Below are 541,257 nucleotides of genomic sequence, written 5' to 3'. Positions count from 1 at the left end.
GCCCTCAGAACATTCAACCTACCCACGAACACCCCACAGCCGTTACCCCCATCCAGCCACAAGCTCTGATGTGACTAAGTTACATGCGGCTCCGGATCGTACATAATTGCGGTCAGCCGGCTATAGAGCATTCGCAGTGCTAGAATCCCCCCATAATGTTTATTTACCTCTCACTTACGGACAATTCAGAGATGGACAAATCACAGTACACAATACTGGGCCCGATTCAGCAGCCGACACACAAAATCGCCTACGGATCGCAGCTGCAAAAATACGCTAATCCGCCAAAGCACAGCCGACATACAGACCCCCACAGCTGCCCTCTCATATCCGTCCAATGTCGCTCTTCTGCGTAAATATTGGTACTATCGATATCGACACACATCGCCCGGTCACGCAGCATTTACAGCAGGTCAGACCAGCCGCAGACACTGTCGGTCTCCTCGCACGCTGAGAGCTCTCTTGCTGCGTATGCAGTCGCCGTGGCTAATTTATGCACGCCCATGAAATGGCGTTCACACGAACAGGCACACCGGCGTTTTTACAACACCCCCAAATGCTGACAGCCTGTCACTTACATTGTGATGGATTCGTCTGTGTGTCCGTAATCGCAATGTGATCTCTGCACACGCGCAATGCGACTTATATGTATGCACAATGGCAAACAATCGCTCGATCTGCGGCCGTAATCGCCATTGTACTCACTGCTGAATCCAGCACACAGACACATTATAGTACAGTGCAGATAATAAGGGGTCCATGGGCATTACTAGGTGTATGGGGCACAGCTGTTATGGGCCCATCTTCCTTGTTACATGGGCATAACTAGGTGGGCCTATTCATCATTACTTAAAACTCAATGGAGGTACTTAGGGTTAGAGCTGGCATGGAGTTCTACCTAATTACAGGGGGATCCATTTGCCCTCCTCTCCATCACTATCTATTCCGAAAAGCTGTCATTGTTGCGATGACAGCTTTTCGGGAAATGGATACGTTTCCCTGACTATACCTACCTTACCCCAGCTGTAATCAGTGCTCTACCTTACCCCAGCTGTAATCAGTGCTCTACCTTACCCCAGCTGTAATCAGCGCTCTACCTTACCCCAGCTGTAATCAGTGCTCTACCTTACCCCAGCTGTAATCAGTGCTCTACCTTACCCCATCTGTAATCACTGCTCTACCTTACCCCAGCTGTAATCAGCGCTCTACCTTACCCCAGGTGTAATCAGTGCTCTACCTTACCCCATCTGTAATCAGCGCTCTACCTGACCCCAGCTGTAATCAGCGCTCTACCTTACCCCAGGTGTAATCAGTGCTCTACCTTACCCCAGCTGTAATCAGTGCTCTACCTTACCCCAGCTGTAATCAGCGCTCTACCTTACCCCAGGTGTAATCAGTGCTCTACCTTACCCCAGCTGTAATCAGCGCTCTACCTTACCCCAGCTGTAATCAGTGCTCTACCTTACCCCAGCTGTAATCAGCGCTCTACCTTACCCCAGGTGTAATCAGCGCTCTACCTTACCCCAGCTGTAATCAGTGCTCTACCTTACCCCAGCTGTAATCAGTGCTCTACCTTACCCCAGCTGTAATCAGTGCTCTACCTTACCCCATCTGTAATCACTGCTCTACCTTACCCCAGCTGTAATCAGCGCTCTACCTTACCCCAGGTGTAATCACTGCTCTACCTTACCCCATCTGTAATCAGCGCTCTACCTGACCCCAGCTGTAATCAGCGCTCTACCTTACCCCAGGTGTAATCAGTGCTCTACCTTACCCCAGCTGTAATCAGTGCTCTACCTTACCCCAGCTGTAATCAGCGCTCTACCTTACCCCAGGTGTAATCAGTGCTCTACCTTACCCCAGCTGTAATCAGTGCTCTACCTTACCCCAGCTGTAATCAGCGCTCTGCCTTACCCTAGGTGTAATCAGTGCTCTACCTTACTCCAGCTGTAATCAGCGCTCTACCTTACCACAGCTGTAATCAGCGCTCTACCTTACCCCAGCTGTAATCAGCGCTCTACCTTACCCCAGCTGTAATCTGTGCCCTACCTTACCCCAGCTGTAATCTGTGCCCTACCTTACCCCAACTGTAATCAGCGCTCTACCTTACCCCAGCTGTAATCAGTGCTCTACCTTACCCCAGCTGTAATCAGTGCTCTACCTTACCCCAGCTGTAATCAGTGCTCTACCTTACCCCAGCTGTAATCTGTGCCCTACCTTACCCCAGCTGTAATCAGCGCTCTACCTTACCCCAGCTGTAATCGGCGCTCTACCTTACCCCAGCTGTAATCAGTGCTCTACCTTACTCCAGCTGTAATCAGCGCTCTACCTTACCACAGCTGTAATCAGCGCTCTACCATACCCCAGCTGTAATCAGCGCTCTACCTTACCCCAGCTGTAATCGGCGCTCTACCTTACCCCAGCTGTAATCGGCGCTCTACCTTACCCCAGCTGTAATCGGCGCTCTACCTTACTCCAGCTGTAATCGGCGCTCTACCTTACCACAGCTGTAATCGGTAAAATCAGCGCTCTACCTTACCCCAGCTGTAATCAGTGCTCTACCTTACCCCAGCTGTAATCAGTGCTCTACCTTACCCCAGCTGTAATATGCGCTCTACCTTACCCCAGCTGTAATCAGCGCTCTACCTTACCCCAGCTGTAATCAGTGCTCTACCTTACCCCAGCTGTAATCAGTGCTCTACCTTACCCCAGCTGTAATCTGTGCTCTACCTTACCCCAGCTGTAATCTGTGCTCTACCATACCCCAGCTGTAATCAGCGCTCTACCTTACCCCATCTGTAATCAACGCTCTACCTTACCCCAGCTGTAATCAGTGCTCTACCATAACCCAGCTGTAATCAGTGCTCTACCATAACCCAGCTGTAATCAGTGCTCTACCTTACCCCAGCTGTAATCTGTGCTCTACTTTACCGCAGCTGTAATCAGTGCTCTACCTTACCCCAGCTGTAATCTGTGCTCTACCTTACCGCAGTTCTAATCAGTGCTCTACCTTACCCCAGCTGTAATCAGTGCTCTACCATACCCCAGCTGTAATCAGCGCTCTACCTTACCCCAGCTGTACTCAGCGCTCTACCTTACCCCAGCTGTAATCAGCGCTCTACCTTACCCCAGCTGTAATCAGCGCTCTACCTTACCCCAGCTGTAATCAGCGCTCTACCTTACCCCAGCTGTAACCATCGCTCTACCTTACCCCAGCTGTAACCAGCGCACTACCTTACCCCAGCTGTAACCAGCGCTCTACCTTACCCCAGCTGTAACCAGCGCTCTACCTTACCCCAGCTGTAATCAGCGCACTACCTTACCGCAGCTGTACTCAGCGCTCTACCTTACCCCAGCTGTACTCAGCGCTCTACCTTACCGCAGCTGTACTCAGCGCTCTACCTTACCCCAGCTGTAATCAGCGCTCCACCTTACCCCAGCTGTAATCAGCGCTCTACCTTGCCCCAGCTGTAATCAGCGCTCTACCTTACCCCAGCTGTAATCAGCGCTCTACCTTACCGCAGCTGTAATCAGCGCTCTACCTTACCCCAGCTGTAATCTGTGCCCTACCTTACCCCAGCTGTAATCTGTGCCCTACCTTACCCCAACTGTAATCAGCGCTCTACCTTACCCCAGCTGTAATCAGTGCTCTACCTTACCCCAGCTGTAATCAGTGCTCTACCTTACCCCAGCTGTAATCTGTGCCCTACCTTACCCCAGCTGTAATCAGTGCTCTACCTTACCCCAGCTGTAATCGGCGCTCTACCTTACCCCAGCTGTAATAGGCGCTCTACCTTACTCCAGCTGTAATCGGCGCTCTACCTTACCACAGCTGTAATCGGCGCTCTACCATACCCCAGCTGTAATCGGCGCTCTACCATACCCCAGCTGTAATCAGCACTCTACCTTACCCCAGCTGTAATCGGCGCTCTACCTTACCCCAGCTGTAATCGGCGCTCTACCTTACCCCAGCTGTAATCGGCGCTCTACGTTACTCCAGCTGTAATCGGCGCTCTACCTTACCACAGCTGTAATCGGTAAAATCGGCGCTCTACCTTACCCCAGCTGTAATCAGTGCTCTACCTTACCCCAGCTGTAATATGCACTCTACCTTACCCCAGCTGTAATCAGCGCTCTACCTTACCCCAGCTGTAATCAGTGCTCTACCTTACCCCAGCTGTAATCAGTGCTCTACCTTACCCCAGCTGTAATCTGTGCTCTACCTTACCCCAGCTGTAATCTGTGCTCTACCATACCCCAGCTGTAATCAGCGCTCTACCTTACCCCAGCTGTAATCAACGCTCTACCTTACCCCAGCTGTAATCAGTGCTCTACCATAACCCAGCTGTAATCAGTCCTCTACCATAACCCAGCTGTAATCAGTGCTCTACCTTACCCCAGCTGTAATCGGCGCTCTACCTTACCCCAGCTGTAATCGGCGCTCTACCTTACCCCAGCTGTAATCGGCGCTCTACCTTACTCCAGCTGTAATCGGCGCTCTACCTTACCACAGCTGTAATCGGTAAAATCGGCGCTCTACCTTACCCCAGCTGTAATCAGTGCTCTACCTTACCCCAGCTGTAATATGCACTCTACCTTACCCCAGCTGTAATCAGCGCTCTACCTTACCCCAGCTGTAATCAGTGCTCTACCTTACCCCAGCTGTAATCTGTGCTCTACCTTACCCCAGCTGTAATCTGTGCTCTACCATACCCCAGCTGTAATCAGCGCTCTACCTTACCCCAGCTGTAATCAACGCTCTACCTTACCCCAGCTGTAATCAGTGCTCTACCATAACCCAGCTGTAATCAGTGCTCTACCATAACCCAGCTGTAATCAGTGCTCTACCTTACCCCAGCTGTAATCTGTGCTCTACTTTACCGCAGCTGTAATCAGTGCTCTACCTTACCCCAGCTGTAATCTGTGCTCTACCTTACCGCAGTTCTAATCAGTGCTCTACCTTACCCCAGCTGTAATCAGTGCTCTACCATACCCCAGCTGTAATCAGTGCTCTACCTTACCCCAGCTGTACTCAGCGCTCTACCTTACCCCAGCTGTAATCAGCGCTCTACCTTACCCCAGCTGTAATCAGCGCTCTACCTTACCCCAGCTGTAATCAGCGCTCTACCTTACCCCAGCTGTAATCATCGCTCTACCTTACCCCAGCTGTAACCAGCGCTCTACCTTACCCCAGCTGTAACCATCGCTCTACCTTACCCCAGCTGTAACCAGCGCTCTACCTTACCCCAGCTGTAACCAGTGCTCTACCTTACCCCAGCTGTAATCAGCGCACTACCTTACCGCAGCTGTAATCAGCGCTCTACCTTACCCCAGCTGTAATCAGCGCTCTACCTTACCGCAGCTGTACTCAGCGCTCTACCTTACCCCAGCTGTAATCAGCGCTCCACCTTACCCCAGCTGTAATCAGCGCTCTACCTTGCCCCAGCTGTAATCAGCGCTCTACCTTACCGCAGCTGTAATCAGCGCTCTACCTTACCCCAGCTGTAATCAGCGCTCTACCTTACCGCAGCTGTAATCAGCGCTCTACCTTACCGCAGCTGTAATCAATGCTCTACCTTACCCTAGCTGTAATCAGTGCTCTACCTTACCCCAGCTGTAATCATTGCTCTACCTTACCCCAGCTGTAATCAGCGTTCTACCTTACCGCAGCTGTAATCGGTGCTCTACCTTACCCCAGCTGTAATCGGTGCTCTACCTTACCGCAGCTGTAATCGGTGCTCTACCTTACCTCAGCTGTAATCTGTGCTCTAACTTACCCCAGCTGTAATCAGCGCTCTACCTTACCCCAGCTGTAATCAGTGCTTTACCATACCCCAGCTGTAATCAGCGTTCTACCTTACCGGAGCTGTAATCGGTGCTCTACCTTACCCCAGCTGTAATCAGTGCTGCGCATGCACCGTTACATTCACAAAAAGCAGCACTGCCTACATTTGCGGTAATTGTGTGTGTCCCCCACGCCCCAGCCTCCCACCTGTCCCCCACATACCCGGCTGCTGCAGCCGCCTCGGGCTCTGCCTCCTGTGCTGACCCTGTGCTCTCCCGGCAGAACACAGTAAAGTTTAGAAAAAAAAAGTTGTTTTTTTTCTTTACTGTGTTCTGCCGGGAGAGCACAGTGTCAGCATAGAAGCAGGAGGAGGGACCAGGGAGCGGCAGAGCGAGCCGAGGAGGACCTGCCCAGCTGATCAGATAAGTGTAACCCGCTATAGGCCACCTGACACCATCACCTTCCGAAAATACACAATTTTCGGAATTTGATGAATAGCCTAATTTTGATATCCCCATACTAATGTACTAATATCTCCATACTAATGTACCCATACTAATGTACTAATGTCCCCATACTAATATACTAATGTACCCATACTAATGTACTGATGTCTCCATACTAATGTACCCATACTAATGTACTAATGTCCCCATACAAATATACTAATGTACCCATACTAATGTACTAATATCTCCATACTAATGTACCCATACTAATGTACTAATGTCCCCATACTAATATACTAATGTACCCGTACTAATGTACTAATGTCCCCATACTAATGTACCCATACTAATGTACTAATGTACCCATACTAATGTACTAATGTCCCCAAACTAATGTACTAATGTACCCATACTAATGTACTAATGTACCCATACTAATGTACTAATGTCCCCATACTAATGTCCCCATACTAATAACCCCATACTAATGTACTAATTTACCCATACTAATGTACCCATACTAATGTACTTATATCCCCATACTAATGTACCCATACTAATGTACTAATATCCCCATACTAATGTACTAATATACCCATCCTAATGCACTAATGTACCCATACTAATATACCCATACTAATGTACTAATATCCCCATACTAATGTACCCATACTAATGTCCCCATACTAATATCCCCATATTAACGTACTAATGTACCCATTCTAATGTACCCATACTAATGTACTAATGTCCCCATACTAATATACCCATACTAATGTACTGATGTCCCCATACTAATGTACTAATGTACCCATACTAATGTCCCCATACTAATGTACTAATCTCCACATACTAATGTCCCCATACTAATGTACTAATGTCCCCATACTAATGTACTAATGTACCCATACTAATGTCCCCATACTAATGTACTAATGTCCCCATACTAATGTACTAATGTACCCATACTAATGTACCCATAATAATGTACCCTTACTAATGTATCCATACTAATGTACTAATATCCCCATACTAATGTCCCCATACTAATGTACTAATGTACCCATACTAATGTCCCCATACTAATGTACTAATCTCCACTTACTAATGTCCCCATACTAATGTACTAATGTCCCCATACTAATGTACTAATGTACCCATACTAATGTCCCCATACTAATGTACTAATGTCCCCATACTAATGTACTAATGTACCCATACTAATGTACCCATAATAATGTACCCTTACTAATGTTTCCATACTAATGTACTAATATCCCCATACTAATGTACCCTTACTAATGTACTAATATCCCCATACTAATGTACTAATATACCCATACTAATGCACTAATGTACCCATACTAATGTACTAATATCCCCATACTAATGTACCTATACTAATGTACTAATACTAATCTACTAATGTACCTATACTAATCTACTAATGTACTCATACTAATATACCCATACTAATGTACCCATACTAATGTACTAATGTACCCATACTAATATACTAATGTACTCATACTAATATACCCATATTAATGTACCCATACTAATGTACCCATACTAATGTACTAATATACCCATACTAATGTGCCCATATTAATGTACTAATGTACCCATACTAATGAACTAATGTACCCATACTAATGTACTAATATACTAATGTACCCATACTAATGTACCCATACTAATCTACCGATACTAATGAACTAATGTACCCATACTAATGTACTAATATACTAATGTACCCATACTAATGTACCCATACTAATGTACTATTGTCCCCATACTAATGTACTAATGTCCCCATACTAATGTACCCATACTAATGTACCCATACTAATGTACCCATACTAATGTACTAATGTACCCATACTAATATCCCCATATTAATGTACCCATACTAATGTACCCATACTAATATCCCCATATTAATGTACCCATACTAATGTACTAATATACCCATACTAATGTACCCATACTAATGTACTAATATACCCATACTAATGTACCCATACTTATATCCCCATATTAATGTACCTATACTAAGGTACTAATATCCCCATACTAATGCATAAATGTACCCATACTAATGTACCCATACTAATGTACTAATGTACCCATACTAATGTACCTATACTAATGTACTAATATCCCCATACTAATGCACCCATACTAATGTACCCATACTAATGCACTAATGTACCCATACTAATGTACTAATATACCTATACTAATGTACCTATGCTAATGTACTATTATCAACATACTAATGTACTAATGTACTCATACTAATGCACTAATGTACCCATACTAATGTACTAATATATCCATACTAATGTACAAATATACCTAGACTAATGTACCCATTCTAATGTACTAATATACCCATACTAATGTACTAATGTACCCATACTAATGTACCTATACTAATGTTCCCATACTAATGTACTAATATACCCATACTAATGTTCCCACACTAACGTACTAATATCCCCATACTAATGCACTAATTTACCCATACTAATGTACTAATGTACCCATACTAATGTACCCATACTAATGTTCTAATATCCCCATACTAATGTACCCATTCTAATGTACTAATATCCCATACTAATGTACCCATACTAATATACTAATGTACTCATACTAATATACCCATACTAATGTACCCATACTAATGTACCCATACTAATGTACTAATGTACCCATACTAATGTACTAATGTACCCATACTAATGTACTAATATCCCCATATTAATGTACCCATACTAATGTACCCATACTAATGTACCCATACTAATGTACTAATGTACCCATACTAATGAACTAATGTACCCATACTAATGTACTAATATCCCCATATTAATGTACCCATACCAATATCCCCATATTAATGTACCCATACTAATGTACTAATATCCCTATACTAATGCACTAATGTACCCATAATAATGTACTAATGTACCCATACTAATGTACCCATACTAATGTTCTAATATCCCCATACTAATGTACCCATACTAATGTACTAATATCCCCATACTAATGTACCCATACTAATATACTAATGTACTCATACTATTATACCCATACTAATGTACTAATGTACCCATACTAATGTACTAATGTACCCATACTAATGTACCCATACTAATGAACTAATGTACCCATACTAATGTACTAATATACTAATGTACCCATACTAATGTACTAATGTACCCATACTAATGTACCCATACTAATGTACCCATACTTTTGTCCCCATACTAATGTACTAATGTCCCCATACTAATGTACCCATAGTAATGTACTAATTTACTAATATCCTCATACTAATGTACTCATACTAATATCCCCATATTAATGTACCCATACTAATGTACTAATATACCCATACTAATGCACTAATGTACCCATACTAATGTACTAATATCCCCATACTAATGTACCCATACTTATATCCCCATATTAATGTACCTATATTAAGGTACTAATATCCCCATACTAATTCACTAATGTACCCATACTAATGTACCCATACTAATGTAATAATGTACCCATACTAATGTACCTATACTAATGTACTAATATCCCCATACTAATGCAATAATGTACCCATACTAATGTACCCATACTAATGTACTAATGTACCCATACTAATATACTAATGTACCCATACAAATGTACTGATGTACCCATACTAATGTACTAATATATCCATACTAATGTACTAATGTCCCCACACTAATGTACCCATACTAATGCACTATTGTACCCATACTAATGTAGACATACTAATGTACTAATATACCCATGCTAATGTACTATTATCCCCATATTCATGTACTAATGTTCTCATACTAATGCACTAATGTACCCATATTAATGTACTAATATATCCATACTAATTTACCCATTCTAATTTACCCATTTGTACCAATGTACCCATACTAATGTACAAATATACCTATACTAATGTACCCATTCTAATGTACTAATATACCCATACTAATGTACTAATGTACTTATACTAATGTACCCATACTAATGCACTAAAATACCCATACTAATGTTCCCATATTAATGTACTAATATACCCATACTAATTTACCCATTCTAATGTACTAATATACCCATACTAACGTACCCATACTAATGTACTAATATACCCATATTAATGTCCCCACACTAATGTACTAATATACCCAAACTAATGTAGTAATATCCCCATACTAATGTACTAATATCCCCATATTAATGTACCCATACTAATATCCCCTTATTAATGTACCCATTCTAATGTACTAATATCCCCATACTAATGCACTAATGTACCCATAATAATGCACTAATGTACCCATACTAATGTACCCATACTAATGTTCTAATATACCCATACTAATGTACCCATACTAATGTATTAATATCCCCATACTAATGCACTAATGTACCCATACTAATGTACCCATACTAATGCACTAATGTACCCATACTAATGTACCCATACTAATGTACTAATATCCCCATACTAATGTACCCATACTAATATACTAATGTACTCATACTAATATACCCATACTAATGTACCCATACTAATGTACCCATACTAATGTACTAATGTACCCATACTAATGTATTAATATCCCCATATTAATGTACCCATACTAATGTACCCATACTAATGTACCCATACTAATGTACTAATGTACCCATACTAATGAACTAATGTACCCATACTAATGTACTAATATCCCCATATTAATGTACCCATACCAATATCCCCATATTAATGTACCCATACTAATGTACTAATATCCCCATACTAATGCACTAATGTACCCATAATAATGTACTAATGTACCCATACTAATGTACCCATACTAATGTTCTAATATCCCCATACTAATGTACCCATACTAATGTACTAATATCCCCATACTAATGTACCCATACTAATATACTAATGTACTCATACTAATATACCCATACTAATGTACCCATACTAATGTACTAATGTACCCATACTAATGTACTAATGTACCCATACTAATGTACCCATACTAATGAACTAATGTACCCATACTAATGTACTAATATACTAATGTACCCATAATAATGTACTAATGTACCCATACTAATGTACCCATACTAATGTACCCATACTTTTGTCCCCATACTAATGTACTAATGTCCCCATACTAATGTACCCATAGTAATGTACAAATTTACTAATATCCCCATACTAATGTACTCATACTAATATCCCCATATTAATTTACCCATACTAATGTACTAATATACCCATACTAATGCACTAATGTACCCATACTAATGCACTATTGTACCCATACTAATGTACCCATACTAATGTACTAATATACCCATGCTAATGTACTATTATCCCCATACTCATGTACTAATGTTCTCATACTAATGCACTAATGTAACCATATTAATGTACTAATATATCCATACTAATGTACCCATTCTAATTTACCCATTCGTACCAATGTACCCATACTAATGTACAAATATACCTATACTAATGTACCCATTCTAATGTACTAATATACCCATACTAATGTACTAATGTACTTATACTAATGTACCCATACTAATGCACTAAAATACCCATACTAATGTTCCCATATTAATGTACTAATATACCCATACTAATTTACCCATTCTAATGTACTAATATACCCATACTAACGTACCCATACTAATGTACTAATATACCCATATTAATGTCCCCACACTAATGTACTAATATACCCAAACTAATGTAGTAATATCCCCATACTAATGTACTAATATCCCCATATTAATGTACCCATACTAATATCCCCTTATTAATGTACCCATAATAATGTACTAATATCCCCATACTAATGCACTAATGTACCCATAATAACGCACTAATGTACCCATACTAATGTACCCATACTAATGTTCTAATATCCCCATACTAATGTATTAATATCCCCATACTAATGCACTAATGTACCCATACTAATGTACCCATACTAATGCTGTAATGTACCCATACTGATGTACCCATACTAATGTACTAATATACCCATACTAATGTCCCCACACTAATGTACTAATATACCCAAACTAATGTAGTAATATCCCCATACTAATGTACTAATATCCCCATATTAATGTACCCATACTAATATCCCCATATTAATGTACCCATACTAATGTACTAATATCCCCATACTAATGCTCTAATGTACCCATACTAATGTACCCATAATAATGCACTAATGTACCCATACTAATGTACCCATACTAATGTTCTAATATACCCATACTAGTGTACTAATGTTCCCATACTAATGTATTAATATCCCCATACTAATGCACCACTAATGTACCCATACTAATGTACCCATACTAATGCACTAATGTACCCATACTAATGTTCTAATATACCCATACTAATGTCCCCACACTAATGTACTAATATCCCCATACTAATGTACTAATATCCCCATATTAATGTACTAATGTACCCTTACTAATATCCCCCTAATGTACCCATACTAATGTACTAATATACTAATGTACCCATACTAATGTACCCATACTATTGTTCTAATGTCCCCATACTAATGTACCCATACTAATGTACTAATGTATTAATAACCCCATACTAATGTACCCATACTAATATCCCCATATTAATGTACCCATACTAATGTACTAATATCCCCATACTAATGCACTAATGTACCCATACTAATGTACCCATACTAATGCACTAATATACCCAAACTAATGTAGTAATATCCCCATACTAATGTACTAATATCCCCATATTAATGTACCCATACTAATATCCCCATATTAATGTACCCATACTAATGTACTAATATCCACATACTAATGCACTAATGTACCCATACTAATGTACCCATAACAATGCACTAATGTACCCATACTAATGTTCTAATATACCCATACTAATGTACTAATGTACCCATACTAATGTACTAATATCCCCATACTAATGCACTAATGTACCCATACTAATGTACCCATAATAATGCACTAATGTACCCATACTAATGTACCCATACTAATGTTCTAATATACCCATACTAATGTACCCATGCTAATGTACTATTATCACCATACTAATGTACTAATGTACCCATACTAATGCACTAATGTACCCATGCTAATGTACTAATATACCCTTACTAATGTACCCATTCTAATGTACTATTATACCCATACTAATGTACTAATGTACCCATACTAATGTCCCCATACTAATGCACTAATATACCCATACTAATGTACCCATACTAATGTACAAATATATCCATACTAATGTACCCATACTTATGTACTAATATACCCATACTAATGTACCCATACTAATGTCCCCTTACTAATGCACTAATATACCCATACTAATGCACCCATACTAATGTACTAATATCCCCATACTACTGTACTAATGTACCCAAACTAATGTACCCATACTAATGCACTAATGTACCCATACTAACGTACTTATATACTCATACTAATGTACCCATTCGAATGTACTAATATACCCATACTAATGTACCCATACTAATGTTCTAATATACCCATACTAGTGTACTAATGTTCCCATACTAATGTATTAATATCCCCATACTAATGCACCACTAATGTACCCATACTAATGTACCCATACTAATGCACTAATGTACCCATACTAATGTTCTAATATACCCATACTAATGTCCCCACACTAATGTACTAATATCCCCATACTAATGTACTAATATCCCCATATTAATGTACTAATGTACCCTTACTAATATCCCCCTAATGTACCCATACTAATGTACTAATATACTAATGTACCCATACTAATGTACCCATACTAATGTACCCATACTATTGTTCTAATGTCCCCATACTAATGTACCCATACTAATGTACTAATGTATTAATAACCCCATACTAAAGTACCCATACTAATATCCCCATATTAATGTACCCATACTAATGTACTAATATCCCCATACTAATGCACTAATGTACCCATACTAATGTACCCATACTAATGCACTAATATACCCAAACTAATGTAGTAATATCCCCATACTAATCTACTAATATCCCCATATTAATGTACCCATACTAATATCCCCATATTAATGTACCCATACTAATGTACTAATATCCACATACTAATGCACTAATGTACCCATACTAATGTACCCATAACAATGCACTAATGTACCCATACTAATGTTCTAATATACCCATACTAATGTACTAATGTACCCATACTAATGTACTAATATCCCCATACTAATGCACTAATGTACCCATACTAATGTACCCATAATAATGCACTAATGTACCCATACTAATGTACCCATACTAATGTTCTAATATACCCATACTAATGTACCCATGCTAATGTACTATTATCACCATACTAATGTACTAATGTACCCATACTAATGCACTAATGTACCCATGCTAATGTACTAATATACCCTTACTAATGTACCCATTCTAATGTACTATTATACCCATACTAATGTACTAATGTACCCATACTAATGTCCCCATACTAATGCACTAATATACCCATACTAATGTACCCATACTAATGTACAAATATATCCATACTAATGTACCCATACTTATGTACTAATATACCCATACTAATGTACTAATGTACCCATACTAATGTCCCCTTACTAATGCACTAATATACCCATACTAATGCACCCATACTAATGTACTAATATACCCATACTAATGTACTAATATCCCCATACTACTGTACTAATGTACCCAAACTAATGTACCCATACTAATGCACTAATGTACCCATACTAACGTACTTATATACTCATACTAATGTACCCATTCGAATGTACTAATATACCCATACTAATGTACCCATACTAATGTTCTAATATATCCATACTAATGCACCCATTCTAAAGTACTAATATCCCCATACTAATGTACCCATACTACTGTACCCATACTAATGTACTAATATCCCCATACTAATGTACTAATATCCCCATACTAATGTACCCATACTAAAGTACCCATACTAATGTACCCATACTAATGCACTAATGTACCCATGCTAATGTACTAATATACCCTTTCTAATGTACCCATTCTAATGTACTATTATACCCATACTAATGTACTAATGTACCCATACTAATGTCCCCATACTAATGCACTAATATACCCATACTAATGTACCCATACTAATGTACAAATATATCCATACTAATGTACCCATACTAATGTACTAATATACCCATACTAATGTACTAATGTACCCATACTAATGTCCCCTTACTAATGCACTAATATACCCATACTAATGTACTAATATACCCATACTAATGTACTAATATCCCCATACTACTGTACCAATGTACCCAAACTAATCTACCCATACTAATGCACTAATGTACCCATACTAATGTACTTATATACCCATACTAATGTACCCATTTGAATGTACTAATATACCCATACTAATGTACCCATACTAATGTACTAATATACCCATACTAATGTACCCATTCTAAAGTACTAATATCCCCATACTAATGTACCCATACTACTGTACCCATACTAATGTACTAATATCCCCATACTAATGTACCCATACTAAAGTACCCATACTAATGTACCCATACTAATGCACTAATGTACCCATACTAATGTACTAATATACTAACGATACTGGATCAGAACCTCTATACACACCTTCCTATACCTTCTAATGTCCTGCCTATACCTTCTAAGGATGACGCTAATTTGCGTATGCAGTCATACCATAAATAAAGACTTAGACGTGGAATCTGTGGTTCCAAAGCACAAGTGATATTCAGGTAAAAGTTCAGACAGTTACACGCAATTGATCAAGACACAATTTAGGTGCAAAAGGAAATCATACAGACCGCAAGTACAGTATACATACGCAGGCGCTTCCGGACCCAGAGATAGGCATCAGCAAGAGACCCCTCGTCATTCAGCATTCAGCACGAAGACTCAGAACCAGCATTCGTGCACTCATATTTATACCCCCCCAGAATATACAGGACAATAGGGAAGTCTGTTGCTGATATCATTGGTTCTCAGGGGTGAAGCATCTGTTACAGCACATTTAACAGGCTGGTTCAAACAGACTCTCCCTGCCTCTAACAGCTGGGGGTCTTCCTCTTCACGCCTCTCGTAGCATCCTAACAGTTGTTTTTAAAATATACATTTTGTTGCTTGTAGGCTTTGCGGTCCATAACTCGGGAATGCATGATGCGATCTCCCCACCGATAACACTGGAATACTGTAAAAAGGATACGCATCAGTACAACTCCAAACATGACTTGCTTAGCATGTATAATACCTTAGTTATCAAATATCTTTATTTCTCAGCATTTAAACTAACTAAACCAACTTAAATCGCAGACTTTAGAGCTTATTGAGCCTTATGTGTGAATATGTAATGTGTGGGTATTCAGGGTTTGAAATAAGGACGCTAGTTAACTTGGGGCAGATGCGTGCGCATAAAGCTAATAAAACAGCGGTTTCATACAAAGTCCTATTCATTCGCTAATATGCGACTAGTTAACAGCGCAATTGTGTGTATTAATGTGTGTATGAGAAATGGTGAAAGATGCAAACGCATGGTGCTATTAGTATTATCGCCACATGTACTAAAATGTGAGTATCTAAAATGGCGCTTAGGCGGCCATTCGCGAAATGGCGTCTTGCCATCTAATTTTTCAAGATGGCGTCTTGCAGCCAGTCGCAAGATGGTGTCGCCGCGATTAAATTTTAACCTGAACTTGTCTTAGCCAATTATTCAGCTTTGACAGTCCACCCTTTGATAGCAAACAACATGCTATCACAATCTGCTATTAGAATTTAATTTAGGCTTACATTTATATACTATTTGGTGTTATTATGGGATGGCACAAGGTGGTTCTTTATCCATCAATAATGTGTCTCTGGGTGGGGACATAAAACTACTATTATACGCACACTGCGGATCTAATGAGATCATGTGAAAGGTGTGGGAATGCACCAGTCTTATAATAGCAGTCTTGAAGGGGAATTTGAGACTTTACATCATCTGAGGTGTTCTATGAATAACATTTCAATAATACATTCTATGCATGTCTAAATATAATACATCAAACGATTGTCTTTCCTAGTTCAGGGTTGTAATGCAGTTCTATATTTACCTCAGTATACATATTGTCATTACTGACCACCATCATAGTTTCGTTCTTTCATTTCACTCTGTTTCTATATTTTCCACACTTCAACACAATAGGAACACACCGGACGCATATGCCAATTATTATGATGACAATCAGTATAAGGATTAAGAATTTGCCTATGCTGGCGATCACTTCCTGGACCCATTCCCCTAGACCTGAGAACCATTTTACTGGGTTCAGCCATGACACCCATCCTTCTATCTGTCCCCTACTTCAGCCACTGAAGCGTTATGGTTCTTGCGAAATTCCCACTTTAGCTGCAGAATTTCATCCATATTCCGGTCTATCACCTCCTTAGGGTCGCTGGTATCATTGGTGACATAGGTGCAACATTTTACTCCAAATTGGGTGGCCAATGTTACGCAATACCCTCCAGTAACAGCAGTTAAATAATTCAACACTAGCCTGTGTTGCACCAGTTCTTTCTTGTAAGCTTGCAATTCTTTCCCTGTATACCTAAATGTGTCATCGTACATCTCGGTGATATTATCTATTAATTTAGCAAGTTCCTGGATATATCTAAAATTTAATGTACCCCGAGCGATCCTGGTGGGGTCCAATGTGACCAGAACTTGAAAGCCAGTTGTCTCACTGATTAACTGAGTGGCTTTATGTATATCACCAGGTACCATATTTCTTTTGCCTCTGTGTTCATATTGTGTGTGAAGATATGGTGACGGTGTGTTTTTATGTATACCCAGCATTTCAACATGTGTGAGGGTCATAACTTCTGGGACTACTCTTCCCAGGAAACACAAACCTTCGGAACTCGGGGAGAGCCATTTATATGCTTTTCTTCCACAGATGAAATATACATTATCAGGGAGAACATAGGGAATGGTTTGCATCATTATCATTAAGCACATTTCCCTTGCAAACAATCCTATTTCTGGTTCTTCCATCTGGTACATGCAAGTTCCTGGCTGTATTATTTTAGCATAATCACCATTTGGCACCTTACCAATAATTTCTTTGGTGGAACTCAATGTATACCGATACCTAAAATGTTTCCCACCAGACTTAATGGAGCGCAATAAATCATGGTTTATGGACTCATTATCAGCTCTTTGTGAGAAGGTCATCGTCTGATTATTCCCCGTCACTTCCCAACTCCCCGGGTTATTGGGGTTGGTTATGTTTAAACACAAAAGTTATCTATCTACTTGGAATTGATAGAGTTTGAAATGAGGTGGTTTGGATGAGAGGAATTTTCCATCCAATGTTTTCCCTTTTTGTAATTCTAAAATTTCCGTGATATTCAGTGGAAATGACACCAACCCTACGTTATGCTGTCCCTGGGGCACATGTGAACACACCCAGCAATCAGTTTGATTTAACACTTTGCCTACCATGCTATGATAATCCTCTAGAGGATACCCACCCCAGTACGGATTATATTTAGGTTGGCACCAGGCTGGGGTAATATGCCTGGGGGGCTACTGGCTTACCATGTCCGTCCCTCCAGAGCCCAGAGGACTCTTGCCCACACCCCTTGGACTTCCAAATGGATTTTTCCTGAATTGAACACAAATTTTGCATCTCAATTAATTTCAACATATCAATAGTTTGAAATGACATCATTTTTTCAGTTGGAGAAAACATTTTTAACCCTGCTGCCCATTTTGCAGCTTCATCAGCTCTGTTGTTGCCCAGTGACACCGGGTCATCCTAACATGTGTTGGCTTTGTATTTAATTACTGCCACTGCTTTGGGCAGTTGGATTGCTTTTAGAAGATGTTTTATGTGTCGGGAATGTGCAACTGGTGTGCCTGCTGCTGTTATAAAATTTCTCAGACGCCATAGAGCCCCAAAATCGTGCACCACCCCGAACGCGTACTTCGAGTCAGTGTAAATGTTAGCAGATTTGCCTGCTGCCAGTTCACATGCTCTAGTCAGTGCTACTAACTCTGCCACCTAGGCTGAGTGAGGAGGACCGAGGGGTTTAGCTTCTATGATGTCTGTGTCATTTACGACAGCATAACCTGTACATAATTCACCTGTGTCTGTTTGTCTATGACAACTCCCATCCGTATAAAAAGTTACATCCACATTCTCTAAAGGTGTGTCATGTATGTCAGGTCTAGCAGTAAAGGTCTGATTCAGATGTGTCATACAATCGTGCGTATCATTATGTCTGCCGAACTCACCTCCCGCCAGCAACTCCTCTCCTTCCACCCTTTGTACATCATGTTGTACATATGGTAGGTATGTTGCTGGATTCAGCGTACTGCAACGTTTAACAGTAATATTTGCAGGAGCGATTAGAGCTAGTTCCCATTTGGTGAACCTAGCCGAGGAGACGTGTCTGGTTTGAGCTGAGTTCAACAGAGCAGATACAGCATGGGGAGTGTAGACAATCATATCATGGCCCAATACTACGTCCTCACTTTTACTCACCAATAAAGCGGTAGCTGCTACACTTCTCAAACAGGTGGGGAGTGATCTTGCTACCGTGTCCAATTGGGCACTGTAGTATGCTACGGGCCTACTGGCACCACCATGTTTTTTGTGTAAGGACACCTGCAGCACAACCATCGGCTTCCGTACAATACAAATCAAAAGATTTTTCATAATCAGGTATTCCCAATGAAGGAGCTCTTGTCAGACTATCCTTAAGATTAAGGAAAGCCTGTTCTGATTCCTCTGTGTGTATGACATGATCAGGTTTTGAGGAAGAGACTAATTCCTGTAAAGGTAAGGCCAAAATAGAAAAACCTGGTATCCACATTCTACAGTATCCACACATTCCCAAGAAGGTATGAATTTGCTGTTGATTCTGCTGCAGTGTCATGTTTTGTATGGCCTGGATTCTATCTGTTGTAAGGTGTCGTAACCCCTGGGTTAGGCAGTGTCCCAAATATTTTACTCTGGATTGGCACGGCTGTAGTTTGTCCTTAGCCACCTTGTGTCCTGTTTGTGAGAGATGAAGTAACAAAAGTTTAGTATCATTCAAACATGACATAAACGAGTCAGAACATAGCAATAAATCGTCCACATATTGAATTAGAACAGATCCATTGGCAGGTAGAAAAGATTGCAAAGCCTGGTAGAAGATACTGGGGCTGTCTATGAAAATTTGGGGTAATCATGTCCATGTGTATTGTAAACCTCTGTATGTAAATGCGAATAGATACTGACAGTCAGGATGGAGAGGCACAGAGAAGAAAGCTGAACAGAGGTCAATGACAGTGAAATGGGTTGCATTTGGTGGGATTTGCATCAAAATGACAGCTGGATTCGGCACTACGAGGAATTGGCTCTCTACTACCTTATTAACACCTCTAAGGTCTTGTACCAGCCTATAACCCCTCCCACCACTCTTCTTCACTGGAAAGATGGGACTGTTGGCTACACTAGCTCTACGAATTACAATTCCCTGTTCCCCTAATTCTACCTCCTGTTTTAGTGGGTACTGGGGAATTTTTGGAGCTTGTCTACCACTTTTTAAATTTACCATTACTGGGCTTACGTTTGCCATTGCGATCCATAACTCAGGAATGCATGATGCGATCTCCCCACCGATAACACAGGAATACTGTAAAAAGGATGCGCATCAGTGCAACTCCAAACATGACTTGTTTAGCATTTATAATACCTTAGTTATCAAATATCTTTCTTTCTCAGCATTTAAACTAACTAAACCAAATTAAATCATATACTTTAGAGCTTATTGAACCTTATGTGTGAATATGTAATGTGTGGGTATTCAGGGTTTGAAATAAGGACGCATAAAGCTAATAAAACAGCGGTTTCATACAAAGTCCTATGCATTCGCATTTCAAGATGGCGTCTTGAGGCCAGTCACAAGATGGCATCACTGCGATTAAATTTTAACCTGAACTTGTCTTAGCCAATTATTCAGCTTTGACAATAAGCATACTAATATACCCATACTAAAGTACTAGTATCCCCATGCTAATTTACTAATGTACCCATACTAATGTACTAATGTACAAATACTAATGTACCCATACTAATGTACTAAAGTCCCCATACTTATATCCCCATACTAATGTACTAATGTCCCCAAACTAATGTATCCTTACTAATGTACTAATGTACCCATACTAATGTACTAATGTCCCCATACTAATATACCCATACAAATGTCCCCATACTAATGTACCCATACAAATGTACTAATATACCCATACTAATGTACTATTATCCCCATACTACTGTACTAATGTACCCATACTAATGTACCCATACTAATGCACTAATGTACCCATACTAATGTACCCATTCTAATGTACTAATATACCCATACTAATGTACCCATTCTAATGTACTAATATACCCATACTAATGTACTAATGTACCCATACTAATGCACTAATGTACCCATACTAATGTACCCATACTAATGTACCAATATACCCATACTAATGTACCCATAATAATGTACTAATATGCCCATACTAATGTGCTAATATCCCCATATTAATGTACCCATACTAATGTACCCATACAAATGCACTAATCTACCCATACTAATGTACCCATACTAATGTACTAATATACCCATACTAATGTACCCATACTAATGTCTTAATATACCCATACTAATGTACTAATATCCCCATACTAATGTACCCATACTAATGTACCCATACTAATGTACCCATAGTAATGTACTAATGTACTCATACTAATGCACTAATGTACCCATACTAAGGTACCCATACTAATGTACTAATATACCCATACTAATGTACTAATATGCCCATACTAATGGACTAATGTACCCATACTAATGTACACATGCTAATGTACTAATGTACCCATAGTAATGTACCCATACTAATGTACTAATGTACCCATACTAATGTACTAATGTCCCCATACTAATGTACTAATGAACCCATACTAATGTCCCCATACTAATATCCCCATACTAATTTACCCATACTAATGTACTAATATACTAATGTACTCGTACTATTGTCCCCATACTAATGTATTAGTGTCCCCATACTAATGTACCCATACTAATGTACTAATGTACCCCTACTAATATCCCTATATTAATGTACCCATACTAATGTACTAATATCCCCATACTAAGGCACTAATATCCCCATACTTATATCCCCATATTAATGTAGCTATACTAATGTACTAATATTCCCATACTAATGCACTAATGTACCCATACTAATACACTAATGTACCCATACTAATGTACCCATGCTAATGTACTATTATCCCCATACTAATGTACTAATGTACCCATACTAATGTACTAATGTCCCCATACTAATATCCCCATACTAATGTACTAATGTCCCCATACTAATGTCCACATACTAGTGTACTAATGTCCCCATACTAATGTACTAATATACTAATGTACTAATGTACCTATACTAATGTACCCATACTAATGTACTAATATCCCCAAACTAATGTACTAATATCCCCATACTAATGTACTAATCTACTAATATCCCCATGTACCCATACTAATGTACTAATATCCCCATACTAATGTACCCATACTAATGTACTAATATCTCCATACTAATGGACTAATGTACCCATACTAATGTACCCATGCTAATGTATTAATGTACCCGTACTAATGTACCAATACTAATGTACTAATGTACCCATACTAATGTACAAATGTCCCCATACTAATGTACTAATGTACCCATACTAATGTACTAATGTCCCAATAATAATGTACTAATGTACCCATACTAATATCCCCATACTAATGTACTAATGTACCCATACTAATGTACTAATGTCCCCATACTAATGTACTAATGTACCCATACTAATGTACTAATGTCCCAATAATAATGTACTAATGTACCCATACTAATATCCCCATACTAATGTACTAATATACCCATACTAATGTACTAATGTACCCATACTAATGTACTAAAGTACCCATACTAATGTACTAAGATACTAATGTACTCATACTATTGTCCCCATACTAATGTACTAATGTATCCATACTAATGTACCCATACTAATGTACTAATGTAACCATACTAATGTACCCATACTAATGTAGCCATACTAATGTACTAATATCCCCATACTAATTTACCCATACTAATGTACTAATATACTAATGTACTCATACTATTGTCACCATACTAATGTATTAGTGTCCCCATACTAATGTACCCTTACTAATGTACTAATATCCCCATACTAATGTACCCATACTAATATCCCTATATTAATGTACCCATACTAATGTACTAATATCCCCATACTAAGGCACTAATGTACCCATACTAATATACTAATATCCCCATATTAATGTAGCTATACTAATGTACTAATATTCCCATACTAATGCACTAATGTACCCATACTAATGTACCCATACTAATGTACTAATGTCCCCATACTAATATCCCCATACTAATGTACCCATAGTCCCATACTAATGTACCCATACTAATGTACTAATGTCCCCATACTAATATCCCCATACTAATGTACTAATGTACCCATACTAATGCACTAATGTACCCATACTAATGTACTAATATACCCATACTAATGTACTAATGTACCCATACTAATGTACCCATAATAATGTACTAATGTACCCATACTAATGTACTTATGTACCCATACTAATGTACCTATACTAATGTACTAATATACCCATACTAATGTACTTATGTACCCATACTAATGTACCTATACTAATGTACTAATGTACCCATACTAATGTACCCATAATAATGTACTAATGTACTTATGTACCCATACTAATGTACCCATACTAATGTACCCATGCTAATGTACTAATGTACCCACACTAATGTACTAATGTACCCATACTAATGTACTAATGACCCCATACTAATGTACCCATACTAATGTACTAATGTCCCCTTACTAATATCCCCATACTAATGTACTAATGTCCCCATACTTATATCCCCATACTAATGTACTAATGTCCCCATACTAATATCCCCATACTAATGTACTAATGTCCCCATACTAATGTACTAATGTCCCCATAGTAATGTACCCATACTAATGTACTAATGTCCCCATACTAAAGTACTAATGTACCCATACTAATGTACTAATGTCCACATACTAATATCCCCATACTAATGTACCCATACTAATGTACTAATGTCCCAATACTAATGTACTAATGTACACATACTAATATCCCAATACTAATGTACTAATGTCCCCATACTAATGTACTAATGTACCCATACTAATGTACCCATACTAATATCCCCATTCTAATATACTAATGTGTCAATACTAATGTACTAATGTACCCATACTAATGCACTAATGTACTAATATACCCATACTAATGTACTAATGTACCCATATTAATGTACTAATATACCCATACTAATGTACCCATATTAATGTACTAATATACCCATACTAATGCACTAATGTACCCATATCAATGTACTAATATACCCATACTAATGTACTAATATCCCCATACTAAGGCACTAATGTACCCATACTAATATACTAATATCCCCATACTTATATCCCATATTAATGTAGCTATACTAATGTACTAATATTCCCATACTAATCTACTAATGTACCCATACTAATGTACCCATACGAATCTAATAATGTACCCATACTAATCTACTAATGTACCCATATTAATGTTCCCATACTAAAGTACTAATATCCCCATACTAATGTACTAATGTACCTATACTTATGGACCCATACTAATGTACTTATGTCCCCATACTAATATCCCCATACTAATGTACTAATGTCCCCATACTAATATACCCATACTAATGTACTAATATCCCTATACTAATGTCCCCATACTAATATACCCATACTAATGCCCTGATACTAAAGTACTAATGTCCCCATACTAATGTACTAATATATTAATACTAATATCCCCATATTAATGTATCCATAGAAATATACTAATATCCCCATACTAATGCACTAATGTACCCATACTAATGTACTAATATCCCCAAACTAATGTATCCATACTTATATCCCCATATTAATGTACCTATTCTAATATACTAATAATACCATACTAATGCACTAATGTACCCATACTAATGTACTAATGTACCCATACTAATGCACTAATGTACCCATACTAATGTACCCATGCTAATGTACTAATGTACCCATACTAATGTACCCATACTAATGTACTAATGTCCCCATACTAATATCCCCATACTAATGTACTAATGTCCCCATACTAATGTACTAATGTCCCCATACTAATATCCCCATACTAATGTATTAATATCCCCATACTACTGTACTAATGTACCCATACTAATGTACTAATATACTAATTTACCCATACTAATGTACCCATACTAATATACTAATATACTAATGTACCCATACTAATGTACCCATACAATTGTCCCCATTCTAATGTACTAATGTCCCCATACTAATGTACCCATAATAATGTACTAATGTACTAATATCCCCGTACTAATGAACCCATACTAATATCCCCATATTAATGTACCCATACTAATATCCCCATACTAATGCACTAATGTACCCATACTAATGTACTAATATCCCCATACTAATGTACCCATACTTATATCCCCATAATAATGTACCCATACTAATGCACTAATGTACCCATACCAATGTACTAATGTACCTATACTAATGTACCCATACTAATGCACTAATGTACCCATACTAATGTACTAATATCCCCATACTAATGTACTAATGTACCCATACTAATGTACCCATGCTAATGTACTAATGTACCCATACTAATGTACTAATGTCCCCATTCTAATGTACCCATACTAATGTACTAATGTCCCCATACTAATATCCCAATACTAATGTACCCATACTAATGTACTAATGTCCCCATACTTATATCCTCATACTAATATACCCATACTAATGTCCCCATACTAATGTACTAATGTACCCATACTAATGTCCCCATACTAATGTACTAATATACTAATGTACCCATACTAATGTACTAATGTACCCATACTAATGCACTAATGTACCCATACTAATGTACCCATGCTAATGTACTAATGTACCCATACTAATGTACTAATGTCCCCATACTAATATCCCCATACTAATGTACTAATGTCCCCATACTAATATCCCCATACTACTGTACTAATGTACCCATACTAATGTACTAATATACTAATTTACCCATACTAATGTACCCATACTAATATACTAATATACTAATGTCCCCATACTAATGTACCCATAATAATGTACTAATGTACTAATATCCCCGTACTAATGAACCCATACTAATATCCCCATATTAATGTACCCATACTAATATCCCCATACTAATGCACTAATGTACCCATACTAATGTACTAATATCCCCATACTAATGTACCCATACTTATATCCCCATAATAATGTACCCATACTAATGCACTAATGTACCCATACTAATGTACTAATATCCCCATACTAATGTACTAATGTACCCATACTAATGTACCCATGCTAATGTACTAATGTCCCCATACTAATGTACTAATGTCCCCATTCTAATGTACCCATACTAATGTACTAATGTCCCCATACTTATATCCTCATACTAATATACCCATACTAATGTCCCCATACTAATGTACTAATGTACCCATACTAATGTACTAATGTCCCCATACTAATGTACTAATATACTAATGTACTAATGTACCCATACTAATGTACCCATACTAATGTCCCCATACTAATGTACTAATGTCCCCATACTAATATCCCCATACTAATGTACCCATACTAATGTACTAATGTCCCCATACTTATATCCCCATACTAATGTACTAATGTTCCCATACTAATGTACTAATGTACCCATAGTAATGTACTAATGTCCCCATACTAATGAATTAATATACTAATGTACTAATGTACCCATACTAATGTACCCATACTAATGTACTAATATACCCATACTAATGTACTAATGTACCCATACTAATATTCCCAAACTAATGTACTAATGTACTAATATCCCCATACTAATGTATTAATATCCCCATACTACTGTACTAATGTACCCATACTAATGTACTAATATACTAATGTACACATACTAATGTACCCATACTAATATACTAATGTACCCATACAATTGTCCCCATTCTAATGTACTAATGTCCCCATACTAATGTACCCATAATAATGTACTAATGTACTAATATCCCCGTACTAATGAACCCATACTAATATCCCCATATTAATGTACCCATACTAATATCCCAATACTAATGCACTAATGTACCCATACTAATGTACTAATATCCCAATACTAATGTACCCATACTTATATCCCCATAATAATGTACCCATACTAATGCACTAATGTACCCATACTAATGTACAAATATCCTCATACTAATGTACTAATGTACCCATGCTAATGTACTAATGTACCCATACTAATGTACTAATGTCCCCATACTAATGTTCCCATACTAATGTACTAATGTCCCCATACTAATATCCCAATACTAATGTACCCATACTAATGTACTAATGTCCCCATACTTATATCCCCATACTAATATACCCATACTAATGTCCCCATACTAATGTACTATTGTACCCATACTAATGTCCCCATACTAATGTACTAATATACTAATGCACCCATACTAATGTACTAATGTACCCATACTAATGTCCCCATACTAATGTACTAATGTCCCCATACTAATGTACTAATGTACCCATACTAATGTACCCATACTAATGTACTAATGTCCCCATACTAATATCCCAATACTAATGTACCCATACTAATGTACTAATGTCCCCATACTTATATCCCCATACTAATATACCCATACTAATGTCCCCATACTAATGTACTATTGTACCCATACTAATGTCCCCATACTAATGTACTAATATACTAATGCACCCGTACTAATGTACTAATGTACCCATGCTAATGTACTAATATACCCATACTAATGTACTAATATCCCCATACTAATGTACCCATACTAATGCACTAATGTACCCATACTAATGTACCCATACTAATGTACTAATATCCCCATACTAATGTAATAATGTACCCATACTAATGTACCCATGCTAATGTACTAATGTACCCATAGTAATGTACTAATGTACCCGTACTAATGTACCCATACTAATGTACTAATGTACCCATACTGATATACTAATGTACCTATACTAATGTACTAATGTCCCCATACTATTGTACTAATGTACCCATACTAATGTACCCATACTAATGTACCCATACTAATTTACTAATGTACCCATACTAATGTACTAATGTACCCATACTGATATACTAATGTACCCATACTAATATACCCATACTAATGTACTAATATACCCATACTAATGTACTAATATACCCATACTAATGTACCCATACTAATGTACTAATATACCCATACTAATGTACTAATGTACCCATACTAATGTACTAATGTACCCATACTAATGTACCCATACTAATGTACTAATTTATGGGGAGTGTGGAAACTAACGCAGGCGGACAGGAGATATCAGTGATAAGTGTGTTCATTAATACTAAAATATCGGTAATTAAGGAAAATGTCCTTAAGAACATTATTTTAGTGTTGATAAATAGGCCCCTATGTGTCTTGGTTTAAGCAGAAGACCGTGTGCGGCCTAATTAATAAGATTGCGAGATTCCGCTCAGTAGACATGATTGAGACCTTGCAGTGAAGCTGCTAAGAATTAGCGGTCGTCTCAGACCCGGACGCTAAGCTGCGCTCTCTCGTTGCAGTCAGGGGGCGGGTATGCAAATTCTGCGATCGCACTGTCTGGTGTAAGGACGCCCTCTATGTCTTAGAGAATGACGGCAGAGTGAGCGCACGCCAGTGTAATAACACCCACTTTTCTATCTTGGCACACGTCATCTCCAGGAAGTGTCTGATTAACCAGTAACATCGGGAGCCATCGGAGCTGCATGCAGACCCTACCCCACCGCAAGCACTGCGATCACGGCAGGCTGAAATACAAGCAGGTGACGTGTATGACGCCTCCACGCTAATTATGGACGCCCATTAAACTCCGTTTTGACGCCCAGACACGCCTGCGTTCACACCACCACACCCCTGTTCACAAGCACCTTCCCCTGTTACCACCCACAAACGGCGCTATCTGTCACTAAAATTAGCGCTCAGTCTGTGTACATCGAGCACACGATTCCCGATCACAATGACTGGCATGCGCATGCCCACTGCAACGCATGTGCAGACGGGCAACAATCAGCCATAACGAGCGCCCGGGTCTGAATCGGGCCCTTAGTCCTGAGATGGGAATCCAGGCTGCCCAAGAAAACACCTATAGGCCCAGTGGCCTCCTTCAATCGATCATGAATATCATAGATAGACAGACGGGTGTCCAGTGCGGGTGCAGCCACCGTCTATAAGCCTTTCTGTAATAGGAAGGTGTTGTGCTGGTCTGTAGTTAGACAAAGGGTTTGGGACCCGAACCATTTGTCTAACTACAGACTAGCACATTTGGGTCTAATGGGGTTTTCTTAATAAGAGTTCTGTAACCGTTTCCCATAACTGGTTCAGATTTCTGTCTGCAAAGATCATTGGACTATTTCTTTTGACGTCTGATTTCTGTCTTTTGACGTTGGATCTATACCACAAGTGGTGGGATGTAACTGCTGGGTAATGTTGACCATGTCTTTTGTGTCCAGGGTGTTGAAGCTACTGGAAGAGGCCAGATGACCCTCTGTAAAGCCTCTCCACCCTACGGAGAAGATAAAATAGTCTGTTCTCTCCTCATCTCACTTGGCAGGAACTCGGACTTATTATTTGGGAGAGCGGTGCAAAAATTGGCGAAATATGCTGATATTGTACATAACACTTTATGGGGTCTATTCATTAGGGAAAAATATCCCCTGTGATAATTAAAGATTAAACTCACTGAGAGTTCATTCCTAGCATTGGAAGCATTTATCGTGCCGCCCATACCTAATTATCACTTCCGAAAAGCTGCTCTTTTTGCGGAGACAGCTTTTCATAATAAGGGGACTGTCACAACCCGGGTCTGTTTCCCCTGCCACCGGGTCACTTACCAATGCTGCCACCATTCTCTATCACATTCCAGACGCACAGGCTTCAGTGTTTCTGTGCCTGCTAGGCCTCAAGCAATAGTTTTGGACCGAGGATCACAGTCTGTTGCTCGTTTCTGGGGAGCCCTCTGTTCTTCCTTACAAATTCAATTAAAGGTTTCCACAGCTTATCACCCGCAGTCCAATGGGCAGACTGAGAGTTAACCAGTATCTCGAGAGCTTCCTCCGTATGTACAGTACATTACTTCCTATTCTTGTTGAGTGTACGATTGAGATCGTGTGCCTTCCAAAATACAAGCTTCGGTTTAATGGGAAGGAGGTCTTTTAAATGTTCGTCATGCAAGAGGACATGCCAATGTCTCTGTAGTATTTTTCTTAATGAGTTTGAGCCCCTACTGTATTGGGTGACCATACAAGTAAGGTATTTGCTATTCAGTTTTTCTTTTTGTTTGTTCTCTCGCTAATGTGAGTGCTTTCTGGAAAGCAGTTTCCACCAATGTAGGGTCATACTGTTTGGCTATGAGCTGGTCCTTCATTCTCCTGCCTTGTTCTATATAATCAGAAGGCACAGATCTCAATCGTACAGTCAACAAGAATCCTATCCCACCAAGAATACAAGTACAGAAAACCCTGACTAACGTACAAGCACAAGGGGGCTTCTTCCACTGTGGACATTGTCAACCTTGTCCATTAACCACAAAACGTATAACTTCCTTCACATCCACAACTACAAAGAAACAATTCAGGATCAGGGAACACATCTCATGTGACAGTGTAATGGTCATCTACCTGGCGGAGTGCCCCTGTGCCCCTGCGGTCTCCAATATGTAGGGAGGACCACCAGGAAATTATTTGTGCGGAGCGCTGAACACATTATCAACATCTGAAGGGGCCTAATAACACACACACAGCTTGTCCAACCACTTTAAAGTGGCACATAATAATAATCCTGTAAGTCTAAAAATAATAGGCATTAAAACAATTACACCGAATTGGAGGGGGGGGGGGTGACATAGAATCCAGATTGAATAAAGAGGAATAAAAGTGGATTTTCACACTTAGAACAGTGAGCCCGGGGGCTTCAACATCGACAATGAGGTTAAGTCTATCATCACCCAAGTAATAATATAGAAACAACGGGCTTACATAACATTAACCACATGATTATCGTGGCACAGCAACCTACTATTATTTATTATTCTGTCTATTAAATGAAGGGTACTCAGGTACATATTGCTTGCACAACTGCGCATGCATACGGATTTTAATACGCATGCGCAAACCAGTCAGTGCGGGCGAAAATCGTTTGTTCGCTAAATAGCGAATGCCTGCTATTTTGAGTGACAGGAGGAGGTGTAGGGGAAGGTGCTTGAAAACTGGGAGTGGAAATCAGAACGCAGGCGTGCTTAAAGGTCAAAACGGGTGTTTTAAGGGTGTGCATAATTAATACAGAAGCTTCATTAACCAGGTCACTTGGTTGATTTATAGTCAGAACTGATCGCATGATTGCGGTAGGAAAAACCAACCACAAGAATAGCGAGCAGTTCATACGCTGTTCGATGTACTCGATTAATCTATTAAATAGCGGACATGACGTATGGTGCGAGCGGCCAGGGGGCGTCTTTTTCAAAATTACGACCGCAAGTTTTGTTCGCTCGTTCAGACATAGAGGCGTGAACAGACCGCAAAGTGCGAACGGTTCATTTGAATAGCCACCCCTTTTTAATGAACGAGCGAGCGCAAATAGCGTCCGGCTTTGAATCAGGCCCTAAGTACATTTGCTTCATTCATGCACAATACTAACTCAGGGCCAGCTCCCGGGGTCGGAGTACCCTGTGCCGGCCCCCTCCAGAGCGCCCTATCTTCTCGCACGAAAATGGGTGCTTGGCCTAATTACCATAGGCCACGCCCCTACATGATGTTATTAGGAGGCGTGTTCGCCTCCAAATAACGTCAGGCTGGGGGGAGCCTCACTAACTGGGCTTCCCCCAACCCCTTTCCCGTCACTGAATGGATGTCGCACACATGCGTGCAGCATCCATTCAGAGTCTCCAGGGTCTGGCACCACCGCACAGCTGCAGCAGTGGGGGGTCCCCAACCTCCCGATTTAACCACCCGTGGGCCACTTTGGCCCACGGGTGGAACAGCAGGACAGTAGTGTCCCCCTGACATTGGGATGTTAGGGAGGGGTGCGTCCTCTATGGGTGGTGCCCCTGTGTGACCACTCAGGTCAAACACCCCTAGAGCCGGCCCTGTACTAACTTGAACGTGGCTGACTCATGATGCAGCCAAAGAAGGATTACATTATACTTCCCATGCTTGTTTTATCCATGTACCAAACCAACAAACCCTAACACAGCCATCACATAATCTGCAAGGCTAAAATAAACAGTAACCTGGGTTACTAACCACTCCTACGGGCATCACGTGACATCAAGTCCCCCTATAGGAGCCTGTGTAATTCCACGCACATGCTCGTATGCAGATACGTCACTTAGAACCACCCTATATAAATCATCACCAACAGACCCTTGCATGTCCCTGAAGAAGGCTAAGAAGCCACTACGCATTGGACACATAAGGACTACATTTCCCAGCATACCCTTGATTTTACGCTTCTGCTCCCACTGTGTGACATACCGCTCTCGACTCACGCAGAGCATCCCTAAGGAGGGCGTAACAAGGCAAACACCCCAGATCAACATCACACAGACCAGTCTCCTCCACTGTAAGTAGAGCCACTAAATGGTGGCGGTGCACGGCGAAGGACCACGTGACCTCACAAGAACGTGGGACTTGGCTGTCCCGCTACTGTTGGCGATTCCGGCAAGCAACGGAGAGTGCTTCATCCATCCATCAGAGCCACACAGCAGAGAGGGAAACGAGCATCAGGGCGACAGGGTAAGTTGTCGCACCGGAGGGCACGGGGCACCGTCCCTCCAGAGCGCAACACCCAGAGCTTTTGGTATTTATGCATTATATTTCTTATGTCTTTTAGGCATTTCCATTTTGTTTGGAACATATTGACTGACAGTTTCTTTCTACTTTACATGATCAGGGCTTTAATACCAATACCCTGGATTGATACACCACCTTCCAATCAGGGAGTTATATTTTTACATTCCTATATATCTCTACAACATCCCCCCCCCCCCCATTCCCAAACATCCCACATACTGCAGATACATTTGGGATAAAGGAAACACTGTGACTGTCCTGAGAACCTACTTTTTCTACTGTCGTTACATAACCCGATTGTATCCACAATAAATACCTTTTTGACTGATTACCTTGGTATTAGTTTCACATTCATACACGAGTAGGAGTATTCTATACCTGGCAATACTCAAGTAAGTCAAGCGCAGGTATTCGTGATTTAAGTTTATTCTATGTTGTACAATAGGGGAGTTGGGATAGACCCCTGAATACCAGCACCTGTTATATCAAATCAAGTGTGCACAGGTTCCAACATCCTCATTTGATGATCATGTTTGGCTATCCACACGTCACCTCAGATTTCGAGTTCCATCTATGAAGTTCGCTCCTCATTTTAACGGTCCATTCCCTATTGTCAAGATCATCAATCCAGTGGCGTACCGTTTACAGCTTCCTCCATCACTCAAGATCCCCAATTCCTTTCATGTGTCTCTCCTCAAACCTCTTATTCTCAACAGGTTCCAATCTTCTTTACCAAAACCTCCTCCAGTCAAGACCCAGCGAGGGGTTCATTTTGAGATTGAGAACATTGTCGACGCTATATGTTGTTATGGGAAACTCCAATATTTGGTCCATTGGAAAGGATATGGTCCTGAGGAGAGATCCTGGTGAGTTCTGAAGATGTTAATGCTCCTCGTCTTGTTTTCAGCTTTAACGCCAAGTTTCCTGGGGAGCCAAAGAGATGTCCTGAGGTCAAGGAGGGGTTACTGTCACAACCTGGGTCTGTTTCCCCTGCCCCCTTGTCACTTACTGATTCTGCCAGCGTTCTTTATCACATCACAGAAGCACAGGCTTCAGTGTTTCTCTACCTGCTAGGCCTCAAGCAAGATCTAAGCCTGCTATAGAGTGCTGCAGTGACAAGTCCTGATCACCTGTCTGCAACAGCCAATCAAGTGATAGCCTGAGCCTCACCGTACCACCTGTCTCTGCTCAGCCTATCCCAGGTAATCTAGGGGTATATATCCCAGCTGCTGACTCTACCTATTGCCAGTACAATGTCTAACCTCAGTTCCTACTGAGGTCTGTATTAAATTTGCTGAAGAAAAGTCCCGGACTTTTCGCCTGGTGTACTTTCCGCCTATATCACTGGTTTGGGCTCCGGAAAAGTATCGCGCGCGTCCCTCGCTATTTGCCCTATTCAATTGCAAAGAACGCGGACACGCGTCCCGGTGAAAATTGGGCAGGTGGAAAGTGCTGTCAAAAACGGGGAGATAAGTCTGACACTCCCCAAAAGATGCACTGACATGGGGGATCACTATGGAAACCCCCGAATAGCCCTGCTGAAAGTATTTGGGGTGCTTGAATGGTCTCAATAGGTGCTATTTAGCGTCTTTACACAAGTGGTGAAGAATAGCATTTTGCAGTGTTTTTTTGGACAAATTAGTCCCACCAAATTTGAGGTACATGAAAATGGGTGAAACATGTTTAAAAATCGCTAAAGTACTTTTTAAAAAAACGTACGTTCAGCAAGCACCTGCAATAAAAAAAAACAGCTTGGGCATACTTGGGGGACCCCCTGAAGTCTATTTCGCTAGTTTTTAAGTTTGTCCCCCAACTTTGGTGTTTTTCACCCCCAAAACGAAAGTACTTATTTGGGGTGTTCTAAAGTATTTTTTTTTATTTTTTTTATGCAGTTTACCTTTGAGGGACTGTCCCAAGGCTGCAGGGGTGACCCACAACTTTGCACCCCAAAACCCCAAATCTGCACTTTTTCTCACCTGCTTTCATAGGCGAATCTTTTCAGCTGGTTACAAGGCGCAGACTTTTTGCACCGGCGGAAAGTCTTTGCAATTGAATCGGGCAGAAAGTTTCCCCCTGGAAAAATGACATCATTGGTGAAACATTTCCGCCGATCTCAGCTTTTCGCCGGCAATTGAATACAGCTCTTAGAGGGGTATTCAATATGAAACGTTAACTTCACTGTCGAAGTTAACGTTTCATATCGGAGGTTTTTTTTTTTTTTTTAATGTAATCTGTTTTTATTGAAAATGAAAACAGCACAGTACATATATGGCCTACAATGGCCCACAGAGACAGCAAATAAAGTCAAATAATAATATGAATTCAGTGGACAAATATAATCATAAAACATGAAATAAAGGAGCAAGAGAGAATAAATCTCAGATCGCTTAGTTTTGAACGTGCTTTCAAATATTACTAACTGAAATAAAATAAAATAAAAAAGACAAAAAACAATATAAAAGCAAAGATCAAAATAACTAATAAAATAAGATACATAAGAATTAAGAAAGTAAATAATATATAAAAAGATAACAAAATAATGGGGAAAAGTAAAAGAGGATGTCGCCATATCCTAAGAGGCACTTAAGTATTTATTTTATACTCAGCAGTCTCTTTAAAATTCAGCCAGCAATACCAAATGTCAGTAAAATCTAAGGGAGATGATTTAGTCAATGAGAGGTCCTCCATATACATATACTGATCTATTCTCTGGAACCATCGAGAGATGGGAGGACAAGTCGAAGACCTCCAATAACATGGTACAGTAGCCCTCGCAGCATTCACCAGATGACGCAACACATATTTTTCATATATGGATATTGGAAGGTCAGATAAATTTAGCAACCAAAATTCAGGTTTATCAGATAAAGGAAGACCAGTAATCAATTCCGATAATTCTCGAACCTTCCTCCAGAAGTCAGCTATCACCAGGCATTGCCACCAAATATGGAAAGGGGTGCCCACCGCCTGTTGACAACGCCAGCATAAATCAGATAAATTTGGAAACATCCAGTGGATGTGAACAGGGCATCTATACCACCTTGCCAAAATCTTATATTGGGTTTCTAGAACCTGGAGTGAAGAGGAACTAGCAAAAGTAAAATCAAATATTTGTGACCACTGATCCTCAGTTAGGTCCCTCCCTAATTCACTATGCCAAGCAGAGACATAAGAGGGTAGAGATGGGTTAGAGCACTCAAGACATATTTGATATATGGAAGAAATAAGGTGTCTTGGGGGGTCTACTGCCATACATAAAACTTCAAATTTAGTTGGAGTTCAGCGGGGTTCATTAGCCTTAAGAGAATTAACATAATGTCTTAATTGGAGAGATACCCAAAATGAACGGGGTGGGAGATTATATTTTTGCTGGAGATCTGTAAAGGACCGTATTCCACTAGCTGTCACTAGATGGGATATTCATGTAATACCTTTTGTGGACCAACTAGATAATTAGATGCCATAAGGCCTGGGGGAAAATCTGGGTTATCTACCAGCTGAGTAGGTAATGAAGCGCATGTGCTAAACAAGGGGAGGTTTTTAAATTTATTCCAACAGCGTAGAGTGGGACCTAGTGTCGGGTGAGATAAAGACGGACATTTAACAATCCAAGGAAGGACATGGGGTGGTTTACCTACTGTGTGACCTACTACACATGTCCATTGTTTGGTTGCAGATAGACGAGACATTTCAACAATCCTAGACAAGTGGACTGCATGGTAATAAGTAAGGAAGTGGGGTAATTGCAAACCACCTGTCAAACGGCTTTGCGTTAATACAGCCTGTGATAGTCTGGATTTACCTGATCCCCAAACAAAATGACCCACTAAGCTTTGTAATTCCCAAAAAAAGGAAACTGGTATGGTAATAGGCAACACTTGCATCAGGTAAAATAGACATCTTAATCGTATTAATTTTACCCAACCAGGATAGCTTCAATAGAGACCATCTCTGAAAATCTGTCTTAAATTGTTGAATAAGAGGGGGAAAATTTAGTTGGTACAAATTATTATTTGAAGGGGATAGAAGAACACCCAAATATTTAAGACTAGAAGAAGTCCAAACAAAGGGAAAAGCACCTCTAAGACCTGTCACAGTGCTGTCAGGGGTTGATATATTCATGGCAACGGATTTGGAATAATTGATTTTAAAATTAGAGATCCCACTGAATCTATCAAACTCATGCATGAGGCCAGGGAGAGAGGTCACACGCAAAGAGATGGTAGCAAGGAGATCGTCAGCAATTAGTGCCAATTTGTACTCATGGTCTCCAATCTGCACACCTTTAATATCCCTGTTACACCGGATAGCCCTCGCCAATGCCTCCATGCAAAGTACAAATATAAGAGGAGACAGTGGGCATCCTTGACGTGTACCATTATTGATCGGGAAAGGCTCTGAAAGGGCCCCATTGACCCGTACTCTGGCCGTGGGAAATTTATAAAGGGCTAAAATACGATGAAGACAGTGAGAGCCTAACCCCATATATCGAAGAAGGCCTTCCATGAACTGCCAATCAATCCTGTCGAAGGCCTTCTCGGCATCTTTTGAGAGAAGGATAACAGGGGACTTAGTACTTTTAACAAAATGGATTATATCAATAATTTTAGAAGAATTATCCTTAGCCTCTCTACCTCGAACAAATCCCACTTGGTCTTCATGTATCAAGCCAGGGAGAAGAGAACTCAGCCTATTTGCCAGCATTTTAGAATATAATTTAAAATCATTATTTAATAAAGAAATAGGCCTATAGCTAGCACATTGGGCAGGGTCCTTCCCCTCTTTAGGGATTATGGAAAAATGTGCTTCAAGTGTCTGAGGGGAAAAACCTACCCTATCGGAAACTTCATTACAGGCTTTCAAAAAAAGGGGCAACAGCATAGATCGAAACGTCTTATAGTAACTTACAGGAAAACCATCGGGGCCAGGGCTTTTCCCAAGAGGGGTATTTGACAGAGCAAGATCTAGTTCCTCGTAAGTAAAGGGGCGATCAAGAGAAGTCAGATCGCTGTCATCGAGTTGTGGGAAATCAACCGAAGAGAGGTAATTTCTGATCGCTTCCTGATGCGTTAATGAATGGGTAGGTGATTCCTTACATAAATTATAAAGTTTCATATAATAATTTTGAAAGGCAGCTGCAATCTGAGGAAAGGTATGGACAACATTCCCCCCTGAATCCCGAACATTAGAGACATAAGATTTTAGCCTCTGAGTTTTTAGAGCTCTAGCAAGCATTTTGCCAGGCTTGTTTCCCCGTTGATAAAATTTATGCCTGCATTTCTGTAAATCCAATTTAGTTTTATCCTGAAGAAGCTTATTAAGAGCCTGTCTTGCTTCAGTAAGTTCTCTCAAAGTAGTTGCATCTAAAGAAGATTTATGGGATGTTTCCAGGGACTTAATACGGGCTAGGAGTTGTTGCCGCTGAGTCATCCTTTCCATTTTTAATCTAGAGCCTAACTGGATACAGTGTCCTCTAATCACACATTTGTGTGCCTCCCACACCATTATCTTAGACACATCGGGAGTGTCATTAATATCGATATATTCAGTAATGGCTTTGAGAAGATCATTTTTAGTACAGGGGTCACTAAGTAAGATCTCATTAAAGCGCCATGTCCACAGTCTGGGTGTCGAGTTAGGAAAACATATATTTGCAAAAATTGGGGCATGGTCAGACCAAGTAATATGACCTATTTGACTATGGGGAAAATATTGAAGGTTTCTATGATCTACAAGAAAGTAATCAATACGTGAATATACAGAGTGCGGGTTAGAGTAAAACGTTTAATCTCTAACCGTTGGATGTTGAGTCCTCCATAAATCTATCAATTGGTATTCAGAAAGGAGTTGACGTACTCTACGATGGTCCCGCAAGTAGACTCGGGGCGAACCCAAAGAACAGTCTAACACAGGGTCTAAAGACCAATTAAAGTCTCCGCCTATTATTACACATCCCTCTCTCAATGGTTCCAAAAGTTTTAAGACCTTGTTAAAAAATTGCCTCTATTTCTGATTAGGAGAATAAACATTTACAATAGTGTATATTTGATTATATATCTTACATTTCAATATCTGACATCTGCCTTCAACTAGAATATGATGAGATATATCTGTGACGGCGAGCCTACGAGAAAGAAGTATAGCCTCTCCCAAGGATTTACTCTGAGAGTTATTACTACAAAACACATGGGGGTAATAATAATTCCCAAGCTTAGAAGCAACTAGCTGTTTAAAGTGTGTTTCTTGCACAAAGGCCACATCTACTCTCTCTAGGTGAAGTTCTCGCAGTAAAGTGGAACGTTTCTCAGGAATATTAAGACCTTTAACATTAAAGGAACATAATTTTATATTTTCTGGCTTAAGGGGAGCCATGTCAGTGGTTGTGGAAAAGGTTAATCATAGATAGAGAGTGAGGCATTATATGAATCTTATAACGTTTTACATGGGCAGTAAAGATATAGCGACTAAAAAGGGAAAAACTAAAAACAAAAATATGAAAATAAAAACAAGAATAATAAAAAAAAGAAATAAAATAGTATAAGAAAAACAAAAAAAGAATCTTATTAGAATAAAGAGAAATATATCCATGAGGAAAAATTTCCGCTGTTGGAGCAGGCAGGAGACGATAGTCAGCCCATGCTCCGAGGTCGAAAATGCGGAACGACCCAACTAGGGTGAGGCAGCAAAACCACCCCCCGGGAATAAAGAACGAACATATATCCTGTAAACGGCAATATAAAAAAAAAAAAATCATCTACACAATAAGAATAGCAGTACCATCTACATTAGTATCATAAATGTATGAGGCATATCCATAGAACAATTCTAGAAGAATTTCTTAAAGAAACTTACAAAAACATACACAACCTTACAAAATCTGCTGTGTGGTGAGAACGAGAAACATAAATAAATTCTTTCCTTTCGTATAAATGACAAATAGAAAGCATTAAACTGTTAGGTAAGAACCATGACAATTATAAGAATCTATAATCATCAAACGATCAGTGAGCGAACTGACCCCCAACAATAGCAAAAGGATACAATTCCGGACATGTATCCTGTCTAAGCTCAACAAAGAAGCAAAAAAAAAATCACATTTAAATATCGCAAGTGGTCAGGTGCCAGAGGCTGTCCTTTCAACTCGTGGAGAAGTTGAATTATGCCTCTGCCCCCTCACTGTTGTCCAAGGAGCTTTTGCAACAGGTGAGACGGGTGGATCTAGACGTGAGAACAAGTGGAACCAATCTTGGAGAGGAGGCATTGAAATAGAGAGTGCGTCACAGAAATTATCCAAGTCTTCCGGTGTCTGTAAGACGAGTTGGAGACCATCATGCATGACTTGGATACTCAGAGGAAATCCCCAACGAAAACGAACACCTTTCTGTTTAAGAATGTCAGTAAGAGGCTTAAGAAGACGCCTTTGATGGAGTGTATTCCAGGAGAGATCAGGGAAAATTTTAACTTTACTGCCATTAAATTCAACACCATCCAGTTTGCGTGCTTTGCTGAGAATCTCTTCCTTAAGATTATGGTAGTGTAGTCGATAAATAATGTCTCTGGGAGCCTCAGATTGGAGACCCTTTGGTCTGAGGGCCCGGTGAGCACGATCAAAAAGAATTGTGTTATCTGGTTCTGCATCTGTGAGTTCATTGAACATTTTGGTTAATGCATCAACGATACCAGGACCTTGGACGTCCTCCGGGATTCCCCGGATACGTAAATTATTGCGGCGACCTCTATTATCGAGATCATCTAATCTCCGCTGCATCACTCTCATCTCTTGTGCATGCGTAGATACAATGTCCTGAACTTTTTGTTGAAAAGAACTAACTTCCTCCATGTGTGTCTCCATGTCAGACACCCGGTGGGCAACATGAGAAATTTCTTTTTGAAGAGTAGCAATTTCCGCCTTGACTGTGGCCCCAATTTTCCTATCAAGGTCTAGAAAGTCTTGTTTCGTGGGGAGAGAGCGTAAATGTGTTAGAGCCTCGGCCATAGCGGTATCTGATATATCTCCGGAACCAGTATGAATTGGTGACGCCATAAGTCCAGTGTTATCTGACGACGTAGATGGGTTAGAATCAGAACGTGCGTTATCTTCAAAAGCACCACCGTCAGGGGTAAGATAGCGGAATAAGTTGGGTTGCAATGATGTATCCGCAGTCTTCTTTGCACTAGGTGTCCGCACTGTCCTCTTAGTTTTTCCCATCAGAGAGATAGAGACAGGAGAGACAAAAAAAAAAACACGCACGTGGAGAAAGAGGAAAGAGCAAGCACAGCAGATATGCAGTACAAAAATATTAATACATGGATAGCCTCAGAAGGTACATTCCCAGGGTACGGTCACCACGCACCAATCCCCATAGTATACGGGTGAATCAGGGAGTCATGGCCATCTAGCAGCGTACGTGTCAGACCATGGAAATCAACATCTATCTCCACAACGATATATAGGAGATATAGGGCTCTATTTATTAACATTATTTTTACTAAAATAAAGTGAAAAAGGGTGTTTTCACACCCTTTTCACATTATTTTAGTTTCACCTGTAGTTACTATAGGGCAATTGGAGTAGAATTAGTAAAATTCTACTCCAACCCCCAGTATCACTTATTTTTAGTAAAGCAGATCGCATTTCCCATAATTGTAATGGGAAATGTGATCCGACCATAGTTACTAATAATAAATTGTAAAAAAATACTGGGGGAAGCCCTGTGATAATAACGCCACCTGGAAGTGGCGTTATCCAGGGTCTCCCCCGGTTGCCGGGCTCCCACTCTGCTCTAACGGGGAGAGCAGAGGCGGGAGCTGGTGCCAGTAATCAGCTATGTGGTCTAAGCAGACCGCAAGCTGATTGCTGTAAAAAAAAGAAAAAAAAAATTAAACATTTTTTTTTTTCACTTACCTGAATCCAGGGACCGGTGATCGGGCCTCCGGTGATGGCTCCTCTCCGGTCAGCTGGTCTCCCATAGTACACTGGGGCCCGGTCATCAGGTGATCGGGCCCCAGTGCAGTATGGGAGATCACCTGATCGGGAAGCCCGGAGAAGATCACCGGAGGCCAGGAGGATGCAGGTAAGTGGAATGAAGGGAGGGGGGGGTCGCGGGGGTCTGCGATCGCGGAGGCGGGGCTTAGCGCCGGGGGCGGGGCTTAGCGTCGGTGGGGGGTAGTAGCGGTGGTCGGTCGGCGCATGCGCGGGCTCTTAGTCGCGGTATTTTTTCCGAAAATACCGCGACTAGAGTGCGGATGGGATCCGCAGGGACAGAGCTTTATCGCAAGCTCTGTCCCTGCAAGGGATTTATAGTAAATCCCTGTGATATTGCCTGAATTCGCAATGCGAATTTACTCGGTAATATCACACTACAATCCGCATTCAATATGCCGATTGTAGTAAATAGAGCCCATAATAGTAATATTAGGCAATACAATATGTGATAGACACCCGCTGTGAGATCAAACAGGAGGACTTTTGTAAATATGGAGGTGTGACGTTACAAACGTGGCCACACGGGGGAACTCCAAGCCCAAATATGTTATAATATCAATATACACTCATAGGAATGAAAGGAGATATATTGGAAGAAAGAAAAAACATATATGGGTTTGCTACAGAAGGAATATATCTGTTATCCGACAAAGTGGCACAATATTTTTTGTTGGGTACTTTCCACTGGTTCTCTTTCTTTGTGGTGGGCAATCACAGTTCCTGCAACATGTCAGCAAAGATGTCGATATCCCCTTGCAGTAAAATAATGCAGCCAGAAGTCCCAGTGACCAAACGTGGGATTAATAGACCCCTGTAGGAGCTTCAGCGGTCAGTCAGGGAACATATGCGTGGAGAGGGGGTCACAGAGAGCCGTCTCCTATACGGAAGCAGTGCAGTACCTCCCAGGACAGTGGCCTCACCTTCCGGCAATAGGCTGGGGGAGATAGGAAAGGGAGCCAGAGCACCAGTAGCGGGGATGTACAAGGGCAGCCTCCACCCGGTCACCGCCTAGCCCCGTGGCGTCCCGCGATACAGTCACAGGGGTCCGGAGCACCCGCAGCAAGTGCACCGTTAGGAGATTCGGGAGCGCCGCTTGTCTCCGACCAGGGCGTGGTATGAAGCGGTGAAGCGGTGAGTACTTGGGGTCTTCCCGGGGCTACCAGGGAGAGGGGAGGCCGTACCTTGATGCGTATAACGCAGGCTCCGTCGGGCGGCTCACCAACTCCGGGCCCCGGTTTCTTGGCGCGAACCAGGCCTCAAACTATCGGGAGCCCGCAGACTGCCTCCGGGGACAGCAACTACCCCACGGGTAGCACAGCAGGGTCCTGAGGGCAGGAACAGTTGCTCAATGAATAAAAAGAGCCCGTTAATACCTCCAGTGAGGGCTTTTAGGGCTGAGTTTTGCAGGAGCTCTCTGGAGATGCGACTACTCAGCTCCAAGTCCAGGCCACACCCCCCCATATCGGAGTTTTTACCTGCGTTAAAGTATCGGGCGCGTTCCCGCTTATCCTCATATTCAATATAAAATTAACGAAAACGGAAAACTCCGAAGTTGGATTTGCGTAAAGTTACGAATTTTTCCTTAAAAAAATTGTAAGACCCCCCTAAAGTTGTAAAAACATGGGGGATCACTATGAGTACCCCTGTTTTAGCCTTTAATTGAAAGTCGGGGATTTAAATAGCCGCAGCAGGTGTTTTTTTCCCGATATTGAAGAAGTAATGCAGAAGAGCACTTAGGTTATTTTTTTCGTTTTTTTAAGTGGTCCCATCAAATATGGGGTACATGAAAATGGGTACTAGCATATTTTTATGTCCCTAAAGTAACTTTTTAAAAATTCTGCATTTGTACACCTGCCGCTAATAATCTATTCTAGAATACACCTGCCACTAATAATCTATTCTAGAATACACCTGCCGCTAATAATCTATTCTAGAATACACCTGCCGCTAATAATTTATTCTAGAATACACCTGCCGCTAATAATCTATTCTAGAATACACCAGCCGCTAATAATCTATTCTAGAATACACCTGCCGCTAATAATCTATTCTAGAATACACCTGCCACTAATAATCTATTCTAGAGTACACCTGCCACTAATAATCTATTCTAGAATACACCTGCCGCTAATAATCTATTCTAGAATACACCTGCCGCTAATAATCTATTCTAGAATACACCTGCCGTTAATAATCTATTCTAGAATACACCTGCCACTAATAATCTATTCTAGAGTACACCTGCCGCTAATAATCTATTCTAGAAAACACCTGCCGCTATAAATCTATTCTAGAATACACCTGCCGCTAATAATCTATTCTAGAGTACACCTGCTGCTAATAACCTATTCTAGAATACACCTGCCGCTAAGAATCTATTCTAGAATACACCTGCTGCTAATAACCTATTCTAGAATACACCTGCTGCTAATAATCTATTCTAGAAAACACCTGCCGCTAATAGACTATTCTAGAAAACACCTGCCGCTAATAATCTATTCTAGAATACACCTGCCGCTAATAGCCTATTCTAGAATACACCTGCTGCTAATAACCTATTCTATAATACACCTGCCGCTAATAGCCTATTATAGAATACACCTGCCGCTAATAATCTATTCTAGAATACACCTGCCACTAATAGCCTATTCTAGAATACACCTGCCGCTAATAGCCTATTCTAGAATACACCTGCCGCTAATAACCTATTCTATAATACACCTGCCGCTAATAACCTATTCTATAATACACCTGCCGCTAATAGCCTATTCCAGAATACACCTGCCGCTAATAATCTATTCTAGAATACACCTGCCGCTAATAACCTATTCTATAATACACCTGCTGCTAATAACCTATTCTATAATACACCTGCCGCTAATAACCTATTCTATAATACACCTGCCGCTAATAGCCTATTCTAGAATACACCTGCCGCTAATAATCTATTCTAGAATACACCTGCCGCTAATAGCCTATTCTAGAATACACCTGCCGCTAATAACCTATTCTATAATACACCTGCCGCTAATAACCTATTCTATAATACACCTGCCGCTAATAACCTATTCTATAATACACCTGCCGCTAATAGCCTATTCTAGAATACACCTGCCGCTAATAATCTATTCTAGAATACACCTGCCGCTAATAATCTATTCTAGAATACACCTGCCGCTAATAGCCTATTCTAGAATACACCTGCCGCTAATAGCCTATTCTAGAATACACCTGCCGCTAATAACCTATTCTATAATACACCTGCCGCTAATAACCTATTCTATAATACACCTGCCGCTAATAACCTATTCTAGAATACACCTGCCGCTAATAGCCTATTCTAGAATACACCTGCCGCTAATAATCTATTCTAGAATACACCTGCCGCTAATAGCCTATTCTAGAATACACCTGCCGCTAATAGCCTATTCTAGAATACACCTGCCGCTAATAATCTATTCTAGAAAACACCTGCCGCTAATAATCTATTGTAGAATACACCTGCCGCTAATAATCTATTGTAGAATACACCTGCCGCTAATAATCTATTCTAGAATACACCTGCTGCTAATAGCCTATTCTAGAATACACCTGCCGCTAATAATCTATTCTAGAATACACCTGCCGCTAATAGCCTATTCTATAATACACCTGCCGCTAATAACCTATTCTATAATACACCTGCCGCTAATAATCTATTCTAGAAAACACCTGCCGCTAATAGCCTATTCTAGAATACACCTGCCGCTAATAGCCTATTCTAGAATACACCTGCCGCTAATAATCTATTCTATAATACACCTGCCGCTAATAATCTATTCTATAATACACCTGCCGCTAATAATCTATTCTAGAATACACCTGCCGCTAATAGCCTATTCTAGAATACACCTGCCGCTAATAATCTATTCTAGAATACACCTGCCGCTAATAGCCTATTCTATAATACACCTGCCGCTAATAACCTAATCTATAATACACCTGCCGCTAATAGACTATTCTAGAAAACACCTGCCGCTAATAATCTATTCTAGAATACACCTGCCGCTAATAGCCTATTCTAGAATACACCTGCCGCTAATAACCTATTCTATAATACACCTGCCGCTAATAACCTATTCTATAATACACCTGCCGCTAATAGCCTATTCTAGAATACACCTGCCGCTAATAGCCTATTCTAGAATACACCTGCCACTAATAGCCTATTCTAGAATACACCTGCCGCTAATAACCTATTCTATAATACACCTGCCGCTAATAACCTATTCTATAATACAACTGCCGCTAATAACCTATTCTATAATACACCTGCCGCTAATAGCCTATTCCAGAATACACCTGCCGCTAATAATCTATTCTAGAATACACCTGCCGCTAATAACCTATTCTAGAATACACCTGCCGCTAATAGCCTATTCTAGAATACACCTGCCGCTAATAATCTATTCTAGAAAACACCTGCCGCTAATAATCTATTGTAGAATACACCTGCCGCTAATAATCTATTCTAGAATACACCTGCCGCTAATAGCCTATTCTAGAATACACCTGCCGCTAATAATCTATTCTAGAATACACCTGCCACTAATAGCCTATTCTATAATACACCTGCCGCTAATAACCTATTCTATAATACACCTGCCGCTAATAATCTATTCTAGAAAACACCTGCCGCTAATAGCCTATTCTAGAATACACCTGCCGCTAATAGCCTATTCTAGAATACACCTGCCGCTAATAATCTATTCTAGAAAACACCTGCCGCTAATAATCTATTCTAGAATACACCTGCCGCTAATAATCTATTCTAGAATACACCTGCCGCTAATAGCCTATTCTAGAATACACCTGCCGCTAATAGCCTATTCTAGAATACACCTGCCGCTAATAATCTATTCTAGAATACACCTGCCGCTAATAGCCTATTCTATAATACACCTGCCGCTAATAACCTATTCTATAATACACCTGCCGCTAATAGCCTATTCTAGAATACACCTGCCGCTAATAATCTATTCTAGAATACACCTGCCGCTAATAGCCTATTCTAGAATACACCTGCCGCTAATAGCCTATTCTAGAATACACCTGCCGCTAATAATCTATTCTAGAAAACACCTGCCGCTAATAATCTATTCTAGAATACACCTGCCGCTAATAGCCTATTCTAGAATACACCTGCCGCTAATAATCTATTCTAGAATACACCTGCCGCTAATAGCCTATTCTAGAATACACCTGCCGCTATAATTCTATTCTAGAATACACCTGCCGCTAATAGCCTATTCTAGAAAACACCTGCCGCTAATAGCCTATTCTAGAATACACCTGCCGCTAATAGCCTATTCTAGAATACACCTGCCGCTAATAATCTATTCTAGAATACACCTGCCGCTAATAGCCTATTCTATAATACACCTGCCGCTAATAACCTATTCTATAATACACCTGCCGCTAATAGCCTATTCTAGAATACACCTGCCGCTAATAATCTATTCTAGAATACACCTGCCGCTAATAGCCTATTCTATAATACACCTGCCGCTAATAGCCTATTCTAGAATACACCTGCCACTAATAATCTATTCTAGAAAACACCTGCCGCTAATAATCTATTCTAGAATACACCTGCCGCTAAAAATCTATTCTAGAATACACCTGCCGCTAATAGCCTATTCTAGAATACACCTGCCGCTAATAATCTATTCTAGAATACACCTGCCGCTAATAGCCTATTCTAGAATACACCTGCCGCTAATAGCCTATTCTAGAATACACCTGCCGCTATAATTCTATTCTATAATACACCTGCCGCTAATAGCCTATTCTAGAAAACACCTGCCGCTAATAGCCTATTCTATTATACACCTGCCGCTAATAGCTTATTCTATAATACACCTGCCGCTATAATTCTATTCTATAATACACCTGCAGCTATAAATCTATTCTATAATACACCTGCCGCTAATAACCTATTCTATAATACACCTGCCGCTAATAATCTATTCTAGAATACACCTGCCGCTAATAGCCTATTCTATAATACACCTGCCGCTAATAGCCTATTCTAGAATACACCTGCCGCTATAATTCTATTCTAGAATACACCTGCAGCTATAAATCTATTCTATAATACACCTGCCGCTAATAACCTATTCTATAATACACCTGCCGCTAATAACCTATTCTATAATACACCTGCCACTAATAGCCTATTCTAGAATACACCTGCCGCTAATAATCTATTCTATAATACACCTGCCGCTAATAATCTATTCTAGAATACACCTGCCGCTAATAATCTATTCTAGAATACACCTGCCGCTAATAGTCTATTCTAGAATACACCTGCCGCTAATAATCTATTCTAGAATACACCTGCAGCCAATAGCCTATTCTAGAATACACCTGCCGCTAATAATCTATTCTAGAATACACCTGCCGCTAATATCCTATTCTAGAATACACCTGCCGCTAATAGCCTATTCTAGAATTCACCTGCCGCTAATAATCTGTTCTAGAATACATCTGCCGCTAATAGCCTATTCTAGAATACACCTGCCACTAATAATCTATTCTAGAATACACCTGCCGCTAATAGCCTATTCTAGAATACACCTGCCGCTAACAGCCTATTCTAGAATACACCTGCCGCTAGTAGCCTATTCTATAATACACCTGCCGCTAATAATCTATTCTAGAAAACACCTGCCGCTAATAGCCTATTCTAGAATACACCTGCCGCTAATAATCTATTCTAGAATACACCTGCCGCTAATAATCTATTCTAGAATACACCTGCCGCTAATAATCTATTCTAGAAAACACCTGCCGCTAAAATTCTATTCTATAATACACCTGCCGCTAATAGCCTATTCTATAATACACCTGCCGCTATAAATCTATTCTATAATACACCTGCTGCTAATAGCCTATTCTAGAATACACCTGCCGCTAATAGCCTATTCTAGAATACACCTGCCGCTATTAGCTTATTCTATAATTCACCTGCCGCTATAAATCTATTCTAGAAAACACCTGCCGCTAATAGCCTATTCTATAATACACCTGCCGCTAATAGCCTATTCTAGAATACACCTGCCGCTATAAATCTATTCTATAATACACCTGCCGCTAATAGCTTATTCTATAATACACCTGCCGCTAATAATTGTATTCTATAATACACCTGCCGCTATAATTCCATTCTATAATACACCTGCCGCTAATAGCCTATTCTATAATACACCTGTCGCTAATAGCCTATTCTTTAATACACCTGCCGCTAATAATCTATTCTAGAATACACCTGCCGCTAATAATCTATTCTATAATACACCTGCCGCTATAATTCTATTCTAGAATACACCTGTCGCTAATAGCCTATTCTATAATACACCTGCCGCTATAAATCTATTCTATAATACACCTGCCGCTAATAGCCTATTCTAGAATACACCTGCCGCTAATAGCCTATTCTAGAATACACCTGCCGCTATTAGCTTATTCTATAATTCACCTGCCGCTATAAATCTATTCTATAATACACCTGCCGCTAATAGCCTATTCTATAATACACCTGCCGCTAATAGCCTATTCTAGAATACACCTGCCGCTATAAATCTATTCTATAATACACCTGCCGCTAATAGCTTATTCTATAATACACCTGCCGCTAATAATTCTATTCTATAATACACCTGCCGCTAATAATTCTATTCTATAATACACCTGCCGCTATAATTCTATTCTATAATACACCTGCCGCTATAATTCTATTCTATAATATACCTGCCGCTATAAATCTATTCTATAATACACCTGCCGCTAATAGCTTATTCTATAATACACCTGCCGCTAATAATTCTATTCTAGAAAACATCTGCCGCATACTTGCAGAATAGCCCTGAACCTATTTCCCTATTTTTAAACAATTTTTTACCATTTTTCACCCCAATTTTTTAATTAATTTTAATTAATTTTTTGGGGTGTCCCTATTTTTTTTTTTTTAAAACTTTTTGTGACACAGTTCTTTTTAAAATGTCATTCCCAGGGGTGCAGGCTATTTTTTTTAAGCCTGCACCCCTAAACCCCAATTCTGCACTTTTTTTGACACCTATTCAATGGTGAAAAGTTATCCCCGTTTTTTATCAAAGACTTTTCAAAACCGCGATAAGTCTTTGAATTGTAAAAGTAAAACCTCCGATATTAACGCAAAAATGATGTTATCGCTCCCATATTGAATACCCCTATTAGTGTGCTATACTGAGCTCCTGTTACCTGTATCCAGTTTGTACAGTTTTGCGTCCTCCTGCAATACGGATTCCTGCATGTGATCTACACCTGGGGCAGCTGTTCCACTGGCTGCACAGAGAGTCTCAGCCTATTCCTGATACCCAAACCAACAACTCGCCTGTGTATACCATTCTCACTACATGGTGAGTGTTCCTGGTTCTTGCACCATTGGTGCCATTCTTGGTATCAGCATCCACTATCCATTCCAGTGTCCGGTCTGAATCCGGTTCTGTCTATGTCTGGGGCAGCTATCCCACTACTTGCACAGTGAATACCTACCTGATCCCTGATATCATAACCTGCCACTCGCCTGTGTATAACATTCTCACTACATGGTGAGTGTTCCTGGTTCCTGCACCATTGGTGCCGTTCCTGGTATCATCATCCACTATCCATTCCAGTGTCCGGTCTGAATCCGGTTCTGTCTATGTCTGGGGCAGCTATCCCACTACTTGCACAGTGAATACCTACCTGATCCCTGATATCATAACCTGCCACTCGCCTGTGTATAACATTCTCACTACATGGTGAGTGTTCCTGGTTCCTGCACCATTGGTGCCATTCCTGGTATCATCATCCACTATCCATTCCGGTGTTTTGTCTGCATCCGGTCCTGATACCATCTGAGTGCTCCTGGATCCTGAACTACAGCGACAACCCAGTTCCAGCCTGGTGAATACGTTGCCAAGATCTACATCTCCAGCATTCCGGTTACAGTAAGAAGTGTTATATTATATATCTACAGTACTAATCCAGTATCAGCCTGGTCACACTACTGCCACTCTCTCCTCTGATTGCACATAACAACTTGTCTCCAACACCGATGTCCCTGGTGGCCTAGTGGGTACGATCCGGCATCTCTCTGCCGAGACCCGGGTTCGATTCCTGGTCAGGGAAGTGTTCTTCACTACATGCCAGGAGGTTTCATTAGGCCGGCCAGCTTTCTGTACATGCCTCCAGACACCAACACAGACGACTATCAGACACCGGGCTCACAAACCAATACTAGTCTGACAGGGACTTTCCTCTGCTGCTTGGACTCTTCGCAGCTTGTCTTGAATATGCGCATGCAACTTCAATCCAGTGTCTACACGTATGATATGGGAGTGGGGGAAAACTTTTTAGGGTATGGCGGCCATCTTGAAGTCGGCCATCTTGGATGCAACTGTCATTTTTTAATTGGGAAGGCAGTCATGTGACATATCAAACAGATGCAGAGATTCTATATGGGTTTAGCAAATGTGCTAAAAAGAAACCCTAACCCTATTTTGGGGTACTCGTTGTTTACAGTATTATTGGATGTTGAGTTGTAAAGATAATATATATTAAAATGTAACCTTTATTGATTCCGTTAAAAAATAGGGGTTCACATATCTAGATTATAAAGATGACGAGTCTACCCCCCCCCAAAAAATACATTACAATCTCAAGTGGTGTCACGGTGAATATTATGAATGAATACACAGGTGCATCTGACCACCCAGGATCATTAAAAATAAAGTGGTATGGGGAAAGTCCCTTATTTTAAACAGCAATACTCCTCCATATGTCAGTTAGTACTCTGTTAGAACCACGGACAATCACAATGATGATAACAAATTGTACAACAATCCGGATGTTCTATATAAGTACAAACATAGGTATTCCAAAAAAGTCATGACATAAAGTTGCATACATCTGCGTTAACTTTGCAATCTTATGATACTTATCCCATATATCATATTAATAATATCCAGAGGTGCAACTATCGTGCTACACTATGGATCAGGCACTGACAATTCTCAGAGACATTGTCTGTTCACATAATACCTACAGTATTAATTGTAATTTGTAATCAAGTTGAAATATATTTGACACATTTATAAAGTCATACATAGTCAATGGGCTTTTAGTTTATATGAAGAAACAATGTAACAGCTTTGTGTAGGTTAAGAACATAGAAAAAGGGTATTAAAGTTTGGTAGATGTTAAGAACAATAATTCAAATATTTCATCTGTAGGTATTACATTCAGCTGAAACAGATAAAAGTACGGCACCAGTGGCGGGCTGGGCCGGGGGGCAGAGTGCCATGTGCCACCCGGGCCGCAGCATCATACGGGCCGCGGGCAGTCTGTGTCACTGTGACACAGACTGCACCGCGTGTGTAGCGCTGACCGGACGGAGTTCGGTCAGCGCTACACGGCACAAACACACAGCCGCCGGAGCCGGCTTTTTTAATTAAGTCTCTCTCTACTGGGGAGGGGGACTACTGGGGGCACTACCAGGGGGGGGGATTACTATGGGGGCACTACCAGGGGGGTGGATTACTACTGGGGGCACTACCAGGGGGGTGGATTACTACTGGGGGCACTACAAGGGGGGGACTACTACTAATGGCGGCACTACAAGGGGGGGACTACTACTACTGGGGGAACTACAAGTGGGGACTATTACTACTGGGGGAACTACAAGTGGGGACTATTACTACTGGGGGCACTACAAAGGGGGGGACTACTACTACTGGGGGCACTACAAAGTGGGGGACTACTACTACTGGGGGCACTACAAGGGGGGGACTACTACTACTGGGGGCACTACAAGGGGGGGACTACTACTGGGGGCACTACAAGGGGGGGACTACTACTAGTGGCACTACAAGGAGAGGGGACTACTACTAGGGGCACTGCATAGGGGGGAGGGGACTACTACTAGGGGCACCACATAGGGGGAGGGGACTACCACTGGGGGCACTGCATCGAGGGACCACTGTTGAGGGCTCTATATAAAGGGCAATACTGGGGGTACTGCATAGGGGGGAGACTACAACTGGGGCCACTATTTAAAGGGCATTGCATAAGGGTTACCACTATTGGGGGCACTGCATGGGGGGTGGACTGCTACTGGGGGCACTATATAAGGGGCACTGCATAGGGGGTACCACTATTGGGGCACTATATAAGGGGCTTACTACTGGGGGCACAAGGGGCACTGCACAGGGGGGACCACTACTGGGGGCACTATATAAGGGGCTTACTACTGGGGGCACAAAGGGCAATGCATAAGGGGGGATCACTACTGGGGGCACTACTGGAGGCCTGCATAAGAGTGTTCTCTCCTGTGGCACACGTGGGCACTGCATATGGGCACTACTACAGGGGGCTGCCCCTAATCTTTATTTTTACCTTACATTAATCCCATATGGACCCGCCTCCTCCCTGAAACATTTGAGGGGGGGCGGCGCTGTAGCACGCAAGTTTTTCAGGCACCCTGGCTACATGCTACTCCTCTGCCAGGGCCGCCTGCATGCATTTGCCCCCCTGGCTAAAAGTCAGCCAGCCCCTGTACGGCACTAAGATGTCTCCGTCCCCTCTGCTGTCGGGTGTCTTTCTAGAGAGGACACCAGATGAGAGAGTGCTGATGGAAGAAAAGGTTAAGTGAGAGTGAGAGGTCCTGTGCCAGGTGTTAGATGCTCTCTGTTACCAACGGCATTGCAGAGACCAAATTTGCTGCGGGAGTGTCCCTCGCACAGAAGGAAGATACCTGTTGAGTGTAGAGACAGCTTGGAGGTCTCCTGGGTGTTAAGTGTTTGTGCCCCACGGAGCCTGACCGGGGGCTTGGTAAGACGCGCGTTTTGCCATAACAGCTTGTTCACCTACAGCCTGCAGAGATTCATAAGAAAAAAAAGGTGTTAATATTTTTAAAGTATCATTATTAATTCTCCAGTTTGAACCTTCACCAACATGTCCGGACGAATCTGAGCACAAGCATCAACAATTTGTTGCTGCAGATGAAACAGTCTTATATCCTCACATAAACACGTTCCTTCAGGTGACCCCACAGAAATAAATCTAACGGGGAGGGGTGTGTATGGAGGCTGGAGAAATATGCACAGGTGCCCCAGCCTCGGAGACATACTGCTGATAATGCTTATAGTGGCTGCAATACAAATCTCTCATCTATGATCCTCCTGCCCCTCCCAGCACATTCCAGTGCAAGGCAGCAGCGGGGGTGCTTGTGGTGACACTGGGGAGATGCAGGGGGCAGCAGTGAGATGAAATTGCTCCCGTGCAAAGTTGGGGCGGGTTGTTTTACATATATATATATATATATATAACTCCAACACAGTCCACCGCCACACAATCCAAAATAGCCGCAACTTGCTCCGGTGCACAATGCAGCGATCCCATACAAGTCCCAAAATGATCGGCACTCAGAGAGACAACAAGATAAGTGATCCAGTGTATTCAATCAAACGTTTTCAGGGTCTCAGCCCCGTCCTCAGGATAATACACACAAACAACACATAACACTTACCCTACAGATATTAACCCCTCTTGTGGCCATCAGCCGTCCCACTGCTCTCCGGGCGTAAGTGCCACCCACCTGATCCAATAGATGACGCACTTCCGGGATCCGCCACAGCCGTAACCATAGGAACCACATGCTTGCGTGCCACCGGCCGGCCGCTAGCGTTCCAACCATGTGCACTCGACGTCCGGGTTTGTTTTTGGCCCCCCCTGGTTCCAGGACGTCGAGTGCACAAGGTTGGAACGCTAGCGGCCGGCCGGTGGCACGCAAGCATGTGGTCAGTCAGAATGAACTACAAACGGGAACACGCATGAACGATAATCGTTCATCATTATAACTCAGAAACTGAACGATTTTTTCAACAATTGAACGATAACGACGTCACTATAGTTAAATCGTTAAAAAAATCGTTATGTGTGTATGTGAGAGCATTTGGGCTTTGGTAAAAAGCTGGTTAAGGGTTCCTGGGGTTATGGATAGAGAGTGAGGGTGAGCTCCATCCATTAGGTGCAGTTCCACTCTTAGGACCTTTAGCCTTAGATGAGGGTGGTTAAGGGCGGTCAGCCTGGTCATTAGGTCTCTCACTGCCTGTGGAAAGGGACTGCAGAGTCTCTGGGTGGGATGTACTAACCATGCGGTGTACCTTTAGTACATCCCGGACTCTGTGAGAGAAATCCTGCTATTGTACTGTGTTTTGTCTGCACAGTCATGGAAACTGTTACAGTTAAAGGTCCAGACGCTCCTTTTTGGGAAACATTGGTGACACATGTCCTGGTTAAAAGCGGTTACAAAGTTACCTACAAAACTTGATAACATGGAAGACATAATTAAGAACTTGCTACAGGCTACATCCGTGCAGCTGGAAGCCATCCGGGTTCAGCAGAAAGTCACAACGCAACAGCAAATAGAGGTCGAGGAGATATGGCGGCAACAGCACCTAGACCGTGAGGCCTTAAAAGAGCATCTCTCAGCCCGGCCTGAAAATACATTCTTGACTCTCCCAACCAGCTCTAGCTCTATTTAAGAGAACTGCCGAGCGTGAAAGTTGGCCTAAGGAACAATGAGCCGGCCTGTTGGCACCTTTTCTTTCAGTAGAACCATAAAAAAAAAGCTTATTTCGAATTAAGCACTGCAGATGCTCTGAACTATGAAAAGCTAATAACGGACTCGCCTAGGAGTTACACTGTCAGTTCCAGCTCAATGAGTGCACCGCTGGGTGTAGTCCATTACAAGCCTCCCTGCTCACAAATGCACAACGTCATCCACCTGACAAAGAAACGGTTACAGCCAGAGACCCTAACCGGCCCGCAGATGGTTGAGAGAGTGGTCATGGACCGTTATTTGAGGTCTCTGCCCATGGGTTTGTGGCAGTGGGTGATCCATGGGGACCCTAAGACAGCTGACCAGGTAGTAGAGCTGGTGGAGAGGTATCTGGCAGCAGAGGATCTAGACTGTTCCTTGGGAAAAGGGTGCTGGCGGTTAAGACAATGTAAAAATGGAGAGACTGTAGGCACTGGGCCTGGAGACGGGCCAGGAAGGTCTTGACAATCGTGATAAAATGTTTTAGATGTAGTATGCCCAGAGATGTTGTTGCTAATTGCCCAGTTGTTCAAGGACCCATGCAATGTGATGCTGTCTCTGAATGTCGTTGGTTGTCTTGCTTTGCCAGGTTAGCCTGTACTGCTGTACCTCCGGTCGAGCCGGAAAAACAGATGTGTGTAATTTCTATGGAAGACAACAGGATATAGGCATTGTTAGATTCGGGAAGCTTGGTTACTCTGGTGAAAGGTGGGTTAGTAAACTCCTCAAAGTTCCAGCAAACAACTGTTGGTGTAACTTCCATACATGGTGACACCCGGCATTATAACACTACTGATGTGAATATTGAGACCACTTGTGGATCTGCTATTAAGGTGGGATTGGTCCCTTCCTTGGTACATGAGGCTATAATAGGGAGAGATTTTCACTATTTTTGGAAATTATGGTGTGGTACCCCCAGGCCTGGGAGTACGCCTTTATTAGTATTATTTCTGTTAATATACCCCTGCATTGCTGGGAGATAGTCATATTTTTACTTTATTGTATAGGTATTAAATTAGATAATTTCATGTATGCTGTAGTGGGCCTTGTTTATGTATTGGTTTTACTTCATGTCAAAGACTGTACCCCAATGTCATGGAGTGTTACGGTATTCCCCACTTGGTCTGAACTGCTTCTACATGGGGGGTGCGAGGCAAGGACTCTTCCACTGGATGTTAAGGGGCAGCCCTGTCTGAACTACAGTTGCTCAGCTGACAGTCGGGCAGTCCTGAGGCGGTGATAAAAAGGACCGGACCTGCGCTGGGACCTTACCTGCCATGGGGAGACGATCGGCAGTGGGAGCAAGGACAGCCATACCCAAATCTTAGTCACTTTGGTTCCCTGCTCAGGAGAAGGGAAGTCCGGTGCGAGGGAAGAGCACAGGCGGATGTAGCTGACAGAGAGGTGGGTGGTGAGGTCCGGAGACCGCCCCAGCGAGAGGAAGAGACTGAAGGAAGCAATGACATCGCTGACAGGCTCCTCACAGGATCAGATCTGGTACTTACAGGAGAGGTTTGTAAATGAGAGTATCAGCCCCTAACATCACTGCCTCACTCTGCAGCATCAGATTTATTGGGACATTTAGTTTTCACTACAAGAGACTTAGCAATTCATTACAGCATTATATTCATCAACACCACTGTACCGTTAGCCCTTGTTATGGAATGTAATGGATAGGGGCAGTCCCCGATCATAATAGAGGACCGGAGACAGCTTTTGCCCTCACTATCACTAACCCACTACTTTAATCAGTTATACCCCTTTCAGACAGAAAACCAAATTATCGGGTCATTTCTACCCGGTAATTTGCTGACTAACATGGGTATTTCTTCTGTCTAATACCCCTTTTACACCAGGGCAAAAACCTGGGTTTTTACTGGGTCTACCCGGGTCGCAGCTCAATGTTAAAGGGTTCCTGAAAAGTAACCCAGGTCAAGTGACCCAGTTATCCAACCCAGGTAGCTATGAGGGTCAGACCCAGGATGGACCTGGGTAATGGTGCAGTGTAAACTGTGCAACCTGGGTTATCCGACCTGGGTCATGCCTAAAATGAGCCGATTGGTGGCTGTGGAGCAGTCACCTCCCTCTTTTTATGACCTCACAAGTTTAGCAGGGCAGACCCAGGAGCTGTATAAACAGTATCGGACCCGGGTTTTTGGTGGAAAAGAGGTATGAAAGGGTCAACCCGAATCGAAATTCCCGGGACTCCGACCGAGGAATTCACCAGGGTCGGGAATTTAGACCTAGGTTGTCCCTTTCAGACAGAAGAAATACTTGTGTTAATCAGCAAATTACGGGTTAGAAATGTATGAACCGGTAATTTGCTCTTCTGTCTGAAGAGGGTTACAGACAGGGACTGGCAAAACAACCGGGTTTGCAAATGCCGGGTAAAAGCGTTTTTTTTGCCTTTTTCTTTCTGATACTGGTATAAATAACTGTCTGTCCCAGCAGCTAGTCCCATATAGGAACTGCCAACAGGCCGTTCGATTGGCAACACCTATTATTGGCAAGGCCGTACCTAGGTGTGAGGTTCTGAATTTATTGTGGACCCGGGGTGGTGATCGGAGCAGACACAGGAGCAGACTTAAATGAAAAAGTGGAGTTTTTAATAAGTGACTGAGAAGACATGGGAATGGTAAATAAAAAGTCCAGGTATAGCACTAAGGGCATTTCATAACTGTAGTTGGGGTTAATGGGGAAATGTCCAGATAGTGACAGGCAGGAACAGTCCAGTAAATAAGTATGGTGAGCTGAAAACAGAATGCAGGTATGATGAGGTGTAACAGAATGCAGGTATGGTGAGGTGTAACTGAATGCAGGTATGGTGAGCTGTAACTGAATGCAGGTATGATGAGCTGTAACTGAATGCAGGTATGGTGAGGTGTAACAGAATGCAGGTATGGTGAGCTGTAACAGAATGCAGGTATGGTGAGCTGTAACAGAATGGAGGTATGATGAGCTGTAACAGAATGCAGGTATGGTGAGCTGTAACAGAATGGAGGTATGATGAGCTGTAACAGAAAGCAGGTATGATGAGCTGTAACAGAATGGAGGTATGATGAGCTGTAACAGAATGCAGGTATGATGAGGTGTAACAGAATGGAGGTATGGTGAGCTGTAACAGAATGCAGGTATGGTGAGCTGTAACAGAATGCAGGTATGGTGAGCTGTAACTGAATGCAGGTATGGTGAGGTGTAACAGAATGCAGGTATGATGAGCTGTAACTGAATGCAGGTATGGTGAGCTGTAACTGAATGCAGGTATGGTGAGCTGTAACTGAATGCAGGTATGGTGAGCTGTAACTGAATGCAGGTATGGTGAGCTGTAACTGAATGCAGGTATGGTGAGCTGTAACTGAATGCAGGTATGGTGAGGTGTAACAGAATACAGGTATGGTGAGGTGTAACAGAATGCAGGTATGGTGAGGTGTAACAGAATACAAGTATGGTGAGGTGTAACTGAATGCAGGTATGGTGAGGTGTAACAGAATGCAGGTATGATGAGCTGTAACTGAATGCAGGTATGATGAGCTGAAAACAGAATGCGGGTATGGTGAGCTGAAAACAGAATGCGGGTATGGTGAGCTGTAACTGAATGCGGGTATGGTGAGGTGTAACTGAATGCGGGTATGGTGAGCTGTAACTGAATGCGGGTATGGTGAGCTGTAACTGAATGCAGGTATGGTGAGGTGTAACAGAATGCAGGTATGGTGAGCTGTAACTGAATGCAGGTATGGTGAGGTGTAACAGAATGCATGTATGGTGAGCTGTAACTGAATGCAGGTATGGTGAGCTGTAACTGAATGCAGGTATGGTGAGCTGTAACTGAATGCAGGTATGGTGAGCTGAAACTGAATGCAGGTATGATGAGCTGTAACTGAATGCAGGTATGGTGAGCTGTAACTGAATGCAGGTATGATGAGCTGTAACAGAATGCAGGTATGGTGAGGTGTAACAGAATGCAGGTGTGATGAGCTGTAACAGAATGCGGGTATGGTGAGCTGTAACAGAATGCGGGTATGGTGAGCTGTAACAGAATGCGGGTATGGTGAGCTGTAACTGAATGCGGGTATGGTGAGCTGTAGCTGAATGCGGGTATGGTGAGGTGTAACAGAATGCGGGTATGGTGAGCTGTAACTGAATGCGGGTATGGTGAGCTGTAACTGAATGAGGGTATGGTGAGCTGTAACTGAATGCGGGTATGGTGAGCTGTAACTGAATGCGGGTATGGTGAGCTGTAACTGAATGCGGGTATGGTGAACTGTAACAGAATGCAGGTATGATGAGCTGTAACTGAATGCGGGTATGGTGAGCTGTAACTGAATGCGGGTATGGTGAGCTGTAACTGAATGCGGGTATGGTGAGCTGTAACAGAATGCGGGTATGGTGAGGTGTAACAGAATGCGGGTATGGTGAGCTGTAACTGAATGCGGGTATGGTGAGCTGTAACTGAATGCGGGTATGGTGAGCTGTAACAAAATGCGAGTATGGTGAGGTGTAACAGAATGCGGGTATGGTGAGCTGTAACTGAATGCGGGTATGATGAGCTGTAACTGAATGCGGGTATGGTGAGCTGTAACTGAATGCGGGTATGGTGAGCTGTAACTGAATGCGGGTATGGTGAGCTGTAACAGAATGCGGGTATGGTGAGCTGTAACAGAATGCGGGTATGGTGAGCTGTAACAGAATGCGGGTATGGTGAGCTGTAACTGAATGCGGGTATGGTGAGCTGTAACTGAATGCGGTTATGGTGAGCTGTAACTGAATCCGGGTATGGTGAGGTGTAACTGAATGCGGGTATGGTGAGGTGTAACAGAATGCGGGTATGGTGAGCTGAAACAGAATGCGGGTATGGTGAGCTGTAACAGAATGCGGGTATGGTGAGCTGTAACTGAATGCGGGTATGGTGAGCTGTAACTGAATGCGGGTATGGTGAGCTGTAACAGAATGCGGGTATGGTGAGCTGTAACTGAATGCGGGTATGGTGAGCTGTAACAGAATGCGGGTATGGTGAGCTGTAACAGAATGCAGGAATGATGAGCTGTAACAGAATGCAGGTCTGGTGAGCTGTAACAGAATGCAGGTCTGGTGAGCTGTAACAGAATGCAGGTATGGTGAGCTGTAACAGAATGCAGGAATGGTGAGCTGTAACAGAATGCAGGTATGGTGAGCTGTAACTGAATGCAGGTATGGTGAGCTGTAACTGAATGCAGGTATGGTGAGGTGTAACAGAATGCAGGTATGGTGAGCTGTAACAGAATGCAGGTATGGTGAGCTGTAACAGAATGCAGGTATGGTGAGCTGTAACTGAATGCAGGTATGGTGAGCTGTAACTGAATGCAGGTATGGTGAGCTGTAACAGAATGCAGGTATTGTGAGCTGTAACAGAATGCAGGTATTGTGAGCTGTAACAGAATGCAGGTATGGTGAGCTGTAACTGAATGCAGGTATGGTGAACTGTAACAGAATGCGGGTATGGTGAACTGTAACAGAATGCGGGTATGGTGAGCTGTAACAGAATGCGGGTATGGTGAGCTGTAACTGAATGCGGGTATGGTGAGCTGTAACAGAATGCGGGTATGGTGAGGTGTAACAGAATGCGGGTATGGTGAGCTGTAACTGAATGCGGGTATGGTGAGCTGTAACTGAATGCGGGTATGGTGAGCTGTAACTGAAAGCGGGTATGGTGAGCTGTAACAGAATGCGAGTATGGTGAGCTGTAACTGAATGCGGGTATGGTGTGCTGTAACTGAATGCGGGTATGGTGAGCTGTAACTGAATGCGGGTATGGTGAGCTGTAACAGAATGCAGATATGGTGAGCTGTAACAGAATGCGGGTATGGTGAGCTGTAACTGAATGCGGTTATGGTGAGCTGAAACAGAATGCGGGTATGGTGAGCTGTAACAGAATGCGGGTATGGTGAGCTGTAACTGAATGCGGGTATGGTGAGCTGTAACAGAATCCGGGTATGGTGAGCTGTAACTGAATGCGGGTATGGTGAGCTGTAACTGAATGCGGGTATGGTGAGCTGTAACTGAATGCGGGTATGGTGAGCTGTAACAGAATGCGGGAATGGTGAGCTGTAACAGAATGCAGGAATGGTGAGCTGTAACAGAATGCAGGTCTGGTGAGCTGTAACAGAATGCAGGTATGGTGAGCTGTAACAGAATGCAGGTATGGTGAGCTGTAACAGAATGCAGGAATGGTGAGCTGTAACAGAATGCAGGTATGGTGAGCTGTAACTGAATGCAGGTATGGTGAGGTGTAACAGAATGCAGGTATGGTGAGATGTAACAGAATGCAGGTATGGTGAGCTGTAACAAAATGCAGGTATGGTGAGCTGTAACTGAATGCAGGTATGGTGAGCTGTAACTGAATGCAGGTATGGTGAGCTGTAACAGAATGCAGGTATGGTGAGCTGTAACAGAATGCAGGAATGGTGAGCTGTAACAGAATGCAGGAATGGTGAGCTGTAACAGAATGCAGGTATGGTGAGGTGTAACAGAATGCAGGTATGGTGAGGTGTAACAGAATGCAGGTATGGTGAGCTGTAACAAAATGCAGGTATGGTGAGCTGTAACTGAATGCAGGTATGGTGAGCTGTAACTGAATGCAGGTATGGTGAGCTGTAACAGAATGCAGGTATGATGAGGTGTAGCGGAATGCAGGTATGATGAGCTGTAACTGAATGCAGGTATGGTGAGGTGTAACAGAATGCAGGTATGGTGAGGTGTAACAGAATGCAGGTATGGTGAGCTGTAACAAAATGCAGGTATGGTGAGTTGTAACTGATTGCAGGTATGGTGAGCTGTATCTGAATGCAGGTATGATGAGCTGTAACAGAATGCAGGTATGGTGAGCTGTAACAGAATCCGGGTATGGTGAGCTGTAACTGAATGCGGGTATGGTGAGCTGTAACTGAATGCGGGTATGGTGAGCTGTAACTGAATGCGGGTATGGTGAGCTGTAACAGAATGCGGGTATGGTGAGCTGTAACAGAATGCAGGAATGGTGAGCTGTAACAGAATGCAGGTCTGGTGAGCTGTAACAGAATGCAGGTATGGTGAGCTGTAACAGAATGCAGGTATGGTGAGCTGTAACAGAATGCAGGAATGGTGAGCTGTAACAGAATGCAGGTATGGTGAGCTGTAACTGAATGCAGGTATGGTGAGGTGTAACAGAATGCAGGTATGGTGAGATGTAACAGAATGCAGGTATGGTGAGCTGTAACAAAATGCAGGTATGGTGAGCTGTAACTGAATGCAGGTATGGTGAGCTGTAACTGAATGCAGGTATGGTGAGCTGTAACAGAATGCAGGTATGGTGAGCTGTAACAGAATGCAGGAATGGTGAGCTGTAACAGAATGCAGGAATGGTGAGCTGTAACAGAATGCAGGTATGGTGAGGTGTAACAGAATGCAGGTATGGTGAGGTGTAACAGAATGCAGGTATGGTGAGCTGTAACAAAATGCAGGTATGGTGAGCTGTAACTGAATGCAGGTATGGTGAGCTGTAACTGAATGCAGGTATGGTGAGCTGTAACAGAATGCAGGTATGATGAGGTGTAGCGGAATGCAGGTATGATGAGCTGTAACTGAATGCAGGTATGGTGAGGTGTAACAGAATGCAGGTATGGTGAGATGTAACAGAATGCAGGTATGGTGAGCTGTAACAAAATGCAGGTATGGTGAGTTGTAACTGATTGCAGGTATGGTGAGCTGTAACTGAATGCAGGTATGATGAGCTGTAACAGAATGCAGGTATGGTGAGCTGTAACAGAATACAGGTATGGTGAGCTGTAACAGAATGCAGGAATGGTGAGCTGTAACAGAATGCAGGTATGATGAGCTGTAACTGAATGCAGGTATGATGAGCTGTAACTGAATGCAGGTATGGTGAGGTGTAACAGAATGCAGGTATGGTGAGCTGTAACAGAATGCAGGTATGGTGAGCTGTAACAGAATGGAGGTATGATGAGCTGTAACAGAATGCAGGTATGGTGAGCTGTAACAGAATGGAGGTATGATGAGCTGTAACAGAAAGCAGGTATGATGAGCTGTAACAGAATGGAGGTATGATGAGCTGTAACAGAATGCAGGTATGATGAGGTGTAACAGAATGGAGGTATGGTGAGCTGTAACATAATGCAGGTATGGTGAGCTGTAACAGAATGCAGGTATGGTGAGCTGTAACTGAATGCAGGTATGGTGAGGTGTAACTGAATGCAGGTATGGTGAGCTGTAACTGAATGCAGGTATGGTGAGGTGTAACAGAATGCAGGTATGATGAGCTGTAACTGAATGCAGGTATGGTGAGCTGTAACTGAATGCAGGTATGGTGAGCTGTAACTGAATGCAGGTATGGTGAGCTGTAACTGAATGCAGGTATGGTGAGCTGTAACTGAATGCAGGTATGGTGAGGTGTAACAGAATACAGGTATGGTGAGGTGTAACAGAATGCAGGTATGGTGAGGTGTAACAGAATACAAGTATGGTGAGGTGTAACTGAATGCAGGTATGGTGAGGTGTAACAGAATGCAGGTATGATGAGCTGTAACTGAATGCAGGTATGATGAGCTGAAAACAGAATGCGGGTATGGTGAGCTGAAAACAGAATGCGGGTATGGTGAGCTGTAACTGAATGCGGGTATGGTGAGGTGTAACTGAATGCGGGTATGGTGAGCTGTAACTGAATGCGGGTATGGTGAGCTGTAACTGAATGCGGGTATGGTGAGGTGTAACAGAATGCGGGTATGGTGAGCTGTAACTGAATGCAGGTATGGTGAGGTGTAACAGAATGCATGTATGGTGAGCTGTAACTGAATGCAGGTATGGTGAGCTGTAACTGAATGCAGGTATGGTGAGCTGTAACTGAATGCAGGTATGGTGAGCTGAAACTGAATGCAGGTATGATGAGCTGTAACTGAATGCAGGTATGGTGAGCTGTAACTGAATGCAGGTATGATGAGCTGTAACAGAATGCAGGTATGGTGAGGTGTAACAGAATGCAGGTGTGATGAGCTGTAACAGAATGCAGGTATGGTGAGCTGTAACAGAATGCGGGTATGGTGAGCTGTAACAGAATGCGGGTATGGTGAGCTGTAACAGAATGCGGGTATGGTGAGCTGTAACAGAATGCGGGTATGGTGAGCTGTAACTGAATGCGGGTATGGTGAGCTGTAGCTGAATGCGGGTATGGTGAGGTGTAACAGAATGCGGGTATGGTGAGCTGTAACTGAATGCGGGTATGGTGAGCTGTAACTGAATGCGGGTATGGTGAGCTGTAACTGAATGCGGGTATGGTGAGCTGTAACTGAATGCGGGTATGGTGAGCTGTAACAGAATGCGGGTATGGTGAACTGTAACAGAATGCGGGTATGGTGAGCTGTAACTGAATGCGGGTATGGTGAGCTGTAACTGAATGCGGGTATGGTGAGCTGTAACTGAATGCGGGTATGGTGAGCTGTAACAGAATGCGGGTATGGTGAGGTGTAACAGAATGCGGGTATGGTGAGCTGTAACTGAATGCGGGTATGGTGAGCTGTAACTGAATGCGGGTATGGTGAGCTGTAACAGAATGCGGGTATGGTGAGGTGTAACAGAATGCGGGTATGGTGAGCTGTAACTGAATGCGGGTATGGTGAGCTGTAACTGAATGCGGGTATGGTGAGCTGTAACTGAATGCGGGTATGGTGAGCTGTAACAGAATGCGGGTATGGTGAGCTGTAACAGAATGCGGGTATGGTGAGCTGTAACTGAATGCGGGTATGGTGAGCTGTAACTGAATGCGGTTATGGTGAGCTGTAACTGAATGCGGGTATGGTGAGGTGTAACTGAATGCGGGTATGGTGAGGTGTAACTGAATGCGGGTATGGTGAGGTGTAACAGAATGCGGGTATGGTGAGCTGAAACAGAATGCGGGTATGGTGAGCTGTAACAGAATGCGGGTATGGTGAGCTGTAACAGAATGCGGGTATGGTGAGCTGTAACTGAATGCGGGTATGGTGAGCTGTAACTGAATGCGGGTATGGTGAGCTGTAACAGAATGCGGGTATGGTGAGCTGTAACTGAATGCGGGTATGGTGAGCTGTAACAGAATGCGGGTATGGTGAGCTGTAACAGAATGCGGGTATGGTGAGCTGTAACAGAATGCGGGTATGGTGAGCTGTAACAGAATGCGGGTATGGTGAGCTGTAACAGAATGCAGGAATGATGAGCTGTAACAGAATGCAGGTCTGGTGAGCTGTAACAGAATGCAGGTCTGGTGAGCTGTAACAGAATGCAGGTATGGTGAGCTGTAACAGAATGCAGGAATGGTGAGCTGTAACAGAATGCAGGTATGGTGAGCTGTAACTGAATGCAGGTATGATGAGCTGTAACTGAATGCAGGTATGGTGAGGTGTAACAGAATGCAGGTATGGTGAGCTGTAACAGAATGCAGGTATGGTGAGCTGTAACAGAATGCAGGTATGGTGAGCTGTAACTGAATGCAGGTATGGTGAGCTGTAACTGAATGCAGGTATGATGAGCTGTAACAGAATGCAGGTATTGTGAGCTGTAACAGAATGCAGGTATTGTGAGCTGTAACAGAATGCAGGTATGGTGAGCTGTAACTGAATGCAGGTATGGTGAACTGTAACAGAATGCGGGTATGGTGAGCTGTAACAGAATGCGGGTATGGTGAGCTGTAACTGAATGCGGGTATGGTGAGCTGTAACAGAATGCGGGTATGGTGAGGTGTAACAGAATGCGGGTATGGTGAGCTGTAACTGAATGCGGGTATGGTGAGCTGTAACTGAATGCGGGTATGGTGAGCTGTAACTGAAAGCGGGTATGGTGAGCTGTAACAGAATGCGAGTATGGTGAGCTGTAACTGAATGCGGGTATGGTGAGCTGTAACTGAATGCGGGTATGGTGAGCTGTAACTGAATGCGGGTATGGTGAGCTGTAACAGAATGCAGATATGGTGAGCTGTAACAGAATGCGGGTATGGTGAGCTGTAACTGAATGCGGTTATAGTGAGCTGAAACAGAATGCGGGTATGGTGAGCTGTAACAGAATGCGGGTATGGTGAGCTGTAACTGAATGCGGGTATGGTGAGCTGTAACAGAATCCGGGTATGGTGAGCTGTAACTGAATGCGGGTATGGTGAGCTGTAACTGAATGCGGGTATGGTGAGCTGTAACTGAATGCGGGTATGGTGAGCTGTAACAGAATGCGGGTATGGTGAGCTGTAACAGAATGCAGGAATGGTGAGCTGTAACAGAATGCAGGTCTGGTGAGCTGTAACAGAATGCAGGTATGGTGAGCTGTAACAGAATGCAGGTATGGTGAGCTGTAACAGAATGCAGGAATGGTGAGCTGTAACAGAATGCAGGTATGGTGAGATGTAACTGAATGCAGGTATGGTGAGGTGTAACAGAATGCAGGTATGGTGAGATGTAACAGAATGCAGGTATGGTGAGCTGTAACAAAATGCAGGTATGGTGAGCTGTAACTGAATGCAGGTATGGTGAGCTGTAACTGAATGCAGGTATGGTGAGCTGTAACAGAATGCAGGTATGGTGAGCTGTAACAGAATGCAGGAATGGTGAGCTGTAACAGAATGCAGGAATGGTGAGCTGTAACAGAATGCAGGTATGGTGAGGTGTAACAGAATGCAGGTATGGTGAGGTGTAACAGAATGCAGGTATGGTGAGCTGTAACAAAATGCAGGTATGGTGAGCTGTAACTGAATGCAGGTATGGTGAGCTGTAACTGAATGCAGGTATGGTGAGCTGTAACAGAATGCAGGTATGATGAGGTGTAGCGGAATGCAGGTATGATGAGCTGTAACTGAATGCAGGTATGGTGAGGTGTAACAGAATGCAGGTATGGTGAGATGTAACAGAATGCAGGTATGGTGAGCTGTAACAAAATGCAGGTATGGTGAGTTGTAACTGATTGCAGGTATGGTGAGCTGTAACTGAATGCAGGTATGGTGAGCTGTAACAGAATGCAGGTATGGTGAGCTGTAACAGAATACAGGTATGGTGAGCTGTAACAGAATGCAGGAATGGTGAGCTGTAACAGAATGCAGGTATGATGAGCTGTAACTGAATGCAGGTATGATGAGCTGTAACTGAATGCAGGTATGGTGAGGTGTAACAGAATGCAGGTATGGTGAGATGTAACAGAATGCAGGTATGGTGAGCTGTAACAAAATGCAGGTATGGTGAGCTGTAACTGAATGCAGGTATGGTGAGCTGTAACTGAATGCAGGTATGGTGAGCTGTAACTGAATGCAGGTATGATGAGCTGTAACAGAATGCAGGTTTGATGAGCTGTAACAGAATGCAGGTATGGTGAGGTGTAACAGAATGCAGGTATGATGAGCTGTAACTGAATGCAGGTATGATGAGCTGTAAGAGAATGCAGGTATGATGAGCTGTAACTGAATGCAGGTATGATGAGCTGTAACTGAATGCAGGTATGGTGAGGTGTAACAGAATGCAGGTAAGGTGAGATGTAACAGAATGCAGGTATGGTGAGCTGTAACAAAATGCAGGTATGGTGAGCTGTAACTGAATGCAGGTATGGTGAGCTGTAACTGAATGCAGGTATGGTGAGCTGTAACAGAATGGAGGTATGATGAGGTGTAGCGGAATGCAGGTTTGATGAGCTGTAACGGAATGCAGGTATGGCGAGCTGTAACAGAATGCAGGTATGAAGAGGTGTAGCAGAATGTAGGTTTGATGAGCTGTAACAGAATGCAGGTATGGTGAGCTGTAAGAATGCAGGTATGATGAGGTGTAACAGAATGCAGGTCTGATGAGCTGTAATTGAATGCAGTTATGGTGAGTTGTAACAAATGTAGGCTGTGTTAATTCAGTCCAGCTGGGAGTGAAGGGAGGCAAGGTGCAGGGAACAGCAGGTTCAGGTACTCAGGCAGGTGAAAGGTATGTGGAGGGTGCAGGGTAAGTCCAGCAGGTTGGAGCATGCAAGTTTCAGGCTAGGAGCGTATTCAAGAAGGCAGGTAAGGCACAGGTACTCTCTCACAGCCGCAGCTGAGAAACACGTTACATTGGCAAAGGAAGGAAGGCTCCGGACCTTCCTAAATATTCAGTGCCGTGCTGTGACTGGCTGGAATGAGCACATGACCTACCAGGATTGGACAGCCAGAATCACATGGCCGAAGGCTAGATGGCGGCACCCGTGCCAACAGAACAGAAACACCGCCAGACCTCACCAGGCCTAGTGACAATGTGCCCACACAGAACCATGCGCAGCCAATTCCCCTCGCCAAACACCAGCACCACTACCAGAGACCCCCTGCCATAACGACCTTGCAGGTAATACCCGGTGACTACCATGCCGAGAAACCTTGGCCGTGAAAAAAGGGTAGTGCAGCCGGTGCCATGGCAAAGGGCACCACAGGTCAGGGGGTGCTGTTTGGGCCTGTCAAATTTCTGTTTATTATCATTCTCACTTGTAGCTTCCTCTTGTTTCATCCCCAGCATCTCCTGATCTCCCCTATCTCTTCCCTGGTCCTTCCCATGAGGCCATGACCCATTTTTGGGTGCATTATGTCCCTTTCAAAAATGAGGGGGCGTCAATGCTCTTTCTGGCACAGGGCACCAAAAAGTCTAGTTACGGCTCTGACTATTGGCATAGAAAGAGCAGCACATTTGGACTCCAAGTCAGCCTTAACGATATCACAGTTGGAACAAAACTATTGTAATTATAACTCAAAGATAGTGAGACTGCAGGTACCCTCATTGTGCATGCTACATTAGTATTGCCACGGGTACAAAAGAGAGAGACTAAATACTAGGGGCAATTAGCAAGTTTGTTATCAGCACAGACCAGGAGTAAACTGTGATAACTGAATAGGACACATATGTGAAGAGACATAGGAGAGCACATCATGGAAAACAGCAGGATTTGAGAAACTTATTTCAATACTGTTATCTACCAAGCCAGATACTGTGCACCAGCTCTACAGAATTCACCGGCCAGCAATAAACTGTTGTGAATTGAATAGCTATACTGTACTTCGTTGCACTGTTTATGGAGGACATATGTTAAGATTAACAGCGTCTTTTGTAAAGAGTGGTGATCTATACTGCATGTGTTATTAATTCGTTTAGTATCACTGATGTACAGCCCGGCAGCCAGAATATTCCAGTACAATAAAACATCCTCTTGTTGTCTGTACTGTATAGTCAGTGGCGTCTCTACCTGTTGATGCACCCAGTGTGGTGGCAAGTTAGCAGTGCTCGTGGAAAAAAGGGGACGTGACCTCGTGTCAAGTGGTGTGGCCTCACAGATGGGGGCGGGGCCACGCACCTGAACCCCGGTTTAGTCTCTCCGTGGGTCCTGGAGCTGTGGGCTGCCCCCAGGGACCAGACTACTATTAGTGTCTGCTCCCTCACTGTGACAGGACCCGAGTGCTACACGTAATTCTACAGTGTACCACCCGGCTCCTGTCACTTAGGGGGGGGTGTCTGCACTTTGGTGTCATCCCTCGGTGGGGGACACCCAGGTGTGGCCCGCACCCCCTGCACCCCCCTTGTGATGCCACTGTGTACAGTACATGTATGTAACTATCAATTTCGATCCACTGGAGCTGTGTATTCAGAAAAGTATCAGTATTTCTGTTTGCAATATGTACTGTCATTGAAGTTGTTATGAATAAATCATCACCTGTTCATGTACCAATTGGTTTGATACATTGTAAGAAGAACGAGAGACTGCATACTTCATTGTAAGGTAAAGCCGCGTATCCACTAGTACGACATTGTAATCATGCTGTCGTTTCCATGTCTAGTGATGTGCCTACACTGACTGTTCACTCGTTCAGTCTAGGCACATCCCTCATCCCCGCACATCCCTCATCCCCTCACATCCCTCATCCCCTCACATCCCTCATCCCCGCACATCCCTCATCCCCGCACATCCCTCATCCCCGCACAGGATCGTCAGGTTGACCAGCTTGTACAGGCGATGATAGATGTCGAAAACAGCGGGCATGCGCATCGCTGGTTGTTTCCGACCAAAACATGCCCAATGCATGCGCGATTTGCAAGTGATTGTACGATAACGACATCGCTTGGTAAAACCACTAAGTGGATACCCCCCATAACTCCTATTATCTGTACCTTGGCCACCAGTAACTGCATTCCCCACTGTTCCTAATAATGGTGTCAGAGACGCTGTCAGCTATGCAAAAGGACAAGGCTAAAGAGTTCCTTATAAGAAACAGGTATGTGTTTTCAGAGCTACCCCAGGGGGGTTTCCATACAGTATATTTATATATATATGGCTATTTTTCTGGTAAAATACTGTATATACACACGTACATAAGCACACTTATTTTGTCTCACTGTAGTAGATTGGATATGCATAGGACAGGCACTGCCTTTAGTGAACCTAGATGCTTACCTACTGTGACAGGGGCCCTGATTCAGAGCCGCTCGCAATGAATCAGGGCCGGGCTATTTTTTTTTTTTGAATGGCCTCTTGGTCACTCGCATAGCTGTGGATGACCAGCCACAACTATAGCAAGCGGCCAGGAAGATGGTCGCGATGGTCAAGACCATCGCGACCATCGGGCTTGCGACGAGACCCTTGTGGTAGGGTCTCGTTGCTGCAAGCCCCAGAGACATTTTGGCTCTATCAGAGCCGAAATCTCTCCCACTGACATCACTCGTGATGTCAGTGGGGCCGGCCCCAGACGGAGGCGTTCACGTGGGAATGCCTCCATTTGGGCAGCCACTCCCCTGGCCCACCCACCAAAGGGGGCGTGCTGTCACTCAACATCGACAGCATGCCCCCTTTGTTGCGAGACCCGGAGCGACGGATTGCCCATCACTATCCGGGTCTCGAGCATGTGCACGACGGAGCCAGCTCCGTCGTGCGCATGTGCACTGGCCCACCATCGACCTGGTTGCGAGCGCATAGTGCTTGTGACCGGGTCTGAATCAGGCCCAGAGTTTCTAAAACCCTTAGAGCACCCCCCAGACACATGCACAAACACACACACACACCTCTGCATATAAACACTGCCGGCATCATTTTATTAAATGCGTGCCCCCTGATACCCCGGCATCCCTGCACATGCAACACACACACTGACAGTGTACACACCTACTGCTAGACTCAGAGACGGAGAGCGCAGAACGGCGGAAGACAGTGAGTGGCGCCTGTCCAGCTCTAAGCCCTGTGGAAGGTGCCTGGGAGGAGCTTCGCTCCCCCTAGATTGAGCCGGGCAGCCTCTTAGTGTGGATATGAGGAGGCCGATGCTGTGTTACTAACACAGCCACCTCCTCATATCGGTCAGCTGCAGCGATGGATCGGCGAGCAGGGGGGTTTTCTAGGTACTCAGAAACCCCTCCTGTGTGCGCTAGTGTACCCAGCCACATGGCCATAATAAAGCATGTTACAGAACCAGGGTCAAAATCCACTTAAATCCATATAGAATTCCTGAAGCCCAGCGAGAAGCTGTCTATAAAGAAGTAAAAAATAGGTTAGAACTTGGTGTTATAGAAGAGTCTAACAGTGAGTGGCCAAGCCCCATAGTTCTAATTCCCAAACCAGACGGCAGCATATGCTTCTGTAATGATGTCCGGAAGCTGAACACAGGGCCTGATTCAGACCCGCTCGCGAGCGCTGTGAATCGCTCGTGTGAATCAGTGACAATAACACATACTGAAATAAGACACGGAGACTTGTATTTGGCAGAATTTGTTAGCTATTTATTTAAGAAACATAATGAATTCGTTACTATATTGATTAAATTAATTTAAATATGGTGGCAAAGAAAGAACGGCTAACAACAGCCCAAGCCTAACACTATAAACACTCCAACCACAACACAATACGCTCAAGCCTTCTATCTTGACTACCCACCCGGTAAGGTGATGATGCTGCCCCCGGCAGGGTGGTCCAGCAGGCTTTAAGAGTCAACGAAGGTGAGCAAAACAATGAGTAAACAAATATTCACAGTGCTAATAGGTAACCTGCCGTTCTTTCCCGCCAAAAGCAAGGTTCTGCCAAAGGAACCTTGCACCGCCACCATAGAACTAACGCACAGAAACCACAACCTCAAACAGATCCTCATGAAAAATAACCTAACCTTCCTTAGCTAAGTGTACCCCGTCAGACCGAAAAAAGTAAGTATACCGAAATTTTATCCTAGGATGTCTGACCACCGCACCGCCATTTTTCAACACAAATTTTGAAACCGCAAAGTTCACTTTTTTCCGGGCTTCATCAATGGCTCTGCCGTCAACCACACCACGCCAACACAATCTAGGGACCATGAAAGACCAGACTATTCTGCAAGCTGGCCATGCCATCATAATCTGACCCAAATCCTCTACCACCGCATGCCTTAAATCCAGAGATGTCCCCTTGCCCAAATCATTCCCGCCTAAATGAATCACCACGACTCTCGGTAAGCCATACCGCTGAACCTGCTGCAAGAGTTTAGGCTTAAGGCTCTCCCACAACATACCTCTGACCCCTATCCATCTAACTCCACTAGCCCCCGGAAACAACGGCGCGTCCTGCGCCTGCATGAACCTAGCCGCCCAGAAAACAAATGAATGGCCAATTATCCATACAGTACAATCATCAAAAGCCATTCCTATAATGAGGGAAAAACAAAGAAAAGATTAAAGTAATTGTAAAATTTTTGCATATTTAATAATGTATATCTAACGGGGAACATATTACTGAGGATCTGCCAAAAAGAAAAATTGTGATTTGAATCAGTTCAAAGATCAACAAGCTTCTGTGCCAATTTGAAGCGACATAAAGACACAAGAGGATAAGTTAAAATAAAAAAGAAGGGGGGGGGGGGAGAGCGGGGGGGGGGGGGGGATATCGGATAACACAAATGAACTCGACCAGAGAGAAAACGTAAAACCTGCTGAGGGACATAGAATTGTAATTATTAACCAAATAGCCGAATTAAATCCGTCAGATCAGGTAAAAAAAAAAATCGTCAAACTCTCCAGACTCCCACTGAAATCATTGGCGAGTAGCTAGTCCCCGAGTAGGAAAGACAGGGGGAAAACAAACAAGACCAGGACCAATGACACTTCGTAATACATAACAAACCATATGTAATGTGCATGCACAACATTAACCTCAACGATTCGGCCGAATGTAACGCTTATAGCTGGCCGATTCTACCGGCCCAGAGCCTGAATCTGTGACTCTGGAAATCCCGCAGCGGCGGCGGAAGTGGCAGCACCAATTCAAAATGAATGCGTGCCGAACTCCCCAGGTGAGAGGCCCACGCTGCAAATACATCGCCGCAGCATCCAGCTAAACTGAAATTCTGTCAGCGGAAGCCCATCGCCATGCATCAGCCATGAGCCCTCCGCTGAGGGTCTAACAGATGCATAACGAGTGGCCAAGCCGACCGGACAATTCGACAATCCGCCGAGGGGACCAATGTTATCCAGCGACCCCTGCCTAACTGATCAGTCTTAGAATGACGCAATCTGCACTGCAAGGACCCCTCACCCACCTTCACATCCGAATGGAGCATAGTTGAATCCCTCCACTTGGAGGGAGCAACCAATTCTGACACCCGGAAAGCACCATGAAAAGCCATGGAAAAAGCTAACTTAAACAAAAGCGTTTCGAAACCGGAGGCCGCCACGTCCGCAACCGCTCCTAGGATGGACGGTAACAGATAAATGTCTATAGGCCGTCTTTTATCAGGGTTAACCGGCTCAGCGCGCGCCCAACCCTTCAAGGCCTTTGTGATGACAAAACTCCTTGTAAGGTCAGGGATTCCCTTCAATTTGGAGAAAAACGAAATACCTGCCAGGTACCGTGAAACTACCACTCTCGATTTGCCAGATACATACAGCTGCCAAATAAAAACAAGCATCAATTGATGCTGACCCTTACCTCCAAGGCCTTGACTATGGGAAAAAACTTCCCATTCTTCCCAAGACCGACGGTAAGCCTTGAGGGTACTTGGTGCAATGGACAGCTCCGCTAACCCCTCCAGTCCAGCTTGATAACCTGCCAAACATAAGAGGGGCACAGCACACCATCAGTCTCTGCATCAGGAGCCAATGTACGGAACCGACCCCATTGACATCTGGACAGCGCATCGGCAATCCCGTTGTTAACTCCGGGTACGTGTTGAGCTCGAAACAGCACATTATGACGCAAACAGGCAAGCACCAGCTGCGCTAGCACACGCAAAACCAGCAACAACTTTGCTCGCTGCCCGTTTATCACATGCACCACACCCAGATTGTCACATCTGAACAAAATGCTGCGATTGCAGATGCGCTCGCCCCAGACCTCCAAGGCCACCATTATTGGGAACAGTTCTAAGACCAGCATATCTCTTGTCAAACCTGCACGAATCCACTCCTCCGGCAAAGTTGCGACGTACCAGGATCCCCTCAGGTAGCAACCGAACCCCGAAGATCCTGCTGCGTCAGTAAAAAGCTGCAAATCCACATTGTCCACTAGAGGGGATAACCATATCCTGATCCCATTAAAATCCGCCAAAAAGGAAACCCAAACTTCCAGGTCTCTCTGACGATAAACGGATCAAATGGTGAGGTTTGGAAACCCCCGCTGTGGCCCTCTCTAGCTTTCTGCAAAATACCCTCCCCATCGGTATAACTCTACAGGCAAAGTTCATACAACCCAACAGTGATTGGGCCTGCCTGAGCGAAAATTTGCGCGCAACCAAACACTCTGAAATGGATTTTCGCAATTTGTCAATTTTATCCCACAGCAGACGACAGGAGCCAGCCAAGGTATCAATCTCAATACCTAAAAATGACAAACACGAGAGGGGTCCCTCTGTCTTTTCGTCTGCCACTGGTACTCCAAAATGAAAAAACAGCGCTCTCATGGAACCAAGTAACTCGTTACAACGCTCTGACCCAGCGGGCCCCACGCAGAGGAAGTCATCGAGATAGTGCGCTATCCCATGACCCCCACAAGAAAACTGTACGCACCAATGAAGGAAAGTGCTAAATTTTTCAAAATATGCGCAGGAAATCGAACACCCCAAAGGCAAGCACTTGTCTATGAAGTATTCCCCCCTAATGCGAAAACCCATGAACCTAAACGATTCGGGGTGCAAAGGAAGCAAACGAAAAGCTGACTCCACATCCATCTTAGCCATGAGGGCCCCACATCCATATGCCTTAACGATATTGAGAGCATCATCAAAAGACTGATACCTCACTGAACAGAATTCAGGAGGTATAGCGTCATTAACCGAGGACCCCGATGGATAAGACAGATGCTGGATCAGCCGAAATTTTCCTGGAGTTTTCTTAGGCACCACCCCCACTGGGGAAAGAATCAGATTCCCTACTGGAGGATGCACAAAGGGACCCACCATACGTCCTAATTGAGCCTCTTTCTCGACTTTTAACTGAAGAACATCAGGATAAAGTCAAGCAGATTGCAAATTTCTAAGGGAACCGACTCGAACTTCCCCTATAACGGGTAAACGAAAATCCAACTTGAACCCGAAAAACAAAAACTCAGCGTCCTGTCTATTATGGTAGCACCCTAGCCACCTGGACATAGCACCCAAACGGATAGGGGTTGGTGCCCTATTTAGCGCCTGCGCTACCTCCCGCTTTGGGAATAGCTCCTCCTCCTGACTTGGATCCCTGTTGGGCTGACAACCTGAAACAATTAGAGGCGGGGTGCGATCCATTGCAATGCAAGCAAAGGTGTCGAAAACGACACCGTTGGCCCTCGGGACAGGAGGCATTATTAAAGGCAAAACATTTACCTTTAAAAGGCGTCTGCGCAGAAAGCCACCCGAGGCCTGTCTGGCGATGCCCCGGGGAGGGATCAGAACTTGGGCGCCACGCACCAGACCCCCCCTTATGATTATCCCTGCCTACCCGAGAATCCTCCGCTCCACCTTTTGGTGGTTGCGTGACGTCAAGCCACACTTCCACGTCCTTGCACCCAAAATCTAAGCGTTTGGATCCGTCCTGCTTTCGCCTAAACTCCTCATCATTGGTTCTCCTGGCGCTGCCCCTAGATTTACGCTGCATCCCATGAATCAGGTGGATATACCTTATTATGTTCAGGTGCTCCCCTGGTCGATCTTTCAAGTAACATGCTGCGAATACGCAAAACCCAGCAAGCCAGTTAACATAGGAACGAAAAGCTTCCAACCCCACCCCGCCTTTAAGCTTAGCTGCCTTGAAATCTTTTTTGGCTTGCTCAGTTAAAATAAACATGTCCATATAATCGCCCTTCCTGATTTTTTTCTTCCAACAATCGCGCAGACCCCGCAATACTGCTGTATTGTCACAATGCACCACACCTGGTTGATGCTGACGCTTCTTGGACTTCCGCGCGCTACTACTCTGATGCTGCCGCTTAGCCCGCTTATCGCGCCTATCAGCCTCCTTGTGCGCATATTTAGCAGCCCTCTTCCACGCCCTTTTCGCGCTGCTGACAGAAGAAGCCAGAGAAGAAGAGGTCGACGACAAGTCTGAGACAGAGGAAGAAGAGGAGACAGGGTCAGCAACACCATCATCTTCTGAGATCTCACCTGACGATCCGGACTGCTCCCTCCCGGACACGACCGATGATGAAGCCTCCTCGACGCTGAAATCCTGTTCCATAGCCTCGCCCTCAGCAGTATCTGACAAAGACAATGAAGACGCCCCCTGGGCCGAAACCCTGGGCACGGCCGACACAGCAGGAGAAGCCACAGCAGCACTAGCCCCAGACGCCTCTGGTCTTGCCAACTGAGCCGTATCGGAGCCCATAGCCCTGCAAGCCTGCATGAACTGATCTACCGCTGGCCCTAGAGTAGCAGAAATTGAACGCTGCCTCTGATCTCATCCTCCATATTAAGTGCAAGCCCCGCCCCCTTTCATCAGCTCTCCCTGTCCTAAAATGGCTGCCTGCCTCCCTGACTGACAAAGCCCCTAATGTGCTGCCAGGGCTGTCCATCTCCCCTACCTCAACATTCCCCACTACATTAACTCTGGGGAAGTCCCCCCCTACCCCTCCGGGCACTAACAGGGCTATTAGCAGCCCTCCTCGTGGACGCCTATGACCTTTGCACCCGCGGGGGGCGAGTGTTCACCACCCTAATCGCGGCAGCTCTGCCCTCCCACGGGCTCACTACATGCAGCTCGTGGCTGCTCAGTGCAGCCACGCCTTCTCCCCGCCGGCGGCTGTGTCCAGCCACCGTGTCCCTACCTGCTTGATGGCCGCGGGTAAGCGCGGCCGCACCTGGCCGCCCATGATGTCGCGGGGGCCACGTGACTCGAGCTGGCCTCTTCAGCTCCCTCTTGGGAGGCAGGAGCCTCCCCAGAACTCCCTGGGCCTTCTTCCTGCACACGGTAATGGGTCCGCGATGCGCGTCGCGGGCGGGGCATGATACCAATTGGAGGGGGTCACAGTCCTTATAATGGTTAGGAAGATGGCTAGAAAGCGCACAGCGCAAAGGTGGGGGGGGAGAGAAAGAGAGGGATAGATGCCGAAGAAGGTGAAGAACAAAGATAAGAAGAGGAAAGGAAAACAGAAGGATAGCTATGAAGATACTATAACAGCTCAGGTAAGAGCACTTACCCCACTTACCCACTCCAAGACAGGGACAAAAGAGGCTGACTCCGCCTCCAACACACTCTGATATCCCTGCTAGAAACTACAACCCTAAAAACCCATTGGCCCTACATGTCACATGATTCCCCACTCCGGTCCGCCCCCAGCCTAGGAGGTTTAACCCTCTCCACTCCTATACAGTCATTTTGTTTATCGTACCGACATGTCATACATCCAGTACACTTATAACACCCAGGTTTGTGGTGTAGGACATTGCTGGAAGGAACTGCACTCATAGAGGATATATCATTATGAACCAGCAAATCTTTCAAGTTTTTTGATCTAGTATAGCTGGGTATAAGTGTTGTACCTTGTAGTGGTTTCAAGTCTCCATCTGAAGTGATTAAGGGGCCACATACATTCCCCCACACACATCACATTCATAGACATACACATCACATTCATAGACATACACATCACATTCATAGACATACACACATCGCATTCATAGACATACACACATCGCATTCATAGACATACACACATCGCATTCATAGACATACACACATCGCATTCATAGACATACACACATCACATTCATAGACATACACATCACATTCATAGACACACACACATCGCATTCATAGACATACACACATCGCATTCATAGACATACACACATCGCATTCATAGACATACACACATCGCATTCATAGACATACACACATCACATTCATAGACATACACACATCACATTCATAGACATACACATCACATTCATAGACATACACACATCGCATTCATAGACATACACACATCGCATTCATAGACATACACACATCGCATTCATAGACATACACACATCGCATTCATAGACATACACACATCACATTCATAGACATACACATCACATTCATAGACATACACACATCGCATTCATAGACATACACACATCGCATTCATAGACATACACACATCGCATTCATAGACATACACACATCACATTCATAGACATACACACATCACATTCATAGACACACACATCGCAGTCATAGACACACACATCACATGAATAGACACAAACACACATCACATTCATAGACACACACATCACATTCATAGACATACACACATCGCATTCATAGACATACACACATCGCATTCATAGACATACACATCACATGAATAGACACAAACACACATCACATTCATAGACACACACATCACATTCATAGACATACACACATCGCATTCACAGACATACACACATCACATTAATAGACACACACATCGCATTCATAGACATACACACATCGCATTCATAGCCATACACACATCACATTCATAGACACACACATCACATGAATAGACACAAACACACATCACATTCATAGACACACACATCACATTCATAGACACACACATCACATTCATAGACACACACATCACATGAATAGACACACACATCACATGAATAGACACACACACATCACATTAATAGACATACACACATCACATTAATAGATACACACACACATCACATTAATAGATTCATACACACATCACATTCATAGACACAAACACATCACATTTATAGACACAAACACACATCATATTAATAGACATACACACATCACATTAATAGACACAAACACACATCACATTCATAGACATACACATCACATTCATAGACACACACATCACATTCATAGACACACACACATCACATTAATAGACACACACACACATCACATTCATAGACACACACACATCACATTAATAGACACACACATCACATTAATAGACACACACACACATCACATTAATAGACATACACACATCACATTAATAGACACACACACACATCACATTAATAGACACAAACACATCACATTAATAGACACAAACACACATCACATTAATAGACACACACATCACATTAATAGACATACACACATCACATTAATAGACATACACACATCACATGAATAGACACAAACACTCATCACATGAATAGACACACACACATCACATAAATAGACACAAACACACATCACATGAATAGACACAAACACGCATCACATGAATAGACACACACACACATCACATGAATAGACACAAACACACATCACATTAATAGATTCCCCCACACACATATCACATGAATAGACACACACACATCACATTAATAGACACAAACACACATCACATGAATAGACACACACACATCACATTAATAGATTCCCCCCCACACACATCACATGAATAGACACACACATCATATTAATAGACACACACACACATCACATGAATAGACACACACATCATATTAATAGACACAAACACTCATCAAATGAATAGACACACACACACATCACATTAATAGACACAAACACACATCACATGAATAGACACACACACACATCACATTAATAGACACACACACACATCACATGAATAGACACACACACATCACATTAATAGACACACACACACATCACATTAATAGACACAAACACACATCACATTAATAGACACAAACACACATCACATGAAAAGATTCATACACACATCACATTAATAGACACACACACACATCACATTAATAGACACAAACACACATCACATTAATAGACACACACACATCACATGAAAAGATTCATACACACACATCACATGAATAGACACACACACATCACATGAATAGACACACACACATCACATGAATAGACACACACACACATCACATGAATAGACACAAACACACATCACATGAATAGACACAAACACACATCACATGAATAGACACACACACACATCACATTAATAGACACAAACACACATCACATGAACAGACACAGACACACATCACATGAATAGACACAAACACACATCACATGAATAGACACAAACACACATCACATGAACAGACACAAACACACATCACATGAACAGGCACAAACACACATCACATGAATAGACACACACACACACACATCACATTAATAGACACAAACACACATCACATGAACAGACACAGACACACATCACATTAATAGACACACACACATCACATTAATAGACACACACATCACATGACATGAATAGACACACACACACATCACATGAATAGACACAAACACACATCACATGAACAGACACAAACACACATCACATGAATAGACACACACACACACATCACATTAATAGACACAAACACACATCACATTAATAGACACAAACACACATCACATGAAAAGATTCATACACACACATCACATGAATAGACACACACACATCACATGAATAGACACACACACATCACATGAATAGACACACACACACATCACATGAATAGACACAAACACACATCACATGAATAGACACAAACACACATCACATGAATAGACACACACACACACATCACATTAATAGACACAAACACACATCACATGAACAGACACAGACACACATCACATGAATAGACACAAACACACATCACATGAATAGACACAAACACACATCACATGAACAGACACAGACACACATCACATGAATAGACACAAACACACATCACATGAATAGACACAAACACACATCACATGAACAGACACAAACACACATCACATGAACAGACACAAACACACATCACATGAATAGACACACACACACACACATCACATTAATAGACACAAACACACATCACATGAACAGACACAGACACACATCACATTAATAGACACACACACATCACATTAATAGACACACACATCACATGACATGAATAGACACACACACATCACATGAATAGACACAAACACACATCACATGAATAGACACACACATCACATGAATAGACACACACATCACATGAATATATTCACATTCACAGTCCCAACTGTCATTTTTCAAACAGATGACAGGATCTGATTGGCTGGAGCACCATTATCATACACAACCAGTTTTATCGCTTGTTGTAAATGATAAGACTCGTTGATAAATGGACACCTAATGTTCTACCTATTTAACATCCATTAAAAAGTTAAATTTTCCTCCCCACTCTCGTTTCTGAGATCAATTCTGTAATACGGTCACTGAGTTGACGGCTATAAATTGCCGGTAATGTGAGGTAATAGTTCTGTGATTAGTCTGATAAATGTGACTATAATAATTTGTTAAAGGAAAACTATAATCATTAGGAAGCCACACTGCACGCTATCTATATATATATATATTAGGGGTGTGCACCGGCCACTTTTCGTGTTTTGGTTTTGGATCTGGATCTTTCTTCGTGTTTTGGATCTGGATTGGTTTTGCCAAAACCACCCTTCCGTGTTTTGGGTTCTGGGTTTTGTGTTTTGGATCTGTATTTTTTTTTAAAAAAGCATAAAAACAGCTAAAATCACAGAATTTGTAGGTTTTTCTGCTCCTATGCTATTATTAACCTCAATAACCTTAATTTCCACTCATTTCCAGTCTATTCTGAACACCTCACACCTCACAATAGTGTTTTTATGTCCAAAAGGTTGCACCGAGGTAGCTGGATGACTATGCTAAGCGACACGAGTGGGCGGCACAAACACGTGACCCATCTAGGAGTGACACTGCAGTGGCAGGCAGGATGGCAGTTAGAAAAACTAGGCCCCAAACTGTACATAATGCAAAGAAAAAAAAGAGGTGCAAGATGGAATTGTCCTTGGGCCCTCCCACCCACCCTTATGTTGTATAAACAGGACATGCACACTTTAACAAATCAATCATTTCAGCGCCAAGGTCAGCCACACGACTGTGGCTGAAATGATTGGTTAGTTTGGGCCCCCACAAAACAAGCTGGCAATTAATCTGTCCCTGCACAAACTGGCTCTACGGAGGCAAGATGTCATCCTCATCCTCCTCATCCACCAATTCCTCACCCTCTTCAGTGTGTACATCCTCATCCTCACAGAGTATTAATTCGTCCCCGCTGGAACCACAGATCCCTCTGTACGTTCTGGAGGCTGGTCTCCCTGGAAGAGTTGATAATTCATTTTATGAACATCATCTTCTCCACATTTTGTGGAAGCAACCTCCTACGCCTTTCGCTGACAAGGTTCCTGGCTGCACTAAACACTCTTTCGGAGTACACACTGGAGGGGGGGGCAACTCAGGTAAAATAGAGCCAGTTTGTACAGGAACCTCCAAATTGCTTCTTTTTCCTGCCAGTACAGGTACGGACTGTCTGACATGCCTACTTGGATGCTGTCACCGATGTAATCCTTTAACAGACAGACGCACGCTTGTCGCTGCTGCTTTGAGGATGCAAGTGCGGCTACAGCCCACACAATTCACAAAGACAGAAAAAAAAAAGAATATTTTTATTGTTTGTGGAGCGCACTTTGAGGGTTACACCACCCTTTAACAGACAGACGCACGCTTGTCGCTTCTGCTTTAAGGATGCAGGTGCGGCTACAGCCCACACAATTTCACAAAGACAGAAAAAGAAGAAGAATATTTTTATTGTTTGTGTAGCACACTTTGAGGGTGTCACCACCCTTTAACAGACAGACGCACGCTTGTCGCTGCAGCTTTGAGGATGCAAGTGCGGCTACATCGCACACAAGTCACAAACACATTAAAAAAATAGTTTTTTATTTTTTGGAGCACTTTGAGAGTTACACCACCCTTTAACAGACAGACGCACGCTTGTCGCTGCTGCTTTGAGGATGCAAGTGCGGCTACAGCCCACACGATTCACAAAGACAGAAAAAAAAAGAACAATATTTTTATTGTTTGTGTAGCACACTTTGAGGGTGTCACCACCCTTTAACAGACAGACGCACGCTTGTCGCTGCTGCTTTAAGGATGCAGGTGCGGCTACAGCCCACACATTTCACAAAGACCGGAAAAAAAAGAACAATATTTTTATTGTTTGTGTAGCACTATTTGAGGGTGTCACCACCCTTTAACAGACAGACGCACGCTTGTCGCTGCTGCTTTGAGGACAGTATCATATGCAGTGACAGTAGACTTGTCAGAAATTGTTGGTACGTCCTTCAGTCCGGACCAGATGTCCAAACCAGCCCTTGACTTATGACACAGGTGCACGCTTGGCGCTGCTACTATGTTGATGCACATGCGGCTACATCGCACACAAGTCACAAACACATTAAAAAAATAGTTTTTTATTTTTTGGAGCACTTTGAGGGTTACACCACCCTTTAACAGACAGACGCACGCTTGTCGCTGCTGCTTTGAGGATGCAAGTGCGGCTACAGCCCACACAATTCACAAGACAGAAAAAAAAAGAACAATATTTTTATTGTTTGTGTAGCACACTTTGAGGGTGTCACCACCCTTTAACAGACAGACGCACGCTTGTCGCTGCTGCTTTGAGGATGCAAGTGCGGCTACAGCCCACACAATTCACAAAGACAGAAAAAAAAGAACAATATTTTTATTGTTTGTGTAGCACACTTTGAGGGTGTCACCACCCTTTAAGAGACAGACGCACGCTTGTCGCTGCTGCTTTAAGGATGCAGGTGCGGCTACAGCCCACACATTTCACAAAGACAGAAAAAAAAAGAACAATATTTTTATTGTTTGTGTAGCACACTTTGAGGGTGTCACCACCCTTTAACAGACAGACGCACACTTGTCGCTGCTGCTTTAAGGATGCAGGTGCGGCTACAGCCCACACATTTCACAAAGACCAAAAAAAAAAGAACAATATTTTTATTGTTTGTGTAGCACACTTTGAGGGTGTCACCACCCTTTAACAGACAGACGCACGCTTGTCGCTGCTGCTTTGAGGATGCAGGTGGAATCTAGACGGGATTTGGAACCGGGGACACACTACCTCCATCAATTGTCTAAATCCCACTGCACTAATGGCGGATACCGGACACACGTCTAACACCAACATAGCAGTCAAGGCCTCAGTTATACGTTTTGCTTCAGGATGACTGCTGTCGTACTTCATCCTCATCGCTAGGGACTGTTGGAGGGTCAATTGTTTAGTAAAAGTAGTGATGTTCCTACTTCCTCTCTGGGATGATGAACAACTCCCAGCAGCAGCAATAGCACTAGGAGGAAGTGGTTCTTGATCTTTCCCTATTTTATTTTTATCGGAGAAAGTTTGGTCCTCCATTTATGTTATATTGATATATACGTGCGGCTAAAGCGCACACAAACACAGAAAATATTTTTTTATTTTTGCTTTAAGAAATGAGCCAGCCGGCTCTTTACTTATGGGACACAGGCGCACACTTGGCGCTGCTCCTATGTTGATGCACGTGCAGCCACAGTGCACACAATTCACAAACACAGAAAATATATATTTTTTTGGTTTGGAGTGTACTTTGGGGGTTACAGCACCCTTTAACGGTCAAGCCAGCCGGCCCTTTACTTATGACACAGGTGCACGCTTGCCACTACTTTGTTGATGCATGTGCGGCTACTGCGCACACAATTCACAAACACAGAAAATATATTTTTTTTTGGTTTGGACTGGAGTGTACTTTGGGGGTTACAGCACCCTTTAACGGTCAAGCCAGCCGGCCCTTTACTTATGACACAGGCGCACGCTTGGCACTACTTTGTTGATGCACGTGCGGCTACTGCGCACACAATTCACAAACACAGAAAATATATATTTTTTTGGTTTTGACTGGAGAGTACTTTGGGGGTTACAGCACCCTTTAACGGTCAAGCCAGCCGGCCCTTTACTTATGACACAGGCGCACGCTTGGCACTACTTTGTTGATGCACGTGCGGCTACTGCGCACACAATTCACAAACACAGAAAAAATATTATTTTTTTAGCACTTGGGGGGAGCACCCCTGATGGACAGAGCACCCCCTGGACAACACTACAGCACCCCTTTAGGACTGGGACACTGCACAGGACTTTGGAGTGGACACAGCCCCTATGGAGAACTGACTGCACAACACAGTCCAGCCAGGCCCTATGGACTTTGGAGTGGACACAGCCCCTATTAGCAACAGCAGCACAGCACAACACAGCCAGCCCCTATGGACTTTGAAGTAGTGGACAACAGCAGCACAGCACAGCACAACACTACACAGCCCTAACTCCCACCCTCCCTCTTCACTGTCCACAGCTGAGTGAGAAAATGGTGCTGATGCGGGTACCTTATATAGGTTCCAAAACCCGCGAGACTCGGAAAGCGGGATGATGACGTTTTGCCTCGATTTCAGATCCAAGTCAGGCGGGAAAAGTCGAGCCTGACTCGGATCTGCCTCGGATCGGGAGGCTCGGGGGGGTTCGGATTTCAGAAATCCGAACCCGCTCACCCCTAATATATATATATATATATATATATATATATATATATACATATATACACTACTAACATATGACCGGCACTCCACTTGATACTTTAATTACCTGGGTGCCCTCCTGGGAAAATGATTCCAAGTGTTATATGCAAGATATAGGCGGCACTCCACGGCTCCCTAAAAGACACTCTTACACTTGATAGCATTAAGTCAACGTTTCAGATGCCTTATTAATTGCACCTTTCATCAGGACCCTATATATATATTAGGGGTGAGCGGGTTCGGATTTCTGAAATCCGAACCCCCCCGAGCCCCCCCGATCCGAGTCCGATCCGAGTCAGGCTCGACTTTTCCCGCCTGACTCGGATCTGACATCGAGGCAAAACGTCATCATCCCGCCTTCCGAGTCTCGCGGGTTTTGGATCCTATATAAGGTACCCGCGTCGGCGCCATTTTCTCACTCGGCTGTGGACAGTGAAGAGGGAGGGTGGGAGTTAGTGCTGTGTAGTGTAGTGTAGTGTAGTGCTGCTGTTGTCCACTACTTCAAAGTCCATAGGGGCTGGCTGTGTTGTGCTGTGCTGCTGTTGTTAATAGGGGCTGTGTCCACTACTTCAAAGTCCATAGGGGCTGGCTGGACTGTGTTGTGCAGTCAGTTCCAAAGTCCTGTGCAGTGTCCCAGTCCTAAAGGGGTGCTGTAGTGTTGTCCAGGGGGTGCTCTGTCCATCAGGGGTGCTCCCCCCAAGTGCTAAAAAAATAATATATTTTCTGTGTTTGTGAATTGTGTGCGCAGTAGCCGCACGTGCATCAACAAAGTAGTGCCAAGCGTGCGCCTGTGTCATAAGTAAAGGGCCGGCTGGCTTGACCGTTAAGGGTGCTGTAACCCCCGAAAGTACACTCCAGTCCAAACCTAAAAAAAAATTATTTTCTGTGTTTGTGAATTGTGTGCGCAGTAGCCGCACGTGCATCAACAAAGTAGTGCCAAGCGTGCGCCTGTGTCATAAGTAAAGGGCCGGCTGGCTTGACCGTTAAGGGTGCTGTAACCCCCGAAAGTACACTCCAGTCCAAACCTAAAAAAAAATTATTTTCTGTGTTTGTGAATTGTGTGCGCAGTAGCCGCACGTGCATCAACAAAGTAGTGCCAAGCGTGCGCCTGTGTCATAAGTAAAGGGCCGGCTGGCTTGACCGTTAAAGGGTGCTGTAACCCCCGAAAGTACACTCCAGTCCAAACCAAAAAAAAATTATTTTCTGTGTTTGTGAATTGTGTGCGCAGTAGCCGCACGTGCATCAACAAAGTAGTGCCAAGCGTGCGCCTGTGTCATAAGTAAAGGGCCGGCTGGCTTGACCGTTAAGGGTGCTGTAACCCCCGAAAGTACACTCCAGTCCAAACCTAAAAAAAAATTATTTTCTGTGTTTGTGAATTGTGTGCGCAGTAGCCGCACGTGCATCAACAAAGTAGTGCCAAGAGTGCCCCTGTGTCATAAGTAAAGGGCCGGCTGGCTTGACCGTTAAAGGGTGCTGTAACCCCCGAAAGTACACTCCAGTCCAAACCAAAAAAAAATTATTTTCTGTGTTTGTGAATTGTGTGCGCAGTAGCCGCACGTGCATCAACAAAGTAGTGCCAAGCGTGCGCCTGTGTCATAAGTAAAGGGCCGGCTGGCTTGACCGTTAAAGGGTGCTGTAACCCCTGAAAGTACACTCCAGTCCAAACCAAAAAAAAAATTATTTTCTGTGTTTGTGAATTGTGTGCGCAGTAGCCGCACGTGCATCAACAAAGTAGTGCCAAGCGTGCGCCTGTGTCATAAGTAAAGGGCCGGCTGGCTTGACCGTTAAGGGTGCTTTAACCCCCGAAAGTACACTCCAGTCCAAACCAAAAAAAAAATTATTTTCTGTGTTTGTGAATTGTGTGCGCAGTAGCCGCACGTGCATCAACAAAGTAGTGCCAAGCGTGCGCCTGTGTCATAAGTAAAGGGCCGGCTGGCTTGACCGTTAAGGGTGCTGTAACCCCCGAAAGTACACTCCAGTCCAAACCTAAAAAAAAATTATTTTCTGTGTTTGTGAATTGTGTGCGCAGTAGCCGCACGTGCATCAACAAAGTAGTGCCAAGCGTGCGCCTGTGTCATAAGTAAAGGGCCGGCTGGCTTGACCGTTAAAGGGTGCTGTAACCCCCGAAAGTACACTCCAGTCCAAACCAAAAAAAAATTATTTTCTGTGGTTGTGAATTGTGTGCGCAGTAGCCGCACGTGCATCAACAAAGTAGTGCCAAGCGTGCGCCTGTGTCATAAGTAAAGGGCCGGCTGGCTTGACCGTTAAGGGTGCTGTAACCCCCGAAAGTACACTCCAGTCCAAACCTAAAAAAAAATTATTTTCTGTGTTTGTGAATTGTGTGCGCAGTAGCCGCACGTGCATCAACAAAGTAGTGCCAAGAGTGCGCCTGTGTCATAAGTAAAGGGCCGGCTGGCTTGACCGTTAAAGGGTGCTGTAACCCCCGAAAGTACACTCCAGTCCAAACCAAAAAAAAATTATTTTCTGTGTTTGTGAATTGTGTGCGCAGTAGCCGCACGTGCATCAACAAAGTAGTGCCAAGCGTGCGCCTGTGTCATAAGTAAAGGGCCGGCTGGCTTGACCGTTAAAGGGTGCTGTAACCCCTGAAAGTACACTCCAGTCCAAACCAAAAAAAAATTATTTTCTGTGTTTGTGAATTGTGTGCGCAGTAGCCGCACGTGCATCAACAAAGTAGTGCCAAGCGTGCGCCTGTGTCATAAGTAAAGGGCCGGCTGGCTTGACCGTTAAGGGTGCTGTAACTCCCGAAAGTACACTCCAGTCCAAACCAAAAAAAAAATTATTTTCTGTGTTTGTGAATTGTGTGCGCAGTAGCCGCACGTGCATCAACAAAGTAGTGCCAAGCGTGCGCCTGTGTCATAAGTAAAGGGCCGGCTGGCTTGACCGTTAAGGGTGCTGTAACCCCCGAAAGTACACTCCAGTCCAAACCAAAAAAAAAATTATTTTCTGTGTTTGTGAATTGTGTGCGCAGTAGCCGCACGTGCATCAACAAAGTAGTGCCAAGCGTGCGCCTGTGTCATAAGTAAAGGGCCGGCTGGCTTGACCGTTAAGGGTGCTGTAACCCCCGAAAGTACACTCCAGTCCAAACCTAAAAAAAAATTATTTTCTGTGTTTGTGAATTGTGTGCGCAGTAGCCGCACGTGCATCAACAAAGTAGTGCCAAGCGTGCGCCTGTGTCATAAGTAAAGGGCCGGCTGGCTTGACCGTTAAAGGGTGCTGTAACCCCCGAAAGTACACTCCAGTCCAAACCAAAAAAAAATTATTTTCTGTGTTTTTGAATTGTGTGCGCAGTAGCCGCACGTGCATCAACAAAGTAGTGCCAAGCGTGCGCCTGTGTCATAAGTAAAGGGCCGGCTGGCTTGACCGTTAAAGGGTGCTGTAACCCCCAAAGTACACTCCAGTCCAAACCAAAAAAAAATTATTTTCTGTGTTTGTGAATTGTGTGCGCAGTAGCCGCACGTGCATCAACAAAGTAGTGCCAAGAGTGCGCCTGTGTCATAAGTAAAGGGCCGGCTGGCTTGACCGTTAAAGGGTGCTGTAACCCACAAAGTACACTCCAGTCCGAACCAAAAAAAAATTTATTTTCTGTGTTTAGCCGCACGTATATATCAAATCGATATAACATAAATGGAGGACCAAACTTTCTCCGATAAAAATAAAATAGAGAAAGATCAAGAACCACTTCCTCCTAGTGCTGAAGCTGCTGCCACTAGTCATGACATAGACGATAACATGCCATCAACGTCGTCTGCCAAGGCCGATGCCCAATGTCATAGTAGAGGGCACATACAATCCCAAATGGCAAAGTTCAGGAAAATGACCTTGAAAAAGACATTTAAATCAGCTGAAGAGAAACGTAAACTTGCCAATATGCCATTTACGACACGGAGTGGCAAGGAACGGCTAAGGTCGATCCCTAGTATGTTCATGACTAGTGGTTCAGCTTCACATGACGATGGAAGCCCTCCTCCCACTAAAAAAATCAAAAGAGTTAAGCTGGCAAAAGCACAGCGAAGAACTGTGCTTTCTAAGAAGATATCACAAATCCCCAAGGAGAGTCCAAGTGTGGTGGTGGTTGCAATGCCTGACCTTCCCAGCACTGGACGGGAAGAGGTGGCTCTTTCCACCATTTGCACGCCCCCTGCAAGTGCTGAAAGGAGCACCCACAGTCCACTTGCTGATATGCAAATTGAAGATGTCACTGTTGAAGTACAACAGGATGAGGATACTGGTGTAGCTGGCGCTGAGGAGGAAGTTGGCGAGGAGGATTCTGATGGTGATGTGGTTTGTTTAAATCAGGCTCCGGGGGAGACAGTTGTTGTCCGTGGGATGAAAAAGCCCATCACGGTCATGCCTGGGCAGAAGACCAAACATTCCACCTCTTTGGTCTGGCAATATTTCTATCCAAATCCGGACAACAACTGTCTTGCCATATGTACCATATGTAAAGGTGAAATAAGTAGGGGTAGGGATGTCAACCACCTAGGAACATCCTCCCTTATACGGCACCTGCAGCGCATTCATAAAAAGTTACTGTCAAGTTCAGAAACTTTGGCTAAGACCGTAAGCAGTCCAGGGACACCTAAATCCCGTTGTCCTGTTGTATCCAAGCGCCTGCAAACCACACCGTCAACTCCCTCCTCGTCAATTTCCTCCTTAGTCAGGATCGGAAGTAGTCCTGCAGGCCATGTCACTGGCATGACTGACTCTCCTATCCGGGATTCCTCTGGAGGATCCTGCATTGCTACGCCTACTGCTGCCGCTGCTGCTGTTGCTGCTGCTGGGAGTCATTCATCATCCCAGAGAGGAAGTAGGAACACCACTACTTTTACTAAACAATTGACCCTCCAACAGTCCTTAGCGAGGAGGATGAAGTACGACAGCAGTCATCCTGAAGCAAAACGTATAACTGAGGCCTTGACTGCTATGTTGGTGTTAGACGTGCGTCCGGTATCCGCCATTAGTGCAGTGGGATTTAGACAATTGATGGAGGTAGTGTGTCCCCGGTTCCAAATCCCGTCTAGATTCCACTTCACTAGGCAGGCGATACCGAGACTGTACAGAAACGTCAGAAAAAGTGTCATCAGTGTCCTGAAAAATGCTGTTCTACACAATGTCCACTTAACCACGGACATGTGGACAAGTGGAACAGGGCAGACTAAGGACTATATGACTGTGACAGCCCACTGGGTAGATGTATCACCTTACGCAGCAACAGCAGCAGCGTCACCAGTAGCAGCATCTCAGAAACGCCAGCTCGTTACAAGGCAGGCTACGCTGTGTATCACCGGTTTCAGTAAGAGGCACACCGCCGACAACCTCTTAGAGAAACTGAGGGAAATCATCGCCCAGTGGCTTACCCCACTTAGACTCTCCTGGGGATTTGTGATATCTGACAACGCCACCAATATTGTGCGGGCATTACATCTGGGCAAATTCCAGCACGTCCCATGTTTTGCTCACACAATAAACTTGGTGGTGCAGAATTTTCTGAAAAGCGACAGGGGCGTGCAGGAGACGCTTTGGGTGGCCCGAAAAATTTCTGGCCACTTTCGCCATTCAGCGACTGCGTGCCGAAGACTGGAGCGCCAGCAAACACTCTTGAACCTGCCCCGCCATCACCTGAAGCAAGAGGTTGTGACACGGTGGAACTCAACCCTCTATATGCTTCAGAGGATGGAGGAGCAGCAAAAGGCCATACAAACCTATACATCCACCTATGACATAGGCAAAGGAGGGGGTATGCACCTGACTCAAGCGCAGTGGAGAATGATTTCCGTGTTGTGCAAGGTTCTCCAGCCCTTCGAACTTGCCACACGTGAAGTCAGTTCAGACACAGCCAGCTTGAGTCAGGTCATTCCCCTCATCAGGCTTTTGCAGAAGCAGCTGGAGAAAGTGAAGGAGGAGCTAAGATGGAGCGATTCCGCTCGGCATGTGGGACTTGTGGATGAAGCCCTTCATTCGCTTTGCCAGGATTCCAGGGTGGTCAATCTGTTGAAATCAGACCACTACATTTTGGCCACCGTGCTTGATCCTAGGTTTAAAGCCTATGTGGTGTCTCTCTTTCCGGCCGACACAAGCCTGCAGAGGTGCAAAGACCTGCTGGTGAACACACTGTCAGCTGAAGCGGAACGTGACACGTCAACGGCTCCTTCTTCATTTTCTCCCGCAACTGGGGCTGCCAGGAAAAAACTTAGGTATCCTAAGCAACCCGCTGCCGGTGATGCAGGGCAGGCAGGACCAAGTTTGGACATCTGGTCCGGACTGAAGGACCTGGCAACAATTTCTGACATGTCTACTGTCACTGCATATGATACTGTCACCATTGACAGAATGGTGGAGGATTACATCGGTGACAGCATCCAAGTAGGCATGTCAGACAGTCCATACCTGTACTGGCAGGAAAAAGAGGCAATTTGGAGGCCCCTGTACAAGCTGGCTCTATTTTACCTGAGTTGCCCCCCCTCCAGTGTGTACTCCGAAAGAGTGTTTAGTGCAGCCGGGAACCTTGTCAGCGAAAAGCGTAGGAGGTTGCTTCCACAGAATGTGGAGAAGATGATGTTCATCAAAATGAATTATCAGCTCTTCCAGGGAGACCAGCCTCCAGAAGGTACAGAGGGACCTGTGGTGGTGGATTCAAGTGGGGACGAGTTAATAATTTGTGAGGATGAGGATGTACACACTGAAGAGGGTGAGGAATCGGTGGATGAGGAGGATGAGGATGACATCTTGCCTCCGTAGAGCCAGTTTGTGCAGGGACACATTAATTGCCAGCTTGTTTTGTGGGGGCCCAAACGAACCAATCATTTCAGCCACAGTTGTGTGGCAGACCCTGGCGCTGAAATGATTGATTTGTTAAAGTGTGCATGTCCTGTTTATACAACATAAGGGTGGGTGGGAGGGCCCAAGGACAATTCCATCTTGCACTTCTTTTTTTTCTTTGCATTATGTACAGTTTGGGGCCTAGTTTTTCTAACTGCCATCCTGTCTGCCACTGCAGTGTCACTCCTAGATGGGTCACGTGTTTGTGCCGCCCACTCGTGTCGCTTAGCATAGTCATCCAGCTACCTCGGTGCAACCTTTTGGACATAAAAACACTATTGTGAGGTGTGAGGTGTTCAGAATAGACTGGAAATGAGTGGAAATTAAGGTTATTGAGGTTAATAATAGCATAGGAGCAGAGAAACTAACAAATTCTGTGATTTTAGCTGTTTTTATGCTTTTTTAAAAAAAAAATACAGATCCAAAACACAAAACCCAGAACCCAAAACACGGAAGGGTGGTTTTGGCAAAACCAATCCAGATCCAAAACACGAAGAAAGATCCAGATCCAAAACCAAAACACAAAACACGAAAAGTGGCCGGTGCACACCCCTAATATATATATATCTGCCCCCGTGCAGTGTAGCCTGGTGTTACCCAGGGGCACAGTTACTGGCTATTTTTGGGTTTGCTTCCAGCTGTGAATAAGCCCCAGAGTTTGGAACTGTCAGCTGTGTCACCGACACCTCACGTAATTGGGTACAAGCCAGGTGTGAAAGTGTTAAAAGAATTTTGTCATTAATAAAACTGATCTGATCTACGCCATGAACAAAGAACTTTCTAAGAGAATGATTCCAGATGAATTATTAACAAATGTGCAGCGTGTTTGCCAGGGGAGGGTGGGGAAGAAATGCGCTGCGCTCTATAATTATTCCCCTCACCTCAGTGTGATGATCTGTCGCTATAAAGTCAAACTCTCAAGTGTCAGAAAAACAAACATTAATCCTGATAATTCTGCTATTTACTTACTACTGTGTTTCCTGCCAATGTTCTGTCCCCATATTGCTGGTCCCTACCCCCAGGGGCGTAGAGAGCCCGCCGGGCCCAGGTAAAGGGGGCATGACCTAATCGCGGGAGGCGTGGCCACACCACCTTGGGCTAATAAAAACAACAACAAATCACAGTTTTGCAGATTGGATTCCTCCCAGGGGAGGCGTTCCGATATAAAGCCCATAGGCTTCTATTGGGCAACGCAATCTGAAGATGGCGTTACCCACTGGGACAAAGCACACTATTATACGTATGGAGAATGTAGTAAAGCTCTGAAAACGGCATTTTCTGGGTTTTACCGCATTTTTGATGTTAGTATACTTATACTTTCCATTGCTGGTATTAACATATTGATGAAAACTATTGATGGGCAGCGCTAGCGGCGGCAATTCAAGGCGGGTAGAGATTTCAAACACAGAAAGGGAAGGCGGCACTAATGGCCATATGAGTAAAAAACAAATCACTGTATCATCATTGGATCTCTTCTATCAATGGCAGAAACCATCGACCATCTGTAGCAAATCCTCAGTGTTGTCTGACCATCGATGGTTAATAGCTTCAAGTGCATTGTAGCCAGTGCACACACAGATCCCTGCTGACCATGGGCGCACAGCTATCCCGTCTTACTGCAGTGCCCACAGGAGGTAACGGAGGGTTGGCACCAGTCACTGTATATGCTATTACCCCTGCACCGGTCACTGAATATGCTATTACACCTGCACCGGTCACTGTATATGTTATTACCCCTGCACCGGTCACTGAATATGCTATTACACCTGCACCGGTCACTGTATATGTTATTTCCCCCTGCACCGGTCACTGTATATGCTATTACCCCTGCACCGGTCACTGTATATGTTACCCCTGCACCGGTCACTGTATATGCTATTACCCCTGCACCGGTCACTGTATATGTTATTACCCCTGCACCAATCACTGTATATGTTATTACCCCTGCACCAATCTGTATATGTTATTACCCCTGCACCGGTCACTGTATATGTTATTACCCCTGCACCGGTCCCTGTATATGTTATTACCCCTGCACCAATCACTATATATGTTATTATCCCTGCACCGGTCAATGTATATGTTATTACCCCTGCACCGGTCACTGTATATGCTATTATCCCTGCAACGGTCACTGTATATGCTATTACCCCTGCACCGGTCACTGTATATACTATTACCCCTGCACCGGTCACTGTATATACTATTACCCCTGCACCGGTCACTGTATATGCTATTACCCCTGCACCGGTCACTGTATATACTATTACCCCTGAACCGGTCACTGTATATGTTATTACCCCTGCACCAGTCACTGTATATGTTATTATCCCTGCACCGGTCACTGTATATGTTATTACCCCTGCACCAATCACTGTATATGTTATTACCCCTGCACCGGTCACTGTATATGTTATTTCCCCCTGCACCGGTCACTGTATATACTATTACCCATGCACCGGTCACTGTATATACTATTACCCCTGCACCGGTCACTGTATATGCTATTACCCCTGCACCGGTCACTGTATATACTATTACCCCTGAACCGGTCACTGTATATGTTATTACCCCTGCACCAGTCACTGTATATGTTATTATCCCTGCACCGGTCACTGTATATGTTATTACCCCTGCACCAATCACTGTATATGTTATTACCCCTGCACCGGTCACTGTATATGTTATTTCCCCCTGCACCGGTCACTGTATATGCTATTACCCCTGCACCGGTCACTGTATATGTTACCCCTGCACCGGTCACTGTATATGTTATTACCCCTGCACCGGTCACTGTGTATGCTATTACCCCTACACCGGTCACTGTATATGTTACCCCTGCACCGGTCACTGTATATGTTATTACCCCTGCACCAATCACTGTATATGTTATTACCCCTGCACCAATCACTGTATATGTTATTACCCCTGCACCGGTCACTGTATATGTTATTACCCCTGCACCGGTCACTGTATATGTTATTACCCCTGCACCAATCACTGTATATGTTATTATCCCTGCACCGGTCAATGTATATGTTATTACCCCTGCACCGGTCACTGTATATGCTATTATCCCTGCAACGGTCACTGTATATGCTATTACCCCTGCACCGGTCACTGTATATGCTATTACCCCTGCACCGGTCACTGTATATGCTATTACCCCTGCACCGGTCACTGTATATGTTATTACCCCTGCACCGTTCACTGTATATGTTATTACCCCTGCACCAGTCACAGTATATGTTATTATCCCTGCACCGGTCACTGTATATGTTATTACCCCTGCACCAATCACTGTATATGTTATTACCCCTGCACCGGTCACTGTATATGTTATTTCCCCCTGCACTGGTCACTGTATATGCTATTACCCCTGCACCGGTCACTGTATATGTTATTACCCCTGCACCGGTCACTGTGTATGTTATTACCCCTGCACCGGTCACTGTATATGTTATTACCCCTGCACCGGTCACTGTATATGTTATTACCCCTGCACCAATCACTGTATATGTTATTACCCCTGCACCAATCACTGTATATTAGGGGTGTGCACCGGCCACTTTTCGTGTTTTGTGTTTTGGTTTTGGATCTGGATCTTTCTTCGTGTTTTGGATCTGGATTGGTTTTGCCAAAACCACCCTTCCGTGTTTTGGGTTCTGGGTTTTGTGTTTTGGATCTGTATTTTTTTGAAAAAAAGCATAAAAACAGCTAAAATCACAGAATTTGTAGGTTTTTCTGCTCCTATGCTATTATTAACCTCAATAACCTTAATTTCCACTCATTTCCAGTCTATTCTGAACACCTCACACCTCACAATAGTGTTTTTATGTCCAAAAGGTTGCACCGAGGTAGCTGGATGACTATGCTAAGCGACACGAGTGGGCGGCACAAACACGTGACCCATCTAGGAGTGACACTGCAGTGGCAGACAGGATGGCAGTTAGAAAAACTAGGCCCCAAACTGTACATAATGCAAAGAAAAAAAGAGGTGCAAGATGGAATTGTCCTTGGGCCCTCCCACCCACCCTTATGTTGTATAAACAGGACATGCACACTTTAACAAATCAATCATTTCAGCGCCAGGGTCTGCCACACAACTGTGGCTGAAATGATTGGTTCGTTTGGGCCCCCACAAAACAAGCTGGCAATTAATGTGTCCCTGCACAAACTGGCTCTACGGAGGCAAGATGTCATCCTCATCCTCCTCATCCACCGATTCCTCACCCTCTTCAGTGTGTACATCCTCATCCTCACAAAGTATTAACTCGTCCCCACTTGAATCCACCACCACAGGTCCCTCTGTACGTTCTGGAGGCTGGTCTCCCTGGAAGAGCTGATAATTCATTTTGATGAACATCATCTTCTCCACATTCTGTGGAAGCAACCTCCTACGCCTTTCGCTGACAAGGTTCCCGGCTGCACTAAACACTCTTTCGGAGTACACACTGGAGGGGGGGCAACTCAGGTAAAATAGAGCCAGTTTGTACAGGGGCCTCCAAATTGCCTCTTTTTCCTGCCAGTACAGGTATGGACTGTCTGACATGCCTACTTGGATGCTGTCACCGATGTAATCCTCCACCATTCTGTCAATGGTGACAGTATCATATGCAGTGACAGTAGACATGTCAGAAATTGTTGCCAGGTCCTTCAGTCCGGACCAGATGTCCAAACTTGGTCCTGCCTGCCCTGCATCACCGCCAGCGGGTTGCTTAGGATACCTAAGTTTTTTCCTGGCAGCCCCAGTTGCGGGAGAAAATGAAGAAGGAGCCGTTGACGTGTCACGTTCCGCTTCAGCTGACAGTGTGTTCACCAGCAGGTCTTTGCACCTCTGCAGGCTTGTGTCGGCCGGAAAGAGAGACACCACATAGGCTTTAAACCTAGGATCGAGCACGGTGGCCAAAATGTAGTGGTCTGATTTCAACAGATTGACCACCCTGGAATCCTGGCAAAGCGAATGAAGGGCTTCATCCACAAGTCCCACATGCCGAGCGGAATCGCTCCGTCTTAGCTCCTCCTTCACTTTCTCCAGCTGCTTCTGCAAAAGCCTGATGAGGGGAATGACCTGACTCAAGCTGGCAGTGTCTGAACTGACTTCACGTGTGGCAAGTTCGAAGGGCTGAAGAACCTTGCACAACACGGAAATCATTCTCCACTGCGCTTGAGTCAGGTGCATACCCCCTCCTTTGCCTATGTCATAGGTGGATGTATAGGCTTGTATGGCCTTTTGCTGCTCCTCCATCCTCTGAAGCATATAGAGGGTTGAGTTCCACCGCGTCACAACCTCTTGCTTCAGGTGATGGCGGGGCAGGTTCAAGAGTGTTTGCTGGCGCTCCAGTCTTCGGCACGCAGTCGCTGAATGGCGAAAGTGGCCAGAAATTTTTCGGGCCACCCAAAGCGTCTCCTGCACGCCCCTGTCGCTTTTCAGAAAATTCTGCACCACCAAGTTTATTGTGTGAGCAAAACATGGGACGTGCTGGAATTTGCCCAGATGTAATGCCCGCACAATATTGGTGGCGTTGTCAGATATCACAAATCCCCAGGAGAGTCTAAGTGGGGTAAGCCACTGGGCGATGATTTCCCTCAGTTTCTCTAAGAGGTTGTCGGCGGTGTGCCTCTTACTGAAACCGGTGATACACAGCGTAGCCTGCCTTGTAACGAGCTGGCGTTTCTGAGATGCTGCTACTGGTGACGCTGCTGCTGTTGCTGCGTAAGGTGATACATCTACCCAGTGGGCTGTCACAGTCATATAGTCCTTAGTCTGCCCTGTTCCACTTGTCCACATGTCCGTGGTTAAGTGGACATTGTGTACAACGGCATTTTTCAGGACACTGAGGACACTTTTTCTGACGTTTCTGTACAGTCTCGGTATCGCCTGCCTAGTGAAGTGGAATCTAGACGGGATTTGGAACCGGGGACACACTACCTCCATCAATTGTCTAAATCCCACTGCACTAATGGCGGATACCGGACGCACGTCTAACACCAACATAGCAGTCAAGGCCTCAGTTATACGTTTTGCTTCAGGATGACTGCTGTCGTACTTCATCCTCCTCGCTAAGGACTGTTGGAGGGTCAATTGTTTAGTAAAAGTAGTGGTGTTCCTACTTCCTCTCTGGGATGATGAACGACTCCCAGCAGCAGCAGCAACAGCAGCAGCGGCAGCAGTAGGCGTAGCAATGCAGGATCCTCCGGAGGAATCCCGGATAGGAGAGTCAGTCATGCCAGTGATATGGCCTGCAGGACTACTTCCGATCCTGACTAAGGAGGAAATTGACGAGGAGGGAGTTGACGGTGTGGTTTGCAGGCGCTTGGATACAACAGGACAACGGGATTTAGGTGTCCCTGGACTGCTTACGGTCTGAGCCAAAGTTTCTGAACTTGACAGTAACTTTTTATGAACGCGCTGCAGGTGCCGTATAAGGGAGGATGTTCCTAGGTGGTTGACGTCCCTACCCCTACTTATTTCACCTTTACATATGGTACATATGGCAAGACAGTTGTTGTCCGGATTTGGATAGAAATATTGCCAGACCAAAGAGGTGGAATGTTTGGTCATCTGCCCAGGCATAACCGTGATGGGCTTTTTCATCCCACGGACAACAACTGTCTCCCCCGGAGCCTGATTTAAACAAACCACATCACCATCAGAATCCTCCTCGCCAACTTCCTCCTCAGCGCCAGCTACACCAGTATCCTCATCCTGTTGTACTTCAACAGTGACATCTTCAATTTGCATATCAGCAAGTGGACTGTGGGTGCTCCTTTCAGCACTTGCAGGGGGCGTGCAAATGGTGGAAAGAGCCACCTCTTCCCGTCCAGTGCTGGGAAGGTCAGGCATCGCAACCACCACCACACTTGGACTCTCCTTGGGGATTTGTGATATCTTCTTAGAAAGCACAGTTCTTCGCTGTGCTTTTGCCAGCTTAACTCTTTTGATTTTTTTAGTGGGAGGAGGGCTTCCATCGTCATGTGAAGCTGAACCACTAGTCATGAACATACTAGGGATCGACCTTAGCCGTTCCTTGCCACTCCGTGTCGTAAATGGCATATTGGCAAGTTTACGTTTCTCTTCAGCTGATTTAAATGTCTTTTTCAAGGTCATTTTCCTGAACTTTGCCATTTGGGATTGTATGTGCCCTCTACTATGACATTGGGCATCGGCCTTGGCAGACGACGTTGATGGCATGTTATCGTCTATGTCATGACTAGTGGCAGCAGCTTCAGCACTAGGAGGAAGTGGTTCTTGATCTTTCTCTATTTTATTTTTATCGGAGAAAGTTTGGTCCTCCATTTATGTTATATCGATTTGATATATACGTGCGGCTAAACACAGAAAATAATTTTTTTTTTGGTTTGGACTGGAGTGTACTTTGTGGGTTACAGCACCCTTTAACGGTCAAGCCAGCCGGCCCTTTACTTATGACACAGGCGCACTCTTGGCACTACTTTGTTGATGCACGTGCGGCTACTGCGCACACAATTCACAAACACAGAAAATAATTTTTTTTTGGTTTGGACTGGAGTGTACTTTGGGGGTTACAGCACCCTTTAACGGTCAAGCCAGCCGGCCCTTTACTTATGACACAGGCGCACGCTTGGCACTACTTTGTTGATGCACGTGCGGCTACTGCGCACACAATTCACAAACACAGAAAATAATTTTTTTTTGGTTTGGACTGGAGTGTACTTTCGGGGGTTACAGCACCCTTTAACGGTCAAGCCAGCCGGCCCTTTACTTATGACACAGGCGCACGCTTGGCACTACTTTGTTGATGCACGTGCGGCTACTGCGCACACAATTCACAAACACAGAAAATAATTTTTTTTTGGTTTGGACTGGAGTGTACTTTCGGGGGTTACAGCACCCTTTAACGGTCAAGCCAGCCGGCCCTTTACTTATGACACAGGCGCACGCTTGGCACTACTTTGTTGATGCACGTGCGGCTACTGCGCACACAATTCACAAACACAGAAAATAATTTTTTTTTAGGTTTGGACTGGAGTGTACTTTCGGGGGTTACAGCACCCTTAACGGTCAAGCCAGCCGGCCCTTTACTTATGACACAGGCGCACGCTTGGCACTACTTTGTTGATGCACGTGCGGCTACTGCGCACACAATTCACAAACACAGAAAATAATTTTTTTTTTGGTTTGGACTGGAGTGTACTTTCGGGGGTTACAGCACCCTTTAACGGTCAAGCCAGCCGGCCCTTTACTTATGACACAGGCGCACGCTTGGCACTACTTTGTTGATGCACGTGCGGCTACTGCGCACACAATTCACAAACACAGAAAATAATTTTTTTTTAGGTTTGGACTGGAGTGTACTTTCAGGGGTTACAGCACCCTTAACGGTCAAGCCAGCCGGCCCTTTACTTATGACACAGGCGCACGCTTGGCACTACTTTGTTGATGCACGTGCGGCTACTGCGCACACAATTCACAAACACAGAAAATAATTTTTTTTTTGGTTTGGACTGGAGTGTACTTTCGGGGGTTACAGCACCCTTAACGGTCAAGCCAGCCGGCCCTTTACTTATGACACAGGCGCACGCTTGGCACTACTTTGTTGATGCACGTGCGGCTACTGCGCACACAATTCACAAACACAGAAAATAATTTTTTTTTAAGGTTTGGACTGGAGTGTACTTTCAGGGGTTACAGCACCCTTAACGGTCAAGCCAGCCGGCCCTTTACTTATGACACAGGCGCACGCTTGGCACTACTTTGTTGATGCACGTGCGGCTACTGCGCACACAATTCACAAACACAGAAAATAATTTTTTTTTGGTTTGGACTGGAGTGTACTTTCGGGGGTTACAGCACCCTTTAACGGTCAAGCCAGCTGGCCCTTTACTTATGACACAGGCGCACGCTTGGCACTACTTTGTTGATGCACATGCGGCTACTGCGCACACAATTCACAAACACAGAAAATAATTTTTTTTTAGGTTTGGACTGGAGTGTACTTTCGGGGGTTACAGCACCCTTAACGGTCAAGCCAGCCGGCCCTTTACTTATGACACAGGCGCACGCTTGGCACTACTTTGTTGATGCACGTGCGGCTACTGCGCACACAATTCACAAACACAGAAAATAATTTTTTTTTTGGTTTGGACTGGAGTGTACTTTCGGGGGTTACAGCACCCTTAACGGTCAAGCCAGCCGGCCCTTTACTTATGACACAGGCGCACGCTTGGCACTACTTTGTTGATGCACGTGCGGCTACTGCGCACACAATTCACAAACACAGAAAATAATTTTTTTTTGGGTTTGGACTGGAGTGTACTTTCGGGGGTTACAGCACCCTTAACGGTCAAGCCAGCCGGCCCTTTACTTATGACACAGGCGCACGTTTGGCACTACTTTGTTGATGCACGTGCGGCTACTGCGCACACAATTCACAAACACAGAAAATATATTATTTTTTTAGCACTTGGGGGGAGCACCCCTGATGGACAGAGCACCCCCTGGACAACACTACAGCACCCCTTTAGGACTGGGACACTGCACAGGACTTTGGAGTGGACACAGCCCCTATGGAGAACTGACTGCACAACACAGTCCAGCCAGCCCCTATGGACTTTGAAGTAGTGGACACAGCCCTTATTAACAACAGCAGCACAGCACAACACAGCCAGCCCCTATGGACTTTGAAGTAGTGGACAACAGCAGCACTACACTACACTACACTACACAGCACTAACTCCCACCCTCCCTCTTCACTGTCCACAGCCGAGTGAGAAAATGGCGCCGACGCGGGTACCTTATATAGGATCCAAAACCCGCGAGACTCGGAAGGCGGGATGATGACGTTTTGCCTCGATGTCAGATCCGAGTCAGGCGGGAAAAGTCGAGCCTGACTCGGATCGGACTCGGATCGGGGGGGCTCGGGGGGGTTCGGATTTCAGAAATCCGAACCCGCTCACCCCTACTGTATATGTTATTACCCCTGCACCAATCACTGTATATGTTATTATCCCTGCACCGGTCACTGTATATGTTATTACCCCTGCACCGGTCACTGTATATGTTATTACCCCTGCACCAATCACTGTATATGTTATTATCCCTGCACCGGTCAATGTATATGTTATTACCCTGCACCGGTCACTGTATATGTTATTACCCCTGCACCGGTCACTGTATATGTTATTACCCCTGCACCGGTCACTACATATGCTATTACCCCTGCACTGGTCACTGTGTATGTTATTACCCCTGCACCGGTCACTGTGTATGTTATTACCCCTGCACCGGTCACTGTATGTATTATTACCCCTGCACCGGTCACTGTATATGTTACTACCCCTACACCAATTGCTGTGTATGTTATTTATTACCCCTGCACCGGTCGCTGTGTATGTTATTACCCCTGCACCAGTCGCTGTGTATGTTACTACCCCTGCACCAATCACTGTATATGTTATTACCCCTGCACCGGTCACTGTGTATGTTATTACCCCTGCACCGGTCACTTTATATACTATTATCCCTGCACCGGTCACTGTATATGTTATTACCCCTGCACCAATCACTGTATATACTATTACCCCTGCACCAATCACTGTATATGTTATTATCCTTACACCGGTCACTGTATATGTTATTACCCCTGCACCGGTCACTGTATATACTATTATCCCTGCACCGGTCACTGTATATGTTATTACCCCTGCACCAATCACTGTATATACTATTACCCCTGCACCAATCACTGTATATGTTATTATCCTTACACCGGTCACTGTATATGTTATTACCCCTGCACCGCACCGGTCACTGTATATGTTATTAGCCCTGCACCGGTAGCTGTATATGTTATTACCCCTGCACCAATCACTGTATATACTATTACCCCTGCACCGGTCACTGTATATACTATTACCCCTGCACCGGTCACTGTATATGTTATTACCCCTGCACCGGTCACTGTATATGTTATTACCCCTGCACCGGTCACTGTATATGTTATTACCCCTGCACCGGTCGCTGTATATGTTATTATCCCTACACCGGTCGCTGTATATGTTATTACCCCTGCATCGGTCGCTGTATATGTTATTACCCCTGCGCCGGTCGCTGTATATGATATTACCCCTGCGCCGGTCGCTGTATATGTTATTACCCCTGCACCGGTCGCTGTATATGCTGTTACCCCTGCACCGCTCACTGTATATGTTATTACCCCTGCACCGGTCACTGTGTATGTTATTACCCCTGCACCGGTTACTGTGTATGTTATTACCCCTGCACCGGTCACTGTATATACTATTATTCCTGCACCGGTCACTGTATATGCTATTACCCCTCCACCGGTCACTGTATATGTTATTACCCCTGCACCGGTCACTGTATATACTATTATCCCTGCACCGGTCACTGTATATGTTATTATCCCTGCACCGGTCACTGTATATGCTATTATCCCTGCACCGGTCACTGTATATGTTATTACCCCTGCACCGGTCACTGTATATGCTATTACCCCTGCACCAGTCACTGTGTATGTTATTATCCCTGCACCGGTCACTGTATATGTTATTACCCCTGCACCGGTCACTGTATATGTTATTACCCCTGCACCAATCACTGTGTATGTTATTACCCCTGCACCGGTCACTGTATATGCTATTACCCCTGCACCGGTCACTGTATATGTTATTATCCCTGCACCAATCACTGTGTATGTTATTACCCCTGCACCGGTCACTGTATATGCTATTATCCCTGCACCGGTCACTGTATATACTATTATCCCTGCACCGGTCACTGTATATGTTATTATCCCTGCACCGGTCACTGTATATACTATTATCCCTGCACCGGTCACTGTATATGTTATTATCCCTGCACCGGTCACTGTGTATGCTATTACCCCTGCACCGGTCACTGTATATGTTATTACCCCTGCAGCAGTCGCTGTATATGTTATTACCCCTGCATTGGTCACTGTATATGTTATTATTCCTGGACCGGTCACTGTATATGCTATTACCCCTGCATTGGTCACTATATATGTTATTATCCCTGCACCGGTCACTGTATATGTTATTACCCCTGCACCGGTCACTGTATATGCTATTACCCCTGCACCGGTCACTGTATATGTTATTATCCCTGCACCGGTCACTGTATATACTATTATCCCTGCACCGGTCACTATATATGTTATTATCCCTGCACCGGTCACTGTATATGTTATTATACCTGGACCGGTCACTGTATATGCTATTACCCCTGCATTGGTCACTATATATGTTATTATTCCTGCACCGGTCACTGTATATGCTATTACCACTGCACCGGTCACTGTATATGTTATTACCTCTGCACTGGTCACTGTATATGTTATTATCCCTGCAACGGTCACTGTATATGTTATTACCCCTGCACCGGTCACTGTGTGTGTTATTATCCCTGCACCGGTCACTGTATATGCTATTACCCCTCCACCGGTCACTGTATATGTTATTACCCCTGCACCAATCACTGTGTATGTTATTACCCCTGCACCGGTCACTGTATATGTTATTATCCCTGCATCGGTCACTGTATATGTTATTACCCCTGCACCGGTCACTGTGTGTGTTATTATCCCTGCATCGGTCACTGTATATGTTATTACCCCTGCACCGGTCACTGTGTGTGTTATTATCCCTGCACCGGTCACTGTATATGCTATTACCCCTCCACCGGTCACTGTATATGTTATTACCCCTGCAACAATCACTGTGTATGTTATTACCCCTGCACCGGTCACTGTATATGCTATTATTCCTGCACCGGTCACTGTATATACTATTATCCCTGCACCGGTCACTGTATATGTTATTATCCCTGCACCGGTCACTGTATATACTATTATCCCTGCACCGGTCACTGTATATGTTATTATCCCTGCACCGGTCACTGTGTATGTTATTACCCCTGCACCGGTCACTGTGTATGTTATTACCCCTGCACCGGTCACTGTATATGTTATTACCACTGCACCGGTCACTGTATATGTTATTATCCCTGCACCGGTCACTGTATATACTATTACCCCTGCACCGGTCACTGTATATGCTATTAGCCCTGCACCGGTCACTGTATATGTTATTATCCCTGCACCGGTCACTGTATATGTTATTATCCCTTCACCGGTCACTGTATATACTATTATCCCTGCACCGGTCACTGCATATGCTATTATCCCTGCACCGGTCACTGTGTATGTTATTATCCCTGCACCGGTCACTGTATATGCTATTACCCCTCCACCGGTCACTGTATATGTTAATATCCCTGCACCGGTCACTGTATATGTTATTATCCCTGCTCCTTTCACTGTATATGTTATTATCCCTGCACCGGTAACCGTGTATGTTATTATCCCTGCATCGGTCACCGTATATACTATTATCCCTGCACCGGTCACTGTATAAGTTATTATCCCTGCACCGGTCACGGTATATACTATTATCCCTGCACCGGTCACTGTGTATGTTATTACCCCTGCACCGGTCACTGTATATGTTATTACCCCTGCACCGGTCACTGTATATGTTATTATCCCTGCACCGGTCACTGTATATGTTATTACCGCTGCACCGGTCACTGTATATGTTATTATCTCTGCACTGGACATCTTTATATACTATTACCCCTGCACCGGTCACTCTATATGCTATTAGCCCTGCACCAGTCACTGTATATGCTATTACCCCTGCACCGGTCACTGTATATGCTATTTGCCCTGCACCGGTCACTGTATATACTATTACCCTGCACCGGTCACTGTATATGCTATTAGCTCTGCCCCGGTCACTGTATATACTATTACGCCTGCACCGGTCGCTGTATATGTTATTACCCCTGCACAGGTCGCTGTATATGTTATTACCCCTGCACAGGTCGCTGTATATGTTATTAGCCCTGCACCGGTCACTGTATGTGCTATTAGCCCTGCACCGGTCACTGTATATGTTATTATCCCTGCACCGGTCACTGTATATACTATTACCCCTGCCCCGGTCACTGTATATGTTATTACCCCTGCACCGGTCACTGTGTATGTTATTACCCCTGCACCGGTCACTGTGAATGTTACTTATTACCCCTGCACCGGTCACTGTATATGTTATTACCCCTGCACCAATCTCTGTATATGTTATTAGCCCTGCACCATTCACTGTATATGTTATTACCCCTGCACCGGTCACTGTATATAATATTACCCCTGCACCGGTCACTATATATGTTATTATCCCTGCACCGGTCACTGTATATATTATTATCCCTGCACCGGTCACTGTACATGTTATTAGCCCTGCACCGGTCACTGTATATGTTATTATACCTGCACCGGTCACTGTATATGCTATTACCCCTACACCGGTCACTGTATATGCTATTACCCCTGCATTGGTCACTGTATATGTTATTATTCCTGCACTGGTCACTGTATATGCTATTACCCCTGCACCGGTCACTGTATATGTTATTACCCCTGCACCAGTCACTGTATATGTTATTATCCCTGCACCGGTCACTGTATATGTTGTTACACCTGCACCGGTCACTGTATATGTTATTACCACTGCACCGGTCACTGTATATGTTATTATCCCTGCACCGGTCACTGTATATACTATTACCCCTGCACCGGTCACTGTATATGCTATTAGCCCTGCACCGGTCACTGTATATGCTATTACCCCTGCACCGGTCACTGTATATGCTACTAGCCCTGCACCGGTCAATGTATATACTATTACCCCTGCACCGGTCACTGTATATGCTATTAGCCCTGCACCGGTCACTGTATATGCTATTACACCTGCACCGGTCACTATATATGCTATTAGCCCTGCACCGGTCACTGTATATGTTATTATCCCTGCACCGGTCACTGTATATACTATTACCCCTGCACCTGTCACTGTATATGTTATTACCCTTGCACCGGTCACTGTGTAAGTTATTACCCCTGCACCGGTCACTGTATATGTTACTTATTACCCCTGCACCGGTCACTGTATATGTTATTAGCCCTGCTCCAATCACTGTTTATGTTATTATCCCTGCACCGGTCACTGTGTATGCTACTACCCCTGCACCGGTCACTGTATATAATATTACCCCTGCACCGGTCACTGTATATGTTATTATCCCTGCACCGGTCACTGTATATGTTATTATCCCTGCACCGGTCACTGTATATGTTATTACCCCTGGACCGGTCACTGTATATGTTATTACCCCTGCACCGGTCACTGTGTATGCTATTACCCCTGCACCAAACACTGTATATGTTATTACTCCTGCACCGGTCACTGTATATACTATTACCCCTGCACCGGTCACTGTGTATGCCATTATCCCTGCACCCGTCACTGTATATGTTATTACCCCTGCACCGGTCACTGTATATGTTATTATCCCTGCACCGGTCACCGAACATACTATTACCCCTGCACCCGTCACTGTATATGCTATTACCCCTGCACCGGTCACTGTTTATGCTATTTGCCCTGCACCGGTCACTGTATATACTATTACCCCTGCACCGATCACTGTATATGCTATTAGCTCTGCACCGGTCACTGTATATACTATTACCCCTGCACCAGTCGCTGTATATGTTATTACCCCTGCACAGGTCGCTGTATATGTTATTAGCCCAGCACCGGTCACTGTATATGTTATTACCCCTGCACCGGTCACTGTATATGTTATTACCCCTGCACCGGTCACTGTGTATGTTATTACCAATGCACCGGTCACTGTGTATGTTATTACCCCTGCACCAATCACTGTATATGTTATTAGCCCTGCACCAATCACTGTATATGTTATTATCCCTGCACCGGTCACTGTGTATGCTACTACCCCTGCACCGGTCACTGTATATAATATTACCCCAGCACCAGTCACTATATATGTTATTATCCCTGCACCGGCCACTGTATATGTTATTATCCCTGCACCGGTCATTGTACATGTTATTAGCCCTGCATCGGTCACTGTATATGTTATTACACTTGCACCGGTCACTGTATATGCTATTACCCCTGCACCGGTCACTGTATATGCTATTATCCCTGCACCGGTCACTGTATATGCTATTATCCCTCCACCGTTCACTGTATATGTTATTATCCCTGCACCGGTCACTGTATATGCTATTATCCCTCCACCGTTCACTGTATATGTTATTATCCCTGCACCGGTCACTGTATATGTTATTATCCCTGCAACGGTCACTGTATATACTATTATCCCTCCACCGTTCACTGTATATGCTATTATCCCTGCACCGGTCACTGTATATGCTATTATCCCTCCACCGTTCACTGTATATGTTATTATCCCTGCAACGGTCACTGTATATGCTATTATCCCTGCACCGGTCACTGTATATGCTATTATCCCTCCACCGTTCACTGTATATGTTATTATCCCTGCACCGGTCACTGTATATGCTATTATCCCTGCACCGGTCACTGTATATGTTATTATCCCTCCACCATTCACTGTATATGTTATTATCCCTGCACCGGTCACTGTATATGTTATTACCCCTGCACCGGTCACTGTATATGTTATTATCCCTGCACCGGTCACTGTGTAAGTTATTACCCCAGCACCGGTCACTGTATATGTTACTTATTACCCCTGCACCGGTCACTGTATATGTTATTAGCCCTGCTCCAATCACTGTATATGTTATTATCCCTGCACCGGTCACTGTGTATGCTATTACCCCTGCACCAGTCACTGTATATGTTATTACCCCTGCACCAAACACTGTATATGTTATTATCCCTGCACCGGTCACTGTATATACTATTACCCCTACACTGGTCACTGTATATGTTATTACCCCTGCACCGGTCACTGTATATGTTATTAGCCCTGCACCGGTCACTGTATATACTATTACCCCTGCACCGGTCACTGTATATGTTATTACACCTGCACCGGTCACTGTGTATGTTATTACTCCTGCACCGGTCACTGTATATACTATTACCCCTGCACCGGTCACTGTATATGCTATTATCCCTGCACCGGTCACTGTATATGTTATTACCCCTGCACCGGTCACTGTATATGCTATTACCCCTGCACCGGTCACAGTATATGTTATTATCCCTGCACCGGTCACCGAATATACTATTACCCCTGCACCGGTCACTGTTTATGCTATTAGCCCTGCACCGGTCACTGTATATACTATTACCCCTGCACCGATCACTGTATATGCTATTAGCTCTGCACCGGTCACTGTATATACTATTACCCCTGCACCGGTCGCTGTGTATGTTATTACCCCTGCACCGGTCACTGTGTATGTTATTACCCCTGCACCAATCGCTGTATATGTTATTACCCCTGCACCAATCGCTGTATATGTTATTAGCCCTGCACCAATCACTGTATATGTCATTATCCCTGCACCGGTCACTGTGTATGCTACTACCCCTGCACCGGTCACTGTGTATGCTACTACCCCTGCACCGGTCACTGTATATAATATTACCCCTGCACCAGTCACTATATATGTTATTATCCCTGCACCGGTCACTGTATATGTTATTATCCCTGCACCGGTCACTGTACGTGTTATTAGCCCTGCACCGGTCACTGTATATGTTATTACACCTGCACCGGTCACTGTATATGCTATTACCCCTGCACCAGTCACTGTATATGCTATTACCCCTGCACCGGTCACTGTATATGCTATTACCCCTGCACCGGTCACTGTATATGTTATTACCCCTGCACTGGTCACTGTATATGCTATTACCCCTGCACTTGTCACTGTATATGTTATTATCCCTGCACCGGTCACTGTATATACTATTATCCCTGCACCGGTCACTGTATATGTTATTATCCCTGCACCGGTCACTGTATATACTATTATCCCTGCACCGGTCGCTGTATATGTTATTATCCCTGCACCGGTCACTGTATATGTTATTATCCCTGCACCGGTCACTGTATATGTTATTATCCCTGCACCGGTCAACTTGTATGTTATTATCCCTGCATCGGTCACCGTATATACTATTATCCCTGCACCGGTCACTGTATATGTTATTATCCCTGCACCGGTCACTGTATATACTATTATCCCTGCACCGGTCACTGTGTATGTTATTACCCCTGCACCGGTCACTGTATATGTTATTATCCCTGCACCGGTCACTGTATATGTTATTACCCCTGCACCGGTCACTGTATATGTTAGTATCTCTGCACTGGACATCTTTATATACTATTACCCCTGCACCGGTCACTCTATATGCTATTAGCCCTGCACCGGTCACTGTATATGCTAATACCCCTGCACCGGTCACTGTATATGCTATTAGCCCTGCACCGGTCACTGTATATACTATTACCCTGCACCGGTCACTGTATATGCTATTAGCTCTGCACCGGTCACTGTATATACTATTACCCCTGCACAGGTCGCTGTATATGTTGTTACCCCTGCACAGGTCGCTGTATATGTTATTAGCCCTGCACTGGTCACTGTATGTGCTATTAGCCCTGCACCGGTCACTGTATATGTTATTATCCCTGCACCTGTCACTGTATATGTTATTATCCCTGCACCGGTCACTGTATATACTATTATCCCTGCACCGGTCACTGTATATATTATTACCCCTGCACTGGTCACTGTATATGTTATTACCCCTGCACCGGTCACTGTGTATGTTATTACCCCTGCACCGGTCACTGTGAATGTTACTTATTACCCCTGCACCGGTCACTGTATATGTTATTACCCCTGCACCAATCTCTGTATATGTTATTAGCCCTGCACCAATCACTGTATATGTTATTACCCCTGCACCGGTCACTGAATATAATATTACCCCTGCACCGGTCAATATATATGTTATTATCCCTGCACCGGTCACTGTATATATTATTATCCCTGCACCGGTCACTGTACATGTTATTAGCCCTGCACCGGTCACTGTATATGTTATTATACCTGCACCGGTCACTGTATATGCTATTACCCCTGCACCGGTCACGGTATATGCTATTACCCCTGCATTGGTCACTGTATATGTTATTATTTCTGCACCGGTCACTGTATATGCTATTACCACTGCACCGGTCACTGTATATGTTATTACCCCTGCACCGGTCACTGTATATGCTATTACCCCTGCACCGGTCACTGTATATGTTATTATCCCTTCACCGGTCACTGTATATACTATTATCCCTGCACCGGTCACTGTATATACTATTATCCCTGCACCGGTCGCTGTATATGTTATTATCCCTGCACCGGTCGCTGTATATGTTATTATCCCTGCACCGGTCACCGTGTATGTTATTATCCCTGCATCGGTCACCGTATATACTATTATCCCTGCACCGGTCACTGTATATGTTATTATCCCTGCACCGGTCACTGTATATACTATTATCCCTGCACCGGTCACTGTATATACTATTATCCCTGCACCGGTCACTGTATATACTATTATCCCTGCACCAATCACTGTATATGTTATTACCCCTGCACCGGTCACTGTATATACTATTAACCCCTGCATCGGTCACTGTGTATGTTATTATCCCTGCACCGGTCACTGTATATACTATTAACCCCTGCACCGGTCACTGTATATGTTATTTCCCCTGCACCGGTCACTGTATATGTGATTATCCCTGCACCGGTCACTGTATATGTTATTACCCCTGCACCGGTCACTGTATATGTTATTATCTCTGCACTGGACATCTTTATATACTATTACCCCTGCACCGGTCACTCTATATGCTATTAGCCCTGCACCGGTCACTGTATATGCTATTACCCCTACACCGGTCACTGTATATGCTATTAGCCCTGCACCGGTCACTGTTTATATATATTACCCTGCACCGGTCACTGTATATGCTATTAGCTCTGCACCGGTCGCTGTATATGTTATTACCCCTGCACAGGTCGCTGTATATGTTATTACCCCTGCACAGGTCGCTGTATATGTTATTAGCCCTGCACCGGTCACTGTATGTGCTATTAGCCCTGCACCGGTCACTGTATATGTTATTATCCCTGCACCGGTCACTGTATATGTTATTATCCCTGCACCGGTCACTGTATATACTATTACCCCTGCACCGGTCACTGTATATGTTATTACCCCTGCACCGGTCACTGTGTATGTTATTACCCCTGCACCGGTCACTGTGAATGTTACTTATTACCCCAGCACCGGTCACTGTATATGTTATTACCCCTGCACCAATCTCTGTATATGTTATTAGCCCTGCACCAATCACTGTTTATGTTATTACCCCTGCACCGGTCACTGTATATAATATTACCCCTGCACCGGTCACTATATATGTTATTATCCCTGCACCGGTCACTGTATATATTATTATCCCTGCACCGGTCACTGTATATGTTATTATACCTGCACCGGCCACTGTATATGCTATTACCCCTGCACCGGTCACTGTATATGCTATTACCCCTGCATTGGTCACTGTATATGTTATTATTCCTGCACCGGTCACTGTATATGCTATTACCCCTGCACCGGTCACTGTATATGTTATTACCTCTGCACTGGTCACTGTATATGTTATTATCCCTGCAACGGTCACTGTATATGTTATTATCCCTGCATCGGTCACTGTATATGTTATTACCCCTGCACCGGTCACTGTATATGTTCTTACCCCTGCACCGGTCACTGTATATGTTATTATCCCTGCACTGGTCACTGTATGTGCTATTACCCCTGCACCGGTCACTGTATATGTTATTATCCCTGCACCGGTCACTGAATATGCTATTACCCTTGCACCAGTCACTGTATATGTTATTACCCCTGAACCGGTCACTGTATATGCTATTACGCATGCATCGGTCACTGTATATGGTATTACCCCTGCATCGGTCACTGTATATGGTATTACCCCTGCACCGGTCACTGTATATACTATTAATCCCTGCATCGGTCACTGTGTATGTTATTACCCCTACACAGGTCACTGTATATGCTATTACCCCTGCACCGGTCACTGTGTATGTTATTATCCCTACACCGGTCACTGTGTATGCTATTAGCCCTGCACCGGTCACTGTATATGTTATTATCCCTGCACCGGTCACTGTATATGTCATTTCCCCTGCACCGGTCACTGTGTATGTTATTATCCCTGCACCGGTCACTGTGTATGTTATTATCCCTGTACCGGTCACTGTATATGTTATTTCCCCTGCACCGGTCACTGTGTATGCTATTACTCCTGCACCGGTCACTGTGTATATTATTATCCCTACACCGGTCAATGTGTATGTTATTACCCCTGCACCGGTCACTGTATATGTTATTTCCCCTGCACCGGTCACTGTGTATGTTATTATCCCTGCACCAATCACTGTATATGTTATTACCCCTGCACCAATCACTGTATATGTTATTATCCCTGCACCGGTCACTGTATATGTTATTATCCCTGCACCGGTCTCTGTATATACTATTATCCCTGCACCGGTCACTGTGTATGTTATTACCCCTGCAGCGGTCACTGTATATGTTATTATCCCTGCACCGGTCACTGTATATACTATTATCCCTCCACCGGTCACTGTATATGTTATTATCCCTGCACCGGTCACTGTGTATGTTATTACCCCTGCACCGGTCACTGTATAACTATTATCCCTGCACCGGTCACTGTATATGTTATTATCCCTGCACCGGTCTCTGTATATACTATTATCCCTGCACCGGTCACTGTGTATGTTATTACCCCTGCACCGGTCACTGTATATGTTATTATCCCTGCACCGGTCACTGTATATACTATTATCCCTGCACCGGTCACTGTATATGTTATTATCCCTGCACCGGTCTCTGTATATACTATTATCCCTGCACTGGTCACTGTGTATGTTATTACCCCTGCACCGGTCACTGTATATGTTATTACCCCTGCACCGGTCACTGTATATGTTATTATCCCTGCACCGGTCACTGTATATGCTATTACCCCTGCACCGGTCGCTGTATATGTTATTATCCCTGCACCGGTCGCTGTGTATACTATTATCCCTGCACCGGTCACAGTATATGTTATTATCCCTGCACCGGTCACTGTGTATACTATTATCCCTGCACCGGTCACTGTATATGTTATTATCCCTGCACCGGTCACTGTGTATACTATTATCCCTGCACCGGTCACTGTATATGTTATTAGCCCTGCACCAATCACTGTATATGTTATTACCCCTGCACCGGTCACTGAATATAATATTACCCCTGCACCGGTCAATATATATGTTATTATCCCTGCACCGGTCACTGTATATATTATTATCCCTGCACCGGTCACTGTACATGTTATTAGCCCTGCACCGGTCACTGTATATGTTATTATACCTGCACCGGTCACTGTATATGCTATTACCCCTGCACCGGTCACGGTATATGCTATTACCCCTACATTGGTCACTGTATATGTTATTATTCCTGCACCGGTCACTGTATATGCTATTACCACTGCACCGGTCACTGTATATGTTATTACCCCTGCACCGGTCACTGTATATGCTATTACCCCTGCACCGGTCACTGTATATGTTATTATCCCTTCACCGGTCACTGTATATACTATTATCCCTGCACCGGTCACTGTATATACTATTATCCCTGCACCGGTCGCTGTATATGTTATTATCCCTGCACCGGTCACTGTATATGTTATTATCCCTGCACCGGTCACCGTGTATGTTATTATCCCTGCATCGGTCACCGTATATACTATTATCCCTGCACCGGTCACTGTATATGTTATTATCCCTGCACCGGTCACTGTATATACTATTATCCCTGCACCGGTCACTGTATATACTATTATCCCTGCACCGGTCACTGTATATACTATTATCCCTGCACCAATCACTGTATATGTTATTACCCCTGCACCGGTCACTGTATATACTATTAACCCCTGCATCGGTCACTGTGTATGTTATTATCCCTGCACCGGTCACTGTATATACTATTAACCCCTGCATCGGTCACTGTGTATGTTATTACCCCTGCACCGGTCACTGTATATGTTATTTCCCCTGCACCGGTCACTGTATATGTTATTTCCCTTGCACCGGTCACTGTATATGTGATTATCCCTGCACTGGTCACTGTATATGTTATTACCCCTGCACCGGTCACTGTATATGTTATTATCTCTGCACTGGACATCTTTATATACTATTACCCCTGCACCGGTCACTCTATATGCTATTAGCCCTGCACCGGTCACTGTATATGCTATTACCCCTACACCGGTCACTGTATATGCTATTAGCCCTGCAGCGGTCACTGTTTATATATATTACCCTGCACAGATCACTGTATATGCTATTAGCTCTGCACCGGTCGCTGTATATGTTATTACCCCTGCACAGGTCGCTGTATATGTCATTACCCCTGCACAGGTCACTGTATATGTTATTAGCCCTGCACCGGTCACTGTATGTGCTATTAGCCCTGCACCGGTCACTGTATATGTTATTATCCCTGCACCGGTCACTGTATATGTTATTATCCCTGCCCGGTCACTGTATATACTATTACCCCTGCACCGGTCACTGTATATGTTATTACCCCTGCACCGGTCACTGTGTATGTTATTACCCCTGCACCGGTCACTGTGAATGTTACTTATTACCCCAGCACCGGTCACTGTATATGTTATTACCCCTGCACCAATCTCTGTATATGTTATTAGCCCTGCACCAATCACTGTATATGTTATTACCCCTGCACCGGTCACTGTATATAATATTACCCCTGCACCGGTCACTATATATGTTATTATCCCTGCACCGGTCACTGTATATATTATTATCCCTGCACCGGTCACTGTATATATTATTATCCCTGCACCGGTCACTGTATATGTTATTATACCTGCACCGGCCACTGTATATGCTATTACCCCTGCACCGGTCACTGTATATGCTATTACCCCTGCATTGGTCACTGTATATGTTATTATTCCTGCACCGGTCACTGTATATGCTATTACCCCTGCACCGGTCACTGTATATGTTATTACCTCTGCACTGGTCACTGTATATGTTATTATCCCTGCAACGGTCACTGTATATGTTATTATTCCTGCAACGGTCACTGTATATGTTATTATCCCTGCATCGGTCACTGTATATGTTATTACCCCAGCACCGGTCACTGTATATGTTCTTACCCCTGCACCGGTCACTGTATATGTTATTATCCCTGCACTGGTCACTGTATGTGCTATTACCCCTGCACCGGTCACTGTATATGTTATTATCCCTGCACCGGTCACTGAATATGCTATTACCCTTGCACCAGTCACTGTATATGTTATTACCCCTGAACCGGTCACTGTATATGCTATTACGCATGCATCGGTCACTGTATATGGTATTACCCCTGCATCGGTCACTGTATATGGTATTACCCCTGCACCGGTCACTGTATATACTATTAATCCCTGCATCGGTCACTGTGTATGTTATTACCCCTACACAGGTCACTGTATATACTATTAATCCCTGCACCGGTCACTGTGTATGTTATTATCCCTACACCGGTCACTGTGTATGCTATTAGCCCTGCACCGGTCACTGTATATGTTATTATCCCTGCACCGGTCACTGTATATGTCATTTCCCCTGCACCGGTCACTGTGTATGTTGTTATCCCTGCACCGGTCACTGTGTATGTTATTATCCCTGTACCGGTCACTGTATATGTTATTTCCCCTGCACCGGTCACTGTGTATATTATTATCCCTACACCGGTCAATGTGTATGTTATTACCCCTGCACCGGTCACTGTATATGTTATTTCCCCTGCACCAGTCACTGTGTATGTTATTATCCCTGCACCAATCACTGTATATGTTATTACCCCTGCACCAATCACTGTATATGTTATTATCCCTGCACCGGTCACTGTATATGTTATTATCCCTGCACCGGTCTCTGTATATACTATTATCCCTGCACCGGTCACTGTGTATGTTATTACCCCTGCAGCGGTCACTGTATATGTTATTATCCCTGCACCGGTCACTGTATATACTATTATCCCTGCACCGGTCACTGTATATGTTATTATCCCTGCACCGGTCACTGTGTATGTTATTACCCCTGCACCGGTCACTGTATAAACTATTATCCCTGCACCGGTCACTGTATATGTTATTATCCCTGCACCGGTCTCTGTATATACTATTATCCCTGCACCGGTCACTGTGTATGTTATTACCCCTGTACCGGTCACTGTATATGTTATTACCCCTGCACCGGTCACTGTATATGTTATTATCCCTGCACCGGTCACTGTATATGCTATTACCCCTGCACCGGTCGCTGTATATGTTATTATCCCTGCACCGGTCGCTGTGTATACTATTATCCCTGCACCGGTCACAGTATATGTTATTATCCCTGCACCGGTCACTGTGTATACTATTATCTCTGCACCGGTCACTGTATATGTTATTATCCCTGCACCGGTCACTGTATATACTATTATCCCTGCACCGGTCACTGTATATGTTATTACCCCTGCACCGGTCACTGTATATGTTATTAGCCCTGCATCAGTCACTGTATATGTTATTACCCCTGCACCGGTCACTGTATATGTTATTACCCCTGCACCGATCACTGTATATCCTATTATCCCTGCACCGGTCACTGTATATGTTATTATCCCTGCATCGGTCACTGTATACACTATTAATCCTGCACCGGTCACTGTATATGTTATTATCCCTGCACCGGTCACTGTATATACTATTACCCCTGCACCGGTCACTGTGTATGCTATTACCCCTGCACCGGTCACTGTGTATGTTATTATCCCTGCACCGGTCTCTGTATATACTATTATCCCTGCACCGGTCACTGTGTATGTTATTACCCCTGCAGCGGTCACTGTATATGTTATTATCCCTGCACCGGTCACTGTATATACTATTATCCCTGCACCGGTCACTGTATATGTTATTATCCCTGCACCGGTCACTGTGTATGTTATTACCCCTGCACCGGTCACTGTATAAACTATTATCCCTGCACCGGTCACTGTATATGTTATTATCCCTGCACCGGTCTCTGTATATACTATTATCCCTGCACCGGTCACTGTGTATGTTATTATCCCTGCACCGGTCACTGTATATGTTATTATCCCTGCACCGGTCACTGTATATACTATTATCCCTGCACTGGTCACTGTATATGTTATTATCCCTGCACCGGTCTCTGTATATACTATTGTCCCTGCACCGGTCACTGTGTATGTTATTACCCCTGCACCGGTCACTGTATATGTTATTACCCCTGCACCGGTCACTGTATATGTTATTATCCCTGCACCGGTCACTGTATATGCTATTACCCCTGCACCGGTCGCTGTATATGTTATTATCCCTGCACCGGTCGCTGTGTATACTATTATCCCTGCACCGGTCACAGTATATGTTATTATCCCTGCACCGGTCACTGTGTATACTATTATCTCTGCACCGGTCACTGTATATGTTATTATCCCTGCACCGGTCACTGTATATACTATTATCCCTGCACCGGTCACTGTATATGTTATTACCCCTGCACCGGTCACTGTATATGCTATTACCCCTGCACCGGTCACTGTATATGTTATTAGCCCTGCATCAGTCACTGTATATGTTATTACCCCTGCACCGGTCACTGTATATGTTATTACCCCTGCACCGATCACTGTATATCCTATTATCCCTGCACCGGTCACTGTATATGTTATTATCCCTGCACCGGTCACTGTATACACTATTAATCCTGCACCGGTCACTGTATATGTTATTATCCCTGCACCGGTCACTGTATATACTATTACCCCTGCACCGGTCACTGTGTATGCTATTACCCCTGCACCGGTCACTGTGTATGTTATTATCCCTGCACCGGTCGCTGTATATGTTATTAACCCTGCACCGGTCGCTGTATATGTTATTATCCCTGCACCGGTCACTGTGTATATTATTATCCCTGCACCGGTCACTGTATATATTATTACCCCTGCACCGGTCGCTGTATATGTTATTACCCCTGCACCAATCACTGTATATACTATTACCCCTGCACCGGTCACTGTATATGTTATTATCCCTGCACCGGTCACTGTATATGTTATTATCCCTGCACCGGTCACTGTATATGTTATTACCCCTGCACCGGTCACTGTGTATGTTATTACCCCTGCACCGGTCACTGTATATGTTATTATCCCTGCACCGGTCACTGTATATGTTATTACCCCTGCCCCGATCACTGTATATACTATTATCCCTGCACAGGTCACTGTGTATGCTATTACCCCTGCACCGGTCACTGTGTATATTATTATCCCTGCACCGGTCACTGTGTATGTTATTATCCCTGCACCGGTCACTGTATATGTTATTAGCCCTGCATCAGTCACTGTATATGTTATTATTACCCCTGCACCGGTCACTGTATATGTTATTACCCCTGCACCGATCACTGTATATACTATTATCCCTGCACCGGTCACTGTATATGTTATTATCCGAGCACCGGTCACTGTATACACTATTAACCCTGCACCGGTCACTGTATATGTTATTATCCCTGCACCGGTCGCTGTAAATGTTATTATCCCTGCACCGGTCACTGTATATGTTATTACCCCTGCACCGGTCACTGTATCTGTTATTACCCCTGCACCGGTCACTGTGTATGTTATTCCCCCTGCACCGGTCACTGTGTATATTATTATCCCTGCACCGGTCACTGCACCGGTCACTGTATATACTATTATCCCTGCACCGGTCACTGTATATGTTATTATCCCTGCACCGGTCACTGTATATGTTATTACCCCTGCAGCGGTCACTGTATATGTTATTATCCCTGCACCGGTCACTGTATATGCTATTATCCCTGCACCAGTCACTGTATATGCTATTACCCCTGCACCGGTCACTGTATATGTTATTACCCCTGCAGCGGTCACTGTGTACGTTATTACCCCTGCACCGGTCACTGTATATGCTATTACCCCTGCACCGGTCACTGTGTATGTTATTAGCCCTGCACCAGTCACTGTCTATGTTATTATCCCTGCACCGGTCACTGTATATATTATTATCCCTGCACCGGTCACTGTGTATGTTATTATCCCTGCACCGGTCACTGTATATGTTATTACCCCTGCACCGATCACTGTATATACAATTACCCTTGCACCGGTCACTGTGTATGCTATTACCCCTGCACCGGTCACTGTGTATATTATTATCCCTGCACCGGTCACTGTGTATGTTATTATCCCTGCACCGGTCACTGTATATGTTATTAGCCCTGCACCAGTCACTGTATATGTTATTATTACCCCTGCACCGGTCACTGTATATGTTATTACCCCTGCACCGATCACTGTATATACTATTATCCCTGCACCGGTCACTGTATATGTTATTATCCGAGCACCGGTCACTGTATACACTATTAACCCTGCACCGGTCACTGTATATGTTATTATCCCTGCACCGGTCGCTGTAAATGTTATTATCCCTGCACCGGTCACTGTATATGTTATTCCCCCTGCACCGGTCACTGTGTATATTATTATCCCTGCACCGGTCACTGTATATACTATTATCCTTGCACCGGTCACTGTATATGTTATTACCCCTGCACCGGTCACTGTATATGTTATTACCCCTGCAGCGGTCACTGTATATGTTATTATCCCTGCACCGGTCACTGTATATGTTATTATCCCTGCACCAGTCACTGTATATGCTATTACCCCTGCACCGGTCACTGTATATGTTATTACCCCTGCACCGGTCACTGTGTATGTTATTACCCCTGCACCGGTCACTGTATATGCTATTACCCCTGCACCGGTCACTGTGTATGTTATTAGCCCTGCACCAGTCACTGTCTATGTTATTATCCCTGCACCGGTCACTGTGTATGTTATTATCCCTGCACCGGTCACTGTGTATGTTATTATCCCTGCACCGGTCACTGTATATGTTATTATCCCTGCACCGGTCACTGTATATGTTATTATCCCTGCACCGGTCACTGTATATGCTATTACCCCTGCACCGGTCACTGTATATGTTATTACCCCTGCACCGGTCACTGTATATGCTATTACCCCTGCACCGGTCACTGTGTATGTTATTATCCCTGCACCAGTCACTGTATATGCTATTACCCCTGCACCGGTCACTGTATATGTTATTACCCCTGCACCGGTCACTGTGTATGTTATTACCCCTGCACCGGTCACTGTATATGCTATTACCCCTGCACCGGTCACTGTGTATGTTATTAGCCCTGCACCGGTCACTGTCTATGTTATTATCCCTGCACCGGTCGCTGTATATGTTATTATCCCTGCACCGGTCACTGTGTATGTTATTATCCCTGCACCGGTCACTGTATATGTTATTACCCCTGCACCGATCACTGTATATACAATTACCCTTGCACCGGTCACTGTGTATGCTATTACCCTTGCACCGGTCACTGTGTATATTATTATCCCTGCACCGGTCACTGTGTATGTTATTATCCCTGCACCGGTCACTGTATATGTTATTAGCCCTGCACCAGTCACTGTATATGTTATTACTAGGGGTGAGCGGGTTCGGATTTCTGAAATCCGAACCCCCCCGAGCCCCCCCGATCCGAGTCCGATCCGAGTCAGGCTCGACTTTTCCCGCCTGACTCGGATCTGACATCGAGGCAAAACGTCATCATCCCGCCTTCCGAGTCTCGCGGGTTTTGGATCCTATATAAGGTACCCGCGTCGGCGCCATTTTCTCACTCGGCTGTGGACAGTGAAGAGGGAGGGTGGGAGTTAGTGCTGTGTAGTGTAGTGTAGTGTAGTGCTGCTGTTGTCCACTACTTCAAAGTCCATAGGGGCTGGCTGTGTTGTGCTGTGCTGCTGTTGTTAATAGGGGCTGTGTCCACTACTTCAAAGTCCATAGGGGCTGGCTGGACTGTGTTGTGCAGTCAGTTCTCCATAGGGGCTGTGTCCACTCCAAAGTCCTGTGCAGTGTCCCAGTCCTAAAGGGGTGCTGTAGTGTTGTCCAGGGGGTGCTCTGTCCATCAGGGGTGCTCCCCCCAAGTGCTAAAAAAATAATATATTTTCTGTGTTTGTGAATTGTGTGCGCAGTAGCCGCACGTGCATCAACAAAGTAGTGCCAAGCGTGCGCCTGTGTCATAAGTAAAGGGCCGGCTGGCTTGACCGTTAAAGGGTGCTGTAACCCCCGAAAGTACACTCCAGTCCAAACCAAAAAAAAATTATTTTCTGTGTTTGTGAATTGTGTGCGCAGTAGCCGCACGTGCATCAACAAAGTAGTGCCAAGCGTGCGCCTGTGTCATAAGTAAAGGGCCGGCTGGCTTGATCGTTAAGGGTGCTGTAACCCCCGAAAGTACACTCCAGTCCAAACCAAAAAAAAAATTATTTTCTGTGTTTGTGAATTGTGTGCGCAGTAGCCGCACGTGCATCAACAAAGTAGTGCCAAACGTGCGCCTGTGTCATAAGTAAAGGGCCGGCTGGCTTGACCGTTAAGGGTGCTGTAACCCCCGAAAGTACACTCCAGTCCAAACCAAAAAAAAAATTATTTTCTGTGTTTGTGAATTGTGTGCGCAGTAGCCGCACGTGCATCAACAAAGTAGTGCCAAACGTGCGCCTGTGTCATAAGTAAAGGGCCGGCTGGCTTGACCGTTAAGGGTGCTGTAACCCCCGAAAGTACACTCCAGTCCAAACCCAAAAAAAAATTATTTTCTGTGTTTGTGAATTGTGTGCGCAGTAGCCGCACGTGCATCAACAAAGTAGTGCCAAGCGTGCGCCTGTGTCATAAGTAAAGGGCCGGCTGGCTTGACCGTTAAGGGTGCTGTAACCCCCGAAAGTACACTCCAGTCCAAACCAAAAAAAAAATTATTTTCTGTGTTTGTGAATTGTGTGCGCAGTAGCCGCACGTGCATCAACAAAGTAGTGCCAAGCGTGCGCCTGTGTCATAAGTAAAGGGCCGGCTGGCTTGACCGTTAAGGGTGCTGTAACCCCCGAAAGTACACTCCAGTCCAAACCTAAAAAAAAATTATTTTCTGTGTTTGTGAATTGTGTGCGCAGTAGCCGCATGTGCATCAACAAAGTAGTGCCAAGCGTGCGCCTGTGTCATAAGTAAAGGGCCAGCTGGCTTGACCGTTAAAGGGTGCTGTAACCCCCGAAAGTACACTCCAGTCCAAACCAAAAAAAAATTATTTTCTGTGTTTGTGAATTGTGTGCGCAGTAGCCGCACGTGCATCAACAAAGTAGTGCCAAGCGTGCGCCTGTGTCATAAGTAAAGGGCCGGCTGGCTTGACCGTTAAGGGTGCTGTAACCCCTGAAAGTACACTCCAGTCCAAACCTAAAAAAAAATTATTTTCTGTGTTTGTGAATTGTGTGCGCAGTAGCCGCACGTGCATCAACAAAGTAGTGCCAAGCGTGCGCCTGTGTCATAAGTAAAGGGCCGGCTGGCTTGACCGTTAAGGGTGCTGTAACCCCCGAAAGTACACTCCAGTCCAAACCAAAAAAAAAATTATTTTCTGTGTTTGTGAATTGTGTGCGCAGTAGCCGCACGTGCATCAACAAAGTAGTGCCAAGCGTGCGCCTGTGTCATAAGTAAAGGGCCAGCTGGCTTGACCGTTAAAGGGTGCTGTAACCCCCGAAAGTACACTCCAGTCCAAACCAAAAAAAAATTATTTTCTGTGTTTGTGAATTGTGTGCGCAGTAGCCGCACGTGCATCAACAAAGTAGTGCCAAGCGTGCGCCTGTGTCAAAAGTAAAGGGCCGGCTGGCTTGACCGTTAAAGGGTGCTGTAACCCCCGAAAGTACACTCCAGTCCAAACCAAAAAAAAAATTATTTTCTGTGTTTGTGAATTGTGTGCGCAGTAGCCGCACGTGCATCAACAAAGTAGTGCCAAGCGTGCGCCTGTGTCATAAGTAAAGGGCCGGCTGGCTTGACCGTTAAGGGTGCTGTAACCCCCGAAAGTACACTCCAGTCCAAACCTAAAAAAAAATTATTTTCTGTGTTTGTGAATTGTGTGCGCAGTAGCCGCACGTGCATCAACAAAGTAGTGCCAAGCGTGCGCCTGTGTCATAAGTAAAGGGCCGGCTGGCTTGACCGTTAAAGGGTGCTGTAACCCCCGAAAGTACACTCCAGTCCAAACCAAAAAAAAATTATTTTCTGTGTTTGTGAATTGTGTGCGCAGTAGCCGCACGTGCATCAACAAAGTAGTGCCAAGCGTGCGCCTGTGTCATAAGTAAAGGGCCGGCTGGCTTGACCGTTAAAGGGTGCTGTAACCCCCGAAAGTACACTCCAGTCCAAACCAAAAAAAAATTATTTTCTGTGTTTGTGAATTGTGTGCGCAGTAGCCGCACGTGCATCAACAAAGTAGTGCCAAGCGTGCGCCTGTGTCATAAGTAAAGGGCCGGCTGGCTTGACCGTTAAAGGGTGCTGTAACCCCCAAAGTACACTCCAGTCCAAACCAAAAAAAAATTATTTTCTGTGTTTGTGAATTGTGTGCGCAGTAGCCGCACGTGCATCAACAAAGTAGTGCCAAGAGTGCGCCTGTGTCATAAGTAAAGGGCCGGCTGGCTTGACCGTTAAAGGGTGCTGTAACCCACAAAGTACACTCCAGTCCAAACCAAAAAAAAAATTATTTTCTGTGTTTAGCCGCACGTATATATCAAATCGATATAACATAAATGGAGGACCAAACTTTCTCCGATAAAAATAAAATAGAGAAAGATCAAGAACCACTTCCTCCTAGTGCTGAAGCTGCTGCCACTAGTCATGACATAGACGATAACATGCCATCAACGTCGTCTGCCAAGGCCGATGCCCAATGTCATAGTAGAGGGCACATACAATCCCAAATGGCAAAGTTCAGGAAAATGACCTTGAAAAAGACATTTAAATCAGCTGAAGAGAAACGTAAACTTGCCAATATGCCATTTACGACACGGAGTGGCAAGGAACGGCTAAGGTCGATCCCTAGTATGTTCATGACTAGTGGTTCAGCTTCACATGACGATGGAAGCCCTCCTCCCACTAAAAAAATCAAAAGAGTTAAGCTGGCAAAAGCACAGCGAAGAACTGTGCTTTCTAAGAAGATATCACAAATCCCCAAGGAGAGTCCAAGTGTGGTGGTGGTTGCGATGCCTGACCTTCCCAGCACTGGACGGGAAGAGGTGGCTCTTTCCACCATTTGCACGCCCCCTGCAAGTGCTGAAAGGAGCAGCCACAGTCCACTTGCTGATATGCAAATTGAAGATGTCACTGTTGAAGTACAACAGGATGAGGATACTGGTGTAGCTGGCGCTGAGGAGGAAGTTGGCGAGGAGGATTCTGATGGTGATGTGGTTTGTTTAAATCAGGCTCCGGGGGAGACAGTTGTTGTCCGTGGGATGAAAAAGCCCATCACGGTCATGCCTGGGCAGAAGACCAAACATTCCACCTCTTTGGTCTGGCAATATTTCTATCCAAATCCGGACAACAACTGTCTTGCCATATGTACCATATGTAAAGGTGAAATAAGTAGGGGTAGGGACGTCAACCACCTAGGAACATCCTCCCTTATACGGCACCTGCAGCGCGTTCATAAAAAGTTACTGTCAAGTTCAGAAACTTTGGCTAAGACCGTAAGCAGTCCAGGGACACCTAAATCCCGTTGTCCTGTTGTATCCAAGCGCCTGCAAACCACACCGTCAACTCCCTCCTCGTCAATTTCCTCCTTAGTCAGGATCGGAAGTAGTCCTGCAGGCCATGTCACTGGCATGACTGACTCTCCTATCCGGGATTCCTCTGGAGGATCCTGCATTGCTACGCCTACTGCTGCCGCTGCTGCTGTTGCTGCTGCTGGGAGTCGTTCATCATCCCAGAGAGGAAGTAGGAACACCACTACTTTTACTAAACAATTGACCCTCCAACAGTCCTTAGCGAGGAGGATGAAGTACGACAGCAGTCATCCTGAAGCAAAACGTATAACTGAGGCCTTGACTGCTATGTTGGTGTTAGACGTGCGTCCGGTATCCGCCATTAGTGCAGTGGGATTTAGACAATTGATGGAGGTAGTGTGTCCCCGGTTCCAAATCCCGTCTAGATTCCACTTCACTAGGCAGGCGATACCGAGACTGTACAGAAACGTCAGAAAAAGTGTCCTCAGTGTCCTGAAAAATGCCGTTGTACACAATGTCCACTTAACCACGGACATGTGGACAAGTGGAACAGGGCAGACTAAGGACTATATGACTGTGACAGCCCACTGGGTAGATGTATCACCTTACGCAGCAACAGCAGCAGCGTCACCAGTAGCAGCATCTCAGAAATGCCAGCTCGTTACAAGGCAGGCTACGCTGTGTATCACCGGTTTCAGTAAGAGGCACACCGCCGACAACCTCTTAGAGAAACTGAGGGAAATCATCGCCCAGTGGCTTACCCCACTTAGACTCTCCTGGGGATTTGTGATATCTGACAACGCCACCAATATTGTGCGGGCATTACATCTGGGCAAATTCCAGCACGTCCCATGTTTTGCTCACACAATAAACTTGGTGGTGCAGAATTTTCTGAAAAGCGACAGGGACGTGCAGGAGACGCTTTGGGTGGCCCGAAAAATTTCTGCCCACTTTTGCCATTCAGCGACTGCGTGCCGAAGACTGGAGCGCCAGCAAACACTCTTGAACCTGCCCCGCCATCACCTGAAGCAAGAGGTTGTGACGCGGTGGAACTCAACCCTCTATATGCTTCAGAGGATGGAGGAGCAGCAAAAGGCCATACAAGCCTATACATCCACCTATGACATAGGCAAAGGAGGGGGTATGCACCTGACTCAAGCGCAGTGGAGAATGATTTCCGTGTTGTGCAAGGTTCTCCAGCCCTTCGAACTTGCCACACGTGAAGTCAGTTCAGACACTGCCAGCTTGAGTCAGGTCATTCCCCTCATCAGGCTTTTGCAGAAGCAGCTGGAGAAAGTGAAGGAGGAGCTAAGACGGAGCGATTCCGCTCGGCATGTGGGACTTGTGGATGAAGCCCTTCATTCGCTTTGCCAGGATTCCAGGGTGGTCAATCTGTTGAAATCAGACCACTACGTTTTGGCCACCGTGCTCGATCCTAGGTTTAAAGCCTATGTGGTGTCTCTCTTTCCGGCCGACACAAGCCTGCAGAGGTGCAAAGACCTGCTGGTGAACACACTGTCAGCTGAAGCGGAACGTGACACGTCAACGGCTCCTTCTTCATTTTCTCCTGCAACTGGGGCTGCCAGGAAAAAACTTAGGTATCCTAAGCAACCCGCTGGCGGTGATGCAGGGCAGGCAGGATCAAGTTTGGACATCTGGTCCGGACTGAAGGACCTGGCAACAATTTCTGACATGTCTACTGTCACTGCATATGATACTGTCACCATTGACAGAATGGTGGAGGATTACATCGGTGACAGCATCCAAGTAGGCATGGCAGACAGTCCATACCTGTACTGGCAGGAAAAAGAGGCAATTTGGAGGCCCCTGTACAAACTGGCTCTATTTTACCTGAGTTGCCCCCCCTCCAGTGTGTACTCCGAAAGAGTGTTTAGTGCAGCCGGGAACCTTGTCAGCGAAAGGCGTAGGAGGTTGCTTCCACAGAATGTGGAGAAGATGATGTTCATCAAAATGAATTATCAGCTCTTCCAGGGAGACCAGCCTCCAGAAGGTACAGAGGGACCTGTGGTGGTGGATTCAAGTGGGGACGAGTTAATACTTTGTGAGGATGAGGATGTACACACTGAAGAGGGTGAGGAATCGGTGGATGAGGAGGATGAGGATGACATCTTGCCTCCATAGAGCCAGTTTGTGCAGGGACACATTAATTGCCAGCTTGTTTTGTGGGGGCCCAAACGAACCAATCATTTCAGCCACAGTTGTGTGGCAGACCCTGGCGCTGAAATGATTGATTTGTTAAAGTGTGCATGTCCTGTTTATACAACATAAGGGTGGGTGGGAGGGCCCAAGGACAATTCCATCTTGCACCTCTTTTTTTTCTTTGCATTATGTACAGTTTGGGGCCTAGTTTTTCAAACTGCCATCCTGTCTGCCACTGCAGTTTCACGCCTAGATGGGTCACGTGTTTGTGCCGCCCACTCGTGTCGCTTAGCATAGTCATCCAGCTACCTCGGTGCAACGTTTTGGATATAAAAACACTATTGTGAGGTGTGAGGTGTTCAGAATAGACTGGAAATGAGTGGAAATTAAGGTTATTGAGGTTAATAATAGCATAGGAGCAGAAAAACCTACAAATTCTGTGATTTTAGCTGTTTTTATGCTTTTTTTAAAAAAAATACAGATCCAAAACACAAAACCCAGAACCCAAAACACGGAAGGGTGGTTTTGGCAAAACCAATCCAGATCCAAAACACGAAGAAAGATCCAGATCCAAAACCAAAACACAAAACACGAAAAGTGGCCGGTGCACACCCCTAGTATATTATTATCCCTGTACCGGTCACTGTATATACTATTATCCCTGCACCGGTCACTGTATATGTTATTACCCCTGCACCGGTCACTGTATATGTTATTACCCCTGCACCGGTCACTGTATATGTTATTATCCCTGCACCGGTCACTGTGTATGTTATTATCCCTGCACCGGTCACTGTGTATGTTATTATCCCTGCACCGGTCACTGTATATGATATTATCCCTGCACCGGTCACTGTATACACTATTAACCCTGCACCGGTCACTGTATATGTTATTATCCCTGCACCGGTCACTGTATATATTATTACCCCTGCACCGGTCACTGTGTATGTTATTACCCCTGCACCGGTCACTGTGTATACTATTATCCCTGCACCGGTCACTGTGTATGTTATTATCCCTGCACCGGTCACTGTATATGTTATTACCCCTGCACCGATCACTGTATATACTATTACCCCTGCACTGGTCACTGTGTATGTTATTATCCCTGCACCGTTCACTGTGTATGTTATTATCCCTGCACCGGTCGCTGTATATGTTATTAACCCTGCACCGGTCACTGTATATGTTATTATCCCTGCAACGGTCACTGTGTATATTATTATCCCTGCACCGGTCACTGTATATGTTATTATCCCTGCACTGGTCGCTGTATATGTTATTACCTCTGCACCGGTCACTGTGTATATTATTATCCCTGCACCGGTCACTGTGTATTTTATTATCCCTGCACCGGTCACTGTATATATTATTACCCCTGCACCGGTTGCTGTATATGTTAATACCCCTGCAACGATCACTGTATATGTTATTATCCCTGCACCGGTCACTGTATATGTTATTATCCCTGCACCGGTCACTGTGTATGTTATTATCCCTGCACCGGTCACTGTATATACTATTATCCCTGCACCGGTCACTGTATATGTTATTATCCGAGCACCGGTCACTGTATACACTATTAACCCTGCACCGGTTGCTGTAAATGTTATTATCCCTGCCCCGGTAACTGTATATGTTATTACCCCTGCACCAGTCACTGTGTATATTATTATCCCTGTACCGGTCACTGTATATACTATTATCCCTGCACCGGTCACTGTATATGTTATTATCCCTGCACCGGTCACTGTATATGTTATTATCCCTGCACCGGTCACTGTATATGTTATTACCCCTGCACCGGTCACTGTATATGCTATTACCCATGCACCGGTCACTGTGTATATTATTATCCATGCACCGGTCACTGTGTATGTTATTATCCCTGCACCGGTCACTGTGTATGTTATTACGCCTGCACCGGTCACTGTATATGTTATTACCCCTGCACCGATCACTGTATATGTTATTATCCCTGCACCGGTCACTGTGTATGTTATTATCCCTGCACCGGTCACTGTATATGTTATTATCCCTGCACCGGTCACTGTATACACTATTAACCCTGCACCGGTCACTGTTTATGTTATTACCCCTGCACCGGTCACTGTATATGTTATTATCCCTGCACCGGTCGCTATAAATGTTATTATCCCTGCACCGGTCACTGTATATGTTATTACCCCTGCACCGGTCACTGTGTATGTTATTACCCCTGCACCGGTCACTGTGTATGTTATTCCCCCTGCACCGGTCACTGTGTATATTATTACCCCTGCACCGGTCACTGTGTATACACTATTAACCCTGCACCGGTCACTGTGTATGTTATTATCCCTGCACCGGTCACTGTATATGTTATTACCCCTGCACCGATCACTGTATATACTATTATCCCTGCACCGGTCACTGTATATGTTATTATCCCTGCACCGTTCACTGTGTATGTTATTATCCCTGCACCGGTCACTGTATATGTTATTATCCCTGCAATGGTCACTGTGTATATTATTATCCCTGCACCGGTCACTGTATATGTTATTATCCCTGCACTGGTCGCTGTATATGTTATTACCTCTGCACCGGTCACTGTGTATATTATTATCCCTGCACCGGTCACTGTGTATTTTATTATCCCTGCACCGGTCACTGTATATATTATTACCCCTGCACCGGTTGCTGTATATGTTAATACCCCTGCACCGATCACTGTATATGTTATTATCCCTGCACCGGTCACTGTATATGTTATTATCCCTGCACCGGTCACTGTGTATGTTATTATCCCTGCACCGGTCACTGTATATGTTATTACCCCTGCACCGATCACTGTATATACTATTATCCCTGCACCGGTCACTGTATATGTTATTATCCCTGCACCGTTCACTGTGTATGTTATTATCCCTGCACCGGTCGCTGTATATGTTATTAACCCTGCACCGGTCACTGTATATGTTATTATCCCTGCAACGGTCACTGTGTATATTATTATCCCTGCACCGGTCACTGTATATGTTATTATCCCTGCACTGGTCGCTGTATATGTTATTACCTCTGCACCGGTCACTGTGTATATTATTATCCCTGCACCGGTCACTGTGTATTTTATTATCCCTGCACCGGTCACTGTATATATTATTACCCCTGCACCGGTTGCTGTATATGTTAATACCCCTGCAACGATCACTGTATATGTTATTATCCCTGCACCGGTCACTGTGTATGTTATTATCCCTGCACCGGTCACTGTATATACTATTATCCCTGCACCGGTCACTGTATATGTTATTATCCGAGCACCGGTCACTGTATACACTATTAACCCTGCACCGGTCGCTGTAAATGTTATTATCCCTGCACCGGTAACTGTATATGTTATTACCCCTGCACCAGTCACTGTGTATATTATTATCCCTGTACCGGTCACTGTATATGTTATTATCCCTGCAACGGTCACTGTGTATATTATTATCCCTGCACCGGTCACTGTATATGTTATTATCCCTGCACTGGTCGCTGTATATGTTATTACCTCTGCACCGGTCACTGTGTATTTTATTATCCCTGCACCGGTCACTGTATATATTATTACCCCTGCACCGGTTGCTGTATATGTTAATACCCCTGCAACGATCACTGTATATGTTATTATCCCTGCACCGGTCACTGTATATGTTATTATCCCTGCACCGGTCACTGTGTATGTTATTATCCCTGCACCGGTCACTGTATATACTATTATCCCTGCACCGGTCACTGTATATGTTATTATCCGAGCACCGGTCACTGTATACACTATTAACCCTGCACCGGTTGCTGTAAATGTTATTATCCCTGCCCCGGTAACTGTATATGTTATTACCCCTGCACCAGTCACTGTGTATATTATTATCCCTGTACCGGTCACTGTATATACTATTATCCCTGCACCGGTCACTGTATATGTTATTATCCCTGCACCGGTCACTGTATATGTTATTATCCCTGCACCGGTCACTGTATATGTTATTACCCCTGCACCGGTCACTGTATATGCTATTACCCATGCACCGGTCACTGTGTATATTATTATCCATGCACCGGTCACTGTGTATGTTATTATCCCTGCACCGGTCACTGTGTATGTTATTACGCCTGCACCGGTCACTGTATATGTTATTACCCCTGCACCGATCACTGTATATGTTATTATCCCTGCACCGGTCACTGTGTATGTTATTATCCCTGCACCGGTCACTGTATATGTTATTATCCCTGCACCGGTCACTGTATACACTATTAACCCTGCACCGGTCACTGTTTATGTTATTACCCCTGCACCGGTCACTGTATATGTTATTATCCCTGCACCGGTCGCTATAAATGTTATTATCCCTGCACCGGTCACTGTATATGTTATTACCCCTGCACCGGTCACTGTGTATGTTATTACCCCTGCACCGGTCACTGTGTATGTTATTCCCCCTGCACCGGTCACTGTGTATATTATTACCCCTGCACCGGTCACTGTGTATACACTATTAACCCTGCACCGGTCACTGTGTATGTTATTATCCCTGCACCGGTCACTGTATATGTTATTACCCCTGCACCGATCACTGTATATACTATTATCCCTGCACCGGTCACTGTATATGTTATTATCCCTGCACCGTTCACTGTGTATGTTATTATCCCTGCACCGGTCACTGTATATGTTATTATCCCTGCAATGGTCACTGTGTATATTATTATCCCTGCACCGGTCACTGTATATGTTATTATCCCTGCACTGGTCGCTGTATATGTTATTACCTCTGCACCGGTCACTGTGTATATTATTATCCCTGCACCGGTCACTGTGTATTTTATTATCCCTGCACCGGTCACTGTATATATTATTACCCCTGCACCGGTTGCTGTATATGTTAATACCCCTGCACCGATCACTGTATATGTTATTATCCCTGCACCGGTCACTGTATATGTTATTATCCCTGCACCGGTCACTGTGTATGTTATTATCCCTGCACCGGTCACTGTATATGTTATTACCCCTGCACCGATCACTGTATATACTATTATCCCTGCACCGGTCACTGTATATGTTATTATCCCTGCACCGTTCACTGTGTATGTTATTATCCCTGCACCGGTCGCTGTATATGTTATTAACCCTGCACCGGTCACTGTATATGTTATTATCCCTGCAACGGTCACTGTGTATATTATTATCCCTGCACCGGTCACTGTATATGTTATTATCCCTGCACTGGTCGCTGTATATGTTATTACCTCTGCACCGGTCGCTGTGTATATTATTATCCCTGCACCGGTCACTGTGTATTTTATTATCCCTGCACCGGTCACTGTATATATTATTACCCCTGCACCGGTTGCTGTATATGTTAATACCCCTGCAACGATCACTGTATATGTTATTATCCCTGCACCGGTCACTGTATATGTTATTATCCCTGCACCGGTCACTGTGTATGTTATTATCCCTGCACCGGTCACTGTATATACTATTATCCCTGCACCGGTCACTGTATATGTTATTATCCGAGCACCGGTCACTGTATACACTATTAACCCTGCACCGGTCGCTGTAAATGTTATTATCCCTGCACCGGTAACTGTATATGTTATTACCCCTGCACCAGTCACTGTGTATATTATTATCCCTGTACCGGTCACTGTATATACTATTATCCCTGCACCGGTCACTGTATATGTTATTATCCCTGCACCGGTCACTGTATATGTTATTATCCCTGCACCGGTCACTGTATATGTTATTATCCCTGCACCGGTCACTGTATATGTTATTACCCCTGCACCGGTCACTGTATATGCTATTACCCATGCACCGGTCACTGTGCATATTATTATCCATGCACCGGTCACTGTGTATGTTATTATCCCTGCACCGGTCACTGTGTATGTTATTACGCCTGCACCGGTCACTGTATATGTTATTACCCCTGCACCGATCACTGTATATGTTATTATCCCTGCACCGGTCACTGTGTATGTTATTATCCCTGCACCGGTCACTGTATATGTTATTATCCCTGCACCGGTCACTGTATACACTATTAACCCTGCACCGGTCACTGTTTATGTTATTATCCCTGCACCGGTCACTGTATACACTATTAACCCTGCACCGGTCACTGTTTATGTTATTACCCCTGCACCGGTCACTGTATATGTTATTATCCCTGCACCGGTCGCTATAAATGTTATTATCCCTGCACCGGTCACTGTATATGTTATTACCCCTGCACCGGTCACTGTGTATGTTATTACCCCTGCACCGGTCACTGTGTATGTTATTCCCCCTGCACCGGTCACTGTGTATATTATTACCCCTGCACCGGTCACTGTGTATACACTATTAACCCTGCACCGGTCACTGTGTATGTTATTATCCCTGCACCGGTCACTGTATATGTTATTACCCCTGCACCGATCACTGTATATACTATTATCCCTGCACCGGTCACTGTATATGTTATTATCCCTGCAACGGTCACTGTGTATGTTATTATCCCTGCACCGGTCACTGTATATGTTATTATCCCTGCAACGGTCACTGTGTATATTATTATCCCTGCACCGGTCACTGTATATGTTATTATCCCTGCACTGGTCGCTGTATATGTTATTACCTCTGCACCGGTCACTGTGTATATTATTATCCCTGCACCGGTCACTGTGTATTTTATTATCCCTGCACCGGTCACTGTATATATTATTACCCCTGCACCGGTTGCTGTATATGTTAATACCCCTGCACCGATCACTGTATATGTTATTATCCCTGCACCGGTCACTGTATATGTTATTATCCCTGCACCGGTCACTGTGTATGTTATTATCCCTGCACCGGTCACTGTATATGTTATTACCCCTGCACCGATCACTGTATATACTATTATCCCTGCACCGGTCACTGTATATGTTATTATCCCTGCACCGTTCACTGTGTATGTTATTATCCCTGCACCGGTCGCTGTATATGTTATTAACCCTGCACCGGTCACTGTATATGTTATTATCCCTGCAACGGTCACTGTGTATATTATTATCCCTGCACCGGTCACTGTATATGTTATTATCCCTGCACTGGTCGCTGTATATGTTATTACCTCTGCACCGGTCACTGTGTATATTATTATCCCTGCACCGGTCACTGTGTATATTATTATCCCTGCACCGGTCACTGTGTATGTTATTATCCCTGCACCGGTCACTGTGTATGTTATTACGCCTGCACCGGTCACTGTATATGTTATTACCCCTGCACCGATCACTGTATATGTTATTATCCCTGCACCGGTCACTGTGTATGTTATTATCCCTGCACCGGTCACTGTATATGTTATTATCCCTGCACCGGTCACTGTATACACTATTAACCCTGCACCGGTCACTGTTTATGTTATTATCCCTGCACCGGTCACTGTATACACTATTAACCCTGCACCGGTCACTGTTTATGTTATTACCCCTGCACCGGTCACTGTATATGTTATTATCCCTGCACCGGTCGCTATAAATGTTATTATCCCTGCACCGGTCACTGTATATGTTATTACCCCTGCACCGGTCACTGTGTATGTTATTACCCCTGCACCGGTCACTGTGTATGTTATTCCCCCTGCACCGGTCACTGTGTATATTATTACCCCTGCACCGGTCACTGTGTATACACTATTAACCCTGCACCGGTCACTGTGTATGTTATTATCCCTGCACCGGTCACTGTATATGTTATTACCCCTGCACCGATCACTGTATATACTATTATCCCTGCACCGGTCACTGTATATGTTATTATCCCTGCAACGGTCACTGTGTATGTTATTATCCCTGCACCGGTCACTGTATATGTTATTATCCCTGCAACGGTCACTGTGTATATTATTATCCCTGCACCGGTCACTGTATATGTTATTATCCCTGCACTGGTCGCTGTATATGTTATTACCTCTGCACCGGTCACTGTGTATATTATTATCCCTGCACCGGTCACTGTGTATTTTATTATCCCTGCACCGGTCACTGTATATATTATTACCCCTGCACCGGTTGCTGTATATGTTAATACCCCTGCACCGATCACTGTATATGTTATTATCCCTGCACCGGTCACTGTATATGTTATTATCCCTGCACCGGTCACTGTGTATGTTATTATCCCTGCACCGGTCACTGTATATGTTATTACCCCTGCACCGATCACTGTATATACTATTATCCCTGCACCGGTCACTGTATATGTTATTATCCCTGCACCGTTCACTGTGTATGTTATTATCCCTGCACCGGTCGCTGTATATGTTATTAACCCTGCACCGGTCACTGTATATGTTATTATCCCTGCAACGGTCACTGTGTATATTATTATCCCTGCACCGGTCACTGTATATGTTATTATCCCTGCACTGGTCGCTGTATATGTTATTACCTCTGCACCGGTCACTGTGTATATTATTATCCCTGCACCGGTCACTGTGTATTTTATTATCCCTGCACCGGTCACTGTATATATTATTACCCCTGCACCGGTTGCTGTATATGTTAATACCCCTGCAACGATCACTGTATATGTTATTATCCCTGCACCGGTCACTGTATATGTTATTATCCCTGCACCGGTCACTGTGTATGTTATTATCCCTGCACCGGTCACTGTATATGTTATTACCCCTGCACCGGTCACTGTATATGTTATTATCCGAGCACCGGTCACTGTATACACTATTAACCCTGCACCGGTCCCTGTATATGTTATTATCCCTGCACCGGTCGCTGTAAATGTTATTATCCCTGCACCGGTAACTGTATATGTTATTACCCCTGCACCAGTCACTGTGTATATTATTATCCCTGTACCGGTCACTGTATATACTATTATCCCTGCACCGGTCACTGTATATGTTATTATCCCTGCACCGGTCACTGTATATGTTATTATCCCTGCACCGGTCACTGTATATGTTATTATCCCTGCACCGGTCACTGTATATGTTATTACCCCTGCACCGGTCACTGTATATGCTATTACCCATGCACCGGTCACTGTGTATATTATTATCCATGCACCGGTCACTGTGTATGTTATTATCCCTGCACCGGTCACTGTGTATGTTATTACGCCTGCACCGGTCACTGTATATGTTATTACCCCTGCACCGATCACTGTATATGTTATTATCCCTGCACCGGTCACTGTGTATGTTATTATCCCTGCACCGGTCACTGTATATGTTATTATCCCTGCACCGGTCACTGTATACACTATTAACCCTGCACCGGTCACTGTTTATGTTATTATCCCTGCACCGGTCACTGTATACACTATTAACCCTGCACCGGTCACTGTTTATGTTATTACCCCTGCACCGGTCACTGTATATGTTATTATCCCTGCACCGGTCGCTATAAATGTTATTATCCCTGCACCGGTCACTGTATATGTTATTACCCCTGCACCGGTCACTGTGTATGTTATTACCCCTGCACCGGTCACTGTGTATGTTATTCCCCCTGCACCGGTCACTGTGTATATTATTACCCCTGCACCGGTCACTGTGTATACACTATTAACCCTGCACCGGTCACTGTATATGTTATTATCCCTGCACCGGTCACCGTATATGTTATTAACCTTGCACCGGTCACTGTATATGCTATTACCCCTGCACCGGTCACTGTATATGTTATTACCCCTGCACCGGTCACTGTATATGTTATTATCCCTGCACCGGTCACTGTATATGTTATTACCCCTGCACCGGTCACTGTATATGTTATTATCCCTGCACCGGTCACTGTATATGTTATTACCCCTGCACCGGTCACTGTATATACTATTACCCATGCACCGGTCACTGTGTATATTATTATCCCTGCACCGGTCACTGTGTATGTTATTATCCCTGCACCGGTCACTGTATATGTTATTACCCCTGCACCGGTCACTGTATATGTTATTACCCCTGCACCGATCACTGTATATACTATTACCCCTGCACTGGTCACTGTGTATGTTATTATTCCTGCACCGGTCGCTGTATATGTTATTATCCCTGCACCGGTCGCTGTATATGTTATTATCCCTGCACCGGTCACTGTATATACTATTACCCCTGCACCGGTCACTGTATATGTTATTATCCCTGCACCGGTCACTGTATATGTTATTATCCCTGCACCGGTCACTGTGTATGTTATTATCCCTGCACCGGTCACTGTATATGTTATTACCCCTGCACCGGTCACTGTATATGTTATTATCCGAGCACCGGTCACTGTATACACTATTAACCCTGCACCGGTCCCTGTATATGTTATTATCCCTGCACCGGTCGCTGTAAATGTTATTATCCCTGCACCGGTAACTGTATATGTTATTACCCCTGCACCAGTCACTGTGTATATTATTATCCCTGTACCGGTCACTGTATATACTATTATCCCTGCACCGGTCACTGTATATGTTATTATCCCTGCACCGGTCACTGTATATGTTATTATCCCTGCACCGGTCACTGTATATGTTATTATCCCTGCACCGGTCACTGTATATGTTATTACCCCTGCACCGGTCACTGTATATGCTATTACCCATGCACCGGTCACTGTGTATATTATTATCCATGCACCGGTCACTGTGTATGTTATTATCCCTGCACCGGTCACTGTGTATGTTATTACGCCTGCACCGGTCACTGTATATGTTATTACCCCTGCACCGATCACTGTATATGTTATTATCCCTGCACCGGTCACTGTGTATGTTATTATCCCTGCACCGGTCACTGTATATGTTATTATCCCTGCACCGGTCACTGTATACACTATTAACCCTGCACCGGTCACTGTTTATGTTATTATCCCTGCACCGGTCACTGTATACACTATTAACCCTGCACCGGTCACTGTTTATGTTATTACCCCTGCACCGGTCACTGTATATGTTATTATCCCTGCACCGGTCGCTATAAATGTTATTATCCCTGCACCGGTCACTGTATATGTTATTACCCCTGCACCGGTCACTGTGTATGTTATTACCCCTGCACCGGTCACTGTGTATGTTATTCCCCCTGCACCGGTCACTGTGTATATTATTACCCCTGCACCGGTCACTGTGTATACACTATTAACCCTGCACCGGTCACTGTATATGTTATTATCCCTGCACCGGTCACCGTATATGTTATTAACCTTGCACCGGTCACTGTATATGCTATTACCCCTGCACCGGTCACTGTATATGTTATTACCCCTGCACCGGTCACTGTATATGTTATTATCCCTGCACCGGTCACTGTATATGTTATTACCCCTGCACCGGTCACTGTATATGTTATTATCCCTGCACCGGTCACTGTATATGTTATTACCCCTGCACCGGTCACTGTATATACTATTACCCATGCACCGGTCACTGTGTATATTATTATCCCTGCACCGGTCACTGTGTATGTTATTATCCCTGCACCGGTCACTGTATATGTTATTACCCCTGCACCGGTCACTGTATATGTTATTACCCCTGCACCGATCACTGTATATACTATTACCCCTGCACTGGTCACTGTGTATGTTATTATTCCTGCACCGGTCGCTGTATATGTTATTATCCCTGCACCGGTCGCTGTATATGTTATTATCCCTGCACCGGTCACTGTATATACTATTACCCCTGCACCGGTCACTGTATATGTTATTACCCCTGTACCGGTCACTGTATATGTTATTACTAGGGGTGTGCACCGGCCACTTTTCGTGTTTTGTGTTTTGGTTTTGGATCTGGATCTTTCTTCGTGTTTTGGATCTGGATTGGTTTTGCCAAAACCACCCTTCCGTGTTTTGGGTTCTGGGTTTTGTGTTTTGGATCTGTATTTTTTTTTAAAAAAGCATAAAAACAGCTAAAATCACAGAATTTGTAGGTTTTTCTGCTCCTATGCTATTATTAACCTCAATAACCTTAATTTCCACTCATTTCCAGTCTATTCTGAACACCTCACACCTCACAATAGTGTTTTTATGTCCAAAACGTTGCACCGAGGTAGCTGGATGACTATGCTAAGCGACACGAGTGGGCGGCACAAACACGTGACCCATCTAGGAGTGACACTGCAGTGGCAGACAGGATGGCAGTTTGAAAAACTAGGCCCCAAACTGTACATAATGCAAAGAAAAAAAAGAGGTGCAAGATGGAATTGTCCTTGGGCCCTCCCACCCACCCTTATGTTGTATAAACAGGACATGCACACTTTAATAAACCAATCATTTCAGCGCCAGGGTCTGCCACACAACTGTGGCTGAAATGATTGGTTCGTTTGGGCCCCCACAAAACAAGCTGGCAATTAATGTGTCCCTGCACAAACTGGCTCTATGGAGGCAAGATGTCATCCTCATCCTCCTCATCCACCGATTCCTCACCCTCTTCAGTGTGTACATCCTCATCCTCACAAAGTATTAACTCGTCCCCACTTGAATCCACCACCACAGGTCCCTCTGTACCTTCTGGAGGCTGGTCTCCCTGGAAGAGCTGATAATTCATTTTGATGAACATCATCTTCTCCACATTCTGTGGAAGCAACCTCCTACGCCTTTCGCTGACAAGGTTCCCGGCTGCACTAAACACTCTTTCGGAGTACACACTGGAGGGGGGGCAACTCAGGTAAAATAGAGCCAGTTTGTACAGGGGCCTCCAAATTGCCTCTTTTTCCTGCCAGTACAGGTATGGACTGTCTGCCATGCCTACTTGGATGCTGTCACCGATGTAATCCTCCACCATTCTGTCAATGGTGACAGTATCATATGCAGTGACAGTAGACATGTCAGAAATTGTTGCCAGGTCCTTCAGTCCGGACCAGATGTCCAAACTTGGTCCTGCCTGCCCTGCATCACCGCCAGCGGGTTGCTTAGGATACCTAAGTTTTTTCCTGGCAGCCCCAGTTGCAGGAGAAAATGAAGAAGGAGCCGTTGACGTGTCACGTTCCGCTTCAGCTGACAGTGTGTTCACCAGCAGGTCTTTGCACCTCTGCAGGCTTGTGTCGGCCGGAAAGAGAGACACCACATAGGCTTTAAACCTAGGATCGAGCACGGTGGCCAAAACGTAGTGGTCTGATTTCAACAGATTGACCACCCTGGAATCCTGGCAAAGCGAATGAAGGGCTTCATCCACAAGTCCCACATGCCGAGCGGAATCGCTCCGTCTTAGCTCCTCCTTCACTTTCTCCAGCTGCTTCTGCAAAAGCCTGATGAGGGGAATGACCTGACTCAAGCTGGCAGTGTCTGAACTGACTTCACGTGTGGCAAGTTCGAAGGGCTGGAGAACCTTGCACAACACGGAAATCATTCTCCACTGCGCTTGAGTCAGGTGCATACCCCCTCCTTTGCCTATGTCATAGGTGGATGTATAGGCTTGTATGGCCTTTTGCTGCTCCTCCATCCTCTGAAGCATATAGAGGGTTGAGTTCCACCGCGTCACAACCTCTTGCTTCAGGTGATGGCGGGGCAGGTTCAAGAGTGTTTGCTGGCGCTCCAGTCTTCGGCACGCAGTCGCTGAATGGCGAAAGTGGGCAGAAATTTTTCGGGCCACCCAAAGCGTCTCCTGCACGCCCCTGTCGCTTTTCAGAAAATTCTGCACCACCAAGTTTATTGTGTGAGCAAAACATGGGACGTGCTGGAATTTGCCCAGATGTAATGCCCGCACAATATTGGTGGCGTTGTCAGATATCACAAATCCCCAGGAGAGTCTAAGTGGGGTAAGCCACTGGGCGATGATTTCCCTCAGTTTCTCTAAGAGGTTGTCGGCGGTGTGCCTCTTACTGAAACCGGTGATACACAGCGTAGCCTGCCTTGTAACGAGCTGGCATTTCTGAGATGCTGCTACTGGTGACGCTGCTGCTGTTGCTGCGTAAGGTGATACATCTACCCAGTGGGCTGTCACAGTCATATAGTCCTTAGTCTGCCCTGTTCCACTTGTCCACATGTCCGTGGTTAAGTGGACATTGTGTACAACGGCATTTTTCAGGACACTGAGGACACTTTTTCTGACGTTTCTGTACAGTCTCGGTATCGCCTGCCTAGTGAAGTGGAATCTAGACGGGATTTGGAACCGGGGACACACTACCTCCATCAATTGTCTAAATCCCACTGCACTAATGGCGGATACCGGACGCACGTCTAACACCAACATAGCAGTCAAGGCCTCAGTTATACGTTTTGCTTCAGGATGACTGCTGTCGTACTTCATCCTCCTCGCTAAGGACTGTTGGAGGGTCAATTGTTTAGTAAAAGTAGTGGTGTTCCTACTTCCTCTCTGGGATGATGAACGACTCCCAGCAGCAGCAACAGCAGCAGCGGCAGCAGTAGGCGTAGCAATGCAGGATCCTCCGGAGGAATCCCGGATAGGAGAGTCAGTCATGCCAGTGACATGGCCTGCAGGACTACTTCCGATCCTAACTAAGGAGGAAATTGACGAGGAGGGAGTTGACGGTGTGGTTTGCAGGCGCTTGGATACAACAGGACAACGGGATTTAGGTGTCCCTGGACTGCTTACGGTCTTAGCCAAAGTTTCTGAACTTGACAGTAACTTTTTATGAACGCGCTGCAGGTGCCATATAAGGGAGGATGTTCCTAGGTGGTTGACGTCCCTACCCCTACTTATTTCACCTTTACATATGGTACATATGGCAAGACAGTTGTTGTCCGGATTTGGATAGAAATATTGCCAGACCAAAGAGGTGGAATGTTTGGTCTTCTGCCCAGGCATGACCGTGATGGGCTTTTTCATCCCACGGACAACAACTGTCTCCCCCAGAGCCTGATTTAAACAAACCACATCACCATCAGAATCCTCCTCGCCAACTTCCTCCTCAGCGCCAGCTACACCAGTATCCTCATCCTGTTGTACTTCAACAGTGACATCTTCAATTTGCATATCAGCAAGTGGACTGTGGGTGCTCCTTTCAGCACTTGCAGGGGGCGTGCAAATGGTGGAAAGAGCCACCTCTTCCCGTCCAGTGCTGGGAAGGTCAGGCATCGCAACCACCACCACACTTGGACTCTCTTTGGGGATTTGTGATATCTTCTTAGAAAGCACAGTTCTTCGCTGTGCTTTTGCCAGCTTAACTCTTTTGATTTTTTTAGTGGGAGGAGGGCTTCCATCGTCATGTGAAGCTGAACCACTAGTCATGAACATACTAGGGATCGACCTTAGCCGTTCCTTGCCACTCCGTGTCGTAAATGGCATATTGGCAAGTTTACGTTTCTCTTCAGCTGATTTAAATGTCTTTTTCAAGGTCATTTTCCTGAACTTTGCCATTTGGGATTGTATGTGCCCTCTACTATGACATTGGGCATCGGCCTTGGCAGACGACGTTGATGGCATGTTATCGTCTATGTCATGACTAGTGGCAGCAGCTTCAGCACTAGGAGGAAGTGGTTCTTGATCTTTCTCTATTTTATTTTTATCGGAGAAAGTTTGGTCCTCCATTTATGTTATATCGATTTGATATATACGTGCGGCTAAACACAGAAAATAATTTTTTTTTTGGTTTGGACTGGAGTGTACTTTGTGGGTTACAGCACCCTTTAACGGTCAAGCCAGCCGGCCCTTTACTTATGACACAGGTGCACGCTTGGCACTACTTTGTTGATGCACGTGCGGCTACTGCGCACACAATTCACAAACACAGAAAATAATTTTTTTTTTGGTTTGGACTGGAGTGTACTTTCGGGGGTTACAGCACCCTTAACGGTCAAGCCAGCCGGCCCTTTACTTATGACACAGGCGCACGCTTGGCACTACTTTGTTGATGCACGTGCGGCTACTGCGCACACAATTCACAAACACAGAAAATAATTTTTTTTTTGGTTTGGACTGGAGTGTACTTTCGGGGGTTACAGCACCCTTAACGGTCAAGCCAGCCGGCCCTTTACTTATGACACAGGCGCACGCTTGGCACTACTTTGTTGATGCACGTGCGGCTACTGCGCACACAATTCACAAACACAGAAAATAATTTTTTTTTGGTTTGGACTGGAGTGTACTTTCGGGGGTTACAGCACCCTTTAACGGTCAAGCCAGCCGGCCCTTTACTTATGACACAGGCGCACGCTTGGCACTACTTTGTTGATGCACGTGCGGCTACTGCGCACACAATTCACAAACACAGAAAATATATTATTTTTTTAGCACTTGGGGGGAGCACCCCTGATGGACAGAGCACCCCCTGGACAACACTACAGCACTCCTTTAGGACTGGGACACTGCACAGGACTTTGGAGTGGACACAGCCCCTATGGAGAACTGACTGCACAACACAGTCCAGCCAGCCCCTATGGACTTTGAAGTAGTGGACACAGCCCCTATTAACAACAGCAGCACAGCACAACACAGCCAGCCCCTATGGACTTTGAAGTAGTGGACAACAGCAGCACTACACTACACTACACTACACTACACTACACAGCCCTAACTCCCACCCTCCCTCTTCACTGTCCACAGCCGAGTGAGAAAATGGCGCCAACGCGGGTACCTTATATAGGATCCAAAACCCGCGAGACTCGGAAGGCGGGATGATGACGTTTTGCCTCGATTTCAGATCCGAGTCAGGCGGGAAAAGTCGAGCCTGACTCGGATCGGACTCGGATCGGGGGGGCTCGGGGGGGTTCGGATTTCAGAAATCCGAACCCGCTCACCCCTAGTTATTACCCCTGTAGCAATGCTGTAAGCTAGGGCACAATGATCACGTATTATGCGCAGTCGGCCTAAGAGCCGCACGCAATAACCATCTTCACTTAGTTGAGTGATTTATTGCAACTACGTATGTGCAAAGATGTCCGAAAAAAACTACGGCGCACGCGTTACACAGAGTGTGCGCACACAGGAGCTGCTGCGGTCTGGACAGACGGTATAAGAAATGTGGCGGCAGTGTGATGGGCGTTTCTGGGCGTAGTAGTGCACGTAAATATGGTCTCAGTGTGTCTGTCTTGGGAGCGTCGTGGTAGTGTCAGTTTAATGACAGGCGCAGACTCAGGACGCCATTGTCAGACGGAGACACAGGACTGGCAGCGTATAAGGAGGCACCACTCAGTATTACAGTGTGCACGGGCGATAAAAGCGGGCGTCTCCGACCATTGTACATTTGGTCGCTGGGATGTACTCAAGGGGAGGAGTTTGTAGCGGCATTTGCATAACGCCGCAGACAGGAGGCCACCAATAGACGCTGCGGGCACTTCTGCGCATGAATCAGAATCAGGCCCAATGTGTTTGAGAATCGCCCTCGCAGAAATCATGTGATCAGGAACACAGGTAAGATGTCCCCCCGGGCTAGAGCCCGCACAGAAGAGGGTTGTACCGTATGGCTAGTTTCACACTTGCCGGTTTTTGCCGGAAGGTGTTTTTCACAAGCTGCAGCTCTGAGACGCTTTTAATATTTCTTTTTATTTATTTATCGACTGGACATTCGCAAAAGCCACCTGGGCACACAGGGACGGCAGGGGCACGGCAGCCGTCCTTCCAGTGGATATTCCCGGCTGTAACATGGCATCCGTATCGTGCCCGGGCCAAGTAAAAGGCCCCAAGTGCTTCCCTGCTTAACTATATTTCACACCCGGCAAAAAAAACGGGCGGCTTTTTGGCACCCGGTCAAAACCGGCAAGTGTGAAAGTAGCCTCTCTCTCAGGCAGCGGTCACGGATCCTGTTCTAGGTTATTGCTCTCCTGCGGCGGGATGTATGACGCATTGCACTCGGGATGTGACGCATCCACCACTCTTCGCATTCGCGTTGATCGACACCGGTATGAATGAAGGAAAGCGCTGAGAACCGCTCTCTCGGTCTGAGCGGTCATTTGCTAATGAGGGATTTCCAGGTCTATGACCCAGATGTCCCTCCGGCGTCCTTCTGCGCCAGCACAGAAGGAGACACGTTGCCAACCGTATCAAAGCCACACCTGCCTACACTCTTGGAAGTGGCAGGAGGCTCCTGATTTTTTGGATAACCCCCTGCACCCCTGGAAGTGTAGGCCGATCTCCCGCATCCTGCACACGTCCTAGTGAAGCGGGCTGGATGGAGAGATTTTATAGGGATTTTGTGGGTCCGTAAAGAGGGGGCGGGCTAAAAGATGCAAATCATGTTGTTTAGCCCCGCCTCCTCTGCATACACTTTGCCAGGGAAAGGGGCGGGGCCTAATCACATCAATAGTCTGGCCCCGCCCCCCGAACAGGCCAGCAGCAGCAGCTCTCCGGCTCCTCCTGAATAGTATTTGTAAAAAGTTGGTAAGTATAGATCAAAGCCCCAGAGTATATAGATCACAGCCCCAGGGTATATAGATCAAAGCCCCGGAGTATATAGATCACAGCCCCGGAGTATATAGATCACAGTCCCGGAGTACATAGATCACAGCCCCGGAGTACATAGATCACAGCCCCGGAGTACATAGATCACAGCCCCGGACTACATAGATCACAGCCCCGGACTACATAGATCACAGCCCCGGGCTACATAGATCACAGCCCCGGACTCCATAGATCACAGCCCCGGACTACATAGATCACAGCCCCGGAGTATATAGATCACAGCCCCAAAGTATATAGATCACAGCCCCGGAGTATATAGATCGAAGCTCCGGAGTATATAGATCGAAGCTCCGGAGTATATAGAACACAGCCCCGGAGAATATAGCATTCTGGGGCTTTATGCATATGATAAATGCAGTCAGACCCCCTAAAACTGCATTTTTGGGGGTTTGACCACATTTCTGAGGTTTGTGCATATCTCCCCTGATGTGATAACCTGGATGGAAGATATAGTGCTAATAGCCGGAGACATCAGTATAAGTGTTAGTGTATAGCAGTGATTATCTACCTTTTTCAACTCAAGGCACATTATCCGGCAATGCGGCATGTGTGACCAATGAAATACACACACATTATCCTCCTCAGGAATAACACACACTACATTATCCTCCTCAGGAATAACACACACTACATTGTCCTCCTCAGGAATAACACACACTACATTATCCTCCTCAGGAATAACACACACTACATTATCCTCCTCAGGAATAACACACACTACATTGTCCTCCTCAGGAACAACACACTACAATATCCTCCTCAGGAATTACACACACTACATTATCCTCCTCAGGAATAACACACACATACATTATCCTCCTCAGGAACAACATACACTACATTATCCTCCTCAGGAATAACACACACTACATTGTCCTCCTCAGGAATAACACCCTACATTATCCTCCATGGGAATAACACACACTACATTATCCTCCTCAGGAACAACACATTACATTATCCTCCTCAGGTATAACACACACTACATTATCCTCCTCAGGAATAACACACACTACATTATCCTCCTCAGGAATAACACACACTACATTATCCTCCTCAGGAATAACACACACTACATTGTCCTCCTCAGGAATAACACACACTACATTATCCTCCTCAGGTATAACACACACTACATTGGCCTCCACAGGAATAACACACACTACATTATCCTCTTCAGGTATAACACACACTACATTGGCCTCCACAGGAATAACACACACTACATTATCCTCCTCAGGAATAACACACACTACATTATCCTCCTCAGGAATAACACACACTACATTATCCTCCTCAGGAATAACACACTACATTATCCTCCATGGGAATAACACACACTACATTATCCTCCTCAGGAACAACACATTACATTATCCTCCTCAGGTATAACATACACTACATTATCCTCCTCAGGAATAACACACACTACATTGTCCTCCTCAGGAATAACACACACTACATTATCCTCCTCAGAAATAACACACACTACATTATCCTCCTCAGGAATAACACACACTACATTATCCTCCTCAGGAATAACACACACTACATTATCCTCTTCAGGAATAACACCCTACATTATCCTCCTCAGGAATAACTCACACTACATTATCCTCCTCAGGAATAACACACACTACAGTACAAGTGCGCTTAGTTGACCGCCGCTGCACAGTGATTGAGAAACACTAGTGTATAGGGTTAGAGAAACAGACCTTGTGCCACATCTCACAGCACCAGCATTATACTGTGACTCTACACTGTGTCATATGTGCATCCTGCAGCTCATGGGATAATCTATGTTATTCTACCAGGGATTAGAAGAGATAATGCAAATCTCTAAGATGGTGTGGTGGGAGGGGGTCAGTACTGGCTGAGTCCCAGGGGCCGGCCTGCCCGCAGTGGTGTGGTGGGAGGGGGTCAGTACTGGCTGAGTCCCAGGTGCCGGCCTGCCCGCAGCGGTGTGATGGGATGGGGGTCAGTACTGGCTGAGTCCCAGGTGCCGGCCTGCCCGCAGTGGTGTGGTGGGAGGGGGTCAGTACTGGCTGAGTCCCAGGTGCCGGCCTGCCCGCAGTGGTGTGGTGGGAGGGGGTCAGTACTGGCTGAGTCCCAGGTGCCGGCCTGCCCGCAGTGGTGTGATCGGAAGTTGTCAGTACTGGCTGAGTCCCAGGTGCCAGCCTGCCCGCAGCGGTGTGGTGAGAGGGGGTCAGTACTGGCTGAGTCCCAGGTGCCGGCCTGCCCACAGTGGTGTGATGGGATGGGGGTCAGTACTGGCTGAGTCCCAGGTGCCGACCTGCCCGCAGTGGTGTGATGGGATGGGGGTCAGTACTGGCTGAGTCCCAGGTGCCGGCCTGCCCGCAGTGGTGTGATGGGATGGGGGTCAGTACTGGCTGAGTCCCAGGTGCCGGCCTGCCCGCAGTGGTGTGATGGGAAGGGGTCAGTACTGGCTGAGTCCCAGGTGCCGGCCTGCCCGCAGTGGTGTGGTGAGAGGGGGTCAGTACTGGCTGAGTCCCAGGTGCCGGCCTGCCCGCAGTGGTGTGGTGGGACGGGGTCAGTACTGGCTGAGTCCCAGGTGCCGGCCTGCCTGCAGTGGTGTGGTGGGAGGGGGTCAGTACTGGCTGAGTCCCAGGTGCCGGCCTGCCCGCAGTGGTGTGGTGGGAGGGGGTCAGTACTGGCTGAGTCCCAGGTGCCAGCCTGCCAGCAGCGGTGTGGTGAGGGGGGGTCAGTACTGGCTGAGTCCCAGGTGCCGGCCTGCCCGCAGTGGTGTGATGGGATGGGGGTCAGTACTGGCTGAGTCCCAGGTGCCGGCCTGCCCGCAGTGGTGTGATGGGAAGGGGTCAGTACTGGCTGAGTCCCAGGTGCCAGCCTGCCCGCAGTGGTGTGGGAAGCTGAGAAAGTGTGGAGGATACAGATAAATGCTCTACTGACGTGTGTACAGCTTCCTCTCTGCTGATCAGTGAAACCATTGATTGTTTCCCTGTTAATGGTTTCATAGTACCATGGAGGTCACCCACCGATGCTACCACCCTAGGGAGCAAAACAACAAACCACGATGCAGTGCAAGGGGGGCAAATACATTTATTATATGTGCATGCATGGTAATTACCGGCTGCTTCTGCATTTAATGCACACATGCTGGACACCAAAATTATTGCATAAAAATGTTTGCGCTGCTGTATTGAAAGTGCTTTAACCAAAATTGATCCACATATGAAACTTCTCTGAATCAAAAAAACATTTATTAAACACATACAATACTTGACACTTATAATTGACTGTAGTAATAATCCTAAAACTCTCTAAAGAGATAATAACAGTACATAAAAAAGAGAGTAATTATAAGATGCTCTTGGAATTCCTATAATTGTATCCAATGCTGTTTTGGTTCAATTCAGAAGCTCACCGCTGAATATTGCATGACAGTGAATAACTCAAATAATGAGCTGAACAGGAATTGTCCTTTTATGCTTAGATAACATGTGTGTCAGCGTTTGTGCTGGGACTTGTGTTGCGCTGGAGCTCCTTGGTATGCAGCCTACTTAGTGTCGTAGGAGAGAGTGTAAATAGCAAGCGCTCCGCAAGCAAATAGCATAGGTCACTTTGTACTGGCAGGATCGGTGTAGCGGCTGTAAGGGAGACAAGTACCTGGCCGACACCGCGGTCTTACAGCGGACTCGTGTCTCCACTGCTGGTCAATCCACCGCACTTCTCAATGTCCTGATTTCTGGCTGACTGTGCTCTAGCGAGCGGCAGCTTCCTCATGTGATACAAGTTCAAAGCGGAATCAAGTAATGGCAATTGAAAAGTGTCCAAATAGTAACAGCACTGGTCACAGTGTGTAGAGAGACCCCTTTCCACGCATTTCGCTCCCCTCTTGGAGCTCAAGAATGCGGTATTCACTCCCAGCTTTCCTTTTAAATAGGGATTCAATTTCTCACATCAATATCAGCTGGATTCATTTAATTACTTGGATTCTTTAATTTACAATTCAGAGAAGTTTAACCTGTATCCCTATGTATTATAGTTACTTCTAAATTAATTCTTAAATAGCTTCAGTCTTTGAAACTTATATTAAAATAATTACATATAAATAAATACATAAATATACATAATTACATAAACATATAACTATAATTAGAAACATATATATATATAAAAATAAAAAATAATAATATATAACACTGATAAGCAATAAAAACTAAGAATAATAAGCAATAAAAATATATAAATATATATATGCATATGCATATATATTAAAAAATAGCTTTTTTTATTATTATTTTATATATCCATATAATTTGCTTACTTTAGAATTTATATATTAACTACTGTTAAACCATCACTGATATAATTCATTTATTCTTTCTAAATCACATATATCTACTGATATATAATAAATAGATTATATCAATTTCACAACCCTATGTTCTTATAAAAATAGATATTTTTTACATCTTTTTTATTATTTATCCTATTGTTATTAATATTTTTCTTTGTACATCTAGAGATCGCCAAATGTCTCCATTGACAACTCTTGACAATAATATTATTATTCTCAATTCCACAGGGATAGAGAACATATATACAAATGAACCTGAAACATAAAGGAATTGATCTTGACAAATTGGTATAGATATGGGGAAAACAATCTAGATGCATTGGGGATATAAGGCCGCTACTGCGATGGACGTCCACTTGAAACAACCTAATCTCCAATCATCATATTGAGATAAAAAGAAAAGAAAAGAAAAGTAAAAAATAATAAAAAAAAGACATATGGATAGATAGAACCAATTTATGAATTGGCAGCTCCTAATATATACTCTAAATCAATCCAGACAGGAATAGTCCAAACCTAGATTGAGACCTCTTGATGATCCAAGATGACTCTCCTACACATAATCTCTTGAATCGATCTCCTCCTCTTTTTGGAGATTAAGTTGTTTCAACTGGACAGCCGTCGCAGTAGCAGCCATATATCCCCAATGCATCTAGGATTGTTTTCCCCATATATATACCAATTTGTCAAGATCAATTCCTTTATGTTTTCAGGTTCATTTGTATATATGTTCTCTATCCCTGTGGGATTGAGAATAATAATATTATTATCAAGAGTTGTCAATGGAGACATTTGGCGATCTCTAGATGTACAAAGAAAAATATTAATAACAATAGGATAAATAATAAAAAAGATGTAAAAAATATCTATTTTTATAAGAACATAGGGTTGTGAAATTGATATAATCTATATATTATATATCAGTAGATATACGTGATTAAGAAAGAAAAATTAATTATATCAGTGATGGTTTAACAGTAGAATTTATATATTAACTAAAGTAAGCAAAGTATATGGATATATAAAATAATAATAATAAAAAAATTTTATTTTTTAATATATATGCATATGCATATAAATATTTATATATTTTTATTTTGTATTGCTTATTCTTATTTTTTATTGCTTATCAGTGTTATATATTATTATTTTTTATTTTTAGATATATATGTTTTTAATTATAGTTATATGTTTATGTAATTATGTATATTTACGTATTTATTTTAATATAAGTTTCAAAGATTGAAGCTATTTAAGAATGAATTTAGAACTAACTATAATACATAGGGATACAGGTTAAACTTCTCTGAATCATCAATTAAAGAATCCAACTAATTAAATTAATCCAGCTGATATTGATGTGAGAAATTTAATCCCTATTTAAAGGAAAGCTGGGAGTGAATACCGCATTCTTGAGCTCCAAGAGGGGAGCGAAACGCACAGAGGGGTCTCTCTACACACTGTGACCAGTGCTGTTGCTATTTGGACACTTTTCAATTGCCGTTACTTGCTTCGGCTTTGAACTTGTATCACATGAGGAAGCTGCCGCTCGCTAGAGCACAGTCAGCCGGAAATCAGGACATTGAGAAGTGCGGTGGATTGACCAGCAGTGGAGACACGAGTCCGCTGTAAGACCGCGGTGTCGGCCAGGTACGTGTCTCCCTTACAGCCGCTACACCGATCCTGCCAGTACAAAGTGACCTATGCTATTTGCTTGCGGAGCGCTTGCTATTTACACTCTCTCCTACGACACTAAGTAGGCTGCATACCAAGGAGCTCCAGCGCAACACAAGTCCCAGCATAAACGCTGACACACATGTTATCTAAGCATAAAAGGACAATTCCTGTTCAGCTCATTATTTGAGTTATTCACTGTCATGCAATATTCAGCGGTGAGCTTCTGAATTTAACCAAAACAGCATTGGATACAATTATAGGAATTCCAAGAGCATCTTATAATTACTCTCTTTTTTATGTACTGTTATTATCTCTTTAGAGAGTTTTAGGATTATTACTACAGTCAATTATAAGTGTCAAGTATTGTATGTGTTTAATAAATGTTTTTTTGATTCAGCGAAGTTTCATATGTGGATCAATTTTGGTTAAAGCACTTTCAATACAGCAGCGCAAACATTTTTATGTAGTAATTTTGGTGTTCCGCTTTTTTGTCAGATTAGCAACTGACTAATCAGGTTTTGCAGCGCTGTATCTGTGCAATAGAATACCAATCAAATTAATTATTTACCACCATATTATCATTCAAGCGCCAGGTGTGACCTGTGGTTTTTGTACCTCAGTTTATATAGTGTTTATTACACATGCTGGGCACCTTTATTATTACACTACAACTTGGATCAGAGGGCCTGATTCAGCAGGGAACGCAACTGCGATTAGATACGCAATCGGCCATTTGTTGCGTTCTGCACATTCGTATGCATCACAGTGCGCATGCACGAACCAGCCACTACGATCGGAACTGCGATCACAGTGACTACGCGGACCCAACACAGAGTGATTGACAGTAAGTGGCATTTTGGGGGGTGGTCGGGAAAACGCAGACGTGCCAGTGTGTTTGAACGCCGTTGCATGGACGGGCATAAATTATCCACTGAGATGCCGTACACAGCCTGAGGCCTGATAGCATGTGATGGTACTCCATGTTACTGATGGTTTCTCAGTCTTGTGTAGTCACTGCGTGTGATGAGGTTAGTAATTCCTGAGTAAGGTCAGAGCCTGTGTAAGTGTGTGTGAGGATGTGATGGTACTCCATGTTACTGATGGATTCTCAGTCTTGTGTAGTCACTGTGTGTGATGAGGTTAGTAATTCCTGAGTAAGGTCAGAGCCTGTGTAAGTGTGTGTGAGGATGTGATGGTACTCCATGTTACTGATGGTCTCTCAGTCTTGTGTAATCACTGTGTGTGATGAGGTTAGTAATTCCTGAGTATGGTCAGAGCCTGTGTAAGTGTGTGTGAGGCTGTGATGGTACTCCATGTTACTGATGGTCTCTCAGTCTTGTGTAATCACTGTGTGTGATGAGGTTAGTAATTCCTGAGTAAGGTCAGAGCCTGTGTAAGTGTGTGCGAGGATGTGATGGTACTCCATGTTACTGACGGTATCTCAGTCTTGTGTAATCACTGTGTGTGATGAGGTTAGTAATTCCTGAGTAAGGTCAGAGCCTGTGTAAGTGTGTGTGAGGCTGTGATGGTACTCCATGTTACTGATGGTATCTCAGTCTTGTGTAATCACTGCGTGTGATGAGGTTAGTAATTCCTGAGTAAGGTCAGAGCCTGTGTAAGTGTGTGTGAGGCTGTGATGGTACTCCATGTTACTGATGGTTTCTTAGTCTTGTGTAGTCACTGTGTGTGATGAGGTTAGTAATTCCTGAGTAAGGTCAGAGCCTGTGTAAGTGTGTGTGAGGATGTGATGGTACTCCATGTTACTGATGGTACCTCAGTCTTGTGTAATCACATCACTGCGTGTGATGAGGTTAGTAATACCTGGGTAAGGTCAGAGCCTGTGTAAGTGTGTGTGAGGCTGTGATGGTACTCCATGTTACTGATGGTATCTCAGTCTTGTGTCATCACTGCGTGTGATGAGGTTAGTCATTCCTGAGTAAGGTCAGAGCCTGTGTAAGTGTGTGTGAGGATGTGATGGTACTCCATGTTACTGATGGTTTCTCAGTCTTGTGTAATCACTGCGTGTGATGAGGTTAGTAATTCCTGAGTAAGGTCAGAGCCTGTGTAAGTGTGTGTGAGGCTGTGATGGTAATCCATGTTACTGATGGTATCTCAGTCTTGTGTAATCACTGTGTGTGATGAGGTTAGTAATTCCTGAGTAAGGTCAGAGCCTGTGTAAGTGTGTGTGAGGCTGTGATGGTACTCCATGTTACTGATGGTATCTCAGTCTTGTATAATCACTGCGTGTGATGAGGCTAGGAATTCCTGAGTAAGGTCAGAGCCTGTGTAAGTGTGTGTGAGGCTGTGATGGTACTCCATGTTACTGATGGTTTCTCAGTCTTGTGTACTCACTGTGTGTGATGAGGTTAGTAATTCCTGAGTAAGGTCAGAGCCTGTGTAAGTGTGTGTGATGATGTGATGGTACTCCATGTTACTGAAGGTCTCTCAGTCTTGTGTAATCACTGCGTGTGATGAGGTTAGTCATTCCTGAGTAAGGTCAGAGCCTGTGTAAGTGTGTGAGGATGTGATGGTACTCCATGTTACTGATGGTATCTCAGTCTTGTGTAGTCACTGCGTGTGATGAGGTTAGTAATTCCTGAGTAAGGTCAGAGCCTGTGTAAGTGTGTGTGAGGCTGTGATGGTACTCCATGTTACTGATGGATTCTCAGTCTTGTGTAGTCACTGTGTGTGATGAGGTTAGTAATTCCTGAGTAAGGTCAGAGCCTGTGTAAGTGTGTGTGAGGATGTGATGGTACTCCATGTTACTGATGGTCTCTCAGTCTTGTGTAATCACTGTGTGTGATGAGGTTAGTAATTTCTGAGTAAGGTCAGAGCCTGTGTAAGTGTGTGTGAGGCTGTGATGGTACTCCATGTTAGTGATTACACAAGACAGAGACCATCAGTGTGTGTGATGAGGTTAGTAATTCCTGAGTAAGGTCAGAGACTGTGTAAGTGCGTGTGAGGCTGTGATGGTACTCCATGTTACTGATGGTATCTCAGTCTTGTGTAATCACTGTGTGTGATGAGGTTAGTAATTCCTGAGTAAGGTCAGAGCCAGTGTAAGTGTGTGTGAGGTTGTGATGGTACTCCATGTTACTGATGGTATCTCAGTCTTGTGTAATCACTGCGTGTGATGAGGTTAGTAATTCCTGAGTAAAGTCAGAGCCTATGTAAGTGTGTGTGAGGCTGTGATGGTACTCCATGTTACTGATGGTTTCTCAGTCTTGTGTAATCGCTGCGTGTGATGAGGTTAGTAATTCCTGAGTAAGGTCAGAGCCTGTGTAAGTGTGTGTGAGGATGTGATGGTACTCCATGTTACTGATGGTATCTCAGTCTTGTGTAATCACTGCGTATGATGAGGTTAGTAATTCCTCAGTAAGGTCAGAGCCTGTGTAAGTGTGTGTGAGGCTGTGATGGTACTCCATGTTACTGACGGTCTCTCAGTCTTGTGTAGTTACTGTGTGTGATGAGGTTAGTAATTTCTGTGTAAGGTCAGAGCCTGTGTAAGTGTGTGTGAGGCTGTGATTGTACTCCATGTTACTGATGGTACCTCAGTCTTGTGTAGTCACTGCGTGTGATGAGGTTAGTAATTCCTGAGTAAGGTCAGAGCTTGTGTAAGTGTGTGTGAGGCTGTGATGGTACTCCATGTTACTGATGGTTTCTCAGTCTTGTGTAATCACTGCGTGTGATGAGGTTAGTAATTCCTGAGTAAGGTCAGAGCTTGTGTAAGTGTGTGTGAGGCTGCGATGGTACTCCATGTTACTGATGGTTTCTCAGTCTTGTGTACTCACTGTGTGTGATGAGGTTAGTAATTCCTGAGTAAGGTCGGAGCCTGTGTAAGTGTGTGTGACGATGTGATGGTACTCCATGTTACTGATGGTCTCTCAGTCTTGTGTAATCACTGCGTGTGATGAGGTTAGTAATTCCTGAGTAAGGTCAGAGCCTGTGTAAGTATGTGATGGATCTCCATGTTACTGATGGTGTCTCAGTCTTGTGTAATCACTGCGTGTGATGAGGTCAGTAATTCCTGAGTAAGGTCAGAGCCTGTGTAACTGTGTGTGAGGATGTGATGGTACTCCATGTTACTGATGGTGTCTCAGTCTTGTGTAATCACTGCGTGTGATGAGGTTAGTAATTCCTGAGTAAGGTCAGAGCCTGTGTAAGTGTGTGTGAGGCTGTGATGGTACTCCATGTTACTGATGGTTTCTCAGTCTTGTGTAGTCACTGTGTGTGATGAGGTCAGAAGTTCCTCAGTAAGGTCAGAGCCTGTGTTAGTGAGTGTGAGGCTGTGATGGTACTCCATGTTTCTGATGGTCTCTCAGTCTTGTGTAGTTACTGTGTGTGATGAGGTTAGTAATTCCTGTGTAAGGTCAGAGCATGTGTAAGTGTGTGTGAGGCTGTGATTGTACTCCATATTACTGATGGTACCTCAGTCTTGTGTAGTCACTGCGTGTGATGAGGTTAGTAATTCCTGAGTAAGTTCAGAGCTTGTGTAAGTGTGTGAGAGGCTGTGATGGTACGCCATGTTACTGATGGTTTCTCAGTCTTGTTTAATCACTGCGTGTGATGAGGTTAGTAATTCCTGAGTAAGGTCAGAGCTTGTGTAAGTGTGTGTGAGGCTGCGATGGTACTCCATGTTACTGATGGTTTCTCAGTCTTGTGTAATCACTGCGTGTGATGAGGTTAGTAATTCCTGTGTAAGGTCAGAGCCTGTGTAAGTGTGTGTGAGGCTGTGATTGTTCACCATGTTACTGATGGTACCTCAGTCTTGTGTAGTCACTGCGTGTGATGAGGTTAGTAATTCCTGAGTAAGGTCAGAGCTTGTGTAAGTGTGTGTGAGGCTGTGATGGTACTCCATGTTACTGATGGTATCTCAGTCTTGTGTAATCACTGCGTGTGATTAGGTTAGTAATTCCTGAGTAAGGTCAGAGCTTGTGTAAGTGTGTGTGAGGCTGTGATGGTACTCCATGTTACTGATGGTTTCTCAGTCTTGTGTAGTCACTGTGTGTGATGAGGTCAGAAGTTCCTCAGTAAGGTCAGAGCCTGTGTTAGTGAGTGTGAGGCTGTGATGGTACTCCATGTTTCTGATGGTCTCTCAGTCTTGTGTAGTTACTGTGTGTGATGAGGTTAGTAATTCCTGTGTAAGGTCAGAGCATGTGTAAGTGTGTGTGAGGCTGTGATTGTACTCCATATTACTGATGGTACCTCAGTCTTGTGTAGTCACTGCGTGTGATGAGGTTAGTAATTCCTGAGTAAGTTCAGAGCTTGTGTAAGTGTGTGAGAGGCTGTGATGGTACGCCATGTTACTGATGGTTTCTCAGTCTTGTTTAATCACTGCGTGTGATGAGGTTAGTAATTCCTGAGTAAGGTCAGAGCTTGTGTAAGTGTGTGTGAGGCTGCGATGGTACTCCATGTTACTGATGGTTTCTCAGTCTTGTGTAATCACTGCGTGTGATGAGGTTAGTAATTCCTGTGTAAGGTCAGAGCCTGTGTAAGTGTGTGTGAGGCTGTGATTGTTCACCATGTTACTGATGGTACCTCAGTCTTGTGTAGTCACTGCGTGTGATGAGGTTAGTAATTCCTGAGTAAGGTCAGAGCTTGTTTAAGTGTGTGTGAGGCTGTGATGGTACTCCATGTTACTGATTGTATCTCAGTCTTGTGTAGTCACTGTGTGTGATGAGGTTAGTAATTCCTCAGTAAGGTCAGAGCCTGTGTTAGTGAGTGTGAGGCTGTGATGGTACTCCATGTTACTGATGGTATCTCAGTCTTGTGTAGTCGCTGTGTGTGATGAGGTTAGTAATTCCTCAGTAAAGTCAGAGCCTGTGTTAGTGAGTGTGAGGCTGTGATGGTACTCCATGTTACTGATGGGCTCTCAGTCTTGTGTAGTTACTGTGTGTGATGAGGTTAGTAATTCCTGAGTAAGGTCAGAGCCTGTGTTAGTGTGTGTGAGGCTGTGATGGTACTCCATGTTACTGATGATCTCTCAGTCTTGTGTAATCACTGCATGTGATGAGGTTAGTAATTCCTGAGTAAGGTCAAAGCCTGTGTAAGTGTGTGTGAGGCTGTGATTGTACTCCATGTTACTGATGGTACCTCAGTCTTGTGTAGTCACTGCGTGTGATGAGGTTAGTCATTTCTGAGTAAGGTCAGAGCTTGTGTAAGTGTGTGTGAGGCTGTGATGGTACTCCATGTTACTGATGGTTTCTCAGTCTTGTGTAATCACTGCGTGTGATGAGGTTAGTAATTCCTGAGTAAGGTCAGAGCCTGTGTAAGTGTGTGTGAGGATGTGATGGTTCTCCATGTTACTGATGGTCTCTCAGTCTTGTGTAATCACTGTGTGTGATGAGGTTAGTAATTCCTGAGTAAGGTCAGAGCCTGTGTAAGTGTGTGTGAGGCTGTGATGGTACTCCATGTTAGTGATTACACAAGACAGAGACCATCAGTGTGTGTGATGAGGTTAGTAATTCCTGAGTAAGGTCAGAGCCTGTGTAAGTGTGTGTGAGGCTGTGATGGTACTCCATGTTACTGATGGTATCTCAGTCTTGTGTAATCACTGTGTGTGATGAGGTTAGTAATTCCTGAGTAAGGTCAGATCCAGTGTAAGTGTGTGTGAGGCTGTGATGGTACTCCATGTTACTGATGGTTTCTCAGTCTTGTGTACTCACTGTGTGTGATGAGGTTAGTAATTCCTGAGTAAGGTCAGAGCCTGTGTAAGTGTGTGTGAGGATGTGATGGTACTCCATGTTACTGATGGTATCTCAGTCTTGTGAAATCACTGCGTGTGATGAGGTTAGTAATTCGTGAGTTAAGTCAGAGCCTGTGTAAGTGTGTGTGAGGCTGTGATTGTACTCCATGTTACTGATGGTTTCTCAGTCTTATGTAGTTACTGTGTGTGTTGAGGTTAGTAATTTCTGTGTAAGGTCAGAGCCTGTGTAAGTGTGTGTGAGGCTGTGATTGTACTCCATGTTACTGATGGTACCTCAGTCTTGTGTAGTCACTGCGTGTGATGAGGTTAGTAATTCCTGAGTAAGGTCAGAGCCTGTGTAAGTGTGTGTGAGGCTGTGATGGTACTCCATGTTACTGATGGTATCTCAGTCTTGTGTAATCACTGCGTGTGATGAGGTCAGTAATTCCTGAGTAAGGTCAGAGCCTGTGTAAGTATGTGATGGTACTCCATGTTACTGATGGTGTCTCAGTCTTGTGTAATCACTGCGTGTGATGAGGTCAGTAATTCCTGAGTAAGGTCAGAGCCTGTGTAAGTGTGTGTGAGGATGTGATGGTACTCCATGTTACTGATGGTATCTCAGTCTTGTGTAATCACTGCGTGTGATGAGGTTAGTAATTCCAGAGTAAGGTCAGAGCCTGTGTAAGTGTGTGTGAGGCTGTGATGGTACTCCATGTTACTGATGGTTTCTCAGTCTTGTGTAATCACTGCGCGTGATGAGGTTAGTAATTCCTGAGTAAGGTCAGAGCTTGTGTAAGTGTGTGTGAGGCTGCGATGGTACTCCATGTTACTAATGGTGTCTCAGTCTTGTGTACTCACTGTGTGTGATGAGGTTAGTAATTCCTGAGTAAGGTCAGAGCCTGTGTAAGTGTGTGTGACGATGTGATGGTACTCCATGTTACTGATGGTCTCTCAGTCTTGTGTAATCACTGCGTGTGATGAGGTCAGTAATTCCTGAGTAAGGTCAGAGCCTGTGTAAGTGTGTGTGAGGCTGTGATGGTACTCCATGTTACTGATGGTCTCTCAGTCTTGTGTAGTTACTGTGTGTGATGAGGTTAGTAATTCCTGTGTAAGGTCAGAGCATGTGTAAGTGTGTGTGAGGCTGTGATTGTACTCCATGTTACTGATGGTACCTCAGTCTTGTGTAGTCACTGCGTGTGATGAGGTTAGTAATTCCTGAGTAGGTTCAGAGCTTGTGTAAGTGTGTGAGAGGCTGTGATGGTACTCCATGTTACTGATGGTTTCTCAGTCTTGTGTAATCACTGCGTGTGATGAGGTTAGTAATTCCTGAGTAAGGTCAGAGCTTGTGTAAGTGTGTGTGAGGCTGGGATGGTACTCCATGTTACTGATGGTTTCTCAGTCTTGTGTAATCACTGCGTGTGATGAGGTTAGTAATTCCTGTGTAAGGTCAGAGCCTGTGTAAGTGTGTGTGAGGCTGTGATTGTACTCCATGTTACTGATGGTACCTCAGTCTTGTGTAGTCACTGCGTGTGATTAGGTTAGTAATTCCTGAGTAAGGTCAGAGCTTGTGTAAGTGTGTGTGAGGCTGTGATGGTACTCCATGTTACTGATGGTATCTCAGTCTTGTGTAATCACTGCGTGTGATTAGGTTAGTAATTCCTGAGTAAGGTCAGAGCTTGTGTAAGTGTGTGTGAGGCTGTGATGGTACTCCATGTTACTGATGGTTTCTCAGTCTTGTGTAATCACTGCGTGTGATGAGGTTAGTAATTCCTGAGTAAGGTCAGAGCCTGTGTAAGTATGTGATGGTACTCCATGTTACTGATGGTATCTCAGTCTTGTGTAATTACTGTGTGTGATGAGGTTAATAATTCCTGAGTAAGGTCAGAGCCTGTGTAAGTGTGTGTGAGGCTGCAATGGTACTCACTATTACTGATGGTTTTGCAGTCTTGCTAAACATAACAGATGTGTGTAAGGTAAAATGGGCGTTCTTATGTTGTGCTGCGCGGCATTGTAAATGCACTGCAATCTCTTACTATCGCAGCTGAACTGCATACGTAGTCGCTTTTGCATTCCGTAATGTATCAGGCCCTGAGCTAGGACACTCCCCTCCTAAATCTCATCTCTGCACATTGTACATCTTCCCCCTGCAGCACAGTATGGTGTTACACAGGGGCACTTGCTGCTCAGCTGGCTAACACACTTTGGGGCAGTTGGGAGTAAAACAAAAAAGAGCATGTGTAGGACATTGGGATGAATGCTGAAATGACGTGGACATCCCACCCCAGTAGATAATCTTTTGTATGTTTAATATTCCCACCACAACTGGATTTTCAGGTTTGGACAGCATTGTTGGAAGTGCACAAAGGAATTCAGCACAGAGGAGAGAAGGGGACGGAGTCCTTCATGTTTCAGGTTACTGGGAATTGTCCGGGAAATAGAACTGACCCTTCCCTGATGGGCAGAAGTTACACTACAAACAGTGTTGTACTGACAAACTGAGCTCTCAGCAGACGTAGGTGGCAGAGTACTGAGCTCTCAGCAGATGTAGGTGGCAGGGTACTGAGCTCTCAGCAGATGTAGGTGGCAGGGTACTGAGCTCTCAGCAGACTTAGGTGGCAGGGTACTGAGCTCTCAGCAGATGTAGGTGGTAGGATACTAAGCTCTCAGCAGATGTAGGTGGCAGGGAACTGAGCTCTCAGCAGACCTAGGTGGCAGAGTACTGAGCTCTCAGCAGACGTAGGTGGTAGGGTACTGAGCTCTCAGCAGACATAGGTGGCAGAGTACTGAGCTCTCAACAGACGTAGGTGGCAGAGTACTGAGCTCTCAGCAGACGTAGGTGGCGGAGTACTGAGCTCTCAGCAGACGTAGGTGGCAGGGTACTGAGCTCTCAGCAGACGTAGGTGGCAGGGTACTGAGCTCTTAGCAGACGTAGGTGGCAGAGTACTGAGCTCTCAGCAGACGTAGGTGGCAGGGTATTGAGCTCTCAGCAGACGTAGGTGGCAGGGTACTGAGCTCTCAGCAGACGTAGGTGGCAGGGTACTGAGCTCTCAGCAGACGTAGGTGGCAGAGTACTGAGCTCTCAGCAGATGTAGGTGGTAGGGTACTGAGCTCTCATTAGACGTAGGTGGTAGGGTACTGAGCTCTCAGCAGACGTAGGTGGCAGGGCACTGAGCTCTCAGCAGACTTAGGTGGTAGGGTACTGAGCTCTCATTAGACGTAGGTGGCAGGGTACTGAGCTCTCATTAGACGTAGGTGGCAGGGTACTGAGCTCTCAGCAGATGTAGGTGGCAGGGTACTGAGCTCTCAGCAGACGTAGGTGGCAGAGTACTGAGCTCTCAGCAGACTTATGTGGCAGGGTACTGAGCTCTCATTAGATGTAGGTGGCAGGGTACTAAGCTCTCAGCAGATGTATAGTAGGTGGCAGGGTACTAAGCTCTCAGCAGATGTATAGTAGGTGGCAGGGTACTGAGCTCTCAGCAGACGTAGGTGGTAGGGTACTGAGCTCTCAGCAGACGTAGGTGGTAGGGTACTGAGCTCTCAGCAGACTGAGGTGTCAGAGTAGTGAGATGTCAACAGACTCAGGATAAGTTTATCTCTGGAATAATTACTTTTTTATATATCAGCATTCTAAGCTCGAATCAATGGGGAGAGTCAGGTTGGGGTTGGGCATATAAATAATTATATTTACCTGATAACCAGCTAATTTGCTCCAGTAACCGAAAGGTGAAAGTGTTCTTACATTTCCCCCTCACCTGAATGACTGCCAAGATACTACAAATTATTAACAGCAGTAAGTGGATACACCCCAAGATCTTGGATACCAGCCTCATTCCTCACTCTGTAAAACTGGAAGACAGGTGCCTCAGATTGTGCCGCAGTCATGGTGAGCCGGGCACTCGTCTCTGCCAGCTGGCTCTCAGGAGCTCTGAAAACCAGGAAAGCACCTGCCCTGAGGGTGCTGGACACCACCTACTACTCACCAGGAACTAAAGATGCCAGGAAAGATTTTGCAGAGAGACACATTCCAGGGGCCTCATTCTTTGACATGGAGCACTGTAAGGACCAAGTATCACCCTATGAAATGATGCGTCCCAGCCCGTCCCAGTTTTCCAAGTATGTTGGTGATCTTGGCATCAACAATGAGAGTCACGTGGTAGTTTATGATGCAGACAGTTTGGGTATGCTGTATGCTCCGAGGCTCTGGTGGATGTTTCGTGTCTTTGGGCACAATAATGTGTCAGTTTTGGATGGTGGACTAACAAAATGGGTAACGCGCGGCCTTCCCGTGACGTCTGAGGAGACACAGGTGGCTCCACAGACCTTCCACGCTACTGTCAATCGTTCCCTGCTGAAAAGCTTTGAGGACATTCAGGAGAACCTTTCCAGCCGGCAGTTCCAGCTGGTGGATGCTCGTTCAGAGGGGAGATACCGTGGGCCAGAGCCCAAGCCTGGAGAAGGTGAGGTGGGCAGAGCCGTACAATGAACCAAGGATAGAGAGCGGGACATGGGGCTCACACAGACACTGCTTATCATTATGGGGGTGACAATGCATGTAATCACCTATGTACTACGGGGGACTCTTTAATATATGGATGCCCCTAAATTTATTGAAACAGGATTCTAGAGATCTCCTCCAAACCTTGTACTTCTGTAGTGTATGGGGTCAATGTCTGGTTATCACTCTGATCACCTGGCAGTAACTTCTATGGGGCATCTCCTTCAAGTGAGGGTGCCCCCATCTTTTAGGTGCCAGGATGGGAGAGATATATGCCCTTCTGCTCCACGGGAGGTTTCTGTCCTCCCTGAGCTCGCCTTAGGACACCTGCGTTACGGTTTGACAGGTGTACCGCCCCAGTCAAACTCCTTCCCTTATTCAGGTTATTCGTACCTACCATACTTGCCTACCTTCATAATTTCCTTGCCGGGAGACGCCCAGAGAGGGGACGCAGGTGGACAGTGGTGGGAGTGGGGACAGATTATCAGAGCATTTAGGGACCGCCCCCTCATGACAAAATGCAGTAAATCGCACGCATTTAAATAAGGGGCAGGGCCAAATGACTTGATCATTATAGAATTACGTCATTAGGCCCCTCCCCCTCCTTACAGATCCACAGGTTCCAGGTAAGATTCTGCCAACCTCTCTAGGCAGCGGGCAGGATGCGGGAGCAGTGCCTACTCTTCCGGGGGTGCTGGGGCAAATTGAAAAACCGTGAGCCTCCCACAAGTCCCGGGAGAGAAGGCAGGTATGGCACATACACAGATAGCAATGTAGTGTCATATACAGGACAATCTATTACTATGAACATTTACTTATAGACAGTAGCCATGGGGCATTTCAAGAGAGGAGGGGGCCCTTGTGCAGACTCGGTGCTGGCCCCCTCCTCTCTCCAGCAGCCCCGCGATGGAGCACTGGCAGTAGACTGTGGCTTAGTGCCAGAATCTACTGCACATGCGCGGGTCTCCGAGAAAATGGACGCCATTATTTTTCAGAGCAGCACTACGGACAGGTAAGTATAAGACTCTATGGGTGCAGGGTGTGTGGTGTGGCCCCCCAGGACCAGGGGCCCATGTGCACCACACACCCTGCACCCATTATATATACGCCCCTGCAGTAGCACCAGCGTATTCTGTTGTACTTTACAATTAGGAACAAAACAGTAATAAAACAAGACGTTGAAATAACAGACAGAGGGGCCTATTCATCATCAAAGGGCGTATTGCCTCCGAGGTAGTATTGAACTCGCTGCGAGGGAAACTTGACACAGGAGCAATTCATCATTGCTTCGGTTATGGGACAGCTGCTCCAAAAAGAAGTCGTCCCCGTGGTTAGAATCGCAGCTATTTCTGTACTTCTGTAGCTGCGTTACTTACCTGCTCCATCGTCCCGGCAATGCATGCGCAAAACCATCGAGAAGGTAGTGAGGAGGTGGCGGTGGGATCCCTCTTCGCATCCCCAGAAGGCTACGAGAGCGAGCGCCGCCTGAAGGTGTCACTTGTTCTCGGAAGCCAACTCTGAAAACTTAAAATTTTCAGAGTTTGCTGAATATCACGGGGTCCAAGGCTGGTGATGAATAACCCGGTAACCTAAATACGTGATAACTACCGTTTCCGCATGGTTACTGGGACATTTATCATATGATGAATAGGCCCCAGAGATTTGTAACATTTACAAGTAATACAGTCACCTGTTGTAAATAAGGTACATACAGTATATTAGTACATGTGCTGCTATTTATCCTGACACCAAACTGGCGCATTTACAATTATACAGCGTTACTGATTTCCCCTCTGTAATGTAATACTGGCACATATACAGTGTTACTGATTTCCCCTCTGTAATGTAATACTGGCACATATACAGCGTTACTGATTTCCCCTCTGTAATGTAATACTGGCACATATACAGCGTTACTGATTTCCTCTCTGTAATGTAATACTGGCACATATACAGTGTTACTGATTTCCCCTCTGTAATGTAATACTGGCACATATACAGCGTTACTGATTTCCTCTCTGTAATGTAATACTGGCACATATACAGTGTTACTGATTTCCCCTCTGTAATGTAATACTGGCACATATACAGCGTTACTGATTTCCCCTCTGTAATGTAATACTGGCGCATATACAGCGTTACTGATTTCCCCTCTGTAATGTAATACTGGCGCATATACAGCGTTACTGATTTCCCCTCTGTAATGTAATACTGGCACATATACAGCGTTACTGATTTCCCCTCTGTAATGTAATACTGGCACATATACAGTGTTACTGATTTCCCCTCTGTAATGTAATACTGGCACATATACAGCGTTACTGATTTCCCCTCTGTAATGTAATACTGGCGCATATACAGCGTTACTGATTTCCTCTCTGTAATGTAATACTGGCACATATACAGTGTTACTGATTTCCTCTCTGTAATGTAATACTGGCACATATACAGCGTTACTGATTTCCTCTCTGTAATGTAATACTGGCACATATACAGTGTTACTGATTTCCCCTCTGTAATGTAATACTGGCGCATATACAGTGTTACTGATTTCCCCTCTGTAATATAATACTGGCACATATACAGCGTTACTGATTTCCCCTCTGTAATGTAATACTGGCACATATACAGCGTTACTGATTTCCCCTCTGTAATGTAATACTGGCGCATATACAGCGTTACTGATTTCCCCTCTGTAATGTAATACTGGCGCATATACAGCGTTACTGATTTCCCCTCTGTAATGTAATACTGGCACATATACAGCGTTACTGATTTCCCCTCTGTAATGTAATACTGGCACATATACAGCGTTACTGATTTCCCCTCTGTAATGTAATACTGGCACATATACAGTGTTACTGATTTCCCCTCTGTAATGTAATACTGGCACATATACAGCGTTACTGATTTCCCCTCTGTAATGTAATACTGGCACATATACAGTGTTACTGATTTCCTCTCTGTAATGTAATACTGGCGCATATACAGTGTTACTGATTTCCTCTCTGTAATGTAATACTGGCACATATACAGTGTTACTGATTTCCCCTCTGTAATGTAATACTGGCGCATATACAGTGTTACTGATTTCCCCTCTGTAATATAATACTGGCACATATACAGCGTTACTGATTTCCCCTCTGTAATGTAATACTGGCGCATATACAGTGTTACTGATTTCCTCTCTGTAATGTAATACTGGCACATATACAGCGATAGTGATTTCCCCTCTGTAATGTAATACTGGCACATATACAGCGATAGTGATTTCCCCTCTGTAATGTAATACTGGCGCATATACAGCGATAGTGATTTCCCCTCTGTAATGTAATACTGGCGCATATACAGTGTTACTGATTTTCCCTCTGTAATGTAATACTGGCACATATACAGTGTTACTGATTTCCCCTCTGTAATGTAATACTGGCACATATACAGCGATAGTGATTTCCCCTCTGTAATGTAATACTGGCACATATACAGTGTTACTGATTTCCCCTCTGTAATGTAATACTGGCACATATACAGCGATAGTGATTTCCTCTCTGTAATGTAATACTGGCACATATACAGTGTTACTGATTTCCTCTCTGTAATGTAATACTGGCGCATATACAGTGTTACTGATTTCCTCTCTGTAATGTAATACTGGCGCATATACAGTGTTACTGATTTCCTCTCTGTAATGTAATACTGGCACATATACAGTGTTACTGATTTCCCCTCTGTAATGTAATACTGGCACATATACAGCGATAGTGATTTCCCCTCTGTAATGTAATACTGGCGCATATACAGTGTTACTGATTTCCTCTCTGTAATGTAATACTGGCACATATACAGTGTTACTGATTTCCCCTCTGTAATGTAATACTGGCACATATACAGCGTTACTGATTTCCCCTCTGTAATGTAATACTGGCGCATATACAGTGTTACTGATTTCCTCTCTGTAATGTAATACTGGCGCATATACAGCGTTACTGATTTCCCCTCTGTAATGTAATACTGGCACATATACAGCGTTACTGATTTCCCCTCTGTAATGTAATACTGGCACATATACAGCGTTACTGATTTCCTCTCTGTAATATAATACTGGCACATATACAGCGTTACTGATTTCCCCTCTGTAATGTAATACTGGCGCATATACAGTGTTACTGATTTCCCCTCTGTAATGTAATACTGGCACATATACAGTGTTACTGATTTCCCCTCTGTAATGTAATACTGGCGCATATACAGTGTTACTGATTTCCCCTCTGTAATGTAATACTGGCGCATATACAGTGTTACTGATTTCCCCTCTGTAATGTAATACTGGCACATATACAGTGTTACTGATTTCCCCTCTGTAATGTAATACTGGCGCATATACAGCGTTACTGATTTCCCCTCTGTAATGTAATACTGGCACATATACAGTGTTACTGATTTCCCCTCTGTAATGTAATACTGGCGCATATACAGTGTTACTGATTTCCTCTCTGTAATGTAATACTGGCGCATATACAGCGTTACTGATTTCCCCTCTGTAATGTAATACTGGCGCATATACAGCGTTACTGATTTCCCCTCTGTAATGTAATACTGGCACATATACAGTGTTACTGATTTCCCCTCTGTAATGTAATACTGGCGCATATACAGTGTTACTGATTTCCCCTCTGTAATGTAATACTGGCACATATACAGCGTTACTGATTTCCCCTCTGTAATGTAATACTGGCACATATACAGCGTTACTGATTTCCTCTCTGTAATGTAATACTGGCGCATATACAGTGTTACTGATTTCCCCTCTGTAATGTAATACTGGCACATATACAGTGTTACTGATTTCCCCTCTGTAATGTAATACTGGCGCATATACAGTGTTACTGATTTCCCCTCTGTAATGTAATACTGGCGCATATACAGCGTTACTGATTTCCTCTCTGTAATGTAATACTGGCACATATACAGTGTTACTGATTTCCCCTCTGTAATGTAATACTGGCACATATATGCTACTTGCAGAGCTAGAGACATCCAGAGACCCAGCCCTGCAAACTGCACAATATGTGCCTTATACAGTACCTGCGTTATTACCTATCTGAGCCTCATAGTGTACAGTGCCTTAGTACATAGATGCATCATAGAGAAAGCTGTAGGCAGCTCATACACACACATATATGATGATAAATACATGGGGGATGATCTAGAACAGTTGTGCGGTGTGATTTTGCACTTCATGTGTACACAATATATTGCGCAGCCCCTGGCGTATATCATGGCTACTCACCGATGAGTACAGTAAATGGTGTAGACACAGGACAGTGACGACCTTTCACTTTGTATTTATTGTAGGCTCAGTGCACATGTCGCACAACCGTAAGACAATCCCCCATATTGGGTTGTATAGTTATAGTCTGATAATGATAATAATACTGCGAGTTAATGCTGAGAGAGGTGCGTTATTGAGTAATTATTCTCCTGCTTCCAGGGATCGAGCCCGGACACATCGCTGGGTCAGTGAATCTTCCCTTTTCCAGCTTCCTGAAGGACGGATACGAACGGCCGTCACATGAGATCAGACTTCTGTTTGAGCAGAAGGGTATCGACCTGACAAAGCCCCTCACCGCCACATGCCGCAGAGGGGTTACCGCCTGCCACCTGGCTTTGGCGTCATTCTTACTGGGAAAAGAGGACACCGCCATATATGACGGCTCCTGGTCTGAATGGTTCCATCGGGCAAAACCCGAACACAAGATCTTTGAGAAGAGGAATCGGGCCTAGGATGGCACCTCTAACGCTCCCAGACAATATGGTGGACAATGCTACAGGCCCTCTGGGAGGAAAACGGGAATCTCTATTATATATATTATTGTTCATCATGTCTAAGCTCAGAGGGAATGTGGTGGGATCTTGTTAGGGATGAGGAATGTATAATAATGGTGGTAGGATGCAAGAAGACTCAGACACCATTGTACGTCCTGGTAATGGCCATGGACGGGTGATATAGTATAGAATAGCCGGCAAAGGCCGATAACCAGCTGTAGAATTGGGGATTCTCAGCACAATTCTCTGGTGAAATGGCATGAACTAGGGTGCTGCCTGCTGTGGGGAGGCATAGCTTGTGCCCTCTGGTGGGAGTGACGGCCCCCATACATCAGAGATTGATTGCAGCAATCGTGCAATTTGCAATCGATTGTGTATATAAATCTTTCCCTTTTTCAATCGATTGTGGCAATTCTGCAGTCTGCAATCAATCTCTGATGTATGGGGGCCTTAAGTGGGGGACCAGGGTGACCCTCAGTGAATTTGGGCAAGGTGTAGTTATGTCCCTTGTAATGCGCCCACATAGTAATATAAGACACTGGGGGAGATCTTACTACACAGAGTTTGTCGGCGTTTTTAATCCGCACGTCTGTCACCGGCAGTTTTTACCTCCAAACCGCAGAATTTACTAATAGTTGGTTTTACAATCCAGGGGATTTGAAATTACCAAACACCAGGTGGTGCCCGGCAGGGGCGCAGAATAAGCCATTACGGGGAAAGCTGAACCCAATCCCTCCTCTTATATAATATTAATATACAATGTGATTGGCCGTTTATTAATGAAATGTCCCTTTTTATCTTAATAATAAATAGTATAACCGTGTATTACTTCAATAGTTAATCATTGTGCGACCTATGTATAACACGACAGAAATATCTTGTACCCTATTCATAATAAAATATACATTGTGTCCTCCATGTTATTTGATGATGGTTTTTACATCTCCAGTTTCCCCTATAATACACCCGCAGTGAGTCGCTAGCCCCTCTATTACTTTCCTTTCCGCCAATCGGGATTGTCCGTTATCCACAGGGGAGGGGGGAGGATGAAGAACACATTGGTTCACTGACGGTGAATGAGATTAATGGCCGGGCGCACAGATGTACCAGCCAATCAGGAGAGCATGTGTATTATGTATTAGGAAAATGACAGGAAGCACTATATATATATATATATATATATATATATATATATGTTACATTACAGTATATATAGAGCGTATACAGTGAGCGCTAGACCTGGATGGACAGAGATAGGAAATGTAAAGCCGGGCAATGCCAGGCACGGCAGCTACAGTCACCTATACAGTCGGTTTGTCCTGGGTACCTGTGTGTGGCAGTGATGTGGGCGGCTTCAGTCTGTTATTGGCAGGCGTGCGGCTGGGACTACACCAGCAGATATCACTGTATACGGCCAGTATGACACCTTGGACAATGAGTTATTATGTGACAGGCGTCCTGGCTGGGATTCTGGTGCTATATATGCTCCGTGCCGTGTCCTGGGAACTGCTAATCAGCGTCGGGATCTCAGACAGGTTGTGATATTACAGTATAACCCCACGGGGCCGCGTTTTAGGCTGTTATACAATAATCTCACATTTCTATATTGAATAGAACTCAAGCAAATAATAAACGACTGTATGTTACAAAAACGGTTTATTAGGATTATTTACAGTACAACAGTCTATGCAAAGGCAATATCTTATCTCTGTAGAAAAGTGATAACTGACAATTTGTAGAAAATCTGACTGGTGTGGAACGCGTCACCAGCAGGGGTCAGCGCTTAGAGACATCTCATTGGTGTGGAACGTGTCACCAGCAGGGGTCAGCGCTTAGAGGCAGCTCATTGGTGTGGAACGCGTCACCAGCAGGGGTCAGCGCTTAGAGACAGCACATTGGTGTGGAACGCGTCACTAGCAGGGGTCAGCGCTTGGAGACATCTCATTGGTGTGGAACGCGTCACCAGCAGGGGTCAGCGCTTAGACAGCTCATTGGTGTGGAACGCGTCACCAGCAGGGGTCAGCACTTAGAGACATCTCATTGGTGTGGAACGCGTCACCAGCAGGGGTCAGCGCTTAGAGACAGCTCATTGGTGTGGAACGCGTCACCAGCAGGGGTCAGCGCTTAGAGACATCTCATTGGTGTGGAACGCGTCACCAGCAGGGGTCAGCGCTTAGAGACATCTCATTGGTATGGAACGCGTCACCAGCAGGGGTCAGCACTTAGAGACAGCTCATTGGTGTGGAACACGTCACCAGCAGGGGTCAGCGCTTAGAGACATCTCATTGGTGTGGAACGCGTCACCAGCAGGGGTCAGCGCTTAGAGACAGCTCATTGGTGTGGAACGCGTCACCAGCAGGGGTCAGCGCTTAGAGACAGCTCATTGGTGTGGAACGCGCCACCAGCAGGGGTCAGTGCTTAGAGACATCTCATTGGTGTGGAACGCGTCACCAGCAGGGGTCAGCGCTTAGAGACATCTCATTGGTGTGGAACGCATCACCAGCAGGGGTCAGCGCTTAGAGACAGCTCATTGGTGTGGAACGCATCACCAGCAGGGGTCAGCGCTTAGAGACATCTCATTGGTGTGGAACACGTCACCAGCAGGGGTCAGCGCTTAGAGACAGCTCATTGGTGTGGAACGCATCACCAGCAGGGGTCAGCATATAGAAAAATCTTATTGGTGGGTCATATTTACAGCAGAACATGTCACCAGCAGGGGTCAGCGCTTAGAGAAATCGCCACCTGTAATAACAGATAAATGGTCTAAGAGATAATATAGTGTTTACTGGAAACTAGAATCAGATACACGGTAACTTGTTTCCAGTGTGTAAGTCACACAGCCTAACTCTTGTACGCTATCTCGGTGTTCCTATTGGCCAGGCAGGGAAAACACTACCACTCTCAGCATGCTGTCTCTGTATTCCTACTGGCCAGGCAGGGGTAACACTACCACTCTCAGCATGCTGTCTCTGTTTCTACTAGCCAGGCAGGGGAAACACTACCACTCTCAGCATGCTGTCTCTGTTCATACTGGCCAGGCAGGGGAAACACTACCACTCTCAGCATGCTGTCTCTGTTCCTACTGGCCAGGCAGGGGTAACACTACCACTCTCAGCATGCTGTCTCTGTGTTCCTACTGGCCAGGCAGGGGTAACACTACCACTCTCAGCATGCTGTCTCTGTTGCTACTGGCTAGGTAGGGGAAACACTACCACTCTCAGCATGCTGTCTCTGTTTCTACTGGCCAGGCAGGGGAAACACTACCACTCTCAGCCTGCTGTCTGTGTTCCTACTGGCCAGGCAGGGGAAACACTACCACTCTCAGCATGCTGTCTCTGTGCTCCTACTGGCTAGGCAGGGGAAACACTACCACTCTCAGCATGCTGTCTCTGTGTTCCTAATGACCAGGCAGGAGAAACACAACCACTCTCAGCATGCTGTCTCTGTGTTCCTAATGACCAGGCAGGAGAAACACAACCACTCTCAGCATGTTGTCTCTGTGTTCCTAATGACCAGGCAGGAGAAACACAACCACTCTCAGCATGCTGTCTCTGTGCTCCTACTGGCCAGGCAGGGGAAACACTACCACTCTCAGCATGCTGTCTCTGTGTTCCTAATGACCAGGCAGGGGTAACACAACCACTCTCAGCATGCTGTCTCTGTGTTCCTACTGGCCAGGCAGGGGTAACACTACCACTCTCAGCATGCTGTCTCTGTTGCTACTGGCTAGGCAGGGGAAACACTACCACTCTCAGCATGCTGTCTCTGTTTCTATTGGCCAGGCAGGGGAAACACTACCACTCTCAGCATGCTGTCTCTGTGTTCCTAATGACCAGGCAGGGGTAACACTACCACTCTCAGCATGCTGTCTCTGTGTTCCTAATGACCAGGCAGGGGTAACACTACCACTCTCAGCATGCTGTCTCTGTTCCTACTGGCCAGGCAGGGGAAACACTACCACTCTCAGCATGCTGTCTCTGTTCCTACTGGCCAGGCAGGGGAAACACTACCACTCTCAGCATGCTGTCTCTGTGTTCCTACTGGCCAGGCAGGGGAAACACTACCACTCTCAGCATGCTGTCTCTGTGTTCCTACTGGCCAGGCAGGGGAAACACTACCACTCTCAGCATGCTGTCTCTGTGTTCCTACTGGCCAGGCAGGGGAAACACTACCACTCTCAGCATGCTGTCTCTGTGTTCCTACTGGCCAGGCAGGGGAAACACTACCACTCTCAGCATGCTGTCTCTGTGTTCCTACTGGCCAGGCAGGGGAAACACTACCACTCTCAGCATGCTGTCTCTGTGTTCCTACTGGCCAGGCAGGGAAAACACTACCACTCTCAGCATGATGTCTCTGTGCTCCTACTGGCCAGGCAGGGGAAACACTACCACTCTCAGCATGCTGTCTCTGTGTTTCTACTGGCCAGGCAGGGAAAACACTACCACTCTCAGCATGATGTCTCTGTGCTCCTACTGGCCAGGCAGGGGAAACACTACCACTCTCAGCATGCTGTCTCTGTTTCTACTTGCCAGGCATTGGAAACACTACCACTCTCAGCATGCTGTCTCTGTGTTCCTAATGACCAGGCAGGGAAAACACTACCACTCTCAGCATGCTGTCTCTGTGCTCCTACTAGCCAGGCAGGGGTAACACTACCACTCTCAGCATGCTGTCTCTGTGTTCCTACTGGCCAGGCAGGGGAAACACTACCACTCTCAGCATGCTGTCTCTGTGTTCCTACTGGCCAGGCAGGGGAAACACTACCACTCTCAGCATGCTGTCTCTGTGTTCCTACTGGCCAGGCAGGGGTAACACTACCACTCTCAGCATGCTGTCTCTGTGTTCCTACTGGCCAGGCAGGGGTAACACTACCACTCTCAGCATGCTGTCTCTGTGTTCCTACTGGCCAGGCAGGGGAAACACTACCACTCTCAGCATGCTGTCTCTGTGCTCCTACTGGCCAGGCAGGGGAAACACTACCACTCTCAGCATGCTGTCTCTGTGCTCCTACTGGCCAGGCAGGGGAAACACTACCACTCTCAGCATGCTGTCTCTGTGTTCCTACTGGCCAGGCAGGGGAAACACTACCACTCTCAGCATGCTGTCTCTGTGTTCCTACTGGCCAGGCAGGGAAACACTACCACTCTCAGCATGCTGTCTCTGTGCTCCTACTGGCCAGGCAGAGGAAACACTACCACTCTCAGCATGCTGTCTCTGTGCTCCTACTGGCCAGGCAGGGGAAACACTACCACTCTCAGCATGCTGTCTCTGTGCTCCTACTGGCCAGGCAGGGAAAACACTACCACTCTACTGCCCTCTACTGGCCAGGTGGACAAAGGATGAGGTACGTACATTGCGGAGTCTGTGGCAGGACAATACTCACCTTGGCAGCTGCTGCACTCGCAGCTATAAATCACGGGGAGAACCACAGGTTCCTCCTCACCATCCTCACACTGCAGATTCAGGATCTTCACCGGGGTCTCAGGGTCCAGTCTGTAGCTGCAGCAATCACAAACAGTCTGTAGGTACGGCTCCTGGGGCAGAGACAGGACATACATATTACAGGTACAGGTGTAAAAGGTCATCCTCTGTGTACTCACTGACCCCTCCCTGTAATCATTGACTCCTCCCTGTAATCACTGACTCCTCCCTGTAATCACTGGCCCCTCCCTCTGTTATCCTCCCTGTAATCACTGACCCCTCCCTGTAATCACTGACTCCTCCCTGTAATCACTGGCCCCTCCCTCTGTTATCCTCCCTGTAATCACTGACCCCTCCCTGTAATCACTGACCCCTCCCTGTAATCACCGACCCCTCCCTGTAATCACCGACCCCTCCCTCTGTTATCCTCCCTGTAATCACTGAACCCTCCCTGTAATCACTGACTCCTCCCTCTGTTACCCTGCCTGTAATCACTGACCCCTCCCTCTGTTATCCTCCCTGTAATCACTGACCCCTCCCTGTTATCCTCCCTGTACTCACCGACTCCTCCCTCTGTTATCCTCCCTGTAATCACTGACCCCTCCCTGTTATCCTCCCTGTAATCACTGACTCCTCCCTCTGTTTTCCTCCCTGTAATCACTGACCCCTCCCTCTGTTATTCTGCCTGTAATCACTGACCCCTCCCTCTGTTATCCTCCCTGTAATCACTGACCCCTCCCTCTGTTATCCTGCCTGTAATCACTGGCCCCTCCCTGTTATCCTGCCTGTAATCACTGGCCCTTCCCTGTTATCCTGCCTGTAATCACTGGCCCCTCCCTCTGTTATCCTGCCTGTAATCACTGACCCCTCCCTCTGTTATTCTGCCTGTAATCACTGACCCCTCCCTCTGTTATCCTCCCTGTAATCACTGACCCCTCCCTCTGTTATCCTGCCTGTAATCACTGGCCCCTCCCTGTTATCCTGCCTGTAATCACTGACCCCTCCCTCTGTTATCCTGCCTGTAATCACTGACTCCTCCCTCTGTTATCCTCCCTGTAATCACTGACTCCTCCCTCTGTTATCCTGCCTGTAATCACTGGCCCCTCCCTGTTATCCTGCCTGTAATCACTGGCCCCTCCCTCTGTTATCCTGCCTGTAATCACTGGCCCCTCCCTCTGTTATCCTGCCTGTAATCACTGGCCCCTCCCTCTGTTATCCTGCCTGTAATCACTGACTCCTCCCTCTGTTATCCTGCCTGTAATCACTGACTCCTCCCTCTGTTATCCTGCCTGTAATCATTGGCCCCTCCCTGTTATCCTGCCTGTAATCACTGGCCCCTCTCTCTGTTATCCTGCCTGTAATCACTGACTCCTCCCTCTGTTATCCTGCCTGTAATCACTGACTCCTCCCTCTGTTATCCTGCCTGTAATCACTGGCCCCTCCCTCTGTTATCCTGCCTGTAATCATTGGCCCCTCCCTGTTATCCTGCCTGTAATCACTGGCCCCTCTCTCTGTTATCCTGCCTGTAATCACTGACTCCTCCCTCTGTTATCCTGCCTGTAATCACTGACTCCTCCCTCTGTTATCCTGCCTGTAATCACTGGCCCCTCCCTCTGTTATCCTGCCTGTAATCACTGACTCCTTCCTCTGTTATCCTGCCTGTAATCACTGACTCCTCCCTCTGTTATCCTGCCTGTAATCACTGACTCCTCCCTCTGTTATCCTGCCTGTAATCATTGGCCCCTCCCTGTTATCCTGCCTGTAATCACTGGCCCCTCCCTCTGTTATCCTTAGCACTAGTGACTGGTGGACACTGCAGGGAGTAACCCAGAGTAACAGGTATGATTGCTTTCAGCCAGAGTACATAAAGTGTCCTAGATTCTGAATACGTCCCCCCCATCCTCTGCCGCTCACCTCTGCAAGCACATTGGTCCAGGACAAGCATTGCCCCTGACAGAAGGCCACCTCCACGTCTTCCAGATAACAGCTGCCCTTGGTGATGTTCCTGAGCTCTCTGTGGAGTCTGCACACTGGTGAGAGGTCATCTGTAGATAGAGATTCCCATTATACACCCTGCCCCCACTTCATGCTATTCCAGCCGTTGTGTGTAGCCCATGGGATTGGCCGCTATATCCTGGGGGAGCCCAGTTCTTTCATTCCATTGTGTTCGCTGGATAAGGAATCTCAGGAAGACACAGGGGGGATATTTACTAAAGTGAGAGTTTATAGAAGAGGAGATGTTGCCCATAGCAACCAATCAGATTCTAGCTATTATCTTCTAGAAGGTGCTAGTTACATGTTAAGTAGAATCTCACTGATTGCTATGGGCAACAACTCCACTTCTAATAACTCTCACCTTAGTAAATATCCCCCGGGTCTCAGCTTATAGGTCTGTAGAACAATGGTATCTAGGCTGTTTCTGGGAGTTCTGTACTGTAACTAGTCATGCAGCTAAATAATATCACCCAGTAATTAGGATCTATAGTAATATTCCTTCATTATCAAATACAGGGCACGTGCCATGTCACCGACGCAATAAGAACATCAGGGAGTGGCTGGTGCACAGTGATGTTACATTGAAATACACTCATTTATCAACACTTTTTTGTATCTAAAGGACCAGGATGCTATAGGTTGTCGGGAAGCTATAGGTTAACAGGGAGCTATAGGTGTACGGGAGCAATACAGCAGGTGTAAAGGGAGCTATAGGTGTATGGGAGCAATACAGTAGGTGTACAGGAAGCTATAGGTGTATGGGAGCAATACAGTAGGTGTACAGGGAGCTATAGGTGTATGGGAGCAATACAGTAGGTGTACAGGAAGCTATAGGTGTACGTGAGCACTACAGTAGGTGTACAGGGAGCTATAGGTGTATGGGAGCAATACAGTAGGAATACAGGAAGCTATAGGTGTAGGGGAGCAATACAGTAGGAATACACGAAGCTATAGGTGTATGGGAGCAGTACAGTAGGTGTACAGGAAGCTATAGGTGTATGGGAGCAATACAGTAGGTGTACAGGGAGATATAGGTGTATGGGAGCAATACAGTAGGTGTACAGGAAGCTATAGGTGTACCGGAGCAATACAGTAGGTGTACGGGAGCAATACAGTAGGTGTACAGGAAGCTATAGGTGTACAGGAGCAATACAATAGGTGTACGGGGAGCTAAAGGTGTATGGGAGCAATACAATAGGTGTATGGGGAGCTATAGGTGTATGGGAGCAATACAGTAGGTGTACAGGAAGCTATAGGTGTACGTGAGCACTACAGTAGGTGTACAGGGAGCTATAGGTGTATGGGAGCAATACAGTAGGAATACAGGAAGCTATACTTGTATGGGAGCAATACAGTAGGAATACACGAAGCTATAGGTGTATGGGAGCAGTACAGTAGGTGTACAGGAAGCTATAGGTGTATGGGAGCAATACAGTAGGTGTACAGGGAGATATAGGTGTATGGGAGCAATACAGTAGGTGTACAGGAAGCTATAGGTGTACCGGAGCAATACAGTAGGTGTACGGGAGCAATACAGTAGGTGTACAGGAAGCTATAGGTGTACAGGAGCAATACAATAGGTGTACGGGGAGCTAAAGGTGTATGGGAGCAATACAATAGGTGTATGGGGAGCTATAGGTGTATGGGAGCAATACAAAAGGTGTACAGGGAGCTATAGGTGTACAGGAGCAATACAGTAGGTGTACAGGAAGCTATAGGTGTACAGGAGCAATACAATAGGTGTACGGGGAGCTAAAGGTGTATGGGAGCAATACAATAGGTGTATGGGAAGCTATAGGTGTATGGGAGCAATACAAAAGGTGTACAGGGAGCTATAGGTGTACAGGAGCAATACAGTAGGTGTACGGGGAGTTATAGGTGTATGGGAGCAATACAGTAGGTGTACGGGGAGCTATAGGTGTATGGGAGCAATACAGTAGGTGTATACAGGGAGCTATAGGTGTATGGGGAGCAATACAGTAGGTGTACAGGGAGCTATAGGATAACAGTAAGCTATAGGTGTATGGGAGCTATACAGTAGGTGTACAGGGAGCTATAGGTGTATGGGAGCAATACAGTAGGTGTATGGGGAGCTGTATGTGTAGAGGGAGCTATACAGTAGGTGTATGGGGAACTATATGTTAACAGGGAGCTACAAGTGTATGGGGAGCAATACAGTAGGTGTATACAGGGAGCTACAAGTGTATGGGGAGCAATACAGTAGGTGTATACAGGGAGCTATAGGTGTATGGGGAGCAATACAGTAGGTGTACGAGGAGCTATAGGTGTACGGGAGCAATACAGTAGGTGGTCGGGGAGCTATAGGTGTACGGGGAGCTATACAGTAGGTGGTCGGGGAGCTGTATATGTAGAGGGAGTTACAGGTACAAAAAAAGTAAAGCAGCGCTTGGCATATAGGTGGGAACTATATGTTAACAGGTAGCTACAGGTGTATGGGGAGCAATACAGTAGGTGTATACAGGGAGCTATAGTTGTATGGGGAGCAATACAGTAGGTGTACGGGAGCTATAGGATAACAGGAAGCTATAGGTGTATGGGAGCATTACAGTAGGTGTACAGGGAGCTATAGGTGTATGGGAGCAATACAGTAGGTGTACAGGGAGCTATAGGTGTATGGGAGCAATACAGTAGGTGTACGGGGAGCTATAGGTGTACGGAAGCAATACAGTAGGTATATAGGGAACTGTATGTGTAGAGGGAGCTATACAGTAGGTGTATGGGGAGATATACGTGTATGGGGAACTATATGTTAACAGGGAGCTACAGGTGTATGGGGAGCAATACAGTAGGTGTACAGGGAGCTATAGGTGTATGGGGAGCAATACAGTAGGTGTACGGGGAGCTATAGGTGTACGGGAGCAATACAGTAGGTATATGGGGAGTTATACAGTAGGTGTATGGGGAGCTGTATGTGTAGAGGGAGCTATACAGTAGGTGTATTGGGAGATATAGGTGTATGGGGAACTATATGTTAACAGGGAGCTACAGGTGTAGGGGGAGCAATACAGTAGGTGTATAAAGGGAGCTATAGGTGTATGGGGAGTAATACAGTAGGTGGTCGGGGAGCTATAGGATAACAGGAAGCTATAGGTGTACGGGGAGCTACAGGTGTACAGGGAGCTATAGGTGTTCAGGGAGCTATACAGTAGGTGTACGGGGAGCTGTATGTGTACAGGGAGCTATACACTAGGTGTATGGGGAGCTGTATGTGTACAGGGAGCAATACAGTAAGTGTATGGGGAGCTGTATGTGTACAGGAAGCTATATAGTAGATGTATGGGGAGCAATACAGTAGGTGTATGGGGAGCTATACGTGTACAGGGAGCTATACATTAGGTGTACGGGGAGCTATACATTAGGTGTATGGGGAGCTATACAGTAGGTGTATGGGGAGCTATACAGTAGGTGTATGGGGAGCTTTACAGTAGGTGTATGGCGAGCTATACAGTAGGTGCATGGGGAGCTATTGGTGTACGGGGGAGTTACACAGTAGGTGTATGGGGAGCTATTGGTGTACAGGGAGCTATACATTAGGTGTATGAGGAGCTATTGGTATACGGGGGAGTTACATAGTAGGTGTATGTGGAGCTATTCATTAGGTGTACAGGACGCTATACAGTAGATGTATGGGGAGCAATACAGTAGGTGTATGGGGAGCTATTGGTGTACAGGGAGCTATACAGTAGGTGTACGGGGAGCTATAGGTGTACAGGGAGCTATACAGTAGGTGTACGGGGAGCTATACAGTAGGTGTACAGGGAGCTATACAGTAGGTGTACGGGGAGCTGTATGTGTACAGGGAGCAATACAGTAAGTGTATGAGGAGCTATAGGTGTACGGGGAGCTATACATTAGGTGTACAGGGAGCTATACATTAGGTGTACGGGGAGCTATACAGTAGGTGTATGGGGAGCTATACAGTAGGTGTATGGGGAGCTATTGGTGTACGGGGGAGTTATACAGTAGGTATATGGAGAGCGATTGGTGTACAGGGGAGTTACACAGTAGGTGTATGGGGAGCTATACAGTAGGTGTATGGGGAGCTATTGGTGTACGGGGGAGTTACACAGTAGGTGTATGGGGAGCTATTGGTGTACAGGGAGCTATACATTAGGTGTATGAGGAGCTATTGGTGTACGGGGGAGTTACACAGTAGGTGTATGGGGAGCTATTCATTAGGTGTATGGGGAGCTATTGGTGTATGGGGAGCTATACAGTAGGTGTACGGGGAGCTATAGGTGTACAAGGAGCTATACAGTAGGTGTATGGGGAGCTATACATTAGGTGTACAGGGAGCTATAGGTGTACAGGGAGCTATACAGTAGGTGTACAGGGAGCTATACAGTAGGTGTACGGGGAGCTGTATGTGTACAGGGAGCAATACAGTAAGTGTATGAGGAGCTATAGGTGTACGGGGAGCTATACATTAGGTGTACAGGGAGCTATACATTAGGTGTATGGGGAGCTATACAGTAGGTGTATGGGGAGCTATACAGTAGGTGTATGGGGAGCTATACAGTAGGTGTATGGGGAGCTATTGGTGTACGGGGGAGTTATACAGTAGGTATATGGAGAGCTATTGGTGTACAGGGGAGTTACACAGTAGGTGTATGGGGAGCTATACAGTAGGTGTATGGGGAGCTCTAGGTTTATGGGGAGCTATTGGTGTACGGGGGAGTTACACAGTAGGTGTATGGGGAGCTATTGGTGTACAGGGAGCTATACATTAGGTGTATGAGGAGCTATTGGTGTACGGGGGAGTTACACAGTAGGTGTATGGGGAGCTATTCATTAGGTGTATGGGGAGCTACTGGTGTATGGGGAGCTCTTGGTATGCGGGGGAGTTACACAGTAGGTGTATGGGGAGATATTGGTGTACAGGGAGCTAAACATTAGGTGTATGAGGAGCTATTGGTGTACGGGGGAGTAACACAGTAGGTGTATGGGGAGCTATTGGTGTACGGGGGAGTTACACAGTAGGTGTATGGGGAGCTATTGGTGTACAGGGAGCTATACATTAGGTGTATGAGGAGCTATTGGTGTACGGGGGAGCTACACAGTAGGTGTATGGGGAGCTATTGGTGTACAGGGAGCTATACATTAGGTGTATGAGGAGCTATTGGTGTACGGGGGAGTTACACAGTAGGTGTATGGGGAGCTATTCATTAAGTGTACAGGAAGCTATACAGTAGATGTATGGGGAGCAATACAGTAGGTGTATGGGGTATTGGTGTACAGGGAGCTATACAGTAGGTGTACGTGGAGCTATACATTAGGTGTATGGGGAGCTATTGGTGTACGGAGGAGTTACACAGTAGGTGTATGGGGAGCTATTCATTAGGTGTATGGGGAGCTATTGGTGTACGGGGGAGTTACACAGTAGGTGTATGGGGAGCTCTAGGTGTATGGGGAGCTATTGGTGTACGGGGGAGTTACACAGTAAGGGTATGGGGAGATATTGGTGTACAGGGAGCTAAATATTAGGTGTATGAGGAGCTATTGGTGTACAGGGGAGTTACACAGTAGGTGTATGGGGAGCTATTGGTGTACGGAGGAGTTACACAGTAGGTGTATGGGGAGATATTCATTAGGTGTATGGGGAGCTATTGGTGTACGGGGGAGTTACACAGTAGGTGTATGGGGAGCTCTAGGTGTATGGGGAGCTATTGGTGTACGGGGGAGTTACACAGTAGGTGTATGGGGAGCTATTGGTGTACGGGGGAGTTACACAGTAGGTGTATGGGGAGCTATTGGTGTACAGGGGAGTTACACAGTAGGTGTATGGGGAGCTCTAGGTGTATGGGGAGCTATTGGTGTACGGGGGAGTTACACAGTAGGTGTATGGGGAGCTATTGGTGTACAGGGAGCTATACATTCGGTGTATGAGGAGCTATTGGTGTACGGGGGAGTTACACAGTAGGTGTATGGGGAGCTATTGGTGTACAGGGAGCTATACATTAGGTGTATGAGGAGCTATTGGTGTACGGGGGAGTTACACAGTAGGTGTATGTGGAGCTATTCATTAGGTGTACAGGATGCTATACAGTAATGTATGGGGAGCAATACAGTAGGTGTATGGGGAGCTATTGGTGTACAGGGAGCTATACATTAGGTGTATGAGGAGCTATAGGTGTATGAGGAGCTATACAGTAAGTGTACAGGGAGCTATAGGTGAGGTGTATGGGGAGCTATGCATTAGGTGTATGTGGAGCTATACAGTAGGTGTATGGGAAGCTATTGGTGTACGGGGGAGTTACACAGTAATTGTACGGGGAGCTCTAGGTGTATGGGGAGCTATTGGTGTACGGGGGAGTTACACAGTAAGTGTACGGGGAGCTATACATTAGGTGTATGGGGAGCTATTCATGAGGTGTATGGGGAGCTATTGGTGTACGGGGGAGTTACACAGTAAGTGTACGGGGAGCTATACATTAGGTGTATGGGGAGCTATTCATGAGGTGTATGGGGAGCTATTGGTGTACGGGGGAGTTACACAGTAAGTGTACAGGGAGCTATACATTAGGTGTATGGGGAGCTATTCATGAGGTGTATGGGCGGCTATTGGTGTACAGGGAGCTATACATTAGGTGTATGGGGAGCTATTGGTGTACGGGGGAGTTACACAGTAGGTGTATGGGGAGCTATTGGTGTACAGGGGAGTTACACAGTAGGTGTATGGGGAGCTCTAGGTGTATGGGGGGGCTATTGGTGTACGGGGAGCTATACATTAGGTGTATGGGGAGCTATAGGTGTATGAGGAGCTATACAGTAGGTGTATGGGGAGCTATTGGTGTACGGGGGAGTTACACAGTAAGTGTACGGGGAGCTATACATTAGGTGTATGGGGGAGCTATTCATGAGGTGTATGGGGGGCCATTGGTGTACAGGGAGCTATTCATTAGGTGTATGAGGAGCTATACAGTAGGTGTATGGGGAGCTACACAGTAGGTGTACGGGGAGCTATAGGTGTCGATATATGGAAGTGGATTCCGATGTCACTCATAATTTGGCAAAAGGATACCAATTCGATTTGTATTATTGGGGATGCAGTCATGTCGACATTTACAATGGTAACAATCATAATGTCATGACATTGATGTCGACATTGGTAAAATGTTGATATGGAACATGTGGACATCTGCAGAAAGTCTACATGTTTACAATGTCGACATGTGAAATCCCGCCATTCTCAGAATTCCGCTAGTTACGTTTCGGCGGCAGGAAGGGAAATTACAGTTAGGCTGCAAGAGGGGAGGGTTAGGCTGCAGGAGGGGAAGGGAGGGTTAGGCTGCAGGAGGGGAAGGGAGGGTTAGGCTGCAGGAGGGGGAGGGAGGGTTAGGCTGCAGGAGGGGGAGAGAGGTTAGGCTGCAGGAGGGGGAGGGAGGGTTAGGCTGCAGGAGGGGCAGGGAGGGTTAGGCTGCAGAAGGGGGAGGGAGGGTTAGGCTGCAGGAGGGGGAGGGAGAGTTAGGCTGCAGGAGGAGAAGGGAGGGTTAGGCTGCAGGAGGGGAAGGGAGGGTTAGGCTGCAGGAGGGGAAGGGAGGGTTAGGCTGCAGGAGGGGGATGGAGGGTTAGGCTGCAGGAGGGGGAGGGAGGTTAGGCTGCAGGAGGAGAAGGGAGGGTTAGGCTGCAGGAGGGGAGAGTTAGACTGCAGGAGGGTTAGGCTGCAGGAGGGGGAGGGAGGGTTAGGCTGCAGGAGGGGGAGGGAGGGTTAGGCTGCAGGAGGGGGAGGGAGGGTTAGGCTGCAGGAGGGGAAGGGAGGGTTAGGCTGCAGGAGGGGAGAGTTAGACTGCAGGAGGGTTAGGCTGCAGGAGGGGGAGGGAGGGTTAGGCTGCAGGAGGGGGAGGGAGGTTAGGCTGCAGGAGGGGAAGGGAGGGTTAGGCTGCAGGAGGGGAGAGTTAGACTGCAGGAGGGTTAGGCTGCAGGAGGGGGAGGGAGGGTTAGGCTGCAGGAGGGGGATGGAGGGTTAGGCTGCAGGAGGGGGAGGGAGGTTAGGCTGCAGGAGGAGAAGGGAGGGTTAGGCTGCAGGAGGGGAGAGTTAGACTGCAGGAGGGTTAGGCTGCAGGAGGGGGAGGGAGGGTTAGGCTGCAGGAGGGGGAGGGAGGGTTAGGCTGCAGGAGGGGGAGGGAGGGTTAGGCTGCAGGAGGGGAAGGGAGGGTTAGGCTGCAGGAGGGGAAGGGAGGGTTAGGCTGCAGGAGGGGGAGGGAGGGTTAGGCTGCAGGAGGGGGAGGGAGGTTAGGCTGCAGGAGGGGGAGGGAGGGTTAGGTTGCAGGAGGGGGAGGGAGGGTTAGATTGCAGGAGGGGAGGGTTAGACTGCAGGAGGGGGAGGGGAGGTTAGACTGCAGGAGGGGAGGGGAGGGTTAGACTGCAGGAGGGTTAGGGAGGGTTAGGCTGCAGGAGGGGGAGGGAGGTTAGGCTGCAGGAGGAGAAGGGAGGGTTAGGCTGCAGGAGGGGGAGGGAGGGTTAGGCTGCAGGAGGGGGAGGGAGGGTTAGATTGCAGGAGGGGAGGGTTAGACTGCTGGAGGGGGAGGGGAGGTTAGACTGCAGGAGGGGGAGGGGAGGGTTAGGCTGCAGGAGGAGAAGGGAGGGTTAGGCTGCAGGAGGGGAGAGTTAGACTGCAGGAGGGTTAGTCTGCAGGAGGGGGAGGGAGGGTTAGGCTGCAGGAGGGGGAGGGAGGGTTAGGCTGCAGGAGGGGAAGGGAGGTTTAGGCTGCAGGAGGGGGAGGGAGGTTAGGCTGCAGGAGGGGCAGGGAGGGTTAGGCTGCAGAAGGGGGAGGGAGGGTTAGGCTGCAGGAGGGGGAGGGAGAGTTAGGCTGCAGGAGGGGGAGGGAGAGTTAGGCTGCAGGAGGAGAAGGGAGGGTTAGGCTGCAGGAGGGGAAGGGAGGGTTAGGCTGCAGGAGGGGGATGGAGGGTTAGGCTGCAGGAGGGGGAGGGAGAGTTAGGCTGCAGGAGGAGAAGGGAGGGTTAGGCTGCAGGAGGGGAAGGGAGGGTTAGGCTGCAGGAGGGGAAGGGAGGGTTAGGCTGCAGGAGGGGGATGGAGGGTTAGGCTGCAGGAGGGGGAGGGAGGTTAGGCTGCAGGAGGAGAAGGGAGGGTTAGGCTGCAGGAGGGGAGAGTTAGACTGCAGGAGGGTTAGGCTGCAGGAGGGGGAGGGAGGGTTAGGCTGCAGGAGGGGGAGGGAGGGTTAGGCTGCAGGAGGGGGAGGGAGGGTTAGGCTGCAGGAGGGGAAGGGAGGGTTAGGCTGCAGGAGGGGAGAGTTAGACTGCAGGAGGGTTAGGCTGCAGGAGGGGGAGGGAGGGTTAGGCTGCAGGAGGGGGATGGAGGGTTAGGCTGCAGGAGGGGGAGGGAGGGTTAGGCTGCAGGAGGGGGAGGGAGGGTTAGGCTGCAGGAGGGGGAGGGAGGGTTAGGCTGCAGGAGGGGAAGGGAGGGTTAGGCTGCAGGAGGGGAGAGTTAGACTGCAGGAGGGTTAGGCTGCAGGAGGGGGAGGGAGGGTTAGGCTGCAGGAGGGGGAGGGAGGTTAGGCTGCAGGAGGGGGAGGGAGGTTAGGCTGCAGGAGGGGAAGGGAGGGTTAGGCTGCAGGAGGGGGAGGGAGGTTAGGCTGCAGGAGGGGGAGGGAGGGTTAGGTTGCAGGAGGGGAGGGTTAGACTGCAGGAGGGGGAGGGGAGGTTAGACTGCAGGAGGGGAGGGGAGGGTTAGACTGCAGGAGGGTTAGGGAGGGTTAGGCTGCAGGAGGGGGAGGGAGGTTAGGCTGCAGGAGGAGAAGGGAGGGTTAGGCTGCAGGAGGGGGAGGGAGGGTTAGGCTGCAGGAGGGGGAGGGAGGTTAGGCTGCAGGAGGGTAAGGGAGGGTTAGGCTGCAGGAGGGGGAGGGAGGGTTAGGCTGCAGGAGGGGGAGGGAGGGTTAGATTGCAGGAGGGGAGGGTTAGACTGCTGGAGGGGGAGGGGAGGTTAGACTGCAGGAGGGGGAGGGGAGGGTTAGGCTGCAGGAGGAGAAGGGAGGGTTAGGCTGCAGGAGGGGAGAGTTAGACTGCAGGAGGGTTAGTCTGCAGGAGGGGGAGGGAGGGTTAGGCTGCGGGAGGGGGAGGGAGGGTTAGGCTGCAGGAGGGGGAGGGAGGGTTAGGCTGCAGGAGGGGAAGGGAGGGTTAGGCTGCAGGAGGGGGAGGGAGGTTAGGCTGCAGGAGGGTAAGGGAGGGTTAGGCTGCAGGAGGGGGAGGGAGGGTTCGGCTGCAGGAGGGGGAGGGAGGGTTAGATTGCAGGAGGGGAGGGTTAGACTGCTGGAGGGGGAGGGGAGGTTAGACTGCAGGAGGGGGAGGGGAGGGTTAGACTGCAGGAGGGGAGGGGAGGGTTAGACTGCAGGAGGGGAGGGGAGGGTTAGGCTGCAGGAGGGGAGGTTAGGGTTAGGCTGCAGGAGGGGAAGGGAGGGTTGGCTGGAGGAGGGGAAGGGAGGCTTAGGCTGCAGGAGGGGAAGGGAGGGTTAGGCTGCAGGAGGGGAGGGAAGGTGTAGGCTGCAGGAGGAGAGGGGAGGGGAGGGTTAGGCTTCAGGAGGGGGAGGTTAGGGTTAGGCTGCAGGAGGGGAAGGGAGGGTTAGGCTGCAGGAGGGGAGAGTTAGACTGCAGGAGGGTTAGTCTGCAGGAGGGGGAGGGAGGGTTAGGCTGCAGGAGGGGGAGGGAGGGTTAGGCTGCAGGAGGGGAAGGGAGGTTTAGGCTACAGGAGGGGGAGGGAGGGTTAGGCTGCAGGAGGGGGAGGGAGGTTAGGCTGCAGGAGGGTAAGGGAGGGTTAGGCTGCAGGAGGGGGAGGGAGGGTTAGGCTGCAGGAGGGGGAGGGAGGGTTAGATTGCAGGAGGGGAGGGTTAGACTGCTGGAGGGGGAGGGGAGGGTTAGGCTTCAGGAGGGGGAGGTTAGGGTTAGGCTGCAGGAGGGGAAGGGAGTGTTAGGCTGCAGGATGAGGAGGGAGGGTTAGTCTGCAGGAGGGGGAGGGAGGGTTAGGCTGCAGGAGGAGGATGGAGGGTTAGGCTGCAGGAGGGAGAGGGAGAGTTAGGCTGCAGGAAGGGAGAGTTAGGCTGCAGGAGGGAGAGGGAGAGTTAGGCTGCAGGATGGGAGAGGGACGGTTAGGCTGCAGGAGAGGGAGGGAGGGTTAGGGTGCAGGAGGGGGAGGGAGGGTTAGGCTGCAATAGGGGAGGGTTAGACTGCAGGAGGGGAGGGGAGGGTTAGGCGGCAGGAGGGGAGGGGAGGCTTAGACTGCAAGAGGGGGAGGGAGGGTTACGCTGCAGGAGGGGAAGAGAGGGTTAGGCTGCAGGAGGTGAGGGTTAGACTGCAGGAGGGGGAGGGAGGGTTAGGCTGCAGGAGGGGAGGGTTAGGCGGCAGGAGGGGGAGGATAGGGTTAGGCTGCAGGAGCGGAAAGGGACTGTTAGGCTGCAGGAGGGGAAGAGAGGGTTAGGCTGAAGGAGGGGAAGGGAGGGTTAGGCTGCAGGAGGGGAAGGGAGGGTTACGCTGCAGGAGGGGAAGTGAAGGTGTAAGGCTGCAGGAGGTGAGGGTTAGACTGCAGGAGGGGGAGGGAGGGTTAGGCTGCAGGAGGGGAGGGTTAGGCGGCAGGAGGGGGAGGATAGGGTTAGGCTGCAGAAGCGGAAAGGGACTGTTAGGCTGCAGGAGGGGAAGGGAGGATTAGGCTGCAGGAGGGGAAGGGAGGGTTAGGCTGCAGGAGGGGGAGGGAGGGTTAGACTGCAGGAGGGGAGGGTTAGACTGCAGGAGGGGGAGGGAGGGTTAGGCTGCAGTAGGGGGAGGTTAGGGTTAGGCTGCAGGAGGGGAAAGGTGGGTTAGGCTGCATGAGGGGAAGGGAGGGTTAGGCTGCAGGAGGGGAGGGTTAGACTGCAGGAGGGGAGGGGAGGGTTAGACTGCAGGAGGGGAGGGGAGGGTTAGACTGCAGGAGGGGAGGGGAGGGGAGGGTTAGGCTGCAGGAGGAGAGGGGAGGGTTAGGCTGCAGGAGGGGAAGGGAGGGTTAGGCTGCACGAAGGGAGGGGAGGGTTAGACTGCAGGAGGGGAGGGAAGGGTTAGGCTGCAGGAGGGGAGGGTTACGCTGCAGGAGGGGAGGGGAGGGTTAGATTGCAGGAGGGGAGGGGAGGGTTAGACTGCAGGAGGGGAGGGGAGGGTTAGACTGCAGGAGGGGGAGGGAGGGTTAGGCTGCAGGAGGGGGAGGGAGCGTTAGGCTGCAGGAGGGGGAGGGAGGGTTAGGCTGCAGGAGGGGGAGGGATGGTTAGGCTGCAGGAGGGGGAGGGAGGGTTAGGCTGCAGGAGGGGTAGGGAGGGTTAGTCTGCAGGGGGAAGGTGGGTAGGCACTAGGAAGAGGGCTAAGGTTCCTAGTGCCTATTCCCCAATACCTAACCACCAGTGCCTAACCACTGGTGGTTAGGTATTGGGGAATAGGCACTAGGAAGGTGGTTAGTGTTAGGCACTAGAGAGGGTTAGGCTGTGGGAGGGGTGGGTGAGGCTATGGATGAGTAGGGTGAGCCTGCAGGATTTAGGCACCAGGGGCTAAGATAGTGACAGAGTTTGTTTTCTGTGATGAGAGTGTGTGAGGATGTTTGTTATGAAGTACAGAGTTCAACTAAAAATAGAAGGCAGCCTCCCAAGTGTCTGAGATAACCTGATATAGAATAGAGGGCAGCCTCCCCTGTGACTGACATCGCTAGAATAGGGGGCAGCCTCCCCTGTGACTGACGTCCCTAGAATAGAGGGCAGCCTCCCCTGTGACGCACGTTCCGAGAATACAGGGCAGCCTCCCCAGTGACTGACCTCCCTAGAATAGAGGGCAACCTCCCCTGTGACTGACGTCCCTAAAATAGAGGGCAGCCTCCCCTGTGACTGACGTCGCTAGAATAGAGGGCAGCCTCCCCTGTGACTGACGTCCCTAGAATAGAGGGCAGCCTCCCCTGTGACACACGTTCCTAGAATACAGGGCAGCCTCCCCAGTGACTGACCTCCCTAGAATAGAGGGCAACCTCCCTTGTGACAGACGTCCCTAGAATAGAGGGCAGCCCCACCAGTGCCTGACGTCCCTAGAATAGAGCGCAGCCTCCCCTGTGACGGACGTCCCTAGAATAGAGGGCAGCCTCCCCTGTGACTGACCTCCCTAGAATAGATGGCAGCCTCCCCTGTGACTGATGTCCCTAGAATAGAGGGTAGCCTCCCTTGTGACTGACGTCCCTAGAATAGAGGGCAGCCTCCCCTGTGACTGACGTCCCTAGAATAGAGGGCAGCCTCCCCTGTGACTGACGTCCCTAGAATAGAGGGCAGCCTCCCCAGTGACTGATGTCCATAGAATAGAGGGCAGCCTCCCCTGTAACTGACTTCCCTAGAATAGAGGGCAGCCTCCCCTGTGATGGACGTTCCTAGAATACAGGCCAGCCTCCCCAGTAACTGACCTCCCTTGACTGACGTCCCTAGAATAGAGGGCAGCCTCCCCTGTGACTGACGTCCCTAGAATAGAGGGCAGCCTCCCCTGTGACAGACGTCCCTAGAATAGAGGGCAGCCTCCCCTGTGACTGATGTCCCTAGAATAGAGGGCAACCTCCCCTGTGACGGACGTCCCTAGAATAGAGGGCAACCTCCCCTGTGACTGACGTCCTTAGAATAGAGGGCAGCCCCACCAGTGACTGACGTCCCTAGAATAGAGGGCAGCCTCCCCTGTGACTGACCTCCCTAGAATAGAGGGCAGCCTCCCCAGTGACTGACGTCCCTAGAATAGAGGGCAGCCTCCCCTGTGACTGAAGTCCCTAGAATAGAGGGTAGCCTCCCTTGTGACTGACGTCCCTAGAATAGAGGGCAGCTTCCCCTGTGACTGATGTCCCTAGAATAGAGGGTAGCCTCCCCAGTGACTGACGTCCCTAGAATAGAGGGCAGCCTTGCTGTGACACGCATGTATGCCCTAGCATGTACCACATATAAATATCATACCTCGTATCTCTTTCCGGCACACAGGACAACATTCTCCCGGCTCCTGAACTTTCACCTCACCCTATGGGGGAGAAGGTCGTTATAGCCAACACATGCAGTTACTATTCCAGGTATTAGTTACTACTAGTACTAGAGGGAGACCTGTGTCCATTACTACTCCAATAACTAGTCTCAGATAACAGACTGTTATTAAAGTCACTGACCCCAGTGTCAGTGTGATGTATGTACAATGTTATCATTACCCCAGTATCAGTGTGATGTATGCACCATGTTATCATTACCCCAGTATCAGTGTGATGTATGTACCATGTTATCATTACCCCAGTATCAGTGTGATGTATGTACCATGTTATTACCCCAGTATCAGTGTGATGTATGTACCATGTTATCATTACCCCAGTATCAGTGTGATGTATGTACCATGTTATCATTACCCCAGTATCAGTGTGATGTATGTACAATGTTATTACCCTAGTATCAGTGTGATGAATGTACCATGCTATTACCCCAGAATCAGTGTGATGTATGTACCATGTTATCATTACCCCAGTGTCAGTGTGATGTATGTACAATGTTATTACCCCAGTGCCAGTGTGATGTATGTACCATGTTATCATTACCCCAGTATCAGTGTGATGTATGTACCATGTTATCATTACCCCAGTATCAGTGTGATGTATGTACCATGTTATCATTACCCCAGTATCAGTGTGATGTATGTACCATGTTATCATTACCCCAGTATCAGGGTGATGTATGTACCATGTTATCATTACCCCAGTGCCAGTGTGATGTATGTACAATGTTATCATTACCCCAGTATCAGTGTGATGTATGTACCATGTTATCATTACCCCAGTATCAGTGTGATGTATGTACCATGTTATCATTACCCCAGTATCAGTGTGATGTATGTACCATGTTATCATTACCCCAGTATCAGTGTGATGTATGTACCATGTTATTACCCCAGTATCAGTGTGATGTATGTACCATGTTATCATTACCCCAGTATCAGTGTGATGTATGTACCATGTTATCATTACCCCAGTATCAGTGTGATGTATGTACCATGTTATCATTACCCCAGTATCAGTGTGATGTATGTACAATGTTATCATTACCCCAGTATCAGTGTGATGTATGTACAATGTTATCATTACCCCGTGTCTGTGTGATGTATGTACCATGCTATTACCCCAGTATCAGTGTGATGTATGTACCATGTTATCATTACCCCAGTATCAGTGTGATGTATGTACCATGTTATCATTACCCCAGTATCAGTGTGATGTATGTACAATGTTATTACCCTAGTATCAGTGTGATGAATGTACCATGCTATTACCCCAGAATCAGTGTGATGTATGTACCATGTTATCATTACCCCAGTGTCAGTGTGATGTATGTACAATGTTATTACCCCAGTGCCAGTGTGATGTATGTACCATGTTATCATTACCCCAGTGTCAGTGTGATGTATGTACAATGTTATCATTACCCCAGTGTCAGTGTGAAGTATGAACAATGTTATCATTACCCCAGTGTCAGTGTGATGTATGTACAATGTTATTACCCCAGTGTCAGTGTGATGTATGTACCATGTTATTACCCCAGTATCAGTGTGATGTATGTACAATGTTATTTCCCCAGTATCAGTGTGATGTATGTACAATGTTATCATTACCCCAGTGTCAGTGTGATGTATGTACCATGTTATCATTACCCCAGTGTCAGTGTGATGTATGTACCATGTTATCATTACCCCAGTATCAGTGTGATGTATGTACCATGTTATCATTACCCCTGTATCAGTGTGATGTATGTACCATGTTATCATTACCCCAGTATCAGTGTGATGTATGTACCATGTTATTACCCCAGTATCAGTGTGATGTATGTACCATGTTATCATTACCCCAGTATCAGTGTGATGTATGTACCATGTTATTACCCCAGTGTCAGTGTGATGTATGTACCATGTTATCATTACCCCAGTGTCAGTGTGATGTATGTACCATGTTATCATTACCTCAGTATCAGTGTGATGTATGTACCATGTTATCATTACCCCAGTATCAGTGTGATGTATGTACCATGTTATCATTACCCCAGTGTCAGTGTGATGTATGTACCATGTTATTACCCCAGTATCAGTGTGATGTATGTACAATGTTATCATTACCCCAGTATCAGTGTGATGTATGTACCATGTTATCATTACCCCAGTATCAGTGTGATGTATGTACCATGTTATTACCCCAGTATCAGTGTGATGTATGTACAATGTTATCATTACCCCGTGTCAGTGTGATGTATGTACCATGTTATTACCCCAGTATCAGTGTGATGTATGTACCATGTTATCATTACCCCAGTATCAGTGTGATGTATGTACCATGTTATCATTACCCCAGTATCAGTGTGATGTATGTACAATGTTATTACCCTAGTATCAGTGTGATGAATGTACCATGCTATTACCCCAGAATCAGTGTGATGTATGTACCATGTTATCATTACCCCAGTGTCAGTGTGATGTATGTACAATGTTATTACCCCAGTGTCAGTGTGATGTATGTACCATGTTATCATTACCCCAGTATCAGTGTGATGTATGTACCATGTTATCATTACCCCAGTGTCAGTGTGATGTATGTACAATGTTATCATTACCCCAGTGTCAGTGTGAAGTATGAACAATGTTATCATTACCCCAGTGTCAGTGTGATGTATGTACAATGTTATCATTACCCCAGTGTCAGTGTGAAGTATGTACCATGTTATTACCCCAGTATCAGTGTGATGTATGTACAATGTTATTTCCCCAGTATCAGTGTGATGTATGTACAATGTTATCATTACCCCAGTGTCAGTGTGATGTATGTAACATGTTATTACCCCAGTATCAGTGTGATGTATGTAACATGTTATTACCCCAGTATCAGTGTGATGTATGTACAATGTTATTACCCCAGTGTCAGTGTGATGTATGTACAATGTTATTACCCCAGTATCAGTGTGATGCATGTACAATGTTATTACCCCAGTATCAGTGTGATGTATGTACAATGTTATTACCCCAGTATCAGTGTGATGTATGTACCATGTTATTACCCCAGTATCAGTGTGATGTATGTACAATGTTATTACCCCAGTGTCAGTGTGATGTATGTGCAATGTTATTACCCCAGTATCAGTGTGATGTATGTACCATGTTATTACCCCAGTATCAGTGTGATGTATGTACAATGTTATTTCCCCAGTATCAGTGTGATGTATGTACAATGTTATCATTACCCCAGTGTCAGTGTGATGTATGTACCATGTCATTACCCCAGTGTCAGTGTGATGTATGTACAATGTTATTACCTCAGTATCAGTGTGATGTATGTGCAATGTTATTACCCCAGTATCAGTGTGAAGTATGAACAATGTTATCATTACCCCAGTGTCAGTGTGATGTATGTAACATGTTATTACCCCAGTATCAGTGTGATGTATGTAACATGTTATTACCTCAGTGTCAGTGTGATGTATGTACAATGTTATTACCCCAGTGTCAGTGTGATGTATGTACAATGTTATTACCCCAGTATCAGTGTGATGCATGTACAATGTTATTACCCCAGTATTAGTGTGATGTATGTACAATGTTATTACCCCAGTATCAGTGTGATGTATGTACCATGTTATTACTCCAGTATCAGTGTGATGTATGTACCATGTTATTACCCCAGTGTCAGTGTGATGTATGTACCATGTTATTACCCCAGTGTCAGTGTGATGTATGTACCATGTTATTACCCCAGTATCAGTGTGATGTATGTGCAATGTTATTACCCCAGTATCAGTGTGATGTATTTACCATGTTATTACCCCAGTGTCAGTGTGATGTATGTACCATGTTATTACCCCAGTGTCAGTGTGATGTATGTGCAATGTTATTACCCCAGTATCAGTGTGATGTATGTACCATGTTATTACCCCAGTATTAGTGTGATGTATGTACCATGTTATTACCCCAGTATCAGTGTGATGTATGTACAATGTTGTTATTACCCCAGTGTCAGTGTGATGTATGTACAATGTTATTACTCCAGTATCAGTGTGATGTATGTACAATGTTATTACACCAGTGTCAGTGTGATGTATGTACAATGTTATTACTCCAGTATCAGTGTGATGTATGTACAATGTTGTTACCCCAGTGTCAGTGTGATGTATGTACAATGTTATCATTACCCCAGTATCAGTGTGATGTATGTACAATGTTATTACCCCAGTATCAGTGTGATGTATGTACAATGTTATTACCCCAGTGTCAGTGTGATGTATGTACAATGTTATCAATACCCCAGTATCAGTGTGATGTATGTACAATGTTATCATTACCCCAGTATCAGTGTGATGTATGTACAATGTTATTACCCCAGTATCAGTGTGATGTATGTACAATGTTATTACCCCAGTGTCAGTGTGATGTATGTACAATGTTATCAATACTCCAGTATCAGTGTGATGTATGTACAATGTTATTACCCTAGTATCAGTGTGATGAATGTACCATGCTATTACCCCAGAATCAGTGTGATGTATGTACCATGTTATCATTACCCCAGTGTCAGTGTGATGTATGTACAATGTTATTACCCCAGTGTCAGTGTGATGTATGTACCATGTTATCATTACCCCAGTATCAGTGTGATGTATGTACCATGTTATCATTACCCCAGTGTCAGTGTGATGTATGTACAATGTTATCAATACTCCAGTATCAGTGTGATGTATGTACAATGTTATTACCCTAGTATCAGTGTGATGAATGTACCATGCTATTACCCCAGAATCAGTGTGATGTATGTACCATGTTATCATTACCCCAGTGTCAGTGTGATGTATGTACAATGTTATTACCCCAGTGTCAGTGTGATGTATGTACCATGTTATCATTACCCCAGTATCAGTGTGATGTATGTACCATGTTATCATTACCCCAGTGTCAGTGTGATGTATGTACAATGTTATCATTACCCCAGTGTCAGTGTGAAGTATGAACAATGTTATCATTACCCCAGTGTCAGTGTGATGTATGTACAATGTTATCATTACCCCAGTGTCAGTGTGAAGTATGTACCATGTTATTACCCCAGTATCAGTGTGATGTATGTACAATGTTATTTCCCCAGTATCAGTGTGATGTATGTACAATGTTATCATTACCCCAGTGTCAGTGTGATGTATGTACAATGTTATCATTACCCCAGTGTCAGTGTGATGTATGTACAATATTATTACCCCTGTGTCAGTGTGATGTATGTACCATGTTATTACCCCTGTGTCAGTGTGATGTATGTAACATGTTATTACCTCAGTATCAGTGTGATGTATGTACCATGTTATCATTACCCCAGTGTCAGTGTGATGTATGTACAATGTTATTACCCCAGTATCAGTGTGATGTATGTACAATGTTATCATTACCCCAGTGTCAGTGTGATGTATGTACAATGTTATCATTACCCCAGTGTCAGTGTGATGTATGTACAATATTATTACCCCTGTGTCAGTGTGATGTATGTACCATGTTACTACCCCAGTGTCAGTGTGATGTATGTACCATGTTATTACCCCTGTGTCAGTGTGATGTATGTAACATGTTATTACCCCAGTATCAGTGTGATGTATGTACAATGTTATTACCCCAGTGTCAGTGTGATGTATGTACAATGTTATTACCCCAGTATCAGTGTGATGCATGTACAATGTTATTACCCCAGTATCAGTGTGATGTATGTACAATGTTATTACCCCAGTATCAGTGTGATGTATGTACCATGTTATTACCCCAGTATCAGTGTGATGTATGTACAATGTTATTACCCCAGTGTCAGTGTGATGTATGTACAATGTTATTACCCCAGTATCAGTGTGATGCATGTACAATGTTATTACCCCAGTATCAGTGTGATGTATGTACAATGTTATTACCCCAGTATCAGTGTGATGTATGTACCATGTTATTACCCCAGTATCAGTGTGATGTATGTACAATGTTATTACCCCAGTGTCAGTGTGATGTATGTGCAATGTTATTACCCCAGTATCAGTGTGATGTATGTACCATGTTATTACCCCAGTATCAGTGTGATGTATGTACAATGTTATTTCCCCAGTATCAGTGTGATGTATGTACAATGTTATCATTACCCCAGTGTCAGTGTGATGTATGTACCATGTCATTACCCCAGTGTCAGTGTGATGTATGTACAATGTTATTACCCCAGTATCAGTGTGATGTATGTGCAATGTTATTACCCCAGTATCAGTGTGAAGTATGAACAATGTTATCATTACCCCAGTGTCAGTGTGATGTATGTAACATGTTATTACCCCAGTATCAGTGTGATGTATGTAACATGTTATTACCCCAGTGTCAGTGTGATGTATGTACAATGTTATTACCCCAGTGTCAGTGTGATGTATGTACAATGTTATTACCCCAGTATCAGTGTGATGCATGTACAATGTTATTACCCCAGTATTAGTGTGATGTATGTACAATGTTATTACCCCAGTATCAGTGTGATGTATGTACCATGTTATTACTCCAGTATCAGTGTGATGTATGTACCATGTTATTACCCCAGTGTCAGTGTGATGTATGTACCATGTTATTACCCCAGTGTCAGTGTGATGTATGTACCATGTTATTACCCCAGTATCAGTGTGATGTATGTGCAATGTTATTACCCCAGTATCAGTGTAATGTATTTACCATGTTATTACCCCAGTGTCAGTGTGATGTATGTACCATGTTTTACCCCAGTGTCAGTGTGATGTATGTGCAATGTTATTACCCCAGTATCAGTGTGATGTATGTACCATGTTATTACCCCAGTATCAGTGTGATGTATGTACCATGTTATTACCCCAGTATCAGTGTGATGTATGTACAATGTTGTTATTACCCCAGTGTCAGTGTGATGTATGTACAATGTTATTACTCCAGTATCAGTGTGATGTATGTACAATGTTATTACACCAGTGTCAGTGTGATGTATGTACAATGTTATTACTCCAGTATCAGTGTGATGTATGTACAATGTTGTTACCCCAGTGTCAGTGTGATGTATGTACAATGTTATCATTACCCCAGTATCAGTGTGATGTATGTACAATGTTATTACCCCAGTATCAGTGTGATGTATGTACAATGTTATTACCCCAGTGTCAGTGTGATGTATGTACAATGTTATCAATACCCCAGTATCAGTGTGATGTATGTACAATGTTATCATTACCCCAGTATCAGTGTGATGTATGTACAATGTTATTACCCCAGTATCAGTGTGATGTATGTACAATGTTATTACCCCAGTGTCAGTGTGATGTATGTACAATGTTATCAATACTCCAGTATCAGTGTGATGTATGTACAATGTTATTACCCCAGTATCAGTGTGATGTATGTACCCATGTTATTACCCCAGTGTCAGTGTGATGTATGTACGATGTTATTACCCCAGTGTCAGTGTGATATATGTACCATGTTATTACCCCAGTATCAGTGGGATGTATGTACCATGTTATCATTACCCCAGTATCAGTGTGATGTATGTACCATGTTATTACCCCAGTATCAGTGTGATGTATGTACAATGGCCCTCATTCAGAGTCGTACGCTCTGAGCAGAGCGCACGCTCTGAATGAGGGCCGGGCTCCATGAAAATGGAGCGTCCTCCTGGACGCTCGTATAGCTGTGGGTCACCACCCACAGGCTATACGAGCGTGCATTTTGATGGCCGCGATGGTCGTGCCCATCGCGACCATCGAAATTGCGAGCCAGAGCCTGCGGTTGAGGTTTTCAACCGCAAGCTCCGGAGTGATTTTGGCTTTATCAGAGCCAAAATCACTCCCACTGACATCACTAGTGATGTCAGTGGGCCGGCTTCTGACGGGAGGCGTTCCCGTGGGAACGCCCCCGTCAGGGAGGCACGCCCCCGGCACGCCTACCAAAGGGGGCGTGCTGTCAATCAACATTGACAGCACGCCCCCTTTGATCGGACCTTCGCTCGTCGCGTCTGGCGCATGCGCACGACGGAGCTCCCTCCGTCGTGCGCATGCTCATTCCATAACATCGACCCACTTGCGAGCGGACAGCCGCTCGCGAGTGGGTCTGAATCAGGCCCAATGTTATTACCCCAGTATCAGTGTGATGTATGTACCATGTTATTGCCCCTTTATTTGGCTCTTACCTCTACACAGTACAGTAGGGGGCATCTGGCAGCGCAGACCCCTATGCCATTCACACAGCGGCACATGTTACATCCGTCCTGCCAATCTGTGCCAGGCTGCACAATACAAATCTTACTATTATACAGATGCCACAAGTAATAAATGATGAATAATAATAAATAATAATATTATAATATGATCAGTATAACAAGAAGACTTTACAGTTTCCCAGATGTGTCACTAATAGTGATTAATGCTGATCTGTGTATTACGGGGATTTGGGGGGCTCCAGTGACCCCATCATCAGGGCTTCTGGGGATCAGGCGTAGTTACTGTCTGACGCAGCTTCTCCCATTATCCCAGATGACCGTGTCCCCTCCTAATTCCTAATGTGGTCTCGGTGTTCAAGGACGTGTCCCCTCCTAATTCCTAATGTGGTCTCGGTGTACAAGGACGTGTCCCCTCCTAATTCCTAATGTGGTCTCGGTGTACAAGGCCGTGTCCCCTCCTAATTCCTAATGTGGTCTCGGTGTACAAGGCCGTGTCCCCTCCTAATTCCTAATGTGGTCTCGGTGTACAATTTGCCCATCTGACTCTTATAGGACGATTCAGATGCGAGTGATGATTAAAGAAACGCAATTTTCTAGAAGTTTTGGTCGCTCGGCATCGGGTCATTAAATTCACGCTGCAAAGATCGATGCCGCCAATCTCACTTATACACGTTACCTGCTAATCTCAGGATCGGTGGTTGTTGGGCTACAGAAACAATTCACTTCCACAACACTGAGATTGGCGTCACAGCCCACGTCATGCATTGTCCTGGGGAGGGGGCAGTGTCACCAGTGGGTTTACTAGTAACTGGTGATTTCTAATTGCAAATATCTCGCCTGTGGCCATGAGGAGTCTGTACACAGTTCTTATTTGTGTGTCAGAACGGCAAACAGACCTTGTAGTCAAGACGATAATAAGACAGATGTTATCTGTAACAGAGAGTGGGCTCACTATGGCGCATTATGGTCCAATTACCAGTTAGAGCCAAATTATAGTGAATTGCTTACAATATACAGATAGTATGGCTGTGATGTCAGAGAGCGATAGGTGTGTGCGCTTAGTATCTGTGATGTCAGAGAGCGATAGGTGTCTGCGCTTAGTATCTGTGATGTCAGAGAGCGATGTGTGTGTGCGCTTAGTATTTGTGATGTCAGAGCGATAGGTGTCTGCACTTAGTATTTCTATGATGTCAGAGAACGATGTGTGTGTGCGCTTAGTATCTGTGATGTCAGAGAGCGATAGGTGTCTGCGCTTAGTATTTCTGTGATGTCAGAGCGAAAGGTGTCTGCGCTTAGTATTTCTGTGATATCAGAGAGCGATATATGTCTGCTCTTAGTATTTCTGTGATGTCAGAGCGATAGGTGTGTGCATAGTATGTCTGAGCAATATATGTCTGCTCTTAGTATTTCTGTGATGTCAGAGCGATAGGTGTGTGCATAGTATGTCTGAGCAATATATGTCTGCTCTTAGTATTTCTGTGATGTCAGAGAGCAATAGGTGTGTGCGTTTAGTACTTCTGTGATGTCAGAGCGATAGGTGTCTGCGCTTAGTGTATCTGTGATGTCAGAGAGCGATAGGTGTCTGCACTTAGTATGTCTGATGTCAGAGCAATAGTATTTCTGTGATGTCAGGGAGCAATATATGTCTGCTCTTAATATTTCTGTGATGTCAGAGAGCGATACTCGTGTGCGCTTAGTATGTCTGTGATGTCAGAGAACGATAGGTGTCTGTGCTTAGTATTTCTGTGATGTCAGAGCAATATATGTCTGCTCTCAGTATTTCTGTGATGTCAGAGGGCCTGATTCAGAGCCGGACGCAATTAGCGCTCGCTCGTCCAGAAAATAGGGGTGGCTATTCAAATGAACCGTTCGCTCTTTGCGGTCTGTTCACGCCTCTAGGTCTGAACGAGCGTACAAAACTTGCGGTCGTTTTTTGGTAAAATACGCCCCCTGGCCGCTCGCATCCTACGTCATGTCCGCTATTTATTAGATTAATCGAGTACATCGACCAGAGTATGAACTGCTCGCTATTCTTGGGGTTGTTTTTGCTACCACAATTTTGCGAGCAGTTCTGGCTATAAAATAACCCAGTGACGTAGTCAATGACGCTGCTGTTTTAATTATGCACACCCATAAAACGCCCGTTTTGACATTTAAGCACGCCTGCGTTCTGATCTCCACTCCCCGTTTTCAAGCACCTTCCCCCGTTACCACCGACATACGCCTCTTTCTGTCACTCAAATTATCAGGCATTCGCCAATTTGCGAGCACATGAATTTTGACGGCACTGACTGGTTCGCGCATGCGCATAACGATCCGTACGCATGCGCAGTTGGGCAAACATCGCTCGGAGCAAACGAGCGGCCGCTTACGAGCGGCTCTGAATCAGGCCCAGAGAGCGATAGGCGTCTGCACTTAGTATTTCTGTGATGTCAGAGAGCGAAAGGTGTCTGCGCTTAGTATTTCTGTGATATCAGAGAGGGATAGGTGTCTGCGCTTAGTGTATCTGTGATGTCAGAGAGCGATAGGTGTCTGCGCTTAGTATTTTTGTGATGTCAGAGAGCGATAGGTGTCTGCACTTAGTGTATCTGTGATGTCAGAGAGCGATAGGTGTCTGCGCTTAGTATTTCTGTGATGTCAGAGAGCGATGTGTCTGCGCTTAGTATTTCTGTGATGTCAGAGAGCGATGTGTCTGCGCTTAGTGTATCTGTGATGTCAGAGAGCGATAGGTGTCTGCGCTTAGTGTATCTGTGATGTCAGAAAGCGATAGGTGTCTGCGCTTAGTATTTCTGTGATGTCAGAGAGCGATGTGTCTGCGCGCTTAGTATGTCTGTGATGTCAGAGAGCGATGTGTCTGCGCTTAGTCTTTCTGTGATGTCAGAGAGCGATAGGTGTCTGCGCTTAGTCTATCTGTGATGTCAGAGAGCGATAGGTGTCTGCGCTTAGTCTATCTGTGATGTCAGAGAGCGATAGGTGACTGCGCTTAGTGTATCTGTGATGTCAGCGAGCGATGAGTGTCTGCGCTTAGTGTATCTGTGATGTCAAAGAGCGATAGGTGACTGCGCTTAGTGTATCTGTGATGTCAGAGAGCGATAGGTGTCTGCGCTTAGTATTTCTGTGATGTCAGAGAGCGATGTGTCTGCGCTTAGTATTTCTGTGATGTCAGAGAGTGATATGTGTGTGCTTAGTGTATCTGTGATGTCAGAGAGCGATGGGTGTCTGCGCTTAGTGTTTCTGCGGTGATTCATGCTCAGAATCGATGGTGTAGTGGTGACTGGTTCCCCTCAGACGTTTGAACATATATCTAAGGACATTCACACATCAGTTGAGTATTGATTCTTACATTACTAATCATTCCTGAATTACATGCTTTCTGTTCTATCAATTACTGAATATGCACCAATAAACTGTATTTATGAATTTAATATAATATGGGGTCTCAGGGTATATTTACTGATTAATATAGATTAATAAAAAGATACAGTGACCAGGTCCTCAGTCCTGATGTCAGCACTCCGTTCCCCCCTCGTCCCCCTCACCTGGCTGGTGGTGGTCGCAGCACTGAGGAGGGTATCGCCATGTTTGAAAATGTTATCGGCGCCATCTTCAGTGTGTTTATGGTTTCCGGCGCTGTGGCAATGCAGGACGTTAGCCCCCGATGCGCTGCACCAGGGGACTAGAGGGTCTATTTACTAAGCCTTGAATGGAGATAAAGTGAACGTAGATAAGGTGCCAGCCAATCAGCTCCTGTCATGTCACAGGCTGTGTTTGAAAAATGACAGTTAGGAAATGATTGGCTGGTACCTTATCTACGTTCACTTTACCTTTATCCAAACCTTAGTAAATAGACCCCTAGGTGTAAGGACCCGCTGAGTGCTCCACGCTGGGGACCGGGCGATGCAGGCAGGCGTTAGCTCCCAGCACTACAAGACAGATCAGCTGCACGCTGGTGGTGTTAGTGCCGGCTCCCAGTAACCCCATCTGGACCATGTCCAGAGTTGCGGCTAGGCAGTAGGGGCTATGCCCGGGGACCAGGCAAGCCAGCTCATGGTAACCCCCAGTGCCGAGAGGGAACAGCAGCTGAGTGCGGCAGCTGGGAGTTCAGCGGCTGCAGTGATTCAGGCAGTTAACCCCCGCACCAGGGGAGAGCCCCAGCACTGAGCCCCACACTGTAGGGATGTGTTACCAAAAGCCTAGCGCTGGGCACAAATTATACAGACATAGGGGTCTATTTACTAAGCAGTGATATGTAAGTGATAAGGTACCAGCCAATCAGCTCCCAACTGCCATCTCACAGGCTGTGTTTGAAACATGACAGTTGGGAGCTGATTGGCTGGTACCTTATCACTTTCTTATCACTTTTCTCTCTGTCTCCTAACACTGCTTAGTAAATAGACCCCATAATCATACACAAACATAAAGGTTTAAACACAGTGTGTAAGATATATATAAACTGGATGTATTGTAGATGTATATTTAAAGTAAATTGCACTTAACTTTGTTTCCCTGGAAGTACAGGGGATCCAAGGCTCTCTGTGGGTTGCTGGATCCTCCAGCCCCTTCCAGGAAAAGCGACTGCCCTCCCATGCAGCCTCATGCCTGGAGGTGGTATGAGGAGATGGATGGGGAGCTGGTCATTGCAGCCAGCTAATTATTTCCAGGGAGCACCTCAGTGACCTGGAGACTGCTCACTGGGGGTCTTGTCTGCCTTGTCCTGGAGCCCAGATTTGGGTAGAGGAGGCAGCAAGGTCCCCCTAGAAGATTCCTGGAAGTACATTTTGGAGGGAACTTTTCCCCCACTCCAGATGTGCCGGCACCTGGGCGTCGACTATCATTGCAGGTGGGCTCAGGCACAGAGAAGTGACCACTCCCCACTGTCCAGTAGGGACAATGTTAACGGTGAGCATGCTAAGCACAAGCACTTAACGTGATAGGGTAAAAACCACAGAGCAGACTTACTCCCTGTGGTATTAGAGCAGGATAAAAGATGAGCCTGCGTGCTCTGAAAGTGTGTATCCTTTCAGACATAAAGAAGGAATGAACTGCTGTAACATCTGTATACTGTGATACCCCCAAAGGGAAAAGTCTTTTTGAAGACTTTTTGAGCAATAAACTACATCTGAATTCTGTGACAACAGAATTGAGCCAAACGCTATTCCCTTCTCTGGCTATTCTAGATTGAATCCAGTCTGTCGCCAAGCTCACGCCCTCTGCCAGCTACCGTGCAGAGCCTGGGCCACACTGGTGGTATTGATTCACATTGGTCCCTCAATCAGGAGGTCGCAGATGGTCTACACATAAGCAGCAGTGGCAGTTCCAGGTGGTGAAGTAGGAGCCTGGGAGAAGTGGTTCCAGGTGCCAGTGTAGGAACCTGGGAGAAGTGGTTCCAGGTGCCAGTGTAAGAGCCTGGGACAAGTGGTTCCAGATGCCAGTGTAGGAGCCTGGGAGAAGTGGTTCCAGGTGCCAGTGTAGGAGCCTGGGAGAAGTGGTTCCAGATGCCAGTGTAGGAGCCTGGGAGAAGTGGTTCCAGATGCCAGTGTAGGAGCCTGGGAGAAGTGGTTCCAGGTGCCAGTGTAGGAGCCTGGGAGAAGTGGTTCCAGGTGCCAGTGTAGGAGCCTGGGAGAAGTGGTTCCAGGTGCCAGTGTAGGAGCCTGGGAGAAGTGGTTCCAGGTGCCAGTGTAGGAGCCTGGGAGAAGTGGTTCCAGGTGCCAGTGTAGGAGCCTGGGAGAAGTGGTTCCAGGTGCCAGTGGAGGAGCCTGGGAGAAGTGGTTCCAGGTGCCAGTGTAGGAGCCTGGGAGAAGTGGTTACAGATGCCAGTGTAGGAGCCTGGGAGAAGTGGTTACAGATGCCAGTGTAGGAGCTTGGGAGAAGTGGTTACAGATGCCAGTGTAGGAGCTTGGGAGAAGTGGTTCCAGGTGGTGAAGTAGGAGCCTGGGAGAAGTGGTTCCAGGTGCCAGTGGAGGAGCCTGGGAGAAGTGGTTCCAGGTGCCAGTGGAGGAGCCTGGGAGAAGTGGTTCCAGGTGCCAGTGTAGGAGCCTGGGAGAAGTGGTTCCAGGTGCCAGTGTAGGAGCCGGGGAGAAGTGGTTCCAGATGCCAGTGTAGGAGCTTGGGACAAGTGGTTCCAGATGCCAGTGTAGGAGCTTGGGAGAAGTGGTTCCAGGTGCCAGTGTAGGAGCCTGGGAGAAGTGGTTCCAGGTGCCAGTGTAGGAGCCTGGGAGAAGTGGTTCCAGGTGCCAGTGTAGGAGCCTGGGAGAAGTGGTTCCAGGTGCCAGTGTAAGAGCTTGGGAGAAGTGGTTCCAGGTGCCAGTGTAGGAGCCTGGGAGAAGTGGTTGCAGGTGCCAGTGTAGGAGCTTGGGAGAAGTGGTTCCAGGTGCCAGTGTAGGAGCCTGGAAGACGTGGTTCCAGGTGCCAGTGTAGGAGCCTGGGAGAAGTGGTTCCAGGTGCCAGTGTAGGAGCTTGAGAGAAGTGGTTCCAGGTGCCAGTGTAGGAGCCTGGAAGAAGTGGTTCCAGGTGCCAGTGTAGGAGCTTGGGAGAAGTGGTTCCAGGTGCCAGTGTAGGAGCCTGGGAGAAGTGGTTCCAGGTGCCAGTGTAAGAGCTTGGGAGAAGTGGTTCCAGGTGCCAGTGTAGGAGCCTGGGAGAAGTGGTTGCAGGTGCCAGTGTAGGAGCTTGGGAGAAGTGGTTCCAGGTGCCAGTGTAGGAGCCTGGAAGAAGTGGTTCCAGGTGCCAGTGTAGGAGCCTGGGAGAAGTGGTTCCAGGTGCCAGTGTAGGAGCTTGAGAGAAGTGGTTCCAGGTGCCAGTGTAGGAGCCTGGAAGAAGTGGTTCCAGGTGCCAGTGTAGGAGCTTGGGAGAAGTGGTTCCAGGTGCCAGTGTAGGAGCTTGGGAGAAGTGGTTCCAGGAGCCTGAGTGGCAATAAGTGGCTCCAAGAGCCGGTGAAAGAGCTTGGTGGTGGCAACGGAGTTGCCCGTCCATGGTGCAGCGGGCGGAGTCAGTAACAGGCGGTTACTGACAGTAAGAGGAAATCCCTAATATCCCAAGATCCAGTCGGATCAAAACTAATCTGTGACTGCTTAGCGGGGTGAGGTCATCCGGTCACAGATACAAAGGGTTACAGGGGGGAGTCCACAAAAAATGTAGGAAGAGAGAATGGATTATTAAAAACATTACACTACAGATGCATTTATTTGAATCACTACTACAAAATTTCCGCTAACAATACTCTATACTCTTGTAAGATTTTAATTTATAAAAGGACTAGAGAGAAAGCTCTATCTAATATGTTATATGTCGTTATTTATTCTGTATGTAATGAAATAATGGCTGAGCCCCGTCAATGTGTGTAGACTGCTGGGTGTCTGCCTGGGGAGTGAGAGCCGGGGATATTATCTATATAATGAATGAAAGTGCCCTTGTAGTAAAGTCTCAGAATGCAGCAAACTAAACAATAAGTAATCTCCAGCGCTCCAAGCCAAGCGGTGCAGCTCCACATCAATGTGACAGTCGCCAATCACAGGGACAGACAACACCACTATGAAGCACTCGCAGGAGCACTGGATCGTTCTGTTGTCTTTCATAGACTGCATCATCCAGAGTCCCCAAATCCACCATATGGGGCTGCAGCCGCAGGAATGCCGGGTTACAGGACACACAGGGGCCTGGAGCAGGTTGTTTGCACATGGCGGTTAGCTATGTGAGGTCGCTGTGATATATAGACGCTATTCCAGTGCGGGCAGAGTGATCAACATCTTCCCGGCTTCTCCCTCTCCAAAGGCTGACGCATCATCTAAGCAGAGATTAGCTTGAAGTTGAGCTCTCCAGAGCTAAGTATTTATATTCACTCTCCAGAGCTAAGTATTGTGTTATCTCATGGTGCCCATACATTGTATTATCTTATCATGATGTCTATACATACTGTATGTGTAATCTCATGGTGCCCATACACTGTATTATCTTATCATGGTGTCTATACATACTGTATGTATTATCTCATGGTGCCCATACACTGTATTATCTTATCATGGTGTCTATACATACTGTATGTATTATCTCATGGTGCCCATACACTGTATTATCTTATCATGGTGTCTATACATATTGTATGTATTGTCTCATGGTGTCTATACATACTGTATTATCTTATCATGGCATCTATACATCTTGTATGTGTTATCTCATGGTGCCCATACATTGTATTATCTTATCATGGTGTCTATACATACTGTATGTATTATCTCATGGTGCCCATACATTGTATTATCTTATCATGGCGTCTATACATACTGTATGTATTATCTCATGGTGCCCATACACTATTATCTTATCATGGTGTCTATACATACTGTATGTATTATCTCATGGTGCCCATACATTGTATTATCTTATCATGGCGTCTATACATACTGTATGTATTATCTCATGGTGCCCATACATTGTATTATCTTATCATGGCGTCTATACATCTTGTATGTGTTATCTCATGGTGCCCATACATTGTATTATCTTATCATGGTGTCTATACATACTGTATATATTATCTCATGGTGCCCATACACTGTATTATCTTATCATGGTGTCTATACATACTGTATGTATTATCTCATGGTGCCCATACACTGTATTATCTTATCATGGCGTCTATACATACTGTATGTGTTATCTCATGGTGCCCATACACTGTACTATCTTATCATGGTGTCTATACATACTGTATGTGTTATCTCATGGTGCCCATACACTGTACTATCTTATCATGGTGTCTATACATACTGTATGTGTTATCTCATGGTGCCCATACACTGTATTATCTTATCATGGCGTCTATACATACTGTATGTATTATCTCATGGTGCCCATACACTGTATTATCTTATCATGGCGCCTATACATACTGTATGTATTATCTCATGGTGCCCATACATTGTATTATCTTATCATGGCGTCTGTACATACTGTATGTATTATCTCATGGTGCCCATACACTGTATTATCTTATCATGGCGTCTATACATACTGTATGTGTTATCTCATGGTGCCCATACACTGTACTATCTTATCATGGTGTCTATACATACTGTATGTATTATCTCATGGTGCCCATACACTGTATTATCTTATCATGGCGTCTATACATACTGTATGTGTTATCTCATGGTGCCCATACACTGTACTATCTTATCATGGTGTCTATACATACTGTATGTGTTATCTCATGGTGCCCATACACTGTACTATCTTATCATGGTGTCTATACATACTGTATGTGTTATCTCATGGTGCCCATACACTGTATTATCTTATCATGGCGTCTATACATACTGTATGTATTATCTCATGGTGCCCATACACTGTATTATCTTATCATGGCGCCTATACATACTGTATGTATTATCTCATGGTGCCCATACATTGTATTATCTTATCATGGCGTCTGTACATACTGTATGTATTATCTCATGGTGCCCATACATTGTATTATCTTATCATGGTGTCTATACATACTGTATGTGTAATCTCATGGTGCCCATACACTGTATTATCTTATCATGGCGTCTATACATACTGTATGTATTATCTCATGGTGTCCATACACTGTATTATCTTATCATGGCGTCTATACATACTGTATGTATTATCTCATGGTGCCCATACACTGTATTATCTTATCATGGTGTCTATACATACTGTATGTGTTATCTCATGGTGCCCATACATTGTATTATCTTATCATGGTGTCTATACATACTGTATGTATTATCTCATGGTGCCCATACACTGTATTATCTTATCATGGTGTCTATACATACTGTATGTGTTATCTCATGGTGCCCATACACTGTATTATCTTATCATGGTGTCTATACATACTGTATGTATTATCTCATAGTGCCCATACACTCTATTTTCTTATCATGGTGTCTATACATACTGTATGTGTTATCTCATGGTGCTCATACACTGTATTATCTTATCATGGCGTCTATACATACTGTATGTATTATCTCATGGTGCCCATACACTGTATTATCTTATCTTGGCGTCTATACATACTGTATGTGTTATCTCATGGTGCCCATACACTGTATTATCTTATCATGGCGTCTATACATACTGTATGTATTATCTCATGGTGCCCATACACTGTATTATCTTATCATGGTGTCTATACATACTGTATGTATTATCTCATGGTGCCCATACACTGTATTATCTTATCATGGCGTCTATACATACTGTATTATCTCATGGTGCCCATACACTGTATTATCTTATCATGGCGTCTATACATACTGTATGTATTATCTCATGGTGCCCATACACTATTATCTTATCATGGCGTCTATACATACTGTATGTATTATCTCATGGTGCCCATACACTATTATCTTATCATGGCGTCTATACATACTGTATGTGTTATCTCATGGTGCCCATACATTGTATTATCTTATCATGGTGTCTATACATACTGTATGTATTATCTCATGGTGCCCATACACTATTATCTTATCATGGCGTCTATACATACTGTATGTATTATCTCATGGTGCCCATACATTGTATTATCTTATCATGGTGTCTATACATACTGTATGTATTATCTCATGGTGCCCATACACTATTATCTTATCATGGCGTCTATACATACTGTATGTATTATCATGGTGTCTATACATACTGTATGTATTATCTCATGGTGTCCATACACTGTATTATCTTATCATGGTGTCTATACATACTGTATGCATTATCTCATGGTGCCCATACACTGTATTATCTTATCATGGTGTCTATACATACTGTATGTATTATCTCATGGTGCCCATACACTGTATTATCTTATCATGGCGTCTATACATACTGTATTATCTCATGGTGCCCATACACTATTATCTTATCATGGCGTCTATACATACTGTATGTATTATCTCATGGTGCCCATACACTATTATCTTATCATGGCGTCTATACATACTGTATGTATTATCTCATGGTGCCCATACACTATTATCTTATCATGGCGTCTATACATACTGTATGTATTATCTCATGGTGCCCATACATTGTATTATCTTATCATGGTGTCTATACATACTGTATGTATTATCTCATGGTGCCCATACACTATTATCTTATCATGGCGTCTATACATACTGTATGTATTATCTCAGGGTGCCCATACACTGTATTATCTTATCATGGTGTCTATACATACTGTATGTATTATCTCATAGTGCCCATACACTCTATTTTCTTATCATGGCATCTATACATACTGTATGTATTATCTCATGGTGTCCATACACTGTATTATCTTATCATGGTGTCTATACATACTGCATGTATTATCTCATGTTGCCCATACACTGTATTATCTTATCATGGTGTCTATACATACTGTATGTATTATCTCATGGTGCCCATACACTGTATTATCTTATCATGGTGTCTATACATACTGTATGTATTATCTCATGGTGCCCATACACTGTATTATCTTATCATGGCGTCTATACATACTGTATGTATTATCTCATGGTGCCCATACACTATTATCTTATCATGGCGTCTATACATACTGTATGTATTATCTCATGGTGCCCATACACTATTATCTTATCATGGCGTCTATACATACTGTATGTGTTATCTCATGGTGCCCATACATTGTATTATCTTATCATGGTGTCTATACATACTGTATGTATTATCTCATGGTGCCCATACACTATTATCTTATCATGGCGTCTATACATACTGTATGTATTATCTCATGGTGCCCATACATTGTATTATCTTATCATGGTGTCTATACATACTGTATGTATTATCTCATGGTGCCCATACACTATTATCTTATCATGGCGTCTATACATACTGTATGTATTATCATGGTGTCTATACATACTGTATGTATTATCTCATGGTGTCCATACACTGTATTATCTTATCATGGTGTCTATACATACTGTATGCATTATCTCATGGTGCCCATACACTGTATTATCTTATCATGGTGTCTATACATACTGTATGTATTATCTCATGGTGCCCATACACTGTATTATCTTATCATGGCGTCTATACATACTGTATTATCTCATGGTGCCCATACACTATTATCTTATCATGGCGTCTATACATACTGTATGTATTATCTCATGGTGCCCATACACTATTATCTTATCATGGCGTCTATACATACTGTATGTATTATCTCATGGTGCCCATACACTATTATCTTATCATGGCGTCTATACATACTGTATGTATTATCTCATGGTGCCCATACATTGTATTATCTTATCATGGTGTCTATACATACTGTATGTATTATCTCATGGTGCCCATACACTATTATCTTATCATGGCGTCTATACATACTGTATGTATTATCTCAGGGTGCCCATACACTGTATTATCTTATCATGGTGTCTATACATACTGTATGTATTATCTCATAGTGCCCATACACTCTATTTTCTTATCATGGCATCTATACATACTGTATGTATTATCTCATGGTGTCCATACACTGTATTATCTTATCATGGTGTCTATACATACTGCATGTATTATCTCATGTTGCCCATACACTGTATTATCTTATCATGGTGTCTATACATACTGTATGTATTATCTCATGGTGCCCATACACTGTATTATCTTATCATGGTGTCTATACATACTGTATGTATTATCTCATGGTGCCCATACACTGTATTATCTTATCATGGTGTCTATACATACTGTATGTATTATCTCATGGTGCCCATACACTGTATTATCTTATCATGGCGTCTATACATACTGTATGTGTTATCTCATGGTGCCCATACACTGTACTATCTTATCATGGTGTCTATACATACTGTATGTATTATCTCATGGTGCCAAAACACTGTATTATCTTATCATGGCGTCTATACATACTGTATGTATTATCTCATGGTGCCCATACACTATTATCTTATCATGGCGTCTATACATACTGTATGTATTATCTCATGGTGCCCATACACTATTATCTTATCATGGCGTCTATACATACTGTATGTATTATCTCATGGTGCCCATACATTGTATTATCTTATCATGGTGTCTATACATACTGTATGTATTATCTCATGGTGCCCATACACTATTATCTTATCATGGCGTCTATACATACTGTATGTATTATCTCATGGTGCCCATACACTGTATTATCTTATCATGGCGTCTATACATACTGTATGTATTATCTCATGGTGTCCCTACACTGTATTATCTTATCATGGTGTCTATACATACTGTATGTATTATCTCATGGCGTCTATACATACTGTATGTATTATCTCATGGTGCCCATACACTATTATCTTATCATGGTGTCTATACATACTGTATGTATTATCTCATGGTGCCCATACACTGTATTATCTTATCATGGCGTCTATACATACTGTATGTATTATCTCATGGTGCACATACACTGTATTATCTTATCATGGCGTCTATACATACTGTATGTATTATCTCATGGTGCCCATACACGATTATCTTATCATGGTGTCTATACATACTGTATGTATTATCTCATGGTGCCCATACATTGTATTATCTTATCATGGCGTCTATACATACTGTATGTATTATCTCATGGTGCCCATACACTATTATCTTATCATGGTGTCTATACATACTGTATGTATTATCTCATGGTGCCCATACATTGTATTATCTTATCATGGCGTCTATACATACTGTATGTATTATCTCATGGTGCCCATACACTGTATTATCTTATCATGGCGTCTATACATACTGTATGTATTATCTCATGGTGCCCATACACTATTATCTTATCATGGCGTCTATACATACTGTATGTATTATCTCATGGTGCCCATACACTGTATTATCTTATCATGGCGTCTATACATACTGTATGTATTATCTCATGGTGCCCATACACTATTATCTTATCATGGTGTCTATACATACTGTATGTATTATCTCATGGTGCCCATACATTGTATTATCTTATCATGGCGTCTATACATACTGTATGTATTATCTCATGGTGCTCATACACTGTATTATCTTATCATGGCGTCTATACATACTGTATGTATTATCTCATGGTGCCCATACACTCTATTATCTTATCATGGCGTCTATACATACTGTATGTATTATCTCATGGTGCTCATACACTGTATTATCTTATCATGGCGTCTATACATACTGTATGTATTATCTCATGGTGCCCATACACTGTATTATCTTATCATGGCGTCTATACATACTGTATGTATTATCTCATGGTGCCCATATACTATTATCTTATCATGGTGTCTATACATACTGTATGTATTATCTCATGGTGCCCATACATTGTATTATCTTATCATGGCGTCTAATAACATACTGTATGTATTATCTCATGGTGCCCATACATTGTATTATCTTATCATGGCGTCTATACATACTGTATGTATTATCTCATGGTGCTCATACACTGTATTATCTTATCATGGTGTCTATACATACTGTATGTGTTATGTCATGGTGCCCATACACTGTATTATCTTATCATGGTGTCTATACATACTGTATGTGTTATCTTGTGGTGCCCATACACTGTATTATCTTATCATGGCGTCTATACATACTGTATGTGTTATCTCCTGGTGCCCATACACTGTATTATCTTATCATGGTGTCTATACATACTGTATGTATTATCTCATGGTGCCCATACATTGTATTATCTTATCATGGTGTCTATAAATACTGTATGTGTTATCTCATGGTGCCCATACATTGTATTATCTTATCATGGCGTCTATACATACTGTATGTGTTATCTCATGGTGCCCATACACTGTATTATCTTATCATGGCGTCTATACATACTGTATGTATTATCTCATGATGCCCATACATTGTATTATCTTATCATTGCGTCTATACATACTGTATGTGTTATCTCATGGTGCCCATACACTGTATTATCTTATCATGGCGTCTATACATACTGTATGTATTATCTCATGGTGCCCATACACTGTATTATCTTATCATGGCGTCTATACATACTGTATGTATTATCTCATGGTGCCCATACACTGTATTATCTTATCATGGCGTCTATACATGCTGTATGTATTATCTCATGGTGCCCATACACTGTATTATCTTATCATGGAGTCTATACATACTGTATGTCTTATCTCATGGCGTCTATACATACTGTATGTATTATCTCATGGTGCTCATACACTGTATTATCTTACCATGGTGTCTATACATACTGTATGTGTTATCTCATGGTGCCCATACACTGTATTATCTTATCATGGTGTCTATACATTCTGTATGTATTATCTCATGGTGCCCATACACTGTATTATCTTATCATGGCGCCTATACATACTGTATGTGTTATCTCATGGTGCCCATACACTGTATTATCTTATCATGGCGTCTATACATACTGTATGTATTATCTCATGGTGCCCATACACTGTATTATCTTATCATGGCGTCTATACATACTGTATGTATTATCTCATGGTGCCCATACACTGTATTATCTTATCATGGCGTCTATACATGCTGTATGTATTATCTCATGGTGCCCATACACTGTATTATCTTATCATGGAGTCTATACATACTGTATGTCTTATCTCATGGCGTCTATACTAGGGGTGTGCACCGGCCACTTTTCGTGTTTTGTGTTTTGGTTTTGGATCTGGATCTTTCTTCGTGTTTTGGATCTGGATTGGTTTTGCCAAAACCACCCTTCCGTGTTTTGGGTTCTGGGTTTTGTGTTTTGGATCTGTATTTTTTTTTAAAAAAGCATAAAAACAGCTAAAATCACAGAATTTGTAGGTTTTTCTGCTCCTATGCTATTATTAACCTCAATAACCTTAATTTCCACTCATTTCCAGTCTATTCTGAACACCTCACACCTCACAATAGTGTTTTTATGTCCAAAACGTTGCACCGAGGTAGCTGGATGACTATGCTAAGCGACACGAGTGGGCGGCACAAACACGTGACCCATCTAGGCGTGAAACTGCAGTGGCAGACAGGATGGCAGTTTGAAAAACTAGGCCCCAAACTGTACATAATGCAAAGAAAAAAAAGAGGTGCAAGATGGAATTGTCCTTGGGCCCTCCCACCCACCCTTATGTTGTATAAACAGGACATGCACACTTTAACAAACCAATCATTTCAGCGCCAGGGTCTGCCACACAACTGTGGCTGAAATGATTGGTTCGTTTGGGCCCCCACAAAACAAGCTGGCAATTAATGTGTCCCTGCACAAACTGGCTCTATGGAGGCAAGATGTCATCCTCATCCTCCTCATCCACCGATTCCTCACCCTCTTCAGTGTGTACATCCTCATCCTCACAAAGTATTAACTCGTCCCCACTTGAATCCATCACCACAGGTCCCTCTGTACCTTCTGGAGGCTGGTCTCCCTGGAAGAGCTGATAATTCATTTTGATGAACATCATCTTCTCCACATTCTGTGGAAGCAACCTCCTACGCCTTTCGCTGACAAGGTTCCCGGCTGCACTAAACACTCTTTCGGAGTACACACTGGAGGGGGGGCAACTCAGGTAAAATAGAGTCAGTTTGTACAGGGGCCTCCAAATTGCCTCTTTTTCCTGCCAGTACAGGTATGGACTGTCTGCCATGCCTACTTGGATGCTGTCACCGATGTAATCCTCCACCATTCTGTCAATGGTGACAGTATCATATGCAGTGACAGTAGACATGTCAGAAATTGTTGCCAGGTCCTTCAGTCCGGACCAGATGTCCAAACTTGGTCCTGCCTGTCCTGCATCACCGCCAGCGGGTTGCTTAGGATACCTAAGTTTTTTCCTGGCAGCCCCAGTTGCAGGAGAAAATGAAGAAGGAGCTGTTGACGTGTCACGTTCCGCTTCAGCTGACAGTGTGTTCACCAGCAGGTCTTTGCACCTCTGCAGGCTTGTGTCGGCCGGAAAGAGAGACACCACATAGGCTTTAAACCTAGGATCGAGCACGGTGGCCAAAATGTAGTGGTCTGATTTCAACAGATTGACCACCCTGGAATCCTGGCAAAGCGAATGAAGGGCTTCATCCACAAGTCCCACATGCCGAGCGGAATCGCTCCGTCTTAGCTCCTCCTTCACTTTCTCCAGCTGCTTCTGCAAAAGCCTGATGAGGGGAATGACCTGACTCAAGCTGGCAGTGTCTGAACTGACTTCACGTGTGGCAAGTTCGAAGGGCTGGAGAACCTTGCACAACACGGAAATCATTCTCCACTGCGCTTGAGTCAGGTGCATACCCCCTCCTTTGCCTATGTCATAGGTGGATGTATAGGCTTGTATGGCCTTTTGCTGCTCCTCCATCCTCTGAAGCATATAGAGGGTTGAGTTCCACCGTGTCACAACCTCTTGCTTCAGGTGATGGCGGGGCAGGTTCAAGAGTGTTTGCTGGCGCTCCAGTCTTCGGCACGCAGTCGCTGAATGGCGAAAGTGGCCAGAAATTTTTCGGGCCACCCAAAGCGTCTCCTGCACGCCCCTGTCGCTTTTCAGAAAATTCTGCACCACCAAGTTTATTGTGTGAGCAAAACATGGGACGTGCTGGAATTTGCCCAGATGTAATGCCCGCACAATATTGGTGGCGTTGTCAGATATCACAAATCCCCAGGAGAGTCTAAGTGGGGTAAGCCACTGGGCGATGATTTCCCTCAGTTTCTCTAAGAGGTTGTCGGCGGTGTGCCTCTTACTGAAACCGGTGATACACAGCGTAGCCTGCCTTGTAACGAGCTGGCGTTTCTGATATGCTGCTACTGGTGACGCTGCTGCTGTTGCTGCGTAAGGTGATACATCTACCCAGTGGGCTGTCACAGTCATATAGTCCTTAGTCTGCCCTGTTCCACTTGTCCACATGTCCGTGGTTAAGTGGACATTGTGTACAACGGCATTTTTCAGGACACTGAGGACACTTTTTCTGACGTTTCTGTACAGTCTCGGTATCGCCTGCCTAGTGAAGTGGAATCTAGACGGGATTTGGAACCGGGGACACACTACCTCCATCAATTGTCTAAATCCCACTGCACTAATGGCGGATACCGGACGCACGTCTAACACCAACATAGCAGTCAAGGCCTCAGTTATACGTTTTGCTTCAGGATGACTGCTGTCGTACTTCATCCTCCTCGCTAAGGACTGTTGGAGGGTCAATTGTTTAGTAAAAGTAGTGGTGTTCCTACTTCCTCTCTGGGATGATGAACGACTCCCAGCAGCAGCAACAGCAGCAGCGGCAGCAGTAGGCGTAGCAATGCAGGATCCTCCAGAGGAATCCCGGATAGGAGAGTCAGTCATGCCAGTGACATGGCCTGCAGGACTACTTCCGATCCTGACTAAGGAGGAAATTGACGAGGAGGGAGTTGACGGTGTGGTTTGCAGGCGCTTGGATACAACAGGACAACGGGATTTAGGTGTCCCTGGACTGCTTACGGTCTTAGCCAAAGTTTCTGAACTTGACAGTAACTTTTTATGAACGCGCTGCAGGTGCCGTATAAGGGAGGATGTTCCTAGGTGGTTGACGTCCCTACCCCTACTTATTTCACCTTTACATATGGTACATATGGCAAGACAGTTGTTGTCCGGATTTGGATAGAAATATTGCCAGACCAAAGAGGTGGAATGTTTGGTCTTCTGCCCAGGCATGACCGTGATGGGCTTTTTCATCCCACGGACAACAACTGTCTCCCCCGGAGCCTGATTTAAACAAACCACATCACCATCAGAATCCTCCTCGCCAACTTCCTCCTCAGCGCCAGCTACACCAGTATCCTCATCCTGTTGTACTTCAACAGTGACATCTTCAATTTGCATATCAGCAAGTGGACTGTGGGTGCTCCTTTCAGCACTTGCAGGGGGCATGCAAATGGTGGAAAGAGCCACCTCTTCCCGTCCAGTGCTGGGAAGGTCAGGCATCGCAACCACCACCACACTTGGACTCTCCTTGGGGATTTGTGATATCTTCTTAGAAAGCACAGTTCTTCGCTGTGCTTTTGCCAGCTTAACTCTTTTGATTTTTTTAGTGGGAGGAGGGCTTCCATCGTCATGTGAAGCTGAACCACTAGTCATGAACATACTAGGGATCGACCTTAGCCGTTCCTTGCCACTCCGTGTCGTAAATGGCATATTGGCAAGTTTACGTTTCTCTTCAGCTGATTTAAATGTCTTTTTCAAGGTCATTTTCCTGAACTTTGCCATTTGGGATTGTATGTGCCCTCTACTATGACATTGGGCATCGGCCTTGGCAGACGACGTTGATGGCATGTTATCGTCTATGTCATGACTAGTGGCAGCAGCTTCAGCACTAGGAGGAAGTGGTTCTTGATCTTTCTCTATTTTATTTTTATCGGAGAAAGTTTGGTCCTCCATTTATGTTATATCGATTTGATATATACGTGCGGCTAAACACAGAAAATAATTTTTTTTTTGGTTTGGACTGGAGTGTACTTTGTGGGTTACAGCACCCTTTAACGGTCAAGCCAGCCGGCCCTTTACTTATGACACAGGCGCACTCTTGGCACTACTTTGTTGATGCACGTGCGGCTACTGCGCACACAATTCACAAACACAGAAAATAATTTTTTTTTGGTTTGGCCTGGAGTGTACTTTCGGGGGTTACAGCACCCTTTAACGGTCAAGCCAGCCGGCCCTTTACTTATGACACAGGCGCACTCTTGGCACTACTTTGTTGATGCACGTGCGGCTACTGCGCACACAATTCACAAACACAGAAAATAATTTTTTTTTGGGTTTGGACTGTAGTGTACTTTCGGGGGTTACAGCACCCTTAACGGTCAAGCCAGCCGGCCCTTTACTTATGACACAGGCGCACGCTTGGCACTACTTTGTTGATGCACGTGCGGCTACTGCGCACACAATTCACAAACACAGAAAATAATTTTTTTTTTGGTTTGGACTGGAGTGTACTTTCGGGGGTTACAGCACCCTTAACGGTCAAGCCAGCCGGCCCTTTACTTATGACACAGGCGCACGCTTGGCACTACTTTGTTGATGCACGTGTGGCTACTGCGCACACAATTCACAAACACAGAAAATAATTTTTTTTTTGGTTTGGACTGGAGTGTACTTTCGGGGGTTACAGCACCCTTAACGGTCAAGCCAGCCGGCCCTTTACTTATGACACAGGCGCACGCTTGGCACTACTTTGTTGATGCACGTGCGGCTACTGCACACACAATTCACAAACACAGAAAATAATTTTTTTTTTGGTTTGGACTGGAGTGTACTTTCGGGGGTTACAGCACCCTTAACGGTCAAGCCAGCCGGCCCTTTACTTATGACACAGGCGCACGCTTGGCACTACTTTGTTGATGCACGTGTGGCTACTGCGCACACAATTCACAAACACAGAAAATAATTTTTTTTTTGGTTTGGACTGGAGTGTACTTTCGGGGGTTACAGCACCCTTAACGGTCAAGCCAGCCGGCCCTTTACTTATGACACAGGCGCACGCTTGGCACTACTTTGTTGATGCACGTGCGGCTACTGCGCACACAATTCACAAACACAGAAAATAATTTTTTTTTGGTTTGGACTGGAGTGTACTTTGGGGGTTACAGCACCCTTTAACGGTCAAGCCAGCCGGCCCTTTACTTATGACACAGGCGCACGCTTGGCACTACTTTGTTGATGCACGTGCGGCTACTGCGCACACAATTCACAAACACAGAAAATAATTTTTTTTTTGGTTTGGACTGGAGTGTACTTTCGGGGGTTACAGCACCCTTAACGGTCAAGCCAGCCGGCCCTTTACTTATGACACAGGCGCACGCTTGGCACTACTTTGTTGATGCACGTGCGGCTACTGCGCACACAATTCACAAACACAGAAAATAATTTTTTTTTTGGTTTGGACTGGAGTGTACTTTCGGGGGTTACAGCACCCTTAACGGTCAAGCCAGCCGGCCCTTTACTTATGACACAGGCGCACGCTTGGCACTACTTTGTTGATGCACGTGCGGCTACTGCGCACACAATTCACAAACACAGAAAATAATTTTTTTTTGGTTTGGACTGGAGTGTACTTTCGGGGGTTACAGCACCCTTAACGGTCAAGCCAGCCGGCCCTTTACTTATGACACAGGCGCACTCTTGGCACTACTTTGTTGATGCACGTGCGGCTACTGCGCACACAATTCACAAACACAGAAAATAATTTTTTTTTGGTTAGGACTGGAGTGTACATTCGGGGGTTACAGCACCCTTTAACGGTCAAGCCAGCCGGCCCTTTACTTATGACACAGGCGCACGCTTGGCACTACTTTGTTGATGCACGTGCGGCTACTGCGCACACAATTCACAAACACAGAAAATAATTTTTTTTTTGGTTTGGACTGGAGTGTACTTTCGGGGGTTACAGCACCCTTAACGGTCAAGCCAGCCGGCCCTTTACTTATGACACAGGCGCACGCTTGGCACTACTTTGTTGATGCACGTGCGGCTACTGCGCACACAATTCACAAACACAGAAAATAATTTTTTTTTTGGTTTGGACTGGAGTGTACTTTGGGGGTTACAGCACCCTTTAACGGTCAAGCCAGCCGGCCCTTTACTTATGACACAGGCGCACGCTTGGCACTACTTTGTTGATGCACGTGCGACTACTGCGCACACAATTCACAAACACAGAAAATAATATTTTTTTTGGTTTGGACTGGAGTGTACTTTCGGGGGTTACAGCACCCTTAACGGTCAAGCCAGCCGGCCCTTTACTTATGACACAGGCGCACGCTTGGCACTACTTTGTTGATGCACGTGCGGCTACTGCGCACACAATTCACAAACACAGAAAATAATTTTTTTTTTGGTTTGGACTGGAGTGTACTTTCGGGGGTTACAGCACCCTTAACGGTCAAGCCAGCCGGCCCTTTACTTATGACACAGGCGCACGCTTGGCACTACTTTGTTGATGCACGTGCGGCTACTGCGCACACAATTCACAAACACAGAAAATAATTTTTTTTTTGGTTTGGACTGGAGTGTACTTTCGGGGGTTACAGCACCCTTAACGGTCAAGCCAGCCGGCCCTTTACTTATGACACAGGCGCACGCTTGGCACTACTTTGTTGATGCACGTGCGGCTACTGCGCACACAATTCACAAACACAGAAAATATATTATTTTTTTAGCACTTGGGGGGAGCACCCCTGATGGACAGAGCACCCCCTGGACAACACTACAGCACTCCTTTAGGACTGGGACACTGCACAGGACTTTGGAGTGGACACAGCCCCTATGGAGAACTGACTGCACAACACAGTCCAGCCAGCCCCTATGGACTTTGAAGTAGTGGACACAGCCCCTATTAACAACAGCAGCACAGCACAACACAGCCAGCCCCTATGGACTTTGAAGTAGTGGACAACAGCAGCACTACACTACACTACACTACACAGCCCTAACTCCCACCCTCCCTCTTCACTGTCCACAGCCGAGTGAGAAAATGGCGCCGACGTGTGTACCTTATATAGGATCCAAAACCCGCGAGACTCGGAAGGCGGGAAGATGACGTTTTGCCTCGATTTCAGATCCGAGTCAGGCGGGAAAAGTCGAGCCTGACTCGGATCGGACTCGGATCGGGGGGGCTCGGGGGGGTTCGGATTTCAGAAATCCGAACCCGCTCGCTCACCCCTAGTCTATACATACTGTATGTATTATCTCATGGTGCTCATACACTGTATTATCTTACCATGGTGTCTATACATACTGTATGTGTTATCTCATGGTGCCCATACACTGTATTATCTTATCATGGTGTCTATACATTCTGTATGTATTATCTCATAGTGCCCATACACTGTATTATCTTATCATGGCGCCTATACATACTGTATGTGTTATCTCATGGTGTCCCTACACTGTATTATCTTATCATGGTGTCTATACATACTGTATGTATTATCTCATGGCGTCTATACATACTGTATGTATTATCTCATGGTGCCCATACACTATTATCTTATCATGGTGTCTATACATACTGTATGTATTATCTCATGGTGCCCATACACTGTATTATCTTATCATGGCGTCTATACATACTGTATGTATTATCTCATGGTGCACATACACTGTATTATCTTATCATGGCGTCTATACATACTGTATGTATTATCTCATGGTGCCCATACACTATTATCTTATCATGGTGTCTATACATACTGTATGTATTATCTCATGGTGCCCATACATTGTATTATCTTATCATGGCGTCTATACATACTGTATGTATTATCTCATGGTGCCCATACACTATTATCTTATCATGGTGTCTATACATACTGTATGTATTATCTCATGGTGCCCATACATTGTATTATCTTATCATGGCGTCTATACATACTGTATGTATTATCTCATGGTGCCCATACACTGTATTATCTTATCATGGCGTCTATACATACTGTATGTATTATCTCATGGTGCCCATACACTATTATCTTATCATGGCGTCTATACATACTGTATGTATTATCTCATGGTGCCCATACACTGTATTATCTTATCATGGCGTCTATACATACTGTATGTATTATCTCATGGTGCCCATACACTATTATCTTATCATGGTGTCTATACATACTGTATGTATTATCTCATGGTGCCCATACATTGTATTATCTTATCATGGCGTCTATACATACTGTATGTATTATCTCATGGTGCTCATACACTGTATTATCTTATCATGGCGTCTATACATACTGTATGTATTATCTCATGGTGCCCATACACTCTATTATCTTATCATGGCGTCTATACATACTGTATGTATTATCTCATGGTGCTCATACACTGTATTATCTTATCATGGCGTCTATACATACTGTATGTATTATCTCATGGTGCCCATACACTGTATTATCTTATCATGGCGTCTATACATACTGTATGTATTATCTCATGGTGCCCATATACTATTATCTTATCATGGTGTCTATACATACTGTATGTATTATCTCATGGTGCCCATACATTGTATTATCTTATCATGGCGTCTAATAACATACTGTATGTATTATCTCATGGTGCCCATACATTGTATTATCTTATCATGGCGTCTATACATACTGTATGTATTATCTCATGGTGCTCATACACTGTATTATCTTATCATGGTGTCTATACATACTGTATGTGTTATGTCATGGTGCCCATACACTGTATTATCTTATCATGGTGTCTATACATACTGTATGTGTTATCTTGTGGTGCCCATACACTGTATTATCTTATCATGGCGTCTATACATACTGTATGTGTTATCTCATGGTGCCCATACACTGTATTATCTTATCATGGTGTCTATACATACTGTATGTATTATCTCATGGTGCCCATACATTGTATTATCTTATCATGGTGTCTATAAATACTGTATGTGTTATCTCATGGTGCCCATACATTGTATTATCTTATCATGGCGTCTATACATACTGTATGTGTTATCTCATGGTGCCCATACACTGTATTATCTTATCATGGCGTCTATACATACTGTATGTATTATCTCATGATGCCCATACATTGTATTATCTTATCATTGCGTCTATACATACTGTATGTGTTATCTCATGGTGCCCATACACTGTATTATCTTATCATGGCGTCTATACATACTGTATGTATTATCTCATGGTGCCCATACACTGTATTATCTTATCATGGCGTCTATACATACTGTATGTATTATCTCATGGTGCCCATACACTGTATTATCTTATCATGGCGTCTATACATGCTGTATGTATTATCTCATGGTGCCCATACACTGTATTATCTTATCATGGAGTCTATACATACTGTATGTCTTATCTCATGGCGTCTATACATACTGTATGTATTATCTCATGGTGCTCATACACTGTATTATCTTACCATGGTGTCTATACATACTGTATGTGTTATCTCATGGTGCCCATACACTGTATTATCTTATCATGGTGTCTATACATTCTGTATGTATTATCTCATGGTGCCCATACACTGTATTATCTTATCATGGCGCCTATACATACTGTATGTGTTATCTCATGGTGCCCATACACTGTATTATCTTATCATGGTGTCTATACATACTGTATGTATTATCTCATGGCGTCTATACATACTGTATGTATTATCTCATGGTGCCCATACATTGTATTATCTTATCATGGTGTCTATACATACTGTATGTATTATCTCATGGCGTCTATACATACTGTATGTATTATCTCATGGTGCCCATACACTGTATTATCTTATCATGGAGTCTATACATACTGTATGTATTATCTCATGGTGCCCATACACTGTATTATCTTATCCTGGTGTCTATACATACTGTATGTATTATCTCATGGTGCCCATACACTGTATTATCTTATCATGGAGTCTATACATACTGTATGTATTATCTCATGGTGCCCATACACTGTATTATCTTATCATGGTGTCTATACATTCTGTATGTATTATCTCATGGTGCCCATACACTGTATTATCTTATCATGGCGCCTATACATACTGTATGTGTTATCTCATGGTGCCCATACACTGTATTATCTTATCATGGTGTCTATACATACTGTATGTATTATCTCATGGCGTCTATACATACTGTATGTATTATCTCATGGTGCCCATACATTGTATTATCTTATCATGGTGTCTATACATACTGTATGTATTATCTCATGGCGTCTATACATACTGTATGTATTATCTCATGGTGCCCATACACTGTATTATCTTATCATGGAGTCTATACATACTGTATGTGTTATCTCATGGTGCCCATACACTGTATTATCTTATCATCGTGTCTATACATACTGTATGTATTATCTCATGGCGTCTATAAATACTGTATGTATTATCTCATGGTGCCCATACACTGTATTATCTTATCATGGTGTCTATACATACTGTATGTGTTATCTCATGGTGCCCATACACTGTATTATCTTATCATGGCGTCTATACATACTGTATGTATTATCTCATGGTGCCCATACACTGTATTATCTTATCATGGCGTCTATACATAGTGTGTGTATTATCTCATGGTGCCCATACACTGTATTATCTTATCATGGCGTCTATACATACTGTATTATCTCATGGTGCCCATACACTATTATCTTATCATGGCGTCTATACATACTGTATGTATTATCTCATGGTGCCCATACATTGTATTATCTTATCATGGCGTCTATACATACTGTATGTATTACCTCATGGTGCCCATACACTATTATCTTATCATGGTGTCTATACATACTGTATGTATTATCTCATGGCGTCTATACATACTGTATGTATTATCTCATGGTGCCCATACATTGTATTATCTTATCATGGTGTCTATACATACTGTATGTATTATCTCATGGCGTCTATACATACTGTATGTATTATCTCATGGTGCCCATACACTGTATTATCTTATCATGGAGTCTATACATACTGTATGTATTATCTCATGGTGCCCATACACTGTATTATCTTATCCTGGTGTCTATACATACTGTATGTGTTATCTCATGGTGCCCATACACTGTATTATCTTATCATCGTGTCTATACATACTGTATGTATTATCTCATGGCGTCTATAAATACTGTATGTGTTATCTCATGGTGCCCATACACTGTATTATCTTATCATGGTGTCTATACATACTGTATGTGTTATCTCATGGTGCCCATACACTGTATTATCTTATCATGGCGTCTATACATACTGTATGTATTATCTCATGGTGCCCATACACTGTATTATCTTATCATGGCGTCTATACATAGTGTGTGTATTATCTCATGGTGCCCATACACTGTATTATCTTATCATGGCGTCTATACATACTGTATTATCTCATGGTGCCCATACACTATTATCTTATCATGGCGTCTATACATACTGTATGTATTATCTCATGGTGCCCATACATTGTATTATCTTATCATGGCGTCTATACATACTGTATGTATTATCTCATGGTGCCCATACACTATTATCTTATCATGGTGTCTATACATACTGTATGTATTATCTCATGGTGCCCATACATTGTATTATCTTATCATGGCGTCTATACATACTGTATGTATTATCTCATGGTGCTCATACACTGTATTATCTTATCATGGCGTCTATACATACTGTATGTATTATCTCATGGTGCCCATACACTGTATTATCTTATCATGGCGTCTATACATACTGTATGTATTATCTCATGGTGCCCATACACTATTATCTTATCATGGCGTCTATACATACTGTATGTATTATCTCATGGTGCACATACACTGTATTATCTTATCATGGCGTCTATACATACTTTATGTATTACCTCATGGTGCCCATACACTATTATCTTATCATGGTGTCTATACATACTGTATGTATTATCTCATGGTGCCCATACATTGTATTATCTTATCATGGCGTCTATACATACTGTATGTATTATCTCATGGTGCTCATACACTGTATTATCTTATCATGGCGTCTATACATACTGTATGTATTATCTCATGGTGCCCATACACTGTATTATCTTATCATGGCGTCTATACATACTGTATGTATTATCTCATGGTGCCCATACACTATTATCTTATCATGGCGTCTATACATACTGTATGTATTATCTCATGGTGCCCATACACTATTATCTTATCATGGTGTCTATACATACTGTATGTATTATCTCATGGTGCCGATACATTGTATTATCTTATCATGGCGTCTATACATACTGTATGTATTATCTCATGGTGCCCATACATTGTATTATCTTATCATGGCGTCTATACATACTGTATGTATTATCTCATGGTGCCCATACACTGTATTATCTTATCATGGCGTCTATACATACTGTATGTGTTATCTCATGGTGCCCATACACTGTATTATCTTATCATGGTGTCTATACATACTGTATGTGTTATCTCATGGTGCCCATACACTGTATTATCTTATCATGGCGTCTATACATACTGTATGTATTATCTCATGGTGCCCATACACTGTATTATCTTATCATGGTGTCTATACATACTGTATGTATTATCTCATGGTGCCCATACACTGTATTATCTTATCATGGTGTCTATACATACTGTATGTATTATCTCATGGTGCCCAAACACTGTATTATCTTATCATGGCGTCTATACATAGTGTATGTATTATCTCATGGTGCTCATACACTGTATTATCTTATCATGGCGTCTATACATACTGTATGTATTATCTCATGGTGCCCATACACTATTATCTTATCATGGCGTCTATACATACTGTATGTATTATCTCATGGTGCCCATACACTGTATTATCTTATCATGGCATCTATACATACTATATGTATTATCTCATGGTGCCCATACACTATTATCTTATCATGGCGTCTATACATACTGTATTATCTCATGGTGCCCATACACTGTATTATCTTATCATGGCGTCTATACATACTGTATGTATTATCTCATGGTGCCCATACACTATTATCTTATCATGGCGTCTATACATACTGTATGTATTATCTCATGGTGCCCATACACTATTATCTTATCATGGCGTCTATACATACTGTATGTATTATCTCATGGTGCCCATACATTGTATTATCTTATCATGGTGTCTATACATACTGTATGTATTATCTCATGGTGCCCATACACTATTATCTTATCATGGCGTCTATACATACTGTATGTATTATCATGATGTCTATACATACTGTATGTATTATCTCATGGTGTCCATACACTGTATTATCTTATCATGGTGTCTATACATACTGTATGTATTATCTCATGGTGCCCATACACTGTATTATCTTATCATGGTGTCTATACATACTGTATGTATTATCTCATGGTGCCCATACACTGTATTATCTTATCATGGCGTCTATACATACTGTATGTGTTATCTCATGGTGCCCATACATTGTATTATCTTATCATGGTGTCTATACATACTGTATGTATTATCTCATGGTGCCCATACACTATTATCTTATCATGGCGTCTATACATACTGTATGTATTATCTCATGGTGCCCATACACTGTATTATCTTATCATGGCGTCTATACATACTGTATATATTATCTCATGGTGCCCATACACTGTATTATCTTATCATGGTGTCTATACATACTGTATGTATTATCTCATGGTGCCCATACACTGTATTATCTTATCATGGTGTCTATACATACTGTATGTATTATCTCATGGTGCCCATACACTGTATTATCTTATCATGGTGTCTATACATACTGTATGTATTATCTCATGGTGCCCATACACTGTATTATCTTATCATGGTGTCTATACATACTGTATGTATTATCTCATGGTGCCCATACACTGTATTATCTTATCATGGTGTCTATACATACTGTATGTATTGTCTCATGGTGTCTATACATACTGTATTATCTTATCATGGCGTCAATACATCTTGTATGTGTTATCTCATGGTGCCCATACATTGTATTATCTTATCATGGTGCTATACATACTGTATGTATTATCTCATGGTGCCCATACACTGTATTATCTTTTCATGGTGTCTATACATACTGTATGTATTATCTCATGGTGCCCATACACTGTATTATCTTATCATGGCGTCTATACATACTGTATGTGTTATCTCATGGTGCCCATACACTGTATTATCTTATCATGGTGTCTATACATACTGTATGTATTATCTCATGGTGCCAATACACTGTAATATCTTATCATGGCGTCTATACATACTGTATGTATTATCTCATGGTGCCCATTCACTGTATTATCTTATCATGGTGTCTACACATACTGTATGTGTTATCTCATGGTGCCCATACACTGTATTATCTTATCATGGCGTCTATACATACTGTATGTATTATCTCATAGTGCCCATACACTATTATCTTATCATGGCGTCTATACATACTGTATGTATTATCTCATGGTGCCAATACACTGTATTATCTTATCATGGCGTCTATACATACTGTATGTATTATCTCATGGTGCCAATACATTGTATTATCTTATCATGGCGTCTATACATACTGTATGTGTTATCTCATGGTGCCCATACACTGTATTATCTTATCATGGCGTCTATACATACTGTATGTGTTATCTCATGGTGCTCATACACTGTATTATCTTATCATGGCGTCTATACATACTGTATTATCTCATGGTGCCCATACACTATTATCTTATCATGGCGTCTATACATACTGTATTATCTCATGGTGCCCATACACTATTATCTTATCATGGCGTCTATACATACTGTATGTATTATCTCATGGTGCCCATACACTATTATCTTATCATGGCGTCTATACATACTGTATGTATTATCTCATGGTGCCCATACACTATTATCTTATCATGGCGTCTATACATACTGTATGTATTATCTCATGGTGCCCATACATTGTATTATCTTATCATGGTGTCTATACATACTGTATGTATTATCTCATGGTGCCCATACACTGTATTATCTTATCATGGCGTCTATACATACTGTATGTATTATCTCGTGGTGCCCATACACTGTATTATCTTATCATGGCGTCTATACATACTGTATGTATTATCTCATGGTGTCCATACACTGTATTATCTTATCATGGTGTCTATACATACTGTATGTATTATCTCATGGTGCCCATACACTATTATCTTATCATGGTGTCTATACATACTGTATGTATTTTCTCATGGTGCCCATACACTGTATTATCTTATCATGGCGTCTATACATACTGTATTATCTCATGGTGCCCATACACTATTATCTTATCATGGCGTCTATACATACTGTATGTATTATCTCATGGTGCCCATACACTATTATCTTATCATGGCGTCTATACATACTGTATGTATTATCTCATGGTGCCCATACACTATTATCTTATCATGGCGTCTATACATACTGTATGTATTATCTCATGGTGCCCATACATTGTATTATCTTATCATGGTGTCTATACATACTGTATGTATTATCTCATGGTGCCCATACACTATTATCTTATCATGGCGTCTATACATACTGTATGTATTATCTCATGGTGCCCATACACTGTATTATCTTATCATGGCGTCTATACATACTGTATGTATTATCTCATGGTGTCCATACACTGTATTATCTTATCATGGTGTCTATACATACTGTATGTGTTATCTCATGGTGCCCATACACTATATTATCTTATCATGGCGTCTATACATACTGTATGTATTATCTCATGGTGCACATACACTGTATTATCTTATCATGGCGTCTATACATACTGTATGTATTATCTCATGGTGCCCATACACTATTATCTTATCATGGTGTCTATACATACTGTATGTATTATCTCATGGTGCCCATACATTGTATTATCTTATCATGGCGTCTATACATACTGTATGTATTATCTCATGGTGCTCATACACTGTATTATCTTATCATGGCGTCTATACATACTGTATGTATTATCTCATGGTGCCCATACACTATTATCTTATCATGGTGTCTATACATACTGTATGTATTATCTCATGGTGCCCATACACTATTATCTTATCATGGTGTCTATACATACTGTATGTATTATCTCATGGTGCCCATACACTGTATTATCTTATCATGGCGTCTATACATACTGTATGTATTATCTCATGGTGCCCATACACTATTATCTTATCATGGCGTCTATACATACTGTATGTATTATCTCATGGTGCACATACACTGTATTATCTTATCATGGCGTCTATACATACTGTATGTATTATCTCATGGTGCTCATACACTGTATTATCTTATCATGGCGTCTATACATACTGTATGTATTATCTCATGGTGCCCATACACTGTATTATCTTATCATGGCGTCTATACATACTGTATGTATTATCTCATGGTGCCCATACACTATTATCTTATCATGGTGTCTATACATACTGTATGTATTATCTCATGGTGCCCATACACTGTATTATCTTATCATGGTGTCTATACATACTGTATGTATTATCTCATGGTGCCCATACATTGTATTATCTTATCATGGCGTCTATACATACTGTATGTATTATCTCATGGTGCTCATACACTGTATTATCTTATCATTGTGTCTATACATACTGTATGTGTTATCTCATGGTGCCCATACACTGTATTATCTTATCATGGTGTCTATAAATACTGTATGTGTTATCTCATGGTGCCCATACACTGTATTATCTTATCATGGTGTCTATACATACTGTATGTATTATCTCATGGTGCCCATACACTGTATTATCTTATCATGGTGTCTATACATACTGTATGTGTTATCTCATGGTGCCCATACACTGTATTATCTTATCATGGCGTCTATACATACTGTATGTATTATCTCATGGTGCCCATACACTATTATCTTATCATGGTGTCTATACATACTGTATGTATTATCTCATGGTGCCCATACACTGTATTATCTTATCATGGTGTCTATACATACTGTATGTATTATCTCATGGTGCCCATACACTGTATTATCTTATCATGGCGTCTATAAATACTGTATGTGTTATCTCATGGTGCCCATACACTGTATTATCTTATCATGGTGTATATAAATACTGTATGTATTATCTTATCATGGCGTCTATACATACTGTATGTATTATCTCATGGTGCCCATACACTGTATTATCTTATCATGGCGTCTATACATACTGTATGTATTATCTCATGGTGCCCAAACACTGTATTATCTTATCATGGCGTCTATACATAGTGTATGTATTATCTCATGGTGCTCATACACTGTATTATCTTATCATGGCGTCTATACATACTGTATGTATTATCTCATGGTGCCCATACACTATTATCTTATCATGGTGTCTATACATACTGTATGTATTATCTCATGGCGTCTATACATACTGTATGTATTATCTCATGGTGTCTATACATACTGTATGTGTTATCTCATGGTGCTCATACACTGTTTTATCTTATCATGGCGTCTATACATAGTGTATGTATTATCTCATGGTGCCCAAACACTGTATTATCTTATCATGGTGTCTATACATACTGTATGTATTATCTCATGGTGCCCATACACTGTATTATCTTATCATGGCGTCTATACATACTGTATGTATTATCTCATGGTGCCCATACACTGTATTATCTTATCATGGCGTCTATACATACTGTATGTATTATCTCATGGTGCCCATACACTGTATTATCTTATCATGGCGTCTATACATACTGTATGTGTTATCTCATGGTGCCCATACATTGTATTATCATATCATGGCGTCTATACATAGTGTATGTATTATCTCATGGTGCTCATACACTGTATTATCTTATCATGGCGTCTATACATACTGTATGTATTATCTCATGGTGCCCATACACTATTATCTTATCATGGTGTCTATACATACTGTATGTATTATCTCATGGTGCCCATACATTGTATTATCTTATCATTGCATCTATACATACTGTATGTGTTATCTCATGGTGCCCATACAATGTATTATCTTATCATGGCGTCTATACATACTGTATGTATTATCTCATGGTGCCCATACACTGTATTATCTTATCATGGCGTCTATACATACTGTATGTATTATCTCATGGTGCCCATACACTGTATTATCTTATCATGGCGTCTATACATACTGTATGTATTATCTCATGGTGCCCATACACTGTATTATCTTATCATGGCGTCTATACATACTGTATGTATTATCTCATGGTGCCCATACACTGTATTATCTTATCATGGAGTCTATACATACTGTATGTATTATCTCATGGCGTCTATACATACTGTATGTATTATCTCATGGTGCTCATACACTGTATTATCTTATCATGGTGTCTATACATACTGTATGTATTATCTCATGGTGCCCATACACTGTATTATCTTATCATGGCGTCTATAAATACTGTATGTGTTATCTCATGGTGCCCATACACTGTATTATCTTATCATGGTGTCTATACATACTGTATGTATTATCTCATGGTGCCCATACACTGTATTATCTTATCATGGTGTCTATACATACTGTATGTATTATCTCATGGCGTCTATACATACTGTATGTATTATCTCATGGTGCCCATACATTGTATTATCTTATCATGGTGTCTATACATACTGTATGTATTATCTCATGGCGTCTATACATACTGTATGTATTATCTCATGGTGCCCGTACACTGTATTATCTTATCATGGAGTCTATACATACTGTATGTATTATCTCATGGTGCCCATACACTGTATTATCTTATCATGGAGTCTATACATACTGTATGTATTATCTCATGGTGCCCATACACTGTATTATCTTATCATGGCGTCTATACATACTGTATGTATTATCTCATGGTGCCCATCCATTGTATTATCTTATCATGGCGTCTATACATACTGTATGTGTTATCTCATGGTGCCCATACATTGTATTATCATATCATGGCGTCTATACATACTGTATGTGTTATCTCATGGTGCCCATACACTGTATTATCTTATCATGGCGTCTATAAATACTGTATGTGTTATCTCATGGTGCCCATACACTGTATTATCTTATCATGGTGTCTATACATACTGTATGTATTATCTCATGATGCCCTTACACTGTATTATCTTATCATGGTGTCTATACATACTGTATGTATTATCTCATGGTGCCCCATACACTGTATTATCTTATCATGGTGTCTATACATATTGTATGTATTATCTCATGGTGCTCATACATTGTATTATCATATCATGGCGTCTATACATATTGTATGTATTATCTCATGGTGCCCATACACTGTATTATCTTATCATGGCGTCTATACATACTGTATGTATTATCTCATGGTGCCCATACACTGTATTATCTTATCATGGTGTCTATACATACTGTATGTATTATCTCATGGTGCCCATACACTGTATTATCTTATCATGGCGTCTATACATACTGTATGTATTATCTCATGGTGCCCATACACTGTATTATCTTATCATGGCGTCTATACATACTGTATGTATTATCTCATGGTGCCCATACATTATATTATCATATCATGGCGTCTATACATATTGTATGTATTATCTCATGGTGCCCATACACTGTATTATCTTATCATGGTGTCTATACATACTGTATGTATTATCTCATGGTGCCCATACACTGTATTATCTTATCATGGTGTCTATACATACTGTATGTATTATCTCATGGTGCCCATACACTGTATTATCTTATCATGGTGTCTATACATACTGTATGTATTATCTCATGGTGCCCATACACTGTATTATCTTATCATGGCGTCTATACATGCTGTATGTGTTATCTCATGGTGCCCATACACTGTATTATCTTATCATGGCTTCTATACATACTGTATGTGTTATCTCATGGTCCCCATACACTATTATCTTATCATGGCGTCTATACATACTGTATGTGTTATCTCATGGTGCCCATACACTGTATTATCTTATCATGGTGTCTATACATACTGTATGTATTATCTCATTGTGCCCATACATTGTATTATCTTATCATGGCGTCTATACATACTGTATGTGTTATCTCATGGTGCCCATAACCTGTATTATCTTATCAAGGTGTCTATACATACTGTATGTATTATCTCATGATGCCCATACATTGTATTATCTTATCATTGCGTCTATACATACTGTATGTGTTATCTCATGGTGCCCATACACTGTATTATCTTATCATGGCGTCTATACATACTGTATGTATTATCTCATGGTGCCCATACACTGTATTATCTTATCATGGCGTCTATACATACTGTATGTATTATCTCATGGTGCCCATACACTGTATTATCTTATCATGGCGTCTATACATACTGTATGTATTATCTCATGGTGCCCATACACTGTATTATCTTATCATGGAGTCTATACATACTGTATGTATTATCTCATGGCGTCTATACATACTGTATGTATTATCTCATGGTGCTCATACACTGTATTATCTTATCATGGTGTCTATACATACTGTATGTGTTATCTCATGGTGCCCATACACTGTATTATCTTATCATGGTGTCTATACATACTGTATGTATTATCTCATGGCGTCTATACATACTGTATGTATTATCTCATGGTGCCCATACACTGTATTATCTTATCATGGTGTCTATACATACTGTATGTATTATCTCATGGTACTCATACACTGTATTATCTTATCATGGCGTCTATACATACTGTATTTATTATCTTATGGTGCCCATACACGGTATTATCTTATCATGGAGTCTATACATACTGTATGTGTTATCTCATGGTGCCCATACACTATTATCTTACCATGGTGTCTATACATACTGTATGTATTATCTCATGGTGCCCATACATTGTATTATCTTATCATGGCGTCTATACATACTGTATGTGTTATCTCATGGTGCCCATACATTGTATTATCTTATCATGGTGTCTATACATACTGTATGTATTATCTCATGATGCTCATACACTGTATTATCTTATCATGGTGTCTATACATACTGTATGTATTATCTCATGGCGTCTATACATACTGTATGTATTATCTCATGGTGCCCATACATTGTATTATCTTATCATGGTGTCTATACATACTGTATGTGTTATCTCATGGTGCCCATACACTGTATTATCATATCATGGCGTCTATACATATTGTATGTATTATCTCATGGTGCCCATACACTGTATTATCTTATCATGGCGTCTATACATACTGTATGTATTATCTCATGGTGCCCATACACTGTATTATCTTATCATGGTGTCTATACATACTGTATGTATTATCTCATGGTGCCCATACACTGTATTATCTTATCATGGCGTCTATACATACTGTATGTATTATCTCATGGTGCCCATACATTGTATTATCTTATCATGGTGTCTATACATACTGTATGTATTATCTCATGGCGTCTATACATACTGTATGTATTATCTCATGGTGCCCGTACACTGTATTATCTTATCATGGAGTCTATACATACTGTATGTATTATCTCATGGTGCCCATACACTGTATTATCTTATCATGGAGTCTATACATACTGTATGTATTATCTCATGGTGCCCATACACTGTATTATCTTATCATGGCGTCTATACATACTGTATGTATTATCTCATGGTGCCCATCCATTGTATTATCTTATCATGGCGTCTATACATACTGTATGTGTTATCTCATGGTGCCCATACATTGTATTATCATATCATGGCGTCTATACATACTGTATGTGTTATCTCATGGTGCCCATACACTGTATTATCTTATCATGGCGTCTATAAATACTGTATGTGTTATCTCATGGTGCCCATACACTGTATTATCTTATCATGGTGTCTATACATACTGTATGTATTATCTCATGGTGCCCTTACACTGTATTATCTTATCATGGTGTCTATACATACTGTATGTATTATCTCATGGTGCCCTTACACTGTATTATCTTATCATGGTGTCTATACATATTGTATGTATTATCTCATGGTGCTCATACACTGTATTATCTTATCATGGTGTCTATACATATTGTATGTATTATCTCATGGTGCTCATACACTGTATTATCTTATCATGGCGTCTATACATATTGTATGTATTATCTCATGGTGCTCATACACTGTATTATCTTATCATGGTGTCTATACATATTGTATGTATTATCTCATGGTGTCTATACATACTGTATGTATTATCTCATGGTGCCCATACACTGTATTATCTTATCATGGCGTCTATACATACTGTATGTATTATCTCATGGTGCCCATATATTGTATTATCATATCATGGCGTCTATACATATTGTATGTATTATCTCATGGTGCCCATACACTGTATTATCATATCATGGCGTCTATACATATTGTATGTATTATCTCATGGTGCCCATACACTGTATTATCTTATCATGGCGTCTATAAATACTGTATGTGTTATCTCATGGTGCCCATACACTGTATTATCTTATCATGGTGTCTATACATACTGTATGTATTATCTCATGGTGCCCATACACTGTATTATCTTATCATGGTGTCTATACATACTGTATGTATTATCTCATGGCGTCTATACATACTGTATGTATTATCTCATGGTGCCCATACATTGTATTATCTTATCATGGTGTCTATACATACTGTATGTATTATCTCATGGCGTCTATACATACTGTATGTATTATCTCATGGTGCCCGTACACTGTATTATCTTATCATGGAGTCTATACATACTGTATGTATTATCTCATGGTGCCCATACACTGTATTATCTTATCATGGAGTCTATACATACTGTATGTATTATCTCATGGTGCCCATACACTGTATTATCTTATCATGGCGTCTATACATACTGTATGTATTATCTCATGGTGCCCATCCATTGTATTATCTTATCATGGCGTCTATACATACTGTATGTGTTATCTCATGGTGCCCATACATTGTATTATCATATCATGGCGTCTATACATACTGTATGTGTTATCTCATGGTGCCCATACACTGTATTATCTTATCATGGCATCTATAAATACTGTATGTGTTATCTCATGGTGCCCATACACTGTATTATCTTATCATGGTGTCTATACATACTGTATGTATTATCTCATGATGCCCTTACACTGTATTATCTTATCATGGTGTCTATACATACTGTATGTATTATCTCATGGTGCCCCATACACTGTATTATCTTATCATGGTGTCTATACATATTGTATGTATTATCTCATGGTGCTCATACATTGTATTATCATATCATGGCGTCTATACATATTGTATGTATTATCTCATGGTGCCCATACACTGTATTATCTTATCATGGCGTCTATACATACTGTATGTATTATCTCATGGTGCCCATACACTGTATTATCTTATCATGGTGTCTATACATACTGTATGTATTATCTCATGGTGCCCATACACTGTATTATCTTATCATGGCGTCTATACATACTGTATGTATTATCTCATGGTGCCCATACACTGTATTATCTTATCATGGCGTCTATACATACTGTATGTATTATCTCATGGTGCCCATACATTATATTATCATATCATGGCGTCTATACATATTGTATGTATTATCTCATGGTGCCCATACACTGTATTATCTTATCATGGTGTCTATACATACTGTATGTATTATCTCATGGTGCCCATACACTGTATTATCTTATCATGGTGTCTATACATACTGTATGTATTATCTCATGGTGCCCATACACTGTATTATCTTATCATGGTGTCTATACATACTGTATGTATTATCTCATGGTGCCCATACACTGTATTATCTTATCATGGCGTCTATACATGCTGTATGTGTTATCTCATGGTGCCCATACACTGTATTATCTTATCATGGCTTCTATACATACTGTATGTGTTATCTCATGGTCCCCATACACTATTATCTTATCATGGCGTCTATACATACTGTATGTGTTATCTCATGGTGCCCATACACTGTATTATCTTATCATGGTGTCTATACATACTGTATGTATTATCTCATTGTGCCCATACATTGTATTATCTTATCATGGTGTCTATAAATACTGTATGTGTTATCTCATGGTGCCCATACATTGTATTATCTTATCATGGCGTCTATACATACTGTATGTGTTATCTCATGGTGCCCATACACTGTATTATCTTATCAAGGTGTCTATACATACTGTATGTATTATCTCATGATGCCCATACATTGTATTATCTTATCATTGCGTCTATACATACTGTATGTGTTATCTCATGGTGCCCATACACTGTATTATCTTATCATGGCGTCTATACATACTGTATGTATTATCTCATGGTGCCCATACACTGTATTATCTTATCATGGCGTCTATACATACTGTATGTATTATCTCATGGTGCCCATACACTGTATTATCTTATCTTGGCGTCTATACATACTGTATGTATTATCTCATGGTGCCCATACACTGTATTATCTTATCATGGAGTCTATACATACTGTATGTATTATCTCATGGCGTCTATACATACTGTATGTATTATCTCATGGTGCTCATACACTGTATTATCTTATCATGGTGTCTATACATACTGTATGTGTTATCTCATGGTGCCCATACACTGTATTATCTTATCATGGTGTCTATACATACTGTATGTATTATCTCATGGCGTCTATACATACTGTATGTATTATCTCATGGTGCCCATACACTGTATTATCTTATCATGGTGTCTATACATACTGTATGTATTATCTCATGGTACTCATACACTGTATTATCTTATCATGGCGTCTATACATACTGTATTTATTATCTTATGGTGCCCATACACGGTATTATCTTATCATGGAGTCTATACATACTGTATGTGTTATCTCATGGTGCCCATACACTATTATCTTACCATGGTGTCTATACATACTGTATGTATTATCTCATGGTGCCCATACATTGTATTATCTTATCATGGCGTCTATACATACTGTATGTGTTATCTCATGGTGCCCATACATTGTATTATCTTATCATGGTGTCTATACATACTGTATGTATTATCTCATGATGCTCATACACTGTATTATCTTATCATGGTGTCTATACATACTGTATGTATTATCTCATGGCGTCTATACATACTGTATGTATTATCTCATGGTGCCCATACATTGTATTATCTTATCATGGTGTCTATACATACTGTATGTGTTATCTCATGGTGCCCATACACTGTATTATCATATCATGGCGTCTATACATATTGTATGTATTATCTCATGGTGCCCATACACTGTATTATCTTATCATGGCGTCTATACATACTGTATGTATTATCTCATGGTGCCCATACACTGTATTATCTTATCATGGTGTCTATACATACTGTATGTATTATCTCATGGTGCCCATACACTGTATTATCTTATCATGGCGTCTATACATACTGTATGTATTATCTCATGGTGCCCATACATTGTATTATCTTATCATGGTGTCTATACATACTGTATGTATTATCTCATGGCGTCTATACATACTGTATATATTATCTCATGGTGCCCGTACACTGTATTATCTTATCATGGAGTCTATACATACTGTATGTATTATCTCATGGTGCCCATACACTGTATTATCTTATCATGGAGTCTATACATACTGTATGTATTATCTCATGGTGCCCATACACTGTATTATCTTATCATGGCGTCTATACATACTGTATGTATTATCTCATGGTGCCCATCCATTGTATTATCTTATCATGGCGTCTATACATACTGTATGTGTTATCTCATGGTGCCCATACATTGTATTATCATATCATGGCGTCTATACATACTGTATGTGTTATCTCATGGTGCCCATACACTGTATTATCTTATCATGGCGTCTATAAATACTGTATGTGTTATCTCATGGTGCCCATACACTGTATTATCTTATCATGGTGTCTATACATACTGTATGTATTATCTCATGGTGCCCTTACACTGTATTATCTTATCATGGTGTCTATACATACTGTATGTATTATCTCATGGTGCCCTTACACTGTATTATCTTATCATGGTGTCTATACATATTGTATGTATTATCTCATGGTGCTCATACACTGTATTATCTTATCATGGTGTCTATACATATTGTATGTATTATCTCATGGTGCTCATACACTGTATTATCTTATCATGGCGTCTATACATATTGTATGTATTATCTCATGGTGCTCATACACTGTATTATCTTATCATGGTGTCTATACATATTGTATGTATTATCTCATGGTGTCTATACATACTGTATGTATTATCTCATGGTGCCCATACACTGTATTATCTTATCATGGCGTCTATACATACTGTATGTATTATCTCATGGTGCCCATATATTGTATTATCATATCATGGCGTCTATACATATTGTATGTATTATCTCATGGTGCCCATACACTGTATTATCATATCATGGCGTCTATACATATTGTATGTATTATCTCATGGTGCCCATACACTGTATTATCTTATCATGGCGTCTATACATACTGTATGTATTATCTCATGGTGCCCATACATTGTATTATCTTATCATGGCGTCTATACATACTGTATGTATTATCTCATGGTGCCCATACACTGTATTATCTTATCATGGCGTCTATACATACTGTATGTATTATCTCATGGTGCCCATACACTGTATTATCTTATCATGGCGTCTATACATACTGTATGTATTATCTCATGGTGCCCATACACTATATTATCATATCATGGCGTCTATACATATTGTATGTATTATCTCATGGTGCCCATACACTGTATTATCTTATCATGGTGTCTATACATACTGTATGTATTATCTCATGGTGCCCATACACTGTATTATCTTATCATGGCGTCTATACATACTGTATGTATTATCTCATGGTGCCCATACACTGTATTATCTTATCATGGCGTCTATACAAACTGTATGTGTTATCTCATGGTGCCCATACACTGTATTATCTTATCATGGCGTCTATACATACTGTATGTATTATCTCATGGTGCCCATACACTGTATTATCTTATCATGGCGTCTATACATACTGTATGTATTATCTCATGGTGCCCATACATTATATTATCATATCATGGCGTCTATACATATTGTATGTATTATCTCATGGTGCCCATACACTGTATTATCTTATCATGGTGTTTATACATACTGTATGTATTATCTCATGGTGCCCATACACTGTATTATCTTATCATGGCGTCTATACATACTGTATGTATTATCTCATGGTGCCCATACACTGTATTATCTTATCATGGCGTCTATACATGCTGTATGTGTTATCTCATGGTGCCCATACATTGTATTATCTTATCATGGCGTCTATACATACTGTATGTATTATCTCATGGTGCCCATACACTATTATCTTATCATGGTGTCTATACATACTGTATGTATTATCTCATGGTGCCCATACATTGTATTATCTTATCATGGCGTCTATACATACTGTATGTATTATCTCATGGTGCTCATACACTGTATTATCTTATCATGGCGTCTATACATACTGTATGTATTATCTCATGGTGCCCATACACTGTATTATCTTATCATGGCATCTATACATACTATATGTATTATCTCATGGTGCCCATACACTATTATCTTATCATGGCGTCTATACATACTGTATTATCTCATGGTGCCCATACACTGTATTATCTTATCATGGCGTCTATACATACTGTATGTATTATCTCATGGTGCCCATACACTATTATCTTATCATGGCGTCTATACATACTGTATGTATTATCTCATGGTGCCCATACACTATTATCTTATCATGGCGTCTATACATACTGTATGTATTATCTCATGGTGCCCATACATTGTATTATCTAATCATGGTGTCTATACATACTGTATGTATTATCTCATGGTGCCCATACACTATTATCTTATCATGGCGTCTATACATACTGTATGTATTATCATGATGTCTATACATACTGTATGTATTATCTCATGGTGTCCATACACTGTATTATCTTATCATGGTGTCTATACATACTGTATGTATTATCTCATGGTGCCCATACACTGTATTATCTTATCATGGTGTCTATACATACTGTATGTATTATCTCATGGTGCCCATACACTGTATTATCTTATCATGGCGTCTATACATACTGTATGTGTTATCTCATGGTGCCCATACATTGTATTATCTTATCATGGTGTCTATACATACTGTATGTATTATCTCATGGTGCCCATACACTATTATCTTATCATGGCGTCTATACATACTGTATGTATTATCTCATGGTGCCCATACACTGTATTATCTTATCATGGCGTCTATACATACTGTATATATTATCTCATGGTGCCCATACACTGTATTATCTTATCATGGTGTCTATACATACTGTATGTATTATCTCATGGTGCCCATACACTGTATTATCTTATCATGGTGTCTATACATACTGTATGTATTATCTCATGGTGCCCATACACTGTATTATCTTATCATGGTGTCTATACATACTGTATGTATTATCTCATGGTGCCCATACACTGTATTATCTTATCATGGTGTCTATACATACTGTATGTATTATCTCATGGTGCCCATACACTGTATTATCTTATCATGGTGTCTATACATACTGTATGTATTGTCTCATGGTGTCTATACATACTGTATTATCTTATCATGGCGTCAATACATCTTGTATGTGTTATCTCATGGTGCCCATACATTGTATTATCTTATCATGGTGCTATACATACTGTATGTATTATCTCATGGTGCCCATACACTGTATTATCTTTTCATGGTGTCTATACATACTGTATGTATTATCTCATGGTGCCCATACACTGTATTATCTTATCATGGCGTCTATACATACTGTATGTGTTATCTCATGGTGCCCATACACTGTACTATCTTATCATGGTGTCTATACATACTGTATGTATTATCTCATGGTGCCAATACACTGTATTATCTTATCATGGCGTCTATACATACTGTATGTATTATCTCATGGTGCCCATACACTGTATTATCTTATCATGGCGTCTATACATACTGTATGTATTATCTCATGGTGCCCATACATTGTATTATCTTATCATGGCGTCTATACATACTGTATGTATTATCTCATGGTGCCCATACACTGTATTATCTTATCGTGGCGTCTATACATACTGTATGTATTATCTCATGGTGCCCATACACTGTATTATCTTATCATGGCGTCTATACATACTGTATGTATTATCTCATGGTGCCAATACACTGTAATATCTTATCATGGCGTCTATACATACTGTATGTATTATCTCATGGTGCCCATTCACTGTATTATCTTATCATGGTGTCTACACATACTGTATGTGTTATCTCATGGTGCCCATACACTGTATTATCTTATCATGGCGTCTATACATACTGTATGTATTATCTCATAGTGCCCATACACTATTATCTTATCATGGCGTCTATACATACTGTATGTATTATCTCATGGTGCCAATACACTGTATTATCTTATCATGGCGTCTATACATACTGTATGTATTATCTCATGGTGCCAATACATTGTATTATCTTATCATGGCGTCTATACATACTGTATGTGTTATCTCATGGTGCCCATACACTGTATTATCTTATCATGGCGTCTATACATACTGTATGTGTTATCTCATGGTGCTCATACACTGTATTATCTTATCATGGCGTCTATACATACTGTATTATCTCATGGTGCCCATACACTATTATCTTATCATGGCGTCTATACATACTGTATTATCTCATGGTGCCCATACACTATTATCTTATCATGGCGTCTATACATACTGTATGTATTATCTCATGGTGCCCATACACTATTATCTTATCATGGCGTCTATACATACTGTATGTATTATCTCATGGTGCCCATACACTATTATCTTATCATGGCGTCTATACATACTGTATGTATTATCTCATGGTGCCCATACATTGTATTATCTTATCATGGTGTCTATACATACTGTATGTATTATCTCATGGTGCCCATACACTGTATTATCTTATCATGGCGTCTATACATACTGTATGTATTATCTCGTGGTGCCCATACACTGTATTATCTTATCATGGCGTCTATACATACTGTATGTATTATCTCATGGTGTCCATACACTGTATTATCTTATCATGGTGTCTATACATACTGTATGTATTATCTCATGGTGCCCATACACTATTATCTTATCATGGTGTCTATACATACTGTATGTATTTTCTCATGGTGCCCATACACTGTATTATCTTATCATGGCGTCTATACATACTGTATTATCTCATGGTGCCCATACACTATTATCTTATCATGGCGTCTATACATACTGTATGTATTATCTCATGGTGCCCATACACTATTATCTTATCATGGCGTCTATACATACTGTATGTATTATCTCATGGTGCCCATACACTATTATCTTATCATGGCGTCTATACATACTGTATGTATTATCTCATGGTGCCCATACATTGTATTATCTTATCATGGTGTCTATACATACTGTATGTATTATCTCATGGTGCCCATACACTATTATCTTATCATGGCGTCTATACATACTGTATGTATTATCTCATGGTGCCCATACACTGTATTATCTTATCATGGCGTCTATACATACTGTATGTATTATCTCATGGTGTCCATACACTGTATTATCTTATCATGGTGTCTATACATACTGTATGTGTTATCTCATGGTGCCCATACACTATATTATCTTATCATGGCGTCTATACATACTGTATGTATTATCTCATGGTGCACATACACTGTATTATCTTATCATGGCGTCTATACATACTGTATGTATTATCTCATGGTGCCCATACACTATTATCTTATCATGGTGTCTATACATACTGTATGTATTATCTCATGGTGCCCATACATTGTATTATCTTATCATGGCGTCTATACATACTGTATGTATTATCTCATGGTGCTCATACACTGTATTATCTTATCATGGCGTCTATACATACTGTATGTATTATCTCATGGTGCCCATACACTATTATCTTATCATGGTGTCTATACATACTGTATGTATTATCTCATGGTGCCCATACACTATTATCTTATCATGGTGTCTATACATACTGTATGTATTATCTCATGGTGCCCATACACTGTATTATCTTATCATGGCGTCTATACATACTGTATGTATTATCTCATGGTGCCCATACACTATTATCTTATCATGGCGTCTATACATACTGTATGTATTATCTCATGGTGCACATACACTGTATTATCTTATCATGGCGTCTATACATACTGTATGTATTATCTCATGGTGCTCATACACTGTATTATCTTATCATGGCGTCTATACATACTGTATGTATTATCTCATGGTGCCCATACACTGTATTATCTTATCATGGCGTCTATACATACTGTATGTATTATCTCATGGTGCCCATACACTATTATCTTATCATGGTGTCTATACATACTGTATGTATTATCTCATGGTGCCCATACACTGTATTATCTTATCATGGTGTCTATACATACTGTATGTATTATCTCATGGTGCCCATACATTGTATTATCTTATCATGGCGTCTATACATACTGTATGTATTATCTCATGGTGCTCATACACTGTATTATCTTATCATTGTGTCTATACATACTGTATGTGTTATCTCATGGTGCCCATACACTGTATTATCTTATCATGGTGTCTATAAATACTGTATGTGTTATCTCATGGTGCCCATACACTGTATTATCTTATCATGGTGTCTATACATACTGTATGTATTATCTCATGGTGCCCATACACTGTATTATCTTATCATGGTGTCTATACATACTGTATGTGTTATCTCATGGTGCCCATACACTGTATTATCTTATCATGGCGTCTATACATACTGTATGTATTATCTCATGGTGCCCATACACTATTATCTTATCATGGTGTCTATACATACTGTATGTATTATCTCATGGTGCCCATACACTGTATTATCTTATCATGGTGTCTATACATACTGTATGTATTATCTCATGGTGCCCATACACTGTATTATCTTATCATGGCGTCTATAAATACTGTATGTGTTATCTCATGGTGCCCATACACTGTATTATCTTATCATGGTGTATATAAATACTGTATGTATTATCTTATCATGGCGTCTATACATACTGTATGTATTATCTCATGGTGCCCATACACTGTATTATCTTATCATGGCGTCTATACATACTGTATGTATTATCTCATGGTGCCCAAACACTGTATTATCTTATCATGGCGTCTATACATAGTGTATGTATTATCTCATGGTGCTCATACACTGTATTATCTTATCATGGCGTCTATACATACTGTATGTATTATCTCATGGTGCCCATACACTATTATCTTATCATGGTGTCTATACATACTGTATGTATTATCTCATGGCGTCTATACATACTGTATGTATTATCTCATGGTGTCTATACATACTGTATGTGTTATCTCATGGTGCTCATACACTGTTTTATCTTATCATGGCGTCTATACATAGTGTATGTATTATCTCATGGTGCCCAAACACTGTATTATCTTATCATGGTGTCTATACATACTGTATGTATTATCTCATGGTGCCCATACACTGTATTATCTTATCATGGCGTCTATACATACTGTATGTATTATCTCATGGTGCCCATACACTGTATTATCTTATCATGGCGTCTATACATACTGTATGTATTATCTCATGGTGCCCATACACTGTATTATCTTATCATGGCGTCTATACATACTGTATGTGTTATCTCATGGTGCCCATACATTGTATTATCATATCATGGCGTCTATACATAGTGTATGTATTATCTCATGGTGCTCATACACTGTATTATCTTATCATGGCGTCTATACATACTGTATGTATTATCTCATGGTGCCCATACACTATTATCTTATCATGGTGTCTATACATACTGTATGTATTATCTCATGGTGCCCATACATTGTATTATCTTATCATTGCATCTATACATACTGTATGTGTTATCTCATGGTGCCCATACAATGTATTATCTTATCATGGCGTCTATACATACTGTATGTATTATCTCATGGTGCCCATACACTGTATTATCTTATCATGGCGTCTATACATACTGTATGTATTATCTCATGGTGCCCATACACTGTATTATCTTATCATGGCGTCTATACATACTGTATGTATTATCTCATGGTGCCCATACACTGTATTATCTTATCATGGCGTCTATACATACTGTATGTATTATCTCATGGTGCCCATACACTGTATTATCTTATCATGGAGTCTATACATACTGTATGTATTATCTCATGGCGTCTATACATACTGTATGTATTATCTCATGGTGCTCATACACTGTATTATCTTATCATGGTGTCTATACATACTGTATGTATTATCTCATGGTGCCCATACACTGTATTATCTTATCATGGCGTCTATAAATACTGTATGTGTTATCTCATGGTGCCCATACACTGTATTATCTTATCATGGTGTCTATACATACTGTATGTATTATCTCATGGTGCCCATACACTGTATTATCTTATCATGGTGTCTATACATACTGTATGTATTATCTCATGGCGTCTATACATACTGTATGTATTATCTCATGGTGCCCATACATTGTATTATCTTATCATGGTGTCTATACATACTGTATGTATTATCTCATGGCGTCTATACATACTGTATGTATTATCTCATGGTGCCCGTACACTGTATTATCTTATCATGGAGTCTATACATACTGTATGTATTATCTCATGGTGCCCATACACTGTATTATCTTATCATGGAGTCTATACATACTGTATGTATTATCTCATGGTGCCCATACACTGTATTATCTTATCATGGCGTCTATACATACTGTATGTATTATCTCATGGTGCCCATCCATTGTATTATCTTATCATGGCGTCTATACATACTGTATGTGTTATCTCATGGTGCCCATACATTGTATTATCATATCATGGCGTCTATACATACTGTATGTGTTATCTCATGGTGCCCATACACTGTATTATCTTATCATGGCGTCTATAAATACTGTATGTGTTATCTCATGGTGCCCATACACTGTATTATCTTATCATGGTGTCTATACATACTGTATGTATTATCTCATGATGCCCTTACACTGTATTATCTTATCATGGTGTCTATACATACTGTATGTATTATCTCATGGTGCCCCATACACTGTATTATCTTATCATGGTGTCTATACATATTGTATGTATTATCTCATGGTGCTCATACATTGTATTATCATATCATGGCGTCTATACATATTGTATGTATTATCTCATGGTGCCCATACACTGTATTATCTTATCATGGCGTCTATACATACTGTATGTATTATCTCATGGTGCCCATACACTGTATTATCTTATCATGGTGTCTATACATACTGTATGTATTATCTCATGGTGCCCATACACTGTATTATCTTATCATGGCGTCTATACATACTGTATGTATTATCTCATGGTGCCCATACACTGTATTATCTTATCATGGCGTCTATACATACTGTATGTATTATCTCATGGTGCCCATACATTATATTATCATATCATGGCGTCTATACATATTGTATGTATTATCTCATGGTGCCCATACACTGTATTATCTTATCATGGTGTCTATACATACTGTATGTATTATCTCATGGTGCCCATACACTGTATTATCTTATCATGGTGTCTATACATACTGTATGTATTATCTCATGGTGCCCATACACTGTATTATCTTATCATGGTGTCTATACATACTGTATGTATTATCTCATGGTGCCCATACACTGTATTATCTTATCATGGCGTCTATACATGCTGTATGTGTTATCTCATGGTGCCCATACACTGTATTATCTTATCATGGCTTCTATACATACTGTATGTGTTATCTCATGGTCCCCATACACTATTATCTTATCATGGCGTCTATACATACTGTATGTGTTATCTCATGGTGCCCATACACTGTATTATCTTATCATGGTGTCTATACATACTGTATGTATTATCTCATTGTGCCCATACATTGTATTATCTTATCATGGTGTCTATAAATACTGTATGTGTTATCTCATGGTGCCCATACATTGTATTATCTTATCATGGCGTCTATACATACTGTATGTGTTATCTCATGGTGCCCATACACTGTATTATCTTATCAAGGTGTCTATACATACTGTATGTATTATCTCATGATGCCCATACATTGTATTATCTTATCATTGCGTCTATACATACTGTATGTGTTATCTCATGGTGCCCATACACTGTATTATCTTATCATGGCGTCTATACATACTGTATGTATTATCTCATGGTGCCCATACACTGTATTATCTTATCATGGCGTCTATACATACTGTATGTATTATCTCATGGTGCCCATACACTGTATTATCTTATCATGGCGTCTATACATACTGTATGTATTATCTCATGGTGCCCATACACTGTATTATCTTATCATGGAGTCTATACATACTGTATGTATTATCTCATGGCGTCTATACATACTGTATGTATTATCTCATGGTGCTCATACACTGTATTATCTTATCATGGTGTCTATACATACTGTATGTGTTATCTCATGGTGCCCATACACTGTATTATCTTATCATGGTGTCTATACATACTGTATGTATTATCTCATGGCGTCTATACATACTGTATGTATTATCTCATGGTGCCCATACACTGTATTATCTTATCATGGTGTCTATACATACTGTATGTATTATCTCATGGTACTCATACACTGTATTATCTTATCATGGCGTCTATACATACTGTATTTATTATCTTATGGTGCCCATACACGGTATTATCTTATCATGGAGTCTATACATACTGTATGTGTTATCTCATGGTGCCCATACACTATTATCTTACCATGGTGTCTATACATACTGTATGTATTATCTCATGGTGCCCATACATTGTATTATCTTATCATGGCGTCTATACATACTGTATGTGTTATCTCATGGTGCCCATACATTGTATTATCTTATCATGGTGTCTATACATACTGTATGTATTATCTCATGATGCTCATACACTGTATTATCTTATCATGGTGTCTATACATACTGTATGTATTATCTCATGGCGTCTATACATACTGTATGTATTATCTCATGGTGCCCATACATTGTATTATCTTATCATGGTGTCTATACATACTGTATGTGTTATCTCATGGTGCCCATACACTGTATTATCATATCATGGCGTCTATACATATTGTATGTATTATCTCATGGTGCCCATACACTGTATTATCTTATCATGGCGTCTATACATACTGTATGTATTATCTCATGGTGCCCATACACTGTATTATCTTATCATTGTGTCTATACATACTGTATGTATTATCTCATGGTGCCCATACACTGTATTATCTTATCATGGCGTCTATACATACTGTATGTATTATCTCATGGTGCCCATACATTGTATTATCTTATCATGGTGTCTATACATACTGTATGTATTATCTCATGGCGTCTATACATACTGTATGTATTATCTCATGGTGCCCGTACACTGTATTATCTTATCATGGAGTCTATACATACTGTATGTATTATCTCATGGTGCCCATACACTGTATTATCTTATCATGGAGTCTATACATACTGTATGTATTATCTCATGGTGCCCATACACTGTATTATCTTATCATGGCGTCTATACATACTGTATGTATTATCTCATGGTGCCCATCCATTGTATTATCTTATCATGGCGTCTATACATACTGTATGTGTTATCTCATGGTGCCCATACATTGTATTATCATATCATGGCGTCTATACATACTGTATGTGTTATCTCATGGTGCCCATACACTGTATTATCTTATCATGGCGTCTATAAATACTGTATGTGTTATCTCATGGTGCCCATACACTGTATTATCTTATCATGGTGTCTATACATACTGTATGTATTATCTCATGGTGCCCTTACACTGTATTATCTTATCATGGTGTCTATACATACTGTATGTATTATCTCATGGTGCCCTTACACTGTATTATCTTATCATGGTGTCTATACATATTGTATGTATTATCTCATGGTGCTCATACACTGTATTATCTTATCATGGTGTCTATACATATTGTATGTATTATCTCATGGTGCTCATACACTGTATTATCTTATCATGGCGTCTATACATATTGTATGTATTATCTCATGGTGCTCATACACTGTATTATCTTATCATGGTGTCTATACATATTGTATGTATTATCTCATGGTGTCTATACATACTGTATGTATTATCTCATGGTGCCCATACACTGTATTATCTTATCATGGCGTCTATACATACTGTATGTATTATCTCATGGTGCCCATATATTGTATTATCATATCATGGCGTCTATACATATTGTATGTATTATCTCATGGTGCCCATACACTGTATTATCATATCATGGCGTCTATACATATTGTATGTATTATCTCATGGTGCCCATACACTGTATTATCTTATCATGGCGTCTATAAATACTGTATGTGTTATCTCATGGTGCCCATACACTGTATTATCTTATCATGGTGTCTATACATACTGTATGTATTATCTCATGGTGCCCATACACTGTATTATCTTATCATGGTGTCTATACATACTGTATGTATTATCTCATGGCGTCTATACATACTGTATGTATTATCTCATGGTGCCCATACATTGTATTATCTTATCATGGTGTCTATACATACTGTATGTATTATCTCATGGCGTCTATACATACTGTATGTATTATCTCATGGTGCCCGTACACTGTATTATCTTATCATGGAGTCTATACATACTGTATGTATTATCTCATGGTGCCCATACACTGTATTATCTTATCATGGAGTCTATACATACTGTATGTATTATCTCATGGTGCCCATACACTGTATTATCTTATCATGGCGTCTATACATACTGTATGTATTATCTCATGGTGCCCATCCATTGTATTATCTTATCATGGCGTCTATACATACTGTATGTGTTATCTCATGGTGCCCATACATTGTATTATCATATCATGGCGTCTATACATACTGTATGTGTTATCTCATGGTGCCCATACACTGTATTATCTTATCATGGCGTCTATAAATACTGTATGTGTTATCTCATGATGCCCTTACACTGTATTATCTTATCATGGTGTCTATACATACTGTATGTATTATCTCATGGTGCCCCATACACTGTATTATCTTATCATGGTGTCTATACATATTGTATGTATTATCTCATGGTGCTCATACATTGTATTATCATATCATGGCGTCTATACATATTGTATGTATTATCTCATGGTGCCCATACACTGTATTATCTTATCATGGCGTCTATACATACTGTATGTATTATCTCATGGTGCCCATACACTGTATTATCTTATCATGGTGTCTATACATACTGTATGTATTATCTCATGGTGCCCATACACTGTATTATCTTATCATGGCGTCTATACATACTGTATGTATTATCTCATGGTGCCCATACACTGTATTATCTTATCATGGCGTCTATACATACTGTATGTATTATCTCATGGTGCCCATACATTATATTATCATATCATGGCGTCTATACATATTGTATGTATTATCTCATGGTGCCCATACACTGTATTATCTTATCATGGTGTCTATACATACTGTATGTATTATCTCATGGTGCCCATACACTGTATTATCTTATCATGGTGTCTATACATACTGTATGTATTATCTCATGGTGCCCATACACTGTATTATCTTATCATGGTGTCTATACATACTGTATGTATTATCTCATGGTGCCCATACACTGTATTATCTTATCATGGCGTCTATACATGCTGTATGTGTTATCTCATGGTGCCCATACACTGTATTATCTTATCATGGCTTCTATACATACTGTATGTGTTATCTCATGGTCCCCATACACTATTATCTTATCATGGCGTCTATACATACTGTATGTGTTATCTCATGGTGCCCATACACTGTATTATCTTATCATGGTGTCTATACATACTGTATGTATTATCTCATTGTGCCCATACATTGTATTATCTTATCATGGCGTCTATACATACTGTATGTGTTATCTCATGGTGCCCATACACTGTATTATCTTATCAAGGTGTCTATACATACTGTATGTATTATCTCATGATGCCCATACATTGTATTATCTTATCATTGCGTCTATACATACTGTATGTGTTATCTCATGGTGCCCATACACTGTATTATCTTATCATGGCGTCTATACATACTGTATGTATTATCTCATGGTGCCCATACACTGTATTATCTTATCATGGCGTCTATACATACTGTATGTATTATCTCATGGTGCCCATACACTGTATTATCTTATCATGGCGTCTATACATACTGTATGTATTATCTCATGGTGCCCATACACTGTATTATCTTATCATGGAGTCTATACATACTGTATGTATTATCTCATGGCGTCTATACATACTGTATGTATTATCTCATGGTGCTCATACACTGTATTATCTTATCATGGTGTCTATACATACTGTATGTGTTATCTCATGGTGCCCATACACTGTATTATCTTATCATGGTGTCTATACATACTGTATGTATTATCTCATGGCGTCTATACATACTGTATGTATTATCTCATGGTGCCCATACACTGTATTATCTTATCATGGTGTCTATACATACTGTATGTATTATCTCATGGTACTCATACACTGTATTATCTTATCATGGCGTCTATACATACTGTATTTATTATCTTATGGTGCCCATACACGGTATTATCTTATCATGGAGTCTATACATACTGTATGTGTTATCTCATGGTGCCCATACACTATTATCTTACCATGGTGTCTATACATACTGTATGTATTATCTCATGGTGCCCATACATTGTATTATCTTATCATGGCGTCTATACATACTGTATGTGTTATCTCATGGTGCCCATACATTGTATTATCTTATCATGGTGTCTATACATACTGTATGTATTATCTCATGATGCTCATACACTGTATTATCTTATCATGGTGTCTATACATACTGTATGTATTATCTCATGGCGTCTATACATACTGTATGTATTATCTCATGGTGCCCATACATTGTATTATCTTATCATGGTGTCTATACATACTGTATGTGTTATCTCATGGTGCCCATACACTGTATTATCATATCATGGCGTCTATACATATTGTATGTATTATCTCATGGTGCCCATACACTGTATTATCTTATCATGGCGTCTATACATACTGTATGTATTATCTCATGGTGCCCATACACTGTATTATCTTATCATGGTGTCTATACATACTGTATGTATTATCTCATGGTGCCCATACACTGTATTATCTTATCATGGCGTCTATACATACTGTATGTATTATCTCATGGTGCCCATACATTGTATTATCTTATCATGGTGTCTATACATACTGTATGTATTATCTCATGGCGTCTATACATACTGTATGTATTATCTCATGGTGCCCGTACACTGTATTATCTTATCATGGAGTCTATACATACTGTATGTATTATCTCATGGTGCCCATACACTGTATTATCTTATCATGGAGTCTATACATACTGTATGTATTATCTCATGGTGCCCATACACTGTATTATCTTATCATGGCGTCTATACATACTGTATGTATTATCTCATGGTGCCCATCCATTGTATTATCTTATCATGGCGTCTATACATACTGTATGTGTTATCTCATGGTGCCCATACATTGTATTATCATATCATGGCGTCTATACATACTGTATGTGTTATCTCATGGTGCCCATACACTGTATTATCTTATCATGGCGTCTATAAATACTGTATGTGTTATCTCATGGTGCCCATACACTGTATTATCTTATCATGGTGTCTATACATACTGTATGTATTATCTCATGGTGCCCTTACACTGTATTATCTTATCATGGTGTCTATACATACTGTATGTATTATCTCATGGTGCCCTTACACTGTATTATCTTATCATGGTGTCTATACATATTGTATGTATTATCTCATGGTGCTCATACACTGTATTATCTTATCATGGTGTCTATACATATTGTATGTATTATCTCATGGTGCTCATACACTGTATTATCTTATCATGGCGTCTATACATATTGTATGTATTATCTCATGGTGCTCATACACTGTATTATCTTATCATGGTGTCTATACATATTGTATGTATTATCTCATGGTGTCTATACATACTGTATGTATTATCTCATGGTGCCCATACACTGTATTATCTTATCATGGCGTCTATACATACTGTATGTATTATCTCATGGTGCCCATATATTGTATTATCATATCATGGCGTCTATACATATTGTATGTATTATCTCATGGTGCCCATACACTGTATTATCATATCATGGCGTCTATACATATTGTATGTATTATCTCATGGTGCCCATACACTGTATTATCTTATCATGGCGTCTATACATACTGTATGTATTATCTCATGGTGCCCATACACTGTATTATCTTATCATGGCGTCTATACATACTGTATGTATTATCTCATGGTGCCCATACACTGTATTATCTTATCATGGCGTCTATACATACTGTATGTATTATCTCATGGTGCCCATACACTGTATTATCTTATCATGGCGTCTATACATACTGTATGTATTATCTCATGGTGCCCATACACTATATTATCATATCATGGCGTCTATACATATTGTATGTATTATCTCATGGTGCCCATACACTGTATTATCTTATCATGGTGTCTATACATACTGTATGTATTATCTCATGGTGCCCATACACTGTATTATCTTATCATGGCGTCTATACATACTGTATGTATTATCTCATGGTGCCCATACACTGTATTATCTTATCATGGCGTCTATACAAACTGTATGTGTTATCTCATGGTGCCCATACACTGTATTATCTTATCATGGCGTCTATACATACTGTATGTATTATCTCATGGTGCCCATACACTGTATTATCTTATCATGGCGTCTATACATACTGTATGTATTATCTCATGGTGCTCATACACTGTATTATCTTATCATGGTGTCTATACATATTGTATGTATTATCTCATGGTGCTCATACACTGTATTATCTTATCATGGCGTCTATACATATTGTATGTATTATCTCATGGTGCTCATACACTGTATTATCTTATCATGGTGTCTATACATATTGTATGTATTATCTCATGGTGTCTATACATACTGTATGTATTATCTCATGGTGCCCATACACTGTATTATCTTATCATGGCGTCTATACATACTGTATGTATTATCTCATGGTGCCCATATATTGTATTATCATATCATGGCGTCTATACATATTGTATGTATTATCTCATGGTGCCCATACACTGTATTATCATATCATGGCGTCTATACATATTGTATGTATTATCTCATGGTGCCCATACACTGTATTATCTTATCATGGCGTCTATAAATACTGTATGTGTTATCTCATGGTGCCCATACACTGTATTATCTTATCATGGTGTCTATACATACTGTATGTATTATCTCATGGTGCCCATACACTGTATTATCTTATCATGGTGTCTATACATACTGTATGTATTATCTCATGGCGTCTATACATACTGTATGTATTATCTCATGGTGCCCATACATTGTATTATCTTATCATGGTGTCTATACATACTGTATGTATTATCTCATGGCGTCTATACATACTGTATGTATTATCTCATGGTGCCCGTACACTGTATTATCTTATCATGGAGTCTATACATACTGTATGTATTATCTCATGGTGCCCATACACTGTATTATCTTATCATGGAGTCTATACATACTGTATGTATTATCTCATGGTGCCCATACACTGTATTATCTTATCATGGCGTCTATACATACTGTATGTATTATCTCATGGTGCCCATCCATTGTATTATCTTATCATGGCGTCTATACATACTGTATGTGTTATCTCATGGTGCCCATACATTGTATTATCATATCATGGCGTCTATACATACTGTATGTGTTATCTCATGGTGCCCATACACTGTATTATCTTATCATGGCGTCTATAAATACTGTATGTGTTATCTCATGGTGCCCATACACTGTATTATCTTATCATGGTGTCTATACATACTGTATGTATTATCTCATGATGCCCTTACACTGTATTATCTTATCATGGTGTCTATACATACTGTATGTATTATCTCATGGTGCCCCATACACTGTATTATCTTATCATGGTGTCTATACATATTGTATGTATTATCTCATGGTGCTCATACATTGTATTATCATATCATGGCGTCTATACATATTGTATGTATTATCTCATGGTGCCCATACACTGTATTATCTTATCATGGCGTCTATACATACTGTATGTATTATCTCATGGTGCCCATACACTGTATTATCTTATCATGGTGTCTATACATACTGTATGTATTATCTCATGGTGCCCATACACTGTATTATCTTATCATGGCGTCTATACATACTGTATGTATTATCTCATGGTGCCCATACACTGTATTATCTTATCATGGCGTCTATACATACTGTATGTATTATCTCATGGTGCCCATACATTATATTATCATATCATGGCGTCTATACATATTGTATGTATTATCTCATGGTGCCCATACACTGTATTATCTTATCATGGTGTCTATACATACTGTATGTATTATCTCATGGTGCCCATACACTGTATTATCTTATCATGGTGTCTATACATACTGTATGTATTATCTCATGGTGCCCATACACTGTATTATCTTATCATGGTGTCTATACATACTGTATGTATTATCTCATGGTGCCCATACACTGTATTATCTTATCATGGCGTCTATACATGCTGTATGTGTTATCTCATGGTGCCCATACACTGTATTATCTTATCATGGCTTCTATACATACTGTATGTGTTATCTCATGGTCCCCATACACTATTATCTTATCATGGCGTCTATACATACTGTATGTGTTATCTCATGGTGCCCATACACTGTATTATCTTATCATGGTGTCTATACATACTGTATGTATTATCTCATTGTGCCCATACATTGTATTATCTTATCATGGCGTCTATACATACTGTATGTGTTATCTCATGGTGCCCATACACTGTATTATCTTATCAAGGTGTCTATACATACTGTATGTATTATCTCATGATGCCCATACATTGTATTATCTTATCATTGCGTCTATACATACTGTATGTGTTATCTCATGGTGCCCATACACTGTATTATCTTATCATGGCGTCTATACATACTGTATGTATTATCTCATGGTGCCCATACACTGTATTATCTTATCATGGCGTCTATACATACTGTATGTATTATCTCATGGTGCCCATACACTGTATTATCTTATCATGGCGTCTATACATACTGTATGTATTATCTCATGGTGCCCATACACTGTATTATCTTATCATGGAGTCTATACATACTGTATGTATTATCTCATGGCGTCTATACATACTGTATGTATTATCTCATGGTGCTCATACACTGTATTATCTTATCATGGTGTCTATACATACTGTATGTGTTATCTCATGGTGCCCATACACTGTATTATCTTATCATGGTGTCTATACATACTGTATGTATTATCTCATGGCGTCTATACATACTGTATGTATTATCTCATAGTGCCCATACACTGTATTATCTTATCATGGTGTCTATACATACTGTATGTATTATCTCATGGTACTCATACACTGTATTATCTTATCATGGCGTCTATACATACTGTATTTATTATCTTATGGTGCCCATACACGGTATTATCTTATCATGGAGTCTATACATACTGTATGTGTTATCTCATGGTGCCCATACACTATTATCTTACCATGGTGTCTATACATACTGTATGTATTATCTCATGGTGCCCATACATTGTATTATCTTATCATGGCGTCTATACATACTGTATGTGTTATCTCATGGTGCCCATACATTGTATTATCTTATCATGGTGTCTATACATACTGTATGTATTATCTCATGATGCTCATACACTGTATTATCTTATCATGGTGTCTATACATACTGTATGTATTATCTCATGGCGTCTATACATACTGTATGTATTATCTCATGGTGCCCATACATTGTATTATCTTATCATGGTGTCTATACATACTGTATGTGTTATCTCATGGTGCCCATACACTGTATTATCATATCATGGCGTCTATACATATTGTATGTATTATCTCATGGTGCCCATACACTGTATTATCTTATCATGGCGTCTATACATACTGTATGTATTATCTCATGGTGCCCATACACTGTATTATCTTATCATGGTGTCTATACATACTGTATGTATTATCTCATGGTGCCCATACACTGTATTATCTTATCATGGCGTCTATACATACTGTATGTATTATCTCATGGTGCCCATACATTGTATTATCTTATCATGGTGTCTATACATACTGTATGTATTATCTCATGGCGTCTATACATACTGTATGTATTATCTCATGGTGCCCGTACACTGTATTATCTTATCATGGAGTCTATACATACTGTATGTATTATCTCATGGTGCCCATACACTGTATTATCTTATCATGGAGTCTATACATACTGTATGTATTATCTCATGGTGCCCATACACTGTATTATCTTATCATGGCGTCTATACATACTGTATGTATTATCTCATGGTGCCCATCCATTGTATTATCTTATCATGGCGTCTATACATACTGTATGTGTTATCTCATGGTGCCCATACATTGTATTATCATATCATGGCGTCTATACATACTGTATGTGTTATCTCATGGTGCCCATACACTGTATTATCTTATCATGGCGTCTATAAATACTGTATGTGTTATCTCATGGTGCCCATACACTGTATTATCTTATCATGGTGTCTATACATACTGTATGTATTATCTCATGGTGCCCTTACACTGTATTATCTTATCATGGTGTCTATACATACTGTATGTATTATCTCATGGTGCCCTTACACTGTATTATCTTATCATGGTGTCTATACATATTGTATGTATTATCTCATGGTGCTCATACACTGTATTATCTTATCATGGTGTCTATACATATTGTATGTATTATCTCATGGTGCTCATACACTGTATTATCTTATCATGGCGTCTATACATATTGTATGTATTATCTCATGGTGCTCATACACTGTATTATCTTATCATGGTGTCTATACATATTGTATGTATTATCTCATGGTGTCTATACATACTGTATGTATTATCTCATGGTGCCCATACACTGTATTATCTTATCATGGCGTCTATACATACTGTATGTATTATCTCATGGTGCCCATATATTGTATTATCATATCATGGCGTCTATACATATTGTATGTATTATCTCATGGTGCCCATACACTGTATTATCATATCATGGCGTCTATACATATTGTATGTATTATCTCATGGTGCCCATACACTGTATTATCTTATCATGGCGTCTATACATACTGTATGTATTATCTCATGGTGCCCATACACTGTATTATCTTATCATGGCGTCTATACATACTGTATGTATTATCTCATGGTGCCCATACACTGTATTATCTTATCATGGCGTCTATACATACTGTATGTATTATCTCATGGTGCCCATACACTGTATTATCTTATCATGGCGTCTATACATACTGTATGTATTATCTCATGGTGCCCATACACTATATTATCATATCATGGCGTCTATACATATTGTATGTATTATCTCATGGTGCCCATACACTGTATTATCTTATCATGGTGTCTATACATACTGTATGTATTATCTCATGGTGCCCATACACTGTATTATCTTATCATGGCGTCTATACATACTGTATGTATTATCTCATGGTGCCCATACACTGTATTATCTTATCATGGCGTCTATACAAACTGTATGTGTTATCTCATGGTGCCCATACACTGTATTATCTTATCATGGCGTCTATACATACTGTATGTATTATCTCATGGTGCCCATACACTGTATTATCTTATCATGGCGTCTATACATACTGTATGTATTATCTCATGGTGCCCATACATTATATTATCATATCATGGCGTCTATACATATTGTATGTATTATCTCATGGTGCCCATACACTGTATTATCTTATCATGGTGTCTATACATACTGTATGTATTATCTCATGGTGCTAATACACTGTATTATCTTATCATGGCGTCTATACATACTGTATGTATTATCTCATGGTGCCCATACACTGTATTATCTTATCATGGCGTCTATACATGCTGTATGTGTTATCTCATGGTGCCCATACACTGTATTATCTTATCATGCCGTCTATACATACTGTATGTGTTATCTCATGGTCCCCATACACTATTATCTTATCATGGCGTCTATACATACTGTATGTGTTATCTCATGGTGCCCATACACTGTATTATCTTATCATGGTGTCTATACATACTGTATGTATTATCTCATTGTGCCCATACATTGTATTATCTTATCATGGTGTCTATAAATACTGTATGTGTTATCTCATGATGCCCATACATTGTATTATCTTATCATGGCGTCTATACATACTGTATGTGTTATCTCATGGTGCCCATACACTGTATTATCTTATCAAGGTGTCTATACATACTGTATGTATTATCTCATGATGCCCATACATTGTATTATCTTATCATGGCGTCTATACATACTGTATGTGTTATCTCATGGTGCCCATACACTGTATTATCTTATCATGGCGTCTATACATACTGTATGTATTATCTCATGGTGCCCATACATTATATTATCATATCATGGCGTCTATACATATTGTATGTATTATCTCATGGTGCCCATACACTGTATTATCTTATCATGGTGTCTATACATACTGTATGTATTATCTCATGGTGCCCATACACTGTATTATCTTATCATGGTGTCTATACATACTGTATGTATTATCTCATGGTGCCCATACACTGTATTATCTTATCATGGTGTCTATACATACTGTATGTATTATCTCATGGTGCCCATACACTGTATTATCTTATCATGGCGTCTATACATGCTGTATGTGTTATCTCATGGTGCCCATACACTGTATTATCTTATCATGGCTTCTATACATACTGTATGTGTTATCTCATGGTCCCCATACACTATTATCTTATCATGGCGTCTATACATACTGTATGTGTTATCTCATGGTGCCCATACACTGTATTATCTTATCATGGTGTCTATACATACTGTATGTATTATCTCATTGTGCCCATACATTGTATTATCTTATCATGGCGTCTATACATACTGTATGTGTTATCTCATGGTGCCCATACACTGTATTATCTTATCAAGGTGTCTATACATACTGTATGTATTATCTCATGATGCCCATACATTGTATTATCTTATCATTGCGTCTATACATACTGTATGTGTTATCTCATGGTGCCCATACACTGTATTATCTTATCATGGCGTCTATACATACTGTATGTATTATCTCATGGTGCCCATACACTGTATTATCTTATCATGGCGTCTATACATACTGTATGTATTATCTCATGGTGCCCATACACTGTATTATCTTATCATGGCGTCTATACATACTGTATGTATTATCTCATGGTGCCCATACACTGTATTATCTTATCATGGAGTCTATACATACTGTATGTATTATCTCATGGCGTCTATACATACTGTATGTATTATCTCATGGTGCTCATACACTGTATTATCTTATCATGGTGTCTATACATACTGTATGTGTTATCTCATGGTGCCCATACACTGTATTATCTTATCATGGTGTCTATACATACTGTATGTATTATCTCATGGCGTCTATACATACTGTATGTATTATCTCATAGTGCCCATACACTGTATTATCTTATCATGGTGTCTATACATACTGTATGTATTATCTCATGGTACTCATACACTGTATTATCTTATCATGGCGTCTATACATACTGTATTTATTATCTTATGGTGCCCATACACGGTATTATCTTATCATGGAGTCTATACATACTGTATGTGTTATCTCATGGTGCCCATACACTATTATCTTACCATGGTGTCTATACATACTGTATGTATTATCTCATGGTGCCCATACATTGTATTATCTTATCATGGCGTCTATACATACTGTATGTGTTATCTCATGGTGCCCATACATTGTATTATCTTATCATGGTGTCTATACATACTGTATGTATTATCTCATGATGCTCATACACTGTATTATCTTATCATGGTGTCTATACATACTGTATGTATTATCTCATGGCGTCTATACATACTGTATGTATTATCTCATGGTGCCCATACATTGTATTATCTTATCATGGTGTCTATACATACTGTATGTGTTATCTCATGGTGCCCATACACTGTATTATCATATCATGGCGTCTATACATATTGTATGTATTATCTCATGGTGCCCATACACTGTATTATCTTATCATGGCGTCTATACATACTGTATGTATTATCTCATGGTGCCCATACACTGTATTATCTTATCATGGTGTCTATACATACTGTATGTATTATCTCATGGTGCCCATACACTGTATTATCTTATCATGGCGTCTATACATACTGTATGTATTATCTCATGGTGCCCATACATTGTATTATCTTATCATGGTGTCTATACATACTGTATGTATTATCTCATGGCGTCTATACATACTGTATGTATTATCTCATGGTGCCCGTACACTGTATTATCTTATCATGGAGTCTATACATACTGTATGTATTATCTCATGGTGCCCATACACTGTATTATCTTATCATGGAGTCTATACATACTGTATGTATTATCTCATGGTGCCCATACACTGTATTATCTTATCATGGCGTCTATACATACTGTATGTATTATCTCATGGTGCCCATCCATTGTATTATCTTATCATGGCGTCTATACATACTGTATGTGTTATCTCATGGTGCCCATACATTGTATTATCATATCATGGCGTCTATACATACTGTATGTGTTATCTCATGGTGCCCATACACTGTATTATCTTATCATGGCGTCTATAAATACTGTATGTGTTATCTCATGGTGCCCATACACTGTATTATCTTATCATGGTGTCTATACATACTGTATGTATTATCTCATGGTGCCCTTACACTGTATTATCTTATCATGGTGTCTATACATACTGTATGTATTATCTCATGGTGCCCTTACACTGTATTATCTTATCATGGTGTCTATACATATTGTATGTATTATCTCATGGTGCTCATACACTGTATTATCTTATCATGGTGTCTATACATATTGTATGTATTATCTCATGGTGCTCATACACTGTATTATCTTATCATGGCGTCTATACATATTGTATGTATTATCTCATGGTGCTCATACACTGTATTATCTTATCATGGTGTCTATACATATTGTATGTATTATCTCATGGTGTCTATACATACTGTATGTATTATCTCATGGTGCCCATACACTGTATTATCTTATCATGGCGTCTATACATACTGTATGTATTATCTCATGGTGCCCATATATTGTATTATCATATCATGGCGTCTATACATATTGTATGTATTATCTCATGGTGCCCATACACTGTATTATCATATCATGGCGTCTATACATATTGTATGTATTATCTCATGGTGCCCATACACTGTATTATCTTATCATGGCGTCTATACATACTGTATGTATTATCTCATGGTGCCCATACACTGTATTATCTTATCATGGCGTCTATACATACTGTATGTATTATCTCATGGTGCCCATACACTGTATTATCTTATCATGGCGTCTATACATACTGTATGTATTATCTCATGGTGCCCATACACTGTATTATCTTATCATGGCGTCTATACATACTGTATGTATTATCTCATGGTGCCCATACACTATATTATCATATCATGGCGTCTATACATATTGTATGTATTATCTCATGGTGCCCATACACTGTATTATCTTATCATGGTGTCTATACATACTGTATGTATTATCTCATGGTGCCCATACACTGTATTATCTTATCATGGCGTCTATACATACTGTATGTATTATCTCATGGTGCCCATACACTGTATTATCTTATCATGGCGTCTATACAAACTGTATGTGTTATCTCATGGTGCCCATACACTGTATTATCTTATCATGGCGTCTATACATACTGTATGTATTATCTCATGGTGCCCATACACTGTATTATCTTATCATGGCGTCTATACATACTGTATGTATTATCTCATGGTGCCCATACATTATATTATCATATCATGGCGTCTATACATATTGTATGTATTATCTCATGGTGCCCATACACTGTATTATCTTATCATGGTGTCTATACATACTGTATGTATTATCTCATGGTGCTAATACACTGTATTATCTTATCATGGCGTCTATACATACTGTATGTATTATCTCATGGTGCCCATACACTGTATTATCTTATCATGGCGTCTATACATGCTGTATGTGTTATCTCATGGTGCCCATACACTGTATTATCTTATCATGCCGTCTATACATACTGTATGTGTTATCTCATGGTCCCCATACACTATTATCTTATCATGGCGTCTATACATACTGTATGTGTTATCTCATGGTGCCCATACACTGTATTATCTTATCATGGTGTCTATACATACTGTATGTATTATCTCATTGTGCCCATACATTGTATTATCTTATCATGGTGTCTATAAATACTGTATGTGTTATCTCATGATGCCCATACATTGTATTATCTTATCATGGCGTCTATACATACTGTATGTGTTATCTCATGGTGCCCATACACTGTATTATCTTATCAAGGTGTCTATACATACTGTATGTATTATCTCATGATGCCCATACATTGTATTATCTTATCATTGCGTCTATACATACTGTATGTGTTATCTCATGGTGCCCATACACTGTATTATCTTATCATGGCGTCTATACATACTGTATGTATTATCTCATGGTGCCCATACACTGTATTATCTTATCATGGCGTCTATACATACTGTATGTATTATCTCATGGTGCCCATACACTGTATTATCTTATCATGGCGTCTATACATACTGTATGTATTATCTCATGGTGCCCATACACTGTATTATCTTATCATGGAGTCTATACATACTGTATGTATTATCTCATGGCGTCTATACATACTGTATGTATTATCTCATGGTGCTCATACACTGTATTATCTTATCATGGTGTCTATACATACTGTATGTGTTATCTCATGGTGCCCATACACTGTATTATCTTATCATGGTGTCTATACATACTGTATGTATTATCTCATGGCGTCTATACATACTGTATGTATTATCTCATGGTGCCCATACACTGTATTATCTTATCATGGTGTCTATACATACTGTATGTATTATCTCATGGTACTCATACACTGTATTATCTTATCATGGCGTCTATACATACTGTATGTATTATCTCATGGTGCCCATACACGGTATTATCTTATCATGGAGTCTATACATACTGTATGTGTTATCTCATGGTGCCCATACACTATTATCTTACCATGGTGTCTATACATACTGTATGTATTATCTCATGGTGCCCATACATTGTATTATCTTATCATGGCGTCTATACATACTGTATGTGTTATCTCATGGTGCCCATACATTGTATTATCTTATCATGGTGTCTATACATACTGTATGTATTATCTCATGATGCTCATACACTGTATTATCTTATCATGGTGTCTATACATACTGTATGTATTATCTCATGGCGTCTATACATACTGTATGTATTATCTCATGGTGCCCATACATTGTATTATCTTATCATGGTGTCTATACATACTGTATGTGTTATCTCATGGTGCCCATACACTGTATTATCATATCATGGCGTCTATACATATTGTATGTATTATCTCATGGTGCCCATACACTGTATTATCTTATCATGGCGTCTATACATACTGTATGTATTATCTCATGGTGCCCATACACTGTATTATCTTATCATGGTGTCTATACATACTGTATGTATTATCTCATGGTGCCCATACACTGTATTATCTTATCATGGCGTCTATACATACTGTATGTATTATCTCATGGTGCCCATACACTGTATTATCTTATCATGGCGTCTATACATACTGTATGTATTATCTCATGGTGCCCATACATTATATTATCATATCATGGCGTCTATACATATTGTATGTATTATCTCATGGTGCCCATACACTGTATTATCTTATCATGGTGTCTATACATACTGTATGTATTATCTCATGGTGCCCATACACTGTATTATCTTATCATGGTGTCTATACATACTGTATGTATTATCTCATGGTGCCCATACACTGTATTATCTTATCATGGCGTCTATACATACTGTATGTATTATCTCATGGTGCCCATACACTGTATTATCTTATCATGGCGTCTATACAAACTGTATGTGTTATCTCATGGTGCCCATACACTGTATTATCTTATCATGGCGTCTATACATACTGTATGTATTATCTCATGGTGCCCATACACTGTATTATCTTATCATGGCGTCTATACATACTGTATGTATTATCTCATGGTGCCCATACATTATATTATCATATCATGGCGTCTATACATATTGTATGTATTATCTCATGGTGCCCATACACTGTATTATCTTATCATGGTGTCTATACATACTGTATGTATTATCTCATGGTGCCCATACACTGTATTATCTTATCATGGTGTCTATACATACTGTATGTATTATCTCATGGTGCCCATACACTGTATTATCTTATCATGGCGTCTATACATGCTGTATGTGTTATCTCATGGTGCCCATACACTGTATTATCTTATCATGGCGTCTATACATACTGTATGTGTTATCTCATGGTCCCCATACACTATTATCTTATCATGGCGTCTATACATACTGTATGTGTTATCTCATGGTGCCCATACACTGTATTATCTTATCATGGTGTCTATACATACTGTATGTATTATCTCATTGTGCCCATACATTGTATTATCTTATCATGGTGTCTATAAATACTGTATGTGTTATCTCATGGTGCCCATACATTGTATTATCTTATCATGGCGTCTATACATACTGTATGTGTTATCTCATGGTGCCCATACACTGTATTATCTTATCAAGGTGTCTATACATACTGTATGTATTATCTCATGATGCCCATACAGTGTATTATCTTATCATTGCGTCTATACATACTGTATGTGTTATCTCATGGTGCCCATACACTGTATTATCTTATCATGGCGTCTATACATACTGTATGTATTATCTCATGGTGCCCATACACTGTATTATCTTATCATGGCGTCTATACATACTGTATGTATTATCTCATGGTGCCCATACACTGTATTATCTTATCATGGCGTCTGTACATACTGTATGTATTATCTCATGGTGCCCATACACTGTATTATCTTATCATGGCGTCTATACATACTGTATGTATTATCTCATGGTGCCCATACAATGTATTATCTTATCATGGCGTCTATACATACTGTATGTATTATCTCATGGCGTCTATACATACTGTATGTATTATCTCATGGTGCCCATACACTGTATTATCTTATCATGGTGTCTATACATACTGTATGTATTATCTCATGGTGCCCATACACTGTATTATCTTAACATGGCGTCTATAAATACTGTATGTGTTATCTCATGGTGCCCATACACTGTATTATCTTATCATGGCGTCTATACATACTGTATGTGTTATCTCATGGTGCCCATACACTGTATTATCTTATCATGGCGTCTATACATACTGTATGTATTATCTCATGGTGCCCATACATTGTATTATCTTATCATGGTGTCTATAAATACTGTATGTGTTATCGCATGGTGCCCATACATTGTATTATCTTATCATGGTGTCTATACATACTGTATGTGTTATCTCATGGTGCCCATACACTGTATTATCTTATCATGGCATCTATACATACTGTATGTGTTATCTCATGGTGCCCATACACTGTATTATCTTATCATGGCGTCTATACATACTGTATGTATTATCTCATGGTGCCCATACACTGTATTATCTTATCATGGCGTCTATACATACTGTATGAATTATCTCATGGTGCCCATACACTGTATTATCTTATCATGGAGTCTATACATACTGTATGTATTATCTCATGGTGCCCATACACTATTATCTTATCATGGCGTCTATACATACTGTATGTATTATCTCATGGTGCTCATACACTGTATTATCTTATCATGGCGTCTATACATACTGTATGTGTTATCTCATGGTGCCCATACACTGTATTATCTTATCATGGCGTCTATAGATACTGTATGTATTATCTCATGGTGCCCATACACTGTATTATCTTATCATGGCGTCTATACATACTGTATGTATTATCTCATGGTGCCCATACACTGTATTATCTTATCATGGAGTCTATACATACTGTATGTATTATCTCATGGCGTCTATACATACTGTATGTATTATCTCATGGTGCTCATACACTGTATTATCTTATCATGGTGTCTATACATACTGTATGTGTTATCTCATGGTGCCCATACACTGTATTATCTTATCATGGTGTCTATACATACTGTATGTATTATCTCATGGTGCCCATACACTGTATTATCTTATCATGGCGTCTATAAATACTGTATGTGTTATCTCATGGTGCCCATACACTGTATTATCTTATCATGGTGTCTATACATACTGTATGTATTATCTCATGGTGCCCATACACTGTATTATCTAATCATGGCGTCTATACATACTGTATGTATTATCTCATGGTGCCCATACACTGTATTATCTTATCATGGTGTCTATACATACTGTATGTATTATCTCATGGCGTCTATACATACTGTATGTATTATCTCATGGTGCCCATACATTGTATTATCTTATCATGGTGTCTATACATACTGTATGTATTATCTCATGGCGTCTATACATACTGTATGTATTATCTCATGGTGCCCATACACTGTATTATCTTATCATGGAGTCTATACATACTGTATGTATTATCTCATGGTGCCCATACACTGTATTATCTTATCATGGCGTCTATACATACTGTATGTATTATCTCATGGTGCCCATACACTGTATTATCTTATCATGGTGTCTATACATACTGTAGGTATTATCTCATGGTGCTCATACACTGTATTATCTTATCATGGCGTCTATACATACTGTATGTATTATCTCATGGTGCCCATACACGGTATTATCTTATCATGGAGTCTATACATACTGTATGTGTTATCTCATGGTGCCCATACACTGTATTATCTTATCATGGTGTCTATACATACTGTATGTATTATCTCATGGTGCCCATACACTGTATTATCTTATCATGGCGTCTATACATACTGTATGTATTATCTCATGGTGCCCATACACTGTATTATCTTATCATGGCGTCTATACATACTGTATGTATTATCTCATGGTGCCCATACACTGTATTATCTTATCATGGTGTCTATACATACTGTATGTATTATCTCATGGTGCCCATACACTGTATTATCTTATCATGGCGTCTATACATACTGTATGTATTATCTCATGGTGCCCATACACGGTATTATCTTATCATGGCGTCTATACATACTGTATGTGTTATCTCATGGTGCCCATACACTATTATCTTATCATGGTGTCTATACATACTATATGTATTATCTCATGGTGCCCATGCATTGTATTATCTTATCATGGCGTCTATACATACTGTATGTATTATCTCATGGTGCTCATACACTGTATTATCTTATCACGGTGTCTATACATACTGTATGTATTATCTCATGGCGTCTATACATACTGTATGTATTATCTCATGGTGCCCATACATTGTATTATCTTATCATGGTGTCTATACATACTGTATGTGTTATCTCATGGTGCCCATACACTGTATTATCTTATCATGGTGTCTATACATACTGTATGTATTATCTCATGGCGTCTATAAATACTGTATGTATTATCTCATGGTGCATATACACTGTATTATCTTATCATGGAGTCTATACATACTGTATGTATTATCTCATGGCGTCTATACATAGTGTATGTATTATCTCATGGTGCCCATACACTATTATCTTATCATGGTGTCTATACATACTGTATGTATTATCACATGGTGCCCATACACTGTATTATCTTATCATGGTGTCTATACATACTGTATGTATTATCTCATGGTGCCCATACACTGTATTATCTTATCATGGTGTCTATACATACTGTATGTGTTATCTCATGGTGCCCATACACTGTATTATCTTATCATGGCGTCTATACATAGTGTATGTATTATCTCATGGTGCCCATACACTGTATTATCTTATCATGGCGTCTATACATACTGTATGTATTATCTCATGGTGCCCATACACTGTATTATCTTATCATGGCGTCTATACATACTGTATGTATTATCTCATGGTGCCCATACACTGTATTATCTTATCATGGCGTCTATACATACTGTATGTATTATCTCATGGTGCCCATACATTATATTATCATATTATGGCGTCTATACATATTGTATGTATTATCTAATGGTGCCCATACACTGTATTATCTTATCATGGTGTCTATACATACTGTATGTATTATCTCATGGTGCCCATACACTGTATTATCTTATCACGGTGTCTATACATACTGTATGTATTATCTCATGGTGCCCATACACTGTATTATATTATCATGGCGTCTATACATACTGTATGTATTATCTCATGGTGCCCATACACTGTATTATCTTATCATGGCGTCTATACATACTGTATGTATTATCTCATGGTGCCCATACACTGTATTATCTTATCATGGTGTCTATACATACTGTATGTATTATCTCATGGCGTCTATACACTGTATTATCTTATCATGGCGTCTATACATACTGTATGTATTATCTCATGGTGCCCATACACTGTATTATCTTATCATGGCGTCTATACATACTGTATGTATTATCTCATGGTGCCCATACACTGTATTATCTTATCATGGCGTCTATACATACTGTATGTATTATCTCATGGTGCCCATACATTATATTATCATATTATGGCGTCTATACATATTGTATGTATTATCTAATGGTGCCCATACACTGTATTATCTTATCATGGTGTCTATACATACTGTATGTATTATCTCATGGTGCCCATACACTGTATTATCTTATCACGGTGTCTATACATACTGTATGTATTATCTCATGGTGCCCATACACTGTATTATATTATCATGGCGTCTATACATACTGTATGTATTATCTCATGGTGCCCATACACTGTATTATCTTATCATGGCGTCTATACATACTGTATGTATTATCTCATGGTGCATATACACTGTATTATCTTATCATGGAGTCTATACATACTGTATGTATTATCTCATGGTGCTCATACACTGTATTATCTTATCATGGCGTCTATAAATACTGTATGTGTTATCTCATGGTGCCCATACACTGTATTATCTTATCATGGTGTCTATACATACTGTATGTAATATCTCATGGTGCATATACACTGTATTATCTTATCATGGAGTCTATACATACTGTATGTATTATCTCATGGCGTCTATACATACTGTATGTATTATCTCATGGTGCCCATGCACTGTATTATCTTATCATGGTGTCTATACATACTGTATGTGTTATCTCATGGTGCCCATACACTGTATTATCTTATCATGGTGTCTATACATACTGTATGTATTATCTCATGGTGCCCATACACTGTATTATCTTATCATGGCGTCTATAAATACTGTATGTGTTATCTCATGGTGCCCATACACTGTATTATCTTATCATGGTGTCTATACATACTGTATGTATTATCTCATGGTGCCCATACACTGTATTATCTTATCATGGCGTCTATACATACTGTATTATCTCATGGTGCCCATACACTGTATTATCTTATCATGGTGTCTATACATACTGTATGTATTATCTCATGGTGCCCATACACTGTATTATCTTATCATGGTGTCTATACATACTGTATGTATTATCTCATGGTGCCCATACACTGTATTATCTTATCATGGTGTCTATACATACTGTATGTATTATCTCATAGCGTCTATACATACTGTATGTATTATCTCATGGTGCCCATACACTGTATTATCTTATCATGGAGTCTATACATACTGTATGTATTATCTCATGGTGCCCATACACTGTATTATCTTATCATGGCATCTATACATACTGTATGTGTTATCTCATGGTGCCCATACACTGTATTATCTTATCATGGCATCTATACATACTGTATGTGTTATCTCATGGTGCCCATACACTGTATTATCTTATCATGGCATCTATACATACTGTATGTGTTATCTCATGGTGCTCATACACTGTATTATCTTATCATGGCATCTATACATACTGTATATGTTATCTCATGGTGCCCATACACTGTATTATCTTATCACGGTGTCTATACATACTGTATGTATTATCTCATGGTGCCCATACACTGTATTATATTATCATGGCGTCTATACATACTGTATGTATTATCTCATGGTACCCATACACTGTATTATCTTATCATGGAGTCTATACATACTGTATGTATTATCTCATGGTGCCTATACACTGTATTATCTTATCATGGCGTCTATACATACTGTATGTGTTATCTCATGGTGCCCATACACTGTATTATCTTATCATGCCGTCTATACATACTGTATGTGTTATCTCATGGTGCCCATACACTGTATTATCTTATCTTGGCGTCTATACATACTGTATGTATTATCTCATGGTGCCCATACACTGTATTATCTTATCATTGCGTCTATACATACTGTATGTATTATCTCATGGTGCCAATACACTGTATTATCTTATCATGGTGTCTATACATACTGTATGTGTTATCTCATGGTGCCCATACACTGTATTATCTTATCATTGCGTCTATACATACTGTATGTATTATCTCATGGTGCCAATACACTGTATTATCTTATCATGATGTCTATACATAGTGTATGTATTATCTCATGGTGCCCATACACTGTATTATCTTATCATGGCGTCTATAAATACTGTATGTATTATCTCATGGTGCCCATACACTGTATTATCTTATCATGGCGTCTATAAATACTGTATGTATTATCTCATGGTGCCCATACACTGTATTATCTTATCATGGCGTCTATAAATACTGTATGTATTATCTCATGGTGCCCATACACTGTATTATCTTATCATGGCGTCTATAAATACTGTATGTATTATCTCATGGTGCCCATACACTGTATTATCTTATCATGGCGTCTATACATACTGTATGTGTTATCTCATGGTGCCCATACACTGTATTATCTTATCATGGTGCCGATACATACTGTATGTGTTATCTCATGGTGCCCATACACTGTATTATCTTATCATGGCGTCTATACATACTGTATGTATTATCTCATGGTGCCCATACACTGTATTATCTTATCATGGCGTCTATACATACTGTATGTATTATCTCATGGTGCCCATACACTGTATTATCTTATCATGGTGTCTATACATACTGTATATGTTATCTCATGGTGCCCATACACTGTATTATCTTATCATGGCGTCTATAAATACTGTATGTGTTATCTCATGGTGCCCATACACTGTATTATCTTATCATGGCGTCTATAAATACTGTATGTGTTATCTCATGGTGCCCATACACTGTATTATCTTATCATGGTGTCTATACATACTGTATGTATTATCTCATGGTGCCCATACACTGTATTATCTTATCATGGCGTCTATACATACTGTATTATCTCATGGTGCCCATACACTGTATTATCTTATCATGGTGTCTATACATACTGTATGTATTATCTCATGGTGCCCATACACTGTATTATCTTATCATGGTGTCTATACATACTGTATGTATTATCTCATGGTGCCCATACACTGTATTATCTTATCATGGTGTCTATACATACTGTATGTATTATCTCATAGCGTCTATACATACTGTATGTATTATCTCATGGTGCCCATACACTGTATTATCTTATCATGGAGTCTATACATACTGTATGTATTATCTCATGGTGCCCATACACTGTATTATCTTATCATGGCATCTATACATACTGTATGTGTTATCTCATGGTGCCCATACACTGTATTATCTTATCATGGCATCTATACATACTGTATGTGTTATCTCATGGTGCCCATACACTGTATTATCTTATCATGGCATCTATACATACTGTATGTGTTATCTCATGGTGCTCATACACTGTATTATCTTATCATGGCATCTATACATACTGTATATGTTATCTCATGGTGCCCATACACTGTATTATCTTATCACGGTGTCTATACATACTGTATGTATTATCTCATGGTGCCCATACACTGTATTATATTATCATGGCGTCTATACATACTGTATGTATTATCTCATGGTACCCATACACTGTATTATCTTATCATGGAGTCTATACATACTGTATGTATTATCTCATGGTGCCTATACACTGTATTATCTTATCATGGCGTCTATACATACTGTATGTGTTATCTCATGGTGCCCATACACTGTATTATCTTATCATGCCGTCTATACATACTGTATGTGTTATCTCATGGTGCCCATACACTGTATTATCTTATCTTGGCGTCTATACATACTGTATGTATTATCTCATGGTGCCCATACACTGTATTATCTTATCATTGCGTCTATACATACTGTATGTATTATCTCATGGTGCCAATACACTGTATTATCTTATCATGGTGTCTATACATACTGTATGTGTTATCTCATGGTGCCCATACACTGTATTATCTTATCATTGCGTCTATACATACTGTATGTATTATCTCATGGTGCCAATACACTGTATTATCTTATCATGATGTCTATACATAGTGTATGTATTATCTCATGGTGCCCATACACTGTATTATCTTATCATGGCGTCTATAAATACTGTATGTATTATCTCATGGTGCCCATACACTGTATTATCTTATCATGGCGTCTATAAATACTGTATGTATTATCTCATGGTGCCCATACACTGTATTATCTTATCATGGCGTCTATAAATACTGTATGTATTATCTCATGGTGCCCATACACTGTATTATCTTATCATGGCGTCTATAAATACTGTATGTATTATCTCATGGTGCCCATACACTGTATTATCTTATCATGGCGTCTATACATACTGTATGTGTTATCTCATGGTGCCCATACACTGTATTATCTTATCATGGTGCCGATACATACTGTATGTGTTATCTCATGGTGCCCATACACTGTATTATCTTATCATGGCGTCTATACATACTGTATGTATTATCTCATGGTGCCCATACACTGTATTATCTTATCATGGCGTCTATACATACTGTATGTATTATCTCATGGTGCCCATACACTGTATTATCTTATCATGGTGTCTATACATACTGTATATGTTATCTCATGGTGCCCATACACTGTATTATCTTATCATGGCGTCTATAAATACTGTATGTGTTATCTCATGGTGCCCATACACTGTATTATCTTATCATGGCGTCTATACATACTGTATGTATTATCTCATGGTGCCCATACACTGTATTATCTTATCATGGCGTCTATACATACTGTATGTATTATCTCATGGTGCCAATACACTGTATTATCTTATCATGGTGTCTATACATACTGTATGTGTTATCTCATGGTGCCCATACACTGTATTATCTTATCATGGTGTCTATACATACTGTATGTATTATCTCATGGTGCCCATACACTATTATCTTATCATGGTGTCTATACATACTGTATGTATTATCTCATGGTGCCCATACACTATTATCTTATCATGGTGTCTATACATACTGTATGTATTATCTCATGGTGCCCATACACTGTATTATCTTATCATGGCATCTATACATACTGTATGTATTATCTCATGGTGCCCATACACTGTATTATCTTATCATGGTGTCTATAAATACTGTATGTGTTATCTCATGGTGCCCATACATTGTATTATCTTATCATGGTGTCTATAAATACTGTATGTGTTATCTCATGGTGCCCATACATTGTATTATCTTATCATGGCGTCTATACATACTGTATGTGTTATCTCATGGTGCCCATACACTGTATTATCTTATCATGGTGTCTATACATACTGTATGTATTATCTCATGGTGCCCATACATTGTATTATCTTATCATTGCGTCTATACATACTGTATGTGTTATCTCATGGTGCCCATACACTGTATTATCTTATCATGGCGTCTATACATACTGTATGTATTATCTCATGGTGCCCATACACTGTATTATCTTATCATGGCGTCTATACATACTGTATGTATTATCTCATGGTGCCCATACACTGTATTATCTTATCATGGTGCCGATACATACTGTATGTGTTATCTCATGGTGCCCATACACTGTATTATCTTATCATGGCGTCTATACATACTGTATGTATTATCTCATGGTGCCCATACACTGTATTATCTTATCATGGCGTCTATACATACTGTATGTATTATCTCATGGTGCCCATACACTGTATTATCTTATCATGGCGTCTATACATACTGTATGTATTATCTCATGGTGCCCATACACTGTATTATCTTATCATGGCGTCTATACATACTGTATGTATTATCTCATGGTGCCCATACACTGTATTATCTTATCATGGCGTCTATACATACTGTATGTATTATCTCATGGTGCCCATACAATGTATTATCTTATCATGGTGTCTATACATACTGTATGTATTATCTCATGGCGTCTATACATACTGTATGTATTATCTCATGGTGCCCATACACTGTATTATCTTATCATGGTGTCTATACATACTGTATGTATTATCTCATGGTGCCCATACACTGTATTATCTTAACATGGCGTCTATAAATACTGTATGTGTTATCTCATGGTGCCCATACACTGTATTATCTTATCATGATGTCTATACATACTGTATGTATTATCTCATGGTGCCCATACACTATTATCTTATCATGGTGTCTATACATAATGTATGTATTATCTCATGGTGCCCATACATTGTATTATCTTATCATGGTGTCTATAAATACTGTATGTGTTATCTCATGGTGCCCATACATTGTATTATCTTATCATGGCGTCTATACATACTGTATGTGTTATCTCATGGTGCCCATACACTGTATTATCTTATCATGGTGTCTATACATACTGTATGTATTATCTCATGGCGTCTATACATTGTATTATCTTATCATGGTGTCTATACATACTGTAGGTATTATCTCATGGCGTCTATACATACTGTATGTATTATCTCATGGTGCCCATACACTGTATTATCTTATCATGGTGTCTATACATACTGTATGTATTATCTCATGGTGCCCATACACTGTATTATCTTATCATGGTGTCTATACATACTGTATGTATTATCTCATTGTGCCCATACACTGTATTATCTTATCATGGCATCTATACATACTGTATGTGTTATCTCATGGTGCTCATACACTGTATTATCTTATCATGGCGTCTATACATACTGTATGTATTATCTCATGGTGCCCATACACGGTATTATCTTATCATGGAGTCTATACATACTGTATGTGTTATCTCATGGTGCCCATACACTGTATTATCTTATCATGGCGTCTATACATACTGTATGTATTATCTCATGGTGCCCATACACTGTATTATCTTATCATGGCGTCTATACATACTGTATGTATTATCTCATGGTGCCCATACACTGTATTATCTTATCATGGTGTCTATACATACTGTATGTATTATCTCATGGTGCCCATACATTGTATTATCTTATCATGGCGTCTATACATATTGTATGTATTATCTCATGGTGCCCATACACGGTATTATCTTATCATGGTGTCTATACATACTGTATGTATTATCTCATGGTGCCCATACACTATTATCTTATCATGATGTCTATACATTCTGTATGTATTATCTCATGGTGCCCATACACTGTATTATCTTATCATGGTGTCTATACATACTGTATGTATTATCTCATGGTGCCCATACACTGTATTATCTTATCATGGAGTCTATACATACTGTATGTATTATCTCATGGTGCCCATACACGGTATTATCTTATCATGGAGTCTATACATACTGTATGTGTTATCTCATGGTGCCCATACACTGTATTATCTTATCATGGCGTCTATACATACTGTATGTGTTATCTCATGGTGCCCATACACTGTATTATCTTATCATGGCGTCTATGCATACTGTATGTGTTATCTCATGGTGCTCATACACTGTATTATCTTATCATGGAGTCTATACATACTGTATGTATTATCTCATGGTGCCCATACACTGTATTATCTTATCATGGAGTCTATACATACTGTATGTATTATCTCATGGTGCCCTTACACTGTATTATCTTATCATGGCGTCTATGCATACTGTATGTGTTATCTCATGGTGCTCATACACTGTATTATCTTATCATGGTGTCTATACATACTGTATGTATTATCTCACGGTGCCCATACACTGTATTATCTTATCATGGCGTCTATACATACTGTATGTATTATCTCACGGTGCCCATACACTGTATTATCTTATCATGGCGTCTATGCATACTGTATGTGTTATCTCATGGTGCTCATACACTGTATTATCTTATCATGGTGTCTATACATACTGTATGTATTATCTCACGGTGCCCATACACTGTATTATCTTATCATGGCGTCTATACATACTGTATGTATTATCTCACGGTGCCCATACACTGTATTATCTTATCATGGTGTCTATACATACTGTATGTATTATCTCATGGTGCCCATACACTGTATTATCTTATCATGGCGTCTATACATACTGTATGTATTATCTCATGGTGCCCATACACTGTATTATCTTATCATGGCGTCTATACATATTGTATGTATTATCTCATGGTGCCCATACACGGTATTATCTTATCATGGTGTCTATACATACTGTATGTATTATCTCATGGTGCCCATACACTGTACTATCTTATCATGGTGTATATACATACTGTATGTATTATCTCATGGTGCCCATACACTGTATTATCTTATCATGGCGTCTATACATACTGTATGTATTATCTCATGGTGCCCATACACTGTATTATCTTATCATGGCGTCTATACATACTGTATGTATTATCTCATGGTGCCCATACACTGTATTATCTTATCATGGCGTCTATACATACTGTATGTATTATCTCATGGTGCCCATACATTGTATTATCTTATCATGGTGTCTATACATACTGTATGTATTATCTCATGGCGTCTATACATACTGTATGTATTATCTCATGGCGTCTATACATACTGTATGTATTATCTCATGGTGCCCATACACTGTATTATCTTATCATGGAGTCTATACATACTGTATGTATTATCTCATGGCGTCTATACATACTGTATGTATTATCTCATGGTGCCCATACACTGTATTATCTTATCATGGAGTCTATACATACTGTATGTATTATCTCATGGTGCCCATACACTGTATTATCTTATCATGGTGTCTATACATACTGTATGTATTATCTCATGGTGCCCATACACTGTATTATCTTATCATGGTGTCTATACATACTGTATGTGTTATCTCATGGTGCCCATACACTGTATTATCTTATCATGGCGTCTATACATACTGTATGTATTATCTCATGGTGCCCATACACTGTATTATCTTATCATGGCGTCTATACATACTGTATGTGTTATCTCATGGTGCCCATACACTGTATTATCTTATCATGGCGTCTATACATACTGTATGTATTATCTCATGGTGCCCATACACTGTATTATCTCATGGTGCCCATACACTGTATTATCTTATCATGGTGTCTATACATACTGTATGTGTTATCTCATGGTGCCCATACACTGTATTATCTTATCATGGCATCTATACATACTGTATGTATTATCTCATGGTGCCCATACACTGTATTATCTTATCATGGCGTCTATACATACTGTATGTATTATCTCCTGGTGCCCATACACTGTATTATCTTATCATGGCATCTATACATACTGTATGTGTTATCTCATGGTGCTCATACACTGTTTTATCTTATCATGGCGTCTATACATACTGTGTGTATTATCTCATGGTGCCCATACACTGTATTATCTTATCATGGTGTCTATACATACTGTATGTATTATCTCATGGTGCCCATACACTGTATTATCTTATCATGGCGTCTATACATACTGTATGTATTATCTCATGGTGCCCATACACTGTATTATCTTATCATGGAGTCTATACATACTGTATATATTATCTCATGGTGCTCATACATTGTATTATCTTATCATGGTGTCTATACATACTGTATGTATTATCTCATGGTGCCCATACACTGTATTATCTTATCATGGCGTCTATACATACTGTATGTATTATCTCATGGTGCCCATACACTGTATTATCTTATCATGGTGTCTATACATACTGTATGTATTATCTCATGGTGCCTATACACTGTATTATCTTATCATGGCGTCTATACATACTGTATGTATTATCTCATGGTGCCCATACACTGTATTATCTTATCATGGCGTCTATACATACTGTATGTATTATCTCATGGTGCCCATACACTGTATTATCTTATCATGGAGTTTATACATACTGTATGTATTATCTCATGGTGCCCATACACTGTATTATCTTATCATGGCATCTATACATACTGTATGTATTATCTCATGGTGCCCATACACTGTATTATCTTATCATGGCGTCTATACATACTGTATGTGTTATCTCATGGTGCTCATACACTGTATTATCTTATCATGGAGTCTATACATACTGTATATATTATCTCATGGTGCTCATACATTGTATTATCTTATCATGGTGTCTATACATACTGTATGTATTATCTCATGGTGCCCATACACTGTATTATCTTATCATGGCGTCTATACATATTGTATGTATTATCTCATGGTGCCCATACACGGTATTATCTTATCATGGTGTCTATACATACTGTATGTGTTATCTCATGGTGCCCATACACTGTACTATCTTATCATGGTGTATATACATACTGTATGTATTATCTCATGGTGCCCATACACTGTATTATCTTATCATGGCCTCTATACATGCTGTATGTATTATCTCATGGTGCCCATACATTGTATTATCTTATCTCTCCAGAGATGTTCAATCGGATTCAAGTCTGGGCTCTGGCTGGGCCACTCAAGGACATTCACAGAGTTGTCCTGAAGCCACTCCTTTGATATCTTGGCTGTGTGCTTAGAGTCGTTGTTCTGCTGATAGATGAACCGTCGCCCCAGTCTGAGGTCAAGAGCGCTCTGGAGCATATTTGGCTTGGTGATGAGCGGTGCCTGGTTTCCTCCAAACATAACACCTGTCATTCACGCCAAAGAGTTCAATCTTTGTCTCTCATGGTCTGAGAGTCCTGCATTTGGCAAACTCTAAGTGGGCTGCCATGTGCTTTTTACTAAGGAGTGGCTTTCGTCTGGCCACTCTACCATACAGGCCTGATTGGTGGATTGCTGCAGAGATGGTTGTCCTTTTGGAAGGTTCTCCTCTCTCCGCAGAGGAATGCTGTAGCTCTGACAGAGTGACCATCGGACTCTTGGTCACCTACCTGACTATGGCCCTTCTCCCCCTATCGCTCAGTTTAGACGGTCGGCCAACTCTAGGAAGAGTCCTGGTGGTTCCGAACTTCTTCCATTTATGGATGATGGAGGCCACTGTGCTCATTGGGACCTTCAAAGCAGATATTTTTCTGTACCCTTCCCCAGATTTGTGCCTCGAGACAATCCTGTCTCGGAGGTCTACAGATAATTCCTTGGACTTCATGCTTGGTTTGTGCTCTGACATGCTCTGTCAGTTGTGGGACCTTATATAGACAGGTGTATGCCTTCCAAAATCATGTCCAATCAACTGAATTTACCACAGGTGGACTCTGGATGCTCCTGAGCTCAATTTTGAGCTTCATGGCAAAGGCTGTGAAAACTTATGTACATGTGATTTCTTAGTTTGTTTGTTTTTTAAATGAAATTTGAAAATCTAAAAAAAAAACTGTTTACACGTTGTCATTATGGGGTATTGTGTGTAGAATTTTAAGGACAAAAAATAATTTATTACATTTTGGAATAAGGCTGTAACATAACAAAATGTGAAAAATTGAAGCGCTGTGAATACTTTCCGGATGCACTGTATGTACAGGCTACACACCAGGTACTGTATATGTACATGCCAGGTAATGTATATGTACATGCCAGGTAATGTATATGTACACACCAGGTACTGTACATGTAAGGACTACACACCAGGTACTGTATATGTATACACCAGGTAATGTATATGTACATGCCAGGTAATGTATATGTACACACCAGGTACTGTACATGTAAGGACTACACACCAGGTACTGTATATGTATACACCAGGTACTCTCTCCTCCTGCTGCTGCTCTTACTTAGTATGGAACATCTCCCCCCCGAGTGTGGCCCTTGTGGCCCTTTAGATTGCAAATCTCAGTATTGGGAGGGAAGCGGTGCAATAAATAAAAGCCATGACAAGGTTTCCCCGTGTACAGATACATTATCCCTGGGAGTGAGGAGACGGAACACACGGTCCTCCCTGGCAGAGCAGCGGAGCCGTCACAGAGAGGAGCGTTACTATGAGTAACAGCATGGTGACAGCCTGAGGGGTTACATACCTGATACACCTGTCCTTCATGCTCACACTCACAATGAGCGGGGCTGACACACCTGTCAGTGCTACTGCGATACATCCCGGCCTCGCACACGCACCCACTCCGGCCTCCGCTGCTGCAGTTCCTCCAGGGGTCCTCATACACCTCCTGACAAGTCCGCTCACAGAACTCTCCTCCGGGGGAATCTCGTCTCCATCTCTCCCCACTGGGGCAACCTGAACCAGGGAAAAGGCAGCAAGCTGGGGTCAGTGCATATGGAGGGGGGGTGGGGTGATCTGTGTGTAGGGGGGGTGATTTGTGTGCACACGGGGGGGGGGATGATCTGTGTGCACGGAGGGGGAGGTACTTTGTGTGCATGGGGGGGTGATCTGTGTGTAGGGGGGGTGATTTGTGTGCATGGGGAGGGGGGTGATTTGTGTGCACGGGGAGGGGGGTGATCTGTGTGCACGGCGGGGGGTGGTCTGTGTGCACACTATATAGTGAAGTGGCAGATAGGGCTCAGGGATATGCCGGTCGCATCGTTAAGCTGCCATCACTTCATGCATTGGAAGGGACCTGTCTGCACATCTGCTCACAGTGTGTGAGGACAGACAGGAGACCAGCCAGGGAAGTGCACAGGTGAGCAGTGGGTGAGGACAGACAGGTGACCAGCCGGGGAAGTGCACAGGTGAGCAGTGAGTGAGGACAGACAGGAGACCAGCCGGGGAAGCGCACAGGTGAGCAGTGAGTGAGGACAGACAGGAGACCAGCCGGGGAAGTGCACAGGTGAGCAGTGGGTGAGGACAGACAGGAGACCAGCCAGGGAAGTGCACAGGTGAGCAGTGAGTGAGGACAGACTGGAGACCAGCCAGGGAAGTGCACAGGTGAGCAGTGAGTGAGGACAGACAGGAGACCAGCCGGGGAAGCGCACAGGTGAGCAGTGAGTGAGGACAGACAGGAGACCAGCCGGGGAAGTGCACAGGTGAGCAGTGAGTGAGGACAGACAGGAGACCAGCCAGGGAAGTGCACAGGTGAGCAGTGAGTGAGGACAGACAGAAGACCAGCCGGGGAAGTGCACAGGTGAGCAGTGAGTGAGGACAGACAGGAGACCAGCCGGGGAAGTGCACAGGTGAGCAGTGAGTGAGGACAGACAGAGGAGGCCAGCCGGGGAAGCGCACAGGTGAGCAGTGAGTGAGGACAGACAGGAGACCAGCCGGGGAAGTGCACAGGTGAGCAGTGAGTGAGGACAGACAGGAGACCAGCCGGGGAAGTGCACAGGTGAGCAGTGAGTGAGGACAGACAGGAGACCAGCCGGGGAAGTGCACAGGTGAGCAGTGAGTGAGGACAGACAGGAGACCAGCCGGGGAAGTGCACAGGTGAGCAGTGGGTGAGGACAGACAGGAGACCAGCCGGGGAAGTGCACAGGTGAGCAGTGGGTGAGGACAGACAGGTGACCAGCCGGGGAAGCGCACAGGTGAGCAGTGAGTGAGGACAGATAGGAGACCAGCCGGGGAAGTGCACAGGTGAGCAGTGAGTGAGGACAGATAGGAGACCAGCCGGGGAAGTGCACAGGTGAGCAGTGAGTGAGGACAGACAGGAGACCAGCCGGGGAAGTGCACAGGTGAGCAGTGAGTGAGGACAGAGGAGACCAGCCAGGGAAGTGCACAGGTGAGCAGTGAGTGAGGACAGAGGAGACCAGCCGGGGAAGTGCACAGGTGAGCAGTGAGTGAGGACAGACAGGAGACCAGCCGGGGAAGTGCACAGGTGAGCAGTGAGTGAGGACAGACAGAGGAGACCAGCCGGGGAAGTGCACAGGTGAGCAGTGAGTGAGGACAGACAGGAGACCAGCCGGGGAAGCGCACAGGTGAGCAGTGAGTGAGGACAGACAGGAGACCAGCCAGGGAAGTGCACAGGTGAGCAGTGAGTGAGGACAGACAGGAGACCAGCCAGGGAAGTGCACAGGTGAGCAGTGAGTGAGGACAGAAAGGAGACCAGCCGGGGAAGTGCACAGGTGAGCAGTGAGTGAGGACAGAGGAGACCAGCCGGGGAAGTGCACAGGTGAGCAGTGAGTGAGGACAGACAGGAGACCAGCCGGGGAAGTGCACAGGTGAGCAGTGAGTGAGGACAGACAGGAGACCAGCCGGGGAAGTGCACAGGTGAGCAGTGAGTGAGGACAGACAGAGGAGACCAGCCGGGGAAGTGCACAGGTGAGCAGTGAGTGAGGACAGACAGGAGACCAGCCGGGGAAGTGCACAGGTGAGCAGTGAGTGAGGACAGACAGAGGAGGCCAGCCGGGGAAGCGCACAGGTGAGCAGTGAGTGAGGACAGACAGGAGACCAGCCAGGGAAGTGCACAGGTGAGCAGTGAGTGAGGACAGACAGGAGACCAGCCGGGGAAGCGCACAGGTGAGCAGTGAGTGAGGACAGACAGGAGACCAATAGGGGAAGTGCACAGGTGAGCAGTGAGTGAGGACAGACAGGAGACCAGCCAGGGAAGTGCACAGGTGAGCAGTGAGTGAGGACAGATAGGAGACCAGCCGGGGAAGTGCACAGGTGAGCAGTGAGTGAGGACAGACAGGAGACCAGCCGGGGAAGTGCACAGGTGAGCAGTGGGTGAGGACAGACAAGAGAACAGCCGGGGAAGTGCACAGGTGAGCAGTGAGTGAGGACAGACAGGAGACCAGCCGGGGAAGTGCACAGGTGAGCAGTGAGTGAGGACAGACAGGAGACCAGCCGGGGAAGTGCACAGGTGAGCAGTGAGTGAGGACAGACAGGAGACCAGCCGGGGAAGTGCACAGGTGAGCAGTGAGTGAGGACAGACAGGAGACCAGCCGGGGAAGTGCACAGGTGAGCAGTGGGTGAGGACAGACAGGAGACCAGCCGGGGAAGTGCACAGGTGAGCAGTGGGTGAGGACAGACAGGTGACCAGCCGGGGAAGTGCACAGGTGAGCAGTGAGTGAGGACAGACAGGAGACCAGCCGGGGAAGTGCACAGGTGAGCAGTGGGTGAGGACAGACTGGAGACCAATAGGGGAAGCGCACAGGTGAGCAGTGAGTGAGGACAGACAGGAGACCAGCCGGGGAAGTGCACAGGTGAGCAGTGAGTGAGGATAGAGGAGACCAGCCGGGGAAGTGCACAGGTGAGCAGTGAGTGAGGACAGACAGGAGACCAGCCGGGGAAGTGCACAGGTGAGCAGTGGGTGAGGACAGACTGGAGACCAATAGGGGAAGCGCACAGGTGAGCAGTGAGTGAGGACAGACAGGAGACCAATAGGGGAAGTGCACAGGTGAGCAGTGAGTGAGGACAGACAGGAGACCAATATGGGAAGTGCACAGGTGAGCAGTGAGTGAGGACAGACAGGAGACCAATAGGGGAAGTGCACAGGTGAGCAGTGAGTGATGATAGAGGAGACCAGCCGGGGAAGCGCACAGGTGAGCAGTGAGTGAGGATAGACAGGAGACCAGCCGGGGAAGTGCACAGGTGAGCAGTGGGTGGGCAATGAGGGGAAGAGAGGGGCAGATGCACCCCTCTATGATCTCATTACAGTGCAGCATGATGCCAGCAGCTGCCACTGTCTCCTTCTGTAAGTGTGCAGTGCGGGAAATAGGCAGGGGTGGGCAGGGCACCGCAGGCTGAGCTGACCGAGGACAGGCCGATGACTCTGAACGGAGGCACAGCAGCAGGCACCTGGCTGGCAGCTTCTCTCTGGCTCTGAGAACCCACTAACACTGAGCTACAGTACAGTAAGGGGTTATGAAAAGGTGACGACAGGTACTGTGGGCAGCACATTATTGTATGAAAGTATTAATATACACATTATGTGTGTGTGTGTATATATATATATATATATATATATATATATATACATGTATATATATATATATATATACACACACACACATACATACACAGAATATATATATATATATATATACACACACACACACACACACACACACACACACACACACATACATATATATTAATTCTTTCATACAATAATGTATATGTGCATAAGGGTTATAGATTTGGAGGGGGATTGACCGTGGATTGATGGTGCTCTTTTATTATATAGTACATAGGAGATTATATAATAGGGTATTCCGCTTTGCTGTGTATGGTGAGGGTGCAGACTGGGAGGAGAGTTTAGATACAACAATCATTTTAGATAAATGTGGGACGGAGGGTTATAGGGATTTAAATCTATATTTTTTGTCATTTATATCATAAATTATAATATAAATGACAAAAAATAAAAGATTTAAAACCATATAACCCTCAGCTTCTGCCCTGTCTTAGTTATGTCTAATAGCTATACGCTCTGCTTCTTAGTAACACGCACATAAATCACAGACATACAGACACTACTGCTAGCTATGTATCATGTGTGCAATGTGTTATTGTGTAACACGTTGTGTCCAAAATGGCTGCTGCATCTGGTTTCATGTGGTCTTTTTATGGTAAATTACCTACAATATGGTTCTGTGGGTACATTGTTTTTCGTGTGTGTATTAGGTTAACTCAGCATACACTGTAAAGTGATACACTGTCCCCACCTCATACAATGTACCAGATACCATCAGACCAGTATATACTGTAAGGTGATACATTGTATGAGGTGGGGACAGTGTATCAGATACCATCAGACCAGTATATACTGTAAGGTGATACATTGTATGATGTGGGGACAGTGTATCAGATACCATCAGACCAGTATATACTGTAAGGTGATACATTGTATGATGTGGGGACAGTGTATCAGATACCATCAGACCAGTACATACTGTAAGGTGATACAATGTATGAGGTGGGGACAGTGTATCAGATACCATCAGACCAGTATATACTGTAAGGTGATACATTGTATGATGTGGGGACAGTGTATCAGATACCATCAGACCAGTATATACTGTAAGGTGATACAATGTATGAGGTGGGGACAGTGTATCAGATACCATCAGACCAGTATATACTGTAAGGTGATACATTGTATGAGGTGGGGACAGTGTATCAGATACCATCAGACCAGTATATACTGTTAGGTGATACATTGTATGAGGTGGGGACATTGTATCAGATACCATCAGACCAGTATATACTGTAAGGTGATACATTGTGTGAGGTGGGGACAGTGTATCAGATACCATCAGACCAGTATATACTGTAAGGTGATACATTGTGTGAGGTGGGGACCGTGTATCAGATACCATCAGACCAGTATATACTGTAAGGTGATACATTGTGTGAGGTGGGGACAGTGTATCAGATACCATCAGACCAGTATATATTGTAAGGTGATACATTGTATGAGGTGGGGACAGTGTATCAGATACCATCAGACCAGTATATACTGTAAGGTGATACATTGTGTGAGGTGGGTACAGTGTATCAGATACCATCAGACCAGTATATACTGTTAGGTGATACAATGTATGAGGTGGGGACAGTGTATCAGATACCATCAGACCAGTATATACTGTAAGGTGATACATTGTGTGAGGTGGGTACAGTGTATCAGATACCATCAGACCAGTATATACTGTAAGGTGATACATTGTGTGAGGTGGGGACCGTGTATCAGATACCATCAGACCAGTATATACTGTAAGGTGATACATTGTGTGAGGTGGGTACAGTGTATCAGATACCATCAGACCAGTATATACTGTTAGGTGATACAATGTATGAGGTGGGGACAGTGTATCAGATACCATCAGACCAGTATATACTGTAAGGTGATACATTGTGTGAGGTGGGTACAGTGTATCAGATACCATCACACCAGTATATACTGTAAGGTGATACATTGTATGATGTGGGGACAGTGTACGAGATACCATCAGACCAGTGTATACTGTAAGGTGATACATTGTATGAGGTGGGGACAGTGTATCAGATACCATCAGACCAGTATATACTGTAAGGTGATACATTGTGTGAGGTGGGTACAGTGTATCAGATACCATCACACCAGTATATACTGTAAGGTGATACATTGTATGAGGTGGGGACAGTGTATCAGATACCATCATACCAGTATATACTGTAAGGTGATACATTGTGTGAGGTGGGGACATTGTATCAGATACCATCAGACCAGTATATACTGTAAGGTGATACATTGTGTGAGGTGGGGACAGTGTATCAGATACTATCAGACCAGTATATACTGTAAGGTGATACATTGTGTGAGGTGGGGACAGTGTATCAGATACCATCAGACCAGTATATACTGTAAAGTGATACATTGTATGATGTGGGGACAGTGTATCAGATACCATCAGACCAGTATATACTGTAAGGTGATACATTGTGTGAGGTGGGTACAGTGTATCAGATACCATCACACCAGTATATACTGTAAGGTGATACATTGTATGATGTGGGGACAGTGTACGAGATACCATCAGACCAGTGTATACTGTAAGGTGATACATTGTATGAGGTGGGGACAGTGTATCAGATACCATCAGACCAGTATATACTGTAAGGTGATACATTGCATGATGTGGGGACAGTGTACGAGATACCATCAGACCAGTATATATTGTAAGGTGATACATTGTATGAGGTGGGTACAGTGTATCAGATACCATCACACCAGTATATACTGTAAGGTGATACATTGTATGAGGTGGGGACAGTGTATCAGATACCATCAGACCAGTATATACTGTAAGGTGATACATTGTATGAGGTGGGGACAGTGTATCAGATACCATCAGACCAGTATATACTGTAAGGTGATACATTGTATGAGGTGGGGACAGTGTATCAGATACCATCAGACCAGTATATACTGTAAGGTGATACATTGTATGAGGTGGGGACAGTGTATCAGATACCATCAGACCAGTATATACTGTAAGGTGATACAATGTATGAGGTGGGGACAGTGTATGAGATACCATCAGACCAGTATATACTGTAGGATGATACATTGTATGATGTGAGGACAGTTTATCAGATACCATCAGACCAGTATATACTGTAAGGTGATACATTGTATGAGGTGGGGACAGTGTATCAGATACCATCAGACCAGTATATACTGTAAGGTGATACATTGTATGAGGTGGGGACAGTGTATCAGATACCATCAGACCAGTATATACTGTAAGGTGATACAATGTATGATGTGGGGACAGTGTATCAGATACCATCAGACCAGTATATACTGTAAGGTGATACATTGTATGAGGTGGGGACAGTTTATCAGATACCGTCAGACCAGTATATACTGTTAGGTGATACAATGTATGAGGTGGGGACAGTGTATCAGATACAATCAGACCAGTATGTACTGTAAGATGATACATTGTATGAGGTGGGGGACAGTGCATCAGATACCATCACACCAGTATATACTGTAAGGTGATACATTGTATGATGTGGGGACAGTGTACGAGATACCATCAGACCAGTGTATACTGTAAGGTGATACATTGTATGAGGTGGGGACAGTGTATCAGATACCATCAGACCAGTATATAATGTAAGGTGATACATTGTATGATGTGGGAACAGTGTACGAGATACCATCAGACCAGTATATATTGTAAGGTGATACATTGTATGAGGTGGGTACAGTGTATCAGATACCATCACACCAGTATATACTGTAAGGTGATACATTGTATGAGGTGGGGACAGTATCAGATACCATCAGACCAGTATATACTGTAAGGTGATACATTGTATGAGGTGGGGACAGTGTATCAGATACCATCAGACCAGTATATACTGTAAGGTGATACAATGTATGATGTGGGGACAGTGTATCAGATACCATCAGACCAGTATATACTGTAAGGTGATATATTGTATGAGGTGGGGACAGTTTATCAGATACCGTCAGACCAGTATATACTGTTAGGTGATACAATGTATGAGGTGGGGACAGTGTATCAGATACCATCAGACCAGTATGTACTGTAAGATGATACATTGTATGAGGTGGGGACAGTGTATGAGATACCATCAGACCAGTATATACTGTAAGATGATACATTGTATGAGGTGGGGACAGTGTATGAGATACCATCAGACCAGTATATACTGTAGGATGATACATTGTATGATGTGAGGACAGTTTATCAGATACCATCAGACCAGTATATACTGTAAGGTGATACATTGTATGAGGTGGGGACAGTGTATCAGATACCGTCAGACCAGTATATACTGTAAGGTGATACAATGTATGAGGTGGGGACAGTGTATCAGATACCATCAGACCAGTATGTACTGTAATATGATACATTGTATGAGGTGGGGACAGTGTATGAGATACCATCAGACCAGTATGTACTGTAAGATGATACATTGTATGATGTGGGGACAGTGTATCAGATACCATCAGACCAGTATATACTGTTAGGTGATACATTGTATGAGGTGGGGACAGTGTATGAGATACCATCAGACCAGTATATACTGTTAGGTGATACATTGTATGAGGTGGGGACAGTGTATGAGATACCATCAGACCAGTATATACTGTTAGGTGATACATTGTGTGAGGTGGGGACAGTGTATGAGATACCATCAGACCAGTATATACTGTTAGGTGATACATTGTATGAGATACCATCAGACCAGTATATACTGTTAGGTGATACATTGTATGAGATACCATCAGACCAGTATATACTGTTAGGTGATACATTGTATCAGATACCATCAGACTGGTATATACTGTAAGGTGATACATTGTATGAGGTGGGGACCGTGTATCAGATACCATCAGACCAGTATATACTGTAAGGTGATACATTGTATGAGGTGGGGACAGTGTATCAGATACTATCAGACCAGTATATACTGTTAGGTGATACATTGTATGATGTGGGGACAGTGTATCAGATACCAACAGACCAGTATATACTGTAAGGTGATACATTGTATGAGGTGGGGACAGTGTATCAGATACCATCAGACCAGTATATACTGTAAGGTGATACAGTGTATGAGGTGGGGACAGTGTATCAGATACCATCAGACCAGTATATACTGTAAGGTGATACATTGTATGAGGTGGGTACAGTATCAGATACCATCAGACCGGTATATACTGTAAGGTGATACATTGTATGAGGTGGGGACAGTGTATCAGATACCATCAGAAAAGTACATACTGTAAGGTGATACATTGTATGAGGTGGGAACACTGTATTAGATACCATCAGACCAGTATATACTGTAAGGTGATACATTGTATGAGGTGGGACAGTATCAGATACCATCAGACCGGTATATACTGTAAGGTGATACAGTGTATCAGATACCATCAGACCGGTATATACTGTAAGGTGATACAATGAGCGGGGTGCGTGCCCTGGGCGCCGTTGGACCGGCGGCGCGGGGGGGCGCCGCCGGCCACGGTACCGGCCCGCCCGCCCTTGTTAGCCAGTGTAGCGCCGACCGCAATGAGTGCGGTCAGCGCTACACATTTACACAGGACCGGCGCCAGGCTTCCAGCGCCGGTCCTGTGCTGCACGCCTGAGCCCGTTCCCTCCCCTCCCCCTGAGTTCTTGCCCAATAGCGCCAGGAGGCGGGCTCAGGCTGTGCATAACACACGCATCGCCGCCAGCGCTGGCAGCGATGCGTGTGTTAAACAGCAGCCAATGAGAGTCAGATAGACTCTCATTGACTGCTGCAGCACCCACTGCAAGAGCCGGACTTCCGTCCAGCTCCTGCAGTGGGTAATGGGACTGACGTCATGACGTCTGTCCCATAATGCTGAGCGCGCCAGCCCGGGCGGGAGCGGCATCGCGACCAGGACCAGAAATTCAGGTAAGTATATTTTTATATATATATATATATATATATATTTTTTTTTTTAAAACCTATCTGCACAACGGGGGAGGGGGGTGGCTACTACTGGGGGGACCTCCACTGGGGGGACCTCTACTGGGGGAGGGGTGGCTACCACTGGGGGCCCTCTACTGGGGGAGGGATGACTACTACTGGGGGGACCTCTACTGGGGGAGGGGTGGCTACTACTGGGGGGACCTCTACTGGGGGAGGGGTGGCTACTACTGGGGGCACCATTGGGAGGACCTACTCTACTGGGGACTACTACTTGGGGGGGAACTACCACTGGGGGCATTATAAAAGGGGCCTACTACAAGAGGCACTGAACTCGGGGGACCACTACTAGGGGCAATAATAGGAAGGGCCACTACAGGGGGCACTGGATAGGGGGGATCACTACAGGGTGCCTGCATAAGGGGACCACTACTGGGAAAACTGCATGGGGGGGGATACTGCTGGGGGCACTATATAAAGGGCACTGCATGGGGGGGGGACTACTACTGGGGGCACCATATAAAGGGCACTGCATGAGGGGATACCGATACTGGGCGCACTGCATTGTGGGGACTGCTACTGGGGGCACTGCATAAGGGGGAACACTACGTGGGGCACTGCGTTTGGGGGGCCACTACTGGGGGTACTGTATAAGGGGCACTACTGGGGTTAAGGTGCATATGGATAGGAATGTTCAGCGTGAAAATAAAGGGGTGTTGGGGGGCTCCCTTTTCAAATTTGCCCTGGGCTCCAAATACCCTAATTACGCCACTGAAGGAGATACAATGTATGAGGTGGGGACAGTGTATCAGATACCATCAGACCAGTATATACTGTAAGGTGATACATTGTATGAGGTGGGTACAGTATCAGATACCATCAGACCGGTATATACTGTAAGGTGATACATTGTATGAGGTGGGGACCGTGTATCAGATACCATCAGACCAGTATATACTGTAAGGTGATACATTGTATGAGGTGGGGACAGTGTATCAGATACCATCAGACCAGTATATACTGTAAGGTGATACAATGTATGAGGTGGGGACAGTGTATCAGATACCATCAGACCAGTATATACTGTAAGGTGATACATTGTATGAGGTGGGTACAGTATCAGATACCATCAGACCAGTATATACTGTAAGGTGATACATTGTATGAGGTGGGGACAGTATCAGATACCATCAGACCAGTATATACTGTTAGGTGATACATTGTATGAGGTGGGTACAGTATCAGATACCATCAGACCAGTGCATACTGTAAGGTGATACATTGTATGAGGTGGGTACAGTATCAGATACCATCAGACCAGTATATACTGTAAGGTGATACATTGTATGAGGTGGGGACAGTATCAGATACCATCAGACCAGTATATACTGTAAGGTGATACATTGTATGAGGTGAGTACAGTATCAGATACCATCAGACCAGTATATACTGTAAGGTGATACATTGTATGAGGTGGGGACAGTATCAGATACCATCAGACCAGTATATACTGTTAGGTGATACATTGTATGAGGTGGGTACAGTATCAGATACCATCAGACCAGTGCATACTGTAAGGTGATACATTGTATGAGGTGGGTACAGTATCAGATACCATCAGACCAGTATATACTGTTAGGTGATACATTGTATGAGGTGGGGACAGTGTATCAAAGACCATCAGACCAGTATATACTGTTAGGTGATACATTGTATCAGATACCATCAGACCGGTATATACTGTTAGGTGATACATTGTATCAGATACCATCAGACCAGTATATACTGTTAGGTGATACATTGAATCAGATACCATCAGACCGGTATATACTGTAAGGTGATACATTGTATCAGATACCATCAGACCAGTATATACTGTAAGATGATACATTGTATGATGTGGGGATAGTGTATGATACCATCAGACCAGTATATACTGTAATGTGATACATTGTATGATGTGGGGACAGTGTATCAGATACCATCAGACCAGTATATACTGTAAGGTGATACAATGTATGAGGTGGGGACAGTGTATCAGATACCATCAGACCAGTATATACTGTAAGGTGATACAATGTATGAGGTGGGGACAGTGTATCAGATACCATCAGACCAGTATATACTGTTAGGTGATACATTGTATGAGGTGGGGACAGTGTATGAGATACCATCAGACCGGTATATACTGTTAGGTGATACATTGTGTGAGGTGGGGACAGTGTATCAGATACCATCAGACCAGTATATACTGTTAGGTGATACATTGTATCAGATACCATCAGACCAGTATATACTGTAAGGTGATACATTGTGTGAGGTGGGGACAGTGTATCAGATACCATCAGACCAGTATATACTGTTAGGTGATACATTGTATCAGATACCATCAGACCAGTATATACTGTAAGGTGATACATTGTATGAGGTGGGTACAGTATCAGATACCATCAGACCAGTATATACTGTAAGGTGATACATTGTATCAGATACCATCAGACCGGTATATACTGTAAGGTGATACATTGTATGAGGTGGGTACAGTATCAGATACCATCAGACCAGTATATACTGTAAGGTGATACATTGTATCAGATACCATCAGACCGGTATATACTGTAAGGTGATACATTGTATGAGGTGGGTACAGTATCAGATACCATCAGACCAGTATATACTGTAAGGTGATACATTGTATTAGATACCATCAGACCGATATATACTGTAAGGTGATACATTGTATCAGATACCATCAGACCAGTATATACTGTTAGGTGATACATTGTATGAGGTGGGTACAGTATCAGATACCATCAGACCAGTATATACTGTAAGGTGATACATTGTATGAGGTGGGGACAGTGTATCAGATACCATCAGACCAGTATATACTGTAAGGTGATACATTGTATGAGGTGGGGACAGTGTATCAGATACCATCAGACCAGTATATACTGTAAGGTGATACATTGTATGAGGTGGGGACAGTGTATCAGATACCATCAGACCAGTATATACTGTAAGGTGATACAATGTATGAGGTGGGGATAGTGTATGAGATACCATCAGACCAGTATATACTGTAGGATGATACATTGTATGATGTGAGGACAGTTTATCAGATACCATCAGACCAGTATATACTGTAAGGTGATACATTGTATGAGGTGGGGACAGTGTATCAGATACCATCAGACCAGTATATACTGTAAGGTGATACATTGTATGAGGTGGGGACAGTGTATCAGATACCATCAGACCAGTATATACTGTAAGGTGATACAATGTATGATGTGGGGACAGTGTATCAAATACCATCAGACCAGTATATACTGTAAGGTGATACATTGTATGAGGTGGGGACAGTTTATCAGATACCGTCAGACCAGTATATACTGTTAGGTGATACAATGTATGAGGTGGGGACAGTGTATCAGATACAATCAGACCAGTATGTACTGTAAGATGATACATTGTATGAGGTGGGGGACAGTGCATCAGATACCATCACACCAGTATATACTGTAAGGTGATACATTGTATGATGTGGGGACAGTGTACGAGATACCATCAGACCAGTGTATACTGTAAGGTGATACATTGTATGAGGTGGGGACAGTGTATCAGATACCATCAGACCAGTATATAATGTAAGGTGATACATTGTATGATGTGGGAACAGTGTACGAGATACCATCAGACCAGTATATATTGTAAGGTGATACATTGTATGAGGTGGGTACAGTGTATCAGATACCATCACACCAGTATATACTGTAAGGTGATACATTGTATGAGGTGGGGACAGTATCAGATACCATCAGACCAGTATATACTGTAAGGTGATACATTGTATGAGGTGGGGACAGTGTATCAGATACCATCAGACCAGTATATACTGTAAGGTGATACAATGTATGATGTGGGGACAGTGTATCAGATACCATCAGACCAGTATATACTGTAAGGTGATACATTGTATGAGGTGGGGACAGTTTATCAGATACCGTCAGACCAGTATATACTGTTAGGTGATACAATGTATGAGGTGGGGACAGTGTATCAGATACCATCAGACCAGTATGTACTGTAAGATGATACATTGTATGAGGTGGGGACAGTGTATGAGATACCATCAGACCAGTATATACTGTAAGATGATACATTGTATGAGGTGGGGACAGTGTATGAGATACCATCAGACCAGTATATACTGTAGGATGATACATTGTATGATGTGAGGACAGTTTATCAGATACCATCAGACCAGTATATACTGTAAGGTGATACATTGTATGAGGTGGGGACAGTGTATCAGATACCGTCAGACCAGTATATACTGTAAGGTGATACAATGTATGAGGTGGGGACAGTGTATCAGATACCATCAGACCAGTATGTACTGTAAGATGATACATTGTATGAGGTGGGGACAGTGTATGAGATACCATCAGACCAGTATGTACTGTAAGATGATACATTGTATGATGTGGGGACAGTGTATCAGATACCATCAGACCAGTATATACTGTTAGGTGATACATTGTATGAGGTGGGGACAGTGTATGAGATACCATCAGACCAGTATATACTGTTAGGTGATACATTGTATGAGGTGGGGACAGTGTATGAGATACCATCAGACCAGTATATACTGTTAGGTGATACATTGTGTGAGGTGGGGACAGTGTATGAGATACCATCAGACCAGTATATACTGTTAGGTGATACATTGTATGAGATACCATCAGACCAGTATATACTGTTAGGTGATACATTGTATGAGATACCATCAGACCAGTATATACTGTTAGGTGATACATTGTATCAGATACCATCAGACTGGTATATACTGTAAGGTGATACATTGTATGAGGTGGGGACCGTGTATCAGATACCATCAGACCAGTATATACTGTAAGGTGATACATTGTATGAGGTGGGGACAGTGTATCAGATACTATCAGACCAGTATATACTGTTAGGTGATACATTGTATGATGTGGGGACAGTGTATCAGATACCAACAGACCAGTATATACTGTAAGGTGATACATTGTATGAGGTGGGGACAGTGTATCAGATACCATCAGACCAGTATATACTGTAAGGTGATACAGTGTATGAGGTGGGGACAGTGTATCAGATACCATCAGACCAGTATATACTGTAAGGTGATACATTGTATGAGGTGGGTACAGTATCAGATACCATCAGACCGGTATATACTGTAAGGTGATACATTGTATGAGGTGGGGACAGTGTATCAGATACCATCAGAAAAGTACATACTGTAAGGTGATACATTGTATGAGGTGGGAACACTGTATTAGATACCATCAGACCAGTATATACTGTAAGGTGATACATTGTATGAGGTGGGACAGTATCAGATACCATCAGACCGGTATATACTGTAAGGTGATACAGTGTATCAGATACCATCAGACCGGTATATACTGTAAGGTGATACAATGAGCGGGGTGCGTGCCCTGGGCGCCGTTGGACCGGCGGCGCGGGGGGGCGCCGCCGGCCACGGTACCGGCCCGCCCGCCCTTGTTAGCCAGTGTAGCGCCGACCGCAATGAGTGCGGTCAGCGCTACACATTTACACAGGACCGGCGCCAGGCTTCCAGCGCCGGTCCTGTGCTGCACGCCTGAGCCCGTTCCCTCCCCTCCCCCTGAGTTCTTGCCCAATAGCGCCAGGAGGCGGGCTCAGGCTGTGCATAACACACGCATCGCCGCCAGCGCTGGCAGCGATGCGTGTGTTAAACAGCAGCCAATGAGAGTCAGATAGACTCTCATTGACTGCTGCAGCACCCACTGCAAGAGCCGGACTTCCGTCCAGCTCCTGCAGTGGGTAATGGGACTGACGTCATGACGTCTGTCCCATAATGCTGAGCGCGCCAGCCCGGGCGGGAGCGGCATCGCGACCAGGACCAGAAATTCAGGTAAGTATATTTTTATATATATATATATATATATATTTCTTTTTTTTTTAAAAACCTATCTGCACAACGGGGGAGGGGGGTGGCTACTACTGGGGGGACCTCCACTGGGGGGACCTCTACTGGGGGAGGGGTGGCTACCACTGGGGGCCCTCTACTGGGGGAGGGATGACTACTACTGGGGGGACCTCTACTGGGGGAGGGGTGGCTACTACTGGGGGGACCTCTACTGGGGGAGGGGTGGCTACTACTGGGGGCACCATTGGGAGGACCTACTCTACTGGGGACTACTACTTGGGGGGGAACTACCACTGGGGGCATTATAAAAGGGGCCTACTACAAGAGGCACTGAACTCGGGGGACCACTACTAGGGGCAATAATAGGAAGGGCCACTACAGGGGGCACTGGATAGGGGGGATCACTACAGGGTGCCTGCATAAGGGGACCACTACTGGGAAAACTGCATGGGGGGGGGATACTGCTGGGGGCACTATATAAAGGGCACTGCATGGGGGGGGGGACTACTACTGGGGGCACCATATAAAGGGCACTGCATGAGGGGATACCGATACTGGGCGCACTGCATTGTGGGGACTGCTACTGGGGGCACTGCATAAGGGGGAACACTACGTGGGGCACTGCGTTTGGGGGGCCACTACTGGGGGTACTGTATAAGGGGCACTACTGGGGTTAAGGTGCATATGGATAGGAATGTTCAGCGTGAAAATAAAGGGGTGTTGGGGGGCTCCCTTTTCAAATTTGCCCTGGGCTCCAAATACCCTAATTACGCCACTGAAGGAGATACAATGTATGAGGTGGGGACAGTGTATCAGATACCATCAGACCAGTATATACTGTAAGGTGATACATTGTATGAGGTGGGTACAGTATCAGATACCATCAGACCGGTATATACTGTAAGGTGATACATTGTATGAGGTGGGGACCGTGTATCAGATACCATCAGACCAGTATATACTGTAAGGTGATACATTGTATGAGGTGGGGACAGTGTATCAGATACCATCAGACCAGTATATACTGTAAGGTGATACAATGTATGAGGTGGGGACAGTGTATCAGATACCATCAGACCAGTATATACTGTAAGGTGATACATTGTATGAGGTGGGTACAGTATCAGATACCATCAGACCAGTATATACTGTAAGGTGATACATTGTATGAGGTGGGGACAGTATCAGATACCATCAGACCAGTATATACTGTTAGGTGATACATTGTATGAGGTGGGTACAGTATCAGATACCATCAGACCAGTGCATACTGTAAGGTGATACATTGTATGAGGTGGGTACAGTATCAGATACCATCAGACCAGTATATACTGTAAGGTGATACATTGTATGAGGTGGGGACAGTATCAGATACCATCAGACCAGTATATACTGTAAGGTGATACATTGTATGAGGTGAGTACAGTATCAGATACCATCAGACCAGTATATACTGTAAGGTGATACATTGTATGAGGTGGGGACAGTATCAGATACCATCAGACCAGTATATACTGTTAGGTGATACATTGTATGAGGTGGGTACAGTATCAGATACCATCAGACCAGTGCATACTGTAAGGTGATACATTGTATGAGGTGGGTACAGTATCAGATACCATCAGACCAGTATATACTGTTAGGTGATACATTGTATGAGGTGGGGACAGTGTATCAAAGACCATCAGACCAGTATATACTGTTAGGTGATACATTGTATCAGATACCATCAGACCGGTATATACTGTTAGGTGATACATTGTATCAGATACCATCAGACCAGTATATACTGTTAGGTGATACATTGAATCAGATACCATCAGACCGGTATATACTGTAAGGTGATACATTGTATCAGATACCATCAGACCAGTATATACTGTAAGATGATACATTGTATGATGTGGGGATAGTGTATGATACCATCAGACCAGTATATACTGTAATGTGATACATTGTATGATGTGGGCACAGTGTATCAGATACCATCAGACCAGTATATACTGTAAGGTGATACAATGTATGAGGTGGGGACAGTGTATCAGATACCATCAGACCAGTATATACTGTAAGGTGATACAATGTATGAGGTGGGGACAGTGTATCAGATACCATCAGACCAGTATATACTGTTAGGTGATACATTGTATGAGGTGGGGACAGTGTATGAGATACCATCAGACCGGTATATACTGTTAGGTGATACATTGTGTGAGGTGGGGACAGTGTATCAGATACCATCAGACCAGTATATACTGTTAGGTGATACATTGTATCAGATACCATCAGACCAGTATATACTGTAAGGTGATACATTGTGTGAGGTGGGGACAGTGTATCAGATACCATCAGACCAGTATATACTGTTAGGTGATACATTGTATCAGATACCATCAGACCAGTATATACTGTAAGGTGATACATTGTATGAGGTGGGTACAGTATCAGATACCATCAGACCAGTATATACTGTAAGGTGATACATTGTATCAGATACCATCAGACCGGTATATACTGTAAGGTGATACATTGTATGAGGTGGGTAAAGTATCAGATACCATCAGACCAGTATATACTGTAAGGTGATACATTGTATCAGATACCATCAGACCGGTATATACTGTAAGGTGATACATTGTATGAGGTGGGTACAGTATCAGATACCATCAGACCAGTATATACTGTAAGGTGATACATTGTATTAGATACCATCAGACCGATATATACTGTAAGGTGATACATTGTATCAGATACCATCAGACCAGTATATACTGTTAGGTGATACATTGTATGAGGTGGGTACAGTATCAGATACCATCAGACCAGTATATACTGTAAGGTGATACATTGTATGAGGTGGGTACAGTATCAGATACCATCAGACCAGTATATACTGTTAGGTGATACATTGCATCAGATACCATCAGACCGGTATATACTGTTAGGTGATACATTGTATCAGATACCATCAGACCGGTATATACTGTTAGGTGATACATTGTATGATGTGGGGACAGTGTATCAGATACCATCAGACCAGTATATACTGTTAGATGATACATTGTGTGAGGTGGGGACAGTGTATCAGATACCATCAGACCAGTATATACTGTTAGGTGATACATTGTGTGAGGTGGGGACAGTGTATCAGATACCATCAGACCGGTATATACTGTAAGGTGATACATTGTGTGAGGTGGGGACAGTGTATCAGATACCATCAGACCAGTATATACTGTTAGGTGATACATTGTATCAGATACCATCAGACCGGTATATACTGTTAGGTGATACATTGTATCAGATACCATCAGACCGGTATATACTGTAAGGTGATACATTGTATCAGATACCATCAGACCAGTATATACTGTTAGGTGATACATTGTATGAGGTGGGTACAGTATCAGATACCATCAGACCAGTACATACTGTAAGGTGATACATTTTATGAGGTGGGTACAGTATCAGATACCATCAGACCAGTATATACTGTTAGGTGATACAGTGTATGAGGTGGGGGACAGTGTATCAGATACCATCAGACCAGTATATACTGTAAGGTGATACATTGTATGAGGTGGGGACAGTGTATCAGATACCATCAGACCAGTATATACTGTAAGGTGATACATTGTATGAGGTGGGGACAGTGTATCAGATACCATCAGACCAGTATATACTGTAAGGTGATACATTGTATGAGGTGGGGACAGTGTATCAGATACCATCAGACCAGTATATACTGTAAGGTGATACAATGTATGAGGTGGGGACAGTGTATGAGATACCATCAGACCAGTATATACTGTAGGATGATACATTGTATGATGTGAGGACAGTTTATCAGATACCATCAGACCAGTATATACTGTAAGGTGATACATTGTATGAGGTGGGGACAGTGTATCAGATACCATCAGACCAGTATATACTGTAAGGTGATACATTGTATGAGGTGGGGACAGTGTATCAGATACCATCAGACCAGTATATACTGTAAGGTGATACAATGTATGATGTGGGGACAGTGTATCAGATACCATCAGACCAGTATATACTGTAAGGTGATACATTGTATGAGGTGGGGACAGTTTATCAGATACCGTCAGACCAGTATATACTGTTAGGTGATACAATGTATGAGGTGGGGACAGTGTATCAGATACAATCAGACCAGTATGTACTGTAAGATGATACATTGTATGAGGTGGGGGACAGTGCATCAGATACCATCACACCAGTATATACTGTAAGGTGATACATTGTATGATGTGGGGACAGTGTACGAGATACCATCAGACCAGTGTATACTGTAAGGTGATACATTGTATGAGGTGGGGACAGTGTATCAGATACCATCAGACCAGTATATAATGTAAGGTGATACATTGTATGATGTGGGAACAGTGTACGAGATACCATCAGACCAGTATATATTGTAAGGTGATACATTGTATGAGGTGGGTACAGTGTATCAGATACCATCACACCAGTATATACTGTAAGGTGATACATTGTATGAGGTGGGGACAGTATCAGATACCATCAGACCAGTATATACTGTAAGGTGATACATTGTATGAGGTGGGGACAGTGTATCAGATACCATCAGACCAGTATATACTGTAAGGTGATACAATGTATGATGTGGGGACAGTGTATCAGATACCATCAGACCAGTATATACTGTAAGGTGATACATTGTATGAGGTGGGGACAGTTTATCAGATACCGTCAGACCAGTATATACTGTTAGGTGATACAATGTATGAGGTGGGGACAGTGTATCAGATACCATCAGACCAGTATGTACTGTAAGATGATACATTGTATGAGGTGGGGACAGTGTATGAGATACCATCAGACCAGTATATACTGTAAGATGATACATTGTATGAGGTGGGGACAGTGTATGAGATACCATCAGACCAGTATATACTGTAGGATGATACATTGTATGATGTGAGGACAGTTTATCAGATACCATCAGACCAGTATATACTGTAAGGTGATACATTGTATGAGGTGGGGACAGTGTATCAGATACCGTCAGACCAGTATATACTGTAAGGTGATACAATGTATGAGGTGGGGACAGTGTATCAGATACCATCAGACCAGTATGTACTGTAAGATGATACATTGTATGAGGTGGGGACAGTGTATGAGATACCATCAGACCAGTATGTACTGTAAGATGATACATTGTATGATGTGGGGACAGTGTATCAGATACCATCAGACCAGTATATACTGTTAGGTGATACATTGTATGAGGTGGGGACAGTGTATGAGATACCATCAGACCAGTATATACTGTTAGGTGATACATTGTATGAGGTGGGGACAGTGTATGAGATACCATCAGACCAGTATATACTGTTAGGTGATACATTGTGTGAGGTGGGGACAGTGTATGAGATACCATCAGACCAGTATATACTGTTAGGTGATACATTGTATGAGATACCATCAGACCAGTATATACTGTTAGGTGATACATTGTATGAGATACCATCAGACCAGTATATACTGTTAGGTGATACATTGTATCAGATACCATCAGACTGGTATATACTGTAAGGTGATACATTGTATGAGGTGGGGACAGTGTATCAGATACTATCAGACCAGTATATACTGTAAGTTGATACATTGTATGATGTGGGGACAGTGTATCAGATACCAACAGACCAGTATATTCTGTAAGGTGATACATTGTATGAGGTGGGGACAGTGTATCAGATACCATCAGACCAGTATATACTGTAAGGTGATACAGTGTATGAGGTGGGGACAGTGTATCAGATACCATCAGACCAGTATATACTGTAAGGTGATACATTGTATGAGGTGGGTACAGTATCAGATACCATCAGACCGGTATATACTGTAAGGTGATACATTGTATGAGGTGGGGACAGTGTATCAGATACCATCAGAAAAGTACATACTGTAAGGTGATACATTGTATGAGGTGGGAACACTGTATTAGATACCATCAGACCAGTATATACTGTAAGGTGATACATTGTATGAGGTGGGACAGTATCAGATACCATCAGACCGGTATATACTGTAAGGTGATACAGTGTATCAGATACCATCAGACCGGTATATACTGTAAGGTGATACAATGAGCGGGGTGTGTGCCCTGGGCGCCGTTGGACCGGCGGCGCGGGGGGGCGCCGCCGGCCACGGTACCGGCCCGTCCGCCCTTGTTAGCCAGTGTAGCGCCGACCGCAATGAGTGCGGTCAGCGCTACACATTTACACAGGACCGGCGCCAGGCTTCCAGCGCCGGTCCTGTGCTGCACGCCTGAGCCCGTTCCCTCCCCTCCCCCTGAGTTCTTGCCCAACAGTGCCAGGAGGCGGGCTCAGGCTGTGCATAACACACGCATCGCCGCCAGCGCTGGCAGCGATGCGTGTGTTAAACAGCAGCCAATGAGAGTCAGATAGACTCTCATTGACTGCTGCAGCACCCACTGCAAGAGCCGGACTTCCGTCCAGCTCCTGCAGTGGGTAATGGGACTGACGTCATGACGTCTGTCCCATAATGCTGAGCGCGCCAGCCCGGGCGGGAGCGGCATCGCGACCAGGACCAGAAATTCAGGTAAGTATATTTTTATATATATATATATATATATATATATTTTTTTTTTTTAAAACCTATCTGCACAACGGGGGAGGGGGGTGGCTACTACTGGGGGGACCTCCACTGGGGGGACCTCTACTGGGGGAGGGGTGGCTACCACTGGGGGCCCTCAACTGGGGGAGGGATGACTACTACTGGGGGGACCTCTACTGGGGGAGGGGTGGCTACTACTGGGGGGACTTCTACTGGGGGAGGGGTGGCTACTACTGGGGGCACCATTGGGAGGACCTACTCTACTGGGGACTACTACTTGGGGGGGAACTACCACTGGGGGCATTATAAAAGGGGCCTACTACAAGAGGCACTGAACTCGGGGGACCACTACTAGGGGCAATAATAGGAAGGGCCACTACAGGGGGCACTGGATAGGGGGGATCACTACAGGGTGCCTGCATAAGGGGACCACTACTGGGAAAACTGCATGGGGGGGGGATACTGCTGGGGGCACTATATAAAGGGCACTGCATGGGGGGGGGGACTACTACTGGGGGCACCATATAAAGGGCACTGCATGAGGGGATACCGATACTGGGCGCACTGCATTGTGGGGACTGCTACTGGGGGCACTGCATAAGGGGGAACACTACGTGGGGCACTGCGTTTGGGGGGCCACTACTGGGGGTACTGTATAAGGGGCACTACTGGGGTTAAGGTGCATATGGATAGGAATGTTCAGCGTGAAAATAAAGGGGTGTTGGGGGGCTCCCTTTTCAAATTTGCCCTGGGCTCCAAATACCCTAATTACGCCACTGAAGGAGATACAATGTATGAGGTGGGGACAGTGTATCAGATACCATCAGACCAGTATATACTGTAAGGTGATACATTGTATGAGGTGGGTACAGTATCAGATACCATCAGACCGGTATATACTGTAAGGTGATACATTGTATGAGGTGGGGACCGTGTATCAGATACCATCAGACCAGTATATACTGTAAGGTGATACATTGTATGAGGTGGGGACAGTGTATCAGATACCATCAGACCAGTATATACTGTAAGGTGATACAATGTATGAGGTGGGGACAGTGTATCAGATACCATCAGACCAGTATATACTGTAAGGTGATACATTGTATGAGGTGGGTACAGTATCAGATACCATCAGACCAGTATATACTGTAAGGTGATACATTGTATGAGGTGGGGACAGTATCAGATACCATCAGACCAGTATATACTGTTAGGTGATACATTGTATGAGGTGGGTACAGTATCAGATACCATCAGACCAGTGCATACTGTAAGGTGATACATTGTATGAGGTGGGTACAGTATCAGATACCATCAGACCAGTATATACTGTAAGGTGATACATTGTATGAGGTGGGGACAGTATCAGATACCATCAGACCAGTATATACTGTAAGGTGATACATTGTATGAGGTGAGTACAGTATCAGATACCATCAGACCAGTATATACTGTAAGGTGATACATTGTATGAGGTGGGGACAGTATCAGATACCATCAGACCAGTATATACTGTTAGGTGATACATTGTATGAGGTGGGTACAGTATCAGATACCATCAGACCAGTGCATACTGTAAGGTGATACATTGTATGAGGTGGGTACAGTATCAGATACCATCAGACCAGTATATACTGTTAGGTGATACATTGTATGAGGTGGGGACAGTGTATCAAAGACCATCAGACCAGTATATACTGTTAGGTGATACATTGTATCAGATACCATCAGACCGGTATATACTGTTAGGTGATACATTGTATCAGATACCATCAGACCAGTATATACTGTTAGGTGATACATTGAATCAGATACCATCAGACCGGTATATACTGTAAGGTGATACATTGTATCAGATACCATCAGACCAGTATATACTGTAAGATGATACATTGTATGATGTGGGGATAGTGTATGATACCATCAGACCAGTATATACTGTAATGTGATACATTGTATGATGTGGGGACAGTGTATCAGATACCATCAGACCAGTATATACTGTAAGGTGATACAATGTATGAGGTGGGGACAGTGTATCAGATACCATCAGACCAGTATATACTGTAAGGTGATACAATGTATGAGGTGGGGACAGTGTATCAGATACCATCAGACCAGTATATACTGTTAGGTGATACATTGTATGAGGTGGGGACAGTGTATGAGATACCATCAGACCGGTATATACTGTTAGGTGATACATTGTGTGAGGTGGGGACAGTGTATCAGATACCATCAGACCAGTATATACTGTTAGGTGATACATTGTATCAGATACCATCAGACCAGTATATACTGTAAGGTGATACATTGTGTGAGGTGGGGACAGTGTATCAGATACCATCAGACCAGTATATACTGTTAGGTGATACATTGTATCAGATACCATCAGACCAGTATATATTGTAAGGTGATACATTGTATGAGGTGGGTACAGTATCAGATACCATCAGACCAGTATATACTGTAAGGTGATACATTGTATCAGATACCATCAGACCGGTATATACTGTAAGGTGATACATTGTATGAGGTGGGTACAGTATCAGATACCATCAGACCAGTATATACTGTAAGGTGATACATTGTATCAGATACCATCAGACCGGTATATACTGTAAGGTGATACATTGTATGAGGTGGGTACAGTATCAGATACCATCAGACCAGTATATACTGTAAGGTGATACATTGTATTAGATACCATCAGACCGATATATACTGTAAGGTGATACATTGTATCAGATACCATCAGACCAGTATATACTGTTAGGTGATACATTGTATGAGGTGGGTACAGTATCAGATACCATCAGACCAGTATATACTGTAAGGTGATACATTGTATGAGGTGGGTACAGTATCAGATACCATCAGACCAGTATATACTGTTAGGTGATACATTGCATCAGATACCATCAGACCGGTATATACTGTTAGGTGATACATTGTATCAGATACCATCAGACCGGTATATACTGTTAGGTGATACATTGTATGATGTGGGGACAGTGTATCAGATACCATCAGACCAGTATATACTGTTAGATGATACATTGTGTGAGGTGGGGACAGTGTATCAGATACCATCAGACCAGTATATACTGTTAGGTGATACATTGTGTGAGGTGGGGACAGTGTATCAGATACCATCAGACCGGTATATACTGTAAGGTGATACATTGTGTGAGGTGGGGACAGTGTATCAGATACCATCAGACCAGTATATACTGTTAGGTGATACATTGTATCAGATACCATCAGACCGGTATATACTGTTAGGTGATACATTGTATCAGATACTATCAGACCGGTATATACTGTAAGGTGATACATTGTATCAGATACCATCAGACCAGTATATACTGTTAGGTGATACATTGTATGAGGTGGGTACAGTATCAGATACCATCAGACCAGTACATACTGTAAGGTGATACATTTTATGAGGTGGGTACAGTATCAGATACCATCAGACCAGTATATACTGTTAGGTGATACAGTGTATGAGGTGGGGGACAGTGTATCAGATACCATCAGACCAGTATATACTGTAAGGTGATACATTGTATGAGGTGGGGACAGTGTATCAGATACCATCAGACCAGTATATACTGTAAGGTGATACATTGTATGAGGTGGGGACAGTGTATCAGATACCATCAGACCAGTATATACTGTAAGGTGATACATTGTATGAGGTGGGGACAGTGTATCAGATACCATCAGACCAGTATATACTGTAAGGTGATACAATGTATGAGGTGGGGACAGTGTATGAGATACCATCAGACCAGTATATACTGTAGGATGATACATTGTATGATGTGAGGACAGTTTATCAGATACCATCAGACCAGTATATACTGTAAGGTGATACATTGTATGAGGTGGGGACAGTGTATCAGATACCGTCAGACCAGTATATACTGTAAGGTGATACAATGTATGAGGTGGGGACAGTGTATCAGATACCATCAGACCAGTATGTACTGTAAGATGATACATTGTATGAGGTGGGGACAGTGTATGAGATACCATCAGACCAGTATGTACTGTAAGATGATACATTGTATGATGTGGGGACAGTGTATCAGATACCATCAGACCAGTATATACTGTTAGGTGATACATTGTATGAGGTGGGGACAGTGTATGAGATACCATCAGACCAGTATATACTGTTAGGTGATACATTGTATGAGGTGGGGACAGTGTATGAGATACCATCAGACCAGTATATACTGTTAGGTGATACATTGTGTGAGGTGGGGACAGTGTATGAGATACCATCAGACCAGTATATACTGTTAGGTGATACATTGTATGAGATACCATCAGACCAGTATATACTGTTAGGTGATACATTGTATGAGATACCATCAGACCAGTATATACTGTTAGGTGATACATTGTATCAGATACCATCAGACTGGTATATACTGTAAGGTGATACATTGTATGAGGTGGGGACCGTGTATCAGATACCATCAGACCAGTATATACTGTAAGGTGATACATTGTATGAGGTGGGGACAGTGTATCAGATACTATCAGACCAGTATATACTGTTAGGTGATACATTGTATGATGTGGGGACAGTGTATCAGATACCAACAGACCAGTATATACTGTAAGGTGATACATTGTATGAGGTGGGGACAGTGTATCAGATACCATCAGACCAGTATATACTGTAAGGTGATACAGTGTATGAGGTGGGGACAGTGTATCAGATACCATCAGACCAGTATATACTGTAAGGTGATACATTGTATGAGGTGGGTACAGTATCAGATACCATCAGACCGGTATATACTGTAAGGTGATACATTGTATGAGGTGGGGACAGTGTATCAGATACCATCAGAAAAGTACATACTGTAAGGTGATACATTGTATGAGGTGGGAACACTGTATTAGATACCATCAGACCAGTATATACTGTAAGGTGATACATTGTATGAGGTGGGACAGTATCAGATACCATCAGACCGGTATATACTGTAAGGTGATACAGTGTATCAGATACCATCAGACCGGTATATACTGTAAGGTGATACAATGAGCGGGGTGCGTGCCCTGGGCGCCGTTGGACCGGCGGCGCGGGGGGGCGCCGCCGGCCACGGTACCGGCCCGCCCGCCCTTGTTAGCCAGTGTAGCACCGACCGCAATGAGTGCGGTCAGCGCTACACATTTACACAGGACCGGCGCCAGGCTTCCAGCGCCGGTCCTGTGCTGCACGCCTGAGCCCGTTCCCTCCCCTCCCCCTGAGTTCTTGCCCAATAGCGCCAGGAGGCGGGCTCAGGCTGTGCATAACACACGCATCGCCGCCAGCGCTGGCAGCGATGCGTGTGTTAAACAGCAGCCAATGAGAGTCAGATAGACTCTCATTGACTGCTGCAGCACCCACTGCAAGAGCCGGACTTCCGTCCAGCTCCTGCAGTGGGTAATGGGACTGACGTCATGACGTCTGTCCCATAATGCTGAGCGCGCCAGCCCGGGCGGGAGCGGCATCGCGACCAGGACCAGAAATTCAGGTAAGTATATTTTTATATATATATATATATAGATTTTTTTTTTAAAACCTATCTGCACAACGGGGGAGGGGGGTGGCTACTACTGGGGGGACCTCCACTGGGGGGACCTCTACTGGGGGAGGGGTGGCTACCACTGGGGGCCCTCAACTGGGGGAGGGATGACTACTACTGGGGGGACCTCTACTGGGGGAGGGGTGGCTACTACTGGGGGGACTTCTACTGGGGGAGGGGTGGCTACTACTGGGGGCACCATTGGGAGGACCTACTCTACTGGGGACTACTACTTGGGGGGGAACTACCACTGGGGGCATTATAAAAGGGGCCTACTACAAGAGGCACTGAACTCGGGGGACCACTACTAGGGGCAATAATAGGAAGGGCCACTACAGGGGGCACTGGATAGGGGGGATCACTACAGGGTGCCTGCATAAGGGGACCACTACTGGGAAAACTGCATGGGGGGGGGATACTGCTGGGGGCACTATATAAAGGGCACTGCATGGGGGGGGGGACTACTACTGGGGGCACCATATAAAGGGCACTGCATGAGGGGATACCGATACTGGGCGCACTGCATTGTGGGGACTGCTACTGGGGGCACTGCATAAGGGGGAACACTACGTGGGGCACTGCGTTTGGGGGGCCACTACTGGGGGTACTGTATAAGGGGCACTACTGGGGTTAAGGTGCATATGGATAGGAATGTTCAGCGTGAAAATAAAGGGGTGTTGGGGGGCTCCCTTTTCAAATTTGCCCTGGGCTCCAAATACCCTAATTACGCCACTGAAGGAGATACAATGTATGAGGTGGGGACAGTGTATCAGATACCATCAGACCAGTATATACTGTAAGGTGATACATTGTATGAGGTGGGTACAGTATCAGATACCATCAGACCGGTATATACTGTAAGGTGATACATTGTATGAGGTGGGGACCGTGTATCAGATACCATCAGACCAGTATATACTGTAAGGTGATACATTGTATGAGGTGGGGACAGTGTATCAGATACCATCAGACCAGTATATACTGTAAGGTGATACAATGTATGAGGTGGGGACAGTGTATCAGATACCATCAGACCAGTATATACTGTAAGGTGATACATTGTATGAGGTGGGTACAGTATCAGATACCATCAGACCAGTATATACTGTAAGGTGATACATTGTATGAGGTGGGGACAGTATCAGATACCATCAGACCAGTATATACTGTTAGGTGATACATTGTATGAGGTGGGTACAGTATCAGATACCATCAGACCAGTGCATACTGTAAGGTGATACATTGTATGAGGTGGGTACAGTATCAGATACCATCAGACCAGTATATACTGTAAGGTGATACATTGTATGAGGTGGGGACAGTATCAGATACCATCAGACCAGTATATACTGTAAGGTGATACATTGTATGAGGTGAGTACAGTATCAGATACCATCAGACCAGTATATACTGTAAGGTGATACATTGTATGAGGTGGGGACAGTATCAGATACCATCAGACCAGTATATACTGTTAGGTGATACATTGTATGAGGTGGGTACAGTATCAGATACCATCAGACCAGTGCATACTGTAAGGTGATACATTGTATGAGGTGGGTACAGTATCAGATACCATCAGACCAGTATATACTGTTAGGTGATACATTGTATGAGGTGGGGACAGTGTATCAAAGACCATCAGACCAGTATATACTGTTAGGTGATACATTGTATCAGATACCATCAGACCAGTATATACTGTTAGGTGATACATTGTATCAGATACCATCAGACCAGTATATACTGTTAGGTGATACATTGAATCAGATACCATCAGACCGGTATATACTGTAAGGTGATACATTGTATCAGATACCATCAGACCAGTATATACTGTAAGATGATACATTGTATGATGTGGGGATAGTGTATGATACCATCAGACCAGTATATACTGTAATGTGATACATTGTATGATGTGGGGACAGTGTATCAGATACCATCAGACCAGTATATACTGTAAGGTGATACAATGTATGAGGTGGGGACAGTGTATCAGATACCATCAGACCAGTATATACTGTAAGGTGATACAATGTATGAGGTGGGGACAGTGTATCAGATACCATCAGACCAGTATATACTGTTAGGTGATACATTGTATGAGGTGGGGACAGTGTATGAGATACCATCAGACCGGTACATACTGTTAGGTGATACATTGTGTGAGGTGGGGACAGTGTATCAGATACCATCAGACCAGTATATACTGTTAGGTGATACATTGTATCAGATACCATCAGACCAGTATATACTGTAAGGTGATACATTGTGTGAGGTGGGGACAGTGTATCAGATACCATCAGACCAGTATATACTGTTAGGTGATACATTGTATCAGATACCATCAGACCAGTATATACTGTAAGGTGATACATTGTATGAGGTGGGTACAGTATCAGATACCATCAGACCAGTATATACTGTAAGGTGATACATTGTATCAGATACCATCAGACCGGTATATACTGTAAGGTGATACATTGTATGAGGTGGGTACAGTATCAGATACCATCAGACCAGTATATACTGTAAGGTGATACATTGTATCAGATACCATCAGACCGGTATATACTGTAAGGTGATACATTGTATGAGGTGGGTACAGTATCAGATACCATCAGACCAGTATATACTGTAAGGTGATACATTGTATTAGATACCATCAGACCGATATATACTGTAAGGTGATACATTGTATCAGATACCATCAGACCAGTATATACTGTTAGGTGATACATTGTATGAGGTGGGTACAGTATCAGATACCATCAGACCAGTATATACTGTAAGGTGATACATTGTATGAGGTGGGTACAGTATCAGATACCATCAGACCAGTATATACTGTTAGGTGATACATTGCATCAGATACCATCAGACCGGTATATACTGTTAGGTGATACATTGTATCAGATACCATCAGACCGGTATATACTGTTAGGTGATACATTGTATGATGTGGGGACAGTGTATCAGATACCATCAGACCAGTATATACTGTTAGATGATACATTGTGTGAGGTGGGGACAGTGTATCAGATACCATCAGACCAGTATATACTGTTAGGTGATACATTGTGTGAGGTGGGGACAGTGTATCAGATACCATCAGACCGGTATATACTGTAAGGTGATACATTGTGTGAGGTGGGGACAGTGTATCAGATACCATCAGACCAGTATATACTGTTAGGTGATACATTGTATCAGATACCATCAGACCGGTATATACTGTTAGGTGATACATTGTATCAGATACCATCAGACCGGTATATACTGTAAGGTGATACATTGTATCAGATACCATCAGACCAGTATATACTGTTAGGTGATACATTGTATGAGGTGGGTACAGTATCAGATACCATCAGACCAGTACATACTGTAAGGTGATACATTTTATGAGGTGGGTACAGTATCAGATACCATCAGACCAGTATATACTGTTAGGTGATACAGTGTATGAGGTGGGGGACAGTGTATCAGATACCATCAGACCAGTATATACTGTAAGGTGATACATTGTATGAGGTGGGGACAGTGTATCAGATACCATCAGACCAGTATATACTGTAAGGTGATACATTGTATGAGGTGGGGACAGTGTATCAGATACCATCAGACCAGTATATACTGTAAGGTGATACAATGTATGAGGTGGGGACAGTGTATCAGATACCATCAGACCAGTATATACTGTAAGGTGATACATTGTATGAGGTGGGTACAGTATCAGATACCATCAGACCAGTATATACTGTAAGGTGATACATTGTATGAGGTGGGGACAGTATCAGATACCATCAGACCAGTATATACTGTTAGGTGATACATTGTATGAGGTGGGGACAGTGTATCAAAGACCATCAGACCAGTATATACTGTTAGGTGATACATTGTATCAGATACCATCAGACCGGTATATACTGTTAGGTGATACATTGTATCAGATACCATCAGACCAGTATATACTGTTAGGTGATACATTGAATCAGATACCATCAGACCGGTATATACTGTAAGGTGATACATTGTATCAGATACCATCAGACCAGTATATACTGTAAGATGATACATTGTATGATGTGGGGATACTGTATGATACCATCAGACCAGTATATACTGTAATGTGATACATTGTATGATGTGGGGACAGTGTATCAGATACCATCAGACCAGTATATACTGTAAGGTGATACAATGTATGAGGTGGGGACAGTGTATCAGATACCATCAGACCAGTATATACTGTAAGGTGATACAATGTATGAGGTGGGGACAGTGTATCAGATACCATCAGACCAGTATATACTGTTAGGTGATACATTGTATGAGGTGGGGACAGTGTATGAGATACCTTCAGACCGGTATATACTGTTAGGTGATACATTGTGTGAGGTGGGGACAGTGTATCAGATACCATCAGACCAGTATATACTGTTAGGTGATACATTGTATCAGATACCATCAGACCAGTATATACTGTAAGGTGATACATTGTGTGAGGTGGGGACAGTGTATCAGATACCATCAGACCAGTATATACTGTTAGGTGATACATTGTATCAGATACCATCAGACCAGTATATACTGTAAGGTGATACATTGTATGAGGTGGGTACAGTATCAGATACCATCAGACCAGTATATACTGTAAGGTGATACATTGTATCAGATACCATCAGACCGGTATATACTGTAAGGTGATACATTGTATGAGGTGGGTACAGTATCAGATACCATCAGACCAGTATATACTGTAAGGTGATACATTGTATCAGATACCATCAGACCGGTATATACTGTAAGGTGATACATTGTATGAGGTGGGTACAGTATCAGATACCATCAGACCAGTATATACTGTAAGGTGATACATTGTATTAGATACCATCAGACCGATATATACTGTAAGGTGATACATTGTATCAGATACCATCAGACCAGTATATACTGTTAGGTGATACATTGTATGAGGTGGGTCCAGTATCAGATACCATCAGACCAGTATATACTGTAAGGTGATACATTGTATGAGGTGGGTACAGTATCAGATACCATCAGACCAGTATATACTGTTAGGTGATACATTGCATCAGATACCATCAGACCGGTATATACTGTTAGGTGATACATTGTATCAGATACCATCAGACCGGTATATACTGTTAGGTGATACATTGTATGATGTGGGGACAGTGTATCAGATACCATCAGACCAGTATATACTGTTAGATGATACATTGTGTGAGGTGGGGACAGTGTATCAGATACCATCAGACCAGTATATACTGTTAGGTGATACATTGTGTGAGGTGGGGACAGTGTATCAGATACCATCAGACCGGTATATACTGTAAGGTGATACATTGTATGAGGTGGGGACAGTGTATCAGATACCATCAGACCGGTATATACTGTTAGGTGATACATTGTATCAGATACCATCAGACCGGTATATACTGTAAGGTGATACATTGTGTGAGGTGGGGACAGTGTATCAGATACCATCAGACCAGTATATACTGTTAGGTGATACATTGTATCAGATACCATCAGACCGGTATATACTGTTAGGTGATACATTGTATCAGATACCATCAGACCGGTATATACTGTAAGGTGATACACTCACTGCAGTCGGGGAGATCACATATCCTCTGGCGGGTTGGAGATCCTGTACATTCCTCCCCGTCATACATGCGATGTTCAATCTGCCGCCGCTGTGAGATCTGGGTACCACTACCACACGTGACTGAACATGGAGTCCAATCTGACCACTGGGACCATTGGCAGTCAACTGGAAACAGAGAAAGACATTAATAGGTATAATATAGAAAATGGCTGGAACAAGTAAATGTTGGATTCTAAGAGCAATGGGATCGGAATCGGTATGAAATACCTCCGGCCGCAGGGCCGGCGGTTCGATTCCCGGCAGCCCGACATCAGCAGAGTTCCGAGCAGCGGAAGCCCGACAGCGCTGGAAATCCCGATTGTGGATAGGTGAGTATCTACTAACCTAACCTAACCCCCCCTAACCCTAACCCTCCTTAGGGTGCCTAAACCTAATTTCCCCCCAAGTGCCTAACCCTAATCCCCTCTCTAAGTGCCTAACCCTAACCTCCCCCCCAAGTGCCTAACCCTAACCCCCCTCTAAGTGCCTAACCCTAACCACCCCCTTCCCCGCTGCCTAACCCTAAGCCCCCCCCGGGGGTGCCTAACCCTAACCCTCCCTCCCCCTAGCCTAACCCTAACCCTCCCGGGGGGGGGGTGCCTTACCCTAAGTCCCCCCTGGGAGCCCTAAACCTAACCCTCCCGTCCGCGGCTGTCCGCTCGCGGCGCCCGGCATCGCTACGATCGGGATGCCGGGCGCCGGTCTCCCGGCATCGGGGAAATGCCCGGCATTTCACCCTTGTCGGAATATGACAGTCGGGAAGCCGGATGCCGGTATTGAGGCAGTCGGTTTCCCGATTGCATACCATGGGAACAGCAGAACATTGCACAGTGACAGGAGAGAAGAGCAGGCTGACAAATACTATTACTAGGACCAGCACACAGTAATAATTCTAAGAGAGAAGGGAGAGAGAGAGGGAGGCAGAGAAGAGAGGGAGAGAAGGGAGAGAAGAGAAGGGAGAGAAGGGAGAGAAGAGAGAGAAGAGAGGGAGAGAAGGGAGAGAGGGAAGGGTGGGAGAGGAGGGAGGGAGAGAAGGGAGAGAAGAGAGGGAGAGAAGAGAGAGAAGAGAAGGGAGAGAAGGGAGAGAAGGGAGAGAGGGAAGGGTGGGAGAGGAGGGAGGGAGAGAAGGGAGAGAAGAGAGAGAAGAGAGGGAGAGAAGGGAGAGAAGAGAGAGAAGAGAAGGGAGAGAGAGGGAGAGAGGAGAGAAGAGAGGGAGAGAAGGGAGAGAAGAGAGGGAGAGAAGAGAGGGAGAGAAGAGAAGGGAGAGAAAGGAGAGAAGAGAGAGAGAGAGAGAGAGAGAGAGGAGAGAAGAGAGGGAGAGAAGAGAGGGAGAGAAGAGAGGGAGAGAAGGGAGAGAAGAGAGGGAGAGAAGAGAGGGAGAGAAGGGAGAGAAGAGAGGGAGAGAAGAGAGGGAGGGAGGGAGAGAGAGAGAGAGAGAGAGAGGGGGGAGAGAAGGGAGAGAAGGGAGAGGAGGGAGGGAAGAGAAGAGAGGGAGAGAAGGGAGAGAAGAGAGGGAGAGAAGAGAGGGAGAGAAGAGAGGGAGGGAGAGAAGAGAGAGAAGAGGGGGAGAGAAGAGAGGGAGAGAAGGGAGAGGAGGGAGAGGAGGGAGGGAGAAAAGGGAGAGAAGAGAAGGGAGAGAGAGAGGGAGGGAGAGAGAGAGAGAGAAGAGGGGGAGAGAAGAGAGGGAGAGAAAGGAGAGAAGAGAGGGATAGAAGGGAGAGAAGAGAAGGGAGAGAAGGGAGAGAGAGAGGGAGGGAGATAAGAGAGAAGGAAGAGAGAGGGAGAAGAGGGAGAGAGAGGGAGAGGAGAAGGGAGAGAGAGAGAGAGGGAGAGAGAGGAGAGAGGGAGAGAGAGAGAGGGAGAGAAGAGAGAGAAGAGAGGGAGAGAAGAGAGAGAAGAGAGGGAGAGAAGAGAGGGAGGGAGAGAGAGAGAGAGAGAGAGAGAGAGAGGGGGGAGAGAAGGGAGAGAAGGGAGAGGAGGGAGTTAGAGGAGGGAGGGAGAGAAGAGAGGGATAGAAGGGAGAGAAGAGAAGGGAGAGAAGGGAGAGAGAGAGGAGGGAGATAAGAGAGAAGGAAGAGAGAGGGAGAAGAGGGAGGGAGGAGAAGGGAGAGAGAGGGAGAGAGAGAGAGAGGGAGAGAGAGGAGAGAGGGAGAGAGAGAGAGGGAGGGAGATAAGAGAGAAGGAAGAGAGAGGGAGAAGAGGGAGAGAGAGGGAGAGGAGAAGGGAGAGAGAGAGAGAGGGAGAGAGAGGAGAGAGGGAGAGAGAGAAAGAGAGAGAAGAGAGGGAGAGAAGAGAGAGAAGAGAGGGAGAGAAGAGAGGGAGGGAGAGAGAGAGAGAGAGAGAGGGGGGAGAGAAGGGAGAGAAGGGAGAGGAGGGAGTTAGAGGAGGGAGGGAGAGAAGAGAGGGATAGAAGGGAGAGAAGAGAAGGGAGAGAAGGGAGAGAGAGAGGGAGGGAGATAAGAGAGAAGGAAGAGAGAGGGAGAAGAGGGAGGGAGAGAAGGGAGAGAGAGGGAGAGAGAGAGAGAGGGAGAGAGAGGAGAGAGGAGAGAGAGAGAGGGAGAGAAGGGAGAGAGAGAAGAGAGGAAGAGAGAGGGGTAGAGAGAGAGAAGAGAGAAGGAAGAGAGAGGGAGAGGGAGAGGAGAAGGGAGAGAGAGAGAGGGAGAGAGAGAGAGAGAGAGAGAGAGGGAGAGAGGGAGGAGAGAGGAGAGAGGTGAGAGAGAGAGGAAAGAGGGAGAGAGGGAGAGAAGAGAGAAGGAAGAGAGAGAGAGAGAGAGAGAGAGGGAGAGAAGGGAGAGAAGAGAAGGGAGAGAGAGAGAGGAGAGAGAGAGAGATAATAGAGAGAGATCATTATACCATTGCAGGTCTCTGCAGTACAGGTGAAGGCTCCCATATGACAGGTGCTGGAAGACAGAGAAAGACCATCATGCAGTTCTACAGACGCCCCCTGCAATGCCCACTGCCAATGGTTTATACCTGTGCCCTCTCACATACCAGCTGTCACTTTCTGATATATTACCTGTCCCACCTCTGGTGGAATATAACCTGTTCCCGCCCAGGTGGCATGTGACCTGTACCTGCCCTGGTGGCATGTGACCTGTTCCCGCCCTGGTGGCATGTGACCTGTACCCGCCCTGGTGGTATGTGACCTGTACCCATCCTGGTGGTATATAACCTGTACCTGCCCTGGTGGTATGTGACCTGTACCCATCCTGGAGGAATGTACCTATACCCGCCCTGGTGGCATGTGACCTGTACCCACCCTGGTGGCATGTGACCTGTACCCGCCCTGGTGGTATGTGACCTGTACCTGCCCTGGTGGTATGTGACTTGTACCTGCCCTGGTGGTATGTAACCTGTACCTGCCCTGGTGGTATATAACCTGTACCTGCCCTGGTGGTATGTAACCTGTACCTGCCCTGGTGGTATATAACCTGTACCTGCCCTGGTGGTATATAACTCATCTATTATCTCTCTTACCAGTTGTTACACTGGTGATATATAACTGCCCCCATCGGGAATCCAGTTGTCTTCTCTTGCAATGTGAGATTGGCAGCCCAGGGAAGAGCAGGTGACTGTGGAAGGACACACGGACACAGCTCTGGGGTCACACACGCTCCGTCCAGCAGGACCTATAGACATAGGATGGTGTAAGTAACAGATAATAGCACTGTACCAGGGACATGGGGTTACAGTATTATCAGACGCCACCATCTCCGGAGGCCTGGAGCGTCCCCTCTGCCAGGCAGGGACATGGGGTTACAGTATTATCAGACGCCACCATCTCCGGAGGCCTGGAGTGTCCCCTCTGCCAGGCAGGGACATGGGTTACAGTATTATCAGACGCCACCATCTCCGGAGGCCTGGAGTGTCCCCTCTGCCAGGCAGGGACATGGGGTTTACAGTATTATCAGACGCCACCATCTCCGGAGGCCTGGAGCGTCCTCTCTGCCAGGCAGGGGACATGGGGTTACAGTATTATCAGACGCCACCATCTCCGGAGGCCTGGAGTGTCCTCTCTGCCAGGCAGGGACATGGGGTTACAGTATTATCAGACGCCACCATCTCCGGAGGCCTGGAGCCTCCCCTCTGCCAGGCAGGGACATGGGGTTACAGTATTATCAGACGCCACCATCTCCGGAGGCCTGGAGTGTCCTCTCTGCCAGGCAGGGACATGGGGTTACAGTATTATCAGACGCCACCATCTCCGGAGGCCTGGAGTGTCCCCTCTGCCAGGCAGGGACATGGGGTTACAGTATTATCAGACGCCACCATCTCCGGAGGCCTGGAGCGTCCTCTCTGCCAGGCAGGGACATGGGGTTACAGTATTATCAGACGCCACCATCTCCGGAGGCCTGGAGTGTCCTCTCTGCCAGGCAGGGACATGGGGTTACAGTATTATAAGACGCCACCATCTCCGGAGGCCTGGAGCGTCCCCTCTGCCAGGCAGGGACACGGGGTATACAGTATTATCAGATGCCACCATCTCCGGAGGCCTGGAGGGTCCCCTCTACCAGGCAGGGACACGGGGTTACAATATTATCAGACGCCACCATCTCCGGAGGCCTGGAGCGTCCCCTCTGCCAGGCAGGGACACGGGGTTACAGTATTATCAGATGCCGCCATCTCCGGAGGCCTGGAGCCTCCCCCCTCTGCCAGGCAGGGACACGGGGTTACAGTATTATCAGACGCCGCCATCTCCGGAGGCCTGGAGCGTCCCCTCTGCCAGGCAGGGAAAAGGGGTTACAGTATTATCAGACGCCGCCATCTCCGGAGGCCTGGAGGGTCCCCTCTACCAGGCAGGGACACGGGGTTACAATATTATCAGACGCCACCATCCCTGGAGACCTGGAGCGTCCCCTCTGCCAGGCAGGGACACGGGGTTACAGTATTATCAGATGCCACCATCTCCGGAGGCCTGGAGCGTCCCCTCTGCCAGGCAGGGACATGGGGTTACAGTATTATCAGACGCCACCATCTCCGGAGGCCTGGAGCGTCCCCTCTGCCAGGCAGGGACATGGGGTTACAGTATTATCAGACGCCACCATCTCCGGAGGCCTGGAGCGTCCCCTCTTCCAGGCAGAGACATGGGGTTACAGTATTACCAGACGCCACCATCTCCGGAGGCCTGGAGCTTCCCCTCTGCCAGGCAGGGACATGGGGTTACAGTATTATCAGACGTCACCATCTCCGGAGGCTCCCCTCTGCCAGGCAGGGACATGGGGTTACAGTATTATCAGACGCCACCATCTCCGGAGGCCTGGAGCGTCCCCTCTGCCAGGCAGGGACATGGGGTTACAGTATTATCAGACGCCACCATCTCTGGAGGCCTGGAGCGTCCCCTCTGCCAGGCAGGGACATGGGGTTACAGTATTATCAGACGCCACCATCTCTGGAGGCCTGGAACGTCCCCTCTGCCAGGCAGGGACATGGGGTTACAGTATTATCAGACGCCACCATCTCCGGAGGCATGGAGCTTCCCCTCTGCCAGGCAGGGACATGGGGTTACAGTATTATCAGACGCCACCATCTCCGGAGGCCTGGAGCGTCCCCTCTGCCAGGCAGGGACATGGGGTTACAGTATTATCAGATGCCACCATCTCCGGAGGCCTGGAGCTTCCCCTCTGTCAGGCAGGGACATGGGGTTACAGTATTATCAGACGCCACCATCTCCGGAGGCCTGGAGCTTCCCCTCTGCCAGGCAGGGACATGGGGTTACAGTATTATCAGACGCCACCATCTCCGGAGGCCTGGAGCGTCCCCTCTGCCAGGCAGGGACATGGGGTTACAGTATTATCAGACGCCACCATCTCCGGAGGCCTGGAGCGTCCCCTCTGCCAGGCAGGGACATGGGGTTACAGTATTATCAGACGCCGCCATCTCCGGAGGCATGGAGCTTCCCCTCTGCCAGGTAGGGACACGGGGTTACAGTATTATCAGACGCCACCATCTCTGGAGGCCTGGAGTGTCCCCTCTGCCAGGCAGGGACATGGGGTTACAGTATTATCAGACGCCACCATCTCTGGAGGCCTGGAACGTCCCCTCTGCCAGGCAGGGACATGGGGTTACAGTATTATCAGACGCCACCATCTCCGGAGGCATGGAGCTTCCCCTCTGCCAGGCAGGGACATGGGGTTACAGTATTATCAGACGCCACCATCTCCGGAGGCCTGGAGCGTCCCCTCTGCCAGGCAGGGACATGGGGTTACAGTATTATCAGATGCCACCATCTCCGGAGGCCTGGAGCTTCCCCTCTGTCAGGCAGGGACATGGGGTTACAGTATTATCAGACGCCACCATCTCCGGAGGCCTGGAGCTTCCCCTCTGCCAGGCAGGGACATGGGGTTACAGTATTATCAGACGCCACCATCTCCGGAGGCCTGGAGCGTCCCCTCTGCCAGGCAGGGACATGGGGTTACAGTATTATCAGACGCCACCATCTCCGGAGGCCTGGAGCGTCCCCTCTGCCAGGCAGGGACATGGGGTTACAGTATTATCAGACGCCGCCATCTCCGGAGGCATGGAGCTTCCCCTCTGCCAGGTAGGGACACGGGGTTACAGTATTATCAGACGCCGCCATCTCCGGAGGCCTGGAGCGTCCCCTCTGCCAGGCAGGGACACGGGGTTACAGTATTATCAGACGCCGCCATCTCCGGAGGCCTGGAGCGTCCCCTCTGCCAGGCAGGGACATGGGATTACAGTATTATCAGATGCCACCATCTCCGGAGGCCTGGAGCGTCCCCTCTGCCAGGCAGGGACATGGGGTTACACTATTATCAGACGTCGCCATCTCCGGAGGCCTGGAGCGCCCCCTCTGCCAGCCAGGGACATGGGGTTACAGTATTATCAGACGTCGCCATCTCCGGAGGCCTGGAGCGCCCCCTCTGCCAGGCAGGGACATGGGGTTACAGTATTATCAGATGCCACCATCTCCTGAGGCCTGGAGCGTCCCCTCTGCCAGGCAGGGACACGGGGTTACAGTATTATCAGACGCCACCATCTCCGGAGGCCTGGAGAGTCCCCTCTGCCAGGCAGGGACATGGGGTTACAGTATTATCAGACGCCACCATCTCCGGAGGCCTGGAGCTTCCCCTCTGCCAGGCAGCGACACGGGGTTACAGTATTATCAGACGCCGCAATCTCCGGAGGCCTGGAGCGTCCGCTCTGCCAGGCAGGGACACGGGGTTACAGTATTATCAGTCGCCACCATCTCCGGAGGCCTGGAGCGACCCCTCTGCCAGGCACGGACATGGGTTTACAGTATTATCAGACGCCACCACCTCCGGAGGCCTGGAGCGCCCCCTCTGCCAGGCAGGGACACGGGGTTACAGTATTATCAGACGCCGCCATCTCCGGAGGCCTGGAGCGTCCCCTCTCCCAGGCAGGGACATGGGGTTACAGTATTATCAGATGCCACCATCTCCGGAGGCCTGGAGCGACCCCTCTGCCAGGCACGGACATGGGTTTACAGTATTATCAGACGCCACCACCTCCGGAGGCCTGGAGTGTCCCCTCTGCCAGGCAGGGACATGGGGTTACAGTATTATCAGATGCCACCATCTCCGGAGGCCTGGAGCTTCCCCTCTACCAGGCAGGGACATGGGGTTACAGTATTATCAGACGCCACCATCTCCGGAGGCCTGGAGCTTCCCCTCTGCCAGGCAGGGACATGGGGTTACAGTATTATCAGACGCCACCATCTCCGGAGGCCTGGAGCGTCCCCTCTGCCAGGCAGGGACATGGGGTTACAGTATTATCAGACGCCACCATCTCCGGAGGCCTGGAGCATCCCCTCTGCCAGGCAGGGACATGGGGTTACAGTATTATCAGACGCCGCCATCTCCGGAGGCATGGAGCTTCCCCTCTGCCAGGTAGGGACACGGGGTTACAGTATTATCAGACGCCACCATCTCCGGAGGCCTGGAGCATCCCCTCTGCCAGGCAGGGACACGGGGTTACAGTATTATCAGACGCCGCCATCTCCGGAGGCCTGGAGCGTCCCCTCTGCCAGGCAGGGACATGGGATTACAGTATTATCAGACGTCACCATCTCCGGAGGCCTGGAGCGCCCCCTCTGCCAGGCAGGGACATGAGGTTACAGTATTATCAGACGTCGCCATCTCCGGAGGCCTGGAGCGCCCCCTCTGCCAGGCAGGGACATGGGGTTACAGTATTATCAGATGCCACCATCTCCTGAGGCCTGGAGCGTCCCCTCTGCCAGGCAGGGACATGGGGTTACAGTATTATCAGACGCCACCATCTCCGGAGGCCTGGAGAGTCCCCTCTGCCAGGCAGGGACATGGGGTTACAGTATTATCAGACGCCGCCATCTCCGGAGGCCTGGAGCTTCCCCTCTGCCAGGCAGCGACACGGGGTTACAGTATTATCAGACGCCGCCATCTCCGGAGGCCTGGAGCGTCCCCTCTGCCAGGCAGGGACACGGGGTTACAGTATTATCAGTCGCCACCATCTCCGGAGGCCTGGAGCGACCCCTCTGCCAGGCACGGACATGGGTTTACAGTATTATCAGACGCCACCACCTCCGGAGGCCTGGAGCGCCCCCTCTGCCAGGCAGGGACACGGGGTTACAGTATTATCAGACGCCACCATCTCCGGAGGCCTGGAGCGTCCCCTCTGCCAGGCAGGGACATGGGGTTACAGTATTATCAGAGGCCACCATCTCCGGAAGCCTGGAGCGTCCCCTCTGCCAGGGAGGGACATGGGATTACAGTATTATCAGACGCCACCATCTCCGGAGGCCTGGAGCGTCCTCTCTGCCAGGCAGGGACATGGGGTTACAGTATTATCAGACGCCACCATCTCCGGAGGCCTGGAGCGTCCCCTCTGCCAGGCAGGGACATGGGGTTACAGTATTACCAGACGCCACCATCTCCGGAGGCCTGGAGCTTCCCCTCTGCCAGGCAGGGACATGGGGTTACAGTATTATCAGACGCCACCATCTCCGGAGGCCTGGAGCGTCCTCTCTGCCAGGCAGGGACATGGGGTTACAGTATTATCAGACGCCACCATCTCCGGAGGCCTGGAGCGTCCCCTCTGCCAGGCAGGGACATGGGGTTACAGTATTATCAGACGCCACCATCTCCGGAGGCCTGGAGCACCCCCTCTGCCAGGCAGGGACATGGGGTTACAGTATTACCAGACGCCACCATCTCCGGAGGCCTGGAGCGTCCCCTCTGCCAGGCATGGACATGGGGTTACAGTATTATCAGACGCCATCTCCGGAGGCGTGGAGCGTCCTCTCTGCCAGGCAGGGACATGGAGTTGTATACGCATAGATTATATATGTATATATATATATATATATATATATACACACACACATACACGCACACATACATGAGACCTTCATCCATTCACCTCTTCAATCGATATGTCTCTGGAAGCAGCGGCTGAGGGATGACAGCGATGGGTAGTTACAGGGTAGTGCCCCAGCCAGCGTATGCTGTACCTATAGTACCGTCCAGGGGGGAAGCTGTGTCCTTCTACAGATCTTACATTGCTGAGAGAAACTCATTTATTACAACTAGCAGGCGATGCAGGCGGCACAGGAGGCGATGCAGGCGGCACAGGAGGCGCTGCAGGCGGCACAGGAGGCGCTGCAGGCGGCACAGGATCCCCTTCTCACTTTAGGTAGCCAAGGACCCGCCTCAGCTATAGATTGGGGTGCTGCAGTCCCGAGCGGGCAGACGGAAGAGGTGCAGAGAGCTCCCGGACATGCTCTATATGAGGCAGCTGGTGCTGTCCCTCAGTGTGTAGAATTGGCATGGCACTGGACTGAGGAGGAGCAGCGGTTATGGGCGATAGAAGTTAGCCAGTGCTCTGCCTCCTAGGAGTATGACCCCCCAATCTGTTGCCCTCTGCACCCCTTCAGGCACTCACCTTCCCTGGGGGACAGGAGCAGCCGGGGTCACAGCTCTCATTGATGCACATGGTTCCTGGATGGAGGTCGGCACAGGTGTGAGGGCAGGAATTGGCGCAGTCACTGTAACGCTGATCTCCGGCACAAGCTGGGGAGAGAAAGGGTAAGTGTGAGGCAGACGGCGTTATACCAGGAGAAAGGACAGAAGCCCCTGCAGCCTGGGGAGCGGGGAAGTCAGGCAGGAATGAGGGGGGGGGATATTTTACAGAGGAAGAGACAGAATGAGAGGAGAGACAGTAACACTGGGGGGTGATGGGTACAGGGGAGTCCCAGGAAGAATCACTTTACTGACAGATGAGGTATAGGCTAAAACACTACAGGTATGTAAACATGCGAGGGATGGACATAGGGCTGTCTGAAATCTGCTACAGGATCTGAGGCTTCTAGGAATGGGCAGATTAGATGGGTCGGGGTCTTCTCTCTCCTCAGATTCCGAGGTCTGCGCCAGTGAGTGACGCCGTTCCCGTACCTGGCGTGCAGTTGTGGGAGTTGCAGGTTTGGTGAAGAATCAGTGGAGAAAGGCAGGGTGCACCTCCCGGGTCAGTGGGTTCCAGGACTGTTCTGTGCCTCTCGGACATCCCCCCACCACAGCTGGCGCTACACTCACTCCACTCTGTCCAGCCGCTCAGCACACAGTCCGCTGGAAGGAGAGAAGCGAGACCATTGTACAAGGCTTCCAACCATTGAGAATGGTCCTCATTCAACACGGATCACTATTACAATGGTGGCTGCGATCACGTACGCAACTAAGTTCTGAAGCGAATGTTAGCAATACCACAGTCGCCATAAAGACACCCACTTCTACTTTCTCACATCCGTCTTACATCGCAGCCCAGCGAAAACATCTGTAACATCAAGAAACATCGGACCCCTCACGCACAATTACAGCAGGACTCAGAAATCGCTAACCTCGTCGCACGCATGCGAGCACTCAGGCTGCGCATGCCATCGCAGGGGCTAATATATGCACGACCAGGAAACAGCGCTCAAACACTGGCACTGGGGGTCTCAGTGCTTGTACATTCAGATACGCAAAGACGCGGTAACACTGGGGGGCTCAGTCCTTGTACATTCGGATACACAAAGACACACTACTCTTCAGCACTAGATCAGTGACAGGCAGGACTGAATGCTGGGGGACAGAGAGGGGAGGAGAATCCCCCTAATACAGCTGCAGGATACACTCACCTGTCTGCATTCAGCACTAGATCAGTGACAGGCAGGACTGAATGCTGGGGGACAGAGGGGAGGAGAATCCCCCCTAATACAGCTGCAGGATACAGTCACCTGTCTGCATTCAGCACTAGATCAGTGACAGGCAGGACTGAATGCTGGGGGACAGAGGGGAGGAGAATCCCCCTAATACAGCTGCAGGATACAGTCACCTGTCTGCATTCAGCACTAGATCAGTGACAGGCAGGACTGAATGCTGGGGGACACAGAGGGGAGGAGAATCCCCCCTAATACAGCTGCAGGATACAGTCACCTGTCTGCATTCAGCACTAGATCAGTGACAGGCAGGACTGAATGCTGGGGGACACAGAGGGGAGGAGAATCCCCCTAATACAGCTGCAGGATACATTCACCTGTCTGCATTCAGCACTAGATCAGTGACAGGCAGGACTGAATGCTGGGGGACAGAGAGGGGAGGAGAATCCCCCTAATACAGCTGCAGGATACAGTCACCTGTCTGCATTCAGCACTAGATCAGTGACAGGCAGGACTGAATGCTGGGGGACAGAGAGGGGAGGAGAATCCCCCTAATACAGCTGCAGGATACACTCACCTGTCTGCATTCAGCACTAGATCAGTGACAGGGAGGACTGAATGCTGGGGGACAGAGAGGGGAGGAGAATCCCCCTAATACAGCTGCAGGATACAGTCACCTGTCTGCATTCAGCACTAGATCAGTGACAGGCAGGACTGAATGCTGGGGGACAGAGAGGGGAGGAGAATCCCCCTAATACAGCTGCAGGATACACTCACCTGTCTGCATTCAGCACTAGATCAGTGACAGGCAGGAATGAATGCTGGAGGACAGAGAGGGGAGGAGAATCCCCCCTAATACAGCTGCAGGATACAGTCACCTGTCTGCATTCAGCACTAGATCAGTGACAGGCAGGACTGAATGCTGGGGGACAGAGAGGGGAGGAGAATCCCCCCTAATACAGCTGCAGGATACAGTCACCTATCTGCATTCAGCACTAGATCAGTGACAGGCAGGACTGAATGCCGGGGGACAGAGAGGGGAGGAGAATCCCCCTAATACAGCTGCAGGATACACTCACCTGTCTGCATTCAGCACTAGATCAGTGACAGGCAGGACTGAATGCTGGGGGACAGAGAGGGGAGGAGAATCCCCCTAATACAGCTGCAGGATACAGTCACCTGTCTGCATTCAGCACTAGATCAGTGACAGGCAGGACTGAATGCTGGGGGACAGAGAGGGGAGGAGAATCCCCCTAATACAGCTGCAGGATACAGTCACCTATCTGCATTCAGCACTAGATCAGTGACAGGCAGGACTGAATGCTGGGGGACAGAGAGGGGAGGAGAATCCCCCTAATACAGCTGCAGGATACAGTCACCTGTCTGCATTCAGCACTAGATCAGTGACAGGCAGGACTGAATGCTGGGGGACAGAGAGGGGAGGAGAATCCCCCTAATACAGCTGCAGGATAGTCACCTGTCTGCATTCAGCACTAGATCAGTGACAGGCAGGACTGAATGCTGGGGGACAGAGAGGGGAGGAGAATCCCCCTAATACAGCTGCAGGATACACTCACCTGTCTGCATTCAGCACTAGATCAGTGACAGGCAGGACTGAATGCTGGGGGACAGAGAGAGGAGGAGAATCCCCCTAATACAGCTGCAGGATACAGTCACCTGTCTGCATTCAGCACTAGATCAGTGACAGGCAGGACTGAATGCTGGGGGACAGAGAGAGGAGGAGAATCCCCCTAATACAGCTGCAGGATACAGTCACCTGTCTGTATTCAGCACTAGATCAGTGACAGGCAGGACTGAATGCTGGGGGACAGAGAGGGGAGGAGAATCCCCCTAATACAGCTGCAGGATACACTCACCTGTCTGCATTCAGCACTAGATCAGTGACAGGCAGGACTGAATGCTGGGGGACAGAGAGGGGAGGAGAATCCCCCTAATACAGCTGCAGGATACAGTCACCTGTCTGCATTCAGCACTAGATCAGTGACAGGCAGGACTGAATGCTGGGGGACAGAGAGGAGGAGGAGGATCCCCCTAATACAGCTGCAGGATACACTCACCTGTCTGCATTCAGCACTAGATCAGTGACAGGCAGGACTGAATGCTGGGGGACAGAGAGGGGAGGAGAATCCCCCCTAATACAGCTGCAGGATACAGTCACCTGTCTGCATTCAGCACTAGATCAGTGACAGGCAGGACTGAATGCTGGGGGACAGAGAGGGGAGGAGAATCCCCCCTAATACAGCTGCAGGATACAGTCACCTGTCTGCATTCAGCACTAGATCAGTGACAGGCAGGACTGAATGCTGGGGGACAGAGAGGGGAGGAGAATCCCCCTAATACAGCTGCAGGATACAGTCACCTGTCTGCATTCAGCACTAGATCAGTGACAGGCAGGACTGAATGCTGGGGGACAGAGAGAGGAGAATCCCCCTAATACAGCTGCAGGATACAGTCACCTGTCTGTATTCAGCACTAGATCAGTGACAGGCAGGACTGAATGCTGGGGGACAGAGGGGAGGAGAATCCCCCTAATACAGCTGCAGGATACAGTCACCTGTCTGCATTCAGCACTAGATCAGTGACAGGCAGGACTGAATGCTGGGGGACAGAGGGGAGGAGAATCCCCCTAATACAGCTGCAGGATACACTCACCTGTCAGAATTCAGCACTAGACCAGTGACAGGCAGGACAGAATGCTGGGGGACAGAGAGAGGAGGAGAATCCCCCTAATACAGCTGCAGGATACAGTCACCTGTCTGCATTCAGCACTAGATCAGTGACAGGCAGGACTGAATGCTGGGGGACAGAGAGGGGAGGAGAATCCCCCTAATACAGCTGCAGGATACACTCACCTGTCTGCATTCAGCACTAGATCAGTGACAGGCAGGACTGAATGCTGGGGGACAGAGAGGGGAGGAGAATCCCCCCTAATACAGCTGCAGGATACAGTCACCTGTCTGCATTCAGCACTAGATCAGTGACAGGCAGGACTGAATGCTGGGGGACACAGAGGGGAGGAGAATCCCCCTAATACAGCTGCAGGATACATTCACCTGTCTGCATTCAGCACTAGATCAGTGACAGGCAGGACTGAATGCTGGGGGACAGAGAGGGGAGGAGAATCCCCCTAATACAGCTGCAGGATACAGTCACCTGTCTGCATTCAGCACTAGATCAGTGACAGGCAGGACTGAATGCTGGGGGACAGAGAGGGGAGGAGAATCCCCCTAATACAGCTGCAGGATACACTCACCTGTCTGCATTCAGCACTAGATCAGTGACAGGGAGGACTGAATGCTGGGGGACAGAGAGGGGAGGAGAATCCCCCTAATACAGCTGCAGGATACAGTCACCTGTCTGCATTCAGCACTAGATCAGTGACAGGCAGGACTGAATGCTGGGGGACAGAGAGGGGAGGAGAATCCCCCTAATACAGCTGCAGGATACACTCACCTGTCTGCATTCAGCACTAGATCAGTGACAGGCAGGACTGAATGCTGGAGGACAGAGAGGGGAGGAGAATCCCCCCTAATACAGCTGCAGGATACAGTCACCTGTCTGCATTCAGCACTAGATCAGTGACAGGCAGGACTGAATGCTGGGGGACAGAGAGGGGAGGAGAATCCCCCCTAATACAGCTGCAGGATACAGTCACCTATCTGCATTCAGCACTAGATCAGTGACAGGCAGGACTGAATGCCGGGGGACAGAGAGGGGAGGAGAATCCCCCTAATACAGCTGCAGGATACACTCACCTGTCTGCATTCAGCACTAGATCAGTGACAGGCAGGACTGAATGCTGGGGGACAGAGAGGGGAGGAGAATCCCCCTAATACAGCTGCAGGATACAGTCACCTGTCTGCATTCAGCACTAGATCAGTGACAGGCAGGACTGAATGCTGGGGGACAGAGAGGGGAGGAGAATCCCCCTAATACAGCTGCAGGATACAGTCACCTATCTGCATTCAGCACTAGATCAGTGACAGGCAGGACTGAATGCTGGGGGACAGAGAGGGGAGGAGAATCCCCCTAATACAGCTGCAGGATACAGTCACCTGTCTGCATTCAGCACTAGATCAGTGACAGGCAGGACTGAATGCTGGGGGACAGAGAGGGGAGGAGAATCCCCCTAATACAGCTGCAGGATAGTCACCTGTCTGCATTCAGCACTAGATCAGTGACAGGCAGGACTGAATGCTGGGGGACAGAGAGGGGAGGAGAATCCCCCTAATACAGCTGCAGGATACACTCACCTGTCTGCATTCAGCACTAGATCAGTGACAGGCAGGACTGAATGCTGGGGGACAGAGAGAGGAGGAGAATCCCCCTAATACAGCTGCAGGATACAGTCACCTGTCTGCATTCAGCACTAGATCAGTGACAGGCAGGACTGAATGCTGGGGGACAGAGAGAGGAGGAGAATCCCCCTAATACAGCTGCAGGATACAGTCACCTGTCTGTATTCAGCACTAGATCAGTGACAGGCAGGACTGAATGCTGGGGGACAGAGAGGGGAGGAGAATCCCCCTAATACAGCTGCAGGATACACTCACCTGTCTGCATTCAGCACTAGATCAGTGACAGGCAGGACTGAATGCTGGGGGACAGAGAGGGGAGGAGAATCCCCCTAATACAGCTGCAGGATACAGTCACCTGTCTGCATTCAGCACTAGATCAGTGACAGGCAGGACTGAATGCTGGGGGACAGAGAGGAGGAGGAGGATCCCCCTAATACAGCTGCAGGATACACTCACCTGTCTGCATTCAGCACTAGATCAGTGACAGGCAGGACTGAATGCTGGGGGACAGAGAGGGGAGGAGAATCCCCCCTAATACAGCTGCAGGATACAGTCACCTGTCTGCATTCAGCACTAGATCAGTGACAGGCAGGACTGAATGCTGGGGGACAGAGAGGGGAGGAGAATCCCCCCTAATACAGCTGCAGGATACAGTCACCTGTCTGCATTCAGCACTAGATCAGTGACAGGCAGGACTGAATGCTGGGGGACAGAGAGGGGAGGAGAATCCCCCTAATACAGCTGCAGGATACAGTCACCTGTCTGCATTCAGCACTAGATCAGTGACAGGCAGGACTGAATGCTGGGGGACAGAGAGAGGAGAATCCCCCTAATACAGCTGCAGGATACAGTCACCTGTCTGCATTCAGCACTAGATCAGTGACAGGCAGGACTGAATGCTGGGGGACAGAGGGGAGGAGAATCCCCCTAATACAGCTGCAGGATACACTCACCTGTCAGAATTCAGCACTAGACCAGTGACAGGCAGGACAGAATGCTGGGGGACAGAGAGAGGAGGAGAATCCCCCTAATACAGCTGCAGGATACAGTCACCTGTCTGCATTCAGCACTAGATCAGTGACAGGCAGGACTGAATGCTGGGGGACAGAGAGGGGAGGAGAATCCCCCTAATACAGCTGCAGGATACACTCACCTGTCTGCATTCAGCACTAGATCAGTGACAGGCAGGACTGAATGCTGGGGGACAGAGAGGGGAGGAGAATCCCCCCTAATACAGCTGCAGGATACAGTCACCTGTCTGCATTCAGCACTAGATCAGTGACAGGCAGGACTGAATGCTGGGGGACAGAGAGGGGAGGAGAATCCCCCTAATACAGCTGCAGGATAGTCACCTGTCTGCATTCAGCACTAGATCAGTGACAGGCAGGACTGAATGCTGGGGGACAGAGAGGGGAGGAGAATCCCCCTAATACAGCTGCAGGATACAGTCACTGTGAGGACATGAGATGTGTGTTACAAATGTACTGGCAGCATCTCAGTCATTGCAGAGATCAATTTACTTTTTAGTCCTTTTGTGTTCAACTTCCCGTCTCCTAGTGTACGTGTGATCATTCTCAGGACACACATTTTCATTAGCATGTCTATTATGTACTGTAATAATGTAAGTAATTGAAATGTTTAATACTGGATAAGCCTTGATATTAGCCTGGTCCATATGTCTGTGTTATTCATAATCATAGAGCACCTCCCAGAACAAAAGACCCTCTAAGTTAATTCCCACCTCCCCAGGGGATGCTCAGGATTTACTCCTTCCATTTGCCTGTTTTGTGCTTCACGTGAACCTGGTAGACTGAACGGAACCATCCCAGCAGGTGTTCGTCAGGGAAGTAATATCCGGAGGAGGTAGGAGAAAGTGACAGCATAAGGGACTCGCACCAATCAGGAAATGGTGCAACCCCCCATGGGAGGTCACAATATCGTGGGAAATTGGAAGATTTTAAAACAGGTCACTGAAGGCAACTCCACATGTTAGTCGCTGACTTTGGCTAAGAGGCCTCGCTCTGCCATGGTACTAGTGGAACGCATCACCAGTTCTGTGGATTTATACTTTGGAAATTCTGCAAGGACCTATACGCTATTCATTGCTGTGTGTTCTGTGATTAGCTTCTACTGTATGGGATCCTGGAATCAATTGTTTGGACCCAGGGACTATCACTGCTGTGTGATCTCTGATAGTTTCTACGTGTGGGGTCCTGGAAGCGATTGAGTGGACATACGCTATTCACTGCTGTGTGATCAGTGATAGTTTCTACTGTGGGGACTGAGGGTCTCAAGCTATTTTGTGGAATTGTTCGGGGACATTATACTCTACTGGGACTGCCTCTGTCTGGACTGCTACCTGTTTATTGCCCGTTCACTGGATTTACTGCTTGTCCTGACATATTATCTATTTCTGTGTGCTGTGGAAAAATAAACCATCACGTTGGTTTCATCTGCTCGGTGTCTGGGTGATTGAGAGAACCCCGTATCCTCACATTTGGCGGCAGCAACAGTGGGATCATTCAGACACCAGCTTTCAAGCATAAAGTCATAAAATACAGCAGGGAATGGATCCAGAACCACTATGCTACCGATACCTCAAGAAGGGCCCCCTGCAGGATCTCTGCCGAATAAAACAGATTGAGTTTTATGCAGAGGACACCAGGAAAAAATTAATGGCAAAACTAGCCCAGTGGGACCAAGATCATCCAGCGGAGGAGGACGATGAGGATGATGTACCGGAGCAGACCGAGGGTCAGGGAACCACGGCGACAACGGTTTCCGGGGCAATGCCTACCATGGGAGGGGTAGATCAATTGCGGGAGTTGCTGGCAGCGTTAGGACAAGGAGCAGCGGTACTGGGGGCCACACTGGGAGCACAGACCTACACCCCTGTCCCACCAGTATCAGTAAGTCAGCCAGCCAGGCTGCAATATCGGGACATACCGCCTTTTGATGAGGCCAGCTCGGACATTGATAACCATTTGCAGACGTTTGAATCAATGATGTCTCTGCATAAAATTGAGGCAGCAGAATGGCCTCTATATTTGTTACCCAGTCTGAGAGGACGGGCGCTGGAAGCGTGCCAGGCTTTGAGTCCAGAACAGACATTGTCCTATGAGGAGGTCCGGGGGGTGCTGCTTGCCAGATATGCGGTGACTGCTGAATCATACCGCGCCAAGTTCCGGTCAATGTCATGGAAAGGGGATACCTCATTTACAGAGTTTAAGAACCTGTTGCGGCGGAACTGTGACAGATGGTTGGCCGGAAAGCAGGCACCCACTGTAGTGGAGGTTAAAAACGTTATTATCCTGGAACAGTTGCTTAACAAGATGCCCCCGGAAATTCGAGAGTGGGTGGCGGATCGGAACCCCACCACTCCGGAGAATGCAGCACACCTAGCTGACGAGTTCACAGCTAACAGGCCCCGGTGGAGAGGAGCCAACCCAGTAGAGAGGTCAGCCCCCCGACGGCCCCAACAAGACCAGAATCCCTACCTGGCAACCCAGCGCCCGGCCCCACTACACACCCCAGCTCTGCAAACGGCCAATGCAAGGCCTCGGGGCCCTGCACTTCCAGAGCCTCGGCGGTGTTTCAACTGTCACCAGGTAGAGCATGTGCAGCGAGACTGTCCGCGGGGAAGAGGACAATTTCCAGGTGCCCGACCAGCTGTGCCCAGGGTAGCTGTGTGCCAGGAAATAACATTTGGGGGTGGGGAGGGGAACTGCATTCCTGATGCGCCAGAGGCGGAGGAAGTAGCATATCAAGTGGAGGTAGTAGCAGCTATTGGGAAAGCTACCCCGGATAACATGAAAACCCACGTACAGCCTGTTAAAGTCAATGGACAGGAACTGCAAGGATTGAGAGACTCCGGGGCCTCCATTACCCTGGTCCGACCGGAGTTAATCCCCCCCTGCCAACTATTGGAGAAACGGAAAATTAAAATCTCCATGGCCGGAGGGCAGATCACTGTTATCCCCATGGCCCGGGTACACTTGGATTGGGGCCTGGACTCAGGGGAAGTGGAGGTGGGACTTTTGGGTGGGTTACCCACCCATGTTATCCTGGGAAATGATCTGGGCAGTGGTTTGGCTAGTTATTTTGTGGGAGCTATCACCCGGAGCCAAGCGCAGTTGTTGGCGACAGCACCCGAGGACCCTCTCGGGCCAGCATCGGGGGTCTTGGTGGGATCAATGGCCACAACCCCTGACCTGTCACCGGTGAGTAACACTGAACCAGACTTGTTTGACTGTAATGGGAATCTGGGGGAGCTAGACAGGACGGCATTTAGGGAAGCCCAACGGACAGACCCTTCCCTAGCTAGCCTCCACAGTGCGGCAGAACGGGCAGATTGGGGACCTCAGGGGGATCGCATCCAGTGGGAGGAGGGGAGACTGTACAGGGTGCCTGCAAAAGCAGACCCCTTAGAGCCTGAAGTCCTAAGGAAACAGTTGATTGTTCCCCAGCAGTACCGTACCCGGTTGCTAGCACTTGCCCATGACACTCCCTTAGCAGGCCACTTAGGGGTTCGTAAAACCCGTGCCCGGCTATTACGGCACTTCTTCTGGCCTGGAATAAGCCAAGCAGTAAAACAGTATAGGGAATCCTGTGAGTTATGTCAACGCCTCGGGGGGCCCCCACGTCGAGCTCCCCTACAACCCATGCCTGTCATAAGCGAGCCATTTAAGAGAGTGGCCATGGACATTGTTGGGCCTTTTAAGAAGCCGAGCCGAACAGGGAAGAAATACATACTGACCGTAGTTGACTATGCGACTAGATACCCTGAGGCAGTGGCCCTGGCATCCATAGATGCTGAGCATATTGCCCAGGCTCTCATGGACATCTTTAGCCGTGTAGGATTTCCCCAAGAAGTAGTTACCGATCAGGGTACACAATTTCAAGGGGACTTGCTGCAAACAGTATGGGACAAATTTGGGGTCCATCCCTTCCGCACGACAGCCTACCATCCCCAGACGAATGGGCTCTGCGAGAGGTTTAATGGGACCCTAAAGCAGTTGCTGCGGGCATATGCTGAATCGGAGGGGGGGGATTGGGAGAAGTCGTTGCAGCAGCTATTATTCGCGTACCGCGAAGTGCCGCAAGATTCCACTGGATTCTCCCCTTTTGAGTTATTATATGCACAAAGGGTACGAGGGCCTCTAGACCTAGTCCGGGAAAGCTGGGAAGGGACATTCCAGGAACCTGAGGTTCCTGTCCTGGAGTATGTAGTCCAAATGAGGGAGAGATTGCAGCGTTTGATGCAGCTTGCGCATGACCACATGCTGGGGGCACAGGAACGGCAGAGCCAGTACTACAACCAGCGAGCACATGAAAGGGAGCTAGATGTTGGGCAGAAAGTGATGGTTCTAGTACCTGCCCGAAAGCACAAGTTACAGGCAACCTGGGCAGGGCCCTATACCATCATGGGTCGTCAGGGCCAGGTAGATTATATTGTTGCCCTAGGTCCAACAGGGAAGCGGGTGGGTACCTACCACATAAATCGGTTAAAGAAGTATGTCACTAGAGAAATAGGGGCTGTGGCAAACTGCTGCCCACCTATGGATGACCCAGAGACTGACCCTATCCCTGACATTTTAGCAGCAACCAAAAAGGATCTAGGGGTAGAGGCAGTGCCCATAGGCTCACGGTTAACAGCAACCCAGGCCAGAAAGATGAGGGAGGTGTTGGAGGTAGAGAGACCTCAATTCACAAGCAAACCAGGGCGCACCCATGTAGTGGCCCATCATGTCGACACCGGGGCGGCTCGGCCCATTAGACAACCCGCATATCGGGTGAGTCCAGAGGTGCTGGACATGATCAAAAAAGAGGTTGATGAAATGCTGGCACTTGGGGTCATTGTACCATCCACTAGTCCCTGGGCAGCCAGTGTAGTCTTAGTGCCTAAGAAGGATGGGAGCACTCGCTTCTGTGTGGACTATAGGAAGCTGAATGAGGTGACTGTGACGGATGCATACCCCATGCCCCGGGTAGATGAGTTGCTAGACAGGTTGGGGGCGGCTCGCTATGTATCCACTGTGGACCTTAGTAAGGGGTACTGGCAGATACCCCTTACCAGGGAGGCACAGGAGAGGTCTGCATTCAGCACCCCATTTGGGCTATTTGAATTTGCAGCCATGCCCTTTGGTATGAAGAATGCCCCAGCCACCTTTCAGCGTACAGTAGATCGCGTGCTGACAGGGTGTCAGGAGTTCGCCCAGGCATACCTGGACGACATAGCAATTTTTAGTGAGACCTGGGAGGAACATCTGCAGCATGTTGCCCAGGTGCTAGCCCGGATTAGCCAGGCGGGGTTGACTATCAGACCAGACAAATGTCAGATGGGGATGGCAGAGGTGTTGTATCTCGGGCACAGGGTTGGTGGAGGCCAAATTCGTCCAGAGCCGGCAAAAATTGAGGCCATCTTGAAGTGGCCTCAACCCACTAACCAAAAACAGGTACGTGCCTTCCTTGGAACGGCAGGGTACTATCGGAAGTTTGTGCCCCAGTACAGCACCATTGCCAAGCCATTAACTGACCTGACGACCAAAAAGTACACCCGAGAAATACACTGGACCCCTGAGTGTGAACGGGCTTTTTCCCAGCTTAAGGAAATTTTGTCCCAATCCCCAGTATTAGCAGCCCCCGACTTTCGCAAGCGGTTCATTGTGCAAACCGATGCCTCAGGTTATGGAATAGGAGCTGTGTTGAGCCAGGTAGGGGAAGATGGATGTGAACACCCAGTGGCTTTTCTCTCGCGGAAGCTTGTCGACCGTGAGGTAGCCTACGCCACAATTGAAAAGGAGTGTCTGGCTATAGTCTGGGCCCTTAAGAAGCTGCAGCCATACGTGTATGGGCGCGAGTTCTCGGTGGTCACAGATCATAACCCCCTTAGTTGGCTACAACGTACCGCAGGAGACAATGGACGCTTGCTAAGATGGAGTTTGGCCCTGCAACTGTACAACTTCTCTATTTCCCACAAACAGGGTAGAGATCACGGAAACGCGGATGGCTTGTCCCATCAGCAGGAACCAGACCCAGTTCTACGCAACACTGGAAGACCTAGCACCGCCTCGCCCAGTCAGTAATGTGTCCTTATCACCCCTGGGAATAAGGCCTAAAAAGTGGGAGAGGAATGTGAGGACATGAGATGTGTGTTACAAATGTACTGGCAGCATCTCAGTCATTGCAGAGATCAATTTACTTTTTAGTCCTTTTGTGTTCAACTTCCCGTCTCCTAGTGTACGTGTGATCATTCTCAGGACACACATTTTCATTAGCATGTCTATTATGTACTGTAATAATGTAAGTTATTGAAATGTTTAATACTGGATAAGCCTTGATGTTAGCCTGGTCCATATGTCTGTGTTATTCATAATCATAGAGCACCTCCCAGAACAAAAGACCCTCTAAGTTAATTCCCACCTCCCCAAGGGATGCTCAGGATTTACTCCTCCTTCCATTTGCCTGTTTTGTGCTTCACGTGAACCTGGTAGACTGAACGGAACCATCCCAGCAGGTGTTCGTCAGGGAAGAAATATCCGGAGGAGGTAGGAGAAAGTGACAGCATAAGGGACTCGCACCAATCAGGAAATGGTGCAACCTCCCATGGGAGGTCACAATATCGTGGGAAATTGGAAGATTTTAAAACAGGTCACTGAAGGCAACTCCACATGTTAGTCGCTGACTTTGGCTAAGAGGCCTCGCTCTGCCATGGTACTAGTGGAACGCATCACCAGTTCTGTGGATTTATACTTTGGAAATTCTGCAAGGACCTATACGCTATTCATTGCTGTGTGTTCTGTGATTAGCTTCTACTGTATGGGATCCTGGAATCAATTGTTTGGACCCAGGGACTATCACTGCTGTGTGATCTCTGATAGTTTCTACGTGTGGGGTCCTGGAAGCGATTGAGTGGACATACGCTATTCACTGCTGTGTGATCAGTGATAGTTTCTACTGTGGGGACTGAGGGTCTCAAGCTATTTTGTGGAATTGTTCGGGGACATTATACTCTACTGGGACTGCCTCTGTCTGGACTGCTACCTGTTTATTGCCCGTTCACTGGATTTACTGCTTGTCCTGACATATTATCTATTTCTGTGTGCTGTGGAAAAATAAACCATCACGTTGGTTTCATCTGCTCGGTGTCTGGGTGATTGAGAGAACCCCGTATCCTCACACTCACCTGTCTGCATTCAGCACTAGATCAGTGACAGGCAGGACTGAATGCTGGGAGACAGAGAGGAGGAGAATCCCCCTAATACAGCTGCAGGATACAGTCACCTGTCTGCATTCAGCACTAGATCAGTGACAGGGAGGACTGAATGCTGGGGGACAGAGAGGAGGAGAATCCCCCTAATACAGCTGCAGGATACACTCACCTGTCTGCATTAAGAACTAGATCAGTGACAGGCAGGACTGAATGCTGGGGGACAGAGGGGAGGAGAATCCCCCTAATACAGCTGCAGGATACAGTCACCTGTCTGCATTCAGCACTAGATCAGTGACAGGCAGGACTGAATGCTGGGGGACAGAGAGGGGAGGAGAATCCCCCTAATACAGCTGCAGGATACACTCACCTGTCTGCATTCAGCACTAGATCAGTGACAGGCAGGACTGAATGCTGGGGGACAGAGAGGGGAGGAGAATCCCCCTAATACAGCTGCAGGATACACTCACCTGTCTGCATTAAAAACTAGATCAGTGACAGGCAGGACTGAATGCTGGGGGACAGAGGGGAGGATAATCCCCCTAATACAGCTGCAGGATACAGTCACCTGTCTGCATTCAGCACTAGATCAGTGACAGGCAGGACTGAATGCTGGGGGACAGAGAGAGGAGGAGAATCCCCTAATACAGCTGCAGGATACATTCACCTGTCTGCATTCAGCACTAGATCAGTAACAGGCAGGACTGAATGCCGGGGGCCAGAGAGGGGAGGAGAATCCCCCTAATACAGCTGCAGGATACAGTCACCTGTCTGCATTCAGCACTAGATCAGTAACAGGCAGGACTGAATGCTGGGGGACAGAGAGGGGAGGAGAATTCCCCTAATACAGCTGCAGGATACACTCACCTGTCTGCATTCAGCACTAGATCAGTGACAGGCAGGACTGAATGCCGGGGGACAGAGAGAGGAGGAGGATCCCCCTAATACAGCTGCAGGATACACTCACCTGTCTGCATTCAGCACTAGATCAGTGACAGGCAGGACTGAATGCTGGGGGACAGAGAGGGGAGGAGAATCCCCCTAATACAGCTGCAGGATACACTCACCTGTCTGCATTCAGCACTAGATCAGTAACAGGCAGGACTGAATGCCGGGGGACAGAGAGGGGAGGAGAATCCCCCTAATACAGCTGCAGGATACAGTCACCTGTCTGCATTCAGCACTAGATCAGTGACAGGCAGGACTGAATGCTGGGGGACAGAGGGGAGGAGGATCCCCCTAATACAGCTGCAGGATACACTCACCTGTCTGCATTCAGCACTAGATTAGTGACAGGCAGGACTGAATGCTGGGGGACAGAGGGGAGGAGAATCCCCCTAATACAGCTGCAGGATACACTCACCTGTCTGCATTCAGCACTAGATCAGTGACAGGCAGGACTGAATGCCGGGGTACAGAGAGGGGAGGAGAATCCCCCTAATACAGCTGCAGGATACACTCACCTGTCTGCATTCAGCACTAGATCAGTGACAGGCAGGACTGAATGCTGGGGGAGAGAGAGGGGAGGAGAATCCCCTAATACAGCTGCAGAATACAGTCACCTGTCTGCATTCAGCACTAGATCAGTGACAGGCAGGACTGAATGCTGGGGGACAGAGAGAGGAGGAGAATCCCCCTAATACAGCTGCAGGATACAGTCACCTGTCTGCATTCAGCACTAGATCAGTGACAGGCAGGACGGAATGCTGGGGGACAGAGAGAGGAGGAGAATCCCCCCTAATACAGCTGCAGGATACAGTCACCTGTCTGCATTCAGCACTAGATCAGTGACAGGCAGGACTGAATGCTGGGGGACAGAGGGGAGGAGAATCCCCCTAATACAGCTGCAGGATACACTCACCTGTCTGCATTCAGCACTAGATCAGTGACAGGCAGGACTGAATGCTGGGGGACACAGAGGGGAGGATAATCCCCCTAATACAGCTGCAGGATTCAGTCACCTGTCAGCATTCAGCACTAGATCAGTGACAGGCAGGACTGAATGCTGGGGGACAGAGGGGAGGAGAATCCCCCCTAATACAGCTGCAGGATACAGTCACCTGTCTGCATTCAGCACTAGATCAGTGACAGGCAGGACTGAATGCTGGGGGACACAGAGGGGAGGATAATCCCCCTAATACAGCTGCAGGATTCAGTCACCTGTCAGCATTCAGCACTAGATCAGTGACAGGCAGGACTGAATGCTGGGGGACAGAGAGGGGAGGAGAATCCCCCTAATACAGCTGCAGGATACAGTCACCTGTCTGCATTCAGCACTAGATCAGTGACAGGGAGGACTGAATGCTGGGGGACAGAGAGGGGAGGAGAATCCCCCCTAATACAGCTGCAGGATACAGTCACCTGTCTGCATTCAGCACTAGATCAGTGACAGGCAGGACTGAATGCTGGGGGACAGAGAGGGGAGGAGAATCCCCCTAATACAGCTGCAGGATACACTCACCTGTCTGCATTCAGCACTAGATCAGTGACAGGCAGGACTGAATGCTGGGGGACAGAGGGGAGGAGAATCCCCCTAATACAGCTGCAGGATACAGTCACCTGTCTGCATTCAGCACTAGATCAGTGACAGGCAGGACTGAATGCTGGGGGACAGAGAGGGGAGGAGAATCCCCCTAATACAGCTGCAGGATACAGTCACCTGTCTGCATTCAGCACTAGATCAGTGACAGGCAGGACTGAATGCTGGGGGACAGAGAGAGGAGGAGAATCCCCCTAATACAGCTGCAGGATACACTCACCTGTCTGCATTCAGCACTAGATCAGTGACAGGCAGGACTGAATGCTGGGGGACAGAGAGAGGAGGAGAATCCCCCTAATACAGCTGCAGGATACAGTCACCTGTCTGCATTCAGCACTAGATCAGTGACAGGCAGGACTGAATGCTGGGGGACAGAGAGGGGAGAAGAATCCCCCTAATACAGCTGCAGGATACACTCACCTGTCAGCAGTCAGCACTAGATTAGTGACAGGCAGGACTGAATGCTGGGGGACAGAGGGGAGGAGAATCCCCCTAATACAGCTGCAGGATACACTCACCTGTCTGCATTCAGCACTAGATCAGTGACAGGCAGGACTGAATGCTGGGGGACAGAGAGGGGAGGAGAATCCCCCTAATACAGCTGCAGGATACAGTCACCTGTCTGCATTCAGCACTAGATCAGTGACAGGCAGGACTGAATGCTGGGGGACAGAGGGGAGGAGAATCCCCCTAATACAGCTGCAGGATACACTCACCTGTCTGCATTCAGCACCAGATCAGTGACAGGGAGGACTGAATGCTGGGGGACAGAGGGGAGGAGAATCCCCCAAATACAGCTGCAGGATACAGTCACCTGTCTGCATTCAGCACTAGATCAGTGACAGGCAGGACTGAATACTGGGGGACAGAGTGGAGGAGAATCCCCCTAATACAGCAGTAGGATACAGTCACCTGTCTACATTCAGCACTAGATCAGTGACAGGCAGGACTGATTACTGGGGGACAGAGGGGAGGAGAATCCCCCTAATACATCTGCAGGATACAGTCACCTGTCTGCATTCAGCACTAGATCAGTGACAGGCAGGACTGAATGCTGGGGGACAGAGAGGGGAGGAGAATCCCCCTAATACAGCTGCAGGATACAGTCACCTGTCTGCATTCAGCACTAGATCAGTGACAGGCAGGACTGAATGCTGGGGGACAGAGAGGGGAGGAGAATCCCCCTAATACAGCTGCAGGATACAGTCACCTGTCTGCATTCAGCACTAGATCAGTGACAGGCAGGACTGAATGCTGGGGGACAGAGGGGAGGGGAATCCCCCTAATACAGCTGCAGGATACACTCACCTGTCTGCATTCAGCACTAGATCAGTGACAGGCATTACTGAATGCTGGGGGACAGAGAGGGGAGGAGAATCCCCCTAATACAGCTGCAGGAAACAGTCACGTGTCTGCATTCAGCACTAGATCAGTGACAGGCAGGACTGAATGCTGGGGGACAGAGAGAGGAGAATCCCCCTAATACAGCTGCAGGATACACTCACCTGTCTGCATTCAGCACTAGATCAGTGACAGGCATTACTGAATGCTGGGGGACAGAGAGGGGAGGAGAATCCCCCTAATACAGCTGCAGGAAACAGTCACGTGTCTGCATTCAGCACTAGATCAGTGACAGGCAGGACTGAATGCTGGGGGAGAGAGGGGAGGAGAATCCCCCTAATACAGCTGCAGGATACACTCACCTGTCTGCATTCAGCACTAGATCAGTGACAGGCATTACTGAATGCTGGGGGACAGAGAGGGGAGGAGAATCCCCCTAATACAGCTGCAGGAAACAGTCACGTGTCTGCATTCAGCACTAGATCAGTGACAGGGAGGACTTAATGCTGGGAGACAGAGGGGAGGAGAATCCCCCTAATACAGCTGCAGGATACACTCACCTGTCTGCATTCAGCACTAGATCAGAAACAGGCAGGACTGAATGCTGGGGGACAGAGAGGGGAGGAGAATCCCCCTAATACAGCTGCTGGATACAGTCACCTGTCTGCATTCAGCACTAGATCAGTGACAGGCAGGACTGAATGCTGGGGGACAGAGGGGAGGAGAATCCCCCTAATACAGCTGCAGGATACAGTCACCTGTCTGCATTCAGCACTAGATCAGTGACAGGCAGGACTGAATACTGGGGGACAGAGTGGAGGAGAATCCCCCTAATACAGCAGCAGGATACAGTCACCTGTCTGCATTCAGCACTAGATCAGTGACAGGCAGGACTGAATGCTGGGGGACAGAGAGGGGAGGAGAATCCCCCTAATACAGCTGCAGGATACAGTCACCTGTCTGCATTCAGCACTAGATCAGTGACAGGCAGGACTGAATGCTGGGGGACAGAGGGGAGGAGAATCCCCCTAATACAGCTGCAGGATACACTCACCTGTCTGCATTCAGCACTAGATCAGTGACAGGCATTACTGAATGCTGGGGGACAGAGAGGGGAGGAAAATCCCCCTAATACAGCTGCAGGAAACAGTCACGTGTCTGCATTCAGCACTAGATCAGTGACAGGCAGGACTGAATGCTGGGGGACAGAGGGGAGGAGAATCCCCCTAATACAGCTGCAGGATACACTCACCTGTCTGCATTCAGCACTAGATCAGTGACAGGCAGGACTGAATGCCAGGGGACAGAGAGGGGAGGAGAATCCCCCTAATACAGCTGCAGGATACACTCACCTGTCTGCATTCAGCACTAGATCAGTGACAGGCAGGACTGAATGCTGGGGGAGAGAGGGGAGGAGAATCCCCCTAATACAGCTGCAGGATACAGTCACCTGTCTGCATTCAGCACTAGATCAGTGACAGGCAGGACTGAATGCTGGGGGACAGAGAGAGGAGGAGAATCCCCCCTAATACAGCTGCAGGATACAGTCACCTGTCTGCATTCAGCACTAGATCAGTGACAGGCAGGACTGAATGCTGGGGGACAGAGGGGAGGAGAATCCCCCTAATACAGCTGCAGGATACACTCACCTGTCTGCATTCAGCACTAGATCAGTGACAGGCAGGACTGAATGCTGGGGGACAAAGAGGGGAGGATAATCCCCCTAATACAGCTGCAGGATTCAGTCACCTGTCTGCATTCAGCACTAGATCAGTGACAGGCAGCACTGAATGCTGGGGGACAGAGAGGGGAGGAGAATCCCCCTAATACAGCTGCAGGATACAGTCACCTGTCTGCATTCAGCACTAGATCAGTGACAGGGAGGACTGAATGCTGGGGGACAGAGAGGGGAGGAGAATCCCCCCTAATACAGCTGCAGGATACAGTCACCTGTCTGCATTCAGCACTAGATCAGTGACAGGCAGGACTGAATGCTGGGGGACACAGAGGGGAGGAGAATCCCCCTAATACAGCTGCAGGATACAGTCACCTGTCTGCATTCAGCACTAGATCAGTGACAGGCAGGACAGAATGCTGGGGGACACAGAGGGGAGGAGAATCCCCTAATACAGCTGCAGGAAACACTCACCTGTCTGCATTCAGCACTAGATCAGTGACAGGCAGTACTGAATGCTGGGGGACAGAGAGGGGAGGAGAATCCCGCTAATACAGCTGCAGGATACAGTCACCTGTCTGCATTCAGCACTAGATCAGTGACAGGCAGGACTGAATGCTGGGGGACAGAGAGGGGAGGAGAATCCCCCTAATACAGCTGCAGGATACACTCACCTGTCTGCATTCAGCACTAGATCAGTGACAGGCAGGACTGAATGCTGGGGGACAGAGAGGGGAGGAGAATCCCCCTAATACAGCTGCAGGATACAGTCACCTGTCTGCATTCAGCACTAGATCAGTGACAGGCAGGACTGAATGCTGGGGGACAGAGAGAGGAGGAGAATCCCCCTAATACAGCTGCAGGATACAGTCACCTGTCTGCATTCAGCACTAGATCAGTGACAGGCAGGACTGAATGCTGGGGGACAGAGAGAGGAGGAGAATCCCCCTAATACAGCTGCAGGATACACTCACCTGTCAGCAGTCAGCACTAGATTAGTGACAGGCAGGACTGAATGCTGGGGGACAGAGGGGAGGAGAATCCCCCTAATACAGCTGCAGGATACACTCACCTGTCTGCATTCAGCACTAGATCAGTGACAGGCAGGACTGAATGCTGGGGGACAGAGAGGGGAGGAGAATCCCCCTAATACAGCTGCAGGATACAGTCACCTGTCTGCATTCAGCACTAGATCAGTGACAGGCAGGACTGAATGCTGGGGGACAGAGGGGAGGAGAATCCCCCTAATACAGCTGCAGGATACACTCACCTGTCTGCATTCAGCACTAGATCAGTGACAGGGAGGACTTAATGCTGGGAGACAGAGGGGAGGAGAATCCCCCTAATACAGCTGCAGGATACACTCACCTGTCTGCATTCAGCACTAGATCAGTAACAGGCAGGACTGAATGCTGGGGGACAGAGAGGGGAGGAGAATCCCCCTAATACAGCTGCTGGATACAGTCACCTGTCTGCATTCAGCACTAGATCAGTGACAGGCAGGACTGAATGCTGGGGGACAGAGGGGAGGAGAATCCCCCTAATACAGCTGCAGGATACAGTCACCTGTCTGCATTCAGCACTAGATCAGTGACAGGCAGGACTGAATACTGGGGGACAGAGTGGAGGAGAATCCCCCTAATACAGCAGCAGGATACAGTCACCTGTCTGCATTCAGCACTAGATCAGTGACAGGCAGGACTGAATACTGGGGGACAGAGGGGAGGAGAATCCCCCTAATACATCTGCAGGATACAGTCACCTCTCTGCATTCAGCACTAGATCAGTGACAGGCAGGACTGAATGCTGGGGGACAGAGAGGGGAGGAGAATCCCCCTAATACAGCTGCAGGATACAGTCACCTGTCTGCATTCAGCACTAGATCAGTGACAGGCAGGACTGAATGCTGGGGGACAGAGAGGGGAGGAGAATCCCCCTAATACAGCTGCAGGATACAGTCACCTGTCTGCAGTCAGCACTAGATCAGTGACAGGCAGGACTGAATGCTGGGGGACAGAGGGGAGGAGAATCCCCCTAATACAGCTGCAGGATACAGTCACCTGTCTGCATTCAGCACTAGATCAGTGACAGGCAGGACTGAATGCTGGGGGACAGAGGGGAGGAGAATCCCCCTAATACAGCTGCAGGATACACTCACCTGTCTGCATTCAGCACTAGATCAGTGACAGGCATTACTGAATGCTGGGGGACAGAGAGGGGAGGAGAATCCCCCAAATACAGCTGCAGGATACAGTCACCTGTCTGCATTCAGCACTAGATCAGTGACAGGCAGGACTGAATGCTGGGGGACAGAGAGGGGAGGAGAATCCCCCTAATACAGCTGCAGGATACAGTCACCTGTCTGCATTCAGCACTAGATCAGTGACAGGCAGGACTGAATGCTGGGGGACAGAGGGGAGGAGAATCCCCCTAATACAGCTGCAGGATACACTCACCTGTCTGCATTCAGCACTAGATCAGTGACAGGCAGGACTGAATGCTGGGGGACAGAGAGGGGAGGAGAATCCCCCTAATACAGCTGCAGGATACAGTCACCTGTCTGCATTCAGCACTAGATCAGTGACAGGCAGGACTGAATGCTGGGGGACAGAGAGGGGAGGAGAATCCCCCTAATACAGCTGCAGGATACACTCACCTGTCTGCATTAAGCACTAGATCAGTGACAGGCAGGACTGAATGCTGGGGGACAGAGAGGGGAGGAGAATCCCCCTAATACAGCTGCAGGATACACTCACCTGTCTGCATTCAGCACTAGATCAGTGACAGGCAGGACTGAATGCTGGGGGACAGAGAGGGGAGGAGAATCCCCCCTAATACAGCTGCAGGATACAGTCACCTGTCTGCATTCAGCACTAGATCAGTGACAGGCAGGACTGAATGCTGGGGGACAGAGAGGGGAGGAGAATCCCCCCTAATACAGCTGCAGGATACACTCACCTGTCTGCATTCAGCACTAGATCAGTGACAGGCAGGACTGAATGCTGGGGGACAGAGAGGGGAGGAGAATCCCCCTAATACAGCTGCAGGATACAGTCACCTGTCTGCATTCAGCACTAGATCAGTGACAGGCAGGACTGAATGCTGGGGGACAGAGAGGGGAGGAGAATCCCCCAAATACAGCTGCAGGATACACTCACCTGTCTGCATTCAGCACTAGATCAGTGACAGGCAGGACTGAATGCTGGGGGACAGAGAGGGGAGGAGAATCCCCCTAATACAGCTGCAGGATACAGTCACCTGTCTGCATTCAGCACTAGATCAGTGACAGGCAGGACTGAATGCTGGGGGACAGAGAGGGGAGGAGTATCCCCCTAATACAGCTGAAGGATACAGTCACCTGTCTGCATTCAGCACTAGATCAGTGACAGGCAGGACTGAATGCTGGGGGACAGAGAGGGGAGGAGAATCCCCCTAATACAGCTGCAGGATACAGTCACCTGTCTGCATTCAGCACTAGATCAGTGACAGGCAGGACTGAATGCTGGGGGACAGAGAGAGGAGGAGAATCCCCCTAATACAGCTGCAGGATACACACCTGTCTGCATTCAGCACTAGATCAGTGACAGGCAAGACTGAATGCTGGGGGACAGAGAGAGGAAGAGAATTCCCCTAATACAGCTGCAGGATACAGTCACCTGTCTGCATTCAGCACTAGATCAGTGACAGGCAGGACTGAATGCTGGGGGAGAGAGAGGGGAGGAGAATCCCCTAATACAGCTGCAGGATACACTCACCTGTCTGCATTCAGCACTAGATCAGTGACAGGCAGGACTGAATGCTGGAGGACAGAGAGGGGAGGAGAATCCCCCTAATACAGCTGCAGGATACAGTCACCTGTCTGCATTCAGCACTAGATCAGTGACAGGCAGGACTGAATGCTGTGGGACAGAGGGGAGGAGAATCCCCCTAATACAGCTGCAGGATACACTCACCTGTCTGCATTCAGCACTAGATCAGTGACAGGCAGGACTGAATGCCGGGGTACAGAGAGGGGAGGAGAATCCCCCTAATAAAGCTGCAGGATACTCACCTGTCTGCATTCAGCACTAGATCAGTGACAGGCAGGACTGAATGCTGGGGGAGAGAGAGGGGAGGAGAATCCCCCCTAATACAGCTGCAGGATACACTCACCTGTCTGCATTCAGCACTAGATCAGTGACAGGCAGGACTGAATGCTGGGGGACAGAGAGGGGAGGAGAATCCCCCTAATACAGCTGCAGGATACAGTCACCTGTCTGCATTCAGCACTAGATCAGTGACAGGCAGGACTGAATGCTGGGGGACAGAGAGGGGAGGAGAATCCCCCTAATACAGCTGCAGGATACACTCACCTGTCTGCATTCAGCACTAGATCAGTGACAGGCAGGACTGAATGCTGGGGGACAGAGAGGGGAGGAGAATCCCCCTAATACAGCTGCAGGATACAGTCACCTGTCTGCATTCAGCACTAGATCAGTGACAGGCAGGACTGAATGCTGGGGGACAGAGAGGGGAGGAGAATCCCCCTAATACAGCTGCAGGATACAGTCACCTGTCTGCATTCAGCACTAGATCAGTGACAGGCAGGACTGAATGCTGGGGGACAGAGAGGGGAGGAGTATCCCCCTAATACAGCTGCAGGATACAGTCACCTGTCTGCATTCAGCACTAGATCAGTGACAGGCAGGACTGAATGCTGGGGGACAGAGAGGGGAGGAGAATCCCCCTAATACAGCTGCAGGATACAGTCACCTGTCTGCATTCAGCACTAGATCAGTGACAGGCAGGACTGAATGCTGGGGGACAGAGAGAGGAGGAGAATCCCCCTAATACAGCTGCAGGATACACTCACCTGTCTGCATTCAGCACTAGATCAGTGACAGGCAAGACTGAATGCTGGGGGACAGAGAGAGGAAGAGAATTCCCCTAATACAGCTGCAGGATACAGTCACCTGTCTGCATTCAGCACTAGATCAGTGACAGGCAGGACTGAATGCTGGGGGAGAGAGAGGGGAGGAGAATCCCCTAATACAGCTGCAGGATACAGTCACCTGTCTGCATTCAGCACTAGATCAGTGACAGGCAGGACTGAATGCTGGGGGACAGAGGGGAGGAGAATCCCCCTAATACAGCTGCAGGATACAGTCACCTGTCTGCATTCAGCACTAGATCAGTGACAGGCAGGACTGAATGCTGTGGGACAGAGGGGAGGAGAATCCCCCTAATACAGCTGCAGGATACACTCACCTGTCTGCATTCAGCACTAGATCAGTGACAGGCAGGACTGAATGCCGGGGTACAGAGAGGGGAGGAGAATCCCCCTAATAAAGCTGCAGGATACTCACCTGTCTGCATTCAGCACTAGATCAGTGACAGGCAGGACTGAATGCTGGGGGAGAGAGAGGGGAGGAGAATCCCCTAATACAGCTGCAGGATACAGTCACCTGTCTGCATTCAGCACTAGATCAGTGACAGGCAGGACGGAATGCTGGGGGACAGAGAGAGGAGGAGAATCCCCCCTAATACAGCTGCAGGATACAGTCACCTATCTGCATTCAGCACTAGATCAGTGACAGGCAGGACTGAATGCTGGGGGACAGAGGGGAGGAGAATCCCCCTAATACAGCTGCAGGATACACTCACCTGTCTGCATTCAGCACTAGATCAGTGACAGGCAGGACTGAATGCTGGGGGACACAGAGGGGAGGATAATCCCCCTAATACAGCTGCAGGATTCAGTCACCTGTCTGCATTCAGCACTAGATCAGTGACAGGCAGGACTGAATGCTGGGGGACAGAGAGGGGAGGAGAATCCCCCTAATACAGCTGCAGGATACAGTCACCTGTCTGCATTCAGCACTAGATCAGTGACAGGCAGGACTGAATACTGGGGGACACAGAGGGGAGGAGAATCCCCCTAATACAGCTGCAGGATACAGTCACCTGTCTGCATTCAGCACTAGATCAGTGACAGGCAGGACTGAATGCTGGGGGACAGAGAGGGGAGGAGAATCCCCCTAATACAGCTGCAGGATACACTCACCTGTCTGCATTCAGCACTAGATCAGTGACAGGCAGGACTGATTGCTGGGGGACAGAGAGGGGAGGAGAATCCCCCTAATACAGCTGCAGGATACAGTCACCTGTCTGCATTCAGCACTAGATCAGTGACAGGCAGGACTGAATGCTGGGGGACAGAGAGAGGAGGAGAATCCCCCTAATACAGCTGCAGGATACACTCACCTGTCTGCATTCAGCACTAGATCAGTAACAGGCAGGACTGAATGCCGGGGGACAGAGAGGGGAGGAGAATCCCCCTAATACAGCTGCAGGATAAAGTCACCTGTCTGCATTCAGCACTAGATCAGTGACAGTCAGGACTGAATGCTGGGGGACAGAGAGAGGAGGAGAATCCCCCTAATACAGCTGCAGGATACACTCACCTGTCTGCATTCAGCACTAGATCAGTGACAGGCAGGACTGAATGCTGGGGGACAGAGAGAGGAGGAGAATCCCCCTAATACAGCTGCAGGATACACTCACCTGTCAGCAGTCAGCACTAGATCAGTGACAGGCAGGACTGAATGCTGGGGGACAGAGGGGAGGAGAATCCCCCTAATACAGCTGCAGGATACACTCACCTGTCTGCATTCAGCACTAGATCAGTGACAGGCAGGACTGAATGCTGGGGGACAGAGAGGGGAGGAGAATCCCCCTAATACAGCTGCAGGATACAGTCACCTGTCTGTATTCAGCACTAGATCAGTGACAGGCAGGACTGAATGCTGGGGGACAGAGGGGAGGAGAATCCCCCTAATACAGCTGCAGGATACACTCACCTGTCTGCATTCAGCACTAGATCAGTGACAGGGAGGACTGAATGCTGGGGGACAGAGGGGAGGAGAATCCCCCTAATACAGCTGCAGGATACAGTCATCTGTCTGCATTCAGCACTAGATCAGTAACAGGCAGGACTGAATGCTGGGGGACAGAGAGGGGAGGAGAATCCCCCTAATACAGCTGCAGGATACACTCACCTGTCTGCATTCAGCACTAGATCAGTGACAGGCAGGACTGAATGCTGGGGGACAGAGAGGGGAGGACAATCCCCCTAATACAGCAGCAGGATACAGTCACCTGTCTGCATTCAGCACTAGATCAGTGACAGGCAGGACTGAATACTGAGGGACAGAGTGGAGGAGAATCCCCCTAATACAGCAGCAGGATACAGTCACCTGTCTGCATTCAGCACTAGATCAGTGACAGGCAGGACTGAATACTGGGGGACAGAGGGGAGGAGAATCCCCCTAATACATCTGCAGGATACAGTCACCTGTCTGCATTCAGCACTAGATCAGTGACAGGCACGACTGAATGCTGGGGGACAGAGAGGGGAGGAGAATCCCCCTAATACAGCTGCAGGATACAGTCACCTGTCTGCATTCAGCACTAGATCAGTGACAGGCAGGACTGAATGCTGGGGGACAGAGAGGGGAGGAGAATCCCCCTAATACAGCTGCAGGATACAGTCACCTGTCTGCATTCAGCACTAGATCAGTGACAGGCAGGACTGAATGCTGGGGGACAGAGGGGAGGAGAATCCCCCTAATACAGCTGCAGGATACACTCACCTGTCTGCATTCAGCACTAGATCAGTGACAGGCATTACTGAAAGCTGGGGGACAGAGAGGGGAGGAGAATCCCCCTAATACAGCTGCAGGATACAGTCACCTGTCTGCATTCAGCACTAGATCAGTGACAGGCAGGACTGAATGCCGGGGGACAGAGAGAGGAGGAGAAACCCCTAATACAGCTGCAGGATACACTCACCTGTCTGCATTCAGCACTAGATCAGTAACAGGCAGGACTGAATGCCGGGGGACAGAGAGGGGAGGAGAATCCCCCTAATACAGCTGCAGGATACACTCACCTGTCTGCATTCAGCACTAGATCAGTGACAGGCAGGACTGATTGCCGGGGGACAGAGAGGGGAGGAGAATCCCCCTAATACAGCTGCAGGATACAGTCACCTGTCTGCATTCAGCACTAGATCAGTGACAGGCAGGACTGAATAATGGGGGACAGAGGGGAGGAAAATCCCACTAATACAGCTGCAGGATACAGTCACCTGTCTGCATTCAGCACTAGATCAGTGACAGGCAGGACTGAATGCCGGGGGACAGAGAGGGGAGGAGAATCCCCCTAATACAGCTGCAGGATACACTCACCTGTCTGCATTCAGCACTAGATCAGTGACAGGCAGGACTGAATGCTGGGGGAGAGAGAGGGGAGGAGAATCCCCTAATACAGCTGCAGGATACAGTCACCTGTCTGCATTCAGCACTAGATCAGTGACAGGCAGGACGGAATGCTGGGGGACAGAGAGAGGAGGAGAATCCCCCCTAATACAGCTGCAGGATACAGTCACCTGTCTGCATTCAGCACTAGATCAGTGACAGGCAGGACTGAATGCTGGGGGACAGAGGGGAGGAGAATCCCCCTAATACAGCTGCAGAATACACTCACCTGTCTGCATTCAGCACTAGATCAGTGACAGGCAGGACTGAATGCTGGGGGACACAGAGGCGAGGATAATCCCCCTAATACAGCTGCAGGATTCAGTCACCTGTCTGCATTCAGCACTAGATCAGTGACAGGCAGGACTGAATGCTGGGGGACAGAGAGGGGAGGAGAATCCCCCTAATACAGCTGCAGGATACAGTCACCTGTCTGCATTCAGCACTAGATCAGTGACAGGGAGGACTGAATGCTGGGGGACAGAGGGGAGGAGAATCCCCCCTAATACAGCTGCAGGATACAGTCACCTGTCTGCATTCAGCACTAGATCAGTGACAGGCAGGACTGAATGCTGGGGGACACAGAGGGGAGGAGAATCCCCCTAATACAGCTGCAGGATACAGTCACCTGTCTGCATTCAGCACTAGATCAGTGACAGGCAGGACTGAATGCTGGGGGACACAGAGGGGAGGAGAATCCCCTAATACAGCTGCAGGATACACTCACCTGTCTGCATTCAGCACTAGATCAGTGACAGGCAGGACTGAATGCTGGGGGACAGAGAGGGGAGGAGAATCCCCCTAATACAGCTGCAGGATACAGTCACCTGTCTGCATTCAGCACTAGATCAGTGACAGGCAGGACTGAATGCTGGGGGACAGAGAGGGGAGGAGAATCCCCCTAATACAGCTGCAGGATACAGTCACCTGTCTGCATTCAGCACTAGATCAGTGACAGGCAGGACTGAATGCCGGGGGACAGAGAGGGGAGGAGAATCCCCCTAATACAGCTGCAGGATACAGTCACCTGTCTGCATTCAGCACTAGATCAGTGACAGGCAGGACTGAATGCCGGGGGACAGAGAGAGGAGGAGAATCCCCCTAATACAGCTGCAGGATACACTCACCTGTCTGCATTCAGCACTAGATCAGTGACAGGCAGGACTGAATGCTGGGGGACAGAGAGAGGAGAATCCCCCTAATACAGCTGCAGGATACAGTCACCTGTCTGCATTCAGCACTAGATCAGTGACAGGCAGGACTGAATGCTGGGGGACAGAGAGAGGAGGAGAATCCCCCTAATACAGATGCAGGATACACTCACCTGTTAGCAGTCAGCACTAGATCAGTGACAGGCAGGACTGAATGCTGGGGGACAGAGGGGAGGAGAATCCCCCTAATACAGCTGCAGGATACACTCACCTGTCTGCATTCAGCACTAGATCAGTGACAGGCAGGACTGAATGCTGGGGGACAGAGAGGGGAGGACAATCCCCCTAATACAGCTGCAGGATACAGTCACCTGTCTGCATTCAGCACTAGATCAGTGACAGGCAGGACTGAATGCTGGGGGACAGAGGGGAGGAGAATCCCCCTAATACAGCTGCAGGATACACTCACCTGTCTGCATTCAGCACTAGATCAGTGACAGGGAGGACTGAATGCTGGGGGACAGAGGGGAGGAGAATCCCCCTAATACAGCATCAGGATACACTCACCTGTCTGCATTCAGCACTAGATCAGTAACAGGCAGGACTGAATGCTGGGGGACAGAGAGGGGAGGAGAATCCCCCTAATACAGCTTCTGGATACAGTCACCTGTCTGCATTCAGCACTAGATCAGTGACAGGCAGGACTGAATGCTGGGGGACAGAGGGGAGGAGAATCCCCCTAATACAGCTGCAGGATACACTCACCTGTCTGCATTCAGCACTAGATCAGTGACAGGCAGGACTGAATGCTGGGGGACAGAGAGGGGAGGAGAATCCCCCTAATACAGCAGCAGGATACAGTCACCTGTCTGCATTCAGCACTAGATCAGTGACAGGCAGGACTGAATACTGGGGGACACAGAGGGGAGGAGAATCCCCCTAATACAGCTGCAGGATACAGTCACCTGTCTGCATTCAGCACTAGATCAGTGACAGGCAGGACTGAATGCTGGGGGACAGAGAGGGGAGGAGAATCCCCCCTAATACAGCTGCAGGATACACTCACCTGTCTGCATTCAGCACTAGATCAGTGACAGGCAGGACTGAATGCTGGGGGACAGAGAGGGGAGGAGAATCCCCCTAATACAGCTGCAGGATACACTCACCTGTCTGCATTCAGCACTAGATCAGTGACAGGGAGGACTGAATGCTGGGGGACAGAGGGGAGGAGAATCCCCCTAATACAGCTGCAGGATACAGTCATCTGTCTGTATTCAGCACTAGATCAGTGACAGGCAGGACTGAATGCTGGGGGACAGAGGGGAGGAGAATCCCCCTAATACAGCTGCAGGATACACTCACCTGTCTGCATTCAGCACTAGATCAGTGACAGGGAGGACTGAATGCTGGGGGACAGAGGGGAGGAGAATCCCCCTAATACAGCTGCAGGATACAGTCATCTGTCTGCATTCAGCACTAGATCAGTAACAGGCAGGACTGAATGCTGGGGGACAGAGAGGGGAGGAGAATCCCCCTAATACAGCTGCAGGATACACTCACCTGTCTGCATTCAGCACTAGATCAGTGACAGGCAGGACTGAATGCTGGGGGACAGAGAGGGGAGGACAATCCCCCTAATACAGCAGCAGGATACAGTCACCTGTCTGCATTCAGCACTAGATCAGTGACAGGCAGGACTGAATACTGAGGGACAGAGTGGAGGAGAATCCCCCTAATACAGCAGCAGGATACAGTCACCTGTCTGCATTCAGCACTAGATCAGTGACAGGCAGGACTGAATACTGGGGGACAGAGGGGAGGAGAATCCCCCTAATACATCTGCAGGATACAGTCACCTGTCTGCATTCAGCACTAGATCAGTGACAGGCACGACTGAATGCTGGGGGACAGAGAGGGGAGCAGAATCCCCCTAATACAGCTGCAGGATACAGTCACCTGTCTGCATTCAGCACTAGATCAGTGACAGGCAGGACTGAATGCTGGGGGACAGAGAGGGGAGGAGAATCCCCCTAATACAGCTGCAGGATACAGTCACCTGTCTGCATTCAGCACTAGATCAGTGACAGGCAGGACTGAATGCTGGGGGACAGAGGGGAGGAGAATCCCCCTAATACAGCTGCAGGATACACTCACCTGTCTGCATTCAGCACTAGATCAGTGACAGGCATTACTGAAAGCTGGGGGACAGAGAGGGGAGGAGAATCCCCCTAATACAGCTGCAGGATACAGTCACCTGTCTGCATTCAGCACTAGATCAGTGACAGGCAGGACTGAATGCCGGGGGACAGAGAGAGGAGGAGAAACCCCTAATACAGCTGCAGGATACACTCACCTGTCTGCATTCAGCACTAGATCAGTAACAGGCAGGACTGAATGCCGGGGGACAGAGAGGGGAGGAGAATCCCCCTAATACAGCTGCAGGATACACTCACCTGTCTGCATTCAGCACTAGATCAGTGACAGGCAGGACTGATTGCCGGGGGACAGAGAGGGGAGGAGAATCCCCCTAATACAGCTGCAGGATACAGTCACCTGTCTGCATTCAGCACTAGATCAGTGACAGGCAGGACTGAATAATGGGGGACAGAGGGGAGGAAAATCCCCCTAATACAGCTGCAGGATACAGTCACCTGTCTGCATTCAGCACTAGATCAGTGACAGGCAGGACTGAATGCCGGGGGACAGAGAGGGGAGGAGAATCCCCCTAATACAGCTGCAGGATACACTCACCTGTCTGCATTCAGCACTAGATCAGTGACAGGCAGGACTGAATGCTGGGGGAGAGAGAGGGGAGGAGAATCCCCTAATACAGCTGCAGGATACAGTCACCTGTCTGCATTCAGCACTAGATCAGTGACAGGCAGGACGGAATGCTGGGGGACAGAGAGAGGAGGAGAATCCCCCCTAATACAGCTGCAGGATAGTCACCTGTCTGCATTCAGCACTAGATCAGTGACAGGCAGGACTGAATGCTGGGGGACAGAGGGGAGGAGAATCCCCCTAATACAGCTGCAGAATACACTCACCTGTCTGCATTCAGCACTAGATCAGTGACAGGCAGGACTGAATGCTGGGGGACACAGAGGCGAGGATAATCCCCCTAATACAGCTGCAGGATTCAGTCACCTGTCTGCATTCAGCACTAGATCAGTGACAGGCAGGACTGAATGCTGGGGGACAGAGAGGGGAGGAGAATCCCCCTAATACAGCTGCAGGATACAGTCACCTGTCTGCATTCAGCACTAGATCAGTGACAGGGAGGACTGAATGCTGGGGGACAGAGGGGAGGAGAATCCCCCCTAATACAGCTGCAGGATACAGTCACCTGTCTGCATTCAGCACTAGATCAGTGACAGGCAGGACTGAATGCTGGGGGACACAGAGGGGAGGAGAATCCCCCTAATACAGCTGCTGGATACAGTCACCTGTCTGCATTCAGCACTAGATCAGTGACAGGCAGGACTGAATGCTGGGGGACACAGAGGGGAGGAGAATCCCCTAATACAGCTGCAGGATACACTCACCTGTCTGCATTCAGCACTAGATCAGTGACAGGCAGGACTGAATGCTGGGGGACAGAGAGGGGAGGAGAATCCCCCTAATACAGCTGCAGGATACAGTCACCTGTCTGCATTCAGCACTAGATCAGTGACAGGCAGGACTGAATGCTGGGGGACAGAGAGGGGAGGAGAATCCCCCTAATACAGCTGCAGGATACAGTCACCTGTCTGCATTCAGCACTAGATCAGTGACAGGCAGGACTGAATGCCGGGGGACAGAGAGGGGAGGAGAATCCCCCTAATACAGCTGCAGGATACAGTCACCTGTCTGCATTCAGCACTAGATCAGTGACAGGCAGGACTGAATGCCGGGGGACAGAGAGAGGAGGAGAATCCCCCTAATACAGCTGCAGGATACACTCACCTGTCTGCATTCAGCACTAGATCAGTGACAGGCAGGACTGAATGCTGGGGGACAGAGAGAGGAGGAGAATCCCCCTAATACAGCTGCAGGATACAGTCACCTGTCTGCATTCAGCACTAGATCAGTGACAGGCAGGACTGAATGCTGGGGGACAGAGAGAGGAGAATCCCCCTAATACAGATGCAGGATACACTCACCTGTTAGCAGTCAGCACTAGATCAGTGACAGGCAGGACTGAATGCTGGGGGACAGAGGGGAGGAGAATCCCCCTAATACAGCTGCAGGATACACTCACCTGTCTGCATTCAGCACTAGATCAGTGACAGGCAGGACTGAATGCTGGGGGACAGAGAGGGGAGGAGAATCCCCCTAATACAGCTGCAGGATACAGTCACCTGTCTGCATTCAGCACTAGATCAGTGACAGGCAGGACTGAATGCTGGGGGACAGAGGGGAGGAGAATCCCCCTAATACAGCTGCAGGATACACTCACCTATCTGCATTCAGCACTAGATCAGTGACAGGGAGGACTGAATGCTGGGGGACAGAGGGGAGGAGAATCCCCCTAATACAGCATCAGGATACACTCACCTGTCTGCATTCAGCACTAGATCAGTAACAGGCAGGACTGAATGCTGGGGGACAGAGAGGGGAGGACAATCCCCCTAATACAGCTTCTGGATACAGTCACCTGTCTGCATTCAGCACTAGATCAGTGACAGGCAGGACTGAATGCTGGGGGACAGAGGGGAGGAGAATCCCCCTAATACAGCTGCAGGATACACTCACCTGTCTGCATTCAGCACTAGATCAGTGACAGGCAGGACTGAATGCTGGGGGACAGAGAGGGGAGGATAATCCCCCTAATACAGCAGCAGGATACAGTCACCTGTCTGCATTCAGCACTAGATCAGTGACAGGCAGGACTGAATACTGGGGGACACAGAGGGGAGGAGAATCCCCCTAATACAGCTGCAGGATACAGTCACCTGTCTGCATTCAGCACTAGATCAGTGACAGGCAGGACTGAATGCTGGGGGACAGAGAGGGGAGGAGAATCCCCCCTAATACAGCTGCAGGATACACTCACCTGTCTGCATTCAGCACTAGATCAGAGACAGGCAGGACTGAATGCTGGGGGACAGAGAGGGGAGGAGAATCCCCCTAATACAGCTGCAGGATACAGTCACCTGTCTGCATTCAGCACTAGATCAGTGACAGGCAGGACTGAATGCTGGGGGACAGAGAGGGGAGGAGAATCCCCCTAATACAGCTGCAGGATACAGTCACCTGTCTGCATTCAGCACTAGATCAGTGACAGGCAGGACTGAATGCTGGGGGACAGAGAGAGGAGAATCCCCCTAATACAGCTGCAGGATACAGTCACCTGTCTGCATTCAGCACTAGATCAGTGACAGGCAGGACTGAATGCTGGGGGACAGAGAGGGGAGGAGAATCCCCCCTAATACAGCTGCAGGATACACTCACCTGTCTGCATTCAGGACTAGATCAGTGACAGGCAGGACTGAATGCTGGGGGACAGAGAGGGGAGGAGAATCCCCCTAATACAGCTGCCGGATACAGTCACCTGTCTGCATTCAGCTCTAGATCAGTGACAGGCAGGACTGAATGCTGGGGGACAGAGAGGGGAGGAGAATCCCCCTAATACAGCTGCAGGATACACTCACCTGTCTGCATTCAGCACTAGATCAGTGACAGGCAGGACTGAATGCTGGGGGACAGAGAGGGGAGGAGAATCCCCCTAATACAGCTGCAGGATACACTCACCTGTCTGCATTCAGCACTAGATCAGAGACAGGCAGGACTGAATGCTGGGGGACAGAGAGGGGAGGAGAATCCCCCTAATACAGCTGCAGGATACACTCACCTGTCTGCATTCAGCACTAGATCAGAGACAGGCAGGACTGAATGCTGGGGGACAGAGAGGGGAGGAGAATCCCCCTAATACAGCTGCAGGATACAGTCACCTGTCTGCATTCAGCACTAGATCAGTGACAGGCAGGACTGAATGCTGGGGGACAGAGAGGGGAGAAGAATCCCCCTAATACAGCTGCAGGATACACTCACCTGTCTGCATTCAGCACTAGATCAGTGACAGGCAGGACTGAATGCTGGAGGACAGAGAGGGGAGGAGAATCCCCCTAATACAGCTGCAGGATACAGTCACCTGTCTGCATTCAGCACTAGATCAGTGACAGGCAGGACTGAATGCTGGGGGACAGAGAGGGGAGGAGAATCCCCCCTAATACAGCTGCAGGATACAGTCACCTGTCTGCATTCAGCACTAGATCAGTGACAGGCAGGACTGAATGCTGGGGGACAGAGAGGGGAGGAGAATCCCCCCTAATACAGCTGCAGGATACACTCACCTGTCTGCATTCAGCACTAGATCAGTGACAGGCAGGACTGAATGCTGGGGGACAGAGAGGGGAGGAGAATCCCCCTAATACAGCTGCCGGATACAGTCACCTGTCTGCATTCAGCTCTAGATCAGTGACAGGCAGGACTGAATGCTGGGGGACAGAGAGGGGAGGAGAATCCCCCTAATACAGCTGCAGGATACACTCACCTGTCTGCATTCAGCACTAGATCAGTGACAGGCAGGACTGAATGCTGGGGGACAGAGAGGGGAGGAGAATCCCCCTAATACAGCTGCAGGATACACTCACCTGTCTGCATTCAGCACTAGATCAGTGACAGGCAGGACTGAATGCTGGGGGACAGAGAGAGGAGGAGAATCCCCCTAATACAGCTGCAGGATACACTCACCTGTCTGCATTCAGCACTAGATCAGAGACAGGCAGGACTGAATGCTGGGGGACAGAGAGGGGAGGAGAATCCCCCTAATACAGCTGCAGGATACAGTCACCTGTCTGCATTCAGCACTAGATCAGTGACAGGCAGGACTGAATGCTGGGGGACAGAGAGGGGAGAAGAATCCCCCTAATACACTCACCTGTCTGCATTCAGCACTAGATCAGTGACAGGCAGGACTGAATGCTGGAGGACAGAGAGGGGAGGAGAATCCCCCTAATACAGCTGCAGGATACAGTCACCTGTCTGCATTCAGCACTAGATCAGTGACAGGCAGGACTGAATGCTGGGGGACAGAGAGGGGAGGAGAATCCCCCTAATACAGCTGCAGGATACAGTCACCTGTCTGCATTCAGCACTAGATCAGTGACAGGCAGGACTAAATGCTGGGGGACAGAGAGGGGAGGAGAATCCCCCTAATACAGCTGCAGGATACACTCACCTGTCTGCATTCAGCACTAGATCAGTGACAGGCAGGACTGAATGCTGGGGGACAGAGGGGAGGAGAATCCCCCTAATACAGCTGCAGGATACAGTCACCTGTCTGCATTCAGCACTAGATCAGTGACAGGCAGGACTGAATGCTGGGGGACAGAGAGGGGAGGAGAATCCCCCTAATACAGCTGCAGGATACAGTCACCTGTCTGCATTCAGCACTAGATCAGTGACAGGGAGGACTGAATGCTGGGGGACAGAGAGGGGAGGAGAATCCCCCTAATACAGCTGCAGGATACACTCACCTGTCTGCATTCAGCACTAGATCAGTGACAGGCAGGACTGAATGCTGGGGGACAGAGAGGGGAGGAGAATCCCCCTAATACAGCTGCAGGATACAGTCACCTGTCTGAATTCAACACTAGATCAGTGACAGGCAGGACTGAATGCTGGGGGACAGAGAGGGGAGGAGAATCCCCCTTATACAGCTGCAGGATTCAGTCACCTGTCTGCATTCAGCACTAGATCAATGACAGGCAGGACTGAATGCTGGGGGACAGAGAGAGGAGAATCCCCCTAATACAGCTGCAGGATACAGTCACCTGTCTGCATTCAGCACTAGATCAGTGACAGGCAGGACTGAGGACCTCATTCACAGTCAGTCGAAGCGGCCGCACGGTCGTACAGGAAAAGGGGCCGGATATTCAAATGATTCCCTCATAAGTTGCATCCCTAAGTTCGGATCGGTAGCTGGCCGGCCAAGGGGAGGAAGCGGCCGGAATTCAGAAAAATATGCCCCCTTCTCATACGCATTACACGTCATCTCCGGGCATATAAGGATTAATCGAGACCATCGGGAACCATCGAAACTGGTTGTAGAGCTTAAGGTTGACCATACCCTCTCTTAAGGTCTACGATCATGTCAGTGTAAAAACCTCCCATGTCACATGTGCCATGACGCTACTTTGTTAATTATGCACTCCCATAAACCGTATGCACTCCCATAAAACGCTGTTCGCATAATTAGGCACGCCTGCGTTCGGATCTCCACTCCCCCGTTATCAAGCACCTTCCCCTGTTACCACCCACAAACGCCTCATCCTGTCACTCAAACTACCGACCTGGCTGTGTTCAAGGAGAGAGAAATTTCTGATCGTAGCGGCTAGTTTGCGCACGCGCATTGCGAACTTTACGCATGCGCAGCTTAGCGAACATCGGTGGCGTACGACCGTGCGGCTGCAACGACCGACTCTGAATGAGGTCCTGAATGCTGGGGGACAGAGAGGGGAGGAGAATCCCCCTTATGGGGGGGAAGAGTGGGGGAAAATGATCACAGATAGCAGCGGGGGATATCCCAAATATCTCTCCGTCTCTGTAGCCCCCCCACCAATCGCACACTAAGTGTATAGGCAGGGCCGGCTCCAGGGGTCGGAGCTCCCTGTGCCGGCCCTCTTCACTGCACCCTATCTTCGCGCGCCTCGCCCCCTATGGGACGTTATTAGGAGGCGTGGGGGGAGTCTCACTAGCTGGGCTTCCCCCAGCCTCTCTCCCGTCACTGAATGGATGTCGCACGCATGCGCGCAGCATCCATTCAGCATCTCCGGGGTTCCTGCACCACTGCACAGTTGCGGCAGTGGGGGCCCCCAACTTCCCGATTTGACCACCTGCGGGCCACTTCGGCCCATGGGTGGAACAGTGGGACAGAACTGTCCCATTGAAATCAGGATGAAATGGGGAGGGGTGCGCCCTCTATGCACAGGTGGAACACCCCTAGAGCCGGCCCTGTGTATAGGAGGACTCCAGTCTGCATTGGTGTCATGGCCACTCACCCGGACACGGCCAGTTATTACATTCCTCCACCTCCTGGGTCTCATTCCCACAGACGGCTCCGTCAGGGTCTCTCTCCGTACAGGTGCGACTCCTCCAGCTATGGCCTCCACCGCAGCTCACAGAGCAGGGGCCCCAATCAGTCCAGGGCCCATATGCGGGACACTGCACGTCTGTACATGTGAAGGCCCCATTCATGCAGGTGCTGTGGAAGAAAGAGACATTACACAGAGCCCACATGGGGCCTGTTATACTATATGGGGGCAGGATGGGACTGGGGGGGGGCTGAGAGGTAACAGACTTCTACTAACCAAATACAGAGAACAGGAGTCCCATGGAAACATAATAAACACATCCCAAGGACCAACACTACAGACACGGCCCGACCGCCACCTTCATGGCCACACACTGATAGGACCACACTGACAGCACTGGCCACACTGACAGCACTGGCCACACACTGATAGGACCACACTGATAGCACTGGCCACACACTGATAGGACCACAATGACAGCACTGGCCACACACTGACAGGGCCACACTGATAGCACTGGCCACACACTGACAGGGCCACACTGACAGCACTGGCCACACACTGACAGGGCCACACTGACAGCACTGGCCACACACTGACAGGGCCACACTGACAGCACTGGCCACACACTGACAGGGCCACACTGATAGCACTGGCCACAAACTGACAGGGCCACACTGACAGCACTGGCCACACACTGACAGGGCCACACTGACAGCACTGGCCACACTGATAGCATTGGCCACACACTGACAGGACCACACTGACAGCACTGGCCACACGCTGACAGGACCAGACTGACAGCACTGGCCACACACTGACAGGGCCACACTGATAGCACTGGCCACAAACTGACAGGGCCACACTGACAGGGCCACACTGACAGCACTGGCCACACACTGACAGGGCCACACTGATAGCACTGGCCACAAACTGACAGGGCCACACTGACAGCACTGGCCACACACTGACAGGGCCACACTGACAGCACTGGCCACACTGATAGCACTGGCCACACACTGACAGGACCACACTGACAGCACTGGCCACATGCTGACAGGACCACACTGACAGCACTGGCCACACACTGACAGGGCCACACTGATAACACTGGCCACAAACTGACAGGGCCACACTGACAGCACTGGCCACACTGATAGCACTGGCCACACACTGACAGGACCACACTGACAGCACTGGCCACACGCTGACAGGACCACACTCCCAGCACTGGCCACACACTGACAGGACCACACTGCCAGCATTGGCCACACACTGACAGGACCACACTGCCAGCACTGGCCACACACTGACAGGACCACACTGCCAACACTGGCCACACACTGACAGGACCACACTGCCAGCACTGGCCACACACTGACAGGACCACACTGATAGCACTGGGAAATCCTGCTGCGGTGACGATCCCGTTAATCAGACAGTGCAGACCTCTCCCCCATTTAGCTCTATCTAGGGGCTTTCTGTGATATCTCTTCCCATACATCATTCTGTCATACAGCTATCACACCCGGCACATACCAGTTGTTGCAGCCGATTCGCACAGTGTCTCCTGGTTGGTACTCTATGGTGGCGATGGCTGTGGGCAGACCACAGCGACAGTCCGTGACTGGCACACACTTCTTATCCTGCAGGAGCCAGCCTTCCGGGCAGCGACACCCTGTATGGGTAAGATGAGGGAATGGGTATTACATGGGCAGCATAGGGGACATGGTGTATTCGGCAGACTCCGGGGGTGATCTCTGTTCTGCCATTTATCATTATGCTACATACAGGGGTATTTACCTCCGGCAGCACTATCATTATGCTACATACAGGGGTATTTACCACCGGCAGCTCTATCGTTACAATATCTGCACAAAGATGGCGGAGGGATAATTATATCCTATAACATGGCCTTCACATCATCCGTTATGGTTCCGGCCCTCGTCTCGTACCAGTCCGGCACTGTCCCTGCAGACACTCCACATGTTCCCAGAGGTCAGCACAGGCCCGCGGGCACTGGTTGGCACACACCATCTTAAAGGCCTTCCCACGGTCCTCACAGTTTTCTCCTGCGGTAAGAGAGGACAGAGGCGGCGTCACCAGTGATCTCCAGGGGGCACAGCCATGCTCTTATTACTCCAGCACTTACCTGGGCAGGACGCAGTGTTACAGCTCTCAGACTGGAACCTGGGGCCCAGGCACTGATTACTGTCAACTGGGTGATGGACGTGACGCCAGCGAGACCGGAAGCCACCGCTGCAGGGCTCACGGCAGGGACTCCACTCGCCCCACTCTCTCCAGACACACAGATCTGAGACAGACAGACAACAAATGGACGGATCACACAGGAGCTGCACCATCATCCATGTAACCGACACATACAGGATGTCATTTACATAGTATGCCCACAGTGCACTGGGAATAAAGCAAATCATTAAACTGAGGAGACACCAGGACTGTCTGTAATACATGTGTGCTATGAGTGAGGGGCCCCCGGGACTGTCTGTATTACATGTGTGCTATGAGTGAGGAGACACCGGGACTGTCTGTATTACATGTGTGCTATGAGTGAGGGGACACAGGGACTGTCTGTATTACATGTGTGCTATGAGTGAGGAGACACCGGGACTGTCTGTATTACATGTGTGCTATGAGTGAGGGGACACAGGGACTGTCTGTATTACATGTGTGCTATGAGTGAGGAGACACCGGGACTGTCTGTATTACATGTGTGCTATGAGTGAGGGGACACAGGGACTGTCTGTATTACATGTGTGCTATGAGTGAGGAGACACCGGGACTGTCTGTATTACATGTGTGCTATGAGTGAGGGGACACAGGGACTGTCTGTATTACATGTGTGCTATGAGTGAGGAGACACCGGGACTGTCTGAATTACATGTGTGCTATGAGTGAGGGGACACAGGGACTGTCTGTATTACATGTGTGCTATGATTGAGGAGACACCGGGACTGTCTGTATTACATGTGTGCTATGAGTGAGGGGACACCGGGACTGTCTGTATTACATGTGTCCTGAGAGTGAGGAGACACCGGGGCTGTCTGTATTACATGTGTGCTATGAGTGAGGGGACACCGGGATTGTCTGTATTACATGCGTGCTATCAGTGAGGGGACTTCGGGACTGTCTGTATTACATGTGTGCTATGAGTGAGGGGACACCGGGACTGTCTGTATTACATGTGTCCTGAGAGTGAGGAGACACCGGGACTGTCTGTATTACATGTGTGCTATGAGTGAGGGGACACCGGGACTGTCTGTATTACATGTGTGCTATGAGTGAGGGGACAGCGGGACTGTCTGTATTACATGTGTCCTGAGAGTGAGGGGACACCGGGACTGTCTGTATTACATGTGTCCTGAGAGTGAGGAGACACCGGGACTGTCTGTATTACATGTGTCCTGAGAGTGAGGGGACACCGGGACTGTCTGTATTACATGTGTGCTATGAGTGAGGGGACACCGGGACTGTCTGTATTACATGTGTGCTATGAGTGAGGGGACACCGGGACTGTCTGTATTACATGTGTCCTGAGAGTGAGGAGACACCGGGACTGTCTGTATTACATGTGTGCTATGAGTGAGGCGACACCGGGACTGTCTGTATTACATGTGTGCTATGAGTGAGGGGACACCGGGACTGTCTGTATTACATGTGTCCTGAGAGTGAGGAGACACCGGGACTGTCTGTATTACATGTGTGCTATGAGTGAGGGGACACCGGGACTGTCTGTATTACATGTGTGCTATGAGTGAGGGGACACCGGGACTGTCTGTATTACATGTGTCCTGAGAGTGAGGGGACACCGGGACTGTCTGTATTACATGTGTCCTGAGAGTGAGGAGACACCGGGACTGTCTGTATTACATGTGTCCTGAGAGTGAGGGGACACCGGGACTGTCTGTATTACATGAGTGCTATGAGTGAGGGGACACCGGGACTGTCTGTATTACATGTGTCCTGAGAGTGAGGGGACACAGGGACTGTCTGTATTACATGTGTGCTATGAGTGAGGGGACACCGGGACTGTCTGTATTACATGTGTCCTGAGAGTGAGGAGACACCGGGGCTGTCTGTATTACATGTGTGCTATGAGTGAGGGGACACCGGGACTGTCTGTATTACATGCGTGCTATGAGTGAGGGGACATCGGGACTGTCTGTATTACATGTGTGCTATGAGTGAGGGGACACCGGGACTGTCTGTACTACATGTGTCCTGAGAGTGAGGAGACACCGGGACTGTCTATATTACATGTGTGCTATGAGTGAGGGGACACCGGAGCTGTCTGTACTACATGTGTCCTGAGAGTGAGGGGACACCAGGACTGTCTGTATTACATGTGTCCTGAGAGTGAGGGGACACCGGGACTGTCTGTATTACATGTGTGCAATGAGTGAGGGGACACCGGGACTGTCTGTATTACATGTGTGCTAGGAGTGAGGGGACACCGGGACTGTCTGTATTACATGTGTCCTGAGAGTGATGGGACACTGGGACTGTCTGTATTACATGTGTGCTAGGAGTGAGGGGACACTGGGACTGTCTGTATTACATGTGTCCTGAGAGTGAGGAGACACCGGGACTGTCTGTATTACATGTGTGCTATGAGTGAGGGGACACCGGAACTGTCTGTACTACATGTGTCCTGAGAGTGAGGGGACACCAGGACTGTCTGTATTACATGTGTCCTGAGAGTGAGGGGACACCGGGACTGTCTGTATTACATGTGTGCTATGAGTGAGGGGACACCGGGACTGTCTGTAATACATGTGTGCTAGGAGTGAGGGGACACCGGGACTGTCTGTATTACATGTGTCCTGAGAGTTATGGGACACTGGGACTGTCTGTATTACATGTGTGCTAGGAGTGAGGGGACACTGGGACTGTCTGTATTACATGTGTCCTGAGAGTGAGGAGACACCGGGACTGTCTGTATTACATGTGTGCTATGAGTGAGAGGACACCGGAACTGTCTGTACTACATGTGTCCTAAGAGTGAGGGGACACCAGGACTGTCTGTATTACATGTTTCCTGAGAGTGAGGGGACACCGGGACTGTCTGTATTACATGTGTGCTATGAGTGAGGGGACACCGGGACTGTCTGTATTACATGTGTCCTGAGAGTGAGGAGACACCGGGGCTGTCTGTATTACATGTGTGCTATGAGTGAGGGGACACCGGGACTGTCTGTATTACATGCGTTCTATGAGTGAGGGGACATCGGGACTGTCTGTATTACATGTGTGCTATGAGTGAGGGGACACCGGGACTGTCTGTACTACATGTGTCCTGAGAGTGAGGAGACACCGGGACTGTCTGTATTACATGTGTGCTATGAGTGAGGGGACACCGGAACTGTCTGTACTACATGTGTCCTGAGAGTGAGGGGACACCAGGACTGTCTGTATTACATGTTTCCTGAGAGTTAGGGGACACCGGGACTGTCTGTATTACATGTGTGCTATGAGTGAGGGGACACCGGGACTGTCTGTATTACATGTGTGCTATGAGTGAGGGGACACCGGGACTGTCTGTATTACATGCGTGCTATGAGTGAGGGGACACCGGGACTGCCTGTATTACATGCGTGCTATGAGTGAGGGGACACTGGGACTGTCTGTATTACATCTGCCCTGAGAGTGAGGAGACACCAGGACTGTCTGTATTACATGTGTGCTATGAGTGAGGGGACACCGGGACTGTCTGTACTACATGTGTCCTGAGAGTGAGGAGACACCGGGACTGTCTATATTACATGTGTGCTATGAGTGAGGGGACACCGGAGCTGTCTGTACTACATGTGTCCTGAGAGTGAGGGGACACCAGGACTGTCTGTATTACATGTGTCCTGAGAGTGAGGGGACACCGGGACTGTCTGTATTACATGTGTGCAATGAGTGAGGGGACACCGGGACTGTCTGTATTACATGTGTGCTAGGAGTGAGGGGACACCGGGACTGTCTGTATTACATGTGTCCTGAGAGTGATGGGACACTGGGACTGTCTGTATTACATGTGTGCTAGGAGTGAGGGGACACTGGGACTGTCTGTATTACATGTGTCCTGAGAGTGAGGAGACACCGGGACTGTCTGTATTACATGTGTGCTATGAGTGAGGGGACACCGGAACTGTCTGTACTACATGTGTCCTGAGAGTGAGGGGACACCAGGACTGTCTGTATTACATGTGTCCTGAGAGTGAGGGGACACCGGGACTGTCTGTATTACATGTGTGCTATGAGTGAGGGGACCCCGGGACTGTCTGTATTACATGTGTGCTAGGAGTGAGGGGACACCGGGACTGTCTGTATTACATGTGTCCTGAGAGTTATGGGACACTGGGACTGTCTGTATTACATGTGTGCTAGGAGTGAGGGGACACTGGGACTGTCTGTATTACATGTGTCCTGAGAGTGAGGAGACACCGGGACTGTCTGTATTACATGTGTGCTATGAGTGAGAGGACACCGGAACTGTCTGTACTACATGTGTCCTGAGAGTGAGGGGACACCAGGACTGTCTGTATTACATGTGTCCTGAGAGTGAGGGGACACCGGGACTGTCTGTATTACATGTGTGCTATGAGTGAGGGGACACCGGGACTGTCTGTATTACATGTGTCCTGAGAGTGAGGAGACACCGGGGCTGTCTGTATTACATGTGTGCTATGAGTGAGGGGACACCGGGACTGTCTGTATTACATGCGTGCTATGAGTGAGGGGACATCGGGACTGTCTGTATTACATGTGTGCTATGAGTGAGGGGACACCGGGACTGTCTGTACTACATGTGTCCTGAGAGTGAGGAGACACCGGGACTGTCTGTATTACATGTGTGCTATGAGTGAGGGGACACCGGAACTGTCTGTACTACATGTGTCCTGAGAGTGAGGGGACACCAGGACTGTCTGTATTACATGTGTCCTGAGAGTGAGGGGACACCGGGACTGTCTGTATTACATGTGTGCTATGAGTGAGGGGACACCGGGACTGTCTGTATTACATGTGTGCTATGAGTGAGGGGACACCGGGACTGTCTGTATTACATGCGTGCTATGAGTGAGGGGACACCGGGACTGCCTGTATTACATGCGTGCTATGAGTGAGGGGACACTGGGACTGTCTGTATTACATCTGCCCTGAGAGTGAGGAGACACCAGGACTGTCTGTATTACATGTGTGCTATGAGTGAGGGGACACCGGAACTGTCTGTACTACATGTGTCCTGAGAGTGAGGGGACACCAGGACTGTCTGTATTACATGTGTCCTGAGAGTGAGGGGATACCGGGACTGTCTGTATTACATGTGTGCTATGAGTGAGGGGACACCGGGACTGTTTGTATTACATGTGTGCTAGGAGTGAGGGGACACCGGGACTGTCTGTATTACATGTGTCCTGAGAGTGATGGGACACCGGGACTGTCTGTATTACATGTGTGCTATGAGTGAGGGGACACCGGGCTGTCTGTGTTACATGTGTGCTATGAGTGAGGGGACACCGGGACTGTCTGTATTACATGTGTGCTATGAGTGAGGGGACACCGGGACTGTCTGTATTACATGTGTGCTATGAGTGAGGGGACACCGGGACTGTCTGTATTACATGCGTGCTATGAGTGAGGGGACACCGGGACTGTCTGTATTACATGTGTGCTATGAGTGAGGGGACACCGGGACTGTCTGTATTACATGTGTGCTATGAGTGAGGGGACACCGGGACTGTCTGTATTACATGTGTCCTGAGAGTGAGGGGACACCGGGACTGTCTGTATTACATGTGTCCTGAGAGTGAGAGAACACCGGGACTGTCTGTATTACATGTGTGCTATGAGTGAGGGGACACCGGGACTGTCTGTATTTCATGTTTTCTATGAGTGAAGGGACACCGGGACTGTCTGTATTACATGTGTCCTGAGAGTGAGGGGACACCGGGACTGTCTGTATTACATGTGTGCTATAAGTGAGGGGATACCGGGACTGTCTGTATTACATGTGTGCTATGAGTGAGGGGACACCGGGACTGTCTGTATTACATGTGTCCTGAGAGTGATGGGACACCGGGACTGTCTGTATTGCATGTGTCCTGAGAGTGAGAGGACACCGGGACTGTCTGTATTACATGTGTCCTGAGAGTGATGGGACACTGGGACTGTCTGTATTACATGTGTCCTAAGAGTGATGGGACACTGGGACTGTCTGTATTACATGTGTCCTGAGAGTGATGGGACACTGGGACTGTCTGTATTACATGTGTCCTGAGAGTGATGGGACACTGGGACTGTCTGTATTACATGTGTCCTGAGAGTGATGGGACACTGGGACTGTCTGTATTACATGTGTGCTGAGAGTGATGGGACACTGGGACTGTCTGTATTACATGTGTCCTGAGAGTGAGGTTACATCAGGACTGTCTGTATTACATGTGTCCTGAGAGTGAGGTTACATCAGGACTGTCTATATTACACGTGTCTTAAGTCGGGTACACACTAGACGATATGAACAGGCTAGGACATAGACAGTAAGTACTCCTGTACACAAAAACTCCACTACAGGGTCCACTAAAGGCTAGGACGTAGACAGTAAGTACTCCTGTACACAAATACTCCACTATAGGGTCTGCTACAGGCTAGGACATAGACAGTAAGTACTCCTGTACACAAATACTAAACTATAGGGTCCGCTACAGGCTAGGACATAGACAGTAAGTACTCCTGTACACAAATAGTCCACTATAGGGTCCGCTACAGGCTAGGACATAGACAGTAAGTACTCCTGTACACAAATACTCCACTATAGGGTCCGCTACAGGCTAGGACATAGACAGTAAGTACTCCTGTACACAAATACTCCACTATAGGGTCCACTACAGGCTAGGACATAGACAGTAAGTACTCCTGTACACAAATACTCCACTATAGGGTCCACTACAGGCTAGGACATAGACAGTAAGTACTCCTGTACACAAATACTCCACTATAGGGTCCGCTACAGGCTAGGACATAGACAGTAAGTACTCCTGTAAACAAATACTCCACTATAGGGTCAGCTACAGGCTAGGACATAGACAGTAAGTACTCCTGTACACAAATACTAAACTATAGGGTCCGCTACAGGCTAGGACATAGACAGTAAGTACTCCTGTACACAAATACTCCACTATAGGGTCCGCTACAGGCTAGGACATAGACAGTAAGTACTCCTGTACACAAATACTCCACTATAGGGTCCGCTACAGGCTAGGACATAGACAGTAAGTACTCCTGTACACAAATACTCCACTATAGGGTCCACTACAGGCTAGGACATAGACAGTAAGTACTCCTGTACACAAATACTCCACTATAGGGTCCACTACAGGCTAGGACATAGACAGTAAGTACTCCTGTACACAAATACTCCACTATAGGGTCCACTACAGGCTAGGACATAGACAGTAAGTACTCCTGTACACAAATACTCCACTATAGGGTCCGCTACAGGCTAGGACATAGACAGTAAGTACTCCTGTACACAAATACTCCACTATAGGGTCCGCTACAGGCTAGGACATAGACAGTAAGTACTCCTGTAAACAAATACTCCACTATAGGGTCCACTACAGGCTAGGACATAGACAGTAAGTACTCCTGTACACAAATACTCCACTATAGGGTCCACTACAGGCTAGGACATAGACAGTAAGTACTCCTGTACACAAATACTCCACTATAGGGTCCACTACAGGCTAGGACATAGACAGTAAGTACTCCTGTAAACAAATACTCCACTATAGGGTCAGCTACAGGCTAGGACATAGACAGTAAGTACTCCTGTACACAAATACTCCACTATAGGGTCCACTACAGGCTAGGACATAGACAGTAAGTACTCCTGTACACAAATACTCCACTATAGGGTCCGCTACAGGCTAGGACATAGACAGTAAGTACTCCTGTAAACAAATACTCCACTATAGGGTCCACTACAGGCTAGGACATAGACAGTAAGTACTCCTGTACACAAATACTCCACTATAGGGTCCACTACAGGCTAGGACATAGACAGTAAGTACTCCTGTACACAAATACTCCACTATAGGGTCCACTACAGGCTAGGACATAGACAGTAAGTACTCCTGTAAACAAATACTCCACTATAGGGTCCACTACAGGCTAGGACATAGACAGTAAGTACTCCTGTACACAAATACTCCACTATAGGGTCCACTACAGGCTAGGACATAGACAGTAAGTACTCCTGTACACAAATACTCCACTATAGGGTCCACTACAGGCTAGGACATAGACAGTAAGTACTCCTGTAAACAAATACTCCACTATAGGGTCAGCTACAGGCTAGGACATAGACAGTAAGTACTCCTGTACACAAATACTCCACTATAGGGTCCACTACAGGCTAGGACATAGACAGTAAGTACTCCTGTACACAAATACTCCACTATAGGGTCCGCTACAGGCTAGGACATAGACAGTAAGTACTCCTGTAAACAAATACTCCACTATAGGGTCCACTACAGGCTAGGACATAGACAGTAAGTACTCCTGTACACAAATACTCCACTATAGGGTCCGCTACAGGCTAGGACATAGACAGTAAGTACTCCTGTACACAAATACTCCACTATAGGGTCCACTACAGGCTAGGACATAGACAGTAAGTACTCCTGTACACAAATACTCCACTATAGGGTCCGCTACAGGCTAGGACATAGACAGTAAGTACTCCTGTACACAAATACTCCACTATAGGGTCCACTACAGGCTAGGACATAGACAGTAAGTACTCCTGTACACAAATACTCCACTATAGGGTCCGCTACAGGCTAGGACATAGACAGTAAGTACTCCTGTACACAAATACTCCACTATAGGGTCCGCTACAGGCTAGGACATAGACAGTAAGTACTCCTGTACACAAATACTCCACTATAGGGTCCACTACAGGCTAGGACATAGACAGTAAGTACTCCTGTACACAAATACTCCACTATAGGGTCCGCTACAGGCTAGGACATAGACAGTAAGTACTCCTGTACACAAATACTCCACTATAGGGTCCGCTACAGGCTAGGACATAGACAGTAAGTACTCCTGTACACAAATACTCCACTATAGGGTCCACTACAGGCTAGGACATAGACAGTAAGTACTCCTGTACACAAATACTCCACTATAGGGTCCGCTACAGGCTAGGACATAGACAGTAAGTACTCCTGTACACAAATACTCCACTATAGGGTCCACTACAGGCTAGGACATAGACAGTAAGTACTCCTGTACACAAATACTCCACTATAGGGTCCACTACAGGCTAGGACATAGACAGTAAGTACTCCTGTAAACAAATACTCCACTATAGGGTCAGCTACAGGCTAGGACATAGACAGTAAGTACTCCTGTACACAAATACTCCACTATAGGGTCCACTACAGGCTAGGACATAGACAGTAAGTACTCCTGTACACAAATACTCCACTATAGGGTCCGCTACAGGCTAGGACATAGACAGTAAGTACTCCTGTAAACAAATACTCCACTATAGGGTCCACTACAGGCTAGGACATAGACAGTAAGTACTCCTGTACACAAATACTCCACTATAGGGTCCGCTACAGGCTAGGACATAGACAGTAAGTACTCCTGTACACAAATACTCCACTATAGGGTCCACTACAGGCTAGGACATAGACAGTAAGTACTCCTGTACACAAATACTCCACTATAGGGTCCGCTACAGGCTAGGACATAGACAGTAAGTACTCCTGTACACAAATACTCCACTATAGGGTCCACTACAGGCTAGGACATAGACAGTAAGTACTCCTGTACACAAATACTCCACTATAGGGTCCGCTACAGGCTAGGACATAGACAGTAAGTACTCCTGTACACAAATACTCCACTATAGGGTCCGCTACAGGCTAGGACATAGACAGTAAGTACTCCTGTACACAAATACTCCACTATAGGGTCCACTACAGGCTAGGACATAGACAGTAAGTACTCCTGTACACAAATACTCCACTATAGGGTCCGCTACAGGCTAGGACATAGACAGTAAGTACTCCTGTACACAAATACTCCACTATAGGGTCCACTACAGGCTAGGACATAGACAGTAAGTACTCCTGTACACAAATACTCCACTATAGGGTCTGCTACAGGCTAGGACATAGACAGTAAGTACTCCTGTACACAAATACTCCACACAATCCTGGTTACGTTCCACTGGACTGACTGCTCGGGTTCTTTTATGTAGATCCGCTGGTGTGTACACACAATTCCAACATGTATTGCACACGTCTGCCCTGACACCTCTATCACTAGCGCATTGGGGAAGGGCTGTAACTAGGGGTGTGTGACTGGTGCCACAGCAGAGAGGACGGCATCATAGCTGCCCCATGCTCCTGGCTTATGACAAACAGGGCACCTGGAATGGCACCCTGCAGCCAGTATCGCTGCGGCAGTGCCACATGGCCGCTATAGACAGGCATCCTGCCAGGTGTACAGCTGCCCGGTGCATCTTGAAGACGCTTCAGACACAGTTGCTGGTGGCACCTCCCCCTTTGCGCATTAAGTCATCCGCACAGGGGCTAGGCGGCATAGGGCGCTGTTATGGCCCTGCATTGGGGTACACACCGTCACAGATTTCCTTGTCCGGGCATAGTTGCTCCTCTGTCAGTTCCCCTGAACAAGCCGAGGAATCTCCGGTCCACGGAAAACCAGTCTGGGCATTGAGGCATAACCGGTGTCGTTGCTGTACGGAGATGAATGCCAGGGGTCCGGTGGCATTCTGGGGCAAAGGGAGGCAGGGGCTACAGGAGGACCATTCTGACCAGTCGCTAAGAGAGGCTTCACCTACACGGAGCACATGAGACAGGAGAAGACGTCAGAACTGTACAATCATAAGCAAATATAGATCTATTACATCCAGTGGCGACTCCAGAAGTGACGCTGCAGCGCAGCCCAACATTAAATAGTGTAGCCCCCCAACACCCAGTGTGTCCGGCCGGCGATGTTTTGCAGTGTTTGGACGGGTAGTGTGTGGCTCCCCGGGATGAATTTTGACAGCGCTGCCCAACCTGGAACCGTCACTGATGACATCAGGGCAGCATTTCAGGAAATCTCCATTATTTTTAAACTGAATTCTGTCAGCTGGGCAAATGCCAGAAAATATAACTAATATTTAATGCAATAAAACCATTGGTATCACAAACATAGAAAGCTAGACATTGACACAGACTCCTGGTGCCAGAGCTTCCTCTCAGTGACACAGGCTCCTATGCTCAGCACACACAGTACAGCTGGCTCCTGATCAGGCAGATGCTGGTGTGAGAGCTTCCTCTCAGTGATACAGGCTCCTATGCTCAGCACACACAGTACAGCTGGCTCCTGATCAGGCAGCTGCTGGTGTCAGAGCTTCCTCTCAGTGATACAGGCTCCTATGCTCAGCACACACAGTACAGCTGGCTCCTGATCAGGCCGCTGCTGGTGTCAGAGCTTCATCTCAGTGACACAGGCTCCTATGCTCAGCACGCACAGTACAGCTGGCTCCTGATCAGTCATCTGCTGGTGTCAGAGCTTCCTCTCAGTGATACAGACTCCTATGCTCAGCACACACAGTACAGCTGGCTCCTGATCAGGCAGCTGCTGGTGTCAGAGCTTCATCTCAGTGATACAGGCTCCTATGCTCAGCACACAGTACAGCTGGCTCCTGATCAGTCATCTGCTGGTGTCAGAGCTTCCTCTCAGTGATACAGACTCCTATGCTCAGCACACACAGTACAGCTGGCTCCTGATCAGGCAGCTGCTGGTGTCAGAGCTTCATCTCAGTGACACAGGCTCCTATGCTCAGCACACACAGTACAGCTGGCTCCTGATCAGTCATCTGCTGGTGTCAGAGCTTCATCTCAGTGACACAGGCTCCTATGCTCAGCACACAGTACAGCTGGCTCCTGATCAGGCAGCTGCTGGTGTCAGAGCTTCCTCTCAGTGATACAGACTCCTATGCTCAGCACATACAGTACAGCTGGCTCCTGATCAGGCAGCTGCTGGTGTCAGATTCCTCTCAGTTATACAGGCTCCTATGCTCAGCACACAGTACAGCTGGCTCCTGATCAGGCAGCTGCTGGTGTCAGAGCTTCCTCTCAGTGATACAGACTGATGACTAGCACATCTTATATAATGAGTGTATTGCATTCTCGATTACATTTATCATATTGTAGAGAGCACATTCTGTATTTCGGCCTCAGAGGGGGATGCCCGCAATCACTGATCTGCCTGTATATATGAATGTGACTGTGTACAGTGTGGGGCAGCTCAGTCACTATAACTCACCTTTGCAGTTATTCCTGTTGCACTTCAGCTCCCCCTGCTGGCAGATACTATAAAGACACAAATATATTACAGATAAGCACAAAGTATGGTGCATTCAGTGGTAATCCTGGATTACTGTAAATTATTGCTCATTTCAAGATCTGATTGGATTTATAACATCGGCAATGAAACCAGTCACTGACAATTTGCAGCAGAATTGGGGTAATTGATGCTGGGCTGGTGAAGTAATGATTTGCTATTATTGGGCAACCTGAACCTGTTCTTGTAATATAAAACTAAATCCAGAGCTAATATGTAGGAGATCTTGGCTATACAGTATGCGGAGCAATGGAGCGTATGCAAATATTGGGGCTTATTCACAGCTGAACATATTTGAGAATCATGGGGACAGAAAGTAAGGTGATTGTTAGCTCTCCAGGTCAGCATCGCCGGTAGGAAAGCCTTCTCCTATTTCTGTATCACTCTCCACCCTAACATTTATTTCCTCTTTCTAATTAACTGCAAGCTCTTCTGCCCAATGTCACCAAGAATTGATACTTACCACTCCCTGCACCCTAAACGAATGCTCTCTCCTGCAGACAGGAAAGTGGTCCCTGATTTGGTTATGTGGAGACACTGGCAGTCAGAGGCATGGACACATTTCCCGTTCTGCTCTAACAGCCCCTGAGAGGAGATAAATAACATCATGTTACTGTGTGATCTGGTGTGTAATTGTATTATTCACCCGATCTCAGCCATCATTCCCCTACTAACCAATGACACGCACTCATCCTTTCCAGAATAGCCAGTGATAGACCCTCACCATCTCCCAGTCACTGATAGACCCTCACCATCTCCCAGTCACTGATAGACCCTCACCATCTCCCAGTCAGTGATAAACAACCATCATGTACCAGTCAGTCAGTGATAGACCCTCACCATCTCCCAGTCACTGATAGACCCTCCTCATCTCCCAGTCACTGATAGACCCTCATAATCCCCCAGTCACTGATAGACCCTCATCATCTCCCAGTCACTGATAGACCCTCATCATCTCCCAGTCAGTGATAGACCCTCATCATCTCCCTGTCAGTGATAGACCCTCATATCCCAGTCAGTCAGTGATAGTCCCTCATCATCTCCTAGTCAGTGATAGACCCTCATCATCTCCCAGTCAGTGAAAGACCCTCATCAAATCCCAGTCAGTCAGTGATAGTCCCTCATCATCTCCTAGTCAGTGATAGACCCTCATCATCTCCCAGTCAGTGATAGACCCTCATCATCTCCTAGTCAGTGATAGACCCTCATCATCTCCCAGTCAGTGATAAACAACTATCATGTACCAGTCAGTCAGTGATAGACCCTCACCATCTCCCAGTCACTGATAGACCCTCCTCATCTCCCAGTCACTGATAGACCCTCCTCATCTCCCAGTCACTGATAGACCCTCCTCATCTCCCAGTCACTGATAGACCCTCATAATCCCCCAGTCACTGATAGACCCTCATCATCTCCCAGTCAGTGATAGACCCTCATAATCTCCCAGTCACTGATAGACCCTCATCTCCCAGTCAGTGAAAGACCCTCATCATATCCCAGTCAGTCAGTGATAGTCCCTCATCATCTCCTAGTCAGTGATAGACCCTCATCATCTCCCAGTCAGTGATAGACCCTCCTCATCTCCCAGTCACTGATAGACCCTCCTCATCTCCCAGTCACTGATAGACCCTCATCATCTCCCAGTCACTGATAGACCCTCATAATCTCCCAGTCACTGATAGACCCTCATCTCCCAGTCAGTGAAAGACCCTCATCATATCCCAGTCAGTCAGTGATAGTCCCTCATCATCTCCTAGTCAGTGATAGACCCACGTCATCTCCCAGTCAGTGATAGACCCTCATCATCTCCCAGTCAGTGATAGACCCTCATCATCTCCCAGTCACTGATAGACCCTCCTCATCTCCCAGTCAGTAATAGACCCTCATAATCTCCCAGTCAGTAATAGACCCTCATAATCTCCCAGTCAGTGATAGACCCTCCTCATCTCCCAGTCACTGATAAACAACCATCATGTCCCAGTCAGTCAGTGATAGACCCTCACCATCTCCCAGTCAGTGATAGACCCTCACCATCTCCCAGTCAGTGATAGACCCTCACCATCTCCCAGTCAGTGATAGACCCTCACCATCTCCCAGTCACTGATAGACCCTCCTCATCTCCCAGTCAGTGATAGACCCTCATCATCTCCCAGTCAGTGATAGGCCCTCATCATCTCCCAGTCAGTGAAAGACCCTCATCATATCCCAGTCAGTCAGTGATAGTCCCTCATCATCTCCTACTCAGTGATAGACCCTCATAATCCCCCAGTCACTGATAGACCCTCATCATCTCCCAGTCACTGATAGACCCTCTTAATCTCCCAGTCACTGATAGACCCTCATCTCCCAGTCAGTGAAAGACCCTCATCATATCCCAGTCAGTCAGTGATAGTCCCTCATCATTTCCTAGTCAGTGATAGACCCTCGTCATCTCCCAGTCAGTGATAGACCCTCATCATCTCCCAGTCAGTCAGTGATAGTCCCTCATCATCTCCTAGTCAGTGACAGACCCAGTCATCTCCCAGTCAGTGATAGACCCTCATCATCTCTCAGTCAGTCAGTGATAGACCCTCATCATCTCCCAGTCAGTGATAGACCCTCATAGTCCCCCAGTCACTGATAGACCCTCATCATCTCCCAGTCACTGATAGACCCTCATAATCTCCCAGTCACTGATAGACCCTCATCTCCCAGTCAGTGAAAGACCCTCATCATCTCCCAGTCAGTGATAGTCCCTCATCATCTCTTAGTCAGTGACAGACCCAGTCATCTCCCAGTCAGTGATAGACCCTCATCATCTCTCAGTCAGTCAGTGATAGACCCTCCTCATCTCCCAGTCACTGATAGACCCTCATAATCCCCCAGTCACTGATAGACCCTCATCATCTCCCAGTCACTGATAGACCCTCATAATCTCCCAGTCACTGATAGACCCTCATCTCCCAGTCAGTGAAAGACCCTCATCATATCCCAGTCAGTCAGTGATAGACCCTCATCATCTCCCAGTCAGTGATAGACCCTCATCATCTCCCAGTCAGTGATAGACCCTCATCATCTCCCAGTCAGTCAGTGATAGTCCCTCATCATCTCCTAGTCAGTGACAGACCCAGTCATCTCCCAGTCAGTGATAGACCCTCATCATCTCCCAGTCAGTCAGTGATAGTCCCTCATCATCTCCTAGTCAGTGACAGACCCAGTCATCTCCCAGTCAGTGAAAGACCCTCATCATCTCTCAGTCAGTCAGTGATAGACCCTCATCATCTCCCAGTCAGTGATAGACCCTCATCATCTCCCAGTCAGTGATAGTCCCTCATCATCTCCCAGTCAGTGATAGACCCTCATCATCTCCCATGTTTTCTGGTTTCTATCGTCACTTGGTGGCAGTTTTTGTACATTTATGTGCACTGTAAAACCTATTCATGGCTGGATAACATTGCGAGAATCAGCAGGAAAAACGTCTTCCATGACTGGGAGACTGAAATCACAGCTCACCGGAGGGCAGTAACAGCCAGGTTGGCATGTGGGCATATCATGGCAAACATCTGGGATGTGTCTAGAAGAGCAGAGTCCATCACAGGGAGATCCACAGAGGCTGAATATAAATGGTGGCAAGCAACTGGACTCTAAAACACAAGAAAGGGCTTGCATTAAATACAGGGAGAGAGAAGGCTGGTAGGATGGGCTGCCATGGAGGAAATATCGTGTGTAAGACCCCAGTAAGATCCTGTCAGGGCTCAGCCTCCATTTTAGAATGAATATTATGCTAAATGCTAAATCCTTCTGCACATGCGCAGGAGTACACCAAAGGGATGATGCCTCTTATCAGGAGAGCCATCCTTTGTGATGTAAATCACATTTCTAAGTACATACCATGGTAATCAACCACGGTATGTACCCAATGAGCAGTGGGATGTACCGCAGCGTGGAGGCGATGATTAGTACATCCCGCCTTATATGTAAGAAACTAATCAGGTCTCAGCCACCATCACACGGGGAATAACGTGTGTGAGGCACCAGTCAGGTCTCAGCCACCATCACATGGGGAATAATGTGTGTGAGGCACCAGTCAGGTCTCAGCCACCATCACGTGGGGAATAATGTGAGTGAGGCACCAGTCAGGTCTCAGCCACCATCACGTGGGGAATAATGTGTGTGAGGCACCAGTCAGGTCTCAGCCACCATCACATGGGGAATAATGTGTGTGAGGCACCAGTCAGGTCTCAGCCACCATCACGTGGGGAATAATGTGTGTGAGGCACCAATCAGGTCTCAGCCACCATCACATGGGAATAATGTGTGTGAGGCACCAGTCAGATCTCAGCCACCATCACATGGGGAATAATGTGTGTGAGGCACCAGTCAGATCTCAGCCACCATCACATGGGGAATAATGTGCGAGAGGCACCAGTCAGGTCTCAGCCACCATCACATGGGGAATAATGTGCGTGAGGCACCAGTCAGGTCTCAGCCACCATCACGTGGGGAATAATGTGCGTGAGGCACCAGTCAGGTCTCAGCCACCATCACGTGGGGAATAATGTGCGTGAGGCACCAGTCAGGTCTCAGCCACCATCACATGGGGAATAATGTGCGTGAGGCACCAGTCAGGTCTCAGCCACCATCACATGGGGAATAATGTGCGTGAGGCACCAGTCAGGTCTCAGCCACCATCACATGGGGAATAATGTGCGTGAGGCACCATTCAGGTCTCAGCCACCATCACATGGGGAATAATGTGCGTGAGGCACCAGTCAGGTCTCAGCCACCATCACATGGGGAATAATGTGTGTGAGGCACCAGTCAGGTCTCAGCCACCATCACGTGGTGAATAATGTGCGTGAGGCACCAATCAGGTCTCAGCCACCATCACATGGGGAATAATGTGCGTGAGGCACCAATCAGGTCTCAGCCACCATCACATGGGAATAATGTGTGTGAGGCACCAGTCAGGTCTCAGCCACCATCACATGGGAATAATGTGTGTGAGGCACCAGTCAGGTCTCAGCCACCATCACTGGGGAATAATGTGCGTGAGGCACCAATCAGGTCTCAGCCACCATCACGTGGGGAATAATGTGCGTGAGGCACCAGTCAGGTCTCAGCCACCATCACGTGGGGAATAATGTGCGTGAGGCACCAGTCAGGTCTCAGCCACCATCACGTGGGGAATAATGTGCGTGAGGCACCAGTCAGGTCTCAGCCACCATCACGTGGGGAATAATGTGCGTGAGGCACCAGTCAGGTCTCAGCCACCATCACATGGGGAATAATGTGCATGAGGCACCAGTCAGGTCTCAGCAACCATCACATGGGGAATAATGTGCGTGAGGCACCAGTCAGGTCTCAGCAACCATCACATGGGGAATAATGTGCGTGAGGCACCAGTCAGGTCTCAGCCACCATCACATGGGGAATAATGTGCGTGAGGCACCAGTCAGGTCTCAGCCACCATCACATGGGGAATAATGTGCGTGAGGCACCAGTCAGGTCTCAGCCACCATCACATGGGGAATAATGTGCGTGAGGCACCAGTCAGGTCTCAGCCACCATCACATGGGGAATAATGTGCGTGAGGCACCAGTCAGGTCTCAGCCACCATCACATGTGGAATAATGTGTGTGAGGCACCAGTCAGGTCTCAGCCACCATCACGTGGGGAATAATGTGCGTGAGGCACCAGTCAGGTCTCAGCCACCATCACATGGGGAATAATGTGCGTGAGGCACCAGTCAGGTCTCAGCCACCATCACATGTGGAATAATGTGTGTGAGGCACCAGTCAGGTCTCAGCCACCATCACGTGGGGAATAATGTGCGTGAGGCACCAGTCAGGTCTCAGCCACCATCACGTGGGGAATAATGGGCGTGAGGCACCAATCAGGTCTCAGCCACCATCACATGGGAATAATGTGCGTGAGGCACCAATCAGGTCTCAGCCACCATCACATGGGAATAATGTGCGTGAGGCACCAGTCAGGTCTCAGCCACCATCACATGGGGAATAATGTGTGTGAGGCACCAATCAGGTCTCAGCCACCATCACGTGGGGAATAATGTGCGTGAAGCACCAGTCAGGTCTCAGCCACCATCAAGCGGGGAATAATGTGCGTGAGGCACCAGTCAGGTCTCAGCCACCATCAAGCGGGGAATAATGTGCGTGAGGCACCAGTCAGGTCTCAGCCACCATCACATGGGGAATAATGTGTGTGAGGCACCAGTCAGGTCTCAGCCACCATCACGTGGGGAATAATGTTTGTGAGGCACCAGTCAGGCCTCGGCCTCTATCTCCGGAGGAATATTGTGCATTATATGATAATACTATATATAAGGTTCGGTTACCTATGTAATATGTGACCTTATGTACCTCATCGCTGTATCACACGTGTTTCCTATTACTATCACCTGAGCATTGGGACAGGTTACAGGACCGGACGTCAGTCACCATCTTCTCGCATGTGTCACCCCCAAAGGTTGGGGTCTGGGGTTCCCTGTACCGATGCTGCAGCGCAGCGTGACAGGAGCAATCAGACCAGTTACTCCAGGGCCCCCAGGAGCAGATCCCTGCAGGAGAAGGAGGGAGACATGAGCACTGCGGGGCGATGCCGGGTACCACACACGTAGCATCTATTCACCAAGCATAACCACGTCCATGAGAAGGGCACTGCGCTGTTTATGCGGATACACGCGATATGATACCAAGGCTGCGCAAGTAGCCAAATGCGTTATTACCAGAACAGCGACATATTACTGTACACCATGCCAGCTGCGCACAAAGCGTCACCCCTAGACTGTAAACCATGCCAGCTACGCACATAGGGTCACCCCCAGACTGTACACCATGCCAGCTACACACACAGCGTCACCCCCAGACTGTACACCATGCCAGCTGCACACATAGCGTCACCCCCAGACTGTACACCATGCCAGCTACACACACAGCGTCACCCCCAGACTGTACACCATGCCAGCTACACACATAGCGTCACCCCCAGACTGTACACCATGCCAGCTGCACACATAGCGTCACCCCCAGACTGTACACCATGCCAGCTACACACACAGCGTCACCCCCAGACTGTACACCATGCCAGCTGCACACATAGCGTCACCCCCAGACTGTACACCATGCCAGCTACACACACAGCGTCACCCCCAGACTGTACACCATGCCAGCTACACACATAGCGTCACCCCCAGACTGTACACCATGCCAGCTGCACAGATAGCGTCACCCCCAGACTGTACACCATGCCAACTGCACACATAGCATCACCCCCAGACTGTACACCATGCCAGCTACACACACAGCGTCACCCCCAGACTGTACACCATGCCAGCTACACACATAGCGTCACCCCCAGACTGTACACCATGCCAGCTACACACATAGCGTCACCCCCAGACTGTACACCATGCCAGCTGCGCACATAGGGTCACCCCCAGACTGTACACCATGCCAGCTACGCACATAGCGTCACCCCAAGACTGTACACCATGCCAGCTACACACATAGCGTCACCCCCAGACTGTACACCATGCCAGCTGCACAAATAGGGTCACCCCCAGACTGTACACCATGCCAGCTACACACATAGGGTCACCCCCAGACTGTACACCATGCCAGCTGCGCACATAGCGTTACCCCCAGTCTGTACACCATGCCAGCTACACACATAGCGTCACCCCCAGACTGTACACCATGCCAGCTGCACACATAGCATCACACCCAGACTGTACACCATGCCAGCTACACACATAGCGTCACCCCCAGACTGTACACCATGCCAGCTACACACATAGCGTCACCCCCAGACTGTACACCATGCCAGCTACACACATAGGGTCACCCCCAGACTGTACACCATGCCAGCTACACACATAGCGTCACCCCCAGACTGGACACCATGCCAGCTACACACATAGCGTCACCCCCAGACTGTACACCATGCCAGCTACACACATAGCGTCACCCCCAGACTGTACACCATGCCAGCTGCACACATAGCGTCACCCCCAGACTGTACACCATGCCAGCTGCACACATAGCGTCACCCCCAGACTGTACACCATGCCAGCTACACACATAGCGTCACCCCCAGACTGTACACCATGCCAGCTACACACACAGCGTCACCCCCAGAGTGTACACTATGCCAGCTACACAAATAGGGTCACCCCCAGACTGTACACCATGCCAGCTACACACATAGCGTCACCCCCAGAGTGTACACTATGCCAGCTACACAAATAGGGTCACCCCCAGACAGTACACCATGCCAGCTACGCACATAGCGTCACCCCAAGACTGTACACCATGCCAGCTACACACATAGCGTCACCCCCAGACTGTACACCATGCCAGCTGCACAAATAGGGTCACCCCCAGACTGTACACCATGCCAGCTACACACATAGGGTCACCCCCAGACTGTACACCATGCCAGCTACACACATAGGGTCACCGCCAGACTGTACACCATGCCAGCTGCGCACATAGCGTTACCCCCAGTCTGTACACCATGCCAGCTACACACATAGCGTCACCCCCAGACTGTACACCATGCCAGCTGCACACATAGCTTCACACCCAGACTGTACACCATGCCAGCTACACACATAGCGTCACCCCCAGACTATACACCATGCCAGCTACACACATAGCGTCACCCCCAGACTGTACACCATGCCAGCTGCACAAATAGGGTCACTCCCAGACTGTACACCATGCCAGCTACACACATAGCGTCACCCCCAGACTGTACACCATGCCAGCTACACACATAGCGTCACCCCCAGACTGTACACCATGCCAGCTACACACATAGCGTCACCCCCAGACTGTACACCATGCCAGCTACACACATAGCGTCACCCCCAGACTGTACACCATGCCAGCTACACACATAGCGTCACCCCCAGACTGTACACCATGCCAGCTACACACATAGCGTCACCCCCAGACTGTACACCATGCCAGCTACACACATAGCGTCATCCCCAGACTGTACACCATGCCAGCTACACACATAGCGTCACCCCCAGACTGTACACCATACCAGCTACACACATAGCGTCACCCCCAGACTGTACACCATGCCAGCTACACACATAGCGTCACCCCCAGACTGTACACCATGCCAGCTGCACAAATAGGGTCACCCCCAGACTGTACACCATGCCAGCTGCACACATAGCGTCACCCCCATACTGTCCACTTGGCAGCCACACACACAGCGTCACCCCCAGACTGTACACGATGCCAGCTACACACATAGGGTCACCCCCAGACTGTACACCATGCCAGCTGCGCACATAGGGTCACCCCCAGACTGTACACCATGCCAGCTACGCACATAGGGTCACCCCCAGACTGTACACCATGCCAGCTACACACATAGGGTCACCCCCAGACTGTACACCATGCCAGCTGCACACATAGGGTCACCCCCAGACTGTACACCATGCCAGCTGCACACATAGGGTCACCCCCATACTGTACACCATGCCAGCTACACACATAGAGTCACCCCCAGACTGTACACCATGCCAGCTGCACACATAGCGTCACCCCCATACTGTCCACTTGTCAGCCACACACACAGCGTCACCCCCAGACTGTACACCATGCCAGCTGCACACATAGGGTCACCCCCAGATTGTACACCATGCAGCTACACACATAGGGTCACCCACAGACTGCACACCATGCCAGCTGCACACATAGCGTCACCCCCAGACTGTACACCATGCCAGCTGCACACATAGCGTCACCCCCAGACTGTACACCATGCCAGCTACACACATAGGGTCACCCCCAGACTGTACACCATGCCAGCTACACACATAGTGTCACCCCCAGACTGTACACCATGCCAGCTGCACACATAGCGTCACCCCCATACTGTCCACTTGGCAGCCACACACACAGCGTCACCCCCAGACTGTACACCATGCCAGCTACACACATAGGGTCACCCCCAGACTGTACACCATGCCAGCTGCACACATAGGGTCACCCCCAGACTGTACACCATGCCAGCTACACACATAGGGTCACCCCCAGACTGTACACCATGCCAGCTGCACACATAGCGTCACCCCCAGACTATACACCATGCCAGCTGCACACATAGCGTCACCCCCAGACTGTACACCATGCCAGCTGCACACATAGCGTCACCCCCATACTGTCCACTTGGCAGCCACACACACAGCGTCACCCCCAGACTGTACACCATGCCAGCTACACACATAGGGTCACCCCCAGACTGTACACCATGCCAGCTGCACACATAGGGTCACCCCCAGACTGTACACCATGCCAGCTACACACATAGGGTCACCCCCAGACTGCACACCATGCCAGCTGCACACATAGCGTCACCCCCAGACTGTACACCATGCCAGCTGCACACATAGCGTCACCCCCAGACTGTACACCATGCCAGCTACACACATAGGGTCACCCCCAGACTGTACTCCATGCCAGCTACACACATAGGGTCACCCCCAGACTGTACACCATGCCAGCTGCACACATAGGGTCACCCCCATACTGTACACCATGCCAGCTACACACATAGTGTCACCCCGAGACTGTACACCATGCCAGCTGCACACATAGCGTCACCCCCATACTGTCCACTTGTCAGCCACACACACAGCGTCACCCCCAGACTGTACACCATGCCAGCTACACACATAGGGTCACCCCCAGACTGTACACCATGCCAGCTGCACACATAGGGTCACCCCCAGACTGTACACCATGCCAGCTACACACATAGGGTCACCCCCAGACTGTACACCATGCCAGCTGCACACATAGCGTCACCCCCAGACTGTACACCATGCCAGCTGCACACATAGCGTCACCCCCAGACTGTACACCATGCCAGCTGCACACATAGCGTCACCCCCAGACTGTACACCATACCAGCTACACACATAGCGTCACCCCCAGACTGTACACCATGCCAGCTACACACATAGCGTCACCCCCAGACTGTACACCATGCCAGCTGCACAAATAGGGTCACCCCCAGACTGTACACCATGCCAGCTACACACATAGTGTCACCCCCAGACTGTACACCATGCCAGCTGCACACATAGGGTCACCCCCAGACTGTACACCATGCCAGCTACACACATAGGGTCACCCCCAGACTGTACACCATGCCAGCTGCACACATAGCGTCACCCCCAGACTGTACACCATGCCAGCTGCACACATAGCGTCACCCCCAGACTGTACACCATGCCAGCTGCACACATAGCGTCACCCCCATACTGTCCACTTGGCAGCCACACACACAGCGTCACCCCCAGACTGTACACCATGCCAGCTACACACATAGGGTCACCGCCAGACTGTACACCATGCCAGCTGCACACATAGGGTCACCCCCAGACTGTACACCATGCCAGCTACACACATAGGGTCACCCCCAGACTGCACACCATGCCAGCTGCACACATAGCGTCACCCCCAGACTGTACACCATGCCAGCTGCACACATAGCGTCACCCCCAGACTGTACACCATGACAGCTACACACATAGGGTCACCCCCAGACTGTACACCATGCCAGCTACACACATAGGGTCACCCCCAGACTGTACACCATGCCAGCTGCACACATAGGGTCACCCCCAGACTGTACACCATGCCAGCTACACACATAGTGTCACCCCCAGACTGTACACCATGCCAGCTGCACACATAGCGTCACCCCCAGACTGTACACCATGCCAGCTACACACATAGGGTCACCCCCAGACTGTACACCATGCCAGCTACACACACAGCGTCACCCCCAGACTGTACACCATGCCAGCTGCACACACAGCGTCACCCCCATACTGTACACCATGCCAGCTACACACATAGCGTCACCCCCATACTGTCCACTTGGCAGCCACATATACTATACAATAGAGGGTGTGCGAGTATTATGGGCCTCATTCAGCATGGAATGCAAAGTCTGCAATCGCACGCACCCGCTCGCTGTAATAAAATGATGCAAATGAATACGATCGCAGCACTATACCAATACGCCCACCACGGCATAAAATTCGCCCATTTCCCACTACATACATCCGCAAGTCATTGAAAACATCAGTAACATCGAGTAAGATCGGAGCCATGCGCGCAGTTGCGGTTGAGCTGACCGGTCTCAGAAATTGCTAATCTCCCTGTCGGTGTCTCGAGCTCAGGCTGCGTATGCCGTCATAGGGGCGCAGAAAAGGCGTTCTAACGCACTGGCACGCCTACGTTCCATCTACCACCACCAATCTCCACCCCCAAACGCCACTTCCTCTCAATCAGTGCTAGATGGGTCTGCGCAGCCGCTGCGTTCGCATTTACGATCGCAGCAACTAGTTAGCACACGAGCACTGCGACTTATACGCATGCGCACAGCGCAAATATTGGGCGGTTGTGTGAGAACACAGACGTGCAATCCCAGCTGATATAGCCCCTATATACTGTAGAAAAAGTGGATAATTATATAGTACTCACCCACAAATTATCCACATACAATAGAGTACAAAGTGTGGGTATTTATTATATAGAGTACAAAGTGTGGGTATTTATTATATACTGGACAAAGTGTGGGTATTTATTATATACTGGACAAAGTGTGGGTATTTATTATATAGAGTACAAAGTGTGGGTATTTATTATATACTGGACAAATTGTGGGTATTTATTATATAGAGTACAAAGTGTGGGTATTTATTATATACTGGACAAATTGTGGGTATTTATTATATAGAGTACAAAGTGTGGGTATTTATTATATACTGGACAAAGTGTGAGTATTTATAATATAAAGTACAAAGTGTGGGTATTTATTATATAGTGGGCAAGTGTGGGTATTTATTATATACTGGACAAAGTGTGGGTATTTATTATATAGAGTACAAAGTGTGGGTATTTATTATATACTGGACAAAGTGTGGTTATTCATAATATAAAGTACAAAGTGGGGGTATTTATTATATACTGGACAAAGTGTGGTTATTCATAATATAAAGTACAAAGTGTGGGTATTTATTATATAATGGACAAAGTGTGAGTATTTATAATATAAAGTACAAAGTGTCGGTATTTATTATATAGTGGGCAAGTGTGGGTATTTATTATATACTGGACAAAGTGTGGGTATTTATTATATACTGGACAAATTGTGGGTATTTATTATATACTGGACAAATTGTGGGTATATATTATATAGAATACAAAGTGTGGGTATTTATTATATACTGGACAAAGTGTGGTTATTCATAATATAAAGTACAAAGTGGGGGTATTTATTATATACAGGACAAAGTGTGGGTATTTATTATATACTGGACAAAGTGTGGGTATTTATTATATAGAGTACAAAGTGTGGGTATTTATTAAATAGAGTACAAAGTGTGGGTATTTATTATATAGAGTACAAAGTGTGGGTATTTATTATATACAGGACAAAGTGTGGGTATTTATTATATACTGGACAAAGTGTGGGTATTTATTATATACTGGCCAAAGTGTGGGTATTTATTATATAGAGTACAATGTGTGGGTATTTATTATATACTGGACAAAGTGTGGGTATTTATAATATATTGTACAAAGTGTGGGTATTTATTATATAGTGGGCAAGTGTGGGTATTTATTATATACTGGACAAAGTGTGGGTATTTATTATATAGAGTACAAACTGTGGGTATTTATATAATAAATAACCACAATTTTTCCAGTATATAATAAATACCCCCACTTTGTACATTATATTATGAATAAACACACTGTGTCCAGTATATAATAAAGTACAAAGTGGGGGTAATTATTATATAGAGTACATAGTGAGGGTATTTATTAAATAGAGAACAAAGTGTGGGTATTTATTATATAGAGAACAAAGTGTGAGTATTTATTATATACTGGACAAATTGTGGGTATTTATTATATAGAGTACAAAGTGTGGGTATTTATTATATACTGGACAAATTGTGGGTATTTATTATATAGAGTACAAAGTGTGGGTATTTATTATATAGAGTACATAGTGTGGGTATTTATTATATAGAGTACAAAGTGTGGGTATTTATTATATACTGGACAAGTTATGGGTATTTATTATATAGAGTACAAAGTGTGGGTATTTATTATATAGAGTACATAGTGTGGGTATTTATTATATAGAGTACAAAGTGTGGGTATTTATTATAAACAGGACAAAGTGTGGGTATTTATTATATACTGGACAAAGTGTGGGTATTTATTATATACTGGACAAAGTGTGGGTATTTATTATATAGAGTACAAAGTGTAGGTATTTATTATATAGAGTACATAGTGTGGGTATTTATTATATACTGGACAAATTCAGGGTATTTATTATATAGAGTACAAAGTGTGGGTATTTATTATATACTGGACAAATTGTGTGTATTTATTATATAGAGTACAAAGTGTGGGTATTTATTATAAAGAGAACATAGTATGGGTATATATTATATAGAGTACAAAGTGTGGGTATTTATTATATAGAGTACATAGTGTGGGTATTTATTATATAGAGTACAAAGTGTGGGTATTTATTATATACAGGACAAAGTGTGGGAATTTATTATATACAGGACAAAGTGTGGGTATTTATTATATAGAGTACAAAGTGTGGATATTTATTAAATAGAGTACAAAGTGTGGATATTTATTATATAGAGTACAAAGTGTAGGTATTTATTATATACTGGACAAATTGTGGGTATTTATTATATAGAGTACAAAGTGTGGGTATTTATTATATACTGGACAAATTGTGGGTATTTATTATATACTGGACAAATTGTGGGTATTTATTATATAGAGTACAAAGTGTGGGTATATATTATATACTGGACAAAGTGTGGGTATTTATTATATACTGGAAAAAGTGTGGGTATCTATTATATACTGGACAAAGTGTGAGTATTTATTATATAGAGTACAAAGTGTGGGTATTTATTATATACTGGACAAAGTGTGGGTATTTATTTTATAGAGTACAATGTGTGGGTATTTATTGTATACTGGACAAAGTGTGGGTATTTATTATATAGAGTACAAAGTGTGGGTATTTATTATAAACTGGACAAAGTGTGGGTATTTATTAAATGCTGGACAAAGTGTGGAAATTTATTATATACTGGACAAAGTGTGGGTATTTATTATAAAGAGTACAAAGTGTGGATATATATTATATACTGGAAAAATTGTGGGTATTTATAATATAGAGTACAAAGTGTGGGTATTTATTATATACTGGAGAAATTGTGGGTATTTATTATATAGAGTACAAAGTGTGGGTATTTATTATATACTGGACAAAGTGTGGGTATTTATAATATAAAGTACAAAGTGTGGGTATTTATTATATACTGGGCAAGTGTGGGTATTTATTATATACTGGACAAAGTGTGGGTATTTATTGTATAGAGTACAAATTGTGGGTAATTATTATATACTGGACAAATTGTGGGTATTTATTATATAGAATACAAAGTGTGGGTATTTATTATATACTGGACACAGTGTGTTTATTCATAATATAAAGTACATAGTGTGGGTATTTATTATATAGAGTACAAAGTGTGGGTATTTATTATATACTGGACAAATTGTGGGTATATATTATATAGAGTAAAAAGTGTGTGTATTTATTATATACTGGACAAATTGTGGGTATTTATTATATAGAGTACAAAGTGTGGGTATTTATTATATACTGGACAAATTGTGGGTATTTATTATATAGAGTACAAAGTGTGGGTATTTATTATATACTGGACAAATTGTGTGTATTTATTACATAGAGAGCAAAGTGTGGGTATTTATTATATAGAGTACATAGTGTGGGTATTTATTATATACAGTACAAAGTGTGGGTATTTATTATATACAGGACAAAGTGTGGGTATTTATTATATAAAGTACAAAGTGTGGGTATTTATTATATAGGGTGCAAAGTGTGGGTATTTATTGTATACTGGACAAAGTATGGGTATTTATATAATAAATACCCACAATTTGTCCAGTATATAATAAATACCCACAATTTGTCCAGTATATAATAAATACACACACTTTGTCCAGTATGTAATAAATACCCACACTTTGTACTCTATATAATAAATACCCACACATTGTGCAGAATATAATAGAGTACAAAGTGTGTGTATTTATTATATACTGGACAAAGAGTGGGTATTTATTATATAGAGTACAAAGTGTGGGTATTTATTATATACTGGACAAATTGTGGGTATTTATTATATAGAGTACAATGTGAGGGTATTTATTGTATACTGGACAAAGTGTGGGTATTTATTATATAGAGTACAAAGTGTGGGTATTTATTATAAACTGGACAAAGTGTGGGTATTTATAATATAAAGTACAAAGTGTGAGTATTTATTATATAGAGTACATAGTGTGGGTATTTATTATATAGAGTACAAAGTGTGGGTATTTATTATATAGAGTACATAGTGTGGGTATTTATTATATAGAGTACAAAGTGTGGGTATTTATTACATACTGAACAAAGTGTGTGTATTTATTATATACAGGACAAAGTGTGGGTATTTATTATATAGAGTACATAGTGTGGGTATTTATTATATAGAGTATAAAGTTTGGGTATTTATTAGATAGGGTACAAAATGTGGGTATTTATTATATACAGGACAAAGTGTGGGTATTTATTATATACAGGACAAAGTGTGGGTATTTATTATACACTGGACAAAGTGTGGGTATTTATTATATAGAGTACAAAGTGTGGGTATTTATTAAATAGAGTACAAAGTGTGGGTATTTATTATATAGAGTACAAACTGTGGGTATTTATTATATACTGGACAAATTGTGGGTATTTATTATATAGAGTACAAAGTGTGGGTATTTATTATATACTGGACAAATTGTGGGTATTTATTATATACTGGACAAATTGTGGGCATTTATTATATAGAGTACAAAGTGTGGGTATTTATTATATACTGGACAAATTGTGGGTATTTATTATATACTGGAAAAATTGTGGGTATTTATTATATACTGGACAAAGTGTGGGTATTTATTATATAGAGTACAAAGTGTGGGTATTTATTTTAAACTGGACGAAGTGTGGGTATTTATTAAATGCTGGACAAAGTGTGGGTATTTATTATATACTGGACAAATTGTGAGTATTTATTATATAGAGTACAAAATGTGGGTATTTATTATATACTGGACAAAGTGTGGGTATTTATAATATAAAGTACAAAGTGTGGGTATTTATTATATACTGGGCAAGTGTGGGTATTTATTATATACTGGACAAAGTGTGGGTATTTATTATATAGAGTACAAATTGTGGGTATTTATTATATACTGGACAAATTGTGGGTATTTATTATATAGAATACAAATTGTGGGTATTTATTATATACTGGACACAGTGTGTTTATTCATAATATAAAGTACAAAGTGGGGGTATTTATTATATAGAGTACATAGTGAGGGTATTTATTATATAGAGTACATAGTGTGGGTATTTATTATATAGAGTACAAAGTGTGGGTATTTATTATATACTGGACAAGTTATGGGTATTTATTATATAGAGTACAAAGTGTGGGTATTTATTTTATAGAGTACATAGTGTGGGTATTTATTATATAGAGTACAAAGTGTGGGTATTTATTATATACAGGACAAAGTGTGGGAATTTATTATATACAGGACAAAGTGTGGGTATTTATTATATAGAGTACAAAGTGTGGGTATTTATTAAATAGAGTACAAAGTGTGGGCATTTATTATATAGAGTACAAAGTGTGGGTATTTATTATATACTGGACAAATTGTGGGTATTTATTATATAGAGTACAAAGTGTGCGTATTTATTATATACTGGACAAATTGTGGGGATTTATTATATAGAGTACAAAGTGTGGGTATTTATTATATAGAGTACATAGTGTGGGTATTTATTATATAGAGTACAAAGTGTGGGTATTTATTATATACTGGACAAATTGTGGGGATTTATTATATAGAGTACAAAGTGTGGGTATTTATTATATAGAGTACATAGTGTGGGTATTTATTATATAGAGTACAAAGTGTGGGTATTTATTATATACAGGACAAAGTGTGGGTATTTATTATATAGAGTACATAGTGTGGGTATTTATTATATAGAGTATAAAGTGTGGGTATTTATTATATACTGGACAAAGTGTGGGTATTTATTATATAGAGTGCAAAGTGTGGGTATTTATTATATAGAGTACAAAGTGTGGGTATTTATTATATACTGGACAAATTGTGGGTATTTATTATATAGAGTACAAAGTGTGGGTATTTATTACATACTGGACAAAGTGTGTGTATTTATTATATACTGGACAAAGTGTGGGTATTTATTATATAGAGTACAAAGTGTGGGTATTTATTATATACTGGACAAATTGTGGGTATTTATTATATACTCTACAAAGTGTGGGTATTTATTATATACTGGACAAATTGTGGGTATTTATTATTTAGAGTACAAAGTGTGGGTATTTATTATATACTGGACAAATTGTGGGTATTTATTATATAGAGTACAAAGTGTGGGTATTTATTATATACTGGACAAAGTGTGTGTATTTATTATATACTGGACAAAGTGTGGGTATTTATTATATATAGTACAAAGTGTGGGTATTTATTATATAGAGTACAAAGTGTGGGTATTTATTATATAGGGTACAAAGTGTGGGTATTTATTATATACTAGACAAAGTGTGGGTATTTATTATATACTGGACAAAGTGTGTGTATTTATTATATACTGGACAAAGTGTGGGTATTTATTATATATAGTACAAAGTGTGGGTATTTATTATATAGAGTACAAAGTGTGGGTTTTTATTATATACAGGACAAAGTGTGGGTATTTGTTATATAGAGTACAAAGTGTGGGTATTTATTATATAGGGTGCAAAGTGTGGGTATTTATTGTATACTGGACAAAGTGTGGGTATTTATTATATAGGGTGCAAAGTGTGGGTATTTATTGTATACTGGACAAAGTGTGGGTATTTATTATATACTGGACAATGTGTGGGTATTTATTATATCGAGTACAAAGTGTGGGTATTTATTATATACTGGACAAAGTGTGGGTATTTATTATATAGAGTACAATTTGTGGGTATTTATTATATACTGGACAAATTGTGGGTATTTGTTATATAGAGTACAAAGTGTGGGTAATTATTATATAGAGTACATAGTGTGGGTATTTATTATATATAGTACAAAGTGTGGGTATTTATTATATACTGGACAAAGTGTGGGTATTTATTATATACTGGAAAAAGTGTGGGTATTTATTATATACTGGAGAAAGTGTGAGTATTTATTATATAGAGTACAAAGTGTGGGTATTTATTATATACTGGACAAAGTGTGGGTATTTATTATATAGAGTACAAAGTGTGGGTATTTATTATATAGGGTACAAAATGTGGGTATTTATTATATAGAGTAAAAAGTGTGGGTATTTATTATATAGACTACAAAGTGTGGGTATTTATTATATAGAATACAAAGTGTGGGTATTTATTATATACTGGACAAAGTGTGGTTATTTATTATATAGAGTACAAAGTGAGGGTATTTATTATATAGAGTACAAAGTGTGGGTATTTATTATATAGGGTACAAAATGTGGGTATTTATTATATACTGGACAAAGTGTGGGTATTTATTATATAGAGTACAAAGTGTGGGTATTTATTATATACTGGACAAAGTGTGGGTATTTATTATATAGAGTACAAAGTGTGGGTATTTATTAGATACTGGACAAAGTGTGGGTATTTATTACATAAAGTACAAAGTGTGGGTATTTATTATATAGAGTACAAAGTGTGGGTATTTATTATATACTCTACAAATTGTGGGTATTTATTATATAGAATACAAAGTGTGGGTAATTATTATATACTGGACAAATTGTGGGTTTTTATTATATAGGGTAGAAAATTGGGTATTTATTATATACTGGACAAATTGTGGGTATTTATTATATAGAGTACAAAGTGTGGGTATTTATTATATACTGGACAACTTGTGGGTATTTATTATATAGAGTACAAAGTGTGGGTATTTATTATATAGAGTACATAGTGTGAGTATTTATTATATAGAGTACAAAGTGTGGGTATTTATTATATACTGGACAAATTGTGGGTATTTATTATATACTGGACAAATTGTGGGTATTTATTATATACTGGACAAATTATGGGTATTTGTTATATACTGGACAAATTGTGAGTATTTATTATATAGAGTACAAAGTGTGAGTATTTATTATATACTGGACAAAGTGTGGGTATTTATTATATAGAGTACAAAGTGTGGGTATTTATTATATACTGGACAAAGTATGTGTATTTATTATATACTGGACAAAGTGTGGGTATTTATTATATAGAGTACAAAGTGTGGGTATTTATTATATAGAGTACAAAGTGTGGGTATTTATTATATAGGGTACAAAGTGTGGGTATTTATTATATACTGGACAAAATGTGGGTATTTATTATATAGAGTACAAAGTGTGGGTATTTATTATATAGAGTACAAAGTGTGGGTATTTATTATATAGAGTACAAAGTGTGGGTATTTATTATATACTGGACAAATTGTGGGTGTTTTTTATATAGAGTACAAAGTGTGGGTATTTATTATATACTGGACAAATTGTGGGTATTTATTATAAAGAGTACAAAGTGTGGGTATTTATTACATACTGGACAAAGTGTGTGTATTTATTATATACTGGACAAAGTGTGGGTATTTATTATATAGAGTACAAAGTGTGGATATTTATTATATACTGGACAAATTGTGGGTATTTATTATATACTGGACAAATTGTGGGTATTTGTTATATAGAGTACAAAGTGTGGGTAATTATTATATAGAGTACATAGTGTGGGTATTTATTATATATAGTACAAAGTGTGGGTATTTATTATATACTGGACAAAGTGTGGGTATTTATTATATACTGGACAAAGTTTGAGTATTTATTATATAGAGTACAAAGTGTGGGTATTTATTATATACTGGACAAAGTGTGGGTATTTATTAAATAGAGTACAAAGTGTGGGTATTTATTATATAGGGTACAAAATGTGGGTAATTATTATATAGAGTAAAAAGTGTGGGTATTTATTATATAGACTACAAAGTGTGTGTATTTATTATATAGGGTACAAAGTGTGGGTATTTATTATATACTGGACAAAATGTGGTTATTTATTATATACTGGACAAAGTGTGGGTATTTATTATATAGAGTACAAAGTGTGGGTATTTATTATATACTGGACAAAGTGTGGGTATTTATTATATAGAGTACAAAGTGAGGGTATTTATTATATAGAGTACAAAGTGTGGGTATTTATTATATAGGGTACAAAATGTGGGTATTTATTATATACTGGACAAAGTGTGGGTATTTATTATATAGTGTACAAAGTGTGGGTATTTATTATATAGGGTACAAAGTGTGGGTATTTATTATATACTGGACAAAGTGTGGGTATTTATTATATAGTGTACAAAGTGTGGGTATTTATTACATAAAGTACAAAGTGTGGGTATTTATTATATACTGGACAAATTGTGGGTATTTATTATATAGAGTACAAAGTGTGGGTATTTATTTTATACTGGACAACTTGTGGGTATTTATTATATAGAGTACAAAGTGTGGGTATTTATTATATAGAGTACATAGTGTGAGTATTTATTATATAGAGTACAAAGTGTGGGTATTTATTATATACTGGACAAATTGTGGGTATTTATTATATAGAGTAGAAAGTGTGGGTATTTATTATATACTGGACAAATTGTGGGTATTTATTATATAGAGTACAAAGTGTGGGTATTTATTATATAGAGTACAAATTGTGGGTATTTATTATATACAGGACAAAATGTGGGTATTTATTATATACTGGACAAAGTGTGGGTATTTATTATATACTGGACAAAGTGTGGGTATTTATTATATAGAGTACAAAGTGTGGGTATTTATTATATAGAGTACAAAGTGTGGGTAATGATTATATAGAGTACAAAGTGTGGGTATTTATTATATACTGGACAAATTGTGGGTAGTTATTATATAGAGTACAAAGTGTGGGTATTTATTATATAGAGTACATAGTGTGGGTATTTATTATATAGGGTGCAAAGTGTGAGTATTTATTGTATACTGGACAAAGTGTGGGTATTTATTATATACTGGACATTGTGTGGGTATTTATTATATAGAATACAAAGTGTGGGTATTTATTATATACTGGACAAAGTGTGGGTATTTATTATATAGAGTACAAAGTGTGGGTATTTATTACATACTGGACAAAGTGTGTGTATTTATTATATACTGGACAAAGAGTGGGTATTTATTATATAGAGTACAAAGTGTGGGTATTTATTATATAGAGTACAAAGTGTGGGTATTTATTATATAGAGTACAAAGTGTGGGTATTTATTATATAGAGTACAAAGTGTGGGTATTTATTGTATAGAGTACATAGTGTGGGTATTTATTATATAAATTGTGGGTATTTATTACATACTGGACAAATTGTGGGTATTTCTTATATACTGGACAAATTGTGGGTATTTGTTATATAGAGTACAAAGTGTGGGTATTTATTATATAGAGTACATAGTGTGGGTATTTATTATATAGAGTACAAAGTGTTGGTATTTATTATATACTGGACAAAGTGTGGGTATTTATTATATACTGGAAAAAGTGTGGGTATTTATTATATACTGGACAAAGTGTGAGTATTTATTATATAGAGTACAAAGTGTGGGTATTTATTGTATACTGGACAAAGTGTGGGTATTTATTATATAGAGTACAAAGTGTGGGTATTTATTATATAGAGTACAAAGTGTGGGTATTTATTATATAGGGTACAAAATGTGGGTATTTATTATATAGAGTACAAAGTGTGGGTATTTATTATATAGAGTACAACGTGTGGGTATTTATTATATACTGGACAAGTTGTGGGTATTTATTATATAGAGTACATAGTGTGGGTATTTATTATATAGAGTACAAAGTGTGGGTATTTATTATATAGAGTACAAAGTGTGGGTATTTATTATATAGAGTACAAAGTGTGGGTATTTATTATATAGAGTACAAAGTGTGGGTATTTAATATATACAGGACAAAGTGAGGGTATTTATTATATACTGGACAAAGTGTGGGTATTTATTATATACTGGACAAAGTGTGGGTATTTATTATATAGAGTAAAAAGTGTGGGTATTTATTATATAGAGTACAAAGTGTGGGTATTTATTATATACTGGACAATTTGTGGTTAATGATTATATAAAGTACAAAGTGTGGGTATTTATTATATACTGGACAAATTGTGGGTATTTATTATATAGAGTACATAGTGTGGGTATTTATTATATAGAGTACAAAGTGTGGGTATTTATAATATACAGGACAAAGTGTGGGTATTTATTATATAGAGTACAAAGTGTGGGTGTTTATTATATAGAGTACAAAGTGTGGGTATTTATAATAAATACCCACAACTTGTCCAGTATATAATAAAGAGTACAAAGTGTGGGTATTTATTATATAGAGTACATAGTGTGGGTATTTATTATATAGAGTACAAAGTGTGGGTATTTATTATATTCTGGACAAATTGTGGGTATTTATTATATAGAGTACAAAGTGTGGGTATTTATTATATAGAGTACAAAGTGTGGGTATTTATTATATACAGGACAAACTGTGGGTATTTATTATATACTGGACAAATTGTGTGTATTTATTATATAGAGTACAAAGTGTGGGTATTTATTATATAGAGTACAAAGTGTGGGTTTTTATTATATACTGGACAAATTGTGGGTATTTATTATATAGAGTACATAGTGTGGGTATTTATTATATAGAGTACAAAGTGTGGGTATTTATTATATACAGGACAAAGTGTGGGTATTTATTATATAGAGTACAAAGTGTGGGTATTTATTATATAGAGTACAAAGTGAGGGTATTTATTATATACTGGACAAGTTGTGGGTATTTATTATATAGAGTACAAAGTGTGGGTATTTATTATATAGAGTACAAAGTGTGGGTATTTATTATATAGAGTACAAAGTGTGGGTATTTATTATATACAGGACAAAGTGTGGGTATTTATTATATACTGGACAAAGTGTGGGTATTTATTATAAACTGGACAAAGTGTGGGTATTTATTATATAGAGTAAAAAGTGTGGGTATTTATTATATAGAGTACAAAGTGTGGGTATTTATTATATACTGGACAAATTGTGGTTAATGATTATATAGAGTACAAAGTGTGGGTATTTATTATATACTGGACAAATTGTGGGTATTTATTATATAGAGTACAAAGTGTGGGTATTTATTATATAGAGTACATAGTGTGGGTATTTATTATATAGAGTACAAAGTGTGGGTATTTATTATATACAGGACAAAGTGTGGGTATTTATTATATAGAGTACAAATTGTGGGTATTTATTATATAGGGTGCAAAGTGTGGGTATTTATTGTATACTGGACAAAGTGTGGGTATTTATTATATACTGGACAATGTGTGGGTATTTATTATATAGAGTACAAGGTGTGGGTATTTATTGTATACTGGACAAAGTGTGGGTATTTATTATATACTGGACAATGTGTGGGTATTTATTATATAGAGTACAAAGTGTGGGTATTTATTATATACTGGACAAAGTGTGGGTATTTATTATATAGAGTACAAAGTGTGGGTATTTATTATATAGAGTACATAGTGTGGGTATTTATTATATAAAGTGTGGGTATTTATTACATGCTGGACAAATTGTGCGTATTTATTATATACTGGACAAATTGTGGGTATTTGTTATATAGAGTATAAAGTGTGGGTATTTATTATATAGAGTACATAGTGTGGGTATTTATTATATAGAGTACAAAGTGTGGGTATTTATTATATACTGGACAAAGTGTGGGTATTTATTATATACTGGAAAAAGTGTGGGTATTTATTATATACTGGACAAAGTGTGAGTATTTATTATATAGAGTACAAAGTGTGGGTATTTATTATATACTGGACAAAGTGTGGGTATTTATTATATAAAGTACAAAGTGTGGGTATTTATTATATAGAGTACAAAGAGTGGGTATTTATTATATAGGGTACAAAATGTGGGTATTTATTATATAGAGTACAAAGTGTGGGTATTTATTATATAGGGTACAAAGTGTGGGTATTTATTATATACTGGACAAAGTGTGGGTATTTATTATATAGAGTACAAAGTGTGGGTATTTTATATATACTGGACAAATTGTAGGTATTTATTATATAGAGTACAAAGTGTGTGTATTTATTATATACTGGACAAATTGTGGGTATTTATTATATAGAGTACAAATTGTGGGTATTTATTATATAGAGTACATAGTGTGGGTATTTATTATATAGAGTACAAAGTGTGGGTATTTATTATATACAGGACAAAGTGTGGGTATTTATTATATAGAGTACAAAGTGTGGGTATTTATTGTATAGAGTACAAAGTGTGGGTATTTATTATATAGAGTACATAGTGTGGGTATTTATTATATAGAGTACTGAGTGTGGGTATTTACTATATACAGGACAAAGTGTGGGTATTTATTATATACTGGACAAAGTGTGTGTATTTATTATATACTGGACAAAGTGTGGGTATTTATTATATAGAGTACAAAGTGTGGGTATTTATTATATAGAGTACAAAGTGTGGGTATTTATTATATACTGGACAAATTGTGGGTATTTATTATATAGAGTACAAAGTGTGGGTATTTATTATATAGAGTACAAAGTGAGGGTATTTATTATATACTGGACAAGTTGTGGGTATTTTTTATATAGAGTACATAGTGTGGGTATTTATTATATAGAGTACAAAGTGTGGGTTTTTATTATATACAGGACAAAGTGTGGGTATTTATTATATAGAGTACAAAGTGTGGGTATTTATTATATAGGGTGCAAAGTGTGGGTATTTATTGTCTACTGGACAAAGTGTGGGTATTTATTATATACTGGACAATGTGTGGGTATTTATTATATAGAGTACAAAGTGTGGGTATTTATTATATACTGGACAAAGTGTGGGTATTTATTATATAGAGTACAAAGTGTGGATATTTATTACATACAGGACAAAGTGTGTGTATTTATTATATACTGGACAAAGAGTGGGTATTTATTATATAGAGTACTAAGTGTGGGTATTTATTATATAGAGTACATAGTGTGGGTATTTATTATATAAAGTGTGGGTATTTATTACATACTGAACAAAGTGTGTGTATTTATTATATACTGGACAAAGTGTGGGTATTTATTATATAGAATACAAAGTGTGGGTGATTATTATATACTGGACAAATTTTGGGTATTTATTATAAAGAGTACAAAGTGTGGGTATTTATTATATACTGGACAAATTGTGGGTATTTATTATATAGAGTACAAAGTGTGGGTATTTATTATATACTGGACAACTTGTGGGTATTTATTATATAGAGTACAAAGTGTGGGTATTTATTATATAGAGTACATAGTGTGAGTATTTATTATATAGAGTACAAAGTGTGGGTATTTATTATATACTGGACAAAGTGTGGGTATTTATTATATAGAGTACAAAGTGTGGGTATTTATTATATAGAGTACATAGTGTGGGTATTTATTATATAAAGTGTGGGTATTTATTACATGCTGGACAAATTGTGCGTATTTATTATATACTGGACAAATTGTGGGTATTTGTTATATAGAGTATAAAGTGTGGGTATTTATTATATAGAGTACATAGTGTGGGTATTTATTATATAGAGTACAAAGTGTGGGTATTTATTATATACTGGACAAAGTGTGGGTATTTATTATATACTGGAAAAAGTGTGGGTATTTATTATATACTGGACAAAGTGTGAGTATTTATTATATAGAGTACAAAGTGTGGGTATTTATTATATACTGGACAAAGTGTGGGTATTTATTATATAAAGTACAAAGTGTGGGTATTTATTATATAGAGTACAAAGAGTGGGTATTTATTATATAGGGTACAAAATGTGGGTATTTATTATATAGAGTACAAAGTGTGGGTATTTATTATATAGGGTACAAAGTGTGGGTATTTATTATATACTGGACAAAGTGTGGGTATTTATTATATAGAGTACAAAGTGTGGGTATTTTATATATACTGGACAAATTGTAGGTATTTATTATATAGAGTACAAAGTGTGTGTATTTATTATATACTGGACAAATTGTGGGTATTTATTATATAGAGTACAAATTGTGGGTATTTATTATATAGAGTACATAGTGTGGGTATTTATTATATAGAGTACAAAGTGTGGGTATTTATTATATACAGGACAAAGTGTGGGTATTTATTATATAGAGTACAAAGTGTGGGTATTTATTGTATAGAGTACAAAGTGTGGGTATTTATTATATAGAGTACATAGTGTGGGTATTTATTATATAGAGTACTGAGTGTGGGTATTTACTATATACAGGACAAAGTGTGGGTATTTATTATATACTGGACAAAGTGTGTGTATTTATTATATACTGGACAAAGTGTGGGTATTTATTATATAGAGTACAAAGTGTGGGTATTTATTATATAGAGTACAAAGTGTGGGTATTTATTATATACTGGACAAATTGTGGGTATTTATTATATAGAGTACAAAGTGTGGGTATTTATTATATAGAGTACAAAGTGAGGGTATTTATTATATACTGGACAAGTTGTGGGTATTTTTTATATAGAGTACATAGTGTGGGTATTTATTATATAGAGTACAAAGTGTGGGTTTTTATTATATACAGGACAAAGTGTGGGTATTTATTATATAGAGTACAAAGTGTGGGTATTTATTATATAGGGTGCAAAGTGTGGGTATTTATTGTCTACTGGACAAAGTGTGGGTATTTATTATATACTGGACAATGTGTGGGTATTTATTATATAGAGTACAAAGTGTGGGTATTTATTATATACTGGACAAAGTGTGGGTATTTATTATATAGAGTACAAAGTGTGGATATTTATTACATACAGGACAAAGTGTGTGTATTTATTATATACTGGACAAAGAGTGGGTATTTATTATATAGAGTACTAAGTGTGGGTATTTATTATATAGAGTACATAGTGTGGGTATTTATTATATAAAGTGTGGGTATTTATTACATACTGAACAAAGTGTGTGTATTTATTATATACTGGACAAAGTGTGGGTATTTATTATATAGAATACAAAGTGTGGGTGATTATTATATACTGGACAAATTTTGGGTATTTATTATAAAGAGTACAAAGTGTGGGTATTTATTATATACTGGACAAATTGTGGGTATTTATTATATAGAGTACAAAGTGTGGGTATTTATTATATACTGGACAACTTGTGGGTATTTATTATATAGAGTACAAAGTGTGGGTATTTATTATATAGAGTACATAGTGTGAGTATTTATTATATAGAGTACAAAGTGTGGGTATTTATTATATACTGGACAAATTGTGGGTATTTATTATATACTGGACAAATTGTGGGTATTTATTATATACTGGACAAATTGTGGGTATTTATTATATACTGGACAACTTGTGAGTATTTATTATATAGAGTACAAAGTGTGAGTATATATTATATAGAGTACATAGTGTGGGTTTTTATTATATAGAGTACAAAGTGTGGGTATTTATTATATAGGGTACAAAATGTGGGTATTTATTATATAGAGTAAAAAGTGTGGGTATTTATTATATAAACTACAAAGTGTGGGTATTTATTATATAGGGTACAAAGTGTGGGTATTTATTATATATTGGACAAAATGTGGGTATTTATTATATACTGGACAAAGTGTGGATATTTATTATATAGAGTACAAAGTGTGGGTATTTATTATATACTGGACAAAGTGTGGGTATTTATTATATAGAGTATAAAGTGAGGGTATTTATTATATAGAGTACAAAGTGTGGGTATTTATTATATAGGGTACAAAATGTGGGTATTTATTATATACTGGACAAAGTGTGGGTATTTATTATATAGAGTACAAAGTGTGGGTATTTATTATATAGGGTACAAAGTAAGGCTATTTATTATATACTGGACAAAGTGTGGGTATTTATTATATAGAGTACAAAGTGTGGGTATTTATTAGATACTGGACAAAGTGTGGGTATTTATTACATAAAGTACAAAGTGTGGGTATTTATTATATAGAGTACAAAGTGTGGGTATTTATTATATAGAGTACAAAGTGTGGGTATTTATTATATACTCTACAATTTGTGGGTATTTATTATATAGAATACAAAGTGTGGGTAATTATTATATACTGGACAAATTGTGGGTATTTATTATATAGAGTAGAAAATTGGGTATTTATTATATACTGGACAAATTGTGGGTATTATATAGAGTACAAAGTGTGGGTATTTATTATATAGAGTACATAGTGAGGGTATTTATTATATAGAGTACAAAGTGTGGGTATTTATTATATACAGGACAAAGTGTGGGTATTTATTATATAGAGTACAAAGTGTGGGTATTTATTATATACTGGACAAATTGTGGGTATTTATTATATACTGGACAAATTGTGGGTATTTATTATATAGAGGACAAAGTGTGGGTATTTATTATATAGAGTACAAAGTGTGGGTTTTTATTATATACTGGACAAATTGTGGGTATTTATTATATAGAGTACATAGTGTGGGTATTTATTATATAGAGTAGAAAGTGTGGGTATTTATTATATACAGGACAAAGTGTGGGTATTTATTATATAGAGTACAAAGTGTGGGTATTTATTATATAGAGTACAAAGTGAGGGTATTTATTATATACTGGACATGTTGTGGGTATTTATTATATAGAGTACAAAGTGTGGGTATTTATTATATAGAGTACAAAGTGGGGGTATTTATTATATACAGGACAAAGTGTGGGTATTTATTATATACTGGACAAAGTGTGGGTATTTATTATATACTGGACAAATTGTGAGTATTTATTATATAGAGTACAAAGTGTGAGTATATATTATATAGAGTACATAGTGTGGGTATTTATTATATAGAGTACAAAGTGTGGGTATTTATTATATAGGGTACAAAATGTGGGTATTTATTATATACTGGAAAAAGTGTGGGTATTTATTATATAGAGTACAAAGTGTGGGTATTTATTATATAGAGTACAAAGTGTGGGTATTTATTATATAGGGTACAAAGTGTGGGTATTTATTATATACTGAACAAAGTGTGGGTATTTATTATATACTGGACAAAGTGTGGGTATTTACTATATAGAGTACAAAGTGTGGGTATTTATTATATAGAGTACAAAGTGTGGGTATTTAATATATAGAGTACAAATTGTGGGTATTTATTATATACAGGACAAAATGTGGGTATTTATTATATACTGGACAAAGTGTGGGTATTTATTATATACTGTACAAAGTGTGGGTATTTATTATATAGAGTACAAAGTGTGGGTATTTATTAGATAGAGTACAAAGTGTGGGTATTTATTATATACTGGACAAATTGTGGGTAGTGATTATATAGAGTACAAAGTGTGGGTATTTATTATATACTGGAAAAATTGTGGGTAGTTATTATATAGAGTACAAAGTGTGGGTATTTATTATATAGAGTACATAGTGTGGGTATTTATTATATAGAGTACAAAGTGTGGGTATTTATTATATACAGGACAAAGTGTGGGTATTTATTATATACAGGACAAAGTGTGGGTTTTTATTATATACAGGACAAAGTGTGGGTATTTATTATATACAGGACAAAGTGTGGGTATTTATTATATAGAGTACAAAATGTGGGTATTTATTATATAGAGTACAAAGAGAGGGTATTTATTATATACTGGACAAGTTGTGGGTATTTATTATATAGAGTACAAAGTGTGGGTATTTATTATATAGAGTACAAATTGTGGGTATTTATTATATAGAGTACAAAGTGAGGGTATTTATTATATAGAGTACAAAGTGTGGGTATTTATTATATAGGGTACAAAATGTGGGTATTTATTATATACTGGACAAAGTGTGGGTATTTATTATATAGAGTACAAAGTGTGGGTATTTATTATATAGGGTACAAAGTAAGGCTATTTATTATATAGAGTACAAAGTGTGGGTATTTATTAGATACTGGACAAAGTGTGGGTATTTATTACATAAAGTACAAAGTGTGGGTATTTATTATATAGAGTACAAAGTGTGGGTATTTATTATATAGAGTACAAAGTGTGGGTATTTATTATATACTCTACAATTTGTGGGTATTTATTATATAGAATACAAAGTGTGGGTAATTATTATATACTGGACAAATTGTGGGTATTTATTATATAGAGTAGAAAATTGGGTATTTATTATATACTGGACAAATTGTGGGTATTATATAGAGTACAAAGTGTGGGTATTTATTATATAGAGTACATTGTGAGGGTATTTATTATATAGAGTACAAAGTGTGGGTATTTATTATATACAGGACAAAGTGTGGGTATTTATTATATACTGGACAAAGTGTGGGTATTTATTATATAGAGTACAAAGTGTGGGTATTTATTATATACTGGACAAATTGTGGGTATTTATTATATACTGGACAAATTGTGGGTATTTATTATATAGAGGAAAAAGTGTGGGTATTTATTATATAGAGTACAAAGTGTGGGTTTTTATTATATACTGGACAAATTGTGGGTATTTATTATATAGAGTACATAGTGTGGGTATTTATTATATAGAGTAGAAAGTGTGGGTATTTATTATATACAGGACAAAGTGTGGGTATTTATTATATAGAGTACAAAGTGTGGGTATTTATTATATAGAGTACAAAGTGAGGGTATTTATTATATACTGGACATGTTGTGGGTATTTATTATATAGAGTACAAAGTGTGGGTATTTATTATATAGAGTACAAAGTGTGGGTATTTATTATATAGAGTACAAAGTGTGGGTATTTATTATATACAGGACAAAGTGTGGGTATTTATTATATACTGGACAAAGTGTGGGTATTTATTATATACTGGACAAAGTGTGGGTATTTATTATATACTGGACATGTTGTGGGTATTTATTATATAGAGTACAAAGTGTGGGTATTTATTATATAGAGTAGAAAGTGTGGGTATTTATTATATACAGGACAAAGTGTGGGTATTTATTATATAGAGTACAAAGTGAGGGTATTTATTATATACTGGACATGTTGTGGGTATTTATTATATAGAGTACAAAGTGTGGGTATTTATTATATAGAGTACAAAGTGGGGGTATTTATTATATACAGGACAAAGTGTGGGTATTTATTATATACTGGACAAAGTGTGGGTATTTATTATATACTGGACAAATTGTGAGTATTTATTATATAGAGTACAAAGTGTGAGTATATATTATATAGAGTACATAGTGTGGGTATTTATTATATAGAGTACAAAGTGTGGGTATTTATTATATAGGGTACAAAATGTGGGTATTTATTATATACTGGAAAAAGTGTGGGTATTTATTATATAGAGTACAAAGTGTGGGTATTTATTATATAGGGTACAAAGTGTGGGTATTTATTATATACTGAACAAAGTGTGGGTATTTATTATATACTGGACAAAGTGTGGGTATTTACTATATAGAGTACAAAGTGTGGGTATTTAATATATAGAGTACAAATTGTGGGTATTTATTATATACAGGACAAAATGTGGGTATTTATTATATACTGGACAAAGTGTGGGTATTTATTATATACTGTACAAAGTGTGGGTATTTATTATATAGAGTACAAAGTGTGGGTATTTATTAGATAGAGTACAAAGTGTGGGTATTTATTATATACTGGACAAATTGTGGGTAGTGATTATATAGAGTACAAAGTGTGGGTATTTATTATATACTGGACAAATTGTGGGTAGTTATTATATAGAGTACAAAGTGTGGGTATTTATTATATAGAGTACATAGTGTGGGTATTTATTATATAGAGTACAAAGTGTGGGTATTTATTATATACAGGACAAAGTGTGGGTATTTATTATATACAGGACAAAGTGTGGGTTTTTATTATATACAGGACAAAGTGTGGGTATTTATTATATACAGGACAAAGTGTGGGTATTTATTATATAGAGTACAAAATGTGGGTATTTATTATATAGAGTACAAAGAGAGGGTATTTATTATATACTGGACAAGTTGTGGGTATTTATTATATAGAGTACAAAGTGTGGGTATTTATTATATAGAGTACAAATTGTGGGTATTTATTATATAGAGTACAAAGTGAGGGTATTTATTATATAGAGTACAAAGTGTGGGTATTTATTATATAGGGTACAAAATGTGGGTATTTATTATATACTGGACAAAGTGTGGGTATTTATTATATAGAGTACAAAGTGTGGGTATTTATTATATAGGGTACAAAGTAAGGCTATTTATTATATAGAGTACAAAGTGTGGGTATTTATTAGATACTGGACAAAGTGTGGGTATTTATTACATAAAGTACAAAGTGTGGGTATTTATTATATAGAGTACAAAGTGTGGGTATTTATTATATAGAGTACAAAGTGTGGGTATTTATTATATACTCTACAATTTGTGGGTATTTATTATATAGAATACAAAGTGTGGGTAATTATTATATACTGGACAAATTGTGGGTATTTATTATATAGAGTAGAAAATTGGGTATTTATTATATACTGGACAAATTGTGGGTATTATATAGAGTACAAAGTGTGGGTATTTATTATATAGAGTACATAGTGAGGGTATTTATTATATAGAGTACAAAGTGTGGGTATTTATTATATACAGGACAAAGTGTGGGTATTTATTATATACTGGACAAAGTGTGGGTATTTATTATATAGAGTACAAAGTGTGGGTATTTATTATATACTGGACAAATTGTGGGTATTTATTATATACTGGACAAATTGTGGGTATTTATTATATAGAGGAAAAAGTGTGGGTATTTATTATATAGAGTACAAAGTGTGGGTTTTTATTATATACTGGACAAATTGTGGGTATTTATTATATAGAGTACATAGTGTGGGTATTTATTATATAGAGTAGAAAGTGTGGGTATTTATTATATACAGGACAAAGTGTGGGTATTTATTATATAGAGTACAAAGTGGGGGTATTTATTATATACAGGACAAAGTGTGGGTATTTATTATATACTGGACAAAGTGTGGGTATTTATTATATACTGGACAAATTGTGAGTATTTATTATATAGAGTACAAAGTGTGAGTATATATTATATAGAGTACATAGTGTGGGTATTTATTATATAGAGTACAAAGTGTGGGTATTTATTATATAGGGTACAAAATGTGGGTATTTATTATATACTGGAAAAAGTGTGGGTATTTATTATATAGAGTACAAAGTGTGGGTATTTATTATATAGGGTACAAAGTGTGGGTATTTATTATATACTGAACAAAGTGTGGGTATTTATTATATACTGGACAAAGTGTGGGTATTTACTATATAGAGTACAAAGTGTGGGTATTTAATATATAGAGTACAAATTGTGGGTATTTATTATATACAGGACAAAATGTGGGTATTTATTATATACTGGACAAAGTGTGGGTATTTATTATATACTGTACAAAGTGTGGGTATTTATTATATAGAGTACAAAGTGTGGGTATTTATTAGATAGAGTACAAAGTGTGGGTATTTATTATATACTGGACAAATTGTGGGTAGTGATTATATAGAGTACAAAGTGTGGGTATTTATTATATACTGGACAAATTGTGGGTAGTTATTATATAGAGTACAAAGTGTGGGTATTTATTATATAGAGTACATAGTGTGGGTATTTATTATATAGAGTACAAAGTGTGGGTATTTATTATATACAGGACAAAGTGTGGGTATTTATTATATACAGGACAAAGTGTGGGTTTTTATTATATACAGGACAAAGTGTGGGTATTTATTATATACAGGACAAAGTGTGGGTATTTATTATATAGAGTACAAAATGTGGGTATTTATTATATAGAGTACAAAGAGAGGGTATTTATTATATACTGGACAAGTTGTGGGTATTTATTATATAGAGTACAAAGTGTGGGTATTTATTATATAGAGTACAAATTGTGGGTATTTATTATATAGAGTACAAAGTGAGGGTATTTATTATATAGAGTACAAAGTGTGGGTATTTATTATATAGGGTACAAAATGTGGGTATTTATTATATACTGGACAAAGTGTGGGTATTTATTATATAGAGTACAAAGTGTGGGTATTTATTATATAGGGTACAAAGTAAGGCTATTTATTATATAGAGTACAAAGTGTGGGTATTTATTAGATACTGGACAAAGTGTGGGTATTTATTACATAAAGTACAAAGTGTGGGTATTTATTATATAGAGTACAAAGTGTGGGTATTTATTATATAGAGTACAAAGTGTGGGTATTTATTATATACTCTACAATTTGTGGGTATTTATTATATAGAATACAAAGTGTGGGTAATTATTATATACTGGACAAATTGTGGGTATTTATTATATAGAGTAGAAAATTGGGTATTTATTATATACTGGACAAATTGTGGGTATTATATAGAGTACAAAGTGTGGGTATTTATTATATAGAGTACATAGTGAGGGTATTTATTATATAGAGTACAAAGTGTGGGTATTTATTATATACAGGACAAAGTGTGGGTATTTATTATATACTGGACAAAGTGTGGGTATTTATTATATAGAGTACAAAGTGTGGGTATTTATTATATACTGGACAAATTGTGGGTATTTATTATATACTGGACAAATTGTGGGTATTTATTATATAGAGGAAAAAGTGTGGGTATTTATTATATAGAGTACAAAGTGTGGGTTTTTATTATATACTGGACAAATTGTGGGTATTTATTATATAGAGTACATAGTGTGGGTATTTATTATATAGAGTAGAAAGTGTGGGTATTTATTATATACAGGACAAAGTGTGGGTATTTATTATATAGAGTACAAAGTGTGGGTATTTATTATATAGAGTACAAAGTGAGGGTATTTATTATATACTGGACATGTTGTGGGTATTTATTATATAGAGTACAAAGTGTGGGTATTTATTATATAGAGTACAAAGTGTGGGTATTTATTATATAGAGTACAAAGTGTGGGTATTTATTATATACAGGACAAAGTGTGGGTATTTATTATATACTGGACAAAGTGTGGGTATTTATTATATACTGGACAAAGTGTGGGTATTTATTATATAGAGTACATAGTGTGAGTATTTATTATATAGAGTACAAAGTGTGGGTATTTATTAAATACTGGACAAATTGTGTGTATTTATTATATACTGGACAAATTGTGGGTATTTATTATATACTGGACAAATTGTGAGTATTTATTATATAGAGTACAAAGTGTGAGTATATATTATATAGAGTACATAGTGTGGGTATTTATTATATAGAGTACAAAGTGTGGGTATTTATTATATAGGGTACAAAATGTGGGTATTTAGTATATACTGGAAAAAGTGTGGGTATTTATTATATAGAGTACAAAGTGTGGGTATTTATTATATAGAGTACAAAGTGTGGGTATTTATTATATAGGGTACAAAGTGTGGGTATTTATTATATACTGAACAAAGTGTGGGTATTTATTATATACTGGACAAAGTGTGGGTATTTACTATATAGAGTACAAAGTGTGGGTATTTATTATATAGAGTACAAAGTGTGGGTATTTAATATATAGAGTACAAATTGTGGGTATTTATTATATACAGGACAAAATGTGGGTATTTATTATACACTGGACAAAGTGTGGGTATTTATTATATACTGTACAAAGTGTGGGTATTTATTATATAGAGTACAAAGTGTGGGTATTTATTATATACTGGACAAATTGTGGGTAGTGATTATATAGAGTACAAAGTGTGGGTATTTATTATATACTGGACAAAGTGTGGGTAGTTATTATATAGAGTACAAAGTGTGGGTATTTATTATATAGAGTACATAGTGTGGGTATTTATTATATAGAGTACAAAGTGTGGGTATTTATTATATACAGGACAAAGTGTGGGTATTTATTATATACAGGACAAAGTGTGGGTATTTATTATATACAGGACAAAGTGTGGGTATTTATTATATACAGGACAAAGTGTGGGTATTTATTATATAGAGTACAAAATGTGGGTATTTATTATATAGAGTACAAAGAGAGGGTATTTATTATATACTGGACAAGTTGTGGGTATTTATTATATAGAGTACAAAGTGTGGGTATTTATTATATAGAGTACAAAGTGTGGGTATTTATTATATACAGGACAAAGTGTGGGTATTTATTATATACAGGACAAAGTGTGGGTTTTTATTATATACAGGACAAAGTGTGGGTATTTATTATATACAGGACAAAGTGTGGGTATTTATTATATAGAGTACAAAATGTGGGTATTTATTATATAGAGTACAAAGAGAGGGTATTTATTATATACTGGACAAGTTGTGGGTATTTATTATATAGAGTTCAAAGTGTGGGTATTTATTATATAGAGTACAAAGTGTGGGTATTTATTATATAGGGTACAAAGTGTGGGTATTTATTATATACTGAACAAAGTGTGGGTATTTATTATATACTGGACAAAGTGTGGGTATTTACTATATAGAGTACAAAGTGTGGGTATTTATTATATAGAGTACAAAGTGTGGGTATTTAATATATAGAGTACAAATTGTGGGTATTTATTATATACAGGACAAAATGTGGGTATTTATTATATACTGGACAAAGTGTGGGTATTTATTATATACTGTACAAAGTGTGGGTATTTATTATATAGAGTACAAAGTGTGGGTATTTATTATATACTGGACAAATTGTGGGTAGTGATTATATAGAGTACAAAGTGTGGGTATTTATTATATACTGGACAAATTGTGGGTAGTTATTATATAGAGTACAAAGTGTGGGTATTTATTATATAGAGTACATAGTGTGGGTATTTATTATATAGAGTACAAAGTGTGGGTATTTATTATATACAGGACAAAGTGTGGGTATTTATTATATACAGGACAAAGTGTGGGTTTTTATTATATACAGGACAAAGAGTGGGTATTTATTATATACAGGACAAAGTGTGGGTATTTATTATATAGAGTACAAAATGTGGGTATTTATTATATAGAGTACAAAGAGAGGGTATTTATTATATACTGGATAAGTTGTGGGTATTTATTATATAGAGTACAAAGTGTGGGTATTTATTATATAGAGTACAAATTGTGAGTATTTATTATATAGAGTACAAAGTGACGGTATATATTATATAGAGTACAAAGTGTGGGTATTTATTATATAGAGTACAAAGTGTGGGTATTTATTATATACTGTACAATTTGTGGGTATTTATTATATAGAATACAAAGTGTGGGTAATTATTATATACTGGACAAATTGTGGGTATTTATTATATAGAGTAGAAAATTGGGTATTTATTATATACGGGACAAATTGTGGGTATTATATAGAGTACAAAGTGTGGGTATTTATTATATAGAGTACATAGTGAGGGTATTTATTATATAGAGTACAAAGTGTGGGTATTTATTATATACAGGACAAAGTGTGGGTATTTATTATATACTGGACAAAGTGTGGGTATTTATTATATAGAGTACAAAGTGTGGGTATTTATTATATACTGGACAAATTGTGGGTATTTATTATATACTGGACAAATTGTGGGTATTTATTATATAGAGGAAAAAGTGTGGGTATTTATTATATAGAGTACAAAGTGTGGGTTTTTATTATATACTGGACAAATTGTGGGTATTTATTATATAGAGTACATAGTGTGGGTATTTATTATATAGAGTAGAAAGTGTGGGTATTTATTATATACAGGACAAAGTGTGGGTATTTATTATATAGAGTACAAAGTGTGGGTATTTATTATATAGAGTACAAAGTGAGGGTATTTATTATATACTGGACATGTTGTGGGTATTTATTATATAGAGTACAAAGTGTGGGTATTTATTATATAGAGTACAAAGTGTGGGTATTTATTATATAGAGTACAAAGTGTGGGTATTTATTATATACAGGACAAAGTGTGGGTATTTATTATATACTGGACAAAGTGTGGGTATTTATTATATACTGGACAAAGTGTGGGTATTTATTATATAGAGTACATAGTGTGAGTATTTATTATATAGAGTACAAAGTGTGGGTATTTATTATATACTGGACAAAGTGTGGGTATTTATTATATACTGGACAAATTGTGGGTATTTATTATATACTGGACAAATTGTGAGTATTTATTATATAGAGTACAAAGTGTGAGTATATATTATATAGAGTACATAGTGTGGGTATTTATTATATAGAGTACAAAGTGTGGGTATTTATTATATAGGGTACAAAATGTGGGTATTTATTATATACTGGAAAAAGTGTGGGTATTTATTATATAGAGTACAAAGTGTGGGTATTTATTATATAGAGTACAAAGTGTGGGTATTTATTATATAGGGTACAAAGTGTGGGTATTTATTATATACAGGACAAAATGTGGGTATTTATTATACACTGGAGAAAGTGTGGGTATTTATTATATACTGTACAAAGTGTGGGTATTTATTATATAGAGTACAAAGTGTGGGTATTTATTATATACTGGACAAATTGTGGGTAGTGATTATATAGAGTACAAAGTGTGGGTATTTATTATATACTGGACAAATTGTGGGTAGTTATTATATAGAGTACAAAGTGTGGGTATTTATTATATAGAGTACATAGTGTGGGTATTTATTATATAGAGTACAAAGTGTGGGTATTTATTATATACAGGACAAAGTGTGGGTATTTATTATATACAGGACAAAGTGTGGGTATTTATTATATACAGGACAAAGTGTGGGTATTTATTATATACAGGACAAAGTGTGGGTATTTATTATATAGAGTACAAAATGTGGGTATTTATTATATAGAGTACAAAGAGAGGGTATTTATTATATACTGGACAAGTTGTGGGTATTTATTATATAGAGTACAAAGTGTGGGTATTTATTATATAGAGTACAAATTGTGGGTATTTATTATATACAGGACAAAATGTGGGTATTTATTATATACTGGACAAAGTGTGGGTATTTATTATATACTGGACAAAGTGTGGGTATTTATTATATAGAGTACATAGTGAGGGTATTTATTATATAGAGTACAAAGTGTGGGTATTTATTATATACAGGACAAAGTGTGGGTATTTATTATATACTGGACAAAGTGTGGGTATTTATTATATAGAGTACAAAGTGTGGGTATTTATTATATAGAGTACAAAGTGTGGGTTTTTATTATATACTGGACAAATTGTGGGTATTTATTATATAGAGTACATAGTGTGGGTATTTATTATATAGAGTAGAAAGTGTGGGTATTTATTATATACAGGACAAAGTGTGGGTATTTATTATATAGAGTACAAAGTGTGGGTATTTATTATATAGAGTACAAAGTGAGGGTATTTATTATATACTGGACATGTTGTGGGTATTTATTATATAGAGTACAAAGTGTGGGTATTTATTATATAGAGTACAAAGTGTGGGTATTTATTATATAGAGTACAAAGTGTGGGTATTTATTATATACAGGACAAAGTGTGGGTATTTATTATATACTGGACAAAGTGTGGGTATTTATTATATACTGGACAAAGTGTGGGTATTTATTATATAGAGTACATAGTGTGAGTATTTATTATATAGAGTACAAAGTGTGGGTATTTATTATATACTGGACAAATTGTGGGTATTTATTATATACTGGACAAATTGTGGGTATTTATTATATACTGAACAAAGTGTGGGTATTTATTATATACTGGACAAAGTGTGCGTATTTACTATATAGAGTACAAAGTGTGGGTATTTATTATATAGAGTACAAAGTGTGGGTATTTAATATATAGAGTACAAATTGTGGGTATTTATTATATACAGGACAAAATGTGGGTATTTATTATATACTGGACAAAGTGTGGGTATTTATTATATACTGTACAAAATGTGGGTATTTATTATATAGAGTACAAAGTGTTGGTATTTATTATATACTGGACAAATTGTGGGTAGTGATTATATAGAGTACAAAGTGTGGGTATTTATTATATACTGGACAAATTGTGGGTATTTGTTATATAGAGTACAAAGTGTGGGTATTTATTATATAGAGTACATAGTGTGGGTATTTATTATATAGAGTACAAAGTGTGGGTATTTATTATATACTGGAAAAAGTGTGGATATTTATTATATACTGGACAAAGTGTGAGTATTTATTATATAGAGTACAAAGTGTGGGTATTTATTATATACAGGACAAAATGTGGGTATTTATTATATACTGGACAAAGTGTGGTTATTTATTATATACTGGACAAAGTGTGGGTATTTATTATATAGAGTACATAGTGTGGGTATTTATTATATAGAGTACAAAGTGTGGGTATTTATTATATAGAGTACAACGTGTGGGTATTTATTATATAGGGTACAAAGTGTGGGTATTTATTATATACTGGACAAAGTGTGGGTAATTATTATATAGAGTACAAAGAGTGGGTAATTATTATATAGAGTACAAAGTGTGGGTATTTATTATATACTGGACAAATTGTGGGTATTTATTATATAGAGTACAAAGTGTGGGTATTTATTATATATTGGACAAATTGTGGGTATTTATTATATAGAGTACAAATTGTGGGTATTTATTATATAGAGTACAAAGTGTGGGTATTTATTACATACTGGACAAAGTGTGTGTATTTATTATATACTGGACAAAGTGTGGGTATTTATTATATAGAGTACAAAGTGTGGGTATTTATTATATACTGGACAAATTTTGGGTATTTATTATAAAGAGTACAAAGTGTGGGTATTTATTATATACTGGACAAATTGTGGGTATTTATTATATAGAGTACAAAGTGTGGGTATTTATTATATACTGGACAACTTGAGGGTATTTATTATATAGAGTACAAAGTGTGGGTATTTATTATATAGAGTACAAAGTGTGGGTATTTATTATATAGGGTACAAAATGTGGGTATTTATTATATAGAGTACAAAGTGTGGGTATTTATTATATAGAGTACAAAGAGTGGGTATTTATTATATAGAGTACAAAGTGTGGGCTATTTATTATATACTGGACAAATTGTGGGTATTTATTATATAGAGTACAAAGTGTGGGTATTTATTATATATTGGACAAATTGTGGGTATTTATTATATAGAGTACAAATTGTGGGTATTTATTATATAGAGTACAAAGTGTGGGTATTTATTACATACTGGACAAAGTGTGTGTATTTATTATATACTGGACAAAGTGTGGGTATGTATTATATAGAGTACAAAGTGTGGGTATTTATTATATACTGGACAAATTTTGGGTATTTATTATAAAGAGTACAAAGTGTGGGTATTTATTATATACTGGACAAATTGTGGGTATTTATTATATACTGGACAAATTGTGAGTATTTATTATATAGAGTACAAAGTGTGAGTATATATTATATAGAGTACATAGTGTGGGTATTTATTATATAGAGTACAAAGTGTGGGTATTTATTATATAGGGTACAAAATGTGGGTATTTATTATATACAGGACAAAATGTGGGTATTTATTATATACTGGACAAAGTGTGGGTATTTATTATATACTGTACAAAGTGTGGGTATTTATTTTATAGAGTACAAAGTGTGGGTATTTATTATATACTGGACAAATTGTGGGTAGTGATTATATAGAGTACAAAGTGTGGGTATTTATTATATACTGGACAAATTGTGGGTAGTTATTATATAGAGTACAAAGTGTGGGTATTTATTGCATAGAGTACATAGTGTGGGTATTTATTATATAGAGTACAAAGTGTGGGTATTTATTATATACAGGACAAAGTGTGGGTATTTATTATCTACAGGACAAAGTGTGGGTTTTTATTATATACAGGACAAAGTGTGGGTATTTATTATATAGAGTACAAAGAGAGGGTATTTATTATATACTGGACAAGTTGTGGGTATTTATTATATAGAGTACAAACTGTGGGTATTTATTTTATAGAGTACAAATTGTGGGTATTTATTATATACAGGACAAAATGTGGGTATTTATTATATACTGGACAAAGTGTGGGTATTTATTATATACTGGACAAAGTGTGGGTATTTATTATATAGAGTACAAAGTGTGGGTATTTATTATATACTGGACAAATTGTGGGTAGTGATTATATAGAGTACAAAGTGTGGGTATTTATTATATACTGGACAAATTGTGGGTAGTTATTATATAGAGTACAAAGTGTGGGTATTTATTATATAGAGTACATAGTGTGGGTATTTATTATATAGAGTACAAAGTGTGGGTATTTATTATATACAGGACAAAGTGTGGGTATTTATTATAAAGAGTACAAAGTGTGGGTATTTATTCTATAGGGTGCAAAGTGTGGGTATTTATTGTATACTGGACAAAGTGTGGGTATTTATTATATACTGGACAATGTGTGGGTATTTATTATATAGAGTACAAAGTGTGGGTATTTATTATATACTGGACAAAGTGTGGGTATTTATTATATAGAGTACAAAGTGTGGGTATTTATTATATAGAGTACAACGTGTGGGTATTTATTATATAGGGTACAAAGTATGGGTATTTATTATATACTGGACAAAGTGTGGGTAATTATTATATAGAGTACAAAGAGTGGGTATTTATTATATAGAGTACAAAGTGTGGGTATTTATTATATACTGGACAAATTGTGGGTATTTATTATATAGAGTACAAAGTGTGGGTATTTATTATATAGAGTACATAGTGTGGGTATTTATTATATAGAGTACAAAGTGTGGGTATTTATTATATACAGGACAAAGTGTGGGTATTTATTATATAGAGTACAAAGTGTGGGTATTTATTATATACAGGACAAACTGTGGGTATTTTTTATATACTGGACAAATTGTGGGTATTTATTATATAGAGTACAAAGTGTGGGTATTTATTATATAGAGTACAAAGTGTGGGTTTTTATTATATACAGGACAAAGTGTGGGTATTTATTATATACTGGACAAATTGTGGGTATTTATTATATAGAGTACATAGTGTGGGTATTTATTATATAGAGTACAAAGTGTGGGTATTTATTATATAGAGTACAAAGTGTGGGTATTTATTATATAGAGTACAAAGTGTGGGTATTTATTATATACAGGACAAAGTGTGGGTATTTATTATATACTGGAAAAAGTGTGGGTATTTATTATATACTGGACAAAGTGTGGGTATTTATTATATTGAGTAAAAAGTGTGGGTATTTATTATATAGAGTACAAAGTGTGGGTATTTATTATATACTGGACAAATTGTGGTTAATGATTATATAGAGTACAAAGTGTGGGTATTTATTATATACTGGACAAATTGTGGGTATTTATTATATAGAGTACATAGTGTGGGTATTTATTATATAGAGTACAAAGTGTGGGTATTTATTATATACAGGACAAAGTGTGGGTATTTATTATATAGAGTACAAAGTGTGGGTATTTATTATATAGAGTACAAAGTGTGGGTATTTATTATATACTGGACAAGTTATGGGTATTTATTATATAGAGTACAAAGTGTGGGTATTTATTATATAGAGTACATAGTGTGGGTATTTATTATATAGAGTACAAAGTGTGGGTATTTATTATATACAGGACAAAGTGTGGGTATTTATTATATACTGGACAAATTGTGGGTATTTATTATATAGAGTACAAAGTGTGGGTATTTATTATATAGAGTACAAAGTGTGGGTATTTATTATATACAGGACAAACTGTGGGTATTTATTATATACTGGACAAATTGTGGGTATTTATTATATAGAGGACAAAGTGTGGGTATTTATTATATAGAGTACAAAGTGTGGGTTTTTATTATATACTGGACAAATTGTGGGTATTTATTATATAGAGTACATAGTGTGGGTATTTATTATATAGAGTAGAAAGTGTGGGTATTTATTATATACAGGACAAAGTGTGGGTATTTATTATATAGAGTACAAAGTGTGGGTATTTATTATATAGAGTACAAAGTGAGGGTATTTATTATATACTGGACATGTTGTGGGTATTTATTATATAGAGTACAAAGTGTGGGTATTTATTATATAGAGTACAAAGTGTGGGTATTTATTATATAGAGTACAAAGTGTGGGTATTTATTATATACAGGACAAAGTGTGGGTATTTATTATATACTGGACAAAGTGTGGGTATTTATTATATACTGGACAAAGTGTGGGTATTTATTATATAGAGTAAAAAGTGTGGGTATTTATTATATAGAGTACAAAGTGTGGGTATTTATTATATACTGGACAAATTGTGGTTAGTGATTATATAGAGTACAAAGTGTGGGTATTTATTATATACTGGACAAATTGTGGGTATTTATTATATAGAGTACAAAGTGTGGGTATTTATTATATAGAGTACATAGTGTGGGTATTTATTATATAGAGTACAAAGTGTGGGTATTTATTATATACAGGACAAAGTGTGGGTATTTATTATATAGGGTGCAATGTGTGGGTATTTAATGTATACTGGACAAAGTGTGGGTATTTATTATATACTGGACAATGTGTGGGTATTTATTATATAGAGTACAAAGTGTGGGTATTTATTATATACTGGACAAAGTGTGGGTATTTATTATATAGAGTACAAAGTGTGGGTATTTATTACATACTGGACAAAGTGTGTGTATTTATTATATACTGGGCAAAGAGTGGGTATTTATTATATAGAGTACAAAGTGTGGGTATTTATTATATAGAGTACAAAGTGTGGGTATTTATTATATAGAGTACATAGTGTGGGTATTTATTATATAAAGTGTGGGTATTTATTACATACTGGACAAATTGTGGGTATTTATTATATACTGGACAAATTGTGGGTATTTGTTATATAGAGTACAAAGTGTGGGTGTTTATTATATAGAGTACATAGTGTGGGTATTTATTATATAGAGTACAAAGTGTGGGTATTTATTATATACTGGACAAAGTGTGGGTATTTATTATATAAAGTACAAAGAGTGGGTATTTATTATATAGGGTACAAAATGTGGGTATTTATTATACAGAGTACAAAGTGTGGGTATTTATTATATAGAGTACAAAGTGTGGGTATTTATTATATAGGGTACAAAGTGTGGGTATTTATTATATACTGGACAAATTGTGGGTATTTATTATAAAGAGTACAAATTGTGGGTATTTATTATATACTGGACAAAGTGTGGGTATTTATTATATAGAGTACAAAGTGTGGGTATTTATTATATACTGGACAAATTGTGGGTATTTATTATATACTGGACAAATTGTGGGTATTTATTATATACTGGACAAATTGTGAGTATTTATTATATAGAGTACAAAGTGTGAGTATTTATTATATAGAGTACATAGTGTGGGTATTTATTATATAGAGTACAAAGTGTGGGTATTTATTATATAGAGTACATAGTGTGAGTATTTATTATATAGAGTACAAAGTGTGGGTATTTATTATATACTGGACAAATTGTGGGTATTTATTATATACTGGACAAATTGTGGGTATTTATTATATACTGGACAAATTGTGAGTATTTATTATATAGAGTACAAAGTGTGAGTATTTATTATATAGAGTACATAGTGTGGGTATTTATTATATAGAGTACAAAGTGTGGGTATTTATTATATACTGGACAAAGTATGTATATTTATTATATACTGGACAAAGTGTGGGTATTTATTATATAGAGTACAAATTGTGGGTATTTATTATATAGGGTACAAAATGTGGGTATTTATTATATACTGGACAAAGTGTGGGTATTTATTATATAGAGTACAAAGTGTGGGTATTTATTATATAGAGTACAAAGTGTGGGTATTTATTATATAGGGTACAAAGTGTGTGTATTTATTATATACTGGACAAGGTGTGGGTATTTATTATATAGAGTACAAAGTGTGGGTATTTATTATATAGAGTACAAAGTGTGGGTATTTATTATATAGAGTAGAAAGTGTGGGTATTTATTATATAGAGTACAAAGTGTGGGTATTTATTATATACTGGACAAATTGTGGGTGTTTTTTATATAGAGTACAAAGTGTGGGTATTTATTATATACTGGACAAAGTGTGGGTATTTATTATATAAAGTACAAAGAGTGGGTATTTATTATATAGGGTACAAAATGTGGGTATTTATTATACAGAGTACAAAGTGTGGGTATTTATTATATAGAGTACAAAGTGTGGGTATTTATTATATAGGGTACAAAGTGTGGGTATTTATTATATACTGGACAAATTGTGGGTATTTATTATAAAGAGTACAAATTGTGGGTATTTATTATATACTGGACAAAGTGTGGGTATTTATTATATACTGGACAAATTGTGGGTATTTATTATATACTGGACAAATTGTGAGTATTTATTATATAGAGTACAAAGTGTGAGTATTTATTATATAGAGTACATAGTGTGGGTATTTATTATATAGAGTACAAAGTGTGGGTATTTATTATATAGAGTACATAGTGTGAGTATTTATTATATAGAGTACAAAGTGTGGGTATTTATTATATACTGGACAAATTGTGGGTATTTATTATATACTGGACAAATTGTGGGTATTTATTATATAGAGTACAAAGTGTGAGTATTTATTATATAGAGTACATAGTGTGGGTATTTATTATATAGAGTACAAAGTGTGGGTATTTATTATATACTGGACAAAGTATGTGTATTTATTATATACTGGACAAAGTGTGGGTATTTATTATATAGAGTACAAAGTGTGGGTATTTATTATATAGGGTACAAAATGTGGGTATTTATTATATACTGGACAAAGTGTGGGTATTTATTATATAGAGTACAAAGTGTGGGTATTTATTATATAGAGTACAAAGTGTGGGTATTTATTATATAGGGTACAAAGTGTGTGTATTTATTATATACTGGACAAAGTGTGGGTATTTATTATATACTGGACAAAGTGTGGGTATTTATTATATAGAGTACAAAGTTTGGGTATTTATTATATAGAGTAGAAAGTGTGGGTATTTATTATATAAAGTACAAAGTGTGGGTATTTATTATATACTGGACAAATTGTGGGTGTTTTTTATATAGAGTACAAAGTGTGGGTATTTATTATATACTGGAGAAATTGTGGGTATTTATTATATAGAGTACAAAGTGTGGGTATTTATTATATACTGGACAAATTGTGGGTATTATATAGAGTACAAAGTGTGGGTATTTATTATATAGAGTACATAGTGTGGGTATTTATTATATAGAGTACAAAGTGTGGGTATTTATTATATAGAGTACATAGTGTGGGTATTTATTATATACAGGACAAAGTGTGGGTATTTATTATATACTGGACAAAGTGTGGGTATTTATTATATAGAGTGCAAAGTGTGGGTATTTATTGTATACTGGACAAAGTGTGTGTATTTATTATATACTGGAAAAAGTGTGGGTATTTATTATATACTGGACAAAGTGTGGGTATTTATTATATAGAGTACAAAGTGTGGGTATTTATTGTATACTGGACAAAGTGTGTGTATTTATTATATACTGGACAAAGTGTGGGTATTTATTATATAGAGTACAAAGTGTTGGTATTTATTATATACTGGAGAGGGCAATGTATGAGTAATTAATAAATACTGGATGATGGGTGGGAAATTAATATATACTGGGTAATGGGTGGGTGAGTACTATACACTGGACAATGGGTGAAAAATAATTATATACTGGGTAACGGGTGGGTGAGAATTATTTTATGGACCATGGGGGGGGGGTGAGCATTATATGCTGGACCATTGGGGGTGAGTATTATATGCTGGACAAAGGGTGAGTGAGCATCATATGCTGGACCATGGGTGGGTGAGCATTATATGCTGGACCACGCGGGGGAGTGTGAGCATTATATGCTGGACCATGGGTGGGTGAGCATTACATGCTGGACCATGGGAGGGGCGGGGGGTGAGCATCATATGCTGGACCATGGGGGGGAGCATTATATGCTGGACCATGGGTGAGTGAGCATCATAAGCTGGACCATGGGTGGGTGAGAATTATATGCTGGACCACGCGGGGGAGTGTGAGCATTATATGCTGGACAAAGGGTGGGTGAGCATTATATGCTGGACCATGTGGGGGAGGGGTGAGCATTATATGCTGGACCATGGGTGGGTGAGCATTACATGCTGGACCATGGGAGGGGGGTTGAGCATCATATGCCGGACCATGTGAGTGGTGAGCATTATATGCTGGACCATGTGGGGGGTGAGCATTACATGCTGGACCATGGGATGGGGGGGTGAGCATTATATGCTGGACCATGGGGGGGGTGAGCATTATATGCTGGACCATGGGTGGGCGAGTATTATATACTGGACAATAGGGGCTGCTTACACCAATTATATATTTGGTCCTGATTCAGATCACTATGATACATACTGTTTTCCTGGTTGTAGTCACATACATACCTACACATGGCTGCATGTAACACGCCGCTGTCTGCACATGCTCACTGCTGTTACACGGCCGATCCGGAGAGACCACGGCAGGGCAGTCACACTGCCATCTCCGGCTGCGTATTCCAGTGCCACAGCTGCGGGAACACAGGCTCCAGTCTGTCCAGTCACACTGCCCGCTACCTGCACATGGGGGGGAGGGAGACCTTCAGTGCGGCACATGGGGGGAGGGAGACCTTCAGGGCGGCACATGGGGGGGAGGGAGACCTTCAGGGTGGCACATGGGGGGGAGGGAGACCTTCAGGGCAGCACATGGGAGGGAGGGAGACCTTCAGGGCGGCACATGGGGGGGGAGGGAGACCTTCAGGGCGGCACATGGGGGGAGGGAGACCTTCAGGGCGGCACATGGGGGGGGGAGGGAGACCTTCAGGGTGGCACATGGGGGGGAGGGAGACTTTCAGTGCAGCACATCGGGGGGAGGGAGACCTTCAGTGCGGCACATGGGGGGAGGGAGACCTTCAGTGCGGCACATGGGGGGGAGGGAGACCTTCAGTGCGGCACATGGGGGGGAGGGAGACCTTCAGTGCGGCACATGGGGGGGGGGAGACCTTCAGTCCGGCACATGGGGGGGGTGGAGACCTTCAGTCCGGCACATGGGGGGGAGACCTTCAGTGCGGCACATGGGGGGGTGGGAGACCTTCAGTGCGGCACATGGGGGGGAGGGGAGACCTTCAGTGCGGCCCATGGGGGTAGGGAGACCTTCAGTGCGGCACATGGGGGGGAGGGAGACCTTTAGTAGTGCGGCACACGGGAGGGAGACATTTAGTGCGGCACATGGGGGGGAGGACATTCAGTGCGGCACATGGGGGGGAGGGAGAAATTCAGTGCGGCACATGGAGGGTAGGGAGACCTTCAGTGCGGCACATGGGGGAAAAGGGAGACCTTCAGTTTGGCACATGGGGGGGAGGGGAGACCTTCAGTCCGGCACATGGGGGGTAGGGAGACCTTCAGTGTGGCACATGGGGGGAGAGGGAGACCTTCAGTGCGGCACATGTGGGTGGGAGGGAGACCTTCAGTGCGGCACATGTGGGGGGAGGGAGACCTTCAGTGCGGCACATGGGGGGGAGGGAGACCTTCAGTGCGGCACATGGGGGGGAGGGAGACCTTTAGTGCGGCACATGGGGGGGAGACCTTCAGTCCGGCACATGGGGGGGGAGACCTTCAGTGCGGCACGTGGGGGGGAAGGAGACCTTCAGTGCGGCACATGGGGGGAGGGAGACCTTCAGTGCGGCACATGGGGGGGAGGGAGACCTTCAGTGCGGCACATGGGGGGAAGGGGAGACCTTCAGTGCGGCCCATGGGGGGTAGGGAGACCTTCAGTGCGGCACATGAGGGGGATGGAGGGAGACCTTCAGTGCGGCACATGGGGGGGGAGACCTTCAGTGCGGCACGTGGGGGGGGGAGACCTTCAGTGCGGCACGTGGGGGGGGAGACCTTCAGTGCGGCACGTGGGGGGAGGGAGACCTTCAGTGCGGCACGTGGGGGGAGGGAGACCTTCAGTGCGGCACGTGGGGGGAGGGAGACCTTCAGTGCGGCACATGGGGGGCAGGGAGACCTTTAGTAGTGCGGCACACGGGGGGGGAGGACATTCAGTGCAGCACATGGGGGGGAGGAAGACCTTCAGTGCGGCACATGGGGGGTAGGGAGACCTTCAGTACGGCACATGGGGGGGAGGGGAGACCTTCAGTGCGGCACATGGGGGGGAGGGGAGACCTTCAGTGCGGCACATGGGGGGGAGGGGAGACCTTCAGTGCGGCACATGGGGGGGAGGGGAGACCTTCAGTCCGGCACATGGGGGGAGGGGAGACCTTCAGTGCGGCACATGGGGGGGAGGGAGACCTTTAGTAGTGCGGCACACGGGAGGGAGACATTTAGTGCGGCACATGGGGGGAGGGAGACCTTCAGTGCTGCACATGGGGTGGGAGGGAGACCTTCAGTGCGGCACATGTGGGGGGAGGGAGACCTTCAGTGCGGCACATGGGGGGGATGGAGGGAGACCTTCAGTGCGGCACATGGGGGGGATGGAGGGAGACCTTCAGTGCGGCACATGGGGGGAGGGAGACCTTCAGGGTGGCACATGGGGGGGGAGGGAGACCTTCAGTGCGGCCCATGGGGGGGGGAGGGAGACCTTCAGTGCGGCCCATGGGGGGGAGGTAGACCTTCAGTGCGGCCCATGGGGGGGAGGGAGACCTTCAGTGCGGCACATGGGGGGGGAGGGAGACCTTCAGTGCGGCACATGGGGGGGAGGGAGACCTTCAGTGCGGCCCATGGGGGGGAGGGAGACCTTCAGTGCGGCACATGGGGGGGAGGGAGACCTTCAGTGCGGCCCATGGGGGGGAGGGAGACCTTCAGTACGGCACATGGGGGGGGGGGAAGCCTTCAGTGCGGCACATGGGGGGGGGGAGACCTTCAGTGTGGCACATGAGGGGGGGACCTTCAGTGCGGCACATGAGGGGGGGCGGGAAACCTTCAGTGCGGCACAAGGGGGGGAGGGAGGCATTCTGTGCAGCACATGGGGGGAGGGAGACATTCAGTGCGGCACATGGGGAAGACATTCAGTGTGGCACTGTAGAATATCTATCATAAAGTGGCAACACTAGTGCCACTGTAAGACTGTAAGCTCTGTGGCTCATGGGGGCAATGTAACCCCGTTCATGTCATAGATATTAATAACATCACCCAGATACAGACAAAGCTCAGCCACCATCAGGTCATCATAATTGCACCTCAGGCAGACTCTCACCCGTACAGTGCTTGTTGGTACAGTCCTGCCTCTCTGTGTCCTGGCCCTCGCAGTCTGAACCATTGTTGCGGGGGGGAGGGTTGATACAGGCCCGGCTGCGGATCTGAACACCGGTGCCGCACGTGACTGGACAATCAGACCAAGGAGACCACGGAGTCCATCGCCCATCCACTGTAGGTAGAAGAGACAGGTTTATGGCCACTGGACTCTCCCTGTGGAACTACTACCCCCACCATCATTTATACAGCAGGACGAGGAGATTGTTACCTGGTGTCTATTACAGGACGATACCTTATATTTTGTACACATTTACCAGCTGGCAGCAGAAATACCGCGTGTGATGACAGGCGCCTATATGTGCGGCACTGCGCAGAGGCAGGATGCACCGACTATGATGGCAGCACTCCTGGGACGGCGATGTACCCTGAACGATGGGAGGCAACGGGTGAATTAAGGGCGTTCTCTGCGTATTAGGTTTTGCGCTGAAGTACGGGAATTATATTTGATTTTTGTGGACTGATATGTAGAAGAGATGGAAGGTGGGAAGGGGCGTACAGTAATTACAGGGGTGATAAATGCAGAGCGGGAGGGGGCACAGCTATATATACCCGCCATCTCAGAGGCACCGGAGATCTTGTCCTAACCTCATTTTGCAACCTCCAGTTGTAGTTCTGCGAGCAATATCCAAAACCGCCCCATATCCGCGCCGCTTACTCCCATGACTGATTGAGGCCGTTATGAGGACAAACCAAAAAGTGTTGTAGGAGAAACGGATTAAGGGGCCTATTTATCAGTCTACAATAAATGCCCAATAATTAACAAACCTTCTCCCCCCCGCGATTCGCGGTGACAGGAAACGTCTGCACTTATAGAGCAGCCATGGAGGGAGGAACGGCTCAAACTCACGTAACATATTAGGACCTAGCGTTAGTCCGATGCCTGCGGTACACGTTAGTCCAACGCCTGCGGTACACGTTACTCCGGCCCTTGCGGTACACGTTAGTCCGGCGCCTGCGGTACACGTTAGTCCGGCACCAGTACACGTTAGTCCGGCGCCTGCGGTACACGGAATGTTTCTACACAAGTCAATAAATAAAATCATCTTAAAAGTGCTGGAAGGAGCAATAGTGATATTAGTTGTCACAGCGTGATAAATAGGACAAGTACAATGTCTTTCCCCCGCTATGTATGGATATAGCGTCATGCAACCATCCATTAATTAGCGCAGGAAATACCGTGTTGGGCCAATCATAAATAGGATCCGTGCTTAGATTTGCGTAACCCATGTAGAACCTGTTTCTGTGCGATTATCGTTACTGAGGACGCTGATATTTAGGCCATTATTTAAGGACTTTTCCTATGATGGGATCAGGCTGATGTCTCAGGTAATCCCGGATGGCAGATTCAGCAAGGAACGCACCCGGCCGCTGCGAGAATATGCTAATGATTGCATACGCTCGGCAATCGCAGCACAAAGATGCAGACGCCCAGCACTACATAATGCCGCCCCCTTCACCCTCCGCTAACGTCCATACTGATGCGCAAGGCTAAGAAAACATCGGGAACATCGAGTAACATCGGAGCAGCGCGCAGACTAAAGGTAGACCTGACCCTGCCGCAGGAGTTGAGAGATTTCCTGCACGCAGAGGACGCCAGGCTGCGTCCGCCATCTCGGTGGCTAATTTTTGCACACCCCTGTAACGGGGTGCGAACGCACTGTCACACCTGCGTCCGGTCAACCACTCCCAGTATCCACCCACAAATGACACTTCCTGTCAATCACTTTTCCTTGGGTCTGAGTATTCCCTGTGCTCGCTCTTGTGGATGCAGTGACCGTTTCACACACTGCGACCCAGACATCAGACCGCGAACATCAGGCCCAGAGTGCGCACAGAAAGTCGCAGATCCCTGAATGTCACATAAAGGAAATACCAGCTGCATAATGACATACTGATGGTCAGTAATTGGTATAACACAATAATAATATCCGATCATTAATAACGGATAACCCGCCATACTGCAGATGTGATCAGGCTGTTTCCCAGGTAATCCCTGATGGCGGACATTAATAACGGATAACCCGCCATACTGCAGATGGGATCAGGCTGGTTTCCCAGGTAATCCCCGACGGCAGACATTAATAACGGATAACCCGCCATACTGCAGATGGGATCAGGCAGGTTTCCCAGGTAATCCCTGACGGCAGACATTAATAACGGATAACCCGCCATACTGCAGATGGGATCAGGCTGGTTTCCCAGGTAATCCCTGACGGCAGACATTAATAACGGATAACCCACCATACTGCAGATGTGATCAGGGTGGTTTCCCAGGTAATCCCGACGGCAGACATTAATAACGGATAACCCGCCATACTGCAGATGGGATCAGGCTGGTTTCCCAGGTAATCCCTGACGGCAGACATTAATAACGGAGAACCCGCCATACTGCAGATGGGATCAGGCTGGTTTCCCAGGTAATCCCTGACGGCAGACATTAATAACGGATAACCCGCCATACTGCAGATGTGATCAGGCTGGTTTCCCAGGTAATCCCTGACGGCAGACATTAATAACGGAGAACCCGCCATACTGCAGATGGGATCAGGCTGGTTTCCCAGATAATCCCTGATGGCAGACATTAATAACGGAGAACCCGCCATACTGCAGATGGGATCAGGCTGGTTTCCCAGGTAATCCCTGACGGCAGACATTAATAACGGAGAACTCGCCATACTGCAGATGGGATCGGCTGGTTTCCCAGGTAATCCCTGACAGCAGACATTAATAACGGATAACCCGCCATACTGCAGATGTGATCAGGGTGGTCTCCCAGGTAATCCCTAACGGCAGACATTAATAACGGATAACCCGCCATACTGCAGATGGGATCAGGCTGTTTCCCAGGTAATCCCTGATGGCGGACATTAATAACGCATAACCCGCTATACTGCAGATGGGATCAGGCTGGTTTCCCAGGTAATCCCTGACGGCAGACATTAATAACGCATAACCCGCCATACTGCAGATGTGATCAGGCTGGTTTCCCAGGTAATCCCTGATGGCAGACATTAATAACGCATAACCCGCTATACTGCAGATGGGATCAGGCTGGTTTCCCAGATAATCCCTGACGGCAGACATTAATAACGGATAACCCGCCATACTGCAGATGTGATCAGGGTGGTCTCCCAGGTAATCCCTGACGGCAGACATTAATAACGGATAACCCGCCATACTGCAGATGTGATCAGGCTGGTTTCCCAGATAATCCCTGACGGCAGACATTAATAACGGATAACCCGCCATACTGCAGATGTGATCAGGGTGGTCTCCCAGGTAATCCCTGACGGCAGACATTAATAACGGACAACCCGCCATACTGCAGATGTGATCAGGGTGGTCTCCCAGGTAATCCCTGATGGCAGACATTAATAACGGATAACCCGCCATACTGCAGATGGGATCAGGCTGGTTTCCCAGATAATCCCCGACGGCAGACATTAATAACGGATAACCCACCATACTGCAGATGTGATCAGGCTGGTTTCTCAGATAATCCCCGACGGCAGACATTAATAACGGATAACCCGCCATACTGCAGATGGGATCAGGCTGGTTTCCCAGATAATCCCCGACGGCAGACATTAATAACGGATAACCCGCCATACTGCAGATGTGATCAGGGTGGTCTCCCAGGTAATCCCTGATGGCAGACATTAATAACGGATAACCCGCCATACTGCAGATGGGATCGGGATGGTTTCCCAGATAATCCCTGACGGCAGACATTAATAACGGATAACCCGCCATACTGCAGATGGGATCAGGATGGTTTCCCAGATAATCCCTGACGGCAGACATTAATAACGGATAACCCGCCATACTGCAGATGTGATAAGCTTCATGTTAATATTACAGTAACAGTTTTATTGGTAATATTTACATTTTCCCTGCTAAGCTTTTCTCTAATCTAGTAATAAGCATTACCTTCAGCTACGTATACATGAAATATACACAACTAGATAATATTACATATATTATACACACAAAAGCATTATCTTCAGCTACGTATACATGGAATATACACAATTAGATAATATTACATATATTATACACACAAAAGCATTACCTTCAGCTACGTATACATGGAATATACACAACTAGATAATATTACATATATTATACACACATAAAAGCATTACCTTCAGCTACGTATACATGGAATATACACAACTAGATAATATTACATATATTATACACACATAAAAGCATTACCTTCAGCTACGTATACATGGAATATACACAATTAGATAATATTACATATATTATACACACAAAAGCATTATCTTCAGCTACGTATACATGAAAAATACACAACTAGATAATATTACATATATTATACACACACATAAAAGCATTATCTTCAGCTACGTATACATGGAATATACACAACTAGATAATATTACATATATTATACACACATAAAAGCATTACCTTCAGCTACGTATACATGGAATATACACAACTAGATAATATTACATATATTATACACACAAAAGCATTACCTTCAGCTACGTATACATGGAATATACACAACTAGATAATATTACATATATTATACACACAAAAGCATTACCTTCAGCTACGTATACATGAAAAACACACAACTAGATAATATTACATATATTATACACACATAAAAGCATTACCTTCAGCTACGTATACATGGAATATACACAACTAGATAATATTACATATATTATACACACAAAAGCATTACCTTCAGCTACGTATACATGGAATATACACAACTAGATAATATTACATATATTATACACACAAAAGCATTACCTTCAGCTACGTATACATGAAAAACACACAACTAGATAATATTACATATATTATACACACATAAAAGCATTACCTTCAGCTACGTATACATGGAATATACACAACTAGATAATATTACATATATTATATACACATAAAAGCATTACCTTCAGCTACGTATACATGGAATATAGGGCCTGATTCAGAGCCGCTCGTAACCAGCCTCTCGTTCGCTCCGAGCGATGTTTGCCCAACTGCGCATGCGTACGGATCGTTATACGCATGCGCGAACCAGTCAGTGCGGTCGAAATTCATGTGCTCACAAAATAGCGAATGCCTGATAGTGACAGAATGAGGCGTATGTGGGTGGTAACAGGGGAAGGTGCTTGAAAACGGGGAGTGGAGATCAGAACGCAGGCGTGCTTAAAGGTCAAAACGGGCGTTTTATGGGTGTGCAGAATTAATACAGCAGCGTCATTGACCACGTCACTGGGTTATTTTATAGCCAGAACTGCTCGCAAGATTGTGGTAGGAAAAACCAACCACAAGAATAGCGAGCAGTTCATACGCTGGTCGATGTACTCGATTAATCTAATAAATAGCGGACATGACGTAGGATGCGAGCGGCCAGGGGGCGTAGTTTCAAAAAAACGACCACAAGTTTTGTTCGCTCGTTCAGACCTAGAGGCGTGAACAGACCGCAAAGAGCGAACGGTTCATTTGAATAGCCACCCCTATTTTCTGGACGAGTGAGCGCTAATTGCGTCCGGCTCTGAATCAGGCCCATACACAACTAGATAATATTACATATATTATACACACATAAAAGTATTAACTTCATCTACGTATACATGGAATATACACAACTAGATAATATTACATATATTATACACACATATAAGAATTATCTTCAGCTACGTATCCATGGAATATACACACCTAGATAATATTACATATATTATACACACATAAAAGCATTACCTTCAGCTACGTATACATGGAATATACACACCTAGATAATATTACATATATTATACACACATAAAAGCATTACCTTCAGCTACGTATACATGGAATATACACAACTAGATAATATTAATATTACATATATTATATACACATAAAAGCATTACCTTCAGCTACGTATACATGGAATATACACAACTAGATAATATTACATATATTATACACACATAAAAGCATTACCTTCAGCTACGTATACATGGAATATACACAACTAGATAATATTACATATATTATACAGACATATAAGAATTATCTTCAGCTACGTATACATGGAATATACACAACTAGATAATATTACATATATTATAGACACATAAAAGCATTATCTTCAGCTACGTATACATGGAATATACACAACTAGATAATATTACATATATTATATACACATAAAAGCATTACCTTCAGCTACGTATACATGGAATATACCCAACTAGATAATATTACATATATTATACACACACATAAAAGCATTACCTTCAGCTACGTATACATGGAATATACACAACTAGATAAAATTACATATATTACATACACACACATAAGCATTACCTTCAGCTACGTATACATGGAATATACACAACTAGATAATATTACATATATTATACACACACATAAGCATTACCTTCAGCTACGTATACATGGAATATACACAACTAGATAAAATTACATATATTACATACACACACATAAGCATTACCTTCAGCTACGTATACATGGAATATACACAACTAGATAAAATTACATATATTATATACACATAAAAGCATTACCTTCAGCTACGTATACATGGAATATACACAACTAGATAATATTACATATATTATACACACATATAAGAATTATCTTCAGCTACGTATACATGGAATATACACACCTAGATAATATTACATATATTATACACACACATATAAGCATTACCTTCAGCTACGTATACATGGAATATACACAACTAGATAATATTGCATATATTATACACACAAAAGCATTACCTTCAGCTACTGTACGTATACATGGAATATACACAATTAGATAATATTACATATATTATAGACACATAAAAGCATTACCTTCAGCTACGTATACATGGAATATACACAACTAGATAATATTACATATATTATAAACACATAAAAGCATTAACTTCAGCTACGTATACATGGAATATACACAACTAGATAATATTACATATATTATAAACACATAAAAGCATTACCTTCAGCTACGTATACATGGAATATACACAACTAGATAATATTACATATATTATAGACACATAAAAGCATTACCTTCAGCTACGTATACATGGAATATACACAACTAGATAATATTACATATATTATAAACACATAAAAGCATTAACTTCAGCTACGTATACATGGAATATACACAACTAGATAATATTACATATATTATACACACATAAAAGCATTAACTTCAGCTACGTATACATGGAATATACACAACTAGATAATATTACATATATTATACATACATACAATAATGGCAAATAAATGATAACAATGTGTGTACTTACCTCTACAGTCAATGTCCTGGCAGTAATTACCCTCTGGGGTGCAAATACTACATGGAAAAAAAAAAGGAAATCTGTGAGAAATAGACAAAGTTCTTTAAGAACGCAGGAGACGCGGAAACGCCGCCACACCCGCCCTCCCGATGTCACCCGCCTAGCTTTATATACAGCACAGTAATCTGGGTTATTTACAGAAATATCACTTTTGGAGCGGAATGGAACAGATATGGGCAGACAATCAATGCAACCTAGAGGCTACGCTAATGTGACAAGTTCTGCGCAATGATGTGTGTGACAAGACATCGCTATTAACGCCACGGGGTGGGGACTGCACACATATGAAACATTTGTGGTTGGGGGTAAATGGGGACCTGGCCATTGGGATATAGTCTCTCGATCAATGCACGTTATCAGAATTATCAGGTTATTTAGAGATGAGCGCCTCCGTTTTTGATAAAATCGATAACACCCGAAGTTACGGGATCCGAGTCAAATCAAGGGGTCTATTTACTAAGGGCCTGATTCAGAGTCGGACGCTCTGACCAGAGCGCTCGCTCTGAATCAGGGCCCTCCTCCATTAAAATGGAGCGTCCTCCTGGACGCTCGTATAGCTGTGGGTCACCACCCACAGCATATACGAGCGTCCAAAAAGATGGTCGCGATGGTCTTGACCATCGCGACCATCGGACTTGCGAGGGAAACCCTGCGGTCGGGTTTCCCAGCCACAAGCCCTGGAGTGATTTTGGCTCTATCAGAGCCCAAATCACTCACACTGACATCACTAGTGATGTCAGTGGGGCCGGCTTCAGACGGTAGGCGTCCCCACCAAAGGGGGCATGCTGTCAATCAACATCGACAGCACGCCCCCTTTGGTGCGAGATCCCGAGCGATGGAAAGCCCGTCGCTCGCCAGGTCTCGCGCATGCGCACGACGGAGCTCCCTCCTTCGTGCGCATGCGCAGTGGGAACATCGACCCACTTGCGAGCATACTGCCGCTCGCGAGTGGGTCTGAATGACCCCCTAAGTATTGTTAGGAGACAGAGTGAAAAGTGATAAGAAAGTGATTAGGTGCGAGCCAATCAGCTCCCAACTGCAATCTCACAGGCTGTGTTTAAAAAATGACAGTTGGGAGCTGATTGGCTGGTACCTTACCACGGACTTGTCACTTTTCACTCTGTCTCCTAAAACTGCTTAGTACATAGACCCCCCAAGTCCCAGTTTGGAATCACTTTGGGGTTCTGAGTAGAACAGAGTCCTGACTTGGATCTTCTCGCAATTCGGGCTGAAATGCAATCTACTGTAAAACACACACAATCTGTTTTTTAAGACCCTCCCTCTCGATTTCAGGTGCTGTGAGGTGGTCAAAAATGACTGGAAGTGATGACTGGAGATGACCGGAGGAGATGACTGGAGGAAATGACCGGGGGAGATGACCGGAAGAGATGAGCGGAGGAGATGAGCGGAGGAGATGACCGGGGGAGATGACCGGAGGAGATGACCGGGGGAGATGACCGGAGGAGATGACCGGGGGAGATGACCGGGGGAGATGACTGGAAATTACTGGAAGAGACGACTGGAGGAGATGACTGGAAATGACTGGAAAAGATGACCGGGGGAGATGACCGGGGGAGATGACCGGGGGAGATGACCGGGGGAGATGACCGGGGGAGATGACCGGGGGAGATGACCGGGGGAGATGACCGGGGGAGATGACAGGGGGAGATGACTGGAAATGAACGTTATTGGTGTTAATAACACTAAAAGGAACAAAAATCTAAGTTACATGATTTTAGCTGTTTTTCTCAATCTTTAATCTGTAATTATCACAGCGTGTGCACAAAATGCAGGATGCATAAAGGGGGAGAACAGGGGCAGCCCCCGAAGAACACATTCTGGTGATGTCTGTAGGGTCTCCATCATAGACCAAACATCTGTGATCTCTTTTGAACACGGAAATGCAGGATAAGAGTGACGGTTAGCCAACAGCAACAGAAACCCCCGCCCTAACACTAACAGCAACAGAAACCCCCGCCATAACGCTAACAGCAACAGAAACCCCCGCCCTAACGCTAACAGCAACAGAAACCCCCGCCCTAACACTAACAGCAACAGAAACCCCCGCCATAACGCTAACAGCAACAGAAACCCCCGCCCTAACGCTAACAGCAACAGAAACCCCCGCCCTAACACTAACAGCAACAGAAACCCCCGCCATAATGCTAACAGCAACAGAAACCCCCGCTCTAACACTAACAGCAACAGAAACCCCCGCTCTAACACTAACAGCAAACCCAGCCCTAATGCTAACACTAACAACAACCCCAGCCCTAAAGCTAACACTAACAGCAACCCCAGCCCTAATGCTAACACAGCAACCCCAGCCCTAATGCTAACACTAACAGCAACCCCAGCCCTAACACCAACAGCAACCCCAGCCCTAACGTTAAACACCAACACCAACCCCAGCCCTAACACTAACAGCAACCCCAGCCATAACACTAACACTAATAGCAACCCCAGCCCTAACACTAACAGCAATCCCAGCCCTAACACTAACGGCAACCCCAGCCATAACACTAACACTAATAGCAACCCCAGCCCTAACACTAACAGCAATCCCAGTCCTAACACTAACGGCAACCCCAGCCCTAACGTTAAACACCAACAGCAACCCCAGCCCTAACACTAACAGCAACCCCAGCACTAACACTAACAGCAGCCCCAGCCCTAATGCTAACACTATCATCAACCCCAGCCCTAACGCCAACAGCAACCCCAGCCCTAACGCCAACAGCAACCCCAGCCCTAACACTAATAGCAACCCCAGCCCTAACACTAACAGCAACCCCAGCCCTAACACTAACAGCAAACCCCAGCCCTAACACTATCAATCCCATCCCTAACGCTAACACTAACATCAACCCCATCCCTAACACTAACACAAACAGCAACCCCAGCCCTAACGCCAACAGCAACCCCAGCCCTAACACTAACAGCAACCCCAGCCCTAACACTAACAGCAACCCCAGCCCTAACGCCAACAGCAATCCCAGCCCTAACACTAACAGCAACCCCAGCCCTAACACTAACAGCAACCCCAGCCCTAACACTAACAGCAACCCCAGCCCTAACACTAACAGCAACCACAGCCCTAACACTAACAGCAACCGCAGCCCTAACACTAACAGCAGGGCAGTTTCTAGGGTCTGAGGCTCCCAGTGCGAGCAGTCAAAATGCGCGCCCCCCCCCCCTCGAAGCAGTAATATTGTGGAGTGGGCGTGGCGTCATCGTGAGGGGGTGTGGTATCACAGTAAGGGAGCGTGATCTAGAAAGACCACAGAATAACAGCCACCGTGACTACTGAGTACAGGGGTGTCTAACCTGTCAGAGGCAAAGCGCTGAAAAATATATGTAGCTAAAGAAAAGATAGACAGCATGCGCGCGCCTCAGGCGCGCGCTCAAAAAATGGGGTGTGGCCTAGCTGTCACAAGCCCACGCCGCATTTCTGTGTGCATGCCTTTGGTGTGACATTTGCAGAAGTATGACCTTGCATCACACCCGGTTTTAGTCGCGTTGGGAGCGAGCCCAGCCAGATCCACATAAAATACACTGCAACAAACCACTTCCACATAAAATATATGGGAACAGCCAGAGGCACATAAACTACGTTTTAAAACCACATCCACCTCAAATACATTATTATATCCAGAACCACATAAAACACATTGAAAAAACAAGATTCACATAATACACACTTCATTCCAGCCCCCTCCCTTACCATTCCAGCCCCCTCCCTTACCATTCCAGCCCCCTCCCTTACCATTCCATCCCGACAGGTCTTATGCTTCCCCCCCACTGGCTCTCAGGCAAAAGTGCCCATTATGCAGTGCCCCCTGTAGTTGTCCCCATATGCAGTGTCCCCTGTATTTATGCCCCTTATGCAGTGCCCACAGTGGTAGTGCAACTTATGCAGAGCCCCCATTAGTAGTGCCCCCTGTAGTCATGCCCCCATCAGTAATGCCCCCAATAGTAATGGTCCCTGTTGTAGTGCCCCAGTAGTAGTGTCCCCAGTTGTATTGCCCCTGTATTAGTGCCCCCAATAGTAATGCTCCCTTTGTAGTAGTGCCCCCAGTAGTGGTGCCTCCTAAGCAATAACCCCAGTAGATGTGCCCCCCGAGTAATGTCCCCAGTAGTAGTGCCCGGGTGCCCCCAGTAGTGGTGTCTCCCCCAGCAGAAGTGCCCCCAGTAGTAGTGCCTCCCCCCAAGTATTGTCCAGGCTGCCTGCACACAAAAAAAAAAAACAGTAACACTTACCTTCAGCCCCGCTCTGGCGTCCGCTCCGCTCGGCTGCTCCTCTCTCTGCACTATGGGAAAGACGTCATGACGTCCTCCCATAGTGCACATTGTGGGAACCGGAAGCAGGAGCCTCCGTCTCCGGCTGCTCTGCTCTGCCGGGCGCCCGCTGGTAACTGAATCTCAGCGGGCGCCCGGCAGTTAACATGCTGTTTCTACAGCAAGGGTAGGAGGCAGCGCGCCCCGTGCGATTGCACGGGTCGCCTGCCCCTAGAAACGGTCCTGACTAACAGCAACCCCAGCCATAACGCTAACAGCAGCAACCCCAGCCATAACGCTAACAGCAGCAACCCCAGCCCTAACGCTAACAGCAACCCCAGCCTTAACACTAACAGCAACTCCAGTCCTAACACTAACAGCAACCCCAGCCCTAATGCTAACAGCAGCAACCCCAGCCCTAACACTAACAGCAACCCCAGCCCTAACACTAACAGCAACCACAGCCATAACGCTAACTCTATCAACCCCAGCCCTAACGCTAACAGCAGCAACCCCAGCCCTAACACTAACAGCAACCCCAGCCCTAATGCTAACAGCAGCAACCCCAGCCCTAACACTAACAGCAACCCCAGCCCTAACACTAACAGCAACCCCAGCCATAACGCTAACTCTATCAACCCCAGCCCTAACGCTAACAGCAACCCCAGCCTTAACACTAACACTAACAGCAACCCCAGCCCTAACGCTAACACTAGCAGAAACCCCAGCCCTAACACAAACAGCAACCCCAGCCCTAACGGCAACCCAAATTCTAACAATAACCTTAACTGTAACCCTAACATCAAAGGTAACCCTAACACTAACCCTGATGCCTTTTCTATCAGTAACACTAAGAAATGGTCAGTCGGGGCCGTGAGTCCGCACATCCTTGTTATAGGACATGTAAAGTGTCTGATCACTATCTTACTATACAGGGTCAGCGCAGTTGTGGTGATGTTATAATCCCCAGAGGATAAGTGCCAGTAACCCAGCTCGGTCTGTACTGCGGTCTCCTCTGCTCATGGACTGGACACACGTAGATATCTGTATCGGGACATTCTCTGAACTCTAATCCCAGAAAAAGAGCATCGGGAACGGGATACGAACCACTGCTGGCACTCTCCCACCAGCCACACGTCACCAACACGTCTGTCAGAGCCATTGTGAGGGCACAACGCTGGGCATATATCCGGGTAACATGGGCGGGTCTGCCTCTCAGGTGTCTGGCACGATTTCCTCTCTGACCCTGATGTAGATGATCTGTGAACACAATTAGAAGAATCTCTCACGATGCAAAGTGTACGGTGATGGCTTCAGGCAGGATCACCAATTGTTCCTCAGACCCAACTTTTGGGCAATATTTCTTACCCCCCACTCACCAGCCCCCCTTCCAATGCTCACCTGAATCGTGTCTGATGGCCACTTCCACAGCTGACGGAGCACTGAGACCACGTTGACCACTGGCTCCATGTACAGTCCACACTCTGGCAGGTGTCGTTGGTGCAGAGAAGATGCCCATCGGAGCAGGTGCAGTTGTTGCAGTCTTCCTGGATGGAGCTGTGGGGGGTCCAGCTCTGCCCATAGCTGTCTGTACACTCACACTGAGCGACGGGCACACAGACCCCATCCTGCTCCAGTGACCCTGAGAAAGACAGGTGTAGCCTAAACCTCAGGGCATCCTAAGGAGCCTTTACTGTGACACATGGGACTGACACCTACCTGCTGGGCACCGACACCCGGGGTCACAGACGTCTCCGTCCAGGCACACAATTCCCTGCTGGAAATCCGAGCAATGCCGGGGACACCGATTGGCACAAGCCACCAGCTCCATCCCTGTGGGACAGCCCTCAGCTACATAGATACAAGGGGAGGGGGTAATTACATGAGACTGCGGAGTATGTACAACCATGTAAAGGCTGATCCTACTACTGCAATGCATAGAAATCTCATTATCCTAATGGACAGAGCATGGCAAAGACACGCCATCGAAATGGGGGAGGGGGATTTTACCTACAGAAAGACCGGTCAGCTGGCAAGTGCATAAAAGTAAACAATTACCCCAGTGTTGCCCTGGTATTACCCCAGTATTGCCCCAGTATTACCCCAGTATGCTCACAGGGGTGCACTAAGGGCTCTTCAGTAATAAGTCTCTATTATCTGATGGTCATAGCTTTCCACGTTATTGGTGTCTCAGTATCACATGACCTGTCAGCCTGTGCGCAACTCACTAACTCACCGGAACACAGAGATATCGCACAAGTTACTTTACTCCGTGTCCTGAGAAACGAGGATCCCACCATCCGTGGTATGGTCAGTGCCACAAGGGCCTCCAGGATGTCATGATGGGTGATAGAGAGGAGATGGGAGGAAAAGCCCATACAGAGACCATTATACTGTGCAGGAGTCAGGGTGATAGGAGAGGCCGGTTACACAGGGGTCAGGGTGATGGGAGGGGTCAGGGTGGTAGGAGAGGCCGGTTACACAGGGGTCAGGGTGATGGGAGAGGCCGGTTACACGGGGGTCAGGGTGATGGGAGAGGCCGGTTACACGGGGGTCAGGGTGATAGGAGAGGCCGGTTACACAGGGGTCAGGGTGATGGGAGGGGTCAGGGTGGTAGGAGAGGCCGGTTACACAGGGGTCAGGGTGATGGGAGAGGCCGGTTACACCGGGGTCAGGGTGATAGGAGAGGCCGGTTACACAGGGGTCAGGGTGATGGGAGAGGCCGGTTACACGGGGGTCAGGGTGATAGGAGAGGCCGGTTACACAGGGGTCAGGGTGATGGGAGAGGCCGGTTACACGGGGGTCAGGGTGATAGGAGAGGCCGGTTACACAGGGGTCAGGGTGATGGGAGAGGCCGGTTACACAGGGGTCAGGGTGATAGGAGAGGCCGGTTACACAGGGGTCAGGGTGATGGGAGAGGCCGGTTACACAGGGGTCAGAGTGGTAGGAGAGGCCGGTTACACAGGGGTCAGGGTGATGGGAGAGGCTGGTTACACAGGAGTCAGGGTGATAGGAGAGGCCGGTTACACAGGAGTCAGGGTGATAGGAGAGGCCGGTTACACAGGGGTCAGGGTGATGGGAGGGGTCAGGGTGGTAGGAGAGGCCGGTTACACAGGGGTCAGGGTGATGGGAGAGGCTGGTTACACAGGAGTCAGGGTGATAGGAGAGGCCGGTTACACAGGAGTCAGGGTGATGGGAGAGGCTGGTTACACAGGAGTCAGGGTGATAGGAGAGGCCGGTTACACAGGAGTCAGGGTGATAGGAGAGGCCGGTTACACGGGGGTCAGGGTGATAGGAGAGGCCGGTTACACGGGGGTCAGGGTGACGGGAGAGGCCGGTTACACGGGGGTCAGGGTGACGGGAGAGGCCGGTTACACGGGGGTCAGGGTGACGGGAGAGGCCGGTTACACGGGGGTCAGGGTGACAGGAGAGGCCGGTTACACGGGGGTCAGAGTGATAGGAGAGGCCGGTTACACGGGGGGTCAGGGTGATAGGAGAGGCCGGTTACACGGGGGTCAGGGTGATAGGAGAGGCCGGTTACACGTGGGTCAGGGTGATAGGAGAGGCCGGTTACACGGGGGGTCAGGGTGATAGGAGAGGCCGGTTACACGGGGGTCATGGTGATAGGAGAGGCTGGTTACACGGGGGGTCAGGGTGATAGGAGAGGCCGGTTACACGGGGCCTGATCAGTCACAACAGTGTTTCCCAAACTTGATCCTCAAGGCAGACTAACAGTCCAGGATTTAAGGATAGCCATGATTGAGAACAGGTAAATAATTAATACCTCAAATTATTTTATTTAACCCTCTGTGCTCAAGCATAGATATCCTTAAAACCTGGACTGTTAGTTTGCCTTGAGGACTGAGGGCCTGATTCGCTAGTTGCGGCCGCTCGCTGCCAGCGTATGGAAATTCAGCTAAGTGACTTCAAGGCAGCCGCTCGCACGGCAAGGTATAAGCACGCCCACTATGTTTTGGCGAGCGATCACTTTGTGTTTATAGACGCCCACCAGCCTGTCTTTAGCCGGCCACTAGCGTACGTCATCTCCAGGAAGTATATACAACCATCAGTACATCGGGTTCCATCGGATCTGACCGCAGCGCTTGCGGTTGACTGTACCCTACCACAAGCACTGCGAGTAATTCAGTGTAAAAATCAACCAGGTGACGTGTACTATGAAGCTGCCTGTTAATTATGCACGCCCCAGAAACGGCATGACAACACTCAGACACGCCTGCTTTCGCAACTCCACTCCCCCGTTACTACAGGCCTGCCCCTCTGATACCACCCACAAATCGGCCTCTCCTGTCACTCATTCCACTGGGCTGTCTTTGCAGGGCGAGCGAGAAAATTTCCGATCACTCGTAGTAGTTTGCGCACGTGCACTACGAACTACACACATGTGGACATTAGTGAACGTTGTCTGCAACGAGCGGCCGCTTGCTAGTGACCGGCTCTGAATGAGCTCCTGAGTGTGGGAAACGCTGACTCTCCCGGGACAGTGCGATATTTATCGTGTCCATGGATGGATTTGTTTTTTTAAACTGAAGTTTTTATTGTAATGTCTGATCATCATAAAATAATCCCAGATTTCGGTCTCACCGCAGGGTTTGGGGTTGCAGATGCGCACTTGGTATCTGTCCCCCGAGCACTCCTTTCCTCCATTTTTTGGCGGAGGGCTGGTACAGCTCCGACTCCTCACTGACCTTCCTCCACCACACGACCGGTCACAATAGGACCAAGGACTCCACTTGGACCAGCCGCCATTTACTAGGGGACAAGCGGAGAGAGATGACAGACGCGTTATACTAGCTGAGGTGTACGATGGCGGAAGCTCCTCTGGAATGATGGCCTACCTTTACAGGCCTGTAGGTTACAGAACCTCCGCTCCATGTTCCCAGTCAGGATATCCTCACACCACAAGCCCCTGTCCCCTGGGGGGTTGTACGTACGGAGGCGTCTTTGTTGCCCAACACCACAGGATCGAGAACACTCGCTCCACTCAGACCACGGGTTCCAGGTGCAGTTCCGGTCCAGACACTGATCTCCGGTGCAGGCGGAGGTCGGATCTGAGGGAAGAACAGGATTCACATGATGAATATAGGACAATAATCTGCCGGCTAAATAATAATTATGTCGTGTAAATAAAAATTCTAACACATTTCCCCAAAATAATCCAAACACATCTAAAGGCCCCCACACATCAGCAACTGATTGCAGCAATCGTGCAATCTGCAACCGATTGTGTATAAAAATCTTTCCCTTTCTCAATCGATTGCAAAGTGCACGATTGCTGATGTATGGGGGCCTTCAGGGATTCATCGTAGAGATCGTGAGGCGGTGACTAGCTACTGGGGTAAGGGGAGAGAAGGAAATGCTGTCCTGTAATAATATAATAGGTGGATTAGGTCTCTAGTCATTGTGTTGTAGAAATGGAGCTTCAGGGCTGAACATAGTGGCCACGGGTAGAAGAAGCATACTGATTAATGACCAGATATTTATTACATACTGGATCATAAGGACCAAAATATACTGAGCGGTGTAAGAAGACATCGATAAGTTCATGAGGAGAATATACAGAATACGTCTGAATATAAGGGATGGTGACCAGGAGATATCTCAGGAGTGGGTCTCACCGATACACTGTGGAAGGTTACTGGGGGTCTCACCGATACACTGTGGAAGGTTACTGGGGGTCTCACCGATACACTGTGGAAGGTTACTTGGGGTCTCACCGATACACTGTGGAAGGTTACTGGGGGTCTCACAGATACACTGTGGAAGGTTACTGGGGGTCTCACAGATACACTGTGGAAGGTTACTGGGGGTCTCACAGATACACTGTGGAAGGTTACTGGGGGTCTCACAGATACACTGTGGAAGGTTACTGGGGGTCTCACAGATACACTGTGGAAGGTTACTGGGGGTCTCACCGATATACTGTGGAAGGTTACTGGGGGTCTCACCGATACACTGTGGAAGGTTACTGGAGGTCTCACCGATACACTGTGGAAGGTTACTGGGGGTCTCACCGATACACTGTGGAAGGTTACTGGGGGTCTCACCGATACACTGTGGAAGGTTACTGGGGGTCTCACCGATACACTGTGGAAGGTTACTGGGGGTCTCACCGATACACTGTGGAAGGTTACTGGGGGTCTCACCGATACACTGTGGAAGGTTACTGGGGGTCTCACAGATACACTGTGGAAGGTTACTGGGGGTCTCACAGATACACTGTGGAAGGTTACTGGGGGTCTCACAGATACACTGTGGAAGGTTACTGGGGGTCTCACCGATACACTGTGGAAGGTTACTGGGGGTCTCACCGATACACTGTGGAAGGTTACTGGAGGTCTCACCGATACACTGTGGAAGGTTACTGGTGGTCTTCACCGATACACTGTGGAAGGTTACTGGGGGTCTTCACCGATACACTGTGGAAGGTTACTGGGGGTCTTCACCGATACACTGTGGAAGGTTACTGGATGTCTCACCGATACACTGTGGAAGGTTACAGGGGGTCTCACCGATACACTGTGGAAGGTTACAGGGGGTCTCACCGATACACTGTGGAAGGTTACTGGGGGTCTTCACCGATACACTGTGGAAGGTTACTGGGGATCTCACCGATACACTGTGGAAGGTTACTGGGGGTTTCTTCACCGATACACTGTGGAAGGTTACTGGGGGTTTCTTCACCGATACACTGTGGAAGGTTACTGGGGGTCTCACCGATACACTGTGGAAGGTTACTGGGGGTCTCACCGATACACTGTGGAAGGTTACTGGATGTCTCACAGATACACTGTGGAAGGTTACTGGGGATCTCACCGATACACTGTGGAAGGTTACAGGGGGTCTCACCGATACACTGTGGAAGGTTACTGGGGGTCTCACCGATACACTGTGGAAGGTTACTGGGGGTTTCTTCACCGATACACTGTGGAAGGTTACTGGGGGTTTCTTCACCGATACACTGTGGAAGGTTACTGGGGGTCTTCACCGATACACTGTGGAAGGTTACTGGGGGTCTTCACCGATACACTGTGGAAGGTTACAGGGGGTCTCACCGATACACTGTGGAAGGTTACAGGGGGTCTCACCGATACACTGTGGAAGGTTACAGGGGGTCTCACCGATACACTGTGGAAGGTTACAGGGGGTCTCACCGATACACTGTGGAAGGTTACTGGGGGTCTTCACCGATACACTGTGGAAGGTTACTGGGGGTCTTCACCGATACACTGTGGAAGGTTACAGGGGGTCTTCACCGATACACTGTGGAAGGTTACAGGGGGTCTTCACCGATACACTGTGGAAGGTTACAGGGGGTCTTCACCGATACACTGTGGAAGGTTACTGGGGGTCTTCACCGATACACTGTGGAAGGTTACTGGGGGTCTCACCGATACATTGTGTAAGGTTACTGGGGGTTTCTCCGATACACTGTGGAAGGTTACTGGAGGTCTCACCGATACACTGTGGAAGGTTACTGGGGGTCTCACCGATACACTGTGGAAGGTTACTGGGGGTCTCACCGATACACTGTGGAAAGTTACTGGGGGTCTCACCGATACACTGTGGAAGGTTACTGGATGTCTCACCGATACACTGTGGAAGGTTACAGGGGGTCTCACCGATACACTGTGGAAGGTTACAGGGGTCTCACCGATACACTGTGGAAGGTTACAGGGGGTCTTCACTGATACACTGCGGAAGGTTACAGGGGGTCTTCACCGATACATTGTGGAAGGTTACAGGGGGTCTCACCAATAAACTGTGTAAGGTTACAGGGGGTCTTCACCGATACACTGTGGAAGGTTGCAGGGGGTCTTCACCGATACACTGTGGAAGGTTACAGGGGGTCTTCACCGATACATTGTGGAAGGTTACAGGGGGTCTCACCGATAAACTGTCTAAGGTTACAGGGGGTCTTCACCGATACACTGTGGAAGGTTACAGGGGGTCTTCACCGATACACTGTGGAAGGTTACAGGGGGTCTTCACCGATACACTGTGGAAGGTTTCAGGGGGTCTCACCGATACACTGTGGAAGGTTACTGGGGTCTCACCGAAACACTGTGGAAGGTTACTAGAGGGTCACTGATACATTGCAGAAGGTTATAGGGGGTCTCACCGATACATTGCGGAAGGTTACAGGGGGTCTCCTGGAATGACTCTCTGGTACAATTTCTTCCACCAGGACAGAATCGCGAACGTGTCTTGACTGCAGGGAAATTACGGTCTGCGCAGCTCTTAGAACATGGCGTCCACGGTGACCAGGAACCAAATTCCTCCTCTGGGCCTTAGAAAATATTACGGATGCTAGGATTAGTCTCTATGTATTATCCAGTGATGTGTATATTACAGATGCTGGGATTAGTCTCTATGTATTATCCAGTGATGTGTATATTACAGATGCTGGGATTAGTCTCTATGTATTATCCAGTGATGTTTATATTACAGATGCTGGGATTAGTCTCTATGTATTATCCAGTGATTTGTATATTACAGATGCGGGGATTAGTCTATGTATTATCCAGTGATGTGTATATTACAGATGCTGGGATTAGTCTCTATGTATTACCCAGTGATGTGTATATTACAGATGCTGGGATTAGTCTCTATGTATTATCCAGTGATGTTTATATTACAGATGCTGGGATTAGTCTCTATGTATTATCCAGTGATGTTTATATTACAGATGCTGGGATTAGTCTCTATGTATTATCCAGTGATGTGTATATTACAGATGCTGGGATTAGTCTCTATGTATTATCCAGTGATGTTTATATTACAGATGCTGGGATTAGTCTCTATGTATTATCCAGTGATGTGTATATTACAGATGCTGGGATTAGTCTCTATGTATTATCCAGTGATGTGTATATTACAGATGCTGGGATTAGTCTCTATGTATTATCCAGTGATGTGTATATTACAGATGCTGGGATTAGTCTCTATGTATTATCCAGTGATGTGTATATTACAGATGCTGGGATTAGTCTCTATGTATTATCCAGTGATGTGTATATTACAGATGCTGGGATTAGTCTCTATGTATTATCCAGTGATGTTTATATTACAGATGCTGGGATTAGTCTATGTATTATCCAGTGATGTGTATATTACAGATGCTGGGATTAGTCTCTATGTATTATCCAGTGATGTTTATATTACAGATGCTGGGATTAGTCTCTATGTATTATCCAGTGATGTGTATATTACAGATGCTGGGATTAGTCTATGTATTATCCAGTGATGTGTATATTACAGATGCTGGGATTAGTCTCTATGTATTATCCAGTGATGTTTATATTACAGATGCTGGGATTAGTCTCTATGTATTATCCAGTGATGTGTATATTTCAGATGCTGGGATTAGTCTATGTATTATCCAGTGATGTGTATATTACAGATGCTGGGATTAGTCTATGTACTATCCAGTGATGTGTATATTACAGATGTTGGGATTAGTCTATATGTATTATCCAGTGATGTGTATATTACAGATGCTGGGATTAGTCTCTATGCATTATCTTGTGATGTGTATATTACAGTTGCTGGGATTAGTCTATGTATTATCCAGTGATGTTTATATTACAGATGCTGGGATTAGTCTCTATGTATTATCCAGTGATGTTTATATTACAGATGCTGGGATTAGTCTATGTATTATCCAGTGATGTGTATATTACAGATGCTGGGATTAGTCTCTATGTATTATCCAGTGATGTGTATATTACAGATGCTGGGATTAGTCTATGTATTATCCAGTGATGTGTATATTACAGATGCTGGGATTAGTCTATGTACTATCCAGTGATGTGTATATTACAGATGTTGGGATTAGTCTATATGTATTATCCAGTGATGTGTATATTACAGATGCTGGGATTAGTCTCTATGCATTATCTTGTGATGTGTATATTACAGTTGCTGGGATTAGTCTCTATGTATTATCCAGTGATGTGTATATTACAGATGCTGGGATTAGTCTCTATGTATTACCCAGTGATGTGTATATTACAGATGCTGGGATTAGTCTCTATGTATTACCCAGTGATGTGTATATTACAGATGCTAGCATTAGTCTATGTATTATCCAGTGATGTGTATATTACAGATGCTGGGATTAGTCTCTATGTATTATCCAGTGATGTGTATATTACAGATGCTGGGATTAGTCTCTATGTATTATCCAGTGATGTTTATATTACAGATGCTGGGATTAGTCTCTATGTATTATCCAGTGATGTGTATATTACAGATGCTGGGATCAGTCTATGTATTATCCAGTGATGTGTATATTACAGATGCTGGGATTAGTCTCTATGTATTATCCAGTGATGTTTATATTACAGATGCTGGGATTAGTCTCTGTGTATTACCCAGTGATGTGTATATTACAGATGCTGGGATTAGTCTCTATGTATTATCCAGTGATGTTTATATTACAGATGCTAGGATTAGTCTCTATGTATTATCCAGTGATGTGTATATTACAGATGCTGGGATTAGTCTCTATGTATTACCAAGTGATGTGTATATTACAGATGCTGGGATTAGTCTATGTATTATCCAGTGATGTGTATATTACAGATGCTGGGATTAGTCTCTATGTATTACCCAGTGATGTGTATATTACAGATGCTGGGGATAGTCTCTATGTATTATCCATGGATGTTTATATTACAGATGCTGGAATGACTCTCTACGTATTATCCAGTGATGTGTATATTACAGATGTTGGGATTAGTCTCTATGTATTATCCAGTGATGTTTATATTACAGATGCTGGGGTTAGTCTCTATGTATTATCCAGTGATGTGTATATTACAGATGCTGGGATTAGTCTATGTATTATCTAGTGATGTGTATATTACAGATGCTGGGATTAGTCTCTATGTATTATCCAGTGATGTGTATATTACAGATGCTGGGATTAGTCTCTATGTATTATCCAGTGATGTTTATATTACAGATGCTAGGATTAGTCTCTATGTATTATCCAGTGATGTGTATATTACAGATGTTGGGGTTAGTCTCTATGTATTATCCAGTGATGTGTATATTACAGATGCTGGGATTAGTCTCTATGTATTATCCAGTGATGTGTATATTACAGATGCTGGGATTAGTCTGTATTATCCAGTGATGTGTATATTAAAGATGCTGGGATTGGTCTCGATGTATTATCCAGTGATGTGTATATTACAGATGCTGGGATTAGTCTCGATGTATTATCCAGTGATGTGTAAATTACAGATGTTGGGGTTAGTCTCTATGTATTATCCAGTGATGTTTATATTACAGATGCTAGGATGTCTCTATGTATTATCCAGTGATGTGTATATTACAGATGCTGGGATGAGTCTCTATGTATTATCCAGTGATGTGTATATTACAGATGCTGGGATTAGTCTCTATGTATAATCCAGTGATGTTTATAAAATTAGTTTACAAGAAACATTATAATTTACATAATTCCATATTTACATATGCTGTATGGTTAATAATGAATACAGTCCATGAAATTCAATATGGCCTTTGCACAGCCATTTTTGCTTTGTACACATTTAAATTTAGAAAATAGATGAGATGTCTTTAAGGCCGCTCCCGGTGGAAGTGGTTTATCTGAAAGTGTGTACAAGTACTATAATTGTGTGCTAGAGAAATTTAGTGACCACAAATAGTGATGCACAACACCATGATCATCTCATAGAGGAATCTTTTTCTATTTAACTGCCCAACACAGGAAGAGACCATAAGAGCAAACTTTGTCTATCTGATGATGTCAGTGGGTGTACAGGGGGCGTATTACCTGAGGACTGTAATAAGGTATAAAGCCTTGGTAATGAAATCAATCGTGGTTATTGCTGCATTAACCCTGGGGGATATGTGCTCCCAGATAAGGGCTAGATCTATTTATTTAAATAATTAATTACAAATTCTTAAGTATACTGGATTGGAATCTATTACTTTATGCAACAATGCAGGAAAACGTTATGATTAAACAACATATAATACTGTTCTCTCCTGGTGTAACCCAGGCCCATATACTACTGTTCTCTCCTGGTGTAACCCAGGCACATGTACTACTGTTCTCTCCTGGTGTAACCCAGGCCCATACACTACTGTTCTCTCCTGGTGTAACCCAGACACATATACTACTGTTCTCTCCTGGTGTAACCCAGGCACATACACTACTGTTATCTCCTGGTGTAACCCAGACACATATACTACTGTTATCTCCTGGTGTAACCCAGACACATATACTACTGTTCTCTCCTGGTGTAACCCAGACACATATACTACTGTTCTCTCCTGGTGTAACCCAGGCACATACACTACCGTTCTCTCCTGGTGTAACCCAGGCACATACACTACTGTTCTCTCCTGGTGTAACCCAGGCACATACACTACTGTTCTCTCCTGGTGTAACCCAGGCACATATACTACTGTTCTCTCCTGGTGTACCCCAGGCCCAAATACTACTGTTCTCTCCTGGTGTAACCCAGGCACATATACTACTGTTCTCTCCTGGTGTAACCCAGGCACATACACTACTGTTCTCTCCTGGTGTAACTCAGGAACATACACTACTGTTCTCTCCTGGTGTAACCCAGACACATATATTACTGCTCTCTCCTGGTGTAACCCAGGCGCATATACTACTGTCCTCTCCTGGTGTAACCCAGGCACATATACTACTGTTCTCTCCTGGTGTAACCCAGGCACATACACTACTGTTCTCTCCTGGTGTAACCCAGGAACATACACTACTGTTCTCTCCTGGTGTAACCCAGGAACATATACTACTGTTCTCTCCTGGTGTAACCCAGGCACATATACTACTGTTCTCTCCTGGTGTAACCCAGGCACATATATTGCTGCTCTCTCCTGGTGTAACCTAGGCACATATACTACTGTTCTCTCCTTGTGTAACCCAGGCACATATACTACTGTTCTCTCCTGGTGTAACCCAGGCCCAAATACTACTGTTCTCTCCTGGTGTAACCCAGGCACATATACTACTGTTCTCTCCTGGTGTAACCCAGGCACATACACTACTGTTCTCTCCTGGTGTAACCCAGGAACATACACTACTGTTCTCTCCTGGTGTAACCCAGACACATATATTACTGCTCTCTCCTGGTGTAACCCAGGCGCATATACTACTGTCCGCTCCTGGTGTAACCCAGGCACATATACTACTGTTCTCTCCTGGTGTAACCAAGGCACAAAGACTACTGTCCTCTCCTGGTGTAACCCAGGCACATAAACTACTGTCCTCTCCTGGTGTAACCCAGGCACATACACTACTGTCCTCTCCTGGTGTAACCCAGGCACATACACTACTGTTCTCTCCTGGTGTAACCCAGGCACATATACTACTGTTCTCTCATGGTGTAACCCAGGCACATACACTAAGGTTCTCTCCTGGTGTAACCCAGGCACATACACTACTGTTCTCTCCTGGTGTAACCCAGGCACATATACTACTGTTCTCTCTTGGTGTAACCCAGGCACATACACTACTGTCCTCTCCTGGTGTAACCCAGGCACATATACTACTGTTCTCTCCTAGTGTAACCCAGGCCCATATACTACTGTTCTCTCCTAGTGTAACCCAGGTACATATACTACTGTTCTCTCCTGGTGTAACCCAGACACATACATTACTGTTCTCTCCTAGTGTAACCCAGGAACATATACTACTGTTCTCTCCTGGTGTAACCCAGGCCCATATACTACTGTTCTCTCCTAGTGTAACCCAGGCACATACACTACTGCTCTCTCCTGGTGTAACCCAGGCACATATACTACTGTTCTCTCCTGGTGTAACCCAGGCCCATATACTACTGTTCTCTCCTAGTGTAACCCAGGCACATATACTACTGTTCTCTCCTGGTGTAACCCAGACACATACATTACTGTTCTCTCCTAGTGTAACACAGGAACATATACTACTGTCCTCTCCTGGTGTAACCCAGGCCCATATACTACTGCTCTCTCCTGGTGTAACCCAGGCACATATACTACTGTTCTCTCCTGGTGTAACCCAGGCCCATATACTACTGTTCTCTCCTAGTGTAACCCAGGCACATATACTACTGCTCTCTCCCGGTGTAACCCAGGCACATACACTACTGTTCTATCCTAGTGTAACCCAGGCCCATATACTACTGTTCTCTCCTAGTGTAACCCAGGCACATACACTACTGCTCTCTCCTGGTGTAACCCAGGCACATACACTAATGTTCTCTCCTGGTGTAACCCAGGCACATACACTACTGTTCTCTCCTAGTGTAACCCAGGCACATATACTACTGTTCTCTCCGGGTGTAACCCAGGCACATATACTACTGTTCTCTCCTGGTGTAACCCAGGCACATACACTACTGCTCTCTCCTGGTGTAACCCAGGCAGATATACTACTGCTCTCTCCTGGTGTAACTCAGGAACACATACTACTGTTCTCTCCTGGTGTAACCGAGGCACATATACTACTGTTCTCTCCGGGTGTAACCCAGGCCCAAATACTACTGTTCTCTCCAGGTGTAACTCAGGAACACATACTACTGTTCTCTCCTGGTGTAACCCAGACACATATACTACTGTTCTCTCCTGGTGTAACCCAGACACATATACTACTGTCCTCTCCTGGTGTAACCCAGGCGCATATACTACTGTTCTCTAATGGTGTAACCAAGACACATATACTACTGTTCTCTCCTGGTGTAACCCAGGCACATATACTACTGTTCTCTCCTGGTGAAACCCAGGTACATACACTACTGTTCTCTCCTGGTGTAACCCAGGCCCATATACTACTGTTCTCTCCTGGTGTAACCCAGGCACATATACTACTGTTCTATCAGGGGGTGCAAAGTAGAATTTTCGCTTACCAAAAAATCTGGGTTCGGGCCGGCCCTGCCCAGGCCCATATATTACTGTTCTCTCCTGGTGTAACCCAGGCCCATATACTACTGTTCTCTCCTGGTGTAACCAAGGCACATATACTACTGTTCCCTCCAGGTGTAACCCAGGCGCATATACTACTGTTCTCTCCTGGTGTAACCCAGGCACATATACTACTGTTCTCTCCTGGTGTAGCCCAGGCACATATATTACGGTTCTCTCCTGGTGTAACCCAGGCACATATACTACTGTTCTCTCCTGGTGTAACCAAGGCACATATACTACTGTTCCCTCCAGGTGTAACCCAGGCGCATATACTACTGTTCTCTCCTGGTGTAACCCAGGCGCATATACTACTGTTCTCTCCTGGTGTAACCCAGGCGCATATACTACTGTTCTCTCCTGGTGTAACCCAGGCACATACACTACTGTTCTCTCCTGGTGTTACCCAGGAACATACACTACTGTTCTCTCCTGGTGTAACCCAGACACATATATTACTGCTCTCTCCTGGTGTAACCCAGGCGCAGGTACTACTGTTCTCTCCTGGTGTAAACCAGGCACATATACTACTGTTCTCTCCAGGTGTAACCCAGGCACATATACTACTGTTCTCTCCTGGTGTAACCCAGGCACATATACTACTGTTCTCTCCTGGTGTAACCCAGGCACATATACTACTGTTCTCTCCTGGTGTAACCCAGGCACATATACTACTGTTCTCTCCTGGTGTAACCCAGGCGCATATACTACTGTTCTCTCCTGGTGTAACCCAGGCACATATACTACTGTTCTCTCCTGGTGTAACCCAGGTGCATACACTACTGTTCTCTCCTGGTGTAACCCAGGCACATATACTACTGTTCTCTCCTGGTGTAACCCAGGCACATATACTACTGTTCTCTCCTGGTGTAACCCAGGCACATATACTACTGTTCTCTCCTGGTGTAACCCAGGCACATATACTACTGTTCTCTCCTGGTGTAACCCAGGCACATACACTACTGTTCTCTCCTAGTGTAACCCAGGCACTTATACTACTGTTCTCTCCTGGTGTAACCCAGGCACATATACTACTGTTCTCTCCTGGTGTAACCCAGGCACATATACTACTGTTCTCTCCTGGTGTAACCCAGGCACATATACTACTGTTCTCTCCTGGTGTAACCCAGGCACATATACTACTGTTCTCTCCTGGTGTAACCCAGGCACATACACTACTGTTCTCTCCTGGTGTAACCCAGGCACATACACTACTGTTCTCTCCTGGTGTAACCCAGGCCCATATACTACTGTTCTCTCCTGGTGTAACCCAGGCGCATATACTACTGTTCTCTCCTGGTGTAACCCAGGCACATATACTACTGTTCTCTCCTGGTGTAACCCAGGTACATACACTACTGTTCTCTCCTGGTGTAACCCAGGCACATATACTACTGTTCTCTCCTGGTGTAGCCCAGGCACATATATTACGGTTCTCTCCTGGTGTAACCCAGGCACATATACTACTGTTCTCTCCTGGTGTAACCAAGGCACATATACTACTGTTCCCTCCAGGTGTAACCCAGGCGCATATACTACTGTTCTCTCCTGGTGTAACCCAGGCGCATATACTACTGTTCTCTCCTGGTGTAACCCAGGCGCATATACTACTGTTCTCTCCTGGTGTAACCCAGGCACATACACTACTGTTCTCTCCTGGTGTTACCCAGGAACATACACTACTGTTCTCTCCTGGTGTAACCCAGACACATATATTACTGCTCTCTCCTGGTGTAACCCAGGCGCAGGTACTACTGTTCTCTCCTGGTGTAAACCAGGCACATATACTACTGTTCTCTCCTGGTGTAACCCAGGCACATATACTACTGTTCTCTCCTGGTGTAACCCAGGCACATATACTACTGTTCTCTCCTGGTGTAACCCAGGCACATATACTACTGTTCTCTCCTCGTGTAACCCAGGCACATATACTACTGTTCTCTCCTGGTGTAACCCAGGCGCATATACTACTGTTCTCTCCTGGTGTAACCCAGGCACATATACTACTGTTCTCTCCTGGTGTAACCCAGGTGCATACACTACTGTTCTCTCCTGGTGTAACCCAGGCACATATACTACTGTTCTCTCCTGGTGTAACCCAGGCACATATACTACTGTTCTCTCCTGGTGTAACCCAGGCACATATACTACTGTTCTCTCCTGGTGTAACCCAGGCACATATACTACTGTTCTCTCCTGGTGTAACCCAGGCACATACACTACTGTTCTCTCCTAGTGTAACCCAGGCACTTATACTACTGTTCTCTCCTGGTGTAACCGAGGCACATATACTACTGTTCTCTCCTGGTGTAACCCAGGCACATATACTACTGTTCTCTCCTGGTGTAACCCAGGCACATATACTACTGTTCTCTCCTGGTGTAACCCAGGCACATATACTACTGTTCTCTCCTGGTGTAACCCAGGCACATACACTACTGTTCTCTCCTGGTGTAACCCAGGCACATACACTACTGTTCTCTCCTGGTGTAACCCAGGCACATATACTACTGTTCTCTCCTGGTGTAACCTCTATATGTCATCATAGTGCACATGATACCCTGGTTACTAGATCACAAGTTTCTACAGACACACTTCATACTACATCTGCATATGATGACATCACCGCTATAGATAAACTCCTACACTGATCCCTACAGTGTGGACCACGTGACGATGTCCTGAAACCTTACCTGTGCTGACATGGGGAGTTTTTTCAGTAGGTCCTATTCCATCTGAAAAAAGATATACAGTATGCAGTGAATGCATTACCACAAACTGCTGAGATATATCAGCGTCACACACACACACACACACACACACACACACACACACACACACACACACACACACACACACGTAGAAACCCGCCCCTTCTTACCTCCGCACTCTGGGGTCTGACAATACTTAATGTCCATTATGGGGCCTTCACAGCCTCTTCCCCCATTGGCTGGTTTGGGATTAGAACAGTCACGAGATCGGGTCATGTTACCCAGACCCCCACAGGTCACCGTACAGGGGCTCCATGTTGTCCATGGGGTGAAATCTCCATTTTGAGGACATGCAGAGAATGTGCAATTCAGCCGGCCATTCTGACACGAGCTGCCAACAACACAGGAGACCAGGGGGTATTAGTACATCGCCAACTATAGGGCATACACAGGCTCCCAACACCACAGGAGACCAGGGAGTATTATACATCCCCAACTATAGGGTATACACAGGCTGCCAACACCACAGGAGACCAGGGGGTATTATACATCCCCAACTATAGGACAGACACAGGCCGCCAACACCACAGGAGACCAGGGGGTATTATACATCCCCAACTATAGGACAGACACAGGCTGCCAACAACACAGGAGACCAGGGGTTATTAGTACATCCCCAACTATAGGACGGACACAGGCTGCCAACACCACAGGAGACCAGGGGGTATTAGTACATCCCCAACTATAGGGCATACACAGGCTGCCAACACCACAGGAGAGCAGGGGGTATTACTACATCCCCAACTATAGGGCATACACAGGCTGCCAACACCACAGGAGACCAGGGGGTATTACTACATCCCCAACTATAGGGCATACACAGGCCGCCAACACCACGGGAGACCAGGGGGTATTAGTACATCCCCAACTATAGGGCATACACAGGCTGCCAACACCACGGGAGACCAGGGGGCATTAGTACATCCCCAACTATAGGACAGACACAGGCCGCCAACACCACAGGAGACCAGGGGGTATTATACATCCCCAACTATAGGACAGACACAGGCTGCCAACACCACAGGAGACCAGGGGGTATTATACATCCCCAACTATAGGACATACACACGCCGCCAACACCACAGGAGACCAGGGGGTATTATACATCCCCAACTATAGGGCATACACAGGCTGCCAACACCACAGGAGACCAGGGGGTATTATACATCCCCAACTATAGGGCATACACAGGCTGCCAACACCACAGGAGACCAGGGGGTATCAGTACATCCCCAACTATAGAACAGACACAAGCCGCCAACACCACAGGAGACCAGGGGGTATTATACATCCCCAACTATAGGGCATACACAGGCTGCCAACACCACAGGAGACCAGGGGGTATTATACATCCCCAGCTATAGGGCATACACAGGCCGCCAACACCACAGGAGAACAGGGGGTATTATACATCCCCAACTATAGGGCATACACAGGCCGCCAACACCACAGGAGACCAGGGGGTATTATACATCCCCAACTATAGGACATACACACGCCGCCAACACCACAGGAGACCAGGGGGAATTATACATCCCCAACTATAGGACAGACACAGGCTGCCAACACCACAGGAGACCAGGGGGTATTATACATCCCCAACTACAGGGCATACACAGGTCGCCATCACCACAGGAGACCAGGGGGTTTTACTACATCCCCAACTATAGGACATACACAGGCTGCCATCATCACAGGAGACCAGGGGGTATTATACATCCCCAACTATAGGACATACACAGGCTGCCAACACCACAGGAGACCAGGGGGTATTATACATCCCCAACTATAGGGTATACACAGGCCGCCAACACCACAGGAGACCAGGGGGTATCAGTACATCCCCCAACTATAGGACATACACAGGGCGCCAACACCACAGGAGACCAGGGGGTATTATTACATCCCCTACTATAGGACAGGCACAGGCCGCCAACACCACAGGAGACCAGGGGGTATTACTACATCCCCTACTATAGGACAGGCACAGGCTTCCAACACCACAGCAGACCAGGGGGTATTATACATCCCCAACTATAGGGTATACACAGGCCGCCAACACCACAGGAGACCAGGGGGTATCAGTACATCCCCAACTATAGGACATACACAGGCCGCCAACACCACAGGAGACCAGGGGGTATTATACATCCCCAATTATAGGACAGACACAGGCTGCCAACACCACAGGAGACCAGGGGGTATTATACATCCCCAACTACAGGACATACACAGGCCGCCAACACCACAGGAGACCAGGGGGTATTATACATCCCCAACTATAGGGCATACACAGGCTGCCAACACCACAGGAGACCAGGGGGTATTATACATCCCCAACTATAGGACATACACAGGCTGCCAACACCACAGGAGACCAGGGGGTATTATATATCCCCAACTATAGGGCATACACAGGCCGCCATCATCACAGGAGACCAGGGGGTATTATACATCCCCAACTATAGGACAGACACAGGCTGCCAACACCACAGGAGACCAGGGGGTATTATACATCCCCAACTATAGGACAGACACAGGCTGCCAACACCACAGGAGACCAGGGGGTATTATACATCCCCAACTATAGGACATACACACGCCGCCAACACCACAGGAGACCAGGGGGTATAATACATCCCCAACTATAGGGCATACACAGGCTGCCAACACCACAGGAGACCAGGGGGTATTATACATCCCCAACTATAGGGCATACACAGGCTGCCAACACCACAGGAGACCAGGGGGTATCAGTACATCCCCAACTATAGGACAGACACAGGCCGCCAACACCACAGGAGACCAGGGGGTATTATACATCCCCAACTATAGGGCATACACAGGCTGCCAACACCACAGGAGACCAGGGGGTATCAGTACATCCCCAACTATAGGACAGACACAGGCTGCCAACACCACAGGAGACCAGGGGGTATTAGTACATCCCCAACTATAGGACAGACACAGGCTGCCAACACGACAGGAGACCAGGGGGTATTATACATCCCCAACTATAGGACATACACAGGCTGCCAACACCACAGGAGACCAGGGGGTATTATACATCCCCAACGATAGGGCATACACAGGCCGCCAACACCGCAAGAAACCAGGGGGTATTATACATCCCCAACTATAGGACATACACAGGCTGCCATCATCACAGGAGACCAGGGGGTATTATACATCCCCAACTACAGGACATACATATTCTGCCATCATCACATGAGACCAGGGGGTATTATATATCCCCAACTATAGGGCATACACAGGCCGCCATCATCACAGGAGACCAGGGGGTATTATACATCCCCAACTATAGGACAGACACAGGCTGCCAACACCACAGGAGACCAGGGGGTATTATACATCCCCAACGATAGGGCATACACAGGCCGCCAACACCGCAAGAGACCAGGGGGTATTATACATCCCCAACTATAGGGCATACACAGGCCGCCAACACCACAGGAGACCAGGGGGTATTATACATCCCCAACTATAGGGCATACACAGGCCGCCAACACCACAGGAGACCAGGGGGTATTACTACATCCCCAACTATAGGGCATACACAGGCCGCCATCACCACAGGAGACCTAAGACATAAGGGGTATTATTGTACATGCTCAGTGTTACTCGGACGCACGCACAGACTGAAAACATTAGCCGCTTGCGTGCGTAAGCAACACGGCGTCACCTCTGCATTCGGCACTTATTGCTCAGTTATATAATTTTATCTAACATTAATTATATTCCTAACAAATCCTTTGCTTTGCAAATATTGAGGGTACAAATAACGGAAATGGGCTGTATTATCTGTATATCCAATATCACGGACAGGACGTCTGCTCTGCGTCATTTAAGACGACTCCGTATGATTATGACCTTATCTAACATGAAACACACACAAGGAAATGCTTCCAGTAGCGCTTTTACAACGTGTACATTTGGTTTAGGGTTATTTAATATAAATTTACAATGATCTATAGAGAGAAGAGATGAACATCTGTAACTAGAAGATATACTTATAATTCTCCATACCAAGTGCTGCACCCATGCCAAATCTCCTCTCCCGGTATCACCTCCTCTCCCGGCACAACCGGGGCCCCTCGGCCAGTAACCAGCGGGGGAAGATGGCGTACGTCGCCTGATGATTGGTTCTTCAGGTCCTGCAGGATCTCCTCAGTGATTAGACACGGACAATCCTACACCAGGGACAAAGCATAGTGAGAGCGGTTTCCGGACCAGAGAAGAGTAATCCCTCTCTATATATCCCTGGAAGCCATTAATGTTTCTTTTCAGGAAAGTACATTATTTATTTGCTTTGTGATAACAAAATAAATATTCTACAGACTAAGAACGACAAGTAATATTGTGAGTTCTAACACTGATTATTCTAAATTCAGAAGTATACACCAGCACCGCTCAGATGAGTCGTGCCACTGTCGGGCATTTTGTAGTCAGTCTACCAATCAGTGGAAACATGATTAGAGTAAGATGTCTGACCGTGACACAGGAGCCGTTGTGGAAGTAGGTGCCCAGCGGACAGTGGCATCCCTCCTCACACTCATCTGGGAAACATTCCACCTGCTGGGTCAGATGGGCACAGCTGTATGGGCAGCTGTCGTCCTTCGCACACTCTCGGTATAGGCGGTCTACCGGACAGCCTACATCTGGTAAATAAATACAGGAAAGATTGTAATGATGAGGTGGACACAGTAATACCCATATTATAATAAATGTCACCATCTCCTAGTAGAGATACTGAACGGAGGATAGATATCAGTGGGGGAAGTACATAGAAACAGCTCTGGGTCCGCTTCAGATATCAGCAATTTTCTAATATCACACAATGTAATCCGCAACTGTTTGGGTGTTCCACCTTAGTCAGAAAATATAGCAATTGTCCAATGAGCGATTATTCCTCCATCTTGTCCTGCGCAGATACTCACCCAGACACACCTGGCTGTTACACATCCTACTCTGAATGGCTTTTCCAGCACATTCCTGCTGTCGACATTCACGGACCCTGATCTGCTCCCCACCTCCACAGCTTATGCTGCATGGTGACCACGGTGACCACTCGCTCCAAGGGTAAAGCTCTGAAACCCAAGTAACACAGAATCGAATCAAGACCTTCTGTTCTACATGACAATTACCTAATATCACAACTAGATGGGGCCACCCAACCTCATGCACCAGGCTCCACTACTGGAGTCTTCTATACAAGGACACAGATGGACAGATGGAGACGTGAGAGTCACATGGAAGAGTCACTTATCACCGGTACCTGGACAAATAGGGCCCCAGCAATGTCTCTGCTGCTCGCTGGGCCCTACACAACCTCGTCCACCGTTCCTGGGAGCAGGACTATCACATTCCCTGGATCGAGTTTGAGTTCCTTCACCACAGCTTGGAGTGCATGGAGTCCAGGATCCCCAGGTGTCCCAACCACCATCCAAAAGACAAAGGGGGTCTGGGGTACAGAGTAGATTCCCACTGGTACAGGTGCTGGAATCATACAATGTGCGATCACATGAAATCTCTCCAGGTACAGCGCACACGTTACACGTTATGTGAGTTAGGGACGTACCAGTTCTGACATGGACCAGTCACCGTTTCCCCAGGCAAGACATACTCCCAGGGGGCCGGCTCAGACCAGGCAGAGCTCTCACCAGATTCAGAAGCCCCTAAAAGTGGAACAAGATGGAGTCCTACAAAGTGTATGATTTGAGGGGGATTAACATTAGACACAGACAAGGAAACCTTCACTCACACATTGGACTCTATGTACAGAAACAACAGCGCCAATAAAGCTCAGTGTTACTGGCGGTCACTTTATCACAGATGAGTGAACGGTATGGGGGACCTTAGACACCAGCCGGCACAGGGCACAGATCATATTATATTATTACACTGCCACCAATCATTATCGCTGGTACAGATGATGGTGTGCAGTGCTCTACTCAGATTGCATGTGGGAAGGAGGACTACAGCCCTTCTAGGACCAGAAGATGTTTGAATGAGGTTTATAGGGTGAGGACGATCTGTATGTATGTTTCACCACTACAATTTTCTATGTATTATTACACACCACTGAATGAGTGCACTTACCCAGCGAGCGATTCTGATACTTGCACCTACAATCACTGGGGGCCACACACACCCCGTCCTGCATGAGCTGCCCCTCAGGGCACCCACATGAAGGCTGGCACCCCTGGATGTCCAGACAGATAGTGTCTCCATGGAGGTCTTCACAGGAGCGGGGACAGGATTTACCACATGGAAAATCCAGCAGACCGCCACCACCACATTCTGCAAGGGAAAGTAGTCAGTGTTACCTCAGCCGCCCTACATCAGGATTATAGAGAACACACTTCAAGTGTGAGTAGACACCTCAACTACTAATTGTGAGCAAATCCCCTAACTGCCGTGAGAATATATCCTCCAACAGGTTCTCCACTAATCAGCCTTCACTCACATGTCCTCTATAAATGACTCCTTTCCTCCCATATTCTCTATAAGCGGCTCCTCTCCTCCCATGCTCTCTATAAGCGGCTCATTTCCTCCCATGCTCTCTATAAGCGGCTCCTTTCCTCCCATGTTCTCCATAAGCGGCTCCTTTCCTCCCATGTTCTCAATAAATGGCTCCTTTCCTCCCGTGTCCTCTATAAATGGCTCCTTTCCTCTCGTGTTCTCTATTAGTGGCTCCTTTCCTCCCATGTTCTCTATAAATGGCTCCTTTCCTCCCATGTTCTCAATAAATGGCTCCTTTCCTCCCGTGTCCTCTATAAATGGCTCCTTTCCTCTCGTGTTCTCTATTAGTGGCTCCTTTCCTCCCATGTTCTCTATAAATGGCTCCTTTCCTCCCATGTTCTCTATAAATGGCTCCTTTCCTCTCGTGTCCTCTATAAATGGCTCCTTTCCTCTCGTGTTCTCGATTAGTGGCTCCTTTCCTCCCATGTTCTCTATAAATGGCTCCTTTCCTCCCATGTTCTCTATAAGCGGCTCCTCTCCTCCCATGCTCTCTATAAGCGGCTCCTTTCCTCCCATGCTCTCTATAAGCAGCTCCTCTCCTCCCATGTGCTCTATAAATGGCTCCTTTCCTCCCATGTTCTCAATAAATGTCTCCTTTCCTCTCATGTTCTCTATTAGTGGCTCCTTTCCTCCCATGTTCTCTATAAATGGCTCCTCTCCTCCCATGCTCTCTATAAATGGCTCCTTTCCTCTCATGTTCTCTATTAGTGGCTCCTCTCCTCCCATGCTCTCTATAAATGGCTCCTTTCCTCCCATGTTCTCTATAAGCGGCTCCTCTCCTCCCAGGTGCTCTATAAATGGCTCCTTTCCTCCCATGTTCTCTATAAATGGCTCCTTTCCTCTCGTGTCCTCTATAAATGGCTCCTTTCCTCTCGTGTTCTCGATTAGTGGCTCCTTTCCTCCCATGTTCTCTATAAATGGCTCCTTTCCTCCCATGTTCTCTATAAGCGGCTCCTCTCCTCCCATGCTCTCTATAAGCGGCTCCTTTCCTCCCATGCTCTCTATAAGCAGCTCCTCTCCTCCCATGTGCTCTATAAATGGCTCCTTTCCTCCCATGTTCTCAATAAATGGCTCCTTTCCTCCCATGCTCTCTATAAATGGCTCCTTTCCTCTCATGTTCTCTATTAGTGGCTCCTTTCCTCCCATGTTCTCTATAAACGGCTCCTCTCCTCCCATGCTCTCTATAAATGGCTCCTTTCCTCTCATGTTCTCTATTAGTGGCTCCTCTCCTCCCATGCTCTCTATAAATGGCTCCTTTCCTCCCATGTTCTCTATAAGCGGCTCCTCTCCTCCCAGGTGCTCTATAAATGGCTCCTTTCCTCCCATGTTCTCTATAAGCGGCTCCTCTCCTCCCAGGTGCTCTATAAATGGCTCCTTTCCTCCCATGTTCTCTATAAATGCCTCCTTTCCTCCCATGTTCTCTATAAGCGGCTCCTCTCCTCCCATGCTCTCTGTAAATGGCTCCTCTCCTCCCATGCTCTCTGTAAATGGCGCCTTTCCTCTCATGTTCTCTATTAGTGGCTCCTTTCCTCCCATGTTCTCTATAAATGGCTCCTCTCCTCCCATGCTCTCTATAAATGGCTCCTTTCCTCTCATGTTCTCTATTAGTGGCTCCTTTACTCTCATGTCCTCTATAAACGGCTCCTCTCCTCCCATGCTCTCTATAAATGGCTCCTTTCCTCTCATGTTCTCTATTAGTGGCTCCTCTCCTCCCATGTGCTCTATAAATGGCTCCTTTCCTCCCATGTTCTCTATAAATGGCTCCTTTCCTCTCATGTTCTCTATAAGCGGCTCCTTTCCTCCCATGTTCTCTATAAATGGCTCCTTTCCTCCCATGTTCTCTATTAGTGGCTCCTTTCCTCCCATGCTCTCTATAAATGGCTCCTTTCCTCCCATGCTCTCTATAAATGGCTCCTTTCCTCCCATGTTCTCTATAAATGGCTCCTTTCCTCCCATGCACTCTATAAATGGCTCCTTTCCTCTCATGTCTTTGCCCCTCTGGCTTCATTACCTGAACACTGGGTGCTGTTATCATGACATGCTCGCCTCTGCCTGGACTCTCCCTCACAAGGAGTACCACCAAAGCGAGCAGGGGGGTTATTACATTGCCTGGTCCTCACAGAGTCTCCTGAGCATGCATCACAATATGACCAGAGGCCCCAAGGACTCCAGTTTCCATTTACTGAAAAGAAACAGAAATTCATGTTACATGTCTCCGAGGTTGTCAAGTGGGGCAGGAGATACATAATCCCCCAGAACTTCACCTGGACAGTAAGAATATGGGCACTCTCTCCGCTCCAGCTGTACTCCAATTTCACCGTAGTACTGCTGCACCCCATGGCAAGGGATTCCTCCACCTCCAGGTTTTGGGCAGGCACAGCTCCTGTACCTTGTAACCATCTCTATTCCACATGTTTTGGAACAGGGTGTCCAGTCTGACCAATCACACCAGCCTCCAGGCACTGATAACACAGATAAATAAGCATGTATCAGTAATGAGCACTTCATGTCATATTGTGTCATTCTTCCTCATATCAACCTAAGTGTAGTCTCCCATCCAGGAATAAACCAAAGCCCTTACTGCTTAGCTTTCCCAAACAAGAAGTCTGTCTAAAGCTAATTGATGTAGTAATACAAATAACACTCCTAATTAGGGATTACCAGAATACTCTCCTGCAGCTAACGTCACTGCAAGCTAGTAACAAACAAGGTTTCAATTTAGCTACTATAATTATGTAGCTAACAAGAGGGTATGTAGTTATATGCTCACTACATTAATAATATATACATTCTTAAGCAATAGTAATAATTCCAGAATGAGAATTCAATAAGCGTGAGTGTAATTGCAAAACTCAGTAAATTTCTTTAGATATACAGTAACTGCAGGATAAGATATTTCAAATCACATGGATTATCCAGAGTAGTATATTAGCCAGGTGTAAATATGCTAGCAATAATATATAATAGAATGTATCCGGGATACTTAGCAGATGAAGAAACAAGCAATCCTTCTTAGGCAGCTTGCAAACAGCTAGAACCAGGGACCAGGCAGGACATTGTATCCTGTGGGAGACTCAACCAGAACAGAACAACCCACACAGGCCCAAGAGCCAGCACCTGATTAAAACTGCTGTCACAGTTGATCAGGCCAATGCCCAGGCCGACATCATCATAACAGGTGAACAAGTCAGCAACCATTCCAATGATTCAGTCTAGACTCGACCAGCTGAGTAATGATATAACACCTAGCCCCGGACTGAGCTTAGATCTGGTGTAAATCTGGTATTGGTCTGAAATTACTTCTGTGCTAAATCTAGTCCTAATCTGAGAATAGTCCCTGTATAATAGCAGTCCTGGATTGAGCCTATTTGTAGTCTGAATATAGTTCAAGTCTGAGCCATGTCCCAGGGTGAGGTCTACATCTTGGCATGGTCTGAGTTTAGCGCTGGTTGGAATCTAGACTATGCCTAGCCTACGTCTGAGAATATGGTAGCCTGAGCCTAGTCCCAGTCTGAGCCTAGTAATACTGATCCTGGTACTAGTCTGAACAAAGTTCTGGTCTGAATCTAGTTTTACTATAAGTCTAGTCCATGCCTAATCCCTACTGTAGTCTGATTGAAGTCTCAGTCTGATCCCAGTATTAGTCTATACAATGTTCTGGACTGGGTCTAGTAATAGTCTGGACAAAGTCCCAGTCTGATCCTAGTACTATTATGAACCAAGTTCTAGACTCATCCTAGTTCTCTTCTGAGCAGAATCCTTGTCAGAGCATAGTCCTGGTCTGAACCTAGTTTCTAAGCCTGAGATGTGTCCTCCCTCATCTTTGCTGTATTTGCGCCAAACAGCCCTCTCAGCGTGCCTGGTCCTGTGAGACGACTCTGCTAACGCGGAGCATCTAGGCTACGATGCAGCAGCCGCTGGGTTTTTCCACGCCAAGTTCCGTTTACAGACTCACACACATATATACAAGTATTGCAAATCAAATTAATCAGCACAATATCCTGGTGCGTCCTAAACACATCACAAAGACGCCTGACACTAGCTCCTAGCCACATCACAAAGACGCCTGACACTAGCTCCTAGCAACATCACAAAGACGCCTGACACTAGCTCCTAGCCACATCACAAAGACGCCTGACACTAGCTCCTAGCCACATCACAAAGACGCCTGACACTAGCTCCTAGCCACATCACAAAGACGCCTGACACTAGCTCCTAGCCACATCACAAAGACGCCTGACACTAGCTCCTAGCCACATCACAAAGACGCCTGACACTAGCTCCTAGCCACATCACAAAGACGCCTGACACTAGCTCCTAGCCACATCCAAAGACGCCTGACACTAGCTCCTAGCCACATCACAAAGACGCCTGACACTAGCTTCTAGCCACATCACAAAGACGCCTGACACTAGCTCCTAGCCACATCACAAAGACGAATGACACTAGCTCCTAGCCACATCACAAAGATGCCTGACACTAGCTCCTAGCCACATCACAAAGACGCCTGACACTAGCTCCTAGCCACATCACAAAGACGCCTGACACTAGCTCCTAGCCACATCACAAAGACGCCTGACACTAGCTCCTAGCCACATCACAAAGACGCCTGATACTAGCTCCTAGCCACATCACAAAGACGCCTGACACTAGCTCCTAGCCTCATCACAAAGACGCCTGACACTAGCTCCTAGCCACATCACAAAGACGCCTGACACTAGCTCCTAGCCACATCACAAAGACGCCTGACAATAGCTCCTAGCCACATCACAAAGACGCCTGACACTAGCTCCTAGCCTCATCACAAAGACGCCTGACACTAGCTCCTAGCCACATCACAAAGACGCCTGACACTAGCTCCTAGCCACATCACAAAGACGCCTGACACTAGCTCCTAGCCACATCACAAAGACGCCTGACACTAGCTCCTAGCCACATCACAAAGACGCCTGACACTAGCTCCTAGCCACATCACAAAGACGCCTGACTCTAGCTCCTAGCCACATCACAAAGACGCCTGACACTAGCTCCTAGCAACATCACAAAGACACCTGACACTAGCTCCTAGCCACATCACAAAGACGCCTGACACTAGCTCCTAGCCACATCACAAAGACGCCTGACACTAGCTCCTAGGCACATCACAAAGACGCCTGACACTAGCTCCTAGCCACATCACAAAGACGCTTGACACAAGCTCCTAGCCACATCACAAAGACGCCTGACACTAGCTCCTAGCCAGATCACAAAGACGCCTGACACTAGCTTCTAGCCACATCACAAAGACGCCTGACACTAGCTCCTAGCCACATCACAAAGACGCCTGACACTAGCTCCTAGCCACATCACAAAGACGCCTGACACTAGCTCCTAGCCACATCACAAAGACGCCTGACACTAGCTCCTAGCCACATCACAAAGACGCCTGACACTAGCTCCTAGCCAGATCACAAAGACTCCTGACACTAGCTCCTAGGCACATCACAAAGACGCCTGACACTAGCTCCTAGCCACATCACAAAGACGCCTGACACAAGCTCCTAGCCACATCACAAAGACGCCTCACTAGCTCCTAGCCAGATCACAAAGACGCCTGACACTAGCTTCTAGCCACATCACAAAGACGCCTGACACTAGCTCCTAGCCACATCACAAAGACGCCTGACACTAGCTCCTAGCCAGATCACAAAGACTCCTGACACTAGCACAGTTATACCCCTTTTACACCGGAGCTAAAACCCAGGTTATTGCAGGGTTAACACCGGGCAGCTCCGTAGTGTAAAAGGGGAGAGGGTTGGATCGCCGGGTCGAGTGACCCGGCAATCCAACCCAGGTAAATAGCAGGGCTCAACACGGGCGTAGCCTGTGAAACCCTGCTGTGAGAACAGCGCACTCCGGGTCACGATGACCTGGAGTGCGCTGCAAGCCGGCCGATTGGTCCGGCTTCAGTGGCGCTTGGAGATGACGTCATCTCCAAGCGTCCACTTTCACGCCGGGAAAGCTGGGTCTATGCAGACCAGACTCCTGTGTGAGCGGCGCCGACTCGGGAATATCCCGTGTCGGCGCCGGCTAAATTCCGGGTCTGATCCGGATAGGAACTCTGGACCTCATTCAGAGTCGGTCGAAGCGGCAGCACGGTCGTACGGGAAAATGGGCCGGATATGCAAATTATTCCCTCGCAAGTTGCGTCCCTAAGTTCGGATCGGTAGCTGGCCGACCAAGGGGAGGAAGCGGTCGGAAGACAAAAAAATACGCCCCCTTCTCGTACGCATTACTCATCATCTCCGGGCATATAACGATTAATCGAGACCATCGGAACTGGTCGTAGAGCTTAAGGTTGACCATACCCTCTCTTAAGCTCTACGATCATGTCAGTGTAAAAACCTCCCATGTCACATGTGCCATGACGCTACTTTATTGATTATGCACTCCCAAAAACCGTATGCACTCCCATAATCCGTATGCACTCCCACAAAACGCTGTTCGCATAATTAGGCACGCCTGCGTCCGGATCTCCACTCCCCCGTTTTCAAGCACCTTCCCCTGTTACCACCCACAAACTCCCTCCATCTGTCACTCAAACTACCGACCTGGCTGTGTTCAAGGAGAGAGAAATTTCTGATCGCAGCGGCTAGTTTGCGCACGCGCATTGCGAACTTTACACATTCACAGTATAGCGAACATCGGTGGCGTATGACCGTGCGTCCGCTTCGACCGACTCTGAATGAGGTCCTCTGTTCCAACTCCGGGTCAGACCAGGAATTTTGGTGGAAAAGGGGTGTTACACGGGACCTGGCAGCTCAGGCTCACTCACGCCAGGCATATTGCGCTGCATGGCGCCCTGAAGCTAGATAACGCAACGACACATCTGTATGTTATCGCCTGAGCCTAATACGGAGCTGAATCTAGAACCCAAGATTAGTCCAAGTTTGAGAACAACAAGGTCTGAGAATAGCCCCTGGTCTTCTGCAAACCCAGCAATATGATGCTCTCACCCCACCCAATAAAGTGATATACAGGGTACTCCGCCCCTCCCACCTGCAGGCGATGCTCTGGGTAATAATACCCTCACCTGCCCCAGATACTCAGAGTACTTACCCGCGCAGATATTACTAGTACACATCATGGAGCCGTTCACACAGGTGCTGGAAAGAGATGAGAGAATGAGTAGAGGGTCACACTGGGACTGTATAGGTTCCATTATGGGGCTGATGAAACCGTGATCTTACCAGTTATTACACCCATCCCCCCTGGGCAAAGTCTCTCCAGGACGATGTCTCTCCCCGGTCAGAATGTGCAGACAGGAACAGTCCTCCAGGTGCACACATGCGGTGCTGTTCTCTGCCAGGAGCTTCCCTGGGGGGCAGTAACATCCGGGCTGGCAGTGCCCATCACAGCGCTGGGGAGAGAGCGGGACAATAATATTTCTGTAACCGTGACCAGGAGAGGCGGCGGCGTTTGTGGAGTGAAGTGGGCGGGCGGGAGTGCGAGAGAGGGGAGATGAGATCTGAGATGTAACTAAGGGCCTGATTCACTACGGATGGCAATATTGCGTACGCCGGCAGTTCAACTGCGATAGCAAGCCAAACCACTGCGATCGCAAAGTAACTCCGCACTACATAAGGACGCCCACTGTACCATACGCACATCCGTAATACTTAGCAGAATAGCGAAACCATCGATACAAAGCGAGTACCATCGAACCCATACGCACATTTGCACAAGTCCTGACCTTACTTGGAAATTGCCGCACACGCTATGAGACCTCACGCTGCGTATGGCATCGAAGTGAATAATTTATGTACACCCCTGAAACAGCACTGGCACGCCTGCGTTCAGCCAACCACCCCTGTCACCACCAACAAACGGCACATCCTGCCAATCACTCTGCTATGGGTCTGTGTAGTCTCTGCGTTCACAGTCCCGATCACAGAGGGCGGCTCGCGCACTGCAGTGGGTACTCATGCACAGAACGCAACAATCGGCCAGTTGCGTGCGTATTACCAACTGCGATCCAAGCTGAATCAGGCCCAATGTAACTATAACTGTAAGGGAACAAACTACAATGCAAATGTTTCTAATTATAATGTGCACTATACCCCCAGAGCCTATCTATAATACTGTACACTATGACCCCCACAGCCTATCTATAATACTGTACACTATACCCCCAGAGCCCATCTATAATACTGTACACTATACCCCCAGAGCCCATCTATAATACTGTACACTATGACCCCCACAGCCCAGCTATAATACTGTACACTATACCCCCACAGCCCATCTATAATACTGTACACTATACCCCCACAGCCCATCTATAATACTGTACACTATGACCCCCACAGCCCAGCTATAATACTGTACACTATACCCCCAGAGCCCATCTATAATACTGTACACAATGACCCCCACAGCCCAGCTATAATACTGTACACTATACCCCCAGAGCCCATCTATAATACTGTACACTATACCCCCACAGCACATCTATAATACTGTACACTATGACCCCCACAGCACATCTATAATACTGTACACTATGACCCCCACAGCCCATCTATAATACTGTACACTATACCCCCAGAGCCCATCTATAATACTGTACACTATACCCCCACAGCCCATCTATAATACTGTACACTATGACCCCCACAGCACATCTATAATACTGTTCATTATGACCCCCACAGCCCATCTATAATACTGTACACTATACCCCCACAGCCCAGCTATAATACTGTACACTACACCCCCAGAGCCCATCTATAATACTGTACACTATACCCCCACAGCCCATCTATAATACTGTACACTATACCCCCACAGGCCATCTGTAAGATAAATGAAATGTATTTGCAATATAACTATCATATAACAGTAAGGTACCAGTTACAATGTGAATGTAATGTAACTACTATATAATGTAACTAACATAACTATAATTTACCTGAAATGCAACTTTATTAATTAAATCTAACAATAATGTAACTGCAATTTTCCTGTTATATTAATATAATGTCACTGTAATGTCACCTGAATTAATGCGACATCATCACATGACCTGGGACACCCCGGGCCACAGCTGCTGTATGAGGAGTCCATGATGGCCGAACAGTTTGTCCCTAGAAGGAGACAGAAAATGTGTTATTCCTGCAGAATTATTAGTTCTCATTTATTCCAAAAACGGAATACTTTTCTAATATTCCTGTGGGTCTAATACGTCACAATGATCACTGAGAATAGGATCATCCTCTAATATTCCTGTGGGACTAATATGTCACAGTGATCACTGAGAATAGGATCACCATCTAATATTCCTGTGGGACTAATACGTCACAGTGATCACTGAGAATAGGATCACCATCTAATATTCCTGTGGGACTAATACATCACAGTGATCACTGAGTACAGGATCACCATCTAATATTCCTGTGGGACTAATATGTCACAGTGATCACTGAGAACAGGATCACCATCTAATATTCCTGTGGGACTAATACATCACAGTGATCACTGAGAATAGGATCACCATCTAATATTCCTTTGGGACTAATACGTCACAGTGATCACTGAGAGTAGGATCACCATCTAATATTCCTGTGGGACTAATACGTCACAGTGATCACTGAGAATAGGATCACCATCTAATATTCCTGTGGGACTAATACATCACAGTGATCACTGAGAATAGGATCACCATCTAATATTCCTGTGGGACTAATACATCACAGTGATCACTGAGAATAGGATCACCATCTAATATTCCTGTGGGACTAATACGTCACAGTGATCACTGAGAGTAGGATCACCATCTAATATTCCTGTGGGACTAATACGTCACAGTGATCACTGAGAATAGGATCACCATCTAATATTCCTGTGGGACTAATACGTCACAGTGATCACTGAGAATAGGATCACCATCTAATATTCCTGTGGGACTAATACATCACAGTGATCACTGAGAATAGGATCACCATCTAATATTCCTGTGGGACTAATACATCACAGTGATCACTGAGAATAGGATCACCATCTAATATTCCTGTGGGACTAATACGTCACAGTGATCACTGAGAGTAGGATCACCATCTAATATTCCCGTGGGACTAATACGTCACAGTGATCACTGAGAATAGGATCACCATCTAATATTCCTGTGGGACTAATACGTCACAGTGATCACTGAGAATAGGATCACCATCTAATATTCCTGTGGGACTAATACGTCACAGTGATCACTGAGAGTAGGATCACCATCTAATATTCCTGTGGGACTAATACGTCACAGTGATCACTGAGAATAGGATCACCACCTAATATTCCTGTGGGACTAATACATCACAGTAATCACTGAGAATAGGATCACCATCTAATATTCCTGTGGGACTAATACATCACAGTGATCACTGAGAATAGGATCACCATCTAATATTCCTGTGGGACTAATACGTCACAGTGATCACTGAGAGTAGGATCACCATCTAATATTCCTGTGGGACTAATACATCACAGTGATCACTGAGAATAGGATCACCATCTAATATTCCTGTGGGACTAATACGTCACAATAATCACTGAGAATAGGATTACCATCTAGTATTAGTCCCACAGGAATATATCACATTGATCACTGAGAGTAGGATCACCATCTAATATTCCTGTGGGACTAATATGTCACAGTGATCACTGAGAATGGGATAATTGCCTAATATTCCTGTGGGACCAATACATCAGTGATCAATGAGAATAGGATCACCATCTAATATTCCTGTGGGACTAATACATCACTGTGATCACTGAGACTAGTGGATGAGCCAGGACGTCCTCATGAATAGATGTGAGGAGGTAGAGATACAGCATTGGATGAGCCAGGACCTCCTCATGTATAGATGTGAGGAGGTAGAGATACAGCAGTGGATGAGCCAGGACCTCCTCATGTATAGATGTGAGGAGGTAGAGATACAGCAGTGGATGAGCCAGGACCTCCTCATGTATAGATGTGAGGGGGTAGAGATACAGCAGTGGATGAGCCAGGACCTCCTCATGTATAGATGTGAGGAGGTAGAGATACAGCAGTGGATGAGCCAGGACCTCCTCATGTATAGATGTGAGAAGATAGAGATACAGCAGTGGATGAGCCAGGACCTCCTCATGTATAGATGTGAGGAGATAGAGATACAGCAGTGGGTGAGCCAGGACGTCCTCATGTATAGATGTGAGGGGGTAGACATACAGCAGTGGATGAGCCAGGACCTCCAAATGTATAGATGTGAGGAGGCAGAGATACAGCAGTGGATGAGCCAGGACGTCCTCATGTATAGATGTGAGGAGGTAGAGATACGGCAGTGGATGAGCCAGGACCTCCTCATGTATAGATGTGAGGAGGTAGAGATACAGCAGTGGATGAGCCAGGACCTCCTCATGTATAGATGTGAGGAGGTAGAAATACAGCAGTGGATGAGCCAGGACCTCCTCATGTATAGATGTGAGGAGATCGAGATACAGCAGTGGATGATGGGGCAGAAGGTGAGAACAGAGATAGAAAGTATTTATTGAACTGCAGGTTGGAATGGGACTGAATATATAATACTGAAAGAATTGGCATACTCGGATTGGAACCGATGATGCTGGATTGAGAGCTGGATCGGTTTGGAACCGATGTTGATGAATTGATAGGAGTATGATGTTGATGAATTGATTGGTTAGGACCGATGTTTGGAGATGACAGCTAGAATCAATGATTGGAGGTATTGGAGGAGACCGATGATTGGAGATATCGGATGCGACCGATGTTTGGAAGTATTGGATGGGGCCGATGGTTGCTGTAAGAACAAGTCTCAGTGGTAAAACCAGACTGGTGTGCAAGATGGTATAGGAGACTTATTTACCAGATTCAGCAAATGGATATAATGAACAAGGGGGCCTAATTCACTACGGACCGCTATTGTGATCGCAACTGCGAATATGCACGCAGGTCACCTGCGAAAATATGCTAATGTCTGCAATGGCAAAGCCAGCATTGACACGGCCACTACCGCTTTCGCACATCCATAATACCTAGCAGTCAGGAACAGCGAGTAACAACGGCACCTCACGCACAATTACAGCAGGACATTATCTAATACTCATGTGGGACTAATATGTCACAGTGACCACTGAGAATGGGATCCTTATCTGATATTCCTATGGGAATAATACGTCACAGTGACCACTGAGAATGGGATCGTTATCTGATATTCCTTTCTATGGGACTAATACATCACGGTGATCACTGGGAATGGGATCCTTATCTGATATTCCTATGGGACTAATACGTCACAGTGACCACTAAGAATGGGATCTTTATCTGATATTCCTTTCTATGGGACTAATACATCACGGTGATCACTGGGAATGGAATAGTTATCTGATATTCCTATGGGACTAATACGTCACAGTGACTGAGAATGGGATCGTTATCGGATATTCCTATGGGACTAATACGTCACGGTGATCACTGAGAATAGGATCGTTATCTGATAATCCTATGGGACTAATACATCACGGTGATCACTGAGAATGGGATCGTTATCTGATATTCCTATGGGACTAATACATCACGGTGATCACTGAGAATGGGATCGTTATCTGATATTCCTTCCTATGGGACTAATACATCACGGTGATCACTGGGAATGGAATCGTTATCTGATATTCCTATGGGACTAATACGTCACAGTGACCACTAAGAATGGGATCGTTATCTGATATTCCTATGGGACTAATACATCACGGTGATCACAGAGAATGGGATCGTTATCTGATATTTCTATGGGACTAATACGTCACAGTGACCACTAAGAATGAGATCGTTATCTGATATTCCTATGGGACTAATACATCACAGTGACCACTGGGAACGGGATCATTATCTCATATTCCTATGGCACTAATACATCAAGGTGGTCACTGGGAACGGGATCATTATCTGATATTCCTATGGCACTAATACATCAAGGTGGTCACTGGGAACGGGATCATAAGAGAATATTCCTGTGAGACTAATACGTGATCACTGAGAAGGGGATCACTGGGAACTGGTATTCCTATACAGGATGAGTCTCCCATACCCAAAATACACACCTATTCTGCCTGCGCACCTGTCCTCACCTGGGCATGAACACAACTATTCTGCCTGCCCACCTGTCCTCACCTGGGCATGTCACGGCTATTCTGCCTGCCCACCTGTCCTCACCTGGGTGTGTCACGGCTATTCTGCCTGCCCACCTGTCCTCACCTGGGCGTGAACACACCTATTCTGCCTGCCCACCTGTCGTCACCTGAGTGTGTCACGGATATTCTGCCTGCCCACCTGTCCTCACCTGGGCATGACACGGATATTCTGCCTGCCCACCTGTCCTCACCTGGGTGTGTCACGGCTATTCTGCCTGCCCACCTGTCCTCACCTGGGTGTGTCACGGATATTCTGCCTGCCCACCTGTCCTCACCTGGGCATGTCACGGATATTCTGCCTGCCCACCTGTCCTCACCTGGGTGTGTCACGGCTATTCTGCCTGCCCACCTGTCCTCACCTGGGTGTGTCACGGATATTCTGCCTGCCCACCTGTCCTCACCTGGGCATGTCACGGATATTCTGCCTGTCCACCTGTCCTCACCTGGGCACGTCACGGATATTCTGCCTGCCCACCTGTCCTTACCTGGGCATGACACGGCTACTCTGCCTGCCCACCTGTCCTCACCTGGGTGTGTCACGGCTACTCTGCCTGCCCACCTGTCCTCACCTGGGCATGACACAAGCTGGCAGGACTCCATCTCAGTGCTAGGACCCTCACAGTAATCGCCGTCTCCGAGGGGTGATGGATTGTTACATGTTCGCTGGCGTGATCTCACCCCCTCTCCACAGCTCTTGGTACAGTCTGTCCAGCTGCTCCACACACTCCAGCTCCCACTTTCTAATATAGAGATAAGGAACAGACCGAGTGAATCACAGGAAGAGGATTCTGCAGTCGGCAGCATGGCCCCCGCTAACGACATCGCCCGTCTGACATACATGCAGGTATGACGGGCGATGACGCTGACGACAGGCGGGAGAGCACATCTTCAGTGACATAGCGGGTACACTCTAGGCAATGTGTCGCTTTGATGAGCCGATTCAGACGACATACCGTCTAGTGTGTACGCGACTTAAGACACATGTAATACAGACAGTCCCAGTGTCCCCTCACTCTCAGGACACATGTAATGCAGACAGTCCTGATGTTCCCTCACTCTCAGGACACGTGATACAGACAGTCCTGTATCTCCTCACTCTCAGGACACATGTAATACAGACAGTCCTGATGTTCCCTCACTCTCAGGACACATGTAATACAGACAGTCCTGTATCTCCTCACTCTCAGGACACATGTAATACATACAGTCCCAGTGTCCCCTCACTCTCAGGAGACATGTAATACAGACAGTCCCAGTGTCCCCACACTATCAGGACACATGTAATACAGACAGTCCCGATGTCCCCTCACTCTCAGGAAACATGTCATACAGACAGTCCCAGTGTCCCCTCACTCTCAGGACACATGCAATACAGACCACCCCAGAGTCCCCTCACTCTCAGCACACATGTAATACAGACAGTCCCGGTGTCCCCTCACTCTCAGGACACATGTAATACAGACAGTCCCGGTGTCCCCTCACTAATAGCACACATGTAATACAGACAGTCCCGGTGTCCCCTCACTCATAGCACACATGTAATACAGACAGTCCCAGTGTCCCCTCACTCTCAGGACACATGTAATACAGACCAACCCAGTGTCCCATCACTCTCAGGACACATGTAATACAGACCACCCCAGTGTCCCATCACTCTCAGGACACATGTAATACAGACAGTCCCAGTGTACCCTCACTATCAGGACACATGTAGTACAGACCACCCCAGTGTCCCATCACTCTCAGGACACATGTAATACAGACAGTCCCAGTGTCCCCTCACTCTCAGGACACATGTAATACAGACAGTCCTGATGTTCCCTCACTCTCAGGACACATGTAATACAGACAGTCCTGGTGTTGCCTCACTCTCAGGACACATGTAATACAGACAGTCCTGGTGTTGCCTCACTCTCAGGACACATGTAATACAGACAGTCCCAGTGTCCCCTCACTCTCAGGACACATGTAATACCGACAGTCCTGTGTCTCCTCACTCTCAGGACACATGTAATACAGACAGTCCCGGTGTCCCCTCACTCTCAGGTCACATGTAATACAGACAGTCCCAGTGTCCCCTCACTCTCAGGACACATGTAATACAGACAGTCCCAGTGTCTCCTCACTCTCAGGACACGTGATACAGACAGTCCTGTATTTTCCTCACTCTCAGGACACATGTAATACAGACAGTCCCAGTGTCCCCTCACTCTCAGGACACATGTAATACAGACAGTCCCAGTGTCTCCTCACTCTCAGGACACGTGATACAGACAGTCCTGTATCTCCTCACTCTCAGGACACATGTAATACAGACAGTCCCGGTGTCGCCTCACTCTCAGGACACATGTAATACAGACAGTCCTGTATCTCCTCACTTTCAGGACACATGTAATACAGACAGTCCCGGTGTCGACTCACTCTCAGGACACATGTAATACAGACAGTCCTGTATCTCCTCACTCTCAGGACACATGTAATACAGATAGTCCTGGTGTCACCTCACACTCAGGACACATGTAATACAGACAGTCCTGTATCTCCTCACTCTCAGGACACATGTAATACAGACAGTCCTGATCTTCCCTCACTCTCAGGACACATATAATACAGACAGTCCCAGTGTCCCCTCTCTCTCAGGACACGTGTAATACAGACAGTCCCGATGTCCCCTCACTCTCAGGACACATGTAATACAGACAGTCCCGGTGTAGCCTCACTCTCAGGACACATGTAATACAGACAGTCCCGGTGTCTCCTCACTCTCAGGACTCATGTAATACAGACAGTCCTGTATCTCCTCACTCTCAGGACACATGTAATACAGACAGTCCCGGTGTCCCCTCACTCTCAGGACACATGTAATACAGACAGTCTCGGTGTCCCCCCACTCTCAGGACACATGTAATACAGACAGTCCCGGTGTCGCCTCACTCTCAGGACACATGTAATACAGACAGTCCTGTATCTCCTCACTCTCAGGACACGTGATACAGACAGTCCCGGAGTCCCCTCACTCTCAGGACACGTGATACAGACAGTCCTGTATCTCCTTACTCTTAGGACACATGTAATACAGACAGTCCCGGTGTCCCCCCACTCTCAGGACACATGTAGTACAGACAGTCCCGGGGGCCCCTCACTCTCAGGACACATGTAATACAGACAGTCCCGGTGTCCCCTCACTCTCAGGACACATGTAATAAAGACAGTCCCAGTGTCCCCTCACTCTCAGGACACATGTAATACAGACAGTCCCGGTGTCCCCTCACTCTCAGGACACATGTAATACAGACAGTCCCGGTGTCACCTCACTCTCAGGACACATGTAATACAGACAGTCCCGATGTCCCCTCACTCTCAGGACACATGTAATACAGACAGTCCCGGTGTCCCCTCACTCTCAGGACACATGTAATACAGACAGTTCGGTGTCCCCTCACTCTCAGGACACATGTAATACAGACAGTCCTGGTGTCCCCTCACTCTCAGGACACATGTAGTACAGACAGTGCCGGTGTCCCCTCACTCTCAGGACACATGTAATACAGACAGTCCCAGTGTCCACTCACTCTCAGGACACATGTAATACAGACAGTCCCGGTGTCCCCTCATTCTCAGGACACATGTAATACAGACAGTCCCGGTGTCGCCTCACTCTCAGGACACATGTAATACAGACAGTCCCGGTGTCCCCTCACTCATAGCACACATGTAATACAGACAGTCCCGGTGTCCCCTCACTCATAGCACACATGTAATACAGACAGTCCCGGTGTCCCTTCACTCTCAGGACACATGTAATACAGACAGTCCCAGTGTCCCCTCACTCTCAGGACACATGTAATACAGACAGTCCTGATGTTCTCTCACTCTCAGGACACATGTAATACAGACAGTCCTGATGTTCCCTCACTCTCAGGACACATGTAATACAGACAGTCCTGTGTCTCCCTCACTCTCAGGACACATGTATTACAGACAGTCCTGGTGTTGCCTCACTCTCAGGACACATGTAATACAGACAGTCCTGGTGTTGCCTCACTCTCAGGACATGTGATACAGGCAGTCCTGTATATCCTCACTCTCAGGACACATGTAATACAGACAGTCCCAGTGTCCCCTCACTCTCAGGACACATGTAATACTGACAGTCCTGTGTCTCCTCACTCTCAGGACACATGTAATACAGACAGTCCCGGTGTCCCCTCACTCTCAGGTCACATGTAATACAGATAGTCCCAGTGTCCCCTCACTCTCAGGACACATGTAATACAGACAGTCCCAGTGTCTCCTCACTCTCAGGACACGTGATACAGACAGTCCTGTATCTCCTCACTCTCAGGACACATGTAATACAGACAGTCCCAGTGTCCCCTCACTCTCAGGACACATGTAATACAGACAGTCCCAGTGTCTCCTCACTCTCAGGACACGTGATACAGACAGTCCTGTATCTCCTCACTCTCAGGACACGTGATACAGACAGTCCTGTATCTCCTCACTCTCAGGACACATGTAATACAGACAGTCCTGTGTCCCCTCACTCTCAGGACACGTGATACAGACAGTCCTGTATCTCCTCACTCTCAGGACACATGTAATACAGACAGTCCCGGTGTCCCCCCACTCTCAGGACACATGTAGTACAGACAGTCCCGGTGTCCCCTCACTCTCATTACACATGTAATACAGACAGTCCCAGTGTCCCCTCACTCTCAGGACACATGTAATACAGACAGTCCCAGTGTCCCCTCACTCTCAGGACACATGTAATACAGACAGTCCCGGTGTCCCCTCACTCTCAGGACACATGTAATACAGACAGTCCCGGTGTCGCCTCACTCTCAGGACACATGTAATACAGACAGTCCCAGTGTCTCCTCACTCTCAGGACACATGTAATACAGACAGTCCCGGTGTCGCCTCACTCTCAGGACACATGTAATACAGACAGTCCCAGTGTCTCCTCACTCTCAGGACACGTGATACAGACAGTCCTGTATCTCCTCACTCTCAGGACACATGTAATACAGACAGTCCTGTGTCCCCTCACTCTCAGGACACATGTAATACAGACAGTCCTGGTGTTGCCTCACTCTCAGGACACATGTAATACAGACAGTCCTGGTGTTGCCTCACTCTCAGGTCACATGTAATACAGACAGTCCCAGTGTCCCCTCACTCTCAGGACACATGTAATACAGACAGTCCCAGTGTCTCCTCACTCTCAGGACACGTGATACAGACAGTCCTGTATCTCCTCACTCTCAGGACACATGTAATACAGACAGTCCCAGTGTCTCCTCACTCTCAGGACACATGTAATACAGACAGTCCCAGTGTCTCCTCACTCTCAGGACACGTGATACAGACAGTCCTGTATCTCCTCACTCTCAGGACACATGTAATACAGACAGTCCCGGTGTCGCCTCACTCTCAGGATACATGTAATACAGACAGTCCTGTATCTCCTCACTTTCAGGACACATGTAATACAGACAGTCCCGGTGTCGCCTCACTCTCAGGACACATGTAATACAGACAGTCCTATATCTCCTCACTCTCAGGACACATGTAATACAGATAGTCCTGGTGTCACCTCACACTCAGGACACATGTAATACAGACAGTCGTGTATCTCCTCACTCTCAGGACACATGTAATACAGACAGTCCAGGTGTCGCCTCACTCTCAGGACACAAGTAATACAGACAGTCCCAGTGTCCCCTCACTCTCAGGACACATGTAATACAGACAGTCCTGTATCTCCTCACTCTCAGGACACATGTAATACAGACAGTCCTGATCTTCCCTCACTCTCAGGACACATATAATACAGACAGTCCCAGTGTCCCCTCTCTCTCAGGACACGTGTAATACAGACAGTCCCGATGTCCCCTCACTCTCAGGACACATGTAATACAGACAGTCCCGGTGTAGCCTCACTCTCAGGACACATGTAATACAGACAGTCCCGGTGTCGCCTCACTCTCAGGACTCATGTAATACAGACAGTCCTGTATCTCCTCACTCTCAGGACACATGTAATACAGACAGTCCCAGTGTCCCCTCACTCTCAGGACACATGTAATACAGACAGTCCCGATGTCCCCTCACTCTCAGGACACATGTAATACAGACAGTCTCGGTGTCCCCCCACTCTCAGGACACATGTAATACAGACAGTCCTGGTGTTGCCTCACTCTCAGGACACATGTAATACAGACAGTCCTGGTGTTGCCTCACTCTCAGGACACATGTAATACAGACAGTCCCGGTGTCACCTCACTCTCAGGACACATGTAATACAGACAGTCCCGATGTCCCCTCACTCTCAGGACACATGTAATACAGACAGTCCCGGTGTCCCCTCACTCTCAGGACACATGTAATACAGACAGTCCGGTGTCCCCTCACTCTCAGGACACATGTAATACAGACAGTCCGGTGTCCCCTCACTCTCAGGACACATGTAATACAGACAGTCCTGGTGTCCCCTCACTCTCAGGACACATGTAGTACAGACAGTGCCGGTGTCCCCTCACTCTCAGGACACATGTAATACAGACAGTCCCAGTGTCCCCTCACTCTCAGGACACATGTAATACAGACAGTCCCGGTGTCCCCTCACTCTCAGGACACATGTAATACAGACAGTCCCGGTGTCGCCTCACTCTCAGGACACATGTAATACAGACAGTCCTGGTGTCCCCTCACTCATAGCACACATGTAATACAGACAGTCCCGGTGTCCCCTCACTCATAGCACACATGTAATACAGACAGTCCCGGTGTCCCTTCACTCTCAGGACACATGTTATACAGACAGTCCCAGTGTCCCCTCACTCTCAGGACACATGTAATACAGACAGTCCTGATGTTCTCTCACTCTCAGGACACATGTAATACAGACAGTCCTGATGTTCCCTCACTCTCAGGACACATGTAATACAGACAGTCCTGTGTCTCCCTCACTCTCAGGACACATGTATTACAGACAGTCCTGGTGTTGCCTCACTCTCAGGACACATGTAATACAGACAGTCCTGGTGTTGCCTCACTCTCAGGACACGTGATACAGGCAGTCCTGTATATCCTCACTCTCAGGACACATGTAATACAGACAGTCCCAGTGTCCCCTCACTCTCAGGACACATGTAATACCGACAGTCCTGTGTCTCCTCACTCTCAGGACACATGTAATACAGACAGTCCCGGTGTCCCCTCAATCTCAGGTCACATGTAATACAGACAGTCCCAGTGTCCCCTCACTCTCAGGACACATGTAATACAGACAGTCCCAGTGTCTCCTCACTCTCAGGACACGTGATACAGACAGTCCTGTATCTCCTCACTCTCAGGACACATGTAATACAGACAGTCCCAGTGTCCCCTCACTCTCAGGACACATGTAATACCGACAGTCCTGTGTCTCCTCACTCTCAGGACACATGTACTACAGACAGTCCCGGTGTCCCCTCACTCTCAGGTCACATGTAATACAGACAGTCCCAGTGTCCCCTCACTCTCAGGACACATGTAATACAGACAGTCCCAGTGTCTCCTCACTCTCAGGACACGTGATACAGACAGTCCTGTATCTCCTCACTCTCAGGACACATGTAATACAGACAGTCCCAGTGTCCCCTCACTCTCAGGACACATGTAATACAGACAGTCCCAGTGTCTCCTCACTCTCAGGACACGTGATACAGACAGTCCTGTATCTCCTCACTCTCAGGACACGTGATACAGACAGTCCTGTATCTCCTCACTCTCAGGACACATGTAATACAGACAGTCCTGTGTCCCCTCACTCTCAGGACACGTGATACAGACAGTCCTGTATCTCCTCACTCTCAGGACACATGTAATACAGACAGTCCCGGTGTCCCACCACTCTCAGGACACATGTAATACAGACAGTCCCGGTGTTCCCTCACTCTCAGGACACATGTAATACAGACAGTCCCAGTGTCCCCTCACTCTCAGGACACATGTAATACAGACAGTCCCAGTGTCCCCTCACTCTCAGGACACATGTAATACAGACAGTCCCGGTGTCCCCTCACTCTCAGGACACATGTAATACAGACAGTCCCGGTGTCGCCTCACTCTCAGGACACATGTAATACAGACAGTCCCAGTGTCTCCTCACTCTCAGGACACATGTAATACAGACAGTCCCGGTGTCGCCTCACTCTCAGGACACATGTAATACAGACAGTCCCAGTGTCTCCTCACTCTCAGGACACGTGATACAGACAGTCCTGTATCTCCTCACTCTCAGGACACATGTAATACAGACAGTCCTGTGTCCCCTCACTCTCAGGACACGTGATACAGACAGTCCTGTATCTCCTCACTCTCAGGACACATGTAATACAGACAGTCCCGGTGTCCCCCCACTCTCAGGACACATGTAGTACAGACAGTCCCGGTGTCCCCTCACTCTCAGGACACATGTAATACAGACAGTCCTGATGTTCCCTCACTCTCAGGACACATGTAATACAGACAGTCCTGTATCTCCTCACTCTCAGGACACATGTAATACATACAGTCCCAGTGTCCCCTCACTCTCAGGACACATGTAATACAGACAGTCCCAGTGTCCCCTCACTCTCAGGACACATGTAATACAGACAGTCCTGATGTTCCCTCACTCTCAGGACACATGTAATACAGACAGTCCTGGTGTTGCCTCACTCTCAGGACACATGTTATACAGACAGTCCTGGTGTTGCCTCACTCTCAGGACACATGTAATACAGACAGTCCCAGTGTCCCCTCACTCTCAGGACACATGTAATACCGACAGTCCTGTGTCTCCTCACTCTCAGGACACATGTAATACAGACAGTCCCGGTGTCCCCTCACTCTCAGGTCACATGTAATACAGACAGTCCCAGTGTCCCCTCACTCTCAGGACACATGTAATACAGACAGTCCCAGTGTCTCCTCACTCTCAGGACACGTGATACAGACAGTCCTGTATTTTCCTCACTCTCAGGACACATGTAATACAGACAGTCCCAGTGTCCCCTCACTCTCAGGACACATGTAATACAGACAGTCCCAGTGTCTCCTCACTCTCAGGACACGTGATACAGACAGTCCTGTATCTCCTCACTCTCAGGACACATGTAATACAGACAGTCCCGGTGTCGCCTCACTCTCAGGACACATGTAATACAGACAGTCCTGTATCTCCTCACTTTCAGGACACATGTAATACAGACAGTCCCGGTGTCGCCTCACTCTCAGGACACATGTAATACAGACAGTCCTGTATCTCCTCACTCTCAGGACACATGTAATACAGATAGTCCTGGTGTCACCTCACACTCAGGACACATGTAATACAGACAGTCGTGTATCTCCTCACTCTCAGGACACATGTAATACAGACAGTCCAGGTGTCGCCTCACTCTCAGGACACATGTAATACAGACAGTCCCAGTGTCTCCTCACTCTCAGGACACGTGATACAGATAGTCCTGTATCTCCTCACTCTCAGGACTCATGTAATACAGACAGTCCTGTGTCCCCTCACTCTCAGGACACGTGATACAGACAGTCCTGTATCTCCTCACTCTCAGGACACATGTAATACAGACAGTCCCGGTGTCCCCCCACTCTCAGGACACATGTAGTACAGACAGTCCCGGTGTCCCCTCACTCTCAGGACACATGTAATACAGACAGTCCTGATGTTCCCTCACTCTCAGGACACATGTAATACAGACAGTCCTGTATCTCCTCACTCTCAGGACACATGTAATACATACAGTCCCAGTGTCCCCTCACTCTCAGGACACATGTAATACAGACAGTCCCAGTGTCCCCTCACTCTCAGGACACATGTAATACAGACAGTCCTGATGTTCCCTCACTCTCAGGACACATGTAATACAGACAGTCCTGGTGTTGCCTCACTCTCAGGACACATGTAATACAGACAGTCCTGGTGTTGCCTCACTCTCAGGACACATGTAATACAGACAGTCCCAGTGTCCCCTCACTCTCAGGACACATGTAATACCGACAGTCCTGTGTCTCCTCACTCTCAGGACACATGTAATACAGACAGTCCCGGTGTCCCCTCACTCTCAGGTCACATGTAATACAGACAGTCCCAGTGTCCCCTCACTCTCAGGACACATGTAATACAGACAGTCCCAGTGTCTCCTCACTCTCAGGACACGTGATACAGACAGTCCTGTATCTCCTCACTCTCAGGACACATGTAATACAGACAGTCCCAGTGTCCCCTCACTCTCAGGACACATGTAATACAGACAGTCCCAGTGTCTCCTCACTCTCAGGACACGTGATACAGACAGTCCTGTATCTCCTCACTCTCAGGACACATGTAATACAGACAGTCCCGGTGTCGCCTCACTCTCAGGACACATGTAATACAGACAGTCCTGTATCTCCTCACTTTCAGGACACATGTAATACAGACAGTCCCGGTGTCGCCTCACTCTCAGGACACATGTAATACAGACAGTCCTGTATCTCCTCACTCTCAGGACACATGTAATACAGATAGTCCTGGTGTCACCTCACACTCAGGACACATGTAATACAGACAGTCGTGTATCTCCTCACTCTCAGGACACATGTAATACAGACAGTCCAGGTGTCGCCTCACTCTCAGGACACAAGTAATACAGACAGTCCCAGTGTCCCCTCACTCTCAGGACACATGTAATACAGACAGTCCTGTATCTCCTCACTCTCAGGACACATGTAATACAGACAGTCCTGATCTTCCCTCACTCTCAGGACACATATAATACAGACAGTCCCAGTGTCCCCTCTCTCTCAGGACACGTGTAATACAGACAGTCCCGATTTCCCCTCACTCTCAGGACACATGTAATACAGACAGTCCCGGTGTAGCCTCACTCTCAGGACACATGTAATACAGACAGTCCCGGTGTCGCCTCACTCTCAGGACTCATGTAATACAGACAGTCCTGTATCTCCTCACTCTCAGGACACATGTAATACAGACAGTCCCAGTGTCCCCTCACTCTCAGGACACATGTAATACAGACAGTCCCGATGTCCCCTCACTCTCAGGACACATGTAATACAGACAGTCTCGGTGTCCCCCCACTCTCAGGACACATGTAATACAGACAGTCCCGGTGTCGCCTCACTCTCAGGACACATGTAATACAGACAGTCCTGTATCTCCTCACTCTCAGGACACATGTAATACAGACAGTCCCGGTGTCCCCTCACTCTCAGGACACATGTAAACCAGACAGTCCTGTATCTCCTCACTCTCAGGACACGTGATACAGACAGTCCCGGAGTCCCCTCACTCTCAGGACACGTGATACAGACAGTCCTGTATCTCCTTACTCTTAGGACACATGTAATACAGACAGTCCCGGTGTCCCCCCACTCTCAGGACACATGTAGTACAGACAGTCCCGAGGGCCCCTCACTCTCAGGACACATGTAATACAGACAGTCCCGGTGTCCCCTCACTCTCAGGACACATGTAATACAGACAGTCCCGGTGTTCCCTCACTCTCAGGACACATGTAATACAGACAGTCCCGGTGTCACCTCACTCTCAGGACACATGTAATACAGACAGTCCCGATGTCCCCTCACTCTCAGGACACATGTAATACAGACAGTCCCGGTGTCCCCTCACTCTCAGGACACATGTAATACAGACAGTCCGGTGTCCCCTCACTCTCAGGACACATGTAATACAGACAGTCCTGGTGTCCCCTCACTCTCAGGACACATGTAGTACAGACAGTCCCGGTGTCCCCTCACTCTCAGGACACATGTAATACAGACAGTCCCAGTGTCCCCTCACTCTCAGGACACATGTAATACAGACAGTCCCGGTGTCCCCTCACTCTCAGGACACATGTAATACAGACAGTCCCGGTGTCCCCTCACTCTCAGGACACATGTAATACAGACAGTCCCGGTGTCGCCTCACTCTCAGGACACATGTAATACAGACAGTCCCGGTGTCCCCTCACTCATAGCACACATGTAATACAGACAGTCCCGGTGTCCCCTCACTCATAGCACAAATGTAATACAGACAGTCCCGGTGTCCCTTCACTCTCAGGACACATGTAATACAGACAGTCCCAGTGTCCCCTCACTCTCAGGACACATGTATTACAGACAGTCCTGGTGTTGCCTCACTCTCAGGACACATGTAATACAGACAGTCCTGGTGTTGCCTCACTCTCAGGACACGTGATACAGGCAGTCCTGTATATCCTCACTCTCAGGACACATGTAATACAGACAGTCCCAGTGTCCCCTCACTCTCAGGACACATGTAATACCGACAGTCCTGTGTCTCCTCACTCTCAGGACACATGTAATACAGACAGTCCCGGTGTCCCCTCACTCTCAGGTCACATGTAATACAGACAGTCCCAGTGTCCCCTCACTCTCAGGACACATGTAATACAGACAATCCCAGTGTCTCCTCACTCTCAGGACACGTGATACAGACAGTCCTGTATCTCCTCACTCTCAGGACACATGTAATACAGACAGTCCCAGTGTCCCCTCACTCTCAGGACACATGTAATACCGACAGTCCTGTGTCTCCTCACTCTCAGGACACATGTAATACAGAAAGTCCCGGTGTCCCCTCACTCTCAGGTCACATGTAATACAGACAGTCCCAGTGTCCCCTCACTCTCAGGACACATGTAATACAGACAGTCCCAGTGTCTCCTCACTCTCAGGACACGTGATACAGACAGTCCTGTATCTCCTCACTCTCAGGACACATGTAATACAGACAGTCCCAGTGTCCCCTCACTCTCAGGACACATGTAATACAGACAGTCCCAGTGTCTCCTCACTCTCAGGACACATGATACAGACAGTCCCAGTGTCTCCTCACTCTCAGGACACGTGATACAGACAGTCCTGTATCTCCTCACTCTCAGGACACATGTAATACAGACAGTCCCAGTGTCCCCTCACTCTCAGGACACATGTAATACAGACAGTCCCGATGTCCCCTCACTCTCAGGACACATGTAATACAGACAGTCTCGGTGTCCCCCCACTCTCAGGACACATGTAATACAGACAGTCCCGGTGTCGCCTCACTCTCAGGACACATGTAATACAGACAGTCCTGTATCTCCTCACTCTCAGGACACATGTAATACAGACAGTCCCGGTGTCCCCTCACTCTCAGGACACATGTAAACCAGACAGTCCTGTATCTCCTCACTCTCAGGACACGTGATACAGACAGTCCCGGAGTCCCCTCACTCTCAGGACATGTGATACAGACAGTCCTGTATCTCCTTACTCTTAGGACACATGTAATACAGACAGTCCCGGTGTCCCCCCACTCTCAGGACACATGTAGTACAGACAGTCCCGAGGGCCCCTCACTCTCAGGACACATGTAATACAGACAGTCCCGGTGTCCCCTCACTCTCAGGACACATGTAATAAAGACAGTCCCAGTGTCCCCTCACTCTCAGGACACATGTAATACAGACAGTCCCGGTGTTCCCTCACTCTCAGGACACATGTAATACAGACAGTCCCGATGTCCCCTCACTCTCAGGACACATGTAATACAGACAGTCCCGGTGTCCCCTCACTCTCAGGACACATGTAATACAGACAGTCCGGTGTCCCCTCACTCTCAGGACACATGTAATACAGACAGTCCTGGTGTCCCCTCACTCTCAGGACACATGTAGTACAGACAGTCCCGGTGTCCCCTCACTCTCAGGACACATGTAATACAGACAGTCCCAGTGTCCCCTCACTCTCAGGACACATGTAATACAGACAGTCCCGGTGTCCCCTCACTCTCAGGACACATGTAATACAGACAGTCCCGGTGTCCCCTCACTCTCAGGACACATGTAATACAGACAGTCCCGGTGTCGCCTCACTCTCAGGACACATGTAATACAGACAGTCCCGGTGTCCCCTCACTCATAGCACACATGTAATACAGACAGTCCCGGTGTCCCCTCACTCATAGCACAAATGTAATACAGACAGTCCCGGTGTCCCTTCACTCTCAGGACACATGTAATACAGACAGTCCCAGTGTCCCCTCACTCTCAGGACACATGTAATACAGACAGTCCTGATGTTCCCTCACTCTCAGGACACATGTAATACAGACAGTCCTGATGTTCCCTCACTCTCAGGACACATGTAATACAGACAGTCCTGTGTCTCCCTCACTCTCAGGACACATGTATTACAGACAGTCCTGGTCTTGCCTCACTCTCAGGACACATGTAATACAGACAGTCCTGGTGTTGCCTCACTCTCAGGACACGTGATACAGGCAGTCCTGTATATCCTCACTCTCAGGACACATGTAATACAGACAGTCCCAGTGTCCCCTCACTCTCAGGACACATGTAATACAGACAGTCCCGGTGTCCCCTCACTCTCAGGTCACATGTAATACAGACAGTCCCAGTGTTCCCTCACTCTCAGGACACATGTAATACAGACAATCCCAGTGTCTCCTCACTCTCAGGACACGTGATACAGACAGTCCTGTATCTCCTCACTCTCAGGACACATGTAATACAGACAGTCCCAGTGTCCCCTCACTCTCAGGACACATGTAATACCGACAGTCCTGTGTCTCCTCACTCTCAGGACACATGTAATACAGAAAGTCCCGGTGTCCCCTCACTCTCAGGTCACATGTAATACAGACAGTCCCAGTGTCCCCTCACTCTCAGGACACATGTAATACAGACAGTCCCAGTGTCTCCTCACTCTCAGGACACGTGATACAGACAGTCCTGTATCTCCTCACTCTCAGGACACATGTAATACAGACAGTCCCAGTGTCCCCTCACTCTCAGGACACATGTAATACAGACAGTCCCAGTGTCTCCTCACTCTCAGGACACGTGATACAGACAGTCCTGTATCTCCTCACTCTCAGGACACGTGATACAGACAGTCCTGTATCTCCTCACTCTCAGGACACATGTAATACAGACAGTCCTGTGTCCCCTCACTCTCAGGACACGTGATACAGACAGTCCTGTATCTCCTCACTCTCAGGACACATGTAATACAGACAGTCCCGGTGTCCCCCCACTCTCAGGACACATGTAGTACAGACAGTCCCGGTGTCCCCTCACTCTCAGGATACATGTAATACAGACAGTCCCGGTGTCGCCTCACTCTCAGGACACATGTAATACAGACAGTCCCGGTGTCCCCTCACTCATAGCACACATGTAATACAGACAGTCCCGGTGTCCCTTCACTCATAGCACACATGTAATACAGACAGTCCCGGTGTCCCCTCACTCTCAGGACACATGTAATACAGACAGTCCCAGTGTCCCCTCACTCTCAGGACACATGTAATACAGACAGTCCCAGTGTCTCCTCACTCTCAGGACACGTGATACAGACAGTCCTGTATCTCCTCACTCTCAGGACACATGTAATACAGACAGTCCCAGTGTCCCCTCACTCTCAGGACACATGTAATACAGACAGTCCCAGTGTCTCCTCACTCTCAGGACACGTGATACAGACAGTCCTGTATCTCCTCACTCTCAGGACACATGTAATACAGACAGTCCCGGTGTCGCCTCACTCTCAGGACACATGTAATACAGACAGTCCTGTATCTCCTCACTCTCAGGACACATGTAATACAGATAGTCCTGGTGTCACCTCACACTCAGGACACATGTAATACAGACAGTCGTGTATCTCCTCACTCTCAGGACACATGTAATACAGACAGTCCAGGTGTCGCCTCACTCTCAGGACACAAGTAATACAGACAGTCCCAGTGTCCCCTCACTCTCAGGACACATGTAATACAGACAGTCCTGTATCTCCTCACTCTCAGGACACATGTAATACAGACAGTCCTGATCTTCCCTCACTCTCAGGACACATATAATACAGACAGTCCCAGTGTCCCCTCTCTCTCAGGACACGTGTAATACAGACAGTCCCGATGTCCCCTCACTCTCAGGACACATGTAATACAGACAGTCCCGGTGTAGCCTCACTCTCAGGACACATGTAATACAGACAGTCCCGGTGTCGCCTCACTCTCAGGACTCATGTAATACAGACAGTCCTGTATCTCCTCACTCTCAGGACACATGTAATACAGACAGTCCCAGTGTCCCCTCACTCTCAGGACACATGTAATACAGACAGTCCCGGTGTCCCCTCACTCTCAGGACACATGTAATACAGACAGTCTCGGTGTCCCCCCACTCTCAGGACACATGTAATACAGACAGTCCCGGTGTCGCCTCACTCTCAGGACACATGTAATACAGACAGTCCTGTATCTCCTCACTCTCAGGACACATGTAATACAGACAGTCCCGGTGTCCCCTCACTCTCAGGACACATGTAAACCAGACAGTCCTGTATCTCCTCACTCTCAGGACACGTGATACAGACAGTCCCGGAGTCCCCTCACTCTCAGGACACGTGATACAGACAGTCCTGTATCTCCTTACTCTTAGGACACATGTAATACAGACAGTCCCGGTGTCCCCCCACTCTCAGGACACATGTAGTACAGACAGTCCCGGGGGCCCCTCACTCTCAGGACACATGTAATACAGACAGTCCCGGTGTCCCCTCACTCTCAGGACACATGTAGTAAAGACAGTCCCAGTGTCCCCTCACTCTCAGGACACATGTAATACAGACAGTCCCGGTGTCCCCTCACTCTCAGGACACATGTAATACAGACAGTCCCGGTGTCACCTCACTCTCAGGACACATGTAATACAGACAGTCCCGATGTCCCCTCACTCTCAGGACACATGTAATACAGACAGTCCCGGTGTCCCCTCACTCTCAGGACACATGTAATACAGACAGTCCGGTGTCCCCTCACTCTCAGGACACATGTAATACAGACAGTCCTGGTGTCCCCTCACTCTCAGGACACATGTAGTACAGACAGTCCCGGTGTCCCCTCACTCTCAGGACACATGTAATACAGACAGTCCCAGTGTCCCCTCACTCTCAGGACACATGTAATACAGACAGTCCCGGTGTCCCCTCACTCTCAGGACACATGTAATACAGACAGTCCCGGTGTCCCCTCACTCTCAGGACACATGTAATACAGACAGTCCCGGTGTCGCCTCACTCTCAGGACACATGTAATACAGACAGTCCCGGTGTCCCCTCACTCATAGCACACATGTAATACAGACAGTCCCGGTGTCCCCTCACTCATAGCACACATGTAATACAGACAGTCCCGGTGTCCCTTCACTCTCAGGACACATGTAATACAGACAGTCCCAGTGTCCCCTCACTCTCAGGACACATGTAATACAGACAGTCCTGATGTTCCCTCACTCTCAGGACACATGTAATACAGACAGTCCTGATGTTCCCTCACTCTCTGGACACATGTAATACAGACAGTCCTGTGTCTCCCTCACTCTCAGGACACGTGATACAGGCAGTCCTGTATATCCTCACTCTCAGGACACATGTAATACAGACAGTCCCAGTGTCCCCTCACTCTCAGGACACATGTAATACCGACAGTCCTGTGTCTCCTCACTCTCAGGACACATGTAATACAGACAGTCCCGGTGTCCCCTCACTCTCAGGTCACATGTAATACAGACAGTCCCAGTGTCCCCTCACTCTCAGGACACATGTAATACAGACAGTCCCAGTGTCTCCTCACTCTCAGGACACGTGATACAGACAGTCCTGTATCTCCTCACTCTCAGGACACATGTAATACAGACAGTCCCAGTGTCCCCTCACTCTCAGGACACATGTAATACCGACAGTCCTGTGTCTCCTCACTCTCAGGACACATGTAATACAGACAGTCCCGGTGTCCCCTCACTCTCAGGTCACATGTAATACAGACAGTCCCAGTGTCCCCTCACTCTCAGGACACATGTAATACAGACAGTCCCAGTGTCTCCTCACTCTCAGGACACGTGATACAGACAGTCCTGTATCTCCTCACTCTCAGGACACATGTAATACAGACAGTCCCAGTGTCCCCTCACTCTCAGGACACATGTAATACAGACAGTCCCAGTGTCTCCTCACTCTCAGGACACGTGATACAGACAGTCCTGTATCTCCTCACTCTCAGGACACGTGATACAGACAGTCCTGTATCTCCTCACTCTCAGGACACATGTAATACAGACAGTCCTGTGTCCCCTCACTCTCAGGACACATGTAGTACAGACAGTCCCGGTGTCCCCTCACTCTCAGGACACATGTAATACAGACAGTCCCAGTGTCTCCTCACTCTCAGGACACGTGATACAGACAGTCCTGTATCTCCTCACTCTCAGGACACGTGATACAGACAGTCCTGTATCTCCTCACTCTCAGGATACATGTAATACAGACAGTCCCGGTGTCCCCCCACTCTCAGGACACATGTAGTACAGACAGTCCCGGTGTCCCCTCACTCTCAGGACACATGTAATACAGACAGTCCCAGTGTCCCCTCACTCTCAGGACACATGTAATACAGACAGTCCCAGTGTCCCCTCACTCTCAGGACACATGTAATACAGACAGTCCCGGTGTCCCCTCACTCTCAGGACACATGTAATACAGACAGTCCCGGTGTCGCCTCACTCTCAGGACACATGTAATACAGACAGTCCCAGTGTCTCCTCACTCTCAGAACACGTGATACAGACAGTCCTGTATCTCCTCACTCTCAGGACACATGTAATACAGACAGTCCTGTGTCCCCTCACTCTCAGGACACGTGATACAGACAGTCCTGTATCTCCTCACTCTCAGGACACATGTAATACAGACAGTCCCGGTGTCCCCCCACTCTCAGGACACATGTAGTACAGACAGTCCCGGTGTCCCCTCACTCTCAGGACACATGTAATACAGACAGTCCCAGTGTCCCCTCACTCTCAGGACACATGTAATACAGACAGTCCCAGTGTCCCCTCACTCTCAGGACACATGTAATACAGACAGTCCCGGTGTCCCCTCACTCTCAGGACACATGTAATACAGACAGTCCCGGTGTCGCCTCACTCTCAGGACACATGTAATACAGACAGTCCCGGTGTCCCCTCACTCATAGCACACATGTAATACAGACAGTCCCGGTGTCCCCTCACTCATAGCACACATGTAATACAGACAGTCCCGGTGTCCCCTCACTCTCAGGACACATGTAATACAGACAGTCCCAGTGTCCCCTCACTCTCAGGACACATGTAATACAGACAGTCCCAGTGTCCCCTCACTCTCAGGACACATGTAATACAGACAGTCCTGATGTTCCCTCACTCTCAGGACACATGTAATACAGACAGTCCTGATGTTCCCTCACTCTCAGGACACATGTAATACAGACAGTCCTGTGTCTCCCTCACTCTCAGGACACATGTATTACAGACAGTCCTGGTGTTGCCTCACTCTCAGGACACATGTAATACAGACAGTCCCGGTGTTGCCTCACTCTCAGGACACGTGATACAGACAGTCCTGTATATCCTCACTCTCAGGACACATGTAATACAGACAGTCCCAGTGTCCCCTCACTCTCAGGACACATGTAATACCGACAGTCCTGTGTCTCCTCACTCTCAGGACACATGTAATACAGACAGTCCCGGTGTCCCCTCACTCTCAGGTCACATGTAATACAGACAGTCCCAGTGTCCCCTCACTCTCAGGACACATGTAATACAGACAGTCCCAGTGTCCCCTCACTCTCAGGACACATGTAATACAGACAGTCCCAGTGTCTCCTCACTCTCAGGACACGTGATACAGACAGTCCTGTATCTCCTCACTCTCAGGACACATGTAATACAGACAGTCCCGGTGTCCTCTCACTCTCAGGACACATGTAATACAGACAGTCCTGGTGTTGCCTCACTCTCAGGACACATGTAATACAGACAGTCCTGGTGTTGCCTCACTCTCAGGACACGTGATACAGACAGTCCTGTATCTCCTCACTCTCAGGACACATGTAATACAGACAGTCCCAGTGTCCCCTCACTCTCAGGACACATGTAATACCGACAGTCCTGTATCTCCTCACTCTCAGGACACATGTAATACAGACAGTCCCGGTGTCGCCTCACTCTCAGGACACATGTAATACAGACAGTCCCGGTGTCCTCTCACTCTCAGGACACATGTAATACAGACAGTCCCTGTGTTATTTCTATAAACTTGCATATACAGTATAGTGATTGCTATTGAACAGAACATGACAGAGACGGTTTTACACACTGAGCAGAGTCTGAGCACTATGAATGCAGAGACATACGGACTGGTCGGTACATTCAGTCTCTATGGGTCCTGAGTTCTGCTCTCTCACCAGGACAGGGCTCCAGGTTACAGGGCTTCTCCTCCCGGTCTTGCCCATCACAGGGTGTACCGGCTGCAGAGGGAGCGGGCTCTGTGCAGAATCGGTAGCGGTTCTGGAACCCTCCTCCGCATGTGGATGAACAGTCGCTCCAGGGCGTCCATTGTGTCCAGCTCCCATTTATAGCTGCAGAATAACAACATGATGCTGAGCAATGATCTGTCCACATACTGTACACAGAGTGCAGCGTGTCCTAGGCATGTTCCACTACATGTTCTGCCTGACTGTGACACTTACACATATACTGTACACAGAGTGCAGCGTGTCCTAGGCATGTTCCACTACATGTTCCGCCTGACTGACACTTACACATATACTGTACACAGAGTGCAGTGTGTCCTAGGCATGTACACAGAGTGCAGCGTGTCCTAGGCATGTTCCACTACATGTTCTGCCTGTCACTTACACATATACTGTACACAGAGTGCAGCGTGTCCTAGGCATGTACACAGAGTGCAGCGTGTCCTAGGTATGTTCCACTACATGTTCTACCTGATTGTGACACTTACATATACTGTACACAGAGTGCAGCGTGTCCTAGGCATGTTAAACTACATGTTCTGCCTGTCACTTACACATATACTGTACACAGAGTGCAGCGTGTCCTAGGCATGTACACAGAGTGCAGCGTGTCCTAGGTATGTTCCACTACAGTTTCTGCCTGTGACACTTACACATATACTGTACACAGAGTGCAGCGTGTCCTAGGCATGTTCCACTACATGTTCTGCCTGACTGTGACACTTACATATACTGTACACAGAGTGCAGCGTGTCCTAGGCATGTTCCACTACATGTTCTGCCTGTCACTTACACATATACTGTACACAGAGTGCAGCGTGTCCTAGGCATGTACACAGAGTGCAGCGTGTCCTAGGTATGTTCCACTACAGTTTCTGCCTGTGACACTTACACATATACTGTACACAGAGTGCAGCGTGTCCTAGGCATGTTCCACTACATGTTCTGCCTGACTGTGACACTTACATATACTGTACACAGAGTGCAGCGTGTCCTAGGCATGTTCCACTACATGTTCTGCCTGTCACTTACACATATACTGTACACAGAGTGCAGCGTGTCCTAGGCATGTTCACAGAGTGCAGCGTGTCCTAGGCATGTTCCGCCTGACTGTCTGGTTATAGGAACGTTCTCAGTCAATGTGTAAGTTTAACAAAGAAGAGTTCATTGTCCCGGGAACGCAATGCGGACATATGGACGTTTGGATCTCTGGCTGTGTGAATTCTGCAGACTAGTGACGCAGAGTCGCGCACTTTGCTATTGCATCTCCACTGGGCGTCTCACATGCGCAATGGTCAGGGAGGGCGCGGTGGCGGAACAGCGCTATGAAGCGTAATACACCCATTTCCAGGCGTATCATATGCACAAATTATAGGCTGGTAACGAAAACGGTAGGCAAACCAAGCACACGGATGGGTGGTGGTGCACGGCAAGATGCAACTCTATATACAGATTATCTATGTAATATACACGTAACCCATTCCGCATGCGTATATTGGAAATGTGAGTACAATGACAGTAGGTGGTTTAGCAGAGCTGTGTACACACCAGCGGAGATGTAATTAAACCAGGTAACTAGTGTAGTGGAGCTTAACCAGGATGTGTGGTTTATACAACCGTACTCACTGTTACACTGGATGCCCAGAGCATGAGCGGAGCGGGATTAGGCAGCTCACCAGCCGGTATCTGCCTCTGGTATTGCGGTAAACATGCAGGAGCTGGTACAGTGGTCATATGTGGGTACTCGTCTCAAGTCTCAGGTGCTAAGGGGCCATACTCCACTGTATCGCTCATACACAGTGAAGAAGATGGCGCCACGCATGGCGAGTTATTGTATTGGTGGCCATCTTTATAAGGGAAATGAAGTATACTCTGAGGAGCCATTTTGCTGCAGACTGCGCTGTAGCAAAGTCCACTTCTAACACGTACAGCTCTGCGCCAGCCCCCCGAGAGCTGCAGTATGGGGGGGTTGCAGAGAGGACTCTGACTGGACAGTAATTGCACCTGAATACATGTTATGCATCATATAACACGCGTGTAAGTGAGCATGCCGCATATAATGGTTACACCTTACCATCGCAAGCCACATGGGAGCAGTTGGTGATCCGGCCGGACAGACAGGAGCTGGGGGAAGAAACAAGAAGCTGTTACATGTGGTTCATAAAACCTCAGCGCAGTCAGAGCTTTTACCAATCTCCTAACGCGGGGGTCTGGCTGAGACAGAGAAGGGTAACGCGGGGGTCTGGTTGAGACAGAGAACGGTAACGCGGGGGTCTGGCTGGGACAGAGAACGGTAACGCGGGGGTCTGGCTGGGACAGAGAAAGATAACGCGGGGGTCTGGCTGGGAGAGAACGGTAACGCGGGGGGCCTGGCTGGGACAGAGAACGGTAACGCGGGGGCCTGGCTGGGACAGAGAACGGTAACGCGGGGGTCTGGCTGGGACAGAGAACGGTAACGCGGGGGTCTGGCTGGGACAGAGAACGGCAACGCGGGGGTCTGGCTGGGACAGAGAACGGCAACGCGGGGGTCTGGCTGGGACAGAGAACGATAACGCGTGGTCTGGCTGAGACAGAGAACGGTACCGCGGGGGTCTGGCTGGGACAGAGAACGGTAATGCGGGGGTCTGGCTGGGACAGAGAACGGTAATGCGGGGGTCTGGCTGGGACAGAGAACGGTAACGCGGGGGTCTGGCTGGGACAGAGAACGGTAATGCGGGGGTCTGGCTGGGACAGAGAACGGTAACGCGGGGGTCTGGCTGGGACAGAGAACGGTAACGCGGGGTCTGGCTGAGACAGAGAATGGTACCGCGGGGGTCTGGCTGGGACAGAGAACGGTACCGCGGGGGCCTGGCTGGGACAGAGAACGGTAACGCGGGGGTCTGCGTTCGGATCACCACTCCCCGTTTTCAAGCACCTTCCCCTGTTACCACCACAAACGCCTCATCCTGTCACTCAAATTAGCAGGCACTCGCAATTTTGCGAACACACGTTTTCCGACCGCACTGACTGGTTGGCGCATGCGCATTACGACCCATACGCATGCGCAGATGTGCGAACATCGCTCGGAGCGAACGAGCGGCCGCTTACGAGCGGCTCTGAATCAGGCCCAGAGAACGGTAACGCGAGGATCTGGCTGGGACAGAGAACGGTAACGCATATATAGGAACCATATACAGACCAGTTATTATACAGGTAATAGAAAAACATATACATTAAATAAGTACTAGTTACACATATATAACGTATAATAACTGGTTAGTATAATTTTTCCAGCCGTGTGGCATCAAAAAGTAGCTGGGTGGAGGCCTTCGTAATTATACGCGCATCGGGAAAAGGGGTATCTCCCTTACCAATCCAGCCCGACCGGTCTCAGGCTGCTCCTCCACTGGCTCTCAGTCAATAGTGCCCATTATGCAGTGCCCCCTGTAGTTTAGCTTTGCCGTTATGCAATGCCCACTGGCTGAAGAAGTGCCCCCAGACTGGTCCCTTATGTAGTGCCCCCAGGTTTAAATAGTGCCCCTTATGTGGTGCCCCCAGGTTTAATAGTGGCCCTTATGCAGTGCCCCCAGGCTGGCCCCTTATGCAGTGCCCCCAGGCTGGCCCCTTATGCAGTGCCCCCAGGTTTAATAGTGCCCCTTATGCAGTGCCCCCAGGCTGGTCCCTTATGTAGTGCCCCCAGGCTTAAATAGTGCCCCTTATGTAGTGCCCCCAGGCTTAAATAGTGCCCCTTATGTAGTGCCCCCAGGTTTAATAGTGCCCCTTATGCAGTGCCCCCAGGCTGGCCCCTTATGCAGTGCCCCCAAGTTTAAACAGTGCCCCTTATGCAGTGCCCCCAGGCTGGCCCCTTATGCAGTGCCCCCAGGTTTAATAGTGCCCCTTACGCAGTGCCCCCAGGCTGGGCCCGCATACAGTGCCCCCAGGTTTAATAGTACCCCTTATGCAGTGTCCCCAGGCTTAAATATTGCCCTTTATGCAGTGCCCGCAGGTTTAATAGTACCCCTTATTCAGTGCCCCCAGGTTTAATAGTGCCCCTTATGCAGTGCCCCCAGGCTGGTCCTGGCCCTGGTCCCAGCCCAGAACTTACCTTTAAATGCTCCCCACTCGCGCTCCCACTCAAACTCCCGTTGCCACGCTCTGACTGGCTCTAACTAGATCCAGCAGGCGCGCGGGTAGGCTCCTCACGTAACGGGTGACGTCACCCGCGCAGTGCATCACTAGGAACGCTTGCCTCTGAAGCGTTCGGAGGCTTCTTTAGCCTCCGGTCACATCAGAGGCCAGCGTTCCACAGCGGGGTCGGCGGGTGAAAGTGCCGGATGATGTACCCGCAGAAAACAGCCTGAGAAGAACACTGTTATATAAGTACTAGTTACACATACTGTATATAGTAACCATATACTGACCAGTTATTATACATGATATAAGTACTAGTTACACATACTGTACATAGTAACCATATACTGACCAGTTATTATACATGATATAAGTACTAGTTACACATACTGTATATAGTAACCATATACCGACCAGTTATTATACATGATATAAGTACTAGTTACACATACTGTATATAGTAACCACATACCGACCAGTTATTATACATGATATAAGTACTAGTTACACATACTGTATATAGTAACCATATACCGACCAGTTATTATACATGATATAAGTACTAGTTACACATACTGTATATAGTAACCACATACCGACCAGTTATTATACATGATATAAGTACTAGTTACACATACTGTATATAGTAACCATATACTGACCAGTTATTATACATGATATAAGTACTAGTTACACATACTGTAGATAGTAACCATATACTGACCAGTTATTATACATGATATAAGTACTAGTTACACATACTGTATATAGTAACCATATACTGACCAGTTATTATACATGATATAAGTACTAGTTACACATACTGTATATAGTAACCATATACTGACCAGTTATTATACATGATATAAGTACTAGTTACACATACTGTATATAGTAACCACATACCGACCAGTTATTATACATGATATAAGTACTAGTTACACATACTGTATATAGTAACCATACACCGACCAGTTATTATACATGATATAAGTACTAGTTACACATACTGTAGATAGTAACCATATACTGACCAGTTATTATACATGATATAAGTACTAGTTACACATACTGTACATAGTAACCATATACCGACCAGTTATTATACATGATATAAGTACTAGTTACACATACTGTATATAGTAACCATATACCGACCAGTTATTATACATGATATAAGTACTAGTTACACATACTGTATATAGTAACCACATACCGACCAGTTATTATACATGATATAAGTACTAGTTACACATACTGTATATAGTAACCATATACTGACCAGTTATTATACATGATATAAGTACTAGTTACACTTACTGTATATAGTAACCATATACCGACCAGTTATTATACATGATAAAAGTACTAGTTACACATACTGTATATAGTAACCATATACCGACCAGTTATTATACATGATATAAGTACTAGTTACACATACTGTATATAGTAACCATATACTGACCAGTTATTATACATGATATAAGTACTAGTTACACATACTGTATATAGTAACCATATACCGACCAGTTATTATACATGATATAAGTACTAGTTACACATACTGTATATAGTAACCATATACTGACCAGTTATTATACATGATATAAGTACTAGTTACACATACTGTATATAGTAACCATATACTGACCAGTTATTATACATGATATAAGTACTAGTTACACATACTGTATATAGTAACCACATACCGACCAGTTATTATACATGATATAAGTACTAGTTACACATACTGTATATAGTAACCATATACCGACCAGTTATTATACATGATATAAGTACTAGTTACACATACTGTATATAGTAACCATATACCGACCAGTTATTATACATGATATAAGTACTAGTTACACATACTGTATATAGTAACCATAAACCGACCAGTTATTATACATGATATAAGTACTAGTTACACATATATAGTAACCATATACCGACCAGTTATTATACATGATATAAGTACTAGTTACACATACTGTATATAGTAACCATATACCGACCAGTTATTATACATGATATAAGTACTAGTTACACATACTGTATATAGTAACCATATACCGACCAGTTATTATACATGATATAAGTACTAGTTACACATACTGTATATAGTAACCATATACTGACCAGTTATTATACATGATATAAGTACTAGTTACACATACTGTATATAGTAACCATATACCGACCAGTTATTATACATGATATAAGTACTAGTTACACATACTGTATATAGTAACCATATACTGACCAGTTATTATACATGATATAAGTACTAGTTACACATACTGTATATAGTAACCATACACCGGCCAGTTATTATACATGATATAAGTACTAGTTACACATACTGTATATAGTAACCATATACCGACCAGTTATTATACATGATATAAGTACTAGTTACACATATATAATAGGAAGCATATACCGACCAGTTATTATACATGATATAAGTACTAGTTACACATACTGTATATAGTAACCATATACCGACCAGTTATTATACATGATATAAGTACTAGTTACACATACTGTAGATAGTAACCATATACCGACCAGTTATTATACATGATATAAGTACTAGTTACACATACTGTATATAGTAACCATATACTGACCAGTTATTATACATGATATAAGTACTAGTTACACATACTGTATATAGTAACCATATACCGACCAGTTATTATACATGATATAAGTACTAGTTACACATACTGTATATAGTAACCATATACCGACCAGTTATTATACATGATATAAGTACTAGTTACACATACTGTATATAGTAACCATATACCGACCAGTTATTATACATGATATAAGTACTAGTTACACATACTGTATATAGTAACCATATACCGACCAGTTATTATACATGATATAAGTACTAGTTACACATACTGTATATAGTAACCATATACCGACCAGTTATTATACATGATATAAGTACTAGTTACACATACTGTATATAGTAACCATATACTGACCAGTTATTATACATGATATAAGTACTAGTTACACATACTGTATATAGTAACCATATACCGACCAGTTATTATACATGATATAAGTACTAGTTACACATACTGTATATAGTAACCATATACTGACCAGTTATTATACATGATATAAGTACTAGTTACACATACTGTATATAGTAACCATATACTGACCAGTTATTATACATGATATAAGTACTAGTTACACATATATAGTAACCATATACCGACCAGTTATTATACATGATATAAGTACTAGTTACACATACTGTATATAGTAACCACATACCGACCAGTTATTATACATGATATAAGTACTAGTTACACATATATAGTAACCATATACTGACCAGTTATTATACATGATATAAGTACTAGTTACACATACTGTATATAGTAACCATATACTGACCAGTTATTATACATGATATAAGTACTAGTTACACATACTGTATATAGTAACCACATACCGACCAGTTATTATACATGATATAAGTACTAGTTACACATACTGTATATAGTAACCATACACCGACCAGTTATTATACATGATATAAGTACTAGTTACACATACTGTACATAGTAACCATATACCGACCAGTTATTATACATGATATAAGTACTAGTTACACATACTGTATATAGTAACCATATACCGACCAGTTATTATACATGATATAAGTACTAGTTACACATACTGTATATAGTAACCATATACCGACCAGTTATTATACATGATATAAGTACTAGTTACACATACTGTATATAGTAACCATATACCGACCAGTTATTATACATGATATAAGTACTAGTTACACATACTGTATATAGTAACCATATACCGACCAGTTATTATACATGATATAAGTACTAGTTACACATACTGTATATAGTAACCATATACCGACCAGTTATTATACATGATATAAGTACTAGTTACACATACTGTATATAGTAACCATATACCGACCAGTTATTATACATGATATAAGTACTAGTTACACATACTGTATATAGTAACCATACACCGACCAGTTATTATACATGATATAAGTACTAGTTACACATACTGTATATAGTAACCACATATCGACCAGTTATTATACATGATATAAGTACTAGTTACACATACTGTATATAGTAACCATATACCGACCAGTTATTATACATGATATAAGTACTAGTTACACATACTGTATATAGTAACCATATACTGACCAGTTATTATACATGATATAAGTACTAGTTACACATACTGTATATAGTAACCATATACCGACCAGTTATTATACATGATATAAGTACTAGTTACACATACTGTATATAGTAACCATACACTGACCAGTTATTATACATGATATAAGTACTAGTTACACATACTGTATATAGTAACCATATACCGACCAGTTATTATACATGATATAAGTACTAGTTACACATACTGTATATAGTAACCATATACCGACCAGTTATTATACATGATATAAGTACTAGTTACACATACTGTATATAGTAACCATATACCGACCAGTTATTATACATGATATAAGTACTAGTTACACATACTGTATATAGTAACCATATACCGACCAGTTATTATACATGATATAAGTACTAGTTACACATACTGTATATAGTAACCATATACCGACCAGTTATTATACATGATATAAGTACTAGTTACACATACTGTATATAGTAACCATATACCGACCAGTTATTATACATGATATAAGTACTAGTTACACATACTGTATATAGTAACCACATACCGACCAGTTATTATACATGATATAAGTACTAGTTACACATACTGTATATAGTAACCATATACCGACCAGTTATTATACATGATATAAGTACTAGTTACACATACTGTATATAGTAACCATATACCGACCAGTTATTATACATGATATAAGTACTAGTTACACATACTGTATATAGTAACCATATACCGACCAGTTATTATACATGATATAAGTACTAGTTACACATACTGTATATAGTAACCATATACCGACCAGTTATTATACATGATATAAGTACTAGTTACACATACTGTACATAGTAACCATATACCGACCACTTATTATACATGATATAAGTACTAGTTACACATATATAGTAACCATACACTGACCAGTTATTATACATGATATAAGTACTAGTTACACATACTGTATATAGTAACCACATACCGACCAGTTATTATACATGATATAAGTACTAGTTACACATACTGTATATAGTAACCATACACCGACCAGTTATTATACATGATATAAGTACTAGTTACACATACTGTACATAGTAACCATATACCGACCAGTTATTATACATGATATAAGTACTAGTTACACATACTGTATATAGTAACCATATACCGACCAGTTATTATACATGATATAAGTACTAGTTACACATACTGTATATAGTAACCATATACCGACCAGTTATTATACATGATATAAGTACTAGTTACACATACTGTATATAGTAACCATATACCGACCAGTTATTATACATGATATAAGTACTAGTTACACATACTGTATATAGTAACCATATACCGACCAGTTATTATACATGATATAAGTACTAGTTACACATACTGTATATAGTAACCATACACTGACCAGTTATTATACATGATATAAGTACTAGTTACACATACTGTATATAGTAACCATATACCGACCAGTTATTATACATGATATAAGTACTAGTTACACATACTGTATATAGTAACCATATACCGACCAGTTATTATACATGATATAAGTACTAGTTACACATACTGTATATAGTAACCATATACCGACCAGTTATTATACATGATATAAGTACTAGTTACACATACTGTATATAGTAACCATATACCGACCAGTTATTATACATGATATAAGTACTAGTTACACATACTGTATATAGTAACCATATACCGACCAGTTATTATACATGATATAAGTACTAGTTACACATACTGTATATAGTAACCATATACCGACCAGTTATTATACATGATATAAGTACTAGTTACACATACTGTATATAGTAACCACATACCGACCAGTTATTATACATGATATAAGTACTAGTTACACATACTGTATATAGTAACCATATACCGACCAGTTATTATACATGATATAAGTACTAGTTACACATACTGTATATAGTAACCATATACCGACCAGTTATTATACATGATATAAGTACTAGTTACACATACTGTATATAGTAACCATATACCGACCAGTTATTATACATGATATAAGTACTAGTTACACATACTGTATATAGTAACCATATACCGACCAGTTATTATACATGATATAAGTACTAGTTACACATACTGTATATAGTAACCATATACCGACCAGTTATTATACATGATATAAGTACTAGTTACACATACTGTATATAGTAACCATATACCGACCAGTTATTATACATGATATAAGTACTAGTTACACATACTGTATATAGTAACCATATACCGACCAGTTATTATACATGATATAAGTACTAGTTACACATACTGTATATAGTAACCATACACTGACCAGTTATTATACATGATATAAGTACTAGTTACACATACTGTATATAGTAACCACATACCGACCAGTTATTATACATGATATAAGTACTAGTTACACATACTGTAGATAGTAACCATATACCGACCAGTTATTATACATGATATAAGTACTAGTTACACATACTGTATATAGTAACCATATACCGACCAGTTATTATACATGATATAAGTACTAGTTACACATACTGTATATAGTAACCATATACCGACCAGTTATTATACATGATATAAGTACTAGTTACACATACTGTATATAGTAACCATACACTGACCAGTTATTATACATGATATAAGTACTAGTTACACATACTGTATATAGTAACCACATACCGACCAGTTATTATACATGATATAAGTACTAGTTACACATACTGTATATAGTAACCATATACTGACCAGTTATTATACATGATATAAGTACTAGTTACACATACTGTATATAGTAACCACATACCGACCAGTTATTATACATGATATAAGTACTAGTTACACATACTGTATATAGTAACCATATACCGACCAGTTATTATACATGATATAAGTACTAGTTACACATACTGTATATAGTAACCACATACCGACCAGTTATTATACATGATATAAGTACTAGTTACACATACTGTATATAGTAACCATATACCGACCAGTTATTATACATGATATAAGTACTAGTTACACATACTGTATATAGTAACCATATACCGACCAGTTATTATACATGATATAAGTACTAGTTACACATACTGTATATAGTAACCATATACCGACCAGTTATTATACATGATATAAGTACTAGTTACACATACTGTATATAGTAACCATATACCGACCAGTTATTATACATGATATAAGTACTAGTTACACATACTGTATATAGTAACCATATACTGACCAGTTATTGCAGTCTCTGCGCACAGTCTCTCCAGCGTTATACAAATCGCCGTTCTCTGTACACGGACAGTGTGAGGGGGGGACACAGCGGTTATTCTGCGAGAGAGATGTTACAATCACCGCACATACTGGAGTGCACTACATGTATAATGCAGCCTGTAGGACATAGGCCCTGATTGTGATTTCCTCGCAATGCTGATATTCCCACAGATGGTCGATGGTTCTCACCTGTGCGTGCGTCTAAGGCGCTAATAATGTGCACAGTGCATGTGACCCACGGTGCAGGACCTATGGAGAGGCGCAGTCTCAGATGTATTATGCTGCATACACACAGTCAGATAATGGAGCATACACACAGTCAGATAATGGCGCACACACACGGTCAGATAATGGCGCACACACACGGTCAGATAATGGCGCATACACACGGTCAGATAATGGAGCATACACACGGTCAGATAATGGAGCATACACACGGTCAGATAATGGCGCACACACACGGTCAGATAATGGCGCACACATGGTCAGATAATGGCGCATACACACGGTCAGATAATGGAGCATACACACGGTCAGATAATGGAGCATACACACGGTCAGATAATGGCGCATACACACGGTCAGATAATGGCGCACACACACGGTCAGATAATGGCGCACACACACGGTCAGATAATGGTGCATACACACGGTCAGATAATGGTGCACACACACGGTCAGATAATGGCGCACACACACGGTCAGATAATGGCGCACACACACGGTCAGATAATGGCGCACACACACGGTCAGATAATGGTGCACACACACGGTCAGATAATGGCGCACACACACGGTCAGATAATGGCGCACACACACGGTCAGATAATGGTGCACACACACGGTCAGATAATGGTGCACACACACGGTCAGATAATGGCGCACACACACGGTCAGATAATGGCGCACACACACGGTCAGATAATGGTGCATACACACGGTCAGATAATGGTGCATACACACAGTCAGATAATGGTGCACACACACAGTCAGATAATGGTGCATACACACGGCCAGATAATGGTGCATACACATGGTCAGATAATGGCGCACACACACGGTCAGATAATGGTGCACACACACGGTCAGATAATGGTGCACACACACGGTCAGATAATGGTGCACACACACGGTCAGATAATGGTGCACACACACGGTCAGATAATGGTGCACACACACGGTCAGATGATGGTGCACACACACTGTCAGATAATGGTGCACACACACAGTCAGATAATGGTGCACACACACAGTCAGATAATGGTGCACACACACAGTCAGATAATGGTGCACACACACAGTCAGATAATGGTGCACACACACGGTCAGATAATGGCGCACACACATGGTCATATAATGGCGCATACACACAGTCAGATAATGGTGCATACACACGGTCAGATAATGGTGCATACACACGGTCAGATAATGGTGCACACACACAGTCAGATAATGGTGCACACACACGGTCAGATAATGGTGCACACACACAGTCAGATAATGGTGCACACACACAGTCAGATAATGGTGCACACACACGGTCAGATAATGGTGCACACACACGGTCAGATAATGGTGCACACACACGGTCAGATAATGGAGCACGCACACGGTCAGATAATGGAGCACGCACACGGTCAGATAATGGTGCACGCACACGGTCAGATAATGGTGCATACACACGGTCAGATATTGGCGCACACACACGGTCAGAGGGTCACAGTACAGTACAGCAGGTAGGTGAGAACAGAATGACAGAGGGTCACAGTACAGTATGTAGGTGGGTACAGAATGACAGAGGGTCACAGTACAGTATGTAGGTGGGTGCAGAATGACAGAGGGTCACAGTACAGTACAGTATGTAGGTGGGTGCAGAATGACAGAGGGTCACAGTACAGCAGGTAGGTGGGTGCAGAATGACAGAGGGTCACAGTACAGCAGGAAGGTGGGAACAGAATGACAGAGGGTCACAGTACAGTACAGCAGGTAGATGGGTACAGAATGACAGAGGGTCACAGTACAGTACAGCAGGTAGGTGCAGACTGACAGAGGGTCACAGTACAGTACAGTAAGAAGGTGGGTACAGAATGACAGAGGGGTCACAGTACAGTACAGCAGGTAGGTGTGTACAGAATGACAGAGGGGTCACAGTACAGTACAGTAGGTAGGTGGGTATAGAATGACAGAGGGTCACAGTACAGTACAGCAGGTAGGTGTGTACAGAATGACAGAGGGGTCACAGTACAGTACAGTAGGTAGGTGGGAACAGAATGACAGAGGGTCACAGTACAGTATGTAGGTGGGTACAGAATGACAGAGGGTCACAGTACAGTAAGTAGGTGGGTACAGAATGACAGAGGGGTCACAGTACAGTACAGCAGGTAGGTGGGTATAGAATGACAGAGGGTCACAGTACAGTACAGCAGGTAGGTGTGTACAGAATGACAGAGGGGTCACAGTACAGTACAGTAGGTAGGTGGGTATAGAATGACAGAGGGTCACAGTACAGTAAGTAGGTGGGTACAGAATGACAGAGGGGTCACAGTACAGTACAGCAGGTAGGTGGGTATAGAATGACAGAGGGTCACAGTACAGTACAGCAGGTAGGTGTGTACAGAATGACAGAGGGGTCACAGTACAGTACAGTAGGTAGGTGGGTATAGAATGACAGAGGGTCACAGTACAGTACAGCAGGTAGGTGTGTACAGAATGACAGAGGGTCACAGTACAGTACAGCAGGTAGGTGGGAACAGAATGACAGAGGGGTCACAGTACAGTACAGCAGGTAGGTGGGAACAGAATGACAGAGGGTCACAGTACAGTATGTAGGTGGGTACAGAATGACAGAGGGTCACAGTACAGTATGTAGGTGGGTACAGAATGACAGAGGGTCACAGTACAGTATGTAGGTGGGTACAGAATGACAGAGGGTCACAGTACAGTACAGCAGGAAGGTGGGAACAGAATGACAGAGGGTCACAGTACAGTACAGCAGGTAGGTGGGAACAGAATGACAGAGGGTCACAGTACAGTATGTAGGTGAGTACAGAATGACAGAGGGTCACAGTACAGTATGTAGGTGGGTATAGAATGACAGAGGGTCACAGTACAGTACAGCAGGTAGGTGGGTATAGAAAGATAGAGGGTCACAGTACAGTATGTAGGTGGGTACAGAATGACAGAGGGGTCACAGTACAGTACAGTAAGTAGTTGGGTATAGAATGACAGAGGGTCACAGTACAGTACAGCAGGTAGGTGGGTATAGAATGACAGAGGGTCACAGTACAGTACAGCAGGTAGGTGTGTACAGAATGACAGAGGGGTCACAGTACAGTACAGCAGGTAGGTGGGAACAGAATGACAGAGGGTCACAGTACAGTATGTAGGTGGGTACAGAATGACAGAGGGTCACAGTACAGTATGTAGGTGTGTACAGAATGACAGAGGGTCACAGTACAATATGTAGGTGGGTGGAGAATGACAGAGGGTCACAGTACAGCAGGTAGGTGGGTGCAGAATGACAGAGGGTCACAGTACAGCAGGAAGGTGGGAACAGAATGACAGACGGTCACAGTACAGTACAGCAGGTAGATGGGTACAGAATGACAGAGGGTCACAGTACAGTACAGCAGGTAGGTGCAATCTGACAGAGGGTCACAGTACAGTACAGTAAGAAGGTGGGTACAGAATGATAGAGGGGTCACAGTACAGAACAGCAGGTAGGTGGGTATAGAATGATAGAGGGTCACAGTACAGTACAGCAGGTAGGTGTGTACAGAATGACAGAGGGGTCACAGTACAGTACAGCAGGTAGGTGGGAACAGAATGACAGAGGGGTCACAGTACAGTACAGCAGGTAGGTGGGAACAGAATGACAGAGGGGTCACAGTACAGTACAGCAGGTAGGTGGGTATAGAATGACAGAGGGTCACAGTACAGTAGGTAGGTGGGTACAGAATGACAGAGGTCACAGTACAGTACAGCAGGAAGGTGGGAACAGAATGACAGAGGGTCACAGTACAGTACAGCAGGTAGGTGGGTATAGAATGATAGAGGGTCACAGTACAGTACAGCAGGTAGGTGTGTACAGAATGACAGAGGGGTCACAGTACAGTACAGCAGGTAGGTGGGTATAGAATGACAGAGGATCACAGTACAGTACAGCAGGTTGGTGGGAACAGAATGACAGAGGGTCACAGTACAGTATGTAGGTGGGAACAGAATGACAGAGGGTCACAGTACAGTATGTAGGTGAGTACAGAATGACAGAGGGTCACAGTACAGTACAGCAGGAAGGTGGGTATAGAATGATAGAGGGTCACAGTACAGTATGTAGGTGGGTATAGAATGACAGAGGGTCACAGTACAGTACAGCAGGTAGGTGGGTATAGAATGACAGAGGGTCACAGTACAGTACAGCAGGTAGGTGGGTATAGAATGACAGAGGGTCACAGTACAGTACAGCAGGAAGGTGGGAACAGAATGACAGAGGGTCACACTACAGTACAGCAGGTAGGTGGGTATAGAATGACAGAGGGTCACAGTACAGTACAGCAGGTAGGTGGGTGCAGACTGACAGAGAGTCATAGTACAGTACAGTAAGTAGGTGGGTACAGAATGACAGAGGGGTCACAGTACAGTACAGCAGGTAGGTGGGTATAGAATGACAGAGGGGTCACAGTACAGTACAGCAGGTAGGTGGGTATAGAATGACAGAGGGTCACAGTACAGTATGTAGGTGTGTACAGAATGACAGAGGGGTCACAGTACAGTACAGTATGTAGGTGGGTACAGAATGACAGAGGGGTCACAGTACAGTACAGCAGGTAAGTGGGTATAGAATGACAGGGGGTCACAGTACAGTACAGCAGGAAGGTGGGAACAGAATGACAGAGGGTCACAGTACAGTATGTAGGTGGGTACAGAATGACAGAGGGTCACAGTACAGTATGTAGGTTGGTACAGAATGACAGAGGGTCACAGTACAGTATGTAGGTGGGTACAGAATGACAGAGGGTCACAGTACAGTATGTAGGTGGGTGGAGAATGACAGAGGGTCACAGTACAGCAGGTAGGTGGGTGCAGAATGACAGAGGGTCACAGTACAGTACAGCAGGTAGGTGCAGACTGACAGAGGGTCACAGTACAGTACAGTAAGAAGGTGGGTACAGAATGACAGAGGGGTCACACTACAGAACAGCAGGTAGGTGGGTATAGAATGATAGAGGGTCACAGTACAGTACAGCAGGTAGGTGTGTACAGAATGACAGAGGGGTCACAGTACAGTACAGCAGGTAGCTGGGTATAGAATGATAGAGGGTCACAGTACAGTACAGCAGGTAGGTGGGTATAGAATGACAGAGGGTCATAGTACAGTACAGTAAGTAGGTGGGTACAGAATGACAGAGGGGTCACAGTACAGTACAGCAGGTAGGTGGGTATAGAATGACAGAGGGTCACAGTACAGTACAGCAGGTAGGTGGATGCAGAATGACAGAGGGTCACACTACAGTACAGCAGGTAGGTGGGTATAGAATGACAGAGGGTCACAGTACAGTAAGTAGCTGGGTATAGAATGACAGAGGGTCACAGTACAGTATGTAAGTGGGTATAGAATGACAGAGGGTCACAGTACAGTACAGCAGGTAGGTGGGTACAGAATGACAGAGGGGTCACAGTACAGTACAGTATGTAGGTGGGTATAGAATGACAGAGGGTCACAGTACAGTACAGCAGGTAGGTGGGTATAGAATGACAGAGGGTCACAGTACAGTATGTAGGTGGGTATAGAATGATAGAGGGTCACAGTACAGTACAGCAGGTAGGTGGGTATAGAATGACAGAGGGTCACAGTACAGTACAGCAGGTAGGTGGGTATAGAATGACAGAGGGTCACAGTACAGTAAGTAGGTGTGTACAGAATGACAGAGGGGTCACAGTACAGTACAGCAGGTAGGTGGGTATAGAATGACAGAGGGTCACAGTACAGTACAGCAGGTAGGTGGGTACAGAATGACAGAGGGTCACAGTACAGTATGTAGGTGGGTACAGAATGACAGAGGGTCACAGTACAGTATGTAGGTTGGTACAGAATGACAGAGGGTCACAGTACAGTACAGCAGGTAGGTGGGTATAGAATGACAGAGGGTCACAGTACAGTATGTAGGTGGGTACAGAATGACAGAGGGTCACAGTACAGTATGTAGGTTGGTACAGAATGACAGAGGGTCACAGTACAGTACAGCAGGTAGGTGGGTGCAGAATGACAGAGGGTCACAGTACAGTACAGCAGGTAGGTGGGTATAGAATGACAGAGGGTCACACTACAGTACAGTAGGTAGGCGGGAACAGAATGACAGAGGGTCACAGTACAGTATGTAGGTGGGTACAGAATGACAGAGGGTCACAGTACAGTATGTAGGTGGGTACAGAATGACAGAGGGTCACAGTACAGTACAGCAGGAAGGTGGGAACAGAATGACAGAGGGTCACAGTACAGTACAGCAGGTAGGTGGGAACAGAATGACAGAGGGTCACAGTACAGTATGTAGGTGGGTATAGAATGACAGAGGGTCACAGTACAGTACAGCAGGTAGGTGGGTACAGAATGATAGAGGGTCACAGTACAGTACAGCAGGTAGGTGGGAACAGAATGACAGAGGGGTCACAGTACAGTACAGTATGTAGGTGGGCATAGAATGACAGAGGGTCACAGTACAGTACAGCAGGTAGGTGGGTATAGAATGATAGAGGGTCACAGTACAGTATGTAGGTGGGTATAGAATGACAGAGGGTCACAGTACAGTACAGCAGGTAGGTGGGTATAGAATGATAGAGGGTCACAGTACAGTACAGCAGGTAGGTGGGTATAGAATGACAGAGGGTCACAGTACAGTACAGCAGGTAGGTGGGAACAGAATGACAGAGGGTCACACTACAGTACAGCAGGTAGGTGGGTATAGAATGACAGAGGGTCACAGTACAGTACAGCAGGTAGGTGGGTGCAGACTGACAGAGGGTCATAGTACAGTACAGTAAGTAGGTGGGTACAGAATGACAGAGGGGTCACAGTACAGTACAGCAGGTAGGTGGGTATAGAATGACAGAGGGTCACAGTACAGTACAGCAGGTAGGTGGGTGCAGACTGATAGAGGGTCATAGTACAGTACAGTAAGTAGGTGGGTACAGAATGACAGAGGGTCACAGTACAGTACAGCAGGTAGGTGGGTGCAGAATGACAGAGGGTCACACTACAGTACAGCAGGTAGGTGGGTATAGAATGACAGAGGGTCACAGTACAGTAAAGTAGGTGGGTATAGAATGACAGAGGGTCACAGTACAGTATGTAAGTGGGTATAGAATGACAGAGGGGTCACAGTACAGTACAGCAGGTAGGTGGGAACAGAATGACAGAGGGTCACAGTACAGTACAGCAGGAAGGTGGGAACAGAATGACAGAGGGGTCACAGTACAGTACAGTATGTAGGTGGGTATAGAATGACAGAGGGTCACAGTACAGTACAGCAGGTAGGTGGGTATAGAATGACAGAGGGTCACAGTACAGTATGTAGGTGGGTATAGAATGATAGAGGGTCACAGTACAGTACAGCAGGTAGGTGGGTATAGAATGACAGAGGGTCACAGTACAGTATGTAGGTGGGTGCAGAATGACAGAGGGTCACAGTACAGTAGGTAGGTGGGTATAGAATGACAGAGGGTCACAGTACAGTAAGTAGGTGGGTACAGAATGACAGAGGGTCACAGTACAGTACAGCAGGTAGGTGGGTATAGAATGATAGAGGGTCACAGTACAGTACAGCAGGTAGGTGGGAACAGAATGACAGACGGTCACAGTACAATATGTAGGTGGGTGCAGAATGACAGAGGGTCACAGTACAGTACAGCAGGTAGGTGGGTATAGAATGACAGAGGGTCACAGTACAGTACAGCAGGTAGGTGGGTATAGAATGACAGAGGATCACAGTACAGTACAGCAGTTTGGTGGGAACAGAATGACAGAGGGTCACAGTACAATATGTAGGTGGGTGCAGAATGACAGAGGGTCACAGTACAGCAGGTAGGTGGGTGCAGAATGACAGAGGGTCACAGTCCAGTACAGCAGGTAGGTGGGTATAGAATGACAGAGGGTCACAGTACAATATGTAGGTGGGTATAGAATGACAGAGGCTCACTGTACAGTACAGCAGGTAGGTGGGTATAGAATGACAGAGGGTCCCAGTACAGTAAGTAGGTGGGTACAGAATGACAGAGGATCACAGTACAGTACAGCAGGTAGGTGGGTACAGAATGACAGAGGGTCACAGTACAGTACAGCAGGTAGGTGGGTACAGAATGATAGAGGGTCACAGTACAATACAGCAGGCAGGTGGGTATAGAATGATAGAGGGTCACAGTACAGTACAGCAGGTAGGTGGGTATAGAATGATAGAGGGTCACAGTACAGTACAGCAGGTAGGTGGGTACAGAATGACAGAGGGTCACAGTACAGAACAGCAGGTAGGTGGGTACAGAATGACAGAGGGGTCACAGTACAGCAGGTAGGTGGGTACAGAATGATAGAGGGTCACAGTACAGTAGGTAGGTGGGTACAGAATGACAGAGGGTCACAGTACAGTACAGCAGCTAGGTGGGTACAGAATGACAGAGGGGTCACAGTACAGTAGGTAGGTGGGTACAGAATGATAGAGGGTCACAGTACAGTAGGTAGGTGGGTACAGAATGACAGAGGGTCACAGTACAGTACAGCAGCTAGGTGGGTACAGAATGACAGAGGGGTCACAGTACAGTAAGTAGGTGGGTGCAGAATGACAGAGGGTCACAGTACAGCAGGTAGGTGGGTACAGAATGACAGAGGGTCACAGTACAGTACAGCAGGTAGGTGGGTATAGAATGACAGAGGGTCACAGTACAGTACAGCAGGTAGGTGGGTATAGAATGATAGAGGGTCACAGTACAGTACAGCAGGTAGGTGGGTACAGAATGACAGAGGGGTCACAGTACAGCAGGTAGGTGGGTGTAGAATGATAGAGGGTCACAATACAGTACAGCAGGTAGGTGGGTACAGAATGATAGAGGGTCACAGTACAGTACAGTAGGTAGGTGGGTACAGAATGACAGAGGGTCACAGTACAGTAAGTAAGTGGGTACAGACTGACAGAGGGTCACAGTACAGTACAGCAGGTAGGTGGGTATAGAATGACAGAGGGTCATAGTACAGTAAATAGGTGGGTATAGAATGATAGAGGGTCACAGTACAGTACAGCAGGTAGGTGGGTACAGAATGACAGAGGGTCACAGTACAGTACAGCAGCTAGGTGGGTATAGAATGATAGGGTAACAGTACAGTACAGCAGGTAGGTGGGTATAGAATGACAGAGGGTCACAGTACAGTATGTAGGTGGGTGCAGAATGACAGAGGGTCACAGTACAGTACAGCAGGTAGGTGGATATAGAATGACAGAGGGTCACAGTACAGTACAGCAGGTAGGTGGGTATAGAATGATAGAGGGTCACAGTACAGTACAGCAGGTAGGTGGGTACAGAATGACAGAGGGTCACAGTACAGTACAGCAGGTAGGTGGGTACAGAATGAGAGAGGGTCACAGTACAGTAAGTAGGTGGGTATAGAATGACAGAGGGTCACAGTACAGTACAGCAGGTAGGTGGGTACAGAATGACAGAGGGGTCACAGTACAGTATGTAGGTGGGTGCAGAATGACAGAGGGTCACAGTACAGTACAGCAGGTAGGTGGGTATAGAATGACAGAGGGTCACAGTACAGTAAGTAGGTGGGTGCAGAAGGACAGAGGGTCACAGTACAGTACAGCAGGTAGGTGGGTACAGAATGACAGAGAGTCACAGTACAGTACAGCAGGTAGGTGGGTACAGAATGAGAGAGGGTCACAGTACAGCAGGTAGGTGGGTACAGAATGACAGAGGGTCACAGTACAGTAGGTAGGTGGGTATAGAATGATAGAGGGTCACAGTACAGTACAGCAGGTAGGTGGGTACAGAATGACAGACGGTCACAGTACAGTACTGTAAGTAGGTGGGTATAGAATGACAGAGGGTCACAGTACAGTACAGCAGGTAGGTGGGTATAGAATGACAGAGGGTCACAGTACAGTAGGTAGGTGGGTACAGAATGACAGAGGGGTCACAGTACAGTACAGCAGGTAGGTGGTACAGAATGACAGAGGGTCACAGTACAGTAAGTGGGTACAGAATGACAGAGGGTCACTGTCATTCTGCACCTACCTGCTGTACAGTACTGAGGGTCACAGTACTGTACATCAGGTAGGTGGGTATAGAATGACAGAGGGGTCACAGTACAGTACAGTAGGTAGGTGGGTACAGAATGACAGAGGTTCATAGTACAGTAGGTAGGTGGGTACAGAATGACAGAGGGTCACAGTACAGTAAGTGGTACAGAATGACAGAGGGTCACTGTCATTCTCCACCTACCTGCTGTACTGTAATGAGGGTCACAGTACTGTACAGCAGGTAGGTGGTTATAGAATGACAGAGGGTCACAGTACAGTACAGTACAGCAGCTAGGTGGGTGCAGAATGACAGATGGTCACAGTACAGTACAGCAGCTAGGTGGGTACAGAATGACAGAGGATCACAGTACAGTAGAGCAGGTAGGTGGGTATAGAATGACAGAGGGTCACAGTACAGTACAGTCAGTAGGTGGGTATAGAATGTCAGAGGGTCACAGTACAGTAAGTAGGTATAGAATGATAGAGGGTCACAGTACAGTACAGCAGGTAGGTGGGTACAGAATGACAGAGGGTCACAGTACAGTACAGCAGGTAGGTGGGTATAGAATGACAGAGGGTCACAGTACAGTATGTAGGTGGGTGCAGAATGACAGAGGGTCACAGTACAGTACAGCAGGTAGGTGGGTACAGAATGACAGAGGGGTCACAGTACAGTATGTAGGTGGGTGCAGAATGACAGAGGGTCACAGTACAGTACAGCAGGTAGGTGGGTATAGAATGACAGAGGGTCACAGTACAGTAAGTAGGTGGGTGCAGAAGGACAGAGGGTCACAGTACAGTACAGCAGGTAGGTGGGTACAGAATGACAGAGAGTCACAGTACAGTACAGCAGGTAGGTGGGTACAGAATGAGAGAGGGTCACAGTACAGCAGGTAGGTGGGTACAGAATGACAGAGGGTCACAGTACAGTACAGCAGGTAGGTGGGTACAGAATGACAGACGGTCACAGTACAGTACTGTAAGTAGGTGGGTATAGAATGACAGAGGGTCACATTACAGTACAGCAGGTAGGTGGGTATAGAATGACAGAGGGTCACAGTACAGTAGGTAGGTGGGTACAGAATGACAGAGGGGTCACAGTACAGTACAGCAGGTAGGTGGTACAGAATGACAGAGGGTCACAGTACAGTAAGTGGGTACAGAATGACAGAGGGTCACTGTCATTCTGCACCTACCTGCTGTACAGTACTGAGGGTCACAGTACTGTACATCAGGTAGGTGGGTATAGAATGACAGAGGGGTCACAATACAGTACAGTAGGTAGATGGGTACAGAATGACAGAGGTTCATAGTACAGTAGGTAGGTGGGTACAGAATGACAGAGGGTCACAGTACAGTAAGTGGTACAGAACGACAGAGGGTCACTGTCATTCTCCACCTACCTGCTGTACTGTACTGAGGGTCACAGTACTGTACAGCAGGTAGGTGGGTATAGAATGACAGAGGGTCACAGTACAGTACAGTACAATACAGCAGGTAGGTGGGTACAGAATGACAGAGGGTCACAGTACAGTAGAGCAGGTAGGTGGGTATAGAATGACAGAGGGTCACAGTACAGTACAGTACAGTCAGTAGGTGGGTATAGAATGTCAGAGGGTCACAGTACAGTACAGCAGGTAGGTATAGAATGACAGAGGGTCACAGTACAGTAAGTAGGTATAGAATGACAGAGGGTCACAGTACAGTACAGCAGGTAGGTGGGTACAGAATGACAGAGGGTCACAGTACAGTACAGCAGGTAGGTGGGTACAGAATGAGAGAGGGTCACAGTACAGTAAGTAGGTGGGTATAGAATGACAGAGGGTCACAGTACAGTACAGCAGGTAGGTGGGTACAGAATGACAGAGGGTCACAGTACAGTACAGCAGGTAGGTGGGTATAGAATGACAGAGGGTCACAGTACAGTATGTAGGTGGGTGCAGAATGACAGAGGGTCACAGTACAGTACAGCAGGTAGGTGGGTACAGAATGACAGAGGGGTCACAGTACAGTATGTAGGTGGGTGCAGAATGACAGAGGGTCACAGTACAGTACAGCAGGTAGGTGGGTATAGAATGACAGAGGGTCACAGTACAGTAAGTAGGTGGGTGCAGAAGGACAGAGGGTCACAGTACAGTACAGCAGGTAGGTGGGTACAGAATGACAGAGAGTCACAGTACAGTACAGCAGGTAGGTGGGTACAGAATGAGAGAGGGTCACAGTACAGCAGGTAGGTGGGTACAGAATGACAGAGGGTCACAGTACAGTACAGCAGGTAGGTGGGTACAGAATGACAGACGGTCACAGTACAGTACTGTAAGTAGGTGGGTATAGAATGACAGAGGGTCACATTACAGTACAGCAGGTAGGTGGGTATAGAATGACAGAGGGTCACAGTACAGTAGGTAGGTGGGTACAGAATGACAGAGGGGTCACAGTACAGTACAGCAGGTAGGTGGTACAGAATGACAGAGGGTCACAGTACAGTAAGTGGGTACAGAATGACAGAGGGTCACTGTCATTCTGCACCTACCTGCTGTACAGTACTGAGGGTCACAGTACTGTACAGCAGGTAGGTGGGTATAGAATGACAGAGGGGTCACAGTACAGTACAGTAGGTAGGTGGGTACAGAATGACAGAGGTTCATAGTACAGTAGGTAGGTGGGTACAGAATGACAGAGGGTCACAGTACAGTAAGTGGTACAGAATGACAGAGGGTCACTGTCATTCTCCACCTACCTCCTGTACTGTACTGAGGGTCACAGTACTGTACAGCAGGTAGGTGGGTATAGAATGACAGAGGGTCACAGTACAGTACAGTACAGTACAGCAGCTAGGTGGGTGCAGAATGACAGATGGTCACAGTACAGTACAGCAGCTAGGTGGGTACAGAATGACAGAGGGTCACAGTACAGTAGAGCAGGTAGGTGGGTATAGAATGACAGAGGGTCACAGTACAGTACAGTCAGTAGGTGGGTATAGAATGTCAGAGGGTCACAGTACAGTACAGCAGGTAGGTATAGAATGACAGAGGGTCACAGTACAGTAAGTAGGTATAGAATGACAGAGGGTCACAGTACAGTACAGCAGGTAGGTGGGTGCAGCAGGACAGAGGGTCACAGTACAGTACAGCAGCTAGGTGGGTACAGAATGACAGAGGGTCACAGTACAGTACAGTAGCTAGGTGTGTACAGAATGACAGAGGGGTCACCGTACAGCAGGTAGGTGGGTATAGAATGACAGAGGGTCACAGTACAGTAAGTAGGTGGGTGCAGAAGGACAGAGGGTCACAGTACAGTACAGCAGGTAGGTGGGTACAGAATGACAGAGGGTCACAGTACAGTACAGCAGGTAGGTGGGTATAGAATGATAGAGGGTCACAGTACAGTACAGCAGGTAGGTGGGTACAGAATGACAGAGGGTCACAGTACAGTACAGCAGGTAGGTGGGTATAGAATGATAGAGGGTCACAGTACAGTACAGCAGGTAGGTGGGTACAGAATGACAGAGGGTCACAGTACAGCAGGTAGGTGGGTGCAGAATGACAGAGGGTCACAGTACAGTACAGCAGGTAGGTGGGTACAGAATGACAGAGGGTCACAGTACAGTACAGCAGCTAGGTGGGTACAGAATGACAGAGGGGTCACAGTACAGTAAGTAGGTGGGTGCAAAATGACAGAGGGTCACAGTACAGCTAGTAGGTGGGTACAGAATGACAGAGGGTCACAGTACAGTACAGCAGGTAGGTGGGTATAGAATGATAGAGGGTCACAGTACAGTACAGCAGGTAGGTGGGTACAGAATGACAGAGGGTCACAGTACAGTACTGTAAGTAGGTGGGTATAGAATGACAGAGGGTCACAGTACAGTACAGCAGGTAGGTGGGTATAGAATGACAGAGGGTCACAGTACAGTAGGTAGGTGGGTACAGAATGACAGAGGGTCACAGTACAGTACAGCAGGTAGGTGGGTACAGAATGACAGAGGGTCACAGTACAGTACAGCAGCTAGGTGGGTACAGAATGACAGAGGGGTCACAGTACAGTAAGTAGGTGGGTGCAGAATGACAGAGGGTCACAGTACAGTACAGCAGGTAGGTGGGTACAGAATGACAGAGGGTCACAGTACAGTACAGCAGGTAGGTGGGTACAGAATGACAGAGGGTCACAGTACAGCAGGTAGGTGGGTGCAGAATGACAGAGGGTCACAGTACAGTACAGCAGGTAGGTGGGTACAGAATGACAGAGGGTCACAGTACAGTACAGCAGCTAGGTGGGTACAGAATGACAGAGGGGTCACAGTACAGTAAGTAGGTGGGTGCAGAATGACAGAGGGTCACAGTACAGCTAGTAGGTGGGTACAGAATGACAGAGGGTCACAGTACAGTACAGCAGGTAGGTGGGTATAGAATGATAGAGGGTCACAGTACAGTACAGCAGGTAGGTGGGTACAGAATGACAGAGGGTCACAGTACAGTACTGTAAGTAGGTGGGTATAGAATGACAGAGGGTCACAGTACAGTACAGCAGGTAGGTGGGTATAGAATGACAGAGGGTCACAGTACAGTAGGTAGGTGGGTACAGAATGACAGAGGGTCACAGTACAGTACAGCAGGTAGGTGGGTACAGAATGACAGAGGGTCACAGTACAGTACAGCAGCTAGGTGGGTACAGAATGACAGAGGGGTCACAGTACAGTAAGTAGGTGGGTGCAGAATGACAGAGGGTCACAGTACAGTACAGCAGGTAGGTGGGTACAGAATGACAGAGGGTCACAGTACAGTACAGCAGGTAGGTGGGTACAGAATGAGAGAGGGTCACAGTACAGCAGGTAGGTGGGTACAGAATGACAGAGGGTCACAGTACAGTACAGCAGGTAGGTGGGTATAGAATGATAGAGGGTCACAGTACAGTACAGCAGGTAGGTGGGTACAGAATGACAGAGGGTCACAGTACAGTACTGTAAGTAGGTGGGTATAGAATGACAGAGGGTCACAGTACAGTACAGCAGGTAGGTGGGTATAGAATGACAGAGGGTCACAGTACAGTAGGTAGGTGGGTACAGAATGACAGAGGGTCACAGTACAGTACAGCAGGTAGGTGGGTACAGAATGACAGAGGGTCACAGTACAGTACAGCAGGTAGGTGGGTACAGAATGACAGAGGGTCACAGTACAGCACAGCAGGTAGGTGGGTACAGAATGACAGAGGGTCACAGTACAGTACAGCAGGTAGGTGGGTACAGAATGAGAGAGGGTCACAGTACAGCAGGTAGGTGGGTACAGAATGACAGAGGGTCACAGTACAGTACAGCAGGTAGGTGGGTATAGAATGATAGAGGGTCACAGTACAGTACAGCAGGTAGGTGGGTACAGAATGACAGAGGGTCACAGTACAGTACTGTAAGTAGGTGGGTATAGAATGACAGAGGGTCACAGTACAGTACAGCAGGTAGGTGGGTATAGAATGACAGAGGGTCACAGTACAGTAGGTAGGTGGGTACAGAATGACAGAGGGTCACAGTACAGTACAGCAGGTAGGTGGGTACAGAATGACAGAGGGTCACAGTACAGTACAGCAGGTAGGTGGGTACAGAATGACAGAGGGTCACAGTACAGCACAGCAGGTAGGTGGGTACAGAATGACAGAGGGTCACAGTACAGTACAGCAGGTAGGTGGGTACAGAATGAGAGAGGGTCACAGTACAGCAGGTAGGTGGGTACAGAATGACAGAGGGTCACAGTACAGTAAGTGGGTACAGACTGACAGAGGGTCACTGTCATTCTGCACCTACCTGCTGTACTGTACTGAGGGTCACAGTACTGTACAGCAGGTAGGTGGGTATAGAATGACAGAGGGGTCACAGTACAGTACAGTAGGTAGGTGGGTACAGAATGACAGAGGTTCATAGTACAGTAGGTAGGTGGGTACAGAATGACAGAGGGTCACAGTACAGTAAGTGGGTACAGAATGACAGAGGGTCACTGTCATTCTGCACCTACCTGCTGTACTGTACTGAGGGTCACAGTACTGTACAGCAGGTAGGTGGGTATAGAATGACAGAGGGTCACAGTACAGTACAGTAGCTAGGTGGGTGCAGAATGACAGAGGGTCACAGTACAGTACAGCAGCTAGGTGGGTACAGAATGACAGAGGGTCACAGTACAGTACAGCAGGTAGGTATAGAATGACAGAGGGTCACAGTACAGTACAGCAGGTAGGTGGGTGCAGAATGACAGAGGGGTCACAGTACAGCAGGTAGGTGGGTGCAGAATGACAGAGGGTCACAGTACAGTACAGCAGCTAGGTGGGTACAGAATGACAGAGGGTCACAGTACAGTACAGTTGCTAGGTGGGTACAGAATGACAGAGGGGTCACCGTACAGTATGTAGGTGGGTGCAGAATGACAGAGGGTCACAGTACAGCAGGTAGGTGGGTGCAGAATGACAGAGGGTCACAGTACAGCAGGTAGGTGGGTGCCGAATGACAGAGGGTCACAGTACAGTACAGTAGGTAGGTGGGTATAGAATGACAGAGGGTCACAGTACAGTAAGTAGGTGGGTGCAGCATGACAGAGGGTCACAGTACAGTACAGCAGGTAGGTGGGTACAGAATGATAGAGGGTCACAGTACAGTACAGCACGTAGGTGGGTACAGAATGACAGAGGGTCACAGTACAGTAGGTAGGTGGGTACAGAATGACAGAGGGTCACAGTACAGTAGGTAGGTGGGTGCAGATCGTGCAGTGGAATAAATGTCCCATTACCTCATACTCACATATTTTGGCAGTTGCAGAATTGATTAGAAGCCGCCTATAATTGATACGGCATTGCAGGCATGGAACTAAGGGGCCCATGTATTAATGATCCCATTACATGACATTACCGCCCATGATCCCATTACATAACATTACCGCCCAAGATCTCATTACATGACATTACCGCCCATGATCTCATTACATGACATTACCGCCCATGATCCTGTTACATGACATTACCGCCCATGATCCCATTACATATCGCCCATGATCTCATTACATGATATTACCGCCCATGATCTCATTACATGACATTAGAGCCCATGATCCCATCACATGACATTACCGCCCATGATCCCATTACATGACATTACCGCCCATGATCTCATTACATGACATTACCGCCCATGATCCCATTACATATCGCCCATGATCTCATTACATGATATTACCGCCTATGATCTCATTACATGACATTAGAGCCCATGATCCCATCACATGACGTTACCGCCCATGATCCCATTACATATCGCCCATGATCCCGTTACATGACATTACCACCCATGATCCCATTACATATCGCCCATGATCCCATCACATGACATTACCGCCCATGATCCCATCACATGACGTTACCGCCCATGATCCCATCACATGATGTTACCACCGATGATCCCATTACATGACATTACCGCCCATGATCGCATTCCATGACATTACCGCCCATGATCGCATTACATGACATTACCGCCCATGATCACATTACATATCGCCCATGATCCCATTGCATGAAATTACCGCCCATATCCCATTACATGACATTACCGCCCATGATCTTGATACATGACATTACCACCCATGATCCCGTTACATGACATTACCGCCCATGATCCCATTATATATCGCCCATTATCCCGCTACATGACATTACTGCCCATGATCCCATTACATATCGCCCATGATCTCATTACATGACATTAGAGCCCATGATCGCGTTACATGACATTACCACCCATGATCCCGTTACATGACATTACCGCCCATGATCCCGTTACATATCGCCCATGATCCCGGTACATGACATTACCGCCCATGATCCCATTACATATCGCCCATGATCCCATCACATGACATTACCGCCCATGATCCCATCATATGACATTACCGCCCATGATCTCATCACATGATGTTACCGCCCATGATCCCATTACATGACATTACCGCCCATGATCACATTACATGATATTACCGCCCATGATCACATTACATGACATTACCGCCCATGATCTCATTACATGTCATTAACGCCCATGATTCCATCACATGACGTTACCGCCCATGATCCCATCACATGACATTACCGCCCATGATCCCATTACATGACATTACCGCCCATGATCTCATTACATGACACTAGAACAGTCAATCGCGTTACATGACATTACCAACCATGATTCCGTTAGATGACATTACCGCCCAGGATCCTGTTACATGACATTAAGGCCCATGATCCCATCACATGACATTACCGCCCATGATACCATTACATGACATTACCGCCCATGATCCCATTACATGACATTACCGCCCATGATCCCATTACATGACGTTACCGCCCATGATCCCATTACATGACGTTACCGCCCATCATCCCATCACATGACGTTACCGCCCATGATCCCATTACATGAAACTAGAGCCCATGATCGCTTTACATGACATTACCACCCATGATCCCGTTACATGACATTTCCGCCCATGATCCCATTACATATCGCCCATGATCCCGTTACATGACATTACCGCCCATGATCCCATCACATGACGTTACCGCCCATGATCCCATTACATGACATTACCGCCCATGATAGGATTACATTACATTACCGCCTGTGTTTGCATTGCAAAATGTGAGCCTATCGTCGGAATGTATCATCCAGCAAATGCCTGGACAGGTGCTTGGACAGGAGCCAGTCCCTGTGATGTGCCTGGAGAGTTATTGGGGCTGCTGACTGCACATGTACGCCCGCCATTGCCCATTTACTCACCAACAGAACATCTCCATTCGGGCAGTAGCAGCCGAGCTGACACGTCCTGCTGAGGCTCCCACTGTCCAGGTCAGCGCAAGATGAGGGTCCCTCACTGCAGTCCTTCCACACCTTGTCATCTGCGCAAACGCCGGGCCTTTCACCTGTGAGAAGGACACAATAGCTGTGGGCATGTAATGAGGGACAGGGCATCTAACGTGGCACAGGGCCTTCACCCAAACCACAAAGATGTTCCCCACCTAAACCAAGCAGCAGGTGGTCTATATCCCCTCTATATCACTCGGGATCACTGTATGAAAAGATGGAACCATGAGAAGAGAATGAGCCAAAACATCAGAGGCTGCGTCATAAAAACAGGAATTGTGTAATGTAATCAGCGCAAAGCTCCACAGGACGTGGCCTCCCAGCATCACTATAAAGATACCCACAAGTGATCCATAAGCGGAAGTAGCCATTTCCTTAATATTTAGGACTTTTCTTACTATGAAGATGTTGCCCATAGCAACCAACCAATCAGATTCTACTTAGTAATTCCAGAGGACTGGAAAAGAGCAAATGTTGTCCCACTGCACAAAAGTGGAAGCAAGGAAGAGACCAGTGACTGCCGTCCAGTGACTGCCGACCAGTGACTGCCGACCAGTGACTGCCGACCAGTGACCTGACATCAGTAGTTGGGAAATTGATGGAAACGCTCTTTAAAAGAAAGAGTCGTAGATTATCTCAAATAGGAATCACTATGTCAGGTGACATAAAGGCAAGAAAACATTGTAACAAAGCAATGAGGAGGCAGGTCAGATGCTTGGTACATAGGGAGAGGAATCAGTAGCAGAAAGAAAGAAGTGATAATACCACTGTATAGGTCATTGGTACGTCCTCATCTCCAATACTGTGTTCAGTTCTGGAGGCCATAACTCCAGAGGGATGTTAATACATAGAGACTGTACAAAGAAGGGCAACTAAGATGGTGCAAGGTCTACACCACAAAACGTACCAGGAAAGACTAAAAGATCTTATATGTATAGTTTGGAGCAGAGAAGAGATAGAGGGGACATGATAGATACGTTCATATATATAAAAGGGTTTTACCAAGGTAAAGGAAGGAGACGTTCTTCATAGGAAAGAGAAGTATTAGAACAAGAGGACATGACCTGACACTGGGGGGAGGGAGGTTCAGGGGAAATTTAGGAAAAATTACATCACAGAATGGGTAGTGGATAAGTGGAATAGCCCCCATCAGGGGTGGTAGAGGATAAGACAGTAGAGCAATGTAAACATGCATAGGATAGACATAAGGATCAATTAGTGTAGAGGTAACAATATGTTTAAAAATGGGGCAGATTAGATGGGCCAAGTGGTTCTTATCTGATGTCAAATTCTATGTTTCTATGTAACATGTAACTAGCACCTTCTAGAAGATAATAGCTAGAATCTGATTGGTTGCTATGGGCAACATCTCCACTTCTAATAACTCTCACTGTAGTAAGTTACCTGGCAGGTACACGATCACTGCCTGTAAGGAAATGAGGGGAACATGTACTAAGCAGCCACTTACAGTAACCTACGTATAACGGCGTCTGCAAGCAGGAAACGTAACATGGCAAATACACGGAGTATTATAAGACAGAGGAAAACAGTGACAGAGACCAGGAGAGATGTATGTACAGAGCAGGATATATAGTGTGATGGAGAGATGTATGTACAGAGCAGGGTATATATAGTGTGATGGAGAGATGTATGTACAGAGCAGGATATATAGTGTGATGGAGAGATGTATGTACAGAGCAGGGTATATATAGTGTGATGGAGAGATGTATGTACAGAGCAGGATATATATAGTGTGATGGAGAGATGTATGTACAGAGCAGGGTATATATAGTGTGATGGAGAGATGTATGTACAGAGCAGGATATATAGTGTGATGGAGAGATGTATGTACAGAGCAGGATATATATAGTGTGATGGAGAGATGTATGTACAGAGCAGGATATATATAGTGTGATGGAGAGATGTATGTACAGAGCAGGGTATATAGTGTGATGGAGAGATGTATGTACAGAGCAGGATATATAGTGTGATGGAGAGATGTATGTACAGAGCAGGATATATATAGTGTGATGGAGAGATGTATGTACAGAGCAGGATATATATAGTGTGATGGAGAGATGTATGTACAGAGCAGGATATATATAGTGTGATGGAGAGATGTATGTACAGAGCAGGATATATATAGTGTGATGGAGAGATGTATGTACAGAGCAGGATATATATAGTGTGATGGAGAGATGTATGTACAGAGCAGGATATATATAGTGTGATGGAGAGATGTATGTACAGAGCAGGATATATATAGTGTGATGGAGAGATGTATGTACAGAGGAGGATATATATAGTGTGATGGAGAGATGTATGTACAGAGCAGGATATATATAGTGTGATGGAGAGATGTATGTACAGAGCAGGGTATATAGTGTGATGGAGAGATGTATGTACAGAGCAGGGTATATAGTGTGATGGAGAGATGTATGTACAGAGCAGGATATATATAGTGTGATGGAGAGATGTATGTACAGAGCAGGATATATATAGTGTGATGGAGAGATGTATGTACAGAGCAGGATATATATAGTGTGATGGAGAGATGTATGTACAGAGCAGGGTATATATAGTGTGATGGAGAGATGTGTGTACAGAGCAGGATATATATAGTGTGATGGAGAGATGTATGTACAGAGCAGGATATATATAGTGTGATGGAGAGATGTATGTACAGAGCAGGATATATAGTGTGATGGAGAGATGTATGTACAGAGCAGGGTATATATAGTGTGATGGAGAGATGTATGTACAGAGCAGGATATATATAGTGTGATGGAGAGATGTATGTACAGAGCAGGATATATATAGTGTGATGGAGAGATGTATGTACAGAGCAGGGTATATAGTGTGATGGAGAGATGTATGTACAGAGCAGGATATATAGTGTGATGGAGAGATGTATGTACAGAGCAGGATATATAGTGTGATGGAGAGATGTATGTACAGAGCAGGATATATATAGTGTGATGGAGAGATGTATGTACAGAGCAGGATATATATAGTGTGATGGAGAGATGTATGTACAGAGCAGGGTATATAGTGTGATGGAGAGATGTATGTACAGAGCAGGATATATATAGTGTGATGGAGAGATGTATGTACAGAGCAGGATATATAGTGTGATGGAGAGATGTATGTACAGAGCAGGATATATATAGTGTGATGGAGAGATGTATGTACAGAGCAGGATATATATAGTGTGATGGAGAGATGTATGTACAGAGCAGGATATATATAGTGTGATGGAGAGATGTATGTACAGAGCAGGATATATAGTGTGATGGAGAGATGTATGTACAGAGCAGGGTATATATAGTGTGATGGAGAGATGTATGTACAGAGCAGGATATATAGTGTGATGGAGAGATGTATGTACAGAGCAGGATATATATAGTGTGATGGAGAGATGTATGTACAGAGCAGGATATATATAGTGTGATGGAGAGATGTATGTACAGAGCAGGGTATATAGTGTGATGGAGAGATGTATGTACAGAGCAGGATATATATAGTGTGATGGAGAGATGTATGTACAGAGCAGGATATATAGTGTGATGGAGAGATGTATGTACAGAGCAGGGTATATATAGTGTGATGGAGAGATGTATGTACAGAGCAGGATATATATAGTGTGATGGAGAGATGTATGTACAGAGCAGGATATATAGTGTGATGGAGAGATGTATGTACAGAGCAGGATATATAGTGTGATGGAGAGATGTATGTACAGAGCAGGATATATAGTGTGATGGAGAGATGTATGTACAGAGCAGGATATATATAGTGTGATGGAGAGATGTATGTACAGAGCAGGATATATATAGTGTGATGGAGAGATGTATGTACAGAGCAGGATATATATAGTGTGATGGAGAGATGTATGTACAGAGCAGGATATATATAGTGTGATGGAGAGATGTATGTACAGAGCAGGGTATATATAGTGTGATGGAGAGATGTATGTACAGAGCAGGGTATATAGTGTGATGGAGAGATGTATGTACAGAGCAGGATATATATAGTGTGATGGAGAGATGTATGTACAGAGCAGGATATATATAGTGTGATGGAGAGATGTATGTACAGAGCAGGGTATATAGTGTGATGGAGAGATGTATGTACAGAGCAGGATATATAGTGTGATGGAGAGATGTATGTACAGAGCAGGGTATATATAGTGTGATGGAGAGATGTATGTACAGAGCAGGGTATATATAGTGTGATGGAGAGATGTATGTACAGAGCAGGATATATATAGTGTGATGGAGAGATGTATGTACAGAGCAGGGTATATAGTGTGATGGAGAGATGTATGTACAGAGCAGGGTATATATAGTGTGATGGAGAGATGTATGTACAGAGCAGGGTATATATAGTGTGATGGAGAGATGTATGTACAGAGCAGGGTATATATAGTGTGATGGAGAGATGTATGTACAGAGCAGGGTATATAGTGTGATGGAGAGATGTATGTACAGAGCAGGATATATATAGTGTGATGGAGAGATGTATGTACAGAGCAGGGTATATATAGTGTGATGGAGAGATGTATGTACAGAGCAGGATATATAGTGTGATGGAGAGATGTATGTACAGAGCAGGGTATATATAGTGTGATGGAGAGATGTATGTACAGAGCAGGGTATATAGTGTGATGGAGAGATGTATGTACAGAGCAGGATATATATAGTGTGATGGAGAGATGTATGTACAGAGCAGGATATATAGTGTGATGGAGAGATGTATGTACAGAGCAGGATATATAGTGTGATGGAGAGATGTATGTACAGAGCAGGATATATATAGTGTGATGGAGAGATGTATGTACAGAGCAGGATATATATAGTGTGATGGAGAGATGTATGTACAGAGCAGGGTATATAGTGTGATGGAGAGATGTATGTACAGAGCAGGATATATATAGTGTGATGGAGAGATGTATGTAGAGAGCAGGGTATATAGTGT

The 541,257-nt window shown here is 44.4% G+C and overlaps 3 protein-coding genes across 3 annotated transcripts; 1 reads left to right on the top strand and 2 right to left on the bottom strand.

Annotated features, from left to right (window-relative positions):
- Positions 1-164,925: 164,925 nt before the first annotated feature.
- Positions 164,926-171,324, top strand: LOC148479326 (thiosulfate sulfurtransferase-like). Its single transcript, XM_088454601.1, has 2 exons — positions 164,926-165,502; positions 171,032-171,324. Exons 1-2 carry the CDS (start codon positions 164,926-164,928, stop codon positions 171,322-171,324), a joined length of 870 nt encoding a protein of 289 aa, XP_088310727.1.
- A 1,702-nt stretch (positions 171,325-173,026) lies between these two features.
- On the bottom strand, positions 173,027-201,075 carry LOC148479325 (SCO-spondin-like). The gene is made up of 5 exons (XM_088454596.1): positions 201,001-201,075; positions 192,743-192,803; positions 178,702-178,832; positions 176,750-176,900; positions 173,027-174,108 (listed from the first exon to the last, which is right to left on the bottom strand). The coding sequence occupies exons 1-5, from the start codon at positions 201,064-201,066 to the stop codon at positions 174,086-174,088; spliced, it is 432 nt and encodes a 143-aa protein (XP_088310722.1). The 5' UTR covers positions 201,067-201,075; the 3' UTR covers positions 173,027-174,085.
- Positions 201,076-286,994: 85,919 nt separating this feature from the next.
- Positions 286,995-536,339, bottom strand: LOC148479324 (SCO-spondin-like; the record flags this gene model as incomplete). The annotated part of the gene is made up of 41 exons (XM_088454599.1): positions 286,995-287,000; positions 287,113-287,324; positions 320,731-320,895; positions 323,623-323,669; positions 324,247-324,398; positions 330,667-330,794; positions 331,176-331,346; positions 368,491-368,693; positions 370,063-370,201; positions 370,479-370,595; positions 370,676-370,837; positions 381,190-381,408; positions 382,888-382,934; positions 383,429-383,550; positions 386,458-386,588; positions 389,366-389,524; positions 432,978-433,148; positions 435,769-435,939; positions 443,161-443,207; positions 448,597-448,749; positions 448,891-449,131; positions 449,209-449,340; positions 452,092-452,259; positions 452,346-452,558; positions 455,630-455,797; positions 465,153-465,194; positions 465,341-465,561; positions 469,278-469,441; positions 469,743-469,909; positions 470,189-470,338; positions 470,527-470,747; positions 471,718-473,775; positions 473,883-473,955; positions 478,872-478,918; positions 479,003-479,172; positions 480,810-480,898; positions 485,561-485,731; positions 505,369-505,542; positions 507,512-507,561; positions 517,070-517,164; positions 536,197-536,339. Coding segments are annotated over 41 exons (7,679 nt in total), but the record flags the coding sequence as incomplete, so codon positions are not given.
- Between the last annotated feature and the right edge of the window lie 4,918 nt (positions 536,340-541,257).

Source organism: Taudactylus pleione, unplaced genomic scaffold (assembly GCF_031769625.1).
Source record: "Taudactylus pleione unplaced genomic scaffold, aTauple2 ptg000620l, whole genome shotgun sequence".
Lineage (NCBI taxonomy): Eukaryota > Metazoa > Chordata > Amphibia > Anura > Myobatrachidae > Taudactylus > Taudactylus pleione.
This window is presented reverse-complemented; position numbering and strand designations above follow the sequence as displayed.

What these genes read in the sequence shown, in the direction of transcription:
- LOC148479326 (XM_088454601.1), top strand. Translation starts at nt 164,926, where the DNA reads ATGGTGAGCCGGGCACTCGTCTCTGCCAGCTGGCTCTCAGGAGCTCTG. An exon ending in AGAGCCCAAGCCTGGAGAAG is followed by an intron (nt 165,503 to 171,031) that starts GTGAGGTGGGCA and finishes TCCTGCTTCCAG; the next exon opens with GGATCGAGCCCGGACACATC.
- LOC148479325 (XM_088454596.1), bottom strand. Translation starts at nt 201,066, where the DNA reads ATGTGCCGCTGTGTGAATGGCATAGGGGTCTGCGCTGCCAGATGCCCC. An exon ending in GTGCCGGAAAGAGATACGAG is followed by an intron (nt 178,833 to 192,742) that starts GTATGATATTTA and finishes CTCTATCTACAG; the next exon opens with ATGACCTCTCACCAGTGTGC. An exon ending in CGAGTGCAGCAGCTGCCAAG is followed by an intron (nt 174,109 to 176,749) that starts GTGAGTATTGTC and finishes CTGTTATTACAG; the next exon opens with GTGGCGATTTCTCTAAGCGC.